Genomic DNA, 417,422 nt, shown 5'->3' with positions numbered 1-417,422 from the left:
GGATTTTAAAGTCTTATATTAACATCAATGACATGGACAATTGAATTACTAAATGTAATCTCCCTTTTTTTTTTTGTAATGGACATGCTCCTTTGATTTTTTTTTTAAATAATCCATCTCTCAATGACAAAATAAGTAGCATAAACAAAAATTTCACTATTGTTTATTTCTTTTCTTTCTTTTGTTGAAATGTTAGCTTAAAGGTGAATGCTTACTTAGATCTGAGAATTGGACTGGAAGGGACTAAAATGTCTAATCTGATCTCTCCCATCTAAAGTTTGAATCTGCTAAAGCTGCAGTCTCAACCTTTTCAAGAATCAGAAGTCACTTTTAGGGTCAAGAAATTCCACAGATCCCTGAATAATAGTAGCTGCATTTTTAGCACCCCTTGATTGAGAAGCCATGCAGCCACAGAAGCTGCTACCGCTTTGGTGAACTTCTTAAAGTGAGGCTGTATCTTACCGAGCACAGCAGCGTTCATGCATGTACATCAGTGGGTGTTCGTGAGGGGTCCTGGTCATCTGGGGGAGGGTGAAGCTTCTGGATCAGACTCTGCAATGACTTGAATGAGCATTCCTCCCTGCTCCTGGTCCCCCAGACCCACACGCACCCCAAGCTGGGGGTCAAAACCTTTCTACCAAGTGGTTCTGGTTTCTGCTTGCACACTCCCTATGCTGGTTTCTGCTTGCACACTCCCCACCTCATGAGCCCGTCCACTGCTTCTGTGAGCAGCTAGGCCTAAAATTGAAGTTTCTTCCTAAAACCTGCGAGAATCAGTCTTTCTGTGGTTTTCACCCTGTGGCCCACTGAGGACAGTTATGATCCTCTTTTGCAGGACAGCCCCTCCTCAGGTGGCACTCAGGTTCTCCAGCTCCATTTTGGGCCAGGCTGAGATGTGTCCAGGAGGAACTGCTGTGTGTGAAATGTAAAAGGATCTATCCTGAGAACAACAAGACCACTGCTGTCAGGAGGATGAAAGAGCAGAACTCAGGGGCCTGGTGTGGCCACCGGGGAGCAGAGAAGGAAATCCCAAAGCTGCCTGGTACAGGAACTCCAGGCTGATCTGAGATGATTATGATGAAAGAGTTCAAAGGTGAGTAAAAAAAAAAAAAGGCAGGTATAACTAAAGTCTTGAACTACTATCTCAGTGTGGTGGGAAATCTTTAAAGAAATCTGTTATTGAAGACTTCCTTGTGCTATCTCAAGATGCTCTTATTTGTGTTCTAGTTCATATAATCCCGTTTATATAAAATTACACACACACACACACACAGGGGGAGACCCAGATTTCGTACTTGCTTGTTTCTTTAGTGGTGGGACAGGTGACTGTTTAGCTGGCACACAACTCCTTTAGCAGCTGAGCACGGGGGATCAAAGGGAACATTGCCCTGGAAATCCCTATTTCCTTCCTCACACCCTCCTTTGACCCCCAGGCGTCCCCTTTTCTGTAAACATTTCTAGCTCCTTGTACTATTAGCCCCTTCATCCTCCTGGTTTTTCTCCTCTAAATATGTTCCTCTTAGCCAAAGTATGGTGCTAGCAGTTTAACACACATCTCTAGGTATGGGCTGGCCAGGGCAGAGTGAAATGGGACAGTCATCTCTCTCCCATTACTTCCAGTAATGCCCGTGACTTGTAGAGACCACACACCACACGAGGGCTGATCCCCCACCCCACCCCAACACCCACACACGCCTGTGCGCCCACCAGGCAGGGAGCCAAGGGCATGGCACTCAATCCACCTGGCCTTGACCCTGGTGCCTCCTCTGTCCAACAATGTGGTGTGCAAGTCCTTTAGCCTCCCTGGACTCCAGTCCCTGCACCTGAAGAGCAGAGGCTATAAATTAAGGCTGGTGGAGGGTCGAGAAGAAGAAATCACACTTCTTCATTTATTCAGCAAATATTCTTTGAATGCCTGCCGGGTGCCAGGCACAATTTGAGAGAGTGATAGTGTAAAGCAGAAGCAGACTTTCCCCAACCTGAAGCGCTTACCTTCTGCGAAGTCTCTCGTCGTCCCCTGTGTCACACACCTGCAGGTCATGATTCGAGCCATGTAGCACTACGACAAAGAGTGAGCGGACCGGGGTGGCAGGGTGCCGGGTGCCGGGTGCCTCAGCCAGGACAGAGAGAAGAAGCCTTAAGGAGCAGGCGCCTGTGCGTGTGTGGGAAGAGGTCTGCAGTCTTTCGGGTGCAAGTGGCAGGAGCTCTGATTTGAATTGGCTTCCGCAGCAAGGACGCGCTTTGCGCATGTGACAAGGTGGGCTCGGCCAGCTCGGGGCTGCCTCAGCCTGGGCCTGCAGCACTGGCCGCAGCCATGTCCCCAGAGTCATGTCCCCACAAGGTGACAGGGAGAGGGGGAGGGAGAGCCACTCTCCCGGGGTTCACTTTTAGGGGGGAGGAAGCTGCTTCCCCGCAAGCCCCCCAGAAGGCTTCTGCCCATGTCTCAGTTACTAGAATTAGGTCACACATTTGTTCTGGAACCAGTTGCTGGCAGAGAAATGTGATTGGCACTATTGGCTTGAACGAAGCGCCACTGGCCCCATTGGCTGTGCCTCCATTATAGGAATCTGTGCTCAGCGCCTTCCATGCAGGTAGAGGTGTCACATGCACCTGTCAGGTGAGGCAGGAGGGACCCAGGAAAGTGTCCTGCTCAAGGAGACACTTATATGAGTGCATGGAAGTGCTGAGATGGGGCTCAAACCCAGACTGGCATGCCTCCCTCCCTCCCTCATAGCCCACGAGCACTGCTGAGCACCGACTGTACACCCAGCACTGCTAGAGCTGGGGCTGAGCAGGGCAGAAGGCCTCACAGGGCCCACAGGCTGGCAAGGAGTAGCTGACAAGGGACAGCTGTGCTGTGGGGGGAGGACACGCTGCTCGTGGGTTGGGGGGGCGGTTGGGAAAAGTGGGGGGGCACTTAAGTAGCAGGAGGGAGGAGGGCCTCAGGGAAAGCAGCCGTTGAGCAAAGACTGCAAGGCGGATAGGGAGCAGAGGAAAGGACTGTGGGGACAGAGCCTCAGGCTGCCCCAAGGGCAAGGCTGCAAGGCCGGGCACACGCGGAGCCCTGGAGAAGAGGAAAGCACGGGGCTGGGGCTGGGGTCCGGAGGGGGAGGGGCAGGAGGCAGGGCCCCGGGACCCTATGGAGACTTTCCCTCTGGCTCCCATGGTGGGGTGGGGGAGGGGCTGAACAAAGGGGCTTACGATCTCGCCTTTACTTTTATTTATTTATTTGTATGCTGTTTGGTGGGGGTCTCATTTCATTCCTTTTCCTGTGACTATCCTGTTATCGCAGCACCCTTTGTTGAATTTTTTGCTTGTTTGGTTTCGTTGGTTTCTTTGTTTGGGAAGTGCCCAGGCCGGGAATAGAACCCGGGCCTGCCATGCGGGAGAGTCCTATCACTGAGCACCCCTGCACCCCTCTCGCCTTTAATAGGGTCACTCTGCTGCTGGCCAGAAAATGGATTGGGGTGGGGCCAAGGAAGAAGCGAGGGGACCCGTGAGGAGGCTGCTGCCGGCAACCTGGAGGCGGCGTGCCAGGTCCTGGCTGGCAGCCAGGCACAGGGGCGACGGGGTCTGGCTGGGGGCAGATTTCAAGGGCAGGACCAACTGGATCAGCTGGGAAAGGGAGGGTGCCTGGGAGAGCAGGAGGCTCGGGGCAGACAGAGTGGCAGGGAGGGGACAGGAGGGAGCTGGCCCGGCCGCTGCCTGACATGCTCTGGTCTGGCCCAGTGGGTCCAGGCACCTGGAGAAGTTGTGCCAGAAGCCCAAGGGCAGGGGCTCTGGGCCTTCCAGGCCAGGGAGGGCCCCGGGGGGGCGGGTCGCCTACCAGCCCCAACTCTGATGACGCGGCCGACGATGGCTGCTGAGAAGCTCAGTGCCTCACTTTCTGGAAAGGAGAGAAAAATGCTCACTGGACAGGAACCTGCACATTCTCAGGGTCCTGGGATCTATCAGACAGTGGTACTTGTCCGTTTTAGGCACCGCGTTTCTGACGATGCGTCTTCCCGGACCCCTTCGTTCCCAGGTCAGTCCGACAGCACGCTCAGTCTGTGGGTGCCAGCTCTGTGGCTGAGGGCCGAGCGGGCTGCTATCTCATCTTGGATTACATCCCCTCATCTAGACCCTGGAGCCTGGGGCAGTGGCGGGAGAGAGGACAGGCAGGTGGAGGAACACGCCTTCCAAAAAGAGAGGGAAGAGAGAAGTGAGACAAAATTAAGTCTCAGTGTCTGAGAGATCTCAAACAAATTGAGAGGTTAGCCTGAAGGTTATTCTTATGCATTATATAGATATCCTCTTTTAGTTTATGGTGTATTGGAGTGGCTGGAGGGAATTACCTGAAACTTTGTGCTGTGTTCCAGTAGCCTTGATTCTTGAAAATGATTGTATAAAGATCCAGCTTTTATAATGTGGCTGTGATTGTGAAAACCTTATGTCTGCTGCTCCTTTTATCCAGGGTGTGGACAGATGAGTAAATACTACTACTACTACTAATAAGGCTAAAAATAAATTATAGGGGGAGGTAAAGGGTAAAGATTGGATAGATTGGAATACTGTGGGTCAGTGAAGGGAGGGGTAGGGGTATGGGATGTATGAGGTCTTTTTTTTTCTTTTGCTGGAGTTATGTAAATGTTCTAAAAATGACCATGATGAAGAATACACAACCATGTGACGATACTGTGAGTCACTGATTATATAATATGGTTGGACTGTATGTGTGTGGATATTTCTCAATAAAAATATTTTTTAAAAAAAGACACGAGGTAAGAGAAAACACAGGACACCAGTATTCCGGGGCTTGTAGGTCATTGTAACTTGGCCTCTACCCTAAATGAACTGGAAAGTGACTGCAAAGTTTTGAGCAGAGGGAGCAGCAGGATTTGACTTGTGTTTTAAAAAGATAACTCTGGTTTCTGGGTTGCAACGGATTGAACAGTTAAGGCTGAAGCAACAAAACCAACTGAAAAGATATTGCAGTAAAAGACGGGAAGGGAGAATACCCAGCATCAGAGCATTGCAATGTAGGTTAGGAGAAGTGGTCGAATCTTGAATTTATTATTAAATTAGATATGATATATAAGAGAATAAAAGGGGTCGAGGACGACTGTGGTGGTTTGAAGCTGTATGTACCCCGGAAAAACATGTTCTTAAATTTAGTCCATTCCTGTGGGTGGGGACCCACTGAGAGTAGGACCTTTGAATGAGGCTACTCAGTTCAGGCGTGACCCACCTCATTCAGATGTGTCTTAATCCTATTACTGGAGTCCTTTATAAATGGGATGAATTTAGAGAGAAGGAAAGCCACAGAAGCAAGAAGCTGATATCAGCAAAACCCAGAAGAGAAAAGAGGGACCAGCAGATGCTGCCATCGCCTGCCTTGCTATGGGGCAGGGGAGCCAAGGGTTGCTGGCACCTGGTCTTAGGGAAGGAAGCACAGTCTTGCTTGATGATGCCTTCATTTGGACAGCTTCTCCCTCAAAACCGTAAGGTTCCATGGACCTCAGCAATACGAAAGGACGAAGTTCTAAGCCTGCAACAACATGGCTGAATTTTGAGGACCTTTTGTTGAATGAAATAAGTCAGACAAAGAGTACAAATACTGTATGCCCTTACTAATATGAACTAATGGGAATAGCTGAACTCATAAAGTCTAGACGACAGGTTGCCAGGGGGTAGAATTAGGCTGGGGAACAAGGAGAGGATGCTGAATAGGCGCAGAACATTGAACTAGGTTGAACTTAATCGGTTGGGAACAGACAGCAGTGATGTAGCGAGTTGTGAGTACAGTGGTGCTGAATTGTGAGTGACTGCGGTTCAGAGGGGCAGTTGTGAGTCATGTGTGCACCGGCAGGAAAGCTGGAGGCTGAAACACGGGAATGCATGACACAGAGAATCCTGTGTGGATGATGACTGTGATTAAAAAAATTCGTTCATGAACTAGAACGAATGTCTGACACTGTTACAAGGAGGAATAATAGAGTGGTATATGGGAAAAAATGCACCCACTGCAAATTATGGACTATAATTAACAGTAATATCTTAATATCACTGTTTCATTAAAAGTAACAAATGTACCACCCCAATACTAGGGGTCAACAATGGTAGGGGATAAGGGGAATGGAGTGTTTTGGATTTTCTTTTATATTTTTATTTTATCTTATTATTATTTTTGAATAATGAAAATGTTCTAAAATTGATTGTGGTGATGATTGCAGTGCTATGTGGTGATACTGGGAACCACTGATTGAATGGATTACATGGTGCATGAATATATCTCAATAACATTGCATTAAAAAGAGAGTGCTTGTTGTGATGTGCTTTGGATTTTATTGCTTTTATGTATATATGTTATTTTTCACAAAAAAGGAAACAAAGACAATTCTGATGATAAATGCATATATGATAAAAAAAATCAATGTGTGATTAAAGGATGACTGAAATCTCTTTCAATTAGAAAAAAGAATGTTTGTGGGGAGATGGACAAACAGAATGACAGCAAGGCAGGGAGAGTTAGAAACAGATGGACAGAAAAAGGAAGCCAGAGGGAGCAAATCAGAGAGAGGCAGAAAGGAAAGCAGACGTGCAAAGAGAGGACAGGAAGCAAAGCAATGGCAGAGAAAATGAGAGAGGGAGGAGGGGCCAGGCAGGGAGAGGGCAGAGGGTTGGTGTCCCAAGGCGAGCCCATCCCCATGGAGGTGCCTGGTCCCCAGAGGATGCAGGTGGGGCTGGAGGAGGCAGGCGCAAGAGGAATTTCTGAGTCAGGAGAGAAGTGGGCGTCCTGCCACAGGTGCGTCGAGGTAGAGCTTCGGCCTGGTCACTCACTGCCTGGTGATCTGGGATGAGCTGCGAGCGGCCCGGGCCTCTTCCTCCTTCCTGGTAAAACACCTCGCCCTGCTGTTGTGAAGGTTCAAGGGCTCAGCACAGGCAAAGCAAAAAGCAAATGCTTGGCCGGGGTCGCTTCTGTGGCCCTCTCCCTGGCCCTCGCCCTCGAGGGGCCTGCATTTCCTTTTGTTTGATGGGCTTCTGCAGGCGCCTCCCGGCTGTCTTTGGCGGTTGATGTACAACCGTCGCCTGGCTCTGTCACCCCTCTGCACCTCCCGCCACCTCTGCTCCTGCCATTTGAAGATGGACTTGGAAGAGAGAGTCCCCGGGGTAAATTCCGCTTGGGGGTGTAAAGTCTAGGTTCGCGTTTGGACGCACCCACTCGTGACACACACAGTGCTGAGGGCAGAAGGTCACAGGGAGGGGGACACCCCTGGGCCTGGGCACCTACCCTCGCCACCCCACAGGGTCCGGGTGATGGGCACATTCACTTAACTTCTCAGAGTCTCTGCTTCCTGACCCAAAGTTGGACGGAACTCCAGTACCTACTAGTAGCGTTCTCGTGAGGCGGATGGGATGGGGAGTCCAGGCACAGCCCAGGGTGATTGCTCCGGTGGGAGCACTGCGTGGGCTGGGGCGAGGGGCAGTCACGCCGGCACCTGGCACAGAAGGGAAGGAGGTGCTCCCTCTCGGGCCTGTTGCTTACCAATCCCTGGCCCCCACCCTGGCTATTCCTATTATTCATCAAGACGTATTCGCCTTCTCCTGTGCCCAAGACTTGGCACCGCCCAGGCCTCCCGGCAGAGGCCGCTGGTCAGCTGGACCGCTCGCAGCGGGGGCGCAGGCAGGCCCGGAGGCACTGAAAGACCCTCTTCAGCTATGTGGGCTTCGGATGGGGACCTGAGGGCAGACCTAAGGAAGAGGGGTCTGGTCTAGGTTGGGTGCCCCCAGGTATGACGGGACACCCTAGGGAGCCCATGCCCATCTCCATCGACAGGCGGGCTGAGCGGGGCGAGGACAAGGCTGGGGTTGGTGACGAAGCCACAGCCACACCTTGAGCCGAGACGGCGATGCTGGAGCTTTGGTGAATGGCAGAGTGGCCTTGTCTGGGTCTGTGCTCAGGCGACATTATGATGTCGCCTTGTTCTGTCTTGTTTTCTGGTGGCTGCCGAGTAGCCCTGTCTGATGTCAGTTTTCTGGGCTGGGTGTGGCCAGGCGGCTGCTTCTCCTTTCTCAGGACCAGGCGGGGGGAAGAGGGAGCCCCGGCTCTCATCACATCCCAGGGCAGCCCACAGTTGCAAAGCCATTTGAGAACCCGGAGAATGGAGGTGTAGCTGTGGGGCGGGGGGCACAGCAGGTGTGGAGGGAGCCTCAGGAAAGCTGCACAAAGGAGGGGGGAGTCTGCTCGGGGACAAAGGACGAGCGTGTGCCGGACGCAGAGATTCTTGATGTGCACGGCAGGCTATTGCTTCCAATTATAAATTCAACCCGAGCCCCGGCGCTGCCACTGCAGACGTTTTCTCCTTTCTTTCCAGGGAGAAAAATAGCCTTTCTATTTTTATCATGAAATCGCCATTTGTCACTCTCAAGGTGCCTTGATGCTTTTGTCTCTGCCGTCAGCTGGCAGCAACGATGCTAAGAATAGCTGGCAGAGGGAACCGCCACAAGCTGCACATTAAAAATAGAAAGGGAAGCACTGGTGTGAATAATGGATGAGAGAGAATCCCGCGCCCGCCGGCTCCCTGCCCTCCGGGGGCCTGGCTGCTGGGCACAGCCCCGCAGGACGAGGCAGAGGCAGGGCGAAGGTGACACCCCAGCCACAGCGAAAGGGCAACCTGTGCATCCCCTCCTGCCCTGGGCCCGCTGTGGGCGGCAGGGATGAAGGAAGCAGGGGCTCAGACCAGCTTTCTGGGGGGGGGGGGGTAGCTCAAGTGTCTAATTTGGGACCAAAAGAGGGGACACAGCAGAAAGGGCACACGCTACTGAAAGTCATTCCAGCTCCGGTTTCTTCTGAGCACGCCCTGCGAGCCTATCAGAACTGGTCTGCAAGGGACATGGTGCTCAGAAACCACCAGACAACGATCTCTGCAAAATCTAAGGGTGGCTCAAAGCTGAGAGCCCCATTTCCCAAGGCGGGGGTGGGGGCGCCCCCCATCTCTGACCACTGCAGAATCCTCATCAGCACTGTTGATAACTGATGCTCTTAGAAGGAAGGACGCAAGGAATTTTCCCCATTTCCAGAGGTCAATTTATTCCTGGCTAACCTAGACTGTCAGAACAGAAGCAACCAGGAGGCTGGTGGCAAAATCAGAGTGTGCTGAGGTCCAGAGAGGGGAAGGAAGTTGTCCAGAGTCACACAGCATCCAGCCTCAAGGAAGGGCAGAAGGGTGCCTTCTTTGCCTCTGACGCTGCCTCCCCCCAGCAGTTTCCTGCTGAGTCCTGGAATCCTTGGGGCTCCCAAGTGCACACTCCATCTGCCCGGCCAAGCCTGACCGAGGTAGGCAGGATTCGTCGTGCTGCAGCAGGCGTACACTCAGGCTTGAGCTGCAGCCCCAGGGTCCCGGCAGGCGGGCCCTGACCTGCCCCCATCTAGGTAGAAGGGTTTGATCGTATCCTAGGCCCACTCTCGGTACCCAGCTAAGTCTCCCTGGCTCTTCCTAAAGGAAAGTGGCTCTGATCCCAAGGATTCTTTCTCTCCTTTTCAGCGTAGGGCCTGTGCTTACCCCCAGCACACTTGTGGAGTGACTGACAGCACGGCTTTGGGATCAGCCTGGGCTGAAATCCGGTTCTGTCCTTTAGCATCTGTTTGAGTTTGGGTGATCACCCGCTGTCTCTGGGCTCGGTTCCCGCTCCTGAAGTGGGACGTGCAGCACTGATCCACCAGGGCTGTTCTAAAGATAAGGCCATGATGGGAAGTCCACCAAAAGTGCCCCCGTACGCAGCTGGCACCGACCATCACAGCCCCCAGAGTTCCCAACAGAGAGCTGGGCGTGCATCCCTGGTCTTTGACACAATCCCTCCGAAGCTTCAGGTCATCAGGAACCTACGGGCATGCACTCACTGGCCTGCTAAATGGAGAAGATGCAAACTCCATGGTTGATTGCTGTGAAATGTAGTGAGATGATGAAAGAAGCCCCCTGCAGAGTAAGTGCTCCCTAAAGCCAGTGATAATTATCCTTGTTCCCCCAGACCTGCCCATCCCTGCCGGGTGGTCTGTTGGCACTCTCTTCCACCGGTGCTCTCCACAGGTAAGGGCATGCACACCACATCACAGAGAGAGGCAGGGCCCGGCTGCCACTTCCTGGGGACTTTCAATGGCTCTCCATGCGTCCCCAAAGGTCTGAAGACCAGATGAAGCCAGCAAGCAGGCTTGCTTGGGTTCTCCAGCACGGCCCAGGGCTTTCCCTCCTCCCACTCGCCCTCCCTCCGCGTTCCACTTTAAAGCAGACCAGGTGGATCTCAGCACCTCCCACTCAGGACGTGGATGTCCTGCTCTGGAAAGAAAGAGGCTTCATGCGTGGAGGGACGTGCGTCTCCACCACGGACAGGCAGGTCTGTCAGCAACTTCCCCAGGTCACTGGCCAACTATCGTCTCCCTCGGCGTTTTCCAGGGCTTGTAGGTCAGAGACGCCCGAGAGTCACTCATGCACCGTGGCTGGATGGCTGCATTTAAAGCATTATTAATCCTTCATGACTTCATCTTTTATTAAAGAGGAGGACAAGATTAGCTCTTGTCATAAGAGGGGAACCAGGAAGCTTCAGGTTTAAACCCAGTTAACAGGTTAATCTACCTTCTACATTTAACCAGTTGCACATACATGAATGCACACACGTATTTCTTCACTCAAGTAGATGAGAGGTTATCAGTTCAAACTAAGTTGGCTTTATAAAACATATATTACTGAAAAAAAACAGAATAGCAGTAACTTAAACGAGACAGGTGATCTTTCTCACATAAGAGATGTCTGGAACAGTCAATCAAGGACTGCAATGGCAGCTTCCCACTTTCCTCAGGGATCCTACTGCTCATCTATCTGATCTGCCTTCTTTGGTGAATGGTTTCCATCCTCGTGATCAGATGTGATCCCAGAAGTCTGCTAGACGTCCAACCTCAAGGTCCTCTTTCAGGCTGGCAGCAGGAGAAGTGAGGACGGACAAGTGAAAGCTCCTTGTAACAATTTTTCAAGAAGTTCCACCTGACACCTCTATTGAAATCTCCCAAAATGTAGTCTCACAGCCTCACCTAGCTGCAAGGGAAGCAAGAAAATGTTGTTTTTTAGTTAGGTGCATTGCCATATTGAATAAAGTTGTGGTTCTGTTGCTGATTAAAAAGGGGAGCAACTGGCAGTCTCAGCTGTGAATAAGACCACCTTCTTTCCATTCACCAGATACTGAGTACACAAGCCAGACACAGACCTCCATGTTCAGGGAGTCACAGCCTGATGGGGAGACAGAAATGTAATAAACGAGGGTATCGGAGCGAGACAGCCACCCTGATTAGCATTTAACGAGGAGCCATTCGCAGGTAGGCCTGGGGTTTGGTGAGGCACATCTCCTGAAGAGCATGACCTTTGAAAGCTAGGAGGTTTTCTGCAGGCACCCTGGAGAGATGGCGCAAACAGAGACAAAAGGTAAGACATGGTATTACTCACTAAGGGACAGAAATCATAGAGTTTGCCAAGAATGTAAGAGGGGATTGGTGGTTGGAGAGGTCGGTGAGGGACATGCCACAGATGACTCGAAGACCAGGCCCAGGCCCTCGGAGTGTCGTAATAAATGGGGGGACCCACTGGGCAGGGGCGTGTGTTGGCCATTTTCCTCTTCTGACCAGCAGTCTTTGCCCCTTCTCATAATGTCTCTAAGATCTCCCTTTTAGGAAAGACTCTCCTTTACTATCAGTTCAGATGCTGTGAGTACAATTGTCTCCTTCCCCATCCCATGGCTCAAGGGGTAGTCATAGCCTGTTCAACCCATGTCATTCCTCTTTGGTCACAGGAGTGTGCACTACATTAGTCCAGTGAGGTAATTCTTCCAGTTTTATCAGAACTCTTGGAAGGAAAAAAAAATGCTTTCTGCTGGGAAAATAAAAGCCTGGAACTGCTTCACAGACAGAGTTCAATGAGACTAAAAGTAAGATGAAAATACGTGGAGCTGGGAGATGGAGGGGGTGCTGAGGTAGCTCTCGCTGTGCAAGCCCCTGGAAATCCTGGACTTTTAATTTCCATGAACCAAGGACTTCCCTCTTTTGCCTAAGCCAGGGGAAGTGCAGTTTCTGCACCTGCAACAAGACTTTTGACTGATGTGTCGTCATGTGAAAAACCTTGTAAAGAGGAAATAAAAACAATGTGTGCATCAGACATCACAGTTATCATGCTGCAAAGTAGAATGGCCAACTCATCCTGGTTTGCTGGGAATGGTGTCCCAGTGTTAGCTCTGAGAATTCTACATCCTGGGAATCCCCTCAGTGCCGGGCCAACTCAGACAGCTGGTCACCTTACAGGAGGAAGGCTAGCCGTGTTTACCATGGGAGAGACCCAGTGTTGGCACATGCCAAAGGGAAAATGATTGCTCTCTGCAGCTCCAATGAGTAGAAGCAGAACAACTCAGTAGAAGCTGAGTGAATTTCACATTAAAAGGCAGATTTATCCCCATTAGAAGGAATATAAGGATTTTTCCCCCTAAATTTCATAGCTGTCCAGGGCGGAGTTGGCTTCTTGGATAGGCTTCCTGCCCTAGAACAGAAGTGGTACTTGGTGCCTCTCTCATGAGCATGCCCGCGCCCACCTCTTCTAGTCTGTATGAAATGTCAATCAACTTTCCATCTGCGCACTCTGTGTTGTACTGTGCCCTTGAATTCTTTCTCACGGCATGGCCAAGGACCTGGAAACAGAAATCTGGTAACAAAAGCTGGTCCTTAGTAAGGGCTGGTTACAAATATTGAGAAGCTAGAAGCTCAGTTGATGACTCTGAAGACTGGGCTGTTCCTTAGTGAGGCTGTTCTAGAGGGAGGATAGAGTGATGCCTGCCCATGAGGAAGACCCTTAAGGCTTCCTTGAAATTTTCTTTCTAGCCTGAGATTCCATTTTGATTTGATTTTGTAGGAAAGATGTTGACAATAGGGCCGATTCGGGGATGGCTATTTGTGATCATGTGTGACAGACTTTCCTTGTGAAGCGCTTTCAGGCTTCTTTAAAATTCACTTGAATGAGCTTTAAAATGAGAGGCATCTCTCTGCTTCTAGCTGCCTGGACCTGGGGTTAGTTCTGCCCTCGGCCTCTGCAATGAAGCTGTTAGAGTGACAAAGTGTGTCCCCATCACAGCTCAGGAGGATCCTTGGGTCAACCCACCTCGGCTGCAGCATGATGAAAGGATCGGCCACGGGGCCCTCCATCCCCCAGGTCTCAGCTCTGGAAGCTTTCCCAGGGCTCAGGGCAGTTTGGTTAGTCTCAGCAATGTTTCAGGCCAAGCAGCACATCTGAGAAGATAAAACACAGCCCTCTCATGGTTGTTGCTGTTTTTTTTTTTTTTTGTAGTTTTTGGCCTTCCAAAAAAAATCTGAAGTATAACTTTCTTACAGAAAAATGAACACATTTTAAATGTACAGCTTAATGGGTTTCCTATATTTATAACCTTAGGTAAACACCAGCAAGTTCAAGATAGAAAACACTCCCATCACGTTGGAAGATTCCCCCAGCCCTTTCCTAGGTGATACCCTTATCACCCCTAGCCAGTGCAATCCCACTGCCACCTCTAAGACATAGGTTAGTTTTGCTCATTCTTCTTCTTCATATAAATGGGCTTATATGCATGTGCACTCCTGCATTTAGATTCTTTTGATCAACATAAGGTCTGTGAAACTCATCCATGTTTTAGCGTGTCTTCGTAGTTTGTTCTTTTATATGACTGTGTGAGAGTCCATTATATGTCCAAATTATAATTTCCCAAAGGCAAACACATGACTCATACAAATAGAAATTGACCATGTAGCAAAGATTTTTTTCAACTCTTCAATTAAAAACAGGCTGCGATGGCAGTTTGACTTACCGAGACTGATACTGTCTACCAGAGAGAATTCATTTGCACTGCTGTGAACGAGAGTCATTTCCACTGACAAGAACAGGGAGCATTTGAATTGCTACTAGCTTTACATAACCTATCTTCTATCTCTCCAGAGTTATAAAATAGTAGAAAGACAATTAAAGTGCTCTCCCCACCCATACACTCAGATAATCTGTGTAGCATCCTTGAGACAGCACCCAGCCCTGTGCTCTAAGGATGCCCAGGAATCTCTCTGACCCATTTCCAAGTCTTAGATAATATTTCCCGGCTATGCAAACATACCTCAATTTATTTATTCATTGGCTGGTTGGTGAGCATTTGAGCTGCTTGCAGTCTGCGATTACTATGAGTAGGGCTGCTAGGGACATTTGTGCACGCATCTGCTGACATGGGCCCTCACTTCTCTTGCCGATACACCTAGGAGTTTGATTGCTGATTCAAAGGAAAGTTGGATGTTTTACCATCGGTTGATACTGCTGAACAGTTTTCCAAAGTTCTTGTACCATTTTAAAGTCACCAGGATGTGCATGATGATTGCAGCTGCTAATTCCTTGGTGACATTTGGCAGTGTCAGCCTTTTTAATTTTAACCATCCAGGTGGGTTGTGCAGGCCCCCTCAGCTGCTAACCACCGATGTTGCTGTACTTGTGCATGCATGAGAATCACCTGGGCCACCAATTCAAAATGTGAAGGCAGAACTTTTGATTTTGTAGCTCTGAGTACGGTTCAGAAATCTACCTTATTAAGAAGCACCTTATTTTTGAGGAGTTTATTCCGAGAAATGCTGACTTCACTGAGTCTCTACTGTGGAATCAATGAGCTGTTTAAATTCTATTTTCCTTTCTTCCAAGTGCCTCCTGCCGGGAGTGGGGGAGAAACCAGGCCAGCTCAAAGATTTCTGGATGTGGAATAAAGACAGCAGCCACCTATTATTTCCAGTTTTCAAAACAACCCGCTAAATTAAGACATTTTTATCTCCATTTTTCAGATGGGGAACTTGAGGTTTTGGGAGGTAAGGGAATTTGCCCAAGAACTCACAATGTGTGTGTGTGTGTGGCAGCAGGTAGACTTAGGTCCCAGGATTGTGTGTCCCTCATCAGGGATATTTTTTCTAATATACGAGTGGTTTTGGCGAGGATATGGCACAACTGGAACACATTTTCTGTTTGTCTTTTACCAGCAGAGGCTTTTTTCCTCCAAGATGAAATCTTAAACAAAATCCCAATATACAAATCAAGTCGGAATTGAAGCTACCTGGTTGGAAGCCAGGACCAGAGCAAAGCACCTCACCTGCCTGACCTCTCTGAGCTTCAGGATCTTCCTCTTTTTACCTGCTGCAGGCCTGAGATGCTGTCCGGAGACAGGGGAAGGGACCCACACTGTCCCTCAGAGGCCCTGAGCCCAGATGCATGGTTTTTAGCAACACTTCTTTAATGTTTATTTAAGCAAATATCCATTCTTAAAATCTGGACTCCCTTTGACTTAAAGCCAAATGTAACCTGAGAACAGAGTATAACCTGGGGGGTGGGTGAGCGTGCTGCTGAGACCCGCTGTGGCTTTAGTAGAATTCTGCTCCCCTGCGGTGCTCTGAATTGTAAGTCCCAGTGACAGTGGCGCCTTGAAGGCTTCATGGCTAACAGGCAGGTGACAGAGGACAGAATTTTTCTCAGAAGGGAATTACCCCAAAGGCCAAAGAAATTCATTTTGCACGCTGGGGCTCTCTCATCCTCAGGTGACAGGATCTCTTTTAGCGTCCTTGCCATGCTAGCCTTTCATCGTCCAGCTGTGCGCCCTGGGGCCACACACGTCTGTCATCCTCAGTGTTGTCATTCGTGCAGTTGTATCAGCAGCACGGACCACACGGGGAGGAGGTGAAGAGCACGTGAGACGCATGGTGTCCACCGGCGCTCCCGGCCGGAAGAGAGCTCAGGAGGGAGGTGGCCCTCTCCCCCGGCGCTCCTGTCGAGCCTGATGTCCGACCTGCAGATCCACCAGGCAACTTGGAAATGAGTTATGGTGTCAGTGGCGTGACTTTCTTCTCTGCTTCCTGCTGGGACTGAGATGAGCCATTCTAGGCTTTTGACACAAGGCGCAGGGGGGGAGGGCAAGGGTGACATCAGTGGGAGGGCTGGAGGAGAACATACTTGTGCAGCAAATTCTATAAACATGGCAGGATGAGATCATTGCACCATCTATTTCAGGAACAAAAGCAGCACACCAGCTAGATATAGGGGCAGGTATCTGGAAAGCTGCAATTTCAGCTGACTCATAAGGACAGTGATCGCTAGTATTTATTGAGCTCTTCGTGGGTGCCAAGCATCACACTAAACCCTTTGCACACATGAGCCCACTTATCCTCACATTGACCCATGGCATTGGTGCCATTGCTCTCTCATCTTACAGACGAGGGATGGAGACCTCGGGGCTTCCTGTGCTTTCTTCCCCAAGGTCCCTTAGCTCCCAAGAAGTGCAATTTGCCTCACTTGGGCTCACAACTACTCCTTAGGGTGCAGGTTTGGCGGCTGCAACAGAGGTTCAAATGCAATGGCTTAAACCAGTTAGAGGTTAAGCATCAGTCTGGGCTAAGCTGTAAGGAACCAGGGTCCTTTGACCTTATCACTCTGCCATCTGAGGGTGCTGCCCCTTCCAGGTGGTCCATGATATCCCACCATCACGTCCTCACCCCTGTGGCAGGAAGGGGGCAAAGGGAAGTAGAGGCTCTTTGCCCACAGCCCTCAGCTCACATCCTGCTGGCCAGAACCTAGTTATGAGGCTGTACTGAGCTGCAAGGGAGGCATACAGATGAATCTTTATTTTGGGTTAAAATGTATTCTTGTTGTAATTAAAATAATAACAAAGAGAGGAGCATTAGTGGGCACGCAGCGCTCTCTGCCCAGGACACTATACTATTCTACCTCGTGCTGTGAGGTGTTGGGCAAGGGATGATTAGGACAGTGACACCCAAGACAAAACAAAAGTCTCAGCATGAACAATTTATAGGCACTCACCATATACAGAGAAAAATATGAGAAGCCATGGATACAAGAGAGAGACCTGCAAACAATGGACAGCACAAGCTGAGCATCTGTTATGGAGCTGGCGCTGGACTGGACATGTCCTGTTTGTCACATCGTACAATTGTCACGATGTGACAAGATTACTTAACTACTCTGTGCCTTTGACTTCCTCATCTCTGAAGTGGAAGAAGGGCACCCACTCTGTATTAATTTGTAAGCTGCCAGAAAGCAATATACCAGAAATGGAATGGCTTTTATAAAAGGAATTTAATAAGTTATAAGTTCACAGTTCTAAGCCTATAAAATTGTCCAAACTAAGGTATCCAGGGAAAGATACCTTAATTCAAGAAAGGCCGATGGGTCAGGAACCCCTCTGTCAGCTGGGAAGGCACAATGGCTGGCATCTGCTGGTCCCTTGCTCCTGGGCTCGGTTGCTTTCAGTTTCTGTTCCTGCGGGGGTTCCTCACTTTACTTCTCCAGGGCTGGCTTTCACCTCTTGGCTTCCCGTGGCTCTCTCCAGGTTCTGGCTTGCTTAACATCTTATGGTGATGTCTACTGGCCTCCAGCATCTCCAGACATCCATGTTGCTATTTTCCAAACGTCAGCATCTGTCAGCTCTCCCTGGGTCACCTGTGTTATTTCTGAGTCTTCACCAAAATATTTCCCCTTTCAAAGACTCCAGCAAACTAATTAAGACCCACCTGGAATGGGTGGAGTCACATCTGAGTCTCATCGAAAGGTCACACCCACAACCGGGTGTGTCACATCCGTGTGGAGACAATCTAACTAAAGTTCCCAACCTCCACTATTGAATTAGGATTAAAACAAAGGTCTGCCCCCCGCAAGAGTGAATCAAGATTCAACCATGGCTTTTCTGGGGCACATAAAGCCCTCGGTCCGCGCCCCCCCCACAGGACTGCCGCCCGCCGTGGGCCTTGGAAGGGTCGAGGCGGTTCAAGCCCTCGGAATAGCGGCTGGGCCGCCGCGGGCACTCAGCGCGTCAGCACGGTGCCACCCTTGCCTTGTCACCATTCATTCCAGTACATTCTCTCCACCCTCCCGCCTGCATCTAGCCCTAACCTAAGGGCGATAATCACCATAACAGCAATATCAGACGCTGACAGTGTCCACAGAGAGGACAGAATCCATGACTCTGTGTGGCTCTGAAACATCAAAACAGCATATAGAGCAAAGAAGCGTTTTGCTGAAACTTGGAAATCAGGGCAGGATTTTAACAGGCAGAGAGAGGAGGGAAGCTGGACAAAGAAGACATTCCAGGCAAAAAGGAATGGGCTGGAAAAGGGCCTGGAGAAAGGACCCGGGGAGCGTGTCCGCGCAGGTGGGGGGCACCCGTGGGGGAGAGGCGGTGGCGGGCGGGGCGCAGAGCTGATGGGAGGAGGGTGGCCTCTTCCCTGCGGGGGGCGGGCGCCGGGAAGGGTCTGAGCAAGCAGGAAGGTCTCCATGGCAACGGTTCGGGGGAAGGACGGGTCCGAGAGGTCAGCTCCTAACTAGGGCCCTTGCTTAGGATTGGAATGAAAACTGGGCTGGGGGAAAAGGCAGGAGGGAACGGAGTAAGACAAGGAGTGGAGGGGGACTTGGGGACCACAGCAGCTTTGCACGCGGAGAGTAAGGCAGGTGGAGCAGCGCGGTGGGTGCACCTGGGCGCACCTGACCCCACCGCCCGGAGCTCAGGCTCCCACCATCACCCCTCATATCAGACGACACAGTGGTGACAGATGACTAAATTCTTCTTTTTATTTTCCAGCGAGTTCTGGTTAGATCTTGAATTAATCATCCGCTCACTCACCCTTTACTTTGAAAGCCACGTGCTCAGTGTCCGTGCTCAGCACGTCCCGTCAGCACAGGGGTCACCTCTCCCTTCCACCGCGTGTACACGAGCCAGGCGCAGAGTGGGCTGCTGTAACAAAGACAGCCACAAGGCTAGGTTTAAACAGGACAGATGCTCATTCCTCCTTCTCATGTAGGTCCAGAGAGGGCTGAGAGATGGAGTGAGGGCTTGCTGGTGAAGGGAAGTTAGCCTCCTTCTCACTGGCTATTTTGCCTCCCTCAACACATAGTTTCCATCTCATGACCCCAGATGGCTGCCACAGCTCCCACCATCATGTCTGCATTGAAGCCAGCGGGGAGAGCGGCAAGGCAATGTAGGGTGTTCCCCTTCTCTTTAAGACCACGACCCAAAGGTGCACGTGTCCCTTCCATTCACATCCATTCGCTAGAATTGGCTCACGTGCCCACGAAACTTCAAGGAGGGCTGAGAAATGTACTCTTTAGTTGGGTTCGCATGTGCCCAGATAAAACTCTACCACCATGGAGGATGTGGGGTTTTGGAAGCAAGTGCAGTCTCTGCTACTCTGCTGTCCCTTCCTCCGCCACCCCACCCTGCCCGGTGGAGGCACTTAGAGGGGATCTAATACGTTTTTATTAAACGAGCGAATGGCAGTCTCACGATAGCTGCTGGGGATACCAGGATGAAATAACATACTTTCTGTTTTTAAAGCGCTTTTACTCCGTATAGGGGGCTAGGCAAATAAATGCAATGGAGGGTTAAGCTGTGCAGTACGGAAGCCTGTGCAGGGTGCAGTAGGGTGAGTCACAGAGGAGAAGGGCGGCAGGTTCAACCCGACCCAGGAGAGGTCAGAGTTTAGGGCTGGTGGTTCTCAGCTGAGTCCAGAAGGATGAGGAGATGTCTGCCTGGTGAGGTGAGGAAAGTCATTCAAGGACAAAAGAAAAGCACATGCAAAGACAGGAGCGCTTAGAAAGAAGCTGGTATGTTCAGGGAGGGGGAGGGTGCAGGTATGGGCAAGCAGGAGTGGAGGGGAGCAGCAAGAGGAGGTGCTGGAGGAAGGTGAGGGGCAGGTATGGGCAACCTCATCTTCATCCCATTAAAACTGTGACCCTTTGAACAGTTACATGCACAGATGCTTAAGGTTGCAGGTGAATGTGTGGCATAATTATGTTTGCATTTTTGGAAAATTGCTTAGGGTACATTTTGTGGTGGATGGACTACAGTGGGAACAAGACTAGAGGCAGGAGGCAAAATTCTTACAGAGCTGAGTTTTCCTCATTAAACCCTAATGTTTGGCACACACATGACTTCCAAAGGTCTAATATACCTCATAATATTTTTATTTAAATCAGTTAAAATTGCGTTTGAGTTTTTAAAGATTAAGTCTAATTGAAATTTTTTTTGCTCTCACCAATTTTTGTTCTAGTGGCCAATTTTTTCTTACATCGCATCTGCTCCTGCATCTCCTGCTGAAGTCTATACACTGCCATTCAGAGAAAAGGTGTGTGCCCATGGGAAGGCCTCCTTCCTTTTGGACATTAGTGGAATTGTGGGTGCTGGAAGAGACGAACTCCAAAGTTCCTTCCTGCTGAAACTCTCCATGCTATAGGAAGTGAATCTGAGAACTAAGGAATCTGAGAAATTACCAACTGTCTCATTTAACAGTGAAGGAAATGTAGCACGAAAACCAGGAACGAGGCCACAGGTCTCCAGGAAAGTTCAGCAAAGTTAGAACAGGCTGAGACTAAGGATCCGTAGTTTTGGGAAGCAGGTTTTATTTGCTATGGCCATAGGGCTCAGCCGAGTAGCCTCTGAAAGTCTGAGCCCCGAACAAAAGGCAACCTTAGCTTTTATAGACTCTTTGACATGTTAAAGACAAGATAAACAATTGGCTGATTTAAGTTGAGAATGGCCCAGAGCTGAACTGTTGAGGGGCCCCCACCCCAGGAATGTCTTCTCTTGCCTATGTGCATCTTCACCAGTTCCTGAGGGCTAGGGGAGGGGGTTTCTATCCCAGGAATATGCCTTATCTCACTTGCCTGCAAGGAGGGGTGGTTTGGGGATTTTCCACAGAGAGCACAGCTAAACCAGAAAGAGGGGGAGGCCTGCCTGCTACAAAACCACGACCCAGGGAGATTCCACGGTTTGCCAAAAGTCACCAGCAATGCAGCAACAGAACCAGGGGCTGGGAAAAAAACACACAAAACAAAACAACCAAACTAACAAAATCAACAGAACCCAGGCGCCAGGGGCCCTCTGAGTAAGAATCTTTCCCCATCAACAGGCCTGGCCTTCATGGCCTGGATGAGGACCTTCCCAGCCTCTCTGGTCCACACTCCATTTCTTTCTCTCCACTGGAGCCTGTGCTTTGAAATAAAGACCCTAAAGTTTTCTCCTAGTTCTAAATTTCCATGGTTTATAAGATTTACCATGGCAGGGTTTTGTGGATATTTCTCTACCCGTGTTTATCACATCAATCATTCATTTATTTATTTAATGAGAAATTCCCAATCTCCTTTTAATCTTCCGGCATTTTTGAAGGGCTACCTGCTGCTTTATCACACGGGGGCCTCATAACTGACTCTACCAGCCTCGGAATGCCGGGCATCCTGGTAGCTTCCAGCTTTTCACTTAGAAATCATGCAGTGAAGAACCCCTGTGAACCCCGGTGGGCACCTCTGATTATTTCCTTAGGATAGATCCCAAAAGGGGAATTCTCTACTAGCATGCTTACTAAACATCTCAGTACTAACAAGGCCAAGGTATAATCTTAATTTACTGCCCAGCACCACACACACACATGCACACGCACACACACGCACACGCACACGCACAGCTATTGCTATGTCTTCAGTCTCATTCATCTCAGTTAATGACACCACCTTGTACTCAGTTACTGAGACTAAGAATCTAAAATCAGCCTTGACTTCCTTCTGCTATTCACCCTCGCATTGAGCCCATCAGCCTGTCATATCAGTTCTGTCTCCCATTATACCCTAAATCTGTCTACTCTCTTCATCTCTAGTTCACCACGTTGGCCCAAGCCAAGCTACCAACTTCTCTCCTGACACCTAAGGTGGCCTCTCATTGGTTTTCTTCCAACCGTGGCCTCTCAGATTTCATCCTCCGTATGATAGCCAGAAGACAGAAATCTAAATCAGGTCATGTCATACTTCCTCATAAAACCTTCCAGTGTTTACCTCAGAGAATTTAGGAAAAAAGATCCAAATATTTATATTTCACCCTGGTTTCTGACCCCATCTCCTTCTATGTTCTTGCTCAATGCACTTACTCATTCATTTATTCATTCGTTCATTCATTCAGCTTTACAAAAGATAGAGTTTCAGGCACTTGAGATGTATCAGTGAAAAAAACAAAGAGCTGTGCCTTCAAAGACTTTACTTTCTAGCAGGGAGAGCCAATAAGCATAAAAAGGAAAAACTCATAGAGGTGTCAGAAGGTTGTACGTGCTGAGCAAAAAAGGAATGTAGATCAGAGTGAGGGGAGAACAGAGGCTGCAAGGAGAATTATAGGATGCGATTTTAAATGGAATGACTAGGCAGCATGTTGGAGACTCTCCCTGCCACAGCAGAGGTGAGGGACTCAGCCCTGCAGGTGAGGGGAAGAGCTTTGTGTGCAGAGAACAGCCTATTTCCCACGCAGCTGTCAGAATCCTACTCAGCATGCCCTATTGTCCAGTTTGGAAGGATAGACAGTGGAAGTAAACAAGCAAACCAATAAACAAAGGCGACAGGTTACAATTACAGGAAGGGATTTTCTGGAGCTCCTGGAGATTACTTTAACTGGCCCAATCCTGTACCAGCCTTGTGTCGCCCTGTGATAAGGACACCGATGGCAGAGAGATTTCAGGTGGTTTTCTGGGTCCCACCCACCGAAGTCCTCCTCCTGCTGCTCTGCAGCGCTGTGCTCCCTGCCGCAGCCCTTGCCAGGTGGCATAACAGGTGCTGGATTGGGCACCTGTGCCAGGCCGTGGGGGGAGGGCGCGTCCTTCCCCTCCCGCACGAGCCGCCCCACCCCGGCACCCAGCGTAGGGCCTGACGCCCCAGAGGCACCCAGTGGCGCGCGCTAAATGAAGGAGAAGCGCCTGACAGCGGCTCGGCGGCTGGGTGGGTTGGCTCTAAAGCTGGCATTTCTCAACCTGACGACTGACCACCAGGGAGCCACAAACTCCGTGACACCCCTTCCCCTGAGGAGGGGCCTTTGTGCCATCTTCCTGACGTCGAGCTGGCTTTTGGCTTCTTTGGCCCGCGGAGGGCACTGAGGCTGGGCTTGCCAAGCTGTGCCCTTTTCTTTATTCCCGGGGGCCCTTGGTGGGGGCACCACCCTGGTGGGTGCCGGGAAGACGCTCCACCCGCCACCCTGGCTGGGCCTGGCCCCCAACCCTCCCAGGGGCAGACACGACGAAAGTGGGTCTCCTGGGCCCACTGCCCCAGCCCCAGCTGTTGGAGCCACTTGCAGGCCCCCGAGTCTCCCCAGCCGGCCCCCAAATCTCATGGGGCAGAAGCAGCCATCCCCACGGCACCCTGTCCCAATTCCTGAGCCCTGGAGGCCACGAGGATCATAAGCGTTGATGGTCTGCACCAGAAAGCTCAGGGTGGCAGGTGACACAGCAAGTGATAGTTGAAATAGGAAGGAAAACCTGAGGCTCACGTTTACTTTTCTGAGACATTTCTTGTCTGTCTCCCCTACCTGAATGCAAGCTTTCTGAGGGCAGGAATCTGCCTGTTTTTGTTCATAGCTGCATGGAGAAAAGCATCTGACACGTTGTAGCTGCTCAGTAAATATTGAGTAAATGACTGACTAAAGGAATTTTTTTTTTTAAACATATATGCAGAAACAGGAAGGCAGGGAAAATCAGCTTTAAGCCTCCTTCTACCCAAAGCACAGAGGGAAACATGAGGTTGCAGAGAGTCCCAGTGACTGAAAGATGAAGCCAAAGTGGATGGCTAGGAAAGGCCTCAGCTTTTCTGGGACAATTTACTGCAAGCGCCTTTATTCCTGTCTTCTCCTCCTCCACTGCCTTCCTAGACAGTGAGAGGTGCTCCGCTGTTTTGGTTATATCTTGTCAAATTCCCTGCCAAGCCTAGAAAACTATTAGGTGTTCCCGAAATATGTATTGAATGAGTTCTCCATGCATCCAAGACCACAGAGCCAGCTTTTACATCCGTGCAAGTAATACAAAACCGAAGGCTCAGTTTGGAATCAGCTGATTCACAGGCAGTGTCAGCAGTCTCTTATAATTTATGGTACAAAACAGAACTGCATGTCCCTTAGCCCAGCCAATTTCCTGCTTGTTATCACATTAGATCTACTCCAGGGCAGACGGAAAATTTGAAGGACATTTCCAGCATTAAGACTGGCATAAAGTCACTCAGAACTGAATATGAATGTAAAATGTTTACCTTTAATATTTTTAGAAATTAGGGTTCACAAAACTTCTCAATTGAGCCGGAGCTCATCATGTGATGGTCCCTCCAGCTGGTCCTGGTCTCCCCAAACCTATAGTTTCTGGACTGGATCGGGGTGATGGATGTCCTGGTTTTAGAGCAGGTTCTGTTCAAAATTCCACACCGAGACCCTTGGTGGTCTCTCTGTCCTTGACTCTGCCCGAGAGCTCTGACCATCAGCTGATGAGATGTGCAGCTGATTTAGCTCCTACTTTCTGTCCCCAGTGTTGAGCACCGATGCCTCCCATGCCATCTTATGATGACAGAAAGAGGAGCATTGGTATCTCCATTCTGCATATGGTAGAATGAAGGTCCCGGGAGGCTAAGCACCTGCCCCAAGCCACAGCTAGGAGGCGGTCGAGCATGGATTTGAATTTGGGGCCAGTGTGACTTCTGACTCTGCTGCAGGGGACGGTAGACAGACTGGCATTAATTGAGCACCTACTATGTACCAGTCACAGTACTGGGTGCATTTCTTCTGTCATTTAATCACCAAACCCTCTTTACAAAGTACACATTCTTATCTCCATTTCACATATCAGGAAGCTGAGGCACTGAGATATTAAGGAATTTGCCCAAGGTCAGGCAGCTCTTACTGACACTGGGTTCAAACTCAGGTCTGTGAGGCTCCCCACGCCCCCCCGCTCTTTTCTCTAAGCAAGAGCCTTAGCATTCGCTCATGCAAGGCTTCGTCTGGGCAGCTGGAGGTCCCCTCCGGGTGTGGCCTAGCACATGGTGGCCTGATGTGGGAGGTAGAAGTATCCGGCGACTTCGAGGAAATCTTTAAACCTCCCTGACTCTCAGCAGCTCCATCAGTAAAATGTGGTTTGCAGCACGTCTCTTCCGTACCCCACAGAGACCTCGTTGAGAACCTTCTAATGAGCAGAATAGAGACTATCGGTCCCGAACCCTCTCTTTACAGAGAAGGGCGCCAAGGTCCAGACAAGCCATGCAGCGCCCCAAGTCACTCGGTGAATCACTGAACCCAGTTATGCTGGAACACAATGTATTAATCAGCTCCCGCTTTGTAACAAATGCTAAAGCTTATTTTGAGACTTAAAAGCATGACTTGTGCATGCATACAATAAACAAGTCAAGTCTATATCCAATTCATCAAGCCATGAGGGAATCAGCAAGATGTTAGACTGGTTCAAAAGGAAATTCTGAGGAATAAGAGATACATAGACAATGAAGAATGCTAAATGAATTCTTTAAAAGCTGCAGAACACATTAATATAAAAGGCCATAAAATGTCATGTCTGCATTACTTTTTCTACAGGGCAGAAATCAACCACATCTCCACCAGACCAAATTAGCTTGCATTGCTATCAGTTTTCTACAAGTTAACTTTCATCCCTGCTGTTATAATACAGTGTCCTCAAGAAGGAGTTGGCCCTCCTCAGGAGAACTCACTGCCCTCCCCACTACATGGGACATGACTCCCAGGTGTGTAAACCTCCCTGGCAACGTGGGACAGAAATCCCGGGATGAGCCAGGACCCGGTATCAAGGGAATGAGAAAGTCTCCCTGACCAAAAGGGGGAAGAGAGAAATGAGACAAAATAAAGTTTCAGTGGCTGAGAGATTTCAAACAGAGTCAAGAGGTTATCCTAGAGGTGATTCTTATGCATTATACAGATATCCCTTTTTAGCTTATGGTGTATTGGAATGGATGGAGAGAAGTACCTGAAACTATTGAGCTGTGTTCCAGTAGCCTTGATTCTTGAAAACAGTTGTATAAAGATGTAACTTCTACAGTGTGACTGTAGGATTGTAAAAACCTGTGACTGTTGCTTCTTTTATCCAGGGTGTATGGACAGATGAGTAAAAAAAAACGATGGATATAAAATAAATAAATAATAGGGGGATAAAGGGTAAAATACACTGGGTAGATGGAAATACTAGTGTTCACAGAGAGGAAGGGGTAAGGAGTATGGGATGTATGAGTTTTTTTCTTTTTTCTGGAGTGATGCAAATGTTCTAAAAATGATCATGGTGATGAATACACAACTATGTGATGTTATTGTGAGCCACTGATTGTATGCAATGCATGGAATATATGTGTGTAAAGATTTGTCAATAAAAATATTAAAAAAAAGATTTTACAAAAAGACAGAGCATTGGTCAAATGTGCATAGACCTACAGGATCAGCAAATCCCCCGAAGGGCTTTCAACACTTCACCAAAAGGACTCCAAAAATGTCTTTAGCCAAATTCCTTTTTTTTTTTCTGGCACTGAAAACCACGAACATTCCATAGCTTTCAGTCATGTGCCTTCATGCACTGGTCTGCGGGGCCGTGGGTGGCTCTGCCCCATGTGTCTCAGCCTGGGGCCCTTTGGGAGAGAGCGCGGCTCCCTGGGGCAGTTCTTTTCATGGTGCGGGTCAGGGCACCCCGAGAACCAAGCACAGAGCATGGGGCCTCCTGAGGCCAACGCTCGGAGCTGCACATCTTCACTTCTGCTCACATCTCATTGACAGAAGCAAGTCATGGGGGTGGGCGGGACCTCAGCAGGCCGGGAGGCGCAGCGCCCCTGGAGAGGAGTGGCGGAGGAGTGAGTGTTCGCTGAGCATTGACTGCCGGTGCAGGGATGACAGGTGCACTGCAGTGACTAAGCACAGAAGAGTTTCAGCCCTTGTCCTCTTCCCACCTTATCGGGCTTTGCTAACAGATGCAAAATCAGTGTGACCCGCAGGAGCAAGAGGCTTTTACATACAGAGGACTATTGGCTTTTTTTCCCAAAGTCAAAGAAAATATGGCTGACCAGCCAAAGGTTAAGTTTGGATATCAACTCCGTCTGATGCTTGGTTTTGTGAGCAGGGAGACTCTCAATGTTGATGTTTTACTCTCACCTGGGGTGTTTAGATGGAGCCAGCCTCTGAAAGTCAAATGAGAAATGTGTTTTCCAAACAGGCCATGTCTTGCCCAGTGGGTTTGCAGAGTCACGTCTGGAGGGATGCAAAATGACAGTGTACTCCTGGCTTGTTATCCTGAGCATTCAATTTCACCCAAAATACTTTGAGAAAATTAAGACAAGATGTCAGGGATATGTCAGTCTATGGCACACATAGACAATAAATGGTGTACAACATTTTTAATAGCTTATTTTAATCTAGTGCTCTACTGTTATTTTTGATACCAATCACTCATAGGCAAAACACTCTGTGGCAAGTAACCACAGTCAAGAACGATGGTTTCCAATTTATATGGACAACTATTGGGCTGTCATCCACAGATAAAGTCTGAGACCAGGGGAAAGTACAAATTGGGAGGACAGGATTTCTCCCCCTTTATGAGGCCTGGGGAGATGGGAACAGGCAGGGAAGTGCTGCGGCCACGAGTCTCCCCTTCTCTGAATTCCTTTTGCCTTCTTTCTCATCATCATCACATCACAGTCGTCCTCGCAGCCGCCACTTATGAGTTGCTCCCTCTTATGTCAGAGGCACCCATAGCACTTTGCATGCCCTCTGGGACCCTGTCTTCCTGCCTGATGCCCGGGCCCAGAGCCGTGGCAAGCCCTGTCCAGATTCCACCAACAAAGCCTGCCCGAGGGGGTCTCAGAAACACTGAGAAATTAGCACCCGTCTAATAGGGAGCTGCTACTCGAGATCAAAGACACTGGGTTGGTCTTCCTTCCAGGAAGAAAACACATTCTTTACATCTTTTCTTCTTGACCATTTTGCATGCGTCAAAAGAAAAGGCAAAACAATTAAATTCTAAATAGTGCAATGTTATATATGCATTAAATTATGTAATTAAAAAAACATAACTGAGGAAGTTATGATATACCCATTCTACTATGCGGAAATAATAATAATGAGATTCATAATAATTAATTAGCAATTATAATGGGGTCCCTCGGCAATGAGAACGGGGCCCAAGGAAACCGCAGGATGCAGCAATGAGCTACTAGGGTCTCTGTAGTTAGCACTTGAACCTCACCACAGCTACCCGGGGCAGATGTTGTTAATATTTCCATTTCCAGAAGCAGAAACGGAGCAGGAGAGAACTGAGATTGCTTGCCCAAGCTACTTAGCCAGAAAACGCCAAAGCTAGGATTGAAACTTGGGTCTTCAAACACTGTGAACTACCTCTGCCCTCCCAAGAGATACTTGAATTTCATCATCCATGTTCATTACCAGCGCTGCTGTGACAAAACTCCACACGCTGGGCAGCTTAAACAACAGAAATCTATTGTCTTACAGTTCTGGAGGCTAGAAATAAGAAATCAGGTTGACAGCATGGCCATGCTCCATCCGCGACCTGTAGGGCAAAGCCTTCCTTGCGTCTTGCAGCTTCTGGTGTTTGCCAGCAAGTCTCAGCATCCCACGGCCTGCAGCGGGGACCCTCCAATCTCTGCCTCCCCCTCTTCAGTGGCATCCTCCTGTGTGTCTGCGTCTCTTCTCCTCTTTTTATAAAGACAGATATCAAGTAGGATTAGGGTCCAATCTCAATTAGTTAGCTCTGCGCTGACACTATTTCCAAATAAGGACACACTCCCAGCAACCAAGGGCTAAGACTTCAGCAATTCTTTCGAGGGGACACAATTCAACCCTTAACCGCCTCTTTTCTGACATTCACATTCGCGAGGGGAAATTTTATCTTATCGTGAAGAACCTCGCTATAATGTGGACAACTTTGGGGCTTCAGAAAAAATCCTCTCGGTTTGTATTCTGTTCGGATATTGTTCTGTGGCTTTGGGCAAAGGTATTGCACAATTACTTCACTGGGTAGTCCTGACGGCTAATGAGGTGAAGAAGGAGAAGATGTGTGGTGGAAATTCTGGCCTGAGAACATCCTACTCAGGAAGGGGTGCACAGATTGCTTATTCAACAGTAGGAGTCCTTGGGAGTTATCGAGGAATACCCACTCACCAGATATATTCAAGTAGAGACCATAGCAGACTTGGCTATAGATTGAACTGAATTAACATTTTACGGGATAGGCCTGTGACTCCCTAGTGGATTAAGAAATCAGTGTAGTGGGTTTGCAATCAGCAATTTTATAAAATATGGACTAGGAAATATCAAAGGGTATCATAGATAGTGTATTGCTGCTTCATGGGAACCTAATGTTTCAGTTGGTTATATGGATTCTGTGGATTAGGTCATGATGTAAAAAGTGGGTTACTGTTGTAAAAGTCAGAGCAACACTGGACTAGATCCCCCAAAGTTCTCTTCTAATTTGGATAGAATATTAACAGTTATTATTATCATTATTCCTAGGTTAACGGTCATATAAGTTAAAACATATTAGGCATCTCTTCGCCAGAGTTGCACAGATGTCAGCTTTCTTAATCCTGACACAGCCCTTCAAGGTAATTATCATCTCTGCCTTTCAAATGATAGAGATGGGTCAAATGATTTGTGGGGCTGAGATGGGTCAAACGATTTGTCCAGGGCCAATCACAGCATCAATCAGGTACAGGACTCCTACCCGGAAGCAGGTACCTCCAGCACCCTGCAGCCTCACTGCTGGCTACGCATGGTCCTCGGGCCAGTTCCTTAGCACCCGAGCACTTGCAGAGAATTCTGCTCTGCAAATGAGGGGTCCTGGGACTTCACAGGATCTGTGCATGGGACTGACTAAGGGCCACCTGGACCCTTCGTGATGGCAGTGCCAATGGGGCGCGTTTCTCCAGCCGCCCTGGTGTTGCCCTGAGCATCTCCTTGCCACCTGCCTACATGGGGCGGGGCAAAGAGGTGCCCAGGTCTGCCATCCCCGAGAACCAGTGCGGCAGGAAGAGGAGGAGGTGAAAACACGGCCCAGCACTCCCTGTGTGAAGGCACTGCGAGTAGAGGCTTCGTCAGTGCTCAGCCCCCTGCACCAGGCTCCCGGCCAGCACTCTGGAATGCAGGTATATGGGTTCATTAGCAGGGAAATGGCAGTGGGTAATTGGAATATGCAAATGACATGGGCAAATAGGGTGTTTTTAACAACTACAACCCGGAGAGAAAAAGCTTAATTTGGTTGAGAGAATGGAATGGACTGCCCAGGGAGCCAATTACTGGAGCTAGAGCTGGCGTGCTCAGCTCAGCAGGGAGCCCACAGTGGGGGCCAAGACAGGGACATTGGGTGGGCTTGTTTCTGCCTCAAAAATGTCAAGTGGCCCGTGATGCAGCCTTGCCTTTTTAAGGTACTGATTGTTAGTGATGCTTCCCCCTAAACACCTCTGGCAGCTGTCTTCTCCTCTCTAGGCACTGCCACACTTTCTTTCTGGACCTGAACATCTCTCAGCTGGGTTCTGCAAACAGCCTCGTAACTGCTCTCATTGATTTATTTTCCCCAACTCCCAACCCGCCCCGAACAGAGTCCTCAGAAAGCCCTTTCTTTCTGAAACCACCTTGGTCTAGGCTTAAAACACATCGTGGTCCCCAAGTTCTTTAGACTGGAAGGCAAGGGCGCTCCATTGCCCTCTGTCCCCACTCTCATGTCTGCCTCCAGCCATCTGAACTGCTTGCTCTGAAAACCTCATGCTCTGCCTTAACTCCAAGCCTTTGCACACGCTGAACCTACACCTGGCACATCATTCTCAGTAAGCAAAGAAAATGTAGTGGTTAAAAGTACAGACCTCAGAGTTAAATAAACCGAGCTTGAACTCTGGGGCTGTCATTTTTTAGTCTTGCAACCTCAGGCACGGCACTTAACATCTTTAAGTGTCATTTTCATCATGGCCAATGTGGAAGGAATAACAGGAAGGCCTATCTTGTAATTTTTATTTGTGAGTATTGAGATAATCTATATAATGCACGTAGCCCAGTGCCAGACATATAGAGAGTACTCGGCAATTGCTGATGGTGACGATGATGAAGGAATCTGTCATGAGCCAGATCACTGAAAACTAATGAAGATCAGAGACCAGTGAGCTGTTTTGCATTTGTTTAGCTCACCATTACCACTGAACATGGAATTATTTAATTTCCTTCTATTTCCCATAGATGGAGCACAATGCATGAAATAGGCAATCAAACGCTTCTGGAAGGATGAATGAATGAATGAGTTAAATGGAAGAGCTGAACATTTTACCCAGGATAATTATTTCAAATACAAAAAACAAAAGTGACATTGAGAACCATGCAAAATAACCCTAAAGGTTAACATAAGAATTGCAGATACGTAGCAGGAAAAAAAATACCTTTTCCAACACCTAAGCTAAGCCCTTTAATTACTGCCATCTGGAGTGAAGGTGAGTGCCATTTGGTCGGTGCTCATTCATTTCCCATCATGCCTGACTTGAGCTGCTGGGCACTGTGCATACGTCTAGACACCTTCGAGTAATGTGGTGAATATGCACAGCACATCGCAGGCTGCAGAGTTCTACCTCAACGTGGATCATGTTGAGACCAGTCCTGAGGCCCCATGATGACCCCTTTCCCAGGGTACCAGCCAGCCCCCTGGTGGCAGATTAATTACTTTGGACCCTTCAGCCATGGATGGGGGAGGAGATGTGTCCTCAATGGAATAGACACATATCCTGGAAACAGACTTGCCTTACCCACCCAAGACGCTTCTGCAGCACCGCCATCCAGGGACTTAATGCTTTCTTTGCCACCATAAAGTTCCAGACAAAACTGGAGCAGGGCGGGTGGGAAACACTGTCCCATCTCATAGACGAAGGAACTTAAGCTGGATGTGAGATCCAGTGATTTGTCCACGTCACAAAGCTCAAGGTCACAGAGCCAGGACTAGAACTTGGGTCTTTGGGATTCAAATGCCATGATTGAGGCTGCTTTCACCTACTGAGTAACATGTGCAAGGGTGAACTTTTGCCTCCCTTTTCTTAGTCATTCCAATGAAGGGAGAAAGAGTTCATGTGCCCTAATGTAGAGTGAGACGAAACCCAGTAAAAGAGAAAACAAATGCAAAGGTATGGAGGAGGAGAAGCAGGTGGCAAATTTGAGGACTAGTAAGTAGTTGGGTTTTCAAGAATGAAAAATACATAAAGGGGAGTCTTGGGATCCTTTCTTTTTCAAATACATTTCTTTTGGACCTGGATTTCTATGAGACCCCCAAATTGGCGTTTGACCTGCCTCCTCCACACAAACCAAGGATGTACTACTTGTTTGCACAGACCTGTCTCACTGGCTCCCCAGAGAGGTGGGTTCACATCCAAGTCCAGAGCAAGCATTTTTGAAATGAATTATCTGATCAGAAGCAGTTTTGTCTGGAACTTTACGGTGATGAAGAAAGCATTAAGTCCATGGATGGCGGTGCTGCAGAAGCATCTCGGGTGGGTAAGGCAAGTCTATTTCCAGGATATGTCTCTATTCCACTGAGGACACATCTCCTCCCCCATCCATGGCTGAAGGGTCCAAAGTAATCAGTCTGCCACCAGGGGGCTGGCTGGTACCCTGGGAAGGGGGTCATCACGGGGCCTCAGGACTGGTCTCTGCAGTTTGCAGGTCGGGCACGCAGCAGCTGTGGTGGCAGTTGTTGCCGCCAGAATTTTAACAGAAGGTGTTTCTGTGTAACGAGATGACAAATTATTGTTGCTGCTTTTTTACTAATTCACATTTCATAATTTTTCTACAACTGCTACGCATTTCTTATGCAACAAATAATAAATAATTAAAAAGTAGTGTAAACCGCTGCATTCTGGGAACAGGGTAAGAGTGTAGCAGGACCACCGTTCGCCAACACCTGTGAACCTGAGATTGTGCCCTGATCATCTGATTACAATAATAACCACCACCTATAATGTATCATCTGCAGAAACTGGAGGCTCAGAGAAGCTCTTTTGCCTTCCTCTTCTCACTCATTCCCAGGAAGGCTCCTCACCTGCGAGGGAGAAAGAGTTCATCTGCCCTAACGTACAGTGAGATGAAGTCCAAGAAAGGGGAAATCAAAAGCTAAGGTATGGAGGAGGGGACGTGGGCGGCAAACTTGACGATCAGCGCAGGATGAGGTTGTGGAGAGCTGGGATTCAAAGCCAGAGGGATTGTGCTGTGGTTTGCTCTAGAGCCCCCAGTCTTGCCCTTGCAGACTCTCTGCCATTGGAGTCTCCATCTTGGTACCATGCCCTCTGGTACGTGGACACGAGGCTCTCAGAGACGTTTGGTCTCAGAGAAGATTCTCCAATGAAATGCAGGGAGTTTGATTTCCTGAAGCTGGAATTTGTACTGGAGAGTTTTGTGATTATGCAGTCCCTCAAAAGGCACCCAGTATACACCCTGTTTTTCATGATATTTCCAACCCCCCTAGTAAACATCTGAACAACACTCACCATAGGATTATAAAACCATTGAAACAAATCAATTTCCCAGATTCAACTGCCTGGCAGTTTCCCTGTCATTGGATTTAATTGGCTCAGAGTTATGAATTTGGTATTGACTTTACCTCATCTTTTATGGAAGCCATGAAAATAGTCCCTGCACTTTATCTTACCACATTAATATTTGACAGTTGTGGCTCGGATGAAAATGGAGAAGCCTCCCCATGTGCCCATGGCTCCAAACTGCCATTTCAGAATTCTGAACTTTAGATTAGTTGCACAGCAATAAATTCACGTCTGCTTTCCTTGCGGTCCTTGACTTGTCTCCTTTTATGTTTACCTAATGAGGCTTTTTATTTCAAGTACTGTCAAAATGTTTTTGTCACCATGCTCCTTAAATTGCAAGGAGGCTCTTCTGGATATTTGCATAGCTGCCAGCCTGCCATTTAGAACTCACCTCCAAATGTCACCTCCACGATGAGACCTTCTAGGACCAGACAGTTTAAAGCAGATCCCCTATTTCCTCTATTTTCCTCCCAACATTTATCATTATTGGACATTATATTCTTTATGCTGGTTTCTTCCTTATTGTCCTCCACCTCCGCTAGGACGCAGGGTTCAGAGCCTGAATGAATGAACAGAAACTCGTCCAGAGCAAACCACTCGCCTGGAGCGCAAGTGAGGCGCACAGGATTCCAATACGCGGTCCTTTCTCTTTCCCCAGCACTCGGCCCACCCGGGCTCCGGGCGCGCAGTCCTAGGGCCGGGGGAGGCAAGGACAGCAGCACCGACTAAGAACCACCAACAAAAGGCACTAGGGAACCACGAGGGTCGCGACCACAGCGCGGGCGGGTGGGCGGTGCGCCGGCCTCCGCCAACCCGGCAACTTAGATTTTACTTCCGAAGCAAAGGAACCGGGGAGAGGGCGAGGAGCAAACGTGCCGCCGCAGCCACCCGGCTAACGCGAACCGCCCCCCCGCCCCTCCCCCTTCCCCGTCTCCCCCTCCTTCTTCCCACCCCCCGCGCCCCGCTCGGGGAACCCCACCGCCCACGGGGACGCGGCGGCCGCAGCGCGCACGGCTCGGGAGCGGCGGGGGCGGCCCCGGGGCGAGCCTGTGACTGAGGCTCGGAGGGTTGGGGACGGCGGGGAGGGGCGGGTGCCGCCCGGCCCCCCGCCGCGACGGGGCGGGAACACGGGACCCCACCCCGGCGGAGGAGGGCGGGAGGGAGGCGGCGTGCGCTCGGCCCGCGGCGCGCTCGCTGCTGCTGCTGCTGCGGGGCTGAGGCTGGGGCGGGCGGGCGGGGAGGGGCGCGGGTGGGAGCGCGGAGGAGGGAGCAGGCGGCGGCGCGCGGGGCGGGCGGCATCCGGCTCGTAAATAAACTGCGATGCTGTCTCGGGCTGGCCGGCCCGGGTGCCGCCGCCGCCGCCGCCGCCGCCCGGGAGCGCCGGTGCCAGGCTCCCGCCGCCACGAGCCCTAGCGCCCCCGCGGCAGCCTCGCGCGCCCTCGCCGGCCCCCGGAGCCCCCGGCCCGCGCCCCCTCGGGGTCCCGCGGCTGACCCGCGCGGGATGTGACCCTCTTGCCGCCGCCCCCGCCCGGCCTCCCCGGCCCCCCGGGGGGCCCGCCTGTGCCTGCTGTGGGGGGTGGGTGGGGAGGGGCGCGCGGATCATGGCATTGGAGTTCCCGGGCTTGCAGCCGCCGCCGCCGCCTCGTCCACGCACCCCGAGCGCCCCTTCTTCCCGGAGCAGCAGCGGAGAAGGCGCAGCGGCCGGCGGGGGCGAGGCAGATGGGGCTCAAGGCGCGCAGGGCGGCGGGGGCGGCCGGCGGCGGCGGCGGCGAGGGCGGCGGAGGCGGCGGAGCCGCTAACCCGGCCGGTGGGGACGCGGCGGCGGCCGGCGACGAGGAGCGGAAAGTGGGGCTGGCGCCTGGCGACGCGGAGCAAGTCACCTTGGCGCTCGGGGCCGGCGCTGACAAAGACGGGACCCTGCTGCTGGAGGGCGGCGGCCGCGACGAGGGGCTGCGGAGGACCCCGCAGGGCATCGGGCTCCTGGCCAAGACCCCGCTGAGCCGCCCGGTCAAGAGGAACAACGCCAAGTACCGGCGCGTCCAAACTTTGATCTACGACGCCCTGGAGAGGCCGCGAGGCTGGGCGCTGCTCTACCACGCGCTCGTGTGAGTACCCCGCGGCTCGGGGCGCCTCTCGGTGGCGGCGCGGGCCGGGCTGCGCGCACGGGGACCCCCGCATCTCCCGGCGGGGGTGCGTGTGTGTTCAGGTCCCGGGCGCCCGCCGGCAGAACCGGGGACCGGCCTGCCCACAGTGGGTTTCTCCGCCGTGCACACTCGTGGGTCGGCGCCGCTCCCCGGACGCGGGCACCCGGACCTCACCGAACAAGCGTGGTCCCCCGGCTCCTTGGAGTGTGTACTGGCGTGTGGGCGTGCGCGTGTGCGCATTTCTGGCAGCTTCCCGGGATGTTCGTGGGGAAGCTTAAAAGAATTTTGTGGTTTGTCCGATTAATTTGGGGGTTAAAGAGGATAAGTGGTCTTTCCCTGAGCGCTGTGTTTCTGCTTGGGGCGGGTCCCTTTTCTTGGGATTGCTCCTGAGTTGAGAGGATACATCCTGGACTTGGGGTGGGAGTGGTGCACTGCCCATCGGGGAGTGTGTGTGTGTGTGTGTGTGTGCAGTCGCGTGTGTGCCCTTTCCCTGCTTGCTTGTGCTGCCCTTCTTAGGGCGTCATCCTGGTATAGAAAGGAACCCGGTGTTGCTGTCATTTGGGGCTTGGACTGGTTCAAATACATGTCTGTCGGTTCCATTTAGGAATGTAACTAGGAGTCTGTGTGTGCGTGTGTGTATATGTGTGCAGGCGCGTGTGTGTATCTCTCTCACAGTTTCTAAGCCTAGACTGCGTGCTGGGGCTTAACAGGACCAGGAGTTGGAGTCCTCAGCTTAGGGTTTTGATATCCTCCAGCCTCGCCCTGTCCCAGCTCTTGCATTTTCCTGGGCAGGCTCCCTGGGGCTGTGAAGATGCCTGGGCGGGAGGTCTGCTCCCAAGGCCCCCTGCCTCTAGAAGGAATCACCTGGCTAGGCAGGATGCAAATCGTGGCCAGAAGGGAGAGGAATCTGCGTTGTGCACCCAGCCGGATAGAAAATCTCCGTGTTTGAGGAGGAGGAGGGTATGGCAGGTGGTGGCTCCTTACCTAGCAGACAGCCCAGACTTCACAGCCGGCAGGCCCCTTCCAGCGCCCTCCCTGCTAGCCCTGGTGGAAGCTGTACCGTTACTAGACATTTGGCGGGGAGTTGGCCATGACCTTGACCTCCTTGTGCCTTAGTGGTGGCTTTCCCTTTCTATCCCACTCCTGTTGATGGATGACTGATCTGGTCAGAGGAGGCTTGGGAAACCTAGGTATTCACCTGCCCCTGCCAGTCTTTTCCCCTTGGAAGCGCTTTTCCAGATTTGGCCACGAGGTGGGGGCGTCTCCCCAAACCTGACTTAGCAACAGGTTTCTTTGAAGAGGTTGTGGCATCCTGGAGAGACTGCTGCTGGGGAACCAGAGGAACCGGCACCCAACCAGGCTTTGGTGGCTGCAGAGGGTTGTGTGTGTGTGTGTGTGTGTGTGTGTGTGTGTGTTGATGAGGATCTGGCTGGCAAGAGGGGTTAGCAATTGTTGCTCTATCATTTGCTCTCTTCAGGTGGTAAAAAGGGGTTAAAATGTATTCCTCTCTCCAGCTCTAGCACGGTATTTGGTTAAATTGAAGTGAAGTTCAATAGGAATATGTGATATTTTGAAAAGGCACAACAGATTATTTGAGCGCACACAAACGCACACAGACTCAGATGCCCTTTTGCAGATAGGTGACTTTCAGCACATATTGACTGCAGAACCTGTAGTCCCTTTGGATCTTTCTTCTCCTCCCCTTCCCACCAGCACCACCAGCCCAGCCTTGCCCAGGCTGGGGATGAGATAGCTAAAGTCTGTTATTGACAGAGCCTCATTTTTATCCTTCTCTAGAAACCAAGTTTGAGAATGCAATGACCTGTACCTCATTTTCCCAAAAAGAACCCAGGAAAATTGGAAGAAGATACCTAGTCAGGTATTTTCCTACATGCAGATGCATTTACATCGTTTACTTCTTCTCATGATGCTATGAAGTAGGAATTATCATCCCCATTTTATAGATGAGGGTATGAAAACTCTAAAAGGTAAAATGTGGTGCCCACCATCACATAGCTCATGCATTCTGGAGCTCACAATCGAATGCAGGGCAGCTCCGTTTCTCGGCCTGGATCCTGGTCCTGGGCGTCTACCAAAGATTGCAGGACTTGGGCATTTCTCTGGATGCCGCTGGGTACCCTACCCTCGTCGATAGCTCAGGGCTTTTAGTAATGCCTCTGCCTCCCCTTCCCTAGCTCGCAGCTGGCATCTGGCTGGCTGTGGAGTTTGGAATCAAAGCAATGGTCAGTTAAATCTCAGGGAACCTCAGCGTTAGGGAAGTGTGGGAAGGCTTGGGGTGGTGGTGGGATTGTGTGCTCTGTTTAGTTGGGTTGGGTTGGGTTTGAGCTCCTGATATTGAGGCGTGCTTCGTTAGCGCATGCGTCATACATCCTACCCCCAGCCTTAGGAGGAAGTCCAGTCAAGTGAACATAATTGAACCTTTCATTGATGATTCAGGATTTTGCAAGGTTTTGAAATTCGTGGTTCGGAGCATCCATTATCCTGTTCTGTACTGTGGCTAATGGCGCAAGGGGACCAGGAAATCGGGCTGGCCGTGGGTGCACAATCTAGCATAGGCATTTTTTTTTTTCTAAATAAACCAGACCCATCAAAATATTTTTTTTCCTCTGTATTCTAAAGGTAGAGTATAGAAAGTGTGGAAATCAAAGACGCTCAGCCCCACTGTTCTCCCTTTGCTTTAAACACCCACCCTCTACTTTCTCCTGGCCCTCCAGACAGGGTTAGAGTTGTCCCTTCACCGTGACTTAACCAACCACGGGATTTTTGCACATTGCATTGGGTTTATCTGTTGGCTCGTGTACTCCATTGAGCTGTCAGCTACGTGAGGGCAGGGAGTATGTCTTTATTCTTTAGACTTCTCAATGTCCAGCAGGCTGTGTGACCCAGGATAGTTACTTAGTAAGCCCTTGCTGAATGCACGAGTGTAAGAGTTCTGTCAGGAATCTGATTAGCAAAGACCTTGCTGTATACAGTTTTACCAGTATCATAACAACAACAACAAGTAGCCAAAATCAGCATTATCCATTTTTAATTATGAGAATTGCTCTTGAAAGTCCTAAAATGGACTCTAGGAAGGGGAAACAAATGGAGAACCATCTTCAACCTTCGTGAAGCTGATCACTTCTCTGCTGCTTTAGCCCTACGGCTGAAAAGGATTCTGACATTTATGGTAAGCATGCTGGATGTGGTGTTCACTTGAGGACTCTGTCTTAAGTCCTCGTGACTTTGCTTGAGCCACTGATCTGTAAGGTGAGGATAAGAGCACAGCCCTGTTTTGGACGTGTGTGTGTGTGTGTGCGCGCGCCTTAAAGGTAATAGCCCAACAAATGGCTCTTAGTATTTATTAGTTGAATCTGAGTGGAGGTCTCCCTAACAGTCACACCTGACACTGTGGCTGTCACAAGGCTATCTGGGGACACCCCTTCCTTGCTTTTTAGTGAAGACATGCTGGCTTCATCTTGGCATCATTGCTGGGTTGGCACTGCACAAGCACCCAGCTGCCTCACCCGGTCTCTGTGGCCAGCTAAGTAGATTGATCTCCTTTTGCCACCCGAGGGGAGATGTTTCTGAAAAATGCCCACTTACTGCATTCCGAGGTGGGCTGGCTCCACAGGCACCAACCAGGCAAGATTGGGTGGTGAGAAGGAGAACTGGGAGCTGCTCTGGAGTGTACAGGGGAGTGGGGACCTGGCTGGTGGATTCAGCACATGACTAGAGGTTCCCCTGTCCTCTTGGTGGGGGAGGGACGCTGGACTCCACTTCAGGCCCCCCAGGGAGGGGGAATTTTTACATGCTTTGGGTGAGAGAAATTTGGCTTCTCAAATCTGCTTTGCCTCTTAACAGCTGGTGTGGTCTTGGGGCGGTGCTGAATCTTTGAGGTTCAGTTTCCTCACCCGAAAGATGGAATTATAAAATTATTGGCTCTTGTGAAGCAAGGAGCACCTTGAGTGGAGGAGATACTCAGTAAAAGATAATTCTTTATGTTTTTCTTCATGTCATTTATTTCATGAACAGACATTTCTTGAGGGTCTTCTCTGGCCTCTTCTAGACAGTAGGGATACAGCCGCAAACACAGCAACACAGAATAATCCTGCCTCATCAAAGATGTTCACCCCAACGTTAACACTCTTAATATTAATGGAAATACTAGGGTTTGGTCATCTGGTCTCCCTACCTGTCAGAATAAAAAGAGTCCCTTGGACAACGACTCAACCTGTCCTACAGCCTGTAGTTTATCACTGAAGGAGCATTTTTCAAGACAATGCTGACTTCACCTCTTTCAGCTAGATCATCTTCCTGACTTTCTCCTTTCTCCTTTCCTCCCTCTTTCTCTCTTTCGCTCCTTTTTCCCTTCCCTCCCTCCCTCTCCCTCCCTTTCTTCCTTCCTTTCTCTGTTCATTTGTTCATTCATCTTGCCATTCTCTTCTGCCCCCATGCATCTCGCTCTTTCTCTTCTCCCTTTCGGTTTGGCTTTCTTAACCATTCTCAGTCAGCCTGCACCGCTTTTCATTCTACCCCTCTCCTTTTTTGCCTTTCTTCCCTTATTTTTGCCAGTTTCCTTCTCATTATTGAGAACCACGGATTTTGAGACATTGCCACTCTTTTCTCAGCGGTAAGGAGTCAGACAGACTGAGGCAGACAGGCCTGGGTTTGAAGCCTGGCAACCCTGACTTGGCCATTTACCAATTGTATGATCTGAGGCAGTTTGCCCAACTTTCCTGAATCTCAGTATTTTTTTTCCTTACTTCTAATATGGGGATGGCGATGCCTCCCTCAGAGTTGTGAGATTTAATTGAGGTGATGTATACCAAACACCCAGTGTAAGCTCTCTGTAAATGCTGCCCCCTGCCTCCCTTTGCTTCCCCTCCTAATCTATTTAATCTGCCTTCTTCTCCTATGCTTCGTAAAATCCATGCCCATCCCTCTTTCTAATAAATAATGGCCTTTAATTTTTTTCCTCTTTATCTTAACCCCCTGCCTTGCTCTCAGCTCTCTGCTTCATGGCATTTTCAAACCACTCTAGTAGAAGAAAGAAGCTGAGTAAGGGATTGAAAACAAAATGCCTATGATATCTGATCTCCAGGAAGTAGTGAGGCTTTCTCCTGGGGGACGAGGGGTACCAGAGATGCCACTTTTGCACTGTCTAGGAAATAGGCTTATGTTGAGTGGGCCTCGGTGAGGGGGTAGGGGGACAGCACTTGGTATCTCTCTTGCAGATGAATAATAGGGTCTGAAAATTGAGAATTAGGGGAAGTGCCCAGGCTCTCAAAGCCACTCACGTGGCAGAGCTGCGATCCCACGGTATCTTTTGCCCCTGGGGTGGGGTGCCCTCTTCACCATGTCAGTGGTTGTCTTCAGTGGAAGGAGCTGCAGGGAGAACATGTGAACCTCTGCCCTCCTGGGGGCGAGCCTTCATGGCTACATTTCTGGCAGCTTTTTCCCAGGGGATGCCAGTGCTGGTCCGCAGGTCACGAAGTTTCTCAAACTTTGATATGCCTATGAATCCCTGGGCATCTTGTTAAACTGCAGATTCAGATTCAGTAGGTCAGGGCTGAGGCCTGAGAATCTGCATCCCCAGCAGTTCCCAGGGGATGCTTTGAGTAGCAAGGACTGGGGAGAAATGACCGACTCATTGTATGATACACTGTACAGTCATCAGTATATGCCTCTCTGTGTCTGGCCTCGTTCAGGGTTGGGGGTATACATCACTGAACACGATGGCCATCAAAGTGCTCACAGTCTAGCTGGAAAAGGGACATGGGAATAGGCAATTAAAATGCAGAGTGACAGGTGTTATGATGGGGGTGCCACTGTGGAGCAAAGAGGAGAGCCTCTGGGATGTGACGTGAGCTAATATGTGGTTGTGCAGGGACCAAGGGGGCCAAGAAGAAGGGCAAGCTCAATTAGAACAAAAAACATTTATGGAGCACCTACTGTGTGCTCAGCCTGGGTCAGGCTCTGACTATTCTATAGCTTCAGCAAACCCTTTCCCTAGTGAAAGAGAGACACAGATACAGGGGAGGAGGTGGTACGTTCCATTGTGTGGCAGAGGGATGTCAAAGAAGGCTTCCTGGAGGAGGTGATTTTCTGGACAGGTGTTTTTACTGATGCTTTGCAAGAGGATGGGACAGCTGCCTTCCCTGAACAACTCTCGAATGAGAGTAAATCTATGAAAAAAATTGTCTTCCTCCTCTTCTGGGGCTGGAACAGAAGGAAATGAGATTTTGATTAGAGTTAAGAATATTTGAAATAAGAAATAATTGGAGGCTTCTTCTCCCAGACAGTTACCCTCTACTGGATTATATCTACTGGTATCACTTATCCCAGTAGGGCTCTCAACTCTGGTTGGTGAAAAACACATTGGGAACTTGGGGGAAAAAAAGGATCTCACCATCAAGGTGGATGTGGATTAGGCAAGAATCATCAGTTGACTCTGAAAGCATTGGGAAAGAGGGTCACTTATTAATTACAGAGGTGGAGAAGTACCTTGAGAGGGAGAACTGGCTGATTTCACCCAATGCGAGTCATCAGATGTATGTATTTTGAGACAAATGGACTACACCCTTTTCCTGCTGTAATCTTACCTTGACGGCTTACCTGCAGTCAAGCCTGAAAACCTGAATCTAAACATGAGAAAACAAACAGGCACATTCAGATTGTGGAACATCCTGCAGAATCACTGGCGTGGCTTCTCCCAGGGGCTCAAAATCGTGAAGAAAAAAAGAAAGGTGAGGGAATTGTTTCAGATGAAAGGAGTCTAAGGAGGCCTGACAACCACATGCGATGCATGGTCCTTGGTCAGTCTTGGATTGAAAAAACAGATAAATCAATAGAGAATATATTGGGATAATTAAGAGAAGTGGAACATGGGCTCCATATCAGATAGCACTGTTGTATCAAAGGTCAGTTTGTTGACTGTTGTATGTGGTTGGGTCGTTGAATGTTCTATTTTTCTGCAGGAGCTACATGGTGCTATATATATAGGAGTGAAGTATCATGGTGTGTGCAGCTTACAAATAGGTATGTGTTGGTGTGTGTAACCTCACAGGAAGAGAAGCAGATGTGGCAAGACTGTTAACAGTTGGTCTAAGCAAAGTCTAAGTAAAGAGTATAGGAATATGTTTTGCATTGCTCTTCCAACTTTTGAATTGTTTTAAAAGAAAAAGTTAAATATAATTTTTAGAAAGAAGACTAAACTCTCACCCGGACACAATGCACACCCATGGGTCCTGAGGCCAGACCCCTCCCCACAGATTGCCAGCATCAGCCCGGGGCAAGGCACCCATACATTGAACCTCAGGGGATTCCCATGGGCAGCCAGGCCTGAGAACAGTTGGCTGAGTCCAATGGGTCTTTGTGGGTTCATGGATTCTATACAGACCATGTCAGAAAGTTCCTCTCAGCCTTGGGCTCTGTCTGGATGAGGACAGATGTAGAGTAGAGAGGTGCTGCTTAACGTGCTGAGTTGTTCTGTTCAAGGTCACGCACACTGAGGGCCCACAAAGGGCCAGGCTGGTCCTGGTCTGTTGAGGGGCTGAGCCCCTGCTTTCCCTCTCCTGTGGGGGACACACTTCTTGCACGCTGGCTACAAATGAACCGTGGAGGAAATCCTCAGGCTGCTGATGGGGGTGCCCCCCACACCTGGGCTCCAGTTCGCTTCCTCCCAAGGTTGTCTCCTTTTCCTGCTGAGGACCTCGGTGCTGGGATTCCCTTTTCTCACTCATCATCCCTTCCTCCACCAAAGCCATGTACAATCATCTGGACTCTAAGAAACTAGCCGTGGAGTAGGGATGTATAATAGCCATTCTGTCATCGTAATCGGAGCAGTAGTGTCCCCAGACACCAGGACAAACCTCTGATTTACATGAGTTTAATGAACCAGGTAGATAACTGTATCTCCAATATCTGCCTGTAGCCTGTTTTCAGTGAGATGAATTTTCTTGCTTATGAGGTCTATGTGGAAAACAGCATGCTCAGAAATGGGAGTCTTTTCAGTGTATTCCTTTCCCAGGATAGGGACTCACCAAGGTCCTGACAGTGAATCATCAAATCTCATCAGTTTCACTTTGGAAAGATCTTTGATTCCTCAGTCCATTTTCATTAAATGCCTGATTATGGGATCATGGTTATCTCCTTGTCTGATTTCAGTTTTGGTTAAGGAGTGGCCGTCAGATGGCTGGGGGTTTACTAGGGAAGCTGACACACCAGATTCTGTTCTGAAAACATTAAGTGGCTTCCCTGGACTGTCTTCCCTGACTTTATCTTCTGCTTCTAAGGCAAACTTGACTTTTGTGTGCTCTAGCTCAAGGGAATTGTAGACTATATTTTCCATAAGCACTGCCTGCTCATCAAATTCCAGCTGCAAAGTCTGGATCCCATCTTTTCCAGACTTTCCTTAATCATGGCAACAAATGGCATCACCTTCTTCATATATTTCTTCAATTCTGGCAGATTGCCTGGCTCACTAGCAATGACTTGGGTATCAGGCAGCTTTCTACTGTTGGCCTCAAAGTGGTTGTGTAGAACTGATAGGGTGGTATGGTTGCCAAGTTGGATAGTTCTTCGCTACGTAAGTGGTGCAATGAGAAGGCTTCTGTGGTGGCTACTTGTCAGTCCTCTTTCCTTTAGGTGGCATCAAATAGTTCTTGAGTCATGGTCTAAGGTCATGTGCTACTTCCGTGAGAAACTGTGAGGAACGTATCAAAGCTTCATCCACCAGACCTGCCACAGGCCATGACACATTCACAATTGAGTGAGGCTTGCCCAGGGGTGTCCAGATACGCTCACACAGTTGTGGACACAATGGAGCCAAGAGAAGTGTCTGAACTTCAATAAAGCGGAACACAAGTTCTCTGTGCATCCCTTCTATGGCCAATATGTAGTGCTTATCTTTCGCAGCCTGAAATTCAAAAAAACCCGGTTTTCAAAGCTTCTTTGAACATCATCTTTTCATAGTTTTGATCTGTTTTTATAATTCCTGTGTTCATTTCACTGGCAAAAACTCTATCATTAAAAATGCTGGCAGGACCACTTCTTAAGCTGTCCCAGTTGGCTACCATTTCTTTCAGCTATTCCACCCAGGTGGATAGATGGAGATACCTGCATCTACCATGACTTCTGCAAAGTTGACATCTTCAGCACTGTCACCAGCGTCAGCTACAGCCAGGCCCATTCCATCAGCTGAAAATCTGTCACTGTCTTGGGCCAAAGTGAGAAAGTTGCCTGTGGATTTTGACATCTTCTCAGAGTTGAGGAGATGTCTGTTTGCTCTCACAGTGGCTGGCCATTTGCCACTTTGTTCTGGCCACATAGCTACACGATTATGAAGGTAATATATAAGATGATTTGGAACATGATCCTTGCCAGAGACATGCAGAACCAGAGGATACCAGAACTCAAACCCCTGCTTTAATTAATCTGATTTTTCCTTTGGGATCTGAGTCTTAGGAAATGGAGTCTTGCTGAAGAAGACATAATCCCAAACTTCTCTCATCATCTGGTGTGGTCTGATACCCAGTGGGGACTCTGCCTGTCCATGCAAGTTACTCCCTTGCAACAAGTGTGCAGCTGTGTGAAATGTCATGTAGATGATGGAATCGGAGATTGATTCCCTCAGCCACTGTTCAGCCCAAGGCAGGTGAGTGCCTAAACCATTAGTTCTTGAGCGAGTATGTTCTCGTAGCCAATATAGTAGCTTCACAGTTCCTCCTGGTCTCACAAAATGTTTCAAGGTTCCTGAAGCATGCGATGTCTGCTTCTTCTAGTGTTCGTCTTCATAATCCAAGTACCACTGGTTGCACAGGGCCACCACACACTTGTCTGAAGACCTGGGCATCACTTGTTTCTGGTTCCATATCAATATGTGCATCTCCACTGTCAATCATCTGTTGCTGAATATTCTTCTTGATGCCTTGGACTTTCTTTCCTTTAAATCCACCCGCCAACATTACACCATCATAAAATCTTTTTAGATATAATTTCTCCTTTGCTTCTGTAAGTTTTTCTCAGTCATTCTGGCTCTGAATTTTCAACTCATCACAAATAGGGGTTACAGCAGAAAGAATTCCAAAACATGGCATTTCAATTATTGGCACCGGCTCATATGGCAAGACCATGTCATCTCTAATTCTGTATTTTGCTCTTAGGGCTTGCTTTGTCTTCAAGTCTCTGATTGCAGCATTATCAGGAGAGTCAGAAGAAACACTTGTGACCACACCTGTGCCTTTACCCTCCTTAATAGTGAGCACTGGGAGAAGAGAGATCACCTCATAGGGTGTTAAAGGTGCACCAAGTCATGCACCAAGAATTTCCTGTCTCATTAATTCTTTAACAACAGGCACCCCTCGATTGTCTTTAGTAGAACCCTGGAATGATATATTCCTGGCAGCTCTTTGCATGCAGATGAATATATCACCATTTGCCGTCTCAAACCCCGTATACTGGAGATCAGGGAGGACCTGACAACTTGTCTGTCCAAATGTGGTCTCGGATCTGAGGGTGGCAGCTACCAAGAAGATATTTTTTCCCTTTCAGGCCACTTAATTTGTACGGGTGTGGTTCAGCACTTTCACTGTGATTAAAGTATATTCATGAGGTTCACACCCCTCTCCAGTTTGTCTGTCAAGATCCATACAAGTTTTTCCATCTTTTGGAGAATAAATAGTATACCACTTCCACAAATTTAATTTTCTTTCTTTCTTTTGATGTTAAAAACTGCCGCCTGACAACTGAATCATGTAAGGATTAACATGGGTGGTGATGAAAGACCGGCGCCAGTCTGCCCTCAAACCCGTTCTCTTCAGGTCTTCAGCAGCCAGTGGTGGAAAATAATCAAGCCGGTGTTCTGCCTCAGAAAGTTTTACCATCTCTTCATCAGACAGATCAAGGGATTTCAAATGCTCCACTGATATTTAGAACATCCAGTTTTAGCAGTAGCTCTACTCTTTTTCCCTTTGGCTCTATCTTTAATTATATCTTGTTTTAAAATTGGTTTCTTCTTCTTCCTCTTCATCTGGAAACTCAGTGGGGCAACCATATAGCTGTATTTCCGGTTTCATTTTATCCGCACACCTTGATAGGCGGTCCAGCTGCTCCCTCTCAGTCTCTGGGTCCCTCCTGCAAACTGGTCTGCTTCTCTCAATTAGATGCACTGACCTCAGACACTTTCCTGGTATCCTGCCTCAGCTGGATTTCTTTTGCATCTTCACCAAGTGCCCTTTGGCTGTGCTTTTCCGCCACAGCGCCGCCGGCAGACACCTGCACCCGCGCCATCACCTCGGCCCCTCGGCTCCCTCTTGGGCACCAGGTGCACTCCTGACCCAGGCTTCACACCTGCGCAGGTGGTTGCCGGGCTGCTGCCTCTCCACGGCCGGGGCAGTCCACGGCTCTGGGAAATGCCGTGCCCAAGAACCAGCATTCTTTATATCATTTCATGGTTTCTAATATCACCTGTGGGCAGGACCTCTGCCCGTTGTCAGCATAACCTGCTTTTTATGTGCGTATCAGTAATGATAGCTGTCATGTCAGTTCCCTTTTAACACGTCACCAAATTTGGTTTTCCTGAGCCAGTGTCGCCTCTGCACAGCAGGCAGGCTTCCCATAGAGCTTTCCCGCCATTGCCCCTTCTGTTCACAGCAATTTGAGTCAATTTCCATCCTTACTGACCTCTTCTTGGGGGTGGGGGATGAAATCTTATCCTAGGAGACTTGAAAATACTGAGCTAGGGGAAAAAGCTCATCCAGTCCAGGCTATCTCCCCTAATGGAAAATTACTTAGTGTTATCAAACTGTTTATCTCCCTACCCCTGCCCTTTCCTAAAATCCCAGCTTTCACTTTGTCTGACACCACATAAATCAGCTGCAGTATGTTTCTTCATCCGGTGTTGCCAGTCCAAAAAAATGAGACTGAGGGGCCTGAATAATCTGCAAATGTATTCCTACTGATCAGCAGAGAGCACTTCACAGAGGTTTATGGGATGTGGGGGCTCGCCCTGACCCTCGGGGCCACCTGGGCAGGTAACAAAAATCAGAGGCTGTGAGAGCAGAAAGAGTGCCCTTGGATGACAGTGAGTGCCGGCCTTCTTACTGTAGAGAAGGGGAAACCGAGGCCCACGGCAGTTAGAAACCTGGGGTCACGCTGCTGGCAAGGGCAAGACTTGAACCAGCTCTTCTTCTTCCAAGGCCCCCTGCTGCACCCCCGTGCCCTGTGGTCCCCTAGCAGCTGGGGCCAGCAGAAGTCTTGCCCACAGCACCCCCTCTCTCTTAGGATCCACATCAAGCTTTGCCTGGTGGATGGATCTTTCACTTTCTCTCAGAAGGGCTAGGGATATTTTGTTTGGATTTTTTTGTGCTCCAAGACAAAATGGATTATTGCCTGGGAACTCATTTTCTTGATTCACCCAGGTCATTTATGAGTGAGCAGAAGACAGGAAAGGCAGGTGGAGGCCGGCTGGTGAGGCATCCAACAGCACCCACTGCAGGCCTCTTCCAAGGGGGCCTCTCTTCCTGCCACAGTCTCGGTTCTGGGATCCCATTCCTCCACTCTGTCCCCACGCCCCCCCCCCCCCAGCCCTCTGTCCGGAGTCTCTGATCATACAGTTTCTGATCACACTGGGTTAGGTGTAGGGTGAGGGCATACAAAACCATCGTATTAACAGCGACTCGTGTTTTTATCCACTTGGGTTTTTATAATGCCACGTCTGGGGCAGTACCGCTGTCTGGTCAGTGCCTGGAGGCCTGTTTATTATTGTTAATAACAATAGCTCACAGATACAAGGTCTAGACGGCTTTCTGAGCTGTGGCCTAGGGCACAGGGGACACTGGCCCAGCCGTCAGGAGAACCAGGTTCTCGCCCTGAGTCATTCGCCAACTTGCTCCATCGCCTTTGACAAGTCTTTTTACTTCCTCTGCCTCGGTTCCCTCATCGGAAGCTCTACAGTGCCCTGCCTTATAGGTGGCTGAAGGGCTCAGCGTGATCCTGTGGCAGAGTGGCGACGCTGTGCTCCTTAGCTGGTGCCTGATTTAGGAGGTGATGCCGAGAAGAATCGGGGGCCTGGAGCAGGTGGGGAGGGCAGCTGTGGCAGATGCCTCAGCGAGCAGCTTGTCGGGGGGCGGTTGAGGCTCAGTCCCTATGGGGACTCCCGGGACACAGAGCCAAGCAGGCCCAGCATTGTCCCCCAGCTCCTGCCTGTCCCTGACCAAGGGCCACTGCCGGGCCCACTGCCTCCTAGAGCGTCACACGGGGAGAAAGCCCCTTGGGTGGGTGCCAGGGCTCGGCAGCATTGTCTGTTTTCTCTGTGCTTCTTAACCTAAGGGTTGTCATCATTCTGTTGTGTTTTTTCCCCTCATTAATTTTTTATTTAGGATCATCATTTGGGAAAAAAAAATTAAATGAAACGTGTTTGTAAATATGTGAGCCAGTTCCTGGCTTCCTGTGAGAACCAACCCACCCGAGCTGCAGCCAGGCCCTGGGGACCCGCCGCCTTGGCCCTGCTCCTGGGGACCCAGGGACCTGCTGACTTGACCCCACTCCTGGGGACCCAGGGAACCGCCACCTCCTTGCTGAGGTGGCGATGGCTTAGATGTTAGTTATCCTCACAAGATAAAACAGAGGAGTCATTTTCAGTAAACCCTAAAACTTTAGTCCTGCTGACACAGTGATTTGGAGTGGCTTTTGTGATACTTTCAAAGAACGAAGAATCTTACTGATTTATAATGTGAGAAACATTAGCATTTTCAAAACATGATTAAAATAGATAGTCCAGGTACTTTTACAGAGATGTCTCTTCTTATGTGTGAGAAAATGGTGGAGCCTTGGTTGTGAGCTCTGGGGCCCTGACTTCCATCCTTTGCCTCAATTCTGGTTTCCTGGGGAGGCATTTAATACTCACCTTTGGGATTCCAAAACATTGAAGGAAATCCTGAGATTTCTTCTTGAGCTCTTCTCTTTTGCTATGATTTCAACACCTTATTTGGCTGGGAAGAGATTTTGTGGAAAAAATCTTTATCCTTTAGGTTTGGTATACACGCCTCCAGATATCTGCTGGTCAGACTCAGGCTGGTCAGTAAACACTGATTCAGGCAGTAGATGCCAGCCTTGGGCTTGGCACACATGGTACAGGGATGAGTAAATATAGCTTTGGCCTTGAGGAGCCCATTGTCAAGTAGGCAGATAAATAATTGCACAGTAGTGCAACGCTCACGCAAATATCTGCAGATACTCAGTGTATATGGGCCCAGGTAAAGTTGTCAGCACTGTTTAAGTGGGTCAGGGAAGGCTTCTTCATCAGGAAGTGGATTTCATCCTTTATTCAGACTTGAAAACCATTTCTTCCTTCATTTCCTAATGTATAACTGTGACCAGGATTTTGCCACCTGTTTAGAACTTAAAGGTCTGACTCATTCTCACTGCAAGGGAAAGATGCTTAAATTGCCATAAGGGAAGGCATACCCATAACACATAGATTTGGGTGAACCTTAAACTGGGTTGTTTAAAGGGGCCAAGGAATTGTTTTCCAGCTATTTCACACATGCAGGCATTCCTTTCCTGCAGCCCAGAGCCTCATGCGAGGCCTGGCGTGCCAGACAGTCTTGTTGGACAAATGGACACAGTGCCAGTCCTGAAGGGACCTGTGGCCCAGTTCACGTTACAGAAGAAGACATGGCTCTGGATAGCACCTGGCTTTGAACCCTGGCTTTACCATTTTTAGTGGCATAGTCTCAAGGAAACCACTTAACCAACCTCGACCTGTTTCCTCACCTGTAAAATGGCACACAGTTATCCAGATGTTTGCTGCAACCATGAAATGAAATGGCTCTACGACGCTTCAGAGCCTGGTTCTGGCTCTTGGCAGGCATCTGATCAATGGGGGGTCCTTCCCCATTCTTTCCCAATCCTTCTAAGAATGATGTCAGTTAATAAAAATAGAGGTGAAGTCAGTATGGTAATTTCTACTTTAAAAGTATACTTATGAACTTGATGAAATTCTGTTAGAACATGTGAGTTCTGAAGTGTTATTATGGCTTGTAGGAAAAGTTTATATTGAAAGAGAAAAACAGGTTTATAAAACAGAGAGTTTTGCCATCTAACCCAGGTTTCGTAAGGATGAAGAGATTAGACTAGATCAAATTAGATTAGGAGAAAAATCCTGATCCACATGACCTACAAGGAGAAAGAAAGGGACAGGGGTGGTAAGGAAGGGGAGAGAGAGGAGATTCCTCAATTTTCAATAAACAGCAGTAGTGGTAATAGCAGCATATTCCTTCTGTTATGAATTGGCTTACTCTGTCCAGCCCACCAGACTAACCATTAAAAGCAACACTAAGCATCGTGAGCTAGGAGAACTGTGAGCTAGGACCTGGCACACATGTCGTTCCTCGGACCTTCATTATCGATGTGGGAGCTCTGCCTCAGGCACATAAAACCACGCACCCATGTCATGTGGTGACTGAGCTCAGAGCTGATCAGAACCCAGGTCATCTAGCTCTGACTCTGGCCTAGCTTTCTCTGCTCCCCTTACCATGGCCCTCCTTTTATTAAGCTATGACACTGAAGTTGTAAGAAGTGATGTTCAGGTCACATCAGCGGGACAGACCCACCAGCACCACCCTCTTCTCACCACATCCTGGGGCAGGGCAGGAAGGGACAATAGATTTTCCTTCACATATTACTGACCAAAACCGGTCCACCCCTCCCCTCCCTTGACCAGTGAGGCTGTTGGGACTGCCATGACTGACTCTGAGACCCGTCCTGGTCTACCCCCGGGAGCTGGGCCCGTGGCTAGCCTGCCCACCTGGGGTCTCTCAGCCAGGAGAAGGATGGAGGAGTGGCTTCTGGGTAGGCAGCCGGCGCATCAGCCGTGTTGTGGCCAGGAGCTCGTTCCAGAGGCTGGAGCTGATAACCGGATATTGCCTTCTTCCCCTGCTCCTGCCTGCCCCAGGTCCTCCCTAACTGGCTGCCAGGCCCAGCCGTCTGCAGGGAGGGCTCTGAGTTCTGTCCACTCGCTGCCTGTCCCACCCAGGATCAGGTGGGGTGGGGGTGGAGGTTCTGGGCACATTTAGGGGCCTTGCCCATTGCGATTTCCCAGGTGGCCTGCTGAGCCCAAAAAAAAAGTCCAGGAAGGATTCATTCTGGCTGTTTGTAGCTACTCTGGTTGGCTGTAGCTGACTGCTGGGGGACAGGAAACCCTAGAGCCTTCTCCTGTTGTGGGTCCACTCCTGACTTGCCTGATAGGCCTTGGGCCAGGTTGCATTGGCTGGAGGTGGCCTAGTGAATGACCATCCCAGTCAGAGCAGCTGGGCTTTTGTCCCGCTTTCTTCACTCTAAGTCCAGAGGGTTTGACCGGAAGCAGGACTGGATGGATGTGACATGGCTCCTGCCTTCAAGGACCTCACTGTCCAGGTGGGAGGGGGACGTGTGCACATCGACAGTCATGCAATGGGACCTCGTGGCTGAGTGTGTGCCCTGCTGTCACCTTGGGGGGACACCCTCACACTGCAACCTGTGGGGCCTCCAGTAAGGTCTCAAATTCTTGCTGGGTTAAATAAAGTTCATGGGATAATATGAACTTCCCACTTGGCTGCCGTGACCTTTGGGTGGGACAGTGGCTGTAGAGCAGGTGGCCCGATACTGCTGATTCAGTGATAGCTCTCATGTAAAGGCAGGTTGTCATATGGGCTGGAAGTCAAAGGACAGACAGACAGATGGTGGTGGTTTAGTTCTGAGACAGAGCTCTGGCGGGCTTCTTAGAGGAGGCAGCCTTCCACCCAGGCAGAGCATGGTGTCAGCGTCAGGGCTGAAGGCAGAGGGAGTGACTTTGGCAAAGCTGTGATTGTAAGAAAATGCAGCTACAGAGTTAGACTTTCTCAGTCCCGAGTGGCTGCAGGTGGGGGTTTCGTGGCTGTGGTGGAGCTGGAGGAACAGCTGGGCGGCGAGAGGATGAAATGGGAGATGTCATTGGAAGGGGAAGACCCTTTTTAACTGTGGAGTTGCTGTGTGACTTTGGGCCAGAAACTCCATCTCTCTGAGCCTTTCTTTCCTCTGCAAAAATGAGATGATTGGATGCCTTTTGGGGTTTCTGGATGGTAGAAACAGTAGGGTTATGGAGGGGCAGGGATGTCTCAGGCTTTGCAGGAGGCTCAGCAACCTTGGCCCTCCCCATAGGATGCCAGGTGAGCTCCCAGTTGTGCTAAACTCGCCCACCCCAGGCTTTTCCGAAGGTCCTGATGGAGGAGGTGCACCCTTGGTCGAGAACCCATGGCTTCAGTGATCATTGCGTGTCCTTCTTTCTCTAAAGTCTGTGTCTCTGGGGCGGATACTCTGTCAGTGACGAGCCAAAGCAAAAGCATGGGTGTAGGAGGCTGGAGGATCCATTATATTTGAGGGGGGTTAGTGGGCAGTTTGGGGTGGTGTTTTATGGGTTCAGGAAAACCTACACTACTTTTTGACTTGTGGATGGTTTGGCCCAGGCAAAATATCCACATATGTTACTTCAAAAGCTGGGGGAAGTAAAAGTTACCCAGAACAAACCACACGTGTGCGAAGATATACACATACCCCTAAATCCCCAACCCCTAGCGTTTGTAACTTTAATTATTATTATCACTGCATGAAATAAAATTAAGCTTGCAACATTGTTGCTTCCTTTTGAGGGAAAAAAATAGCTCCAGAAAACGCTGACACCAGAAATGGCAGATGTGGTTTGCTGGAACATTCTTGGGATACCCCCCCTCACCCCCCCCCATGCAGAACCCCCCTCGCTGTCCCGGGAGCTAGGGCACTCAGGCTTAATGGGGGGCAGTGGGGAGCAGACTGAGTAGGCTTGAATCCCAGCTGTGGACCTTAGGCATTTCTGCACCTCTCTGCTTCAACTCCGTTTGCACATCTGTAGAATGGGCATGTCCCCAGTGCCCATCTCAGAGAGCAGTGGTGAGGATGCCGGGATTGATGAAGGTGAGGCCGGGAGCCAGGCACTGGGCACAAAACGAGAGCTGCCAGGACCCAGACTCACTGTCAGGGTCGTCGTCCGAGGCTCCCAGGGCTCGGGCTGCCCACACAGGAGCTGCTCCCGGAACGGCGCTGGAGCCAGGGCTGCATCCAGGGGGTCACCCGGGTCGGCCACGCCACTGTGAGAGGCTCAGCCCTCTTTTCCCATATTCATACTTCTAACCACATCTCAGCTCCTTCTCTTTCAGTCTCTCTGCGACCTGAAGCCCATGTCATTTCCTGTTCCCCGGAGGGGACTGGGAGAAGGGACAGCCCGAGGGTTGGGCACTTGGGTGGCCGCTGCCCAGTTGGATGACTCTGTCCCCTTCCTTGTCAACTGTTTAGAGAATGACATGAGGTATCTTATATAAAGTGCTTAGAATGGTGTTACCATACAGTGAGCCTCATAAAGATGAGGCTGCCTTTAATATAACCCTCTGGGCACACCACACCTCATCTCAGTCCTCGTGGTCCAGTGTGGACACGAGGAACTGGAGGCCATTCAGAGAGGTTAGGTGACTGGCCCAGGGGCACACAGCTGGTGGGCTCTGCAGCTGAGGTGGGAACCCTGGTGGCTGTGTGTATAAGCCCGCGCTTTCGCCCCTGGCCCACCCTGGGCCTTCTCCTGGAGCTCCAGCCGGCCTGGTGGCCTGGCCGCTCGGACTTGTTCTTCACCAGGGCCTGCGCCCCAACTAGATCGTGATCCTGCAGCAGGCAAGAGCCACGCCACATCTGTTTCCTACAGTGCCAGGCGTGGCGCTGGGCATGGAGTCTGTGTTTACCAGTGTCCTCTAATCCCATTAGCTTTCCAGAGTCTGAGCCAGGTTCCAGACAAAACCCTAGATCTGAGCGCAGGCACTGAAGCCAATCTTGAACGGCCGATGCAGCTGACTTCTGTGGGGACTCCCGGCAAACACTCCCCTAGCTAGGCTTGGCACTGCTCCTTCCTTTTGCTGGGCCAGGTCAGCCCCACTACTGTTTCCTCACAGACTTCCCTGTCAGTTAGCAGAATTTAGCCAGAGTCTGTCGTGTGGGGATTTTAGTCCAATTTTTAAGCTGGTCGCTGCTTGTGCTCGAAGATGGCAACAAACAGATCAATAAGAATCGACCTATTGTGTGGCAGGCTCACAGGGGAGGGAATCAGTGGGTGCTGTGAGTTGATTCGGGTCCCTAAGAAGGTATTTTGGAATCTGAACCTCCAGGACCTGTGAATGGGATCTCACTTGGGTCTTTGCAAATGTAGAGAAGTTGGGATGAAGTCATACTGCGTTTGGGTGGGTCCTAATCCAATGATTGCTATCCTTATACGAAGGGGGAAATTTAGACATAGACTAGGGAGAATACCATGTGCTGACGGAGGCAGGGCTTGCAGTGATGCAGCCACAAGCCAAAGAGTGCTGAGGATGACTGGCAACCACCAGAAGCCAGAGCAGGTAAGGGAGGTTTCTCCCCTACAGCTTTCTCGGGCAGCATTGCCTTGCTGACACCTTGACTCAGACTTCTGGCCTTCCAAACTGCGAGATGATAGGTTTCCGTGGTCTTAAGCCACCTGGTTTGTGATTCTTTGTTACAACCATGTTCAACAGCTGATGGCACACCTAGCTTGGAGGAAGGAAATGAAGAGGGATGAGAGCCTTGCCTTCACATATCCAGGTCTCGTCCTATGGGTGAGCAGCTAGACTCCTTTTCTGGGAGTTCACAGGGCAGGGCAGGGCAGGGCAGGGAATGATGGCTTAAAGTAACAGCAAGAGCAACTGCTGTTGAACCTGAGAACTTCTTACCAGCCAGGCTTGCCTGCAGGGGTTGGCTGTCTTGGAAGGCACCGAGTGCCTCTTCCAGTGGAAGTGGTAAAATAGTACTTGTGATGTGAGAATGTGGGACAGCATAGGCGTTTGGATCAAGTGGCCTCAGAGGCCGCCTCCAACACCAGGATGTTTAGTTCTTTAAAAAGAATGAAGAACTTTAAAACTCTTCCATTACTCAGTCTTCCTGCCTGCGTTGAGCCCCTTCCCACTCCAGGCCAGCCTTAAATCTGTGCCTTGTTAGGATCCCACTTCCATCCTGGTCTGCTTTCAGGCCCGAGGACATCACATCTCATCTCACCAGCTCTTTGGAGAAAATAGTTGGGTTAAATATTTGCCCAGTCATCATTGTTTGGTGTCTGCCCAGACTCTTGGCCAAATCCTGCTCCATGCTGCTCCAGAGGTGGAGGCTTCTGCCCCTAGACCTCTTTCTTCCTGTCTTTGCCTGTGTTTCCATGCATTTCATGACTAAATCTTATTTGTTCCTGAAGTCTGATAATGACCATGGCCTTCTACCTCATTGACTAATTCATTAAACATTCTCCGAGCACTTAGTGAATCCCCATCTCCAAGAATATGAGCAGTGTGGAGTCACACAGATGTAATGCTGTGTGTCCTGGTTCAGTGGGACACACAAGAGGGAGGGTTAAAGTCTGCCTGGGCCAGGGGGTAGATCAAGGAAGCCTTCCACCATGGAGGGGATTCTTTTCTTGAGCCCTGTTTTGAGGGATGAGTAGAAGTGCATCAGAAAGGCCCCAAACAAAGGGCATTTCACACATTGTTTATCTAGAGGGCTTTAATTCCATCCTTCTCTGGAAAAAGATTTCCAAGTCAACCCTTTCATCTACCTTCTATCCTCATTTGCAGCTCTGCTTTCTGCTTTCTTCTGCCCCTTCCCGTGTTCCAGTTGCCCCTGGACGGACAGAGAAGAGAGGAGGGGGATCATGAGCGGTGCAGGGAGGTTGCTTTTGAAGGAGAAAGAAGAGCTCGTGAACTCTTGTTTCAACTCAGAGCTTGTTCCCCTGCTCTGTGCCTGCCTGAAGCCATGGGAGATGGCACAGTCAGGCTCCCAAAGCCCTTGTCTGCACCTTAGCTTCAGGCTTCATGTTCATAAACCAGTGCTCAGTGTTCTGCGATGAAGCCTGCTGGACATGGAGCAGATGGGGTTCTGAAGAAGACATCTTCCTCTGGGGTGGGGGCAGGATGCCGGCAGAATCAGGTGCACTGAAGCTTGGGACAAAAGCTGGGCTTGGTCACGGCCTTAATGGAGACTTGGACGAGTTGTGGCCCCCCCGGACCTTAGACCCCTGTTTGTTAAATAAGGAGATTAAATTCTGTATCGGTAAGCCTCCGCTCGCTCTGACCCTCCATAACACTTGCCACCCTCTTGCTTAACCCTGGGAACTGGAAGGGACTATTGATTGTTTGCCTTCTCATGTCCAATTCCCATTCTCTGACCAACAGTTTCCGGCTTTTCCTTCGAGGATTTTCTCCCGCTCTATCCTCAGCCCTGTTTTCTGGCTGGACCCCATGCCCAACTCCTCAGGTGAGCCTTGTGTGGAATAAACCAGGCAGCCCCCCACCCCACCCCAGTCACAGTGCTTGGTATGGGAGAGAGTGTGTGACCTAAGCAGAGCTATAGGAGAGAGGGAAGCTGAGGCTGTGTGAGGGAGTTCTGGAAGGAGGGGTCTCTTTCTCTGGGTGGTATGGAGTGGGGATGTGAAATGTAGACGGTTCACAGACACTTTGCTAACATGAAGAGGGGTCCGAAGAGGCAGAAAGAAAGGTGTGGGGGAGGGGAGGCAGGAAGGCAACTCCACGTGGAGCAAAGTGGGAATACCCTGCATGGAGGTGGCTGGCGTGAGCTGAGGAGGGGGTCTGTGACACAGTTGCGTGGATCATAAACATTTCAGTCTGATTCAAAGGTCTGCTGGGTTTTACAGCAGGAAGTGGCAGGGCCAGATTTTTCTTTTGTAAGAATGACTTTGCTGCTGGGTCAAGCAGGGACTGGGGGAAGGAATCCATGCCATCAGTCAGTCCAAGATGGCAGCTTAAGTTCATGGGGGGTGCCGTTTATTGCGCTCCTGCCTTATACTAAGGACAGCATGTGGCACTCTAACCCACAGAACCTCTGCAATAACTCTACTAAGGTGGACTTTATCATGCAACCCTCTGCCCGCTGTAGAGGAAAAACTTGCTGAGAGGGACCCCATATCTTTCTCCAGGCCATGCAACCAGACACCAGTCAGGAATACGCAATTCAGAGCCTGAGCTCTCCCTGCTGCACTCTTGGCTACACACATCCCTCCAGACAATGTTGGCCCTTCTTTTTCTCACACTTGGGAGTCTCAGGAGCCTTCAGAGCCAGGGCTGACATTTGTGCTCAAAATGATTTTGTTCCTGTTCATGATAAATGCCAAACTGAGTGATGGAAGTGATTCAGCAAGAAATTGGGTTTGGTGGGGGTGGGGTGGGAGAAGAGAGCTGTGTAAAAACATTTGCAAATGGATTAAAAATTTGAGTCCACCAGCCCCATGCCAGCATACTTGGAAGTTTGGGAACTATTTTTAGACCATGAAATCCAAATGGCACAGATCGTGGGTTGGAAAGATGGAAATGCAAAGAATAGTTTGCTGGCTAGGACCAGAGATTGCTTTGCTGAGTTCCTCCCAAGCTGTAAAATAGAAGCAGGCAGAATGCAGCCTCCCCAGATGCATGCCTTCCTCCTTTTTGCACCTTTCTTCTTCCTCATTGGGAGCTCCAGGGCTCAGCCACCTGTTCAGCCCTAGGAGAGAGAGCTCTGTGGCGTGGGCTTGGAGACCCCTAGACACTTGTGAAGGCCACTGGCAGAAGCCCAGCTCACATCAAATGAGGAGTCACAGGGCTTGTTGGCCCATGACTCCAAAGGGGGTCAGGAGTGGGGTTTTCTGAGCCAGCCTGGATGGCTGCTGCAGAGATGACTGTGCTGGGAGGCTTAGTCACCCGCAGCAGCTGAGCTTTATGTCTTCTCCGTCCCTGGACAGGGACTGGTTTCGACTCTTTGATTCCCAAGGTAGAAGCTCGTCACTGGTCTTGGTTGCATCGGGTGCTTATGTTTGGACCCCTTGGCCCGACCTCGGCCTTGGGGACAAGAAGAGTCATGAAAGAGCGTGACAGTTACTGCACGGTGTGGGGCAGAGGGGCTCTCAGGACAAGGGCAACGTGTGGTCCAGTGATAAGAACAACAGTGATGGCCGTTATTGAATGTTTCCAGGCCCTTTTCCAGATTCTCCACGTTTTAACTCTTTTGATCCTCACAAAACCCCTCAGAGCAGGTGCAGTTAAATGAAAAATGAAAATGAGGATTTGATTACCTGGCGGGTTATTGGGATGTTAGATGTGAGGTTACTCTCAGGCACAGCTTACGTGTGGCCTGATGCAGTTTGCTAAGCTGTTTGTCACAGTACTTCCCAAATTAGTTATTAATTGGGCATTTATAGAGCAGTACCTGGTGGGTAATAGTCTTCCTTCTTTTAAACATATGTTTAATTATTTTTATTTTTATCAAAGAAATGCAGCATGTAATTCAAAGCCCCTCTCCCTGGAGGCAACCTCTTTTCATCCGTTCTGTTTTTCAAACTCCGGATGGTTCTCTCCAGATCTCTAAGTCAGATGCTTGTGCTGCTGTCTCTTGATGAATCAACTTCAGGCATTTTTATTGATTTTCTCTTGTTTCTGGTCTCCTTTATTGTTTATGTACTCTTCCACTCTTCCTCTCCTTTCTTCTGGAATCCAGCTCTCTGCCACTCTACTCCCTCTGTTTAGTCTCTTGTTATTTTGTCTCCTTCTACCCTTGTCTTTCCTCTCACACCTCCAGGCACCCCTGGAGTGACCCTGCCCTCCACCCTCCCACCTCCGCCCTGTTCTTTCTTGCATCCCTCTCCTGGAAACTTTTAGCATCTTTCTATGTTTGGCACCTTTACTATGATCCTGGCCTGCTCATTCTGCTCTGTATTAGAGTTATTTCTGGCCATGTCATCCCTAATTAAAAAAATCTTTTTCTTGCATCTGCTATCTTCTGCAACCCTCCCAACACCCCAACACATAAGGCTTTGGATTCTCGTGTTTGTGGGTGAGAATGGAGCACACAAAGATTCTAAGATGGGGTTAGCACCCCACAGCAGATTGAGCACCACATGGATGAGCTGGCTGAGAGCCAAGTGTCTCCCCACAGCAGGGCTCCCCAGAAGGGCTTCTGATGTGTGTACTGGACGGGGCTGGACAAAAAGTCACATTCATTGTCGTGATACATTGGCCATCCTTTGCTGACTTTAACACTTTGATGTCTTCAGGGCACTGTGGCCTGGCCGAGCACACACACACATGCATACACACTTGCTCACACACACACTTGCTCACACAAACCGTACACATTCTTCTGGCTTTAAATGCACCTGCATTTTTTTTTATAGCATTCTATAAATCCTGATTTCTATTTGGGAGGCAGCCTGCTTGTAACAAGCCGCTGGTTGTTTTGTCCTGCTGACACCGGGGAGGATTGATGGGTGTGGAGACAGAGCTCTCGGCCTCCTGTCCTGTCAATACTGAATATACATCACTACCCTCACAAAATAGCTTTCAGAGTTGCCGTAAATCCTCTGGAAATTACCTGGAGGTAACCGTGGGCTGGTTGAGTGCCGTAATTAGACGTTCCCTGGGCATTCCTGCAGACTTGCAGACTCTTTCTGGTTCCTTTACCTTAATAGTGCCATAGGCTATAGAAAGTTTGGAGTTGCAAGAGGCCTTTTGCAGTCCGGCCCCACATCCTGTAAACCCCGAGTTTCCAGGACGAAGAGCCTGGGCCCTGACGGGGGAGAGGCTTGTCTGAGAACACGCATCTCCTTGGTGGAGTCTGGAGCATATATTGTGAAGCTCAGAGGGCTGCTGTCTGTTTTAAGATTGGGTACTCTTAGGCACAGCTTATGTGTGGCCCGATGCAGTTTGCTAAGCTGTTTGTCACAGTACTTCCCAAATTAGTTATTAATTGAGCACTAATCTTATTGGCCACAGTTAAAGCATTATCTTGACAGAAGCTTAAGGTTGGCAGATCGGTTCCGAGATGGGTATTACAGAAAGAAATCAACCACCATGTACCTGAAGGTCATCTGGTGTTTTTCCTGCAAAGTGAAACATGGTGACCTTCAGGCAGTGGCCCAGGATGCTGGGTGTAACAGGAAAACAAAACCTCCTAATTCCCAGGGTTTTCCTACAGTGTGGGGACAGAGCTTAATGCCAGGAAAGGGCAAGAGGGAGCAGGCCAAAGCCAGTGCAGAAAACTGTAGAGGGCTCGGGGAAAACTGAGTGCTGAGTGCGTTGTTTCCCAGTTGCTAACACAAATACCATCCAATGGATTGGCAGAGCAACCAGAATTATATTGGCTCATGGTTTGGGAGGCCAGAGGCTGGCTTCCTGCCTGGGTCAGTGTCTCCTGGCGGGCTGGCAGTCTGTGGGATTCTTTGGCTTTTCCGTCACAGGGCATGTACCTGGTGGCATTGTCTCCTTCCTCTTCTGGGTTCTGTTGGCCTCCAGCTTCTGACTGTCGCCGGTAGCTTCTCTGTTCATGTCTACTCTCACCTGCTTACAAGGGCTTCAGCAAATACTGGATGAAGGCCCTCCCTCATTCAATTTGGGCACAGCTTCACAGGTCCCATTTACAAATGGGTTCATACCCGCAGGACCAGGGATTGGGACCTCAGCAGGCCTTTTATGAGGAGGCATGACTCAACCCCTACACCTACCTTCTTGCAGCTCTCACAAGCCCTCTGAGAAGTAGTGAGTTGATGAACTGATGTGTCATCTCCAGGTTATAGAGTTTGGGCCCTGGAGACAGGCTGTCTGGGTTCAGATCCCAGTATTGTCACAAACCAGCTGTGTGTCCTTGGGAAAGTTACTTGACCTTTCTGTGCCTCAGGTTTCTGGTCTGAAGAAAGGAGATGCAGGTTGAACTTGCCACACAGGCTTGGCTTCAGGATTAGATTACTTGATATTTATAAAGTACTAAGAACAGTGTCTGGCACTTAGCTATGAAAGTATGAAAGGTGGGGAAAATGAGTTATAGGGAGGTTGGCTGACTTTACCAGATCATAGCAGGAGCAGGAGTAGGACTTGAACCCAGGACTCCTGTTACCCACACCAGACCATCGTACCTGCTGCAAAATTGACAAAGAGAATAAACGAAAATCCAGCTCCTTTTCTCCGGTAGTTCTTAGTGATTTGGAGTTGAATTTGGAGTTCAAGATAAGCATTCCTAGTCAGGGCCCATGTGTATGTGGAATCTGTGCATGTGTGTGTGTTGGGGGGGGGGGGTGGTGAGAGGGGAAGAGTCCTGGGGGGAGTGATGGTGATGGTGATGGATGGGTAGCCCCCCCCGTCAAATGCCTTTGAAAACCAAGACCTCCTCCCACCAATCTGCGTGTTGGCATCTCTGTCCCAGCCCCTTTTCAAATCCCTTTGATTTTCATTAATGCAGTTTTTCAATTAAATTATTCTTAACCCTGGAATTTACCTGATTAAAGAAGCAATTTTCAGTGTGTTCCCTGGAGATGATTGCTTACCTTGTTTGCTGGGCCTTTCTAGAGCCACCTTCCCTGATTGGGGCTGCGGGGAGGTGGGGGAGTAGGGAAGTAATTTCCAAGGTGGGGGTCTTCCAATGAGCAGGAACCTGACAGTGAAAGTGGGTGGTCCTCCCCTGCCCCACCCACCCTTATTTCCAAAGGTCATGCTCGAGCAGGCTTTAGCCATAGCTTCAATTTGTATTCTAATTTCCTTGGAAATAGAACTAAATAGAGCATTTGTCATTCCTCTCCATGTGGGTTACCAGGCACAGAGAGGATTTCTAGCCTGAGCTGCCTCTGCCTCCAAAGGCAGGAGCCTCTATTTGGAGCCAGAGATCCCATGGCTTGAGCACAGTCCAGGGGCTCGAGGGGGGGTGGTGTGTGGGTGGGGCCGGGGGGGGGGGGGGTGGCAGCGGAGGTGGTTATAGGGAGGCCTGGCTGTTCTCAGTTAAAAATATCTCAAGTATATTCTTCTCTCTAAATATGGAGGGGAGAAAATAGGGCCCTGCTAAAGCTTCAGGTGCCCTGATCACGAATAAAATCAGAAGCAGGACAATGATATTTAAAGGGGCGGAATGCTTTCAGCAGTGTGTCAGTGGCCTTGCCTGTTTACTTTGGGAGAGAGAATGCTTTGGTTTCACTGGGTCAGTTGAGGGGAAGCAGTTAGGAGGATACCAGGTTAACCCACTGGTCCCCAGATTGAGGGACTTGCCTGGGCTTTTTGTGGGAAACCAGAGAAAATCTGGTCCAGCAGGGCTGAAGGCAGCATTTGAGAAATATGGCATTAGCTGTGAGAGCCTGGTCTTTGCAGTCACTTGTGCACTCTACAGATGGATGTTTGCATCCATCTGCTATAGATTTTAGCACTGACCTGCCAGGCACTGCACTGGGCACCAGGGATGCTAGTGGTGAACCCAAGCAGGACTGTTCTCTACCCACGTGGGGTTTATAGTCCAGTGGGGGAAGATGACATGGTTCCAGGAATCGAAAAAATGAATGTAAAATTAGCGCCATGGTAAACTCTCCCGAGGAAATGTTGCTGGTGAGAAGGGGATGTGTCCTCCTCTGGGACTTGAGAGAGGGCGTCACAGGTGATTAGAACTGAGCTCTGGAGAGAGTCCGAGTTGACCTTCCGAGGACTTTGGGTGCTGGGCAGCGCCCAGAGCGATTCCAGACTGAGGAGCATGGATGGCCTGACTGCGGCCTTGGCTGTTAGGGCCTTGGCCAGAGGTACGTTCCCACGCTGTGCCTCACTGTTCTCACCTTTAAAACGGGCTAATCAGACCTACTCCTGGGTTTGTGGTGAGGATGAAGAGGCAAGAGCAGGTGGGGTATCCGCCCGCCAGGCGCCTTTACCGGGTGGGGAACGGAATTCCGACTTTGTCTCAGTGCCCTCCGACTTTGAGCGGAACGTCATTCAGGGTCATTGTTGCAGACTGAATTCTGTCTTCCAATTCAGACGTGTTCTCATCTCAATCCCGTTCCTGTGGTGCGAACCCATTGTTAACAGGACCTTGTGAAGAGTCATTTTTTTAGGGTGAGGTGAACTGAGCCAGGGCAGGCCTTAGTCCAGATGGCCAGACGCCTCGTAGGAGGAAGAAACCGGAAGCCTGAGGAAAAGCACCCGCGAGCCGCCGGAAGCAGGAAGCCAGCGACCCGGAAGAGAAAGGAGAGGGTATGGGCGCTCGGGAGGAAGAGGACCTGCCAGCCTCCGAAACCCTGAGAGAGAATTTCCCCGTGTCAGCAGCCCGCTGGGTGGGATCTGTCATAGCAGCATGGCGCGGCGGGACTGACCCTCAGAAGTGCAAGGCGGCGGCCTGGGCCTGCACGGGGCTGTGCGTGCCGTTTCCGGCTTCCCTCTGAGGGGCTGTGCGCGGCCGCCTCTCAGTGTCCCAGGCCAGGAAGCTGCGGCCGAGGCGGAGGCGAACCCCGCAAGGTCAGTGTGTTAGTGACAGAAATGGGCATGATTTGAGGAAGTCCAGAGGTACTCCATCTTCGCTGTGTGCCCTCCTGCCTCAGTTTCCCCTGAATGAAAAAGGGCAGCACCCCAAGAGGCTGGTGAAACCTGAATACATGGCGCCATTCCCTCACCCCAGAGTGCTGTGTGGGGATCTCCAGTGAGCGCTGTGGGGTTTTCCCTCTTGGCGGTCATGGGAGTACAGGGGAAGTCCGGAGGCCAGCGCTCGCGCACGTTCGCGGAGGCAGCGTGGCTGCTGCCCGACTCGGTTCTGACACCGGCCTGCTTGGCCTTTAACCCTGTCGCTCACACTCGATGTCACCGTGGGGATCCTGACCCCTTTGTGCCTCGTTAGTTAAACGGTCAGGTATGAATAAATGCTATCTGTGAGGCTGAGAAAGAGTTGCCAGCAATGCCTGCTATAGAGTAATCACAATTCACTTAATAAATATCCTCTAGACACTACTGAGCATTGTTCGAGATGAGAGGGGTCTCCACCAGCGTGGGTTCCTCAAAGTGTGTTCCCAAGACCAAAGACTAGAATCACTTGAGTGATACCTTATTATAACTGGGGAGTCCTAAGTCCCATCCCAGATCCACCAAATCCAAATGGTGGGAGCTTGGACCTAGGAATTAAAATTCAATCACACGCAAACACACACACACACAAAACCCTGACTAAGTAAGTGAAAGTTTAGTCTGTTTTTCTGAGCTTCGTTTTAAAGAAACACCAGGGATGATTCTTTTTTTTTTTTTTTTTTTTTTTTTTTTTTTTTTTAAAGGAAAGACAGAGAGAAGGAAGGAAGGATAGAAGGAAGGAAGGAAGGAAGAAAGGGAAACATCTTTAAACATTTTCTTGTTTTATTGTATTCTGTTTCTCCGTTTTTGTTACATGGGCTGGGGCCGGGAATCGAACCGAGGTCCTCCGGCATAGCAGGCAAGCACTTTGCCCGCTGAGCCACCGCGGCCCGCCCAACACCAGGGATGATTCTTAATTCATGTAAGGTTTGAGGACATTTGGACTAGATTCAGTAGGACTGATGGGGCTCAATAGTATGCATTTCTAGTAAGTTCCAAGGGGATGCTGATTTGGGGTCTGGGGACCACTTTGAGAATTACTGGACTTCACTAACCTGGCCACATGTTAGTCATTGAGAGAGTTTCTAAGTAATACCAAGGCCTAGGTATTTATCATCACAAACCAATTACATCAGAACTTTTGATGGTAGGACCTAGGTTTTAGCATTTATAGAAAGCTCACCAGATGACTATAATGTCCAGCCAAGATTGAGAAACACAGAGCTGTGCTGCTTCCAAACTTTGAGGTGTACAAGATCACCTGGGGTCTTGTTAAAATGCGGGTTCTGTTCACCAGGTCTGGGTTAGGGCCTGAGAGTCTACATTTCTGATCTGCATCCAGGTGAGGCCGATGCTACTTAGCAAGGGAACTTAGTCTCAAGAAGAGGTGCAAACCAACTTGAGTAGACAGAGTACAGGATTGTGTCATTACACCTGAACCTGAGTCCCAGTTGAATTCCCCCTCTATTGGCTGTGTGACTTGGTGATAAATCTCTGAAGTTCATGTTCTTTATCTGCAGAGTGCAGCATTTTCTTTCATCTTCACAAGCATTCTGCTTACTACATAGTTGGGTTAGTGTTCTTTGGCAGACCAGACCTTCTAGGACACTCACTGCCTTGGGAATCTTGAGTCTAGAGTAGAACGAGTCATGTACATCTCTCTCCTGTTCAGAGACTGATGTTCTCTTCTTTCTTGGATCCTTTCATTCTTTTTTTTTCACATGGACAGGTCTGGGAACTGAACCTGGTATTCTTTCATTCTTGCAGAGCCATTCGAAGTGGATCTTCCAGCTCTTTGACAATCTTGTTTCTAGGCTGGTCTCCTTTCTCTTCCTCTGCTTCTTTACTCCATCACCATAAGATTGGAGTAAATGTTTTCTGTCTCTTGGAATTCATGTCCTGGCTGCCTCGGGTATATCTTGAGCCTTGAACAATGACATATTGGGGTTGGGCAGAAGAATTTCACATTACAGTGTAGCTCCCAGGGGTGTCCTGGAGACTAGAACTTGAACAGGGAAGTTTCTGTTGATCTCTGTCTGCCTGTCTCAGGAGTATAGTTTACAAATCTCGTTGTCACTTAAATGTGTTTAAGAAAAGCAGAAAAAATAAAATTCTTGTTCCCCATAGCTCTGTGGCACTTATCACATTGCCATAAACTTTGGTTTTCTCATTCTATACAATGTTACTTGCTATTCCTACCTCATGGGCCATCAAGCTCTTGTCCATCTCAGAAGAGGGTTTCCCTGGTTCAAATGTCTGAATTCGTTAATAGTTCAGTTTCATGACGACCAAGAAAGATGTTGGAAGTAAAATCCTTTGATGTCTGTAGAATAACTTACAGAGACTGGAATTTAGAACTGTTCAGTAGGCTTCAAAAATATTTGTTAAGATGAATTGAAATTCTCAAAGCTAGTTTCTACTGATCACTCATGGCTGCTCAGTACATAAGTGATACTCTGAATAATAATAATACTCTGAATGTATTTGAACATAGAAAATGTGAACATGGGAAACCTAAACCTGGCTGGAGAAACAAAAGTGCAAAGTAAAAGTTAGAATGATGTGAACCTGGCATGAGGGCATCAGATATCTCGGTAGTCCAGGGGTATGGGAATGTTTAACGAAAGAAGGAGCAGGCAGAGGGAAGCTGAATTTTCCTCCATCCCTGTTGGCTGCAGTGTGCTTGGGTCTCTTCTTCAAAAACCCCACCAAGGGCCAGCCCAGACTTTTCTCAAACCCTACTGGTGACAAGAAACAAAACAGGGCAGATGTGTTTGGAAAGTGTGACTGAGACGCTATTTCCTTCCATTGATCTGAGCGCATTCTCCTTGTATCCTTCCCCAATCTTAGTTCCTCTCCATGAGCTCACCACAGGCTGAGACCAGAGCAGTCAAGGCAGCCCGCCACCATCCTCCATCCCTCTCAGAGATGGAACTGATCCATCGCCAAGCAGCCCCTCCCACACATTGTGAGGATTCGTCCCTGGGTTCTGAGCATCTCTGCTGTGGGGACCACAGAACTGCAGATGAATCAGCAGGCCTCCTCAGGAAAATAACTGAGGGTCCCAGTGCACTCCTGCACTTCCTCAGTGGCAGGAGAGGAGGGATAGACAGGGAACGATTGACGCAGAGACTTTGAATCCTATCCCTGTTTTCTTCTACATTTGGAAGCAGCCAAAAGTCCCAAGGATAGAAACAGTTTGGTCAAAGTAACAGGTATGGACATCACTGTATCTCCGGGCCCATAGGAGGTTGCAGATGGAGGCAGGAATTCTAGTACTCTGTTGTATATGCCTGAATAGAAGGCATTTTTTCCCAAACTTACATTTTTCGAAAAGATTCATCTTTTAATGGCATCCTTACAAAATTTTGAATAGGGCACTGCCTCAGTCATTGAATTTTATGATAACAAAATGCTGTTTGGGGAAGGCACGTACACCTGAGATTACCATGCCCGGTGCTATTTTGGGCATTCACAGAGGTCACTCAGTAAAAGTGGTTTAATATACACATGATAATACACACACAATGCTGTTTAATGGGGTTAATAATTTTTCCTGGGGCTATGTACTTACAAAGACAAGTTAAGCTGCTATGAACAATCATTTTTAAAATCTATGAGAGACAAACATCAACATGGAAGTGGTTATATTGTGAGGGTTATAAAGTGTAAGTGGGCTCTTGAATGTGGCGTAGAACTTCCTGTGACAGCACCATGCATGCATTCACAAGGCATATCTATCCCAAGCAACCTCAATGCCAGTGAAGATGGAATGCCCTGGAAAACTGAGTTGGAGGAATTCAGAAATGCTTTAGAGGTGTCAGAGACAGTGATGGCAAAGTATAACACCGTTTCATGAAATCAGAGTGGAAAATTAAAATATTTACTAAATGAACACATAAATATTATTACATTTGTATATGTAACTAAATTACTAAACTGTTAAAGATATTTGACTTTTCAAAGAACTTAGGCATTCCATTGTTCCATGTTTGCCTGTAAGGTAGACAGGAGGGGTGCTACCGTCCCATTTGGTTTGTTAGGAAACAGAGGCACAGGGACCAGCCAAAGGTGGTCTTGGGGTGCTTGTCCTGCTCCTGTGCTTGGTCCCTAAATTGCTTCTGGGAAGCCTGGCTTGAAGGCCTGGGTACCCAGGATGGGAGGCTTGCCTGAACTGACTGGAGCATGGGGGATGGAAATCTATGAGTCCCTCTAAGGGTCCCTCCCCACCCAATGTTCTTAGGTTTGCAGCCGGGGAAGAGCTAGCCAGCCAGGGCTTTCCCTGTGGCTTCCTGTTCCTTCTGTCTGCCTCGAATGGCTCCATCTGCTGTGGAGGGCTCTCTGCTCCCATCCAGAATTGGGCCTTCTGTCATTGTTTACCATGTGAAGCTGGCGATACCAGCACTTGTAGTTTCTCATCTTCAGAGAACGCGGTGCTGCAATGTGTCAAAGCACTAAATCTGTCAGTGGTACCCATGAGGGTTGGGGATGCTGGAAGTCTTTTCTTTTGACTCAGAAGGCATATTCCTCTGCACCTCCCCCTTTTCAGATCCTGTGTTGGACCTCGGGATATTGAAACTTTGAGAAACAGTACTTTCTCAACAACATTTAGTTGGCCCTGTACCTCCCTCAGGGACCAGCCCTTGCGGTGCTGGATCAGGGCTGTGGAAGCTGGCGGAGATGATAGGGCTTAACGAAATGTCCAGTGATGAGTACGAGACTAGACTAGGGGTATGACCAAAGTACAGGGAGTCTTCCTCCTGCACCAGGGTTCTTGGAAAATTGGTCTGCATTTACTTTCTCTCTACTGCCTTGTGCTCCTTTTCACTACTCGGGCTGGGGTTGTATCCCAACTAGGCAAGTTATTCTCAGTTTCTTCATCAGTTGAGCAGAGATAACAAAGGTTTCTCAAAAGTTGCTCTGAAGATTAGTGTTCAGAAGTGGAGCCTCATAGGGGTCAGGATCCCACAGACTTGGGTTCAAATCCTGGTTCTCTCTCTTGCAGGGGATTACTTAAGCCCTCTGAGCTTTCATTCCTCAGCTGTGAAGTAGAGGAGAGCCATCCCTGCCTCTGCCTTAATTGCGAGGATCACAGTCAACCAGTGTGGTGGCTTTGAGCTTCTGTTTCCTCATCCGAAGAACCATGCACTGCTCACATGCTCATTTGTTCATCTGCTGTTTTAGCCATAGAATATTTGAGCATCTATGATGAGCTGAAAATATTAATACATTAATAAATTAAAGAATCAAATCAAATCAAGCAAATAATACAAAGAAAGAATGCATTGATTATAAGTGAAGCATTGGATCAGTGGTTCCAGGATGTCCTGTACTTTACTTATTGAACATCTCACATCCTTTCTTCATTATGAGTATGTGAACTGTTCCCCACTGGGCCCCGTGAAGGTTCATCTTTGCACACCCAGCACCAGTGCAGGCAGATGCTCATAAATGTTTACAAAACAAATTAATCTCATCCATGTTAGGCCATAGTTCAGAGTGCTCAACTGTGGAGCCAGAAAACTTTCCAGACCTAGAAAAACTTATGGAAATTCATATTGGTTTCATGTACTGTTGATTTATACCCGGCCTCCAAGGGTCAGCTGGTGCCTGGGCCACTTCCTTCCTGTACCTTCCCCTTCCGTGGTTCATCAATCTGTTTATTTCTCACCTCTTTCAGCATTTACTTTTGGTATTGAACACCCACGGTTCTTCCTTATCCATCTCAAACTATTGCCCCACTAGCAGCCCATTGTCCACTTAGTCTTATTCGACTTGTCTCCTGGAAGCTTCCTGCATACACATTATTTTGATTTGGTTGAAAAATCTCAAGTGATTTGGAGTAAGCCATACTTGGGTTTATGTATACCCACATAATCTCAAGAAGTAATTTAACTCTAATTTCTCTAAGTCTCAGTCTTCTCTTTTATTTACTGGGGATAAAAATACCTGCCATAGAAGACTGTGATAATGGCATGAATGACTGGTTCATTCAGCAAAAATTTACCAAACACCTACTATGTGCCAGGCACTGTTCGCGATGCTTGAAATATATCAGTGAACAAAAGAGAAGCATAACCTCTGCCTTCATAGAATGTACATTCTAGTTGAGAGAGGCAGATGCTAACCATAACAAAAAAAACTTTAGAATAGTTAGTTAAATGGTGAAAAGAAGGAGGGAGAAAAAAATAGCAGGATTAAGGGTGATGGGAAGATTGAACACATTTGGTGACTTGAAAAAACAGGAAATATTAGTTTATTTTTTAAAAATATACTAACAAAAATAAAACAGTTTCAACCAATACTCATCAGCTTTCCTCTACTTCCACAAAAGCAGCGTAAAGCCCTGTGTGTTGGTTTGAAACTGTCGTGTATCCCAAAAAAGCCATATTCTTTTAATGCTAATCCAGTCTTTTGGGGGCAGCTATGTTCTTTTAATCCTGATCCAATATTGTAGTGTGGGATCTCTTGATTAGGTTGTTTCCATGGAGATGATACACCCAATTGTGGGTATGCCCTTTTAATTAGATGGAGATGTGACTCTGCTTATTCAAGATGGGGTCTTACTTAGTTTACTGGAGTTTTTCAGAGAGCTCACAGAGAGAGAAAAAGTTCAGAACTGACACAGACATAGATGTTTGGAAATGCAGAGGAAAATAGATCTACGGGAGCCATTTGACACCAGAAGCTGCGAGAAGAGCCCTGCAGATGTTGCTATGTGCTCTCCCATGAGATGTTAAGCAAGCCAGAACCCAGAGTTTTGCCTGAGAGAAGGTAAGTGAAGGCCCATAGATGTTTAGAGAGGAAGCCACTGGAATCAGAAGCTGGAAGCAACAGAATTGAGAGCAAGAACAAGCAGATGCCAGCCACATGCCTTCCCATGTGACATTGGCCTTTCTTCAGAATCAAGATATTTTTCTCTGGATGCCTTAGTTGGGATATTTTTAAGGTCTTAGGACTGTAAACTTATAACTTAACAGATCCCCTTTATGAAAGCCATTCCATGTCTGGTATATTGCATTCTGGCAGCATCAGCAAACTGAAACACCCCCCCCCCCCCCAACCATAACCATCTATTTCTTCTCCTCTTCCCCAGACAGGTCTATCATGAGTTCTCCTCAGTGATTCTCAGAAAACTAGAATGCTGTGTCTGTGGTCAGAGATAACCCCTTGCTTGAAAAAAATGTGGACCCAAAAAGAAGTGGACAGGCCTTTCGCTGCATCTAGTACCTCTCTGTTGATTCAGAACAAGCTCACACATCAGTGGGAGCTTATCTTACACAAACAGAATTATTCATTGTATCTTTTCATTGAGTTGGGAGCTGGTAGTGGCTAATTGTCCAGAAGAATGGGGGTTCATTTCTAGGACTCCTCTAATCCAGATACTTCCACTAAAGAATGATACAGCTTCCTGGAGAATTCGGGATGTCTGTTTGGATTTACCTCCAATAGGATAAGATTCTGATTCTGTTTAATTTGGGTTGTGAAAACATCAATAACTACAGTAACCTAAAACGGGGATGCTTCATCTACCACATAGAAAAGACTGTTTGCAGTTTTATCGAACCCAGAATTTGGAGTCATGTAATTACAATACCTGTTTGTATATTTTCTTTTCAAATGGTCGCAAATTATTCTTGGCACAAAATAGGTCATTTGTTCAACAAATGCTCTTGGAGCACTTTGTGCCTGGTACCATGACAGTTTTTGGGATTATAAACAAAACACTGATTCTTTCTCTCACTGAGCTTTAGTCTAGTGTAGATGATGACAGCAATTGCAATAAACTAAATGCAGTATGTCTGGCATGGAGGACAGAGATAAGGCATAAATTAGGGTTAGATCATGACAGACGTGTACACAGGTTAACAGAATGGGGAATGTTTAAGCAGGGGAGTGAAGTGATTGGATTTGAATTTAAGAGTCATTATATGAGTAGGGTGGGGTATGGGATGGAGGGGCTGGTCTCAGAAGGAAGGAACCAGTTGGGAGGCAGCTGAATATGTGATTGGAATGATGTTAGAATGTAGGAAATTGGGTTGGCCGTTCAGTCTGATTGGATTGTTGAACTTTAATTCATTTAAATAAATTCTTCATTGATTTAAACTCTGGACTTGAAAACAAATATTTTGACAGATTGTAGTTTCAGCATGTCTTGAGTTTTTGCTGTATTCATTTTCTGCCTTGAGCCCTAGATATCTTACCTGATCACAGCTCTACCCCTGAAAATACGGGTTGTCATGGATTCTTACCCCAACCCTGATTAATTCAATTCCAGTTCATTCTACAGACATGCATTGAGGGCCTGCTGGGTGCCCAGTGCCATCTCTGGTGCTACAGATATGATGATAAATATGACATTGCTCCTTGGGAATGGGGATTTCTATTTTGGGTCAATAGTGAATTAACATGAAAACTTCAGACACGAATTAAGTTAGGACATGAAATCAATATGTGTTTGATCTATAGTTCTCAGTATCTCCTTACAACAACCCTGTATGAGTTAGATTTTTATTGAAACTGTATTAGAGAAAGTAAGTCTGATGCCCAGGTATGTGAAATGACTTGTTTGAAGTCTACAGTTAGTGAGGGAAAACATAAATGAGTTAACGAGTATGGCTTTCCAACCTGGTCTGGGCCAAACGACTCCCACAAAGAAGGGTAGTGAGAGGAGCCGTGGCAACTCTGCCATTAGCACGGAGGTGACCAGGGAGCACACTGCCAGCCCCCACAGGCGCATCCATGAACTGGGCTTCCAGAAGTGTGCCCCATGGGCACTCAGATCCGGAAATTCACCATGAAGGAGGCAGGAACCCCAGCTGCATGCATAGACACCAGCTCAACAAAGCTTTCTGGGCCAGAGGAATAAGGAATGTCCCAAACCTTATCTGTGTATGGTTTCTGGAAAATGCAGTGAGGGTGAATAGCCACCAAATGAGCTCTATAATGTTGTTTACCTGTATTTCTGTGACCACCTTCAAACCCTATAAACAGTTGGTATGCATGAAAACTAACAGCTGATTATCACATAAAGCAATGCAATAACTGCTCCAAATAAATGAATAAATGAGATGTGAATCCAGGATTCTGGATCAAGTTAAAGGCCATAGCTGGACAGACAGAGCAGGCCTGGCTGGAGAACACAGGGCAGGCCTCACAGATTCCTCTGTCCAGGATCGCAGTGAACACCACCCAGACTGCTGCCTGCCAAGCCTTGGCAGGAGTGATGAAAACGTTTCAAAGAGGGCCTGGATGTTCCTTCAAAGAATTCTTCATTTCCATTCTTTCCCAGTTGGGAGTCCTGGAGCTGCTTGGTAAAAGGCAGAAGGCCCACCAAGGCTGGTCTCTGTATGCAGTTGTGGGGGCTCCTCTCCGAGGGAAGTCAGGAGAGGTGGGGCTGCGTGGAGAAGGCCCTATGCATGGGTCAGGGCTCCGTGGGGCTCTGAGGTGTGCTGGGCCGAGGCCCAGGATGACCGCAGGCTCCCAGGGCTCGGTGCTGTCCAGGGGAGGTGGTGGCACCCTGAGGTGGAGGAGGCCTTTCGCAGGGACGTTGTGGCAGAATTGAAGTGCTGGAATTAGACAGCGGATCCTCACCGTCCTTTCTGAATGGAGACTGATTGTGGTGGGAGCAGCAGCAGCGAGAGCCTCTCCAGGCCCAGTGAGGCCGGTAGAAGGTCCCTGATGGTGATGAGGACATGGCTCCCTTAGGAAAGTCCTGATAGAACAGAAGAGTCTTAATGCATGGTTTGTGGGTGGTTCCAGGGTGTGGGTTGGCACCGGGGAGGTGGGAACACAGCTGGATTTGGCAGCACTTAGTGGGGGCTTGAGATGAGGATGGAAGGTTCTGGAGGCCTGGTCCAGTCAGGCATGGAGGGTGAGAGAGGCAGCGGGGTCCATGGTCAGGTGTCCCTTCTGTTATCCTGTCATCGAGATGGCTGGTGTGTAATATCTTTGGGGAGAGACATCTCTCATTCATATGTCAGCTTCCCGCACACAATGGGTGCTTAATACCTGCCTGTTTAACTGAATGAATACAGTTTTGTGTAGATGGGAAAGGTGTTATAAAATGCAGTTAAGTAATGTGCTAAATATTTCTTCAAATTTAAATTTACATATGAAGTGTAAGACAGGTGTACTTAGCTGTATCTTCCATGTTTAAGATAAAAGAAGAAATCACAAACCTGGTTGCATTTTCAGGGATAATCAGTTTTAATGAACTGTGTGTGTGTGCACGCATGCGTGCGTACTTGTGTGCACACATGCATGTGTGTATTTTCTCCTGGGGTGGGGGACAAGGAGAGAATGCTGAGTAATTCCTGTGCGCTGGTTTCCAGAGGCTGTTATTGCTATTTTAAATTGTAGTTAATTATTGTAATAATGGTTTGTAAATAAGTTGCCTCATGCAAAAGCAGCTTAGAAGGTGTGTTTCCAAAGACTTCTTGACTCACCAGGATAATCACTCCAAGTTGGAAGAGACCTCTGTGAAGGCAGGATGAAAAGAGAGTATAACTAGTGGGAGAAGTTGGATTTAGAGAAAGAGAAAAAGGATCCTAGAGAGGAAGAGGAAGTGGACAAAGAGAGACAGTGAGACAGAAAAAGGGGGGGAAACATCAGATAAGGGGAGCGAGACACTGAGTGCTGATGCAGAGACAGAGATGTGGAGAGAGATGGGCCGAGCTGTGGAGGAAGAGACACAGACACCAGTGGGATATGTACTCGGCTGAGAGCCAGCAAGACGCACATGCTGGGGACCCGAGGAGACAGGGCTGGCCCAGGGAGCATCCTGCCAGCCGAGGCACAAGATGATGGGCGTGACTGCTAGCTGAATCATGGCTAGAAGGCATCACTTACAACTGCTCCACGGGGAATTTTTAATAAAATCTGTATAGCAATTAAAGGCCATTTTATTAAATAGAGATCTAGGCCTCTTCGGTGAGAAGAGGGACCTGGTGCATTTTCTCCCCTGCCCCCTGAGTTCAGTGGTTGTTCCAGGCTCCTCTCTTCCTATGGGGAGCCGGAGTGCGCCCCCTCCCCTGGTAATTCGGGCAGGGCTGCCAGGTGGAGAGCGAGTGTGCACAGAGCCTTGGCAAGTCTCTTGGTTTCTTTGGCTTTGCTACCCAGGTCCCGTGTCTTGCTGGAACAAAGGGTGTACGTTTTGCATTTAAAATTGCTATTGTGGAGAACCTGTGCAAGATCCAGACTTCCTTTGGAATCAGACCTGGTAGCATTTTTAACGAGTACATAGGAAAGCAATACAGTTAGCTAAGAGGCTGGTAAGGATGGCTTTCTTGTCTCCCCTTCCTGACACCAGTGACTGCGTCCTGGGCCCTCACCGGGATGTGGTTAGATGAAAGGAGACCAGGCAAGTGAGAGGAGGAAAGGGATCTGAGAGGCTGAGTTTTAGTCCTTTTGTCTAACAGATGAAGTGACTGAGGCCCTGAGAGGGACACTGACCAGAACCCAGAGCTTAAGGTATGAGGCCAAGGCTTTTTCACCTGTGGGAAGGAAGGAGGGCACTAAGCCAGCTGTCAAGCCTATGTACCCTCGCCCCTTCCCTTACAGGCATCACTCATCAAGCACAGGCATCACTAATCAATCATGACCGCTGTGCCTTCTCAACAGGGCTCTGGGAGCACCAGCGGTTGTTTGGATTGTGTATGTGGAGGGGAAATCCTCCTTGCCTGCCTCGCACTATAAAGTCTTGACGGTTATTTATCCCCCGGCTTTTATGTTTGTTTTATCTCGGGGGCAGAGGTAGTGTCTGTAGTTAGACAACGGGCATCTGTATTTTGGTCCTTTTTTCTTGAAAGGCAGGTTTTATTATTTGTGCATGGAAGACGAGGGAGCCATGGCTCAGAGAGTTTGACCAAGATCACGCTGCTGGGCAGGCAGTGTTGAGATCGGAACCCAGGGCTGCTTGGCTCCAAAGCCTGTCCTCTTTCCCAGGCACCTGCTAAAAGCTTGTTCCAGATTCATATTTGAGTAATTGGTTCTTGCTGCCTTCTGATCTTGTCAGTCACTCAGTGCTTTGTAAATGTGTTTGTGTTTCATCACACCTGGGCATTGTTTAGTGATAGAATTCATTTCCTACTCAGTTTCTCTTTGTATTTTTCACATTGTGGTGGTTGGGAGAGCCAAAATAGATAGAATTAATTCAGGCTTTGTCTAAGAGGCAGAGAATGAGGTAACCAGGCAATGGGCTGAATGTAACCGAGGCTGGAAAATGCCAATTCACTGAGCTGACAAGAGTTGTGTCCCACTCAATAATTAGAACGTGACCATGAATGCAAATGTGTAGAGCAGGTTGTCTTAGCAGATTCATATTCATGCCAGAGGATGATTTTAAGCCTTAAGGAAGGAGATCCCTGGAGGGTTCCTTTAAACTACAAACTTCCTGAGCTCATTTAAAATACCATTCCAAGTGCATGACTATTGTTCATACCCAGTGGACAGCTGTTATGAAAAGTAAATATAACATTGATGTTTTCAAAATAGTCAAATCTGACATTGAATAAAGAGTAGACCTTGAGGGTTGTGCTGATTTGAAAGTATTATGTACCCCAGAAAAACCATGTTTTAATCCTGATTCTATTTTGTAGAGGCAGCAGTTTCTTTTAATCCTGATTTAATAATGTAGGTTGGAATCTTTTGATTAGATTATCTCCATGGGGATGTGGCACACCCATTCGTGGGTATTAGCTTTTGATTAGATGGAGATGTGACCCCACCCATTCCAGGTGGGTCTTGATTTGTTTACTGGAATCCTTTAAAAGGAAACATTTTGGAGAAACCTCAGAAATGACAGAGCCTAGGGAAATGACAGAAGCCTCAGAGCTGACAAATATCACAGCAGAGCTGACACAGATGCAGACATACGAAGAACAGAGACACGGGCGTTTGGAGATGCTTGGAGCCCGGAAGACATTGTCATGAGATGTTAAGCAAGCCAGAACCTGGAGAGAGCCAAGGGAAACCAAGAGATGAAAGCCACCCTTGGAGAAGTAAAGTGAAGAACCCCCACAGGAACAGAGACTGAAAGCAATGGAGCCCAGGAGCAAGGGACCAACAGATGCCAGCCACATGACTTCCCAGCTGACAGAGGAGTCCTGGATGGCATCAGCCTTTCTTGAGTGAAGGTAACCTCTTGTTGGTGCCTTAATTTGGACACTTTCACTTTCTTAGAACTGTAAACGTGGAACTTATTAAATTCCCCTTTTGTAAAAGCTGTTCTAGTTCTGGTGTATTGCATTCTGGCAGCTGCAAATTGACATGGGGAATAAAGATGTTGATGACGATGAAGATGATGATGATGACGCAAGGTTCTGTTGAGTGTGTCTGCATATGCCGCTGTGTCAGGAACTTCCTATACAGTTTTTCCTTTAGCTTCATAAGAACCTCTCAAGGCAGATACTTTAATTATTACTACCACTTTTAAGATGAGAAAATTAAGAATTTAATAATTTGTCTGAATTCCACCTAGCTAGTAAGTGATGGTGTTTACTTGCTGCTTACCTCATAAGGCTGCCATCAGGATGAGATCATGTGGGAAGCACTTCAGTGAAGTGCCTGGCAGGCAGTCTTCTATAAGAGCCAGCTACCCTTTGCATCCTGATGTACAGCTCATTGTGTCTATCTCATGACTATATGGCACATGCATTGTGCCCAGTGGAGGGCAGACCTTGCTGCAGAACCCTGTGTTACTTTGTGACAAATGTAGCTTGGATCTGAGGGACTGCACCCATAGTTGTGCCCACAAACTCCTGGTTTCCAAAGGTGCCTGGAATCCCAAAGTAGAAGTTTATTGTAGTGGATTGATTGATGGTCCCCAAAAGGTACATCTGCTTCCCAATCCCTACACCTGTAAATGTGACCATATTTGGAAAAAGGGCCTTTGCAGAAATAATTAAGTTAAGAATCTTGAGAAAGATCAAGATTATTGTTGATCTTGATATTACCTGTGTGGTAATGTTGCCGAGGTGGGTATTACCTGTGTGGGCCCTCAATCCTGGGATAAGTGTCCTTTTAAGAGACAGAAGAGAAGACACAGGGCACAGGGGAGAAGGCTGTGTGTAAAGATAAAGGTGGGAATTGGAGTGACACTGCCACAAGCCAAGGAATTCCTGCAGCCACCATAAGCAGGACGGGGCAAGGAAGGAGCCTCTGCTAGAGCCATGGGGTGGGACTTGGCCCTGCCGACACTTTGATTTTGGACATCTGGCCTTCAGAACTGTGAGAGAGTAAATTTCTGTTGTTTTAAGCCATCAAGCTTATGGCAGTTACAGGTTTGATAGTGGAGGTGTTGGGACTGAGTAGTTGACAGGCTGCCACGTCAACCTGGATGTGGGGGCTGCAGGGCAGTGGGACCCAAGGAGGAAGGGGTGGGAGTGCCAAGAGGCACTTTTGTGCTTATTAATGTGCTGTCACTGTCATTGAGCAGAAAGGCTGGGAGTCTACACCCATCTCATGCAGCAGCCGGTTGTGCCCCGTTCCCACTATACTCAGCTCGGGTTCAGCTGACTAGGTTGCAGTGTCTGAACTGCTAAGGGGAACCAGTTCATTCCAGTTATCTTGATATGGTGGAGAAGAAAGGGAATAATAACAAGCCCTCTGTTTCAGACTATTTGGCTGCAAATGATAGGATATTTAGGATATGCCTGCAGATTTTTTTAAGTCCCAGAAATAATTCTTTTGACCTAGTTTTTGTTTGTGCTCAGGATGTGTTAGTTAACAGAACTGAAGTATGATAAGCTTCTTCTGTGTCCTCATGTCACCTTCAGAACTGCTTGTCTGCTTGGGTCTCAGTCCTAAATGGACGGGGTAGGCCAGAGCTTAGGCTTGGCCTGAAAGCTGACCAGGTCCCCAGCTCTGGAATGGGATGGCGGCTCTGCTACTTAGGAACCGTGTGAACTTCATTAAGTTACAGACCTCTTAGAACCCCAGTTTACTCAACTGCAACCTTCCTTTCAGGGTTGTCAGAGATTTGTACATTTGATCTTTACAGCAGCTCTGGTTCTCAGAGGGTGGCAGGAGAGCCCCTGGAATGTCCCAGGACCTAAGGGGACACCAAAGGAACTAGAATGTCAAGTATGGAGGAGACCTCTGGGAGGCGAGTTTAGTGGATAAGGAATTTTAGACTTAAATTAAATGCAAAATTTATGTTTTGGGGTGATGCCTTTGGCTGCTGTGTTGAGCGCAGACTTGTGGGGATCAGTTGGGAGGTCACCACAATAATGCAAGCATGGGTGTTGGCAGCTGGGAAGAGGGTGGTGGCTGTAGAGGTGAAGGGAAGTAGGCGCTATCTAGATTTGTTCTGGAAATATCTATGTCCTAGTTTGCCAGAGCAGCTGTGACAAATGCCACATGATGGGTAGGCTTGAACCAGCATTTGTTGTCTCACAGTTTTGGAGGCTTGTAGTCCACCATCGAGGTGTCAGCCGGGCCGTGCTTTCCTTTGGGGTCGGTGGCAGTCTGATGACAGCAGTCCTGCCTCGTGGTCAAGTCCTTGGTCTCCTCCTGTGGCTTTCTCTGACTTCTAGCTTATGTGACTTCTGGATTCTCTGCTGAGTCCAAATTTCCTCTCTTAATAAGGCCTCCTTCCAGTCATGTGGATTAAGGGAAGCCTTTGTTCAGTTTGGTCACAACTAACTAGGAGCCTTGAAGATCCTATTCACAAAGGTGTCCACATGCTGGCTCACTTTCACTTGTTCCAAGACACTATTTATAAATGGGTTCACACCCACAGGAATAGGAATTAAAATTAAGAGCATGTGTTTTATGGGGGACATGATTCAGTCCCACCAAGCCAACAGGAGTAGCTGTTAAGATAAAGGAAAGGGAAGAATCGGCGGGGGGGCCTTTGGGTCTCTCATTGGAGCAGCGGGGTTAGATAGGGGTGGGGTGCCCTAGCCTGAGGAGGGCAACCCTGGGAGGAACTGGATTTGGAGGTGAAGTCCAGCTTCTGATTAGAAGGGGGTAGGCCTTCACTCTGTGGGGGCATCAGCTTGTGGAGGTGGTGGGGAGGCAGCTGGATGAAGAGGGCTCTGGCTCCAGCTGGAGGTTAGAACCATGAATACCCTTAGTGCCCTGCTAGTGCTAAAGGCAGAATGCAGGGGCTCTTGGTCTAGGGATCCCACTGGAAGAGGGAGAGGCAGAAGGGACGGGACACAAGAATGAATGTAACAGTGGGAACCAGAGCCCCCCTCCCCCTCCTTTGGGATCAGGGCTGACTTTGTCCGCATTCTCTGCTTTAAAAACCACTTTCATCTGTGACTGCAGCCAGCACTGGGCAGAGGGTCTTCCACACAGGCACCGGTCATGGTGTTATCTTTCCTCTGTTCCAGTTTGTTCCAATTTAGGTTTGTTCTCAATCTCCAGCTCAGAAGATACAGTGTCACCAATCGAGGAGAAAGAGACCACTTGCTGCCTCTCTCTGTGACCGTGTATCCTCTGCCTGAGGGCACCTTTCCATCTCCCTCCACGTGCTTATGGAAAACTCTTTGGTCATCTCTGGTATCTTCTGGCTCCTTCCGAGTTGGCATTTTCCTCACACTCTTTGTACAGATCTGCAGCACTTTTAACAGTTGATCCTGTTGTTTTCTGTCTTCTTTTCCTTTTACCCATCTGCCCTTTCATAAATGGTAGTTATCAAAAGCTATGTGACTAAATTGTCTGAATTTCAGTTTTTTTCTTAGAGCTTTTCATGGGTCAGAGGAAGCTGCTGTTTCACTGGAACTTCTATATGCCAGGCACATGTGCTATTATATTTAGTCGTCAAATTCTTTGAAACGTATTATGATTCCCTTCTACAGGTAAACTGAACACAAGACTCAGTATGATATCTGTGTGTATATATATATATTAGCAGAAAATTTAGAAAATACTGCAAAGCACTCCTCAGTAGGCAGGTTCGATGATATCAACACTTTGAACATTCACCCTGCTCAAACCTCCCATGATAAGATACCAGCTCCACCTCTAGTATATCTTTCACATGTCCTATTTGCTTTTTGGATCTAAAATTTTAATTTATTCCATGTTGACCCAAGCAGTGGTTTTTGGAACACCTGCTGTGTGCTGGCCCGGGCACTAGGGTTACAGAGGTGGATAGGGCACAGTGCTTGCTCTGGGGAAAGGTAGCAAGGCCCTTCTACCATGTGCATCTGCAGCCTCAGTTAGAGAACCAGCTCTGTGATTTTGTGTACTGCACCCTCCTTGCAGACTTGAAAAATAAAACAAAACAAAGCACATCAAGAGCCTAAGACATGAGGCTTCTGAGGCATCATTTATCCAGCATCTCGAGTATGCTGAGGTTGGGTACAAATTAGTTATTCATCAAGGCATAAAGCAGTTAAATAAACACTTGTGCCTGCCCGAGGCCCTTCCTGCAGCGCGTCTGTTCTGACCACAGCGACCCTCCTTCTGTGCCGCGTGGGATCTGGCTCATCTCTGCCTTAGAATAAAGAAACACAGCCCACGCACTTCCGGGTGTCCGCTGAGGAGACATTCAGTCCCCATGCTGAAGTCTTCTGGCTCAAGGGAAAGGGACAAGCTGCAAATGTCAGCGGGCTGGTCTCCTGACGGGCCACCCGCCACCGCAGTGACAAGACCGATGCTTCTTGCAACTTCAGAACTTACCCAGCCAAATGTGCACCCCCTGGGAGGGCTCCCCACTTAGGCTAACACGGCGGCTTTTATTTTTCCTTTGAAGACAGGATGAGAGCAGGTTCTGTAGGCAGACAGCATGGAGCTCAAACACGGGCCTCATGGGTTGGTATAGCGTGGCCTTGGCAAGCCACTTGAGCTTGAGCTTCGGTTTTCTCAGCTGTGAATTGAGGCCAATAATACCCTCATGGGTTTGTTTAGAGAATAAGAAATGAAACCAGTGTAACCCCTGGGGGTGTCCCTTGCCCATACTAGCCACGTGGAGAACAGTTCTCATCTTTATTACCTGCAGAGTTCTGTCCCTGGGCACACGAGGCTGGGGTGGTGGAGGTGCGTGGGGCAGACTTTGCTCTGCACCCCACGACAGCTTCTCTGGCAGGCACTTGGCAGCTGAGAAGGGCTCTGTGTGGCCCTGGGAGAGAGCAGGTTGTGGTACTGGTCTTCCTGCATGCCTGTCGCTACCAGTGCAGTCATGCTGGCAGTCTAGAGAGAGAGGAGTGTTCTTAGGGGCAGAGTTCAGAGGAGAAGTGGTGTGCTTGCTATCTCATTTTACCAGGGTGGCTCGATCTCCGGCTAGGACTGCGACCTGTAAACTCAGAAATCACGATAAAAACTTGATAATGATTTACAGGACTGCTTTTACCGCTGAAAATCGAGAGGATGAATGATGACTTGTTGAGGCTTAGGTGAGAGTGCTCTTGTTCAGGAGTAAGGCTGGAGGGGGAGGAATGATCTTTAGAGTGTTCTTGTTCAGGAGGAAGGCTGGAGGGGGAGGAATTTCCTCTCTTTTTAAAGACCATCGCCAGGCCTTAGCTCCCGAGGCCGTAGGACTTTGAACTAGGGGGCATCTTATAGAACTTTCTCTACTGGTTCCTTCTCAGCAGTGCTCAGTCCCCTTCAGAGTTTCTGCTATATGCTGGACATCATCCTCGGACTTTATTTCTCTCTCCTCACCTTCACAGAGATGCTTCAAGCTCAGTGCTGTTGCACCCATTTTAGAGGTGAGAAAACTGAGGCCTCGAGGTTAACTTGCCTTATGTCACATGGCTTTTAAAGATGAAATTAGGACTTGACCCAGGTCTGACCCCATGGCCGGTATTCCACCACACGCTGCTGCTTTTCCTCACTTTTCTCTCTGACTTGTCATTTATCACATGAGCCCCATAACTGACTTCTGAATCACACAGCCAGTTAGAAGGAGAGCCAGGTTAGCGTGCAGAACTCGTGTCTCCTGCGCCTGCTGCTGGTCCCTCTGCTCCCCTTCGCCTCCGAGCGTGTCCCATGAAACCCACACAGAATCCAGAGCCATATCCTCAGCTGCGTCATGGAGCCCTTCCTTTTGGCTGCCAGTTAAAATGGCCCTTTCCTGAGAGTTGACAATCGGAGCTGTCTGTGGGCTTCAGTATTAAAAGTAATTCCTTCTTATTTTCCTGTGGGACACAGTGTGGTTAGTGATGTCCTTGCTCCAAGAAAACTCACCTTCAGCTGGGTTTTCCTGAACCGTCGCCATTTGGAGACCTTCTGTATCCCTGGAGATCCTTAAAGATTGGGTTAAGTAGCTCCTCACTCTGGTGGCTTCACAGTCTCCCCTAGGAGATGAGGGAGGGTGGCTCAGCAGGAAGATACCCAGGCCACCAGTCGAGAGCGTCTGTCCTTTGTGGCTGGGGTGGATCTGTCCACCCCAGCACCACCATGTCCTGTCACTGCTTCCCTCTGGCTGGCTCAGGGGTCTTCAGACTTCCATCCTCTCAACTCCAAGGTGGACAAAAAGAGAGTCTCTTTTCCGTTGTTGTCCATGAAGACTTCAGAATGGAGTGGCTGCCTCGGAGGGCCTGGCTGGGCCCACAGGTTGGGTGTTCATGGGTCCCAGGCTCCACTGGGAAGCAAGACTGGCTCCCAGACAAGTCCTTTGTACTGGTTGCAGTGCCTAGAAAGAACGAATAAATGAAGGAATGAGTCCTGGTCAGCACTGCAGGCCCACCTTGTTGCTAAGGGATTACTAAGGGATTTGGGGGATGCAGAGCCATCACCAGGTCGGGGATAGTTTGTCAGCAGATAGAAGAAGTCACCATCCACAAAGGCCCTCTGCATGCCAGGTAGTTTGCTTGCCTCTCCAAATCCATTCTCTGCCTGCTCCCTACCCATAGGAGACCAATCTTGGGAATCTCCTCCTTGCTCCCTTGCTCTGACTTCTAGTTGGGTTCCACCAGTGGCAGGCCCCTGCAGAAGACCGTTGGGCTTTGGGAGCCGGAAGGAAAGAACTTGGTTCCTCCTGGTACCCTCCCCCATCCTGCAGCTCTCCCAGTTCCTGATAACTGGTCCTTCTCCTGGCCCCTCTAGACCCAGGGAAGGGGAGGGTAGCAGCTCAGGGGCTTCTCTTTTCTTAGTGGATCTCCCTAAACCGGCTCTACCTTTCTGAATAGTCCTTTGTTTGAACTTCCCCCAATTCCTGTTTTTGAGTGTGGGGTCCTTGATGCACACAGTCCGTCTTGTGTAAGGATTCATTCTGGTGTGCTTGGCTTCTTTGGGCAGAGGGAGGACCAAATAATGCTGGTGGTTCCTTAGATGCTGGCTTCCCCAGGAGAACCTAGCATCTCTGCACTCCATGCTCCCTTGGGCTGACAGCCTTGCATATGATCGCCCCTCTGCTGGAGTGCCCTTCCATGTCTTATCCAGTGGGAATTCCCACCACCCTCCCGGCTTCAGCTCAGAGGGGCTCCCTTTGCGCAGCCTTCCACGAGTCTCCAGCCAGAGCCGGGAGCGCCTCCCTCTGGCCGCCTGCAGCTTGTGAACGTCTTCTCAGTGCAGACCCGGCCCAGGAGACCAGCCCAGGTTGCATGCCCACTGCCAGGCAGCCACTCAGGTAAGGCATCTCTTGAATGAATTTGAGGATCTGTACACACTTAGAAGTTTGGAATTCAAAGGAGATGGCAGATTTTGGAATTTCAGAGAAGAGGTCCGTTTTGGAATTGCAAAGAGATGGCTCAGTGTGTTGGGAGAAATACCATCTTCGTGATGAATGTTTATAGATCTTAATTTCTTTTTTTAAAAAACAAAAAGCCAGTCTTTGCTTAGAAACATTGAATTAGAGAAAAACAAAAATAACATGAGAAACACTGGATTTGCGTTCACAAGACACCCCACGGTGGAAGGCGGCCTGAAGCTGTGCCGTGAGGCGCCGCCCGAGTCCTGCTGCAGCTCTGTGTGCCTGCTCCTGGGTGACTCCTGTGAGCCTTACGTTCCTCTTCTGGGAACTGAGGGTGTGGCTGGAAGTCCTCAAGCTCTGGTCCAAGATCACGCATCAATGCAGCCCATCCCAGCCTTTGCTCCTCATCGCCCCCTAAAGAACCTTTTTAGAATACCCCTCCTGCCCCAAGTCTCATGAGATAGTAACACTACAGCTATAATGTGTATCTGTTTGTGTTGTTTCGGGGATGACAAGCCATAATGATAGCTAAGAATTTATTTTCCATCCAAGAACCTTTTTCTCCCCAATGAGAATGCCGGTGCCAACAGCACTTCCAAGAAAGGTAAGCACCAGAGTCTGCTGGTGCCGGGGGTTCTTGAGAAGGTCCCAGCCTCGGAGAGCAGAAAGAAAACGGAACCCCGCCCGAGACCTTGACGTGCGGTCACTGTGCAGACCTGGGTCCCAGGGCTGGGTACCACTGCTGTGTGGCTGAGGCCCTGGGATGCAGAGGCAAGTTAGACTTGGCACCTACAGTGTGTGTATAGTGGTGGTGGGTGTGTGTGTGTGGTGGGGGTATGATGGCAGGCAGGGGCAGGCATCCTCTGGGCCATGCTAGGCAGAAGCCCAGGGCAGGGACACCTCTCCGGCTAGGGGTGGCGGTGACATGCCCCTCGTGCCAGCTCCTCACACTCACTGCACTGGGCCAGGCTGGAGCGGTGCCTGCTGGGTCCTTGCACTGCTGCACCCAGGCTGGCATAGAGACTGGGCTGAGAAGCAACGCTGGAAGGAAACTCAGGCTGCCGGGGCAGAAGCAAAGCCCAAGAGGGAAGCAGCCCGAGGCTGAGGCCGGGAGGTACTTGGCTAAGGGAGAGGCTGAGAGTTGGCCCAGGAGAACCTCCCGTGGAAGATTTCTGAGCCAGTCTGGCTTTGGTGGCCTTTCATTTCCTTTGCTCTGACGAGGCAGAGAGCGCCAGTGTAGGCTTGTGATGCTGCCCAGGGTCTGTGACAGAGTTGGCTGCGCCCCCTCCCACACACACCCTGCCCGGGTTTGGACTTGGAGCCCGAACTCAGCTTACTCATCCCTCCGGGTTCCCTTCTCCTGCCAGACATTGCACATCGGGAATTCTTTGTTATCTGTTTGATTTCTTATTTGCATATTTCTGTTTTGCTGTAGGATTTATAATAATCTTCTAAAGGGACTCCAAATCCTTTGTGAAACGAGGTGGCGGTGGGGGGTGGGGTGGCTTGGCGGTGGGTGGGTAAATTCATGGTAAGAAAATGTCTGCTCACTGGGTCTGTTCTTTTGCTTCACGCCCACTTTTGTTTTTTATTCCTGTCCTACAAGGCTTGGGCCAGACACCTCCTCTCCTTTGCTCAGCGCACGCGGCTGGGTGGCAGGGACTGTGACACGTGGGGAGCTCCTGGGACGTCCCCCCCCACCCTCCTCCCCAGCTCTTGCGCTCCTTAGCCACATCCATCTGCACATCCTCCCAAATCATCGATTCAGCCACATCAAATGCGACAGGGCTTCTGGGCAGAGAAGCTGCTGGAAATAGCAGCTGCATTTGACACTGCGGAGCAGGGTGGGCTCAGCCGTCCTTCCCGTGCTGCTTTGCATGTTAAATCCAGCAGCTTCTGTCTGCGGGGATCTCTCCCGCCTGGGCTTTCCGGGCTTCCCTGCTCCTTCACCTGACGCAGTTTCCCCGTCGTGCGGAGGAGAAGGTTCCTTCCTGGGACCAGAGAAATGCCCGTGACCTGGGCTGCTCACCTCACCCCTCTGCAGCGCCGGTGCCTTACCTAAACATGGGGAGGAGGCTCCCATACTTTGCAGGGCTGCGGTGAGAAAGAAACGAGACAATGCAGGGTGCACCGTGCGTGGTAGATGCGCAGGGTATTATTCAGTACCGGTCGGGGTGGCGGGACGTGAGCTTGGCTGTCACAGGGCTGCTTCCTCAGGCCGCACCCCACGCCAGGCTGGGGCGAGCTCCCCGGGATGAATAATTCATCGCCTTCTCCTTTGCTCCCCCAGCAGCTCCTGCCAAGTACTGCAGATGAAGTCGTTTGTCGGGGGGGGGGGGGTGGGCGGTGGTGGTGGGGAGGGCGTGCGCGCCCACAGATGGGATTCCCCGGTCCCATGCTGCGGAGCCGAGCGGCGCGCACCCGCCCAGGGAGCCCTGCGCCCAGGAGGAGGCGGGTGGGAGCGGCTGCAGCGTGCGGAGAAGCCTCCGCCGCCCAGTCTGGGGCGGGGGATAGGGGGTGGGGGTTGAAGGGTGCTTTGTTCTGCTCCCGGAAAAAAGGGAGTATGCTTGTCCTGCCGCGGGCTTGACAGCGCCCCGGAGAAGTCTGTGAACCACTGGGACACACCTGTCTCCTGGGAATTCTAGTGTGTTTAATTCATTCCACAATCATTCATTTCGTTCTGCCTGCTGTGTCCCAGGCCCTGTGTTAGGTGAGGGGGTGGAGAGGGGGTACGGGAGAAGCAGAGAGGTGTGGGGATCCCTACAGAGTGTTAGAGAAAATCCAGGGAGGTGGTTGCTGACATATAGGAAACCCAATAACTGTCTGCTGAATCAGTAAATAAGTGCTGATGGAAAATCTGCTTAACTCAGCCTGTGGCAAAGAGAGCTTCCTGGAGGAGGTGACAATTTAACGTTTGGACGGTGACCTGGAGTTCCTAGATAAAAGAGGATTCTGGGCACACTAGAGAAAGCACAGGGGGTTAGGAAAACAGTACATGGATGAATAAAACAGAGGTCTAGGCAGGAACCATGGCACAGAGGCCCTTAGACACCTTGCTGTGCTCGCTCATGACCCTCCTTTGTTGAGCTGAGAAAGGAAACTGGGAGGTAGTTTCGTGGGTCCATTCGTGTGTTCACTCACTTATTCACTGAGTCATCCACTCACCCTTTTATTCATGCAACAGGTATTTCTTGAGTGCCATGCCTGTGTTGCACTGAGAGATGTCAGTAGGGAGAGGAGGCCACGGAGCGGATGAGGCCACGAGAGGTGAGGGCTGGGGGAGATCAAGGCTGCCTGAGGGTCAGATCAGACCCACTTGGCTTTAAACGAATGAGTCACCAGAGCCGAGCTCTTGGTGTGACTGGAACCTGCAGCAGGACCCTGCTCTGAGGTTGGATTCCACTGTACACATTGTGCGGCCCCACCTGTGCTGGACAGCACGTGGCGCTCCTCCACCTGCTGGCCTTCCTTCTGCACCAGAATCCCCATGGGCGGGAGGGGGGCCATCTCTTGCCACCTACTTCTGTGAACTTGCTGGGTTTTCTTGCCCTTGGTGCTGCCATTGGTTACGCTGGTAAGTGGAAGGTGTGAAGCACAACCGTGCAAGCCTCTTTTACCTTGAGACGGCTCAGGTGAGCAGTGGTATGTGTGAAAGAATTTCTGTAATGGCTTCTCCTCCTTTGGGGAAGAAATGCAGTTGGGTTCTTCATTTGACTAGGTAGAATGCCCACTGCTTCCTCTTCTTCCAATATCTTTCCTGATATTGCCCTCAGAAGGGAGTGCTTTCTGCATTACCTGAGTCAGAATCACCTGGAATGAGGGCTAAAAGGTAGGTTCTGGAGTCTCACTGCAGAACTAACGAATGAGAAATTCCTGGGGGAAAAGTCACAGAGTTTGCATTTTTAATTACCATCCCTGATGAGTGTGAGGCTCTTTCGTCTGAAAACTACAGTTTAAAGCAAAACAGTTTTCTGAAATCAGCAAGGAACTCTTTGTTGAGCGCCTGCCTCTTGCCAGGCAAGGTGCTGGATTGTCATCCAGTGGGTTGTTTCAGTCACACACTCGCCCTGGATAGCAGTAGAGACTCTTTTTTACATCATAAGGGATGAAGCTGGGGTTCAAACCACAGGTCTCTCCAGCCCATAAAAGTCTTCTTCTGACACTGGCACTAAATCAGTGCTCAGAGGAGGGTGGGCATGTGGTTCACTGAACAAGAGGGATGCCTGGGACCCAAGCAGCAGCCATGTTACTATCCCCAGGGGCCCATTCCACCCTGCCCTGGGGGGCTGGCTCCCATCCCTGCATGACATTTCCACTTATCTGTGCACTTAGAGAAGCAAAAGTCCTAGAGTCGGGTACCCCATGTGAAGGGCACCTCTAGATCCCACGAGTGGGAGGTGCCAAGAAGGGGAGATGGTATCTGGCCCTTGTGTATGGGTTTGTTTTTCTCTGGCTACGGCAGATGTTTGCAGTGGCCTCCTCCCCTTGTGGGCCTGTCACCAGTTCCTGGCAGCTTCCATCTCCGAAGGCTCAGTTCCCGGCCCCCACCCTCCCCCGCAGTGTCCCTCCAGGGCTGTCCCCAGCTGCTATGCCATTCCCTCTGCCAGAAGCCTCTCTTGCATCTCTAGTCTGACACTCCTGCCTTGTGAGTTCCAGCCCCACCGTTGGTGGGAAATCCTTATACATGCTTTGAGTAGGTGGTGGGCTTGGGCCTCAGGGCTGGTTTCCACCCTCCTGCCCTGTGTGCACCAGCTCAGGCGCCCCAGTACCTGCTCCAGGAAGTGACCGCCCTCCATAACAGCAGGCTTATCTGAAGCCTTATGGAAATCAAGCTGCTGGGCCCCCCACAATCCTCATGAGTCAGAAACTGCGGAACAAGGTCCCCAAGGGCTTCACTTGCACAAGAAAGACAGGAGTGCTGGTCTGTGCCTTGCTTTGAAAAGTGGGGGCAGGTGGTGGCTCTGATGCTAGGGCCCAGCTGAAACTGAGGCAGGAGAGTCCCATTTTACCATCTGTCACACTGTCTATAAATTAGCTAAGTGGTCTCCAAAAATATCTGCCCCACGTTGTCATGTCATGACATGTCCTTGGCATTGTGTGAAGCTCATTGCATCCCAAACTGTTGTTAGAAAAATATGACTTTAATTTGTGCAGAATTACACAAGCCATGTGTTATACACTGCCTAGTTTTCCTTTTAGGGGCTTTCAGGAGAGGAGAAAGATGCTGCTGCTGATGGATGGCAGTGGCTGAGCCCTTTCTCTGTGCCAGGCAAAGAGAGGCAGCTGTCTCTGCAGTGGATTTCCTCATTTTATTCTCCCATGGTCCTCTTAGAATGTAGCACCAGAAACAGGTCTCTCCGTGTGGGTGGACAGGTTAGCTGCTTTCTATTGGGACCATATCAGGAACTATTTTATTCCCAGCTCCTAGCCGTCTTTCTCCTCCTCCTGGGTAATTTGAATTGTTCATTTTTGAAAATCTTTATCTCTGCCATGTTATCAATGTATTGTAAGCTACCTTATATACTCTTAAAATTAATTGTGATATTAAAAGAATAATTGATTCCTCACTTTAAAATAAGACTCACTGTGGCAATCCTTGAGGTAAACAGCACCCCCAGCTCTTTGCTTTTGAAATGTGATTTGACTTAACGAAACTTTATCTTAGACCTAAGATTTCTGGAACTGACCTTCTGCAGAAGCAAAAGACACCTATGTAATCATGTCTAGGGTCTATTATCCTGGTTGATTGTGGAACTCAGGCAAGGTCCTGTGAGCAGGCTGGCTACGTGGTCAACCAGGGCAGGTCAGTGTCTGCTGTGAACCGTTTACCCTCCATTTCATGTGGACCGACCTCTAAAATATGTACCATGCAGGGCTGGGGGAAGGGTGATGCAGTGATAAATTAGGTGAGGTAGTCATTCGTTCAGCTAGTGTTTCCCGGTCAGAGGCCTTGGGTTCCGAAGCTAGAGAATGAGCACTGTCCCTTCCTTCACGGAGCTCACAGACCAGCGGGATGCTTACCTAGCGTGACCATGCAGTCAGATAAGTGGTGGAACCAGAACCTGCTGAGCAGAGCCCTGCAACTTACCGTGGGAGCTATTGGTTCTCACAGAAAATCTAGGAAGTCAGAACAGGGAGGTGGCATTTGAGTGGGTCTTGAGCGTCAGTAGGTAGTGCAAAGTTGGGAAAGGACATTTCAGGCCAAAATCTAGAAGTTGGAGGATTAGAAACTATCTGCATCATCTTGAGCCTCCCGTGTCTAGCAGTGTCAGGTACAGAGTGGGAGCGCAACATAAATTTGTAGATTAAGTGAATGATGGGGTTAGAGATAAGTGGGAAAAAGTTTCTGTGGGCAAGTTGGGCTCAGTTTTTTTTTTGAAAAGTAACCAAGCTAGGAATTGGTGCAGACTTGAAACAATATAGGTTGGTAATTATTTGCTATATGTATTAGCCATATTACTTGCTATATAGAATCATACCTAGGCATCTGTGTGCTCTTTTAGAGGAGGGGTTCTGTTAGTTTTCTATCACTGTGTAACAAATTGCGCACCTGTAGCAACTTATAACAACCCCCCTTATCGTCTTGCAGATTCCATAGGTCAGAAGTCTTGGCACCATGTCACTGGGTTCTCTGCTAGGGTCACCTAAGGCAGAAAACAAGGTGTCGGCTGGGGCTGTGGTCTCAGCTGGAGCTTGGGGCCTTCTCCAAACTTACTGGTCATCTGCAGAATTCAGTCCTGGCAGTTGTAGGACCAAGGCCCCCTTTCTTGCTGGTTGCCAACCGGAGAGGTTCATCTCAACTCTTAGAGGCCACCCACCCTTCCCCACCGCCTGACTGTCTCCAGAACATGGCAGCAGGAGAATCACTCTCATTTGGCAACTCTGACCTCTTTTGAGAGCTCACCAGGTCCCTTCTGCCTAGGCTAATCTCCCTTTATGAGGAGCAGAAAGTCCTCTGGGACTTGAATGACATCTGCAAAATCTTTTCCATCATCATGGGAGGCCACATAGTCACAGGGCTCCTATGTCACCACATTCACAAGTCCTGCTCACACCCCAGGGGATGGGGATTAGACGGGGCTGGATCTTAGGGGCTTTCTTAGAATTTTGCCTACCATGAGGATCATGTTTAATTCATTCCTCTATGCTCAGTGCCCGACACAGAGATAGGGCCAGATACCAGCTGTACTGAACATAAGGGAGGTACCTGCAGGCATAAGGAGGCTTCCCAAGGCCCAGGAAAGCGCCCAAAGTGGGAGAAGCAGAAAACTCATACTCCCTGCTCTGGTATTTGGCAAACAAACTTGATATATTGTTGGATTCTTGAAAGTATCTATACTGTAACAGGTCAAAACTTCTCTAAGGAGCATTTTTGAGAAACCATTCCACTTTGCACAAGGGTGCATTCAAGAAAGTGGGCTGTTGGATTTGGTCCATGATGATGATTAAAAAAAAAAGTTACCTGGCATTTATACTCAATGTAATACTTTTTATAGCCCTTGAATATGTCGCTTAAATAGTTGATTAAGGGGATGGGCAAGTGGGTGAGTGAGTGAATGAACAAGTGAATTATTACGGAATGAATATATTTACCCGCTAATTTCTTTATTTACCCACCCAGCAACTTATGTCATCCAATCATTCAACATCTCTTTGTTGAAAGCCTACTTCCTGTCCTGGGTTGGGTGCTGGAACTGTGACTGGAAACAATCTAGAGCTCTCTTTGTTTGGTGCTGAGAAATTGGGGTGTGGTTTGACACTGTGTGAATTTGAATTACCTGGAGAGCATGTTACAAATGCAAACTTCTGCACCCTGCAACAAGCTCACCACGTCAGACTCTCTGGGATTTGCTCCCAGGAATATGTATCTTTTACGAGCTTCCCCAGGTAGGTGAGGCCACTGGGAGTTGAGCACCCGTATCTGGTGGGGAGACTCCGATACAGTGCCCTGCTTGCTTATGGAGAAAGGGAGTGGTGACAGGAAGTGGGACCTATGTTCTGGGGATAAGGAAGAGCGCCAGAGAAGGCCGGAGGAGAGAGGAAGAGGAGACTTCCAGAAACTAAAATACTGTGCTGCCTGAGTCTGGAGTGACATGAAGATGGTCTGCTGGTCTCAGGTGCAGGAAATGTACACCCACTGGTTTGTTCTAAACCCAGTATCATCTGGCTCACAACCCCCGCTTTCCAGGGTGGAGAGCAAAAGCAATCTGTTTTGTTTAGGGAGTCCTTTCCCCGGCTCCCTCAGAGATAGCACAGGCACTGAGTTTTTAGGAGATGATGTCGATGGCCACCAAAGGCCAAAGGAATAGGCGTGCTGGGTCATTTCTGTGTGGCCCTGCGAGGCTGGCCTGACTGGGGCCTGTGGCTCTGCTGGGGCCTGTGCCGAGTGCCTCCTCCCGGGCTGGAACTGCAGGGCCCCTGGCTCCCTCCCGAGGGGCTCGCCGCTGCCCTTGCCCCATCCTACCTCCTGTCCCCCAGCACTGGTCTCTCGGAATGGGCTTGTCTTCTGGGTGACTGGAACTGTCACTGGCCTGCCAGCTGGGATGGGAAGCAGAGGTCCCAGCCCCAAGCATGGGATCTGGCTGGGTTCGGGAGAAGAAAAATACCTCGTGTGTTTTCTCTCTCCTACGTAAGTCAATGTCTTGTTAGATTATCTTATTAAATTATCTTCCCTTGTGAATTAAATTATCTTCTTCCCTTCCTCTCACCAGATATACTTTTTTTTTTTTTTTTACTTTATGCCCATTAGAGTTGAGAACCATTGGCCTAATTTCCCAAGACCAAGTTGACTTTTTAAACTCATTTAATATTTTTAATTTTTACATATATACATATAATTTTATGTATATATAACATATACATATAATTTTTTATATATGTTTTTGTTTACTAAAGCTGACAGAATGCAATATACCAGGAATGGATTGTCCTTTACACAGGAGATTAGATTGCAAATTTACAGTTCTAAGGCCATGAAAATGTTCTAATTAAGGCATCAACAAGAGGATACCTTCATGCAAGAAAGGCTAATTGTGTCCGGGGTTTCTCTGTCATGTGGAAAGGCACATGGTGACACCTGTTGTCCTTCTCTCCTGGCTTCTGGTTTTAAGAGGCTCTCTCAGCTTCTGGTGTCTCCCAGGGTCCCTCCTTCTGCACCTCCACACGTCTGTGTCTTGTGGTTTCATCGCTGTGCCCTGTGTCGGCTCTGAGTTCTTTCTCTGTTTTCTGCCTTTTATTCTCTTCAAATAGGTGTTTCTTATGCTTGATGATGTCTTAGAACTGGAGAAGCACCACTCATTTAGTGCTGCTGTTGTGTGTGTGTGTGTGTGTCTGTGTGAGTATGTGTGTGTGTTGGGAGAATGGGGCTTGGGAATAGATTTGTGGAGGAGATAGAGCCTGAACAGTAGACAGGACTAGATATTTGTGGCCATAAAATGTATTATTTTCAGAGCAGGACTGATATTAATTGGAAACCCCAGCTGTTGAAATATTGAAATTCTGTTTTGTGGGTTTGGGAATAGTTGCTGCTCCATGCTCTCAAGTCTCCCACCCCCTTTTTGGCCACCACCATCCTTCTATCCCAGGCTCCACTTGGTCCAGCAAGGAAAGAGTTAGCAGTTGGCACCGTGGCACACCCCACCAGGGCTGCCATCTGTTCTGATTCACCAGTATCCAGGCAGTTCCTGGGGTTAAGTAGTTTGTAACAGCACCCTTCCCTTTTGTTGGAAGGTTTAGGCCTTACCATGTCCTTATGAAACTGGGAAATCTGGCATTATCACTCCCAGTGTTCACATGAGAAACTGTTGCACAGAGAATTTAAGTCACCCACGCACAGCCACCCACCTGAGACATTTCTGTCTGGTTTGTTCTCTGCAACTGAATTTTTCAGTTCAGGGCTGCCTCTCCTGACCTGAAGGCTGTTTGGGAATAAAGTGACAGGAGCAGCTGTCCCCTTTCAGGAGAGGAGTTATCCCCCTTAGGACCACCTTGTCTAGGGTACCTTTCGGACACTCCTCTCTGCCTCTGTTGCCATCTCCTATCCCTGTCGCATGGTGGAGGCTGCCCAGTAACAAATCCACAGGTGCTTGCTGCTGGATGAAGAATTGATGGAAGCCTGCAGTTGCAGTCCCCACTCTGCCTTGAATCAGCAGAGTTGTTTTTGAACTTCTCAGTTTCCACAATAGGTTGCAAACTTCCTGGAAGGCAGGAACCCTGTCTGTTCATCTTTGCTGCCAACTGCCCCCCCACCTTGCTCCTAGTATAGGACCTGGCACCAACTGGGCACCTTATCAGAGTTCTTTGGTTGAGTGGAATCATCACCAGCAAACCCCATCTTGAAGATCACCTTCGAGATATTGGGAAAATGAGCCTTATCACTACCTCACCCTGTAAATAAACACAAGGTAGAGTCTTCTGCAGGCGTTCTGAATTCTTCTGTGCCCGGTGGCTAGGTGCTTGTGGTTAGATTGAGATGGGTCATTGCCTGATTTGGGACCTCTCAGAGCTGTGCTTTATGGAACTGGTAATTCTGCATAGCTCCCCTGCAGCACGTGAGCTGGGGCCTGCCCGCTTCTTGTGCCTCCTCATGCATACACAGGAGCAGCAAATGTTTCCTGTTGGGCAGCTCCTTGAAATTGGCAGATGGGGCCAGCCAGTGGCAAACTTTTGAAGACTGGAAATCCAATCAAGGTCAGCATCCCCTCCTGTGACCTCATATGTGCCTCTATGTGGCGGGAGAATAGTGGCTTTGTGGTCACAGTGCCTGAGATGTGCTCAGACCCTCATTCTGTCTCTGAGACTGTTGATGAGTCCCTTGGGCGTCATCACTGCTCTACATTTGGAGATAAACATTAAGGGATTTACTGCAAGGAACTGGCTTTCAAGATTTGGGGGACTGAAACGAGTCTGAATCCCATGGGGCAGGCCATCAGGGAGAGTGGCCTGGATCACTCAGACTTGGGCAGAAGCTGCTGTCCACAGGTGGAATTTTTCCACCACAGGGAAGCCTCAGCTCTGTTCTCTTGGCCGTTCAACTGATTGAATCAGGCCCGTCCAGATCATACCTCACTTACAGTCAGCTGATGATGGGCTTTCATCATAACTACAAAATACCTTCTCAGCAACACCTAGTAGAAAGTTTAATTGAATAACTGTGGCCTAGCCTGGTGGATACATCAAAACGTGATCCTACTTCTTAACCAAGGGGTAGAGGGAGAGGGAGACAGGGGTATCAGGGGGAACTTTCTCAGATGACAGAAGCCCACCTTCCTCTGGAGGTTTCCATATGTGTCCCTCCCATTTAGAACCACGTGTATTTAGAGCATATCTTTTTCCTCCTTCTCTATTCAAAGCATACCTGCTCCATGACCTCTCCATTTCCTCCTTCCTTCTTCTCTAATCAAAGCATACCTGTCCAATGACCTCTCCATTTGTTTGAGTGGGGGAGAGGCAGGTCCAGAGCACACCGACCCCTGCCCTGGGCCTGGGCCCTGCAGGGAGACCTTATAGCTGAAACAAGCCAGGCTCCAGGATGTTTCCCGGGAGTTCTAAGGGATGAGCAGAACAAGGTTCCTGATCTCTGTGGGATCCTCTGCACTAGCTGAGCAGATAGACTGGGAACAGTCATCCCCAGCAGGGCACACATGGGGCCATCTGGGAACACTGCAGGAGTCCTTCACCAGCCCGGGGTTGTGTGGGGCTGCGGAAACTTCTGGGGAGATGACACTGACCTGAGTTTGAAAGGGTTCATAGGAGCTGGCCGGTGGGAGAGGAATTCTGATGGTTTTCCTTGAGGCTTTACCATTGGGATTATGTGATTGTCGATGTTCCTCATAAGGTAGTGTGGAAAGCGGCCCCAGCCCCACTTGCCTCCAAGTCTGCCTGCTGTGTAACACCCCTACTGCTCATGAGTGAACCCGGAGCCATGGTTGCCTGAAAGTGCCGGCCTCGGCGTTCGGAGCAGCGTGCTCCCTGGAGGGGGTGTCTGCGGGCCAAGACACCCAAGGCCCTGGCTGCCTCGGGCAGAGCTGTCCAGGGCGGGTTTGCCCAGTCACAGGGGCTGGGAGGTGAGGCAGTGGGTTGCTGGGCCCGCCCTGGTTCGAGGGCCCCCTAGGAATCTGCCCGGCCTCGGTTCTCTTGGTGACGGTCCTCATCTGGATGTTGTCTCTCCCTGGAGCAGCGCACAAGACCGTTGTAGGCCCCGGGAAGGCTGCTGTCATCAACCTTGTAGGGCCTCTTGGGATGTGCCAGGAGATGCACCATCCTAGCAATGTTCAGCGCTTCTCGGAATTCAGATGTGCCACCCTTTTCAATTAGCCATGGTCTCTGTGTTGAAGAAAGAATGACGAGGCAGAGCGAGGGTGGCTCAGTGTAGAATTCTCACCTGCCACGCGGGAGACCTGGGTTCGATTCCTGGCCCGGGCACTTCCCCAAACAAACAAGCAAAAGTTCAACCACTGGTGCTGCAGTAATGGGGTACTCACATGGAAAAATAATGAAAAGTGACCCTGCCAAACAGCATACCAAAAAAAAAAAAAGAAAGAAAAGAAAAGAAAGAATGACCAGTGATGAGAACAGAGAGCAGAGGCAGAGCCAGTTCCCCTCACCTCCCCACATGCATGCCCACAGCCTCTGGGTCGAAGGGGCAGTTCTGGGTGGCATGGCCTCCAGGGTTGGCACTCCAGGACCTCTGCCCAGCCTCATCTCGCACACATGCCTGCACACACACGCACACGCACACACCTGCCCTTGTCTAGAGCCCGCAGAAGAAAACGCGGCACCCTCGGCCCCTTCCAAGCCATTGCTTTAGCGCTTGAGACTGCCTGGCAGACTGGCCAGCCCTCCTACTAGGAAGGGGGCCGTGTACTGATGGCTTCAGACCTTGGACTCCGAGTTCCATTCTCAGATCCTGTTCTAGCTTGCTAGCTGCTGCAATGCAATGTGCCAGAAAAGGAATGGCTTTTAAAAGGGAAATTTAATAAGTTGCTTGTTTACAGTTCTAAGGCCAAGAAAATGCCCCAATTACAAGTCTATAGAAATGTCCAATCAAAGGCATCCAGGGAAAAATACCTTGGTTCAAGAAGGCCGATGAAGTTCAGGGTTTCTCTCAAGTGAGAAGGCACATGGTGAACATAGTCACAGTTTCTCTCTCATCTGAAAAGGCACATGGTGAACACGGTCAGGGTTCCTCTCTCATCTGGAAGGGCACATGGCAAACACGGTGTCATCTGCTTGCTTCATCTCCTGGCTTCTTGTTTCATGAAGCTCCCTGGGAGGCATGTTCCTTTTTCATCTCCAAAGGTTACTGGCTGGTGGACTCTGCTTCTTGTGGCTATGGCATTCTGCTCTCACTGAGTCTCCCATTCTCCAAAATGTTTACTCTTTTATAGGTCTCCAGTAAACCAATCAAGACCCACCCAAATGGGTCACCCAGTCCAGTTTAACAACCACTCTTGACTAAATCACATCATCCAGGGAGATGATCTGATTACAGTTTCAAACTTATAATATTCATTAGGGATTATTCTACCTTTATGAAATGGGATTTTGATTAAAACATGGCTTTTCTAGGGGGCATACTTCCTTTCAAACCAGCACAGGTCCCAAGGGCCAAAACCCAATCGGCCACAGTCCTTCCCCTGGGGGGCAAGTGCATCGCACCGTGGGGATAGGCTCAGCTTGTGCTGTGCTGTCAGCACTGACGTCAGAGGGGCTGGGCATGGGTGGCATGCCAGGAGATGATAGTATTGCTTCTCAAATGCACATTTACTTGTTGCAATTAGAGGCATTTCCTTCTTCCCACTTCTTGGCATTCTCAGAATCCGCCTTCATGTGGATAAAAGGGACACAGGACATTAGGGTGGGAGGTTCTTCTTTTCCAAGGATCTGTGAAGTCTGGGCTCCTCCTGAAAGGCGCCAGCTGAGATGCTTTCCCTGACTGCCCCCCTCTGCCTTCTTCCCGGCTACAGCCCATGTTCCTAGCACAGTTTCTGATGCAGGGGTCAGACCACTAAATATTTAGCACATGAGTGAAGACGTGGGGATATTATTCCTTTTATTGTTGACCAAGCCCTTCCCTTGTGCTTGTTTTTTTTCTGTTTGTTTGTTTTTAATTATGCCTTCCTATAGTAGGAATGACTGAAAAAGCTGCCCATGGAATAGATGAGGCAGAAAAGTTGTACATTCATGAAGTATCAGAAATCACCTCCCAAACCTTTCCCCTTCCAGACTGCTGCTGGACCTGAATGCCCCTGTTTTTGTTTCCTGTTGCTGCTGTAACAAATTACTACAAGTTTAAAGGCTTACATGACCCAGATTTATTACCTTGCTGTGGTATACGTCAGAGGTCTGACATGGGCCTTTCAAGACTAAAATCAGGGTGTCTGCTTTCCTTTCTGGAGGCTGTGACAAGAGGTACTGCTCATCCCGGGTGTTGGCACACTTCCCTTCCTTGCGGTTGTAAGTTGGAGATCCTGGTTCCCTGCTGGCTGCCAGCTGAGGCTGTCCCCAGCCTCAAGGAGACTGTCATGTTTCCCGGCTCGTGGTGCCTCTGCCATCTTCATAGCCAGCATTGGCAGGTTGATCCTCTCACACTTCCTATCTCTCCTGCCTCTTCTGCCATCATTGCTTCTCTATAGCTGACTTTTCTGCCTCTTCCTCCCGCTTTTAGGGGATTACGCTGGCCCCCTCTGGATAAACAGGATCTCCCTGTTTTAAGGTCCAGAACCTAATTCTACCTGCAAAGTTCCCATTACCTTCTTGCGTAGCATACACACAGGTTCTAGGGAGTGGGGCAAGGACATCATTGGGGGCCATTGTCCTCCTCCCAGAGCATGACCAAGCCTTAGCTCACCCTCAGCCAGGGAGCTCTGGAGCTGAGATGGCGCTTTGGTGTTGTCCAGTTGGGGTGAGGTGCTGGCCTGTTGTATCCTTTCACCTTCCACCAAGCAGTCATCAGCCTTGGGCTGCCTCTAGGAAGAGAGTGTGACTTTGATTGAGTGTGCTTCCTGGGCCATCAGCCACCACCCTCCCAGTGGCCGGGGGATGGAGGGGAACATCTGGGCAGCACATCCCAGCGTGCACCAAGAGCCTGCCCCACTGCATAGCTCACCTTGCTGGTAACCGAGACCCGCCCGCCTTGGAAGCTGAGTTACCAGCTATTGCTGTCCAAGCATGCCTAACCCAAACTCTTATCAAGGAGTCACTTCTGACCGTGTGCCATTCTTCTCTGCTTGAAGAGTGCTGATAGATACAGTATTTCCATATTTTTACATTCCCTGTGATGTTTTACCTCCTCACGTGTAGTTTTGCACCCTGGCGCATCTGCCTTGTTCCCACTCCTTCTCATCGTCCTCCGTGCTCTAGTTTCATAAAGCCGATCTCAGATTTTCCCAGCTTTCCTGTCCTGAATATTGGCCATCGCATCTACACAGGCTGGGTAAGGAAGAGCGTGCTGAGATTGGTGTCAGGAGGCCTGGGCAAGCAGCTGCTTGGGCTGTAGTTCTACAGATGTGAAATGGGCAATGCTACCTGCCTGTCGAGGTCATGATGAAAGAGCAGGTGAGATGATGTAAGGCAGAGGGCAGGGAAAGGAACTAGAAATTATTGTCATCATGTCCAGGTGCCATAAGTCCTTGAGACCTCAGAAGTTCCTCACCATTCTCTTTCTCTGTAACCTGCATCTCACTGACATCCTCCTCTCCATGTGGGTGAGGCTCTGTGATTATTTTACTTACGTTGATGACACTGGAGAAGGGTCCTTTCTGCAGAGCATGTCAGTGGCTTCTTTCGCACCAAAGCCAGGGCTGACGTGGAAATGCTGTGCGGCCCCCCCATGGCATCCCAAGGCCCAGGAGCCAGCTCTCTGCTCTTGCCGGTCAGCCACAGACAGGCCCCTTCCTGCGGTCCAGGTCTCCTAGGGCCGTGCTGTCAAGAGTCACTTATTCACAGTTGGTCAGATGTTACTTTCCTTTAGATTATTACACAAAATGCGTACGTGGGGAGAAAGGTGCGTGAAAGCCAGACCTGGGGTTCCACTCTGAGCCTGTAAACTGGACAGTGATGAAAGGAATTGCGACTCCAGCTCTGTTTGGAGGTGGATGGGGTTTAAGTTAGTGTTTCAACTCAATCCCCTTATTTTACAAAGGAGGCGGAGTCTAGAGAACAAGCCCGCAGCTATATCTGAATACATGTGTTGGATAAACGAACGAATGAATGATTGAATAGCGTGTATTTGTTTTTTTTCCCTGCACACCCTCCCTTCTCCTGACCAGTTCCAATTCATCTTCAGTTCTTGGCTAGGTGTCATTGCCTCTGGGGAGCTTTCCCTGACAGCCAGGCTGGGCTGCTGTGCATGAACTCCTTCCCTGTTGTCTTTGCTTGCTTACATGTTTTCTCTCCTCCAGACGGTACGTGCCTGAGGGCAAGGGCCATGTTTTACTGTTCGTCCACCAGCAGCACCCAACACATGATGCAGACAGTAACATGTTTTGCAAAGGAAAGAATGAATGAACAAATGAATGATTCATTGGTTGAAGCAAAACTAGGCCCAGCACCTAGATCTCCTGGAGCTAGTAAAATTTTTTCAGTAGACCTAAGAGAGAGGAAAGAGCAGTAGACCTAAGAGAGATGAAAGAGTTGATTTGGTAGTGGGTTCCATAATGACTCACTGAGGAGAATTAGGAAAGTACGAAACAAAAAAAGCACTAAGTTGTATGATAAAGTCAAGGAGTGGCATGTGCCCTCTACTTTTATCTTGGCGCTACTTTTGCAGTTGAGACATTTATTCCTTGGCAGATATTTATTGAGCACCTATTAGAGGCTAGGTGGGAAATTCAGCAGCTGACAAGACAGGGAATGGCCAGCCCTAATGGAGCTAAAATCTGGATGAGAGCGGCTGATCCATCTTATCTAAAACACGTAAATTAAATAAGTGCAGATGGTGAAGTGCTGAAAAAGAAATAAATGGAGTGAAATCAGAGTTGGTGGGTTGAGCAGCTATTTTAGGTAGGATGGTCAGAAAAGGCCTTTCCGAGGAGGTGAAATTTGGTATCGATTCTTGAAGGATGAGAGGAACTTGTTCAGCCTTGTAGTTAGAGAGAATAGGAAGTGCAAAGGTCCTGAGGCAGGAAGAGTTTGGCTTGTTGGAGGAACTTATTAAAGGGTCTGGAACCCAGTGGCAGAGGAGGAGGAGGATGTGAGATGAGCTTGGAGAATTTGTTAATCAAGCAGGGATTTGGATTTTATTCTGAGTGCCACAAGAAGCCATTGGAGGAATTGAGTTGTTTTCTATCTGGATTGCTCCCTAGTGGCTGCTGTGTGATGGGAGGGTTGAAGAAAAAGCAAAAATAGCAGCTGGGGTACCACTTAGAGGCTTTTGCAGGATTCCTAAAGAGAAGGGAAAGGGAATTGGACTAGCAAGTTACATCCACAGTAATAAGGTACATATTCTGTACTCACGTTAATACTTCCAACAACTTTATTCCAGATATACTGTTACTATTTCCACCTTACAGATGAGGGCGTGGATATCTTGCCCAAGGATGCAGATCTGGATTCAGCAAGTTTGATTGCAAAGTCTGTGCTCTTCCTGACATCCAAATGGCAGATGTTTCAAGATAGAATTGTCGAGCTGCTGCTGGACTGAGTGTGAGAAGGGATGGGAAATTGGAGGGCCTGGGAATGTGTTGACTGTCTGGTAGGCGGGGAAGCTTAAGGGAAGAGCAGAGTCCCCTTCTGGCTTCTTCTCTGTCCCGTGGGTCCTGGGCCCTTGCATCTGCCATCTCAGTGGATGCCAATGCTTGCACATTCCATGGTCCTGCCAGTGTCTTAGCCCCACCCAGCTCCTAGCTAAGGCAATATCCACTCTTCTCCTTGGTGCCTACATTGGTTCCCCCACCACCCAGCCCAGTGTAAGTACCCCACAGTGCCCTAAAATGCCCTTTCCTACTTGTCCTCCCCCATGCAGCCTCTGCACCACATGATCTTTCCAACCAGATTGTTTTTAACGCCCGCATCTCCCAGCCCTGAACACAGGGCAGGACACAAGATAGAGGGTCAATTTGAGAGGTTTGGACAGATCAACAGAACACTCTGCTCTCCTGCCTCCACCTTTTGGACATGCTGTTCTCTGACCCCAGACTCCTTCTCTGACCTCTCTGTTCCCCAGCATCCTGTACATCCTCCAAAGTCCATTCCAGACCCCTCCTTGTCCATGATGGCTCTGATTGCCACAGCATGATATTTGCTTTCTGCCCATTGTTGGGTCAACTACAGAGACCCTGCCGGGTCCAGTTACTGTCTCCAACAGGACAGGGCCTGCCTGTTGAGGGTGGGGTGGGGGAGGGGTAGTCAGTGAGGTCCCCTAGAGGAGCAGTTCTTTCTTCCAGAGCATACAAAGAATCAAGAAAGAAATAGAGAGCATATCCTAATAAAGTGAGAATTGTCCCCAGCTCTCTGCTGCACGCTTGAGTTGATTCATGCCCTCACACATTGCTTATTTACTGTTGTCTGAAACACTCTTTCATCCAGCAAATAGTCACTAAGCACCTGGAGTGTTCCAGGCACTGTGGATACAGGGAGGGGGGTACTTTGCCATTTTACTGGGTGGTGATAGGCCCTCATTTAAAATACCTCTGAGGCAGAGAGCCTGGACAGAGGGAGCAGCAGGGAGAAGCAGCACATTCCAGCAAGAGTTGAAACAAGCTGGGAATGTTCTAGGAGCAGGAGGAGACCAGGTGGGCCAAATGGCCTGAGCACTCAGTAGGAGGTAAGAGCTGCATATGGGGATGGGGGCTTTGTAAGGCCTGGACCTCAACTCTGGGGGATTTGAGAAGTTCTTGATGAGTTTGAAGAGTGCCATGAGCTGGCTTAGGTTTTCATAAACTCTGTTTGGCTCCTGGGTATAGAATAGACTGTAAAAGGGTAGGGCAAAGAGTCAGCATTCTAGAAAGCCCGTAACTCACGTTAGAGGTGGTCAAGCAGATGGACCAGGGCCAGTGGGCATCTCGGTAGGTTGTGTTCCAAGGTCTAGATGCAGGAAATCTGATTTCATCCATGCCCTAAAGTAGCTGAGTGGACTCGTTGGCCTGGCTTATCCTCTCTGACCCCTGGTGGCAACTGTCCCCTGAGGTTCAAGTGCCAAATGTTTCAATTTAAGGAAGAGAAGACTAGAATCTCAGGGTGAAAATTTATCTGAAGTCATAACGCTGGCAGAGGGGCAAGCACAGGGCTGGGTGCTGGAACCCAGAGGTGAGTAGGGTTATCCCTGTCCTCAGGCATCTGCCATCTAACGGGAACACACCCCTGGCTGGTGGCACCTGGCACCAACTCCACAGTGGAGGTTCCTTTAGTGATCTTCCAAGAACCCAGGGTGGAAAAATTCATTGCACATGGAATTTTGGAAAATGTCAGAGGTTATTGAAACCTTGGGTCATTTTCCTGCGGCTCTGGCTCTCCCTTCCCGTTGTTTCTGTGGGTCTTTTTTGTGAATAATTTCTGAGGCCCAGGCCAGCAAGGGGTGGGATGGGAACCAGCACAAAGCAGGGGAGCCGAGGGAGCTGGGCACATGGGAGGAATTCCTCTCAGGGCCACGCAGCAGTTGCTTTGCCTGCTGATATAATTGTTTCCTGTGAAAGCTACAGAAATGCTCAAATAGCACTGGAAGAAAAATCTTTCAAAAAAATAAAAAAGCCAAGCTCACGCTGCTCTGTGGGCTCACAGAGGTGAGAGCTATTTCTGTAGCTTGTAGCTTTATTAATAAAAACCTGGGCAATAGTTTGGTTCTATCTGTAGGTACAGAAACATATCTTATGAATAAATGTATAAAGCACACATGCGTATCATGCCGTCACACGGCTTCCAGCATTGCTGTGGGAACCTCCTGCATTTGGATGGGGAACTGGAGAAGCCTTGTCATCTCCTAGGTGACTCTAAGATGCAGCTCACGTGTGGCTGTACCGACCGTGTCTTCAGGTGTGGGCAGGCAGGATGGCTTCATTCTGTGCTCAGAGGTGATGTGAGGCCTGGTCTTGTTCTGTAGTCCGGAGCTCAGGCCTCCTCTGGGATGCGAGCTGAAGTTCAGCTTCCCTTCCCATCTGAGTAGAAGCCAGCCTCGCCTGGGGTTCTGAGAAAGCCCATGCAATTCACCAGACACTCAGTGCCCATTATTTGCTGCCTGCCTTCTCTCTCTTTGCCTCTGACTCATAGATCTAGCCTCTCTTTGTCCTCCTCTCCCCTCTCCTGGTTCTTCCACCTTTTCTCCTTACTTTTGCATTTTTAGCATCACACAATCTTACCTCGTCTCTCTGTATCCAGCCACTTAACCTGTACTGATTTATACTATTTATACATATCTAATAAAATTAAAGTATCATTTTAGTAGGGGGAAAGGCATATGCAAATAACCGTTAATAAATTGTTGAGTTCTTGTGGCATCTGAAATGAGTTTCTAGCATTTCAGACTGTTTTTTTGAAGAGACACATAAAGGAAAGTACATGGACAATATAGGAAATGTGAATAATGAGCGAATCATTTTGGGAAAAGTTTTTGAAAAAACTTTTCATTGTAAGTTGGTTGCTTCCCATTCTAATAAATTTTCCAATGCATAAAATCCAGAAAAAACCCAAAATGCTCCAGAATTTGGGGGAGGGGACCATATTGCACACACAAAAAAATGAGAATAAAATTAACCAATTAGTCAAAGAATGGAAGAGACCTGAAGTTCATTAATTCTGTCTTTTTGTTCAGCAGAAATTTTTTGTAGCGGTTGAAACCTGGGTTCTGGAAATTGTGTTTACGTTTGAAGAAAGATGACTGACCTAGAAACTCAAAGTTGTTTTTGGTATGCCTTTATGGCGGGGATCACATTTTATTATTTTTCCATGTGAGTATCCCATTATTGCAGCACCATTGGTTGAATTTTTGAGGTTTGTTTGTTTTTTCCTTTGTTTGTTTTGCTTGCTTGTTTGTTTTGGGGAAGTGCATGGGCTGGGAATCGAACCCATGTATCCCGCATGGCAGGTGAGAATTTAGCATGGAACTACCCTTGCACCCACCAGAAACTCAGTTTTTTAATTGATGTCTGTTTTGATTTGCTGCCGCCAGAATGCTATATACCAGAAATGGGTTGGCTTTTTCAATGGGGATTTATTTAGTAGGTTGCAAATTTACCACAAAAATGTCCAAACTAAGGCATCAAAAAGAGGATACCTTCACTGAAGAAAGGCCGATAGAATCTGGGGTTCCCTGTCACATGGGAAGGCTCATGACAATGTCTGCTGGGCCTTCTCTCCGACTTCTGGTTTCAGTGGCTGTCTCCAAAATATCTCTGGGCATTTCTTTCTCTCTGCATCCATCACTTGGTTTCATCTCTCTGCTCTTTCTATATGTCTCTCTGTATTTTCTGTCTTTTATTCTCTTCATAAAGACTCCAGTAAAAGGATTAAGACCTATCTTGAATTGTATGGAGCACATCTCCATGGAAACAGCCTAATCAAGAGGTCCCACCCACAACAGGTCTGCACCCACAAGAATGGATTAGAAGAACATGGCTCTTCTGAGGTGTATAACAGTTTCAAACCCACATAACGTAGAATTTAGTGTGACTCTAGAGTTGTGATTGTGTAGGCTTCTGCCCTTGCAAGGGGTAGGACTGGATACATTCGAGATGAAATTTGAAAAGCAAAAGGAAGAAACTACTCCCTCTTGATAATATGACACATTGAAGTTCCTGCTTTGTCAGGATTCTGTGTGACCATATGTGGCTCTAAGGAGGTCAGGTTATTTTCTTTACAGTATAAGTAAAGAAAGTTTCATCCGTTTAGATTCCGTTTCTGCAATACTCTTCTACATTGCGCAATCTCACTATTCAGTGTAGGTAGAGACTAGAGAATTGATTTCCATTGACCCTGGGGCCCCAGGTGTTTGTAATACACATCAGCAAAATGGGGCCAGTAATGGTTCATTTTAAAGATTAAATGAGGCAACATATGTAGGGCACCCAGCAGACTGCCAGAAATGACAGCTGTGACAAAAGCGATATGTGGGGGACTCACATGCTCTGTCTCGTTTAGTCCACACAGCAGTCAGAGGAGAGTCCGCTCCACTTAGCAGACAAGGGAAAGGAAGCTAGAGGAATAGGTCACGTGCTCACATCCATATGGATTGTAGTGGCAGACTGGGACTTGAACTCAGGGCTGCCTGTGGGCACGTCCTGGACCTAGCATCTGTCTCTCACTCACTGCCAGCTGTTGTCCTCTTGAGTATCTTCCATTGCTGTCTTCGGAGAGATGTGACATTCCCCTGAGAGATGCCACTGACCATGCTGTGTGGCTTGGGTAAGCCCCTCAGATCTGCAGAGCTTCAGCTTCTGTCCCTACAAGGATTGACCCAAAGCCTACGTGGAAACCATCGAGAGGATGAAATAAAGGAACACCTATGAAAGTAGGAAGATCTCCAAAATACTTGGTCAGTCAGAAATCCTCTTTGGACAGAAGGCTGGGCAGACAAATACAAGGTCTTATTACTGTAGGACTAAAAGCCTCTCACATTCCTGAATTTGTTTTTATGTTTCTGAATTGCCCTGAGCCAAGATGCTTGGGCAAGGAATGAAGAGCTTTCATCAGTTAAAACAGACTTATTGAATGGAGTAGGGTACCGTTTTCATTTGAGCTGCATTATGTGAAATCAGACTCTCTTTGCTGTTGAGTCTGACCCCCGATGCTTCCATTAAGAGTCTGGTGTGGACAGAGATTTCCTGGAAAAAAACAGCAGGGACTGGAAGGGAACATTAATAAAGCACCTGTTAGCACTGTGCTCACGTCTGTGTACCCCAAATGAGGGGCACTGGAGCTGACCCAGTGAGTTAGGGCTGCCAGGGAGTGGGCCTGGTCTCCAGCAGGCTCCAGCTCTGTTCCCACATCTACTGCAATGGGAGTTGACCCCCTACTTGTGATTTAACGTAGATCTCTGGGCAGAAGCACAATCTGCTATGTCAGTACATCTAGGCAGCATTCACCAAGGTGCTCTGCTCTCCCAGCAGCACACAGCATCCCTTCCTGGTTCTGCATGCAGGTTAAATAAGGAAATGATGCAATTTGGGACCTTCCTGGTTTCTGGCTCTCTGATACACAGGGATCTCATCTCAGCAGACCATTGACTTCTTACTCACTTTGCTCCTGCCCTCGTCACACCAAGCTGGGTCCCCTCCACCCTTCAAGGGCCTATCATATAAATGGCAAACGTGATTATTGTGGCTACAGTGGAGAGACTTCTCTGGATCAGGTCATCACTTTTCATATATCTACCCACTTCATTTTCTAACTTGTGTGTGTGTGTGTGTGTGTGTGTGTGTAGAGAGGTGCCATACTAATTTTTACCACTGTTTTCTGAGACATGGAGAAACTGAGTCATGTTCCCAAGGGGTCGGTGCCAATTTGAAACTGTTGTGTACACCAGAAAAGCCATGTTCTTTTTTTTTTTTTTCTCCCAGAAAAGCCATTTTCTTTAATCCTGATTCAATATCACTGGGTGGGATCTTTTTGATGAAGTTGTTTCCATGGAGAGGCAACCCATCCAGTTGTGGGTGGGACCTTTTGATTAGGTGATCCCATGGAGATGTGTCTCCACCCATTCAAGGTGGGGTTGCTTACTGGAGTCCTTTAGGTGGGAACTCTTTTGGAAAAAGCTTCAGAGCTGACACAGACAGAGACTGTTTGGAGATTCAGAAAGAAAATGCCCCCCCCCCCCAAAAGCTGTTTGAAATGAGAAGCCAGGAGAGAAAGCTAGCATATGTCGCCATATGTCTTTCCAGCTGACAGAAGCCCTGAATGTTATTGGCTCTTTCTTGAGTCAAGGTATCTTTACCTGGATATCTTAGTTTGGACATTTTTATGGCTTTAGAGCTGTAAACTTATAACTTAATAAAATTCCCTTAAAAGTGGTTCCATTTGTGGTATATTGCATTCTGGCAGCATTAAGCAGATACAGGGTCGTAACTGTTAAGTGGCAAGAGTGGAAACTGATGCCAAGCCTGACTCTTCAAACCCATGACCTTAACCCTGACCCTTTACTAAAGCTTTCCCGGAGCACCAAGGTTGCAGCCCATGCTTTCTTTCCGTCGTGCCCCTGACTCTTTGGAATTTCTGATGGTGCCGTCGCCTCTGCACAGTGGGGAAGGGGAAGCCTGTCCCTCGAGGCCTGGCATGTGGAGGCCTTCTTAGCAGTGGTCATCCTGGCTTTCCCTCCCGAAGGCAGGCCAGGAGGCAGAGCCAGGCTTCTAGTGCCCACTGCCTGGGGCACGTGGCGATGCTGCCGCTCCTCTGTCTTGAACGACGAAAGTTTTTTATCACAGTAAGCAGAGCATGACTCGTCACAACCTGGCTGGGTAAGTGAGTGAAGGGAGATAGAACTGGTGGCTGATGAGTTACTGTAGCAGTCATCTTCCTGACTTGGTGTTTCCATGGAATGTACAGCCGCAGTAACACGTGTGTCCCTTGTGGAATGAGCAGGAGCCTGGAAGACCTGACTTCCCACCTCTTTTATGTCAGCTGGGGGGGCGGGGGACAGCCTGGGAAAATGTCACAGAGCCTCTCTCCTCTCACCTGTCAGTCAGGGATCATGGTCTTTCAGTAGTTGTGCTGTCAGTAAATTGAAATGGTTGAAAGAAATCTCAGGGTTGGTGCCTAATACAGGGAAGGCATGTGATAAATTATTTGGTTCATTCATTCATTCATTCATCATATATTTATTGGACACCTACTATGAGCCAAACATTATACTAGATCTGGCCCACCCCCTGCTTTTGTATTTAGTTTTATTTTGGAACACGGCCAGGCGCATTCGTTACCTGCCATCTGTGGCACCTTTCGCAGAGCTGAGTGGTTGTGCTGAAGACCCTATTGCCCACGGTGCCTAGAATATATACTCTGTGGCTCTTTACAGAGGGTGTTCTGTCCCCTGTTCTAGGTGATTGGGGTATAGCCATGAGCATCAACAAAGACAAGACACTGTCTGTCTTGCATTATGTTATGTCAAGTAGTGATAAGTACCGGGAAGAAAATACAGTGGTGGTGGGGATGGAAGGCAAGCGGGTAGCTATGGGATGGGGTGGCCTCACTCTTGGGGTGACATTTGAATAGAGAGCTGCCTCTGAGACCATTCACTTCTTCACCGCCGCAGGCTCAGTGGGGGAAGGCTGGGATAACAGTACAAATTCAGGAGTTATTTATTTAGTCACTCCCATGTGCTCTGTGCTGGACACAGAGAAGTGAGAAAAGCTGTAAAATTGCTATTTTAGAGAGTATGGGAGATAGAGAATTAAAGAATGCAAAAAATAATTTTAAAAAGTAAACTGTATCTGAAGTTATAGACTAAAAGTGCATGGAATAACATAGAACAAGGTAAGGGGGTGATGAAAATGGGGAAAGAGTTGCAGTTTTGAAGATGCGATCAGTGCAGACTCCCTTGAAAAGGTGACATTCGAACAAAGAGTGGAGAGAGCTAAAAGGGGAAGCCAGGCAGGTATGTGGGGTAAGAAACTCTAGACCAAGGAAGCAGCCAGTGCAAAGGCCCTGGGGTGTAAATATGCCTGGACTCTTGGCAGGACTATAAAGGGGCCAGTGTGACTGGAACAGTGCTAGGAAGAGGGTGAGACAGAGCAGCTGAGACCAGATAGATGATGGCCATTGACGTGGTGGGGACCACTGTAGAGCCTCTTAACTGCAGGTCAGGCACAAACTCCTTTCTGGGAAGTTTTAGCCTAAGGCAGGAACAAAGGATGATAGTCGGAGGGTTTCTTTTGGAGAAAAGTCAATAAAATTGACCTAAGAACTGATCTCCTTGAAAAAAGAGTGACTAGGGCAGAGGAATTACCGCATAGGTTTCTCCAGGGGTATACTGGGTGCTGAAGGCATTGAAAGGGTTAGGTTAGTACTGCTGGATGATTGAAGTCCCTGTGGTCTGTGAGAGCAGGATATACATGCACACGAATGGATACCCCAGCACCATACACACTCTGTGCTGTTCGTACGTCAGTGTCAGCTGATAATTGATGGGGACTTCAGAATGGATTTTTTTTCCCCCTGGCTCAGGAGAACATATCCTGTTCACACCCCCCTCTGCTAGCGCAGGAAGCAGTGTCTGAGCTGCCGGGTACCCAGCAGTGCTCTGAGCATCTGGGGCGGAAGCAGTTACAGTCCTCTGGTAGAGCCCTGGCTGCAGGATGCCTCTCCCCATGTCGGATGTGGCTCAGGCAGCCGCTGGCATTTGAATGAGGATGAGTCCTGAGGGGGCTGGAAAGCAGAGAAACAGGGCAGCTGTTTCTCAGTCTCCTGTTGTGGGGTGGAGAGTGATGTTTCATGTCATCTAATTGCTGGAGACCAGTGGGAAAGGATTTTTCTGGTGCGTTTTTCCCCTTGGAGAGCGCTGTGTATCCATGTGCAGCCCCACAAAATAGTTAGGTGGCGTTTGCATTAGCTCCACAGGCTCCTACAATCTGGATAAGCCTGCAGAATTTGCTCTATGGGGATCATCAGCCGCCACCTACTGCGTGTGGGGGCATCAGGCATTTTTTAGCTGAACACAGACTGTTAGGCGTGTTAGTACCCCTTATCTCAAATCATCCTCACCCAGACATTCACAGCGAGGGAGAGGCCTGCCTTGGCCTTCCTGTCCGTTGTGCAGACACAGCCACTGAGGCTTCCAGGGTTTACATGTCTCATCCTAAATCACCCAGCCATAAAGGGCTGGGTGAATTTTTAAGATTTTCTCCGAAGTCTGTAGTGCTCTAGTGACAGCTTGCCAGCATTTTTGGCATTCCTTGGCTTGTAGATGTGTTTCTGTCCCCATTACATGGTGACGTCTCCAGCTTCTCCTTCTGCTCACTCGTCTGTGTCTCTATCTAGACTTCCCCTCCTTGAGAGGACGGCCCATCCTACAGCTGAGACCCATCCAGATTCACTTGGACTCATCTGAATAGGGTCTCCAGAGACCCTCCTCCCACATGGACCCCTACCCACAGGATCCGGGGGCAGGCCTTGGGCATGATTCGATACCCAATGGTTCCCATGGCCTCCAGCGCTGATTTCTGAGCCTTGGGCGGAGGAGCCCCTCCCACTTCACCACTTATAAGGAACTTTAGCCACCGGCAGCAGACTCAAGAGAGGGTCTGGACTTGTCTCTTAGGAGTTTGCAAACTTATAAAACCAGAGGGTGCATCCATGCACTCTCAAAACATCTTAATCACTCTGCATTCATGTTTCTCTTTTCTGAACACAAGCCCTCCCTTCCCAGTCCTAAAGGATGAACGTTTTCCACAACTGTGGATGATCCCATTTCATCCTGAGTTGGTGGAAACCACATATTTAATAGTCATAACATGTTTAAGTGCTACTAAAGGCTTGGAATCACGTTGGCACTTTCATTCTCATTATCTCATTAAAAAATAATTTGGGCTTCTTAAAAAGTTAAGCCTAGAATTAGTATCATATGACCCAGAAGTCCCACTCCTAGGTACATACGAGTCGATTTTGGGTTCTTTAAAGCTGCCAAGGACACTGAGTTAATTTCGACCTCAGCTGGAAAGTGTTTGCAGTTCTGAGAACGTGTCTGTCTCCAAATGACCACAAAAGTGCCTCAAGATTTTTAGTGAGTAGGAGAAATAGTGGAGAGAGAAACTGTGAACACAGATCCATAAAAGAATTGAAAAACCTGGTACTCAGACAAAAGCATGTAGGCACAAGTCCATAGCCGCATATTCACAATAGCAAAAAGGTGGAAGGAATCCAAAGGTCCATCAAAGGATGAATAGATAAACAAAAGGTGGAGTATATATACATGCAACGGAAAATTATTCAACCATGGAAGGGAATGAAGCACTGATTCATGCTACAGTGTGGGTGAACCTCAAAAGCATTATACATGAGTGAAGCCAGAGACCAAAGATCATATACTGTATGGCTCCATTTTTATGGCGTATTCAGAATTGGTAAATCCATTGCAGATTAGCTATTGCTAGGAGATGGGGGAGGGGAAAGTGGGGAGTAATGACTTGAAGGTTATAGGGCTTCCTTTTGGGGTGTTGAAAACGTTTTGGAATGAGATGGGGTGATAGTTGTACAGTAGAGTGAGTGTACTGAATGCTGCTGAATTGTGTTCACTGTCCAGTAGTTAATTTTGTTAAATGAATTTTGCTTCAAAAATTTTTAAGTGGAAAAAAAATCGGTGACATGTAACACTGCACTGTTAATACGAAGGAGCTTGCCTGATGCTTGACAGACACGTCACATGTGCTAGGCAGTCCTCGAAACCCTGGGGCCTCCTGAGGTCAGGACTGCTTACTGTGTTCCTTTAATGGGAGAGGTAACTGAGGCCTAGAGATGTGGAGAAGATGGAGTGGACCAGACATTTAGGTGCAGGCACACAGGAGGGAGACTCTGTGTCATCCTCCTCTTTCATTTTCCCGCCTGCGTCTCATGCTGCCTGAGAATGACTTGGCAATGTTTAAAAACCAGGGCTGCCCTACTCCCACTCAGAGATTCTGATTTCCCTGGTCTGCAGGGGGGGTGGGGCGCAGGCAGCAGCATTTTTGTTGTAGTTGCCTTAATACACTTTTTCTTGTGAATTATGATACTCAGGCAGAAGAGTGCATCAGGGAAATGTAACAACCTAAGGGTCATGGAGTGCTGCCACCATCTGGCCCTTAGAAGCTCCTGCCCCGTCCTTATCCAAGGGGATCCCTGGGCTCTCCCCACAGTCTGTCGTTTCTCTAACCGCTAGCCTGACTTTTATGGAAACCACTTCCTTGCTTCTCTTTATCCTCATATCACTTAAGTATTTATTGCTACACACTGTGGCTTCTCTTTGCCTGCTTTTGGACTTTCTCTCGAATTGGAACCTTACAGAAGGGGTTGTTTTACATCTGGCTTCTTTCATTCAACTTCACATTTGTAAGATTTACACATATTCCTGTATGTAGCTCTGGTTCATTCATTCCTTTTCATGACAGGCTGAAACTCCACACTGCCATGCCCTCATCACTGTTCTGGGCATTTGGGTTGCCTCCTGTAATGGTGTGATGACATACGCTGCTGTGAGGAACTTTGCCGCCTGTGCTTTCTTGGTGCATTTATATGCACATTTTTTTGGAAGGTCTGTACCTGGAAGTGCAGTTGCTGGGTTAAGGCTTTGTGTAGTTTCAAATATAGTACATAATGCCTAAGGTTGGCTGTACCACTGTCCCATGGGCTGTATTGATTTATGCAACTAGCCAGAGTGTATGAGAATTCTCTCGAAACCACATCCCAGGCATGTGGGTCCACGGGGATGGCTCTCTGTGGTTGGCATTTGTGTTTCCCTGGTGACTAATAAGGTTCCTCACTTCTCATTTGATTATAAGCCATTTGGATATCCCTTTCTGTGAAGCTGGTACTCAGGTCTGTAGGTCACTTTTCTATTAGGGTATCTGTCTTTTCTTATACCCTCTTGCTAAAAGCTCTTTGTTAGTTTTTTGCATAGCAAATATCTTTTCTCACTTTGTAACTATACTTTTGTCTCTCTTAACGTTTGCGTTGTTATTGTTTTTTTTTATGAACAGAGGTACTTTATTTTAATGCAGTCAAATTGACCAGTAATTTCCTGTATGAAAAAATCGAAATGAGTTCTCCAATATTTTTTTCTAAAAGTATTGTCTTATATTTCATATTGTTGCCTACCACCCACCTAAAAATGATTTTCATATTTGCTGTGAGGCAGAGGACAATTTGTTTTTTCCTCTATTGAAACCAAATTTTCCCAGGAACATTTTTGAAGAATCTGTTTTATCATGTATGCAGTGGTACTTTTAAAGCTTCCTTCCCAGCAGATTCCAAGTTACAGCCTGGAATGATAACACTGTGTTTAAAATCATGTTTTATATAGAACATTTGGGAAAAAAATTAAATCTCAAAGAACATAAAAACCACTATTAATCCCACCACTTAGAAACAACTATATTAATATATTTCAATAAGGCAGGGTGTTGTCAATTTATTTGACACTATATATTGAATGCTAGACTTCTTACATAGTAGATTTTTAATCAATAATTTTCGAAGGAAGGAAAATGAATGAATGGAAACTGTTTTCCCCTTCCATATTTTTGCTTTCTTGTACAATTGTACAAATTGATGCCATGCTTATACTCTGTTAAAAGCATGATTTATTTGCTTAACAATAACTCTTGCCTATTTTCTAATATCATTAAATGTTTTCTCTTAACTGATGCATTTTAATGGTTGTCTGGTATTGCATCCTATGTAGAATGTTTTTATCCTGTGCTCTGTTGTGGAACCTGTACATTATTTCTAAATTTCTACTGGTTTAAATAATCTAACTTGAAGTCCCTATGTGTTTTGTATTCTTCATCTAATTTCCTTGGAATGCATTCCTAGAAGTAGAGACAGTAATAGGTATTTTTAAACTTATTACTAAATTGCTTTTCAGAAGTTTTTCATCAATTTAAATTTCTGTGAACAGACAATGACATTGCTTCTTTCCTAGAATGTTTGAAATCATTTGACACCATCCTTTTATTTTTATTTTTATTTTTTAATTTGGGCTACTTTGGTGGATAAAAAGTCTTACTACATTTTTATTTTACTTTTTAATTCTTTTATTTCAAGTGAATTTGAAAATTCATATATATTATCTGTATATGATCCTTTATGTTTCTTCTTTGTAGCTTGGTAAGATCCTCTAAGAGCTCTGTCTTTATTAAGGATAATACTCTTTTGATTATCAGATATGTTGAAAAAAGTTTTCTCAAATTGTTACTTGTCTTTAAAGTTTGTTGTTTGTTTTCTTTTCTTCTTCAAAAGTTTTGCTTTTATTTTTGCACAAAATCAGCCATGTCAATATTTTTTTTCCTGATTTTATCTTTGAGTTTCTGCTTCATAAAGAAAGATTTGCCTCTTCTTCCTTAGTGGAAATATCTCTAGTTTTTCACTATTAAGTAAGACGTTTCCTGTGGGTTCAAAAAGTTCTAATATATTAGGGAAGAATCTTTCTATTTACTAATTAAAAAAATTCGGGAACAGATATCAAACTTGATCAGTTGCCAATTGATCATCTGTTAAGGTGATGTTATTGATTTTTTCCTTTGACTTATAAATATGATGATTCCATTAGTGAATTTTCTAACATTGGACTATTTTTATTTCCTACCTTAGCCCTGTTTGGGGGCTTATTGAACCTGATGCCCTATTCAGACATGACAGATTTTATTCTTTTATTGAGCTGCTGGATTTTTCTGCTTATATTTTTACCCAGGGCTTTGCTTCTGTAAGTATTTGGGAGTCTGCCCTTTTTCCTTTACTTTTATCTTATTTTTGTTACTACTTCATCATGGTAGTTATCTTTCCCAAAATGTATTGGGAGGATTTCCATTTTACCTGAAACCTAGAGGAGTTATCTATTATCTTTTCCTTGTTTGATTAAAAGAACTTTTAATTGTTTCTGGTATTTTGGTGCTCTGTTGAGTTTTTTTTCCTGGAACTAGTTTTGGAAGTTCATATTTTCCTTTAAAGTCACCTGCTTCATCTACTTCAGAAAAGATAATAGCACAGGACAAACTCCGCATCTGTGTTAGTTTGCCAGCTGCTGGAATGTGATATAACAGAACTGGAACGGCTTTTATAAAGGGGAATTTAATAAGTTACAAGTTTACAGTTCTAAGAAGTGCAGGTGTCCAGATTGATGCGCCAACAAGAGGTTACCGTCACGCAAGAAAGGCCAATGGGTCAGGAACCCCTCTGTCAGCTGGGAAGGCACGTGGCTGGCATCTGCTGGTCCCTTTCTTCTGGGCTCTGTTGCTTTCAGCCTGTGTTCCTGCGGGGGTTCCTCACTTTGCTTCTCCGGGGCTGGCTTTCATCTCTGGGCTTCCCTTGGCTCTCTCCAGGTTTTGGTTTGCTTACCATCTCATGGCGATGTCTGTTGGGCTCCAAGCATCTCCTAACATCCGAGTCTCTGTTCTCCTTGTGTCCGCATCTGTGTCGACTCTGCTGTGACATTTCTGTCAGCTTTGAGGTGTCAGTCATTTCTCCAAAATGTTTCCCCTTTTAAAGACTTTATAATCTAATCAAGACCTACCTAAATAGGTAGAGTCACATCTCCATCTAATCAAAAGATTACACTCACCGTTGGGCATGTCACATCTCCGTGGAGATAATTAGGTTTCCACCTACAGTATTAAATCAAGGTTAAAAGAAACAGCTGCTCCCACAAGATTGGCTCAGGGTTAAACCTGGCTTTTCTGGGCTATGTAATACTTTCGAACTGGCACAGCATCACATTTTTACAATTAAAAAATGTATCTATCTGTGATAATAAAAGGTTTTTGAAAATGCTTTTTTGGTGGGGTATATGGGCGGGGAATTGAACCCAGGTCTCCCACATGGCAGGCGAGCATTCACCACCAAGCCACCCATGCACCCCCTTAGTAAAGCATTTTAAAATTGTATGTCTATGCTTAACCAGCTCTTGGATTTATTTTTCAATTTTACTTGGTTTATACTTTCATATTTTAATCCCATCAAGCTGTTTCATATATGTTTAAAAATTAGTTTAGAGCTCACTCCATTAATTACAATTGAGCCTTCCTTAATATTGACAACATTTATATCTATACATTTTCCTCTGAGAACAGCTTTGGATACCACCCTTAGATTCTATATTTCATTTTCATTCTCATTTTCTTCTAAATCAGGAGAGTATGTTCTCCTAGGAAAGTATATAAAAATCATTGAAAGATTCTTTTCAAACCATGTATGCATCCCTGAAAGTCTCATATGTTCCGTGTGCTGTTTCCTTATCCTAAAGATATTTTATTTTTTACTTTTTCTTTGATGCTTGTTTTAGGTGTGTTTCTAAAAGCAAACACTTAGGCTTGATTTTCTTTTAAACCTTATTGGAGTATTTTAAGGAGATTTTAACCTGTTTGCATTTATCACTTACTTTTCATGTCATCCTTGCCATCTTGTTTTGTTTTGTGCTTGGTATTTCCTTACTATCTCGTTGGTATTCCACTTTTAGCTGTGGGCCCAGTTGCACATCTCCTTTGCTCTCAGTGGACCTGTTGGTCTGATGTGACGCCAGGTGGGATCCTATGCTGCCGACCAGACACTGTGTGTTCTGGTTTGCTAGCTGCCAGAATGTAATACACCAGAAATGGAATGGCTTTTTAAAAGGGGAATTTTGATGGGCAGGCCATGGTGGCTCAGCGGCAAGAACACTTGCCTGCCATGCCAGAGGACCTGGGTTTGATTTCCGGTGCCTGCCCATGTGAAAAAAAAAGGGGAATTTTGATAAGTTGCTAGTTCATAGTTCTAAGACCGTGGAAATGTCCAAATTAAAGTAAGTCTATAAAAATGTCCAAATTAAGACACCAACAAGAGGTTACCTTCACTCAAGAAAAGCTGATGAAGTTCAGGGTTTTTCTCTCTCAACTGGAAAGGCACATGGCAGCGTCTGCTAGCTTTCTCTCCAGCTTCTTGTCTCATGAAGCTCTCCCAGGGGTGTTTTCCTTCTTCAACTCCAAAGGTCTCTGGCTGTGTGGGCTCTTTTCCTCGTGGCTCTTGTCATTTTGAGGTTTTCTCCAAAATGCTTCCTCTTTAAAAATATTCCAGTAAACTAATCAAGACCCACCTAGAATGGGTGGAGTCACATCTCCCTCTATTCAAAAGCTCACATCTCCATGGAGATAATCTAATCAAGCCTCCAACCTACAGTGCTGGATAGGGATTAAAAATCAGGCTGCCTCCACATGATGGGATTAGGATTAAATGTGGCTTTTCTAGGGCACATAAATCCTTTCAAACCAGCACACCGTGGAAACCCTTGGAGAGTGGGGTTGGTGGAGGGCTTGGGGGCAGGAAAGGGACACCCACCCTCAGAATGTGCTGTGATCAACCGCTGCCCATTCCAGGGAGGAAGGGCCATGCTGTGTTCGGCTTGCTGCGAGGTGGGGGGCTGGTCCCCTTAGGCGATGGTGCCATCTCAGCACCGATCCCTGTGGCTGGCTGGCTGAGTAACCCAGGAAGCAAGCTCTGGGAAGGTTGTAGGTGTGTGGGGCATTTACTGGGAAGTGTTTCTGCTGTTGGCACCTGTGAGAAGGAAGAAAAGAACACAGCACTGGGCAGAGGGAGAAGTCAGGCTGTCTGTCTGTCCTGAAAAAAGCCTCAGCCAACCCCAGGGGGACTCTGAAGCTGGGATGACCTTTCAGAATTGTCCCAAGTTGGGGGAAGCTGGCTGGGCCTTTCTACCTCTGTGTTGGTCAGTCGTTGACTGAGGGATGCACCTGGAAGGAGGCATGACCTTGAGCAAGGAATGTTCCAGCCAAGCTGAACATTGTGCCCTAAGTCTGCTGGTCACACTCCAGCAGCCAGCCGGAGAAAGTCCCTTGTTGCTCGGGGCGGGGGGCACATGACAGCATCCAGGGCAGCCTGCTATAGGACCAAGCTCTGAATATGGATTATCCTGTTCAACTCTCATAAAATCCCTGTAAAGTCAGTGCTATCAGTGTCCCCACTTTAGAGTTGGGAAATTGAGGTTGCCTGCGGTCCTGGAGCAGCAGAGCTGGTATCCTAACTTGGGCAGTCGGACTTTATTATGCTGCTTCTCTTGATTTGGAGGCATAAGTCCTGCTCTTGATTCTCCAGGCAGCTACTTTTAAAAAGTAATCCTTGACTTCCGGAGAAGATGGCGGCTTAGTAAGACGCGCGGGTCTTAGTTCCTCCTCCAGAAAAGCAACTAAAGAAACAGAAACAATACGAAACAGCTCCCGGAGTCACGACAGAGACCAAAAAGACAGCGTACCCCATTCTGGAACGGCTGAACGGGTAGGGAGAATCCACTGCGGTGAGATACCCGAGGGGCGCACGTTTTCCCGGCTGGGGCGGCTGGCGACTGGGGTCCCCTCCACACACGTGGCTCCCCGGTCTGACTGGGAACATTGGATAGCGGGGCCCTCCCGTCACGCTTGGCGTCTCGGGCCAGCTGGGCAATTTGGACCGGCACTCCCCCAAGCTGCGGCCAGCGACCCCCGCCTCCACGCGCGGTTTCCTGGGCCGACTGCCCCGCAGACAAACGACCGCCACAAGTGCCACCTACTGGGCAGGAACAGAAAAACAGAGCCCAGAGATTCCACAGAAAAACCTTTCAACCAGCTGGGTCCCACACCCAGGGAAATCTGATCAAATGCCCAGACACCAGCAGAAAATAATGGATGACGCTCGGAAAATTGAAGATATGGCCCAATCAAAGGAACAAACCAATAGTTCAAATGAGATACAGGAGCTGAGACAACTAATGCTGAATATACGAACAGAAATGGAAAAACTCTTCAAAAACCAAATCAATAAATTGAGGGAGGACATGAAGAAGACATGGGCTGAACAAAAAGAAGAAATAGAAAATCTGAAAAAACAAATCACAGAACTTGTGGGAGTGAAGGACAAAGAAGAAAAAATGGAAAAAACAATGGATACCTACAATGGTAGATCTAAAGAGACAGAAGCTACAATTAGTGAACTGGAGGATGGAACAACTGAATTCCAAAAAGAAACAGAAACTATAGGGAAAAGAATGGAAAAACTTGAGCAGGGAATCAGGGAACTGAATGACAATATGAAGCGCACAAATATACGTGTTGTGGGTGTCCCAGAAGGAAAAGAGAAGGGAAAAGGAGGAGAAAAACTAATGGAAGAAATTATCACTGAAAATTTCCCAACTCTTATGAAAGACCTAAATATACAGATCCAAGAAGTGCAGCGCACCCCAAAGAGAATAGACCCAAATAGGCGTTCTCCAAGACATTTACTAGTTAGAATGTCAGAGGTCAAAGAGAAAGAGAGGATCTTGAAAGCAGCAAGAGAAAAACAATCTGTCACATACAAGGGAAACCCAATAAGACTATGTGTAGATTTCTCAGCAGAAACCATGGAAGCTAGAAGACAGTGGGATGATATATTTAAATCACTAAAAGAGAAAAACTGCCAACCAAGACTCCTATATCCAGCAAAATTGTCCTTCAAAAATGAGGGAGAAATTAAAACATTTATAGACAAAAAGTCACTGAGAGAATTTGTGACCAAGAGACCAGCTCTGCAAGAAATACTAAAGGGAGCACTAGAGTCAGATACGAAAAGACAGAAGAGAGAGGTATGGAGTAAAGTGTAGAAAGAAGGAAAATCAGATATGATATATATAATACAAAAGACAAAATGGTAGAGGAAAATATTATCCAAACAGTAATAACACTAAAAGTTAATGGACTGAATTTCCCAATCAAAAGACATAGAATGGCAGAATGGATTACGACCCAGCAATACCACTGCTAGGTATCTACTCAAAGGACTTAAGGGCAAAGACACAGACGGACATTTGCACACCAGTGTTTATAGCAGCATTATCTACAATTGCAAAGAGATGGAAACAGCCAAAATAGAACAGACGAGTGGCTAGACAAACTGTGGCGTATACCTACAATGGAATATTATGCAGCTTTAAGACAGACTAAACTTATGAAGCATGTAATAACATGGATGGACCTAGAGAACATTATGCTGAGTGAGTCTAGCCAAAAACTAAAGGACAAATACTGTATGGTCCCACTGATGTGAACCGACATTCGAGAATCAGCTTGGAATATATCATTGGTAACAGAGACCAGCAGGAGTTAGAAACAGGGTAAGATAATGGGTAATTGGAGCTGAAGGGATACAGACTGTGCAACAGGACTAGATACAAAAACTCAAAAATGGACAGCACAATAATACCTAAGTGTAATGTAACTAGGTTGGAACACTGAATGAAGCTGCACCTGAAATATGGTTTTTTGTTTGTTTGTTTGTGTGTTTGTATCTTTTGTTTTTGTTTTTTTCTTTTTCCTTTTTATATATATATATATTTTATTAGTATTATTATTTTAATTCTCTTCTCTATATTAACATTCTATATCTTTTTCTGCTGTTTTGCTAGTTCTTTTCCTAAATCGATGCAAATGTACTAAGAAATGATGATCATACATCTATGTGATGATACTAAGAATTACTGAGTGCATGTGTAGAATGGAATGATTTCTAAATGTTGTGTTAATTTCTTTTCTTTTTTTTTGATTAATAAAAAAAATTAAAAAAAAAAAGTAATCCTTGCACCTGTATTTCTCAAGTGACTCTCTGGTTGTGTTGTTGTGTTGCTGTGTTGCTGTTACACAGGAATGAGCAGCCGGCAGGTATAGAATTCTTGGATTGCAACCTTTCCCACTAGGCCTCTGCATGGAAGTTGTTCTGCACCTTCTGAGGCTCACACCGTGCTGAGAAGTCTTAGGGCCCCCTGATTCTTTTCTCTTCTGTCGTACATGGCCTCTGGTGTGTAGGTTTGCAGGAGTCTATCTCCATCCTAGAATTTAAGAAATATTATTGTATTACTTCAGGATGTTTTCTCTCTCCTGTGCTCCTGGGAAAATCATTCATTCATTCTGTCATTTATTCATCTTTCAGTATGTTGTTGGTCTTCAGTCCCCGCCAGGCACAATGCTGGGTGAGGTGTGTACAGAGCTACATCAGCCACTGGAGCTCACAGTGATGGGGAGACAGATAAGTGCTGTGGGACACATGTACTGCAGAAAGAGACCTAGTAAAATTCACTGAGCCTGGGAGCAAAACTTAAGGAAGAGAAGCCTTCTTGTAGAAGGTGAGCTCTGAGTTGGGGTTTGAAGGATGCATAGAAGTTTGTCAGGTGAAAAGCTGAAGCTATTGCACTGACTCCTAATTTTTCTCTCTGTAATGGATACCTGGCAAAATGCACCACAGCTAGCTGGAGCTAATGTTTGACCAGAAGCTCATTTAGATGCTTTTCCTGCATTAACTCATTTGATACCTATTTTATAGCAGAGAAACTACGAGGGATTGTGTGGTTTGTCCAAGGTCACACAGCCAGAGAGTGGCTGAGAATAGTTTGACTCCTGCACTCAGCTATGCTCAGAGGGAAAGTTATAGGTCCAGGGGCTGAGCTGGCCTACGCTGGGGAGAAGAGAGGGGCTGTGGTTAGATATTTCTTCCACCACGACCGCCTGTCTGCTGCACGCTGTGCACACATGCTGTGCCCTGCTGCTTCAGGGGAACGAGCTTTAGAGGTAAGCAGAGCAGGGTTCCCTCCCTCGAGGGACCGGACATGGAGAACTAGTTGATGGTGCATGAGACTGGTGCTCAGCCAAGTCTTTTCAGTATGTGAAGGTAGGGTGGCCGTGCCGTCTTGGTGCTGAGCGGCCCCCACTGCGATAACTGCCTGCCCCCCTGTTCTCTCTCTCTTCCCCTCACTGCCCCTCTTGCAGCCCAAGGCTCTCTCTGCCTGCTGCTGCTCCCCGGCTTTCTGCAGGCTGGCGATGACCTCCTTCCCTCCCAGCTTGGCCCTGTTGCCATGGCAATCCTGCAGATGAAACCCGCTGCAGAGTCATCATTTATTAGGAAATGTATATAATTTCACAGCGCCTGCATGCTGTGTTGTCTCTGCAGCAGCTGGAGGCAGTTCTCCATGACTTCTCCCACCCTTGGAGCCTCAGGGGACCAGACCGCACCTGTTCTTCAAGGGGAAGTTATGGGATTGGTGGGGAAAGAAGGCAAGGAATGGGCTGGAGATGGGGTGTTGCAGCTGTGGGTCCTCAGAAGATGAGGATTGAATTATTCTCTTTTGAATGACGGAGTTTTAAGAAGAACTAGATGCTTCTAATGGTGACATTCTGGGCCTGGGGCCAGGCTTGTCCTTCGGAGATCCCATCTCACGAAACCTTCCAGCAGCCTTCTGAGGCAGGGACTGGCCTTTGCGCCACTTGACAGATGGGGTAAACTGAGGTTCAGAGAGGATCAGTCACTTGGCCTAAATGGACCAAGCTGAGAAGTGGCAGAGCCAGAGTCTGGGCACAGGCGGGTCTGACACTTTAGGCCTTAGCCTTGGCTCTTCCATGGTGCCTGTCACCAAAGGCGGTGTGGCTCTGCCCCGCCCCTCTGCGTGGAGGCTGAAGGCACCAGTTGCCCTGTGACCTTGGCTCCTCTCCTGATCTCACTTTAAAAAGCCTGATCCTAAGAATGAATGGGTTCGAAACCCTGTAACATTGTGTGGCATGTGAGTTATAGCTCATTTAAGCCTTTGTTTAACAAAAACCAAAACCTATAAAGATGTCAAACTGTGTAGTGTGGTCCTCCGTTCCCCTGCAGTATGCCTGGTGGGTTGCCATGGAATGTGTTGGGGACAAGTTCTCTGTCCCGTTAACACAGTGGTGGCCGCTGGTGAGCAGGGAACTCGGGCCTCCCAGGCCTCCAGGAGTGTCGTGAGCTAGGACAGACTGCCCAGTGGGCTCCCCACCACGCGTGCAGAGTGTGCTCGACCAGCTTCTGCCTTGATGCTCAGTTGGACTGTCCTGGGCCTCTGCAACCTGCCCCTGTGCAAGGGGGGGTGGGTGACAAAGGAGAGGGGAGGGGCTCCCTGGGGCGCTGGGCTGCAGGGTTCGCCCTGGGCTTTGGGCCCCTGCTGGCAATGGGCTGTTCCCTGTGCATCCTACAGCCAGAAGCCATCGTTTGTGGGCTCGTCCAGTGTCCTCAGCACCACGCACCGTGCTGGGCCCCCAGGAGGTGCTCGGGGAGTATTGCTTGCACGAATGAGCCGTGCTGAAGGCCACGTGACCCTGGGAGGAGTTGCTCAGCAGGGAATTCTCCAGCTCTGGGAATGGCCTCCCCCCTGCCTCCCCGTGTCATAGCCCTTGCTCTCTGGAAGCACTGTAGGGCCTGAAAACCCAAGCACCTCTTAGGACACAGCACCAGATGTGCCCCGCAGCTCTTTGGGCAGGGCTGGCTCTCCTCCTTGGACTCTGGGCCTTGGATGACTCTGGAGTCCCAAGACAGGTGAGGGGAGCATGTGTTGAACGCAGTTTATTCCGTGGCCCTGACAGCCCAGACAAGCTTCTGAGGCCACCCATCCTGGCCACTGTGCTGGCACCTGCATGGCACAGGGAGCAGGAGTTGGCATCAGGCACGTCTAGGCTGGGTCTTGGCACTGCCGTCTCACAGCCTTAAGCAAGTGACTTCACCTGTATGAGGCTCAGCTTCCAGCTTATGAAATCAGGGCTAATGGACTGGCCTTGTAGGGGTGTCAGGGGAATGGAACAGAATGCACGGAACGCCCTGGCGCGTAGTAGGTTTTTCACGACCACAGTGAGATTGATACATTTCTTGCCCGCTCTGATTGCCTGCCTTTCCTTTGCTCTGCCCTCACTTCTGCTTCTTTCCATCTCAAGCTTCCATCCAGGTGCACGGCACCCGCCCCTCCTCCAAGTCCTTGTGTTTTCATGTCTTTTCTGCAGAAAGGGGACATCAGTTCTTGCCCAGGCTTCCCTTTATTTACTTGCTTTGGCCATAGATTGTGATGAGCTGGGACTGTCTCCCCCGGGCTGGCGTTCCATGAGGTCAGAGCCCAGCCGGTCAGGCCCAGCACCCGGGACAGGGTGGGGGTCCGGTTAAGGTTAATTAAATGAACTGATGGTTCCCCTCTGAGCAATTTTTCTGACCTCCCCCCCAAGGAAAGTGGCCCCAATTCCTACTGTGGTGGGTGGGTGGGTCGGTGCTGGAGGTGTGGGGGTCGCAGCTTCAGGCTTTCTGGAGGGGGCAGCAGTGGAAGCTGATGAGGCAGTCCTAGTCTCGGGGGGCTGCTCTGACAGACACTTTTCCCCCTCTAGTGCCCAAGGCATTGCTTGATCCACAAAAGTTAGGCGAAGTGCTTCCTCTTTCTGCAGGAAAGAAAGTGGAAGTCAAGATACTCATGTCTTTCTCATAGAGAGATCGTGAGGTTGCAGAGGAAGGGGCTGCTGTCTCTGTATTAGCCCCCCCACCCCCCACCAAGAGCTTGTGCTTTCGGCTTACACTGGCCTCAGCTCATACCCGCGCCTCCTCTGACCCAGCTAGGTGCCTGGTGTTGGCCAAGTGGTTTGACTTCCCTACCGCTCAATTCCACCAGTGGGGAGAATAGAGTCTTTAAAGAAGTTCTAGAATGAGAAAGAGGGTTTGGGGAAATTTTCCTCCTGCCCAGCCTAATGCTAGGCACACAGTAGGTGTTCAATAAACACTCTTTTATTCTTTTTCCTCTTTTATTGAGTAAAACATATGGCTTTGCATCTGTATATTGTCTTAATTATTATTATCATCACCGGTAATAATACTGCTCCAGGATTTGTTGGCCTTTTATATAATCATAGGTAGGCTAAGCCAAAAAATATTTTTTTAAAAAAGATGCCAGGATTTCCTCAGGAGCTCTGGAAAGGAAATCAGGGAAATGTAATGGAGCCCCAGTAGGAATAGCAACGAGCAAATCCTTAATTTGGTATGATATGTTCCATGTCTTTGTCTCTCGAACAATTAACCGGTTGAATAAATAGCTGTCTGCCCTCAGAAAGGGAACATAATATGCAATTAAAATTAAGGACTTGCCATTTGAGGGGACCTGTTACAGGAAATTATAGGTGGAAGCAATTGGGAAATATTGTTATTTCGCATTTGTAGGAATCAGGGTAATGAGAAGATGCCAAACACGGAGGAGGGCCAGCTCGGGAGGGCGCAGGGCAGGAGGCCGGACATGGCCCTCACCCTACTGGTCAGGGCCCTCATGGGGTGGTGGGGGGCTGCAGTGCAGATAGGAGATGGCATGTTTGCAGCCATTGTAAGTGAACTGTAGCTGGAGGAGAAGCTCAGCCTCTAGAGGGGCCCCCATTTTGACCCCTCCACTTAGCTACTGTGCTACTTCTCCTTTTCAAATCTTAGTTCATTTCTCATCAGAAAAATGGAGCTAATCACTTTGACTACATACATTTGTTGTGAGGATTAAGCATTAAATCTTACGTGTAACATGTTCCTAAAGCACTAAGTAGCAAGTCTTTAAGAGTTGTTAATTGTTATTATTCTGTTTGTTGACCTGTAGAGATGTCTGTACATGATAGAGAAGAAGAAAGGCAGACAAACAAACCAAGTTACAAATAGGAAATTGTATGTTAGAATGCTTTTGACTGCAAGTAACATTTTCCCCAGGAAGACATCCTGGCTAGGTTAAGCCAGCTCCTTGGTGACTTTGTGGCTCTCTCTGGCTTCTTGGTGATTCTCTTAAAGTCAACCTGGAGTTATCCTCATAGTTGCAAGGTGGCTGCCACTGTTCCAGACATCACATCCTTGTATAGTTGTGTCCAGAGTTGGGAACAAGAGTGCTGCTTCCCACAGGTCTCTTTTGAAAAGCTGGAAAACTTTTCTCAGTCCCCCATGACATCTTCTTGGCTATGTGCCAGAACTGTGCTATGTGCCAGTTCTTCCACTCACAAACCAGTAACTGGCAAGAATGGCTTCGCTTAGAAATAATCAAGATTCCCTTTTGGGGGGGCACAGAGAAGGGCCTCCTCTGAAGCACATAGCCCCTTAATCCTGAAATAAACAAAAATGTTAGCAGTGTTAGCCAGAGTTTGTAAAGAAACTAGAGGAGAATTGTTTGTGAGTAGTTAGGTGTTTGCCATAAAGTATAGTAGAATCCTGTCCTTTAAGATAGTACATGGAAAATTGTCTCTGGAAAGCACAAAGCCAGTATGATAATTGCTGTTAGAGTGGGCTATTATTTGTCTTTACTTTCTTTTTCATATTTTTAAGTGTTGTCTAACTTCTAAAAGATGTATTTGTGTTACTTTTAGTCTCAACCTCTTCCATTTCTTTAGTATCAATGTGGAATCTTCTTATCGGTGTACTTGATAATGTACTTGATAACTGTGTCCCAGGAGTGGCCTTACTTGCAATGAAGGGACTAGAAAACTATGGAGCAGAGTCAACAGTGGCCAAAATTTCCCAAGTTCCAGGCACTTTTGACTGAGTGACGTCATCTAATCCTTGACACAATCCAGCAGGGAAGACACAGTCATTCCTGTTTTATAGATAAGGAAACATGTCCTGGCCCAGGCTTCGAATCTCCTTATATTGAAAGATCATTCACTAATATTAATCAAACACCTACTAAGGGCCTGTCACTGTGCTCGCCTCAGGAAATAGATTAGAATCATGGACAAAACGGGCATAGGCCCCATCCTCTAGACATTACCATCTCAGCCAGAGGTGGAAACAAGCAAACCAGCAGTTTCAGAGCAGACGGACCCAGTTTCACGCGGGGTAGGGCACGCCTGTGTGCTGCTTTGCCCGGCCTCTCCCTTCTCCCTTTGTTTCTTCAGCTCCTTCCTCTTCTCTTCCCTTCTCTTTCCCTCCCTCCTTTTTAGTAGCCCACCTCTTTGTCCTTCTCTGCTCTTTCTTGCTCCTTCTAGTCACTGCGGGATGAAGAGCAGCTACTTGGCAGATGGTGTAAGCAGGGGCATGCAGTGCTGATATTTGGGTTTCTGGTTGCCGTTCTGGCTTCTCTTAATTTATTTTTAGGTGGAATTCACGTAACATAAAAGCAGCCGTGTCAAAGTGAACAGTGCAGTGCCGGAAGCTTATTCACAGGGCTGCGCGGCCACACCTCTATCTTGTTCCAAAACCTTTTCACCCCCTCAAAAGGAAACCTTGTGCCAATTAAACAGTTTCCTCCTCTCCCTCCTCCCCACAGTGCCTGGCGAACACGAATCCCTCAAGCCCACCATCCTTACCTCTCTGGGCCTCAGTTTCCTCTTCCTCATGATGAGGAGATGAATCCCCGCTTCGTTTCCTAGATATGATTTATGGGAGGAGAGAAATTCCGTTATGGCTATAAAAGCAACTGGTGAAATGGCAAGAGATGTGCAAACGGGAGTTACAGTTAGCTGGTGTCCAGGACAGAGGCTTGGGCCAGCTGCGTGTCCAGTCAAGTAAGTCCATCAAAATGACATTTTTTCTAGATCTGTTGACATGAGGCTGTATGGCACCTTCTCCCTCTTCCTTTCAGCCCTCACATTTAGGCTTCGTGGCCTGAAATTCTTTCCTTCCTTTCTCCCTAACAGAAATCTCTCCTGGGAAGGCAACCACTGGGCAGCGGGTGCAGGGCTGCTGGGTTTCTGGGAGAACAGTATGGGGAGAGCCTGGAAGCACTTAGTAAAGCACAGTTGCCAATTACCAACATCATATTTGGAGTTGGGTAATTACATTCATTCGAATGCAGAATACTGCCGATTGCAAGTTTGGACATTAATTTAACTACAGCTTTTGAAGAAGAGGAATATCAGAAACATTAAATGCACACGTCGATTTAAGACCTTCTGATTTCAGATATATGGTAATGCAGGGGGCAGTACAATGGTGGCTCAGTGGAAGAATTCTCGCCTGCCATGCCAGAGACCTGGGTTCAATTCCCAATGCCTGCCCATGCAAAAGAATAATAATAATAATAATAATAATAATAATAATGCAGGGAGAAGGATGCACACCTCTTAGAATTGAAGAATTAGGATAATAATTGAGGGAATGGGAATTTTGATGGAAATCGAGTAGAAAGAAAATGATTTTGGCATACTGGGCAAGTTCAGTTAGGTGAGTACACATTGGCATGTCACTAGCATGTGAGCTTGGGGCTGGTCATGCAGCTGAAAAGACCCTGTCCTCAAGGGGCTTGCCATCAGGAAATGCGGCTGATGCATACACCAGGTAACCTCCTCCAGTGTGGTAGTGCTGCGACGAGGTGTGCAGGGGTGATAGATGAGTGCAGGTGAGCCCTTCCCTAGCCTGAGAGGAGAACAGGAAGGTCAGGGGAGGTTTCCTAAGGAAGGTGCATCTCCAGGGTGAAAAGGAAGGCACAGGGTGAGAAGCTGGCAGCTAGGACAGTTATTTTTCATGATGGATTTCTGCATGTTGACATATCTATTATTGTTATTTTTTAATGAATTAAGATAAGTTAAAAATACCTCAGTTTCAATTTGTAATACGGTAAATATTGATATATAATCACAGAAGCTCTTTGGAGTCCTCTCTAATTTGTGGAACATGAAGGAGTCCTGACTCAGAATGCTCCAGGACCCCTGGATTAAAGGTTGATTTTCTGGGCTAGACCTGTACCAGGGGCTGTCAGCAGGGGGCAGTGTTGGGTCAAGGCCTCTGTGGTCCAGGGGCAGGAGGGAGTGAAGGAGGTTAGGGGGATGGCTGGAGATCAGAGACAAGCCTGCCTTCAACCCCCTCTGCCTGCTCTGTTCTAAAGGCCTTTTTGTCTTGTCTCACTTCAATCTCAGGGCAGGCCTGGAGGAACTATTACTATGTCCATTTTACAGATGAGGAGCTATAGACTTGGAGAGTCAGTTGTCCAGGGAGCCTTAGCTAGTGGGTATTAGAGCCAGGACAGTGTCACAGACAGACAGTCTGATTGCAGAATCCATCCTTGAACTTGGATGGAAAAGACCTATGGGCCTTCTTTGGTGGGGGAAGCAAGAAAAGGAAATTCTCCATTCTGGGGAGGGAACCTCTAGAAATAGAGCAGGTGGTACCAGAAGCCCAGAAGAGTTCGGCTATGGGTAGAGATGTGCCAGTGTTGGAGCTGAGGCTGGGGTGGAGCTGGGACTGCAGATGGAAGCAGGAGATTGTCAGCTCTGGTTAGGTCTGGGGGTGGGCAGGGTGGAGCCTCAGCAAGAGCCCTTACCTCTGGGGCTCAGTAAGGAGACCTCAACTTTAGGGACTTGAGTAGGTTCTGTACCCATGGTGTGCAAAAGGACATCTTAAATGGCTACAAATCCCCCATGGAGTAGCTCACAAGGCTGGATCAGCAAGGGGGCAGCGGTCACCAAGGGGCAGGGGTGTAATGTGTTTGCAATGTGCAGAGTAAAGTTTGCAGAGACATGAAGTCTCCCCTGCTGATATTTATACTAGCTTTACTGAGTATTCACATCTGAATAACCCCATGGGAGGATCCAGCCTGTGCTTCCTGAATCTTAAAGAAACAGGGCTTTATTTACTTATTCGTGACGGCGGTGGGTGTGGGTTTTTGCCTAGTTGGCACAAATACAAGCGCCTCCTTCCATGCCTCGGTAGATTCTTCTTCTTGCTGTAGGAGAGGATGCTCTCAGAGAGGACCCAATCTTTAGCAAAACCTCCTCTTCCAGGGGGACAAGTGTATCGAAGTAACTGGATTTGGCACTTATTAACCCACCCACTATTTCAATCTCATCCTGAGTGACTCCTCCTCCAGGAAGTCCTCTCTCATTGTCCCAGCTGAGTTGGGTGTCTCAGCTGTGTATTTTTGCTGCACCCTGCATCCCCAGATTCTCACCCTCACCATTCCTTATTGCAGCTGTCGGTTTGCATGTCAGCCTCTTCTGCATGGTTGCAGAGTCCTCAAAACATGGACTCAACACTCGGGAAATTTATTTGTGCAATAAATTGGTTCCATTTAGAACAATGATAACGTTTCTGAGAGAGTAAGTCCCTTACTCAAATTATTAAGTGCCCGCTTTGGGGTTTAATATTATTTCCAGTACATCACATTGCAGTTCCACAGAGTGGCTAAAGGCTCCAGAGGGGCACGTGGGCCCAGGAAATGACCAGAGTCATTGGAACCAGTGATCAACAAAGGGGCATCCAGTGACTACTCAGTGCCTGCCTCCCTTCATGCTGAGGCTCAGGGAGGTGGGAAACCTCGGTTCCTACCTTCAAGGAGAATCAGATGGAGGGGAGGGCAGATAAGGCAAGGCTGGTTCAAGATTATTGTAAACTCCAGGCAATGAGGGAGTGGAAGGAGGATTTGCAGAAATGGGAAGACCAGGGAATTCCAGAGTAGGGGAGCTCTGTTCTCTGCTTAGCATCTGCTGCTCTGCCATTGGGAGCCATTTACTTCCCATCTCTGTGCCTCAGTTTACTGATCTGTAAGAGGGATATGCTAACCCTGCCTGCCCTGCAGTGCAGGGAGAAGTGAGATCCTGTGCACAAAGCACTTTACTCGGTGCTCTGCTGGCTATTAACGCGACTCTCGATTCTGATGGCACCAGTAAAAAGGGCTTCCTGGCAGTGGGCTCTGCTCCTGAGCATCTGCCCGGACTTGGAGTGGGTAGTTCTCTCCCTGGGCCAGCTGTGTAACAGGATTCCCCCTGGCTCTGGACCTACAGGCTGAGGTCAGCCTGGCCCCCTTGCTCGCCTCTTCATGATTGATTGGGGCCGTTTGAAGCCAGGGAGAAAACATGGGGTTCTAATGGTATAGGTAGAGAGTTCGCCGGAGCGAGCAGACCACCTGCTTCCAAACCCCACCACGCTGCCCAGCCACCAGCCGCTGAACCCTGGGGACCACCATCTTCAGTGGGGCACTGCAGGGCCCCCACTGGGGTCTGTGCCTGCTCCGGGGTAGGGTGTCTGCTGCTATGGCTCAAACATTGTGTGGGGCACCTGGGGACACACACAAGTTCATTCGTGCATCCATTCATTCATCTGTGCATATTTGATGCATGCAGTGGCTGTTTATGAAGTGCCTGCTGTGTGCGGTTCATGGTCCCTGCCCCCCTGGCGCTTGGTAAACTGGGAGGTCCTAGCCCTTGAAGACAATATACTGGTAGAGGAGGTGCGAGAGAAAGTGCCGAGAGGTTGGGGATGATAGGGAGTCTGCATGGAGGAGGGGGCATATGAGTTGAGGCTTGAAAGATGAGTAGGATTCAAGCTAAAAAAGATGGGGGGGAGGGTCGGGCATTGCAGACAGATGGAAGAGAGCATCAGGGGAAGGGCACGGAGTTGGGAAGGTGCTGGCAGGAGTCCTGTTGAGGGTGGGTGGAGAGCATAACAGGGGTCATGACTGCAGCAGACGTGTGTGCAAGGCCAGGTTGTGCCCTGCGCCTTCCCAAATGCTGGGCACGCGACATTTGTGATGTGTACAGCCACCTGTGTGGCCTGGCAGCTGAGACCTTGTCTCTGTAGGCTGCAGCTACATTTGCTGTGATCATGGACAGGTAACAGAACCTCACTGAGCCTCAGTTTCCTCGTTTTTAGAAATGAGTGACATGATCGTTTATCTGTATCAGAACAGTCTGTGGGTATTTATCTTGTGTAACATTATGTATTTTGTCACTCAAATTGTTCCAGCTTTGACCATTGGGAGCTTTGTCATTTGACTCCTGTGGTATCTCTGTCACATGAATGGACTAGTATTGATACATAGTTATTAACTAAATCCATGCTTTAGTCAGTCCTTTTGCATACCTCCCTTTGGCTTATTCCCACCACTCTGTGTTAATGCACATTTGTGTGTATGTACATTTTGTTTTTGTTTTTAGCACTTCTTTACTTCCTGGAACTACAAGATGCCCCAGGCTCATCTCTCGTGGGTCAGCCATGCCCCCAAGGAGCACTGGCTCCTCCTCTTTGGAAATGGTGTTAGAAGCCATGGCCGGGGCAGTGGGTGTGCTCGCAGCTGTCAGAGTGTTGTTGCTTCTAGGCAAATCTCCAGTGTTGGCAGATCCCCAATAATTGATGACTTCCCAAGGGGGTGGAGTGTTACTCCCCCTTAAGTGTGGGCTGTTCTTCCTTCCAGTGAGCACAGCATGTAAAGGAGGAGAAATGAGTAACTTTCCAGGGGAGAAGCCTGACGAGTGCTACCCCAGCCAGGTGGTCAAGGCCAGCATCAGCCTTGAGAAGTGTGCTAATAGCATGTGCCCTTGGTACTGGTGATGGGAAGGGCACTTGACCTCCCCAAAGCCCAGAACCCCTGTCTAACTACAGGAAGGACACCAGAAGAACCCACCTTGGCAGTCACTCTGCAAAATACCTCAAAACTGTCAAGGTCATCAAAGCCAAGGAAAGTCTGAGAAACTGTCAGTCATGAGGACCCTAAGGAGACATGAGTACTGAATGTGATCTGGGGTCCTGGGGCAGAAAAAGGAGACCAGTGGAGAAGCCTGTGAAATCTGAATGAAGTGTGGACTTGAGCTAATGATCAGGTGTCAGTACTGGTTCATTAGTTGTGACAAACATACATACCAGAGCAGTGTCAGATGTCAACAAGAGCAGAAACTGGTGTGGATGGATGAGAAGTCTCTGTACCATCTTCACAAGTTTCTGCAAATTGAAAACTACTAGAAAATTTAAAAAGTTTATTTTGAAAAGTAGGTAGCACTATTATACCAAATAAGATTGTTGTGAAAATGAACCGAGACAGTAGATACCAAATACTTAGTTGTATGTGCAGCAGGGTAAGCCCCCAACCCATGCTGATTCTTATTGTCAGTTATTATCACTTAGTTCTCACCAGTCCCGTGAAGGAGAAGCTGTTTTCTTATGATACACCTTTGAAGAAGGTGCGTGGTCTCCTTTTTTAGATGGTGAAATAGATTCCTTATGCAAACTCAGAATTCAATGTCAAAATACGAGACTACAAGTCATTTTTTAATAAGTTCCTACTGTGTGCCCAGCAGCATACTCTATTTCAGTGGAGTTCTGATCTTAGATATATCAGGGAGGGCAGAGCACCGAGATCCATGTGGGTTCCTGATGGAGCATGGTGCTGTGTGAGTATATTTCATTTCGGTGTGTGACCTTGGGAAAGTAATTAGCAGAAATACTGTGGTGTTGGGTCCACAGTAAGTAGTTCTGAAATGCAGTAAATCATACTGGCTTCAGCTACTTATTCTTTGATTTTCACCTTTGAGTTTTCATTGGCAGGCATCAGAGATTTAAGAAAAATCGGTAAGGAAAGTTGTTCTTTAATTGAAAAAAAAATCCATCCAGTAACTTAATTTGTCATGTAGATTACAAACAGACCATCATTATTCTTTTATTCTAGACTTCTTGAGGTAAAGGTCTATACATTATTTTTCTAGGTCTTATCAGCAAGTTCAATAAATGTTGGGCAAAGGAGCAAGTAAATAAATGGATGGATGACTTAATTTATTAGTGGAATGCTTTAGTCCAGCTGTTTATACACCAAATGTGCTGCTGGGGTTTAACCCAAAGCCGCCTTTTATGGGGTAAGTAGAAGGTCTCATAATCTTGTTGGAGAGGGTAGAAAAGCTAATATAAGAAATAATTGTGGAACATTATATAGGAGAAAGCAATCCATGCAGCTGACTCAGAACAGTGATAGGATTTGGGAGGGAGGAGAGGATGTCAGGCTCTGTGAGATGTGACCCCAGGCTCAGGGCTCTCCCCACACATTGACATTTCTTACCTATGTGCCTGTTCTATAACGTTTTATTCTTTAATCTGCCTAACCTCCTCCCCTTTGCTAATCCCTACTCCTCCTTAAGCTGTACAGTTTAGGTGAAAAAAGAAGGTAAACCTTTCAAATGCTTTTTATAAAGCCATTGTGACAGTTACGCCAAAACCCAGTGAAGACTGGGCACATGACAAATGAAACTACAGTGCAGTGTTTGCCTATGAATAGCAAGGTAGATATCCTATATAAAATATTAGCAGTGTTCAGCAGTACACTAAAAGAATATTCCATGATCAGATTCCATCTGTTCTAGAATCTAAAATTAGGCAGTCTATAACATTTTTCATTTTATTAACTGCTCTGAGGAAAACAAGGATATGATCTTCTTGATAGATGCTGAGAGGGCATTTGACCAAATTCAACATGTATTTCCTGAAAATTTTATTAGCTAAATTAGAATTGGTGTATTTTTTTTCCTTGATAAAATAAAAACTATTTGAAAAGCCAAGATCATCGTTATTGAGAAAATACTGGAAGCATTCAGAGTAAAGAAGAGAAAAAGATCAGCACATCGACTATCAACACTATTATTTAACATTGTACTAGAGATACTAGCCAATGTGATTATACATGAGAAAGGAATTGGAGGTAATGAAAATTAGAAAAGAGGAGGTAAATGTAAATCACCTAAAAATAAATCTAAAAGAGTAAGGGCAGATATACTACTAAGAAATTTAGTAAGGGGATGGGCTTAAAAATTAATATGCAGAAATCAATATACAGGTGATGATGAAAAAAAACTTATCATAGAAACAAAAAAAGTTCAAGGAAAAAATCCTACAGATAAAATTAACAAGAAATGTTCAAGAGTTAGAGGAAGAAGCTATATAATACTCTGAAGGTAGATGGCAAAAGTCAAACAAATGAGAGAATCTGACATCATAAAGATGTCAATTCTATCTGATATTCATTGACAAAATTAATTTAATTCAGATGTAAACATATTAGAACTTAAAAGCAATACAAGTGGAATCATACGGTGAGTGCTTATTTTCTGCCAGATGCTATATACAACACTCTTCCATCATTAATTTACTTAATCCAGTAACAAAGCCTGAGGTATGTGCTATTAGCATCATGATGTCTACTTTAGAGCTGAGAAAACGGAGACACTTAGAGGCTGAGTAACTTGCCCAAGCTCACACACAGGTGACAAATGGAAGAGCCAGTCTGGAACCCAGGGGTTTTGCCTCCAGAGGTGCACCCCCCACCCCTGCCCACTACCACCCCTGTGCTACATGTGCTATGTCCTGAAGTAGCTGGAAGCAGATAGTGTGATGGGAAAAATGTTCCCAGGCAACCACTGCAGTCACTGTCTTTTCTTCTGGGTAAAGTGTAGGGAACATGTTTGCTTCCCAAGATTATTGTAAGAATTAAACCAGTGTCATGTGCTGGTCATCTAGGACAGTGCCTGGTGCAGGTAGCTATCTCCCAAATACTAGTCCTGTTCACCTAGGGTGGAGCCTGGCAGGACCCAACCATTAACTTATTCAACGTGGTTAATTATGCTTTCACTGCATGCCTCTCTTTGTATTTGACTCTAGGTTTAAAAAGGAACTAAATCTTAAAATGAGTGAACGTAGAAATGAATCACAAAAATAAAACAAAAAGAGCTCTAAACTGAAATTCTTTGAAATATTCCAGTTCTAAACATAGAACCAATAGGACTTCTAGACTAGCCTGTTAACCTTCCCACTGATATTCTGTGTCACCAGATAAAGTTGGAGAATAGGAGACAACCACTTCCTAGCTCTATGATTTTGTCCAAGTTACCAGTCCAAACATTAGTTTCTCTCTATAAAGAAAAGATAATAGTTCCTATCTCATAATCTTGTTGGGAGGGTTAAATGAGATGATTTGTGGGAAAAAAGTACTTAGGTAATTCATTAAAGTTCTCTATTATAGGATTAGTAATGAGCTCATGCTGATGTCGCTGGCATGCCGCCACCCATCCACCCACCCACCCATCCATCCATTCATGGAGCCTATCTATTAAGTATGAATTAAGTACCTACTATGCACCAAGCATCTTCCCTTCTGAATTTACAGTCCAGCTGTGCTGACATGACCTTCAATCTGGGCTCTTACCATTTTACTTCCTGAGACTACCCCTCTCCACCACCTCACAGGATTAAAAAACAGGGCCAGGGCCAGGGCCACGGTGGCTCAGCAGGCAAAAATGCTCACTTGCCATGCCAGAGGACCCGGGTTCGGTTTCCGGTGCCTGCCCATGTTAAAAAAAAAAAAAACAAAAAACAGGGCCAGCTTCCCCCCTGGGAGGATGGAGGACTTTTTCATAGTGAAAAGGCAGAGTCGATGGCAAAACCTTGGGAATATAATGTGAACTCTTCAACCAGAACAGTAAGCTCTGTGTTATATAGGTATGTTGCCAACAGTTGGAGTCCTTGATTGGGGTGGTTATTTCCCCACTAAAGTAATTTCCTCCTTAAATGTTTTCAAATTACATCGGCTGGAGTGTTGCCTTTCACAGTGCTAACCACATCCCATGTCATAATCTGCATTCTACCTGCCCTGAAATATTTTAATTCAATTTTTGCACTATGTCCAAGGTGATGGATTACAGCCAGACAGTCATTGACTAAGTGTCGGCAAAGATGAATTGAGAAATTTAAACTAATGGCATTTGGGGTCAATTTTTCCCCAAATATCAGGGTCACAAATGAAGGGGAAAATTATGTTGTTGAAGCCAAGAGCAGTACGAATTACAGTGAAGCACGTGGACATTATAAAAGAGAGAGAACTGCATCTAAATTTAAACTCTTTGAAATATTCCAGTTTTAAACATAGGATCAACTAGGGATAAAGTAGAAGAGTTCAGCTTGAAATTCCTCAGTCCCTGGGAAAAGGTTGGTGCTCAGAAAGTACTGTCATGAGGAAGAAAGGAAGACAGGCAGAAAAAGTGGGAGACAGTGTAGAGAAAGTTCCAAATTGCTTGGTGGGTTGTTCAAATTGAAATGGGTTGGGGCATGCGAGTTGAGTTGGAAAGAACACAAGTGAAAGAAGCAGATAGGCTGTGGGACTGCTCTAGGTCCTGGGCTAAAAGGACCCTGGGTGAATGGTGACTCTGTTGGGGGACCTTTTGATATGTGGAACACAGGATCTGCCTGCACTGGTGACCTCTCATTGGCATGTTACATTACAAGTGACTTTAGGTATTTTTTTCTGTGAGTGTAACATCTGTACCAGAACAGTGCACTTCCTATCCACACAAAACATGACATGGTGGCATTTTCCAAAGTGTGGTCCAAAGAAGACTAATCAGTTACAGCAATAGAGGTTCAATGGCAGAATATTTGGGGTAACACTTATCCATCATTTGCAAAGTCACACTGCACATTAACTTTATAAAGGCTCTGAGAAATCCAGTAGCATAAACTCGGGTTTAACCCAAACCCAGCCTTTCCCAAACTTATTCCCCAAAAGGAGCCATTTTGCATTTTTGTATACACTATAAATGTCTTAGTGTTCCATGAGTATTCTGTGGGAGACTTAATCTTAGTACCTCAGAGATGCTCAGTGCATCTTCTCAGCTCTTCTGTACGTGGCCAGGTCCTGTCAGAAGAATGGTTTGCTTCCAAATCTGGTTTTTCAATAGTTGCCTCTGCCTTTGCCTGGTTTTTCATTGTACTTAGGGAGAGGCCGTGGTGCTGCTTTAGAACAAGTGTTTGCATCTCTCCCCTCACAGGTCAGACCTTTGCTTCATGGTTTCTTACCTCTTTCCTCCCCTTCACTCTAAACCACTAAAACCCAAATCTACCCTGTCCCCCCTGGTGTATGAGCCTCTTATTATGAGTCTCATTGACAAGGTCCATAAGGCTCATAGCTCTCTCTCTTCCCTCCCTTGTCATTTTCTAACTCCCTTTCCAAGGGGCCGGGACAGTCCCTTTCCTGGGAGCCCCTCGTCCTTTGCATGGGCTGGGTTCCTCCTTCTTGTCGTGCTCCCCCCTTTGCTTGGCACATCTGCCCCCAGGCCCTCTTCTTTACCTGGCTCAGATCACTTGCTTTCTGGCATTAGGCCTCCCAGGGGACTCCTTGCTTCCTTTTATTTCTCCCCAGCAGAGCCTTCTGAAGTTGATCCAGAAGCAAGCGCCAAGTGCCGACCCCTGCTAGAGCCTTCACCCCAGGTTGTCATCAGTTCTTGTTTAAGCACCCAGTTTCCCCCAAGAGATCTAGAGTCTCAATGGCAAGGGTTTTTGCTTTTTCCTTTCTATATCCACAGCTACTGGTGGGTGCTCAGTAGATGTTTGTTTACAGATGACTTGACCAGGCGGGACTTGGGCAGGTCCTTAAGGCATGATTTGAATCTAGGTAAGTGGCAAAGATTAAAAAGTTCCTACATTCATGGAAAATAACAGAACCTGTGTCTTATGGGCCTTGAATTAATGCACAGGCAAGATCTTATGGAGTGCTTTGTAAATAAATTTTGACTTTTGTTTTTATTATGTTTCTTTTTCCAATATGGAATTAATAGTGGCCTCTTTTGAAATACTAGAAAAAAGTTGACAGCAAAAAGATCGTTTTTTAACAATTGCGATTTGTGGCAAACTCATCACCCTATCACCTTTGGACAGCTCTGGGGCTGTTTTTCTTGAATCAAATAAATACGCACACAGCAGTATATTCAGAAGTCGATGGTGATTTTTGAATTTTTGAACTGGAAGGAACTGTAGGCTCCTGTAGGCTAACTTATCTACTTTACCTTCTTCAATACTCTACCTCTTTAAATATTATTTAAAAAAAAAATTGAGATGGAGTGAGTCTGGACAGAGCTGAACAGGACTCCATAGAGCTGCTATGACTTTCAAATGTTGTCCAAAGATGGTGCATCTCCCAAACTCAATAGACTTCAGCATACCTTTTTAGAAGCATCTTGGAGGTCTAGTGCTGCTCAGAAAATGCACCAGGAGACTCCGACTCAGCTCAGGCTGCATCTCATTCTCCAGGGGAAGAAACAGACCTAGAGGCATTAGAGACATATTGATTGGGGCCGTCTGTTGATTCGGGCAGTATTCACCAAATAGCTCCACAGTGGGACTAACACTTGTGCCTGAACACAAAAGGCCCCTTTCTTGTGTTGTCACTGTCACTTACACACATTGCAATGCAACTTGGTACGGACTCATAGAGGAGTAAACTAGCTCTGAGTATATGGGAGCAACTCCCACAGAGAAAATGACATTTCAGCTGGGCCATCAAGGATGGGTTAGAATTGGATGGATGGACAGGGAAATGAAGATAAGGGCCATTCAGGCAAAGAGAACTTTAAGTGCAAAGGCACAAAAGCCTAATTAAAGGGAAGAACATGGCTTAAAGAATGGCAGGTGACTCATCGTGGCTGGGGATGGGGGTGGGGCAGCTGGAGGATAAGTTGGTCCAGTGAGGTGGGGTCACATGGAGGGTTTGAATGTGACACTAATGTTTTTGGCCTTGCCTAAACATGAGGGTTTTGAGCAAGGGAGAGTGTCTTAAGAAGCTCTTAGTCCCAACAGCCCGGAAATGGGCAGAGCCGTGAGTTTGGAGCACTGGGAGGTTAGTTAGCAGCCAGACTGTGGTGATGAGTTTGAGGCTGCAGCTGCCTCTGGTTTCTACTTCCTGTCTCATCTCAGCTGTGGGTGCATCGGAATGGTGTGAGATCACACTTGCAGACTGACCTTGCAATGGCCTGCGTGCATGCAAGCACTGTCCCCAGGTATAGGGGAGTTAACGCCCCCGGGGCTGACCTTAGCCAGTTGGGGAGAGGAGACAATGGGAAAACCCTCCAACCTCCTGTCCTTCATGCAGATAAATCTGGAAGGTTCTGTAACCGTCTCAGGTGGTCTCGTCTTAACCAAGCCCCAGTTCCTCATGGCACGCCCGCCTGCTGGTTCTTCCTCCTTGCCTGCCTCCCTTCCCTGCTCCCTCGCACTTGCTTCCTGGAGTTACCTTCCAGGTGAACCCCCCATGTCCAGGTCCTTTTCTCAGGCTCGGCTTCTGGGGAAACCCAAACTAAGACAGGGACATAAAAGAGAGTGGGTGTTATTTTTATTTTAAGTGAAGTGAGTCTGAGGCCACCTGGTTGCTCGGCTGATCAGGGCAGTGCTCTTGGGCTCCTTTTGAACAGGTTGACTTTCAAGATGTTGTTGACATTCCCTGGGTAGGTGACTCAACTCCCAGAATTCCAGGGGCTTGAGTATTATTATTAATAATAATTATGAAATTGGTTTGGATTTACTTCGTGTTCTAACAAGCCACATAACTATAGAACCTCAAGCTGGACATACATTTGAAAAGACATCTGATGTAGTCCAAACGCCGTGCTTAAATTGCCCCATGTATCATTTGGCGATGACGCGTAGTCCTCACCCTGTTTTTTTTTTTTTTTTTTTTTTTTTTTTTTTTAAAGAGAGGGAGGAAAGGAAGGAAAGACAGAGAAGGAAGGAAGGATGGAAGGAAGGAAGGGAGGAAGAAAGGGAAACATTTTTAAACATTTTCTTGTTTTATTATATTTTGTTTGTTTGTTTGTTTTTTACATGGGCTGGGGCCGGGAATCGAACCGGGGTCCTCCGGCACGGCAGGCAAGCACTCTTGCCCGCTGAGCCACCGCGGCCCGCCCTCACCCTGTTTTTTTACCTCTTTTGATGGGAAGCTCACTACCTCCCACACAGATTATCCTGTTCCAGGATCATCACTCAGTAAATCAAGTCAGCAAATGTTTATTTGGCATCTACTAAGTACCAGGTGCTGGGTCTGTGAGAAGGGCAGTCTGTCCCAGCTGTCTTCCCTCTAGGTTTTAAAGCAGTTGAGAAACAGCCGAGGAGTCAGGTGGGGTCACAATCAGCTTCACTGCTGCTAATAGTGCATTAGGAAGTGGGACTTTGTCCTGGGGCCAAAAGAGCATCCTAGTATTTCCCTTTGCAATATATGGATGGTGGGATGAATCCAAGGGGAGAGACGGGCCTGCAGCGTAGACACAACCTGCACTAGAGGATTATACACAGGACCCAAAAGCCCGAAAGTGTGAAGATCCCTGGGTGTGATCTTTAAAGCACAGTCCTGCTTCCTGGACAAAGGGCACATGCCCATAGTGGTCACACTGCCACCACTGCACCTGTCCAAGCCACCCCTCCTCCTCCTGCGGGGAGCATGCCTCAGGAGTAGAGAGTGGCATGAGAAATATTGCGCTAATGTAGGCCACCCCGGGACTGGGGGATATGCCCTCACCCTCATGCGTCTGTAGGGTGAGTGGCGGCAGATGATCCACCACCTCATCTCGGTCACAGAGATGGTGCCAGGTGCAGGGAGCCCATGGAGAGCATGGCAGATGCCGCCTGTGACCTGGCCCACGTGTTGCCTGGCACAGGAGCCCAGAGGGTCGGGCCAGTTACAGAGCAGTGGGAGTTTGAGCCGCCTGCCCTCTCTGGATGAGGGCATTTGGCCAAGACAGGGGTGGCAGCCTGGAGTGCTAGCCCTGGGGGAGCCCTTGGAAATGATTTAACCCAGTGAGTCTCAGGAGGGGCTGTTTTGTCTCCTAGAGGACATTTGGCCCTATCTGGAGACATCTCTGGTTGTCCCACCAGTGGATGTCATGCTCCTGGCATGACAGGTAAAGAGCAGAGGTGCTGCTTAAACATCCCACAGTGCACAGGACAGGTCCTGCCTGGATGCTGCACTCAGGAAACCCTGGGTGAGCCCCATCTCCTCTCCCCATTGTGCAGGTGTGGAGACTGAGGCCCACAGAGGTGAGATGGTATACCTGGGGCTGCCACCCAGTGGGCAAGTGGGGCAGCAGGCATCAGAACCCAGGTGCTCCAGCTCCCAAACCTGCGCCTCCCCTCACTACTGTGCTGCCTCCTGAGAACAATCCCCAAGAGATGTCTGCTCAGGGAAGGCAGAATGCAAAAAGATCCAGGAAACCAAACCTAGACCATCTGGCTCAGCATATGCCTGGCTAGAGGAGGGCAGGACAGGTCCGTGTGGCCTGGTGGGGGCTCCTCAGTCCCCAGGCTCACAGTGCCAGGCAGGAGGGCCAAGTCTTGGAAAATGTGCTTGCGGCAGGGCCTCAGCCTGGCAGCCAAGGCTGGGGGAGAGGTCGGTGAGATGGGGCTGAGGCAGCCTTGGGTGAGCTGCAGTACTAACTGGTCTGTGCTTCACCTGCATACAGGTGTGTGTGTATGTGTGTGTACGTGTGTGCTTGTGCACATGGATGTGCATGCCTGAGGGTATACATGTGTGCATGCTGTGTGCGCATATGTGTGTGTGGTTGTGTGCTGTGCAAATATGTGTTTGTGCATGTGTGTATGTGCCTGTGTGCTATGCGAATGTGTGTGCCTATGTGTGTTGTGTGCATGCATGTATGTGTGTGTGTAGGTATTACAACTGCATTAATTCACACACAGAATCCTGTTTCCACCACTTTCTTGCTGCTCAAACGTGGAGAAACCACTTAACCTCACTGTGCCTTAGTGTCCTCATCCGCAAAATGGGGTGAAAAAAAACCCCATCTGTTCTGCATGTGGTCATGGTGAAGATTACACTCTTCACAAACCCTCAGTAAATGTTGCCAGTTATTACACTACTGGGCCCTGAAAGTGACAGCATTTGGACGTTGACGGGGCTTCGGGCATACTCCGCAAGTGCGCTTATTTACAGGAAGAGGGGCTGGGCTTCTGAGCACATGTTCGCTGACTCAACTCAGCTCAAGACAAGGTCTCCTGCCCAGCCTGGCACTCTTCCCAGTGCATTTTTCTTGTAGAAGCTTGGCTTTGAATGGACACTTACTTGCATTTGATGTATGTTGACAACTCAGTGGCTAAAATTGAGCCTGAGAGCAGATGCTCTACGCTACATCATTTCATGAAATCCTGCAGTGGCCCTGTGAAGTAGGGAGGTACAGATGAGGATACTGAGGCACAGAAAGACAGTGATTGCTTCAGTTATACTTAATGTGTGGTTGCACTGGCACTCAAACCTAGGCCTGCCTGCCCTCCAAATCTTACTTACCTGACTTATTGGAATCAAGATGATGTTTGTATCTTGTTATCATACTTTCTGCTGAGCCAAAAGGACCATCTGAGGAAGTTCAAAACCCTGAGCTCATTGGTGTTCCTGAAGGCAGATTCAGGACCAGTTAGTTAAGACACTCAAACACTGCTGGTGGGTAATTATACTTCAGAGGTCCATTGAGCCCAGACTCCTTGGTTGCAAGTGACAAAATCCTCACTTGAACCAGCTTCAATACCAAAGGGAACATTGGTGCATGTCACCAGACCAGGTATTGCAGGCTCAGCTGGAACCCGGGACGCACTCAGAGCTCAGCATTCTCGTCCTCACCTCCACTCAGTCTGTGTGCCACTTCATTTCTTCAGATCAGCCTCTCACCAGGGTGGAAATATGATTGGAACCACCTCAAGGTTCACATTCTAGCAGCTTTTCCTCTTCATCTCTTGTGTGAGAATCCCAGGGCAGGATTCTCACTGGTGGGCCCTGGTCACAAGCCAATCCCAGAGAAGCAGGACATCCTAGCAGGTCCCTGTGGAGGAGGGGGTGGCCGGTTATCTGGACAGGGAGGGCCTGGCCATCATCCCTACATTCCTACTAGTTGTGTGTTCCCTGCTCACCCTGGGTGACCAATAGCCTTGAGGTCTTTTAATAGCAGTAATTTAATCACCCTGAGCCCACAGCACTGTAGCAACATACAGAGAAGCATTCTAAATCCTGACCTCCATCTGGTTTCTATAGAGGTACTTTGTGATATTTCCATAAATAGACCAGTTCTTAATTAAGTAACATGAAGAACAAGGTACATTTCTGTCTTCCCCTTAGAGTTTTCCTCTGCTGCAAGGACTGTCTTAGGACTGTCACTGCTGCTCGGTGCCCTCTGGGGTAGTGTCCTGGGGACAGAAGCATTCACAATACTCCAGGCAGGCTTCACCCCTGCCCCCAGTGCCACCCCCAGTCCAGCAGGCTGCCGGCTAAGAAATGTAGGGAGCAGAGGCTACCAGGAGGGGCTGAGGTATCCTCTCATTCCACGAGGTACGCAACAAGGAAAACCAGAAGAAATTAGGCAGGAATTCAGCCTTGGGATGCGGAGATCAGGCAAGGCAGAATGACTCAGTTCAAAGCAAGACCAGGCTGCCATATCACTGCAGATAGGAACATCTCTGAAGAAAGAATTAGCCCGTCAGAAGGGGGATTGACTTACCGCAGCGTTGTGGAGATGGCAGAGCCACAGAGCAGAGGGGAGCATTGTCTAAGGGACAGGGTGTGCTGGCTCCAAAACGTGACCTGTCTGGTTTTAAAGGCTGTGTATCCTGTGGTAGAGATGGAAATGTCAGGCTGGCTAGAAGCTCGATGCCAGGAAACACTAAAAAAATATAACTGGATGCTCCTTGTTCTGGTTCCTGACTCTCCAAGTCAACTTCTGGTTACAGCTGGTCTGCACAGAAGACTGTTAGGCCTAAGCAAATATGCCTGATGCCCTTACCGGTTGTTTTCACTGTAGAGGAATCAGTTGGCAATCTGGTTTATACATCAGTCTCTTTGAATGTAGTCCATGTGAGTCTGTGTATGGGAGGATGAGACCCTGAAAGTGCCAAACATGGTGAGTGATGAATTCTCTCTTGTGAGGCCACAGAACTGCCCAATGACTCTCCTGTTAGCTGTCCTCCTTAGTGTTTCTTCGATCTTGTGTTTTGGGAGTTTGCTAAGTGCTCAGTACAAGCTGGGCACTAGTTGAAACATCTAGCAGGCACCTGCATCTTGCAGAACTTTCAGCAGTTCACATGCTCTCTAGGACCAAAGCCCTGGACCAGGTACTTCAGGGAACTCCAAGATGAGGAGAACATGGTCATATGTAGGCAAGTGGATGGACAGGACACACACGCTCATAACCACAGGGCAGTGTCAGCCTCCACTTGGGGCCACTGTAAAGTAAATAGTGTTCCCCTATGGCTTCAGGTCATTGCTGTGAAAACCCTGAGTTTGGCAAGGTGGGTGTCATTAAACCAGATACAGATGAGGACATGAGACTGTAAGAAATTGCCAGATCTGCCCAAGGTCACTTGTCAGTAAAAGAGCCCAATTTGAATACCAGCTTGTCTGACTCCAATTTTAATGCTTTCTTTCTGCTGAATGGCTGCCTCTCATTGTCTATCACGTGTTTTTCTGTTAGGACTTCTGCCTAGAATGTTCTTTCCTTCCCTCCTTTTCCTCTCTTCCTCTTTTTCTTTCCCTTTTCTTCTCCCTTTACATGCTACCAGGTCTAGCAGTGAACACCCTAGTTTGTGTGGCTCAACTCTAATGCCACCCCTTCCATGAATCCAGCCCACCTTTGCAGGACATCAGGCCGAGGGTGGCATTGTGCTCAGGGCAGTGGGGAGCAGGTGTAGACCTCTGAACTCTACAGAGGGAAAGAGTCCGGACTGTAAGAATCACAGTAGAACTGTCAAAAACACATGGCGTCACCCACTGAAAAGTCATGACACGTGAGTCACTGACTATTTTTTCCCCAACAGTGCTATATAGTATCTTCTCCTTGCAAATAAAAAATGAAATCAAAGAAAAATGATGTGTACTTTGGCACAATATGATTGTTTTTGCCACATGTAGACACCATCTTGTGTTTCGATCTGCTGCTCGTCAAATTAAGAAGCCACTCCCTCCCTTGCCCCTTCCCCTAGACACGCTGCCAGGCACAGCAGGCAACATCCGGTGTCATCATCACAGCACCCTGGGCAGTGACCTTCCTAGGTGAGGCTTGCTGGTTCTGCTGAACTCTCCAGGATTTCTCAAGTAATTACCTGGAAATTGCCAGGTAATTCTTTTGTTGGGGACCCTCCTGTGCATCAGATGCTTAGCAGCATCTTTGCTCTCTACCTACTGGATGCCAGTAGCATTCCACCCCAATGGTGACAACCAAAAATGTCTCCAGGCATTGTCAGCTACCTCCAGGAGGCAGAATTGTCCCCCCAATCCCACTCAACCTCTCCATCCCGCTGAGAATCCACCGCACTGGAGGACTGCATGGGTGTGGATCCCAGCTCGGTTACTTCTTTCCTGTGTAAGTGTGGGCAAGTTGCTTAACCTCTCTGTTCCTCTTTGTCTAAAACTGAATTAATGGTGTGTGTCCCTGGTAGTAATGCATGGTTTTTATGAGGGTTAAATGAGTTAGTTCATAAAACAAACCTAAACCATTGCTTGCAAATAGCGTGTTCTAAATAAAAATTAACAATTACCATGGCTATAAAACTACTGACCTCCCTTCTCTTATGGAGAGGGGTAGAGTTAGGGGCGTTGGGAGCCCATTCCAGACTAGAAATTAAGAAACTTGAGTTTCAGACCATGGAAACAATATGACCACTACCTGCTGCCAGACTCAGAATTTAAATCCAGCTCTGATAGAGCTTGAGATGCTTTTCTTACCCTCTACAGCTGGTGCCTCTTGGGATAGGAAGGGAAACTGAGGCAATAGTTGATGAGGACGACTGGCTCCAGGGGCCTGGACTCCAAGTTACCTGTCTCCAGCTCACCAGGCTTGGCACAGCACCACCTGCAGTCAGGGTCCAGGCAGTTCACCTGCAGCCCTGCCTGAGGCTGTGACGCCTGTGTTGGATTTCAGGGTCTCCTGTGTAGAGCCCCCTCCCCAGGCTGTTGGGATGCTTCTCTTCTCCTGGAGACCCAGCCTGAGTTCCCACCACTGATGAAGCTAGAGGGGTGTGTGTGTTTCGTGAGGCCCCATTGAATTGACCCATCGCTGTATCCCCAGTGACCTGGTGATCATTTGACACTCATCTTTGGTTTTATGGGCTTTTTTGTTGTTGTTGTTGTTTGATTTTGAATGAGGAAGCACGAAGGATGGGAATTGTCTTCTGAGTCACCTTCAAACCAGGCCACACTGGCTCTGACCTGGACTCTGGTCCTTTGAACCAGTGAGCCTCACATTCCCCATCGGGATGACAGGGATCGCTTGTCTCAGCCTTGGGAGTGAGGTCCCCATGAGGTCAGTGATGTGCCCAGCCCTAGACCATGCTCTGTGCCTGCAGATATCAAAGCCCCGTCACTAGATTAGCTGCTACGAGGGGAGCCACGGTGTGTGCAGTGGGAGGTGTGGAAAGGGAGGGATCAGGGCTCCACCAGCTGTGGGTCAGACGGGGGCAGACCCTTTGTGCTGAGCTTGAGGACCACCCTCAGGCTCCTGCCACCAGCAAAGAGTTGGTCTGTTAAAAAGCGATGTTCAGAATTGGAATTAAGAAAGAAAAGGTGGGTGGGATTGCAAGATGGACACATGGGGTGGAGATTTTAAGATTTCCTCCTTGACCAAACAGCCCCTCGCTGTCTCTGGGATGAGAAGGGTGAGGAAAAGGAGAAGGAAAGTTCTGTCTTTGCAGGTTTGAAGGTGATATGTACCACAGAAGAGGCCCTGTTCTTTTCATCCATTCTTGTGGGGGCAGAACTATTGTTGGTGGGACCTTTTGGTGAGGTTATTTCAATTGAGAGGTGACCCACCCCATTCAAGTTGGGTCAGAATCCTTTTCTAGAGTCCTTTGTGAAGAGGATAAAAGACAGTAAAAGCCAGAGTGCTTAGGGAGAAATGCCCCTGGAGAAGCAAGCAAGGACCCACAGGAGCTCAGAGAGAAAGCCATTGAAACCAGAACTCAGCAGAGAGGGACCAGCAGATGTTCTGTGTTCCTTCCCAAGTGACAGAGGAACCCCAGATGCAGGCAGCCTTTCCTCAGAGAGGGTATCTTCCCCTTGATGCCTTCATTTGGACAATTTCATGGCCAATAAATTTGAAACCTAATAAATCCCCATTGTAAAAGCCAATCCATTTCTGGTATACAGCATTCCAGCAACTTTAGCAAACCAAAACACTGTCCTTTTTTCTCCCTGATGTATTGTCACCTGGTCCCCCAGGAAAGAGCACCCCTTGCTTGTGTGTGAGCTTCTTGGAGGATGGTGTGGCAGCCAGTCATTGCAGGGATGAGCTTATGCTCTTGGCCTGGGAGAGGATGTGGCCTTTGCTTTGGAAGCAGTCCATCTGGGTCTTATTTGCTGGCTGACTATAAGCAAGTACTTTTTTTTTTGGCTACAAGACTAAAAAAAGTGTGACTGTCAAAAGTGTGGGTTTTGGACACATGTCCAGTGTAATGTCAAGAGCTTCCTTTCTCTCAGAAGGGGCTTGACTAGATGATTGCTTATACTGTCACCTCATCCATGAAATATGATCTCATTTCACGCAGACTTAGAATTCTAGCTACATACTTACTGACTGTGTAGTGTTGGAAAAGTCACTTCACCTCTCTGACTCTGTCAGTCAGCAGTTGCCACAAATTCTGCATAACAGACCTCCCCAGTGTTCAGTGGCTTAAAACAGTGTCCAGCGGTGTTTTATTCTGATGGATCTACAGGTAGCTAGGTATCAATTTCATATAAAGCAAATCTCTATTAGCACTTAGCACTCCCCAATTGAAGTGAAATTTAGGCAACCTAGCTTCACAGGCCACTTAGTCACTATTTGCTGTGTGACTCTGGGCAGACTGCTTTGTTTCTCTGGGCTTCAGCATATGGTAAAATAAGCATCTGAGTTGAATGTCTTCGAGCTCTGACAGCCTAGGTGTCTAAGACAAGCTCCCTTGGTAGAGAGTGGAAGTCCTTTCAAGTATCATCTATCTCAGCTCCTGCTTTCACAGGTGAGGAAACCGATGCTCTTGCCAACTGGCCCAACCCAATTTGGCTCTTCTGCAAATGTCAGATTCTCTTGGTGAAGAGCAATGGCTTCTTGTGGTTAGCATCAGGTAGAACAGGGAGATAGTGGGTGGCTAAAAGTCCCTGCCCTACAGCCTGGCCAATGCATCCTGTGTTACAGCGAAATTAAGTCTCAGACTAAATTCTGCTGGGTATGGGAACACTAGCTGTCATAGAAACTAAAAGCAAAGCAAACAAATAGAGCCTTGTAAGATTGTGGTATTGTTTGGTAGCCTGGAAAGCCAAGAAAGGGCCACTTGGGAGTGGCTATGACAATAATTTTGAAGGAGGGTTTGCCAGCTTTGTGGTCTGGTAAGATGGTGGGGCCCTGCGTGAAGGGGCGGAATGACAGATCAGTTGAGCTCTGGGCCTGCACGTCCCTGCAGAGCCCACTGGCCACATGTAAACTCATTCAAGTGGAAAAGAGTTACAAATTCAGTTTCTCAGCTCTAACCACATCCCTAGTGCTCAGCAGCCTCATGTGGCTGTTAACTACCATATTTGGCAGTGCTGAGCATGTCTCCCTTGTCACCAGAAGTTCTATCTGGACCACAGCTCTAGACAGCTCCTGAACACAAAGCCCCTATATGGCAGGGTTTGCCACCTCCTCATGTAAGTGCCACTCGATTCACGCAGGAAAAATGGTTTCTAAGGGCCCTATGCAAATCAGCCAACTCTCTGGTGTCAATTTACATAGACATGTTTTAAGGCCTAAGTAACCACCTCTGAAGGTGTTAATTCTAAATTAAGTAGTTCGTACCCTACTTTATCTTCCCTGGAGTGTTCGTTCCTAATTAGAAGCTGCAAATAGTAGTTCACTTCCTGTAGGGTGTGGATGAGGGTTAACTTACAGAACATAGCACCACCTTTATAATGAGGTATCTTCATGTAAATTACAATAGAGGGAACATAACTGAAGTTCAGAGAATGCCACCACACTCTTCCCTGCTTCAGAGCATCCTCACATGCTGTTCCCCTTGTGTGGAGCGGTGTTCCCCCTTATTACCCTGTTCTTCCTGTCTCAATTTAATGCCATTTCTTTTAAAAACATCTTCCTTGCCTTAGCCATCTCAGTGAGGTTATCACTGTCCTTCCCCCTCCAGGCACTTGTCCCCTTTTGCCACCTTGTATGGACTCCAGTGTTTGCTTCCACCTCTTTCTGCCCCTCCCCCACCCCAGATAGAAAATTCCATAAGAGAAGGGAGCACAGCCAGCCATTTTGTTCACTATCACCTCCCACGCTTCTAGCTCAGCACCTTCTACTTACCGGGCTCTTAAATACTTGATGAATTAAGGGAAAATCAGGGACTGGCAGGACTCCATCCCATCACGAGAATGCATGCCCCTCAATTCTCAGGTGCTTTTGCCACCACATCTCATTTCAGAGAACATGGATTCCTGGGACTGGAGGGATCCTTAAAATCACCCAGCCCTGGGGTTACAAACGTCAGGGCCTGCAGAGGCCAGGCAGGTGCCATACACATGGGACTTAGCCAACATAAGAAGAGTAGCCAACATAAGAAGAGGGCAAAACTGCCAGCATCTCCACCTACAGGGGGCTCAGTCCAACTATATGAAAACAGGACCAGCAGTGCCCTGGACTGCTGACCTCCACTTTAGCCAGCCTATTCTGTGCCAGATGCCCTCTCCCCACCATCTCCTCAAGTGTCACCAGCCTCCCTTCCTCAGAGAGCAGTCCTTTTATATTGGGGGTAGTACTAAGCAACCACCACTACCCCCACTAGGGAGCAGGAATCCAACCCCACTAAGCCTCAGAGGACCACAGTAGCCTCATCTCCCAGGCTCTGGCCAGGCTCTGACCTGCAAACTAACCAAGGCAAATGGTGGGGTCTTTGCAGATTCTTTGGCACCAGCTTGCCTTCCAACCTGGGCCTCCTGGGAGATTTTTTTAGGCAAATATCATGAAGTTCGCTCACTGGTTTTGGAACTGAACTATTCATTGCAGAAGTATAGAAATCACTAGGTTTCTTCATTAGACTTGCAGAAGAGGCAAGCAAAATGATGAGGCAAGCTTCTCAGGAGAGGGCTGCAGTTTTTCCCTGTGCTGACGGCATCACTCTCCCCATCACCCGAGGCTTCTGAGAGGACAGCTGAGTCATCCTGACCTTTGGCGATGCTCCCTCCCCCGCCTCCCTGTGCTCCAGCTCACCTCACAGGGGCTGGCATTTTCTCAAAGTGAGGTGATGCTTGTATGAATAGAGGCCAGAAGAAGAAATGTTGCTGGAGATAACCAGTGTGGAAATGCCAATATGCTCTTTTTGGAGCCTGGCAGACAGCAGGGAACCCACATGGCTTCCAGCTGTAGACTCACTTGTAGAGTAGCCCTGTAGGTTCTCTTTGATGGGGAGAGAGGACCAGTGGCCCTGCCCCAACACAAGCATTACTGCCTCTACTACCATCACCATTGTTGTCACCACCACCATTCCCGCAGAAGCAGCAGCATCATTGCTGTCATCATCTTTATATCATCATCATCATCATCACCACCACCATCACACAATCTTCTTCATCTCCATCATCGCCATCATTGCCATTATCATCACCATCATCACCATTGTCATCTTCTTTATCATCATCATCACTACCATCATCACCATCTTCATTGTCATCATTGCCATCATCATCACCACCACCATCACCATCATCATCATCATCACCATCACTACCGTTATCACCATCTTCATCATCATTGCCATCATCATCACCACCACCATCATCATCATCACCATCACTACCGTTATCACCATCTTCATCATCATTGCCATCATCATCACCACCACCATCACCATCATCATCATCATCATCACCACCACTACCGTTATCACCATCTTCATCATCATCATTGCCATCATCATCACCACCACCATCACCATCACTATCATCACAATCACCACCACCACCACCACCATCATCACCACCACCATTGCCAATCATTGTCGTAGCCTTTATTGACAATAATTAAGAACTACTCATTGAGCTCCTGTTATGTGACAAGCTTTGTGCTAACCACCGCATTCTCCCTCCACTCTCCAAGTCTCTTGCATTTTAGAGATAAGGGGACTGCGACTCAGCATGGTTTATATGATGGACCAAAGGCTCCCCTTGTTGGAAAGTGTCAAGACAAGATTCAACCCAGAGTGTGGCTCACTCCAAAGTGTGTGTTCTCATTACACACAGGGTTTTCCTCCATGGTACTTTTTTTATAACTATGTGAAGATGTGTGAGCTTCATGAATGAGGACCACCTCATTTGTTGCTGCATCTCCACTGCCCATCCTGTGACCTGGCAATGTGCATGTGCTCAGGAAATATTTGTTACTTGAATAAATTCCTGGTATATCACACTCCCTCAGTTTTATATACTCTCCCCAAGGTACTAAATATATTTAGCGTCACTGTATTTTTAGACCCTTATTGCAGGTCTTAAAAAGGCAAGATAGCCGTGAATGTCTCCATTGAACAGATGAGAAATCAACTAAATGTCTGTTTTGTGTTTTTGTCTCTGACCTCTGATTGAGTGCTACTCTAAATTTTATCAGGATCACAAGTGGCAGCTTCAAGAGGTCAGAGAGAAAGAGGAACTCACCCGAGGTTGTCATCACTCTGCCTTCGATCAGAGAAACAGATGTGAACATGTTCTAGTAAAATTGTGCCAGAGAACACGGTGAGCTGCATGTCACAAATGAGGCTGATCTCGAGAAACTGGTCCCTTGATTTCCCTTCTTTGGGTTACCTCATGTTCTTTGCCCCTTTACATTTTCTTTCCTCCTTCTCTCAAGTGTCAGGAACCCAATGAGGTCATGGTACCTCCCTTCCAAAGCAACCAGTCCCCACCCCACCACTGGATTCCACCAACTTGTTCTTCCCCAGTGGCCTCCCCACCCCTGACCCTACACTGACCTTGATTTTGCCCTCTGCCTCCATGCAGAGGTCTCCATCAGCTCTCTTCTCCCTGCACCTACAGTCTGGGTTGTGGTCTTTCTTAGGAATATAAAAAGACTACTTTGTTGGCTATGTGGAATCTGTAGATTCAAGTCCTGGTATGGCCCCTGACTAGCTGTCTGACTCTGGGCATGTTCTAAAGCCCCTGGACCTCAGTTTCCTCATCTGCACAGTGGGGATCATAATTGCAGCACTTGGTTGGGTTTTCCTGGGGAGTTCAGTGGTTTGGTATATATAACATGCTCAGAGCAGTGCTTGGCACCTAGAACATGCTCAGTAAACGTCTCTTTTCTTTAGCTATAAATATATGATAGTGATCTACATACACAATCTCATTCACTCCACATGACAGTTTTAAGAAAGTGGCATTATTGTCTGCATTCAAATCCAGATCTGTGCCATTCCAGGGCCCATGCCCTTTCCATTGTTTTTAAGAATGAATGTTTAAATGAATAAATGAATTTGGGACATTTTGTTTCTTCTCCATGTAATGCAATGTGCCCATAAAAAATGGACTCCTTGATTTGTTTCCTAAAGAAAGCCTTTCAGGAAGGAACCGGGTTGAAAATTCTAGGCATTGCAGCCTGCCAAAGGAGTAGATGCTTGTGATGGAGGGGCAGGGGAAGGAAGGCATGTGTTTTCCCTCAAGAACACCAGTGGACAGATGCTCACTTGACCATGAATGGGTCTAGCTTTGGGAGTGTCTGTATATGATGCAGATAGGAAATTATTGGGAACACTGTTGAGTGTTTACGAAGGGAATGTATCTTTATTAGAGAATAGGGCACTGAGCCTATGATATCCTAGAGAGAGTGGAGATTTCCTCTCAACCTGCATGCCATTAAATGGGATCCTAATGCAGAGTGGGAGAGTCTCTTTTCATCCTTGAGTATTTCCCATAATATGTTTGTGCACTTACATCACACCCCCAAAAAAGGCCTGGATTTCCACCAAATGCACCTGTTTGCACAGGCCAGTTCTTGCCAGGCAACAAACTTGAGTTAAGTGCAGAGAACATGTGAAACACCTCAGAGTATCTTTCATTTGTACAGCCAGTCTTTGAACTGGAAAAATTATTAGCATCCTTGCTATAAATCTCATTTCATTTCTTGTCCTTGTCATTGGACACATTGTGCCTTTTGTTCCAGGGTAGGAAAGAAATTATGGAGCTGAGGACTACATCACTGTAGACAGTGGGAGAACCACACACAGAGTCACCCAGATACTGTGTAGTAGTTTCCACGGGACCAGATTGGGAAATCCGAGAGGGATTATCCCTTGGGTGATAGGAGTAATTAGAAAAACAACCTTTTGTTGGAAGGTTCCTGAGGATGCCCCAAGCTGAGCTTCTTTGTTCTCGAACCTTGCTGATGCTCCCGCTCCTGCCTTGTTGGTTCTCCCTCTCCTACCTAGATGGTGCTCTGCCTGCCTTGGCGCTGCTCCCTCTCCTACCTGGGTGGTGCCCCCTCCTACTTTGCTGCACTGACCCTTGAAGCCTCAGCCCAGGTGGCCGTTGATGAGGCAGGCTAGAGTCTCGGGATGATTTCCTATGAGGTCACCAAGCTTTCATCTTCTGTGGCCTGTATCCTTAGACCCGAGCCAATTTCCTGAGTATTTATGGGGCCTTCCAGGTATATTTTTCCAGGTTGGTACCCGGGGATAAAGACAGATTAGGCCCAGACTGTGGTGCCAAGACCTGACCAGGCAGTGTAAAGTATATACCTAGAGAGATGTATAAGCAAACATTTTCTTCCTTCTGCCTAGCAGAGTGTCTGAACACAGTGTACTCTCAATAAACTTTTAATGTCTAAATGAATGAATGAATGATATGATGAATGAATGAGTGACAATGAAAGCAATAGAGTGAGCAATCAAACCCAGCGAATACAGTAACCCAACATGGGGTTGCAGAGTGCTTCAAGAATTATGGTGGTCCGCGCGAGCAGCCCTGACACTGTGCACAGCTTTTGTGCAGGACTAGGCTGAAGCCCTATGCGTGTGCCGTGGGCTCTGTGCACTCAGCAGAGGTATGAGCTTATGGGGAAAAATCCCGGCACTTGGCACAGCAGTTTTGTGCTGTCTTTGACACTACTGTAGGTGATTTTAAAAGGGCTTAGAGTATAAGATTTAGTGATAGGACTGGAGGTGATAGGGAGAGAAAAGATGTGTCTCAAGAGCAAGAACTATGTATAAACTCTTCTCAGTTTGTTTAGTGATGCTTAGATTTCTATGACTATTGAAGCACTTACTGCTACAAGGACAACAAGATGAAAAAATAACTTTGTTCCTATGAATCGACACCCTGTAGTCCAGGGGTTACAATTCCAAGAAACCTACAGACAGAGGCTTGGCGAATGTTGCAAATGGGCGACATGAGCAGTGTGAGGCAGCGGGGAGTGGTGGGGACTGTGGGGATCTGGAAGGTTCTCACTTCTCTGCAGGGAGCAGCCACTGATTCTTCTGATGGCCACCAGGTAGGAACAAGGGCCAGTGTTACCAGATCTCACTCGTTACAAAGTGAGTTGCTTTGCTAAAAAATGATTTTAGGAATTGAAATTCATAGAGAAGGTGGGTGGAATTGCAAGATGGGTGTTTCAACTTGCTAAACTGCCAAAAGCAGGTATCATAAAATACATTGGTTTTCACTATGGAAATTTATTAGCTTACAAACTTGCAGTTTTGAAACTGTGAAAATGTCTGGATCAGGGCATCATCAGGACTATGTTTTCTTCCTGAAGACCAGCTGCTGGCAATCCTGGACTCCTGTGTCACATGGCAAGGCACACGGCGGTGTCTTCTGATCTCTACCTTCTCATCCAGGGTTCAGTGCTTTCAGCTTCTTGTTTCTGTGGCTTTCTCTCTGTGTCTGTATTTTATTCTCTTATAAAGGACTCTGGTAAGAGGATGATTAAGACCTACCCTGAATGAGGTGGGTCACATCTTAAGTTAAAATCTTGTTCACCAAAAGATCCTACTGACAGTGGGTCCACACCCACAGGAATGGATCAGCTTTAAGAACATACTTTTCTGGGGTACCTGCAGCTTCAAGCAATCACAGTGGGTGATGCAGTGAGGTTTTGGTGATATTTCCCAATGTTAACTTTTCCCATTTCCAAACCACCTTGTGGACCATACAGAACACCGTTGTCTGTCTTGATCCCTTTCCACTCTACAGCAACACCTGAGAAGAGGAGGACCTGGGAAGTCAGATGGCGATTTGGGTAGTGAAAATGGGAGCAGTGGTCCTTCCAAGAGATGCATCAAGAGACAGAGAACAGAGTCAGATTTCTAGGTGGGTGGGAGATGAAAGCACCATGCATCTTTTGAGAAGAAAGGTCATGGCTTCTGGTTGAGTCAGCAGAGATCAAATAAGTTTACAGAGTGTTAGAAAGAGGATAAGGGATCAGCAACACCCATTTGTGTTTACAGAAAATCTACTGTGGGCAACAGTGATGAGAGTTTGGGGAGGGAGGAGTGGGATCAGTCCTGATAGCTGGATTAACACCCAGTGGAAGACAGAGGTTTTCATCTGGATCAAGGAGAAATAGGGACAGTTTTGCTTCAAGGAGCAGAAAGGACACTTCTCCTCTAAGTCTGGAAGAAGAAACAGGAGTAGGAAGAAGAAGGGCTGGGTGGAAATGTAGGGATGTTTATTTGTGTGCAAAACCATCCCACTTATTAGAGAAAAAATGTGAGTCATGAGAGTTATTTTTGCCGAGTAAACGTGACATGGTTGCCTGAGAGTTTCGTACAGGCATTTCCTGGGCAGATTAGATGTGGATAAGGCCTGCCTGGTTTTTTCTTTTTCCACTTCTAAAATGAGAGGAAGGAAGAATGGTCGCCAGGCAGCTGACCTAGACTGTAGACTCTCCAGGGCCAACAGCAAATGGACAAGCTTACATCCTAGAAACCAGATCTGGCTTAAGCCCCTGGTGGAATAAGCTATTGTCTGCTCTTTCATTCATTTCTTCCATCCTTCCTTTATTCAGTCATTTTTCACTACCACATTGTCCTGCTAGGAACTGAGGCTAGAGGAGGACATCACAGCTGGAAGGGCCATTAGGCCTGCACATACATAACTGTAATCTGAGGGAAAATGCCTGTGGATATGGCAGGAACAAAAGAGATGAAGAATTCAGGAGTTAAGGGGAGAAGGGAGTTGGGAAGAGGAGGTATTTGAGTTGAACCTTTTAAAAGGGAAAGAATTTGCCTTCAGCTGCAGAGACGGTGCTCCTTATGTTACTATGAGGTTGAAGAAGACCGGATGTGTCAAACAACTCTTTAAAACTATATCTCCCACTGAAATTATCTGGTGGCTCCTGCCTGCAGGGCAGTTGGGCTTTAATGCTATGCCCAGGAGAAAGGAGCCTTCTTCTTGGGGTGTGATGTATGACCTTCTGCTGACATAGCTTTCTCTTCCCTCTCTCTGCTCCTACAGCCCTGTGCAGTAGAACTTGGTGTGATGATGGGGATGTTCTGTGTTTGCTCTGTCTAATAGGGTAGCCCAGTATGCTAGCCACAAGTGACTACTGAGTCCTTGAAAAGAGGAGCTGAATTTTAAATTGTATTTCACAGTGATTTGAGTTAGATAACCACATATGGCCTGTAGTGTCCATATTGAACAGACAGATTTAGGCTGAGAATTCCTTAGGACTTGCTGTATCCTTGCAGCATCCAACTCTGTTCTCCATACTTAGTAGATACTCAATATAGGTGTGATGAAGGAAACTGCTTTATGCTGTTTAAAACCAAGGCTGCTCCTTTGGAAGAGTGAATTTCTGTACAGAGAAGCCCTTTGTCCCCCCTAATCCCACTCCACTGTGGGTTTGTATTTGCAGGTTTGGGTGTAGAAAGTGCTCCAGCGCCCTCCCCATCACCTGGGTTTAGCCAGGGGCCCAGGCTTCTGGCAGAAAGGAAGCTACTCTGCCTAATAGGGGCAGAAAAGTTTTGACTTCAGGACGATGTTAAGGGTTTGGGAAGGACTGCTAGTGGAATGAGGAGCCCGGGCCATCTGCTTGTCCTATGACCTGCTCCATAGCCCACTCTCCACCAAAACCTTAAGGATTGAATGTGATGGCACAGTTAGTGTGAGTGGACATTTGAAGAAATCAGTGAAGGGGCTGCCCATTGCACCTGGGTGCACAGAGCAGAACAAGCCACACCTGGTGGGACATTCTGGGACTTAGCAGGTGTCTGGGGAGAAGCACTGGATTCCCACACATTTGAAATTGACCCAGGACAAAGCTTATCCACTTTAGACTTTGAGAGGATCAGGGGGTCCTCTAGACAGCCCAACTTTCATTGGTGGAAAGCCTGGATAAATGAGTGAAGGGTGAAGGGTAGGAGTTAAAAGATATTATGCAACAGGAATGTATTTCAGAGCAGAGCTGGAAAGGCCCTGCTCTGGGCTCTGGCCCAGCCTCCACAGTTTTCAGAGGGGGCATCTGAGCCCAGAGGAGAGAAGGTACTGGCCCAAGGTCACCTGACTGCCTTATTCAATGTGGCAAGACTGCAGGTGAAGTCAGATATTTCCAGCCCCATTCTTGTGCCTTCCATCGTATTCCTTTGCTGGGTTTGCCCAGGATGATCCCCTGTGGCTCTTTGAACTGGCCTCTCCTTAAGGTTTCCTGAGGCCACCTCCCTGCACATTATGCAAGCTCCATTAAGAGAAAGCTCATCGAGGAGGTGACTGAGAAGGCCTTGGAGTTCCCATCTCTGAGGCTGCAGACTGCATCACTCACCCGCAGAGCCAGTTTTCTTCCTGGCTGTTGCCTGCCAGAGCAGCTCGATTTTCTCTTTGTCCATGCCCCCGCCTCAAGAAAGGGCATTTGCTGACAAACAGCTGGCGCATTCGGGAGAGCACAGATGGGCATTCCGGACACGCAGGTGCCTTTTGAGGCTGCTGCTGGCCGTGTCCCCAATGCCCTCGGCTTCCCTCCGTGCACCACTGTCAAGCCACCAACTTCCAAAGAGCGATACTGAAAATACCAGCAAATGTCCTGAAATGAGCACTAGATAAATGTGCCTGGCTTATTTTTATGAATCCTCCAGCAGCCCTCTGAACTAGCTACTACTGTGACCTCCCCATTGTCTTGGACCACAAAGAGTGCAGGGGCTGGTCCAGACCCATGCAGTGAGGAAATGGCAGCACTGGGGTTGAAACCCAGCTGGCTGGCCCCAGGACCTGGATGCTCCCCCTCTGTCCCTGGAAGGAGGGCCCGGAGTCACGGACCTGGGCGTCAAGCTTCAGTTCTGCCTCTGTATGTTGGGAAGTGACCTTGAGAAGATCACCCAACGCCTCAAAGCTTCAGGGACGACATGTGCAGAGTGCTCCCTGCCCTACCCCCTAAAGGTTCTCGGTGTGTTTGAGAAGAAAGAACAGCACGGAAGCCATTTGTTTCCCTGGCCCTTGAACCTTTTCTGGCTTTCTCCCCATCTGCTCACCCCTCTGAAGCCCTGGGATGATTCCCTTCTTCCCTGTGTTGAATTGATTTGGAAAATCTTTGGATAGGAAGAATGCTAAGTACTTGGCTTGTGTTTTGCAGACCTCATTTCTACACTGTTAGACTATTAGTTCAGCTTTATGGCACAGATTCAACCCCCTAAAAAAGTGGGGATGTAATTTGAGTACTTATTATATGCCAGGCTCTGGCCTAGGCACATTGATTCTGATCCCCATGTTAAACCCAGATGCATCCATCCATTGCTGTGACATCTGTATGTGATTGCTGGACCTCAGGGTCAGCACGCTTCAGGGGCTGGGCTGAACCCCTTATAGCCTGTGGACACTGTGCCCCAACTGTTGGCCACCATGTGGCCTGAAGGGGCACCCACCATTCACAAGGTAGGGCCTGGCTGTCCGGTTCCTGATCTGAGGAAGCATGATACCCTGGTCATTCTGCGATGGGCCTCCGGGACCTTCACTTCCCTGGAATTATATGTCAGTGCCATGGCCCCCACTCGCTCATAATGGACCTTTATACAAACTAGTAAAAGGTCACTGTGACGTCTTCAGGAAGATGCAGAAGGGGCCTCCTCTGCTAGAGCAGAGCCTTTACCAAAATGATTCTCTTCCCCCTCCAGGCCCCCTGAATGGAGTGTGGGCTGGACTTCCACCTCCACTCCCCACGCCTTGACCCAGTGTCCTTCTACAGTGCACAGCCTGAACAGTGCCCCAGGAAGCCCTGTGACGTGTGGAGCTGTGCATGTGGTTCTCGTGCAGGAAGGGCTCCGTGGGTTGCCTGGGAGCATCCCTGATCCAGAAAAAAATTGAACCACCACTGGTGATAAGCTGAAGGATGCCCAGCACAGAGGACTGCTATGGCAGGAACGTGACAACTATAGATGATGTTGGGAGGAAACGAGTGACTGTGTGAGGGTCAGATAGGGTCAGGCTGGGCAGAGAGGAGGTGGCCACTGGGCTGCGTGGTGGTTACGGGCCTGGACCCCGGAAGCAGGCTCCCTGGCTTCAGATCCCTATTATAGTTCTAATGGGCCCCAGATGGGTGAAGTCACAACTGAGGGCCTTGCTGTTTGGGCTGGAGTAGAGCCATGATGTGACTGCAGGTCTCTGACTGGGGCTGGTTTGTGTGTGCCCAACCTGCTCTCCCCCAGGGGCACAGGATTGGGGCAAGCACGGAAGCAGAGAAGGGCTTCTCCAGTGATGGGGCTGGGGGCCCGGGAGCCACAGGGGCCCTGGCTTCCTGCTGCTGCAAAAGCCAGCTTCCCTGTGCATGGTCCTGCTGTCCTGAAGAGATGGGGCCTCTTCTGGCTGCTGTGAACTGACCCCGCCTTGAGCCTGGAGGCCCTGGAGGTGGGAAGTGTGTCCCTTTGCCTTGTGTTTCCAATGGTGAGCCACTCCCTGGCCTTCTAGACCTGTAGTGCACACTTAAAAAGTGAGGGGTAGAATTATAGAGTGGAGAGAAGTTGGGGTCAGCCTGTGGATGGCCTTGGATGCTAAGGCAATGGATAGCCACCGAAAAATGCTCGGGATGGTTTGATTTTAGAAAGACCACTTCGGCTGAAAGATGGGGAGCATTCTAAACAGGGCAGGGAGAAGCAAGGACGAAAGTTGTGTCCTCCAGGTGAGAGGTGGTGGCCTGCAGTGGGGAGCGGCCACTGAAATAACGCATGTCCAGAGGGGAGGGGCCGGCTGCACAGAGGCTAGGCTGACATCTTTCCTGCGTGTCCTGATGGGTGCTGGCTTTCCCCTCCTGAACAGGGATCTCTGAGCCCCTCCCACGTGTAAGCATCGCTCCATGACTACAGCTTTGGGGTGGCACAGGGAACAGGCACCCTTACGCCCCACTGCTGGCAGGGCGCCTACTATCACCCTTCCCAGAACAATTGGAAAGAGGCTTTAAAGAGCCACAGAAAAAGTTCACCTCCTCTGACATTTCCATTTTTGGAAAACTTTTTGAAGGAAAGAATGTGATGTATAGACAAATAAGTTTACTGTAGCATCATTTCTAAGAGAACTTTTGAAACTTTCCAAGGGCCCAACAATATGGGGAAATTTAAGTAAATCACACCTGTCTCCATAGCTGGCCTGTCGATGCCTTGGGGTTCCAAGGTGGCATGTGCCCTGGGTAGGGTGTTATGCAGTTGTTAATATTCATCGGTATTTCCTAACGACATCAGGAAAGGCTTATGTCACTATGCTGTGTGGCAAAGGGAAGTCAGAAAGCACAATAGATTACATAGTATCCCCTGCCATGCCAATAAAACCCAGCAACTATGGAATTAAAATGTATCACATACTAAAAGTGGTTGTTTCTAGATAATGGGTCTCTGTATAAGATATTCGTTTTTCTTTCAACTGTGTATTTTGCACATTCTTTGCAAGTAGCGTGTTTTATGTGTATAAAGGGACATAATGTCTCTTATGTGCTGACTCCAACTTTCCTCAGCCCTTTCCCCTGGGTTTGCCTTCAGGCAGGGTAACAAACCGGTCAGAGTGAAATATGCAGAAGGCTGGGAAGGTGGAAGTGCATCACCGCAGGCGTGTTTGCTCTTCCTTGCGGAGCTCTGCGACCAGGTGAGGCTGCGTGGAGTTGATCAGGCCCTGCTTGAGGATCACAGAAGCCTCTGCCAAGTCCGTATCCAGGAAAGTGCCATGGGAGAGGGGGACCCTGGAGCCTTGTCTCCTAAGGGTGGGCCTTTCCCTCAGCCCACCACCACCCCCGTGACCCGGCGCTGAGGGTGCCAGGTGGATCCCACCGGTCCCAGCACTTCCAGGAGCTCAGGGTCACAGGAGCAAACCCGCCAGTGCCCAGCCACAGCACTGGGATGGGCCAGCAGGAGGGCAGGGCGCAGGTGGGGTGGGGGTGCGGGGCCCAGGAGGGCTTCTTGGAGGAGTCACGAGTCGTTGCAGGAGGTGGGGATGGAGGGCCGTCCAGGCAGGATGTCAGGACAGACTAGTCCCAGCAGTATTATGGGAGAGCACGAGGGAGGTGGGGAGCAGGGAAAGACAAGGGCAGGCAGTGATTCAAGAGGCAGCTGCAGACGAGTGGCAGGTGGCAGGCTGTGGGGAGAAGCCAGGGAGAAACCCTGCAGTAGGGGGCTTACTCATGAGCTCACCATTCCCAAGCTTCTCCCGCGGCTCTCACATGGCAGAGGGGTTGATTCACTGTCTCTGTGTCCCCAGCAGATAGAACTGGAGCTGAGAGGAGGGAAGGGTGCCGTAGAAGGCAGGCAGCACCCATCTGCTGACATGGCAACACTGTGCCGCCTGCTCCTGGCAGTTCCAGGCAGAGATCCTGGCACGTGCCACCCTGGGGAAGCGGGGTGAGCACGAGTGGCCCTGGGGGGCTCCCTGAACTTGGCTTCTGCCCCCTGAGGAAATGGGTCCATCACAGCAGCTGCCTTGCCGCTCGGTGGTTGGTGAAGCACATTCACAGCCATCATCTCTGAATCTTAAAATAATCCTGGAAGGAGGTAATGCCATTTCCATTATACAAATGTGGAAACTGAGGCTCAGAAAGGGTATGACTTGCCTGGTTTCACAGGCTACGCAGCAGCTGGGGAAAATGTCCTTGTTCTTCCCTTTTAATGCCCTCTGTGCTGACCTGAGCCAAGCCTGGTGCTGACAAAATGATATCAGAGTGGGTGACCTGGGTCGTGGGAAGGAGGCATAGGGGTCAGCGGCTTCCTTAGGGCCAGTGTCAGGCGTCGCCTTCCCCCCACATCAGTGACATCACCAGTGTACTTGGGACCCACATTACAATCTAGAGTCATCTGTTGCCGCCTCACAGATGACCCCAAGACTTAGTGACTTAAAACTACAAGGACCTATTACTGTAGCATCCTGTGGGTGCAGCTTGGCTGGGTGCCTCTGGCCCTCATCTCCCGGGAGTGGCAGGCCACCCGTCTGGGGCTGGCATGGGGAGCAGCAGGCTCACTCATGTGTTTCATGGCAGGCCGCGTCCCTCACCACTGGGACCTCCCCAAGAGCTGTGTCACGACGTGGCAGCTGGCTTCACCAGGCCTGGTGGTCCCAGAGAGAGGACAAGAGAGGGCCCTCACCAAGGACACCCAGCTTGTTATAACCTCGTCTCAGAACTGATGTCCATAGGTTAGGAGCAAGTCGCCACCTCTGCCCCATACCCAGGGGACAGGTGTTACGCCAGGGCACGACTACCAGGAGGCAGGGGCATCTTGGAGACTGCCGGTCGCATGGCCTCTGACCAGCAGCCCTGGCCTTTGGAGATCCCTGAAGACACCTGCACTGCTCAGGAGAAGACGGCAGGTGATGGACACAGCACATCCTCCAGCACCATCACGCGGCCCAGGGTTTACTCTTCCTGGACAGGCTCACCTCCTGTTTCTCGCCATGCCGAAGGCTTTGCCACTGTAGGGTCTCTGCCTGCGCCTCAAGGAATTTGTCCTGGTGTCAACAACTCTAAAGCACCGGCCTCTCCTTCCCACTCTGCCCAGCTACTCTGTTGGCCCCCCCCGTATACTCAATACACACACATGCACATGTACACATATATATATAATCTACTTATTATATAATAATAAATTGCTACTAATTACTATTTAATATGTAATGTATGATATGTCATTTGTTTATTTATTACTTATTATTGCTTACCAGCCCACCCCCCAGTAGAATGAGGGGATTTGCCTCTTGCTTGCTGCCATCCCCCAGCAAATATTTATTGAGCACTTACCATATGCTAGATGTGGGGATACGGTGCTTAGCTCACCAGCTAATGAAGAAACAGATTATTTGAAATCATTTAAATCAAAACTTGTCTGACATGCAGGTGGACAGCTTGTGAAGGTGTGTGTGTGTGTGTGTGTGTGTGTGCTGCAGTGCCATCTCACAGGGCAGTCAGCTCAGGCCAGGCCGTCAGGAAAGGCTCCGGGAGGAAGCAGCCTCTCAACTGAGATTAAAGGAAGGGTTGGCACTAGCCAGGAGAAGATAGAGAGTGGGAAGGGAAAGGAGCTGCCAAGTTCAGAATTATTGTCCCCATTTAAAGAAGAAACAGGTAAAGCCAGGAAAGTGAAGTTTGCTCCTCTTCTCACAACTAGGAGGCGAACAGTGGATACCCCTCCAACTGCTCCTGCACAGCCTGCCCCACGGCTCCTCCACACCCCACCCATGGCTCCTCCACAATTCACCCATGGCTCCTCCACACCCCACCCACGGCCCCTCCACACCCCACCCACGGCCCCTCCACACCCTACCCACGGCCCCTCCACATCCCACCCACGGCCTCTCCACACCCCACCCACGGCCCCTCCACACCCCTCCCTTGGCTCCTCCACACCCTCCCACTGCTCCACACAGCCCACCCACCGCTCCTCCTTGCCCCACCCACCGCTCCTCCTTGCCCCGCCCACTGCTCCTCCTTGCCCCGCCCACCGCTCCTCCTTGCCCCGCCCACCACTCCTCCTTGCCCCACCCACCGCTCATCCTTGCCCCTCCCACTGCTCCTCCTTGCCCTGCCCACCACTTGGGCTCTTGTGATCTATTTCTCCCCCTTATCTGTGTTCACTTGACGTTACTATTTTGTACCATCTGGAAATTAGACTTGTTTCCATTTAAGGAATTAAAATTTCCAATTCCCTTCAGTCTATTTAAAGCTGAATAGGGGAATCTATTCTTTATACCGACTCATAGAAACCAATCAATGGCTTTTTCTAAAGAAATGAGCTTCTTAATTTGGTTAGGGATTTCTCCACAAAGAAAAATACATACGAAATGCTGAATACATTTGAATTTTTTAAAATGTCATTCATTTCAAAGCGGTTGATAAAGAAAGTCATAGTTCTGACTTTAAGTTTAAAAATATGGAAAAACCCAGGGAAGGTGATGAGTAGCATGGGATCCAAATGCCTGCCAGCAGGGATATCCATTGTGGTGCATTTTGTTCCTAATGTACTCATTTGGTTCTTTATGTTATCATGGAATTTAATAGATTTTAACTAAACATGGAATATATAGCTTTATTCAAGAGATGGAACAAATTATTTTTTAAAAATCCATCTCAGTTTTGCATTAAGGGAAAGACAGACTTAGACAGACAGACAGCCATGCCAGGAAGGGAGGGAGGCAGAGAGGTGCCCCTTTCTCCCATCACCCCAGTGCTCCCTGCCCCATGTACACCCTGGGAATCCAGCTGCCCAAGGCAGAAGAGCCAAGCCAAGGTGAGGCCTCCGGGTCCCAATCTGGGAAGTGCTCCTGGCTTTGGGGCAGGGAATTCTGTGGTTCTGGGTTCTGTTGGATCATGGTGAGTGGAGGGACACAGGCTCCAGATGGGCGTGTCCCTGGGGCTCATGGCCTCCTTCCCCTGTGGGGAGGGACATGGAGGGCCTGGGGTCACGGAACGGGGTCCAAGGGCAGCACTGCTCACAGATCTGAGTTCACATCCTTCTTCTGCCTATTGTCATTATGCAGTTTGGGGCAAGTTACCTAACCTCTCTGAGCTTCAGTTTCCTCATCTGTAAAATGGGGACAATAACAGCACCTAACTTCATAGAGATGTTATGGGAATTCAAAGAAGTAAGTATAGAAGGTGATTAGGGTTCCCAGCACTGAGAATCCTTAGGAAGTATTAGCTCTTGCTATCTCATCCGTTTCCTCGGGATGGCATGTTTCTTCCCGTATGTATGGGCCACAAAGCCAAGGACCACATTTGCCAAATCCACCACTATTCACCCAACATCTGCCACAGTGCCTTTACATGTGGTAAGATGCAGTAATTACTTGTTGACATTTTAGGCTCTGCGGTACAACAGGAGAATAAAACACCTAAATCCCCTTCCTCATGGAACTTTCTTTTTAGTGAGGGGGATCAATGAACAAATATAGAATATTTATAAGCACTGAATATAGCATATGCAGGGGCAGAAAGTATAAAGGTGAAAATAAAGCAGGCAAAGGGGCTGAGAGATGCTAGTTCACATGAGATGGTCAGGGAAGTCTCTCTGATAAGGCGCATGAATGAACGAATGGTGAGTATAAGCTGTCTGAGGGCAGCGATGGGGTCTTCGTTGCAGCACCACTGCTTGCACTTTGTCTGGCTTAGTGGACCGTCAGAAGGGTTTGTTTGTCCTCAGCTTTGGCATTCCTACAAATGCTACCAAGATTCAGGGTCCAGAGCCCTAGTACAAGATCAACTTCAAGGTCTACCCGTTTTGGGCAATACCAAAAGGCTCAGTGCTCAGGCTCTGAACGGGGATGGTTGTGAGTTCTAATTCTGATTTGGCCATTTTGTAGCTATGTGATCGTGAGCAATCTAGAAGTTTTACCCCTCTACATCTATTTCTTCACCTTTAAAGTAGGAACAATAATATGTATTACAGAGATGCTTAGGAGGGTTAAATAAAATAACGTGTAATACAAAGAGGGGAGTGCTTGATGGATGGATAAGGAAGCCCTGGTTCCATCTTTGACGAAGGGGGTAATCCATCCATCCTTGTAGATGACTCGGAGCCCTAGCTGATGGCTTCTGGGGACAAAAGTTCAGGTCTTTATTTGGCAGCCTGGCTCACTGCTGAGAAAGTGCCTTTGAAAGGTATTTTGTATGTCATGTTGATTTCTGCTTCTGTGACATTTCTTCCTTCCACTTGGCAGCACCTCCTTTTTCCCTCTTGGTGGCACCTCCTCCTTTGGTCATGACTCCCAGCCTCAGTCCCTTTGCGCTGGCTCTCACCTCGCCATCTCTGGGCTTCTGCTTAAATGCTCCCAGAGACAGGAAACTCACCTCTCCTGGGAAAACCTATCCCAGCTTCCTGCTGAAGTAGCATTTCTCTCCCTGTTGCTTCCACCCAGGGTGCCTAATTCCATCCCCCACCCCCCTGCAGGGCCCAGCAAGTGTAATTCCTTTTATACGGGCCACGTGAAGACCAGGTCCCAGTGCCCCCATCTCCCTCCTCTAGTCTGAATAGTGCCAGTCCCTTTTCGGGCACCCTTTCGTGGCCCCTCGCCATCCTGGTCTCTTCAGTTGGTCAAATTCCCAGTGGGATCCTCGAATTGAACACCCGGGTGTCACAGCTGGAGTGGAAGGTGGACATCTGTCATGCCTAGTCATGCCTTCACAAATGTGGAAACTGAGGCCCAGTGCTGGGAAGGCTCTTGACTGAGCCCATAAAGCAATGCCAGCCCTGAGAAGAAACCAGTTCCCTCACCTGCTCCTTCCTGCCCGAGTAATGGCTGCTGCCCTCCATCTGTAGCACTCTCAGTCAGCGGGCCTCCTCAGCTCGTCACAGCCTGAGCACCTCCTGGTCCCCCTCGTGCCTCCAGGGCTGGGGACAGGCCCTCCACGACCAGCCTGCCACCGCGGGTGTTGGCTCTGCCCACTCAGTGCCCCCAGCCTTGGGTGGGGCAGTCCTAGAAACGGTGGGATGGACGCCAGGGAACAAGTTGCCCTCATTTGTTCTTCTCCTAAAAAAATTAACTAGGACAGTGAATACAAAATTATTCTGGGTTTGTTCAAGCTGGGAAACCTCTAATTTTGCTTCGGAAAACAATGAGCTGGCCTTGGCACTCCATGGCAGAAAAGCAGGGTAGCCGCTGCTGGTCAGGGTGGCAGCTGCTGTGCCGGAGCCTGCAGGCTGGTTGCAGCCTTGGGCCTCACCCATCCCCGTGAGACCCTGGGCTGGGCAGGGCCCTGGCTCCCTAGGTTTCCGTTTTCTTACCCTGTGAAAAGAGGGCAGAGTGTATGCCCAGAAGAACTGAAAACAGGGACTTGGACCCTTGGGCACTGATGTTCACAGCAGCATTATTCACCAGAGCCAAAAGGTGGCAATGACCCAGGTGTCCATCAGAGATCAGTGGCTAGGCAAGGTGTGGGCCCCATGCACAAGGGAATACTATTCAGCCAAAAAAAGGAGTAAGTTTTGGTACATGTTACAACATGGATTAGCCTTGAGAACATGTTGAGCGAGAGAAGCCAGACACAAAAGGAAAAGTATTGGATGATTCCCTTACAGGAGGTACCTAAATTCTTAGGAATACAAAGTAGGTTAGAGGTTGGTGTCTGGGAGGGGAGAAGGGGAATTAAGTTTCTGTGTTGGGTGATGAAAGAGTTTTGGTAATGGATGGTGATGGCTGCACATTACGAATGTAATTAATATCATTGAATTGTTCACTTAAAATGTTAAAATGGGAAGTTTTTTGTTCTTTATCTGTCTGTCTATGTATTACTGCAGAATATTTTTAATGGGCTGTAAGGCCCATCCTCCCTACTCTGCTGGTGGGATGGTTTGAGATAATTTATGCAAAATACTTGGTCCAAGCTCCATGCAAGGCAGGTTAATGGTAGCTCAATGTGAAGGAAAATTCCGTCTGGTAGTTATTCTTCGTCCACCTTTTAAACCATGTTCATTTCCCTTCTCCTCAAAGGTGGGCCTTCCTTAACGACATGGTTACTGGGTTAAGGGAAAGGTGGGGGTGGGTGGGAATTGTCTTAGATGAGAAGATGAGGATGAAAGCCTAAACTGCATTCATCCATGCATTTATTCATTTACATCTATTAACGAACATCTAGTGACTTTGTGGTGTTATGCTGAGAGATTAAGGATGGGGGATAGATAAACCTGGACCCTGATCTCAAGAGTGGTAGAGGAGAGAATGCAATCATTCTCTCCAGCGTAATGCAGTAAAGGTGCAAAACCTTAAGTTGAGATGGAGAGTAAGTTAATTGGTCCTTCCAGAGAGGAACTGCAGGATATGAGGGAGGGTTTCCTGGAGGAGGGTTGATATTTGAACATGTTAATGAAGGGTATGTAGGATATTTCAGGTGGAAAGTATCCAGGAGGGTATTACAGATTAGGGGAACATCATAGGCAGCCAAGATGTCAAGGCATGAACTAGAATGATAATCTCAAGGAACTGTAAGCATTTGTAGTTGCTGGAGCATATGTGGTAGTGGAGAAGCAGCTGTGGGAGAGGGGGCAGCACTGTCACAGATTAGCTTGTGGGCAACTTCAGGGCGAAGGACAGGAGCATCTGTGGCCTTTTGGAGGGGATGGGAGCATATAAAGTGTGGTAAGGAGCCAATGTCATATCTATTATATTTATTTTTTTTAAACTATTTCTGCAGGGCATTGGTAGTGAAATTGGTTTGGGCAAAGCTGAGAGTGGTGGTTACCCTAATGCTTTGGCTTGGAATGGTTGCAGGACTTAACTAGTGCTAGGGATGAAGAAAAGGGACAGATTGTAGATAAATAGAGGCAAAATCAGTAAACGTGGTGAATGAATGGAAGTGAGAAATGAGGGAGGGGGAGGAGTTGAAGAACAAGCTCAACATTTGGTCAAATGATGAGTTCAGTGATGTGGACATTTTCCTAAAATGGGCAAGGAGCAATTTGGTGGGGGGGAATACAGTGCCATTTGGGACATGTCAAGTGTGGGGGGGGGGGGGGTTGTGAGACATTCTAGATGGAGCGGGCCTGCAACTTGAATCCTTCAGGAGCCAGAAGAGATGGCTATTGCTGGGGAGTTTGGGTGTGGACAGGAAGTGATTTGGTGCCAGTTGAATCTCTAAGTGGAGAAGCCCAGGAAGCAGTTAGATTTACGATTCTGGAGTTGAGCAGAATCAAGGCGAGAGTGAGAGATTGGGAATCGTCAGCATAAGGACCCTAATTGGAGGCATGGGAAGAAAAGGGTGACTTCCAGAATTAGAGAGACTGAGGAATATCCCAGGAAACCCAGCCATGTATAGAGTGATGAAAGTGAGAGAGACCTGGTCTTCGGTGTGTTGATGCCCCAGGATGCCCAGTGTGGAGTGGGAGAGTGGGAGATGGACGGACTGTAGGACTAGGCTAGGGTGAAACTGGATGCCATGGTCACGGGTGGCCAGTTGCATGAGTGCAGAGCCCCAGCGGCAGGTGAAAACCTGGGGAAGATGCCCACTATCCAGTGTAGCGGATGTCAGGCCCTCTCAGGCCAGGGTCGGGACAGGGATGTTAATGACTGGAAGCTCCAGTAAAGCTGTGAGGCAGGGTAAGAAATGTCACAGCTGATGAGACAGTTCAAAGCTCATCTCAGACCCAAGGAAAGTGGTGATCAGTATGAATTATTCTACAACCTTCCCCATGGTGGGCCTGGGGACGATGGGCCCCTGTCCTGGTTGGGATCAGTTCAGGAGCTGGGAAGGGCTGAGCCTGTAGGTGGATCAGTCACGGACAGCTCCAGCTGGGTGGGGGAGGCCCAGGTGAGGAGAGCAGAGTCCGCCTGGGCTTTGGAGTCGCCATTGTTAAATGAGGGTGTCAGCCTCGGCTGGTCTCCAATGCCTTGGCCAGCCCCGATTTCCCATGGACTCTTTCTTCTCTCTTTCCTAAGGAGGTTGGGATTGCTTTGAGGACGTAGGTTATCTTGAGTATCTGTAACTCCGCTGCCCATCCAGGTTCTTGGTGGCCAAGTGACTTTGGGCAGGTTGCTTAACCTTCACTGTACAATGGGGACAGTGACACCTGCCACTCTGGCATTGGGCGGGTTAAGGGAGAAGTGTCCATACAGGTCTGTATCAGGATATTTTGGGCTGATGTAACACGACGCCGAGCTAACAGTAGCTTAAACAATAAATCCATTTAGCATTCGCACCTTAGGACAAGTCCAGAGTTGAGTGACTCAGGGGTTGGTTCAGCAGCTCGGTGGTGGTACCAAGGGCCAGCCCACCTCTCCCCTCTGCCATCTCGAAACCTGTCTTCAGGCCCATGGCCTCGGCAGCTGCAGGTGTCAAGTCCCGATGCAGCTCTGTCCAAAGACAGGAGAAAAGGAATGAGGATCTCTCTGTCTCTGTCTGTCTTTCTCTTTACTAAAGAAGAAAACATTTCCCAACAACCCCTTAGAGGACTTCCCTTCCATCTCACTGGTCAAGTTGGTCCCAAGTCCGCCTCTAGTGCTGCGTTGTCAGAGGGTAGCAGGAAGACTGTCAATAGCTTCGAAGACCAGAGGGCAGCAAAATTTTTCTATATAGGTCCAGACAGTAAATATTTTAGACTCTGTGGCCCCACAGTCCCTGTCACAACTGCATGGAAAGGAGCCAGAGAAGGTTTGTCAATGAATGGGCATGGCTGTGTTCCAATAAAGCTTTATTTTCAAGAATTGGTGGCAGGCTGGATCTGGCTTGCCCCTGTTTTGCTGGCCTCTGTCAGACCAGGCAGCCTAATACCCCTCCCCTAAGGTCGTGGAATTTCTGTCCTACTCTCCTCCTGTCTTTAAGGAAACAAAGGGTTTGCTCTGTGCAGGCAGACAGGCTCCTGAGTAGGCAGACGAGAGTGTGGCCCTGTTGCTAGCACAGCATATATGTCAGCAGCCTCCCCTGCTCCCTGGGGGCAAATGAAGCCCCCCGACCTCTGATCGGCCAGGAGGGCACATCCAGAGAGACCCCAGGGAGCATCGCTTGTCCTGTAAACCAAATCACGGCTCCAAAACCAAGGCCCGAGGAGCTTGACTGTGTGCTAACCTGATAATCTCCAGAGTGCGCAGCTGCACTCGTCCGAGGGCTGTGTGAGGAAGCCTAATTATTTTTGGGATCTCCGTCCCTCGGTGGGTCACCACCCACTGTGTCCAAAGACCTTCACAGCATGCCGCTTTTTAATTGGTTCTCTGGAAGGCTTTGCAGTTCAGAGCCGGCACGTGTAGGATAAAGACAGTCTTTTCTTCCCCAAGATCCCTGTCCAGGCATATCTGAACCAGGCGAGTGAGCAGAGGACAGGCCAGCCCATCTTTCCCTACTGTCCACAGGCCCGGCCTGCCTGGGTCCCAGGCTTTTTCTCATGGGGCAAGTATCTGATGGGGTCATGCAGTCTTTGGAGACTTAAAACAAAATTGAGGAATTACCCACAATCCACATAGGCTAGGAAACCCAGTGGGCTTTTTCTTTTCTTTCCCCCCAGTTCTTCCAATATCCCTGCCACTCGGGTTTTTCCATGTCACCCTGCCTCTGAGTCTCCTGCCTCAGCCTTGCCCACCCCCTGTGTTCCTTCCCCTCCCTGTTCTAAGCCAGCACAGAGGTCACCCGAAGGCCCTAGCCTTGCCTTCCCTGCAGACCACTGTCTGGGGTGTTTGCCTGGACAGCAGACTTGCTGAGGTGGGGAAGCAAATCACACACTGCACAGCAAACAGCTTAATACTGGATCTGACATGGCTCTGTTCTTACAGAGATTGTGCTACACCCCAAGAATTGCTCACCGGCCAAAATATCTTTGTCAGCACCCCCTACACTTGCTGCTCATAATTTAACCCTTGCTTTCTCATTCTGTCTATCCCCCCTCTTCACTCACTCTCTTCTCATCCTTCTCATTCCCTCAGACCACACCCTCAGGCTGCATCGGAGCCACTTGTCAAACACAGCCCCTTGGTTAACCTCCTGGGCCCTCTCCCTGCTGTTCTGTGGGCACACAATAGCGCCTTTTCCCTGTAGCTATAGGGAGATCTGATCAGTGATGCAGGAGGGGCCGTAGCCCAGGGCCTGGCCTGCGGTGCCAAGTGGGTGTGTTGCTGGCACAGGGTGGGGAGGTGGCTCTGACTTGATGGTGAATGGGTAGTGACACTGTGACCTTGGACAAGTCACTTGGCCCTGCTGAAGGTCAGTTGTAAAACAGGCAATATAAGCGCTACAGTCTAGGCCAGCCTTCCTAAGAGATGATAGTAACGCTTTTCACATGTGTCTTCTCAGTTATTCCTTATATCAGCCCTGGATAGGTGTTGCCATTCCCATTTTAAGAGATGAAGAGCCTGAGGTCTGAGAGGTTCCATGTCTTGTCCAAGGTCATATTCCTAATAAGTGATAGAGCCAGAATTCTCACCTCAGTCTACAGTCTTCATCACCAGGTAAAATTCTGTGGAATGTGCTGTGGAAACTGGAAACTATACAAATCCAACCATGTATTTTTTTTTTTTTTAAGAACTCAGCTCTCAAAATTGACATTGTCATTGTCTATTTATTGGTAGTAAAATTCTGGAGCTACACTGGAAATCAGAGCAGGCATTTTTCATGTTTTGTAATTTGTTCATTCTTGCAACATATATTCAAGAAGGGAGCCAAATTTAAGGCTGGTCACCATGCATGCCACAAGAGCAAGAGGAGGGATTGCTTTGGGGGAACTGAGAAGGTGCGATGGAGGTGGACCTGGGGAAGCTGCCCCTTTGCTTGGGCTCTTCTATTGCTGTGTCCTGAGCAGGCGCCAGGCCCTCACGCTGTGACACAATGAATCCACACTGACAAGCCCGCCTGCGAGAGCTGAGGGAATCCACTACCTCCTGCCTCGATGGTGCAGGCGTTACAGATGGGGTGAAAGGGAGCTGGGCCGGGGTGTCCTGGAGCTGCCTTCCGTCACCTCTGAGCGGTGCAGCTGCCTTGCGGTGGCAGCTCCGTGGCTCTCATCCATGGCCATCAGGCCAGCACCAGACTGACTGCGGGGGCTGCAGTCCCGGGCAGCCCCTCAGCCCCGTGAGAAATCCACCTTGTCATCTCTGCTTTCATCCCCAGCATTTTTTTTTAAGGTGCCTGTGTGGTGATTTATTCTAACAGCTTAGTGAGTACTGAGCTGTCAGGTCATGGGGGACAAAGCAGAATAAGAGCCTGGTCCTCCCCCCAGGAAGCCACACTAGGTGTGGAAGTAAGCTCACTGACAGTCGGGCATTCCCGCAGCTGCCTGAACTCATTCCCTAATGTGTGTCTCCTGCCAATTCCTGGTTCTTCTGCACGGGGGTGCGGTCCAGACACCCTTCGAAGTGAGGGCTGTGGACTCAGAATCCACCACTGGTTTCGTGAGGCATTGTCCACTGGCTGGATACATCAAATCCTTTCCCCCCTGTGAGGTGGGAAAGGTTTGTGACTGGCTGTGATTGGGAAGGGGTGAAGGTGGGAACTGTTCAGGGAAGACAAGGCAAATTCAGCATTTAAATATAATCTTTCTGGACAGGATGATGCTGACAAAATTTATGGTGGACGGACACACAGAAGTCTTGGAGTGGGGCTCCAGTGGCCTGTGGAATCCCTGTGCCTCAGCCTGGGGATAAATGTGGTCTTTCAAAATATCTCCAGAGGTCTAGGGAAAGAAAACACGCAGAGAAACAGAAACTCACGTGCTCAAAGCCTGAAGCATTTTTTTCCATTCCACAGGCATTGTTACTAAAAACTTTCTATAAAAGTTTCCAAAAGGATAGGTTCCTCAAAAATACTCGTTTGAGCTATACTCAGGCTGTTTAAGACAGTCCCTCCACTGCCTTCCCAAAATTGAAAGCCGTTCAGAAGCATGAATCATAGACGTATAACCGATGACACATGCGAGGGACTACTGCTGGCTTAGAATTCAATTTCAGCCTGAAATGAAGTTTAATAATACATAGAGTGGCCTCATTTTCCTCTTATTAAAGTGAAGGATATGACTTCAGGGCAAGATTAGCTAATTGTATTGAAATATTTCAGCTATAAGAAAAATAAAGGACATGGATTGCCCTTGTGAAAGGAAAAACAAACAGGAGCTGAGTGCATGAGAAATGAGTGATCTTCCAGCTTGAAGAGATTTGAGAACACTTGAAGAAACTGCTTACAGAAAAGACCCTGTACGCCAGCTCCCAAGTCCCTGAAAGAAAATGAGGCAGGGAAAAACTCTCCAGCTTTTCTTTTAAGGACCCAATTGGATGAATCAAACCCTGGAATGTGCGATCTTACCTTCCTTTTCTCAGCATCACAGCGTCACCTAAAGATTTCCTAACCATTAGCCCTTCCCTCTGAATCCCTCGTCCTGAGTCATCAGTGGCCCTGCTGCCACCCAGCCAGAAACCAGGGTCTCACCCTCACCCTCCTCACTCTCGCTGCTGGCTTCTCCCTAGTTGGCTCTGGTCCACAAGCAGTCCCCAGTTCCAGCCCTTACCGTCCCCTTCCCAGCATACACCGTGTCCTTTCCCCATTCTGTCCCTCCTGGGCTCTGGCAGCAGCCTCCGCATTACACCCAGCTTCCTGTTTCTGCAGTGTGCCCTCCATGGTGTCAGCCGAAGGATCTTCCTAAAGGACCAACCTGACTGTCTTCGTCTCACACACACACAATGGGTTGTGTTTACCAAGCAACGGGGATGTATAGGCTCATGGTCTGGGAGGCTGGAAGACGTGCTTCCTCGGGGGTCAGTGGCCTTCTGACTGGCTGACCGTCTTTAGGTCCCTTGGCTTCCCCATCACGTGGCAGTGTCCTCTCTTTTCCCTTCTGGCTTCCTGTGGACTTCCCGCCTTCCACCTTTTTCCCATGGCTTTCTCTTTATAAGACCCATCCTGATTCAACTGGCCACACTTTAAAATAACAAAGTGTCCAATTTATAATGGGCTCATACCCATGAGAATAGGATTAAGATTAAAAACATGTTTTCTCTCGGGTACATAATTTAATCTGCTATATTGACCATGTTACTCATCTGCTTAAAATAATTCAGTGGTTCCCAGCACATATAAGATAGAGTCTAAAACACTATAACGAAATCCAAATTACCTTCATGGTGTCCTTTCTTGCCATGCCCTCTCCTGGAATCCTGTCCTCCAATCTGCCAGTTTCTTGCAGTTTTTTTCAAATCATGTTTTGCTCTGCCACACCCTGCATTACACTTTTATCTTCTCTACCTGTTATGAAGCTCCTCACCTAACCTATTCACCCGACCTAATCCTGCTCATATTTTAACACTCCTTTCACACACCGTACCTTCTGTTTGGACTGCCAGTGTTATTTTGGGGTTTAGAATGGGGAAAATATCTAATTATGCTAATTACTTTTCAAAACGTTCATTGATTTATCATTCTTTTGCTTACTCATTTGTGATGCTGCCTTTACTATAAACTAAATTTTGCATTTACTGGATTCTCTTTCCATTCTTTTGACCTATTGCCCTACCTATCAATTCTTGACATACAGGGTACAACTCTTGGATCTTACTGTTTTTATTATCAAAGACATTTAATAGCTATTACTTTCTTTTAGGGCAAGGCCCTCTCAGTACTCTGTTTTTCCAATTTTTCTGGTATATTCTCCCAGGTTTACTTTAGAATCAGTACGTTCAACCGTATCTCCCTCCCCTTAATCTTTGCATTTGGTTGAAATTATCTTAAGCCAAAAATTAATTAAGAAACTATCGAAATCTCTACAAAGAATCTTCTCTTCCGGAAACATGTTTTTCCTTTGTCTGCCTTCCCTAGAGTCCTCAATATTTAGTGGTAGGTTTTCTTCCCCTCAGTGTATTGCTGGGGTTGTTGGTGATGGTTTTGCTATTTTTAATGGAGCTACTTTTTACACTTTATCTTTTGTAGCCATTTACGTAGGCATTGTATTGTTTAGGGAATGTGTATTTATTTTTATATCAAGCCACTTGATAACCTTGTGTTATTAGTTGTCACTCTTGGTTTGTTTTGTTTTGGCTCACATTTGTTTTCAGTCAGTTTGCTTGGGAGTACTGGCTTAGCACATGAGTTTTAGAGACAATACATGTGATTCTGTAGTTATTATTGTATGATCTTGGGTAAATTAACCTCTTCATTCTTCATTTTCCTTATCTTCTAATTGACTTTAATAATAGGTTGTTGTAGAGGTTGAGCTGCCAACTTTATGTGAAGAGTTAGCCAATATCTACTCCTTGTGGGGGTTAAGTAAATGTTACCTCGTCCTACATTTACTGGAGGCCCACAACATGTTACCTGAAAGCAATGATAATTTCCTCTCTCATTGTGCAGCAGTATAACTATTGTGTCTGTTTCCATCTAGTTCCCCTGGCTATAGCTTTTAAAAGGACCATATTAAATTACCATGATGATAATGTGCAGCCTTGTCTTGTCCATGACATTAAACGGGATCACATCTCACAGCTGACTACTGAGATATTTTCTTATGTCAATAGAATACCCTTCCATTCTCAATTTACTAGATTTTTTTTTTCAAGAATGGATAAAGAATTTGATCAGATTCCCTTTGGGCATCTATCATCCTTTGTTGTATTGATACAAATAATTAAGAGAGTTACTGATTTTAAGTCCATATAGTGTTTCTGAAATAAACCCTATTTAGTCAGGGTGGCTAACTCCTTTAAAATATTATTCCCTAGGCTCAGGTTTTATGAAGGACTTTACTACCCTCTTCTTCATGTAGTTAATTGTCATTGATCACACACAGGCCTCCTTACACTGCAAATAATCCCCTTGTGGCTTCACTTTTCTTAGAGGCCAACTTCTCATATGCAAAAGCCTTTTCCCCCTACAGTATTCTCCAGCCTTCTGTAGCAAATCATTTTCAGAGGTGTCCTCTTCCTTAGAGGCTTCAGTGTAACGTTCTCTTCCACACACACACCCTGCAACAATGTTCACAGGCCCTGTGTTTGTTACTTCCTCCTCTTGATTCATCCACCGACAAGGGGGCAGCGTGCTGGGCCAGTGCTTGCCAGCAGTGAGAGTGATGTGGGCTGCCCTTGGCCTTGCTGGTTGCTGCCTGGATGGTGGGCAGTCTTCCCTTTGATGCGCAGCTGGGAGGTTCACGTGCACAGTACCTGGCACAGCTCCCAAGGTCTTCCGGGCATTTGCTGGATGCAGTTTTGATGGACTGAGGAGGGAACTTCCATTTCCAAGGGTCTGCAGTGGTGGAGGACATGAAAGCCTCCAGTCCCCTACACATGATTCCCCAAGCTCCTCCTGCCCCCCCCCCCGGGGAATGCCTCTGTCCCCTGTGTTGGGGACCCCGTTTTCCAGGAGGTTGTGTGTCTCTGCCTTGGTTTCTCCCTGAAAACTGCTGATGGAATAGAGATGAAAAGATTGCGAGAAGAAAGTGACTGAAAAGAATATTGGGCTTGGTTGTAAAACAGGGCTCAAAAGCAATAAGATGGTCACCTATTTTCAACAAGATACCTCCCCCTCATCCTTCAGCCTTGTTGGGCCCCTGTCTCTCACAAGGTGGGATCTGCACAGATCACTGATTATTTTTATAAATCCAACTCCTTTGACTTTAATAACAGTTAATTATGTATTGTCTCCATGCACCTGTCACTGCTCTAAGCAGTTAGTTCTACATGTGCGAATTCATCAAATATCGTTAATGAAAATTCCCTCCTAATTCTGGTTATCAGAGCTTATCACTTTTGTTTTCAGTGTGTGTATACATTAGAAAATTTTTCTTTTTTTCCTGTGCCTTCATTGGTTATTTTCATGAGCAGTGGAAAGAGACCAGGCTGGTAGCAGCTTAACTTTCTCTCTCCTTAAGGAAAGTTTATGTAACTGTTCCCCAATTCTGTGTTTATTTTTTTGGGAGGGTGGGGGTGCATGGTCCGGAAATTGAACCTGGCCTCCCACATGGAAGGCGAGCATTCCAACTACTGAACTACCCATGGACCCCTGTTTTTTTGCTTTTAAAATAAATTAGTAAGCAGAGGGTAGTCTTGCTTTTCACTTTCCAAATTACTCGGTGGCACCTTAGTTTTGCTATCACACAGTACCTACAGAATAGCTATGAAATGGCATGGGTAGAGCACCTAGAAAACTCTCTGGCCTGATCTAGGGGTTAATAAATGTTTGCTGAATGAATGAATAACCTCAGTCTACCAGAATCATTGTTTTTGAAAAGCGGTACAAGTTGACTCTGACACAATTTGCTCATAATGAACCCTGTGAATTACCAGGGCTCACCACTTTTTTTTTCTGTCTAAAATGCATTGGTTTAATAAACTATGCTAGCGTTTTTCAAGGAATCCATTCCAAGATATGTTTGGGTGTAGTTTTACTAATTAACTTTTAACCCTTTTTAAAACTATAGACCACTTTGCTTATTTACTACCTTTCTGACTCCCCGCTGTCCGGTGTGGGGGCATTGGGTTTGGCTTAAACATGTTCAGTTGAGTTTCCCACCCCAGGAGCCCTTCTTGCATCAGACTCTTGGGAAAGATCTAGGGTCAGAATCCTCTTTGCTGGGTCTTAGCTTTGGGTGGGCTTCCTGGCACTTGCCTTCTCTGACTGCCTGACTGCCTGAGACACCTTAAGTCCATAATGCAAAATGTGAACAAGTCCTAACTGCCCAACAAATCATCCAGCTGTCATCTCTCATCCCACTGTGATGCCCAGTCACACTTTGGGAACTACCTTTGCAGTCTGCTCTGTCATGTTCCGGGGGAGGAAGCTGGGATAAATGGCTGGTCTCCTGTCAGTCAGTTATAGAAGCTGGGATGGGCCTCTTTTTTGGTACCCCATCCCATCCACTTCTCTGGGAGCTTGCTCTCTTCTCTCTCAGGTCCGCTCCATGGTGACCCCAGGGGAGAAGTCTGCCCCCAACCCCCAACCCTGCATTCTCCATGGAGACTGAATAAGAGGATCCTTAAGAAGTGGTAGATATGAGAGGGGGCAGCCGGCCATGGAAACGGGAGCCGGGCTGGATGGAGATGTGAGGGTGCACAGCTCTTCAGCCATCGTGCTAATAAAACAAGGAGGGACTGCCACTAGCCCCAGCATGGCAGCAGAAAGAATCATGGATGAGGGTACAGAGACCAGTCCATTCCTGCTCAGCTGCTTGGTCTCCTCTCCTGGAGACCAGGGCACATAGATTTATTGCCTTAGCTTTTAAGTTTTTTGGAATTTAATTATATTCTGGGACCCTCACATTTACTTTATAGTAACCCATTTAAGACAGGAGATCTGGCTTTCCTGTTAAAGATAGTGATGTAAAGTTTCCTTTTACTATACTGTAATTATATATAAGTGGAAGAGAAAATTGATTTTAAAGCTATGTAAAGTAATTAATAATACAGGTAATATCAGGATAAAGCAAAGATGATGATGATGATATCTGACCAACTGACATATGGAAGTTCTAGAAGGTTTCTAGGGCACTTCCAAGTTTAGCATTTCACAGAGTTCTTCTGAGACAGCTGGGATTTGAGCTCCCAGAGAGGAGACCCGTTTTCTAGACCTTCTAATCGAAGGAGATAGATTTATTCTGCCTTTTTATGCTTCTTGTATTCAATTTTGGTTTGTAGAGTCCTTATTTTGCAGTTACCCATTCATTCCTTTAGCTGGAATGTGGTAATAGTTGAACTTCTCACATGTTGTCCTTGCCACTTGCTGCTGCAGTTTGCTCGACAGCGATGCTGGCAGCCGCCCTCATTTCCTGAGGCCGCTGTGTTTGGGCCACTGATCCTGCAGGAGAGCTGAGTCATTCACTGGCTCACACACCTAGTCCGGGTGCACATTACGCCCTACACTAGCTGTGCCCTGGAAAGTTACCTCCAAATTAATCATCAAGAAATACAATAAAAGAAAACAGCAGTGCCTGGCATGGAGGAGGTTCTTAGTAAATACTTGTGGGCTGAGTGAACGAGAAGCAGGAAATGCTCATGCACACTTCAGACTAGGATCAGACAGACCTGGTCTAGTCACTAGTGATGATAACAATTATAAAACCCCGACTTGTGTGCCTGATTTGCTCTTCTGCCTCCCGGATGCCCCTCACGTGAATTCTCTTGGGAAAGTCCATGCCCTGCCCGAGCAGGCCGAGCTGGAGCACCCCTTCTCCCGCCGCGCTCTGTCCCTCCCTCTCAATTACACTCCTTACCCTTGAGGCTGAGTTGCCTCTTTGCCCCGCGCTGGACAGGGCAGCAGCCGCAGGCAGTGACCGAGAAGGAAGCTCAGGGCCGCAGAGGCCATGGAAGAGGCGCCGAGACCCAGGCCTAAGCCTGGGGGATCTCAGACTCCAGCGCTGTTTTGATTCGGCCAGAAACCTGGGCCTGCTTCCCTTTGAGCCCCCTGGAAATATAGCTTGCCTTTCTTTGTTCTGTTTCCTTCCTGCCCATGGTTTTCCTGCTGAAAACCCTCAGGAGGTACCAGGAAACCCTTTTTCTTATTTCTGGGACAGGAGGCAGGTGTTGCCACCCTCAGGAGTCCACAGGAAGAGCCAGACTCTGCTGGGAGGAAATTGCTGGCTCAGGAGAGGGGTGCTGGTGGATGAGACTTGTTTCTGTCCCCAGGGAGCATCAAAAGAACAATAAGGGAAGACTGGGAAACTGTGTGACACCCAAACAGTTCCCTAACCTCTCTGATCGCCTATTCCCTCATCTCTAAGACTGGAGGCTTACATTAGAAGAGCAGTTTTCCAGCTGTGTTCAGCTGACTCCTAAGTGTCTCCAGGCTGGCTCAGCCCTAGGACGATGAAGGGGGAGCAGTCCGTGACCTGGGCTTTCCCTTCTTCTGCCTCTAGTCAGTAATTCTGCCTAAAGTTTTTTTTGTTTTTAACATATTGAGCATTCTTCTCTGCTTTACTTTTTCAGGATAAGATGAATTGGCTTTAAAATGTTTAAAACTCCCCTGAACAAGAGGGTTTTTAATATGTCTCTCTGTGCTGAGAATAGATCGCACTAAAGATGACACTGATGTTCACGGACAGGAAGGAGGAAGAAAAGAGGAGGGCTGGACCATCTCAGCCCTGTCCGCAGGGTCAGCACTGCTACACATCCTTTTGTGAAGTGACCAGTATCCTAGCCTAAAGCTGGGCTTCTGCTCATGTCTGCCTCAGTGCTAAGTTTACTGAGCAGTGTGCTGGTACCTGAGACCCTTCATCCAGTTATATTCAAGAGGAACTTATGAGTGAGGACTTTGTGCGCCCCCTGGGCTCTGGGGATGCTTCACTGAGAACAACACTGGTCCGTTGATATGGAGCTTGCAGTCCCCGGGGGAAATATTAGACCTGGAAAGGATGTTTTGATGATGGGATAGTTCAGCCCATAGAAGTGAAGTGATTTGCCCAAGTCACACACAGCCACTGGGATACCCCTAGAACTGCACCTTTGGTTTCCTCATGTCATTGCAATAACCTGCTTCACTTCTACACGTCCAATTACTTCGCGGCAGAAAGAACAATTTCTCCTTCTTGAATTAATCTCAAATTCAATGGGTTTATGTAATTCAAAAAAGAACCATATTTCTAATGTTTAGTGTGAAGAAAATTGAAGTCTCATCAGTCCACTTTGCTGCCACTTCTCTCTGCCACAGGGTGTCACTGTTGAACACAGGTCCTGCACAGCCCGGTGCTGCTTGTTTACCCTGTGCAGATGCTATTGCCAGCCCAAATCCTCACATATGCTTCCAACTTGCCACAAACTTGGACTTCACGATATCATCTCTTGAATTCTGTGCTTATGTGTTCAGCCAATGTTTGGTAGTGAATAATCCCATGGCCAGGTGGCTCCGTCCACCTCAGTTCCATGTACCAAGCTCACGAAGACTCCCACAGTCCTCTTAGAGACTTCATATCCTTTCCTGCCACCTGACTGGACGGGGTCACCCTCACTCACCTTGGAGTGCTTTCCTCCTTTCTGATCTGGGCCACTTTGGTTTGTACCCTCAGGATGCACAAGATTCTTCCCCTACGTCCTAGATCCATAGATAAAGGGATATTGTCGGGAGTCTGCTTTGTTAAGCCGGGGAGCATCCCATTATTCTCTCCCCGCCGAATAAGCCGAATAATTTGTGCTTGCTTTCCTTATATATTCATATGTGTATGCTACAGGAGAGCACTCGAGATTCGCCCCTAAGTACTGGTCTCTCTGAGCTTACCTGCTCCGTCTATTTAGGAAAATGTTTATTCCCTTTGTACTAACTTCTAATTCATACCGACTCTTCCTAGCTTGCCTGAGTCCTATAGTGATATTTTTTAGCATAAGTTCAGATATGTATATATTGGCGTGATGTACCTGTGCTACATCTGTGCACATTCAGCTGGGTAACAGATTTGCATATTGAATAGAAAGACCCATTTGAGGTTCTAAGGGTGGCATCCTTCACCCTTTGAAAATCATCCTCTGTTCTCGGTTACACTGGGTTCTGGGCACTGGTATCTGCCGGGGCAGCCTTGATGGACGGGCCAAGGTTTGCAAGGAGAATAAGTGATTCCTTTGGCTGGTTGCTTCTTAGAGGAAGTAATAGAAAAGTACCTGCTCCTGAGGGGAAGCAGTGAAAGCTTAAGGGAAATTCAGACTAATACCAGGCTTGGGAGAGAGAGGAATAAAAAAAAAAAACACTAAGAACAAGCTCCAGGAGCCAAGAGAGCACTCATCCCAGGGGAGAATTGAGCCATTTTTCAAACACCCACGTTTGGGTTCAGCATAGATCAGAAGAAAGAACACAGACTTCAGAATTTCAAATGCTACCTTCCCACATGGCACTTTGGTTGATGCAGCCTTGGGGGAATCAACCTCATGAGTCAGTTTCCTCATCAGTAAAAGAGGGTTGAGTACCTACTGTGCAGGAGCGTAAGGAGACAACCCAGGGACAAGGGCTTTGCACACTGCTTGGCAATAAATAGTAACTTACACTGTCATTAAGAAAATGAATATGCCCCCAAATGAAGGCTCTTTAATGGAGGGACTTTACGTAGCTATTGGGCAGGGTTAAGAGAACAAATGAGGGATAGATATGTACCCAGAGCCTAGCAACTGCAGCCCCAGTCCCCAGCGTAAAGGGACAAAAGGCAGAAAGTGAGTTAATGGAACCCACAGAGGAGCCAGCAGCAGAAGCCGTACTTGGGGTGAGCATGGCCATTACAGAGTCAGCACTGAAAATGGGGGGACTGGGGAGGCAATGGCCTTAGCTCACCTCCTGCTCATTGGTCCCTCCTGTTGCCTCCAGTCGAGTCCCCAGCCCCAGGGAAACTGGTGGCCTTAACCACACTGACTTCATTAAACATACTGAGCAAGGAAGAGAATCCCTGAATAGAATCTCAGGAGTGCCTCAAGAGGGCAGTTATGGAAGATACTTGTAAAGTTTGGCAGGGGGTGTGCAGTGTTAGTCACAGGATGGTTTGGGTAAGCATCGTCTGGGCAGGGATTGGTCAGAATTTGTAAACTAGACCAGTTGCCTGAACACTCAATGGTCTTCTGTGTGGAAATTATGAGTCCACATGGACTTACTGTTACATCAGTTTGTGGCCTTATCTTAGAACATCTGGGACTGGTGTTAAAACCACCTTGAGCTTTAGCTGGTGTGGCATATTATTGCTGGTCCATTGATATCTTTTGCAGGTCATAGTTCTTTTTGCAAATTGGTTTCTGTTTCATTTCTTTCCACCATCCCCCCATTAGCCAAACCCAGCCAGTCAGTGAGCCCAGGTGAAGCAGACTGCAGACATAGCCTCCTGGGCACCACGCAGGCAGAAAAGGGAGAAGTGGCTGTGGGAACAAATGCAGAGGAACCGGTACTCTAACCTGCCTGCCTCCTGCTCTTCTCCCTCCCTTCCTCCTTTCATTTCTTCAATCCCTTCCTTCATTTCCCAACCCAAGTCAACTGTTCCTTCATCTGTGTCACTACAACCTACCACTCTTCCCCCCAGTCATCTCACAGTTTGAGAATTACTGCTCTACATCTTTGCAAATGATAACCACAGATGTTGTTGTTGAACACATTTGAGATTCCAAACACTATGCAAGGTGCCTTTATTCCTGGCAGTCTCACCCCCTGAATCAGTGCTACCCAACAGAACTTTCTGCAGAGATGGAAATGTTCTAGAATCTGCACTAATATTGTAGCCACTAGCCATGGGTAGATGCTGAACATTTTACCTGTCACTTGTAAGAAGGAGCACTTTAATCAGTTTAGATGCACGTAGTCACAGGTGGCTTGCTGCTACCATATTGGACACCTTCTCTAAATTGCTCTATGAGGTTGTCCTTTGAACCTCATCTCAGACTTGAGAACACTTGAGCCTTGCAGGGTTTGATAAGATGTTCACAGTCACCCATCTGGTAAATGGTGGAACTGGGACTTAAAACCAGGTCTCATTGACTCCAAAGGTACTCAACTTTATACCACAATTGCTCCCTCCACCTGAATACTCTTCTCAGCTTTTTGGCCAACTTCCTCTCATCCTTCAGGATCCAGATGAACTATCACCTCCTCCATGAAGCCTTTCTAATCCCCAAATTATTTTGAATATGTCACCATTATAGTTGTAAATATTGCAATCAATGCACATTTCACATTGTATTGCAGTTATTTGTTTAACTGCGTATATTAGGTTTTAGACCATGAGGTTCTTGGGGACAGGAACGGAGCCATTTGTGGGATGCATATAGTAAGTACAGAGTAAAAGTTTAGCAAATGAGAGCTTTATCAATATTGGGATCACCTTCAGGGTTCCCATAAACACTGAAGTGGTAATGCTTTACCATGTGCTTGATGGTGTTTATCCCGTAAGGTTAAATTCTGTAGGTCTCTGCTAAGAGAAAATTTGGGCTTGCTGTCCTTTCTTCCTGGGCTCCTTCCCCCCTCCTGTTTTTGGGTAATCAGTAGCTCTGGCTGGAAGTATTTTAAGCTTGCTGCCCTTTTGCTTTGAGTCTTTCTTCCCCCAGCAGGCACACATTTCCCAGCAGGTTTCCCAGGGGCTGGTGGATCAGTGGTGCCTGAAGACTGGGATGTAATTCAATAGGTTCATCTAAGCAGGTAAAAAGATATGGCCAGCTGCCTCCTGGACACAGACATTTCTGGATCCAAAGCAACCGTGGGCCAAAGGGCCATCATGCTGGGTGCAGATGGGGGTGTGAGGGTGCTGACAAGTGAGAGTTTGGGAAATTTGGCAAATTGTAAAGTCCATGGCTATTCAAAGGGAGTAGCCATGACTTTGACCAATGGCACATGTGGGAATGAAAGTCCAGGCTCTCATTTTCTTTTAATAGAAAACAGAAATTTGGATCTTGTTGTGAAATATCCAGTTTCTCAAGCTACTTTTTATACCAAATAAAGCTTATCTTTGGGACAAATTTGGTCCATGGGCCATTATTTTGCAGCCCTGCCCTATGTGGTTTGACCCTCTTATCTGTCCAGCTTCACTGCTTTGGAATGACTCTCCAGCTGTCTGACCTGCTAGCTGCTTCTGGAATACCCCATCTTGGTTCACACCTTGGTACATTTGCACATACTGTTCCTTCATCCCAGAATGTCTTTTCCCTCCTAGTTACATATTAAACCTGCCCTGGTCCTTCCAAAACCAATTCATGTGTCATTTCCTCTACAGAGCCTTTTCCAGCCTCTACAGAGCCTTTCCCAGCATTTCTAGGCACTTCCTCCTTTTGCTTTCCTCTGGGCCCACTTTGCTCTCTTGTCCCCTATCAATAGCATTTGCCAGTCTTTATTCTAATTTCCGGATTGCCTCCATTAGGCAGGGACCTTCTGAAAGTCCAGGCTATCCAGTTCGTAGAGTCAACTTTCTGCTGGACATATCTGCTCCGGTGCTGACAGTAGCCTCAGACTCCAGGTGTTGCTGCTGAAACCCATCCCCCTCGCCCTGCCACCAGGTTGAGCCCCTTCATGTGTCTCCATCTCAGTGAATGGCACCCCACCCTCACCAGTTATTCAGGGAGGCATCTTATTTATTTCCTCACCTTCTTCACCCCACCAGTCACCAAACCAGACCTCCTTTCCACATCTCCATTTAATCACCGTCACTCTCAGTCAGCCCTTGTGGTCACTGAGTGGGTGGCCAGTCAGTGCTTCTGTCATGGATGATGCAATGGTGAGCTGACTAGTCATTTAGGAGTTCAGAGGAAAGTGCACAGGAGAGGCTGGAGCTTGCAGGGAAGGCGGCCTGCAGCATGGAATTAGTGGGGCTTTGCTGGCTGTGTGGGCCGAGGGCCAGGTGAAGGCAACAGAACAGAAGGAACAACGGCAAGGAGGGAGGAGGGCTGGGCATCCTGGCTGCCAGGAGGGGCCATCAGACTTCCAGAAGTGGGGGATCACGGCATGGATGTGCAGTGGGAAGGAGGTGGGATGGGATAGCCATCTAGGAGTGCATGGAGGGCTGGAACCCTAGAGCAGGTATTCCATTTGCGTGTCAGAAAATAAAGAGCCTCTGCTGGTTCTTGAGCAGGGTCTGAGCTCACCCATCCCAGTTAGGGAGGGACAGTGCCCAAGACAAGAACGGTTGATGGTGGGGCTGTTCAAAGCCTGGGCAGGGGGCCTGAGGTTGGTGGGAAACTAGGGCAAACACGAACCACCTGGAAACCGGGGAGTACCTGGCAAGGGGTGGTGTTTAGAGGGAGAGTTTGGCTATCAGAGGAACATGAAGTGTTTAGAAATGAGAAAGAAACCAAAGAAGACCATCATGTATTCATCAGTTTTGCTGAGTTCTATCTTATCTGCCTGCTATCTAACCAAGTTAGAAGAAAAAATGGCTAAGCAGGTGACCTTCTAGTATTTTTTTGTCTGGCCTCATACCTTTTTTATAGCAGCAAATTAATAGGCTTCACCCTCCTGATGCTACTGGGTCCTTGTAAATGCTGAGCACATGAGCGAGTCTCACATCAATCCCATGAGACTCGGAGTCACAGAGGAGAATTGACATGTCAGAGGTCACATCTCATGGCAATTTACCGAGTCGCAGCTGCAAACAGAGCTTCCTGGGAGGGGGTGGGTGTGGAGGGCCCTGGAGATTCCATGTTAGTGCCTGTTGGGTAGGGTAGTCTCCTAGGTGATTTGGGGAACCACAGCTCTTCCCTCCACCCCCGACTGGCTCCGATGTCATATTTAGGGGTCACGGTGCCAAACGATGATGTGTCCCAGAGCTCTGCCGTCTCGAGCCCAGGAAAGACTCTGGGGCATCTCTCAGCAGGCATCCATTTTTAAAATGTGCTACGTTCTGACAGCTTGTGAGAGCTGCAGCGCCACTGCCTTCAGCATCCCCTCAGTGTTGAGGCAGAAATAGCCCTCCCTGCTGGGACCCGAAATAGAAATCACGCAGCCCATCCGTGCTTTCTTATCTCTGTGCAGGGCGCGCCTGTCACGGGGGAGCCCCCACTTCCAGCGTTCTGCTGCGTGAAATGGCAAGAAAAGGGCTTTCCCTGTCAGGAAGAGAAAATACAAGCGCTGTCTCAATTTCCATAATAGAACAATCCCTGGTCTATTCTTATCTTTTCCTTTCCTCCCCACCTCCCATCCCTGTTAACAGACACATTCCTTCATTCACCTCCCGCTGCATTCGGAGCATAGGGACTGCAGTCGGAGCGTAGGGACTGCAGTCGGAGCGTAGGGACTGCAGGCATGTTCTAGGAAGCAGAACTGAGCAAGAGGCCATCCCTGCCCTCAGAGGGCTTCCTTCTATGGGCCGACTGACATATTGGTGGATACTGACAGTCGGGGTTGAAGATATTAGGATGAAAGGACGCCCTGGGAGTTGGGGGTGCAGAGAAAAAGGGGGTGCTGGATTCCCATCTGTCAGCTGGGAAAGTATTTCCCTTATTGTCTGACCCTGGGCCCAAGCCTATGGTCTTATAAGCAGAATTTCATCGCTTCCTTTTTCAGAAAGGTAGAAAAGTCCTGCTTGGTTGAGACTTTGGAAAAATCATGGGTCAAATCTTGGAGGAGACCCTTCTTCTGATTATAGTCCATTTTCCAAATTGAGGTCCTTGGAGCAAGATGGCTCCAAAGAAGTAAATATTTACTGGGTCCTTTCTTCCTCTTTTCCATTTTTATTCTTCCTCATTTCCATTTTTATCACTTTTTAATATGCATTTCCTCTTCTCTCACCTTGTTCATTCATGTGTCGGAATGACACATGGATACAATAGCACTTTCCCATGGGTCCCCACCCGGGGTGTGCATTAGACGCTCCCAGGGACATGGATTCCACATGAATATAAATGCTATGGAATCAGCACCAGGTTAGAGTTTTATGTGATGAAAACAAAAGCAAGATGTAGACGACTGCATAGTCTGGTGACCTTTGTATGGGAAAACAATTTGGTGGTGGGGGTGGTGGTGGTGTGCATCTTTCCTTGTATCTGCATAGAAGAAGTCTGGAAGAATGTACAAGAAACTAGAGGCATTGATAGCCTGAGGAAATGGGAAGAGTTGTCTAAATAACAGGGCAGGAGGGACATTTTATTCTATACTTTGTTGAACTCTTCATCATAGGATTGTATTTCCATTCAAAAATAAGTGTAATTAAAATTAAAAGGCTACAAAATGAAACGAAAATAAACTCAGCAGACCTCCCTTCCCATCATTCTGAATTGATCGTTAGGTTGTCTCCCATCTCCAACTCCATGAACTAGCCATCCTTAACCATTTGCAGCTCTTAGAATGAGCTGCCTTCCCTCTTCTCTCTCTCTCTCTCTCTCTAAGCAGGCAAAAAATTTATTAAGAACACATGTAAGAAGACATGCAGGCACTGTCACAGAGAGAGATGAGGAAGGCGAGAGGCAATAGGTCATGTGGGGCCTTTTGCTTTTATAGATGAGCTTTATTTCCCCCCTCCCCCTTCCTTCTTCAGGGCCTTTCCTCCCACTCTCCCTTCTCTCCAGGGGTGCCTGGTGGCGGATGGTGCATTTGGGTGGTTGGTGGACTCCACCTTTCTCCATAGATGACTCACTTGGGTGGGGTTGTTTGGCGTCAGATGTGTCGCTGCCATGGCTAGCCCCAGGCAGAGTGTCTGTCCAGGACAGGGCCCTCCTGACCTTAATTAACGGTCCTTGCTTAAGGGCTCCTTCACCGTTTCTTTTTTTCTTCCCTCTCGTCTTTCCCTGTTCTAGCCTGCTTTAAAATCCCCCTCAGTGAGTTCTCCCCTTAATTTTAAGGGGTGCCGAGGGACAAGGGTCTGACTTCTGTGGCTCCTTCTGGCTTGTCAGGGGCTGTAGGTCCTGCCTGACAGGGCGTAGAAGATTTTGGCTGTCTCATTTCGGTTGAGTGTCTCTCTCTTTTGCCTCCATGCATTTGCACACTCATTCTCTCTGCTTGGCAGGCACCTCCCCTCCAGAACCTTCCATTCCCACATCCTGATTGCTATCCTGCCACTACATCCTTCAGTTAGAAGGCCCATCTCTGTGTTTCTAGAACATCCCAAGCTCCCTCACAGCTCTCATATGAGACCACAATGTCTGTTCTCTTGCATAGGTTTCCCATCAAACGTTGCAGCCTCTGAGAAAAGACCATTGCTAATGTATTAGCCATGGTGTCCCCAAGACCTGGTACCTAGAATGAGGTAGGTGTTCAGTGAATGAGGACCAACTGATGATGGGCTGACCAGCTCTGTAAAGTGTGTATTTACTCTCCCCAGTCACTGACTGCAGAAACCCACCTTCCCTTTCTGAGTCCAAGGCAGGGGTGGCCAAATGACAGCCCGTGGGCCATCACCTCTTTTATAAATAAAGTTTTATTGGAACACAGCTGGGTCACATGTTTATGGACTGTCTATGGCTGCTTTCACTCTAAAATGATAGATTTGAGAAGTTATAACAGAGACCGCATGGCCCACAGAGCCAAAAGAGATTTACTATATGACCCTTTATAGAAAAGGTTTGCCAGTCCCTGGTCCAAGGCCTTTGGCACCTGCTTTGAGGCTCCAGTCCCCTCTCGTTTTGCCCTCTGATGATTGTGGTAGCTCTTATCCGCAGGTGGCCACCGTCCTGTTCTGCCTGGGACTGTCCCAGTTCTAACACTGAGATCCCCACGTCCCAGGTGCCCCTCAAGCCTGGGCAAACTGGGGTCTCATCCTCCCAGGGCTGCCATAACAATGTCCCACAAGACTTGGTTAGAACAACAGACATGTGCTGTCTCACATTCAGGGGGCCAGAGGTCCAAAGTCAAGGCGTCGGCAAGGCCGTGCTCCTCTGAAACCCGGAGGGCAGGGTCCTTCCTCCCCTCTTCCAGCCTCCGGTGTTTGCCATCCTTTCTTAGCTTGCAGCTGCAACCCTTCAGCCATGCCTCTGTCATCATGCGACCCCTTCTGAGAGTCTCTCTGTGTTTCTTCTCTCTTCTTCCAAAGATGTTGGTCCTACTGGATTGAAGATTCATTCCTCTCCGTTTTGACCTTATTTAAATGAACTCTTTCCATCTGCAATGACTGCTTCCAAATAGAATCGCATTCTGGGGTACTGGGGGTTAAGGTAGCAACATACCTTTTTGGAGAACACGATTCAGCCCATCACAGCTGGGTGCCCTGCCGTGTCCCCCTGCTGGCCAACCTGCTTCATGTGGACAGAGGCCACGTCGCACCTTTTCTCTCCTTCCACAGCATCGGGCGCACGCACCTGCAGCCTGGCACTAGTGGAGTCCCTTGGTGGCACAAAGCATCAACGCTGCAATCTCAGCACCCAAACAAAGGGCTGGTGTATCTCAAAGTGAGTCCTTAAGAAAAAGGGACACCTGCTGAGGCATTGCGTTGCTTGTTAGTCAGTAGTGCTTTTACCACGTGGGTCCACCCTGTGAGGTGGACTGTGACTTGCTTTAGGCAAACATGAGAATGGAAAGGCATGTCAATTCTGGTTGGAAGCTTCTAGAGCCATCATGTTAGGAGGTCTATGGAAGAGTGTATGGAGGTGTAGCCTCCTTCCACACATCCCACTGGCCAGACCCATGCTCGATAAGTTTAATGTGAGTGAGGAAGATGTAAACTTTCGTCACATTAAGCTTCAGAAATTTGAGAATTGTGAGTTATTGCGGCATAAATTATCCAATGGTGACCAAGCCACTGATATTCATGTACTTTTTAATAGTTTAGAGTCTATTTATGACCTAGGTTTACTTTGTATTTGTGCTGTGGTGACAAAGGCTCTAGGAAAAGCCATGTTAAACCTTTTTGGACAAGGAACATGGTCGTTAAATAAATTGTCCATGAAATCAGAGTAGTAAGTACTATATACTGCGTGAAACAAAAAGAGGCTTCAGAGTCTGAAAGATGAAGTTCACATGGTAACTTGGCTCTCTGCACATCTTGTCTTGTTGGGCACATGACTTGTGTCTGAGCCTTTGCTTCATCCTCCATCTAAGCCAGGTCTATAAGGCTTGCTTGAAAAGCTGCCCTGAGTCAGCACCATGCAATAACTTTTCTATAGTGACTCTGTTCTGCATACCTAATGTGCTGTCCGGTAGCCACCTGTAGTTATTTAAATTTAAATTAAATGAAAATGAAACAAAATTGAAAATTTAGTTACACTAGTCACATTTAAGTGCCAGATAACTTTGAGAAGTAGATAGAATGTGTGGGAAATACCTGGCCTAGAAGAGTTGTTCAATATAAGGTAGTTATTGTATTTGCTGCCACTTTGTCTGGGCCACACTCCCAAGGAAAAGGGACACGAAAAACACCCCTCTTGGGGGTGCAGGGCAAGGTGAGCACCTGGCAGCATGGGCTTCAGGGTGCTGTCGGGTCAGCTGTAAGTCCAGACTTCTAGAGATCAGAAAACATCAGGGCCTGGACACTCAGTAACCCCACAGGTATTTATGGGAGATGGTTCCCTGGGCTGATAAAGTAAACCTCACAGTCTCCACAGGTCAGCCCCAAAATAGAATCTCCCAATGGAGAGGGTCTGTAGGAGGAGGAAGGCTCGACTTCTCCAGCTTTAGATTTTCTCCTTCTCTGAGTCTCTTTTTCACCCTAAGGCATCCCCCAGGGAAGCCCTGTCCACAGAGTAATGGCCCACTAAACCCCAGAGCCCCTGGCCCTGGCTCCCTTCAGCATCACTGGAAAGCACTGTGCCCTTCAAAAAGACCTTTCTGAACCCTTTCTCTCTCTCCTGAGGGAGAACATTAGAGGAATAATCTCGGAGCCTGTGACAAATCTAATTTCTTTGGCTTGTGGAGGAAAGAGTTCTGGTCCTTTCCAGGGCTTATCAGCTCTCCCAATTCACATGCAACCTGAAGGGAGAGAGACCCTCACTTGTGCCATTTGCTTGCTCGCCCTTGCCGGCTACCACTTTATCACCCGGCCTCTGGACTCTTTGCTAAAGATCAAGAGAGTTAGCCCTCTTCCCTGCCAAGGCCTTCCCTCTCCTCTCTGCATCGCAGTCTGAGGACCTGTCCCTTCTCCTGCAGACTGACACCAGCACGGACCTGGTCCAAATTGCGAAACCCCATGATTCATGCAACACAGAAACACAGCCTCCAGGTAATCAAAGATATGGCATTGCAATCACTGGCAAATCATTCGTTCGTGTGAATGGGTTAAAATGATGTGAGTCAGGGTTAAATCATTGTTGCTGGTCCTCATAGTTTTTACTGCACCCAAGACAAATGAATTTGTACATCAGGCTCTCCAACCATCCATTCATCTGTTGGCTGTTCTAGCTATCCATCAACCGTGCATCTGTTCAGCCATCCCTCTGCCTGTGTTCTCCACCTGCCTGTCCTCCCTCCCTCCTTCCCTTCCCTTCCCTTTGTCTATCGACCCACTAGCCACAAACATTTGTAACATGGTGTCAGTACCTTAATCTCTGAACTCAGATGCATGGGTGTGTGTTCCACCTCGGAAGGTAATCCATATGCCTTGGACTCTGAGCCGCATGTTCCCCATGTGCCGGGAGGGACTGAGAACTACTGTCTCCCTCATGCTCCTAGGGCTGTGTGAGAGTTACCTGAGATGATGCATATGCAGTGTCAAGAACACTTCCTGATATTCAGCTAAGCACCTAATCATCGTTAGCTAGTAATTAATCACCTGCTATACACTGGGGAAACCAAGTCACCTGAGGCCCAGCGGGCTGCAAGGAGTGCTTTGCCCCAGTGAGACTCAGACTTTTTCTGCCTTTCATGCAGATGTCATTTCAATATTTATCACTTAAAGAGGTCTTGTAACTCAGTATGTGAAAAGGAGATTTAAGAACTCTTCAGTTTCTAAGTAATGGAGAATTATAGGCATTTGGACAGGACTGGGGATGAGGTGGGGCTGTTTTGGAGACAAAATCTTAAACTCTCCCCATGGAGCAGCCCCTTCTCTGTCTCTGTGTGGGACTGTTGTGAATTGCCTGCACTCCAGGACATTTCTTTGTCATCTCTGTCCTGTTGTCTACAGTCTACAAAGGCCAAGTTATCTTTATTACTTTCCCAAGGAGACTTCATATTGTTTTATTATTATCATTTTCTTGGGGTTCTCATCTAGCCTCCAAATCTCAGCTAGTTATAGATGGCATGAAAATGAATGGATCACTCCCAGATTTAGTGGTCCTGTTTTGGGGCCCTCTCCTTACGTGGGTCTCAGTGGCTTCTCTGCCTGCACACAGGTATGGATGATGTTCGTCCTACTTTTTGTTCAAGCAGCAGAAGCCTCTCTTTTCCCCCAAATGAATCTGATGTTGACTTTTACAAAGGAAAATATATAGAATGAATCTTGTGCATCATCGTAGAAACACATTGGGCTCAGTATGATCTGAACTAAGGGTGGTTGCACGTGACCCAGAAACATGTCTGACACATCTGACAGAAGGATAAAAATCAGTTCACCTTCATATCCACAGTGGACAAATTACCTTTACTATTATATGGCTTTGGATGATTTGACACTGTGACTGTCCCAAAAAACAACAGCAATAAATGGTCCTGCGGCAAATATTTCACATCAGCGGGCTTTATTTTTGATGACAGGTAGTCATTTTTGTTGGTACTTCCCCAACACTGAAAGAAAGAAGGGGAAAGAAAACAAGAAAAATGGGAAAGTTAACTTGTGCTCAAGACAGGGGAGATGAAGCAGTGAGCATTGATTGTGCATGCCTTAGGTGTTAGCATCGTGCTGAGTGCTGAGCGTATGCCCTTTACCAGCCACCACATCCTTGGAACTGTCATCTGTATTGGCTGTCCCCATTTCTTCCCCTCCCACCCACCCCAGTCTTCCTTCCTTTGACCACCACTCACTGAAATTGTTCCTTCCAAGGTCTCCAATCCATGGTATTAAATCCAGTGGACATTTTCCAGTCTTCAAAGTGTTGAAGTCTACTTTATAGAAAACCATTGTTCTACAGGTGTAGAAACTGAGGTTGCTTCTTAACAAGCAAGGAAGAAGAGTATTTTATGAGAGTTAGAGTATAGACTCATGCCATTGGGAATTAGCCCTACTTGGAGATGTTGGAATTTTTCTGCTTTCCGCCTAAGGCATCACATTCTTGTCTTCAAGTCATCTGTACTAAAACAAGGTAGGCAATAAAGAGATATAATCTAAATGCCTTACATTGTTTTAGAGCTTTGCAGAAAATAAAGCGTATTTCTCATTTATATATTTAATTGAAAAATTCACACCCAAATTATTGATAATATAAATGATGTGTGTGCAATGTTCACCATTGGAATTTGTGCATTTTTCATTGTCACTCTACAAAAGGAAGCTCACGGCTGTGTTCCATCTCTTAGTTTATATTCTTGCTAAGGAGGGCACTGCCACATTTTCTTCCTATGACATTGTTTTAGTTTGTGAAAGTTGCCAAATTGCAATATGCCAGACCTGGTTTGGCTTTTACAATGGGGATTTATTATCTTACAAGCTTATGGTACTAAGGCAGGAAAATGTCCAAATCAAGGCATCATCAAGACGATACCTTCTTCCTGAAGACAGGCTGTTAGCAATGCAGGCTCCTCTGTCACATGGCAAGGCACATGGCCAGTGTGTGCTGGCCCTCTCCCCTGGGCTTCATTGCTTTTAGCTCTGACTTCAGTGACTTCCTCTTTGAGCCTCTGTGTGTGTCCTTCTCTCTGTTTCTGTTGCTTTTCTCTCTTTGCTTCTCTCTGTGCTTCTCTGAATTTCCTCTCTTATAAAGGACTCATAAGAGGATTACTGCCCTCCAGGGCCTCCCCTCAACCAAATTAACCTAATCAAAAGACCCCATCCACAGTAGGTCCACACTCATAGAAGTGGATTGGCTTTAGAAATATGAGCTTTTCTGGGATACACACAGCTTCAAACCACCATAGACGCTGAAATGAGAACATACCTGAGTGACTTATTTTCTAACCCACCTTTCACACCCAGAGTTTTCGCAGCTTAATTGACATTTTCTCCTTCTGAGTCATGTTAGAATCCACTTTAATTGCTGGATCACTAGGCTTAGCCCTGTGACTTTTAATTTCTGCCTTTTGCTTCATATTGCAAGGAGGGTCGTCATGTCCCAGCCACAAGGCCTTGCCACACAGTGGTAAAAATAATAACGTTTCTCCATCCGACATGGACAGCTGCATTTCCATGCTGTTGAAATGTCTTGGGCACATCATAGATTCATATGCTGAGTGGTGTGAAGGGGCTGGGGAGAGGGACAGTGCTAGGGAATCAGTCCAGCTCAGAGGTTTGTAAATATCAGTTCTGAACTGAAGGATCTCGAAGTCCAGACATCAGAACAGCCACCTAAGAAAAGAACTCTCCCTCGATGCGTGCCTTGTGAGAGAGGGAGGGCCAGCGTGCTTGTGAGTGGAAATGAGGAAGCAGTTCCGTGCAGGAGGGGCGGAGGTCTGGAGAGAAGTGTAGGTGACCGGACCCTAGTGAATGTAGAAGGACATATCATGGGGGGGGTGGGGGGAGGTGGCATTTTAGTCCCGGGGAAGAGCTGGGTCCAGGGGCATGAGGGTCAGGGGCCTTAGGGGCCTGGGAAGGAACCGGAGGTTCAGAAATGGAAGTGTGGCTTGTGTTTGGGCAGGAGAACTTCCACTGGAAGTGAACATTGCCACATGACTACAGAAGGAAAAATTATGAGGCAGCCACACGTCGTGCAGACGATTTTTAAAAATGAGACTGGGAATGCTTGCCCTGGCCTGGCTGCACAGACTGCTTTCGGCTTCCTCGCTGAGCTCCTTGCTTTCCTCCCTGCCCTACTCACCCCTCCTTGCCCCTCCTGCCAGTAATTCCTCAGCCACGCCCTGTGCTGGGACCCGGTGGCCCCCTACATTCTCGCGGCCCCAGGTGAGCCACCAGCCAGTGGGGGTCATGGCCCAGTTCTGTTTTGGACACTACAGGCTCTTGGCAGCGGGTGGAGGGGAGGGAAGGTGGCGGCTCCTGCTGAGAGCCTGCAGGGGCCTACAGGTATCTCGGGGAGAGGACAACCCTGTGCCATGCGGCCCAGGTAAAGCGGGGGTGAGGTGGGGAGACCTCTTGCTTAGCACTTGTGAGAAGCTTCGTTGGTCGTTTTACAAGAGAACGACCTTGCACGATGGAGTTCATGCAGGATTGTCATTATGGAGTCACATTAAATCTTAACATCGCTTTTCTTACTTTTGCGGTGCCCTTTGTGATACAAGCTCTAATTTATTTCCATATTTCTGGCCCGGGAATGCCCTCCCCATCACTGTTCACCTGGAAGCCACCTCCGCATTCCCCAGTTCTCAGCCCGGCATCCCTTGATTAGGGAGACCCTCCCTGCGCCTCATCTGCAGAACGGATGTCCTTCCAGCATTTTTCCTGCTTGCTGCATGGCGGGGCACCCCGCTTTGTAACTGCTTGTTTGGCAGCTTGGCCAGCATACGTCTGTTCCCTTGACTCTAGCTGCTTTCTTCACCACTATCCTGGGTGCCTAATGTTGCATCTGGCACAGGGCGTCTTTGGATGAACAAACATCAGAAGCCTGGGGTTCTTGCTGCCTCGCCTCGCAGCACTGAGCAGGGCACCTGTGCTCATGCAGGTGTGCTGAGAATCCGGTTGGGCTGGGATGACGTCAAAGACGCCCCCAGCTCCTCTCCTACAGGATTAAATGTGAAGCCCACGGCAGCCACCCTCCACCTGCTGACATTTCCCGGGGTGCTCAGATGCCACGTGCTCGGCAGCTGGTGGCACCTCCCCTTCGCCCTGCCTGCCCCACGCAGGGCCTGGGGGTGGCAGACGCTCCTGAGGCTACAGCTCCTGAGGCCACAGCTTGGGGCTCCAGCGAGACAGAGAGAAACTCCTCTGCCTGGCGCTGTGGTCCCTGCCAGCAAACTGCAGAGAAACACACAGAAAAGAATAAATCAAATTTATTCACTTATCTGCGTTGGTCTTCCCACCGTGTGTGTTTCCCATTGAGAGCAATGCAGGGTGATATAATGGCTAAAAAAAAAACAAAACAACAAAACAACGAAACAGGATTTCGAATTAGACATACTGAGTGTTCATTTATTCATTCATTCTTTCGTAAGCAGACAGTTGCTAGAGCCTGCTTTGTGCCCCCATGCTGGACTGTATCCTGGAGATTCAGAGAGAAGGAGGTGATCTTTTTGCCCCTCTGAGTCTCCATTTCTGCCTCTGGGAAATGGGAATTAATCATAATACCTAGGAAGAAAAGTCCCAAGCAGATGTTTAGGAGAAAAGGAGCAAGTGCTAAAGAGAATTTCACATCTTCCACGAAGACATGCCAAGTCCTGGTGAGCATCCTACCCCCTCCTCAGTCCTTCCTCTCCTGCTCCCCATCCGGGTCTCCTTGCCCTGGCCTGACTGCCCAGGCTGCTTTCAGCTTCCTCGCTGAGCTCCTTCCTTCCCTCCCTGCCCTACTTGCCCCTCCTCGCCCCTCCTGCCAGTAATTCCTCAGCCACGCCCTGTGCTGGGACCCGGTGGCCCCTGACGTTCTCGCGGCCCCAGGAGGGCCACCAGCCAATGGGGGTCATGGCCCAGTTCTGTTTTGGATGCTCCAGGCTCTTGGCGGCAGGTGAAGAGGAGGGAAGGTGGCGGCTGCTGCTGAGAGCCTGCAGGGGCCTGCAGGTATCTCGGGGAGAGGACAACCCTGTGCCACGCTGCCCAGGCAAAGCATGAGTCCTAGAATGAAGTCTTTCTCCTGGAGGGAAGCAGAATGGAAAATGCTAGCAGGGAATTGTGGTTGGGGACTTCACAGAGGGAAACAGCGTGGGAGGAAAGCAGAGTCCAGCAGCCTCGATGAGGCACCTGGGAGATGCCCGCGTGAGTGCCAAGAGCAGAGTTGCATTCAGTCCCTCAGCTCGGCCAGGAGGGCAGATGGGATGGGGAACAGGATGGTGCCCACCCCTGCCCCCACCCCATACCTCCTGAGCAAAGGAAAGGGTAGACCTAGGGTTCTTGGCCTCAAAACTTAGGGGAATGACACGGACCTCCTTAACCTCCTTGAAAACAGGAAAAAGGCCTAAAAGCTCAACCTTCGGGGGCTTTGTCTTCTCATGCCCTGCTGTGTAGGGAATCACAATTCAATTCACCTAAGCTGATGTTTTTTGAAAACCTACTATGTGTCACAAAACTCCCCTGGAATTTGGTGTGACAGACCAGTCCCTCACCCCAAGATGCTGATATGGGGGTGTTTCCAGTGAGCCTTCGAGAGGAGCCATGTAGGGTGCTTTGGGGGCATCCAGAGATGACCTGGTGTGGTCAGAAAAGAACCCCCCATGAAGGTGCATTTGACCTCATCTTAAGGGCTGAGTGGCGTTAGCCCCAAGGTGAGAGAGGTCAAGTTGGCCTGCCCAGAGCCACCACCAGCCCATGGGAGAGGAATGGGAGGAGGGGTGAGCAAGTGGGTTATGGCAGCCCCTTTGGGCCTCGGGTGGAGCTTGGGTTCTTCCCACAGGCAGTGGCAAGCATCGCTTCTTTCTCTCCTGCTCATAACCCTGCAGTAGTCTCCCACCACCCTAAATCCTGGCCCACCTGCCCTGCATGCTTCTCCAGCCTTATTTGCTACCTATATTCCCCTGACAGGTACATTTCAAGCGCAACAGCCTTGCTTCCCCCTGCCCCCGAACATGATTATCTCATTTCCGCTTTGGGATCTTTGCCCAGCTGTTCCCTCCTCTTGGAATACCCTTTCTGCCAATCTCTAGGGCTCTCCTTTGGATCCTCGTTACTCAGCCTCAATGTCTCCTCCACTGAAAGGTCTTTTTTAACCACCCAGCGTAGGCTGCCCCCTTCAACCGTGGCTCCCTGGGCTATCTTTTAAAAATATTTTTTAGAGAAGTTGTACGTTTACGGAAAAAGCAGGCAGGAAATACAGAGTTCCCAAAGACCTACCCTCGTTTTTAACATTTTACATTGGTGTGGTGTCTTTGTTACACCTGAGGTGAGAATATTATTATAATTGTATTATTGACATAGGTTGCATTTGGGTTCACTGTTTTCCTTATATGGTTCTATGGTTTCTGTTGTTTTTTTTTTCTTAATTTTTATTACAGCCACATATATACCATCTAAAATTTCCTTTTAACCACTTTCAGATATATAGCTCAGTGGTGTTAATTGCGTTCACTGTGTTTTGTTACCATCAGCCGTTATGTATCTTTTGCATAGAATGTTTCTTTTTATGAAGTTATCTCGACTGTTGGCTTACTGTTCATTGCTTCTCTTTTCCCCGCTAAAGTTAGCTCCGTGGGACCAGAGACTTGGTTTTCTTTTTCACTGCACTGCCTCCAGTACCTAGGACAGGGTCTGACTTGTACTGGGCGCTCAGTGAATTATGCTGAATAAACAAATGAATGTTCATCAAGTCCCTTTTCTTGTTAGCTCCTTGGAGCATGTGCTAAAGCTTCTCAGGTCCATAATCCTCCTAGAGCCTCAAGTGTCACCATCATCATCACCACTGTCCCCAGAGCAGGGGCCGCCGTAGCTCCACTTTGCAGATGTGAAAACTGGGCCCCACCTGGAGAGCTCCTTGTGTGGCCCAGAGGCGAGTAGGAACCAGAAGAGCAAATGCTCTGCCCTACTGCAAAGACCTGCATGCATTTCCCCTCTTCCCAGTTGCTGAAAAGAAGTACAGACAGGAAATTAGCAGATGGTCCTGCTGCCTCCTGTAGCACAGTTGAAACCTAGTGGCCAGTCTCTATGCTGCTGTGGCCCCCAGGGTCCCCTGAGAGCTTCTGGGGAGCCGTGTCCTCATCTGGGATGTCATACCCCTTTGGCTGCCCAGAGACACGGTGTGGGGCATGGAGGGAATGGCTCCTCCCTGGAGTGCATGGAGATAGCACTTGTCCTCCCGTCTAAATTAAAATTGTCAGTGGTGGATACTATTTCGGATTCTGCTCCCCTCTTATCTGCCTCCCCAGGCTTGGGGAAGTGGAGAAGTGCTTGAGAACGGCTCCCTTGCTGAAGAGTGAGCTTAGGAAGCCAGTGTCTTCATATCAGCTCTCTCACCTGTTGTCTGTGCAATGGACCCTTTTGGGAAAGGCCTATGGAATTCTCAGAAAGATATTTTTAAATGCATAAAATGAAATGCGTTAGGATTACAAAGGAAGCCAGTTATGCTGAAATACATTTACCAGAATTAAAAAAATAATAATAATATATGTGCATCTTTATTAACACATTAAATAAGACCCAAGAGCAGGTGTGATAGCTGCTCTAATCACTAAATCATGAAGCTCATAAATGCCACTTTGAGATATGTGCCAAAACTATAATGTGATACTAAAATATCTGTGACTTTTATAAGTGACAGAATCACAGGTAAGTAATGGCAAATGTAGTTTGCCAATATTCATAATTGAAGAAAATGGTAACGTTTCAATTAGAGCAGGTTTCAACAGATTTTTTGTGTAAATAGCCAGATAGTAAATATTTTTGGCTTTTTGGGTTTGCAAACCACACAGTCTCTGTTGTAACTCCTAAATTTTGCTACTGTAGCACCAAAGCAGCCGTAGACAAAATGTAAACAAATGGGTATGGATGTGTTTTAATGCAGCTTTATTTACAAAAACAGGCAGTGGGGTTTAATTAGGCCCGCAGACTGTAGTTGACCATGCTGAAGTAAAGATTAGTGAAAATAAATGTGTTTTTTCCTTCCAAGTTCATGTGCTGACCCCTTGAATTCTATCCGCACCTCCCTTGGGGGGAGAACATCTGTGGACCCCAGTTTAAGAAACTCTAGATATTCATGAAATAAAATATCTCCATAATCAAATAAATTTAGGATACGTTGTAGACAGTATCCTCTCACAGTGGGCCTGAGCATATTTAAAGGATTAAAAGCTCTGAAAAATCCTGCATTAAATTTTAACTGTAACCTAGTTATTTCTCACATATGTGATGACAACTTTTTTATTCTGAGAAGTTCCCTTGCTCGTTCCATGAATCACATTTTGGAAATGCTCGTCTAAACTACTGGGGCTTCGATCATGTCCCCAGAAAAGGCATGTTCAAGCCCCAAACCCTGGGATGTGAACCCTGAACCTGTTGGCAGGTAGGACCCGTGAAGATGTTCTCAGTTCAAGTGAGCCCAGACTGTATGCAGGAGGTCCTTTAGTCCTACATGGCTGACGTCCTTATGGGCAAAGGAAATCAGACACAAAGAGATAAGCCACGGGGAGCCGCTATAAGATGAACATCATCGGAACTCGGGAGAGGAAGAAGATGCCGCCATGGGCACTGCCCTGTGATGGGAAAGCAAACCCTCCAGCCTCTTCAACTGTGAGCCAGTCAGTTCCTCTTGCCAACCCTTGTATGAAGGTTTTAGCAGCCAGGAAACTCAAGCATAGAGCCGCACTCCATCACCAACAGCGCTGCCCTCCTTTTAGAGTTGAGCTTGCTGAAACAAGAGAGGGAGAGCGACTCCTCAAAGGGCCCTGGGCTGCTTCATGTCAGAGGTGTCACTAGGATTCAGCTGTCAACTCTAAGAACGTCCGTTTTTGGGATTCAATAGTGCACAAACGTGCATTACATTGTCAGCACATGGACAGTGATTCATGAGCTGTGCTTGTCTAAGCCTCAGGAGCCATCGGCAGGTTTAATGAGGTTCCTGTGGACATTGCAGAAACTTGTCGTTGTAGAGGAAAGCAGACCTGGCTGACAGCGAGGGCTAGCTTGGGACTTGAGCTCCTAGGCTCGTCAACCAGCCCTGCTCCTGTGTCTAGAATTGCAGCCCTGGTGGTAGCTCCTCTGGGTTTTGGCTCTACAGAGAATTAGGGAGGAGCATACTCGCGGAATGGATTGCATGAACATTCTTAGCCTAACTCAGGTGCGTTACTTTGTTTTTAAGGAATAGTACATAACCTTTACAAATCAGGGTGCCAGCTGCTGGGTTCAGTGCTTCAATCGGTGCTCCTCCACCTGGGCTGCAGATAGTGTCCCTTGTGGGATTTGCAAGCCTTCTGAGACTTGGTTCCCATGCCTGGAGAGCTGGTGGGGGATGGGAACTGGACATCAGCTTATTTTAAAAACCACTCAGGCAGGATCCAGGGCCTCCACTGAACATATGCTATCTGTTTCACACTCTAACTCTGAAAGCAAAACATTAAAAAGTCCATTTTTAGGGGAAGGAAATGTGGCTCAGAATGGTTAGATGACTTGCTTAAGGTCACAGCCCATGTGTCAGCCCAGCTGTGACTCTTAACTTAAGCCTGTCTACCATGTGGTGGCCATTGACATCTTAGCACGGACTCACGTCCTCGGGCCCAATGGCCCTCAGTCTGGGCTGCACAGTGCAATCACCTGCGGAGATTTCTCAAGTCTTGCTGCCTGGGCCACACCCTATGAAATAAATCAGACTCTGTGGGGGTGGGACACAGGCATCTGTTCTTCTAACATCCCTGCCAACCTGCAGTCAAGGTTGAAGATTAGGGGTCAAGTTCTTGGGGAGGGCCCAGGAATCTGTATTTTCAGTGAGCATCCCGGTCTCTAAGGAAGGGGAATTAGAAGCCAACTGCTCTAGAGCATTAGTTTTTAAAATTTAACGTGTTCACGAATTGTCCATTGATCTCTTTAAATGCAGATTTTGATTCCCAGGTCTGGGGCCCGGAGATTCTTGCATTTCTAACATCCTTTCTAGTGCTGCTGCTGCTGGGCCTCAGACCCCACTTTGAGTAGCAAAAGGGTTGATCTTACCACTGATGCACGCAAGAGCACCCGCGGGTTTCGAACGTAGGCCACGTTACATCAGCCCCACCAGCTGCGTGCAGAAGTTTGACTCAGGTGTTCCCTTCCATGCATGGCATAAGAAGCTGAGGTGGAGAAGGTTGAGAGTGGGTCTGTCTGCTCCCTGACTCCCTGGTCCTGTGGGTAGCTGCTGTTTGAGACACAAGTACTGCAAACAGTGTGTCAAGACAGTGCAGGGCAACTTCTTACGCATGGCCGATTCTGGTGGTGCGGAGAACTGGGTCTCTGTTTTTGCTTTAGCTATAAGAAGTTCAGAATCAAACAGCAGCCCAAGTTAGGAGTGATATCAGGATTGATGTCTCCACTTTTGTGTTCTAACTTTATCTTAGGTCTTCCCATCTTATTTGAAAGCAAGCAATTTATATGGCATCCGTGACTCTTGATTTTCCAAAGGACAAAATGGAGAGTCTTTAATTTTCTTAGAAGCAGTGGAGGACCATAGTAAATGCATGGTCTTTGAAGGCAGGAGGGATTGGGGTATAATTATTGCCCCCTGACTCATGTGAATCTCAGCTCTGCGGCCTTGCATAAGTGTCAACATGACACCTAGGCCTGGCAGCTCCTACCCTGCAGGGCTGAAGGTGAGTGCTTGCAGAGCAGCAAGTAGAGAGTGGAGAGAAGCATAAAAAAGAAGCAGGAGCTGAAAGCAGAGTGGGGGTGTCATTGTAAGGCGCAGAAGACCTTCACAGCCCTGGTTTCCAAGAGCATGATTCAATCCGAGGCTGGAAGCCTGAGGGCTCCGGGAAAGTATTGGAAGCCACCCAGCTCAAAGGAGGGTCACGGCGGGGGTGGAATTTCTGGGCCTGTCCCCTGGGGATTGTCATCGGGGACTTTTCCAACTCCAGCGTCTGCGAGTCTGCGAACTCACCCATCTGCTCAGTTGGGCTCCTTCTCAGCAGGATGTTCTTGCATGTGTTGACAAAAAATATTTTTTGACATGTAGAAGGTTAGGAATTTTTAGATTCTGTGAAAAGACGCTCAAAAACCTGTCTCCCCAGCCGGTCTTCCCCTGCCTTCTTTCTCCACTGAGTCCTTCTTTGGACTGATTTGGCATTCTCTCTGCTCCTTCGATGAGACTTTTTAGGATTTACTTTGCGAGCATGGGTGTCACGTCCCCCCATGCATCTGTGGGGCTCAGTGTGATCTGTACTGTTTCCAGGGTTGCACAAACCCTGGTCATAACCCTGGGTTGACCAATGTTGCAGTGCAGAGAGGACTTGATGGGCCATCAGGAGCCCTGAGTTTGAATCTGCTGCTTAAAACCTGTGTGACTTTGGGTAAGTTATGCAACATCTCTGAGTGTGCTTTCTTCATCTGTGAAATGAGAATAATGGCATCCAATTTATAAGTTGCAAATGTAGAAAACGTAGAAAACACAGGAGCATTTAGCACAGTGCCCAGGACATAGGGAGGTTCAATTAAATTTTGTTTTCTTTTCTCCTAAGAAATAGTATAGGTTCTCTTTATTCTTCGTTTGTGTCTTCAAAGCCAGTTCTGTTACGTGTTTCTTCAATCATTATTTTTGTGCCTTATTGAAGTGGCGAGCTCAGACATGTACTGTCCTGTGCAAAGAAGCTGGGGGAATTGAAGGATCATTTATTAGGAACTTACCCTGCGCTCCTAGGCCTGACAGCGTTGCTTTGAGGTGGGCATTGATGTCCTTTTCTCCATTATGTAGAGGGCATGGGCCAGTGAATCCCTGGAGTAGCCCTGCTTTGAAGAGTGATGTAGTTCTGCCCGATTCTGTCTGGAGCACATCCTGCAGACCACGCCTCAGGGCTGAGGATGCTGTGGTGGAAAGTTGTTTTGATATTTAAAAATAAGGGAGGTGCAACCACAGTGCAGAATAGGATAAGATCACATGGTGGGAGGAAGAGGAGACCCATTTCGAGTCGATATAAGGAAATAGTTTTAAATGTCTATTGCTGTCTAGAACCAGAATGAACCGCCTTGTTGGAGGTGGTGAGCTGCCCACCAGTGGAAAGGGCTAAGCAGGAGGCCCCGGGGCCTGTGGTGTGAGCTGGCCAGGGGGCCAGGGGACAGCTGGACTTCCTGGGACGCGAGGGCCTGAGACGAGGTGATGCTTAGGTTCTGTCTGGCTCGGCCTTTGCCCAGTTGTCAACATCTCAGTGCCTCCGTTTCCTCTTGGTGCCTTATAATGACAGGATTAGTGGTCTCACAGTTCTGCCGTTGAGAAGACCAAAATCAAGGTGTCTGTGAGGCGGTGCTGTCTCAGAAACCCAAAGGGGACGATCGTCTTGGCCTCTTCTGCCTTCAGGAGTTGGCGGGCGGTCCCGGGCAGTCCCCCAGCTGCAGTGCTGCCATCTCTGCCTCTGTCTTCATGTGGCCGCCTCTGTCTCCCTTCCGTCTCCATCTCTGCCCAAATGCCCTCTGCTTATGGGCCTGCCCTCATCTGGTCTGACCCATCTTAGTCATCCCACCAGCAGCAGCCCTGTTTCCAAGTAAAGTCACATTTGCAGGCAGCAGAGGTTAGGACCTGAACATATGTTTTTGGGAGACACAATTCAACCCCTAACAGCTTCTACGGTGGGTTCAGGGAAGGAGGCAGCATTGATGTTTACTGTGCAGATGAATCTCCGGGGAAGCTTGTTAAAATGCATATTCCGGCTGCCCCCTCCCCCCCCAATATTTAAATTCACTATGAATAAATGAATGAATCTTCTCTTGAAGTTTTAGAATCGAAAGACTACAGACTGGTCATCTAGTCTAAAGGGTGGCAAATGTTTCCTGTAAAGGGCCATAGAATAAATGTTTCGGGTTCTGCAGGTTGTGTGGTCTGAATTGCAACTACTCAACTCTGCCTCTGAAGCATGAAAGTAATCACAGAAATACTTAAACGAATGGGCACCATTGTGTGCCACTAGCACTTTATTTACAAAAACAGGCAGGTCCCTGGATTTGGCCCACAAGCTATAGTTGCCAACCAGTAAGTTGAAACCCCTTTGTTTTACAGATGAGAAAATGGAGATCCAGAGAGTGTGAAAATCTTGCCCAACTTAAGAGTTCTAAGGAGGTTGGTGCAGGTTTTCCCTCTGTTGCCCACACGGTTTGGAAGGACAGTATTAGACCAGCATGTGGGGGACACACCAGGATTTGCCCATGTCTGCAGTGAAATGCCCACTACCAGGACTGCGTAAGGAGATCCTCTTTCAAGTGCTTGGAAACTGGAAAATTCTTGACTTGTTATTTTTAGAAAAATGGCCTTTTCTCAACCATCAGTGATCAATCTGGCAGTGCCAACACTCATTGCCAGAGTTCTAATTGAAACACTCAAGTCAAATTTTTCTCTGATTATTTTAATGATGCTGAATAATAAAATCTTGAATTTTTTGCAAAAAAGAAAAAAATCATAGAGCTTAGAAATCCTAGGAAACTTGCAGACGTTCAAAGAGAAAGTAGAAAGGTTCAGGGAAGTGGCTCCTGTAAACAATGGGCCACTTGCAAATGACTTGACGAAATGAGCCACTTTAGAGCTGGCGATCACTGTGTGAATTCCCTGTTAGGATAAACATGGCCGGGACAAGGGACCACGTCCTTTGGCCTTGCCTGTCCCCACCCAACTTTGTTGGTAGCACAAAGACAGACGTTTCATTTCAGCAAGCAGTTATTGGGCCCTGCTGTGCATCAGGCCTTGTGGTGGCTCTCTGCTTGTAATGGACAGAGGGCAGAGAGAAAACGAGCGTGTTATTTAAGGTAATTCTAGCTGCTGTACCAGTTTAGCCTTAGACTTGATTTCTCTCTGATACAAAATCCAGTTGACAGCAGGGACTGGAGGGCTGGTTGCTTCAATTCCTGTGGGTAACCATAAATTAAAGCATAAAATCAGTGTTTTTTTAAGTGTGGTCCTTGGACAAACTTCATAAGTCAGCAAGGGAGCTGGTTAAAAATGCAGATTCCTGGGCTCCATCACCAGCTACTTTCATTAAGGAGACTTAGGGGGCCTGGGAATCTGCTTTTCTGCAGTCTTCCCGGAAGTTCTGATACCTGCTAACATTTGGGAATCACTGGCATGGCTGTAACTAGAATTTAGATTAGTAGGAGGGTTGGGAGAGAATTTCAGGTCATGTTGAGGCGTTTAGACTTTGCTCTGTGGGCTATAAAGAAGTTGTGATGGTTTTGATCAGGGGAGTTACATCTTCAAAGTGCTGCTTTGAGACGATTAATCTGGCAGCTGTTTGTTGGAAAGCCCTGCCCACATGCAGGAAGTACGTGCCGGGATTAATGTGATAATACTGCAAAGAACTAAGCAGTGCCTGGCAGTCAGGAAGTGGGTGACTCCATTCAGTTGTTAGGTTTGTTTTAGGTGGGACAGCGGCCATGGTAAGCAAGAGGAAGGGCTGCTGGTTGGATCCCAGTGGTGAAGATTTAGCATCGTCAGGGATCCAGTTAAGCCCGGCAGTGTTGTTTTTCATCCTGTTCCCTGGTAGTGGTTTACAGCCATTCCTTTATCCTCACTGGCCTTGGAGGTGGCTTTTGGGATCGTAAATTTCCATCCTCATTGACCACACTAGCATGCTGGAACTTACTGATCAAATATGGTGAGGTCTGCATTCGAGACCCAGGGTTTCTCACTGCCCATCCAGTACAATCTACCCCTTTGCACACGGGGAAGGCCTTCTCTTTAGCTTTCATCTCTAAAGTCCTTCTAGCAGCTTTAATAAATAAACCCAAATTCCTATACTTAGCACAGTTAGAGGCTTCTCTCCATAGAGGGCTACAGGGAGCCAAACATCCTGCATCCCTTAGTCCTGCTCTGCTCTAGAGGGGAGGTGTGCCGAGGGTGGCCCTGGATCAGGAGCTTCAGCATCACTTGAGAGCTCAGGCCTCATCTCACACCTGCTGAGTCACAGACTCTTGGATCAACCAGAAGTCCGGGCTTTAACACGCACACCCTCGTGGAGGCGGGTGCAGCTTAGGTTTGAGGCCCATTGCCCCAGGGCTTCTGAAGCCCATGCTTCCTTCCCGAAGGGAAAGAGAGTGGGAGGATGTGTGCAAGGCTTTGGTGGTCCGGGTTGAAGGGGCTCCAAGACCCTCTCCCACCCATTCCATCAGCCGCTTCTTCTGCAGGGGAGACTGGGATTTGCGGTCTGTGTCCAAAAAGAATGAAAATCCGAATTAATTTTTTAACAGTTTAATGAGATGAAATAAACATACCGTATGGTTCACCAATTTAAATGGTGTGATTCGATGGCTTTTAGTATACTGATAGTTACATGCAACCATTACCTCAGTCAATTTGAGAATATTTTCGTCACTTCAAAAAGAAGCCCCAAACCCTTTAGCTATCACCCTCTTATGCCCCCATGATTCTCCCAGTCCAGTCACCCACTAATCTACTTTCTGTGTTTATCTTTATAAAGCTCCCAATTCTGGGTGTTAGTATAGAGTTACACAGTACGTGCTTTTTGTGACAGATTCTTTCACGTAGCATCATGTTTTCAAGGCTTATCCATATCATGGCCTGTATCAGAACTTCATTTCTTTTTATGGCCAAATAGTATTCCATTGTATGGAACCACATTTTGTTTATCCATTCATTAGTAGACATTTGGGTTGTTTCTACTTTGGGGCTATTGTGAATAATGCAGCTATTAGTGTTTGTGTACAAGTTTTTGCATGTATTTGTTTTCATTGCTCTTGGGTATATCCCTAGGAGTGGCATTGCAAGTCATGTGACAACTCTAAGTTTAATCGTTGAGAAAATTGCCAGGCTATATTCAAAAGGTCCTGCACCATTTTACGTTCCCAGCAGCAGAGTCTGAGGGTTCCAATTTCTCTAATTCTATGCCAACACTTGTAATTATCTGGCTTTTTGATGCTAGCCATCCAAGAAAATGAAGCCCCAATTTTTTCATCATAAAATGGGGACAATGCTAACTCGTTTATAGAATGACCGTGAAGATTGTTTTCCAAAATGTATTCCTGGCTCCTGGCTCAGAATAAATTCTAATTCCCTGCCCATCCCACTCCCCAAGCTGCCAATATGGGTAGGGAAATGATTGCTCTCCCATCATGCTCTTTGTGACATTTTCTTCTCTGCCCTGACAAAGAAAACACCCTGAGATATCTATCCACTATCTACTTAATCAACAAATATTCTAACCTGTAAGTAATAATTTGCAAATGGCATTGAATAGTCCCTTAAGATCTGAACGGCACTTTACATAAATGGTATCACTCATTCCTAACTACACTTGGTGAGACACTACCTTTACCTCCCTTTTTGTAACCAAGAAACCCAGGGCTCAGATGGACAAACCACCTGACAAAGGCCTGCCCGGCCAGGGAGTCAACAGCTGAGGCAGCTTAGCTGTCTCTGCTCAGCCTGGCTTACCATAGTGCGGCTGTAGGAGAGTCAGGGAAATAAAAGGCAAATCCCCAAAGCCAGAGGAGCCCACAGGCTAGGTGAGGACAGAAGATAGAGACAGGACAAGATTTCAGGACGACTACCTTGCATGACTCCATCACAAAGCCTGGTGAGCTAAGCCCCGTGTGGGCAGTGCCGTGACAGCTGCTTGAACATTCGGCATGTGTCACTGCTATAGCCTGCCGGACCCCAGATGGATACAAGCTGCGCCCACGCCAGCCCCTTTGCACAAGAGCTTGCTGCTGCTTCCGTGGGAAAAGCACCCCCTCCCCCCAGGGCTATTGGCTGTGTGTCCCAGACACCGTCTGGGAATTAGGAAACCTGGGGAGAGGCAATGGGGACAGCAAATCCATCTGAGCAGTGGGTCCTGGGCAAAGGGCAGTGCTCCCTTCTCCTTCCCTTACACTTCAGTGTCTTGGGAGAACCAGGAAGGGATGGATGGATTCATTGCTAAGGTCTTAAAGTGGCGCCCTGAGCATTCACCTCCTGAGGTTCTCAGCTTACTGATGACACCAGGCACCTTGTTGCTACAAGTGCAAATGAATTTCCTGTTTGAAGATACAGGGAACCAGTTTCATCCAGGAAAAGAGAAACAGTCACTCATATCCTAAAACCACCAGGCCCAGTTGACAAGAGCTAAGCTACCTATCCTAGGAGGCCTTAACTTGTTGAGCATCTACTATGAGCAAGGCCCCATGCTGGGACTGTGCCTTTATCACTACCAGCCTTTTCAACAGCCCTGCAGCATAGATATTCCCATTTTACAAATGGGATTATGGTGGCTCAGAGAGGTTGAATATCTTACCCAAGGTCACACAACTCAGATCTGTCAAAGCTCAGGACTGGGTGCTTTCCACTATACTATTTCCTATATCCATGGTCCTCAGCTGTAACCTAGGGAGCTTTTCTTCCCCTTTATTAGAGGAATTGCAGGTTTACAGAATAACTGTACATAAAATACTCTATTATTACCACCGTGCATTGGTGTGGAATATTTATTACAATTGATGAAAGCACATTTTTATAACTGTACTATTAACTAGAGTACACAGTTTAACTTGGAGGCCACAGTTCATGTAGTTTTTAAAGCTTTTTAAAGCTATAGCTAATATGGGATAATAACCATAACCTCTTGTCTGCTTACTGAGGGTCAGGCTGTATTCTAGGGTCTTTATACATATTAACTCATTTAAGCTTCTCAATAGCCTTGTAAAGTAGATGAAACAATGACCCTGAAATAAAGATGAAGAGCTTGAGCACAGAGATGCAAGGAAACTTACCCAAGGTCACACAGCTAATAAGTGCTAGAGCTTGGATTTGAACCCAGGGGCACAGGTTCCAGGGCCCAGGTGCTTAACCACTTTGCCTCCCAACCTGCGTGGCATCAGAATTCCTGGGGGGTGGAGAGGACTCTGGCAGATGTACTGTGTTAGGAAGTCCCACTGAAGTTTGAGCCCTGCCTGGAGGCCACAGTGTGTCTGAAAAGTCTGTCCTTCCCCCGTTGACCTGTCTATCCAAATAGGCATGTCTCCAGCTAGCTCAGTGAACTTACTGCACACCAGCTGTAGTCAGTCCCAGGTGTTTAAGGTCATGGTACCCAATGGCTGCCTGATGTTCCATCCCCTGAATGAAGCTGGCCCATTCCTTCCCACCTCTGTACCTTCATCTACACTGTTCCCAGTGCCTGAGATGCCCTTCCCCCACCTAGTCATCTGAAATCGTTCAACTCAGAGGTGGCCTCCCCCTGGAAGCCCTTCCAGATGCTCCCATTGGGGACTTAAGTCCATTGTGTTACCAGCTGGATTCCATTGATCAATTACTTGTCCATCACTGCTCTGTGAGCCAATGAACTTGAACATTAGACCCTTGCCTTACTCCTCTCTGAATCCACAGACCCTAGCACAGGGCTGGCTTAGAGAAGATGTCAGGTCCTGCACATGCGCCAGATGGCCATGCTCCAGATGTGTGTGCTGGGAGTGAGACCTAATTGTCATTGGATTCCTGATGCCCCAGTGAAGAATTTGGGGAGGTAGTTGTTTTGTTTTATTGATTATTTCATGGTTTAACTTCTTTAATGGCAATGCCATTAAATTTTAGGGAGCAAATATTTTTAAATTTTCATGTATTGGCAAATGTCTTAACATTCAGAAATGTGTAAACAGCGATATAGGACCCTCGAACCCTCCTCCCCACCCCAACTTAAGAAATAGAATATTACAAATAAACCCCTTGTATACCCCTCCAGGTTATAATATCTTTGCAGAAACAGCAGCCTACTTAATAGGGAGTTTATAGCACAGACGGATTTTTTCACACAGGGCTGGGAGGAGGGGGAGGTGAATGAAGACTCATCATAGAAATGTAGGTCAGGTTCTGTCTATTCAATTTTTAATATTTTGCTCATTATGGATCATTTGTATTAGTTTTCATTTCTTAAATGCATTAAAAATATTTATTTTGATTGCTGAAGTTTTTGTCTTACCCTGAAATATTTTTTGTAACAATTTTGTTGAGATGTAATTTGCATAGCATGCAATTCACCCATTTAAAGTACACAATTCAGTGTTTTTTTCCTAAAGTTACAGTTATGTAATCATCACCGCAAGCAAGTTTAGAACGTTTTTATTACCCCGGAGAGAAACCTCATACCATATAGCCTTCGTTCCCCCCAAGCACCCCCCCATCCTCCCTAGTCTTAGGAAACTGCTATTCTACTTTTTATATATAGATTTGCCTATTCTGGGCACATTATGTAAATGGAATCGTGTAAGATGTGGCCTTTTGTTTCCGGCTTCTTTTACTTAGCGTCATGCTTTACAGGTCTGTCGGGGCTGTCGTTGTACCTGCACGTCATCCCCGTTACTGCCGCACAATATTCCGTAGCTCGCTTTAGCGCGTTTTGTCCGCCTGCTCCTTGGTCGATGCATAGCGGGTTGTTTGCGCTCTGGGGCGGTTCCCAGCAGGGCTGCTGTGCTCAGCCGGCACAGCCTCCCCGGAAAGATCACGCCTGGGGTAGGGGCTCACTCCCCTCGCCCTCTCCTGGTCCTGTCATACTGCGAACAGAGAGTTTTATTCTGTGGCCCAGCTGGACACCAGTGGAGCTAATGCCCCAAGCCGGGAGTGGACGTTGATAGCCAGGGCCCGGGTACGGAGGGCCCTGGGGACAACACGGTCAGTGTCCCACCCCTCATCGGGCCGGCCCCGCTGCGGCTTACCTGTGTGCTCCCAGCCACATCTGCTCCTGCCAGTACGGTCCCCTCTGTTCATGCCACCCGCACATCCCGGCATCCGCTTCTTTCCAGCAGAAAGAGGGAAGACTGCACATTGCTTTTCTCTTCTTTGCTTCAAAACATCCAAGTCCCCCACTGTTTGGGGAGCCCTCTGCAGAGCTGAGGATGAGAACATGAGCCAGTCAGGGGAACAAAGGAACATCTGCAGCGACACAGGGTGCACATGTGCAATGAGGCAGGGCCATGGGCTGGGATCTTCCAGGCCCACTTAGAGCAGATCCTGCTGGGTGAGGCAGGGTGGCCCTCTCTCGGGCAGAGAGCAGGCTGGGTGAAGATGGCTATGTGGGGAAGCGTGGCCATACAAAGGGGGAGGCAACTCAGCCTTCAGGGAGAAAACCAGTATATCAAAATGGATCAGTGGCTTCAGGAAATCTCTCCTTACCACCTGCTTTCTCAGCCCACTCCAGATACATAGCTCAGTTGCATGCGTATCCCTGGGTCCCCATCCTCCCTCTTGCCTTGGGCTCCCTAAAATTTCATGTTATTTGAAATGCTGTGTTGGGGCGATGAGCAGTTTTCCAGTGGGAAGAGATCACTTGGCTTAAGTTTGACATCTATTCCTACTTTTCTTCCCCATTGTTCAGCTGGGTTTCACATATAATGAGTAAGTTGCGCAAAATGCCTGGAGATGTCTTCTGCATGTTTTTTTTTTTTTTTGTCCAAATTATGGTGTGAGAAGGACTCTACCATTCTTTTCCACAAGGAATAAAAATATTTATTCATTCACTTAATATTATTTATTGAGCACATGCTGTATGTCACTCATTGTATGAGTTGGGAATACAGCCTTAAACAGAGCAAAACAAAATCACTCCTCTTGAAAAGCTTACTTTCCAGTGGGGTTATAGGAAATTTTGGAAATAAACAATAAATGCACATTATGTGAAAGGGTGATAATTGTTATTAAGAGTATCAGACTGTGTAAGAAGGAAAGGAAGTGAATGTCTGGAAGGCAGACTTGTATCCTGGGATAGGATTATTTGGAAATATTTATGAAGATTATTTCTTTAACCTTTAACTTTATGGTATTTTCTTGAATCTCACTATGAAATGCTCCCCAACCTACTCACATCCTTTTGAAATGTAACAGCTGGAAGGGAATGTTTTGTGCCTGGAGTCTCTACAACTCTTCATTTATCTATTTCTTCATTAATTCATCCATTTTTGGATCAATCCATTCAACCTTTACTCCATTAGTTTACCATCCGTCCATCAGTCATCCATGTACTCACCTCTCCATGTATCCATCCCTCCATCCATTTACTGTTCATCCATCCATCCAACTCTCCATCCATCCAGCACCATCCATCTGCCCTCCATTTATCCATCCACCATCCATCCATCCATTCAGCCCTCCATCCAGCCAACAGCCATTCATCCTCTAATGCATTCACTCCTTTACAATGAGATACATAATTCATATACTATAGAATCCACCCCTTTAAAGTGTACAAGTTGGTGGTCTTTAGTATATTCACGGAGTTTTGCAGCCATCATCACTGTCTACTTCCAGAACATTTTCATCACCACAGAAAGAGTCATTTCCCAGGCTCCTCCCTCCAATTCTGGCAACCACTAATCAACTTCTTTCTCTAAGGATTTTCTTCTTCTAGACATTTCATGTAAATGCCATCATCCAATATTTGGCCTTTGTGTCTGGATTCTTTCACTTAGCATAATATTTTCAAGGCTCATCCATGTTGTAGCATGGATCAGTACTTCATCCATTTTTTTTTTTTTTTTTTTTGGCTAAAATCCCATTGTATGGATTTGCCACATTTAATTGATCTGTTTGTCAAATGATAGTTATTTGGGTTGTTCCCAGCTCTTGGATATGATAATGTTTCTATAAGCATTTTTATATTTTCTGTGCAAAAATGTTTATTCAAGTCCTTTGCCCAATGTTTGACTGGGTTATGTATTTGTACTGTTTATTGTAAGAGTTCTTTATATATACTGGGAACAAGTCCCTTTCAGATATATGACCTGCAAATAATTTCCCCCATCTTGTGGGTTTTCTTTTCACTTTCTTGATGGTGTCTGATGAAAAACAAAAATTTTAATTTTGATACAGTCAATTTTATCTATTTTTTCTTTTGTTGCTTGTGCTTCTGGTGTCATATCTAAGAAACCACCACCTAATCAAGGGTCACCAAGGTTTAGACCTATTTTTTATTAGAAGAGTTTTATAGTTTTAGTGCCATTGAATTTTTGAGTTATTTTGTATATAGTGTGAGGTAGGGGTCTAAATTCATTCTTTTACTTGTGTATATCCAGTTGTCCCAGCACCATTTGTTGAAAAGATTATTCTTTGCCCATTTAATTATCCTTGTATCATAGTTCAAAATCAATTTTCTGTAAATGTCAGGGTTTATTTCTAGACTGTCAATTTCATTTCATTGATCTATAAGTCTATTCTTTTGCCAACATCAGACTGTCTTAACTGTGGTTGCTTTGGAGTAAGTTGTGAAATTAGAGGCCTCCAACTTTCTTCTTTTTTTTCAAGACTATTTGACTATTCTGAGTCCCTAGCATTTCTATATTAATTTTATGATCAACCTATCAATTTTCAGGGAAAAAAAAGACATCTGAGATTTTTTTTTTTTATTAACGGAAAGAAAGAAAAAAAAAAAGAAATTAACACAACATTTAGAAATCATACCATTCTACATATGCAATCAGTAATTCTTAACATCATCACATAGATGCATGATCATCGTTTCTTAGTACATTTGCATCGGTTTAGAGGAACTAGCAACACAACTGAAAAAGATATAAAATGTTAATATAGAGAAAAGAAATAAAAGTAGTGATAATAGTAAAAAACAACAACAAAAAAACCCTATAGCTCAGATGCAGCTTCATTCAGTGTTTTAACATGATTACTTTACAATTAGGTATTATTGTGCTGTCCATTTTTGAGTTTTTGTATCTAGTCCTGTTGCACAGTCTGTATCCCTTCTGCTCCAATTACCCATTATCTTACCCTGTTTCTAACTCCTGCTGGACTCTGTTACCAATGACATATTTCAAGATTATTCTCGAATGTCCGTTCACATCAGTGGGACCATACAGTATTTGTCTTTTAGTTTTTGGCTGGACTCACTCAGCATAATGTTCTCTAGGTCCATCCATGTTATTACATGCTTCATAAGTTTATCTTGTCTTAAAGCTACATAATATTCCATTGTATGTATATACCACAGTTTGTTTAGCCATTCTTCTGTTGATGGACATTTTGGCTGTTTCCATCTCTTTGCAATTGTAAATAACACTGCTATAAACATTGGTGTGCAAATGTCCGTTTGTGTCTTTGCCCTTAAGTCCTTTGAGTAGATACCTAGCAATGGTATTGCTGGGTCATATGGCAATTCTATATTCAGCTTTTTGAGGAACCGCCAAACTGCCTTCCACAGTGGTTGCACCATTTGACATTCCCACCAACAGTGGATAAGTGTGCCTCTTTCTCCGCATCCTCTCCAGCACTTGTCATTTTCTGTTTTGTTGATAATGGCCATTCTGGTGGGTGTGAGATGATATCTCATTGTGGTTTTGATTTGCATTTCTCTAATGGCCAGGGACATTGAGCATCTCTTCATGTGCCTCTTGGCCATCCGTATTTCCTCTTCTGGTAGGTGTCTGTTCAAGTCTTTTTCCCATTTTGTAATTGGGTTGGCTGTCTTTTTGTTGTTGAGTTGAACAATCTCTTTATATATTCTGGATACTAGACCTTTATCTGATATGTCATTTCCAAATATTATCTCCCATTGTGTAGGCTGTCTTTTTACTTTCTTGATGAAGTTCTTTGATGCACAAAAGTGTTTAATTTTGAGGAGCTCCCATTTATTTCTTTCTTTCTTCAGTGCTCTGGCTTTAGGTTTAAGGTCCATAAAACCGCCTCCAGTTGTAAGATTCATAAGATATCTCCCTACATTTTCCTCTAACTGTTTTATGGTCTTAGACCTAATGTTTAGATCTTTGATCCATTTTGAGTTAACTTTTGTATAAGGTGTGAGATACGGGTCTTCTTTCATTCTTTTACATATGAATATCCAGTTCTCTAGGCACCATTTATTGAAGAGACTGTTCTGTCCCAGGTGAGTTGGCTTGACTGCCTTATCAAAGATCAAATGTCCATAGATAAGAGGGTCTATATCTGAGCACTCTATTCGATTCCATTGGTCGATATATCTATCTTTATGCCAATACCATGCTGTTTTGACCACTGTGGCTTCATAATATGCCTTAAAGTCCGGCATCGTGAGACCTCCAGCTTCGTTTTTTTTCCTCAAGATGTTTTTAGCAATTCGGGGCACCCTGCCCTTCCAGATAAATTTGCTTATTGGTTTTTCTAATTCTGAAAAATAAGTTTTTGGGATTTTGATTGGTATTGCATTGAATCTGTAAATCAGTTTAGGTAGGATTGACATCTTAATTATATTTAGTCTTCCAATCCATGAACACGGTATGCCCTTCCATCTATTTAGGTCTTCTGTGATTTCTTTTAGCAGTTTTTTGTAGTTTTCTTTATATAGGTTTTTTGTCTCTTTGGTTAAATTTATTGCTAGGTATTTTATTCTTTTAGTTGCGATTGTAAATGGGATTCGTTTCTTGATTTCCCCCTCAGCTTGATCATTACTAGTGTATAGAAAAGCTACAGATTTTTGAATGTTGATCTTGTAGCCTGCTACTTTGCTGTACTCATTTATTAGCTCTAGTAATTTTGTTGTGGATTTTTCTGGGTTTTCTACATATAGTATCATATCGTCTGCAAGCAGTGATAGTTTTACTTCTTCCTTTCCAATTTTGATGCCTTGTATTTCTTTTTCTTGTCTAATTGCTTTGGCTAGAACTTCCAACACAATGTTGAATAATGGTGGTGATAGTGGACATCCTTGTCTTGTTCCTGATCTTAGGGGGAAAGTTTTCAATTTTTCCCCATTGAGGATGATATTAGCTGTGGGTTTTTCATATATTCCCTCTATCATTTTAAGGAAGTTCCCTTGTATTCCTATCTTTTGAAGTGTTTTCAACAGGAAAGGATGTTGAATCTTGTCAAATGCCTTCTCTGCATCAATTGAGATTATCATGTGATTTTTCTGCTTTGATTTGTTGATATGGTGTATTACATTAATTGATTTTCTTATGTTGAACCATCCTTGCATACCTGGGATGAATCCTACTTGGTCATGATGTATAATTCTTTTAATGTGTTGTTGGATACGATTTGCTAGAATTTTATTGAGGATTTTTGACATCTGAGATTTTGATAAGGAATTGCATTGAGTCTGTAGATCAATTTGGGAAGTACTGCCATCTTAATAAAGTACTAGTGTACGTTCTTTCATTTCTGATTTTAGATATTTGGGTTTTCTCTCTTTTTCTTGACAAATCTAGTTAAAGTTTTGTGATTTTAAAAAATATTTTAAAAGAATGAGCATTTGGTTTTATTGATTTTCTCTATTGTTTTTCAATTCTCTATTTCATTTATTCCTGATTTAATCAGTATCATTTCCTTCCTCCTTCTTACTTTGAGTTTAGTTTATTCTTCTTTTTCTAGTTTCTTAAAGTGGAAACTCAGATTATTGGTTTATCATTTTTCTTCTATTTTAATTACAGGCAATTATAGCTATAACTCCCCCTATAAGCACTGCTCTAGCTGTATCCCACAAATTTTCACATATGTGTTTATATTTCCATGCATCTCAAGGTATTTTCTATTTTCTCTTGTGGCATCTTCTTTGAGCCATTGATTCTGTATGAGTTTGTTGTTGATTTTCCACCTATTTGTGAATTTTCTAACATTTTTTTCTGTTACTGATTTTTAATTTCATTCCATATAACTTAAAAATATTATTGCATCTTTTAAAATTTATTAAGATTTGCTTTATAGCTCAGCATAGGGTATATGTTAGAGAATGTTTTTCATGTGCTTTAGAAAATGGTGCATTTTAGAAAACTGTGCATCCTGCTGTTGTTGGATGGAGCGTTCTAGAGATGCCTGTTAGGCCTGATTGGCTTATATTGTTAAATTTTTAAGTGTTAATTTATTCCTTGAAGAGCCCTGTGATTTCTGTATTACTCACTAGTGTCTCCTTTCCTTAAAGTGGAATACGCCTACCGCCCCCTTAACCATCGCCAGGCTGTGGGGAGGACATACATTCCCTGCTCCTTACACTGCCTCTCTCCTCTCTCCCTCTAAACAGTACTCCTCACACTTTAGCAGGCACAGATTCCCTGGGGATCTGGTTAAAAGGCAGATTCTGATTCATTCAGTCTAGGATGAGTCCAGAGAGTTTGCGTTTCTAGTAATGTAAGTGGTCTGGTCTGTGGGCCACACATTGAATAGCAAGATTCTAAGGTTTGAGAACTTTGGCCTCCCACAGTCCACCCTACCTCTCCTTGATAGAAAATAGCTTTCACCAGCTTTTTCCACTTGGCCTGTTTATGCACTTGAACCTAGGATGTGGGTTACAGAGGAAGGCTGTGGGATTGAATCCAGGGGCCATGAGAGTGGAGGGCAAGCCTTATAGTGGATTTTTGTGAGGTTTTGTCCAAAGGCTAGGAATAGATGAAGATGGAGAAAATTTGCAAGTCACTGTAAAATTGATCATGGTCAGATTCTCTGCATGCTGCATATTGTTAGTACTGAAGAAATGGGAGTCCCAGATGGGCTCATAGGGGCCTGCAGCCATCTCAGAGTCCACCCATGCCTCTAGGAGATGGTGCAGTGACCTATGGGTGGGGCCCAGTGTTTCCTCAGAGATTGTTTTTCTAATCTGCTCATGTTCATAGACAAGTAGGTCATTGACGTCCCCCAAAGTTCTACTCCATACGTTATCATTCTCCAAATTTATTAAGGAAACATGCTAAAGGTTTTGCACCTCAGACATGCAAAACTTTATGAAACATTTAGAAAATAAATTATGTCCCCACATAGGTGGTGACCATCACAGACAACTGTGTGTTAACTTAAGCCTAAACACGTATCATATTTCTAGAAGATACTCCATGGGGTTGATCTTTCTATTTGTCTTCATTAAAGGACTCCAGGCTGAGTCCAGAGGTTCAAATGACATTGTTCGGGAATCCCTTGGCTCTACTTTTCTCTGTGGTGGCTCTGGGATTAGGTCCTAGCAGTGAGCCTTCTTGGCTAAAAGTCTCTCCCCAAATTCCCAGCGCAGGTCCCTACATGGCCTCTAATTGGACTGCTCCACTCGTTCTCTTCCTTCACCCAGTCATTGAGGTGGGGGACAGAGGTAATCTGCTGATTGGCTGGGTCTGGGTGGTGTGTCCCTTCCTGGTGGGGTGGAGCAAGTGCAGCCCCACATCATCCCATGGATTCCCCATATGGGAATAGAAGGACAAGTGAAGGGTATCAGTGCTGCTATTAAAGGAAATGGGGGCTAAGATTCTGGACAGGGTGAAATACCTAGAAATATCCTTTGTAGAGTTTCTCTGATCACAGTATAAACCCACACCTTAATCTCTGCCCTCTGTATATGACCCTACTTAGGTGCAAGAAAGAAAAGTGCATGAAAAACTATAAGGGAAAGACAAGGTGTCTCAACAAACCTTGCAATGCAGCTGGTCTCAGTTTTGCATGCCCAGTACTTTTAAACAAGTCTTAAGGGAAGAAATCAAAAGGCACCCAATGAAGTGGGGGAAGAAGGACCAGCTCCACTAGAGATCACCCTTTCTTGGTGCTCACCTTCGCCCAAAATCTTGGAATCTGTGTTGTCTCTTCCCTTTGCCCCTTGTGTTGGAGAGTTGTTCTGAGCAGGGCATGGAGAGTCTTGAGCTCCCCCTAGAGGCCAACAGGAAGAAATCAGAACGCTATCCACTTTCCATGTATTCTGTACGGAGACTTACAGAGTGGCAGGGATCTATGGACCATCATTTGGTAACCACTGATATGGAATCCAGTGTCAAGGAAACTTCTGACATTCTAAAACTTCTTCCAAACTGTCCTCTGGACTAGTCCTGCTGAGTTGCTGTAAATCCTAGGAAGGCAAAGGAGAGGTGGGAAATGCTAACCTTATATGTAGGTAGGTATTTTTGATTTGTGCATTCAATGGCCGAATGCCTCTCTTTCCTCATATGTAGGGATAATAATATTACCTGCTCATAGGGTTTGGGTTAGTATTAAACGAATTAAAATATGTGAGGTGGTTAGAACAATGCCTGGTGCTTGGTAAGCCGTGTGTAAGTGTTTGTTCTTGTTATGTTTCTCTCTCCCTCCTTGCTGCAAACTATACGGTTGAGTGGAGCCTTCTCATCCTTTGCCAGGCATTTCCCCTGCCCATTTAGCAAACAAGGAGTGAAGAGGGCAGCCGAGTGACAAGGCTGGGCCGTGGCAGCAGGAGCCTTGCCCTAGAGACACTTAGACTCTATCTTTACTGGGGACCCTGGTGAAGTCACTCAGCCTCTTTGAACCACATTTTCTCCTCTCACCAAAGGAAATATAAAACTTGCCCAGCTTAATTTCTAGGTCTATTGTTCAGAGAAAATAAGAGAAAATTCTGGCTAAGGCCAGAATTCTGTTAGAGTGCGTGGATATACTTGGCTCTCCAGAAGACAGTCACCTGGTGGGAAAGGCAAGTAAACTGATGGCAGTGTGATAAAAGGCACATAGGGTTTTCATAGGGGGCTGTGAGGATAAAGAGGAGGGACCCCCAAATCAGTGCAGAAGAGGAAGCCCCAGGGGACAAAACGTATAATACTATGACTAATTTCTTAGGCAATGGCTATTGGCAAGCATGTTATAAACAGCACATTATCTGTCCATGAACATTATGAAGCAGGTGCCAATATGATCCCTATTATATAAATTAACAGAAGGAAACTCAGTGTGCCAGTTTGATACTATTATGTACCCTAGAAAAGCCATGTTTTAATCCTGACCCAATCTTGTGGGGGCAGCTGTTTCTTTTCATCCTGATTCAATACTGTAGGGTGGAAACTCTTTTTATTAGATTTTGATCTCCATGAAGATGTGGCATGCGCAGTTGTGGGTGTGGCCTTTTGGTTAAATAGAGATGTGACTCCACCCATTCAGGGTAGTTCTTGATTAGTTTACTAGAGTACTTTAAAAGAAGGAACATTTTAGAGGAAACTCAGATGCAGACGCTTGGAGAGCAGTTGCTTCAGAGCAGACAGAGACACAGATGTTTGGAGATGCTTGGCATGCCAACAGAGAGAGCAGATGCCTAGACATGGGTAGAGCCTGGCAAATGTCGCTATTTGCCTTCCCATGAGATGCTGAGCAAGCCAGAACCCAGAATTGTGTCCCAGAGGAGCTAAGTGAAGGCCCACACATGCCAAGTGAGGAAGCCCCACAGAAAGCAGAGGTTGAGTGCAACAAAGCCAGGAGTGAGGGACCAGCAGATGCCAGCCACATGCCTTCCCAGCTGACAGAGGCATTCCGGATGGCGTCAGCCTTCCTTGAGTGAAGATAACCTCTTGTTGGTGTCTTAATTTGGGCATTTTCATGGCTTTAGAACTGTAAACTTGTAACATAATACGTTCCCTTTATAAAAGCCAATCCATTTCTGGTATATTGCTTTCCCAGCAGCATTAGCAAACTAATACAGTCAGATTGTTTAAAACTGTTGCCAGGATTCACACAAAATGCAAGTCTCACCCATACAGGCTCAAGAGTTCAGTACTTGTAACCCCACAGTATAATCACACGTCATTGTGCCAGGTACTTTCCAGAGGAGGCAGTGCTTGGGCTGAGTTCTGATAGGTTGGGAGATAAGTTAGGAAATACAGACCCAAAGGAAAAAATTCCAGGCGAAAGGAAGAGTGGCCACAAAGTCCTGGAAGTCAGAGAGAACTATGCTGTGTCAATCCTGTAGGGAACAACCCTTCAATAATCTGATGTATTGGTGTGGCAGGGTAAATGCGGGGACCACAACAATCTATCAAACATTGCAGGCTTCCTGGAGAAAGAGGACAAGTGAAGAAGGGCCAGCCATTATCAGGACAGAGATAGGCTTGCCTAAGCAAAGGGATTTCTCCCCGCTTGTTAAAAAATTCATTTCAAGTGCTGTTTGTATTTCGAGCTTCGTGACCGCCTCGTGAAAGAAACGAACACCCCGGCAGTACCCTGAAGATGGGATGCTAAAGCAGCACATTTCTCAGCAAATCTATTTCCATCAACTTTATAACATCTTCATAAAATTTGCTGCTTTGGGCATTTTTTATTCCCCCACGTTCCTTCTCTCCTGTAGAGAAATGGTTTATTGGAAATGTCCTATTTGACTATTTTGAAGCAATTATTTATTTATTTCGTGGGTTTGCTTCTGCCCAAAGGGCTCTAGGCAGTTGCACAAGAATCGGAAAATGGGACCTGCAGTCTGTTTACTGTAAGCAGCTGTACTTCCCTAAAGTAACTGAGGGACCCTGGCCATGCTCTGAATGCTGGAGGTCAATAGACTGGGAAAGAAAGGTCAGGAAAGGCATCTCATTTCTATGTCTGAGTTCTGGAGGCATCCTTTGATTTTTCTCTCCATTCGTTCATTCATTCACCAGCCATTCACTGAGCATCTCTTTATGTGACACACTTTGCTAGGTTAGAGGAAAACAGGTAAATAAGATTTCATTGAAATCCTAAGGATCACACAGTCTAATGAAGTACACAGACAATCCAGGTAACTGATTGGGAAGGGGAGGATAAGGATGGAGCAACAAATACGTTGGGGACAACTAAATACATTGTGACAAGCTTCTATTATGGAAGACTATGCAATAGTTAGAAAGAATGTGGTCATCTATATGTTCTCATATGTTTAGATTTCTAATACACTAAGTAGGAAAATAATACACCCAGTGTGATACGGCTGTGTGAGAGACATATGTAAACCTGTATCACCTTGCATGTGAACTCAGAAGAGTGGTGGAAGCAACCTAGATATACTCTTTGGCAGATGTTGGGTAGGGGGTAAAAGTAGGTGTATGAGCTAGGGTTCTCTAGAGAAACAGAATCAGCAGGAGACCTCTGTAAATATAAGATCTATAGAAGTGTCTCATGCAACCGTGGAGACATAAGAGACCAAGATCTGTAGGGCAGGCCACAAGCTGGCAGCTGCAATGAGGGTTCTCAATAAAGACTCAGGAGAGGCTGGCTGGCTGGAGCAGAAAGAGGGATTGCCTCTACTGAATCCTCCTTAAAAGCCTCTCAGTGATTAGATTAAGAGTCACTCATTGCAGAAGACACTCCCTATGGTGATTGCAGATGTAAACAGCTGTGGATGCAGCCAATGTGCTCATGATTTAAGTCCCTGAAATGTCCTCATAGCAACAGACAGGCCAGTGCTTGCCCTGCCAGTCAACAGGGCACCACCACCTGGCCAAGCTGACACATGAACCTGACCATCACAGTGGGTTTTAACCTTTTCTGTAACTTTTTACTGATAATTGTATTCATAACTACACTTGAATATTTAGAGTCCAACTGCTGAATGCAAAAAGAGGTGTACAAAGGCAGTGCGATGGTGGCTCAGCAGTAGAGCTTTCGCCTGCCATGCCAGAGACCTGGGTTCAATTCCCGAAGCCTCCCCAAGCAAAACAAAATAAAAGAAAAAAAGTGAAAAAGAGATGTACAAATAAGTTGCAGAAACAATGTAAACAGAAAGTTTCAGGGAGAGGGAATGTTTTCCTGCAGGAGAGCACATTTGAATAGGACTTTGAGGAAAGTATAGGAGTTTTCCAGAATGTTGAAAATAACTAAGATTCATACAAATAGAGATAAAGTGATGAGGTATGGCAGAGGCGACCATGGAAGAGCTTTGAGCAGGACCTGAATTCATTCTGACTTTCAGGAGTCAGGTCTGGGCCCCTTCAGAGAGCTCAGGAGGCCAGGCCTGCTTCGCCTTCGAGCCCCGGGTTGAGGTGAGAATCATCTTGGGAGGAAAGTGGAACAGCTCTTTCTCCATGCAAGTCCCCGTGCTAAGTGTAGCGCACACACTGTCTTACTTAATCCACACAGTTGCTCAAGTTTGTGCTAGCATGAACTAGGATTACCGTGTTCTATGCTTTCAGGAAAGAAATAGCATCAATTTTGTAAAAATTCTTCCAGATTATAGAAAATTAGGAAACTGAGGCTCGGCAGCCCCATGGAAATAATCATAGAGGAAATGCAGTTATCTTCCAAGACATTGGCTATAGATGTGTACTAATTATAGGTTGAGGTGACTTACCTCCACTCTGACACTCCTCAGGACATATGACAAGACCCTTCAGGTGTTAAAAAAAAAAAGATGCATATTGTGATTTTAAGTATGGAAATAAATGCATACAGGAAATGCTAAAAGAAAAGACGCCAATGTGATGGGGTGATGGGACTGTGGGTAGCTTTTCCATTTCTTCTTTTTGTTGGTTAAATTCTGTGCCATGGTTATGTCGCTTTTCTAATAAAAATTGTGCTTTTATAAAAATGAAAGGACTTTGCCTCAAGGCTCCAGAGTTGCCAGTAAATGACTTCAGGACGACACTGGAGAAATGGGAGAAGCGCCACGTCCCCGGCTTCTGCTGGGCAGTGGAGTTTGGGTCCTGGGTCCTCCGACCTGACGCTGGCCGGCGTTTTAAAAACTCTAAGCAGAGAAACACTGTGTGTTCTAGTTTGCTGGCTGCTGGAATGCAGTATACAAGAAACAGACTGGCTTTAAAAAGAGGAGTTTAATAAGTTGCTAGTTTACAGTTCTAAGGCCGAGAAAATGTCCCAATTAAAACAAGTCTATAGAAATGTCCAATCAAACGCATCCAGGGAAAGATACCTTGGTTCAAGAAGGCCAATGAAGTTCAGGGTTTCTCTCTCAGCTGCAAGGGCAAATGGCGAACGTGGTGGCGTCTGCTGGCTTTCTTGTGGCTCTACAAAAAGGGACTCTTTTCAAAATGTTTCCTCTTTTAAAAGATTCCAGTAAGCAACACCACCATCAATGGGTGGAGACATACCTCCACGGGTATTATCTAATCAAAAATTACTACCCACAATTGGATGGGTCACATCTCCATGGAAACAATCAAAATGCTCCCATCCAGCAATACTGAATGAGGATTAAAGGACGTGACTTTTCTGGGGTCCACCACACATTCAGACCAGCACACTGCGTATCAGTGAATTGCATCGTGTGGGAATTTTTACCTTTTCATTCCTTCAATCCTTCTGGCTAAATGGAGAATCTTGTTTTGGTACTACGTGTTCTGTTTGCTTGCTCACTTTAATTCTTCACCATCACTTGCTAGATGACCTTCCTTGCTCCCACCTCCCTCTTTACTTTCTCTCTTTGCATTTTCTCTCCTCTTCTCCTTTTCCCTTGTCTCTTTCTTTTTTTCTTAAACAAAGAATGACCCAGCTGTGGGCAACTGTCTGTGGTTGGAATTTAATAAGTAACAGTCTTCTGTTTTCATTGTACCTATTTTCACAGTTTCCTTCTAGTTATAACAAGTGTAATATAAGAGTTCCCTTTTAAAATAAATAAAACCTATTTCTGTTAAAAAATAATCCAAGTGCAAGAAATGTAACCTCTTGGTGGTACAGGTGTGGAGCATATGGGAAAGTCTTCACTGAGGTTTGAGAGCCTGAACTATTTGCTAGCTCTGCTCTGGCCCATTTCGGGGATCTGAGGAGGACTGTGGGGAGAGCAGGTACCTCCACCCCACATAAGTTACTTGTCTCCGGTAGAATCTGCAGAGTGACCTTCAAGACCCCTGCCTTCTCTATTGGCATGTAGTTTTCCTTTGTAGCTATGGCATCTGAAAGCTCCATTTACCTTCTTACTACTGATCCCCCTTGTACTTTCAGACAAGGATGGCCTTAGCTCAAGGATGCACAGTTCCAGAGTGATAATACCTAAGATTTTGAAGTCAATAGATTATGCCAAAAACTTAGACTCTGGATGCAAAGATAATTGCTGGAGCTTTCTATTTTTATGGGTTTGTCAGTGAAAGAAACAGATAAAGGGAAATAAAAATTACTGGGCCCTTAACTGTATACATGGAACAATTAGTCACTTGATATTGCAATGAAAGTGAGGTTCAGGGAGGCTGAGTCATTTACCCAAGGACACACAGCTATGAAATTGGAAACTCAGGATCTGATGCCAAATTTCTGAGTCCAAAGCCACTGTTCTTTCCGAGAGGTAACTCTTGTAATACTTGATGAGGATTCTAATACTATCTTTTAATAAGGGCATGAAAGGATTGACTTTTTTTGTATGCTGTATGCGGGGTCACATTTCATTCTTTTTCCATGTGAGTATCCTTTTATTGTAGCACCATTTGTTGAATTTTTGTTTGGTTGGGTTTTTTTTTGTTTGTTTGTTTTGGGGGTAAGTGCATGGGCCAGGAATTGAACCTGGGTCTCTTGCATGGCAGGCGAGAATTCTACCGCTGAACTACCCTCGCCTCCCCCGGATTGACCTTTTAGTTCTTACTTTTTACTTACAGGACCTCTGCCCCCAGCAGGCAACCCTTTTTTTTAATCCCTAAGCCTTTGTAGTTCCTGTATCTAGAAGAAGACCTTCGGATCTTTCTTTCCAAACCAACGTCATCCTTTTCCTGCTCCAAGAAGCCTTTGAACATAGTTCCTGCTCATGTTATTCTTTCCCTTTTTGAGAATTCCGGTAGTGACAGAATACTGACTGAGAGGCTTGTGTGGTAGTATCGTATCTAACAGGTGACTCTAGCACGTCCTAACTGTAATTTTGGGCAAGTCATTTAGCCTTTCTGAGCCTCATCTGTAGAATGGGCTCAATATTTTGAAAATTGAATATGATGGCACAGATCATAATTGAACCAGCATATTAATTCATTGATGATGGTTCTTCTCTTTTTTCCATCTACCATCTTCCCTTTCTGATACATTTTGCCCACCATTGCCAGAGTCTGTCTTCCTCAAAAGCATTCAAAGACTGCCACATGTAATATAGCATGGGGGGTCAGAGGCAGGATTCCAGCCTTTCTGCCTAAAAGTTGTTTGGCCCAGAGAATACTTCTTATGCACTTTGAATGATGTTTAAATAAACATAGTTAAATGAACAGGAATCTAAACATGGTTTTGTTCCTAAAAAAATGCAGTGTCATGCCTTATGTTAGGCCCTAGAGAAAGTAAGACAAAAAAAAAAAAAATTTCAAGTGTTCTTTCATTCAACAGATGTTCATTTTTTGCGTCCTGTGTGCCGGAACTGTCCTAGGTGCTGGTACTGCTAGGTACAACAGTGAATTAAATAGACATGGAATTTCTACCATCTGTCTAGTCAGGAAAACAAATAAGGAAACAGATGATTACAAAAGTAAATGCTGGACTGATGAAGGTGTTGTAGTTGCTTCCGGAACTTGCAGCTCTGAAATCAGAGAGGTCTAAGTTGCCCCTTTCCAGCTATGTGGCCTTGGCAAGATGCCTTGACGTCTCTAAGCATAAACCTCTCAATAGGGTCTAATGATCAAATGAGACAAGGAATGCAGGTGGCCAGCACATGATAAATGCCCCATAGATGTCAGCACCCATCCCCACTCCTCCACAGGCTACGTACCCCACTCCCATGATTACTTGCCTAGTATCCTAACACACAGTAGGAGAGTAATACGTGTCTGTTGACTGACTAATAAAAAGCTGTTGAGCAGGAGCAAGTGAGTACAATAATCACTCTGACTTATCTACATCTGTGTTTCTATATGGATGGATGGAGGCAAAGAGTAATGATAAATGTAAGAGCAAAATGATTATTTAAATTAATATCATTGTATATCTTTGCAAGGTAGGAAGCTTTTTATATCATACCCAGGGCAGATGAGTTTAATAGTGGAAGCTCTAACCATTTCCCAGCTGTGTGGCCTTGGGAAAGTTAGTTAATATCCTTCATTCAGTTCCCTCATCTGTATCATTGTGTAGCTATTTCATGGGGCTATGGTGATAAATACAGGAGCTAATGTACATAAAACCCCTAACGCAGTGCCCAGTGCATAGTCAGCTCTCATTCACTAGTTTGTTTATTCTTTCGTTCACTCCACAAATATTTATTCAGTCCCCACTATGTGCCAGGCACAGTTCTAGGTGTTTGGGACTCATCAGGGGACAAAATCCATGAAAGTCTGACTCCATGGGGGAGCTGGTCTAGTCGAGACCCCGTCACTAGTCAGTGTTTCCTGGGATGTCCCTGGCATGGAGGTTGTCTGCGCTTAGGGGGAAAGTCTGCTTTATTTTCTGGGATTATTTCACAGTGGGGATGGGCATAGGCAGGAGATGGGGTGACGAGAATTTACAACGTGGCATGTGGCCATTTCCCTTCCCTTCATCTGCGTGCCATCAAGTAGTGGCTGGGGGTGAGGATAAAGCCAGCCTTCCTGCAGGTTTCCCAGCCCACTGGGACTAAAGCTGCAAATGTTCCTTTAGACCTAGAACATTTCCAGGGTGATAAGTAAGTGGCTGAAGCCAGATTTAAATTCCAGTCTGAGGTTGTCAAAGACCATTATTTGAAAGAAACGGGAGACGAGGATGCTAGAATATATTTGATTGCCGCTTTGTGCCACAGAATTTCTTGGTGCTGAATTACTTTGGATCTTTAATTCTTCCCTCAACCCTGGTGTTACTTCCCCAACAAGGAGACTGAGGCTTGGACACTTGAAATGGCTTTTCCAAGATCCTCAGCTCTCACGGGGTAAAGCCGAGATGCAAATGCAAGAACTGCTGTGTTATTATTATTATTTTTTTTTGGCATGGGTAGGCTCTAGGAATCGAACCCCATTCTGGCATGGCAGACAAGAATTCTGCCACTGAGCCACCATTGCACTGCCCTGCCGTATTCTCTTTAACTCAGGGTTGTTCTACAATTGGTCTAAGTTGGCCATCGCTGGGATTGAGCTCAATTATTTGAGCCTGTCCTAGATGTCCCATTCACTGGAAACCATTTCCAGGGCTACCTGTCATTTTGATTCACTGAGCTGTAGCACCAAGCCCAGTCTTCTGGCTTTTGCAATGTCAGTTTCAGAGTTCATATCCAAGGCTTCCTGGAGAACTCCATCTCCTTCCAGCCTCCTCCTTTCCAAAATTACCCTAAAATTATGACATAACAACAACTACATTCTCCTCTGAAGGAGGGGCATCTAAGGGTCAGAGGCAAGCAGGGCTAGAAGTTCCCCTGAAAGGCCAGCACCCAGGCCCAGCAAGCAATGGCAGACCTGAGCCTACTGCTCCACTCATTTTATAGTCCCCTGCATCACAGCCTTCCTAAATCGGTGGCTGCTCATGAAATGTACTTTAATTTTCCAAGCAATAACCTTAGAGATACAGCGTGTTCAATCCCTTCCATTTCTCACGCAGTGTCTATTTATTCATGTGTTAGACCTCAGTTGATTATATCATCTTGGATTTAACAATGTGCCAAAGAGAGGAGCAGGGTGTGTTTGCAGGAGCTGTCAGTCCATGAAAACAAACTGAGTGGGAGGGAAGGCTGGAGTAGGGCTTCTGGCAGTCTTAGTTTCTCCATTGTAGGGTTGGACGTAATTATAGAGGACTAGATGATGTCTCCAAATGGTATGATTTAAGAGTCCTAAAGCTTTCTTCTTTATATGCAAGTCCCCTAGTAATTCAGGTTCTGCCAAGCCTTTCAGTCCATCAATGGATCAGTCATTAGGCAAGCTCATTAGCCTGGCCCATAAAGTATTTCAGGACTTTACCCCCTTTCCCTTCCATTGCTGTGAGCATGAATCGCACACTGCCCATCCCTCCGTGCTTCACCAGTTGCAGCAGAAGCTCCCAGGTTTGATCAGATGACCACATGGACTCAGCTGATTGGGCTGGAGGCAGCCTCTGACCCACGCTGGGCCAGTGAGTTACTTCCCTGAGAATTTAGTCTTGGGTCTGAGAGATGTGGTCTTTCTCTTTCTGAGAACCTAGAGCATGGCATTATTTTGGGAAGTCATTGCCAATTGTGTTGACTGAAGAAGCTAGGGGGCAAGGATTGGAGAAAGAGACAACGAGAAACAGAAAGAAGGCACGTTTCAACCTGGTTCAAGTAACATCATTGGCTCAGCTCAGTAATTCCATGAGACACCCTAGTTTTGTTTTGATATTTTTATTATGAATTCCCTTTATTTCTCAAGTGGTTTGAAGTTCCTTTTCTGTTTCTTGCAGTCAAGAAGCCCTAGCAATTAAAGCACAGATCCCCACAAGACTGCCTAGTTTTCCAGTCCCCAGACCTTCTGCCTCCAGGCCTGTGCTGCTGCCACCTGGCCTGGGCCACCCTCCTGTTCATTGACAAAGGTGGCCCAAGCCTTTTCCCTTCTGTGAGGGCAGAGAGCACAAAACTGGGGCCAGCTGCACCCTGGGTTGACATCCTGGCTCTGCTTGGATGGATTGCACAACCACGGGCCAATGACAGTGTTCTAGTGTCTGTTTTTGAGTTTTCTTAGCTGCACCTGAGGATGAAAATACTTGTTCCTGTCTCAGAAGGCTTAGGGTGAGCATCGGTGGAGATAGTATGTGTAAAGCTTTTAGAAGGATGCCGGCAGGCCCAGGGGGAGTGCTCAGTACCATTAGCAGGATTGTCGTCATCACCATCGTCATGGTTATTTTTGCTCCCCACGCTGTGACTGGACTGAATTTGCTTTCTACGATGATTGTGTAACAAATCACTACAAACTTAGTGGTTTAAGCAAAAACAGCCATTTTTTAGTTCACACTCCTGTAGGCCGGAAGTCTGCATGGCATGACCAGGTCCTCTGCACAGGATATCACAAGGTTGAAATCAGGTGTGGTCCAGCTGTGTTCTCACCTGGACCTCGAGATCCTCTTCCAAGTTTATTCAGGTTGTTGGAAGAATTGAGTTTCTGTGGTTGTAGGACTGAAGTGTCTGCTTCATATGCTGCCAGCCGGGGGTGGTTCTCAGCTCTCTGAAGCCCTACATTCCTCATCTCATGGTCCCCTGAATCTTCAGAGCCAGCAATGGGATCTCTTCCTCACACCAAATTCCTCTCTGGCTTCAAATCTCTTAATTCTGTCCCTGACGGCCAAGCCCAAGTGTTGAGGGCTCCTGTGATTAGGTCAGGTCCGCCTGGGGAATCTACTTTCTTACTAATCAGCTGTGTCGTACAGGAAAAGCCAGTCACAGGGGTGAAACCCACCCTGTTCATGGTCCTGTGGGTGAGGGAGAGAGTGCACCCCCACCACGTGGCCTGGGTGTCCTGGCTCAGCAGGGGGCTCCCAGAGAGGTGTGGGTGGACCTCAGCCTGCGCACGCCCATGGAATACTCGCTGGGGGCAGCCAGTTACTTTGTTGTTTGAAGTATTAGCTCCAATTTCAGTCCTGTTCCCAAAGCAGGCCTCAGCTTTCTCAATGGAAGCGATGCCTATGAATTGTTTTAAGCTTGCAAAGAGAAGACAGTTGAATCCCTGCAGGCTTCTAAGACTGGTTGGTGTTTTGCATGTTTGGATCCAATCACCTGCTGGAGGTTGTGGTTAAGCTGAAATCATTTGGGAAACAGTGGCCCTTAGGAAGGGGTGCTCAAACTGCTCACTTTCTGATGAAATCAAGTATTTTCCGATGCAGACAGCTCTGCCGTCTGCAGCTGTGGTTCCTTGGTGGGGCTCAGAAAGCGCTTCCCAGTAGGGAGGGGTAGGGGAAGCAGGACTGAGCAGGCGCCTTTACACTCTTTCTGGATTTGCCCAGTTCCACCCCACATGAGTGAAAGTGACCGGGCAGAGGAACAATCCAGTGTTCTGATGGGTTCATCCCAAAGAACCACGTTCCTCTGTCTCCTGCCAGGCCTTGTGCTCGCACACAGAGACCCAGCTCTGGAGGAGGCCAGCACGGACCTGTTCCCCTGGGGCACCCGCTGGGTGGGGTGGGCTGCCAGCGACACATTAACCCCCACATGAGCTGATTTCAGAGGTGTGTGAAGAAATGGCGGGGTGATGACATGGAAGTTGGCGTGGCAAGGGGCTCACTTGTTTGGATTGGTCAGGGAAGACCTTGCCGAGGAAGTGACATTTTGGCTGAGATCTGAATGGCGCAAGGGGGCCAGCCCTGAGGAGACAGAGGGCAGTTTTCCAACATAACGTAGAGTCCGTGCTGACGTCCTGGACTGGGAGCTTATGGTGTGTTCCAGGAATTACTGGCACAGCGTGAGCAAAGGGGAAAGCACAAGTCAAGGAGGGCGAGACTGAAGGACCCAGATCACAGGGCCTCTAGAAGGCTGAGTGTTAGTCCAGGGGCAATGGGAAACCACTGGAGATTTAATCCACAGCATGGTGGGATCTGATTTACTTCTTTAAAAAAATATTTTGTTGGCTGCTTAGCAACTTTTGTTTTTTTAGTTATAACTCCCATACCATAAAATTCACCATTTTTATCAGTAAATTCAATGTTTTAAAATATGTTTACAAGGTTGTGTGACCATCACCAGGAGATCTGATTTATTTTTTTTTTAATGACAGTTATAGTCGCCATGTGGAGAATGTTCTGCATGAGCAAGGCAAGGAATGGGGAGAACAGTGAGGGAGCTCCTGTGTTGTGCAGGTAAGCTTCGGTGGAACAGACCAGGGGGCAGCAGTGATGATGGAGAGAAGGGGATGGTCCTGAAGCTGCCAGTTTTCAAAAGCAGACAACCTTGATGTGGTGGGAAGAGCTCATGCCACAAGGTTGGACCATTAGCTTTGAACTGCCACTCACTGGTGCCTAATGACATACTTGGTTTAAACCTCAGTTACCCAGTCTGAAAAATGGGAGCATGAATGCCTGCCTGATCCGTATGTTGTGAACATCGGTAAAATAAAATGTTCCTACATGCTGTCCCAGTGCTGAGGACGCAGAGGGGGCTCCTCCTCCGTCTTCTGGTCTTCTGTTTGGTTGAATCTCCCTGTCTCCCTCCCCCACCCTGATCTGCCCTCAAGCAACAGTCCCACCTTGGGTTTGGCTCTCAAGATCTCTGTTCCTGCTGGCTCTTACCTGTCATTACACAAAAAGTGCCCCAGGCATGGAACGAGTCCTTCGGTAGGACTGCTTGATCTTCCACCTGCCAAGTTAAAGCCACTTTTCTTGGAAAGGAAACAGTTTGGGCAGTCCCGACTCCACCATCATCAAGTTTTGTTTTGGGGGGGCAAGTTACAACCCCTTAGAGACTCAGTTTCCCCATATACAAAAGGGGGATGTTGATAGCCGCTCCTAAAGCCAAGACCATGGATATGAGGTGCCATAGGAACTGCAATGGACTATTTGAATATGTTTTTCCATGGCTGCAATATACGCAGGGGAGTCAGCTTCACTTGCATTCCCCAATCAGCATGCAGCTATGTGCACTTGGGGAAAAATGAAAGGTGACAATTTATAGTGTGACTGTGTGTCCTAGTTTGTCCAGGTCTATTCTGGTTTACATGTATTCTCCCAGCACAATCATTAATAGTGCCTCTTTCACTGTCAGAATGGTACGGTTTGGGTAATAAACTATTTGGTGGCTCAGTTTATCACTATATCACTTATCCCACAAGTCAAAAGACCCTTTCCCTTATGCTGAAAGTGTTAAGGTCTGACGGTTTAGGATTAGATTTGACAATCTCCAAAGGTGAATCTTTTTTTTGTATTAAGGAAATTTTTGCTCGTTTCTCTCCTTTTAGAACTCCAAACTAGCATAAGATGTGATTTCATGTATATGCATGCATAAATATCTAATTCATGTTATATATCTATTTTATGTTTCTATAAAATATTTTAAAAAGGAGCATCTTTTTCCCTACATCCTCTGGCTGAAACAGAGGGAGCTGAGGAGACTGCCTGGTCTGGTACCTTCTGTAAGCAGTGAGAAGGCCGGTGCATTTGTGTGTGAGCCGAATGGAAGGATGGCAGAATGCAGAGCTCTGCTTTTTCTTCCCATCAGCATCAGAGTGTAAGGGGGAGCCAGACTTCCACTGAGGCTTTTAGGTGATTCACGGGCTCCTGAGTTAATGTTTATATTGAGCCTGCGGTTCGACGATAACCCCAAATGCATGCTAAATGCTCTGAGGGGTCCACATGCCCTGGCAGAATATTGAGGTTAAGCTGGCAGCTATCAGGTAGGCCTGGGAGTTAGCTTTCTCCACATCAGCACCTGAGTTAAAGTAATTTTAAGAAATGAACTAATCGTCTGTGGGCTAAAAGGGCCAGGAAAAAGAAAGCAAGACAGAAGATTTGCTTCTGAGAGAATCCAAATCAAGTTATGGAACATGCTTCAGATTGGTGTTTGGCTGGAATTGATTTTTAAAGCATGAGTTTTTCTGTCTTAACATATTTGTGCATCTAATTTTTAAATACCCTACTCTTTCCCCATCTGGGGCCATGGATGCAATGTCCCAGCCGGGTAAAGGGTAGTCCTAGTTAGAAATGCTTTGGGCTGCAAGTACAGAACTCCCAATAAGACTGACTTAAAAGAGATGATTTTCTCTTTCTCACATTACAAAATAGACGAGGCAGGAAGCTGCTGACATTTGTTGGGCAGCTCAACAATGACACTGCCAAGTTCTAAGTGATTTTGTAGGCTTTTCCCTCATGGTAGTTACTTCCTGCAGTTATATACACTAGTTACATACACAGCCTTTTATAAGGAAAAGCCAAAAGTCTTCCCTCATATTTCTTTGGTCAGAACTAAGTCATATGGTCACCCCAACTTACAAGGGAAGCTGAGAGAGTGTGTGTTTGGGATTCTCCTGAATAAAATTAGGGCTTCCTTAGCAAGGAAGGGAAGGGGGAATGGATAGAAGCAGCTGATTAAGGTGGGAACTTCAGTACTGATTCTCTTACTTGGATGCTCCATGTCAGAAGTTGGAGATGGAAACGTGCACTGACCAGTTGCTGGCTACGTGTCTAGCACCATATTGGGTACAAAAAGGAAAATAAGCCGAAGTACCGGCCAGTGCGCTTAAGTAATTTAAAATTCAGTTTCCATTTCTTTTCTGTGTCCAAATTACCTGGCACAGTGGTGGGACCATAAGAGACACTTACTGTGTGTGTGATGAAGAATTCATCCCCATGACAATTAGAAAAGCAAGCAGGGATGACTGTGCATCCTGAGTGCTGTCAGGGGCTGCACGGCCAGCAGCTTCAGCAGCAGCGTCATGTGGGGTGTTGTCGGAAGGACAGCCCAGCTCAGACCTATGGAATCAGAAGCTGCCATTTGACCAGGTCCCCCAGGGCTTCGTGTGCACGTTCAGGTTTGAGAAGCTTTGGTGTTGGAGCAATGCTCGAAGTAGCATGATCACATTTTCAGAAACAAGACTATAGTCTTCAACAAGAACAAGAGTAGATTCTCCTGTGTACAGGGGAGTGTTCTAGGGAGTCATTCAAATCTGTAATTTAAATCTAGGTCTCACCATTTCCTGACTGGTGTCCTTGACCAACTCCTTAGTCTCCAGTGCTCAGATACCTCTTCTGGAAATTTCTGGATTGTTGTTGCTCTTTCATGCGGAAGGGAGGGAGGGAAAGGACATACAAAGTGCTTACCAGCATTGCTTGATCTGTTATGGGAGAACAAGCAGTGCGGCTTTTCTTTCTGAGGTTGTTCGCAGTTGGAACTGGCGTGTGACCTCTGGGGCTTAGGTTCACTGTTGGTGGAAGATTGAGGGAAAGAGCTGAAGAATGCCGGGACTTGGGCTCACAGGAGGGCATGCCTGTGGCCTGGAACGCGACTGGAAGTCGGGGGGCAGTGCATGCCAAGGGAGGACCGCAGGGAAAGGCTGCAAGGACATTTACGAAGAGACCCACCTTTCCAGGAAGGTTGTTGGAGACGTGGATAGAAGAGTTGAAGCATGTTGTATAAGGCCATGGTAAAATTGTTTTGTTTTTAAAGCTAAGCATGGAAACAACCAGCAAAACACAGGGATTTCTTTCCAAACACCTGTGTGGTATGACTCTCAAGAATCATGTCTTGCCATGGCTCATTTGATTGTAGAACAGAATAAATTCTCATCTCCTTGCTGTCTGTAGCAACTTTCAAAATAACGTCTCAAAGACCTTCCTGAGTGAGCGACAGGGGAACACAGAGAAAGTCTGTGACTTAATATGGTGAGAGGTTGAAGGGCTGTCCCCGCCCCCCAGTCCCCTGGCTGTGTGGCAGCAACAGCTGTCTCTTTCTCAGCAGTGACAGGCTGAGAAAATGGAAGATGAATTTTGGCTGGGTGTGGGTGTGATTTCTCTCTTCTCTAGCGGGGGCTGCATCTTGGAAGGTATGGCGCTGTTTTTATCCTAGCCTGGGAAACTGAAGAAGCAGCTGTCAGTTTGCAAATGGGGGCTTTGCAGCATCCGGGGGCACTTCCTGCAGGGAGACCTGGAAGGGGCCAGCTTGGGTGCTGATGGGATCTCCATCCATGCGGGAGGCTGCCTTGGGTAGGAGCTAGGGACAGCTGTGTGGACCTGTCACCTGTAGGCAGGGAAGCTAGGTTCCACCTGGCCCCGAGGCAGGAAGCAAGCATGTTAGCGACAGAGCCGGCTTCCCACGTGCCAGGTTTCAAGGGTAGCTTTGGGAAGGTGAGTGATCAGACCCCAATCCAGTCCCTCCAGAGCAGGCAGCCCTTCTGCTGGACATGTGCCAGGCAAGATGCCAGAGACATGAGCCGATGAGATGTGTTTGCCAGCTTCCTTCTTTGCGTGTCTCCTCGGAAGGGGTGATGACATATCATTAGTCCTCATGCCTAGAGGTTCTCTGCCCTGTCGTGTTTCTCCCTGGGAGGGGATCTGTTTGCTCCATTGCTTGATGTATTTAGTGACAAGAATACTCCTCTTGGAAAGTCTCAGGATGCCCCAGCCCACCCTCTCCATCTCTCTAATGCCCAGCTTGAGCCCATTCATTTCCATGGTTCAAATGCCCACCTGTTGACTTACAACTTCCAAATTTCTGGCTCCATGTCAGACTCTGGTAGGAGTTCCGGCTTCTGCTTGCTGACTACACCTCACTCCCTAGAAGCCCCACAAACACCTTGAACCCAGCGTTCAAAATTAAACTCATCAGCTTTCTTCCAAATTTACTTCTGTACTAAAACTCAGCGAGGGGCACTCCCCCAAGCTGAGTGGTCCCTGACTGTCACTCCTCCCGACTGATGTCATGAAGTCCAGTTGACTTTAGCTCTAAATGTATTTTGATTCTGCCTCCTCCTCCTGCTCGCCATTGCCACTGGCTTGGTGGAGTCACTCATCCAATTTCTCCCGGGAAAGCAGCACCTTTTACTGCCTTACATCCAGAAAGATCAAGCGATCTTTAGGAAACACAGATATGGTCATCAAAATCCTTTGCTGACTCCCCATTTTCTGTGGGATGAAAGTTCCATTCCTTAACATGACACACCCAGTTCTTTAGAATCTGTCCTCCATCTCGCTGGCTTCATCTCACAGAATTCCTTTTCACTCTTCTTGACCTCTCTTTTCCTTCCTTTCCTTCAAGAGTCAGCTAAGGATGGAAGTAGCAGCAAAGCACTCACCATCACTCCCCAGGATCTACTTTATAGTCTGTGCTCCCCATTTCTGAAAATCTGGGTTTGCCTTATCTGTCTTCCTGCTTCTTAAACGGGAAAAGCTTCCACCAAGGAGCCATGCAGAGTCCTTCAACAGGACATCTCTGAAGTAGACTCCAGGCACCCCCAAGATGGGCTAGGTACTTCTTCCTTCTGCCCCTTGGAACCCCCAAGATTACCATATCTGTAACTTTGACCATGGAGGAATGAAAACATGTTGTCTTACCTTCTTCTCTATGAGATCATAAAAATAATCACTTACACTTTTCTAAGTGTGCCCATCTAGTAATTATTTTGAAACTCACAGCACCCCTTTGTGGTAGGCACTGAATTATGAGTCCCCTAAAAGCATGGGATGCTTCTTTTGCAATTCTGTATCCTTCATGCCTAATTCTATGCCACATATGATAGGTGCTCATTAAATATTTTGTCTTACTCCGTAAGTGAACCGATGGATAAACAAGTGAATGATTGAGTGGGTCATGGCGCCCCTCTGTCCATATTGCTCAATTAGACCGTTCATTTAGCACTTTGAAACCTGAGTGGTTCTGAACTCTTAAAAAGAAAAAGCCCACTAGGTGAGAAGGCAGGTGACCTTGATTGGTAGAAATAAAATACATGAATCCACAGGCAAAGCTGCCTAGTCTGAACTAAATGTGGGACAAGGTAATACAACTTCCCTCCACCTAATTGCACAGCTTTGATATTGTCCATGATTTTGCATGAGCATAGACTTCTAGTCAGAAGCAGGTTATTCACCAGGGAGGGAACTAAACACAGTCATGTGTCTTTTTTTGTTTGTTTGTTATGTCATTGTTTTAACTCCTGTGTGCACTTGAGTATGTTTCTTAACTTCCCCAGGCCTTGGTTCTGTTATTAAAGAATGAATTTCACAAAGTTGGTGTTAGGATGGAATAAACTGAGGAATGCAAAATATCCTCACACACAGTATGTACTCAACATGAAAGAGTCTTTCCCATTTGTCATTATTTTAATACCCATGTGTCTTGTTCTCTGAAGTAATACTGAACTCACATGACTAATGGGGACATTAGGAAGCAATAGCCAAGAGAGAACAAGAATCTCAAAAGAAGTTGGAATTCCTATAGTCAGATCTCAGTGCTAGTTATACCCATGAAACTTTTCTCCCCTCGGTGGTCTGGGATTTCCATGGCCTCCTCGTTCTCTCCAACAACCAGAGCTTCTCCATGTGGAGCTTGGCCTTTAGCAACCCCACGAGCTGATCAGCCTCTCTGTCCAATCACACCCACCCCTTCCTCCACCAAGTCTAGTCCATCCTTGCCTGAGATCTCACTGCTTGGAATTATGACATTGATTTATCTTCCCCCAAAGGTTGAGGAACCCTGACATTAAACAGTGACAAAAATCCCAAAGAGAAAAACTGAGAATTTGTAGAGACTGTTGTAAAGACATTCTTATATTCCATCCTATTTCCCCTCCTTCCCTTCCGTTTCTCCTCTTATTTCTTCTCCATTGTCATAGTCACTATCAGCAGCAGCAGCCGCAACAGTATTGTCACTGTTTCCAGGTGTCCACTAACAGTGAGGCCCTGCCTGTCCCTCCCCCAGGGGCTTTCAGACAACATTCATTCATTCTGATCTGAGCTTATTAAAATACAGAAATACTTACCATGGCCTTTCCCATGTAAGTTTTTCTATCATGGGACTAAAATCCTATTCCTATTTTTTAGTTCCAAAATATGTAACAAGAGAGCTGAGTATATATCACCATCCTTTTCTCTTTCCTGATGCTGTCAGAGACAGACCAGCTCCCAGTTCCATCCGACCTCTGGGTTGCTGTGGCATCTTGGAGCGATGGAATGTTGTGTGTATGTGGACATACCTGGGTGTGTTCAAGCTGTTGTTTGTCCAACACCAAAACCCAAAGTCCTCTTCCTGAAGGGCTCTTAAGACTTCAAGGCCATACTATCATTCTCCCTGTTTTCCCACTGGATAAGCCTTGGCACTCTGTTCAGTGTTTTAGTGAGTTTCCACTCGATTTTGCTGCTGTAACAAACAACCCTGAAATATCAGTGGCTTACCACACAAAGTTTCATTTCTTGTCCACACTGTGTGTTCTCAGTGGGACAGCGGTGGCTTCTCTCCACAGGTATATGCTCCTGGCAGGACCCAAGCATGAGAGTCAGTTTCATGGAGGAGGGGAAAGAGATATGATAACCTCAGAGGAATCGCATCTGTCATTTCCTCTCACATTCCACTGACCCAAACAAGTCGCATGGATAAGTTTAAAGTTCATGGGACAAGGAAGACACTGCGAGATGTAGGGTAAGAGGGGGTTGTATCACTGTTGCTCCAGTCCAGCTCTGTTTCTAAATTCCTGGTCCTTGGTGGGGCCTTTAAGTTATTCTTGGCGTGGCCTGCATAAACAGTGCTCACTCGTCCTTTGGGGGCTCACACAGAACAAGTCCTGCTGAGAGTCACTTCCAAAGGCATCCTGTTCTGCAAATAAGGGGCAAACGGATGGGCCTGCTCTCTCTCACCTTTGCTTCAAATGCTTGCTTAATTGTCAACCTCCTTCAATAAATTGTAAGCCCAGAAAGGGTAGGGACTTGTCTGCTCTGTACATCATTATGCAGGTGCTGAGAGCGATGCTTGAAACATGGTAGACACTCAGTAGTGAGACCTGAGCATTCCATCATTTGTTCATTTGTTCATGCATGCATTCATTCATTCATTCTTCCTACTAATTGAATTACCATTATGCAACTGATAAAGTATTAGGCACATCAGATTCCAGACAGAGTATTGTTGAGAGCACAAAAAAAGCTTCTAAATCAAGGTATTTTAGTTGAGCATGGACTGGGGACTTAGCACATTTTTCGGCCACTGGAAGTAGGATTGTGCTATTCCCTTTGACTCAATTAGCTGTAATGAATCTAATTTTAACACTTTCTGTGGAAGGTGAAATGAAAGCATGCGTTAGGTTTGGATCTTGGGGGAACAAAATGTTTCTGCTGATTGACAGGCTGGTGCATGAGACCCCACTAATTAGAACCAATTAGTGAGGAGGCCAGTTGAAATTAAGGAGGACATGGCAGAGTCATCTTCAGAACAGTCTATAAGTGCTTCCAGGGCGTGTAGGAACTCAGAGCCTCCGATGCCAGGGGAGAGGCCCAACAACCGTCACCCTGAGCCTGCAGTAGTCAGTAGATAACATTACACTTTAAAAAGCAATCAATCCCATCTAAATTTGTTTACGTTTTTAATTCTGGGTTATCACCCTTACCTTCTGGAAGGATGCAAGAATAAATTTTAAATCAATACATTAAATCCACTTGAAAATAAATGTTATTCTGAAGCTTAGATTTGTTATGGGATTTTTTAAATTAGTTGTTTATGTTTACGAAATATTTATTCAACACCTGTTATGTGTCAGGCATTTTGCTTGATAATGAAAAATCAAAAGTAAGTAATATCTCTGTCCTCTTTAAGTTAGTGTCTCAAAGTGTGTACTTGCCACCGCAGTTTCTATAAAAAATTGAGATTAATCCGTCCACACCTCAGGCCTATTATTATCAGAGCCTATTTGGGAGATTCCCAACATGTGCATTTTTAAATAAGTGCTGCAAGTCTTTCTCTTGTACACTAAAATTTAATGCCATCCATTGTAGCAAACCTTCTGGCGGTAATTGGCATTTGTGCTTTTGCAGTGACTGCCGCATTTGAGCATCCATGCAATATTCCTCAGGTGCCTTAATCATAACTGATACAAAGGATAGCTCCATTTGGCAACATGTATTTACCCTGAACTCTAATGTCTCCACCTCTGTGGAGCAGTCCCTACCTCTTACTCCCAAGGCCAGATCAGCTGGCCCCTACCGCTGTTTGTCCTTGGTACCCATTTCCGTAGCAATACTTCTTCCATGAGAAAACACTTACTGGCATGGACAGCAGGCTCCCTGGGCATAGAGACTGTTCCATTCATGTCAGATCCTCAGGCCTAGCACAATGCCAGGGTCATAGGAGGTGCTTTGAAATATTGGCTTCCTTCTTTTTCTCCCTTCTCTCCTTCCTCTCTCCGTCCCTCTCGCCTCCCTCCCTCCCTCCCTTCCAGCCTTCCTTGGATGGCAGGAAGCATGTTAGTCGTTACTGCCCGCAGTACCCCACTTAACCTGACTGGTTGAACGCAGAAATGTGCGCGTTTGTGGATGAATGGGTGACTCGAGAAAGCACTGCACAGGCACTCTGCCCTTTGATGACGTGAACAGTTAAGACCATGGATACCCTGTAGCTTTAACCAGGTGTTGGCCAATCTCCTGTTCCCCCTTCATCATTTTTGGCCACATCCAAGTTGCTATTGATTTCAAATTCTTCTCTTTAAGAAGACTCACTGGTTCTTACTGCCATAAATGTACCTCTACTCTAAGCAATACTCTGTGGGGTCATGTATGTGATATGCTGAGTTATGTAATTTTTTCAAATCTACATTAAACACGTAACGAAGGAACACCACTGAAAGTTCCTTTGTGTACCACCCACATGCATGGTTCACACTGTATGAAAGACACTTCCCTGTGGCTGGCTGCACTGCATTTCAGAATTCTCAAAAAATGGAAAGAACACTGTTTGTGAGAAGCATGGTGCAATGGAGAGAGACTCGGAAACCAAAGAGAATAGCAGGAGGGCACGTGGACTCTATCCTAGCACTACAGGCGCCTTCCTGGGTGACCTCAGATAAGCCATTTGGCATCTGGATCTCGATTTCCTCTTCTGTGCAGTGGGAGAAATAGATTGGGCTGGTCAGAGAGATTCTCACTCTTCTTTAGCACCCATATCTTTACTTTCTTTCTTTTTATTTTGAATAAATTCTTGTGTTAAACCACAATGTGCAAAGCAGGTAAAAACTGATGCTCTGTCTAGTATCCAGAATTTATAAAGAGATTATTCAACTCAACAACAAAAAGACAGCCAACCCAATTACAAAATGGGAAAAAGACTTAAACAGACACCTACCAGAAGAAGAAATACGGATGGCCAAGAGGCACATGAAGAGATGCTCAATGTCCCTGGCCATTAGAGAAATGCAAATCAAAACCACAATGAGATATCATCTCACACCCACCAGAATGGCCATTATCAACAAAACAGAAAATGACAAGTGCTGGAGAGGATGCGGAGAAAGAGGCACACTTATCCACTGTTGGTGGGAATGTCAAAGGGTGCAACCACTGTGGAAGGCAGTTTGGCGGTTCCTCAAAAAGCTGAATATAGAATTGCCATACGACCCAGCAATACCATTGCTAGGTATCTACTCAAAGGACTTAAGGGCAAAGACACAAACGGACATTTGCACACCAATGTTTATAGCAGCGTTATTTACAATTGCAAAGAGATGGAAACAGCCAAAATCTCCATCAACAGAAGAGTGGCTAAACAAACTGTGGTATATACATACGATGGAATATTATGCAGCTTTAAGACAAGATAAACTTATGAACCATGTAATAACATGGATGGACCTAGAGAATATTATGCTGAGTGAATCCAGCCAAAAACTAAAGGACAAATACTGTATGGTCCCACTGATGTGAACGGACATTCGAGAATAAACTTGAAATATGTCATTGGTAACAGAGTTCAGCAGGAGTTAGAAACAGGGTAAGACAATGGGTAATTGAAGCTGAAGGGATACAGACTGTGCAACAGGACTAGATACAAAAACTCAAAAATGGACAGCACAATAATACCTAATTGTAAAGTAATCATGTTAAAATACTGAATGAAGCTGCATCTGAGCTATAGGGTTTTTTTTGTTTTTGTTTGCTTGTTGGTTTGTTTGTTGTTGTTGTTTTTTACTATTACTACTACTTTTATTTCTTTTCTTTGTATTAACATTTTATATCTTTTTCTGTTGTGTTGCTAGTTCCTCTAAACCGATGCAAATGTACTAAGAAACAATGATCATGCATCTATGTGATGATGTTAAGAATTACTGAGTGCATATGTAGAATGGTATGATTTCTAAATGTTGTGTTAATTTCTTTTTTTTTTTTTTTCCGTTAATAAAAAATAAAAAAAAAAAAAAAAAAAAAAAAAAACTGATGCTCTTATTGAAGAAGGTTTAGGGGAAGGAGAGGAGGTTACTGCCTTGCCCTTTCTAGCATCATTAGATTGGCACCTAAATAGCTCACTGTGACAGTTTTATGAAAAACAGATTCAAGAGGTAAGACCTCGGGCTCAGAGGCCATTTCTAACAGACAGTTGCTGTGACCTGGACTAAGAGAGAAGAGCAGGGAAGACATGGAGGCTCTGGGGTAAGCAGAGCTGTGTCCCAGATTGAGACAGAGAGAGAGAGAGAGACAGAGGTGGCTGGCCTCCAGTGGGAACAGGTAGCTACCTACCTGGCCCATGAGGTCTCCAGCCTAGTAGGTTAGCTGGAGACATGGCAGAAACAAGAACGGAATGAACTGAGCACCGACCTTGCACAATGGGATGTGCTTTGTGACCTTGACCTAATGTTGGCTCCAGGCACGGACAAGGCAGCCTGTGCAGCTAATCACAGTGGGGTCTGTAACCCCCAGGGTTGGCATCACAAGCTCCCATGTGATGCCCAACCAAAATCTGCATTTTAACAAGGTCCCCAAGTGATATGCATGACAGAGTTTGAGAAAATGGTTAGGGGAAAAAGGTTTTGAGTCAGATGAACCTGGGCTAGATTCCCAGATGCTCCATTTGCTGCTATTGACCTTGACCAAATCACTTTCCTCTTCTGAATCTTCTCATTTGCACTGTGGGAGAGGTTTGAGAGGACCAGAGCTGTTGTGATGTTGCGAATGGAGTTTAGCTAGCATCGAGGCTAGCCATAGTCTAGATTCAGGGAATTCAAGGAGAGAGAGGGGAGGAGAGGAGCTGGGGAGGAAGGGGTGCTGGGCCACCCCATTATGTTTCTGGTGTGGGTTTTCAGTCCTTCTTCAGTAAGGTACTGACTGTCTTGGAGAGCTGTTTCTCTTATGCACCTCATCTGAATCCTTTTTTGTTTTTTGGCTTTGGTCATAAGCAGACATATTGCATAGGCAGTGTCAGAAGTTATCACTTGAGTCTGTGAGGAGAAAGAAGTAGCATGAATGAAACCTCTTCCCCTTCCCCTGCCCTGGCAGGCATCACTAATGGATCCCGCTTTGCAGTGATCCATACAGCTCCTTAATGCAGCCCACAGTCAGCGGGCCTCAGGGAGCACGTCGAGGAAGCCTTTGGGGGCATTCCAGAAAGAGGTATTTCTTATCAGAGCTAATATGCTAATAAAGCATCCTCCGTTTTCTCTACAGTTATTCAGAGTATGCTGTGTTTTTCTTTGCTTTAGCTACATCTGCCCCCTTGGGTTATTTCATAAGTGCCTGCAGATACCTGCCTGGCTACACACGGGCATTGAGAAAAGACTGGCTTTGAGGAGGATGAGGACCTGCGAGCCTCCCTCTGTCGCTCCAGGAAGGGAAGGTCATTCTACCTTATTCAGGTGCAGAAAAAGAAATTTTGTCTTGTTTGTTTGTTTGTTTTTTTCAATTGAAAATTTCCCAAGAGATTTGCTACTATGTCACAATACATGGCAAGAACACAGGCGTGACCTCCAGCAGACCAGATATCAGCCTACCTCGGCTTCCTGCTTGTATGATGCTGGGCAGGCTGCTTCCCGGTAGCTTCTCCCAGCTGTGAACTGGGGATAATAAATCCTTCCAGATGTTCAGGAGGATTAAATGAGGTTTGAGAAGAGCCTCTTAATGGAGCCTATTTGTAACCCCCCCCCTTGTCTTCTAGGATTGCCTTTGTCTATCATTTATGAGAAGTCTCATTCTTTTGTCAAAACTGATTTTAATTGTGGCCAAGTATTCATTCATTCAACAAAGTATCCTGGGCACAAACCATGTGCCAGGTGTTCTTCCTGGGTGCTGGGACGCAGCATGCCTAGGGTTTGTTCGGTCTTCTATTCTGTGCCCCCTCCCTGTGGGTTCCACCTGTGCCAGGTGCTTTCTTAGATGCTAGGGAGGCAGCATGCCTGGGGTTTTGTCATTCTTCTACTTCCTGCCCCAACTTATGGGTTATTCTGGTGCCAGGGCTGCCTGACCTGAAAGCAGCAGAGATTTGTTCTCCTTGGGGTACAGGCAAGGTCTATGGTTATTATCATGGGATTCATAAAACCTCCTTCATTGAGGTTTCAAGAATGAGGCTCATTTCCCAAGTCTTTGCATCCTTTATTAAAAATATACCCACAGCCACACACTTGGCTAAGCAAATAAATAACATAAACAAGGCTGAAAATATTTAACCTCTTTAGGAGAACAAACTGTTTTTCAAGGAGCCTGGCAGGGCCATTTGCATGCAAATACTTAATGAGCTGTTTTTAAATGATCCTTATCTATTTATTAAAGCAGGCCTGGCCAGACCCTGTCTTGGCAATTCTTTGTAGCTATTAGTTGGAGCTGCTGCACAGGCACTGGAAAGTTATCAAAATGTACTTACTGAAAAATGTTCAAAAGTTTGGACTTCCCAGTGTCATACATGGGCCCCTGCCCTGATTAGCTCAGTGAATCGGCTTTGACCAAGCCTGAGCCATAAGAAAATTGTGACTAAATGCAGATTGCACATAGTAGGTCATCAGTCAACACGTGCTAGGTGGATGCATAAATGGTAGGTTAATGAATGAATAGTTGTTAAATGAATAAATGAAACAGTTTGATTTCTTTCCTCTGTACCCTGTCTGGACAGTCTCTTAGGACCCTTCTCCAGTGGTATGCCGATAAATGTTTAAAAGTCAGCTCCAGGTGGGGGAGGGGCAGGGCCCTAGACTGTAGCATTTGCTGATTTCTCTGGTGTAAATACCACCATCGTGGCCAATTTCAGGCAAACAGTGTGATATCCCTGAACACATAGTCTGGGAGAGATGCGCTGACTTTATCTAGTGTTCCCACCAAGGAGAAATGATAGACATAAATACCTTAAAGGGTATTGTGCTGGTTTGAAAAGATTTATATACCCTAGAAAAGCCCTGTTTTAATCTTAATCCCATTTTGTAAAGACAGCCATTTCGTCTAATCCCTATTCAGTATTGTATGGTGGAAACTTTAATTAGATTATCTCCATGCAGATGTGACTTGATCAGATGTGGATATTAAACTTGATTAGGTGGAGACAGGTCGCCACCCATTCCAGGTGGAACTTGATTACTTTACTGGAATCCTTTAAAAGAGGAAGCATTCTGGAGAAAGCTTCAGAACTACATAGCCACAAGAAGCAGAGAGTCCACCAGCCAGTGACCTTTGGAGCTGAAGAAAGAAAATGCCTCCTGGGAAGCTTCATGAAGCAGGAAGGCAGGAGAGAAAGCTTTCAGACTGTTGGAATACTCGCCATGTGCCTTCCCAGGTTAGAAACGCTGAACATCATCAGCCTTCTTGAACCAAGATATCTTCCTTGGATGCCTTAGTTTGGACATTTCTATAGACATGTTTTAATTGGGACATTTTTCTTGGCCTTAGAATTGTAAACCATGCAGCTTATTAAATTCCCCCCCCCCCTTTTTTTTTTTACATGGGCAGGCACCAGGAAACGAACCCGGGTCCTTGGGCATGGCAGGCAAGCACTCTTACCTGCTGAGCCACCGTGGCCCTTAAATTCCCCCTTTCTAAAAGCTGTTCCATCCCTGGTATATTGCATTCTGGCTGCTAGCAAACTAGAACAGGTATAGATAATAATGAAATAGAAAATAATTAAGAAATGATGGGTTTTGAATATTTTTAACTTTTGTTTTTTATAAAATTCTTTTGATTGTAAATTTCTATAATTCAGTGTGTGATGAGAGGTATATTTAACAGCAGGTTCATATTATAAATCCCTGAGAATTTAGCAAGCAGCTCTCAGAGTCCGTATGAGCTGGCCCCATTAGAACCCCACTCTTACTCTGCCCTCTCTGCATTGAAGGAGGCCTGTGAGCTACCAAGTGCTGCCTGCCACAAGAAGTCATCTATGACCCAAACAGTGAGGGTGCTCTCTCTCTGAGCTTCTCTAGCTTTCTGCACCCCTCTGCTGGCATTTTTCACTTTCTCCTACCTATGTGGTTAGAGGCTGTTTCTGTACATATCCTGTCTGCCAGCATCTGCGCAATCAACATGTCAAAGCCTGGACGTTAGCTGAAGCTCCCTGTCTTTTGGAATTCTCATGGAATTAGTTCTAACCCCACTGCACCACTGATGGGAGCCTACCTCCCTCCTGCCCGGGCTCGCCAGTGTTTGCCTGTTGTCTTCTGGCTGTGAAATCCCACACAGGTGTCCATGCACCCTCATTGATGTGTGTGCCATTTCAGACCTCAACACTGCCCCTTTCTCCTGCCCGCGGAATGCCATGCACAACTCTTTCTGAGAATTGGGCTGTTGCAGAGTTGTGTTTTGTTGGCATCATCGTTGTCATTAATGCTGATGTGCCTCATCCCCTTTTTCTCTATAAAGCCTCCCTTCTTCCCTTTTTCTGGCCTCCTACCCAGCAGCTCCTCCTGACTTACCATAAGAAAAATTTATTTGGAGAGAAAGGTGGCTCTCTATGCTTTTATTTTTATTTGTTTATTGATTGATTGAGGTTTAGAAAGGTTCAGTAACTCTCCTGAGGTTCCTAGGTACTGATTGGCTGGAGTGATACTCTAGCCTGGGCACCTGGGGTCCAGGACAAACTTCCAGGGAGCAGGTCTCTGTTTGGCTTCTCCTGCCAGGGGGAGGAACAGGCACCCTTCACTTTATAGCCAGCCAGCCCACAATCCAAATGAACACAGTGACATGTGGAATGGACCATGTAGCCCCAAAACAGAATCTCAGCACCTAAGAAGGAGCAGAAATTAGAGGGCCTTGCAGCCCCAGCCCTGCCAAGGACTGGTTGAGGAGGGTCACCCAGTTCTGCCGTTCATCCTGCAAGGACTCCTGGAGCACCTCCTGAGTCCCCCTGTGTTCCCAGCTGCCACAGATGCAGCTTTCATCAAAACAGATGTGGCCGGGCTCTCATCTGCCAAATCCCAAGTCTCCTTTTCCGGGGCCTAGGGGCTACCGCTGGGCTTTCTCCGGCAGTGCTTTGCTAGCCGTGTGCAGCATTGCTTTTGCCTTCAGAGGTAAGACAGTCACCAAAACAGGGATGCATTCAAATAAGGAAGTCTCCTAACAAAGTGCTTTGCATGTGGTGCCAGTTCTGTGTGTGCAGGAGGAGGGGGCCCAGAGGGAACAGGCAGGCAGAGCGCCCCCTCATCCTTCCCCATAAAGCAGCTCCTCCTTTATTTTTTTCGTGTATATTTATTGAACTCTGCATAAGATTTATTTTGAAGAAAGGATTCTGCTCCTAAAAGAAGGAAGGGAATGGTGGAAAGAAGAGAGGCAAAAGGGGAGGAAGGAAAGAGAGAGAAAGAAATATTGACCTGGTTCATTTAAAATAGACTTCAGTAAGGAACATTTTTAATCTTTTACCCACTTGTTTTCAGTGCTTACATTGTGGTCTCTTTCTGGAAACTATTGCTTAAATAGCAGTCTGTGTCTTAGCATTAGAAATGGATTTGGGGGGAGAAGTTACCAGGGGAAAGTATGGCTCCAAATGATAGAGTGACTCGCCCGCAGTCCCCCAGCTGGTTTGTAACAGAGCCAGGACGAGAACCCGGATCTAGTGGCCCCAGCCAGGGCCTTTTCGCTGTCCCCTTCCTCTGTGCCTTGCTTTATCTTTAAGTAACGCCAAAGGTATGAATGTGCAATGCATTAGCTAAATGCATTAGCTCAGAGTCACTCTGTGTATTTTCCTATGTTTTTGTTTCCTTGTCCTCATTTCAAGGAGAAAACTTAGTGTCCTCATCTCTAAAGAGGGAGAGCTCACTTGAAATGCTGCACTCATGATGGATTTCACATGTAGCCCCATAGCTCAGCTTCAGAAAACATTGATTTCTCAGCCCCATTAAAGCCCCATGAGGTCATGGGGACACTGATAAATTGATCTGGGGTCTTCATTACTGTGCTAGGATGGTTTTCAAGCCAGAGCTTGCAGCACCTCCCACAGCAGTGGCTGGTCTTCAGATCAGCCCACTTCGAAAGCTCCTTCTGTCTACATTCTTTGCGTATGTGCATAAGAGTCAAGGAAGGACAGACCAAGGGCAAGGTCATCCTTCACTCAGGGGTCAGGGGATGATGTGCCCCTGTGGGAGGTGAGTGGAGTTGCTGATTGTATGGATCTTTGGGCCTTGCTTTTGGCATGTAATCAGCATGCTTTCCTGCTTTTCTGAAAAATTGATCTGGGGTCTTCATTACTGTGCTATTTTGATCGGGGAAAAGATGGAAAGGGCGGGTCTTGCCAAGCTGGTGAAGCTCTCTCCAGAGACTGGCTCTGGGAAACAGAAGAGAAAGGGAAACTTACACTATCCTTCTTGACCTTGGGAGGGTCTGGGGGAGGCAAGAAAAAGCTGTGGGAGGTCATGGAACGAGAGTGACCTCTTGATCGGTGACCAGGAAGCCCACTGCAACATGGGTAGAATCACCAAACATTCAGATGGCAAAGCTGGAAGGGGCCATTAAACCTCTGCCAGAAGAACTGTGTTTCTAAAATGACTATAGCAGCTGGAGAAATGGGCTGAGTCTAATGAAGTCTAATGAGATGAAGTTGAACAGAAATAAAAGTAAAGGCCTCTACTTAGGTCCAAGAAGAAGTTATTTACACAAGAACCAATAATCCATGTTTACATAATAATAAATTTTTAAAAATCTGAATTTCAATTTCCATGGGTTCACCATGAAAAGCTATTGGTATCATATGAGTGCTTCAAACCCTGATGGGTTTAGAGCTTATACTGTGATGAAAAGAAGTGCTTCCTCTGTCTTCAGCAACAGGCTGTCCAGTGGTAGCTGCCCATAGGGCTGTACGGAGAAGAGGGTCCAGGGATAGTCAGGCCTGGATGAGTTATCCCAAGTTGTTCATGCCTATATAGGAGAAAAAACAAGGGTGAAGGTGGCCTCAGTAGAGTGAGGCGAGGAGGACCCGCCTGTAGAAGGAGCCACAGGTCTGTCACCAAGGAACTGAGACCACTGAAATGAGAATTGCAGCATGAGAAGTTTCACGAGCTGGGTCTTCACCCAAGATGTTTCTCCTTAAAAGGACTGTGCCTGAACACTCAGAAAGGGGAAGCCTTTTACTTTCCGTGGGCCAGAGAAGTTTTGGATGCAGCTCTGAGGACTGCATATTACATGTACTCAGAGTGTGGAGCATGTCCAAACAAAAGCATGATCAGGAGAGCAAGTCTTTCATAGGAAGCAAAGTCTAAAGAAGATTTAGGAAGCCTTAAGAGCTTCCTTCCCATGCTTGAAGAACCATGTGGATGAAGGAGTCACTGAATGTCTTGTGTATGTTTCCAGCAAGAGAAGCAGGACAATGGGTGGGATTTACAGGGAGACAGATGTCAGCTCCCAAAGGGGAGTACTTGAAGAGCTGCTGGAGCTGAGGCCAATGGTGAGGCCCTTTCACCTGGAACTACAGGGATCAAGCAAACTCATGGGAAGGTGAGTGTGTGAGTAGATGTACTGTCTATGATGAGCAAAAGGAGGTCAAGGTCAGCCAGAGTCACTAATAAGGCATCACTGGGTACCCAGCTTGTGTGTAGCACCGCAAAACAGTTGTGAAGACACAAACCTTGAGGACAGACAGACCTGGGTGGGTTTGGATGTCACTTCTCTCTTACTAGCCATGACACGTGGGAAATATGTGTAACCTTTGTTAAAAGATAATTTTCAGAAGAAAACCAGTGTTCTAGTTTGCTAAGCTGCTCAAAGCAGTTACTATGAAATGTGTTGGCTTTAACCGTGGGAATTGATTAGCGTACAAACTTACAGTTTTGAGGCTGGGAAAAATGTCCAAATCAAGGCAGCATCAAGCAATGCTTTATTCCCAAAGACCAGCTGCTGGCGATCCCAGAGTTCTCCATCACGTGGCAGGGCACGTGGTGGCGTCTACTGGGCCCTCCCTTATCTTCCAGGTTTTGTTGCTTTTAGCTTCTTGCTTCTTGCTTCAAAGAGAGAAAGTGGTTTTCTCTCTTTGTCTGAATTTCATTCTTATACACGACTCCAGTATGACAATTAAGACCTACTCTGAATGAGGTGGGTCACATCTTAAGATCCTACTCACCGAAAGATCCTACTTCAATGGGTCTGTACCCACAGGAATGGATTGACGTTAATAACCTACTTTTTGGGGTATATGCAGACTTAGACCACCACAACTAGGTAAACTCATGACTTGCATACAGTTATAAACTGAATAGAATTTAAAGGTTTTCTGTAAGTCATCCATTAGTGAGGGAATAGGCACATGCTATAAAGATATCAGAAGAAAATCTGAAAAACAGACAGTCATAGATCAGGAATATTGAAATGATTGTACAAATGGAGACAGCACTGTTTTTTTTTTTTCTTTTTCACCAGGAAGAGGGGGAAGGAAATCAATTGTACCTTTATTAGACAGGATAAGATTCAAATATCTAAAGATAAGAATTGTTTCTGCACTGCTGTCTACAACTTAACTGAGTTATAGAGTAACTCAAAGACAGTGAAAGACTGGAACCAGATATCCTGGATGATCTTAACAATACATGATTTTCCACTGAAACACAGCTTTTTCTTCTACCTGTTTGAACTTCTGTTTTCCCATTTTGAAAATGGCAGTAATTTTGTACCAATGGATTGCTGCACAGGTTAAAGAAAAATAATGTATGGCTTGCAATTTGATTCATACCTGGCACATGGTAAGATTTCAATGAAGGGTGCAGCAGGCTTGATGGACGGAAGGAAGACAAACTAGGCTAGTAGCCGAGAGGCGGGTCTTTGCAGGATGCTGTGAGGCCCTAGGGGAAGACTCAGTGGGCCTCTAGGAGGATGCATCTGGCACCCATGCAGAGTTTTAATAAAAACACCATCCATGGTGCGATTGCATGTGAGCACTTTTAATGGCTTGTCATGTTTAGTTTTCACAAGTGCTCCATGCAGTTGATGTAATTTCCCCATTTTCCAGATGAGAATAGTGAGGCAGATAAACTTCAAGGTGACCCCATGATCCCCCTTCCTGTGATACATGATAACAAGAAAGCTTCCCGCCCTCTTGCTGAAGTCTCTCTCTCTCATGCCCTCTTTCCATGGCTGGCTTTGAAAAAGTGAACTACCACAAATACCTGCTGCAGCAGAAAATTATTTCTGCTTACCACTGAAGGAGCAGGGAGGCATATTCTTCCCCAGTTGAGCCTCTGATGAGAACCCAGCCCTGGCCCCACCTTCACTGCAGCCTCGTGAGACCCTGGGCAGAAGACCCAGATAAGCCGTGTCCAGACTCCTGATCTACAGCAACTGTGAGATGCTAAAGGTGTGCCATTTTAAGCTAAGTTTGAAAACTGAGTCATTCTAAGTTTGAGAACTAAAATATGCAGTGAGGACAGCAGACATCAAGTAACTTGCCCAGTGGCCCTCAACTAAAAAATATTAGGGCTGTGTTTTAGTTTGCTAAAGCTGGTGAAATGCAATCTGCCAGAAATGGGTTGGCTTTTACAATGGGGATTTATGGACGTACATGTTTACAGGTCTGAGGCCGTGACAAATTGCTCAAATCAAGGCATCAACAGGTGATGCTTTCTCCCTGAAGACCTTCTGTAGGTGGGACCTTTTGACTAGGTTATTTCTACTGAGATAGGAAGTAGAACCCAAGCGAGCTTGGGTTCCTCTTTCAGACAGCAAGGCATCTGGCCAGGTTTGCAGGTCTTTCTCTCCTTGGTTTTGTTGCTTCCAGCTTCTAGCTTCAGCAGTCTCCTCTCTGAACTTCTGCATGTTTCTCTCTTTTAGCTTAGGTCTCTGTTTGCTTCTGTGTGGCCTCTTCTGTGTTTTCTCCTCTTCTAAAAGACTCCAGTGAGAGGATTGAGACCCACCTTGAATGAGGGGGTCCTATCTCAGTAGAAATAACCTAGTCAAAAGGTCCCACCTACAGAAGGTCTACACCGAAAGGAAGCGTAATATTTCCTGGGATACATACAGCTTCAAACTACCACAGGCTATGACTCAAACCCCATTGTTTCTGACTGCAGAGGCAGAGTCCTGCCCTTGGGAGATATTCAGATCAGGCCAATGTGCTGTGCTTTTTTTTTCTATATATATATATATTTAGTTAGAGAAGTCGTAAGTTTACATAAAAATCATGCAGAAAATATGGAGTTGCCATATACCTGCCCTATTATTAATACCTTGTCTTGGTGGGGTGACTTTGATACAATTGGTGAAAGAATATTTTTTTAATTGTACCACTAACTATGGTCTGTAGCTTACATCATGGTTCACAGTTTGTGTTGTACCGTCCTATGGGTATTTACTTTTTTTCTAGTAACATATATATGACATGCTTCTTTGCCTACTGCCCAACTAAAGACAGGATTCGAATCTGTACAGACCAACTCCAGAGCCCACAGTGTGGGCTTTCAGGGCTGGCAACTCATTACTTCCAGACAGTGTTTCTCAACCCTGACTGCACATTGTAATCACTTGGGAGAAGCTTCCAAACTAGAACCACGTTGGACCCCACCCTGAGCAAGTAAATCGAAGAAGTCATGGGTTGGGGGCAGCCATGGCTTTTCTTTTTTTTAAGATGTCCAGGTGATTCTAATTTGCAGCTAGCTTTGCAAACCACTGTCCCAGGGATGCAGTGATACATAGGAAATCCAGGTCCTTGCCACATTCTGGGAGAAGGTCCTTGTTAAAAGATAATTTTTAGGAAAAGTTACAATCATGACCCTCATATCATTTTTAAATGAGCATGTGTTAGTTTTCATATTATATGAGAAAATCTGGCAGATGTTATCATTGGATCAACAGAGAAGTCAGAAAAGCACAAATTCATACAGAGTAAAAGAATGTCAAGATGGATTGCAAATAGAGACAACATTGGTTTTTCCATAGGCAGAAATAAAGTCAATTCAATCACTGCCAGATAGGACAGAATTTTGTATCTATCCCTCACCTTTATCTACATCTACAACAAGTTGCAAAATAGTTCAGAGACAATAAACAGGCCTAGAACCTGATCACAAGAGGCATTGTTTTTGCATTGAAATACAAATGTTTTTCTATGCCCTGCTTGTCTTAGCTTGCCAGTGCTGCTATGTTAAATGCCACACAGTGGGTTTTCTTAAACAATAGGAGTTTATTGGTTCACAGTTTGGAAGCTACAAGTTCAATATCAAGGTTGTCAACAGGCTGTGCCTGAGTCTGCAGAGTTCTGGTGCTGGCTGCCGTGGTCCTGGTGATTCCTCGGCTGGGGGGTGCATTCCTGCTTCTGCCACATAATAGCCTCTCTATCCTTCTCTGGCTTCTCCTAACTGACTGCCTCTGAATTTCCCCTGCTTGTAAGGAGAGGGCTCCAGTCACTTGGATTAAGTTCCATCCTGATTCAGTGTGGCCTCATCCAAGATCCTATAGACAAATGAGTCCACACCCCAAGGCGGGGGTTAGGATGTGACCGTGTCTTTGTGCAGGACAGGATCCAGCCTTCCTCCCTGTTCCTCCTGCCTACAGGGAGGCAAGGCCCTGTGCAGTCTCGACTTGGCTGCACCAACTATCTTCCCTAAGTGTGTTAAGAGATGCTCTTGGACAGGGTAATTACTGTCCAGGCCCAGAGCACAATGGGTGGTTAGAGAATGAGGAGGGTATGTCATGGGGTGTTCGGAGACCAACTGATGAGACAGGCAGGGGTGACCAGATATGAACCAGCTGCCCATTCACTTCAGAGCAGATGGGGCCTGAAAGAATGATTCCCTGTGTGTCTAAAAACCAGAAAGGATCTTCGTAGCCCATCTCCTTCCAATGCAGGTCAAGGGCCCCTGAGAAATGGACTGTCTCTTTCCTGCTTATCACTATTGTCTGGTGGTGGAACTCCATGGAACCTCTGGGGCCTATTCTGAGCCACACTCTGTGATTGTCTGCCCTCCCCCCCCCCCCGAAGCTCAAGATTTTATGCAAGTAAAAATCATAAACTATTCCAGATCTGGAAGGTGTCTTGGGAGGGAGAGAGAGAGAAAATGAGCCTGAACGGAAAGCCTACTAGGTGCCAGGTGTATTCTAGAGTTGTGTGTGGATGCTGTCATTGACTCTCCCAAACTGACCTCTTACAACTGTATTCAGAGGTGGATGGTGAGACTCACTTTGCAGATGAAGAAATTGAGGCTCAGAGTTGACTTGTACAAGGTCACTGATGTAGTTGGTGACAAACTCAAGACTTAAAATGAGATCCCCTGGCCATAGTATTCTTTTCTCTCTTTTCCTATACATGGAAACGCATGCAACCTGTTCTCACTTTCCTAGGGCCCCCAGTGATAAATACTGTGTCTCATTTCACAAACTCTGACACTGGTCCTAAGACTGTAGAGCTGCAGGGCCAGGCAAACCCAAGTTTGATGTACTTCCTAATACCGATGTCTAGGGAACGATTTTCCTGCATTTCCCCCTATGTGACTGGCCTTAGGAATAGGCAAGAAAAAAGAGTCTAAAAGCCCCAGGATGCTATGCATTTTTGAAATTGCAGCTGACGGCTGGTTAATACCCCGGAGAGCTTCTCGTTAGGTTACTGTTACAATCCTCTGTGCTGTGCGAGCAGCATGGTCTGTGTCCACTGGAGGTATATGCCCCTGAAGGTTTAGTTTCCTCATCTGACTCCTTGTTGGCCACAAGTATCTTAAGGGAAGACTGATTCTTGGGTCTGCTCTGTACCTAGACACGGGGCTTAGTACCTGGTAATTGCTCAGTAAATGTACGTTGAATAAGTGAGTGCGTGAATGAATATAAAATCCAGGAACCTTGAAAGATGAGCACAGAGCCCAGCAAAGGAAGGAGATTGCCAAAATAATGAGCCATGATGGCTATTGTTTCTAGAAACTCAGCCAGGCAAACAGATGATGCCACTGCCATGTTTCTCCTAGCATGAGGCATGCACTTTCACTCTCTTCTTTTTTTCCCCCTTCTCTCTCTCATTTTGGAAACTTGAAGCCACCAAGTGTTTCCGTTCTCATGAGATTTCGAAAAGAAGAGAAAAGAAATCTCAAATACTTGGGACTTATGTCCTGCTGAGGGGAAAACAGCATGGAACTCAGATCTTTCTTTGTGTGTCAGTATTTGGTTCTCAAAAGAAACGGTGGAGCCATTTGTAGGAATCTGCTGAAGGGGTAAGAAAATATATGTTTACACCTTTGGATTTGGGTCTGAGAGGACCAATTTTTATATCTGAATGAGAAAAGTCTCCAGGGCAGGAGAAGAAAAGTAACTTGCCTATCAAACATTGAAATTTCCCCCACTGTCTTCAGCCCAAAAGCTGTTGAAAAGCTGGAGTCTGTTGGGCCAACAGTGTAGATGCAGAAGGCAAATGCCTACTTCAGAGCTGCTGGGAAGACTGGCTCCCTTTTCTCCTAGAACTTCTGTCCCTTAGCTGGAGATCCCTTAAGGGTCTTAGTCCTTTGGTTCAGATTTTGTTCCCTTTCAAAATGCAAATTCCAGATGCCACTTTATGCTTATCAAACAAGCAAGGTGATTAGTGAATGGTAATAGTCAATGCTGGTGAAATTGTGTTGAAAATGGGGTCCTCATGTGTCCCTGGGGAAATAGACAGTGTTGTCACCCTTTTAAAAAAGCAATCTGGCAGGATGGATCAAGAATCCATACAAATGTTCGAAGTCCAGAGATTTACTATAAGGAATTAGTCCTAAGCAAGGAAAAATTATATGCACAAAGATATTTATCATAGCATTATTTACAATAACACAGAATTGGAAGCCACCTAAACATCTAGCAAAATGGAGAAGGTTATATACATTTCGACGCACTGATGTTATGGAATGTCACTCTTTCATTAAACGTGAACATTTTGATGTTAAACATCAAAATGAATGTTTTGATTTTTTTTTTTTTTTTGACATGGGCAGGCTCTAGGAATTGAACCTGGGTCTCCGGCATGGCAGGCAAGAATTCTGCCACTGAGGCACCGTCCCGCACCACCCAATGTTTTGTAACTAAGTGTGAGAATATGTGTGCTTTAATAAGATAAAGTGTAGAATGCAACACTGTGACAATGCAAATCTGTAAAAATTGTGTATGACTATTTTCTTGGTCTGAAAAGGGGGCAGGGAACTGAAAATAGTTGATTCATTAGGTTTAGAATTGAATATGATGGCTCTCTCTCTTATTTGGATTTCCATTGCTTACATTAGAATTGAATCTTTTAAACCAAGAGGACTGGAAATACAGTGAATCAAGGTCATGGACTGTAGCTATGCAGAGCACCTGGGAACCAATCAGAAGGTGGAGCGTTTGGGTCCTGCAGTGAGGAATGCAGATGCCAAGGCTGGCAGGAAAGAGCAGAATTACAGGGCTGGAAGGCACTGGAGTAGAAGTGACATGGTGCAAAAGGGACAGGGATGACAGGCTTCTCAGGGAGGTCCTTGGGGATGGAGAATAATGGAGGCAGGGCTGGAGAGAAAACGCTGGCACCCACTGTAAGTCTGTTATAGACTTGCCCCTCACCTTCTGGAAGGTGTGAGAGGTAAAGGGGAGGCATGCAGCCTGGTTACCATTCCTTGAACCACCCCCTCCCCTTCCCCCATCCCCATATCCCTTCTCCACCCAGGCCCAGGGGAGAGCAGCTGAGGAACCTCTGCTGGACCTTCCTGTTCCTCTGGACGAGAGGGAGGTGGCCTCCCAAATTGGGACATGCATAAATATCACTGTGCTGGGTGGCCTCTGCTCTGGCCTCTTGGAAGCAACATGCTGGGCCAGGGGCCACGTTGGAGGAACTTTAACACTGAACTCCATTCATCAAACACCTCCCATCTTTCAGACCATGTCCCGGGGACTTGGCATCCGTTATTGCCAGTCTCCTCCACCATCTTCCAAGGTGGACACTGAAGGTACCATTTACAGATCATTTGGCTGAGTCCAAGAGAAGTTACATCACTTACCGTGAATCACAAAGACTTGAAGAGGTGGGCTGGGCAATCAAATACAGTGTCTGATCCTGACGTTCACAGTGTTTCCCCTTCTGCACACTGCCTTTGGTTTACCACCTTGTTTACAGTGGTGCTTCATAAATACCCTTAGTAGGTGCTCTGCAAGTGTTCGTCAAGTCAAATGGCCTCTTGAGATTCTGCATCATCTGTGGCAGAGCGGGGGTCTTTAGAGGGATGGGTTCAGACCTCAACAAATACCATCCCTATTTTAAAAACAAGGAACATTTCATTTGCAAAAATGACTCTTCTTTGGAGACCTGGATTTTTAGTGCCTCTGTTTAATCTCACCCTATGAAGTCAGGCCGACTCCTGCAGCAGTCAGTATCCTACCTGCTGCTTCTCTCATTTTCTAGAACTTTTCTCCTGTCTCTTCGACGATGGGCACTGCACACAGCCCCACCCAGTCTCTGGTACCAGGTGCCCCATGACAAGGTCTTGAAGAAATTACTGAAGAAGTCAATAAAAGTGGTCCCAGGGAGAGTGGAAATGAAGCTCAGGCATTTCTGGATTTTGTCCTGTGGTGTAGGGCCTGCTTTTCTAGATGTGCATTTTAAAAACAACAACTGTTTTCTTTCCTAGGAGTGGCCTGTGTATGTGGGGGGCTGTGGTAGTAAGATTCAGGTGTCAACTTGGCCAGGTGAAGGGTCCACTTCTATTGCTGTGGGCAGGAGCCAATGGCATGTGAAGCTCAACTGTTGCTGATTACATCTGCAGTCGGTTAGGAGGCGTGCCTGCTGCAATGAATAATGTTTGATTTAATTGGCTGGTGCTTAAATGAGAGAGCACAACGTAGCACAGCCCAAGCAGCTCAGCATACCTCACCTCAGCACTTGCAGCTCAGCCCAGACCTTTGGAGATGCAGAAAGGAATCACCCTGGGGAAAGTTGTTGGAACCCAGAGGCCTGGAGAGAAGGCCAGCAGAGATCACCCTGTGCCTTTCCACATAAGAAAGAACCTCAGTTGAAAGTTAGCTGCCTTTCCTCTGAAGAACTATACATTAACTAAATAAATCCCCTTTTAGTGGAAGCCAGTCTGTCTCTGGTATGCTGCATTCTGGTGTGCAGCCAGCAAGCTAGACCAGGGGCTCTGTGAGATGGCATGATCTTGTTAACATAGTTGCAAACTGACAAAGAACATGCATGCAAGCCCGAGCTGCGGGCGCCGGGGGAGTGAGAATGTGCCTGACGTGCCAACCCTGTGGATGCGACTCGGCCTCCCTGCCCGCTCCCAGGCGCCTGGTAGCTGTGGCATAAATGAGGAAACCGAGGGCTCCAAAGGCAAAACCATGTGACCAGGCTCACAGGGGGACAAAAGTGCTCCACATTCCGAACCCCGATCTATATGACTCCTCAGCCTCTTCTTCCAATAAACCACGGTGCTCAAAGGCCCCACGGCTCCATGTGTAGGAGGGCGGGGAGAGGGTGGGCTAGGGGAAGGGGACAGGAGACAAGGCCACGCGAGGCGAGGAGGGAGGACGGCAGAGGGGGTGGGCGATGTGGGGAACGAGCTGCGGACAGATGCTCCGGCTTCTAGGGTGAGGAGTTAGAGGGGCAAGGGGTGGAAGGCTGTGGGGAACAGTCAGAAGGCCACTAGAATGACCCAAGAGAGGGCTGACATGGCTTGAACCGGGGTGTCAGCTGCAGAGAAGGACAGGCGCAAGCGGGGTGGAAAGGACCGACTTTGCGGATGGATTAGTGGGAGCTGGGGCGGCGGGGGAGGGTCCTGGGCCTGGGGCGGCGGCATCGGGACATGCGTTGCGCTTGGGCTGGGCAGGGGACAGATGTTATCCCACCTGGGACTCATGACCACTCCGTGGGCAAAACCACCTGGCTTCATTTGGCAAATAAAAGAGCTAAGGCTGAGGAAGGTGGAGCCACGTGGCTGAAGGTCACTCAGCCCATAGGGGAAGGATCAGGATTCCAAACGAGGACGGTATAAAGGGGCCAAACCCAAGAAGGGAGTCAGGGGTCTGCCCCCGAGGAAGAATTTTGGGTCTGCCTCTTTATCACTCTGCTGGCATAGGTAAGTCTTTGTGTGCTAGGAAGTTTCATCACATGAGGATATTGGAACCTCAGTCCCAGGGAAATGAAAGATGTGAGAGGCATGGAGATGCCAGCAAAATTGAAGCCATCGCAGTTCCAATGAAAATAGAAGGGCCTGCGTCACATAAACCGTGGGCCCATACTTGAAGGCGCGTGGCCTGAGGGTGCTTCAGCCTGGGGGACCCAGGACTCATGGCAAGACACCTTGTCCTTTTCGGAACCTTTCTCCCAAAGGTAGCTCGACCTTTCCCTATTTCCAAATGCTGAGATTCATTTTCCTCATTTGCTGTCACCAAAATGATCATGCAAAACACTGGTTGTCATAATTTACTTGACAGTTTTCTTTCTTAGTATTTTAAACGATGATGGTGTGTCCTGCAAGCATTGGTGTCTGAGAGTCAATGAAATACAGTTAGAGTATCTCTTGGTAGAGTTCCCCAAAGAAAATATATGTTTATGAAGTTTGAATGTATTGTAATAATGATCATGTTTCCAGTTATTGAGAACTTACCATTTTCTCAGGCACTATGTTTTGTAAATAAAAAATAATGATCATATTAATAATAACAGTTGCTAAAATTTTTCAAATATTAGCCTAAGCATTGTAAGGTGTTTTTATTATCCTCATTTTACAGATGGGGAGACTAAGGCACATTTAGTCCTCATGACAGCCCTGGGAGGTTGTGTGATTGTCGCCGTAAAAAAAAGCCCTAGAGAATCAGAGGTACAGTTTCTTGCTCAAGGTCACACAGCAATCAAGAGTGTAGTCAAAATTTGAAGTCCTTCCCAGTATATCTTCAGTTTCTTCTCCTAATTATAAATAATTCATGAATGAGCATGAAGAAAGTATTATTTACTGGGTGCCTACTTGCTGCCAAAAGTCAAAGTAAACAATTTCTATACATTATCTCATTGAATCCTCTCACGAGGTAGTTATTTCACTCCCACCCTGTAAATGGGAACCCAGGGCCCAGTGGAGAAGCTGGACTTGAGGGCCTCACATGTCCAGCTCCAGAGTCCAGGCGCTTCCTGAGGACAGGTGCCATGACCTGCAGTGGGTCCCTGGACAGGTCATGTCCAGTTACTCTCATTCAAAAACATGCTCGTGAGAAGGCAGCAGTGAGCTCACCAGGGCTGTTAACTGGTTTAAAAATCATTAATGATAAGATGGGACACTCAAGGAGAAATGCATCATAACCTTCCATGAAATGTAAGTAGGTGCTTCCAGAGGCAGATTCACTGCAAAATCGCTGAAGCTTAAACTGCATGCCCCGTACCAGATTTTATGCATGATTTGTTTTCATTTCCTTAAAGAGAGCTCCACAAAACCAGAGATGCCCTGATTTGATTCCTTTAATCCTTTAGAAGTTTGTTATCCAACTCAACAAACACGTTTTTAAGTCCCTTTCTTGTTTTTTTTGGAAAGCTCATGGCAGCTTTATTTGTAATAGTCCCAAACTGGAATCAATCCTAGGTGTCCCTCATAAGTGCTGGTTAAATAAATTGTGGTACTTCCATACAATAGAACACTATTTAGTAATAAATAAGAATAAGCTATCAATACACACAGCAACACTCGCAGCCCTTGCTTTCGCACTTTAAATATATATATATATATATATATATATATATATATATATATATATATATATAGCTATACAGAAAGGGATTAAATTGCCCTTCAATCTTAGTTTAGATTTGAGGTTTGCAAATATTCTCTTCAAGGGACAAAGAATAAATAATTTAGGACTTGCAGGCCAAATCATCTCTGTTCCAACTTTAACCAGCGCAAAAGCAGCTATAGTCAGTACATAAATGGAACAGACTACTGACCGGCCACAAGAAGGAATGAAGTTGTGAGGCATGCAACTAGATGAATGAACCTTGGGGACTGTATGTTGAGTGAAATAAAAGCAGAAGAATAAATATTATCGTGCCTCACTCATATGGACTGACTATGGTATAAAAACTTGATGGACTGAAGTCGACAGCATGGGTTATCAGGTTAGGGCCTATTGTAAAGGGTCCTAGATTGTAAGCTCTTACAGCAGTCACATATATTCATGAATTGTAACTTGTCTCTAAATTCCGAGATACTGAGCTGTTTGTTTTTAACCTGGTCATTCCCAGAAACTTCAGGTATTTTTGTGACACCTGAGACTCACAGTTAGAGTTCTGAAGCTATGAAAGTCCATAATACCCCATATGGGAACTGTTAAAAAAGTTGAAAAGGGGATCTGACTTCGAGTGCAGATATAAATGAAGTGATCTGGATAGGGCTAAGGTAAATCAAAATACAGGTTATCGTCTGTATTTTGAAACTTCAAGTTCCGTGTGATACCAAATGGAGAGATTTTTATTTGGTGCAAAAGTTATACTTTAGGTAGTATATATAACTTTTAGGGTCAGTTTAGTTGAACACCATAAGTACATGGAATCTTGAAATTGAGACTTTGCTGGTTTGTACAGGTTAGTGTGATGTCCTCATACATCCCCAAGTAATTTGGATAGTGAATAAAGAAGTATTTGCAAGGTCCCCTTGGGGAGCAGGGGAGAAAAGAAGAAGTGTTCAACTTCTCCATTTGGAGAATTTCTGATATTCTCGAAAGCAGTGGAGACAATCAAGTCATTAGGCTAAGCCCTCAGTCTTGTGGTTCGCCTCTGCAGGACTTATTCCTGCAAAGGATAGGCTAGGGCTATTTAAAATTGGACCTAAGAGTCACCCCCCAGTGAACCTCTTTTGTTGCTCAGACATGGCCAACTCTCTTCTGTGGGACAGAAATCCCAGGATGAGACAGGACCCGGCATCAAGAGATTGAGAGAGCCTACCTGACCAAAAGTGGGTAGAGAGAAATGAAACAAAATAAAGTTTCAGTGGCTGAGAGATTTCAAATGGAGTTGAAAGATTTAAATCCCAGAAGTTATTCTTACATGTTATATAGATATCCCGTTTTTGGATTATAGGATATTAGAGTGGCTGGATGGAAGTACCTGAAACTGTTGAGGTGTGTTCCAGTAGTGTGCCGGTTTGAAAGGATTTATGTACCCTAGAAATTCCATGTTTTAATCCTAATCCATCTTGTGGAGCAACTGTTTCTTTTAATCCCTATTCAATAATGCAGGTTGGAAACTTAGATTATCTCCACAGAGCCTTGACTTATCCAATTGTGGGTGTTAACCTTGGATTAGAGGGAGCTGTGACTGCACCCATTCCAGGTGGGTCTTGATTAGTTTATTGGAATCCTTTAAAAGAGGAAGCATTTTGGAGAAAGCTTCAGAATGACAAGAGAGCCATGAGAACTACTCAGCCAGAGACTTTTGGAGATGAAGAAGAAGCTTCCCTGGGGAAGCTTCATGAAATGAGAAGCCTGTAGAGAAAGCTAGCAGAAGTTGCCATGTTCACCATATGCCTTTCCAGCTGAGAAAGAGAGACCCTGAACTTCATCGGCCTTTCTTGAGTGAAGGTAGCCTCTTGTTGGTGCCTTGATTTGGACATTTTTATAGACCTGCTTTAATGGGGACATTTTCATGGCCTTAGAACTGGAAACGTGCAACTTATTAAATTCCCCTTTTTAAAAGCCATTCCATTCCTGTTATATTGCATTCTGGCAGCTAGCAAACCAGAATAAGTAGCTTTGATTCTTGAAGATGATTATATAATGATATGGCTTTTACAGTGTGACTGTGTTTGTGAAAACCTTGTGTCTGATGCTCCTTGTTTCTGTGGTATGGACAGATGAGTAAAAAAATATGGTTGGAAAATGAACAAACAATAGGGGGTACAAAGGTTAAAATAAATTGGGTAGGAAATACTAGTGCCCAACAAGAGGGAGCAGTAAGAAGTATGGTATGTATGAGTTTTTCCTTATTTTCTTATTTCTTTTTCTGGAGTGATGCAAATGTTCTGAAAATTGATCATATTGATGAGTGCACAACTATATAATTATATTGTGAGCCACTGATTGTAAATCATGTATGGAATGTTTGTATGTTAAGATTTATCAATAAAAAAAGATATAAATGAATAACTGTGACTGATGCTAATAGAATTTTATTTACAACACTAATAGGTTTCAGTATAAATCTACTTAAAGGGAATCTGCCAAAAATGTAGGTCAAAACTTCATTCTGAGCAGTGAAGAAAAAAATCTTATTAGTCCTCTATCTAAAGAAAGGTGATTAAAATGCAAAATGTATTTATTGTACCTTAAAGTTAATAACAGTCCATGTATAACTGCAACTGTGCTGTAATTTTTAAAATGAGCAAAACTGAATGTGCATTAACTCAGGGTTTGATCGTTCCTGCAACATTACATGATCATACAATATGACTTCACATTTTATTTTCCCAGTGTATTGGGGGAGGATTCTATGACCTTTTTCATATTTTGAAGTATCAGTTGATTTGCCTTCAACTTATCGTGCAAGATTGCCAATTGTCAATGGCTTTGCTGTATTTGGAGCAGTTCTCCACCATCATTTTCATCAATTTCATGAAATCCTGCATCTTTTGTGAACTTTGCAGTTTCACTTTGCAAATGGCTCGCCTTGTGTTACTGACCTGCACCAAATGGTGAGGAAGAGGCTGATTTAAGAAGCCTTAACAGGACAGGACAGGGGCTGCCACTACATCCGCAAGAGGCTTTGTAGACCCTGGAGACCACATCAGGAAATATTCTTTTGTTATGAAGACTTTGCTTCCCAGTACGATCTTTTAGCTGCAAAGACTGGGGTAAAGAATATTAAGATAAAAGAAATTCCCTGTTTTATCACTCCTGTTTTATAGATAAGAAACTCATTGATGTTCAGAAAAATAAACATACCCCAGGTCATGACTGCTTAGTGGTAAACCTAGATCCAAATCTAAGAGCTAGTATTAGTTTTCTATTGCTGTGTAACAAACTACCCAAAACTTAGCAGATTAACAATTTAAAGTATCACAGTTTCTGTGGGTCGGGAATCCAGGCATGGCTTAGTTGGATTGTCTGCTTCACATCTCTTACAAGGTGACAACTAAGGTGTCTCATCTGAAGGCTCGGTTGGAGAAAGCTCCTCCTCCAAGCTCACATATGTGATTGTTAGCAGAATTCCATCCTTGAAGGTTGTGGGACTGAGATCCTCGATTCCTCACCAGCTGTTGTCTGGAGGCTGCCCTCACCTCTATCCCATGTGGACCTCTCCAACACGTAGCTCTCACCATCAAAGCCAGCAAGAGAATGTCTGCTGGCAAGACGGGAGTCACAACCTTTTGGAACCTAATCACAGATGTGATATCCATCATCTTTGCTGTCTTCTACTGACTAGAAGCAAGTTGCAGGGCCCAGATACCCTCAAGCAGAGGGAAATAGCCAAGGATGTGACTTCCAGGAGGCAGAGGTCCTAGTGGTCGCCATGAGGTTGACTTGCCACAGCAAGATACCAAAACCTTTTCTCTTTTTTTTGGTACTGAGTTATGAGGGGAATGTGGCAGGTCCTTACATACCATGAAGACGATACTTAAAATATAACTTCACATCACTTTGTAGTGCCTACCAGCCTGGGATACAACTTTTGGATGTTTAATAAAATGCTTTGTTGATAATTCAACATCTTTGCAGCTCACCAGAGAAGGCAGGTGCCCTACTCCCCACACAGTGTCTGATACATGACGGACACACCGTAAGTGTTGAACTGGATGTCACTGGGGGGAGGATTTGCCTTAATGTCCCCAAGATATATAAGATACATGAGTTACTCTGGATAAAAATAAGAAAGTATCCAGAGCTGGCCTGTTTCTCTCCACTTGCTTGATCCAGATTCCCACTGCGTCTGTCCATTCGACCATACCCAGCTGTTCTGCTGGAGCTGGAAGTGCAAAGATAGTGGCTCCTATCTCTAGCCCACAAAGAGGAAAGAGTGTGACCTGCCAGAGCTAGGATAATATTGCCTTTATCTGGAAGTGCCATTTGAGAACAAGGGTGCCTGGAGAGGGTGGGGGTGTTAATGGGACTGTTGTGTATTACAGCTGATGACCTTGCTAGTATGCACAGAGGTACATACCAAAGCTCCTTGGCTGGGAGAAGTCTGATAACCCTGTCCCCAGGCAGAAGTGTCTATCCCCTGAAAGTAAAGCATGAATTTGGAGTCCTCAACAGATCTGGGAATCTTGACAGGGATTCTGCTGAGGAGGAGATGAGCAGAAATAGCCAAATGGTGTCTTGGATTGGGGTAAATGGTGCTGTGTGTGATGGGATTCAGACAGCAGAATACCAGAAGGAAGTGACTCATCTTACTAGGATTTCTTCCAATTTCTAGATGATTCACCCATTCCCCCTAGAAGGGATCCCATGATGAAATGACAAAAAGCTCTGCCAGCCACCTGGGACTCAGTCATGGACCTGACTGAGATAAAATCCACTCTACAATGGCTCACACATATTAGATATCTGTGTTGTGCCCAGCATAGTGCTACATCATCTGTGAGCATTGTTTCACTTACTTCTCACAATAGCCCTGGATTAGGAGCTATTATTATTCCATTTACAGATGACAAAACAGGATCATAGCTGGTAAGTGAAAGAGCTGAAATAAGAACTCAAGTCTATTCATCTTTGAAAGACTTCCCAAGCCTTCTAGCTGGGACTGCTGGCGGTTGAGTCTTCAGTAATTCCCTGAAGGACCCGTGGGACCACCTCCTTCTTTGCCTTCATTTCATAGATGTAGAAACTGAGGCCTGGGAAGAAGAAGAGACTTCTTCAAGCTACTGCAGTAAGTGAACAGCAGAGTTGGAAACACAGCTGAGATGTGTTGCTTCTTCAGCACATCCCCTGATCTGGGCTCTGTGATTGCAAGAGGAAAATCATAAAGTCCCAGATGAATGGGATACATGGGGTGTGAGTAGGATTTTCATGCATTTTCTTCATTGTTTAATGCTCGTGCCTATTACTTCACCTGCTTTGTAGTAGTAAGTGCATGTTAGGGACTGGATGAATCCAATGAGAAGGGGACAAAATCCTGTGGGAATACACAGGAGAACTTTCCTAACATTGCAAGAGAAGCTGAAATATTAACTCTTGGAGGACAGGGATAATCTATCCTGACACATAATAAGGCATCAATAAATATTTTGTTGTGTGAAATTAATAAAGGAAGACTTAATAGAGAAGATGACGTTTAAGCTGAGCATTATAGAGTGAGAAAGGATGTGTCATTGGATGAGGAAAGGAGAGCATATGAGGTGAAGAGAACAGACTTTTCAAAGATCTAGAGATACTATGGGGCCTGGCATGTTTTAAGTGGCAAATTTGGCATGACTACAAGGAGAAAGGATGAAAATATGAGTCTAGAAAAGAACATATTTTCGGGAATTCTGTTGTTAGGTGCATATATCTTTATGATTGTCATATCTTCTTGATGAATTGATGCTTTAACAATATATAATATCTTTCTGTGTATCAATTTTTGACTTAGTCTGTTTTGTCTGATAGTAGTATAACCACTCTAGCTCTCTTTTGATTACTATTTGTGTGAAATATCTTTTCCATCTGTTCTAATTTGCTAGCTGCCAGAATGCAATATACCAGATATGGAATGCCTTTTTAAACAGGGGAATTTATTAAGTTGCAAGTATCTAGTTTTAAGGCCATGAAAATGTCCCAGTTAAAGCAAGTCTATCAAAATGTCCAAATCAAGGCACGAACAAGAGGTTAAAGGCCGATGAAGTTCAGGGTTTCTCTCTCAACTGGGAAGACACATAGTGAACATGGCGACGTCTGCTAGCTTTCTCTCCAGGCTTCTTGTTTCATGAAGCTTCCCCAGGGGCATTTTCCTTCTTCATCTCCAAAAGTCTCTGGCTGAGTAGTTCTCATGGCTCTAACTACTTTCTCCAAAATGCTTCCTCTTTTAAAGGATTCCAATAAACTAATCAAGACCCACCTGGAATGGGTGCAGTCACATGTCCCTCTAATCAAAGGTTAGTACCTACAATTGGTTGAATCACCTCTCTGTGGAGATAATCTAATCAATTTTTCAAGCTATGGTACTGAACAGGGATCAAACAAAACTGCTGCCTCCACCAGATGGATCAGGATTAAACATGGCTTTTCTAGAGCACACAATCCTTTCAAACCAGCACACAACTTTCACCTTCAACATATTTATGTCATTGGGTCTAAAGTGTTATCTTGTATGTAATGGGTCATGCTTTTTTATCCATTCAGCCATGCCATGACCCTATTTTGTGGAACCTGATTTACCTTGCTAAAGGGTTGGGGCGTTACCTTGTGGAGTGAGGAGCACACAGCTGTGTTTAAACAGGGGGTTGGCATAATCAGAGTTTTTCTTTAGAAAATGGTTCTGAGCATATGGATGGAATGGAGCTAGAAAGGAAGTCATGATGGGAGTGAGGTCCTTAAACTTCCTTATACCCCATGCTCTTTTCTCTGTATCTGCTGGGCTTGTTGCCTCCCTCCAGCTCTGAGAATGAAATAGCAATGAGGGCTGTCCATGGGGACATGCTGATGTCTGCCCCTGCTTGGCTCAGCCACATGTCACTTTGCTGATCCTGAAATTCAACCTCTCTAAACTTGGCATATATTTGCTCCAGGCTTTACTAGTTGTGTGTTTTGCCACATTTAAGTTGTGTTCATAAACAGAATTATTTTTAATGATTTAAGGATTATGCCTTGTGCTGTTTCTCATGGGTGTTGTCAGACCCAGGTTTGCATTTGCTGGCCGCCTCACAGATAAATAGGTATGTGGCATATTTGGGGAGAGAAAATTGGTAAATATTAAATGAGGAAAATCTGAGGTCTGGTCTCAAAAGTGGAGGTGAACACCTCAGATTTATTTAAATTGAATGACTCTGGTGTGTGATATTTCACCTTTTGTCCTGAGATTGGTGGGATTCAGTGGAAGTGGACAGCTTGTATCCAGATCAAAGAAGAGGAGAAATGTCCAAGCAGGGACTGTCACAGTGGGATATAGGCCAGGATTCTCGCCCAGCTCTGCCAAGAATCACTTTGTGGCTGTGGGCAAATCACCTGGACCTCTGATTAATAAATTTCTTTCCTGTAAAATGAAGGAACAAGAATGGATCATTTTTAGGTTCCCCTGAAAGTCCCAGTTAATAGAATTTGGGGGTGGGGGGACTTGGCATTAATAATAGTCAGGAAAAGGAAGCATTAGAAAAGGGATCTTAGTTTTGACTCATATCCTCACGCTTGAGTTCCAAAGAGATAGAAAAGTTTTGGTCCTTTCCTGTGCCTGTGACAGATGTCACCCCCACCCCTGCCAAGTGAGCTTGGCAGCAGTCAAACTCCTTTCAGAATTCCAGGCAGCTTTGACCCCTCCATCCTCATAGGTTAGCAAGGTAAAAGCGATTTGACAAACCTGTTCCAAGTGAACGGAGCAGCTCCAAGGAGATGAGCCAAACACCTTTCTGGAGCTGATTAATATGGAATAAAGCAACAGCTGGCACACAGAGGGTGCTCGACCCCAGAGGCAATTGGTGGGGCATCAGATGGATCCTGATGCAATCTGAGCTCAGTTGTTTTGGAGAGTCGTGTCTCTTCTGCTGGAGAACAAGGACCAGGGCTGGTGGCCAGGGAACAGACCAGATGTGAATGGCCATGTCACCATCACCCAACCTGCTAGAAGATCCGGTTCTGCCCTCCCCTGGCTTGGGAGAGTGTTTCTACACGTTCCCCATTAACAGCAGACTGACAAGGCATCTAAGAAGGACACTCATTAGAGCTGCTGCCACCTTCCTCCCTGGGTCCAGGACTTTTGGAGGTGTGCAGCTGCTCAGGAAACTTCCCAGAAACAACTGTAGTTAAAGTGGTGCCAGCAGGGGTCTCTGGGAACTGCCTGGAAATGAAGCTGAGCTGTTCTCCCTCAAGCTGGGAGTCCAGAGGAGGAGAAGGGGAGGGATCCTCCACTCAACCTCTGATCTGGGTGGGTCAGGCTGCCCTCCCCACACTCCACCTGGCTCTCACCATGCCTGGGTCCTCTCCGCAGGCTCCTGTCCAAGTGCTACAGCCAGCTCTCCGCAGAGGGTTTGAGCCTAGCATCGCTGCCCTCAGCCTCACCTGTTAAGTGAGGATACGGACAGGATGATTCTGGGGACCTGCAAATAAAGTTCATATTTTAATAGTAAATTGAAGTGCGCAAGAGACAAAGGAGGATTTGCCCTTCTTGGATTAAGGGGAGCTTCATTGATGACTTTTAGCTTTATGAATGAATTATTGGTTTTCAAATCTCAGGAAGACCCTGGAGGATGCTGGCGGTCCTGATCTGGGGAGTTGTGAGGAAGCAAGGCGGGCTCGGGGCACTTGCTGTCCCCTCCTGGGGAGAGCCGGGCTCTCCATGCTGCCTGCAGACAGGGCCGAGGTTGAGACTACATGTTTGTGGCTGGTTAAGACTGAGTTATCCTCTCTCCTGTCTCCAAAATCAGACTTTTAGAGCTGAAAGGTACTTAGGTCTCCAGTCTCAACTTTTCCCCTAATCTCTAGACATAAATGTGATCATCCTGCTGGATATTTCCAGTAGGACCACAGACGTGGCAGGTCTACCAGCTGGCTTCTCATCTTCTCTGTCTGTCCTACCAGCTCCTCTTCACATGCGCCTGATGCTCGTGAGCAGCGTGTCATCCACACTCTACCCCAGAGCCAGGATCCCCCAGACACTCCACTTGCTCAACGTGACTTCCTGATGGTCACAGCTCCCACTGAGACCACGGGGGGTGGAAGGGCATCTCGCTGTTCAGACCCGTGTCATTCCCCCCGCTCAGCTCTCATCCTCTCCATCAGCCCCTAACAACAGCTTCCTGACTACAGCTCTTCCTGGCAGAGAGCTGTCCTTATGACTGTATTTAAATAGACCTTCTGCAAAGTACATTCCAAACTCTTAACTTGATCTAAAACCTTCATGTCCTATGCCAACATATTTCTCCAGTTCCTCCCTATGTCCCTCACCCTTTATTCCAACATCAGGGCAATTGATAATTTCTAAAATGATTTTTGTCCATTCTCCAAACTCTTATGGGTTTTTGTTGTTGTTGCTGTTGTTGTTATTTAAAAAGGACTAGGATTTATTTTAGAAATTCTTACAAATCAATGAGAAAAAGAGACACCCCAATTTAAAATGGACAAAAGGCTCAAATTGGCACTTTTCAAAAGGTAATGTCTAGTCAAGAATATAAAAAATAGAATATAAAAAATGTTCAACATCAGTAGCCATTAGGGAAATGGAAATCAAATAACACAATGAGCGATCACCAACCACCCATTAGAGTGCATAAAAGTTTTACAATTGACAGTATTTAGTGTTGTAGAGGATGTAGAGAATGGGAACCCTCATACACTGTTGGTGGGAATGTAAATTGGTATAATCAATTTGATAAACTGGCAGTGCCTTCTAAAACTGAACATATGCATACTGTGTGATGGGGCAATTCCAGTCCTAGGCATGAACCATCTTCCAGGCTCTTTTTAAGTGCCAGGCCCTGAGTTAGTCACTGGAGTACAGGGATGAGCAAGAGCATCTCCTTACAGCAACTGGGGTAGCCTTGCTCTAAAAAAAAAAAAAAAAAAGAAAGAAAGTTGAGTGCACTTGGCTCAAATTTCCATTCCATATACTTTTAATTTTCTATTGCTGTATAATAAGTTGTCACAAACTTGGTGGCTTAAAACAGTGCACATCTGGGTGCACGGGTAGTTCAGAGGTTAGAATGCCCACCTTCCATGTGGGAGACCTGGGTTCAATTCCCAGACCACGCACCCCCCACCCCCCCAAAAAAAAGCCAAACAATGCACATTTATTATCTCACAGTTTCTGTGGGTAGAAGTCTGTGCATGGCTTAGCTGGGTTCTCTACAGTTAAGGCGTTGGTTGGGTTGAGCTCCTTTCTGGAGCTCGGGGTCCTCTTCCAGGTTCAGGTGGTTTTGGCAGACTTTATTTCCTTGTGGTCCCCACTTTCTGGATAGCTGCACTCAGATCCTTGAGGCCACCACACTTCCTTTCCCCATGGCCTACCACAGACCGTCCTAAATTATGGCAGCTCCCTTCATCAAGGCCAACAAGAGACTCTCTCACCTCGGTTTGCTAAGTGTCTTACATAATGTGACATACCTTCCCATGGCCTTTACCCATGAGCAAGACTTAATCATGGGCGTGACATCCATCACTTTTGCCATGTTCTCTGGGTTGGAAGCAAGTCACCGGTTCCACATGCACTCAGGGGAGGGGATTATACTCCTTAGAGTGTGTCCACCAAACACACGCTTTGTAGATCTTCCCAAGATTTGTGTAAATTCCAAGTATGGGAAGATGGTTAGAGTCTCAGAGTCTGGCTAAGGGCTCATGTTTCCCCTGAATTAGTTCAAAAGTGGGCTGCCAGGCTGTCCCTTTCCTCTTACACTAATCCAGCTGTGAGCCCCAGCTCCATGCTTTATGCCAACTGAAATCAGAACCACTTGCTGTGGTTGGTGATTTGCATAATGGGAACACGAACTTGTAACAACACTCTAGATACTCTTGCCCCATCTCCAATTTCTGGTTAATTTTTATTAATCAGCAGTCTCATGCCTTTAGGTTGCAACATCCACATCAACTGGAGCAATTAGATGCATTACTAGATAAAGACAGTTCCTGCCCTAAGAGGAATTCTAATGCCAGCAGTTAAGGTGATATTTTTTATTTACTAGGCAGTGCAAGTAAACAGCTGTGAAATAGCAATGAGTTGTGATAAATACTGTATAGAATTGTATCTGGGTGCGCTGGGGAGGAGTCACAGAGGGGAGGCTTTCGGAGAGCAGCTGGGGTCAGGGAAGGCTCTGGAGATGAGATGTAACCTGAGCTGCTGAGGCATTAGCAGGTGGGATAATTAGAAGGGGGTTGGTGGGTGTAGGCAGGGAAGAGGAGCTGTTCAAAATAGAGGTGCTCCTGGGCTCAGGGAGTTTGAGGACATGCTAGTCATCCCATAAGGCTGGCCTGGGAGTGGGAAAGCAGTGACCATGGAGGCTGTGAGGTGAGAAGGGCCAGCTCATGCAGGGCTGTACCCCTTGCTGAGGGAGAGAAGTGAACCAGATGCCGTGTTCCTGAATTTGAGTACTTTCTGCACATGTGTATGCTGTTCACAACGCCTAGGTAACCATACTCCAGGACAGCACACATGAAATGGGGACCATCCTGGATAAACTATGATGTATGGTCAGTCCTACTAAACCTAGAATATTCTTCCAACCCCTTGACCACAGACCTCTGGTGCTTCCAACCTTGTACCCCCACAGCATGTGGGGAACATTTGGATCATAATATCAACCACAGTCTATAGTTATTCATCCTCTGCTTCCCCCGCTGAATTAGAAGATCCTTTTAAGGATATTTATATTTATATCCTTAAAACCAGTACTATACCTGGCACAAAAGAGGCCACTGATAAATTAATATTAAATCTCAATTAAAATAATAGCCAACATTTATTGAATGCTACCTGTCTCCCAGACACTCTGTATAAGGACTATACCATTGACTAATCTAGGAAATGTGCACTTTTATTGGATTTATTTTACAGATGAGGTGAGATGAGAAAACTGAGACACAGAGAGGTTGTGTAACTTGCCTAAGATCACACAGTTCATAAGAGAAAGAAGATTCTAATGCAGGTCTTATTTCCAGAGACTTATGAACAAATGAAATAAAATATTGAGAGAATTAACATTGTTGACTCAGTCTAAGAGTGGTCAAGTTCCCTCTATGTTTTCCAGGACCTGGCTGGTCAGTGACGAGCTGGTGGCTGCCAGGGCAGTAGGCTGCCTTTGCATTATTCTGTACAATAGAGCAAATGATTCATCATCCATTACCTCATGTAAGCCTACACTAGCCCTGATCTCTAGGCAGACTCATTTCTCCCATTCTACAGGTGCAGTAGTTGGGTTCTCAAAGTCAGTGGTTGCTCAAGGTCACAGACTCAAGTCCTAGAGCCTCCTCTTGAGGCCATGTCTCTACACTCCAAACCTTGTGGTCATTTTATGTCCTACTAGAATGGTTCCTTCTGATGATTTCCTTCATTTCCAAAATGGGAATGATTGTAACTGCCTCGGGGATTGATCGTGAGGATAAATGAGCTAATGTGTGTAAAGTGGCTAGCAGTAGGTGCTTACTAAACAATAGTGGTGGGTGGTGGTGTTACCATAATCACCATCATCACCATCACCATCATTATCACCATCACCGTCATCATTACCATCATCACCATCACTATCACCATCACCACCATCACCACCATCATCATCACCATCATCATCACCATCACTACCATCACAACTATCACCATCATCATCATCATCATCACCACCATCACCACCATCATCATCACCATCATCATCACCATCATCAGCATCACCACCATCATCATCATCATCACCATCAACATCACTATCACCATAATCATCACCATCACCACCATCATCATCACCATCATCATCACCATCACTACCATCACCACTATCACCATCATCATCATCATCATCACCACCATCACCACCATCATCATCACCATCACCATCACCATCATCATCATCACCACCATCATCATCATCATCACCATCAACATCACTATCACCATAATCATCACCATCACCACCATCATCATCACCATCATCATCACCATCACTACCATCACCACTATCACCATCATCATCATCATCATCACCACCATCATCACCATCACTACCATCACCACTATCATCATCACCATCACCATCACCATCATCATCATCACCACCATCATCATCATCATCACCATCAACATCACTATCACCATAATCATCACCATCACTACCATCATCATCACCATCACCATTATGATCATCATCATCACCTGTGAAGAAGATTTGGGGCTCAGAGTAGGCAGAAGGATCATTGTCATGAATTTCAAATAAAATGGTGAAACATAGGAAGCAGCTGGGAATCTTGTTCAGGTTCCTAGACAGGATGGGAAACCCATGGACTCAGGTCTGCAAATCAGCGGATTCATTGGTTAGAGAGTATGATCAGGATCAACAAGGGTCAGAACCGAACTTGGGTCCCCAGCCAAAGCCAGGAGCTAACATTTCCAACTTCTTCACATAATGATCATTGTCACACCATGGGTCAGCTTTCTGCCTGTCTGGATTGTGAGCTCATGAATGGATTGTGAGCTGCTTATTCCTTATGGAATTCCAGCATTGGATCCCACTGCCTACCATATACATATTGAATGAATACATGAATGAATAAACAAATAAATGAAAGAACAAGTGAATGGATGAATGGATTCCCAGTTACATAGGCAAGCCAAAGAAGCATGGGTTGGAGAAGAGTAGGGCAGAGATCCAGATTGCCTGGAGTAGGAGAGCTTGTAGCATATGTTCCCAAGACTCACACACGGACCGTAGCTTGTAAATTCCCTCTCAGACACCCATGACACCTCATATTCATGATTGAATCAAAGACTCCCTACCAAGCAGGAGAACCATTTCTCTTTGCTGAAACAGTGAAGCATGCACACACACACACACACACACACACACACAGGTGTGCATGCACGTGAGGTTTATCAAGGTACTAATCTCAAAGGACTGTTTTCACTTTGTTCCTGCTTGGGGGAGGGGCATGAACCAGATGGCCTCACTCTGACCTTTCAGGGTACAGCGTTCAGCATCATCCCGTGTGTTGGGTCCTATTTTTCCAGCATGAACACTTTTTAATTTCAAAGCAGTTCTGACTGAAGATCCACACTTTTAAAAGGTTGTTTCCTTTAGTAACCACAAACTGTAAAAAGAAGTGGTATTAGGATGGTAGGACTGTGGCTCAGTGGCAGAATTCTTGCCTGACATCCTGGAGACCTGGGTTCGATTTCTGGTGCCTGCCCATGCAAAAAAAAAAGGGGGGGGGGTGATATTGATACCTGTGACAGAAGACTTCTCTGACTTCATCAATCTTTGGGATGCATCTGGGTGGACACACTATTAATTCATTTCTATCCTTGCTGGTTATGAAAGATCACTGTAACTTTTGGTCTTCCAGTGGTTTGCAGCTTCCCAGTATTGAGGCTAGATATGAATTATAATGCTGTTTCTTCCATTAACCAGCTAGTAAAATAGACGTGTGCACATTCCTTAACCTTTCTCAGCCTTGTTTCCTTCAACTGGGAAATAATGCTTACCTACTTACAGGTTTGTTAGGAAGATTATATGGGCTAAATATTGGGAACATAATGTAATGCCTGATGGAAGTCATAGCTTCGTCTTTGCTGACACCTGTCCTTGCAGGAGAGCCAAGACTAAAAGTTTCCTTAGTCTCTTTCTTTCTTCCCCTCTAGGTTCCTGATTGTCCTGGGGTGCTTGATTCTGGCCGTTCTGACCACATTCAAGGAGTACGAGACTGTTTCGGGGGACTGGCTTCTGTTACTGGTGAGATGGCTGAACCGCTGTAGTGCTGGGCTCTTGGTGGGGTGGATGCGGCGGGAATCCACAGCGCTGGCCGAAAGCTCATCCTTGGGGCCCGCTCTGCCTGGCTGGCTGTGGCTGCCTGGAGCCTCTGGCCAAGTCCGGGCCCAAGAGAAAGCAGTGCCGGGGTCAGTCACGGGGCATCCCCATGGCAAGGATTTGCGGCTCCCCCATCAAAGATCAGAGGGCAGGGTCAAAGCAAAGCCCTGTGTGTACTACTTAATTATAAACAGCAGCTTCCAAGTCTCCTGGTAGTCAACACAAACCATGGTCGGTTCTAAAACCTTCATCTGCTTTTACTTTCCAGTATCCTATTCCCTATAATTTGAAGATCTCTTAATCCTTTCAAGAACAAGTACAAAGTTGCATTTCTATATGAAAACTCCTAGCCCCTTCTCCCCACGGTTCCCCACCTGATTCACTCTCTCTTTTCCATCCAGTGATATGGTAGAGAGTAAGAAGAATTGCAATTCCTGGGCAAGTTACTCTGTTTCCTCGCATCCTTGCCTAAGAAATATAATGTCAAATGAGGAACAAAAAGCCCAGGAGAGTCTTCTCCTCCAGCCCGGGTATGGTGCTGGTCAGCTGGACCCTGGAATGATCCGCCCTCACACAGGGGAGGGACCCCACTTACTGAAGGGCAGGACCTCAGCCTTGCACCAGCATCCATGCACCATGCAAGAGGGGAGCTGCTTACAGTTCTCATAGCCCCAGGATGAGATTGGACTGTCTGAATCTTGGGAAGCAATCCAGGTCCCAGGAACTAGGTTTCAGGGCTTGCTGTGGAGCAGCCACTCTCTGAGCTTCCTGGAACATCACCAAGGAGAGAGGCAAAGGGTCGGGTTGGCACAGGAAGTGCTGGGGACAGGTGAGGGACCCAGTGTCCTGCAGGGCAGCAGAGGCCCGTGGCTTCAGGAGTCTGACTGCTGAACTTGGCATCCATCCTTTGTCACTTTGAAACTGGATGGCCTTGAGAAAATTGTTTTAACACTCTTGTACTTCAGTTTCTCAAAATTCAAAATAAGGATATGTTATTAAGCAAGTTGGGTGGTGCTGGGCCCAGCAGGCACACTTCTAGGCACTGTGGGACTAGAGATTGAATTGCATCCATACCTCTTTTTTCAGCCTGACTGTACCTCTTAAGAGCTTTTAGTGCATTAAATGGACTTAAAAAAAAAAAAACCCATAGGAAGAAAAACAGAAAAAAGAACAAATAGTCACTTTGTGAGGCTGGCAACCTTAGGGACAGTTAGCACATCACAGTGGAGCTGGGAGCTATCCAGAACTGAATGGAGGTGCTACCTGTCCTCCCCCCACCACACCACCGCCTCCACCACCAAAACGGAAATGCAGCAACAACATCGCTGGTGCTGGACAATCGGGGCCCAGTTAATCAAGTGTCTCTCCATATGCTCTCCCACGCAGGAAACATTTGCTATTTTCATCTTTGGAGCCGAGTTTGCTTTGAGGATCTGGGCTGCCGGATGCTGCTGCCGATACAAAGGCTGGCGGGGACGACTGAAGTTTGCCAGGAAGCCCCTGTGCATGTTGGGTAAGCCCTGCTCCCTGAGCTGCAGGGTCCTTGGTCCCACCAGCAGCTCTCCCTCTCCCACATCACACAAACTTTCTTTTGGTGCATTATTTCTCGGAGGAGGTTTCGAGCATCTGCTCTTCTTCTGGGGACGCGTGGGCACTGCGGAGGCCAGCCCAGCCCCTCTGACCTGCCTTGATGAGGAGAACCAGCATCTGCCTTCCAGGTGCTGAATCCCAGCTTGAGTGGTTGATCATGGAATGATCCTATAGGGCGGTGTTTCTTAAGGGGAGAAGGGGGCACTCTCGGCCTTTGCGATGTGAAGCAGCCAACACGTGGCAGGATGTCGCTCCCACCAGTCCCCTAAACTAGTGGCACCCTCAGACAAGGCGACCTCAGATTGGCTGGGGTATGGGTAGAGATCGTGACACCCCTGGTAGAGAATCACTTCCATGGGACCACATTAGGCCCATTTCACAGAGGTGGAAACTGAGGCTCACAGAACTGAAGGCCCATAAGTAGCAGATACCTCTAACACGCAGGTCTAGAGGAGTTTGGCACCCATGTCCCATGCCCTCCCACACCCTCCCTCATGGTCCTGGGGCCTCTCCATCCAGGCGCAGGTGTTGTGACAGCGCAGCATGGGGGAAGCTCTCACTCATCCCTGTTGGTGCAGCGTGTTCCAATGAAAATCCTATAAAATCCCTGTAGGGACGCGATGGAATCTCCTTGCACCAAGGGTTGGTATTCTTGGAGCGTCACATACCTAGGAAGGGGTAAAGTGAAGAGCCATTGAATGGCAGGGCTGGAAGGACATTACAAAGGCATCTAGTCCAACATGCCCTCCTCTGCAGCAGCCTTGCTGGGTGCATATACTCTGCTTGCTTACCTGCAGTCACTGGGTACTCACCTCTTTCAAGGTACTTATCCCATATTAACTCTCCTGCTTCTTGTCAAAGATTTTGAATTTAGCCATTCTATTCCTCTTTCTACTCCAACAGAGTCTTATTTCATCCAGAAAAATGTGCCTCAAACCTTCAACTGCTTCTTACCTGGCATATTTTCAGCATCAGAGTCCCTCTGCTCTGAGCATGGCATTTATCCTTCAGTCCCCTCTCTAAAAGTGATGACCAGGCCTGGCCACAGCCCTTCAGAAGTGAACGGCCTGCCCAGAGGCAAGGAGCTGGGCCACCTCCTTCACCCAGGCTGCCAGACTTCTCTCAGGGCAGCCAGGGGTGGAGCTGCCTTGTTTGCAGGTTACATGGCACAGCTGGCCCATGATGATCTCATCCCTATCCACGCCTTTTTCCCTTCCCTTCCTCCTTTTTTCCCTCCCTTTTGCAAGGTCAGAGGAGTTATGCAGATGTCCTTGCCTTCATTGGAACCGGCTGCTCCTCAGTGAGGATCCTGTGTCCCTGTGTGTTGGGTGGGGGCGGTGGTGAATTACCCCGAACTCAGGAGACGCCTGCCTAGTTTCAGAGCTTCCTCACTCAGGGACCCTGCGTGCTCCCAGGACAGGAGAATTTGTGGGGCACGCTCTCGAAATACAGCTCCAGCTTCCCTACCGCCTCCCGGGGGGCCACAGCTATGCCCCAAGGGGCCCAGGGGTCAACATGGCCTGCTGGCTTCTTTGCTGCTATCTGCCCTGGTCACCTCGGCCTCCCCCATGAGGTGGCCCCGTGGAGGATGTCCTTCTCTGTGAGTGACAACAGGGCGGTTTTCATGTCCATTCCCTTCGGACTCTCTTACTCGCAGCAGCCTCAGACACTGCCTTGTAGGGCAGGGGCCCCCCACGCCCCCTGCCACTGGAATCTGCCACCCCAGGCAGGGCTCAGCCTCCTAGCATGAGGGCTCGAGGCCTGTCCACTGCACATCTGGGTTTCGGGCTTTGCCTTGGCACGTGCTCTCAGTGGTCAGCTCTGCCCAAACCGGGAATCCTGGCCAGTGGTGCAGACATGTCAGCCCCAGGTGTTTGTCACTTGGTTTTCACAGAGGCTGGCATGTGGGAGGCTGGCATATGGTAGAAAGGGCACCGCTCTTTTGTCAAATACCCCTCAGTGTGCATCCTGCCCTCCCCCTCGCCGGGTCTCTGAGCTGAGGAAAGCTTCTGGTCCTCTCTGGACCTCAGCTTCCTCACCTGTAAAGTGGGTCTGATGACACCTGCTTCCCTGGGCTATTGAGGGGAAAATTGGAGATGTTTGAATAGAAAGTGTAGAGATGAGTGCCTGGTCCTGGGGTGCGCATGAAGCCTTTTTCCTTGACTGCCTGCTCCTGTCTCCCCAGCTCCCTTTCCTCTTTCAGTCCTGCATCTGGGCACAGATCTTCCTGTTCACGGCTGTGGATGATCTGGGCAGATTTGTGGCCAATTTCCATTGCCTTCATACACTCCCGCCCATAGGAAATCAAAGCAGGAGCTCTCATCCTTCTGGGAACCTTGCCCCTTCTCGACCTGCAGTACTGCCTCCCCCTCCCCTCTCAGAACTGACTTGATATCCAAAGGACATGGTTGGATGCCTGGCTCTGCCACTTGCTTCCTGTAAATACTGGGCAAGTTCCTTCGCCTTTTGAGGCCTCAGTTTTCTCATCTGTGGAATGGGGATTTAAGTAATATACACTTTGCACAGTTCATGTATGAGAAAATTGTAAACAAATGCTATATAGTGTTATCAACCATAAAAAGAATGATAAGGTATCTGAGAAGCTGATTGCACTAAAGTTTGGTAACTGATAATGGTGGACTTCCAAGAGCACATTGATTTTTTAAGAGTGTTGATAATGAGAATTCATATCTAAGAATCATAGTTTAGAATCTTTGGGAAAGAGGCTTTATCCAGAGAGGACCATTATTCACTCAGCAAACATTTTTCAAAATTTGATAGATTCCAGAGCATGCTCTGGGCACTGCAGACAGAAATGAGTGTGCTGGGCTCCCTGCAGATGAAAGCAGAGGAAATTACCATGAGATACAACATGATTTCTCCTTCCTTCCTTGCTCAGCATTTATTGGAGGCCTACTCTGTTCTAGACTCCATGCACACAGCAAACCCTGCTCTCGTGCAGTTGTGTGAACGTATTAACAAGGTATTATTGAGAGTTTAGATGATGAAATTTTTTCTGGGGCAATCTGAGAAGGTTTCCCAGAGGCGGTGGTATTTGGATGGCCTCTTAATAGAGTAGTTTAGGAAGAGAAATTGGAGCGTATATTCCAAGCAGAAGACCAGCATGCACTATAGGCACAGAGATGTGAGAGGACCCTGTGTGCTCAGCAAACTGCACGTGCTTCTGCTGACTAGTAGGTAAAGGTTCAAGGGAGTGGTGGTGGTGAGCCATGCATCCCAGGGGTCTGGTCACAGAGGGCCTGGAGGAGCGTTAGACGTTTCTCTGAGCATGTTCCTTGGAACCCTGATGCTCTTGCAAAAAGTAGTTCTGTGGTCAAGTCCTTTGGGGAAAGGTTGAACTTCATTTGTATTAATTGAGAGCTATAGTGCATATTGTTACATCAAAGGTTCTGAGAGTCCTGCTGTAAACTAACCTATTTAACCAATTTATTCCAGCTTTGGATCTTTTTACTTATTAACCCCCTGCAAAACAGAAAGGAGATAATTGGTATGGATTTGGGTGTCACTGAAGGAAACAGGGTTCCTTCTCCTCTCCCCTACTAGACAGTTGGACTTCAGAAAGCGGCTTAGCCCTGAAGAAGCGTCCCCGTTACCCACCTTGGACACCAGCACCCCACCGGCAGGCGGACCGCATGCCTTTCCGCAGTCTGCCCCAGGCCTTCTCTGCAGCTGAGGGAGATCGCGGGGCCAGGGCAGCTCTGAAGGGCGTGAACACCCCCAGGGCAGCCCGCAACCAGCAGGGGACAGGGCCGGTGGACAGACGTCCAGCTCCCATCTTTCAGGCAGACAATTTGGGGAGACATTCTGCCTGTGGCTCAGAGCAGCAGCACCAGCCTCGATAACTCCCTTGGAGCCTTCATGTCCTTCTCTGTCCCAGAAGAATAGTCATGTTTCCCACATGAGATCGATGTTTAGATTGAACATGGTAATACCCAGATTGACCCTCTGCTTGGCACATGTTGACCTGCCCACTGACAGAGCTTGCAATGATGCCACTGCCTTTGTCTGACTCTTCCCTCTTCCTGCTGCTTTCTCTGTCCTCTTTCCTAGACATCTTTGTGCTGATCGCCTCTGTGCCGGTGGTTGCTGTGGGGAACCAGGGCAATGTCCTGGCCACCTCCCTACGGAGCCTGCGCTTCCTGCAGATCCTGCGCATGCTGCGGATGGACCGAAGGGGTGGCACCTGGAAGCTCCTGGGCTCCGCCATCTGTGCCCACAGCAAAGTGAGTGCCGTGGAGAGGTCACCAGGTCACATGGGCATCTCTCCCAGCCTGGTCCCTTCCGTACCCACCCTCTTTTAGCAAGTCCCCAGCAGTTGGTTGTCCTGCCACCACTGATGATGGTGATGATGACAGGAGGGGGTAGTGTTAGCAAGCATGCTGCAGCAGGCAGACACAGGTGAACCTGGGCTCAGGTGTCAGCTCTTCCGTGTACAAACTACTTTGACCAAGTCACTCAGCCCTCATGACCTGCAGTTTCCTACACCTCATTCATCATTTATAAAATGAAAATGATAACGCACCTAACTCATAGAGTTGGTGTGAGGCTTAAATAAACTGATAAATGAAAAGCACTTAGAACAGTAAGTTCTAAGTCATACATTCCTATTGTTATTATGTAAAGCCTAAAAGACAGTGCCTAGAAGTCAGTGTTTGACACAAACTAGCTCATCCCATTAGTTAGACAATATTGTTGCTGTCTTAAGCTGATAAGGAAACAGATACATAAAGAGAGGAAGGAACCTGCTTAGGGCCACATGGTATGAAACAAACCCAGGTAGTCCAGCTCCAGAGACCATGTTCAATGGTTTGCTGCTGGTTATGGTGGTTTTCACTTCTTCAAGATCAGAAACCAGTGTCTCATGTGGTTGTGCAGACATGGTAACCCAGGCAACCAGAATCCAGTTCATCCACATTCATGGTCCTCTCTGTTTCTATTGTTAACCAAGACTTCGGTACCTCTTTGCTTCAAGACCTGTACCTTGGCTGGACATTAGAGGGATGAAGGAAACCCCTATTCTTTTTGCTCAGACAAGCAGCACCCCTCAAAGGTGCAGAAGGAGTCAAAGGAAGCCCTGAGGCAGGTGTTCTTCTGGGTGTAATTAAGGCTGTGGGGATGGCTTCCTTCCCCTCCAAGTGAATGCCTTTCAGTGCCAGCCTTGGTGGGATGCTTGGTGTCCCACCCAGTTCTCCTTGACTGGGAGTCTTACATGACTGGGAGGGGGTGGGTGTGCACATCCCCCCACTGCTGTGAGTGTTGGTTGGCAGTGTTCCCGGTTGCTTCTCTCGAGAATCACCCTGGAACAAGGGGAGGTGACCTACGTCTTCCTCCTCCCCCCACATCAGGCTGGCCTCCATCCAATGACTAACTGACCCCGTGTAATGTGCTTCAACTTGGGACCAGCTCTGTGGTGCAATTCCTGCTCTCGAGCTCCCCATGGATCAGGCTGAAGTAGACCCCAGGGAAGGTCCCATCCTTTCTTAGCTTTTTCCTGCCCTACCTGACTTCTCTCATGCCCTCTCTCCTGAGATCACACCCTCAGTTACATATGCGAATAAATCATGTGCACCTAAATCCTTTTCTCAGGCTCTGCTTTTAGGGAACTAAGGCAGTGATCCTGGAGATAATTTGACATTAAGGAACTCAAAGTGTTTTCCTTGCAAGTGTTACTATCACCCAGGCAACTCCCAAATGGTCCCAGAACACATCCCCACAGCTCCAGCGTTCTTACATCACAAGGTACACACCCAGATGGGTTGGGGGGTGGTTTCCTATTAGATGGCACCTTGCACTAAAATGAATATGACCTTAGAAATCAGACAGCAACTCACTCCAAAATTCAGCTCTACTGCATTCCAGCTGTGAGACCTTATAAACCATGCTCTATTATTATGAGCTTCCTCAGTGGTAAAACGTGAATCTTTGTGGGTGCTCACAAGAGAAAAAGTACATTTACATGCCTGGTAAATGGTAGTTGCTCGTTAATGGTGGGGTTTATTATTCCAAACACGTCCTTTTTCACAAATCATACAAATAAGTATAAAAATAAAATGAGATAAAAATTTAAAGCACCCAGGAGACTCTCACCTTAGAAACCATTTTCTTGCCTTAAATTTTTTATTCCCTGTCCATGCTGCCTTATGTCACAGACTCATTGAGATTAGAGTTTTATTCCATGAGTTCTTTCCACCTCCTGACCTTCTTTATCATTAAGTCTCACCTTCTTTGTTTACTTAGTGCGAGAGGACAGATAAGGTACTTCTCTGAGCCTCAGTACCATCAACCTTGGGAATTCAGTAGTTCTGTGTGACACAGTTGCTGTGATGAGGAACTTGAACAAAGCATGCAAAGTACTCAGCAGAGTGCCTGGGACGTAGGAAGTGCTACTGTTATTTAGTCAGCTGACGGTGTTTCTCAAAATGAATTCACAGTTCTATCAAGATCACCTGGGGCCATTTGTTAACTGGCCAGATGTGTGGAGCCTCTTGCAAAGATCTTGACTTTTAATTGTTTTATTTTTCACATGACCCTATGGCCTACCCACCACATCACAGCCCCAATTTCCCACCATGTATGACACCAGTCATCTGGTAGACCCTCTGCAGGGTCAGGATGCTGAGCCAGGCACACGGCTTGTTAAAGGACTGGACTATGGATCCAGTGGGAGATACTTGTGTGGGGTGTCCTATGTCCAGGTGTGTGAATGGGAGTAATGGAGAGTTATTCTGGGGATTGATAGCCTATAGAGCTTGATAAAAAGGTGTCCTGGAAGATTGGCCCTGAGCTGAGAAACTGTGGACTAGTGCTTCTCAAGCTCCACTGTGCACAGGGGTTCACTGGGGATTTTGTGAAATGCAGATGCTCACTCAGTCTGGGGGTGGTGGTGGTGCTGAGATTCCTTGTGTGCCCCATGCCTGCAGGTGAGGCTGATGATGCTGGTCCATGGAGCACAGTTACTAGTGAGGACGGCAGGGTCGTTAAAACCCTTAGAGCAAGTGGGTGGCACAAAGTTCTCCAACCACTAGAACTTCACTGATGAGCCTGGTAGTGAGATCATTCGGGTCTGTCTGAATTTGAACTCTGCTCCTTCCCACTTGTGAGATCCTGGCCAAGCCTGTGAGCCTCTGAGTTGCTAGAGAATTAGAATAAGTAATAATAATAACAGCTGTAGCAAATATGAGTTGAATACTCCTAGGTACTGTTCAAAGGGCTTTGTGTATATGATCACAGTACAGCCTCACAACAGCCCCAGAAGGCAGAAATGATCGCCCCCATCTTACAAATGGAGAGACCAAGCCAGAGAAAGGTAAAGCAACTCCTTTACCATGGCTGGTAGCAGGTAGACCCAGGCAGGATGGCTCCAGAGCCCACGACTGTATCTACTGTACCTGTGGCCTCTGAGAGGCAGAGACGGGACGTCCCTGACACCCAGTAGGTGCTCGGTAAAGAGGAGCCAACCGTGTGATGAGCAGTCAGCTCCCTGGAGAAAGTATTTGGATCGGGAAGATTTGCAGCCACAGGGTGATGCACCAATGTCAATGTTGGGGCAGACGGGCTGGCTGCCTTTAGCCATTGGCCCCTTAAGAAACAGTCTTGAGGAAGAGAGCTGCCCGACTGTTGCGGAGACCCACGCCTGTTGTTGGAGTGAATTCCTGGCTAGAGGAATGTCTGACTGTCTCAGGAAAGCTCTCCCCACCAGGTCTTTTTACGTCAGCCTCCGGGCAGGGTCTCCCCCACAGGGATGTGAGGACACTCTGGACTGAGCTCTCTGCCCACAGACATGCATTACTGGGCTCTTGACAATCTCCAAAATATACGTTGTGAGTTCTCAGAAGGCCGTGTTGGCAGAGCTAAGAGGAAGCTGTCTCCCTGCAGAAGTTATTGATGTCATCCCACGACTGGGTTACTGGGAGACACTCATAAACACTGCTTATCAATTCAGGGCTCCATTCGTTCAACCCTGGGCCAAGGTCTGGCTTGACTCCTGGAGTCCAGAGACAGACCTCTCAAGTCCATTCTTCTCCCAGTCAAGGCAGGCCAGATTATAGCCCCGGAGTCTCCATGACCTGGCATAAAATCATTGCCCTTTCCTCACTCACATGGTGTCTGGTATGTCTCATCTGCCTTGAACATGAGGTCCCCAGCATCACACAGGCAGGGGATGAGGGGACTGGAGCATCCTGTGGAATGGATTTCAGGATCAGCCCAGGGATGGGTTCTTCCATCCCTTCCCCCCAGGTGGGCTGGACCCCAGTTTCTTAGCTGCAGCCTGTCTGCAGAGGAGACTGGGACACCTGGAGGGTGGTAGGTAGCAGGGACAGCAGGTTCTGCCATAAAGGCTCTGGAAAAATTGTGCAAAGTCAGTTATCTCCAACAGCCCTTTAAATGACTGTAAAGGACAGAATTGGGGCACATTTTCAGACTCCACATTGGTGAGCATTAATAATCCAGCCCAGTCATTTGTCCCCTGAGCACCTGAATAGATAGCTCTTTCTTTGGTTAAGCACCAGATGAAACTTTGGACTTGCACTTTTGAGCAGAGCGTATGAAAATCTATAAACACTAGCATTACACTCTATAAGGCCAGACACTGGGATTCAGAGACCCACTGGGGAGATCCATCCACGTCCCCTTTCCCACCTGATTCCCTGCAGGGTTAGGGCAGGCTGGATTGCTTGTACTGCTGAGACTGTTCTCTTTCTCACTCATTCAACTCTGTAGGACAAACTCACACAAGAGCATATGTGCATACAATACTTCCCAAAAGGAAGGACAGTCAGGCAGCAGGACCTTATGAGCAGAGGTTCATGGGGAGTCAGGAAGCACCTGGCAGTGAGATTGTATTCTCAGGTGGCATCTGGCCAGATACATGAAATAAATCATAACAAAACTGTGGTGTCCACGATGGCTCAGCTGGAATGACAGGCACAGTCTCCAGAGCGTGTTCACGAAATGACCTGGACTTTCTTCCCACCTGTCCTACGTCAGAATAATCACAGGGTTTTGCTTTTGCTAAATCTTGAAATTGGAACTGAATGAGAGAAGGTTGGATCTGGAAACAGTGTTCATGATTGTCTCGGTTAAGGTTTTCTGCAACTTCAGTGATTTGCTGATCTTTGCCCGAATCTCTCTGTACCATCTTTACTATTACTTAACATTTTTTCTTTAAATCCTCTTGTCTGCTTCCTTGGATGCCCTTGCCTGTCCTGTGATAATATACATGAAATGGCAAGCTTGATTCATTGGCTAAGTTTATTGTTAATATGTTTTAAATCAACATGTGACTATATAACATACAAATTGTTTATTTGCATTCAACCATTGGTGCCCATGACACACTGCCAGGAACTCAGAGACTTTTTGGAATTTATTTTAGAAATGAGGGAACTGAGGCTGGGGGTGGGTATAACTTGCCCAGGGTCGCATAGTCACTCAGGGGCTTGGCTGGGTCCCATGCACAACTCTGTCCCCACTACCACCCCAGCATGTCCTTGCTGTCTGCCCACAGTCATAGAGAGCATTAGCTTTCTCTGTCCACTCCTGCAGAGGCTCTGGTCTCCTGGGTCCCAGGTCCTGAGCGCTGTGCAAGTTCCTCTGGCCATCCCACCTCCCCTGGGGACACCCCGGGCAGAAAACTGCCTGTGCTCTAGAGCAGCCCAGGTCATGAAGATGAATGCTGGCAGTCACCTCAGGTCACTGAGCCCAGCTTACAGGGCTGGGAGGCGAGGCTCAGAGAGGAGGGTCACTTGCCCAGGGTCCCAGAGCATGCTGAGGTCCAGCTGCACCACATTCCACCAGCCCCCCGCTGCCACCCTGCAACCCTGGCCTTAGCAAGTGCTTACTCTTCCAGGAGCTCATCACCGCGTGGTACATCGGGTTCTTGACGCTCATCCTTTCTTCGTTTCTTGTCTACCTGGTTGAGAAAGATGTGCCAGAGATGGGTGCACACGGAGAGGAGATGAAAGAGGAGTTTGAGACCTATGCGGACGCTCTCTGGTGGGGCCTGGTGAGTCACTGCCTTGGAAGCCAATGCTGGAGGTGGGGGTCACTTCTTACAGCAGAGAGAGGTGGAGGTGTGGTTTGGTTCCTCAGGTGGGCACTTGCATTCTGCTCAGCTGCCCAAATCACAAGGTGGGAGGTCTGCCTCCTTCATCTCTGAGTCTGCTGCTGGAGACTCCCCTGCGCGGGGCCTGCAGTTGGAGTGGCCCTCTCCATAGTGCTGAGCAGACAGGGCTCGGAGCAGTCTGGCCGCGTGGTTACCCTGCTGCTATCCCTCATTAGTCATTGGCCGTTACCAGCCAACCCATATATGTGCAAACGGGCACAGTGGCAGATACACATATGTGCACACAGACCTGCAAACACCCCTCCCCTAGATGCACAGCCCCACACTCACAGGACACACGGGACCATGTTAGCATTTACTGCAGGCTTCGTGACAGGACCCTGCTCCAAGTGTTTTAGATTTATTAACGTAGTTCAAACTCAATCCCTATCATTGGCCCCAGACTTAAAATGGGGAAACTGAGGCATGAAGAGATTAATTTAAGGTCTCCCAACCAGTAAGTGGTAGAGCTGGGATTGAACTCAGGTAGTCAAACTCCAGAGCCACTGTCCAATATACTGCCTGCTCCAATATACTGCCTTTCACTGACCACATGTAAACTGCAAGAAATACACAGCACACACCTGTTCATGCAGAGACATTAGATTGCTACATGCACGCATATATCTACATGTATATATGTGTACATACATAAGCTGTCATGCTTTCAGAAATATGTCCACACAAAATCATACAAATCAACATATGCACAAATGCACATGCATGTACACAGTTGCGATTTTTGAAATTTTTGTGATGGGTTGACTGTAGGTAGGAAGCCTTGAGCTTCAAACAGGTGTGGTTTCTAGGCTCCCATGGGGATTGCTCAGTCCTTGGTGCCTTTCTCCCATGGGCATGCCGTTACAAATGGAGCAGCCCGCGGGTTCATACAGAGGACGCATAGGTAGAGCTCAGCCAGCAGGGCACTGACTTTCCTCCCCATGGGGAGCCCCAGGTCTGAGTGCTTCTCTTTCAGATCACATTGGCCACCATTGGCTATGGCGACAAGACACCCAAAACGTGGGAAGGCCGTCTAATCGCAGCCACCTTCTCCTTGATTGGCGTGTCCTTTTTTGCCCTTCCAGCGGTAAGTGTTCTGTGTCCCCCCAGTGTGACACGAAGGACCCCTCACTCCTGGTCCCAGCCCCCCTGGTCCCAGCCCCTTTCTGTCCTTTCACACCCTGGGACCCAGCCATTCCCTAGAACGTGATTTCCCACCTCTCTGAAGCAATGCCTCTCCTCCATCTCTGCCTGGCAAACATCTTCTCCTCTCCCAAGACCTAGATTAAGTGTGGCCTTCTTTAGGCCAAGTTAGCTGCTCCCCAGCCTGGTGCTAACACTGAAGGTGTGTCTGCCCCAGGCTGGGTTTGTGCCTTTCCGGGTTTGCCACCCTCAGCAGCCCCTGAGCTCCCTGGATGCTGGCGCTCTGCACAGGGTGGGTACTTCAGATGTGTAGCTCCTCTCCCTCGCCCTGGCATTTACTGGTACATGTTCGAAATGCACTTCCCTCAAGGGAAGTTGCCTAGACGCATTCTACATGAGCTTTCCTAAGCCCAGTGTCCAGAAATAGAGTTACACTTAGGGGACTTACCATGTGCCAGCATCATGCCACAGGCTTTCCGTACACGATCTCATTTCATTTTCACAACAACACTGTGAGTTCCGTGCCTTATATATTTCCATTTTCCAGATGAGAAAACTGAGGCTTAGATATATCAGTAAATGTTCCACAAGTGTGCGGCTATTGGACAGTGGAGCCAGGACTGTGTCCCATTAGAAGCCCAGCTCTTCCCCACCATACTGGGAAAGGCACCCTCTGCCACTGTCTCTGTCCTTATGTCAGGGGGAGGTCTCCTCTCCCCGGCAGCCCTTGCTTGTCTATTTGGCCCTGGGCATATGATCTTTCAGAATCCCAGCTTCCTTACCTGTAAAGCAGGTAGGAGGCTACCTACATGCCCTCCAAGTTCTCATTCAGCTTGAAAGTGTGCACCTCTGTGTGTTCAGTCCATAGGCAATCCTGAGTCAGAAATTGAAGCAGATCACAATTCTGGGGAATTCCAGCTACAGAGAAATTCTCAAGTGACAAGTCAAACAGCTAAAGTATTTTTAATTCAGTTGCACTTACTGGGCATCTGCTCTGTGCCATACCCCTTAGGAGGCAGACCCCATACATTATCTCGCCTTGGTTTTTCTAAACAAAACAGTGAAATTGGTATTATCTCACTTCTCTGTGGAAGAGCTGAGACTTGTAATACACCAAGATGCATAGGGGCTTACAGCGGGAATGTGGCAGAGTCAGAACTGGAACCCAGGACTTCTTGACGTCATGACAAGGGAATACCCCTTAAGCCAGATTCCTTCTCCCTAGAGAAGGAATGGGACTTTCCTTCTTCCACTATGCAGTGTTGTCTCTGTCCATCTCAGAGGGCCACTGAGGCCCCCAGCGCCCGAGAGCAGGGGAGTGGGGCTGGGCACCCTGATGGGGCTGACTTCAGGTGGGGTCTGACTTCTCTCTCCAGGGCATTCTGGGGTCTGGCCTGGCCCTGAAGGTGCAGGAGCAGCACCGTCAGAAGCACTTTGAGAAGAGAAGGAAGCCAGCTGCTGAGCTCATTCAGGTCTGTCTGCCCTGGCTCACCACCAGGGGTGAACTGAGATGGGCCCAAGGTCCTGGGTGTGTCTCTGTGTACCAGAGCATGCTCGCACAGTCTTGCTTGTGGGTGGTGGTGGGTTTTCTTTGGTTGTCTCTAGAACCTGTCTATCTGTGCTGCACTGACAATCCCATCAGTCTCCACTGAAGTTCTAAACCAGGCAAGAAATAGAGGACTCAGACAGGGACCAACACGTCAACTTTTTGACTGATGATGTGGGATTGTAGAATTTAGCTTGCACTAGGCTTCCTTTTCCTACAACTTCCCACCCCAGTCTTGACCTGGGGATCCACCAGAAAGAGGCAGCCTGAAGTTCACGTTCTTGGCCAGTCAGCTGTGTGAGACGATGGTCATCTCATCCGCCAAGGATAGGGAGCCCACAGCAGAGGGAGATGCCTTCCTTGTGCAAAATATTGAACCATTTCGCCCATTTGTTCTGCTTAGTAGAGGGTCATGGACTAGTAGCTATCAGATACCTGCCATGTCCTGAGTCACTACCTCTCCCATGGACCGGGGTCTGGGGACTAGAGAGAGGAGAGAGAGAGGTATGAAAAGCAGAAGCTTTCCCTCTTATACTGCAGAGCAAGTTCCTGTTTCATGTTTCTCTGGGCTCCCAAGAACAGAAAGAAAAAGCTAGTTGAGTTCCCTTGCTCTGGCTACACGGGGCTGAACGTCTGTGCATGGCCACCCACTCATGGGCATGTGTCTAGTTTAGTGAGTGTCTCTGTGCCTAGCGCAGGATGGTACGTGATGTGACCCTACGTATTGTGGTTTCTCAGCCAGTCCTGATCTCTTAAGAGTCTGCCCTGTTATTTCCCCCAAGCCATTACTGTATCCCAGAAGTTCTTGTATATTTTCACCCAATCTTAATCTCCTGCCTCTCTTTTACACCCTCCAGGGATTATCAGAAAAGACCATGATTGTCTTCATACCTATTTGCCTAAGAAGTCTCAGGGAACCTTCCAGCAGGAGTCGTTCCTACCCCTTTCAATGATTTTATACCCAACATCCAGAACCCTCCTTTCTTCCTCTACTTCAGTTCATCCTGTTACCCATCCCCACCTCCCACTGCCAATTATGACTCAGGAACAGGGTTCTGAGATGATGGGATTGAGGGAGTTTTTCTTCCTAAAGTGGCTAGGAAGAAGCCTAGTTTCTCTGTTGGTTCAACGCACACTCAAACTCCTGGGAGTCAAGGGTATGCAAAATGCTTTAATGTCAAGGGATTCTGTGCCAAAGTTTTACATGATACCAGGTCATCCCTGCCCTTCTTTTCTCCTCCTCAGGCTGCCTGGAGGTATTATGCCACCAACCCCAACAGGATTGACCTTGTGGCAACGTGGAGGTTCTATGAATCAGTTGTCTCTTTTCCATTCTTCAGGCAAGTGGCATCTCACTCAAACGTTTGGGGCATGACTGGGCCTCCTCCCCACGGGTCAGAATTTGTGCCTGTGGACTTTCTGTTTTCTGGAGGACTTCCCCAGGGCAGTAATTCCCAACCTGCGCTACACACTAGAATCACCCAGGGAGCTTTAAAAATCCCAATGCTCAGGCCACACCCAAGCTGACTAAATCAAAATCTCCAGGGCTGAGAACCAGAATGGGTGTTTTTTAAAGCTCCCCAGATGATTCCAGTGTGAGGCTGGGGTCACTAGCTAGGCAGTGGGGAGCTGATAAGGGGGAGGCCAGGTCACTGTCTGAGCAGGAGCAGTGGGCTAAGCAGGAGGAGGAGCCAGCCTGCCAGTGGGTCAACCTGGCAAGCCTAATGCTTCCACCCTGCGGTCTGTCTCCACCCACAGGAGGTGGAAGAGGGAAGCAGGAAAGAGGGAAGAGGGAACCTCCCGTCCCCAGAAAGTGTTGTGTTGTCCTGTCAGAGGTGGGAGACTGAATTATAGGCATCAGAGAAAAATGAAAACTTCTTTCCTTTGGCCAGTCTTTAGCACATATGAAAAGAGAGAGGGAAGTTAATATTTATTGGATGTCCATTACATCCCAGGTATTATTGATATCTCCTTGAGTCCTCATGGGCACCCTGTGAGATACATCTGTGGTTCTCAAGTGTTCAGGTGCATTAGAGCCAATGGCACATGGTGAAAATGCAGACCTGGAACCCACCTTTACCAATTTAGGGAGGTGGGGCCGATAAAAGCATCTTAAACAAGAGCCCTTGGGTGATTCTGACACAAGAGGTCCATTCCTCACTTGGAGGCAGGTAGAATAGTCCACACACCACCCTGCTTTCATAGAACAAGGGAATTGAAGCTCAGAGACTTTGAACATTTTGGTCAGTGTCAGCCACACCAAAGCCCATGGTCTTTTCACTGCTTGGGCTTCAGAAACAGTCTTTTCCTTTCCAATTTTTAGATCCTGTAGTCCCAAGCTCAGATTTTTAAGTTTGTGGGTAGAATGCTGGACTTGTAGAACCCTTTAGTTGGGAGAAAAAGTAGAGGGACAGTCAGCCTTGTACCTGGGGCTGGGACCTGCCTGGAAGACCATTTCTGCCAAATGCCTGTGATTTCAAAGAGTCATAGCACAGTCCAATTCGGGATAGGGGAGGGAGCCACCTGCCCACCCACTCATTATAGAATCTGTGACCAGTCTCTGAACTCTGCCTCAATTATCCCTTTACTCCTGTCACCAGATTGTGGTGACCATTTAAGGTAATTCAAGAAATCTAGATTTTGCTCACTCCCTTCCCTGCATAAAATCCTCCAAGAGATGAACGTGATAATGAGAAAAGAAAAAGTCCCAGCTCCTCACCACAACATATAAGGTCCTGCGAGATCAGGATCCTGTTTCTTTTCTCCCCTTCAGCTCCCATTGTGCTGTCAGCTCCCAAAAGGTTCCAGCCACCTGTGACCCTTTCTCTTCATGTCATGTGAGCCACCAATATTTCTGAGCTCCTTACATGTGCTGAGCACTGGGCTGGCCCGGAGAGGGTCATGAATGACTTGCCGGGGAATCTGACCTTGACTTGGAGGGCAACAAGAAGGCGCTGGCAGTGGAGAGTGCTGTGCTCAGGGCTGTGTGTCAGCAGAATCCCTGGAGGGAGTGTGGAGGAGGACGGGACAGGTGCAGGATCCAGGGCAAGGAGATCAGCTAGCAAATCATTGCGGGGTCCCGGGTGGGAGGAAGGAGGGCATAAACCAGGATAACGACGGTGAGAAAGGAGCGTAGGGAGGGACCTGGAAAATCATAAGCATAGGTGACAAAACTTGGGAGACAGTGATTTGTGTAAAGGTTGGGAAGATGAGCGGGAGCAAGGCTTCGATAAAGGAATGATGAAGTTTTACATTTACGGACTCTGTCTACTCACTTGTAATTAAACTTACTCATTCAGTAGATGACCTGTATCTATCCTTTTGTTTAGAAAATTCTATTATTGTTACAATTGCTAAGGTTTGGATAGCAATAATGCAGAACCTTCTTAGAATGGGAAAGTGGAAAACACAGGGTTCTTGAACTCAAAAACAAGAACATGTACACCATGTACAACCAAGTTGAATACAGAACCAAGAAGATTTTCATTTGCTAGGCATCCCAAGGTCTTGGCAATGGGCCCATTCTTTGGGGTTGATTTATTATAAATAAGGCACTGTCCTTGCTGTCGGAGCCTTGGAGGAGTACGATTTGCTGCAGACAGCTGCTGGGGTACAGGAATGACTTTTAAACTAAGAAAGAACATTTCTTTCTTTCTTTTTTTTTGTTTGTCTTTTCAAGGACAAAGGATAAGTTCCCTAGAGAAATTCACTTAGCAACCATTCTGAAACAAGGCAGTCCCTTGGGGAAAGAATGTTCCTGAATTTCAGCCCACTCCATATGTTCATGGCAAAGAAGTAGCTGATGATACACCGGTGTGTCTTCACCTGCCTCCCAATCATTTCTTTTTGTTTTGTATTCGTTTTAAATTACAGGTTTGTTGAGATACAATTCATAAAGTTATCCCTTTTAAGGTGAACAATTCTATGGTTTCTAGTATATTCACAAGCTGGGCACCCATCCCCACAATTTAATTCCGGAGCAGTTCCAACACCCCCAAAAAGTAACCCTATAGCCATTAGCAGTCTCTCCAATTTCTCCACTTCCAAGCTCCTGGCAACCACTAATCTATTTCTGTCTTTTTTATACCTATTCTGGGTATTTCATATAAATGGAATTATGCAGTACGTGGGCTTTTTTGTGTGGTTTCCCTCATTTAGCATAATGTTTTTCAAGGGCCATTTATGTTGTAGCATGTATCAGAGCTTCATTCCTTTTATGACCAATAATATTTTATTGTATGGGTATAACCACATTTTGTTTATGTGTTTGTCTTAGTTTTTTAGAACAGCTATCACAAATACATCAAACTGATTTCGGTTTGACAGTAGGAATGTATTGGGTCATGGTTTTGAGGCTAGTAGAAGCCCGAATTCCAGATATCGGCAAGACCTCCTTTCTCCTGGCTCTGTGTTGTGGTACTGGTTGGCAGTAGCCCTTGGGATTACCTGGCTTGCATATTTACCTCCCGGGACATGGAAAATGTCTTCTTCTTCCTGGCTCTTGCAGGTTCCACAGGCTTCTGCTGCTTCCTGTGGGGCTTCTCCTTCTGGCTTCCAGTTTCTTCCCCTTCCAAGACCTCCAGTAACACGGATTAAGGCTTACCCTCACTCATTCGGGCCGCACCTTAACTAAAAGGATGCCTTCAACAGATCCTATTGACAAGGGATTCACATCCACAGAAATATAGAAGCAGGTTAAGGACACTTCTGTGGTCGAGTACGTAATTCAAGTTACCACAGCTGCCTTCTGGACCTCCCAAAACACATGTGCTTCCCATACACAAAATACATTCACCCATCCCAGTACCCCAAACACCTTACTTCATTTCAGTATCAACTCTAAGTCCAAAGTCTCATCAAAATCCCTTCTGGAGAGGGACAAAATTCCTCTCCACTGTGGACCTGTAAGACACAGAAAACAAGTTATCTGCTTCCAAAATACAATGATGGACAGGCATAGGATAGACATTCCCCTTCCAGAGGGAGAAATTGGAAGGAAGCACGGATTCCAAGCACATCTGGAACCCATTAAGGCAAACTCCTTTAGATTCCAAAGTCTGAGAGTCATCTCCAGATCGATGCTTTGGTCCACAAGCGCCCTGAAGCAGCAGCCCCACCCTTTCCAGGTGCTAGGACAATGACCAGGTTCTTCCCGAACACGGGGGAAGAATCCCATCTTTTCCAAGAACCGGAGAAGATGCCTGGTGGCCATGCTTTCCCAGAATACCTGAGCATTGGCCTCACCCTCTCTGAGCACTGAAGTGGTAGCCTCACTCTTCCTGAACATGGGGTGGAAGCCTGCCCCCAGCCCAAAACACTAGGGCAGATCTACCCTTTCCACATCACATGCATGGATAGGCCCTCTCTCTTGGTCCAAGGAGATCTCTTCAGTCCAGATTTCTCCTTCCATGGTTCTTTCCTGGAAGTCATTCTTACTTCAGTTTGTCCTTTCTGTGTCACTTTTGGTCAAAGCTGGCAGTGCTTCTGCTCATAGAAAATTCTCAAAAATCCTGTCAGTTTTGTGTGTCATATTAGGGAATCCAAACCATCAGACAAAAGGATCTTCCACAAAATGTCCTGGAAAAGTGCATTTTCTATCATGACTTCCCCTGGATGGCTGACTCAACTTGTGAGTCATGCCTAGGCTCTTTAGAAAAGGTTGTTCGGTCACATCCTCACCTAGAGCTCAGGAGCTCAGGGAGAGCCTGGTAGAAGCCACTTCTGGCTTGAGTCTCAGAGAACACTATCTGGATAGGCTGAGAATTTCTGAATTATCCATCGCTGCTCCCTTTGTGCTTAACTGTTCAATCGTCCATTAATTCCTTTCTTTCTGGTTTCCCTATGAACAGAAAGGAGAAACTATGCTGCACCTTCCAGAGCTAGCTTGGAAATCTCAGCACAATATTGAAGTTCATCACTTATAAATTTTTCCTTCCACCTGACATTGAAACACACTTTTACCATGTTCTCTGCCCCTTTATCAAAAGGATTGCCTTTCTTCTGGTCTCCAATAGCACCTTCACCATGTCTTTCTAGGGCCTCACCAGAAGCGCCTGCAACATACATACTTCTGCCACCACTCTGCTCATAATGAAGTACATACTCTCTAAGATGACTGAAACTTTCTCTGTAGAGCCCACTTATTTCTGAACCTTCATCATTTCTGAAACTTTAATACCCACATCTCTACTGACAGTCTCTTCAAAGACATTTGGGATTTTTCAACTGAGTGTCCCAGAATTCTTCCAGCCTCTCCCCATTACTTAATTCCAAAGCCACTTCCACATTTTTAGGTACTTGTAATAGAGGCACCCCACTTCTGGTATGAAAAATTGCCTTTTCCTAAACTACTATCACAAAAGCCACAAACTGATTTTTGGTATAAACTACAGGAATTTTTGGCTCATGGTTTTGAGGGCAGAAGTCCACAATCAAGATATCAGCAAGGTTTGCTGTCTCCCAGGGAGTTCTGGAAACTTCTAGTGCTGGCTGCTGGCTGCTGGCAACCTCTGGGATTTCTTGGTTTGTATCTCTGCCTCCCATCACGTAATGATACCTTCTCCCTTTGTTTGCTCTTTTTTTAATTTTTTTTTTTTCTTACTGGCTTCTCTCATATTTCTCCTACTTCTGGCTTCTAATTTTTTCTCTTTATAAGATCTCTAGTAATATAGATTAAGACACACCCCAATTCAGTTGGATATACCTTAACTAAAAATAACGTCTTCAGAAGGTCTTATTTACACAAGTTCCTGCCCACAGGAATGTGGACTGAGATTAAGAACATGCCTTTGCTAAGGGAAATCATTCAATCTACCACATCACTCAGCAGGTGACAGACATTGGGTTGTTTTCACTTCTTTTTGCTATTATGAGTAACTCTGCTGAATATTCATGTACACATTGTCGTGTGGATATATGTTTTCAATTCTCTTGGGTATAGAGAGCAGAATTGATGGATCATTTTGTGTTTCAGTTTGCCAAAGCTGCTGAGTTAAACCAGAAAGGGTTGGCTTTTTCAATGGGAATTTATTAGGTTACAAATTGACAATTCTAAGGCCATGAAAATGTCCAAATTAAGGCATCAAGAGGAAGATACCGGGGCGGGCCGCGGTGGCTCAGCGGGCAAAGTGCTTGCCTGCTATGCCGGAGGACCTCGGTTCGATTCCCGGCCCCAGCCCATGTAACAAAAACGGAGAAACAGAATACAATAAAAAACAAGAAAATGTTTAAAAATGTTTCCCTTCCTTCCTTCTATCCTTCCTTCCTTCTCTCTGTCTTTCCTTTAAAAAAAAAAAAAAAAAAAAAAAAAAAAAAAGAGGAAGATACCCTCTCACAGGAAAGGCTGCTGGCATCCAGGTTTCCTCTGTCACATGGGAAGACACATGGTGAAATCTGCTGGTCCTTCTCTCCTGGGTTGGTTTCAACGCTCTCTCTTTCTCCTCCAGGGGATTTTCCCTGGATTTCATCTCTTAGCTTCTTTGAGCTCTCTGAGTTTCATCTGTCTTTTTTTCTCTGATAAAGGACTCTACCTTGAATGGGCTGGGTAACATCTCCATGGAAACAACCTAATCCAAAGGTCCCACCCAACAATGGGTCTGCCCTGCAGGGGTAGATGAAGGAAACACGGCCTTTTATGGGGTGCGTAACAGCTTCAGATCAGCACATATGGTAACTCTGTGTTTAGCTCCTTAAGGCACTCCCAAACTATTTTCTAAGGCAGTTGCATCATTTTACATTCCTTTCAAATGTTAGTTTCACCTTTCCCCAGAAGTTGTATCACCCTTCCCCGTAAGTAGTGCTATTTCAGAGTTTCCAGTTCATGGTAGTCATTTGTTAATATCCAAGTATCTACATGTTTGGGGCTTGCAGTGATGATGATGGGGTTCAGTTTCTATTTTTCTTTTATTGCTGCTTAAAATTATAAATACATTGTTTTTGGATTAAAAAGGACCTCAGAGAATTTCAAATCTAAATTGCAATTTTTTTTTATGAGAAGAAATTGAGGCCCCCAGAAGTTCAGGAAATTACTAAAAACTACACATCATTTTGGGCATAGCTGAGACAAAACCCTAGTCTTCTGATTCTCCAGCCAGTGGAGACTATAGATTTTGTACAAGTAGGTGGTAGAGGCTTCAAAGGTAAAGGAAGTTACTGGGGAACAGTAGATTATAAATTCATTTATTCAAAAATTTTATTGCAGTGTCATATATACAACATAAAATTTGCCATATTAACCAATTTCCAGTACACAATTCAGTGGTATTAATTAGATTCACAATGTGGTGCTACTATCACCAAGATTCTACGTTTTTGTATGCAAGTGGGGATAAGGACAGGTGTTTAAAACCACATGTCACTTTCTGTTAACTGAAGAGCACATACACAGATTGGTTCCCCAGACATGGTGTTGGAATTATGCTGACTTTCTGTATTTTAGAACTGCGCCATCCAATGCGGTAGCCACTCGTGACAGGTGACTACTGAGCACTTGACTGTGACTAGTACAGCTGGGGAACTGAATTTTTCATTTTACTTCATTTTAAGTGACATAGCCATATGTCGTGAGTGACTACCATACTGGACAGTGCAGCTCTGGAATCAGCAAGTGTTGGGACTGAAATGACAACCCCCTTTTTAATAGCTGAAAAGACCTAGACCCAAGAAGAAGAAGAGACTTGACCAAGATGACTCAGTTATTTGGTTAGCTGGGACTTGGTCCTCATACGGCCAGGGTCAAGATTATTGGAGTGCTTAGAAATGGAGAAGAGGGGATATATGCAACTATTATTCCATATATGCAGAAATAATATTGGATCTGCTTTCACGTACACTGTCTCAATTAACCTTTAGAACATCCTGGAAGGTAAATAGCAGGAGTAATGCTATTTTCTGTAACTCCATTTTTATAGGGGAAGAATCAGAGCTCTGGCAACATTAACTTGCCCAGTGTCACCCGGCTATAAGTGGTAGAACCATGTTCTTTCCATTGTGTCTCATAAAAAAGAAAATGCTATTTAGGAAGAAAACTGGGTAAAGGTAAGATGAGAAAGGATTAATGGGATAATAATGCCTGTGTTAGTTAGATTCAGTTGTCAACTTGACCAGGTGAGCATACCTAGTCTTGTTGCTGTGGACAGGAACCAATGGTACGTGAACCTCATTTGTTGCTAATTACATCTGCAGTCGGCTAGGAGGCGTGTCTGCTGCAATGAGTGACATTTGACTTAATTGGCTGGTGCTTAAATGAGAGAACGCAATGTAGCACAGCCTAGGAGCTCGGCATTCCTCATCTCAGCACTTTCAGCTCAGCCTAGGCCTTTGGAGATGCAGAAAGAAGTCACCCTGGGGAAAGTTGTTGGAACCCAGGGGCCTGGAGAGAAGACCAGCAGAGACCATCCTGTGCCTTCCACATAAGAAAGAACCTCAGTGGAAAGTTAGCTGCCTTTCCTCTGAAGAACCAACAAAATATATCCCCTTTTATTAAAAGCCGATCCGTCTCTGGTGTGTTGCATTCCGGCAGCTAGCAAACCAGAACAGATTCCTTTTCTCCAGATTGTTATTGCGAGGGTCAAATGAAATGTGTGAAAATGCCTGTTGATTACCTGGCCCACAGTAGGTGTTCAGGCCACACTGGTTGAATGTGGACTGGAAGGAACTATTGAAGCTATAGCACTGAGGATATGAAGGAGGAAAGGAAACCACTAAACCCCAAAATTGCAACCCAGTAAACTTCTGGTATTGATAGCAGGTCTGTCTGAAATATGCTTAAAAACCATATATTCCATTATTCCATTCATTCAGCAAATATTAATTGAACATCTATTATGTGTATGGCACTGTGGCAATGAAAATATAACAGTGAGCAGGGCAGGGTCAACTGAGCTGATCATGTTGTAAGGTTGGTTAAGACAAGCACAGAGAAGTGTCCACTGGACGTTGTCACTTGGAGTTTGCTGGGTTTGACTAGAGCCATTTCAGCGGAGCAGTGAGTATAGAAGCCAGATTATGTAGGCTAAAGAATGGCATGGAAATAAGCACCTCAGGAGAGCTGGAGGGAGATGTGGGTTTAGGGCTTTTCTCCTTGATGTGGATGGTCTAGTAGTGAGAGAGAAATTTGGATGCAGTGGCAGAGGGGAAGGACTGCAGGAAAGAGTGGATTTTTTGAGCAGGAGAGAGAACATGGGCTTCCAAGCCCAAGGGAAGGGATTGATCGTCATCAGAAGCATGGACCCTGCACCCACTGTCATAGAGGGGAGCCAAATGAGTGGGTCCAGGTGGAGAGGTGGCCAGTTTACGGGTTAGGCAAGATCATCAGCTGAGAGGGAAGTGGAGGAAGCATGGAAAGTCTAATGAGCGAGGAAACGGCAAGAAATCGTCTTAGAGGTGAGAAAAGAATGGGAAAGTAGTGCCTCTGATTCTTTAACCCAGCCGTCTACCATGTCACTGCAGTCCTGCCCTCTAGCACACCTGCCTCACCTTTTCCTTCTTTTGCCTTCCCTGCCTTTCCTGGGGACAGAAACTCAGAGGATTCTAGAAGTTCACACTGTCCAAATCCTTACAGCTCAGCCAGCCCATCCCCTTAATGTACAGGTGGAGAGACAGAGGCCCAGAGGGTTTGTGACTGACCTACTCGAGGTCACACAGGAAGTGGAAGCCAAGCTGACCCATTTACTACAAATCCTTAACTCTTAATTCTTAACTTAGTTATTAATTGGTACTCTCTCTGCTCTAGCATGATGCCTCTTTTTCTCTCCCCATTCCTCCCACCTCTGGATCCCAAAGAGTGACCCTTTGTTCATTAACCATTCATTGAGCACTTACCATGTGCTGAGAGTGGGAATGGAGAACCCAGAATTTAGAACTGAAAAACCCATAGGCATTAACTTCAAACACCTCACGAACTGGCACACACTTCTAAGACAGTATGGTCATGGAGATAATAACAGAGTGTCCACACAAGAAGAGACTAGCTCAGTCTAGACCCTGGGCATTGGCTAGGAACCCCAAAGAGGGCTTCCCCAGCTGAAACTTAGAGAAGTTTAACTTAGCAAGACTGCTCCCTACAGGGGAAGAAATTGTAGGCAGAGGGCAGCGCCTGCACAAAGACTTTGAGTCAGGAACACGCACTTAGACCATTTGTCCACCTTGTGGCTAAGAGTATGAGCTCTGGAACCAGATTGCCTGGCTTTGAATCCTGACTCTGCTTACCTCCTAACTGTGGAAATTTGAGCAATTTACTTACCTTCTCTGAGTCTCATTTTTCTCATCAGGAAATGGGGATAATAACTGGGCTTACCTTAGAGAGTTGTTATGAGAATTAAATGAGTTAATTCATATAAAGCACTTAGGTATTTTACTAATAATCCTGGATCAATAAATGTTAGAGATGATGATGGTGGTGGTGGGGGTGATGATGTGGCTCATAGTTAAGGGCGTGTGGCTGCTACGTTTCAACAGATTGTTTCCTGTCTGTCCACATCACTAAACCAATCCCTGAGCCCAGCATGAGGCCTGGGGCACAGTAAGGCTCAGCAAACATTTTATGAATGAATAAATGAATGAATGACAGTGAGGAACCTTGAGAGTTGAGAGCACCTTGGAGCAGCAGGGGCAGGGGGCTCAGGTTGTGGAACTCCCCTATTCACTCCCCTATTTCCCCCATACTCACCATCTCAGCTCCACTCTGCTCCCTCATTTTCTTTGAAAGGTAGCTTTAGGCCAGACTTTGGGACTTGGGGGTTAGCTGTCCCATGCAGTTTATGCTTTGCTTATTCTTCTCCCTCTTCTCCTTATAGGAAAGAACAGCTGGAGGCAGCAGCCAGGTAAGTTTCTGAATAGAAATCCTCTTTGTCCCACCACTGTGTCGGGACAGGGGGGTCCAATTCTGCGTGATGTAGGGCCCCCAGGTGTCCACGATGGTCACAGGAGAAAGTCTTTGGGGCTCACGGTTGTTCATCAGCAACAGCGGTGGTTCCTCTGCCGTTTTCATGTTGACTTAAAAGCAATTACAGCTGCAGCCACTCATTCATTGAGCATCTCCTCGCAGCAGAGTTCCTGTGCCTGGAGTACTGCTTATGTTTCCTCATTTGGCCCTCCCAACCATACTCTAAGATCAGCCTTAATAGCTTCCTTTGTGGATTAGGGAATTGGGCATCAGAAAAGTTGAGTTACTCCCCCTGGGTCACACAGCTACTGAGTGGCAAGACCAAAATTCTGCCTCAGGTCTGAACATCAAGACCATGCTATTTCCATTGTTTATGACCTCATTCGTTCTTGGGCTCACAGGTGGCTCTTTGCAAAGGGGCTCGAGACTAGTAACCCCAATCCCCTCAACTGCCGGTCACCCTGCAGGCAGCCTCAGAGTCAGGCTGAATAGACTTTCCTTGTACTTCCTTCTCAAGAGCATCTCACAGTATTCAGGACGCTCCCAGAGTTTGTAAAAAAAACACCTCCCCAAACCTCCCCAAAACATCAGTAGTAAAACTACAATTGTTAACAAACTGCTTGTGAGGCTTACAGCCTCTCTGCTGGACACTGAGCCTGATGGTTGTCCTCAACCATACAAACTCCCCGCAGAGTTTGGGGGGATCTGGTGACAGGCGGCCTCTGGGCCCAGGACCACCGTTTCGTGACCTATGTGAGTGCAGTGGTGTTTGGGGCAGGTCCTCTCAAGTGGGGCCTGTGACGCCCCTCCCTCATGTGGCCCCACCTGGAAGAAACAATTAGAGGCAGGGCTGTTCCTTCTCATGTAGAAATATTACTAGTGCTTGCGGCCTCCTTTGTGTGTGTTGTGAGATGGATGGGGCATTTTTTTCTGGACTCAGGTGGGAGCATAGCGGGATGTTTGGGCAGTTTGTCAAAGAGGGCTGGGTGCAATGTCAGGGGCATTTGCTAGAGAATCTGCAGGAGCGCTTGGCTCACAGAGGTAGCATGGGAAGGTGCCCCAGAGACCCTCTTCTAGACACTCTTGCAGAAACTGAGGCTCAGTGAGCAGACAGGCTCCCCCTAAGTCACAGGGTCTGTGAGTATCGAGGGGTCCATCGTCTGGGCATCAGGACTCCCACTGGAGTGCTCTTTCCTCTGCTTCTCTCGTGGCCAAAAAAGGTTAAAAATCATGCAGATGCTGGTAGTCTTGAGAGATGTTTCTACAGACAGGAAAAGAAATTTTGCCAAATTGGAATGTACATGCAGAATACCACTCTGCATAGATTTGGTGCTTTTAGTTTAGTTAGGGTCCAGCCAGATGTGTTCTGAGGCTTTGCTGGGGCTCCTTCTCCAGTTACTGAAAAGGGGCTCCCAGAAATCAGGTTGCCCCTTGCTCAAGCCCTCTCAAGGACCCTCCACTCTGCCAGGGGGACAGGGAGCCCACTTTCTGTGATTTCCCATTGTTAGAGGTGCTGGGTGCTTGTTGACTCATCCTCCTCAGAGAAGGCAAACAAGGTCAATTAAGCCAGTCAAAGGCCCCCCATCCAGGCCCAAGTAGAATCAGGCTGGCTGCCTGGTAGGCAGGTGAGCTGCCAGGTGTGACTACAGCCAGGCAGTGGCGAATGAGGTCTGGAGGGAGGACAGGTGACCTGCCTACAGAGGAATCAATTCTTTTACCCAACTAGGCAAGGAGCAAGGTGACCAGAGAATATTCATCTCCATACACAGGCACTAGATTCAGCTTACTGGGGTACATTTTCCACTATAGGATCAGCTTTCATCTTACTTTATTATTGTCTTTAAATAGACTCAAATTTGGATTGTATCTTACTGCTTCCTTCAAGCATAGGTAACCTGCCCGAGGAAATAATTACTTTCTCTGTGACTTAGCAGATCTTGGTGCTGTGCTGTTGTCAGGAAGAATAGCTTCCTTGGGCAGGCCACGGTGGCTCAGCAGGCAAGGACGCTTGCCTGCCATGCCAGAGGACCTGGGTTTGATTCCCGGTGCCTGTCCATGTAAAAAAAAAAAAAACAAAGAAAGAATAGCTTTCTAATCCACTCACTGGAAAGAGCTCAGGCCCATATTTATAAAGCTATTGTGCCATCTCTCCAACCCCCAACCCCAAGGGCCAACAGAGACATGAGCTTCTCTAATCCCAAAGACTGGGCTGTCCTGACAGTTTTGATGAATGCAGATTTGTCAGGGGAACATACAAGGAGCTGCAGTGGCCAGGAGCTGGGCCTTGATGACTCTGGTTCCTTCTCCGATTCCAAGCTTCTGAGGTTATTGGAGGGAAGAGAGCCACTTGCACTGTGGGCCTGTTAGGAGCCAGACACTTTATTTCATCTTACTTGATCTACATCATAGGAGACAGTTGACCACCTGCCCCCCGCCCCCCGCCCCCCGACCCCCCCAACATCCCTTCTTCTCAAGTCTAGATGTTCCTACTCCTGGTGCCTCTAAGACTCAGAGCTGCCCTAATAACAGCCTTCACCATATTACGTGGTCAAAGCTTTCCAGTTGTCTCTTACATCTAGACCATGAGATGCAGGAGGCTAATGCTATGTCTTGAATAGCAGTATGTATTCTATAAGTATTTGCTGAGTGAATAAGTAAATGGTCTAAGCAAAGCGGGTATTATATATCCATTTTATCCTGAGCGCAAGCATTTATGTACCTTATATCTGAGTCAAACACAGAAATATCCAAGTCTCTCTGACTGTCCAAAGGGACCCATGGTCCTCTATCATGTCAGGCCTATTCTCACCTGTGCAGTGGGTCCCCAGACCTCCTTGCTGCCTGTGAATGGAGATCAGGTTCGGTTATTTTAACAGAAACAGAACTTCACCACTGTTCCCCCTCTGCCAGGAGCTTTTTCATCTCATATCTTCATGTAGTTCGCTCCTTCACAGCATCTGTTCTGGTGTCCCCTTCTCAGAGATGCCCCTCTGCATGTGCTCCATCAGTCTCTGTCCCCTGACCTTGCTTCCATTTCCTTAGTAGTACCAGGGATGACCTGATATGTTATATATGTTTGTTTATCGTCTGCCTCCCTCACTAGATCAAATGCTTCCAAGGGTCTAGACTGTTTTGTTCACTGCTTCATCCCCAGGACATACTCTGCTTTCAATACATGTTAACTTACTGAGACAGATGGGCAATCAGATGGATGGATAGATGGAAGCATGGACAGACAGAGGGTGGTCAAACTCTACAAGTGGCAGAAACCCCAACTTAAACTACCTTGGATAAGAAAAGGAACGATAATGGCTCACATCATCAGATAAGGCAGGGGCACCTAGAATCAAGGACGCGGACCCCTCAGGGCTTTCTCTCTTCACCTCTTGTCTCCACTTCTTTTTTTGTGTGATGGCTTCACTCTCTTGGCTGATTTTCTCTATACCAAGGAATCTGTGCCACTTCAGAATCATTTTTTTCTTTGTCTTCTTTCTACCTAATTTCACCCAACTCCAATTTGAGAAAACTCAGAGAAGGCACCCAGATTGGCCCAAATTGTGTCACATACTCACTCCCTGGGTGATCTCTGTAACTGGCCAAATTGTGGGGTGTGTTTCCACTTGTTTGAGTGGGCTGGGGACAGGTGCAAGACACTGTATTGTCAGCTCCCGTTAGAGTCACTTGGTTAGGGTTCCCCCAAAGAATGGGCAGTGAAATATAGGCAGAAACAATAGTTGCCTTTGTAAGCATAAGTTCTACTCAAACCTCTCAAATTCCTAATAAAAATACTGCAGTTCAGAACAGCAATAAAAACCGTACCATGTGTCTTCATTACCTAAGGCTGCTGTAACAAATTACCACAAACTTAGTGACGTTGAAACAACAGAAATGTCTTCTGTCACAGTTACGGTGACCAGAAGTCCACGGTCAAGGTACTGGCAGGGCTGGCTCCGTCTGGATGTTCTGGGAGGGAGTCCTGCCTGTCTAGGATCTGGTGATCCGCTCCTGCCTCTCTAGGATCTGGTGATCCGCTCCTGCCTCTCTGGGATCTGGTGGCTGCCAGCAATCTTTGGCGTGCCCTTGCTTGTAAGTGCATCGCTCCAGTCTCTGCCTCTTTCTTCACATCATCTTCTTCTCTGTGTGTCGTCTCACCTTCTCTTCTCTTGTCATTGGATTTAGGACCCATCTGAATCCAGGATGATCTCATCCTGAGACCCTTGATGTAAATACCTTTACGAAGACCCTTTTCCAAAACCAAGTCCCATTCACAAGTTCTGGGTATTGACACCTTCTGGGAGGCTATATTCCACCACTACACTGAGCCTCACTCGCTTTGGAGTATGCCAGAAAATACTTTGGTGTTTTTTCTTAGGGCATTGCTTTGAATATCAGGTGTAACTATTCAGCAGACATAGAGCAGTGTTGATAATTAGGGGTGTTTGTCTGAGAGAAGATAGCATTCTTTTCAGTTCCCCAAACAGGTGACTGTGCTGACGATAACCGCTTGCCGGATCTCAGTTGCACACTTTTTATTTTCAAGCAAATCAATCTGAACAGCAGCCACTGGAGTCTCCTCCTCTGTATCAGTCTTTCGAGAGGGAATACATTTTTCCCAGGCACCTCGTTCTTATCTCCTTCCTGTTACAGAGCTCTCAGATTAAGAGAAGATCATTCTTTGCATCAAAGAGTTCACATGTAATTATAATAATTTATATAGAATTCATACTGCTTCCCAGATGCTGTGCTAATCCCAAGGATTGGGCTGTCTTGACTGTTTTTATGCATGCAGACTTTTTGAGGAACGTGCAAGGAACTGAAATGGCCGGGAGGTGGGCCTTGATGACTCTATGAGTCCTTCTCCAATTTCAAGGTTCTGAGGTTAATTAGAGGAAAGAGAGCCAACTTGCACTGTGGGCCTAATTAGGAGCCAGACACTTTATTTCATCTACTTAATCCACATAAAAGGGGGCAGTTGACACCCCCCCCCCCGCAGCACCCTTCTTCCCAAGTCTAGGTATTCCTACCCCTAGATACTACCCACACTATGAGGTGCTATTTTTTTTTATTAATTAAAAAAAAAATTAACTAACACAACATTTAGAAATCATTCCATTCTACATATGTGAGATGCTATTTTTAATCCCCATTTTGTAGATGCGAAACTGAGGTTCATAGAGGAAAAGTGACTGGCACAGGGGACTGGGGCTGGAAAGTGCTGAAAGCAGGACTCAGACCCACCATCGATCAGCATGGTGCCCAGTGCCCTCCATCCCGCTGGTGCTAATGCCTCATGGGAACAGTGGTCTAATCAGCCACTGTAGACACCCACACGGTAGTCTAATCAACCACTGCACACACTGCACAGTGGTCTAATCAGTCACTGCAGACACCTACAGAGTGGTCCAATCAGTCATTGCACATGCCCACACGGTGGTCTGATCAGTCACTGCACACGCCCACACGGTGGTCTAACTGGTCACTGCGCACGCCCACACAGTGGTCTAACCGGTCACTGCACACGCCCACACGGTGGTCTAATCGGTCACTGCACATGCCCGCATGGTGGTCTGATCGGTCACTGCACATGCTGCACAGTGATCTAATCAGTCACTGCAGACACCCTCTTTGCCTGTTTTGCTTCTTCTCCCCCTCCCTGGCTCGCTTAGTGGAGCCCTCCCGGGAGGGGTTCTGTGCAAGCAGGGGACGGGGCAGAGCCAAACCTTCCCCGGAGCGATGCACATGAGGTCAGGTGCAGAGAGTCCCACTTTGCCTTCACGCAGGATGTCATCCATGTGAAGTGCATCTCCCAGCGTGATGGGGCCTGTGGGCAGGGAAACACCTGTGCCCAAGACTCAGTGGCCATTAAAGGTCTACAGGAACTTAGAAAGCAATCAATCCAATCCCCCGATTTTATTGTTACCCAGAGCAAAAAAAAAAAAGGCTTGGCCATGGTTCTATAGCTGTTTGCATTTTCTCCTGCAGCTGGACCCTACAGCACCAGCTGCAGAGCCATTGGACAGCAGAGGGGAGATTTGGACAAATTTTGTTTAGCCTTCTTAGTGTGATCCCTGGCATGTCCTGAGGGCTTAGTCTCCATTTCCTTTTAGAAAATGGGAAATGGGTGCCTATTTACTATACCACCTTCTCTCTGAATTATGAGCCTATTGAGAAATAGACATAGCAGCCACATAAGGGTGGATATAAGGGTCACACTTGCTGGGTAAAGCAGCACTGGCTCTGGGGCCACAATTACCTTTGCAACCCTTCCCGCTTACCCGCAGGGGCAGGGTAGGGATTGCAGAACAGACACTTCCAGCTGGCCCTAGGGGGTCGTGGCCTGCCTGACCCCCAGGGATACAGAGAGGTTGTCTGTGAACACTGACCTTTAACACAACGCCACATCCATCATTATTATGCGGAACACAGGTGCACTGGAAATAGTGCAGAGTCATCCACTAAGCACTGCTTATTTGCTGTCTTAGTTTCCTAGGGCTGCCGTAAGATATTACCACAAACCGCCTGGCTTTAAACAACAGGAATTTATTATCTCATAGTTCTGGAGATCAGAAGTCCAAAATCAGTGTATCAACAGAGCCATGCTACGTCTCTGAAGGAAAATGCAAACAGCTGTGGGGTCATGCCCTGCCTTTCTTCCAGCTTCCAGTGGTGGCTGGCAGGCCCTGGCACTCTATGGCTTGTAGTGGCATCACTCCCATCCCTGCCTCCACCTTCACCTGGCCCCTTCCCTGGGCCTGTGTCCATATCTCTGGCTCCAAATCTCCTCTCCTTTCTCTTACCATCTGACCAGCCACTGGCTGTAGAACAAGAATGACCTCATTTTAACTTAATGACATCTGCAAAGACCCTATTTCCACATAAGAGCACACCCACTGATTCTGGAGGGTAGGACTTGAATGTACCTTTTTGGAGGACACAATTCAACCCACTTCATTTGCCAGAACAAATGCAATGGGCTTGTGTGTGGCAAAAGCTATCTCAGCAGATCCAGAGTGTGGTAATTATGAGATGGATATTTATAAGAGAGTTGGGTGTTCGATTTGATTATCCCCCTACACAAATGAAGCCACTGGGTGCAGGAGCTCCCCCACAGGCTGCGATTGGAACCCATGCCTCTCTGAATCCCTCCAGATCTATGGCCCTTTCACTTCTTCAATCAGGGACTCAAAATAACCAGGTGGTAGAATTAGGAAGCAGTCGTGGCAATACGGGTTGAGAATAGGCTCCAGAATGGGATTCTGAGACTGCAGAGCTGGCTCCCCTGCTTATTAGTTCTGTGATTCCGGACAACTCTCCTAGCCTCCCTGCACCTCCACATCCTTATCTCTGAAATGAGGTTAATAAGAGCAGCACCCTCAAAGCTGGCTGGTGAATGATACCTGGAGCACCTGGGAGACGGTCCAGCAGGTAGTGAATGCTCAAGGGAGGTGAGTATTGATTCATTGGTGCATTGTTCATATATGGGATTTGGATACATGAAGCAACTAATTATTTTTGGAGAACACCAGAGGCACGCCTATTGAGCCTCACTCTCTGAATGTGACCTTATTGGGGAAGAGAGTCTTTGCAGATGTAAGGCAGGCAGTGCGAGAGTCTGTTTGTCCTCAGAGGACTGGCTGGAAATGTCCTGCAGTTTGGCTCACAGATTCCCAGACTCGCTGGATTGGAAAAAACCAAACAAGCCATTGAGCTCGGCAGAGCTGACTTTGCAAACCTTTCCAACGAGCAGCCAGATGAGCGCATGCTCTGTTCCTGGCAGCCTAGCTGCCAGTCTGTCCCTGACCCTCCTCTTCCTCATCCCTGCTCTCTCTGCCTTTCCCCTCCCCCTGCCCGAGCAGAAGCCACCAGCGTCTGAGCCTATACCCCCTCACTGCTAGAAGGATCAGGCGATTCCTAAACCACTTCCAACTCCTGCGTCCTCTGAGTTTGTGGTCACAGTAGTGGAATTAGACCCATGTGGTTTGGGGTGTCATGCTGTGTAACAGGTTACTTTTAGGAATTTTGGCTATAGGATTTTGAGCACATCCTTGAATGTCCTTTGCCTCTGTTTCCTCATATATCTCACAGATAGAATAAGAGATCCATCTCCCAAGCTTGTTGAAGGAATTAGGGGCTTAGAATGGAGCCTGGCCCATGATCAATACTCTCTAAGGACTCGCTTTATTATTACTCATTATTGCTCTCCCAGTTGGCACTCTTGTGTTTAGGTTTCCTGAGCCCAGAGTCATTTTTCCATGGTGTAGGGCCTGCTTCAGAGTCAGACGGACCTAGGCTGGAATCCCGGCTTTGCAATACCCATCTCTCTTCTTTCTTCCTCCGTTCAATCTCTAACCTGAACTCTGAGAAATAAGAGACCTGCTTTGTGTCCGACCCTGGAGACTCCGAGTGAGTTAGAGACAGCCCCTGCTCTCAGGAGTCTCACAGGCTGATGAGAAGGTGCTCACGGTCCAACGGGAGAGGCGAATGTGTCAGACAAAAAGTAATGGGGGTGCAGGTGGTGCTGGGATGGGATGAGATGGAGGAGTGAGCACAGGGCGGGCACAGAAGAAGGGAGAAGTTCTAATTGGAGCAGGAGATCAGAGAGAATGCCTTGAGGATGTCTCCCTTGGCCTACTGAGGGTTGAGTAGCTTTTTACTTGGTTAAGGGAAGGTCGAAGGCTCTAATTTTATTCCTTCTGTCCTTCATTCTTTCAACTTCCTAACTAGTAGGCATTGAATTCCTAGGCCCATGATCTTTCCCAAAACCACTGTTTTCAGAACCGTCAGAAATGCTGGTTCAGTAGGTCAGTTAAGAAGAATAATGCAGACGTCCCCAGGAAAATGCACAAAATCCCTTCATAAATAGTGAGCTTCCTTCTTTAAAAAATAGTTATTTGTAGCTAGAAGCAGAGAATATGGGTTTTAAGGCTCCCCCAGCTCTGCCGTGAGCAGTGTGAGAGCTAGGAGAAATTTCCATCAGCTTCCTCACCTTTGATGCTGTTTCCAGAAGGCCCCATTGGTTCTCCACATTCACTGTCATCAGGTAAATTTTTCCCATTTTATTAAAAAGAAATCAAGGTGAGAGAGCAACTCTCATTCACACATTTTTGTCAGAGAGAAAAATAGGACCCCCAAAGTCACAACTGTTTGGCACGTGGGTGGTCACAGGTGTTTATTACCTGGCTGCCTTGTCTGTCTTTTTCAGTGTAGACATGGTGCTAAAGGAATCTCCTACAGTGGGCTGCACTTGTGTGTGGCCCACCATCACTCCCCAGGGCCTTCTGGGCGAGCCAGGCCCCACTGTGTCATTTTCACAGCTGCTCTGGGCTGGTCACTTGGTATCCACCACTTCGTTGAGCTCTCACAACAGAAGAAGACAGACTGATCAATTTTTTCAAAATACTCTTCCTGTCACTGCCATGACACTGCATTCTTGGTTTGTCCATCCATCTATGCATGCATTCCCTCCATCCATCCTTGCATCCATCCACTTACAGAATGATTACTCAGTAGGTACCTTCCATGTACCATTCCAGGGATGGGGAATATAGCAATGAACAAGACAGATAAGGTCCCCAGCTCCCTGCTTGACGAAGGTCCCTAAGTCTTCCTAAAAATAACGTCTCAAACTCAACTTCTGATTTTGTCCACAAATCTGTTTGTTCCCCAACTTGTCCAATTCAAAAAATGGTGTCGCCATCCACCCATTTGTGTTCAGCCAGAACCCTTTAGCTCACAGCTGGCACAGAATCCATCAGTGAAATGTTGGTTCTATTCCCAAACAAATCACAGGCTCTAGTCTCCTTCCCACTGCCGTCTCCCTGTGCAAGCCAACACCAGCCTGTGCTGGAGAAACTTCAGTGGCCTCCTGATTGGTCTATTTTCTGTCCTATTTCCCTTCAATCCATTTTTCCACAGAGTAAATACAAAGTGGACATTCTCTCCCTTTCTGAAACTTTCTAGTGGCTTACAGCTACACTTAAAATAAAATAGAAATTCCTGCCAAGCCCTGATTGATCTGGCTTCTGATCTCACCTCATGCCACTCTGCCCTTTGGGCTTATGGTGCTTTGGGCATGGGCTGTCCCTTCAGTTCATCAAACCCAGTCCTTCACGTCCAAGAACCCACATGCTGTTTCTTCTGCCTGGAGAACTCTCACCCCCTTTCTTTAAATCTACGTCTTCTCACCCTTTAGGCCTCAGTTACCATATCTGGACCATCTTTTTGCTCCTGGACTGCTGTAATTGGCTTCCTACTTGGTCTCTCCTTGCACAAAAAGAAACCTTCTTGGACTACCCTACCTAAGTCTGCCTCCTGTTATTCCCCATCTGTGTGCTCTCTTGGTTTTCTCATCAGGTTCTTAGCACTGTATGTATCTATTTGCTTACTCTCTGTCTTCTTGCCTTCATCATAAACTTACTGGAGGCTGAAAACCACGTGGATTTTATCCGCCTATACTTGTCACATATCAGTTACCAGAAGCCTAGCATTTACAAGGTGCTGACATTTTGGTTAAACAAATAATAATAGCTCCATTTTACAGATGAGAAAACTGAGTCAGAAAGAGTTAATAACTTAGCCAAGTTGAAATACTCAAGTACGAAGCAGAAATTTCATCCCATTTCTCTTATTTAAGCATTCTCTCTTTCCGCTATACCACTTCCTCTCCTGGCTGAGAGTGGATGTTTTATTAATCAGAAGATCAAGTATTCTATTTTCTCCTTCCTTCTTTCTTTCCTTCATCATCATTATAATGCTTTCAGTGCTTGCTAAGCCCCAGTGCTAAATGATGAATCTACAAGATTGAAGACGGCCCAGTTTCTGGCCCAAGAACTTACCCTTTAATTTCTGAACCTCAGCACTATTGACCTTTTGGCAAAGAGAATTCTTTGTTTTTAGAGGCTGTCCTGTGTGCACTGTAGGCTGTTTAGTAGCATTCCTGGCCTCTACTCACTAGACACCAAGAGCACCCTCTGGTTGGGTCAACCAGATATATCTTCAGACACATGTCCCCTGGGGAACAAAATTGCCCCGGTTTGAGAGCCTCTGCTTCATGGGACAGTCCCTCGTGACCAAGGATTTCATTAGTGTGGCCTGGAGCCACGGTGGAGAGAAGCTTATAATGTTCTTAGGGCACAGCAAATGGACGTCTAATTAGACTGAGATGGGAGTGAGACCTTTCGGGGTCATGCTTGGACCAAGTTTTGTACAAAAAGTAAGAGTAGTTTAGATGAAAGAAAAGATGAAGATTTCCCAGGTAGAGTTTACAACATGTGCAAAGGCCGGGAAGGGGGAAAGTCAGGGCACTGCATGGAGTTTAAATGACTAGAGTTCACTGAGTGCTGGGATGAGAGGCAGATGCCCAAGGCCAGGGCCATCTCCACCAGGACAGGACCACCTTCTCTTTACTTTTCTATTCCCAGTCCATTCGTTTCCAGTCTTTACAAGTCATGTTTGGAAATTTTTCTCTGCATTTAATAAATCCAAGGGCCTGGCTTTCCAAGGGGCTCTGATGCCAGCTTCAAGGAGGGCTTTTCTGGCAAGACCTGCAGTATACTTGGAGATCAAGACCTGAGTTATGCACTGGAAATCCATATGGAGAAGGGCAGAGATGAATTTTGAGTTTGAGGATTGAACTTGGCCTTCCATGTTTTTATTGTCCTTTGGGGTCTTAGATTTCAGGCAGCCCAGTTAGGAAGTAGGCTTATCACTCACTCCCTGGAGAAGAATTCCTTAAGCTTCTTGGGTGCAGTGGTTGTGAGTGATTCAGAGCAGTGGTTGCGTAACTGTGCCCTATGCATCTGGATTCCTGCGATGTCTGCCTCCATCTCCTATAAGCCAACATCTGTGACCAATGGGTGTTAAGTGAACATGGGCAAAACAGATCAGACTGTTAGCAGTTTAGGAGAAGCATTTAAATGTCAAACATGCAAATCCTAACTCCTAGCACAGAGAGTACCACAAGAGCTCTCATTATCTTTCTAATATTCAGCATTTATGCTGAAATTTCAAGTCAGGATAAAGTGTCTGCCATTAATTATGTCTCTCTTAGTTTACCTGGAATTAAACTTCTTGTACATTTATCTCCTACAAGGTTGAGTGCAAGAAAAATTTTCAGTGTTTTGAGAGTAGTTTTAAAAAGTACCATAAAATAATATATAAATCCTAAAAACTCATTTCAGTTCATTTAAAAAAAGACACTTTTTGTGGCCTAAGACATTTTATCCATCCTTTTCACACATGTCGTAACCTTCTACTATCTCGGGAACAGCTGGAAGGGGGGAGGTACTGACCAGTTACCGATGAGAGCCTGTGTGTGTTAAAGAACATCCCAGTCTGCTAAGCACTTTACAGACATCCCCTCAGTTCATCCTTTCAGTGAGGTGTGGGCTATTGCCATCATTTTACGGGTGAAGGAACTGGGAGTTGGGGGGTAGTTATGTGCCCAAGGCCACATGGTGTGTCAGGACATTTCGACTCAGGTTGGCTTTGCCCCAGTACCCATTCTCCTAGTCACTGCACTCAATGCCCAGATATACTGAGCTGTTCTAGGTCATGAGATAACCCAAGACAGAGTCCCTGCCTTTCTGGGATAGGGAAGTCCAGTAGGGCAGGGTAGATGTGAAAATGTACGGTGTGTCAAATGCTGTGGCAGAGGAGAACGAGTGCTTGGGCTCATTCAGGGGTTACTTCATGTCCACGTGGTGATGCTCAAGCGCAATTTTAAAGGGCAGGCAGGAGGGTGAATGGGGAAGAGCAGGGTGTCTGGTGCTGGTGGAAAGGCAAAACTTGGGGGTACAGCAGGGAGGTAGGCAGAGGCAAAGAGGGAATAGAGCTGGAGAGGAGCCTCTCCTTCTACGTGTCTCCTGTTGACTTCCTGCCTTGTCCACTATTTTTAACTCATGGGCTCTGCTATACCTCTTTGTCCGAATAGTCATTCATCTAGTACCAGCCAGGAAAGCAGCTCCAAAAATTTAGCCTTTGGAAGATGGAGCTGCGGAGTACTGGAGAGTCTCTAAATATACCCGGGGTGGGTTATTAATGGAGTTCTTCAATCAGACTGCCCTCCCAGTGGTGGGGGGAGAGGACAGATCCAGAGAGGGGCAGGAGTAACTATTGTTCATTCATGTATTTGTTCATGAATGAATGAATGAAACATTTTTAGTCCCTTCTATATGGCAGGCTGTGGGAAAGCAGCAGCACAGAAATGATGACAGGGAATACTCTCAAAAGCTCTGTGAAGCAAGTGCTGTTGGCCCACATAGCAGAGTAGGAGAGGACCTGCTTCCCAGAGATGGGAGCCCCTGCTTGTCAGGAGGAGTGCCCATGTCTCACCTCTGCAGCCTCAGCCCCCATCACCTGCCCCTTCCACGTAACTGCAAAGCCCTCAGCAGCTTGTAGCATGAGGCAGATGGCCTTCCAACCCTTCAGAAAATACAGAATCATCCCCAGCCAATGCCAAGCTGGCAGGTGTAGTACTGGACATTCAATAAGCCATATTCATTTGCTCATCATTTATCCCATGAGTACGTGGGCACCTGTGTTGGGTGATGGAGAGGGAGCCACAGAGTTACTGTATTGATGTACAAAAATAGGCAACGTGGCCCTCCCTGAAACTTGCCACACAGAAAGGACACCATTACTTGCACTTAGGAAAGTGGCAGAGTTGAGAAATGAAGAAAAGAAACTTAACATTTATAGAGCACTCACTATGTGCCAGGCGCTTTGCCAAATCCTGACAACCATTATCTCCTACCATCTATGTAAGGCCGAGAACCCTGTTTTACAGATGCGGCAACTGAGGCTCACCAAGGTTATAGGTTGCCAGGATCACCCTGATGTTAAGGTGTGGAGCCGGGCTTCGAGCTGAGGTGCGGCTGGCTTTTTGCAATAGGACTTTATGTTTGGAGTTATTAACTGATTTTGTGCCAAGGATCCTTTTGGCAGTGTATGAAGTCCATGGACCCCTTCTCAGAACAATAATTTTGAAGCCAGAAACGAAATGCATGTGATCACAAAGGAAACATTATATTGAAGCGTAGTTATCAATGTATCTAAAAATTGGAGATGTAACAGTATATGTGCTTCTTTGTGAATGACCTAATGACAAGGTGGAGTAGCAGGTCTAATACCTACTTAATTCTGGAGAGTGATGAGCATAAACGATACCTTGAGATAACAAGGTATGAAATTCTCTGTGATTTATGCTGTGAAAAGGCACAGGCATTGAGGATATTACTGAGATTTCTTAACTACATTCAAAAGGTGAAAGAGATGCAAAATTCCAGTTAGAGGTCAGTAAATTAAAGATATGCTTTTCCCCACCCAAGTTCATGGGCTCGTAAGTGATCTCCATGGAGGGTGAGTGGACACCACGATAAGGACCCCTGCTTCATATCATTTGTGTTGGTCAGTTGCATTCAAGGAACACACTGTAAGAATTTATTCATCAAAATTGTTGAATAATTTTTTATTATTCAATAAATAATAAATTTATTGGGCACCATGGGGTGGTATAAAGGAACGACAGGAGGGCCCTGCTGCAAAGGAAAGGCAGGGACAGAGAAGGAGCAAAGCCATGGCACACGCCATCTGTGAGCTAGGCATTTTACATCCGGTGTCTCCTGCAAGCTCCACTTAAGCATATGAGGAAGCTAGTGTTCAGAGACGCTAAAAAACCTGCCCGGGTGTAATAGCTCGTAAATTGTTGAGCTGGGACTTGACCCTAGCAGGGTCCTGCTCCAAGCTGTTGAAGCGGACTTAGCGTTGTGGGTGCACAGCCGCTTTCGGTGTGGAGGAGAAGGGGCTGTCTGCGTGGAGGGCGGCAAGTGACAAGAGCCTGCACTGAAGGAGGAAAATTGTTAACTTTTGCTTATTTTGTAGCCAAAAGCTGGGTCTCTTGGATCGGGTTCGCCTTTCTAATCCTCGTGGTAGCAATACTAAAGGAAAGCTATTTACCCCTCTGAATGTAGATGCCATAGAAGAAAGTCCTTCTAAAGAACCAAAGCCTGTTGGCTTAAACAATAAAGAGCGCTTCCGCACCGCCTTCCGCATGAAAGCCTATGCTTTCTGGCAGAGCTCTGAAGGTAACATCTCTGTCCCCCCTGCCCTGCCCTGCCATCCCCCAACACGCTTCTGCCCTCCCTTCCCGGTGAAGACCTCTCAGGTGGACAGACCCCCTTCCCTGCCGGCCCTGCACCAGCGTCCTGGTCATCTGATTCCTTCCCCGGGCTGGAGGCCGCTGAGCCCCATCTCGGGCACCCACCCCCACCCTCGGGGCCACCACTGGCCTGAGCAGATCCTCCAGGGCTTGCAGGAGGGAGGGACGCGGGGAAGTGCGCCCGGGACCCAGTGGGGCCTGGGAATCCTGGGAGGGGCGGGAGGGAGAGCCGGCCGGCCTGGGCTGCGCTGACAAGCAGGAGGGCCGCGTCCTCGGCCTCTGTGCCTCCCCAGGCCCTTGACCCCGTCTCTGAGGCCCCCGAGGCTGTGTGTGGCTGGCCTTCTCGAGGTCACGGGGACCGGGCCAGACAGCAGGTCCTAACTGGGCCCAGTGCGGGCCTGTGCGGTCCTCACCGCCTCTGCGGGGCCCGGGGAGTCCCGAACTCACGGCGCCGCCCTTGGAGCCATCCCCCCCCACCACTCCAGCCCGGTGAGACGCCCGATAATGGTGGCAGGTCCCTTCTGGACAGCTCTGCGGCTTCCAGGGACGCGGAGGTTGAGGAGCCGAGGCCTTGGGAGGCTGCGAATGGCAGAGGCCCCCGACCGTCCCTGTCCTGTGGCCCGGCGCTGATCGGTGTGTCTCCCTCCCAGACGCCGGGACGGGCGACCCCGCAGCCGAGGACAGGGGCTATGGGAACGACTTCCTCATCGAGGACATGATCCCCACCCTGAAGGCGGCCATCCGAGCAGTCAGGTAGGCCGGGCCCGCAGCCCCAGGGCATTCGCACGGCCTCAGGAAGTGGGAGACGGGCTGGACCTCCAGAGGAACCCCTGGGGCAGGTTCCGAGAGCCCACTCGCTGGAAGGACGACACGCAAGACCCGGCCTCAGCCACAGCCCCTCCTCCGGGAGCCGGGAACTGCAGGAACCCTCCCACGGCCCCCAACCAGGGGCCTGCGGTGGGGCCCTGGGGTTTCTTCCTTTCTAAGCTTCTTACTCAAAATATTGTTCTTCTCTTTCTTCCTCCCACGGTTCTTTGTAATTAGCATTTTTAAAAGAAATCAATGGTAGGACTTTTCGTCTGTATCAGCAGAAATTATAATCCACCTGGGTTGTTTCTGTTCTGCTTTAGTATTTTTCAAGAAAATAAAAGGCTATTACTTAAAGAAAACTTTATGAGGATATGTAAACACCCAAAAGGGAGGCAGTGATTTCTGGAACCTAGCTTGGGTTCTCCAAGAATTAATCATGATATTTTTGCAAGCTTCCCAGTCCAGTACATCAGGGAAATACAAGAGTGTTGTAATATGTGGCTCTAAGCCAAGCCTTTAACTTCATTTCTCATGACACCATTATGTCTGACGTGACGGCAGATTGGATGAGAACACAGCTACCTGGATTCATAACTCATAGATTATCTTATTCAAAGAAAACAAGTCAATGAATCTTTGTCATATCAGGAGGGTTCTGCTGGGATGCACCCTGGCTCTGGCCTTTCCTTTTTAGCACTGTTTTGAGACTGTAGTTCACAGGTTACAATCTTTTCTCTAGGAGGCCAGATAGTAAAAGCTTAGACTTTGTGGCCATATGGCTCTAATGTGGTACTCAACTCTGTCACTGTCGCACAAAATCGACCGTAGATAATACATAAATGAATGGGTGTGGCTAAGTTTCAATAAAACTTTACTTACAAAAGCAGGCAGCAGACTGGATTTGGCCAAAGGACCATAGTTTGCCCTTAGGTTGCCTTACTTTACATGGAGCTATATTTAGGGCAGGTTTATAGAATGGCATGAAGTTGGGAAGGACAGTAAATATGTTGACTGACATAACCGATATGCAGAAATGCTGCTTAGTGGCTGGAGCAGTGGGCTCTGACAAACACGACTTTGGATGCACCAGAACAAGGTACCGTGTAAGGTGGGAGGGCATGGGATAAGGTACAGCTTCCTGATACTGACCTGTAAGCAGGGGTTTGAACTGACAGTGTACTTGGCATGAGTTCTCCAGGAACATTAGCATCTTGTTGATTTATTGGATCCCAGGAAAATGGAGGTGAGGATTTGGCCTCACCTACCAGTTCAGGGTGCCCTACTTTCAGAGAAGCCAGAGAAAACGCAGGGAAAAGGAACCAACAGTTCTTTGCTAGGAACTCATATGTAGGTGAACCAAAAAGAATAATGAGGAGGAGATATGACAGTTGTCCTCAAAGCAGTGTACTGCGGTGATTTAGAGCACAGGCCTTGGTGCACACACACCTGGGTTTGAGGACCAGTCGGGCATTAGTAGTGAGATGGCCCTAGTTTTACCATCTGTAAATTGATCTATTAGCCAAATTGTTCTTAATGCACCCCGCTCAGTACCTGCATGTAATGAATGCTCAGTAAGTGTTAGATCTTACTATTGCTACTATTTTCATATTATTCAAATGTTTGAAGGATGTTGGTCATGAGGAGATGGACTAACCAGCTTTATTCTGTGCAGCTTAAGGGGCAGAACTGGGACCAAGTGCTGCAAGCTCTCCCCCTCAAGTCTTTCTCTTTTGGGTTCTTCATTCCCCCTCCCCCCGAGTCTGCTAGGCCTGACTTACAGTTCCCTTCACTTTCTACCCATGACTCACAATGGCCCCTGTTCCACCTTGCAGAATTCTCCAATTCCGCCTCTATAAAAAAAAATTTAAAGAGACTTTGCGGCCTTATGACGTGAAGGATGTGATAGAGCAGTATTCTGCGGGTCATCTGGACATGCTTTCCAGGATAAAGTACCTACAGACCAGGTGAGGCAGTCAGGTCCAAAGGGGCTGTGCTTCGGCCACTCAGGAATCCCAGCCATGAGGACTTTAGGGTCAGGGTGGAAGGCAAAAAGAAATAATCCACAATGAAGGCAAAACGTGAAATATTCACGTTAATTATAATACTAAAAATATGAAGACACATCAATGTCCCACCAATAGCTACCCCCAATTTTAACTGAGCACTTGGGTTCCTTTCATGTACATTCTAATTCCCGATAACCAGTCCCTAAGGTACTGTGTTTTAGATGCCATTTTACCGATGTGGAAAAAAGGCAAAGGACTTACCCTAGTTCACAGCTAATAGGTAATGAGCTGGGGGTCAAATCAGGTGAGAATGGTTACACCCTTCTGTTTTTCACCACATTTCCTCCGATAGAAAAGAGTGCTTAAGAAAAGCGTGGTACCTACTCCTTCCAAAAAGGTATGCATCACCAATTGATGTTCAGATATGGTATATAATGAGCCAAAACCCACATTATCTCTGAATATGTGATAGGATTATAAATTATTTGTAATTTATATTTACATATTTATAAACACATATATTTGGCCTATATCTTCTGCAATACGCACTGATATATACATATGATATGATTGCAAAAATGTACACATATCTTATTTATTCAGAAATAGACACCACATATATACACTCTCCCATGTAGGAGGCCTAGAGAAAAGCAGTAGAATTACTTCCTCCAAGGAATTACAAAGGCTCTATTGAAATGAAAAGTCCACATATCATTTATTCCTTTTTCTACTTTCTAGATTTTTCAGATCTTTAATAAGTTATAAAAATATCATTATAACAATAAAGGGTTGTTGCTGTCAAAAGTCATAGAACTGGTTGACAGTCAGGAAACCAAAGTCCTGAGCTGTTGAGCTCTCACACTGACATGATTCCTCCCTGAGCCCTCATCTCTGTGTCTGAATAACATTTCCCCACTGGGGTGTCCCACAGAGTCATAGGAACACACGTTGAAGGGGTCGGAAGTGTGGGGTCGGAGGGATGGTTATTCATGACCTTGATTTGTCCCTAACTGGGCTGCTGACTTCAGGTGCCTAGGAGAGCGGCACGTACCAAGTCCGCGGTCAGTGACTGCTGAACAAATGGCTCTGTGAATGAATTCTGAGCATAAAATTTTGCTGTTTAAGCAAGCCTGGCTCTCTGAGAGATAGAGGGAGGAAGCAAGATATCTATGCCGTGGACTCCAGAATGACAGGTCGCTCTTAATGTGGATGTAGGGGACAGTCACACTGTCTTAGTTTTTGAGATTTATCAGACAAATGAGTTTCTGTGAATTGTGGCTGGAGGCTGCCTGCCAGAATGACCGATTGCATTTCCCCAGCCCTGCTGCTATCTCTGTTGACCAGGGAGAAGCGAAGGGTGATTTAGCATGTGGTGGTGTCATTGGAGGAGCAGCTGGGTTCTCAGAGAAAGGAGATAGAGATCTGCGGCTCCTTCTGGGCGCACGGTCTTAATAGACCTGACCCTGGGATGGGTCTCCCTCCCTCCCTCCACCCCGACTCCAGCCCGGCCCTGCGTGCACAATGGTGGACTCTCCCTCCTGTCGTGCTCTGCAGTGGCGCTGATCAGGCGCTGGTGCCTCAGGCCGAGGTGGAAGCAGTGTGTGGGGCCAGAACATTCAAATGGTCAGAGACACCCCTGGAGCAGCAGTCATCCACGCAGCTAAGAGTGAAGCCTGGGGCTTGGCAGCAAAAACTCCCAACTAGAGATTTTAGAGATGAATAAAAGAGCTGGGAGATGAGATCAGCTTGTAGACCTTTCCTGTGAGAAATGGCGCAATGCAACTGTCACCCCGTCTCAGTGGTGTCTGCCCCCCACCCCCGCCCCTCCTCGTGATGGAAACGAGGAGGCACCACAGGGCAAAAAAAGAAAAATAATTTACTGAGGTTATGATCTCGATCCCTTCCTCCCACTCACTCCCCACATCCCACCCAGCCTTGGCTTTTGTATTCCACCAACCCATACCTGACTTAAGACAGAATAGAGTTATTTGTCTCCTCTGAAAACGAAGCTCTGTGTAACTTCATGCCCCGCTTTTCATTCTCTCTTTCAGAATAGATATGATTTTCACCCCTGGACCTCCAACTACTCCAAAACATAAGAAGTCTCAGAAAGGGGCAGCATTCACCTACCCGTCCCAGCAGTCTCCCAGGTGGGGCTCCGGGACGAGGACCGACGGGCCACGTGGCACCCAGCAGCCCAACCCCAGTTCTCACGTGGTTCTTTTCTGGTTGGGAGAAGTTGCCATTCTCCTAAATAAAGTGAAGAGAAAGAGTTGAAGCTTATTCTAGTGTGTGGCCAATTTGAAAGGTCTCTGTTCAAAAGACTGGCTTCTACCCCTCTTCCCAGACCTCGTGGGTGACTCTCCTTATGTCCAGTGAAAATGAAAATAGCCACGTCAGTGTCCTGGCTGCAAAATAAGAGGAACCCTAGGGGTTTTAATGGAGCAGTAAGAATACTTCGTGTGCGCAGAGCCCCAGGTGTTCTTGGCCAGCTCGTCTGGCTTGGCCTATACAGCCATCCATGGGATTTGAGATTGATTCTTCTCCCAGGAAAAGCCAAGAAGTGAAGTCAGATGTCACGCCCCTGACAATACCGTAACACTTAGAGCTCTGTCCCCCAACCAAGGAGCTCTCCTCTCCCCAAAAATGCTTTTAAATTTCTCCTTTTCTAGGTCCTGATGAAAAGGGAGCTGCCCTTCAGAAAATCCATTGTCTGAATTTACGTTTCTTTAGTCCCAAACGTCTTCCAAGCAAGTAACATAAATGAGTGGAAAGAGTTGGATTTAAGGAATATTATGCACCTTCCTCCTAACTCCTTTATCAAAGCAGCTTCAGTTTACTCACCAGCAGGATGATCAGAGGTGGCAGATCTCCTGCTTCAGTCTTGGCGTGGGATGGGAAAAGGTGGGGGGAGCTACGGGGACCTTGAGAGCACATGTCCCATCTAAAGGAGGAAGCAGTCGCTCTGTTCCGCAGTTGTTAACTTTAGGAATGAGAGCCTTCTGTTTCCAGATAGTCCAACTTTTCAAGAAAAGTGGAATACTGGAATTTTATGTGAAATCTCTCATTTTTAAGATGGTTTAAGTGTTTTCAAAGCCTACACGGGCCAAGGGAAATAGTGGTTGGCTGAATTTAGCATGTGGGACACCAGTTTGCTTTAATTTCAGATTTTGAGCCAAAGACCTGCCAGAAGACAGTAGTTTAGGAGTGAGAATATTCAACTATTTAGACAGTGCCTGATGTTAATGATTTTGAGCAATACTTTGGCTCCCTGAAAGTTCTCATCTACGTAGAATATTAAAACCAACTGGAGCTTAGGCAGACATTGATTGTACATAGCCAAATTGCGAATGGAGCATACATTCCAATGCCATCCCCCCACTAGCATCATCTTTTGCACTGTTTTCCAGCTTCAGCATTTGTTTTCCATTCTTAACAGAAGGGGTCAGCTGAAATATTCACCCACTCTATAGCATTTGGGAGATTATACGCCCTTCCTCTCTACCGGTGCACACCCTCCGAGAAGAGGCACTCACACAGCAGTCTGAGACCATAAGGCAAAGGAATTTAATTTAAAGGAATTAAACCCTCTAGGCACAATTGGGTGCTTTATTAGCTTTGATACCAAGGTTCCTTCATGGCAGCTTAATATTTGGCTTCACATTTTCCTGCTGTAAAAGTAAGCATGAGACACCAGTGCTGAAGGCAGGAAAATGCTGCCTTTCCCTGACTCCATGTGCCTCCGGAGTTGAGTGGGCCTCTTCCAGGCTACAGAGATGTCAAGGTGAGAGGGACGGCTCCTTGAGCCAAGGCCCGCCTACCTGGAACGACCTTGTGAAGTTAAAAGGGAAATGGTGATCTCAAAGAATTGTTGGCTTTTTCCTAGGAATGAACCTTATGTAGCCAGAGCATCCACGTCAGAAATTGAAGACCAAAGTATGATGGGGAAATTTGTAAAAGTTGAACGACAGGTAGGTCTTTCCCTGCCCCCACCCAAACACAATTATATAAAATTTATTTCCATATGCTATCTTTCACAGGGAGGTAACAGGCTTGAGGAATACCCTCTGCCATTCCAACAAGGGTATGGAAGTTAAATGCTGATTTAACACTGACTGGCTGTGTAATCAGGTGCAATGGATTGCCTATTCTGAACCTCGGTTTGCTCACCTGCACAATGGGGATTTTATCATCTCATAAGGTTTCTATGAGGGTTAAGTAAGTTGATGCATGTAAACTCCCGAGAAGAGCCAACAATATGGTAAACTCTCAAAAAAGGCAGCTGCTGCTGTTATGCTAGATTATTAGGAGGGCCAGGTGAAGGAGCATACGCACATGCCTCATGACAGTGAGAGCTTTGTGGTGTCCCCTTAAAGAGTGTGAGTTCCATTTCTCCCATTTCATATGCCCTTAGTCCTACTTCCCTCAAAGTCCAGGCCGGAGAGTGCCCTGTGGGAGGAGGGCCGCAGGAGGGCGGGCTGCGCTACGCTACGGTGCATTTATTCCAGGCAGAGGGAGAAGCCGCAGGCCACTGCACTGCGTGGAGCCTGCCCCTCGTGTCCACAAGCAGCTGTGTTGTAGTGTGGTTGTTCCCCTGACTTCCCACAGATAAAAGCCCTGCCCACTCCTGCTAGGCATTCCATCAACCCTTTTATTTTATTCATAACCCAAAATTGGATCCATGCTGAAGGGCAAGAGAAAATTTGAGTGATTATTCTCTTTTTAGTATATCAAGAATATAGCTTTTCATTTTTAAATTCTAATTCATAATCTCAGCTTTTCCACTTATGAGCTCTTTGACCTTGGACAAGCCGCTTTACCTCTCTATGCCTCTGTTTACTCACCTGTAAAATAGGGATAATAATAGTATCCATGTCACTGGGTTTGTGAAAATTAAATGAGTTAATGTCCCTGAAGTGTATAACAGTGTTGGATACTTACTGACTGCTGTAAGAATTAGCTGTTACTGAGGCTGGAATACCATCTCAATTTGACAAAGCTGCTGTAATAAAGTGCCATAGACTAGTCGGTGTAAAGAACAGTTTTGGAGGCTAGAAGTATGAACGGAAGGTACGGGAAGGCCATGCTTTCTCAGAAGGCTGTAGGGTCTCGTGGTGACCCAATCCAGAACTCAGGATCAGCTTCCACACATGACCTTCTCCCTCAACCCTTGTGTCTCCTCCTACCATGTCCATGTTTCCTCTGCCTGTAATGACTCCAGCCATACCGATCAGGGCCCACCCTGCCTTGGGTTGGCGTCCTCTTAACTGCTAACATCTTCAGAGGTCCTGTCTACAAAGAAGTTCACATCCCAAGGCCCGGGGGTTCGGCCACAGGCATGTCTTTGTGGGAGACAGGATTCAATCCATAACAGATATCTCCTCTGCCATTAGCTAGTTACTCTGTGTTGGTACCCTCGTCTGTTTAAGGACACGTTAAGGCCTGCCTGCAGTGGTTCCTGATGAGTTATGAATAGTCAGGGAGAGACCTTACACTCAAAGGTGAGCACGTATGTGTGCATATACCATCACAAGAGGCATACAAGTTTCCATTTTATGCAGACAAAAGTAGATGTGGTTTACCTTGAGGTATTTTTCCACTGACCCTCAAGGCCCCGAGGTAGGGCCTCCAGTTCTGAGAAGCTCAGATCTTGCTGACCACTAGCTGCCCAGATGCTTCTGTCTAAACAAATGTTCACAATTCAAGAACTCCCGTTCCTGGATCCAAGCAGCATCAGCAAGGCCGCATCCTCCCTTGGGAGACAAAGAAAGTCTGCAGCACTCGTCCTGGAGCCATCTTTCTGCTTCTGGCTTTGCTTTCTGGAAAGCCCTTTCCTAGATTGTTTCTCAGTTAGCACTCGAATACGCTCAGTGCCTCACAGGTAAGACACATAAAATAAGTCAGCAGCTGTTACTCTTATTCCTGCGGCTTTCAGGAACTCTCCTCCCTTGTGGAAAGTAACTGCTCTGAGGTTCCCTCTCACCACTCACCCCGCCTCCCGGGGAGGGCGGTAACTCCTGGCTCCTTGTCTCTTCCAGGTCCATGACATGGGGCGCAAACTCGACTTCCTTGTGGACATGCACATGCAGCACCTGGAGCGGCTGCAGGTGCGTGTCTCCGAATACTTCCCGGCCAAAGGGACGTCCTCGCCAGCCGAGGCCGAGAAGAAGGAAGACAGCAGGTACTCTGATTTGAGAACCATCATCTGCAACTATTCCGAGACAGGCCCCCCTGAGCCCCCCTACAGCTTCCACCAGGTGCCCCTCCAGGACGTCGGCCCCTACGGGTTTTTTGCGCACGACCCAGTGCAGCCGGCGCGAGGGGGCCCCGGCTCTGGGAGGGCCCTGGCCGCCCTCCCGTCCTCGGCCGGTGCCTACGCAGAGAGGCCCACCGTGCTGCCCATCCTGAACCTTCTCGACTCCCGGGCAAGCTGCCACCCCCAGGCCCAACTGGCCGGCCCCTACTCGGACCTGAGCTCCCCTCGGCGCAGGCGCAGCGTCACGCGGGACAGCGACACGCCCCTGTCCCTGATGTCGGTCAACCACGAGGAGCTGGAGCGCTCTCCCAGCGGCTTCAGCATCTCCCAGGACAGAGACGATTACGGGTTTGGCCCCAGCGGGGGGTCGAGCTGGATGAGGGAGAAGCGGTACCTCGCCGAGGGCGAGGCAGACACGGACACGGAGCCCTTCACTCCCAGCGGCTCCATGCCCCTGTCGTCCACAGGGGACGGGATATCGGACTCAGTCTGGACCCCTTCCAGAAAGCCCTCTTAACAGGGGTCACCGGCTGACTCCGCCGAGTCAGATAGACAGACTTTGTACAGCCCGCTTCCTCGCCCACCCACAGCTCCCGGTGGGATCGCCACGGCCGCATCGAGTGCATGCACGGCGTGGTGGCCCCCCGCCCGCGCAGGGGCAGTCACAGCCTTCCTCCTCCCCATGTCACCGCGATGACGCCGCATCCTTCTAAGCATGGTTTGCATGACTCGACACTATATAAATGGTTCCGCTCCTCTCTTCTAGGACACACGGTTATCTGCTGTTCTTACTTCTCATCACAGTTGGACCAGTGCAGGGAGAAATTGACGAGCTATGCTATTTGTCTGTTTGGGTGGCTGGTTTTTATTTTGGTTTGGTAAGCAGAGACAGTAGTTTGAGTTATTTCTAGGATCATTGCCCCTTCCTTTAAAACACTCCAATGACTAACTGTTTTCTAAAGCAAAGGAATAATTTTCTCAACAGAAACTCTATGCATATTGGTGAGGTTGCATACTGAGCTATCCTTAGGAAGGACTCAGGTAGCCATCACATCTCCAATACCAAGAATTTCTTAATTATGTTATTAAAGAAAAATGGGCAAAACCACTTAAAAGTTCTCTAAAAGGACCTCACTGGGTCTGCCACAATCTTGTATTATGCCTCACATCCCTTATCTGTAAAAATAGGATTCCAAGCATAGCACTTCTGATGAGTTTTGAATTGGTAGGGAGAAAACTCACACACATACACGGACATCACACACACAATAGTTAAAATAGTTCCCAATCTTTGTAGCCAAAGATAAGAAAACTTACCGGAAGCGGGGTGCCACTCTGTGCCGGAGCTAAGTTCAGTGCCTTCAAAATGAGGTTCCAACTCACATTTCTCCCCAATGCACTTACATAAAAAATATCAATTTCAAAGAGAAACTAGAGCCAAGAAGGCACAGAAATCATCGGGTCCAAGTCCTTTTTTTCAAAAACAAGAAACTTTAGGCTCATCCTGTTAAGGGATGTGCCCAAGGTCACAACACAAGTTGTCCAGTGGGGAGCCTGGACTCAAAGCCCAGGCTGCTGAGTCTTTCCCTGCCCTGGTGTCCTTCACTGCTGCCTCTCTCATTTATACAGTGGGGCCTAGAAATCATGCCAAGATACAAGGACTCTGTGTCTTGTACAAAGTACTCATGACACAGTTTATGTAGCAGGAGAGCAATGTCTGTTTTGATTACATAACATGCTCACTTGATGCATGTATTTTAGATCCAGAAAAAAATAATACACAAGCTACAACATTTATTGTCATGCAGCCAGGAAAAATTTCCAGAACCATCCTATTTTACTCCTCTAGATTTTTTAAACAGAAATACTGAAACCATATGTAGCTGTAAGACCAGCTAAAGTGTAGGCAGAGTGCTACCCTACTTTATAAGTATTAATACTAAGCACAAGCCACCCTGTGGCCTCTTAGAAGACATTACTACCCTCTGATACACTTTGATGGAAAGATTCTTGCTAAGCTGGGGTTGCATTGGCTAAATGACTACATCATAGCGTTAGTATCTCTATCATTTCACACATCTAAGCCCTAGTTGTGGATGGTTGACATGGTGACCATCAAGATGACTGAAATGGTCCAAACAAATGTCTCCCTGCCAATGCCAGGATGTCTTCCATCCCACAGTCTTGTCTAGAGAGTCAATAGCTATGCCAGATAGCTGATGGATGGTTTCATTCTTCTCCCCAGTGCACGTGTCCTGTACTATTTTTGAAGAGAGGAGCTAGTGCCCAAAGGTGGTTCCTTTCAACCCACATGTCAAGAGGATCCATAAAAAGGCTCAGTGCACAGAGATGCTTAAGGCTTGGCCCTAGATTTTAGGACCTTACAATCGAAGTCACTGGCCAAGGGACAACATTTTGCATGGTAGAAAGTGGGCTTTACATTGAGGATGGATGCGTGGGAGTTGCCCTTGAAGTCCAATGGGAAACACATAAGAGTGACCACCTATATCAGACACAAAGCCCCCTTCCCTATGATGTGCCATTCAAATTTCCAACAGTCTGAAGGTCAAAGGGCTGGGGGTCCTTTCACTCTCCTCCTCACCCTCTCCAGGAAAGCTGACTGTGACATTGGAGACACTGATCTCTGAAACACTAGGCCCCTTCCTGAGGGCCTCATTTTTTCATTCTGACCTTCCTAGAATCACCAGAAATGATTGCGCTACCTGCTACCTAGCATGCCGCTGCGTTCTCCTTTATGCATACAGGGAAGAGAGAGGAAAATGGTGGAATGTGAATCAGCCTCTCCACATGTACACCAATTATTGTTTTCTAACTAACTGATATTCTTGTGGAATCAACTAGCCTGAATATGTTACAAACACATGCGCTCACAGGGAAGTCCATGGAGCTTTTGGTCAGAAGTATGTGGCTTCTCTCTCCCAAGCTAAAACAAAAATTATCATAGACTCTGAAGTTAGAGGAAATACCTTAGGCTCTTTCGTTTTGTTTTGTTTTTAACTTAGAAAGGATTGGAAGCTTATATGATTTCCAAAACTGCAGGTGAGCTGTCTGGCTTCCCTGCTGGACATAAGGCTGTGACGGCAGGGCCAGCGATTGTCTTGTTTACCACTACATCTCTGTCACTCAGCAAGGTTTACCAGTTTAGACACGGGCAAAATGCATGTTTCATGAAACAAGGAATGATAAGAATCTTAAGAGCTAATGTTTCTAAGCTATTTCTAGCTACTATGTCCAAGAAAACAAAAGAGAAAAGAAAAATGATCTTCTGGAAGAATTCTGCCTCGATATTCCTTTAAATATGTATTTATTTTCCAGGCAAGCAAATAAAACCTGCTTGAATTGTGTGCCTACAAGCTACACCAGCAGCATGGCTGGCATTGATGAAGCAGAAATTCGGGGTCTGGAATAGAGCAGGGGCAAGCTCTGTGCTGCCACAAAGACCCTTTATCGGGCAAAGGAACAGAGTGATGGAATAATCCCACAGAATTGGTTAATAACACTGCTACGATTATATTACTTCAGATACACCAGTGGTTCTGAAGCTTGCTCAGAAAATTATAGTTGGCTTGTCATATCACCATGAAATAATGACATATTAATTCCATCATAAAAACTAGGAATAATTTTCACAGCTGAAACTATGTTCCAATTTTATGCATTCAACTATCTGTGTGTCACAATATGATATAAGAAAAATTTTAAGAGGTCCTATTTTAGCAGGATTAAAGTGAACGATATAAATTCATTTTTCAAATGTAAGTGAAAAATGATCCCATTGGGCTGAGACAAAATTACTTGAGATCAAATGTGATTTTTGGATATCAAGTACTAGCACATGAGCAAATAACAAGAGTTTAAGGGAAAAAAAATTGTAGAAAGAAAAGAAAAATATACCAAATTGAGGAAGTTCCACTTAATAACTATATTTGTCCTAAGACAAAAACTGAGTGTTTATGTTTAGTGGACATGACACTGATACTATGAAGGCCTGAATTTTCTGAAAATGTCAGCAGAAAACCCCAGGATATAGTATAGGTCAAAACAAGTTAATTAATCACAATTCTGCAAACAATGCCTGTTTTTGTGCAAGGCAGTTCCTAGGCACTAAGTTGAGAGAATAATTGGCTGTAGAAAGACCTAATACAACAGGATCTACCTATAAGTTGTCAAGACTATCCCCATAATTCCATGCCACTGTAATAAGGGAATAAAGAAACGTTTATTTGCTTATTCATTTGACAAGATGTATTGCGCACCTCTATAAGCGAGGCACTGGGAATGCAGAAACAAGAAGGTCACAGTTGCTGTCCTCAGAAAGCTGTGAGTCTTGTGGCTTCAGATAGCAGTGGTTCCTGCCAACAGCATCTACCAGGAATGGAAAATATGTCATTTCATCTCTGCAGATGACTCATACAGACAGGTATGGCTCCTAGCTTGGAAGCAGTGGACCGTTGAGCATAAAGGAAGAAGAGAGCAGAAATTCTGCATCAAATTAGTAATGACTGTATCATCAGCACAGGGAAGGCTGAGTGGGTTGAATGATGCTTTGAGTTTTGGTCCAGTGAGCTCGATTTTATGAATATAGCTCCTGGTAAGCTGTGCAAGAAAAAGCTTCTGGAGTATCTGAAAGAGATTCTTAGAGGAAACCCACTTTCTCCTCCTCTCCATATTCTTGTCAAGATGGAGATCAGGCAAGGAGCTGAGCTACTTCCAACTCATCATGTTGACCAAGAAAAGCTCACGGTAGAACATCTATTTCATCTGTTAACTGCGGAAACTGCAGGACATGCCAGGACAAGAGAAGAAATTTGTTCAGTGGTCTAAGAAGTCGATTCTACTTTGGATGGTGCTCACGGTCTTCCTCCAACCCTTTGCTTCCCCAGAAGATGCCACATAGCTGGTCTTTGGTTTCTGTGAGTGTGCTTCAAAGGCATCTAGAGCCACAAAGATTGTCTTTGCTTTCTGAAACCTGGGCATCCTCAGGAATTTGTCCCATGACTTCACTTGTCTTTAAAGGCTTGTATATTTCAGAATGAACTTTTAAAAAGATGAAGTCCTTTCTTTGTATCCAAATCAATCCAATAGTCTTCTGTTACTGGTATTATACTAGTCACAGCTGAGTCAATAGCATCCTAAACAAGGTAGCAGGTAACACACCACCTATGCCCAGAGTTGGAACTTATTAGTAGAAACCAGACTATGGCACAGCTTTCATGCTTGGAAACTAGTAACGAGTATATCAAAGAGATGGAAGGACAGAGACATGACCTGGCTGAAAATTTAAGTTTGAGGACATCCAAATGGTTTTTACTCCTCTGGCCTGTTTTGCTTTTCAAATAAGGCAATCAAAATATATCTATAAAACCCCTTGTACAGTGACTGTCACAAACCAGGGACTGTTGCTCATGTTGTTACAGTATGTGTGGGCTCCATTGTCGCAGTCTTCAGTATTACTTAGCAACTCTAAATTTACATGAGAAGATATTTTTCAGAAGAAGGATGATGGAGATATAGTCCCAATTATTATAAGACAAAATCAGGTAGTCTTATAATAGTTTCTTTTTTAAATAAGGGCATCTCTACAAATAGAAATGGTTAATTTTTCTTCAAAATGAGGAAAGATGTTATCCCAACAGAGAGCAGGAATGCTGGATCCAGTGGCTGGGATCCATGAAGTCCATGGAACATTGGATGTTGCACCATTCTCTCAAAGGATGATTTGTAGGAGGTAAAGCCAAATAACAGGAACAATTCAATATGAAGGGGCTAGTGGTTTTATCACTGAAAGGCAAGCGTGGCAAGATGGATGTCAAACAACATCCAAGCAGTGTGCAGGGAACTTCCAGAAGAAAGAGTTAGCACTTGCCAAGCCCTCCCCAGGGAGATTTTTTCCCAGCCTTTAACAGCCTCAGTGTGAGCATGGGGGATAGTGTTTTGCTTTTTTAGCATCAGGGATGTGAAGAGACCAATTTCATAGATTCTTAAACTGCCAGAGCAAGAAGAGTCCTTGACCACCTGGAACACCCATCTCTCTTTGTAGATCAGCAGGCTGAGACTCAGAGCACAGAGAATTGTTCTAGGTCGCTCAGTCAGTCAACTTGTGCTTGAGTGGGAAATGACTCCAGAACCCAGGTCCCCTGACTCCTGGTCCTGATATGGGAGCTCAAAACCTAAAAAAGCTTGAAATAAAAACAGTAATTGAGAATAAACTACTATCATTGAGCCCAGAAAATGAATGAGAGCTGCCCAGCCCCCTTGAGGGGGCCCTACAAAATCAGGCACGCACTTTTTAGGGAGTTCTCCTTTCCCACCTCTGGAATATAACTGGGAAGCCCATGCTGGGCCTTAAAAGAGGACATTTTTATTCCTTCTCTCAAACTCTTTCTTTCTTCAAACAGCCCAGAAAAACTCCCTCCTGCTGTGGGCAGTTGAGAAAGGGAATGGAGAAGGAGCCACTCTACCCTCCATTCTCCTGGTCTCCCCTACTTTGCCCCCCTCTTTCTCCTGTCTTGCTTGCCCTGGTTCTGGTTCAGCTCTCTGGCCCTGCACTGGGACTAATTCAGCTTCAGAGGCATGCCTCAGGTTGTAAAGCCTCTTCTATACGACAATTCAACACAATTTTTCTTCCAAAAATCTCTGTGGATTTGATTTTAAGAAATGTGATGTGCTTTCTTTGGAGATCTCTGTGAGCCCGAGCTGCCAGTCTTACCTACACGGCCCCTTAGTGCTGGGGCCTTTGGTCTCACATGAGCACGCACTGATCCCTCCTGCTTTTCTGTCCCAGAGAATGGCCCATCTTGGCCAGTGTCAAGGCTTTTGATGCGTTCACCAAAAAGTACAAAGAAACAAGCATCCTTCAACTTAAGACAGCTTATGGTTGTGTAAGTAGAATATTATTTCATTAAGGAAACAGGCTTCTCTTGGCTCATAAGAGGATTTCAGAGTTGGCTTCCATCGTGTTGTGCTTGGGGTAGACTTTCCAGAAGTTGGCAGGGCACCTGACAGCCTTGCTAATCCCAGTGCAGGTGTTCAGTTCTCCCAAGGTAGATGCTTTTAAAAGCTCTCGTAAGGAGGGTTCCCAGGCCCTTGATGGCGATGGTGACCCGGTAACACTAAGGACTGTCATTCTGCCAAAGTCTGCTCAGCCTCCGAATAGCACTGCTCTGTGATTATTGTACATTTCAGAGAGAAATAATGGCTTTTGACACAGTAAAAAATGGGCTCTAGAGAAGGGTAAGCCAAGAGTGACTTGGAATTAAGCCATCTAAAGCCTAGCCTGGGACTTAGGAATCTTATTTATAATTCCTCTTAGACTTGTCACACCGACCGCATTTTGATGCCTAATGGTAATGATGAAAAATCAGAGCATATTTTCTTTCAACACCCCATTCTCTCCCTCTGCCTGCTAGATGTTAAGTGAGTGAAGAGAAACTTTCCCTAGCTCTCTATATGGGTTGTGTGCAGCACACTGGTTCTGTCTCTTCAGTCTGGGCACTCTGTGTGCTGACGCCGTGATGGCGATGTCACTGCCCCCAGCTCATCGACGAGGGACCGGAAGCTGACGGCAGAGGGACCTTGCTGAAGGTCACACGTTGTAAAAGGAAGAATTGGGATTTTAACCAAAGCCTGTGTGCCTCCAAAGCTCGTTCCCTCCCCCAAGTCTTCTAGTCTTCAGGGAACTGCTCCCCGAATCATGCCCTGTGGTCCCCCACAGTGTCTGCCCTCCCAGGTCCTGTCAGCTTTTCAGCAAAGTGATGTGAGCCCCTTGGTTCCCGGGAAAGGAGTGTGGTGGTTGAGTCAGATGCACCCTCAGCGAATCAGCGGCTCCTGCCTGTCCCTCTGAGTGGTTTCCCCGTCCAGCTGTCAGGGCTGAGAAATAATGCCACGTCAATTGCTCACCTGGTTCCTGCCGGACTCCTCGGCTCTCAGAGTAGGGGAACCTATAGAGAGTTCCACAAGCATCCCTTGTCCTTTGTCCCCAAGGATCTCCTGTCATTGGTTTTAACCAAAACAGTTCAAATGTCTCCATGTTGCTGCTGACTCTGGGTCTTTTGTTTCTAGACTGGGACTGTATTTCAGGGCTCTGAAATCCTACAGAAACAGGTTTACTCTTTAAAAGCATCCTCTGAGAGGCCGCATGGTCAGAGCAGTTGTCTCTCTCTCTCCCAATATTAAAAGATCCAGGTTCCCTGTGGAAGCTGACCTGATCTGATAACTGGGCCATCTGACTACTTCTCCAGGGAAAAGGGGGGTGTCACTGCCCTCCAGATCTCCCCTGATGGGCGGCAGGCCTGCGGTGAGTGAAGGTCTGAGATTCAGGGCCACCATTTTGTCATGGGTGGGAGGTGATGCTTTGAAGAGGTGAGGCAGAGTCTGCCCCAGGCTGAAAAATCACCCCTGAGAGACAGACAGACAGAAGCAGAATTGTCAGTCCTTCCCTGTTTTAAAGAGAAAAATCATTTCTACCTTGCTTCAGATGGGCTATAGCTGTTCTTTATTCTTCCTCTCTCTTTCTAATCTAACAGTATAGAAAACATCCACTCTCTGAAGAACAATTGAGGTTTCCAGTGACATGAATCCATTGCATTTGATTTGGGGTTGTATTTCCTTTCACCCCCTTTTATGGCATAGAAATCTGGTGCCTTGCTCCCTAAATTTGTCTCTGTGCTACGAGTAGGCTTTCTTCACATCTGGCTTACACGGGAACACAACTATTCCACAAGTGGCCTTTAGTGCTCTTTATAATATGATTTCTTGTAATTTTTAAACTGTATGTGTAATTTATATTCTGGCTCTGTCCAATATTTGAACAACTTTAATAGGTTGATTTCCGTATATATTATGCAAACAATTCTTACCTGATTTTTTTATGTTCTATCTTAAATAAATACTGCACCACTAATTAATAAATAGACGTTTCAGTGATTATGTGGATGAGTTATTTGCTTCTAAGCAGCTCCCATGGGTTGGTGTTATTTAGAGTAATTAACACTGGCTGCTGCAACAGAGAAACCTCTAAATATCGATGGTGTAACACAACAAGATTGTGAGTTCAGCATGGGTTGGCTCAGTTCCAAAGATGGACACAAGTAACAGAGCAAGGAGTGAGGAGACTGTGGAAAAGCCATACTGCTTCTAACTGCTTTGGACTCACAGTTGGCCTTTTCACTCACATTTCCATTGGTCTCACTCAGACATGTGATACCGAGTGTCCAGCATGAAGAAGCACGAGGGACCACATAGCTTTGTTCACCTTCTTAGTGTTGAATTGAGACAAGCTCTGCCCTGGCAAGCGGAAGTGTAGCTGTTACCCAGGGCATAAACTGAGGAAACCAAAAGTTTCCCTGGGAGACTCTAGAGCTACAAATACATATGCAGCATCAATATAATTGCACAGTGTCTCCCTGTTGATGGCCTACACTTTAACTGCAGCAAACAAGAACACATCAAGACAATTGACCCATTACAAGTTGGCCCAAAGGTGGAAATAATCACATTCAGAGCCCAATTTTCATCTCTGTCTCTTCAGACTCTTTGGACCTTGGTTATAATCCCTGCTCTTTTGCTTCCAAAACTCTTTCTGTTCACTTCATGAATCACTTATTACTGAAGAGATGCAGTGATTCACATTTGTGTGGTATAAATAGAATGATGGCACTGCAGTCACTTCAGTTGTGTGGGCAATGAGGTGTGGCAATGACCAAGAGCTCTTTGGAAACCTTGAAGAGAGGCACTGACCCTTGTTAGAGGTACCAGAGAACACTTCTTGGAGAAAATGAGCCCTGAATGGAATAATTTAAAGATGGTTTGGAAAAAGCTTGGAGAAGCATGCATCTCAGGGAAGATCTGCTTTAAAGGGCCATACAGGGGAGATAAATTCTCAGGGCCAGGCCAAGAAAGAGTGGACAGTGTAGATGGAACACGAGGAGAGGGTCATGGAGTCAGAGCGAGGAGAGAGTATGAGGGAACGATCATCACATCGAATGGCATCCGGAGGTTGAGGCCAGGCAGGATGGGATGTGGAAGAAGCCACTGGATTTGCATACTACAGGCAAACTGGGAGGGGCTCATTTCATAAGAAGGGATTAGCCAGAACCTACAGGCAATGGGCCCAGGAAAAATGAGGAGCCAAGAGCGGAGCAACTAGTGAAGTGCTTTGTTATCAGATGCAGGAGGAGGCATCTAATAAGATAAGAGAAAACAATCAGTCGAGAGAGAGAGAATAAAACCACAAGAAAAAAAGAAGTTAATTGAAGGAATAAAGAGGAAGAGAAGACGCAAATGCAAAAGTCCAGCTCAGAGTCATGAAGGAAACATAATGTGAATTGAACTTCTCCTCTGTGCCAGCAAATATGCAGGGTGTGGAGATACAGAGCTTAATAAAAGCTCTGTCAAGTCATTATAGTTTGGAAGGCATTATTATTTCCATTTTACAGATAGAGAAAGTGAGTCTCAGAAACATGAAGAGACCTACCCAAGGTCAGATACTTGATAAGTGGAAGAGTCACAGTTTGAACCAGGATCACCTACCCCAAGCCTCACGATACTTCTTTAGGAGAAGGAAGAAAGAATGGCTGAATCAGGTGGAGAGGAAATGAATAAAGTTCACACCAGGTGGCCTCTCTCTTGTCCATGCAGTAGGTAAGGCTGTTGTCTCATGAGAGAGATGGAGCTGGGGTGGGGAATCTTGGGCAAGTTACTTAACCTTTCTGTGTCATGGTTCACCACGTGTAAAATGGGGAGAGCAGTACCTCTCTTGAAGGTCATTATGGGGTTGACTGTATGGAGGGCAGTTAGCAAAGATCACAGCAAGGGGCCCAGTAAATGTTCAGTAAGTGACAGCATTTGACTCTAACCCGTGCCTACAGACCCAGGCTGTCTTAAATTGAGTTTTCACAAAAGTAGAGCCTAAGACAAGGTTTTGGGTGCAGATAGTTTATTTCAAAAGTGATGCCAGGAAATACAAGTGAGGGAGTAGGGAGCATGAGACAAGGAGGAGAGAAACCCACGAGGCTACACTAATCCCTGTAGGCAACCAGGTTCAGTCCTGCCCTCTGAGAACCCATGGAGAAAGCTCTACCTTGGACAGCAATTTGGAGCACTCATCCAGTGACTCCGCTCTTAACAGGTTGAGGGTTGCCTCTGTGGCACTGAATCCCTTACAATGTCAGGCTTCCCTGTGCTGTAGCTGAGCAAGCTCCATGGTACCTAAGCTCTAAGACAGACAAGTAGAGACGTGGGCAGTGGCAGTGAGGTCTGTTAGGGTACTGGGTGACTTCCAAAGCGGGTGGGGGCTACTGCACAGGGCATCAGCACCATCTGACCTCAAGCCCCCTTGAAAGCCCCACACCCTCAAATGTAAGTCCAAACCCAGCCACGTTGCCACGATTCACTCTGTAAGTCCGAGGACAAGTTGGCATGCCGGTCTCGATGCCCATGGACACCGTTCATTGTGGACTCAGGGCCTGTAGCCATGAGATGCAGGGTAGACAGCACTGGTCTCCTGCTAGAAGGCCACGGTCAGCTGCAAGGTCCGTGGCCGTCATCGCTAAGGGCTGCAGCAGGCTTTGCAGTTATGGGACGGGCATCTGCTCTGCTATCATATATTCCTTCCCCAACAACACACCCACCTTGAGTCTCAGGCTACTATATGACAAAGAGCCTAAAAATTATATCCCTGAGAACACCCCTCTTCACCTGCACGCTGGTGCAAAAGCCCATTCATACCGCACATCCCAGATTCTCCTGGGAGTCAGTTATTGTTCCTAATGATATCAGCTTCCGACAATGCGCCTGGGCATCCAGCTGACCCTGGACCCAGTGGCTTCCCTGAAGAAGTGTAAGGTGTCTCCCCTGAGAAAAGTTCAATTGTCCTGTGTCCTGTCTCCACATCAAATGGGAAACATCCCCAGCCATTTATCTTCTGGTTCTGGTCAGGGCAGAGGACAGAGCCAAGGGAACAGGAGGCAGAGGTGGACTTAGGGAGTAGCGGGAAAAGATCCCGAAGGACTGGTGGGACCTCTGCTCTAACTCTGAGTGAGATGAGAAGCCGATGTCAGGCTTGGGGTAGAGGAGTGACAAGACCTGATTTCTCTTTAAACTGATTTATCTGGCTGTTGTATTAAGGATACCCTGAAGGGGACAAAGGCAGACTCAGGGAGCTTTGCCAGGGGACAAGTACAGTAACCCACGTGAGGGCCAGTTTTAAGACTAGAGATGACAGATTTGCTAATGGGGGGAGTGTGAGCTGTGAGAGCAGGAGAAAGAAACGGCTGGAACAGGGGAGCTTTTATCGGAGTTCCTGGAAGAGTGAAGATTTTTTAAGATGAGGGTAGATTGGAAAGGGGCAGATTTTTCAATAAGGGGATTTAATGGGTTTTGCACCTATTAATTGGAGATGTGTATGAGATATTTAGGAGAAGTGTCCACTAGATGTTGAGTGTGCAGCTAAGGAGATTGTTGGGGCTGAAGATTGTGTATATATGTATATATGCAAAAATACAGATGTGTATTTAGATTCTATAATATAGATTATATATATATATGTATATACAAAAAATACAGACATATATATATATCTAGGGTTCAATAACGTCTAGACGACATTTAAAGTATGAGATCCCCAAGTGAGAAGTTCGAAGAGCGAAGAGAACAGACCGGAGACTGAGCCCCCAACCTGCAGAGCACCAGGCAAGGAGGACCCAGCAAAGGAGAAGGTGCAGCTCATGACCCAGGAGGAGAATCAGGAGTGCATGGTGCCAGGAAGCCAGGGGAGGAGAGGGTCTCAAGGAGGAGGGAGGGACTGAGGTTGTCAAGTGCTGTGCAAGGCCAAGTAAGGGGAGGACTGGCAGTGTGGCATCAGGGGACCTTGACAGGAGCAGTTCTGGGGGGATGGGTGCTGGGGTGAGTGACAGGTTGGAGTGGGCTTGAGAGAGAAGGAGAGGGATTGAAGGCACATGTAGAGAAATCATTTGAGGATGTCACCACAAAGGGTAAGAAAGAAATGGAGCTGGAGCTGGAGGGGGTGTGAGCCCACCAAGGTTTTGTGCTTGTTTCAGAGGGTTGCTAATGCCATGTTTGCTTGCTCATGAGAATGAGTTTGCAATTGGGGAAACATTGTTGATACAAGAGAGATTGGAGAGAGGAGAAGAATTGCAAGGCAAGGTGATGCAAGCGAGAGGCCGGGGAGTCTACTGCACAGGGGAAGGGGTTGGCTTTTGCCAGGATGGGTTGATTCATCCCTAAGGACAGGAAAGAAGGCAGGATACATCAGCTCAGCTGGAGACGGGACGGCACACACGGCTGGGGCTTGGGGAAGTCTCTTTTGATTGTCTTTCCTCAGAAATAAGAGCAAGGTCATTAGCCGGGGGTGGGTTTGGGGGTGAGGTGGGCGTGAGTGGACCCCGGAAATATAAAATGCTTGTGGCAGAACCATGGCCTCTGGACATTAGGCCACCTGCTCTTCTTCAGCCATGGTGCCAGCCAGAGCGGGCCAAGAGTTGGAAGGAAGCAGGACCAGGGCTATGCTGAGTGAGGACAGGTTCGCGATGACCTCTGCTGAAACCCTAGAGCCAGAGATGCTTCTGAACTCTTTCCACCTCCAGTAAGGTATTGCAGTGCATACAATACTGGCAGGATTAGGGGTGGGTCCTCATGATCAAAATGCAGTATTTCCACAGCCCAAGAAAATATGAATATTCACACCAAGTAGAATAAATACAAGGTAAATAGTCTAATATCAATTCAGGTTGGGGCTTATAAGCAAGTGAGTTCAGGTGAGATCAAATTGCACTGCCAAATGAATGATGCAAAAGCACTTGATTTCAGTGTTTTTGATTTCCGAATACAGATGAGGAAGTGTGGGACTGTGAGGTTTAAGCTGGGAAAAGAAAGGTGGAAGGAGCAGTGAAGGTGAGAGAAAGCAAGAGTGCAGACTTTGATCCCTATGTGATCAATAGATCCTTGGACAGAGGTCAATAAATTCCCATTAATTGGAATTATGCCATGCTTTTCAAAGTCAAAGTGAGTTTGATTGCTTTGAGGCTGCATCACCTGTACTTTACATAGGAAGAAAATAAGGCTCAGAGAGGTTAAGCAGGTAACCCAAGGCCAAACAGCAGCGAGCCACAGAAGCAGGACCTGTGACTTTTGCTCCTGCTGCCTCGCCCCAGGGAGTGTCGTTGCTGGCACAAACACAGATGTTTTCCAGGTGTCGGCCACCGGTTCAGAAATGCGGCCTTCCCAGGCAGTACCTGGGCAGTAATGATCAATTACACTTTCCCTCCATCCTCCACGACGAGCCTGTGTATCAGCCGCACTGCGATCCCCATGGGGAGACGGGAAGGAACTCAGGGGAACTCGCAGTGGCCCCTGCTGAAAGGTGAAGGCGGGGAGCCCCATCTGGGGCTGAGCCCCCAACTCAGGAAGCAGCTGCCACAGGTCTTCCCTCTCCCAGCAAACCTCTCACCTTTCCCCACCCTCCTCTCAGAAATGCAAAGTCTCCAACTCAGAACCCAGGGGCGAGCACCAGCAACCTGGGTTTGAAAGGGCCCTCGGAAGAGTGTGCCGCATTATTAGTTTGAGAACCGCCGTGCTTGCCCACTCTTCATCGCCAACATACACTATTTATTCTGCAAATCTTGGTGTAAAACCCTCCCCGTCTGGCGGGCCTTTACCGTATCTAGAAGGCATGGGGCTGTGCTCCCTCTCGCTGCAGGCAGGAGCTCCTGGGGACAGGGACCAGCTCCATCACCTGATGCAGAGAGAGGGTCCTGCGCCGGGGGCAGGGAGAACAGACAGAGGCCAGCCTTTTCCCGCCTCCACTCAAGAGGCAGAGCACCTGAGGCAGGTGGTGGTAAATGCTGGTGGGAGGGCTGCTCAGAGAGGCCACCGGTGGGAAAGAATCGCTCAGTCCCTCGGGCGTCCCAGCCGTGCCCGTCACCCCTCGCTGTGGGTCACCTCTGCTGGCTGCTAAGGACGCAGGGTGCTGGGGCCAGCGGGACACCTGCCCTGATGGCGCACAAGCCTAAGGGAGAGGGAGGACAAGCGAAGGGATCCCCCTAACATCGAACAGTGAGGCCAACACGCTTAGAAGACCCTTGAGGGAGGAAGGGGGCATATGGGAAGGCACCAGAGAAGACAGCGTGGGGAAGGAGGTGCCTGAGATAAGAATTAAGGAAGAGAATTAGTCCCGTGGGTGGAGGAGGCTTATAACAGCCAGGGAGAGCTTTGCAAAGCATGAGTCATAACCTCATGCTTAAAACCTGTCCTTGGCTTAAAACCTCCGGTAGCTTTCCCTAGCACCTAGAATAAAATCCCGATTCCTGCCCCTGGCCCTGGCAGTCTCACACAGCTGGTCTTTCCTTAAGTCTCTAGCACCGTCTCCCACTGCCTCCCCTTGCCCATGGCAGCAGAAAAGCAGAGGGCAAGAGCACATGTGGGGAGAAACTCCCAGAACAGTGTTGCTGGAGCAAAAAGTGCAAGGACAAGAGTGGCAAAGGGCAGGCGGGGGCTGAGGGAGGGCTGGGGCATCTTGTGGGTCCAACACACGCCCCGGGCTTTATAGAGCCACTGAAGGGGTCAGTTTTGTGGCCGGGGAAAACCACTTGGACTTTCTAGAGCTGCGTGGCTCACTGTGTAGCCGCTGGCCAGGTGTGGCTGCCGAGCATCCAAAGGGAGGCTGGCCTGAATTGAGATGTGCTTTTAAGCGTGATCACGAAACCCAGGCAGTTTTGCCTTGGAACTTGACTGGACTAGCTCTCTGTATCCATACAGCAATTGGAAAGGATGAGAAACCAGGTGAGAGGACAGTAAGTTAAAATAAAGGACTCAAGCTTCAAGATTTAATTAGCTAGTGAAAGCAAAATAGCTTCTAGTATTTAGGACAGAAAAGGTTGTTTTTATAGCTGAATAATTGGAAAAATGCTCAATATAATCCTTTAGCTGGAAAAAGCTGAGTATAGTCTTTGGTAGTCAGAAACGCTTATTATACAAATCACTCCAGCAGCTGTGGTTCACTTCAAGCCTGAAAGCCCCGACTAGCATCGTTTGCTGGGACTGAATCTCAAGAGCTTACACTCTTCTCCTGGTTGCATTAATGAGATCTTTTCCCACCTCTGCTTGTAGGAATCAAATATCACCCAAAGCAGGATGAAAAAACCCAGCTCTGTTTTCAGGGATAAAAATAACACACCATATGGAATAATATCAGCTCCTACCTCCTTTTGAAGGGCAAGATCAAAAGTCTGAATGATCAACAGAAAGGAAAAGGGCTGCAAGAGAGCAGGAAATGCTGACCAAACAAAATAAAGCAGGCGACCATTGCTCAATTTTAACGAATCCTTTCTTTCTGCTTTCCTCTAGACCTTTGGCATTCCTTTATTTGTTAGGACTGTAAAAGCTCAGATCAGCTTTCTCACTTTCAACTGGTCTTGGAAATATTTTTTTTTCCTCCAGTTCCTTATTGATGCATCCTCAATAAACTTACCTTCTCACCAAGCAAAGAGACCCGTTTCTCTGGTTGATGTGGGGTCAGGCAGCCCTCACCATACAGGACCACAAGTGCAAAATACACCCTGACTCTTGAAGATTTAGGAAATGTAAAATAGATCATTAATTATTTTATATTGATTATCTGTTAATACTTTGGGTCTATTGGGTTTAATAAACTATATTATTAAAATAGAGTGCATCCTTGTTGCTATGGCTGGGGATGGCAGGTGAGGTGACAGCAAACGGCAAAAGGAGTCTGCTGGGATAATGGAAATGTTCTGGTGGACAATTTTGTAAACTTACTAAAAATCACTGAATTGTGTAATGAATGTTATGGCATGTAAATTATACATCAATAATTGTTAAAATCAAATATACAGATAAACCAATTAATGCTGAAAATGTTCGATTTCCCTTGCTTCTTATGTGGTTACTACAGAATTAAAATTATATCTGCAGTTCACTTAATATTTCTTTTGGACACAGTGCTGATGCAGAGAATGGATTTAAAAAGGAAAGTACCAGTCAGGAGGTTTGTCAAAGTTCCAGATGAACAATGATGGATTTATTTATCTATTCATTAAACAAATATTTAATGATCTCCAAACTTCAATATGAGAGATAAACAAAGCAGGTCTCATAAGGACTAAGGTAAATCAGAATACAGGGTGAAGGATGATATTGGAATGTATTTTAAAACTTCAACTTCTGTGTGAGACCAAAGGAAGAGATATTTATTTTGTCCAAAATTTAAATTTCTGCAGTACACAGAATTTACCTAATTTTTCCTGTCTGGTCAGTAGTATTTAAGCAACCTAATTACATGGAGCATGGAATAGGGAATGAGACCTTGTTACTCTGTACAGTTTAATATAGTACTCTGATGCATTCTGGTGTATTGGGGGCAGAAAATAAAAAAACTATTTGCAAAGACTCCTTGAAAGACTGGGGGTGGGGGGTACATGAAACTATTAAATTTCCCCACCTGGGGAATTCCTGATATTCTCTCAAACATTAGGAAATCCCAATTTAATAAACCAAGTCCTCAATCTTGAGGCTTATTTCTGCAATGACAAAGCTAAGCCTACTTATAATTATGCCTAAGAGTCACTCTCAGACAACCTATTTTGTTGCTCAGATGTGGCCTTGCTCTTTAAGCCAACTCTGCAAATAAACTCACTGCTCTCCTCCTGCGTGGGATGTGACTTCCGGCTGAAGCAAGAAGAGTGACTATCTCTTATGAATCTTCCTTAAAAGCCTTCTGGTGATTAGATTAAGTGTCATTCATTGCAGCAGGCACTCCCCTTAGCTGATTACAAATGCAATCAGCTGGGGCTGCAGCCAACGTGGTCATGATTTAATTCCATGAAATGTCCTCACAGCAGTAGACAGGCCAGCGCTTGCCCGACCAAATGACCAAGCACCACCACCTGGCCAAGTTGACACATGAACCTGACCATGACAGAGGGGAGAGCCAGTCATTCGAGAGGACTGATTAGGGTCAGGGGGCAGAAGCCATTCAGTCAGAGGGAAGAGCCCGCTCCAGAGTAGCTGGGACAGACAGCCGCAGGAAGGCTCTGAGCCAGGGGGAAAGAGCATGAGATGTAGCTAGAGATTCAGCAAGAGGCCTGTGGGCCAGGGTAAGAAATTGGAATTTTATTCTGAGCCTGGAAAAACTTGGGAGGGTGTAAGCAAAGGAGGGACAGGATCCAATTCATGCTTTAGAAATATTTCTTTGGATGTATAGTGTATGATGCCATTTATATGAAATGTCCGGAAAAGTCAAGCCTATAGACACAGAAAGCAGGTTAGTGGTTGCCTGGGGCTGGGGTAGGGTAGAGGCTGACTGTAAATGGGCAAGAAGACCCTTACTGGGATGGCAGAGACGCTCCAAAACCAGACTGTGGTGATGGCTGCACAACTCCCTGAATTTACTAAAAATCCTTGAACTGTCTGCTTAAAACGGGTGAATTAGACCTCAATAAAGTTACATCAAAAACGAACTAAACACTGTGTCTACTAGAAGGGAAGCATGGGTGACAGCAAGGGGAGAAGTCTAGGAGGCAGCAGCTCGGGCAGCCAGATGCGAGCCAGCACACTTGGATCCGGACAGCAGGTGGAGAAGGAATCTGTGCAGCTTCTTCCAAGCCCAGGGGTCAGCAAACTTTTTCTGCAAACATTTTTTACTTTTAGGGCCATACAGAATCAATTGCAACAACTCAACCCTACCACTGCAGCACAGAAGCTGCCGCATACATAACACAAGTGGAGGTGCATGGCATGTTTCAAGAAAACTTCATTTGTGGGCACAGAAATGTGACTTTCATCTAATCTTTACAGAACACAAAATGCTAGTCCTCTTTTGATTTTTTTAGCCACTTCAAAACGTTAAGGCATTCTCAGCTCATGGGCATATAAAAACAAGCAGCAGACTGGAGAGGCCTATCTTAGTCGAGGCAGCCGCTAAATTTGACAATTTTAGGGCCTGAGGATTCCCGCCTTCCCACCTGTCCTGCACTCCTGGTGCTGCTTGGCCCCCAGAACCCTACAACAGGGAGGGGGGAATAAATCATCACCTCATGACTCCAGCTCTGCCTTTTCAATACGCGTGATTACTGTCAGAAGAGATTTCCCAGCCCGTGCTGAATCGCTGCCTTGTCACCTGCTCACGGCCTCTGTTGGTCCCTGGCACAGGCGTTGTGCTCCACTGGAGAGGATCCTGTTTCACTGCCCCGCCTGCTTGGTAGGCTTCTTATTCCTTTTCTCCGTTTTCTTCCGGAGGATTTAAAGCAAAGTTATGAAGACTTTCCTGCCCCCCGCCACTCCCCGCCCTGTGTCTTTCACTAAGAACTCATATAAAGCCCGTGGCTGGGACCTGGCTGTCAATCCTTCTGGCTGCTTAAGTTCTTTGGAGTCTTTCATCCTGCTCGGGAGGCAGGTAAGTCTTACACTGCACATATTTTACCCCCTCTGAGGTTCCCCTCGCTGCCCCCAAAGTGCAAAGCCGCTAAGGCACCCCCTGCTACTGTGCGCGAGCAATCCGCTGGGCCGCTGGCTTGTTTGTCCTCACACCTGTGATGAGGGAAATGTGATTGTTAATCTAAAGAACTGGAATGAGGATCAAAAATGATAGGCCTTGAGAAAAGGCAACAGCTACACAGTTCCATTTTCCTGGTCAGCAGTCAACTAGTCGTGGGTTAGGACACAAACAGTCCGGGGTTCCCATCCTGGCTCTTGGGACGGCGTTTCCTTGCTTCCATCAAACTATTAAATAAGAATAATCACTAACCGGGAGCATGCACCATGGGTCAGTGGATTATTACATGTAAAGTTCAGGCACATGGGATGGCCATCACACGCTAGATTCTGCACTTTTCCTTGTTCATTCGGCCTTACAAGGTGGGCTCTCACCTTTCAGCGCTGTCTCACGGGGTACAGTTATAAAGATGAGCTTTGGGGTCACCTGCCGGAGTTTGGGGTCCTGTTCTCCCACTTAACGAGCCGGACACGTCGTCCAGCATCTCCCAGCTTCCAGGTGCCCATCCGGAAGAGGGAGCAGGTGCCCCCGTGAAGCGAGGCGGAGCGGATGCCCCGTGAGGAAGCGCTGCGAAAGCCCAGCACCTTCTGCGGCTGCACGGGCGGCGCTGGCTGATGCGTCTCACCCCGCGCTGAGCGCCGTCCTCAGCCTCAGCCGCCGCGCACCCGGGGGCCGCGCAGGCAGGTGTGCGGCCAGGTGTCCGCAGCCCTGGCTCCTTGCCGTCCTTGCTAATTGGGAGGAACCTGCGTTTACCGGGAGGCTTTGGCCTTGTCACGCCGGTTTCCCGCTCGGGGGCCGACTGGCTCCGGGCGCTGACGTCCAGGCTCCCGAGCAGATCTTTGGTCCCCTGGGCCCAGCAGCCCTCTCCGGCGCTTCGCCCGGGGCCGGGACAGGAGTTCCGACTCCTTCTGTCCTCCGAGGCGCTTTGAAACTATCAACTCAGCTTGTTCCCAGCCTCCGGCTGTTACCGGCACTGTGGGTGCGGCTGTGCCTGGCAGGGGGCGTGGAGGGGAGCGTGGGGCAGAGGCCGGGGCGGTGGTCTCACCGACCAACCTGTGAATCCCGGGTGCCCCCCGGAGCCGGGAGACCCTGAGCAGCTGGGCCTGGTCCCCGGGCCCCTCCGCACGCCAGCGCCTCTCACTCCCGGGCAGTGCACGCTCAGCCGCCTGTGCCCAGCCACGGCTGACCTATCCATAGGTGTCTTGCCTTTTGGCCATGGCACTGAGGAAACTGTGATTTATGAACAAGTGAAAATGAGTCTTGGGCAATGCAGTGAAGTAATGCTGACTTAGTTTTAGAGTACGTTTCTGGACGTCTGATCCAGTTTTCACCAGTTATAAGTTTGGGTGGCTTTTGCCTGAGGATTTATCGCCCAACACAAGGGGCCGGTTTCTGCCTGCCTTGTGGTTGTAGTACTGAGGTCTGCATTGTGGCTCTTATTGGTTTGTTAGATGTGTGTATAGATAAAACTCGCTCTGTTCCAGGTGTGGTTCCATGTACTACTTAGGAGTAAAGGTGAAATTCAGTTAACATAAAATTAGCCATTTTAAAGCAAGCAATTCCGAGCATGGAGCACATGATGAAGTTGTGCAGCCACTCCCTTTAGCAAGTTCCAAAACATTTTCATCAGCCCAAAGGAAACCCCACACTGGTTAGAGTTGCTCCCCAACCCTCCTCTCCCCAGTCCCTGACAACCACCAACCTGTGTTCGGTCTCAATGGATTTACCTATCCTGAATACTTCATTGCATGCATTTATAAATATAAAATACTTTCATCCAAATGCCAGCCTTGGATGAATAAACTGAGGTACAGAGAGCCTTCATAGCTTACACAGCCAGTAAGTGGTGGCACCAGGAACCAATTCTGGCAGTTCAGCTCCAGGGGCTGTGCTGGTAAAAGCATGTTGTGTGTTCCCACTCATATATTTTTTGAATGAATGGAGGTGAAATAAGTTGACCCAGATCACACTATCCAGTGGCCAACTCAGGATTCAAACCAGTAGTGCCTGACATTAAAACCAAGGCCTCCTACCTCTCTCTCAGTCAACACAGCAAGCAAACTCACCATCCTCCCCCTCTCTACTATGGGACATGACTCCCAGGGGTGTAAATCTCCCTGGCAACGTGGGACAGAAATCCTAGAATGAGCTGAGACTCAGCATCAGGGTATTGAGAAAATACCAATACCGAAAGGGGGAAGAGAGAAATGAGACAAAATAAGGCAAGTCTTGTTTCCAGACACTCCTAGTTTTCTCTCAAACTAAGATAAAAGAAAATTTTGCATCTGAAATGTTTTCACTTCTTCAAATAGTTGCATTCAGGGCCATGTACCAAGCCGGTTAAAACCAAGTGAATTTGGAGTGATGGTCAGTGGCTGAAAGGTTTCAAACAGAGTCAAGAGGTTCTTATGCATTATATAGTTATCCCCTTTTTAGTTCAAGGTGTATTAGAGAGGCTAGAGGGAAGTGCCCAAAACTATAGCTGTGTTCCAGTAGCCACGTTTCTTGAAGATGATTGTATAATGATATAGCTTTTGCAATGTGACTGTTTGATTGTGAAAACCTTGTGTCTGATGCTCCTTTTATCTGTAGTATGGACAGATGGGTAACACATATGGATTAAAAATAAATAAATAATGGGGAACAAATGTTAAGATTAAAAAATATATGTATTGGATAGATGGAAATACTAGTGGTCAATGAGAGGGAGAGGTAAGGGGCATGGTATGTATGAGTTTTTTCTTTTTTCTTTCTATTTCTTTTTCTGGAGTGATGCAAATGTTCTAAAAAATGATCTTGGTGGTGAATATACAACTATGTGATGATATTGTGAGCCATTGATTGTACCCCACGTATGGAATGTTCGTATGTTAAGAATGCATATGCTGAGATTGCTGGAAGATGGCGGCTTAGTAAGACGCGCGGATCTTAGTTTCTTCTCCAGGACAGCTACTAGGGGAGTAGAAACGATACAGAAAGCGCCCAAAGCCACAACAGAGATAAAAAAGACAGCGTATCCCATCCTGGAACGGCTGGCTGGCTGAGAGAAGCAGCTCGGGTGAGATCGCCGAGGCGCGCGGGCCTTACCGGGCGGGGTGGCAAGCGGCCGGAGTTACTCCCTTCCCCCTTCCCGGGCCGGCTGGGAGAATTGGAGAGGCGGTCCCCTGAAACCAAGGCGGCTGGCGCCCACACCACGCGCAGCCCCCGGACCAACTGAGAGAATTGGATCGGAAACCCCCAGGCCGCGGAGAACGGTGACGGGTGGGGGAGGCCCCTTCCAAACCCGTGACTCCCGGGGAACGTGCACTCTCTCGGGCGGGCCGCTGCCGCTGGCGCCCTCCTGCCACGCTTGTTGCCCAGGGCCGACTAGGAAATTCGGACGGGCTCTTTCCCTGGCTGCGGCGACCAGCAACCCTCCCTGCGTTCGGACCCCGGGCCGGCTCAAGCCGTTTCGGCTAGCGAACCCCCAGGACGGCGAGAGTTTTCCAAAGTTTAAGGTCCCACAGCACCTTTTACTGGTGGGACCCGCAGACAAACGGGTGCCACGAGCGCCACCTACTGGGCAGGATAAGAAAAACAGAACCCAGAGATTTCACAGAAAAATATTACAACCTTGCTGGGTCCAACACCAAGAGAAATCTGAATAAATGCCCAGACGCCAGCAGCAGAAGATAACTGTCCACGCTCAAAAGATTGAGAATATGGCTCAGTCAAAGGAACAAACCAATAGCTCAAATGAGACACAAGAGCTGAGACAACTAATGCTGAATATACGAACAGAAATGGAAAACCTCTTCAAAAATGAAATCGATAAATTGAGGGAGGACATGAAGAGGACATGGGCTGAACATAAAGAAGAAATAGAAAAACTGAAAAAACAAATCGCAGAACTTATGGAAGTGAAGGATAAAGTAGCAAACATAGAAAAAATAATGGATAGCTACAATGATAGATTTAAAGAGACAGAAGATAGAATTAGTGATTTGGAGGATGGAACATCTGAATTCCAAAAAGAAACAGAAACTATAGGGAAAAGAATGGAAAAATTTGAACAGGGTATCAGGGAACTCAAGGACAATATGAACCGCACAAATATACGTGTTGTGGGTGTCCCAGAAGGAGAAGAGAAGGGAAAAGGAGGAGAAAAACTAATGGAAGAAATTATCACTGAAAATTTCCCAACTCTTATGAAAGACCTAAAATTACAGATCCAAGAAGTGCAGCGCACCCCAAAGAGATTAGACCCAAATAGGCATTCTCCAAGACACTTACTAGTTAGAATGTCAGAGGTCAAAGAGAAAGAGAAGATCTTGAAAGCAGCAAGAGAAAAACAATCCATTACATACAAGGGAAACCCAATAAGATTTTGTGTAGATTTCTCAGCAGAAACCATGGAAGCTAGAAGACAGTGGGATGATATATTTAAAATACTAAAAGAGAAAAACTGCCAACCAAGACTCCTATATCCAGCAAAATTATCCTTCAAAAATGAGGGAGAAATTAAAACATTCTCAGACAAAAAGTCACTGAAAGAATTTGTGACCAAGAGACCAGCTCTGCAAGAAATACTAAAGGGAGCACTAGAGTCAGATACAAAAAGACAGAAGAGAGAGATATGGAAAAGAGTGTAGAAAGAAGGAAAATCAGATATGATATATATAATACAAAAGGCAAAATGTTAGAGGAAAATATTATCCAAACAGTAATAACACTAAATGTCAATGGACTGAATTCCCCAATCAAAAGACATAGATTGGCAGAATGGATTAAAAAACAGGATCCTTCGATATGCTGTCTACAGGAAACACATCTTAGACCCAAAGATAAACATAGGTTGAAAGTGAAAGGTTGGGAAAAGATATTTCATGCAAATAACAACCAGAAAAGAGCAGGAGTGGCTATACTAATATCCAACAAATTAGACTTCAAATGTAAAACAGTTAAAAGAGACAAAGAAGGACACTATATACTAATAAAAGGAACAATTAAACAAGAAGACATAACAATCATAAATATTTACGCACCGAATCAGAATGCCCCAAAATACGTGAGGAATATACTGCAAACATTGAAAAGGGAAATAGACTCATATACCATAATAGTTGGAGACTTCAACTCACCACTCTCATCAAGGGACAGAACATCTAGACAGAGGATCAACAAAGAAATAGAGAATCTGAATATTACTATAAATGAACTAGACTTAATAGACATTTATAGGACATTACATCCCACAACAGCAGGATACACCTTTTTCTCAAGTGCTCATGGATCATTCTCAAAGATAGACCATATGCTGGGTCACAAAGCAAGTCTTAACAAATTTAAAAAGATTGAAATCTTACACAACACTTTCTCGGACCATAAAGGAATGATGTTGGAAATCAATAATAGGCAGAGTGCCAGAAAATTCACAAATACGTGGAGGCTCAACAACACACTCCTAAACAACGACTGGGTCAAAGAAGAAATTGCAAGGGAAATTAGCAAATACCTCGAGGCAAATGAAAATGAAAACACAACATATCAAAACTTATGGGACGCAGCAAAGGCAGTGCTAAGAGGGAAATTTATTGCTCTAAATGCCTATATCAGAAAAGAAGAAAAGGCAAAAATTCAGGAATTAACTATCCATTTGGAAGAACTGGAGAAAGAACAGCAAGCTAACCCCAAAGCAAGCAAAAGGAAAGAAATAACAAAGATTAGAGCACAAATAAATGAAATTGAAAACATGAAAACAATAGAGAATATCAATAAGGCCAGAAGTTGGTTCTATGAGAAAATCAATAAGATTGATGGGCCCTTAGCAAGATTGACAAAAAGAAGAAGAGAGAGGATGCAAATAAATAAGATCAGAAATGGAAGAGGAGACATAACTACTGACCTCACAGAAATAAAGGAGGTAATAACAGGATACTATGAACAACTTTACGCTAATAAATACAACAATTTAGAGGAAATGGACGGGTTCCTGGAAAGACATGAACAACCAACTTTGACTCAAGAAGACATAGATGACCTCAACAAACCAATCACAAGTAAAGAAATTGAATTAGTCATTCAAAAGCTTCCTAAAAAGAAAAGTCCAGGACCAGATGGCTTCACATGTGAATTCTACCAAACGTTCCAGAAAGAATTAGTACCAATTCTCTTCAAACTCTTCAAAAAAATCGAAGTGGAGGGAAAACTACCTAATTCATTCTATGAAGCCAACATCACCCTCATACCAAAACCAGGCAAAGATATTACAAAAAAAGAAAACTACAGACCAATCTCTCTAATGAATACAGATGCAAAAATCCTCAATAAAATTCTAGCAAATCGTATCCAACAGCACATTAAAAGAATTATACATCATGACCAAGTAGGATTCATCCCAGGTATGCAAGGATGGTTCAACATAAGAAAATCAATTAATGTAATACACCATATCAACAAATCAAAGCAGAAAAATCACATGATCATCTCAATTGATGCAGAGAAGGCATTCGACAAGATTCAACATCCTTTCCTGTTGAAAACACTTCAAAAGATAGGAATACAAGGGAACTTCCTTAAAATGATAGAGGGAATATATGAAAAACCCACAGCTAATATCATCCTCAATGGGGAAAAATTGAAAACTTTCCCCCTAAGATCAGGAACAAGACAAGGATGTCCACTATCACCACTATTATTCAACATTGTGTTGGAGGTTCTAGCCAGAGCAATTAGACAAGAAAAAGAAATACAAGGCATCAAAATTGGAAAGGAAGAAGTAAAACTATCACTGTTTGCAGACGATATGATACTATACGTCGAAAACCCGGAAAAATCCACAACAAAACTACTAGAGCTAATAAATGCAAAGTAGCAGGTTACAAGATCAACATTCAAAAATCTGTAGCATTTCTATACACTAGTAATGAACAAGCTGAGGGGGAAATCAAGAAACGAATCCCATTTACAATTGCAACTAAAAGAATAAAATACCTAGGAATAAATTTAACTAAAGAGACAAAAAACCTATATAAAGAAAACTACAAAAAACTGCTAAAAGAAATCACAGAAGACCTAAATAGATGGAAGGGCATACCGTGTTCATGGATTGGAAGACTAAATATAGTTAAGATGTCAATCCTACCTAAATTGATTTACAGATTCAATGCAATACCAATCAAAATCCCAACAACTTATTTTTCAGAAATAGAAAAACCAATAAGCAAATTTATCTGGAAGGGCAGGGTGCCCCGAATTGCTAAAAACATTTTGAGGAAAAAAAACGAAGCTGGAGGTCTCGCGCTGCCTGACTTTAAGGCATATTATGAAGCCACAGTGGTCAAAACAGCATGGTATTGGCATAAAGATAGATATATCGACCAATGGAATCGAATAGAGTGCTCAGATATAGACCCTCTCATCTATGGACATTTGATCTTTGATAAGGCAGTCAAGCCAACTCACCTGGGACAGAGCAGTCTCTTCAATAAATGGTGCCTAGAGAACTGGATATCCATATGCAAAAGAATGAAAGAAGACCCATCTCTCACACCCTATACAAAAGTTAACTCAAAATGGATCAAAGATCTAAACATTAGGTCTAAGACCATAAAACAGTTAGAGGAAAATGTAGGGAGATATCTTATGGATCTTACAACTGGAGGCGGTTTTATGGACCTTAAACCTAAAGCAAGAGCACTGAAGAAGGAAATAAATAAATGGGAACTCCTCAAAATTAAACACTTTTGTGCATCAAAGAACTTCATCAAGAAAGTAGAAAGACAGCCTTCACAATGGGAGACAATATTTGGAAATGATATATCAGATAAAGGTCTAGTATCCAGAATTTATAAAGAGATTGTTCATCTCAACAACAAAAAGACAGCCAACCCAATTACAAAATGGAAAAAAGACTTGAACAGACACCTCTCAGAAGAGGAAATACGGATGGCCAAGAGGCACATGAAGAGATGCTCAATGTCCCTGGCCATTAGAGAAATGCAAATCAAAACCACAATGAGATATCATCTCACACCCACCAGAATGGCCATTATCAACAAAACAGAAAATGACAAGTGCTGGAGAGGATGCGGAGAAAGAGGCACACTTATCCACTGTTGGTGGGAATGTCAAAGGGTGCAACCACTGTGGAAGGCAGTTTGGCGGTTCCTCAAAAAGCTGAATATAGAACTGCCATACGACCCAGCAATACCATTGCTAGGTATCTACTCAAAGGACTTAAGGGCAAAGACACAAACGGACATTTGCACACCAATGTTTATAGCAGCATTATTTACAATTGCAAAGAGATGGAAACAGCCAAAATCTCCATCAACAGAAGAGTGGCTAAACAAACTGTGGTATATACATACGATGGAATATTATGCAGCTTTAAGACAAGATAAACTTATGAACCATGTAATAACATGGATGGACCTAGAGAATATTATGCTGAGTGAATCCAGCCAAAAACTAAAGGACAAATACTGTATGGTCCCACTGATGTGAACGGACATTCGAGAATAAACTTGAAATATGTCATTGGTAACAGAGTTCAGCAGGAGTTAGAAACAGGGTAAGACAATGGGTAATTGAAGCTGAAGGGATACAGACTGTGCAACAGGACTAGATACAAAAACTCAAAAATGGACAGCACAATAATACCTAATTGTAAAGTAATCATGTTAAAACACTGAATGAAGCTGCATCTGAGCTATAGGTTTTTGTTTTGTTTTGTGTTGTTTTGTTTTGATTTTACTATTATTACTTTTATTTTTTTCTCTATATTAACATTCTATATCTTTTTCGGTTATGTTGCTAGTTCTTCTAAACCAATGCAAATGTACTAAGAAATGATGATCATGCATCTATGTGATGATGTTAAGAATTAATGATTGCATGTGTAGAATGGTATGATCTCTAAATGTTGGGTTAATTTCTTTTTTTCCGTTAATTAAAAAAAAAAAAAAAGAGAGAAGGGATAATTGGAGATGAAGGGATACAGACTGTACAACGGGACTGGATATAAAAACTCAGAAATGGACAGCACAATACTACCCAATTGTAATGCAATTATGTTAAAACACTGAATGAAGCTGCATGTGAGGTATAGGTTTTTTGTTTTTGTTTTTTTTGTTTTTTTTCTTTCTATTATTGTTTTAATTCTTATTCTGTTGTCTTTTTATTTCTTTTTCTAAATCGATGCAAATGTACTAAGAAATGATGAATATGCAACTATGTGATGTTATTAAGAATTACTGATTGTACATGTAGATTGGAATGATTTCTAATTGTTTTGTTAATTCTTTTTTTCATTAATAAAAAAAAAAAAAAAGAATGCATATGCTTGTGCATTGTTTTATCAATAAAAATTAGCACCACCAACAACAAAACAGGGCCTCTCCCCTTCTTGAGACGCTCACGCAGTGGTCCAGGCTTGGAAAGGGGATGAGGCAGCCCAGACCCCCCAGTTTTGCTGCGAGGTGAAGTCCCTCCAGTTCCGCTGAGTGTGCTGCCATTGGGAACAGAACCTCCAACCCCCACAAACCATCCCATCTGCCTCCATCTCTCCACCTTCTCATTTTTCCCTCTTTGGATTGAATGGGACCGAGAGTGAAACATGAGCAGCTTAAATGGAACGCTCACTGATGGGAAATGCTTGAAAGAGGTAAAAAAACTATCTGAAGTCCAGGTGGTATGATGCTCAGAGTTCTTAGCTCATGCTTAAGCCTGGAGATTTGGCTTAATGCAGCAGAGAATTCACTGGGTGACTTCTTAAACCCAGTCCTTTACAGGCCTGGAGCAAAATCAAGTTCCCTTAAAATAAAATCCTGCAACTCTCCAAATAAGATCCTACAACTCTCAAATATTGTATGAGATACACTAAAAAAAAGTATATCTTGTTGTCAACCTCAAATTCAGATTTACCTGGGTGCCCTGTATTTTTGTTTGCTAAATCTGGCACCCTTCTCCAAACACACAGTTGATTTAGTCAATGACACAGGATAAAAAACTAGACAGAAGGAAAATGAATTTTCTCTGAAGAACAAAGCAGTAAAGGTGGCGGCTCTGAAAGTCCTACACGCAGCAGGTCTACTCTCAGTAAATGGAAGGCAGTGATTCACATACTGAAGAAAGAGTCAAGAAAGAACTTAAATCTAATATGCAGTTACAGATCACGATTTCTGTATTACAAGTTTGTATCTGTTCATTCCAAAGACCTCTGGTGTGATGCCGGGCTCCAGAATGGACAGTGGGAAGAACAGGGAGTGGGGAGAGAGAAGGTAAAGGAATGAGAATGAAATTAGGATTTTGAAGTATCTACCTTGTACCAGAGATGGCACAAAGAGCCATATTTCATGATCTCATTTAATCCTCATAAAATGACTCCCCCCATTCTACACAGGTGGCTCAGAAAGGCGATGTAATATTTCCACAGGCAGAGGAAAGAATTCTCACTTAATTCACCAGATTGCCTGCATTCTCCATCCCTGGTGCCCCCATGCTGGAGAGAATGCTGAGTCCTGTACTCACCAGCCTCTCTCTCTCTCTCTCTCTCTCTCTCTCTCTCTCTCTCTCTCTGTCTCTCTCTCTCTCTCTCTCTCTCTCTCTCTCTGTCTCTCTCTTTCTCTCGCTCCCTTTGTAAATCCTTCTTTGGAGAACTTAGCACAATATGCCTTGAGCAAACGTGAAAATTAGTTGGTCCTGGGCCTCTCTTCCAAGTTACTGAATGGCTTGAGGGTGGGCATCCCCTGTACTGCCAGCCCTAAGATGATGCCTGGTACCTGCACCTACTGTGTACCAGGCCCTGGGGGTCATGCTTTGGGTACATTATCCTCAGTCCTCACAAAGACCCTGAGAACTAGGTGCAAGGCCCTCCAGCTCCCTCATCTTTCCCACCACAAAGACTCAGGAGGCCCCAGGTCCCAGAGGGTAGGTCTCCAGAATGGTGCTGCCTCCACTAGCCAGGGTCCCTGTGGAGCAGAGCACCCAGCAGTCTGCAATGACTGTGCACTATAAGCAAGAAATCAACTTCTGTTGCTGTACAATCAATGAGATTGTGAGGTTGATTTGTTACTTCAGCATGACTAACCCATCCTGACTAGTACAAACTCTTTTTCAGATTATAATGCTAATGACTCCCCATGCACTGTTCTCAAAGGTGGTTCTGCATCCGTGTGGTCAGTAATCCAGCCAGTCGGCTTGCATGGGCTCTCCTGTTCTCTTCCAGGTGGACCAGAGAATCACAGACATGGCAGGCTTCCTGCCACATGCTTCTCCAGTGAGGCTGTGCATGGTGCTTGCTTGTCTCCTGTCCCTTTGGGATGCAGGTGGGTCTGGTTGGAGTACAAGAGGCATCTACCTTATAAACCATGTTTGGGTTTTCATTGTGCTTTAGGGAATCTCAGTGGTCAACACTTCAGCCAAGACTCCTGAGTCAGTTTGATGAAAATGGCAGAGGTATCTTTTCATGGGGAACAAATTTTGTAGTTTGGGTTTTTTCCTTTAAGTTTTTGGGTTTGGGCCCCATTTATACACCAGAATTCTCTCCATCTCTACTGCTACCACCTTTGTCCAAGCCATTGTCTTCATTTCCATGGCCACTGAAGGAGCTTTCTCAATCATTGCCCTGCTTCTCTTCTTGTATTCCTTTGAACTATTCTCTAGTCATCATTATTCCACCATCCAAGCTTTCCCCTCCTCGCCCACCTCCTCCCCACCTCCACCAGAAATGATGTAATGACTGTCCACTTCTCTTTTATATAGCATCCCAAGTCTCTCACGTGGTATACATGACCCTGCCCACCCCCTCATCACCAGTTCCTTCAATCCCTCAACCCTACTGTTATTTATCATAGTGGGTACTCCGTAATATCATCAATCATTAATTTTATTATGAATAGTCAATATGTATTAGATGACTAAATGACTGAATGAACAAACTAGATGTGGGATTTTAAGCAAGTCACATCGCCATTCCAAATCCTGATGTTCTCATCTACTACATAGCTATGATGGGTTAACTTCCCTCTGATTCTATAAGGCTGGGTTATAATTTCTCTAATGAAATCTTTTTCTTGTTAGTGTCTAGCATTAAAGGAGAAGCCAAGAAAGAAAATGGAATGGCCTTCCTACCTGCAGCAGGTAAATGGGCAGGTGTTCCTTCCCAGCTCACTCTGCTCTTGAATGCATTCCTTGTCTTCTCTGAGCCTTACTTTCTCTCTCTGTAAAATGGACATTGGATCCATCCAGGTTTTGAGAATATCTATAGTCTTAACAGTCAGTTCTCATTGCTTTGTGGTCCACGGGACACTGAATTCTCATGCTCTTATTACATCCACAGAGACTGTGGCATTGTACTAGTGATGGCAGACTTTATAAATGGGAGGTATTGTTATTTGTTATCATGGCCCTCATCATAATTTCATCTTTCTTCACCTTTAAAAATTTTTTTTTTTGATGGTATGAAATTGGCTGCATAGGGAGACAGCAAACACAGTGCGGCAGAAAATGCCAAAATGCCGACAGAAGTTGAGGGCTGGATTTCTAATTCCTAACTTTTTGGTAAATAAGCAAGATATGTATATTTTTAATTTGTAGGTTTGGGTTTGGGATTTTTTATTCTTTTTTTTAACATTTAATTTTAAATAGGCAGCACACTTACATGATTCAAAGAACAAATGTTACAAAAGTGTATAGAGTTCAAATGTCCCCCTACCAGACAAATACTTCCTTTCCCCAGGCCACAAACTGTACCAGTTTCTTGTGTATAAATATGATTATATTAAATAAATACTCCCCTTATTTGAGCCTTGTCTTAGCTTGCCAGGGCTGCTGTGACAAATGCCATGCGATGGTTAGCGTAAACAACAGGCATGCATTCTTACACAGTTTTGGAGCCTGGAAGCCCAACATCCAGACCTCACGCTCTCTCCCAGAGTCCGTGGTGTCGCAGTGGGCCTCTGCCAGAAATTCTTGGCCTTCTCTGGCCTGCAGATGCATCGTGGCTTTGGCCCCTTGGAGAGAGCTCTCTCCTTCTCTGGCTTCTCTCAACTGACTGCATCAGAAGTTCTGGCCTATAAGCACTTCAGCCATATTGGATTAAAGTGCCCCCTCAGCAGCCTCACCCCTTTTCATGATAGAAGCTTCAAAAGTCCTATTTCCAGATGGGTTCACACACTCAGGACCAGGGACTGGGACTTGAAGATAGCTTTTGTGGGGCCCCGATTCAATCCTTAACAAGGCTTCACTTTTCTCCTCTTTAAATGGGAACATCAATCCCTGTCCACAGCTCATCACAAAGGATAAAGGGTAAGAAATCCTAAGCATGAGCAAGTGTCAAGTACCTTCTATTTTAAAGACACTACCTACGACAATGCTTTTATCAACAAATAGGACAATGGTGTTACGGCCTGTGTCGGGCAACACATTTGAAAATTGTTTCTGTACGGCATCCTGCTCAGAACTACACGTTTCAGGGGTATTCAGTTTGCACTTCAAATATTGTCATCAAAACCCTCCCGAGCATTTGTAGTTAGCAAAGGCAATGTTAGAGATAAGTTGTCATTGGCAAAATGCGCAGTGTTCCAGATAGATGCTTGGTTAGAAAGACCACAGCAGGCCTGCAAGCCCAGACGGCTAGGTGATCCCGGGAAAGGCTCTGCTGCCTGGCCAGGTGACAAGCCAGGTGAGTCGGGGCTGCGGCAAACACCCCTGCAGTGGCTCCAGTGTCGCCCAGTCCCACAAAGCGCCAGGGGAGAGAGAAGTGCAGCGTGTGACCGCTTGGCCCCATGTGACCGCTTTGGCCCGTTGCTAACATACGCTTGTCCCAAACTTCCTTCCGTGGCAACATATCCCCGGTTGTTGGGCTGTGGGGAGCCACATCCCAGCCCACCCCCACCTCTATATTTAGTTCTGCTTCTTAACAGAAGAACCTGACAATTGGTGAAAGGCCAAACTGGCTCTTGCCCATCACACTTAAAAAGCCAGAAAGTTGCTTTGACGTAAGTTTCCACGGGAGACGTGGGAAGCAGGGAGGGGTGTTCTGAGGAAGAGCTGAGAAATCTGCATTCTCATTTGCTCATGGCCACTAAACCTCTCCTGAGCCCCCTTTTCCTCACACTTCAGAGGGGACGGCGGACAGGATGATTTTTAAGGCTGTTGTAAATTCTGGGAGGCTGAGCTTCCAGGACACTGTTCCTCTCATGAAAACTTTCATTTCAGCGTCTGAGAATAAAGAAGTTAAGAAGGAAAAAGAGAGCGCTTTCCTCGTGGCAACAGGTAAGTATAGCAGCCCTAAATCCTGACTTCCTCATTAACTCTGCGCTCATTTTTCCACCTCTCAGAGCCTTGGCTTTTCCATCTATAGAATGGAAATGGAGCACTTTCTCCATCTGAATGCAACAAGAAAAGTAATCACTGCAATGACAATAGTAATCAATGTCGTGTGATTGCATGGCATCTAGTCCAGATAACTCACCTTCCAGGTCTTAGCTGGAACGGCTCTTGCAGGTTAGGTGCACTTGGAGCAGGTGCTCACAGCTCTCTGCTGGTCCCCGTGTGACACGTAATTACACTGACTGTCCCACCTGTTCCCTCAGACAGGAAGGTTGGGACCTGCTCCTTGTGCTTCACCTCTGTATCCCCACACCTAGCGTAGCCCTTGGTCCTCAGTGAATGGTCATTGAATGAATAAAGAAAACATGAAGGTGCAAAGGCTCTGATCCGCTGTCAGCCTCACTATAAACATTTCCCTTTCTTTGACCTGCTCTTCGATAGCATGAAATTTGCCAGGTAAGGAAGTAGCCTGGGTTTCGGAAGGGCCCAACCTGCAGCTCTAGAAAGAAGGTTCTGAGCCCACCTTTACCACTGCTCAGCTGCTCTACTCTAGCAAGTTACTTTGGGTTGGATTTCCAACCCAGAAAGGAGTAGGGTGGATTAGAGCCCCTGTCTCCATGTCACCTTGGGCACCCCCTAAAGTGCAGATTTCTGGGTCACAGCCAGCCAGGTGAGGGTAGCATCTCTGGGGTGGACCCTGGGACCTGCATTGTCACAGCGTTCCCCAGGGACCCTTCCCCTCGCTAAGCCTAGAGCTCTGCAATACAGGCCTAGGGGGTGGGGGTGGCCCCCAGTCCTGGGGGGCTGTGGTGGGAGGCTAACCCTGTTCTCCTAGACCCTTTCCCTTCCCAGTGTCTGGCCTTAGAGGAGAAAGGCAGAGGGCAAAGGGGTCCATCACAGGCGGTCCCCACCCCCAGGGCTCAGTCCAGAGTCCCACAATGGGTTAACAAATCTCTCTAATCTTTAAATCACTCTCCCACACAATGACCTGAATATTCAGTAGAAGTTGAAAAAGACAAAATGTTCCTAAAAAGATAAAAGAAGAGCATTGGCTGCTCTTTCTACCATTTAAGTATTGTTGCCAAATCTTCAGGAAAGGGGGTTTATAACCCAGTAGCATCTCTAACTTGCCTGCACACTGCGAACACCTGGGAACACTTTTTCCTTTTAATACTCATGTCTGAGCCCCATCCCAGACCAATTAAATCCATACATCTGAGGATGGAGCCAAGACATAGGTTTGCAGAATTTTCTAAAAGTCTTTCCAGGTGTGGCTAATATCCAGCGGGGTCTGAGCCCTTCTCTTACAGAATCTTCTCACTTCTAAATACAGAGCAGTAGAGAGCCGTGATTCCCTTGGGTTTCCCATCACCCATGAGGTATTTCCCCTTTGCAGCCTATTCCCCACAAATACAGAGATAGCGCACTCACTACATGTCCCTTGTGACTTGTTTGGACTCCTCCCACCTTCGTTAGCTTGTGAACTCCTTGAGGACAGAGACTGCCTCTTTTCTTTGAGCCCCTTGTGCCCGCCCTGGGGCATGTCTATGAAATGCTTGTCGACTGGGGACACACATCTGCCTGGATTTTGGAAGTGAGGAGCTTCACCTGCTGCCATGAAAAGCCCGTTAGTGACGATGCCTTTGCATCTCTTTCAGAGCTACCTGCCAGGTCGGTGGATCTGTCCGCCCTTAACCTGACGGAGCTGGTGAACGGCATGCTGAGCAGAGCTTTAAAAGGTAACAGCCTTTTCCCAGCACAATCCGGGCCCATTGTGTTGTACCAATTTCACTTCCGGTCCTTTCTGCGGATCTGCAGGGCACGTCAGTGTCTCAGGTCCTCCGAGATTATGTTGTCCTCCCCAACTCCTGATGAGATGAAGACCTTGAAATGGAGTGGGAGGCTCGAGAGCATTTTGAGAGCATCAAGCATTCCGATGTGGTATACAGGCAGGCATTTTTTTAAATCAAATGTTGTCATTTGATAAAACAAAAGGGATCTCTGTTTAAACAAAAGGGATCCTGTTGAATACTTCCAACATTGTTTCAATCTTTATTTCTTTGCTTTTTTAACTTCTAGCAAAATTACTTATATTTAGCATTTACTTAATCAATGGGAGCTCATGAATCCATTAAAACAAAAACAAGAAATTAGGGCGGGCCACAGTGGCTCAGCAGGCCAGAATTCTCGCCTGCCATGCCAGAGGACCCGGGTACAATTCCCGGTGCCTGCCCATGTAAAAAAAAAAAAACGAGAAATTGTGTTTGAGAACCAGAGCATTCTAAAATGACAGCATAGCATGAAATGTCTCCAGTGTAAGCTCACTGACTTCATTATTCACATTCCGCTTGATTCCATAAATGTTTGTGGAGCACCTGTCATGTGCCAGGACTGTTCTAGGTGTGGGACATGCGATAGTAAACAAACCTGATAAAAATCCATGCCCTGGTGCTTCCATTTTTAGCATGGGGAGCCACAAAAGAAAGCAAACAACAAGCATCTTAAGTAGGTAATTTATGCACGGTAAATTATGCAGAGTAAGGGAGATAGAGAATGCCAGTCGGAGGAGGCATTACATTTTTGTGGTGTCGTAGAAGCTGTTCACCTTCCATCTGTAAGAAGAGAGAGTGATGCAACATCAAGGTCGCCCTGAAATGATTCCCTAGGGTTGTACATGCATGAGCCGCACAACTGTGTGTGGCTTACACTTAGGCATTTACTTATCCGACATTACCTGAGAGCCTATCAGGCCCCAAGTCCCAATGCTTGAAGCTGTGGCTGCAGAGCCACCAGCCCTGTCCTCGAGTTGCTCATGTGGTGATTGCCATCCATGGGACTGCCTTGGGCAGTAGTCCATAAAGTAGCGGGGGTCTCCTGCAGTGGGCACCATGCAGGGATGGGAGCACCAGGTGGCGGGATGGGGCCGCATGAGCATCCAGCCCCCCCAGTGCTGATCTGAAGTCCAGTTCTTCTCTCTGCAAGGCCCTGAGTTGGGCACTGCAGGATGTCGCAGCGACTCAGAAGACGTGACTCACACCTCTGAGGGGCTCAAACTCTTCCAATGACTAATTGGATTCTGGCGAAACCCTGTGGGGCGTATTCTCACTCCCATCTGGCAGATGCAGGAAGTGGAGCATACCTGCTGCCGTAAAGAACTGGGCTTCAGGTCAGTTTGGCCCAAAGCGAGGACCTAGGCCCGGGTTTTCCATACGTGCCACACGGTTAGAAGTACCTGGAATGACTGCCAACGACACAGCCCCCCCCAACCCCTGGAGATCGATTCCGTTGGTCTTACCTGGGGCCCCAAGTGTATATTTTTACCAAATGCCTTGGGTGATTTTTATTCTCATGAAAATTTGGGAAACCAAATACTGGCATATTCAAACCTTGGTGCAGATCCCATTCTCCCACACATTCTCCCAGCCAGGTGCAGGGCATCCTCGCATCCCCTGGAGGGGAGGCCCAGGGAGCCCAGCTGGGGGCGGGTGACAGTGACTCCAATGCACCCCGAAGCTGACCTGTTCCACCACCCAGCTGCTGTCCCAGGGGAGCCCACATTCATGTGAAGAAAAACCACTGGAGGAGCTTGCTCACCTGTGCATACCTGTTCCTGCCTCCCTCCCCCAGAACCGCCGAAGTAGAACTGGGGTTGGGGCCAGGATTGTGCATTTCAACAAGCACACCAGCTGGAGTGCACACCTGGGGCAGGTGGACGACCTCCCCACACCATGCTACCTCCCACATACGTCCCAGGATGTGCGCTGATTAGACATGACCGTGGTGCTCATTCAGGCTGGGCTGAGCATCATTGTTTGTAGGCTTTCTGATTTAAAAAATTAAAGTCAGTTGTGTGATACACCCATCATGGTTATACTGAAAGACATATTCAGTTCGTAATTCTCAGGACCTGTGACTACTACCTGATATGGAGAAAAGGGGAATACTCCCTGTTGGGGTCTGAGTCACGTCTCCCACAAAAGAGGAGTTCCCTGTCCCCGTGGGGGTGAACTCCATTTGTAAATAAGACTTTTGGAAATGTTGTTATTTGTTAAGGTGCTGCCTCACTTGTGAACAGGATCTGCAAAGATCTTACATAAATGAGGCTAAATTGAATCAATACAAACTACAGTCCACAGGTTGGAGTCTCTATAAATAAAGGAAATTAGCACAGTCTGTCCATAGAAGCCAGAAGTAGGAGCAGCCAGAGAGAGCAAGAGCGAGTGATCGAGTGAGTGAGAGAGACAGAGAGGGAGCCATGGATGGAGGCCGTCCCAAAGCCCCACAGCCTCCAGGAGAAATCAAGCCCTGCCAGCATCTTGACATTGGACTTCTTGCCTCCAAAATTGACAGACAAGACATTTCTGTTTTTTAAACCAACTCATTGTGCGGTACTTGTCATAGCAGTGCTGGCAAACTAAGACACGGCCTTACAGGTGTGATTAAGTTAAGGATTTGAGATGAGATTGCCTTGGATTATCTTGTTGGGCCCTAAATGTCATTGTAAGTGTCCTTCTCAGAAGAGAAGGCGATGTAAAGGGGCAGAGAGAGACGCCACCACACGCCAAGGAACGCTGCCAGCTTCCAAAATCTGAAAGTGGCAAACAATAGATTATGCCCCAGGGTGCCAGGAGGGGGTGTGGCCCTGCCGAATTCTGGACTTCTGGCCTCCCAAACTGAAAGAATAAATTTCTGTGGTTTTGAGCCCCCCAGTGTATGGTGATTTGCTATAGCAACAAAGGAAACCAATATACCTTGGAACCTCAGGCAGTCGCCAGAGCTTAGGGTGAGAACAGAAAATATAACCTGTGACACTTATTTTTGCCTCTGTTGCTTTTATTTTATTATCATTCTATTGCTTATTTTTGTTTCTTTGCTATTTATTTTTACTTATTGTATAAATTTTGCTCTATTTACTTATGTGATGGTTTATTGTATGAATATGCGTTTGGTGGTTTGTTTACTTTGATCTCTTTTAGCAGATGGCAAGAAGTTCTTCTCCTTGTTCAGCATCACTTCCTACAGCTCCTTCGCCTTCCACAAGTTTTCCGTGGCCGTTTACAACAGTGAGTTCTGGGGCTCGTCCTGCTGGCGCTGACGCGGGCGAGGGGCTGGCAGGGTGGGCCGTGGGTCAAGCCTGCTGTGCCCGTTGCTTCTCCTTGCAGTCTCCCGCCTCAAGAGGGTGGACCCTGCCAGCTTCCCCACGAGGCACTGCTACTGTTTGAACAATCGGACCAATGACTTGTCAGGTGAGCAGCCCTGGCAGGAAGGTCCATGGTTTCCAGATTTGGCTTTTGTCTTTTAGATAAAATCAGTACTTTTCTTTCTCCTGAGAGTAAGATGGAAAACACAGTGATAGCTCTTCTGCTTAAATCTGTGCACACTAGTTTTCCAGGTAGTTCTCTTCTTGGTGCAAGAGAAATGGTTGTATGTGCGCAGAGTCAAGTGCAATGCGCCCCTGCAGCATTGCTTAAATAGGAAAATCTGAGCGCAACCTAAATATCCATCTATAGGGAAGTGGCTAAATAGACTACTGTGCAATCAAACTTTGGAAAGCAGCCATAGGTGATACATAAATGTACAAGTATGCCCAGATTTGGCCCTCTGGACCCCCAATCCTTGAGTTCTAGGCCAAAGGTAAATGGGTAGTGGTTTACATGGAAAAATCTACATGACATTTTTATTTGAAAAAGGAAATGTATAAAATAATACACAGAATACAGTATCATTGATGAAAAAAAGGCATCAACATCTAGACACCAATATGAAGGGTGATTACCTCTGAAATGAGAATTGGAGTGTGTTTCACTGACCGAGGGATGTGACGGCTAATTCCATGTGTCAGCTTGGCTTGGTTATGGTGTCCAGTTGTTTGGTCAAGCCCTAACCTGCTGGTCAATGTGAAGGCAGTTTGAGAAGGGATTTGGCTCTATAACCACTTGATTGCCCCTGCAATGGACAAAGGAGTTGCCTTCAGCAATGTGGAGTCTCTGTGTCCAGTCCATTCAGAGGTCTTAAAAGCCAGAACTGAGTATTCCGAGACCAGAAGAATTTCTGCCTCAACCTCAGCATTAGCTTTTGCTGGAATTCCACCCAACCAGGTTCTCCAGGGGATTTAGACTAAGGATTCCACGTCGCAGCATTGGAGTTTCCAGCTTGTGGTCTGCCCTGCGGAGTTCAGACTTGCCATGCCAGCCCCCCAGGTTGTGTGAACCAAATCACGTTTATCTAAATGTCTTCTTGGCTCTATTTCTCTGCAGCGCTCTCACTAATACAAGGAGGGCTTGTATTACCTGAATTTTTTCAATGACAGTGTATTCATGTATTATTTTTTCTTTCATTAGTTTTTTTAAATGAAGCAGTTTCTAGAAATAAAAATATTTGACAATTAACTTATATTGAGGTTATTAACCATAGACCATAGCAGAAGTTTTGTCCTGTTTCAACTTTACATTTTTATCAGGATTGCATTAATTAACAGATAGAACATAAGTATGGACTTGCCTTGCTTTTTTTTTTTTTTAACATCTTATGTTGATGATGAAGCTTAACCTGTAGCTGACTGCAAGCGCTTTCAGGGAGGCATCAGAGTAAAACAATGAAATGTGGCTGTTTGTGTGATACATAGCATCTTTAAAATAACTAAAACTATGACTAACAATTCTATTGTCTAATATCATGCAGGTCAGAACCAGGGCACAGCGTGGACAATGAAAACATGGTTAAGCTTGTAGGAATTTTATATAATTTTTAAATAGTTATGTGAACAATATTTCATGAATATAAACTCAACAATCAGAAGTTAGAAAATCCTTTTTAATTTGACATTTTTATATAATTCATAACATATTAAATGAGCTTTATTTCTAGTGTTTTTATTTTACAAAGTGAAAGAATAAATCCTTTGCAATTTTTTAGGGGTTCCTGGAAAATCTCAAAGACAGTTTGCATGTGTTACTTCTATAACGAAAAATAAAATTCATTTACATGTTCCTTATATTTAGAGACTCCTGAAAAATAGAAGTAAAAATTGCTCTGTTACCACTAATTCATTCATTCAACAATTACTTCTTGAACACATCCTATGAGCCAAGCATTCTTCTAGGTGATGGTAGTGGCGATGGTGGGGTACCACACTAAGCAAAGCAGACGCCCCCCACCCCCACCTCCCACTCTGCTCTCATGGAACCTGTGCTCTGGGGGAGGGGACAGAAAATAAACAAAATAAGCCACAAATACATGGTAGGCTGGCTGATGCGATCCATGAGTATAAAGCTTTTCCCTGTTCCAGAATATTTTCTGAAAATAGGTTCCCCAAGTTGAATTTCTGGAGCAAATATTGTGCAAAGTTTAAGGAGAATGACTGCTAATACTGAATGAGCCCTGTAAGCTAGAGCTTGCATCGCAGGCTTCCTATCCCCTCCCTTATCTCACGCTCCCTCGGAGTCTCTCTGACAAAAGACATTTTGGAGGAAAACCGACTGCTTCACAAGCATATCTTCCTCCCTGTCCCATTAGTCCCTGTTGTGGGGTGAGAGTTGTCCTGATTGTGTGGGAGATAAACATAATACCTAAAACGTGAAACCCATCACATCTACTAGGAGAGGGTTTATAATTCTGTTTGGTGAGCCAAACCATAACGCCACACACTTGAGATGGCTTTTTGGAAAGAGCAGATCCATGGATCATCATCTGATAATGGAGCTTGTTGAGCTTCTGGTGAGCTCCTGTAAAGCCCAGTGATTTTCCCAAGGTTTGACAAAGTGCCTGCCAATCCCCCACTCCATGAAAAATCACTGCCATGAGCTTTGGGCCAGTATTTTGCCGTTACTCAAAACCCATGGAGAAATCTTCTTTGTGACTACTCAGCAGGCCTGGATCACCTTCTTTTGACTATTCTCAACTCTGACTTATGGCTCTTCTTTGAGGATGTGTTTGCATGTTTTTCTTTTTTAAAAAATGAAAATAGCTTGCTGTGGTAGAGTCAGTTGTCAACTTGGCCAGGTGAAGTCACCTAGTTCTGTTGCTGTGGGCATGAGCCAATGGTACATGAACCTCATCTGCAGTTGCTAATTACATCTGCAGTTGGCTAGGAGGCGTGCCTGCTGCAATGAATGATGTTTGATTTAATTGGCTGGTTCTTAAATGAGAGAGTGCAACGTAGCACAGCCCAAGCAGCTCAGCATTCCTCATCTCAGCATTTGCAACTCAGCCCAGGCCTTTGGAGATGCAGAAAGGAATCACCCCAGGGAAAGTTGTTGGAACCCAGAGGCCTGGAGAGAAAGCCAGCAGAGATCACCCTGTGCCCTCCTACGTAAGAAAGAACCTCAGTGGAAAGTTAACTGCCTTTCCTCTGAAGAACTGATGAAATAAATTCCCTTTTATTGAAAGCCAATCTGTCTCTGGTGTGTTGCATTCAGGCAGCTACAAACTGGAACACTTACTTCTATTAATTTTAAAAACAATGTACAGTGATGCCAAATGCTATACAACATGGACAGGTGTAACCAAGAAACCCCAAACACTTGCTATTCCATCATCCACAGGTAATGACTATTAGCATTTTGATGAAGATCAGCCAAAGTTAGCTAAGCCATCTATCACCAAAAGATCTAACCCCCTTCTGCCAGTTTGAATGTGTGTATACCCCAGAAAAGCCTTGTCTTTAATCCTCATTCAATGTTGCTACGTGGTTTCTTTTTTATTGTTTCCATGGAGATATGACTCCCCTAATTGTGGGTGGTAACTTCTGATTAGATGGTTTCCATGGAGATGTGTCTCTACCCACCTGAGGTGGGGTTGCTTCTGGAACCCTTTAAGAGGAAACCATTTTGGAAAAAGCTTTAGAGCCACCAGAACCAACAGAGCCCACACAGCCAGCAAACCTCTGAGCAGGAGGAAAGCAGCTCCAAAGAAACCTTATGAAATGAGGAGAGAAAGCTAACAGATGTTGCCATGTAACTTCCCAGCTGAGAGAGAAACCCTGAACTTCATCGGTCCTTTCTTTGAAGTTAAGGTATCTTTCCCTCCATGCCTTAATTTGGACATTTTCATGGCCTTAGAACTGTAAACTTGTAACATATTAAATTCCTCTTTTAAAATCCATTCCATTTCTGGTGTATCACATTCTGGCAGCTTGCAAACTAACACAGATTTGGCACCAGGAGTGGGGTGCTGCTGCGGTTTGTAAATACCAAATATGTTGGAACAGCTTTTTAAATGGATAAAGGAAACTCATATGGAGTTGTGAGAAGCTTGATAGAGAAGGCCGAATGCTTTGAAGAGACTGTTGGTGGAAATATGAACTCTAAAGATACCTCTGATGAGGCTTTAGACAGAACAATGAATGTGGCATTGAGAACTGGGTGGAAGGTGATCCTTGTTTTAAAGTGGCAAAGAATCTGACAAAACTGACTGCTGGTTTTAGATGGAAAGCAGATTTTAAAAGGCATGAACTTGGATATTTAGCAGAAGAGATTTCCAAATTAAATGTGAAAAGTGCAGCCTGGTTTCTCCTTGTAGGTTATAGTAAAATGTGACAGGAAAGAGATAAGAACTGAACTCTTGGGCACAAAGAAACAAGAAATTATTAGTTTGGAATATTCTGGGCTTCCAGAAAGGGAGACCCCAGAAAACAGTTCCCCATGTGAGGATTTAACCAAACATGGAACCCGTCAAGCCATTTCAGAAAAAGCCAGAATTGGAGATGGAGTTATCCAGGAAGGACTTGTGGAAATTCCTTCTGTCTGATGGGTATGATCCCAGCGTATGGCATAGAAACCAACAAGAGTGTTGTGGGAGCTGTATAAATGGAACCACTGCCAGTCTGGACCAAAAGGGAGAGAAAAGGGACAAACTGAAGGAAAATAACTTCAGAGGCAGAGCCATGGAAGCTAAGGTCTGACGTCAAGAAAGCTCAGGGCTGAAGAGTAACCCACCCAAGTACCTGGAGAGGGTGTTTGCCCAGAAGGCATAGGATGGGCCCTCCATCTCACTGCTCTGGAAGAGTTGTGCCCTAGACCTTGGAGAGGGTGGAGCACCTTCCTCGGGTATTAGGGAGAGACTGGCTGCCACCACATTGTTCTGGAGGGGTTGACACTGAGTACCCTGGAGATGGCAGAGAGCATGGGTACAACCTTGATATGACCTTGATACTTGGAGATGGTGGAACAGAGAAAAAGGTGGTCACCCAATGTCCATCAAGTTTGCATTTGAGGAGAGGTGGGCCACTTCAGAAGCCCTTGGAAAGCGTGGAACACTGCTTTCTAAAGCCCCAAAGATAAATGACTCTCAGTCTTTGAAATCTAATGGACTTTGCCCTGCAGGTTTCCAGAACTGTTTGGGTCCTGTGACCCCTGTGTTCCTTCCAATTTCTCCCTATGGAAATGGGAATATGTATTCTAGGACTGTCCCTCCTTTGTATATTGGCAGCAGATAATTTGCTCTGAGTTTTACAGGTCTGGAGCCAGAGGAGAATTTTGCCTTAGGACAGACCATGCCTGTAGCTGACTTTGATGAGATTTTGTGCTGTTTCTGATATTGTATTGTATTTGTATTGCTACTGAAATGGTGTAAGTCTTTCTGATATTGTGATGGAATGAATGTATTTCACATTTGGAAAGAACATGTCTTTTGAAGGTTCAAAAGGTGAAATGTGCCAGTTTGAATCTGTGTGTACCCTAGAAAAGCCATGCCCTTTAATCTCATTCAGTATTACTAGGTGGTATCTTTTTTATTGTTTCCATGGAGATGTGATCCACCCAATTGTGGGTGGTAACTTTTGATTGGTAGTTTCCATGGAGATGTGTCTCCACCCATTCCAGGTGGGGTTGAGTACTGGAGTCCTTTAAGAGGGAACCATTTTGGAAAAAGCTTTAGAGCCACCAGAACCGTCAGAGCCTGTAAAGCCAGAGACCCTTGGAGTAAAAGGAAAGCATCCCCAGGGAAGCTTTATGAAACGAGGAGAGTAAGCTAGCAGACATTGTCATGTACTCTCCCAGCTGAGAGAGAAACCCTAAACTTCATTGGCCCTTTCTTTGGAGTTAGGCTATCTTTCCCTCGATGCCTTAATTTGGACAACCCAGGTTCCTTCTAGCCCATTTCTCTCTACATAGTGTTGTCCTTGTTCTCACTGCCACAACTCACTTGTCACTATGCCCACACCCCAGCAGAAAGAAGCGAGTAAAGGAATTGGAAGGCGGGTCCATTCCCTTTGAAGTTGCAGTCTGGTAGTCACTGACACATTCCCTTTCCCCTTCCATCGGCCAGAACTGAGTCACATGACCATGTCTGCCACCAAGCAGGCTGGGAAATGTAGTCACGGTTGGAAAGGTTGAGCCATGAGCTGCGAAACCAACATCTGATGTTCTCTTACTGGGGGAGAGGAGATGACGGGTAACAGCAGGAAACCATCACACCTACCATGCTTTTCAGGCTGTCTTCTGATCCGTTTTTAAAGCAAATCCGTGTGTCCTAAAAAACATCCCACTGCAATGGATCTAAACATGCCTCATCCTTCATCTGAATTCATGGCATTCATTGAAATAATGTACCATCATTTATTTAATTTGTCTCCTCTTGATGGAAACTTAGCTCATTCCTGAAATTTCTGCAATTACAGACAATGCAGTGATGAGCACCTGTGTACAATCACTTGTGGAACTTGCCCAATTATCTCTGTGGGATAAAGTCCCACAAATGGAGTTGTTGGCTGACAGAGAAAACAATTTTGTGGTGATTCAAATTGCTGAAATTTCTTCTAGAAATCTTCTGTAAGCTTGCATTCTTACCAACAAAGTTTAAAAGCATGTTTTTCCGTACCCTTGCCAACAAAGTATTAGCTGAGTCTTAAGTCATTGTCAAGTAGATAGGCAAAAAAATGTCTTTTTTTTCCTACCTTCTATTTATATGTGAAGGTGCTAAGAAATCATTCATGTACGAGCCTTACTAGATAGGAGACTACATAATACATATTTCCTTCAAAACAAAGCATAATTTTGAGGCAATGATGACTGATTTTCTTCCGAGCCTAATGAACACATTCTGAAGGGAAGTTCTAGGAGAGAACAAGAGTTTAGGTGAGCAGCCACGAGAACACTGGGAAGAGAGGGGCTTTGGGCCAAGACAGGTGTTTCGGTTTGCTTAAGCTGCTGGAATGCAATATATAAGAATGGCTCTTATAAAGGGAATTTATTAAGTTGCATATTTACAGTTCAGAGGCCATAAAAATTGTCCAAGCTAAGGCATCCAGAGGAAGATATCTTAATTCAAGAAAGACCGATGGGTCCAGAACCCCTCTATCAGCTGGAAAGACACAAGGCCAGCATCTGCTGGCCCTTTAGCTTCTGGTTTCGAACAGCTTCACTGGGGGGATTTTCTTTCTGCCTCTCCAAACATCTGGGTCTCGTGTGGACTCTGTTGGCTCTGTGGGCTCTGAAGCTTCTTCCAAAATGGTTCCTTCTCAAAGTAATCTAGTAAGCAACCCTACCTTGAATGGGTGGAGACATGTCTCCATGGAAACTACCTAATCAAAAGGTCCCACCCACAACTGGGTGGGTCACATCTCCATGGGGACAATGTAATCAAAAAGATCCCACCTAGCAATATTGAAGAACATGGCTTTTCTGGAGTACACAACAGTTTCAAACCAGCACAACAGACTTCAGCTCAAATTCAAGTTCTGCCATGTACTAACTGTGGGACATCTGGGAGGTGCCATCATCTCTCTGAACCTGGAGCAGAACCTGCATTCCGTCCTTGGTGTCCTGAGTCCAGAACCACGCTTACAGCTTTTATGCAATATTAATAATGAATTAGAACATTGCAATTCATTTGTCTGTTTATGAGTCTGCCTCTCTCCCTAACCTCAGCTTCGTGTGGGCAGAGAGGATGTCTTACACTTCTTTCCACCTTCAGTGACTAGCCAGTGTGGGTCACATTGCAAGCACTCAATGAATGCTTATTAGATAAATGAATTAATAAACAAAGGAGAATTTTGAGAAGTAGGAATAGCATAACTAGAATTATTAATGAGATCCTAACTACCCTCGGTTTCTCCAATATGACCAAGAACAAACTAATCTAACACGACTTGGGTAGAGGAGTGTGCCCAAGTTAGTGGACCTTCTGCTTACGCTCGTGTCTACACCCGCAAAGGTGTACCACCACCTCTCCCTCCAGGAGATCAATCACATCTTCATTCTGGCTTGCACACAAAGTACATACCTTCTGTTTCAGCACGCTGCATGTTCCATTTGTTATCACAGTACATTTACCTGCATTTCTGAGTTCTGTGTTTTCCATTTTTTAAGGCCAAGACTATTTGCTCCTGCCCAAACTTACAATCCTGTGAGTCAAATATGCATTTCTAGAAGGCATGCCTGGCAGATCATCCAGCAGATCTGAGATGCTTCCTTTAGGAGTCACAATCTGGGCCTCTGAGAACCCCTACCATCTGTTTTATAAGCCAAGGACTTCTTGGATCCTGGAGAATCATAAATGAGCAGAGGAGGAGGGAATAGCTGTTTGACTAGAAATACATTAGGAGCTTTCATTGTCCACCATGCCAAGCAATAGCCCTTTGGCTGAAAGAGAAAGTGTGCAATGATTTTGCAAGCTGAGACATTGTACAACAGTGGCAGTCTCCTCCCATCAGCCCATTTAACAAGTGGGAAGACAGAGAGCTTCCCAGTGCCAGTTTATATAGGAGCCTGTCTCTTTTGATAGCCCATAATTTATAACCCACCAGTAAATTTGGTATTGATTTTGAAAACCCCAAATTACACAAATTTGCCTAATATCTGTGGGGCCCCTTCCTATCAGTTGGACTTGGTATCCTAACACATTTAGATGAGATAATGGGGGAAACAGAAGGGCCATTGTTCAGCTTTGCTGCCTTTCACACCTTTCTGGTATTGGCAGAGGAGCTGGGGGGGAGAAGGCAACGAGAGGAGAGAAGGGGTTACAATAGTGGACCCTAAGTTTTCTGCCTGCTTGAAATTTAGACTTTCTTTTTAGAATTAGTAGTATTTTGTATGATTGTTAATATCCTTCAGTACATTGAACTAAATCATGCCTGTAAAATCTATTCTGAAACATCCAAATATAATTTGCTTTTCCCCTCTAGGCTCTGAGTCAAAAACATAAACCTCCTCAATCTCTCCTGCAGATTTCACAGCCTTACTAGTGGAAATCATTGGAAATTCTACCAGCTACCTCACAGAAATATTTAAGTCAACCTCCATCCTCTCAGGTTTGTTCACCTTGAAAATTCTTGGCAAATTTGAGATTTGGTGGTTATTTTTGGAAGATAAATAAGCCTACTTGTGTCCTCGCCCTATTCCCTGCCATAGACCAGCCTTCTGTAAGCTTTATTTAGATAATCAGTGCTGTCTAGTTTCAAACACCGATATCTGAGCCTCCATTTTCTGATCAGAGCTATTGCTGGGGTTAGAAAAATGGAGCGAGAATTCAAGGTTCAAGGTGGGGGAATCTAGCCAGACTCAAGAAGACAACTTCTGTTGAGTAGATAAACTCCCATTTTAAAGATAAGAAAACTGAGATTTGAAGAGGTTGAATAATTTGCTCAAGGTTGGAGCCTTGTATTGAAGCCAGAATTTAGATTTAAGTCTATATGAAGCCTAAGCTCATTTTTGAGGTATAATTGACAAAGACAGGCCTCATTTGTCCGGTGGCTTCATGCAGCCCCCCAGAAAATCACATTCCACTGAGGGACCTATGTTGAAAGTATAGTTCAACTTTGGTCTCAGCAGAAAGAAAGAGAGTTATACTATGGAGTAACTACTGTTTCAAAAGAAGGGGGAAAGGAAGAGAGAGAAATAATGGTAGATGTCATTACGTGCCAGGGGCTCTTCTAGGTGTTTTCCATGTACCCCAGAACTGGGTCCTCACCACAACCCGATGGGATATCTGCTATGTTTATCTCTGCTCTCCAGAAGAAGCCGCAGTGGTGCGGTGAGAGCACTTGCCCAGGATCCTTCTGCAGAGCTGAAAGTCCAACCCAGACACTCAGTTCTGAAGTCCGTGCTCTTGGTGACTGTGCTGACACTCACGACAGTGGTACATTATTGACAGTGGCGATATTTGTTTTGCTAAGCCCTGTTGTGTGCTGGTTTGTCTTGCAGTGAGGCAGACCAATGGATCCGACTGCATCTTCATCTGTGTGATGACAGGGAAGGCAGGTGAGGCACCAGTCATCCTTTGACCAGCGCTCTGGGTTGAGAATCCAACACCACACTCCAGCCGGTGAGCCCAAGCTTTCATCTTTTGTCGGTATGATTTTTGCAGGAAGAAATCTTTCTGACTTCTGGGAGACGGCAGAGAAATCCCCTGTCATCGATTACACATTTACCAGCAGCATGTCCAGTGTTCTGGGTGAGTACATCAGGCATCTTCTCCCAAACTCTGATCACACAGTCTCTGCCCCAGGACCCTGTCTGGAAGATCAAAGACTGCTGCCCTCAGATATATTATTTAGGCGTAGTGTGCTTAGAAAAATCAGAGGATTTCGCCATTTAAACTATAATTTGAATTTGTGGATTCTCTTGCAAAAGAAGATCTGGAGTCCCAGGGCTTAGTCCCATCCCATGGCAAAAGCAGCTGGGGCTTCTCGAGTTGCTGCTTCCCCTCTCAGCAGTGGCATCCCTTTCCAGTTTACCACACTCTTTACCACCCTCTGTTGTCATGCGGTTTTAAAATCCTTTTCTCATTTTGACTAGCTGATGCCTGTAGACATTTGGATTGGGGAACCTGCTCTAGACATTTGCATTCCATAATTCCAGCCCCTACCCAACCATTCACTACCCCAGCGCTTGTCTGTCCTGTTGCTTTTTCTCTGTCACCTGTGTGGTCTTTCACCCTCTCTCTGTCCAATACCTCATTGCCATGCCTAGCTGAATAAAGTTTCCAGAACCTGCCTGGTCCTCTATGACTATCCACTTCCGTGATTACCTCGGAGCAAGTCCTCACTCCCTACTTTTGAACTCGTCCTTCTCACCCCGCCCTCTAGTTTCCTTAAAGTGGGTGCTCCTTGCTGCAGGAATGGTAGTCCCATTGTCTCTTAACTGCTCCGGGCGCCTCGGTAAGCAGCAGAGGGTGGCAGATCCTCGGGGCGTCAGTTCTCTGCCCTCCAGCCCAAACTTTTCTTTGCTCTGGGCTTCTGTGAATCATCTGCTCAAGTGACATTGAACTCCAGCCCCTTCCCCCAGGTGCTGACTCTGCTCCTGCTGCCCTCTGGGGTGGAGCTCCTCGCCCCTACCTGGCCACGTTTCAACCCTCATCTTGGTTTGCCCGACTGCTATAGCACATCCCACAGACCAGTTGGACTAAACAACAGGAATTGATCGTCTCGTGGTTTGGGAATCATTGTTTCACACGTACCTGCACACAGTAGGCTCTTCATTAGAGTTTCTTGGTGTGCAATGAAGGATACGGTAAATGGTCAACTCCATTTAAGTGGAGGCCTTGATTTGTATTTATTTAGGGCTCCCTTGGTTTTAGTGTGCAGCAAACCTCAATATGTGTGGGGTGAAGGGGACTTTGGGTGGCTTCCTTCCCCCTGCCTAATCCTGAGGACAGAGCTGAGATGGCGCCATTTTCATTTCTTCAGAATCTCCTACTGCAACCTTCCCACCCCAGTCTCTAGGTTGCTTCCCTGACAGCACCCCCGGCTGAGTGACAGTCTGGCTGGGGCACTGAGCCCTGTCTCTAATTGATCTGGGAGCAAGAGCCCAGCCGGGGGTACAGGAAGAGCACGAGTCGGCCCAGGAATAAGTAAGTGAAGGCAATGCAGGTGGGGAGAGGAAATGAAGGTGTGGGGGCCACGGCTGGCCACTGTGTGCCCCATTCACAGCCACCTGCCAAGGGGGCAAGTGGGGGCTGAAATCCAGCCTGGGCTCTGCCCGCCACCTGCAGGCGGCCCTCACCCACCCAGGGAAGGGGACGCTGTGGCCAGCCCTGTCATCCCAATGTCCTCCCTCCACCATGGAAGCCTTCCCTGGGGAGGGAGATGAGACGAAACACTTGGACCTTCCGCTCCTTTTCCTCACGGGGCACCGAGGGCTCTTGGGGGCATCTTCCCGCTGCCTTAAGTGATGTCAGTCTGGTGGCCCCTCATGCCCTGAGATTCCACCTCGGTTCCTGGTGGTGCCGGGGGCACCCCGGGCAAGGCTCCTCCCTCTCCTGGAGCTGTGGCATGTCGGAGGGGCTGTGAGAGGGTGAGGAGGTCTCTTAGGATTTAGGGTCAGTTCAGAAAATACGTCAACTCTCCGGTCTCTTAGGGTGGCAGCCTTGCTTCCTGCTTAGATCAATTCCTTACCTTTGAAGGGTAATTTGAAGGGGAATACTTTTGGGGGTGATGTCTGTTACCCTTCAGGGTGGGGTTTTATATACTTGCTTTCGGAGCACCTTTCGGTGGCTCAACAGTTCTTTGAATCCAAAGTGCCGAGCGAGCCAAAGCTGCTGCCCTCGCCGTCCCCCCAAATGTGCAGCCTCGCCGGGCGCAGGGCCGGGCAGCCTCTGCTCTGGGAATGGCCTCTGGTGGTGAGCTGACCTTCCCCGGGGGGAGCGCCCCGCTCAAGTCGATGGCCCCACCTCCTCCCCACCCCGCAGCCCCCCATGCCGGCCCCTTGCCCACCCTCCCCGGCGGGGGGGTAAGGAGCTCCCAGGCTTCCTCCCCTGGGCGTTTCTGTCTCCTGGTTTCTCTGGGATTAAATAAGGAAACATGGAACCCCCTTTCCTGCCCCTGTCTTCTCTCTTTCCCTCCTCTCTTATCTTCACTAAGAAATCTGCAGGAGTCAGCATGAGTTCACTAAGGACATGGAAAGGAGACAAATGTCATAGGCAGGATGAACTTCTCAAGTGGATTTTTATATCTTTTTAGTTCTGAAATAGTTTGAGACTCCCAAAGAGTTGCAAAAATAGTACAGCGAGTTCCACGCACCTTTCCCCAGCTTCCCCCATGTTCACTTCTCACCTAACAGGAGGAAATTGTGGCACGAGGTATTTTTATTTCTGCAAAACACTTAGTACCTTTCCTAAAATTCATCCAAAATGGTGAAATGAAGTCAACATTTAATGCCTGGTAAGGCTACTCGGTAGCTGGCTGCATATTGGTGCCAAAATAGTCTAATGCCTTCGTTCCAGGGAGAGAGATGCCACCCCAGGCCTGCCAAGACGCTCTTCCTTTTTCACCGCACACGCTTGGCCAGTTTGGAAATAATATAAAATGAAGGTAAAACTTTCAAACTGGACAGTACTGTCTCAGTAAGTTCCACAATGGACCAGTGTCATCTGAATGCATACCTTCGTTCCTCTACTCGTTCATCCTCGAGCATTATTTAATGCAGACAGTCAGCCAGAAGTTGAAGACACAGAAAGGAATTAAGCACATCCCTTTCCCTCCTGAGCTCACAGACCAGGGTGGGAGAAGCAGCAAGTACGTTGAGAGTTATGACCCAGCCTACAAAAGGGCTGTTGTCTGGGGAAGCCTGGAGAGGAGAGAGTATGAAGGAAGACATGGCTTCCTAGCGGAGGCGAGAATTGGTTGGAGTCGGGCAGGCAAAGAAGCAAGGATGCAGTGGGTGTTGGAGAGGAAAACAAATCCACGACATTAACTGGAAAGTCTTCCATTTACTCCAAAATGTTGGTACAATAGCTGGCAGCATTACAAACATACAAAATTCAAAAACTTTCACTATAATATATATAGATATAAGATATGATTACTACTGACAGGAAAAATCATAAAATACCTAGCCATAGCCCTAAGAGGAGAAGTGCCAGATTTACTAAGAAAAATTACTAAATCTAAGAAGGTAACACAAGAACATTTTAATAAATGAAGAGATGAACTATGTTCTGAATGACAAATCTAAATATTTGATAGATGGTGAAAGTTCCCAGTTTAACTTCCAGATTCAAAATTTTCCACTGGGGTGAGCTTTGCAAAACTTATAAAAAAGGGATTTTAATTTCTACCCTGGGAACCAACAGGTGAGAACATCTAACAACTTTTAAAAGGAGCAGCAACGAGGAAATGCCAATCCTGTGACATTAGAGGACAGGAATTATTTTTGTTGTTCTTACAACTATGGTTATTGTCCTTTTAGTGAAACAGTGAGAAGCAGTTAAGATGGCCCCCAAGTCCCCAGCGTGGAAGAGGCCAGTGCAGAGCTGTGCTATTTCCTCGTGCCCGACCCCAGGGTCTTTGCACCACGCTGTGTGATCAGCCGCGCGGTTTTCAGCCTTGAGGGACTGCTAGCTGTCTGGGTGTCCGAGGGATCCAGACTGTAGCATTTTTGTTTAAGTGGTGGTTGGGAAAACAAAGTTTAGCTTGGTCCGCTGTTCCCGTCCGGGGGGCGTCCACAGCACTGGCACGCCGTGCTCCTGCCTCGGAAACCTTTTGAAGCCCAGTTTTCCCCTGGGGGGGCATGGTCGGGCTGTCGGTGTCGTGACCGTCGCTCTGAATGTGCAGCTACCAGGAGGGTGGCCAGTGTGCCTTGGGTGCCAGCCGGCAGGTCCTGGGCCCAGACCAGAGAGAGAGCCGGGCTGGCCTCCCTGGGAATCTCCGGCCCCAGCACCGACCCCTGCACAGCCCAGGGGACCTCCGGGGCCTCGTGCCGGGACCGCCACCCGCCCACAGGTGGGAGCCGCTCGCTCCCCCCCTTCCCTGCCCACAAAATTAACCTAGCGCGTTCTCTTTTGAAAACCTTTTCTCAGTTGGATGCACAGCACACGTGCAGACAAGCAAGAGAACACGGATGCAACGCGTGTTCCTAACGCAAACCTCTCACTCCTTTTCTGTGTCCACCTCGTTCTTCCGCCGCCCTCCCTCTCCACTCGGGTCTTTTCTCTCCTTTATGGAAACTCCACTTCCCAATGTCTCCCCCCTTTCTGTTTACTGCCCCGTTATCAAGTGGCCACCAGAAAACGACTTTGTGCACTCAGGACAGTTCAGCCGCTTTTTATATCGTTATAATATAATAGTGTAACGTGAGGGAGACTTGCGCTCTAAAACACAGCAGTTGAGTGTGATTCCAGTTTTGCATGTGTATGTATCTGTGCATGTGTGTGCAATAAATAGACACGGAGACCAGAGGGCAAAGCAGAGGAAACTGGAAGGAAATCACACGGCAGTAACGAGGACAGTACCTTGGATGTAGGGTCAAGGCTGACTTTTATTTCCTTCTCACAGTTTCATGAATTTTCCAAATGTTCTACTCCCATAATCAGACGCAAATGGTTTGTTTCCTTTAACAATCACCTGAGCTGACAAACCTGAGTCTCCCATTCCTGGGAAATGCAGTGGGCGTCGGACAGAAGCTTCCCACCCCCTGAATTTCCTGAGGAACACAGGAGAGGAGCAGGTGAGGTTGAACCGAGGTGACTGTACAGTGCTGACTCTACATTTAAATCTCAGTTGCGCCCATGCAGGTCTGCAAAGTTGGTTCTGAGAGTTGTAATCACGGGCTTGCCTCGGATGGTTGTGCGAACGCAGTTGCAGGAAAGCAACCCAACCAGCGCGCCTCGGCTCGGCCGCCCGGGTGGCGGTGGCCTGGCAGCCTTGGATTATGAGTTCTGGGCTCATTTTGGACCCTGGGTGGAGGCGCTGACCCCACCATGTCTCTGTGGCCTGAGGCACCGCTCTTGACCCGTCGAAGTCCCCGGCTCGCCTCTGGAAAGAAGGGAGATAATATTCAACTTGTCAGAGTTGCTGTGATGACTCAGCTCGGGGATGTCTCCAGGCTTACCACATTGGGGACATTCTGATAAACAGCAGCTTGTCCCAGCCTGTCCAGGCCACCCACGTCGGAGCCCCGCACCAGTGCAGGGGATGCTCTCGGGAAGGGCACAGGCAGATAGGACGGCCTGAGCATCTGCTTCCAGCTCCAGTCCTCTGTGTTAGCAGTTCCAATGTAAACAGTGGCCATTAGACAAGTAATCTCTGTATTTGGGCTGCTTAGTTTCTAGTATATGATTAATGACTATTAACCGAGGCCTTTTGTGCTTGGGGGCTTCTCGTCTGACTTGAATGTTATTAAAAGAGGGTGCCACCCCATTCGGAGTAAGGCCGAGCTTGCCCATGCAATGACGGCCCACCCGTAGCCGCTGTTTGTGTTTGTACGGCGCCGCTCGTCTGCCCGGTACTAATGCAACAGTCTGTGTGTCCTTAGGGACTGGAGGCCGCGTTTAGCTCACCCCCCACCCTGTAGTGCTAGCAGAGGCGCATTACAAGCACAGAACAGTCTTACAACAACTGTGAAACAGCAGCTCATGGCACCTCGCAGTCCTCGAACTCTGGGCTCCAGCCTCCGGGCCCTTCTTACCTGGCTGCTCTCTCTCTGGCTCTCTCTCTGGCTCTCTCGCTCTCTCTGGGTCTTTGGCTGTGCTGACTCCGCTTGGCAAGCTCCATTCGTCTCTCTATGCGGCCAGGCTGGCCTGCTCCGGGGGCTGTCACCTCCCGGCCGGCCCACCCTGGATTGGGCGCCCACCCCCTGCACTCACAACACACCTCGGCCTCACCCCCTCCTCCCGCTGCGCGCGCCGGCGGGGGTGCCGGCTGCATCTTCCCTCTCCCCACCCGTTGTAAGAATTTGAGAATTTTGCCACGCAAAGGAGGACTCCAAGAGACGTTCTCTCATGCAACACGCAAGGGGTTTATTTTCCACACATGTGTGGGGCTCGCTGAACACGCAGGAACAGAGAGCCCCGAACTTAAGTCTGCAAAAGCTTTTTAAAGGGTAAGATGAGGGGGGTGGGGGTTGAGCATGGGTCACAGGTGCTGTTTTACAAAAAAGCAGATAAGAACAGTTTTACAACAAGCACTTTTAACAGTTTCACAGCGAGCATTTCTTGAGCATGAGTCATGGGAGTGGCTATTGCAGATAGCCACAGTTTTACAACAAGTGATTTAGGCGCAAGGAGTCGGGGGGGGGGGGGGGGGGGGGGGGGGGGGGGGGGGGAAGGGCGAGAAACAGATAACCGCCCTGGGAAAGTCTCGGATTGTTTATTTTCAACCTGATGGGGCCCATAATTCTTTTCTTTATAATTCTTAACTCACACCAAATGCATAGCCATGAATACAAAATGACACAAATGCTTTTGCTGGATATTTCAGAAGCTAAGATATATGTAAATAGCTAAATTAAGCAGGAAAAATTAGCTACTGTTAAGCTTTATAAAATTCCCTTTTACATTCCCCACTCCTTTTCGTATATATCTCTAATCTTAGAGATTTTCTGGATTATTTAACACTGAGTACTGTTGTCTGATGAGCATTAGTTTGACATTTCCAATCTGCCCCTGTAAAAACTGTATAATTTTATTTAGAATACATGGTCCTATAGTTATTATTAAAAGTAACACAGTTAAGGGCCCAGCGAGAGCAGATAATAGCGTTGTCAACCAGGGGGACTTAGTAAACCAAGATTCAAACCACCCCTGTTGCGCCTCTCGTTCTTTTTGTCTTTCACGAAGGCGCTCTCTGAGTTTTGTCATGGACTCTTTAACAACACCAGAGTGATCCGCATAGAAACAGCACTGTTCTTTTAAAGCTGCACATAGTCCCCCCTCTTTGAGGAAAAGTAAGTCAAGTCCCCGCTTATTCTGCAGAACTACTTCTGAAAGGGAGGTTAGAGAGTTCTGAAGGGCTGAGACAGATCTTTCTATTTCTTTTAAGTCTTGATCTATTGCGGCCTGTAATTGACTGGTTTGTTGATTGCTATGTACAATGGCAGCAGTCCCTTTGCTTATACCGGCAGCGACAGTTACCCCCAGAGTGGTAAGATTACAAGGGGGTACCAGGAACGAAGGCCCCCCTGCTCCCTCCCAAGTTTTTATAGTCTTTCCATTTTCCCATCTGGATATTGTCCATTTCCAAGGCTTATGCGGGTTGGAATTGGGTTCCCCTAGGGGAAGGAGGGGAAGAAGTAGTAACCCTACGAACCCGCAGCTTGAGAGGATTGTCAGTTCTTTCCAGTTTCCACTGGGACTCAGAGGGCAAAGGCGCAGGTTTGAGATGAGACGCATGGATCCAGGATGCGATGCCATCGACCTTGACTGCGGTGGGGGTGGTCAAGAGTACCTGATACGGTTCTTTCCAGCGAGGTTCAAGAGTCTGTACCTGGTGGCGGCGGACGTAGACGAAGTCTCCCACCTGATATTGATGCGGAGTTCTGTTATCTCCTGGCTGGTAGGAGGTGGAGAGCTGCCGCCACAGGAACCGCTGGGCTTTTTCCAAGGCTCGCAGCCTGTCAAGCAAGGGGGTATGGAGGGAACTATTAATCTCTAGAATGGAAGACATGTCTTTGACTGGAGTTGGCGCTCCATATAAGATTTTATAAGGGGTTAGATTACACAAGAGAGCAGAGGGGGTATTTCTGGCTCTGAACAGGGCATAAGGCAGGAGCATGGTCCAATCTTTCAAGCCAGTCTCTAAAGCTAATTTGGTTAGGGTCTCTTTAATTGTCCTGTTCATTTTTTTACCTGTCCTGAACTTTGGGGTCTGTATGCGCAATGCAATTTCCAATCAATCCCCAAATATCCTGGCCACACCCTGACTTACCTGGGCTACAAATGCGGGTCCGTTATCTGACCCTATTACCTTTGGTAGACCGAACCGGGGAAAAATTTCTTCCATAATCTTCTTGACTACGACCTGGGCCGTTTCTCTCTTAGTTGGGTAGGCTTCAACCCATCCTGAAAAGGTGTCTACAAAAACTAGTAAGTATTTAAGTCCATATTTTGCAGGTTTAATTTCAGTAAAGTCGACTTCCCAGAACTGCCTAGGTTGAGTTCCCCTTAGTCTTTTTCCGTTAGGAGCTTTGGTGGGGTAGGCGTTCACAATTTGACACGCCTGACATTTTCTAGCTACGCGATCTGCCAGCTTTTTCCTTTTTGAGGCTGTCAGAGGGTACAATTCCCTCCGGTCTTGCAGGAGCTGCTGTAGTTTCCCTGTCCCCAGGTGAGTGAGCTGGTGGACCTGCTGTATGTAAGCTAGGGCTTCCGATTCTCCTAGGGGTGCAACTTCAGATAGTGTTTCAGGGGGTTGCTGGGTTTTTTTTTTTTTTTTGGTTACTAGGACCAAGTTTATAAGGTCCCTTAATGCTGCCGCTTTTGCTTCTTCATCTGCTTGCTTATTACCCAGGGTTATTGGGTCAGAGCCTCTTTGTGTTTGATTTTTTACTAGCTGAGGTTAATAGCCCTCTTTGTTGGTAAATTGCCCCATGTACGTGGGCAGTAGCAAAGGCATAACGGCTATCTGTATAGATAGTCGCTCGCTTTTCTTTTGCTAATTTTAGAGCTTTTGTGAGGGCAATTAGTTCAGCCTTTTGGGCAGATGTTCCCTCCGGGAGGCTAGAAGACCAAATAACTTTTGTCCCACTGACTACCACCGCTCACGCTCGTTTCTTACCGTGTTGGAGAAAGCTGCTTCCGTCCGAAAACCAGGTTACTTCCGAGTTAGGCAATGATTGGTCTTTTAAGTCTCTGCGGATTCCGGTCTCTTCAGCTAATATCTCTTGGCAAGTGTGCAGCACAGGTCCCGCGGTCTCGTCCGGGAGCAGGGTAGCCGGGTTTAAAGCTGATGGGGCCCCAAAAGTCACCCTGTCTTTGTCTAGGAGGATGCTCTGATAGTGAGTAATTCTGGCATTTGACATCCATCTATCTGGAGGCTGGTGGATTATGCTCTCCAGGGCGTGAGGGGCTATTATGGTCAGCTTCTGTCCTAGAGTGAGTTTGTCTGCGTCTTTTGCCAGGAGGGCAGCTGCCACGATGGCTTTGAGACAGCGTGGCCATCCACTGGCAACTGAATTTAATCGCTTGGACAGATAGGCTACCAGTCTTTTCCATGGGCCCAAAGCCTGTGTTAGGACCCCTCTAGCCACGCCTCTCCTTTCTTCTATGTAGAGCGTGAAAGGTTTATTCACGTCTGGGAGGGTTAAAGCTGGAGCTGACAGGAGCGCTTTCTTAATGCTGTCGAAGGCTTCCTGCTGTGCTATTCCCCACTGGAAATCAGCGCTCCCTTTGAGCAAGGGGAATAATGGGGCAGCAAGGGCTGCAAACTCTGGGATTCACAACCGGCAGAATCCCGCTGTCCCTAAGAACTCTCGTAGCTGCTTTCGGGTCGTGGGCGGGGGTATTTGTGTTACAGTTTTCTTTCTAGCCTCGGTGAGCCATCGCTTTCCATTCTTAAGAGTATATCCCAGGAAGATTACTTCCCTTTTACAGATTTGGGCCTTTTTGGCCGAGGCTCGGTACCCCAGTGCGGCTAGCTCACTTAACAGTTTTCGGGTCTCATACTCACAGTCCTCCTTAGTGTCTGCTGCCAACAGTAAGTCATCCACATATTGTAGCAAGGTGACTCTGGGATGCTGAATTCTGAAGGAGCTTAAGTCTTTATGAAGAGCTTCATCAAAAATGGTGGGGGAGTTTTTGAACCCCTGGGGCAAGCGTGTCCAAGTCAGTTGGTTTGAGGACCCCGTCTCTGGATCGACCCACTCGAACGCAAATAAGGGTTGACTGTCTTTATGCAAGGGCAGGCAGAAGAAAGCATCTTTTAGATTAAGCACAGTATACCAAGTCTTTTCAGGAAGGAGAGTGCTGAGCAGGTTATAGGGATTTGGCACCGTAGGATGTATATCCTGCACTCTGCTATTTATTTCCCGTAAATCTTGCACCGGTCTATAGTCTCTAGTTCCTGGCTTTTTGACCGGCAATAAGGGAGTGTTCCAGGCTGATTGACAGGGCTTAAGTACTCCCAAGCCAAGGAATTTCTCTATATGGGGCTTGATTCCTTCCCGGGCTTCCTTGCTTAAGTAGTATTGTTTTACCCGAATTGGAGAAGCGGTGGGCTTTAGGGTCACCACTACTGGGGGCTGATTGACTGCCAATCCTAACCCAGCAACTTCTGCCCAGGAATTAGGGAATTCTTCAAGCCAGGCCTGAGGAATAGAACTGTGGAGCTGTTCTGATTTTACATACAGCTGATATTCTTCTTCGACTGGCAAGGTGAGGGCAGTTATTACAGGTTGGCTTACTAGCGGGTTTAAAAATTTCACCTTTGGCCCCTTAGGATTGAAGGTCATTCTCGCCCTTAGTTTAGTTAACAAGTCTCTTCCCATAAGCGGGGCAGGGCACTCAGGGATAACTAGGAAGGAGTGTTGAAGCTTCCCCTTCCCCAGGTCCATGGTTCTTTTAGTAGTCCAGGTGCAGTAGCGACTGCCATTTGCTCCCCGCATCAAGGACCTTTTTGTAGAGAGCGAGCCTATAGGTTCTTGGAGGGCCGATATTACTGCTCCCGTGTCGACTCCAAAATTAATTGGTACCCTCTCCACATTAAATTTTACCCTGAGCTCGGGGAGGGGTGCCGAGCCCTGACTCCCCTAGTCTTCACTTTCTAGAGCCAATGTGGCCAGTTGTTGCCAATTCGGGGGCCTAGTACCCCTCCGTTTTTTTTTTTGTTTTTTTTTTTTTTTGGACAGTTTTTGGCCCAGTGCCCAGTTTCTTTGCAGTAGGCGCATTGGTCTGGACTAAGAGGGGTATGATAACACCGACCCGAGGGATTTTCTTTAGCTTGTCCTCTACTTTCAGTGTTTCTTTCATCTACTGTGGCCAGGATTTTTGTTAATTCTTTCATTCTCCTTTTCTCTCTTACCAACTCTTTTTCCTCTCTCTTTTATAAAACATTTTTTTCAGCTTCTTTGATTAAATCTCGCAAGGCTAGGTCCTGCAACCCGTCTAAGTGCTGCAGCTTGCGTCTAATGTCTGGAGCTGATTGGCCGATAAAGGCCATGGCCACTGAGGCTCTTTGATCCTCTGATTGAGGGTCAAATGGAGTATACCTACGGTATGCTTTCATTAGTTTTTCTAAAAAGACTGAGGGCGATTCGTCCTCTCCCTGAATAACCCCTCTTACCTTGGCCAAATTGGTGGGCCGGCATGCGGCTGCTCGGAGACCCGCTACTAGAGTCTGGCGATAGATGGACAGATGCTCCCTACCTTCAGAGGTGTTCGGGTCCCAGTTAGGGCGGCGCAGCGGGAACCGATCATCGATGATATGCTGGAGTTGGGTGGGTCTCCCGTCTTGTCCAGGAACTTGCTTCCTGGCTTCCGGTAGGATTCGATCTCACTCCTCTGTGGTGAAGAGAGTCCCCAGGAGTTGTTGACAATCATCGCAAGTGGGCTGGTGAGAGAACATAAGGGACTCCACCAATCCAGTCAGCCTAGTGGGAGCCTCGGAAAAAGGAGGGTTATTATTTTTCCAGTTATATAAGTCAGAGGAGGAAAAGGGCCAGTATTGTAGAGCAGGCATTTCTCCCCCATGTCCATCATCCACTGGAGGCCCGTGCGGTCTGAGGGGGAGAGTGACCGCCACATCAGATGGGCTTAGTGCTCGTCTGCTTCGTGTACTATGTGCCAGTCCTGGTTCATCTGGGATAGTCTGTTGGTGAACCTGCGAAGAGGAAATGGAAGAGAGCGGGGAGAGAGAACTAGAGGAGGGAGAAGGTGAGCTGAGAGAAGGGGGGTCCTGTACCGGAGCTGAAGGGTAGGGAGGAGGGGAAGAAGGACCTGCGTCGAAGAGGAGTAGATCCGATTGGGATTCCGGTAGGACTGCAGGAGGTAAGGAAGGATAGAGTTCTGAGCTTGAGAAGGACCCGGCTCCTTGATTGGAAGTACAGAGGGAGAGTCATGTTGACCAAGAGGAGTAAGAAACGGCTTTACCCATGGAGGTGGATTTTCACACAGGTCCTGCCAAACCATGATGTAGGGCTGCTGGTCCGGGTGGCCATACGGGTCAGGGCGGAAGATGACTGACTTGACGGCCCAAATCAAGGGTAGATGAAAAGCTCCTTCCCGAGGCCATTCCACGTTAAAAGAGGGCCACCCGGCCGAGCAGAACGTCTGCTATTTGCCTTTCTTTACAATAAAAGATAGATTCTGACCTCTTTCCCTGACCTCCGACCAGTGTCTTAAGGTCAGAGAAAGTGGAGTCGACATTCCCTGACCCATCTTCGGTAAAACAAAAACAATTCCCAACACACAAATACAGACAGACACACACAGAGCCGGCACACCACGTTTACACAGTTTCAGAGACACAGCTCAGACTGGCCTGATGACTATGATCGAGTTTCCCCCTGTCAGAAGGAAAACAGAATCAGAGTCGGCCCTGTAGGAATCCTCCAGGCGTCCCCGGAGGTCCCCCAATCCCGAGGCGTCCCTCGGGAGAGTGACCTGCAACCCCGGACACGTCTGTCGGTTGCGGTCGGGGAGTGCTCACGCGACTCCCCGACAGTCACTGCCAGTCTGACAGACTAAGCGATCGCACTTCAGACAAAAAGGCCTCACTTACCCCGAGAGAAAGAGCTGTTGGAGCCTCCCCTTACGAAGAGCCGATCTCGGTGGAACCTCCAAATGTAAGAATTTGAGAATTTTGCCACGCAAAGGAGGACTCCAAGAGACGTTCTCTCATGCAACACGCAAGGGGTTTATTTTCCACACATGTGTGGGGCTCGCTGAACACGCAGGAACAGAGAGCCCCGAACTTAAGTCTGCAAAAGCTTTTTAAAGGGTAAGATGAGGGGGGTGGGGGTTGAGCATGGGTCACAGGTGCTGTTTTACAAAAAAGCAGATAAGAACAGTTTTACAACAAGCACTTTTAACAGTTTCACAGCGAGCATTTCTTGAGCATGAGTCATGGGAGTGGCTATTGCAGATAGCCACAGTTTTACAACAAGTGATTTAGGCGCAAGGAGTCGGGGGGGGGGGGGGGGAAGGGCGAGAAACAGATAACCGCCCTGGGAAAGTCTCGGATTGTTTATTTTCAACCTGATGGGGCCCATAATTCTTTTCTTTATAATTCTTAACTCACACCAAATGCATAGCCATGAATACAAAATGACACAAATGCTTTTGCTGGATATTTCAGAAGCTAAGATATATGTAAATAGCTAAATTAAGCAGGAAAAATTAGCTACTGTTAAGCTTTATAAAATTCCCTTTTACACCGTGAGGCCACTCTGCTGCCTTTGCCGGAGGCGGAATCATGACAGCCCAGGTCAGAGCCTGAAGTGGTCCTTGGCCCCAGGCGCCCCGGACCCGGCAGACAGAGCGGCTGCCATGCGCCTGTGCTCTGTGGTGAGAGTGAGGGGCTGCTCCCAGGGCCCCAGTGCGGGGGGCGTTACCCTCACACTGAGGTGAGTGAGAAGCAGGCCCTTTTCCTTCTGCTCCCGAGCACCCACGCTGGGTGCTCCCTGGGCGAAGCCGCAGCTGCACTTCCCTCATTTCACCCTCAGCAGGGGCCGGTTCCCCATGCACCCGCCGTGCAGGGTGGTGGCCGCTGCTGCCACCTGCTCATCCCTCTCCCACACCGCCAGAGCCTCGGGGCAGGCTCTGTTTCTCAATGCCCTGGCCCGTGGCTTCACCACCGACCTCGGGAGGAGAGGAGAGGACCAGTGGCATGGCCCTTTACTCGGGTCACACTTCCCACCAGGAGCCACAGCCGCCCCTCCCCTGCCCCCAGGAACGGACACCCCTGGCACACAGACCCCGAGGCCAACCAACGCGGCGGCCCCCAAATATCCACAGACAGGTGAGGACACACTGGCGTGAGAAACCCAATTCCACAGGAGGGAAACACAGCTGGGGGGCCGGGAGTGGCGGACGGGGTGCCGGCAGGCACACTGATTGGGTACTGCACTTCACTGGTTCTGGGAGGTGACTTGGGCTGAGTGTCCTGCTGCACTGCCAAATTGCTGGGCAGTTTTGGCTGCCTCGCCTCCCCTTTCCTGGCCACAATTTCCCTGTATATGAAATGAAGTGATTAGATCGGAGAACTCTCAGTTAGTGCTGTCTTGTGGTTCTCTGGTTCTGTGTTTAACCTGGGCTGTTTCTTGCTGACTTAAGGACCCTCCTTGCCCGTTGCAGGTGACCCTGCTGCCGCGGGGCCCTCCGTGCCTCGGGAACAGCCAGCTCTGCTCCCAGGACTCCACCGAGTTTCGGGTGAGTGCCAGTGCCCCGTCACTCATGCCACTTTTGTTTGTTTTGAATGGAGTCATACAGCATAGTAAAAAGCGATGTGTTCCAGGCCACCGGGGTTAAAGTCCCAGCTCCGCCATTTGCTGATCAGGTGGTCTCAGGCATTCGACCTCCAGCATTCAGTTTGCTCAGCTGTGAAGTGAGACTAAGAGCACCTGTGGGGAGCATTAAGCATGTCCTTGTTTTTCTTTTCGGCAGGGTTTTGTGTTAAGTAAGATGATGGTGTGGGAGTGACTTCGAAGTGTAGCACTCTGGGCGACTCAAGCCCATCGACATTTACTGAGCGAGCGTCTGTTGAGCGCTGCTCTGGGTGCTGGGTGAACGGCACCTGCTGTTAGAGTAAGCGAGGACGTCGGCAGAGAGGGGGGCGGCGGGAGGGTGGCTGCACTGTCCACTGTGCCCTCGGGCTGTGGCCTAGTTTTGTTCTACTTGAAAGAGCACCCTGCCTTCCCCAGCCCTGCAGACTTCACTCCTCTGGATCTCCAGAAAGCCGTTCCCCCGGCTGCAGCTGGGTTTGCAGGCCCCGGGGCAGAGGCCCAGCTCTGGAGGGCGTGTGGTTGGGGTGCACCTGTCCATCCCTGCTGCCCTTATGACCTCTTTCCTTTGAGCCAGTTTCCATAAGACAGAAAGTGATGCAAAGTGATTCCTTCAGGGCTGATTGAGTCCCCAGGCCCCTCCCACTCCTAGATGCCTTTCCACTCTGGCTTCTTGAATGTCTCCTGCTGTCCAGGCATATGTCAACAGGGCGTTATTAAATTGCCGGAGCCAACACAGTCCCCTTTTTCATACACCTAAGCTCTGCCTGCAGTGAATGGTGAATGGGGCTTTTAGAGACAAAGATTTAATTATGCTTCCAAAGGCAATTATATCCCATATATTTTCCCAGGAGTTCTAAAGAGACTCACTGGTCGTGCAGAGAGAGAAATTGTCAGACTGGGTCTTAGAAAACAAGTTGATTATATGTGTATCTATGTATCTATTTCTGTATCTGTCCATGCATCCATCATCCATCAATCAAATCTGTCTGTCCTGTCTCTCTCTTTTTTCTATCGTTCTGTTTATCTCTATCTCTCTATATGTAACTATCTATTTGTCACCTATCTCTATAATCTATCTATCTACTTATCTATATGAGAAAGACAAAATTATCAAATAAAAGAATTCTGGCAGCTTCCAGTAAATATTTTGTTCATTCACAAAAATCATGCTGCATAATCTTTAGCATCACTCATTTATCATTTCAGTGAGTACTTATTGAGCTCCTACTGTGTGCCGGACACCATGCTAGGCCTGTACTTTCTCTTCTTAATCATTCCGCATGGTAGGTCATACTACCTTCATTAAACAATTTTGAGTATTACCAGGAAGACGTGACCATGCTTTTGCGCAAAGATCCATCTAATTCAAAGGCTGTGCTCATTCCACCCCTCCTGGTTACTGCTTCTGAGACTTGTCATGTGTGCAAATAACTGCAACTCCAGGAGGAAGTGATAAGGTCCACAAGAGAAGGTAGATGCTCTGTGCATCCATGCAGGGCCCCTTCTCCATGTCAGGGAGTGCGGACGTTTTCTGAGGGAAGTGGGAAACCGTGTAATCAGGTCTGTGAGACAGAAAGCCTGCTCCAGCTGCAGAGTGGAGAATGGATTGGAGAGGGGAAGCTGGGATCAGGGAAACTGGTGAGGAGGCTGTTGGGGTAACAACAACCAGAGATGACAGAGGGGTCTAGAAGAAGGAGCTGCCTGTGGAAAGGGAGGCTTGGGGACTATTTAGGAGATAGAATCAAGAGGATAGGATGCTGGTAGAGCGAGCACCAGGAGGGAACCTGAAATCATGCCTAAGTTTGAGCAACTAAGTGAATTTTGAGCGTCATTTCCTGAGATAGAAAAGCCTGGAGGCGATAGAGCTGGGGAGAAGGGGGTGAAACTCAACCTTCCAGATGTTAACTCTGTTCAGTTAATACAATGTGATGGTTTAGAGCATGGACTTCAGAGTCGGGTCTTGCCAGGTTTGAAACCTATTCCCTGCTATATGACTGATCAAACTGTATCACACTTAGACCCTCAGTCTCCTCGTCAATAAAATGGCACTTCAGATATTTACCTTGCATGATTATATGAAATGGTGGATATAAAGAACTTAAGAAAGTAAGTTCTTAATGCATAGCAGGTGCTCCGTAGATGCGAGGAAAAAAAGGCATAATTATGGAAGTTGGTGAATGTTCTGGAGCGCTTAACATTCTAGGTGACGCAGGATGAAATCTAAAATACATTTCCTCTCTACAGTTTTTTTTGCTGTTTCTTTCTAGCACCATGAACCCTCTCCCCCATTCCAATAAATGCGTTACTGAGAACATATAATTTTCAAAAAGGTAAAAACATGACTGTCATGAGAATATAAACTGGACATAGGTCAAAAATACAATTCAACTAGTTAATTAATGAGGAAACCAGGAAGATGTTGAAACTGGTTCAATGGAGAATCTGAGGAATAGGGATTTATATTGTCAGTCAAAATATTCTTAAATAAATGCACTAGTAGATAGCTTATGGCAATAAATTCTAAATTTATTTTAAGTAGAAGGAAGTCAATGGTATCTCCACCAGACAAAGTCTGTTCGCATTGCTCTCGGACAGGAATCATTTAGATTGCTGCCAGTTAACCTCTCTGCCCCTCCCAGAGGTACTGGTCAGTGGAAAGGCCATTAAAATATGCTCGTCTGCAACCAGGTAACTGCACGGTTCTGCTGGGCAGTACCCAGCTCCGGGCTGGAAGGACACCGAGAGTCCTTACAGCTCTTCCCAAAGTTTGGGTGGTTTTTGATGACAGTGGTTACTGATTCTTTTTTGGACGATTATTGTTAATTTCTTCGTATAACAATCTTCAAATCACTCAAAAGTCCATCCTGTGAGAGGAAGATCCTCTGAGGTTATTGCTATATGCCCAGGGCTGTTAGCAGTGCCTGACAAGTGCTGGAGACCCAGTAAATGCTCAGAGACGGATGAATGGATGAATGAATGAATGAATTAATGCTACTTGTAATTGTTTATTCTATGTCAGGAACTTTGCAATGTGTTTTCTATAAATCATTTCATTTAATCCTTACATGTCTCATAGGAAGCTGTTCATCCTCAGTATCCCAAGAAGAAGGTATTTAAAAAAACTGTTGGTCTTTTCTTTTATCATTTGCCTCCTTCTGCTAAAAGTCATGTACAAAACAACAACGAATATCTGATTTGCTGAAGCATAATTCATCTTTGTTCTATGAAGCTGAAGAACTCACAAACTCACAGCCTGCTCCTCCAGTGACCCAGCTCGCTAGCCTCATCTCGCACCCTGCCTCCTGTTCTCTCCTCCTTGCACACATACACAGACATGCACACATGCACGCTCACACACACACACACACACACACACACACACACGCATACACCTGTACCCAGGTGCATACACACACCCCGTGCCCTTCATTGGCCCCTCAGCAAGCCCTCCCCTCGCCTAGCGCTGAACCACACGGGCCTGTTCCTTCCGCCTGGCCCGCCCCCGAGGCTGTATCCCCCCCACATACTGCACCACCCACCTGCTGCACCCCCCCACCTGCTGCATCCACCCCCACCTGCTGCATCCCCCCACCTGCTGCATCCACCCCCACCTGCTGCATCCCCCATATGCTGCATCCCCCCACCAGCTGCAGCCCCCCACCTGCTGCAGCCCCCACCTGCTGCAGCCCTCACCTGCTGCAGCCCCCCACCTGCTGCAGCCCCCCACCTGCTGCACCTCCCACCAGCTGTAGCCCCCCACCTGCTGCAGCCCCCACCTGCTGCAGCCCCCCACCTGCTGCAGCCCCCCCACCTGCTGCACCCCCCACCAGCTGTAGCCCCCCCACCTGCTGCAACCCCCACCTGCTGCAGCCCTCACCTGCTGCAGCCCCCCACCTGCTACAGCCCCCCACCTGCTGCACCTCCCACCAGCTGTAGCCCCCCACCTGCTGCAGCCCCCACCTGCTGCAGCCCCCCACCTGCTGCAGCCCCCCACCTGCTGCACCCCCCACCAGCTGTAGCCCCCCCCACCTGCTGCAACCCCCACCTGCTGCAGCCCCCCACTGCTGCAGCCCCCCACCTGCTGCACCCCCCACCAGCTGTAGCCCCCCACCTGCTGCAACCCCCACCTGCTGCAGCCCCCCACTGCTGCAGCCCCCCACCTGCTGCAGCCCCCACCTGCTGCAGCCCCCCACCTGCTGCAGCCCCCCACTGCTGCAGCCCCCCACTGCTGCAGCCCCCCACCTGCTGCAACCCCCACCTGCTGCAGCCCCCCACCTGCTGCAGCCCCCCACCTGCTGCACCCCCCACCTGCTGCAGCCCCCCACCTGCTGCAGCCCCCACCTGCTGCAGCCCTCACCTGCTGCAGCCCCCCACCTGCTGCAGCCCCCCACCTGCTGCACCTCCCACCAGCTGTAGCCCCCCACCTGCTGCAGCCCCCACCTGCTGCAGCCCCCCACCTGCTGCAGCCCCCACCTGCTGCAGCCCCCACCTGCTGCAACCCCCACCTGCTGCAGCCCCCCACTGCTGCAGCCCCCCACCTGCTGCAGCCCCCACCTGCTGCAGCCCTCTTCAGTACGTTACAGCCTCGTCTTGTCGCCCTCCACAGTGGAGCTGTCTGTGATTTCCTTCAGGAAGCTGACCCTGCCATTCTCTCTCTGTCTCTTGGAAGGGTCCCAGCAGCACTAGTGGCACAGCAGGCCATTTCCCTGCCTGCCTCAGCTGCCCGGGAGCAGGGGCAAGACCGCCTTCTCGGGCAGGGACTAGAAAGAGAGGAGGCTAAATCCTCGCTGACCTCAGTGGCCTGGCCTGGATTGTGTCTCCTAGGGTGCTCCCAGCTGCTGCACCACGAGGGCCCCCTGCCAGCCCCTCGGCTCGTCCTGGCCGCCCAGAAGCTCAGCCCTTGCCTGATGGAGCTGTGTCGCTTTTTCCAGCAGTGCCTCTGTGTGGCCCCGCAGGCGACAACCCGGGCGGCGGCCGTGAGGTAAGCTGGTTTCCATGCTGCTAAGCCCAGGCTCCTGGGGAGGGCGACTTCTCCACGCCGGGAGGAGGCAGCGGGAAGCTCAAGACATGGGCCCTCCGGTGGGTCCCTGGGGAGATGCCAGGATCGTGAGAGCTGGGATGGGATCGGTTTCACCTCGGGTGCCTCGAGTGAGGGGAAGGACCTGACCCTGTAAGTGCCGCTGAGTCAGGGTGAGTGGAGATGAGATGTGTCTTGTCAGGGGAGGATTTCACAGCGGTCCCGACACCCCAGGCCCTTGGTCTGGTGGGATTTCTGAAGAGAAAATACTCCAAGAATGCACCCATCTGAATTCCAGGCCTTTCACAAACCCCTAGAAACCATCCATCAGGCACACAAAAAGACTGTAAAAAGAAAATGAGAAGGCAGCCCGTGTTTCTGTTAGGGAGGTCTAGACACGGGCGTCTCTCCGTCCTGGAATGCTGATGTGCCATCTTTTCTTCTGAGATTTACTTGTGGCTGTAAATCCAGAAACAAATAACTTAGACGAATAGCCCGTCTCCAGTGGCCTGGGACCTTCTCATGTATCTTTAATGCTATTTTCAAAGTCCGCTCCTGAGAGCCTTCAGCTTTGCAACTCTCTGTGACCCTCTGCCTCAGTGCCCCCAGCCCAGCTGTGCAGCCTTTTCTCATCTTTGCATCCCCCCCCTTCTCTGGTCCTGATGTTGGATCTCTCAGTCAGCACAGAAGCTTCCTCCACCCAGAGATGGTGAAAAGTAAGACCCACAGACCAGAGGGGTCAGCTGGCAAGAGGAGACCTTTCTCTGCAGCCCGGGCCAAGCCTGAAGAACCTTGCACGTGGACTCTGTGCATTGTTCAGGATTACCCCGTTCGATGAGGCCACTCGTTCACTGGCTCTTTAAATCCGCAGCATGCACTGAGTCTCTACTATATATCAGCTGTGTGCTGTGCTGTGCTGAGCTGTAGAGATATAAAGGTGAATCAGAAAAAGACCCAGAAGCTGAGGATTTCATAATTGGGAGGAAGCGATGGCCATAAACAAAAGTCAACCTACAACAGAGGAGGTGATGGAACCCAGCCACATACCCAGGCCGACACCTGCTCCCCTAACCCCAGGTCAGCCTCCATACTGCAGCGAGCAGCTGTGAAAATAAATAGGGGAGCAGAAGTTTCCAGAGAGAAGTTTTGAGTTTAAATATAGAGAGATGAGGTATCTGTAAACCTAGGCTTGCCCTTCCTTTCCAGTCTTTTCACTTAATAAGGAATTGCTCTCTAAACTCACACTCAGCGTTCACTACAGGCCCAGGATGGCAGGTGGGAGGCAGCATGACTCAGCATGTTTATTGACTAAGGCAGCTGCTGAGATCAAGAAACCACTGTTTGGTGGGCAGATAGCTGTGCAGAGAGACGTCGCAAAACAGCATGACAAGTGCTGCATGGGTCATGAATAAAGGGCTGTGGAACCTCAGAGGAAATAACTGCTAGGGCTTTACAGAGGAATAGGAGTTTGCCAGGAAGAGATTGGGTGGGACTGCCCCAGGCCAAATGCACGGATGGAGCAGGAGCAGCCTGGAACATCTTGGGGCCACCGAGATCCTTCCAGGCAGCAGCACAGGTTCCTAGTTCAGGATGACCTTGCTCTTTCTAGCACCTGGGTGACCTCGTGTAAAAGAGTTCCCTTTGACCTTTCCCCTAGAGTTCCCACCGCCGCTGCAGCTCTCCATTCCCTCGATCATTCAGAGCAGATAAAGCTATAGAACCCCTGAAGTCAGGGCTTCCGCTCTGCCCAGCAGGGCTGCTCTCGAGGCCTCTTGGCCGGGTCGTCGTCTGAGGCCTGGAGTCACTCTTCACGCAGTGGTCCATGACAGGGTAAACTGAGGCCTACAGACACCCTGGATGGGAGCTACCCCTGCACCTCACCCCTCACCACCCGTCTTCCCCAGACCAAGCACACACGAGTCTAAGACGGAGCTTGAGCAGTTCTTTGACTGGCAGGTGCAGGTAAGGGTCCCAAAGCTGCACAGAGCTAGAGGGAAAGGCTTTTAGCGGTGATGGCTTTGTCAGCCAACTGGCTCCTTATAACCCAGGGACATTCAGGGGGAAAGTCAGTGCTTTCCTGACTCAGCCCTAAGAGGATGTTTCTTATGGACAGGCCGCATTCCTTCCGTCCTCTTTCTCCTCACATCCTCTGCCTCTCATGGCCCCCCCTTGAGGCCTTCCCCACTTGAGGTTCCCAGCACCAGGCTCGGGTACAGCAGCCCTCCTTGCAGGGCGACAGAGACCTGTCCTCCCCTCCTGGCCAGCCAGTGGGGGCGCGTCCTGTGCAGCCTTCTGCTGACGCCACACTGGGTGCGGCGACCCTGGTCTGGTGGGAGAGGTAGAGGTGGCGGTGGAAAGAGGGGGCGCTTCGGTGCCAGCTCTGGCTCATTTTATCCGTGGCATCGCAGCTGACTTCTGCCCTAAAGAACCTGAAAACAAACACAACCTGCCATCTTAGAAACTGCTTTTCTTCTCAGACCAACTAGCCTTTTCTGCAGGAGAAACCCCCCTCCAGTTTATGGAAGAATTCATGTTCTTCTTATTATTTTCTACACAGATTGTTCTCCAGGCTGGTTAGATACCCTCAGTGTATCCTATAAGCAGGTTTTGTGTTAGGGAATATAGCTTGCCTATCATTGCAGAACTAGCCATGGGGGAAAGGGAGTAGTCACGGAACCAAGGTCTGGTAGGCGGCTGAGTGCGGTGTAAGGAGTGTGGGACTTAACGCCAGGCAGCCCAGGCTTCAGTGTAGGTTTGGCCACTTACACGCTTCGGCTGGTATTAATCTCTCCGAGCCTCAGTTTGTTCATTTGCAAAATGGAGATAGTCCTGACCTCATTCCAGACCACATGCTGCCTCATTCCAGGGGCACCATTCCTGTTAGAGGTAGCACCATTCTTGCCTACGTTGCTAGATTGTTGGAAGAACAGAATGAAATGAAATAATATATTTAACCATTCCTGCCCAATGCCTGGAAAGCAGCACACAGTGGTTGCTGATGAAAACACCATTGTGGCCGCTGGTGTACTTTTCTCTGGTCCATTTTCTTAGCTAAGTTTGAATCCTGTCTCCAGCAAAGCCAACATGTAGCCATGGCAACCAAATGCCGAGTAGCCATGCCAGCTGCTGACCAAGCTTGACAGCGTATCTCTTATGCATTGGACATGTGACCCTGAGTGTGGGATTATGGGCTCACGGGAAAGGTAGCCCTGGTTATGCTCATCATCTGCCTCTTCACTCTCAGATCCACTCCCTGCCCTTTCTTGAGTGTGCTGTCATGTACGCAGTGGACAATGCAGTACAAATGTGGTGCAAACTACATTTCCCAGAATGCCTTGCCGCCTAGCTGCCTGTTGGCTTGTCCAACAGAAGATACCAGCAGGAAATGGGAGGGCAGTAGAGGGGAGAAACCAGGGAATTTCTCCCCCAGCTTTCTGGTTTGAGTGATATTTCTGAAAGTGCCTTATCTCCCCTGTGAGTCCTGCTTCCATCACAAGGTGATTCCCTCTGTGCTCTAGCAACAGCCGCCTCCAGACTCAGCAACTCCCTGCAGGTGCTAATCTGGGATTGCCTCACCTTTCTTCTTGGCTCCCCCAGCTCTTCTCACCCCTTTATAGCTACTTCCCAGGACTGAATTCCCTCAGCAGAATTGCCTGCGTGGGTTCTAATTCCTGGCTGGACCCTAACTCAAACATCGTTCTTATTGCCAGCTGGAGGGGCAGTGAGACCTGGCATGGGGTTGGATGACTTGGGTTAAAACCCAGCATTACCACTCAAAAGCAGTGTGTCCTTGGGAAAATCAGTTCATCTCTGCACCTCAGTTTCCTCATCTTTAGATTGGGTTGATAGCACCTGGGAAATCTTTACAACTGGGTCCAGCTGAACAGTTAGTGGCACAACTCCTCAGAGTCTGCTAGAATCACAAAATGTTAGAGCTGGAAGAGAAATCAGAGCCCTGTTCGCCCAACCCCTTCATACAGCAGGAGAGGGATTAGAAGGAAAGTCATTCTGCGGCGTGGCCTGCATGGAAAACTCCTTTTCTCAAAACCTGATGAGTCATCTTTGCACTGAAACCCTCAAAGTAGCCCCAGCAGCCCCTGAATAAAAGCAGAATATGGTTTTCAAAGAGTTTGTTGTATTTTTAACAGTATCAGCACTACATTTTCACCATTTTCCACTCACAAAATTAATTATAACCACCATTTATTGAATATCTATTTTATGCCTGGCACTGTTCAGGAACTCTGCGTATGTTATCTTGCTTAATCCTCATGATGACCTATGAACATGGGAGCTATTAGTGCCTTCCATTTATATATGAAGAAACTAAGATCCAAGGAATTAAGTAATCAGCCTGAAGTCACACACCCCAGCATGTAGAGAGCTAGGAATTGAAACTAGGTCTTACTGGCCCCAAAGTCTGAGCCTTTTCCTACCCAACCTCCTTCCCTGCCTTTCCTTCCATAACCTCCCGTAACCTATAACAATGGAGAGGAGTTAAAAGCTATGAATAATTGACTGTGTGTGTCACATTTATGTAATTACTTTTGCTATTCTTGCTGTCTGATATCATCTCAGAATAGTGACCGCTCCCAACACCATTTCACGTCTTCAGGTACTGTCTTGAATACTATTCCTGGTTTCTGAAGAATGCAACATACATCTGTCAGCGGCTGAACAGGGTGTCCCACTCACACAGTAAGTACACAGCCACGCTTTGCTGTAACTTTGCAATGAGTGCGCTGTAAGGAAGGTTCTATAACCGAGTCAATGCCCCGCCCGGGGCCAGCAGGGGCAGTGCAGCTCATCTAGGCATCATTCATTCCAGACAGAGACGGTCTAGTGTTGCTCCGATTCCCCTTCGCCTAACAGCTGGATGTCCACAATGAGGTCTAGAAAAAAAAAAGCGAGACTCAGCCAGACCAAGCCCTGTTGCTGTCTGTGTGACTTCAGACAAGTGGCTTAGCCTCCCCAAGTCTCCATGGAACTGAAAAATACCAGCAAGCGAAGCAGCACAAACCAAAGCAAAAGACAAAATCTCACAGAGACGCTCACGTTCCTTACCACATAACATGTATACAAATAATTGGAGATAAAGAAAGCAGGAGGAACTGCGAGATGTGGGGGGTGTGGTGCCTCTCTCCTTATCCTGATGATTTCAAAGCTCCATTCACCCTCAGGGTGACCAGATATTCACTTGGATTTTTTTCTCCCCTTTCCACAAACAGAGTGGCTGGGCTGGTGTTTCTGGTACCAGAACCAATGTTTTGACCTTTTTCTTGGGCAGTCAGCCTGGATTATCTGGTCAAGGGATTCTGAGCTTCTAAGAATCATGGAACTGTATTACATTTTGTGAAAACTCCTTTCTAAATGTAGCCCAGATATAGGCCGGGTGCTCGTATGGCCCCATCTTGGCAATGTTTTCCATTAGACACACAGCTCAGCCACCCAATCTCTCCCAGTGGCTCTCAAAGAGCATAAATAGGACCCAGCGGGACCCTTGGGAACAAGTCTTAGAAACTCTTCCCACTCTTTCGTCCCTCTGTTACCTCTCACTTCCTAGAGCTGCCATCTCAAAGCCTGTTTCAATGCTCTGCTTTCCAACTTATCACTCAATAACTCTTGTTCCTATGTATCTTCTCTGCTTCTTTTGACTCCCTTCTGCTTCTATTTCTTCCCTTCTCTCATACACAAGTCCCTTATTTCTCAGGCAAGTCCTTCACCCCACTTCTTCTGACTTCTCTTTCAACCGTCACCTCCATTCTGCAAAATGATCACAAAAGCCAATCACGGTTGGGCCACGGTGGCTCAGCAGGCAGAGTTCTCACCTGCCATGCCGGAGACCCAGATTCGATTCCCAGTGCCTGCCCATGAACAGAAAAGAAAAACAGCCAGTCATTAGGAGTGGGGAGGGAATCAGAAGTCAAGATGGAAATCTCTTTCACCGCTGTGGGGGACAGAACAGGAAATCTGGCAAACACTGAAAATTGAAGAGCTCTTCTTTTATCCTTGCTACGTTAAGATCTCTACACGAACAAATTTACTGAACAGTGTGTTAATGAGTTTAAATTAGCCCCATGCAAATGGGGGAGATGAGTTAGTGCAGCTGGGTACTGGACACAGAGCCCTGGGCAGAGAGTGGAGAAACCACAGCCTACTCCTGAGTTGATTTTGCTGTGAACTGGCAAGGGAGTCTTGTCCACATCCTTTCCCCTCTCTAACATTGATTCCAAATGATGCCAAGTCCAGGGCATGACCCACAGTCTTGCCCTTGGCATGGACCAGGGCCATCCTGGTACTGCCAGATTTTAATTTGTACCTCTGTTTTTTTTCTTTCAGCCTTAAAGCAAAAATGTCTTGAGAACATCTGCAAGTCTATCTGAGGCCTTGAAAACACAAAGAGACCTAACACTGAGTTCAGGAGATATTGCTTCACCCTGACCCTTGCCCCATGTTGGCTGCCTTTGCAAAATTCAGCTAGCTCATCAGTGAATTGAAAGCCGCTCTTTCTGGAAATAGCGTGTCTTTGTCTCCTGTGACTTTGTATGAGGCACTGCAGATGGAAGGGCATGTGTGAGGGGCCTCACAATGAATGCAGACGTGCCCGACTCCCCGGCCCGCTTCAAGGGCATGGGAAGCCAATATCGAGAATCCCCCGCCATGCCTGCAATCCTGAGACTTGAGATCTTGATCTTATGGGGGTTGGGGTCACATTAGCAGCAACTAACCAGACTTGGCTCTGAGATCCTAACACAATAGCTGGGGAGGCTGCAGTGGGTACTTTAGGAGGACTAGGCACAGTTTCCAGGTGTTCCCTCCCCGCAGATTTGCTCTGACAGAACTTATTTCTCCCAGTCGCGATATCTGACAATGTATGCAACCAGGGAAGCTTGCCAGAGCCTTGGCGCCCAGGTTTTTGTGTGGAGCCCATCACATAGGCATGGAGAACCGCGTGACTGACCTTAGCTGCTCAGTCCACAGGTCTCCATCCCCAGCCCCCAGAGGTAAAGCTGATACAGAGTGGCCCAGAGCCCCAGGCTTACCAGAACAGGTGCTCCCCTAAATCACAGGGGAGCTTACACTATCTGGAGGGGCCCAAGGCCCCAGGTAAACAGAGGCATCTTCGGCAGGACATTCCAAAGTTGAGAAGTTATCTCCAAGGAACGGGTCAAGGACCAGAATTTTCTTTGGGATGTGCAAGGTATAAACACCTAGATGTGCTGAGTCGACCCAATCTTGCACACCCATGCCCTGATGTGTTTGCTTTCCAGGCCCCTTTTCACTCTTCCCAGGCCTGCAGTTGCTCCAATTCCCTAAAATGCTGAGTCTCTCTGCCGAGCATCACTGAGCAGGTTTGAGTCCTCCTCTGGCCCTGCATGAGTCCACAGTTCCTCGTTCCCAGGGACAGCTGTCCTCATAATTTGTTGGTGCTCCTGCTCCACTCTCTTTCCCACCTGAGATTTCTGCCCGGCCGTCCGTTTTCCATCCTTTTCCAATCTGTATGCACTATTTGCAGAGAAGGTCCAAGTGGAAAACAGTTTCCCCCATTATGAGATACCTGGGTGCCCTGGGACTATCGGTGACACTTCCCTGTCAGGTCACACACAGAAAGATTATTATTTTTTTAAATCCCCAGAACACTTGTGAGACACTCAAGTTATGCAGATGTGGAGCTCATAAATACCCGCCTTTGTGGCCTGCCAAGAACCCTCTAGTGTGCAAAGCCAAGGAAGACCCAGAAAATTTGCTCGAGGACAAATTCTTCCCACCTGGATCTGCATCAAGAAGCCAACCCCATTCACCAGGTGTGGGTTCAGTTAACGCGCTCCTTCTGGCGAATGAAGCTGATGTTGATTAAAGATCTTTGGCAGGAAAGGTCCCCGAGGTCCCCAGAAAGTAACTGGTCAGCAGGAAAGAGGAGGATGGCCTGATGACCTGGGCTAAACACCCAGCTCCTCGTTTGTGGGCGAAGCACGTGTTAACACAGCTGTCCCACACTTTGGGAACAATGGCCAAGAATGATTATAAGCTTTAAAAGCTTGCGTGTAGATGAACCCATGCAGGGAGCTCACCTAGTAGCCAAGGACAGTGGTACAGAGACTCAGTGGGACCAGTTTCCTATGGTCACACGATCCACACCATCAGCAACAGAAGCCCTAAAGTGAACTGGCCAGAGCCCAGTAGCCTCTCACTGCTTCCTTGAATTCGAGTGGTTTGACTCCTCTTGAGCTGAATAAGTCTTGATTTGAGGGATGATCAGGGCAGCCAGGGGACCCCACGCTACTGTGTAGATGACTGTGCTGGTGCAAAGCTGTCGTGTACCCCACAAAAGCCATGTTCTTTAAACCTCATTCAATATTGCTGGGTGGGATCTTTTTTATTGTTTCCATGGAGATGCGATCCACCCAATTGTGGGTGGGACCTTTTGATTAGGTGGCTTCCATGGGGGAGATGCATCTCTACCCATTCAAGGTGGGGTCACTTACAGGAGTCCTTTAGGAAGCAACAACTTTGGAAAAAGCTTCAGGCATGACACAGGCAATGATGTTTGGAGATGAAGAAAGAAAACACCCCCCGGCGAAGTTGTTTGAAACGAGAAGCCAAAGACCGTGGCAAATGTCAGCCATGTGCCTTCCCAGCTGACAGAGGTGTTCCAGACCCATTGGCCTTTTTTGAGTCAAGGTATCTTTTCCTGGATGCCTTAGTTTGGACATTTTTATAGCCTTAGAACTGTAAACTTGCAACTTAATAAATTCCCTTTTTAAAAGTCATTACATTTCTGGTATATTGCATTCCGGCAGCTTTAACAAGCTAAAACAATGGCCTACTAATTTGTGCATTTGTGGTCACAAGTGGTTAACTGATGAGGTGAAAGAGATGGGCCAGTCACTGTGGCCAAGCTGGCAAAGGAGGTTATACAGGCACATGCATCCTCTGGGTTAAATAGGTGCCCCCGCCCCCACCGTGTATGTCCACCCGGAGCCTCAGAATGTGCCCTTACTTGGAAATTGGGCCTTTACCATTGGAGTTGGTCAAGATGAGCCCACATGGGCTAAATCGCTATGACTGATGTCCTTATGAACGTTGTGGAACGTTGTGGAGTGGAAAAGGCAGTGGGTTGTGGCCAGGTGACAATGCAGAACTACAGCTCCACTGACCCACAAAGGGAAGAGGCCACATGATGATGGGGCCGGATGGGAGTGGGGCAGCTGCAGACCGCGGAGCACACAGTGGGGCTGGGAAGAGGGAGCGAAGAGTCCCCAGAGAGAGCCTGGCCCTGTGGACCTCTGGGTTTCAGACTTCTGGCCACCAGACTGGGAGTGATGAGAGCCCCAGGCAGCTCAGGAAACCGACCCAACACCTAACACCATTAAAGAGCCTTTCTTCCTGGCGGCAAAGGTGCAGGCGCATTTCTGCCTATTCCATACCCAAAAGACAAGTTAAATTGGTGAAAGGAGGGAGAGCCAGAAGGGAGAACTGGTTGTGTTTGTGTTCCTTGGCCCAGGTGTGCATGTCTGTGTTTGTGTGTGCATGCGTCTCTCCTTCTACCTGTTTCTGCACAAGTGCACCTGTGCTGTGAGGTTTTGTGGATGAGACACTCTGGTGATACTATCATCGGCTATAATTTAAAATACCCCTAGAATAGTCTTTTTTCTCATATGTCTGAGTTACGTGATAAATTTCACTCTCCTATTCCACCAGGAAAAAGCTAAGGTCCTGGGACCCGTGATTCTCAACAAGGAGCAATTTTGACCCCAAGAGACACTGCCGTGTCTGGAGACATTTTGGGCTGTCACTATTTGGGTGGAAGGTGGCATCCAGTGGGTAGAAGCAGGGATGCTGCTGACCATCCTACAATGCTGAGGGCACCCCCTCAACCCCCCACCAAAGAATTATCCAGCCCCGAATGCCAATAGTGCCAAGGTCGAGAAGCTCTGCACTGGGCTATGGAGAGAAAACACACCTTCTCAAATCTCTGAGAAATCTCTGGAACAACATACTTAGGGAGATTATTATTATGCCTTAGCATTGACCAGCAGCTATGCTTTCAGATGCAGAAAGGATGAATTCTGCTACACTGAGTCATACACCTGTTGACTTAATAGCTGTAGATACGCTGTGTCTCCCGTGCTGGTGAGGAAGAACTGGCCCGAGGTAGCTTTCTCTCTCAATGCACATGAAAGACTGAACAACAATTAACATAAACAAAATTATATAATATAAACAATAATAATTATAAACAAAACCTCCAGTGCACAAGAACACATGCTTTTTTGAAGAAACCCTTCAGTGAATTATTTTGGAAAGGTTCAAACATAGCCCCCACCACCTTCCATTTTAATAATTTACCTAATCCTGGTTTTGCAGGAGGCAGCGTTGTGGAGTGGAAAAGGCAGTGGGTTGCGGCCAGGCTAACCCATGCTCCAGCAGTGGCTTGTCACCCGTGGGTTTGGGCAGGTGCCTCAGCCTTGGTGACCCCAATTCTCTCATCTGTAGGGTGGAGCTTATGCTCCATTGCTTATAGGGGTACAACAGGTTGGTGCCGGGCTGCTGCAGGGATTAGAACGGCAAAATCCTGACACACACATACAGGGTGCCTAATAGGTGCTCAACAAATGTTAGTTCTGCTTATTAAATTTAGGAAAATAACAAGCTCTTCCCAGCCCTCGCCACCCCCCAGGGGGTCACCTCATTTAGCCCAGGAGGGGCCCAGAGGGCAGTGACGGCCCCGGGCCTGGTGTCTGAACAGAGAGCCGCATCTCTCCTCCCCTGCCTCGGGCGCGGGCAGCCCTGCGGGGAAGCGGCATCCGATTCCCATGTAGTAGAGGAGCAGGTCGTCTGGTTGAGCTGACAGAGCAGACAAAGCCAGCCTTCTTCTCCCAGCGGCCTGCGCAGCTGTCATCCCCCGCGCCCCCTGGGTGACCCCAGCCTCTGAGATGAGGTGGGGGGCCCGGAACAGGGGCGCCCTTGTTCTCTAATTAAAGCCTGGTCTCCGGAGCCTCAGGTCGGGGGCCTCCTAATTTGGAGCCTTCACCTGGCCCCGCCATACCTTAGGGTGCTCCCCGCCCCCACACAGGAAAGGGGGGTGGGGTGGGGGTTCACATGACCAGGGGTCTGTCCTCGGGGTATAAAGGACTTGGTCCCCTTTATCCTGTTCCAGACCATCGTGCAGCCAGCTGCTTTCCAGGGGGAACTGCGAGGTAGGCAGCCCCTTCCCCCCAGGGTGTAGGGGCCAACGAGGGAGGGAGGGGGGATGAAGGGAGGCCCCTCTCAAGGGTGCCTGTGCCCGGCTGGTTCTGCAGGACCCCCAAGCCCTCTGGGCCCTTGGGAGTGGCACCTGGTGAACTCACCTGGGGAAGAGACTAGCACACCTACTGATGAGGGTCCTATGGGCTGGGTGGGCCAGGGCCTCTCCCGGGGCATCTGGTGTGGGCATGATCATCATTGATTCTGGGGGTCCTTCCCGAGAACTTGGAGGGGCCGTGGCCCGCGTCGTGCATTCCACCCCCACCCCCCTGTGCGGACGAGTTGCTGCCGTCGGGCGCATTTTACTTCCCCGGAACGTGACCCAGGCAGCTGGCCACGGTCACTCGCCCCACCCTCGGCTGTCCCACCTTTAACCGCACCTGTTGCACAGTGACTCGGTCCAGCAGCGTGACCAGAGGAAGGTGAGGTCTGGGGAACCGTTGTCCCGCAATGACAGCACACCCCAAAGGGACCATTCCCTGGAGGCTGCTTTGGGCAAATTACAAAAAGGGAGTCCTTCCACCAGCTGGGCCCTGTGCCCAAGGGCACCGGGCTTGGGTGACGGAAGAACGCTGGACTTCAGCTGTGGCCCCACGGCCCCCCACCCCAGGGGTGGATCCGGGCCTCTGGCACCATTGCTTGGGCTGACCACGGGCTGCCGCCTCCTGGCTGGCACCGTGATTTCCCTTTCCTTGGCTCCGCCAAGGGTTGTCAACCGCAGTGTCACACGGTCCCCAGTGACCCGCTGGCCACTCGAGGGTCTCCCAAGCAAGTGTAAGAATCACAGCAGTCACGTGCGAACCTCCACTGGACAGCTGTTCGGGGATCTTAACCACCCGGCAGCAGTGCAGGGCCACTGCCTTGAGCTAAGGCAGGAGCAGACTGGCGGCCCCTGGGGTCGCGCCTCTCGGCGAGCGTGGCGGGGGCGCGTCCCTGCACCCCTCTGAGCCCCACCCCTCGCCTAGGGGAGCGGGAGACAACCGTGAGGAAACTCCAGGGCGCTCCGATACAGAGAAGGACCTCAGCGAGGACAGTGTTTCTTTTACTATTATTAGTTTTACTTTTTTGGATGCTGCGCGGTGAGGGTCACATTTCATTCTTTCCCTTGTCACTATCCCGTCATTGCAGCACCATTTGTTGAAAGTTTTTTTGTGGGGGGCGTAGTGTGTGGGCTGGGAAAAATGAAAGCATTTCAAAGAATAAGGTCCTGAAGTTTGTAACTTACTTAGAAAAACAAATTAAGGCGATTCAAGGTAATGTCTGCGATCAGGGCCCTGTCTCTCCCTGGCATGGCAATGAACGCGTGCACGGGGGTGGACGGTGCCGGGCCCGGCCTGTCTGAGCTGTGGGGCAGCCCCCGGGGTGGACGAGCAGGAGGCTGGAGACCCACCGTCCCAGTCGGCTGCGCTCCCTCGCTCCATCTCACGGCAGCTGGAACAAGGGAAGGGTCGGGGGCCGGCTCCTAGGCCTGCTTGCCCTGGCTGCCACTTACTGAGCCCTCCATGCGCTGGGGTGGGGATCGGGGGCTGGGGGCACCTCCCGCGTGGCAGGCCGTGTCTGAGCACTCGCCGTGGCCGGCCCAGGCCGTCCTCACCCTGCCCCCAGGGGCCAAGGTGCCAGGACCTCCCTGAGGTGGTGGGGAGGGTCTGGGGACAGGCGAGGCGCATCCTGGACCTCGGCGAGCTCACCTGCAAAATGGGAGTTAATTCCAGTGCCCTTTCCAGGTTCTAACGTTCTGGCGTTCTCTCGTTTTGTGATTAAAAAAAACTTTTTTGAGGGGTCGCCCATGCTCCAGCCTCCCCAGCAAACCCCCTGCCTCGTGTTAGTAAAACCAGTTTCCACCGAAAAAAAAAAAACAAAAAAAACCTTTTTTTAATCTGCCATAGTAAAGTGCCTGGTGGTGACGAAATAGTCCAAGGGAAGGTTCCGTGGTGCCACCAACCTGGGGTCTCCGGGCTCCTTTGCAACACCGGCAGCTGCCGGCCAGGTTGTGTGCAGCGCAGGCAACTTCCCTTCCAATACTTCCCGGGTCTCCCTGAGTCCTCAGGCTGGTCTGAACCAGTCATTCAGATCTGAATCTCCGCAGGGTGAGTGCGGGACCCAGCACTGAAACCTCAGCTGCTCTAGGAATTCGTGTGCATGTTTTTAAAAGGTTATAAGCAGCGCGTTATGCCCAAAGGGAAATCAGAGCGAAAGCAGAGTGTTAGAGAACGCTTGAGTGGGGTGGGAACTGCAGAGAACTCACATCGTCCCGGTGTTCGTCACCCGGCAGTCACTTATTTCCCAGCCACCGGAGGCTCTAAAGGCCCGAGAGTAGCGAGTGACCCTGCAGTCTGCACACGCCTCCCTGGGCTGCCTTCTCAGCCCGTGCCCCACCCACGAAAGCGGCTGCCCCGACCTTGGGCCCCCGTGCAGGGCCCCTAAAACATGGGGCAGAAGCTGCTCCTTCCTCCAGGCTGAGGCGGCCGGGCCCAGCCCAGAGCAAGCTTGGGAGTTGAGCACCGGCTGCATTTCAGCTCCGGCTGCCCCCTCCACGAGGTGCCGTCGTGCACTACACAACACAGACAACCGTACATGTCAGCCCCGCGGGCCGCGCCGTGTTATCAGCACAGCGGATCCCCTGCTTCCCTCGCACTCTGTCCTGAAAACCCGTTCTAAAGCAGAATATGCAAGTCATCCTGCCAGCTTACATGCTCTAGGGAGTGATGGTCCCATTTTAAATGACTTTAAAATCCCTCGGATCTTTCTTTTCTTTTCCTTCCCTATCAAGCACGTGGTGGACCAGTCAGTGTGAGTCCAGAAAGTGCCTATTGCAGCTAAATATTGACTGATCTGAGCACAGAGCAGCTCTGAATTGTGGCGGGGGTCCTGGGCTCTGCCAACCCGCCCTCCTTCACATCTGTTGAAAACCCGGGGCTGCACTAAAGTAGCCACAGTGCTCCAATTGCCAAGAAAGGGAAGGAAAAGGGAGCTGCCACAGGAAAAGCAGTTTCCTAGTAGGCAGTGCCACCATGTGACATACTATTCGTACGTCAACTGAAGTCTGTCAAGCTTACAAAAAACTTATTTAGAGGCCTGCTGTATCATGATGTAGAGTTATTTAATATTCAACTTGCAAAAGGCCAAGTGCAGTACTTGGAGAACTGTCTCCTCTGGGGGTCTGTGGGCGACTCTAAGGGAAGAGTGCGTTCTCCTCACTTTGCTTTCCTGGGTCCTTGCACGCACCTGGCACACAGTAGGCCTGTGATAAATGGCCACAGAGAATGATAAATGAGACCAGAGCTGTGCCCTCACGGAGCTCACGGTGAAGTTTCCATTTTACAGGTGAATAAACTGAGTCCTGAAGAGGCAGCGTGCTCTTCCTCGTGTCCTACTGCTGGTTAGTGCCAAAGTGGGGACAGACACCCTTTGTGGCTTTGTCCGTTCGCCACACTGCCTTGTGCCACAGTGGGCTCGCGGGCTCTTGCTCTGTGGAATCACCGACCGTCCACCCGCCGTGTGCCCTGACTTCTCTCTCAGGAGGCCGCTCCTGTTGCCGCACAGCCATGTCCTTTCCAGCTATGGTCGGGCTTCTCCTCGTGGGCGCGCTCATGGTCCCGCATGTTGGTGAGTAACGTCTCTTTACTCAGTGCTTCCACTTTACATACCGTGAGCCAGTAACCACCTTAGAATAAACGTGAGGGGTATTGTCCAGTTTCATCTGATTTGCTTATTTCTGCTTTCCCCTCTACCTGGTAGGTGATGGAAACGGAAGGTAAATGAGAAGGTTTAATTAACTGGTATTTTTGAGCACTTGAATATAATACAGAAAAGTGTGGCTGGAAGATGAGGTGGGGAATGAGGCAGAGCAAATTGCAGGGTGGCCAGCTAGGAGCCTCTCCGCGTGACAGCAGCTTGCCCCTCGTCCCTTGGCCATGGCGGCTGTCCCTTGATTTGATGATTTCCTTGGACTGTGTGGTTCTCCCTGACATACGTCAACGTCCCCTCCCTCATTGGTGGCATGTCCAGTGGGAAGGGCAAGCATTTCCTTCCCTGTATTCTCAAGTTGTGTCCATGCCACCAAACCCCAGAGACATGGAGGTGAGCTTCTTGGCATGGGGGCTGTGAAGTTCAAGTTCAACTGGAGATTGGAGAGGAACCACAGGCTCCTGGCCGCTTCCTGTTTGCTTTCTCATTTGCACACTGGACAGCTCTTTGCCCTCCAGACTCACTTTTTTCCTTCTTACTACTGGTTGGACATCGCTGTTAGGGTATCATTGATTTACCGAGCTCCTTTCTTCCCTTTCTCACACACAGACTGACTCTGGACAAGCACACTCACCCTCCCTCTCTCTAGGTGTCTCTTGTAAGCAGCGGTGGTGTCAGGGGAGGCAAAGGGCACCCACCCATATTCAGATCATTATTTATCCGGACCTTGACCCAAGGTGGTGGACAAATAAGAGATTGGCACGTGACCCGCAAGTTTGCCTTTTGGAAACTGGAATAGAGCCATTTTCCACGACTCACAGTCTTCTTTTTAGGCCCAACCCCCTCCAAACACTGTCCCTGCCATCCTCCCCACCCCCCCCAGGTCACTCGGCTGTCGCAGGTGAGAAAAACCGCGTGGGAGGGGCTGGGAGAGGCATAGGCAGGGGAGCGAGGGCGGGGTTGGAGGTTGTGGGGTGGGCACAAAGGAAGGGTGATGCGGCCCCCAGGGGGTGCTGCTCCCCAGCGGGCCCCCATAGCCTCAGGTCGTATCTCCCCTGCGGCACTGAGCCATTGTGGGGAGCGGCAGGGGATGTGGCCCCCCGGTCCCCTGAGGGCCTCCTGGTCCCCTGGGGGCCTCCTGGGCGCCGCCGCTGGGCACGCGGTCCTCTAAGCTCCCCGCCGTGGCGCTCCCGGGCTGCTCCCCACGGTGACCGGCACCCCATTCCAAGTCGGCGGGCGTCGAGAGTGTCGCCGTGCCCGGCGAGGTCTCTCTCTGGGCTGCCTCTCTGTTCCCGTGGCGGGACGGCCGCCCCACAGCCAGGAGGGTTGCTGCCCTGCGCCCCTCCTCAGCGCTCACGGGGCTAGGTTAGGCGAGGCAGAGGGCCCTGCCCCCTGCCCCTCAGCCATGCGCTCCCTTTACCAGGGAGCCACGTTCCCAGCACCCCGTCCGCAAGCTGGCTCCCCATTCCGTTGTCCCTGGTGTTTATCTCCTTCCAGAGCCTCTGGAGGAGGCAGGGCCCCTGGTGGAGCTCCGCATTCCGCTGTGGAGCCATGACCCGAGGGGACGCTTCCTGGACGAGGAACCTGTGCTTCGAGCAGGCCCTCGCTCACCGGCTGGTCAATTGGCCATTTGATGGTGTGGTTTGGCCATTGTGTGTTCATTTACCCAAACAGCCGTTCAACTTGTGCTGTGGACGGATACAAAGGTGAATGTGTCCTCGTGCCCACCGCGTAGGTTCCTCGCTCGGGGGGAACGCGGGGACACACTGAGATCTTGCACAGTGCAAGAGGAGGAGGCCGTGGCGTCATGAGAGCACCTGGCAGCACCCACCCTGCCGGGGCCGGGCTCAGGTAGGCTTCTTGAACTTTGAAACAGGAAAGATCAGTAAGGGACAGAAAGGCCAGGGGGAGCGGGCACAGGGAGGACACCCCAGGCAGAGGGCGCTTTTGCAAAGGCAGGTTGGCGAGAGGTAGTGTGGTGTGCATAGAGAGGGCAGGCTTTTCCAGCATCGCCGGACAGTGACGTTCAAGGCCTAGGGGGTGGAGGGGGGAGTAGGGAGAGGCGGGCAGGAGCCTGATCTAGGCAGCCTTTTGTTCAGGGCTCTGCAGGAGACGGAACTTCATCGATGCAGCCCAGTTTCATTGCCTATGAAATGACAGTGCCTCACAGCACTGGGGAGAGATTAGCTCACCTGTATTGCTACAGGTAACATGATGTCTCAGCTCTGTGCCTGGGACAGCCCGAATGCCAGTGTCTTCCACTCGGAGCAACCTTACTGAGCCCTCATCTAGTTTCCCAGTGAATTTGTCCTTACAGCTTCTGGCACTCCATCACGCCCCACTGGCCTTTGTGAGTGAATTAATGCAGTTCTCGGGGATAAACCATTGAACATCCAGGATGACTTTTTAGTTGCTAATGCAAATGGGTGGGCACCGATATCCTGGCAGCAAATGGGAAGGTAGTAGGAGCAAATAAGCCTCATCAACACATAGTAGTAAGATCCTCTCCCACCCTCCCAGAGTAGGGATTCAATTATCAGTCACACAAAGGAAATACTAGCCAAGTAATTGTCAAGGAGCATGTAATATCGCATGCTACTTAAGGGGCCAGCAGGCATTCTTAGCCAGCGGTTGGTTTTTATGCTAATGAAGTAGTTTCCAAGGCAATTATGCCAAATGTACAATGTGCCAGAGTAATTGTCTTGTGAAACGGGCTCGAATAGAACCAAGTCATGAATCTCTCTCCAGATCGGAAAGTCTGCGTTTTGCAAGGCGCGGCCCCCACGCCAGCCCGCGCTCTCGGGGTACCGGGAACACCACCCTCTCCCCCACGTCCCTTCCCCCAACACCCCCAAGGCCAAGTAACTTCCTCGCCTCCAAACTGAACCAGCCTACACGTGTTGTCTTTAGTCTGCGCAATATTTCATTTTAGTTTGCAGCCAAGACTTTAAAATTGGAAGATCTTACAAAAATTCAGATTTCCCACAAAATTTGAAAACTGGGAAGGTGAGGTCCCCAAGAGGCTCTGTGCCCAGGCCCTGGGCCCACGACCCCCTGCCTCTCTTGCTGGGACGTGGCCTCCCCTTTCTCTTCAGTCCCCACCACCCCTTGTCACTTCCCCGCTCAGGCCCCGCCCTCTGGGTTGCGTCATCTCTCTGGGTTTCCAGTCTGGCTCTTCCTCAGACCCCTGTTTTCTCTGCCCTGGGCCACCGCAGTCAGCTCTAGTGTTGCTGGCCTCTGGGCCTCCTGCCTTGGCCCCGAGCCATTCTCTGTGGGTCCGTCATGCACTCAGCAAACCCTGCAGATGTTTCTGATTGTGCCCGGGGCGGGGTGGGGGGCTGCACGAGGCCCTGGAGCTACCAGGATGCTGGGGTCCCTGTCCCCCACCTCCTGGGGCTCAGCGTCTAATGGGAGAGCTAGCACAGCAGGGGCGCCGGGGCTCAGCTTGATGGTGCTGTGGCAAGGCCACCAGGAAGTGGGGTGGACTGGGCAGGAGAACTCAGGGGACTGGAGCTAACCCTGAGCCCCCGAGGGGAGGAGACCAGGGTGAGCCCAGGGGTTAGAGGGAATGAGGAAAGACGAAGACTTAACCTGTGGGTGGGGGTTGGCCAGGCTGAGTCATGGCCCTGGCGTCCCCGCACAGGCACAGCATGTGCAAAAACCCTGGGCACGGGACCCTCCAAGGTCGCTGGGAGCAGGTCAGGATGGGTGGACCCTGGGTCAGAGAGCAGGAAGGGTCCCAGCTGTTCTACGCCACA

At 47.4% G+C, this 417,422-nt stretch overlaps 2 protein-coding genes, 2 long non-coding RNA genes and 1 pseudogene across 11 annotated transcripts; 2 read left to right on the top strand and 3 right to left on the bottom strand.

The window, feature by feature from the left end:
• Window positions 1–35,084: 35,084 nt before the first annotated feature.
• Window positions 35,085–338,705, top strand: KCNQ3 (potassium voltage-gated channel subfamily Q member 3). Of its 4 annotated transcripts, none has more exons than XM_077167684.1 (15): window positions 35,085–35,551; window positions 279,073–279,163; window positions 280,625–280,751; window positions 284,900–285,072; window positions 290,700–290,855; window positions 291,931–292,041; window positions 293,474–293,569; window positions 294,889–294,983; window positions 305,439–305,465; window positions 320,408–320,610; window positions 321,335–321,437; window positions 323,327–323,458; window positions 325,555–325,653; window positions 327,390–327,474; window positions 329,542–338,705. In XM_077167684.1, the coding sequence occupies exons 1-15, from the start codon at window positions 35,166–35,168 to the stop codon at window positions 330,274–330,276; spliced, it is 2,619 nt and encodes an 872-aa protein (XP_077023799.1). In that variant the 5' UTR covers window positions 35,085–35,165; the 3' UTR covers window positions 330,277–338,705. The 4 variants fall into 4 exon arrangements, with proteins under 4 accessions (XP_077023799.1, XP_077023801.1, XP_077023800.1 ...); XM_077167686.1 differs by lacking the exon at window positions 35,085–35,551 and adding an exon at window positions 155,897–162,533; XM_077167685.1 differs by lacking the exon at window positions 35,085–35,551 and adding an exon at window positions 232,650–234,680.
• On the bottom strand, window positions 41,456–46,883 carry LOC143689063 (leucine--tRNA ligase, cytoplasmic pseudogene; annotated as a pseudogene).
• On the bottom strand, window positions 48,982–63,616 carry LOC143689065 (uncharacterized). 2 transcript variants are annotated; one of them, XR_013178530.1, is made up of 3 exons: window positions 62,860–63,616; window positions 56,484–61,354; window positions 48,982–56,308 (listed from the first exon to the last, which is right to left on the bottom strand). It is a non-coding gene; the product is annotated as an uncharacterized LOC143689065 (long non-coding RNA). The 2 variants fall into 2 exon arrangements; XR_013178531.1 differs by having other exon boundaries at window positions 48,982–56,702; window positions 60,044–61,354.
• Window positions 271,542–277,900, bottom strand: LOC143686520 (uncharacterized). 4 transcript variants are annotated; one of them, XR_013177230.1, is made up of 5 exons: window positions 277,591–277,900; window positions 274,148–274,281; window positions 272,706–272,836; window positions 272,101–272,304; window positions 271,542–271,779 (listed from the first exon to the last, which is right to left on the bottom strand). It is a non-coding gene; the product is annotated as an uncharacterized LOC143686520 (long non-coding RNA). The 4 variants fall into 4 exon arrangements; XR_013177233.1 differs by having other exon boundaries at window positions 272,101–272,284; XR_013177231.1 differs by having other exon boundaries at window positions 272,101–272,281; window positions 277,591–277,898.
• A 21,527-nt stretch (window positions 338,706–360,232) lies between the features above and the next one.
• Window positions 360,233–405,724, top strand: HHLA1 (HHLA1 neighbor of OC90). Its single transcript, XM_077163315.1, has 18 exons — window positions 360,233–360,346; window positions 360,518–360,617; window positions 361,372–361,431; window positions 363,511–363,567; window positions 365,283–365,363; window positions 368,604–368,687; window positions 368,787–368,870; window positions 377,789–377,872; window positions 378,765–378,821; window positions 378,928–379,014; window positions 380,492–380,729; window positions 383,114–383,281; window positions 392,676–392,834; window positions 392,934–393,229; window positions 393,565–393,639; window positions 398,538–398,694; window positions 403,346–403,428; window positions 405,070–405,724. Exons 1-18 carry the CDS (start codon window positions 360,233–360,235, stop codon window positions 405,111–405,113), a joined length of 2,028 nt encoding a protein of 675 aa, XP_077019430.1. The 3' UTR covers window positions 405,114–405,724.
• Window positions 405,725–417,422: the final 11,698 nt, after the last annotated feature.

Source organism: Tamandua tetradactyla, chromosome 6, assembly GCF_023851605.1.
Source record: "Tamandua tetradactyla isolate mTamTet1 chromosome 6, mTamTet1.pri, whole genome shotgun sequence".
NCBI lineage: Eukaryota > Metazoa > Chordata > Mammalia > Pilosa > Myrmecophagidae > Tamandua > Tamandua tetradactyla.
This window is presented reverse-complemented; position numbering and strand designations above follow the sequence as displayed.

Coding starts and splice junctions, on each gene's coding strand:
- KCNQ3 (XM_077167684.1), top strand. CDS start 35,166: ATGGGGCTCAAGGCGCGCAGGGCGGCGGGGGCGGCCGGCGGCGGCGGC. Junction 292,042..293,473: donor CCTTTTTTGCCCTTCCAGCG/GTAAGTGTTCTG, acceptor TTCTCTCTCCAG/GGCATTCTGGGGTCTGGCCT. Junction 305,466..320,407: donor CAGCTGGAGGCAGCAGCCAG/GTAAGTTTCTGA, acceptor CTTATTTTGTAG/CCAAAAGCTGGGTCTCTTGG.
- HHLA1 (XM_077163315.1), top strand. CDS start 360,233: ATGGTGCTGCCTCCACTAGCCAGGGTCCCTGTGGAGCAGAGCACCCAG. Junction 360,347..360,517: donor GCTGTACAATCAATGAGATT/GTGAGGTTGATT, acceptor GTTCTCTTCCAG/GTGGACCAGAGAATCACAGA. Junction 365,364..368,603: donor GCTGAGCAGAGCTTTAAAAG/GTAACAGCCTTT, acceptor CTCTTTTAGCAG/ATGGCAAGAAGTTCTTCTCC.